At 41.8% G+C, this 576,716-nt stretch overlaps 1 protein-coding gene across 2 annotated transcripts; it reads right to left on the reverse strand.

Moving 5' to 3' along the window:
* Nucleotides 1–460: 460 nt before the first annotated feature.
* On the reverse strand, nt 461–476,840 carry sntg1 (syntrophin, gamma 1). Of its 2 annotated transcripts, XM_059646062.1 has the most exons (21): nt 468,227–468,307; nt 226,382–226,520; nt 149,601–149,655; nt 136,338–136,376; nt 114,118–114,252; nt 106,032–106,088; nt 93,177–93,234; nt 93,036–93,079; nt 92,876–92,917; nt 80,805–80,907; nt 71,247–71,329; nt 66,220–66,350; nt 62,218–62,347; nt 53,255–53,293; nt 45,406–45,522; nt 34,684–34,755; nt 29,301–29,453; nt 19,694–19,786; nt 7,603–7,713; nt 4,474–4,592; nt 461–790 (listed from the first exon to the last, which is right to left on the reverse strand). In XM_059646062.1, the coding sequence occupies exons 3-21, from the start codon at nt 149,625–149,627 to the stop codon at nt 721–723; spliced, it is 1,623 nt and encodes a 540-aa protein (XP_059502045.1). In that variant the 5' UTR covers nt 149,628–149,655; nt 226,382–226,520; nt 468,227–468,307; the 3' UTR covers nt 461–720. The 2 variants fall into 2 exon arrangements, with proteins under 2 accessions (XP_059502045.1, XP_048384422.1); XM_048528465.2 differs by lacking the exons at nt 461–790; nt 226,382–226,520; nt 468,227–468,307 and adding an exon at nt 475,969–476,840 and having other exon boundaries at nt 3,379–4,592.
* Between the last annotated feature and the right edge of the window lie 99,876 nt (nt 476,841–576,716).

Raw genomic sequence — 576,716 nt, forward strand, 5'->3', positions numbered from 1 at the left:
CATTTTAGACTAATACCCTTTCAAAATTATAAAAATACTGGACTACAAACCTAACAGACATGGTAGTTTAATCCCTTTTGGGTATAAAATGTCAAGTACCTTGATCTCATGCACCTCCTGTGGTTCAGAACATTAGCTGACATGCAATGAAAGGATAATAGATAAAGTAAATTCAGCAGGAAAGTGGTGAAAATGTTGCAGAGTTTTCACAAAAGTGATGGCAACTACTTGCAGAGTGAGTGAGTTTTATGGCACCACAAAAATTATATGAAGGCGAAAAGATGTGATGGGAGGTTAGAGGCTCAGTCTAACCCATTCTCAAATGTGAAAACATTGAGATGTGTAGCACACAAAAAAAAATTGAATTGGGAAGATGAGAGATTCCAGCTGCTGTCTGAAAGAAACAATTTGGGTCAAATACAGCTCTGCAGCTCAATGACCAGTAAGCCATTTCCTCAGTGATGTTTCTTTCATGTGTGTCACCAACTTGCAAAACAGTTGTGGAGATACATTTGGAGACAGTTACAATACATTAGTTTTGATCTCAGCTTTGTATGGTTTAGGTTTTGACCTTTAACTACCTCAGAATTGACTGAGCTATGAGGACTGAATATGGCATGGAAGATTTGATGGTCAATGGTGTTAGGTTAAAGGAAGCACAAAGATGATTCAAGATAACAAAGTGTGGAGCTAGATGAACACAGCAGGCCAAGCAGCATCTTAGGAGCACAAAAGCTGATGTTTTGGGCCTTGACCCTTCATCAGAAAAAGACGATGATTCAACCGATTTCTGTAAAAAAACAAGTTAGTTATGAGAAGGATTATACATTGCAGAATAATAAGAGGATCACTTAATCAAATAATTCAAAGTGTTGCAAGTATCTATTTATACATCATATGTTTTGGAATAGAATTTTTGGTTAAATTTTTAACTGCAGATAAATGGGGCCACTGACCAAGAAACTGATTAGCATCCCTGAAGTAAATATCATTCAAATAAACTTGGCAGTTTATTGCATTTAAAAACTAACTGTGTTTATCTTACAAGGTCAGAGTTGATAGAAGAAACAAACGAAATAATGTATGGCTCAAGTCTGGTCTTCCTGCCAGAGCCAAGATATCTCCATAAAACAAGGTAATAGCTGGGCATTTTGAGAAATGGGGTCATTAAACTCAATTAAAATATAAATTATTTATATTGGTTGCAGAATCAATGAATTATATTGAAGGTAAATAATTTTTGTATTTCTACTTGAATCGACCTAAAGCATGTCATGTTGCCATAACTGAACCAGCGTGGAATTATTTTCTGATAAATCAGTTCTGACATGGTCTGTCGCAACTTTGGAGTAGATAGGACTTGAACCTTGTGTCCCTGGCCTAGAGATAGGGTCACGAAGACAGTGTCCGAAGAGCCCAAACAATGTTGTTAATCAACTGGTTCAACTACAGTACAACACATCTCTGACATAAGTGTGACATGAACCAGACCTCCCGGCTCACAGATAGGGACACTACCACTGCAGCATGTTGCCACTCAATTCAGGGTGGACTCTTGTTTAGAAGGTTACTTTGATTAATACTTTGATTAGTGTCTGCTGACTAGAAGTAGGCAGTTCAGTTTGGGGAACATAACTGAGCAGATACAGCATTTTCATGGCAAAGACTTCAAATCAGCAGATTAAAAACGGCTATAGGAGTTGTTAGCCAGTTAAGTTTGCATCTCAAGCTGAGAAAATACTAAAATCATTGCTCATCACTTGGATGGTAGGTAGGGCTCAATCTGTTGGATTTTGTGAGGGAAAATCAACTGGATGATTTGCTCCAACTTGCACTTCGTGGACGAAACCTACAATAATCCTCAAATAGTCTAATGCCTTTCAATTTGTAAAGTTAGATTAGGAGGAACTATATAGATGTTTTAGGAATGGACTGGGAGAAAATAAAACTTGTATGGACATCCAAAGCCAGGATTAGGACCTTAGACAACACAGAAAATACTGGAGAAACTCAGAATATTTCAGCAAGTCTGGTGGCATTGGTGGAGACAGAAGCACATAAAACATTTCAAGTCTGAGATAACAAAGTGTGAAGCTGGATGAACACAGCAGGCCAAGCAGCATCTCAGGAGCACAAAAGCTGCCATTTTGGGCCTAGACCCTTCATCAGAGAGGGGGTTGGGGAGAGTGTTCTGGAATAAATGGGGAGAGAGGGGGAGACGGACCGAAGGTGGATAGAGGAGACGATCCCTGCCTCCCTAACCTGTTCTTCCTCTCACCTATGCCCTCCTCCCACCTCAAGCCGCACCTCCATTTCCCACCTACCAACCTCATCCTGCCTCCTTGACCTGTCCGCCCTCCCCGGACTGACCTATCCCCTCCCCACCTATACTCTCCTCTCCACTTTCCATCTTCGGTCTGCCTCGCCCTCTCTCCCTATTTATTTCAGAACCCTCTCCACATCCCCCTCTCTGATGAAGGGTCTAGACCCGAAACGTCAGCTTTTGTGCTCCTGAGATGCTGCCTGGCCTGCTGTGTTCATTCAGCTTCACACTTTATTATTTTGGATTCTCCAGCATCTGCAGTTCCCATTATCTCAAGTCTGAGATGACTTGTCGTTAGAAAGGGTTTGATGAAGTCATACTGGACTTGAAAGATTGATTCTGCTTCTTTCTCCACAGACGCACTTAGACTTGCTGAGTTTCTCTAGCACTTTGTGTCTTTGTTGCAGATTTCCAGTAACTGTATTATTTTGCTTTTATTACAAGGAATAAAAGACCAGAGTTGCAACTTGAGGTCTTTAAAGAAAACTGGAGAATTTGTTGGTCAAAAGCTAATGGAGGATTCCCATGAATTTAGTGCCCGAGGAATAGCTAGATTTCTAAGGAGAACTCAAGAAATTTGCAGACGGCCATGGCGTAACGTTTGGTTTAGGTGCCTGGATTAGTGAATGAACCTTCAAGATTATACAAAATAAGTGAACTCTTGGAAGGAAGCAAAATGTAGAGCTGAATTCACAGGACAGCTCTTAATAAGCTTTTGTGTTAAGTTTGCTGTGTTTACTTTGTCTTATATATACATAAGTACACACACTAAAGACTCTTTTTAAAAAGACATGGAATATTGTGCCATTGTTCAGTCAGGATTTTCTTTTAAAATATTATGGTCCCTAAGAAAATTTGGAAACCCAAAGCCAAAAGCAGAACAGCAAAAATGTAAAAGACAAATTTGAAAATTCCATTTCACTTTGTGATGTACTGGTCTACTACTTAGTGATGTTCCAGTCTACTTCTTTGATTTTCGAATGTAAAACTCATGTCAGAAGACAGTGCAACATATGTGGGCAATTTGTGAAACCAATCTTTGCACGTTTACAAGATTAACAGAACACAAGCAAAAATGTTTTTAATTTGTCCACTTACATAGTGGAATCATGTTATTTAATGTTAGTACATCTATGATTCTGTGAAGTTTCTCTGCCATCAATTTTTTCAAAAAATGATTGTAGAAACTTTACAATGAACAATTTACATGAGTTGTTTGAAGGACCTTTGAAGATGTATTGGATGTTTAGTTATTAGTATGACTAAGATGATTTTCTTTTAAAAACCAGCTCGTCTGGTTAAAATTTCACCAGAAGCTTTTATCAGAATGTTGTAGTTCAAAATGTACAGATAAATATAGAATTTATGCATACTTTTTTAAGGAATTAAAACTGCAATATACTTAGCTAATGATGGCCATAATAGAGAAATGTTAGCTCAGTCTTCACAGCATGTGTAAACAGCTCACAGATGAATGAATTATCATTGTTATTTTTACCCATCATAATGAATTAATTTGTGTTAGCTTTGCTCATGAATTCATATTTATATTTAGTTCAGAAACTTAACATGGAAAAAGTAAACACTCAGGGCTTATTGTAAAAATAAGGGCATTTCCACTACAAAAATTATTTCACGTAAAAATGACCTGCTGTGCCCATTTGAATCATAATTTCTAATCATCACATTCCTCAAACCTATCTTGGATAAAGCACATTTTCATATCACTTAAATGTCTTGTAAGTTCATAAAAAATTCCATCTTTGGAAAGCAGAAGCACATTGAATTGAGGGGGTGCTTTCACAGAGAAATCTTCAATAAGAAATCTTATGTACGTTAAGTTCATCAGTGGCATTCTTCATTCAGGAAGTATCTCACCATAATATTTGATTGTAGTTCATGACAAAATTTCAGCATTAAAAAGAGAAAAGCTACCATATCTGTAAACTGTTGATGTTTTAGTTCAACTCATTCAAGTGACTGTTTAGAAAAGATGGGACAGAAGAAGAATGAAAGCTGACAACATTTCTCCTGAGCTCGAAGCATGTTATTGAAACCCATCACAGCTATGCTATGTTAAATATTTATCTTTAGCAGAGCAGCAACAATTCTTTCAAACTGGGCAAAAAGAAGTCTTTCAGTTACTGTACTTGGTCTTCCCAACAACAGGCTGACTTCCAACGTAGAGAGGATCCATGCAAGCAACTTTAGCAGCAAAAAAGGAGTGTATACAATGAAGTACTGCAAAAAGGTTGGAAAATTCCAGCTCCTGCATTTAAAGAAAGGAGAAAATATTAATAAAAACACATAATTGTGACTTTTGATTTTCACATATTTCAATTGTGCCTGGTTGGCAGATGTCAAATAGATGGGCAGTTAAAATCACTAGCAGAATTCTGTTGCTCACAATCCCAGACATTATAAACATAACCTTGAAAATGGGTCAGTAATGCTTATGTAGATGAAATTAAAACTTAAATAAAATTTGAACTTGCGTAACATTATCGAAGACTCAGATTTGGCATGACAGTTGTTACAGCTTTCTCACATAATGGGGGGGTGGACGGGGGTGGGGGGGTGCGGGCGGCAGGAAGGGCCGGACCAGGATTGACAAAGTTTGCTTTCTTAACTTTCATTCCAGATTCAGTGGACAGCTGCTCTGCTCCTCATAAAATGAAATAGGGCAGCAAAGTGGTTCAGTGTTTAGCACTGCTGCCTCACATCAATTCCACCCTCAGGTAACTAAAGGAGTATCTGGATGTATACATGAAAAGAAAGGGAATATAGGGATACCAATTCTGTAGTTAGGTCGGTTTTTGTATGGAAGGGCAAAACATTGTTGGCGCAGGCATGCAGGGCTGAAGGGCCTGTTCCTGTGCTGATTTGATCTTTGTTCTTCAATCACCTTAACAATACACGTTGCTCCAGGCCTGGCTTACATCTTCCCATTGATAACTGCACTGTATATGGAAAACTAATAATAGTAACAGCAGCTTTCATTTAAGCAGTGTCTTTAATGTTCAAAACATTCCAAGGTACTTTACAGAGTGGCTCAACAAAAATCAACCCAAAACTATGAGAAGAAAACACTAAAAGACATGAAAAGCTTGAGAGGCGAGTTCTGAAGGAGACAAAGGATTCAAAGACACTTAGGGAGGAAATTCCAGATCATAGAGCTGAGGAAATTAAAAGCATGGTCATCAACAATGGATAAAAATCATTTCAAGATGTGCACAAAAGGGTAGATATGCCTACACTGACAAAACAAATCAGGAATGCAGAACATGAATTTCAATGCCATTGTGTAGGTCACATGCCTGATTGACTAATTTTATCAGTGGTGAATTAAGAAGCCGTTACAGTGATTGTTATCCAATTGAAGCCAAGTGAGAAGGCCAAAGGTGCCTGAGGTTGGATGATGAAGAACAAGGTGTCTATAAATTGACAGACCCTAAGAGAATGGATATGAACATTTTTTCATGCGCGGGGGCCAACATGGCTAGCCTGATGATCAAACTCTCCAGAGCCAGCATCAGAGCTAATGAAGGGAGCTTTTGTTGACGAGGAATTCTTCCTTTGGTTAGAATGGAAGGCCCTATTGGAAACTGGAGGTCTCTTTAACAGGTGTGCTTTTACAATCTGTTCTATGTATTTCCTGTGTAGCAATTAACTGTGTTACAGTGTTAAGTGTCTTCCTCAAGCATAATTAAATGACTTCTTGGACACCACATTATCCTATTATGAATGTAACATTATCAAAAATAAGAAGGTTCTGTTCTCAGAAGGAATGAAAACTAATCTTTAAATGTAGGTGAGCAAGAGGACAATGGTCATGCAATGTTATGAGAATTTGTCCCTTGGTCATTGGTCAAAAGGATTCAGACAATTGTTTGACACAGCATGAGCTGTGCAGCCCTAGAAATAGGGTATCAATAAGTTCTCAAAGTTGGGAGTCCTCATCAGGCAGACCTTTTAGGGTAGCAGATCTCATCCAGCGGTCCTCAGACAGCTGTCTTATCCAGATGCAAGATGGGCCAGAGAGAAGAATGACTCGGGATCAGTTTCCTAACATTTTGGCTACAGAGCAGGATTCTGCCTTTGGAAATTTAAAGAGACAGCTGCAGTGACAACCTGTTTGTCATCTAATGTTAGTGAACCATTCCCAATTGGCACGGTGGTCTACCTTTTTTGTCTAACTAACTAACACCATCCCTAATCTGTTACTTATTAACTAACTTTATAATCAGAAAATTGTTACAATTTTTTTGACTGACTATATTTGGTAACCATGATCACAAACCCCCAAAATCAACAGACTCCACCTTCAGGATACTGCCTCAGTTTGCCTTTCAGTGGTGAGGGCCTAGGGGGACACTAATGATATTGACAAATTTTTATGTCATTGTGAGGTGGCTAATAATTGACCAACCAACTGGAATAATTACTTGACCATCTCTGGGCAGCAGGCAGTTGAGCTACAGCCATTCCTGATTATAAAAATATCTCATGGTGATAGAGAAATGTTCGGTTAACTTTGATTCTCTCTCCTCAGATGCTTCTGAGTCTCTATTTTTAGTTTAGATTTCCAGCTTCTGCACAATTAGCTTTTAGTTAAGACATCATTTCCCTCCAAACCCTTTCTGCCACCATTTAATGCCCCTTCCACCCTTCCTGCCCAACTTCAGGAAGCAGGTAAAATTAAGCCCTTGGATTGAATGTTTATCTCTGAAAGCTTTTAGTGAAATCATGGATGTATAGTTTTGTTTTGTTGATCCAGGTAAACTGTTAAAATGCTCCTTTTCTAAAACACATCAGGGACATTTCTTTTATGCAAAATAGTTTTTTAAATATATTTTCTCCATAGAAACTAAATAGTGCTGCTGCATATAATTTATTCACTTTAGTCACATGTCAGTGGTCTGATTTCCAGAAGCTAAGCTGAATAGATTTTAGATTAAGAGTGCACATGGTGATCCATGTGACCTGCACTCTGAAGGCCTCAACTGCCCATTCTCCAGCTGAACACACAAGCATTGTAATCATTTCACTGCACGATGTCAAAATATCTAAATGAATAACACATGTATTTTTGAGGTTAATATTCTCTTGGGAAAGTTCAATTGTTCACCTCATTTTTTTCAAATCAGTTGTGATGTGGATAGTTAGCCTGATTTATTTTCAATTTTATGAAAATATGCCACAAAAAATACAAATGCAGCATGTTTAAAAAAAATTAGTGCAGATTTGTCTGATCCAACACCTGTTTCACACTACATTACCTTTGCTTCAATTTGTTTAGTGTCAATGTTCTGGAATAAAAACTTTATCTTGCTTTTTCCATCATCTGAAGAGCCTTTCAGCTGTGAAAATTTATATCTCCAGAGAACAATCTATAAAAAAAGTATAAAAAGTCAATGGCAGAGGTTTTTGGATGATACAATGCTGACATTTTATTTCAGAGTATATTTTAAATTTGCATGTGGAACATTTGCTTAGGAGGGCTAGTCTCCAATCAAACATATAATATGCTAAAAATAGCTTTAGTTAACTGGCAGAAGTCAAGAGAAATCACTGAGATTATCTTCCTCTTCATTCACTCATTTATTAATTAACCTTTGAGTAATAAACAAATTGAATTCCTGTGTACTTTCCTGGAAAATATATTGTCTCTATTTGACATTGAAAAATTAACCTGTGATTGTATTCTGTCTCCATGTCCACATAACAAATTGCATTTATTCATTATATTCCATTGATTAAGCTTTTTTATTTTATACAAAGCCACAGAGGGCTGTTTAATCTTTGACAGTCACTAATAATGAAATGTCAACACTGAGTTGCATGAGGAAAACTATTTCTAAGGTAATTTGGAGTGCAAGCTAATCAAGTTCATGGTAAAATAAAACACAGCATTAGAACTATTATTGTGTAGAAGAGGCCACTCAACTCTCCAAAGAATATTCTAAGTTACCACCTACTTTCCATGTCCTTGCACTTTATGTCTATGCAAATAATCATCTAAAGCCTACTTGAAAGACCCATTGACTCTATCTCAACCATACATCCAGGTAATGCATTACAGACCTGAACCATTGATTGAGTGAAGAAGCTTTGACATGTGTCATATTTGCAAATCATTTTAAATCAGTGTCATCTGCCTTTTATGTAGGGAAACAGTTTCCATCTTTCTAAGCTATCCAGACCACCCATGATTTTGAAAGTATCTATCAGATATTCTCTCCATCCACTTCTGTCCAAGAAGAGTTCTAAATTCTCTAACATATTGTTATAACTAAAGTTTAATCCATGAAAGCATTTTTTCTAAATCTTTCCTGCACACTCTCCAATGAGTTCATATCCTTTCTACAGTTTGAAACACAGTGGAGACAATTCTCAAACTGAGATCTAGCAATGTCTTGTATAAGATTAGCAAGAACTTCTTGCTCATCATTGTATGTCCCTATTAATCAAGGCTAGAATACCGTGCACTTATTTAACTGCTCTCTCAATCTCAGGGGCAGCATGGTGGCTCAGTGGTTAGCACTGCTGTCTCACAGCACCAGGGACCCAGGATTGATTTCATTCTTGGGCAACTGTCTGTGTGGAGTTTGCATGTTCTGCCCCTGTGTGTGCGTTTCCTCCCACAAACCCAAAGATGTGCAAGTTCGGTTGATTGACCAAATTGTCCTGGTAAGTGAGTTCGATATGGGAGATGCAGTTATAGGGATAGGTTTGGGTGGGATGCTCTTTGGAGGGGTGGTGTGGACTCGATGGGCCGAATAGTCTTTTCACACTGGGGTTCTAAAATTCTATCCTTTAATGATTTATGTACATATACACTCAAGACCCTCAGCTCCTGACCCCTGTTAGAGTTGCACCCCTATTTTGAATTGTCTTTCCTGTTCTTCACAATGCTTTTACGCATTGAAATTGATCTGCTTCCTATTTGCCCATTCCACCAACTTGGGGAGGTGATGGCCTAGTGGTATTATCACTGGACTGAATCCAGAGACCCAGGTAATGTTCTGGGGACTTGGGTTTGAATCTCACCATGGCAGACTCCAGACCCACAGCCGTGTGTGGTTGACTCTTAACTGCCATCTGGGCAATTAGTGATGGGTAATAAATGCTACCCAGCCAGTGATGCCCTCATCCCGTAAATGATTAAACAACAAAGCCCACTGCTTTCTGGGTGAAGAAATTTCTCCTCTGTTTTCCCATCAACCTTTCATTTCGGTTTATATTCACATTCTGTTCTTATCCTATTGAAGTCAGCAGCAGCCTGGTTAATTAGTCTTATCCTGGATTTCCTAATTAATACCCTCATCCTAAATCTTACAAAACAATGATTATTGTCTCCTCACTAATCTCCCACTGACATTTGATAAATTTGCTTCAAGTCATTTGCAGTCACACTGCGTTTTCTTCTGGGTGTTTTGGATAATTACTGGCATCGGATATTTTCCTGAATACAATGCAGGATCATTTGCTCTTTTCCAGCCTTACTGTTAGCACTATCTAAGTTTACATTAATGTTTCCAGTTTAACCATTCTATGTCTCTGTAATTTCCCTGCAGACCTGTTCCTCTATGTCTTTCCAATACAGCACACCATGCAATGAATTGCAACCTTTTTTGGTTCTCAGCTGCAGCCAGATTGATTCTGATCTCAAACCCTTGGGTATAGTCTCTTACTCAGTCACTGCAATGCTCTCCCTAACCAATACAGCCAACTCTCAATCATCCATTCCATTCAATCTTTTCTGAACACCTTAACCGAGTGTATTTAACACACAGTTCTCCCAACCTTGCGTCAGGACTCCTTTCTATTGCAAATCATATTTATACATATAAATCTGTGCCTGTAACTCCTCAGTCATCCATACTACTATTTACATACGTGTATACTAAATTTAATTTAGGCTTCATTACTTTCTATTTCACTCTGACATTCACTATACCAGTGCTATCCATCTCTTCACGTATTTTGTGCACCTGGGTATTCCACTTTAATATCCTCTCTTGGTTCCCACAATCCTGCTGAGTTAGGTTAAAGTCCTCCTAGCAACACTAGCAAAACATCCTGCAAAGAACTCAGTCCCAATGTTCTCGGAATCTCAAGCCTTCTGTCCTCCATTCTCCATTATCTTTCAGCCATGCATTCATCTGCCTATCTTCCTATTTCTGTACTTTCTGGTGCATTGCACCAGGAATAATCCAAAGATAACTTCAGTTGAGGTCTCGTTTGCTCATTTGCTGCCTACTTCCCTATATCATTATTGCAGGTCCACATTCCCCTTCCTACACAAACACTTCAAGGATTTTTTCTTCAAGTTTCACACAGTATGAATTATTTTTTCAATAATATATGGTACTAACAAAAACAAATACGTGCAAATTTTAGCACAGTACTAAACAAGTATTTTTTGAATGTTCCATAAATAATTACAAATGACTTTAATAGTTTAGAATGGAGAAATTTGACAATATGATTCGTGTGTTATTTTGCATCTTTAATGCAGTAAAATGTTCCAAGATGCATCACAGGGGAAATATCAAATAGTTTAACACTAGGAAATTCTACAGCTGATGATCAAAAGTTTGCTTAAAGTCATAGACTTGAACGAGTGCCCTTAAAGAGCTCAGCAAGAGACACTGGGGAGCAAAAAACATTGCTTAAAACTTGGCAGGTGAAGGCTTGGCCGCCCATGCTAGGGGGATTAAAATTGGAAACTTTTAAAGGGCCTGAACTGCAGGAGCAAAGATGTCCTGGAGATTTGTAGGGCTGGGGGAGACTACAGAGAAAGCAAAGGGTGAGGCCAGAGCATGACTGCAAACAAGGATGAACATTTTAAATTTACGCTGTCAGACCAGTGATCAATGCAGGTCAAGTAAAAAGTAAATTAGTTTTCAACTTATCCAATATGGTTTGCACAACCTTTATTTTAACTCACTCATGGGATATGGCAGCCATGGAAAGGCCAACATTATTGTCAATCCCTTACCATTGCTGAAAATGTGAGGTTTCCTTCTTGAACCACTGCAGCACTTTAATCTAGTAGCAGTGGAGTGGCAATATTAGTTCCAAGACATTATGGGATGTGCAACTTACATTCCCTCTTAGCTGCATGGCTGACAGCCACTCCAAGGTTCCAAGCACAGTGATCAGTGACATAACCAATCATGGCACTGATGTCTGGTTCTGGAAGTAGGTGCTACATATGAACAACGGAGTGTGCACAGATGGAATAAAATGACAGGGAATGCTGTTTGCAATCTTTCAAGGCATCAGTTTAGTTCAATGGTAACACTCTTCCGTCATAATAAAATTGTGTCCGCAAGCACCACTCCTGCACTTGATCATATTCCCTAAGTTGGAACTTTGCAATCCAGAGGGAGTACTGTTGTATGGGAGATGACTTCACAGGCGGTGTTCAACTGAGGCCACACTTGCCTCAAGATTCTGTGTGAAGTATAGAAGCTGCTCTTATTATATTGACCTCAACTGCACTATGCTCCAAAGAAAAGAAATCATCTGTACATATGTTTGTATTTCCGTGCTCGTCGCTTGAAACCTGGCTTATGCAAATGGGTATGTAACAGCAAAGAATGCAGCTTCAATGGCAATTTACTAATTTTGATGCTATTTTCAATATTCCAATAATAATAAGATAATGTGATGGTGAGTTCTTTCTCCTTTCTTTATCAACAGAAGACGCAATAATTGGATATGATTTTATGGCACTCATTACACAGGCTTATTGGTTTGTTTTTGAGGGTTGAAGAGTCAGCTTTTCCTCAAAATAATTAATCTAAATTGGTTAAATTTTGCAGAGGTTGCATCTATCATTAATAATTAACTGACCACCGATAACTAATACAAACCCAAATTACACCCATAGTTACCTGAACCACACACCCGCACACACCACTTTCTGTAAACATTCCACTCCCCATTTTCTCAGTCTCCATCACATCTGTTCTGCTGATGCCCCCGTCTCCAGACAGACCTGAGAAATGTTCACCTTTCACCACAAATGAAAATACCCCACCACAATAAGGCCCTTAGCTGTATCTTACCCATTTTCTGCAATTCTGCCTGTACCCCTCCTCTTCCCTCCCACAGTAATGATAGGGCCCCCTTGTCCTCACTTTCTCCTCCTGCAGCATCCACATCCAAAGGTCAATGCCATCATTTCCACCACGTCCAGCAAAATGTCACTACAGTTTGTATATTTCCTTATCTTGCCTGGTCAGCATTTCACAAGGGCCATTGCCTCTGGGAGACTCTAGTCCACTCTTTCTGCACTCCCAACATCTCCCTGATATCTTCCCGTGTATTCACAGAAGATGTAACACTTGCAAGTTTACCTGCTCCCTCCTCACTATTCAAGGCCCCAGGCCTAGTTGAAGGTGAAGCACTGATCTACCTGCTCGTCACACAACCTAATCTACAGTATTTGCTACTTAATGTGTTCTCCTCTACACTGGGGAGATAAAATGTAGATCACCTTATTTCTGTCTATAAAAAAGATCCTGAGCTTCCAGTTGCCTCCAACTCAACACACCACTATGTTCCTGCACTACCATTTCTGCCTTGGGCCATCCTATAGTGCTCCAATGAGGCTCACTGCAAGTTGAAAGAACAGCATCTCATTTCCACTTCCACTTACCGCTTTTGGGACTCAATATTGAGTTCAATGATTTTAGGGCCTGATCACCTCCTTCCATGTCCTTTAGCCAGCCACATGCCCTAGGCCTTCTCATACCATGGGCTGTTTTCAGCACAGCCAACCCATTTTCACTGGCTAATGATGTCCCATTATCAACTTTTTTCCTTCCCTGGCTAACTATCAACTCTCTCTCTTTTCTCCACCTATCCGTTTAAGCCACTGCTGGGCTGCACTCAAAACTGAACCAATGCAGAAAGTTATGAGGAAGACCTCCCGATTGACTCTTATGACTCCATCATAGCTAAAAACAACCACAGGCTAAGTCTTGCTGTTATTTGTAGGCAACTTGGTCACAACCCTGAATTTTGCTGCATCTGTCAGAAAGAGATCAGAGGTAGAAAGATTGACAGATATACAGATGGAGCTCAAACTACAGTTCCAGTGGCAGAAAGTGATGCAATATCAGTGCTGTTGACCAAAACCCGCAAGATTTCTGAAACTGTTGGAGGTCCCATTGATAGTCACTAGGGCATGAAAAGAAAGATTTGTTGTCAACAAGAAAAAGAAAATTCCAGAAAAGAGATTCTGAAAATTTAGGAGGACAATATTGCCAATATCACATCGCTCATTAATTCCACAATTATTCACTGCGGCAAATACCTAAATAACCATACTTTGTTTGTCAAGCAAATTTGATCATATAAACACCACATAGATACATGCTGGAAGTGTGACACAGCCTTACAATTCATTTCAAGTCAAGACTTAAAATAAAATGAGTAAAAAATTAAAGAGACTGTCGCATTGTCCATTTATGTGCCACCACTGGGGCCTGTGACTGCTGTTGAAAACATTTCATCTCACTGATCAGTAAAAATAATGTGACAGTTTGTCTGAACTATTATCATCTCTGAACCTCTCGTGGCTCTAGGGCCAGTTTTCTACTAGATTAACAATTCAAGGTAGCAGGAAGGTGTTTAGGAAAGGGTGCTGAGGCCCATCTTGTTAAATTAGGACATAAATTTCTCTCACCCCTGCAGAGACATGGTCACTTAGATTGCCAGTGACAATACAGTAGCATAAGGGGAACACTCATCTGTGTAATAGATCTCTGGCCTTTTTCTCAAGCCTTGTAACTGGGCAGTGCCAATTCCCAAACTGCAGGAACAACAAAAACACATCCCATTAAGTTCTGAGTAAAATCATATGGGTCTGAGAATATTAACTTTTTTTCTCTCTCCATAGATGCTGCTAGACCTGCTGAGTTTCAGTATATGTTTTGGAGTTTCAGCATCCATATAATTTTCTTTTTATCCTGTGAAATGTCTCTGTCGCGTAATAATATACGACTTTAATGAATGCAATGACTTGAAATTCAGCGATTAAATAGGTTCACAAACAATATAAGTATTTCCATGCTATATAAAAAGCAGCTGATTGGTTTATATCCATATTTCAAAATGGAATATGTGAATGGATTTGAGTTTTCAATAATTTATTCACTATTTGTTTATCATATAGCTGACATGGCAGTGAACTTCAACTGACTTTACAAATTGTGATGTAAAGAAAATGATTCTCTACATAGAGTTTGTTCATGCAAAAGTACAAATCAGAAGGGGGAGTAGGCCAATTGGTCATTTGACCCAGGATAACAAGGTGTGGAGCTGGATGAACACAGCAGGCCAAGCAGCATCTTAGGAGCAGGAAAGCTGATGTTTCGGGCCTAGACCCTTCATCAGAAATAGGATCTGGGCCTGAAACTTCAGCTCTCCTGCTCCTAAAATGCTGCTTGGCCTGCTGTGATCATCCAGCTCCACACCTTGTTATCTCGGATTCTGCAGCATCTGCTGTTCCTATTATCTTGGTCACTTGACTCATTTTTCTTTTATTTACTCAAAAGATGTGTGCATCACTGGTTCTGTCAGAATTTAAGGTACATCACTAATTGCTCTAAAGAAGCTAGAGAGGGCTGCTATTATGAATTTTTAAAATCCTTGAGGTGTAGGGACACCCACAATGCTGCTAGGAAGGGAATTTCAAGATTTTGACCCAGAAGCATTGAACAGGGATGCAGTTCCTAGTCAGCATGGTGTGGGGTTTGGAGGGAACTTGCAGAATACAGCTTTCCAATATACTTGTATCATTTGCCTTTCCAGACAGTAGAAGCCGTAGGTTTGGAAGGTGCTGTCTAAAGAGCTTTGGTGAATTTATTGAAGATACTTTGGTACAGATGGTACATAATGTTGGCATTGTGCATCTGTGTTGAAGGGAGTGAATTTTAAACATGCAAAATAGGACTAAAACTAGACTATTCAGTCCTTCAACTGAGCCAAATTCTGCATTCCAATTTACTCCTGGTAAACTTTGATTCCCTCGCTTTAAAGAACCTGTCTATTTCTTGCCTTAAATATATTGCAGGATCCCACTTTACCACCTTTTGATGCAATGGATTCTAAAGTTGCACAGTCCTCCGAGAGAAAAAAATTTCTTTTCATCTCTGCCCCAAAAACTGAGTGTGCCAAACGGTGTTGAGATTCTTGGGAGGTTTCTCCCCAAAAACCCTAGCAAGTTTTCATATAGTATCATCCAAAATGCAAGTGTAGTGCCCCTCTTAACTGATGCTAGCCTGATTCAACCACTCTGTGGCCCGAGGTACTCACCACTGCCTGGATACGCTGGGTTCGAATGCGATCCCTGTCAATGGCACCATATTTTCACACACAGACTACTACTGACAGTCTGGGGCTGTCCTGCAGTGTTCATATTATTTGACCCTCGTACAGCAAAATGCGGGACATTTTGGTGCCCCAGATTATGGACAGAAATCTAGAATTCCTTATGCATAGGGTACTGCAGGGGAGGGCTATACTCCTCCCTCGGGATCACTACAGGAAGCCTTGATACCAGACCCCAAGAGCCTGGTCAGATATTGTTGTCTGAGAGCATGTTGGAGTCTCAGTCATTTGGAGGCATGCCCAGCAGCATATGAAGAAGGTCAACCACCTTCTCAGAACCATCAGGGTTTGTGCCACTATCTGACATTCTACATAGAACATAACAGCACAGTACAGGCCCTTCGGCTCTCGATGTTGTGCCAACCTGTCATACTGATCTGAAGCCCATCTAAAGTACACTATTCCATGTACGTCCATATGCTTATCCAATGACGACTTAAATATACCTAAAGTTGGCGAATCTACTACCGTTGCAGGCAAAGCGTTCCATTCCCTTACTACTCTCTGATTCTGTCTTGGGCCATCCTGTAGTGCTCCAATGAGGCTCTGCGCAAGTTGGAAGAATAGCATCTCATTTCCACTTCCACCAACCGCTTTCAGGACTCAATATTGAGTTCAATGATTTTAGGGCCTGATCACCTCCTTCCATGTCCTTTACCCAGCCCTAGGACTTGTCTCTGCTACTTCATTCTGTATCTCTGTTGCTGCAATCACCTCCCACCAGGTCCTACGGTCACTCTTGCATACATAATTTACTGCACTGACTTTCACCCACCACAAAGCCCACTAATCCTGTACGGCTTCAGTACTGCCTACTCATTTGCTCCATTCCACACCTACACCAGTACTAATAGCTATGTCAGCCACTTTCATCTCACATAGTCCATCCCTTTGTCTAATTCCAGGAGAAAATGGCCCACAGTTGGATGGAGAGGATCAAGATGGATGGTGGAATGCCTTTACTCTCTATAAAAGACATAATTCTAGCTCTGGATCAGATGATACTGGGACCACTCCTGTGGAGATGCAGAAACCTCCATGACAATGGCAACCAAATAAGAAGCATTGACCGTTGCTGCGCCCCTCTTCTTTAGTGCCAAATTCCCCTAAGCTTCTAGCCGTGGAAATGTATTATTAACATGTCTGAACTTCTTTGTCTCTCTCTCTCTCTTCTCTCTTTGTCTCCTGCACATTCCTATGGCACCCAAGTGGCTGGTTCCACGAGATTTTCCCTCTTAGATTTCTGAGGAACAAAGAACAGATGACTCAGAAGGAGTGCTGTTAAGACTGTCTCCCATGCCTTTCACTAGCTCAGCTACTGCCACCTTTAATTAGCTTAGAGTTTGGAATGGCTGCTGCTGGTTATATTGCTGGTATGTCCCTTAGCCTCCTACATCCCTCAACTTCAGCCCATCATTCATCATGTCCACGCTAGTCAACATATATCCATCTATTTGAATCCCATTTTCCAGGATTTAGTCCATAGCCTTCTAGGCTACAGCATTGTAAATGCTCAACTGAATCATTCTTAAAGTCTTGAACGCTCGCATCTCGACCATCCTTTTAGAAAGTGACTTCCGGATACCGATGAGTCTCTCAGTAAAAATATGTTTCTTCAAATCCAGTATGCTCCTTAAGTTAAAACTGTGTTCCCTCATTATTGATCCCTCTACTAAGGGGGAGGTCTTTCTCTACGCCACTCAGAACTTTGTACACCTCAATCAGTTACCACTTCAGCCTATTGTGCTCTAAAGAAAACAATTCCTATCGAGTATCTCTTCATAGCTTAATCATTCCAGCTCTGGCAGCATCCTGGTGAATCTTTTCTGCACCCTCTCGAGTACAATCACATCATTCTTGTGGCGTAGTGACTAGAATTGCACAGTATACCAGTCGCAGCTTAAATAACGTTTTATACAACTTCATCATAGCTTTCTTGCTTTTCTATTTAATGCCTTGACTAATGAAGGCAAGTATGCCATACACCTTCTCAGCCACCTTATCTATCTGTCCTGCTGCCTTCAAGGATCATCCAAAATGTATACTGAAGTCTCTCTTTAGCTCCTAAGGTACAAGCATTCAACATGTTCTCCCATGTCTTGTTAGTCCTCCCTAAACACAACATCTCCCATTTTTCAGGATTAAATTCCATTTGCCATCGTATAGCCCATCTGACAAGGCTATCTATATCTATAACAAATCTCTTCACAGTATTCCAGCTATGTTCTGACTACTGCTTTATGTAAAAGCAAAACACTGCAGATATCAGAAATCTGAAACTAACAGAGACAATATTGGAGAAATTCAGCAGGACTTGCAGCATCTGTGGAGAGTCAACATCGCAAGTCCTGAATGACTTCTGGTCAGAACTGAAAAGTGTTGCAACTTTTTAATACTTTTGACAAGAGGCAGAGGAGGAGCAAGGGGCAGATGGTGTAGAGGCCCCTTGCAAAAGACAAAGGAATTGTTGGTGTTGGCCATAGCAACAAGGAGGTGTAAAATGGGTAAAAATTAATGTTTGAAAGTGAAGTGAAGATCAAAGTAAACAAGACACAAACAACGAAGTGTAAGAAAAATAGAGAATAGACATATGATTAGTTTCTGAAGTTATAGGATTCAATGTTGAGACCTCGAGGCTGTAAAGCAGCAAAGCAGACAATGAGGTGTTGTTCCTCAAGCTCATGTCATGCCTCGTTAGAACAATGCAGCAGGCCTAGGTCAGAAATGTAAGTATGACAGCAAAGTGATTTGTTGAAATGGTAAGCAACCGGTAGGTCTTGGTTATTCCTACTGTCAGAACAGACATGTTCTGCAAAGCAGTCACCCAATTTGCATTTGGTGTCACCAGTGTAAAGGAGATCTTTCAGCTGAAACCAGTCCCAATCGGTCTCCCGACTTGTCCCAGTCAAAATCTATTTCTCCCACAACAATGTGTGATCCAAACACTGAACTCTTTCATTTGATTTGTTTTGATTTGTTCATGGCTTAGGTAACAATCCGGTCATTGTTATTATTGAAGTTTTGATTTTTAACGAGACCCTGGTTACTCATACTCTCTCAGCAGATCCTCTTACCTAGCTCTACCTATACTGTTGTTACATTCACAAACCACGACAGCCATGTCAACCTCTTCACAATCAAAGTTCCTCTCCAGTCCAGAACATTTGCTCTGATCCCTGGGATCAGGCAGGCAACACAACAGTTCCTCATTCCTTTCTGCAGAGCACTATGTTCATTCCCCACCGATATGATCAACGTCTACTGGATTTCTGTCAGCTTTACTCACTGGAAACAGTTTTGCATACCCCAGTCAGTTTCCCATCCACACTGCAGACCAGGCTCATCCATATAAGATGTAAAATAATTGCATAACCTGAGGTTCCTGCTTTCTAAATTCCATTACTTGCCTCACTCATAATCATTACTTCCTATTCTTGATCATGCAGCAAATTAGAAGACCTCAATCTAAAGGGTAACCCTTTCCATCCCTGATGAATCACAATGTTTGTAACTCAACAACAGTCCTCCCATTGCAGAGGCAATGCAGCCATTAAACTGTGGCTTACACAGGGGTCCAAGGGTTCCCACAATCTACAGCCACAACACACTGACTGCTGTGCTGCCTTTATGTGTTACCTAATTTATTTTCATTCTTAATAAATTAATATTCATAATACTTCAAACCTTCATCACTCACATCACTAAACAAGAAATATACTTGAAAATACAGACTTATCACAGTTTGTATACAATAGGGAATTTGTTCATATTAAGTTATCTATGTGGCTGCAAATATCTGATACAAAGGATTTTCTGAGAGGATATCTAATTAAAATGCACCTTCATTTATTTTTCAGGGAGCTTTGTGACAAATTCAATAGATATTTTTGTGCTTGAAATGTTGAGGAAAAATTTCTAACTAAATCATTGCTAATGAAAAGGCAAACTTCAACTTCTTACCTTTGATGCAGCATCGAAGCATACAAAACCCATATTGAAGTCTATTGTCAGTCCCATGAGGTGACTTTCCAGCACACAAGCGTAAGTCTTACACTGAAAGAGTAGGAAACAAAGTATTGCATATACTGTACAGCTTCTGGTCACAGAGATTGTACTGAAACACATAACAGAAAAATCTGATGATCAACATAAGAGACACAGTCAGATTGATATATATTTGAGATCATGCCAGATATTATTTGAATTGTCAGTAGATGATATGGAGGCCATTTGTTGTAAATAAATGCATCCTCTCAGGTGAACTTAAGGTTGGGGTGGAAGGTCTGGGTGATGTGGATGCACTGTTCGAGCTCCTCCCTGAAACCCACCTCTTCCTCCGTTACATTGATGACTGTATCGACGTCACCTTATGCTCCCACGAGAAGCTCAAACAGTGCATCCACTTCACCAACACCTTCCACCCCAGCGTTAAGTTCACCTGGACCATCTCTAATACCTCTCTCTCCTTCCTGGACCTCTCTGTCTCCATCTCTGGCAACCACCTAGAAATCGATATCCATTTCAAGCCCACCGACTCACTCAGCTACCTAGAATATACTTCCTCCCACCCATCTTCCTGCAAAAAAGCCATCCCCTATTCCCAATTTCTTCACCTCTGCCGCATCTGCTCCCAGAATGAGGCATTCCACTCCCATGCATCTCAGATGTCCTTGTTTTTCAAGGGCCGCAACTTCCCACCCTCAGTGGTCAAGAATGCCCTTGACCGTGTCTCCCACATTTCCCACATCTCATCCCTCACAACCCGCAATACCAACCAAAACAGAATCCCCCTCGTCCTCACGTACCACCCCGCCAACCTCTGGATCTAACGCATCATCCTCCAACACTTCTGCCATCTGCAATCCGACCCCACCACCAAAGACATTTTTCCCTCCCCACCCTTATCTGCTTTCCGGAGGGACCACTCTCTCCGTGACTCCCATGTCCGTTCCACACTCCCCCGCCCCATCACACCTGGCCCTTTGCCCTGCAGCCGCAGGAAGTGCTACACCTACCCTCACCTACCCCCTCACCCCCATCCCAGGCCCCAAGAAGGCTTTCCACATCAAGCAGACGTTCACCTACACATCTGCTAATGTGGTATACTGTATCCGCTGTTCCCGTTATGGCCTCCTCTACATCGGGGAAACCAAGTGGAGGCTTGAAGGCTGCTTTGCAGAACACCTAGGCTCAGTTCATACAAAACAACTGCACCTCCCATTCCTGGGCCTCCTGCAGTGCCACAATGATGCCACCGGGAGGTTGCAGGAACAGCAACTCATATTCTGCTTGGGAATCCTGCAGCCCTACGGTGTCAATGTGGACTTCACAAGTTTCAAAATCTCCCCTCCCCCTATCGCATCCCAAAACCAGCTCAGCTCATCTTCGCCTCCCTAACCTGTCCTTCCTCCCACCTATCCCCTCCTCCCACCTCAAGCTCCACCCCCATCTCCTATCTTCTAATCTCATCCTGTCCCCTTGATCTGTCCATCCTCCCTGGGCTGACCTATCTCCTCCATATCTCGCCACCCACACTCACCTTTACTGGTTCCAACCCCACCTCTTTTATCTGTCTGTCTCCTCTCCACCTATCTTCTCCTCTATCCATCTTCTATCCTCCTCCCCCTTGCTCCCTCTTTATTTCAGAATCTCATCCCCTCCCACATTTCTGAAGAAGGGTCTAGGCCTGAATATTCAGCCTTTCCGCTCCTCTTGTGCTGCTTGGCCTGTTGTGTTCATTCAGCTCTACACCTTGTTATCTCAGATTCTCCAGCATCTTCAGTTTCTACTATCACTGATGTGGTGAACCTGTTTGGGATCTGGATGTGCAAGTGGCATGTCAAGGTAACCCTGCAGGTGGGTGGTGGCGGCAACATCCTCCAATCCCACTCTACCTTCGTGTTTGAAGAAGCCGAGGCTACCTGACATGTGTGGGGCAGCCTACAGTGTGCCAAACCTGGGGAAATCAGGGCACATAGAAGCGGATTGCAAAGTAACCCTCCGGAAAAAGGAGGGTTACCTTACTAAAGACCACAAAGTGTCCAAGAGCTGGAAACTGTGTGGGTAAGCAGACCACCTCTACAAGGCCTGTCCAAGATCGGGGTTGGGAGTTTGGGGGAGGTGGGGGAGCATGGCCACATATGCTCAGATGACTGGAAGTGACAATTTGAGCTGTGGACCTCCAAAGACTTAAACCGGAAAAAAAAGAGAAAGGATAACTACAAAATGAAAACTCTTCAGTCATACAGGACCAGCAGCAGAGTGGAACGAGACAGTTGTCTGAAGGACACACCAGTGACTCCTCTTCCAATGAAGACAAATGGAAGGACTGTCATAAACAGAAGAAGAGGCAAAGCACCAGTAGGGGGAGGAGATAAGCATCTCCCGAGCTAGAAACACTGGACACCGCAAAGGGTCCAGTGAAACTACTTCTTGATGTTGAGAACCAAGAGGTACCCTGTCGCAGCACAACTCCAGGACAACAAAAGCAGAGAAGGTCTAAAATTGCAGCACAGCACAACAACTCTGCTCAATTTGGAGTATGATTTGAAACTGGGCTTTCCTGAGTTTGTCTCTGTCTCAATGATGATGAAGTGGGGCAATGCCCACTGGGTGAAACAGGATAGCTTCCTCAGCTCTGTGATGGTGTAACTGCTCACCCACCAACAGGAATGCAGGAGCGAAGCCAGCAACAGGACCAGTTTTAAGCCTTTATTGGACAATATGGTCATCTGAGAAAATCTGAACATGGGTTTGAAAACTGCCAGCATAAATGTCTGTAGCATTATAGCCACTGTGCAATGTACTTCCAAGTTGGCTTACCTGACCTTCAAATTGGTCGGGGGAAAATGATTGTCATTCCTCTAGTCTAGGTATTCTGCTACAAGGACACAATTTCACCATCTCTGAGGCTAAGGAGATGGTTAGTGGATGCCTCCTTGTAGCAGATATTATATACAGAAAGGCTCCCCTGATGATAATTAAGTTGTACATCCTATGGTAAAAAAGAGAGTGGCTGGCTATCCTGCAACAGCTCCTACTGCTGCTGCGACATCCAAACGAGTCATTTTGGCCAGAGACCTCAAATGCATCATCGACTTTGCTGGCTGATTCAGAGGGCTGACAGCAAAATAGACGCCTCGTCTGGGTTGCTAAGAAAAACTGTTGAAGTCACCAAGCTGCACAAAGTCTTCAGCACCCTTGTAGGTGGAGCACAGTGTAAATATATCTAGTCACAGCCAGTCAGGTCTATCCCCTCAAGGGTATATTTCCTGCTTGTTCTCAGGTCAGATCCACTGACATCAAGCTGATGTGTTCTCCTGAGTACAGCAAGCCAACTGTTAGAGGGGAAGAGTCAACAGGGCTCACTCTTTGCCTTGGAGGCTTCCAAGATAATCATCTGCTCCATGGTCTGTTCACTGGAGCAAGATCAGACCTGCTTGTGGTTCTTTTTCTGGAATGTGCTCAAGGAGAGCTCTGCGCTAGCAGCCTGTAGGAAGAAAATGGCTCAGTAACGGCACCGCAGTCTGGCATCTTAAGGATGTGCAATCCTTTTATGCTAGACTGTACAACATAAAACCCACAAACACTGTGGCTCTCCCAGTTGTTCCTGTCCTCTATCGTAGAGGTCTTAGTTGGCCACACAGAGGAGAGGCTGGACCAGCCATTATCTTTGTAAAAACAGAAAGAACTGCGAATGCTGTAAATCAGGAACAAGAACAAAGTTGCTGGAAAAGCTCAGCAGATCTGGCAGCATCTGTGAAGAAATAAACAGAAATGACATTTCAGGTCCGAAGACCCTTCCTCAGACCCTGTTCTGAGGAAGGGTCACCAGACCCGAAATGTTAACTTTGTTTTTTCCTTCACAGATGCTGCCAGACCAGCTGAGCTTTTCCAGCAGCTTTGTTTTTGCAGCCGTTATCTTTGGATGAGCTGACTAAAGCTCACCAGTCCTTAGAAAAGAATAAAACTTCCCCTACTATCCAAGTTATATTCTGATCCATGGGATTTGATTGGCCAGGACCTGCTGGAGATGTATAGCAGAGTGTTTCTGGCACGAGGCACGTGTGAACCCATGAGGAAAGGTCTCATTATCCTCATCTATAAGTGGTAGGGGGAGAAGGAGGAAATTAGAAATTGGCAACCAATTTCACTGTTGAATGTGGAATATAAAATCCTGTCTAAAATCAATCGCCAAATAGATCAGGTGTGCTCTGGGATCAGTAATTCAACCCAACCAAGCCTGTGCTGTACCGGACAGAACGATCTCTGAGACAGCCTTGCGCTTCTCAGGGATATGGTTGTCTACCTGTAGGACAAGGAGTTGGATGCCCGTCTCCTCAGTCTGGACCTGGAGAAGGCCTTTGACAAGCTATCACACACCTACGTGTGGGACATGCTCTCAGGAAATGGGCTTTGGAGAGGGAATCTGCAATTGGATCTGACTGTTCTACACCAACAGCAGTGCAGTCTCAATCAATGGGTGTGAATCAGAAAGCTTCCTGATCAGATCTGGAGTCAGATAGGGCTGCCGTCTCTTTGTTGTCTTGTTTATATATTGTATCAAGTCTTTTGCTGAATCTATCAGGAATGATGTGAGGCTGAGACGGTGACTATTCCAGGTAGTGGAGGCCTGCAGATCAAAAACTCTGAGTGGATAATGTTTTCTGCTCGGATCCACTGTCAGTCTGCAGATTCAGGAGCATTTGTGACTGGTTCAAACTGGACTCAGGAACCAATGTAGATTGAGGTTAGAGTGAGGCAGTGTTTTTTGGGAACTGGGCCAACTGTTGTCTTATACCCTTCACCATCAGGTCAGATACCTGAAATTGCTAGGCATATCATTCGGAGAGGCAGGGATATGAATCAAAACTTGGGAAGAGCATATCGCCAAGGTGAGGCAGAAACAGGAAATGGGAGCACTGTTCCCTCTCCAATTATGGGTAAAAATCTGGTCATCGGATGTGAGGTACTGTTGGTGTTGCTGCGTGTGGAGCAGGTCTGGCGTATTCCCTGAGTCTGCATCGCTACAGTCACCTGAGCCATCTTGTAGTTGATCTTTGAGTCAAAGATCGACCGTGTCTGCAGGGACACAATGTATAAAGCTCTGGACAAGGCACAGAAGAACATACCCAATGTTGCCTCATCTTGATGGTCATTGTTGTGTGCAGCTGCATCGAACTATATGTCAACCTCTGTACACAAACCCCAATGTGCCAAGGTTCTACTGTACCCGGTGTTACGCAGAATGGGCCTAGCCTCATTGCTGCGGAATGCTCTGAGTAGTTGAACCATTCCACATCACATATCCTTACTGGAGAAATTTGCCAAAGAAAATATTTTCGACCATAAGTCCATCAGGCAGTGGTCAACAAGTAATATCCTTGAGACCCAGTGCATAAAGGACAGAGTAGTCAGGTGGTCCCCGATTGGTCTGGCAAAGTCATTTGGCAGAATGCCTCATCACCAGAAACTTCCAACAAGCACCAAGACATGGCTTGGCTGGTGGAAGAAACAGTGCTGCCTGTCAGATCCTTCATGTATGCCCAGTCTCTCTGTGCCACCAAACACTGCCCTCAAAGCAACTCCAGGTGGAAGAGACTGCCATGCATCTCCTGTTGGAAGATGCCTTTGCAAAGAAGATGCAGACAGACATGCAGTGGTTTTTGTTTAGAATTGTCCCGAGCAGCTCTGTGAGCAACTCTTGTGGTCTACATTCTGTTTTCTAGGACGTACACCGAGACAAACATCAACTGCACTTGCAGGACCATCAACTCGGTGAAGGATGTTCTTTGGTCTGCCTGAAACTTACTGGTCTTCCAGTGCAAAGAGTTGACCTCGACTGAGTGTTGTAGACCAGCACATTCCAAGGTCCAGACTACATCCTGAGGGATGCCAAAGCATGTTTCGGGCCTTTCTGCCAAAATATGACAGGAATCCGTTTAGTTGTCAGGCACCCTTGTTTCAAAAAAAATGTAATTATATTCTTCTTGAATGAGTTTAAAATGTCCTTTTTATTTGCAACTGAACAGCAGTTCGGTGAGATGTAAAATTCAACCATATCATCTGTGTTTCTTTTTTCTCATTGGAAAGATTATACAGAACAGAATGAGATCCTTTTCGTCTGTGCTAAAAGATACAATTTTTATGAATAAATTATATTTTTGAAAAATAATACTTCCCATAAACATTTGGTGAAATACTACGAAACAGATTTGTGAGCAAAGTTACAGCCCATTGAACAGTAGCAACTGAGCAACATAATGGTTAAGTGACAGGAAACACACTGTTGTTGTTTTATTGGACGAGAGAAAGAAATAGTGGTCATTGTTGGGCACTGCTTTTCTCGATCTGTGTTAATGACCTGGTGCAGGCATGATTTCAAAATCTGCAGAAGACAGAAAACTTATAAATATTATGAACCACAAGGATGATTAAAAACCTCAAGAGGCTATCTGCTAATGGAGTAAGAATGACAGGTAAAATTTAATCCAGAGAAAATAATCAATTCATTTTGGTAGGAAGAATGAGGAGAGACAATATAAAATAAAAATACAATTCCAAATGAGGAGCAGGATCAAAGCACTCTGGGTGCATTTGAACAAATCATTGAAAGCTGTTAAAATGAATAATAACGCATACAAGATCCTGGGCATTCTAAATTTGAGCAGGAGTTCAAATGCAAGGAAATTAAGATAAACCTGTACAAAAAAATTGTTGGGCTCGAGTATTATATCCAGTTCTGGACATGACATTTTACAAAGAATGTGAAAACACACTAGAGAGTTTGCAAAAATGATTCACAATAATAATCCAGGAGGGAACAACTTTAGAAACAAGGATTGACTGGAGAAAGGTAGATATTATCCTTGGTGGAGAGAAGCTTAAATCAAAATGATGAACACTTTTGCACAGAGTATTGAGAGAGAGAAAAAATTATTCTATTGGGAAAAGGATCGAGAACCACAGGACACCGATTTGAAATGACTGGCAGGAAAAGCAATGGCAACATGCAAAAAAGCTTTTTGATTCAGTGAATGTTTAGGGTCTTGATTGCACTGCCTGTCAGTTTTGTCAAACCCTTCGAAAAGAATTGTGTAATTATTATCTGAAGAGAAAAGAAAATACCAAACAATGGGAAAAACATAAGACCATAAGACATAGGAGTGGAAGTAAGGCCATTCGGCCCATCAAGTCAACTCCGTCATTTAAATCATGGCTGATGGGCATTTCAACTCCACTTCCCTGCACTCTCCCCGTAGCCCTTGATTCCTTCTGAGATCAAGAATTTGTCGATCTCTGCCTTGAAGGCATCCAACGTCCTGGCCTCCACTGCAATGAATTCCACAAGCCCACCACTCTCTGGCTGAAGAAATGTCGTCTCATTTCAGTTTTAAATTTACCTCCTCTAATTTTAAGGCTGTGCCCACGGGTCCTAGTCTCCCCACCTAATGGAAACAACTTCCTAGCGTCCAGCCCTTCTAAACCATACATTATCTTGTAAGTTTCTATTAGATCTCCCCTCAACCTTCTAAACTCTAATGAATACAATCCCAGGATCCTTAGCCGTTCATCATACGTTAAACCTACCATTCCAGGGATCATCCGTGTGAATCTCCGCTGGACACACTCCAGGGCTAGTATGTCCTTCCTGAGGTGTGAGGCCCAAAATTGTACACAGTATTCTAAATGGGGCCTAACTAGAGCTTTATAAAGCCTCAGAAGCACATCGCTGCTTTTATATTCCAACCCTCTTGAGGTAAACGACAACATTACATTTGCTTTCTTAATTACGGACTCTAGCTGCAAATTAACCTTTGAGAATCCTGGACCAACACTCCCAGACCCCTTTGTACTTCTGCTTTGCGAATTTTCTCACCATTTAGAAAATAGTCCATGCCTGTATTCTTTTCTCCAAAGTGCAAAACCTCACATTTATTCACATTGAATTTCATCAGCCATTTCCTGGACCACTCTCCTAAACTGTCTAAATCTTTCTGCAGCTTCCCCACCTCTTCAGTACTACCTGCCTGTCCACCTATCTCTGTATCATCACACGACATGAGTGGGACTAGCCGCATTGCTCCAACAAACACTGGGAATGACATAAATGAAGTGAATTTGTTTTCTTCTGTGTTGTAGTCATTTTATGCACTGGGGATGCACAACGGATTCACTACCAGTGAGTCAATTGTAGGCCTCCTCCTGCTGTTCTTAAGAGTAACCTCAAGTGGGTTAGGCCCACGCCAAGTATTCAGCATAGACATATTTACTGCACAAAAGTGGTTAATCAAGGCATTGAATAGATGTCTCTTACAGATGCCCCATGCCCACTGTCCACATGCCCTACCCAGGTCTCGCTTTCAGGAGGGGGAAAGTCATGAGAACATATCACAGGTGTCCTTCCATCTTATCTCCAAAGGTATATGTGGAGAGTGTCTCACCAGATTATGAAAGAAGCAAACTGGCCATAAAATTACACAGAAAATGTGCTGAATAAATGCATTTATTTGAAAGTAAAGGTTTTGCGTTAAGCTTATTTCTGCTCAAACTACTAGCTCGCTGTTGCTATTTATTTTCAACGACTATTTGGTTCAGTTCAGTTGTAATTTCTATTTAACTGTTGAATCACTACCCCACCACCCCCCAACCCCACCACGATCCACTTCTGTATCAATGAGCAACATTTGTTCTTTGCTGCAGTGTTTTGTTGCAACATTTGATCCTCCAGTGCCATTGGCTTCCAAGGAAATAACAATAAGAAACTAACACCCATTTTGCACTGTCACACAAATAAAGATCTATCCCTGTTGGTTTCAAACTTTTCTTCCTTTTATTGTCATTTTGAGCAGTTCATTGCCAAAAAGATTATGAACTGAATGCATTACACTTGCTAAGCATTCACTAACATCAGCAGAGAGTTGAAAAGCAATTTGTCAGTTGGATTTGATGATGTTGCACCTCTTGCAGTGTGCTGGATTTATATGAGATTCCAGTGATAGAAGCTTTTTCTATTTCACTAAAAGCATTTTGATTTATTCAGAAAAGCAAACATTTGAACTTAAAAATCTACTTTAAAAATAAAAAAAACCACACTCGTTGGATTAGAATCCATTTTTTGATTCTAAGGATTTTTAACTGTTCTCTGCAGGTTACCTAATACCACCTTTAAGAATGTGTGCTAACAACACCAGAGTAACAACCGCAAATGATCTGCCAGTGAGTTAATAATTTATAAGTTGTCACCTTTTAATGCTATGACTCATCAGGAGAAACAGGAATAGGTGGGAAAGTTTTCTCCTCTCTCATTTCTATTATGTTGAAGTGTAAATAGATTATGTATAACAAATTAATCGTGATTGAAATGACAAAATTTTGCAAAATAGCTACAATTATCTGTGCAAAGAAGTGATGGTCTTGTTTTCAGGTAATTGGAAACTGTTCAAAGAAATGTCATATTTCCTATGTTGGTAGAATTACCGAAATAACTTGCAAATACCGAGAAATGCAATGCATACAAACTGAAGGGAGCATGAACCTAACTTATATAGCTTAGTTCTGGTAGTACCTGCATTCGTTCCACCTCCAGGAAGGTTGCCATCTGAAAGGCCTTTTCCCAAAGAATAAGTTCATATTCTAATTCCACACTGAAGATAAGGTCCTCTCCATTTTCTGTCTGAACACTAAAACAGTGTTTCCGACGGTCCCACAGATCACTGTCCTGATGAAAACCTGAAGTTATATAATCTTGCATACATCAATTAATATTTTCACCTAACACATTAGTTGAGGATATAAACCACAAGCACAACATTTGATGCAAACACATTGTCAATGTTACAGTTCTAAACTGAATATTGGAGGACGTGAGACTGCCTGTCATATGTTGGCATTATTGCAGTGAAAAATGATGTGTGTCTTTCTCTTTTCCCACTGGTCAAATATTGCTGCAATTGTATTTTTTTTAGTACAGTACTGTATCATGAAAGCCAGCTTTTAAATGAAAACGTTAATATTTCAAACTTACTACTTGAATGGGCTGCTTTTGACTATTTGATTTAATGAAAAAAGATATCAGGTACAAATCTTCTCAAAACTCGATATCAGGTATAAAATCTGTAATTTTGCACTGTCCATCATCGTTGGTAGGTATCATTTCTAGCATATAGAATACATTATCTGTGGATTTTAATAGTTTTTTTAAAAATGTGATTTACGCAGCTTCTGATTTTAGGTAATTATACAATTTCGAAAATGTATTCAATTAAGCTTCATGTTGAATGAGCATTAAATGTAAGTTTAACTTTGATAAAGTTCTGTGAAGCTTTGCCAAACGAAAGTGAGAAAGTAAAGCTAATGGCTAATCATGGCACTGAACAGCTGTGGGGGAGATTTCCGGCGAATCTGTTTGTTTCAGCTGAAGATCAATGTAGTGTAAAATGAACAATAACAATCTGAATCAAATTCAGTATTCAAATATTTTCCCGCGTTGCACTGTCAAGATTTTCCCATATCCGTGGGTTGTCCTCGGAATTATTTTATTTTATTGTCATTACTTGCAGAAAAGAAAGTGAATGAACAAAGAATAAAGAAAATTGCAACACAGGAACAGGCCTTTTGGCCCTCCAAGCCTGCGCCGATCGAGATCCTCTATCTAAACCTGTCATCTATTTTCTAAGTGTCTGTATCCCTTCGCTTCCTGCCCATCCATGTACCTGTCCAGATACATCTTAAAAGGCACAATCATGTCTGCGTCTACCACCTCCACTGGGAACGTGTCCTGGGCACCCACCACCCTCTGCGTAAAGAACTTTCCATGCATATCTCCCATAAACTTTCCTCCTCTCAACTTTGAACTCATGGCCCCCAGTATTTGAGTCCCCCACGCTGGGGAAAAAGCTTCTTGCTATCCACCTTGTCTGTACGCCTCATGATTTTGTAGACCTCAATCAGGATCCACACCCCCATCTCCTTCTTTCTAATGAAAATAATCCTAATCTACTCAATCTTTCTTCATAGCTCGTGCCCTGCATACCAGGCAACATCCTGGTGAACCTCCTCTGCACCCTCTCCAAAGCATCCACATCCTTTTGGTAATGTGGCAACCAGAACTGTATGCAGTACTCTAAATGTGGCCAAACCAAAGTCTTATATAACTGTAACATGACCTGCCAACTCTTGTACTCAATAACCTGTCCGAATGGTTACTACGCAGAACGGAAATTCTTTCTGCCATAAGTTAGAAACTTGTCCATCATTACAATAACTATCCACAGAGTTGTAAAGTCACATTTTCATATGACAGAACAGCCTCAAAACTCCATGTGCTTTACACCTCAAAGCCACCACCACGATACTGGCCATTATAAACGTCGGCTAAATGAGCAACAGCAGGCTTGCAGAGATGAGTCCCAGAAATTCAGGAGTCTCCACATGGAACAATGGCAAGATACAATGTTAATGATTTTCTGTGAATATTTATTTTCTCTTTAATAAACAAAAATGCACAAAATACTTCTTTGAGCTGTAGTTTCCTGATGACCACATGCCTGAAACTTGGCTTTGTCTCTCAAAGACTCTTAGATGTAGTGATGAAAGACACATTTACACAAAAGATTTTCAGTACCTTATAATGCAGTAAATCTGCTGAAGTGTAAAAATTGCTAAATTTGAAAGGGAAATGAAGTGTAAAAGAATTCCACTAATAGAAGATTAATGCAATCGGTCAGTTCACTTACAAACCTGTTTTAAAGCTGCAAAGCTCTGTCTTTCAAAACATTTCTATACTGCACAAAAAACTAAATAAAATACATCAAAATCTGCCTTTCAGTTGCTGCTCTTGTTTCACCTCTGACAAAACAGATTCTAAGCAAGTAAAATTTAAAAATGAAGCTTTTGAATATGAATGTACAAATACTTAACGTCAGCAACATACACTAAGGAATTCATTTCAGAGTACTCAGATCTCCTTCAGCTTATTAAATAAAACGAATAAGGTAATACTTGAAGCAGCAATGAGAGCTGGAGAGAAGATCTTGTCATGTAGAGGATATTGCCTCTGCTTCTGATCCAGAAGCTCTTGGTTTCAGTCCCAACTCCATGACCATAGAAATTATCAACCGGTAAATTTTTCCAATACTCCTATGACAGGCAATAAGAACCAGGCAGTTTCCTTGCCAGCCATTCTTATTGTGAACATAGGACAGAGGAACAAACGAACAAAGAAACAGCAATACACCATTCAGCCCCTTCAGCTTGTTCTGCCATTCACAGAGATCAATGCTAATCTGTGGACTAACTCCATGTACCTCTCTACGGACCTTATCCCTTACTATTTTTGATTAATAAAAAGAAACCATTCTCAGATTTAAAATGAACTGATCTAGCATCAACTGCCACTTGTGTATCAGAGTTCCAAATCTCTACCACCTTTTGTGTACAGAAGTGCTTCCTAATATCTACTTCAAACAGTTTGGCCCTACTTTTTAGACTATGCCCCCTAGTTTTAGAATCTTCAAACTGTGGAAATAAATTGTCTTTGTCTACCCTGTCTTTCCCTGCCAATACCTTGAAGGCTTCAATCTGAACAGTACTGGATCTTATAAATTCCAGGGAAAATAGGCTTAATTTATATGACCACTCCTTAGAACGTAACCCATGTAGTCCAGGTATCATTTTTGCAAACCTACATTGTACTCCCTCCAAGGATAATATAACCATCCTAAGGTGTGGTGCACAGGTCTGCTCACAGTGCTCTAAGTGGGGTCTAACCAGAGTTTTGTATAACTGCAGCATATTTTCTGCATCCTTATACTCCTGACCTCTAGATATAATGGCTGTTATTTTTCACACCTGTTTGTGGCATTTTAAAGATCTTTGCACATGAACCCCCAAGTCTCTTTGGACATCCAGTGTATTCAAATTCAAACCATCTAGGAAATACCTTGATCTACCTTTTTCAGTCCAAATAGACAATTTCACATTTGGTTCCTTTGAAATCCATCTGCCACAGTTATGTCCATTTAACTATTCTATCAATATCCCTTTGTAATTTGATGCTATTACCTGCATTGTCTATATCACTAGTAACATCCTGTCAATTTGAGTATCTAGCCATAATGCCTACTTTGTCATCTGCACTCAACCAATTTTCCAGCCATGTCAGTTATTGCCTTCAATTCTGTGGGCTTCTACCGGAGTTAAAAAAACTTCTCATGTGGTCCTTTATCAAAGGTCTTCTTCAATAAAAAATATCCACAGACCATCGATATCCCTGTCCGTAACTTTCGTCAAAAAATTCAATGGGGTTTGTCAGACGTGAACTACCTGTCATGAATCCATCCTGGATGTCCCTGATTATCTGAAAATTTTTGATGCATTCAGTTACCTGTCGTTGATTATAGACTCCAACAATTTCCCTACCACAGATGTTTGTCTAAGTGGTCAGTGATTTCCTGGTTTTCCTCTTTCGTCCTTCTTAAAAAGAAGAGTAACTGTTCAATTTTCCAATCCAAAGAGATGACTCCTGAACGTAGGGAACTCCAAAAGATTATCATGAAGGCATCTACAATATTTCCTCTAACACCCTCAGATGGAAACTACCATGTCTTGCGGATTGTTACGCTTTAATCGCATTAATTTCATCATTATCATTGTTTTACTAATTTTCATTTTATTTGGTCCTCGAACCATGATTAATTTTCTTCATATTTGTGGCAAGCTAGTTTCCTTTTCTACTGCAAATACTGAGTCAATGTTATTATTCATCTTGTCTGCCACTTCCCAAAAGGTACTAATAATATCGCCACTTTGTGTCTTTACTGGGCCAAAATTGCTCTGACCACTTGCTTTCTCTTTTTGTAATTATAAAATTCCTAATTATCAATTTGATGTCCCCTGAAAGTTTCCTTTCATAATTCCTTTTAGTAGCTCTTAAAATCTGCTTTGTGACCCTTTGCTGGTCTTTGCATCTTTGTCATTCAGCAGGATTTCTGCTCTTTTTTGCAATTTTGTAAGTCCTTTTTTCTAGTTTTATGCTGCCCCTTATATCTTTAGTTGTTAATGGCTGAAGTGGAGCTTTCGCCTTTTAGGTGTCTAAACTGATTCTGTACTGCTTTAAATGTTTCTTTAAACATCCTCCTTTATTCTTCACTTGTTTTACCCATTTTACTACAGACTGTCTTGTCTCATTTCATTACCTAAACTGAAATTCCAGTGACAAATGCTACATTGAACTCCAGAATATTACTATCACTAGTTGATAAATGTTCACACACAATCAGATTACTAATTAAATCCCACTCATTACTAAATTCAATATTACTTGTCTCCTTGTTGCAGCCAGGGCATATTGTTGTGGGAAACTGTCCTGACACACTCCAGAAATTCACTGCCTTTTTGACAGGTGTTTATCGGCATCTCCAAATCTTTGTTAAATTTAAAATTGCCTATTGATACTACTGTTTTTGCCACACATTTGTTGAAATTCTGCATTTATACAATCTAGCACTTCACAGCAGCTATTAGTGGGTTGATACACAACACCTATTACAGTTTTACCTCCTTTACATTTCCTCAGTTTTACCCATACAGTCTCCACTGGAAGCTTTTCCTTCTTTATATCTCCTGTCCATATTGAAGTGATTTTGTTTCTTATCAGTAAGGCTATCCTACCCTCTCCACCATTTTCCCTGCCTGTTCAGTGGTATCCTACAAGCTATAGCCTCTGGTGAACCTACTGTAGGGTAATATATTTTGCAGAAATAGACAGAAGCATGTGGCCTGTCTGCCTCACTTGTTACTAGATGTCAGAAGCTTCAAAGTCTAAAACAGCTCATTGACAATATTTTGAAATTTCAGATTTAAACATGGTTCTCAGTCGTGTTTGCTGGTAAGTAAATTAGCACATCAGTACAGTGCTGTAAATGCCAACACAGTCTACTTACTCATACCTTCAGAATTTTGCACATAATTTCATAGACTGTGTAACTCCTCACAGCTTTTGTCCAATCCAATGTGGTCACCTGAGAAATGAATTAGATATTTAATTACTTGGGTCATTTAGCTTTAATACAGAACATGACTTGAACAAGATTAGCATTTGTGACAATCAATAGAATGTTGAACAAAAAATTAAATGTAATTTATTTTTATTTGTTCAGAAAGACAAAATTTAACAAAATCAAATGATTTACGATCAGTGGTGAGTTTAGAGTTTTGAAATCATAAATAAATTTTCAAATATTTTTCTGATTTTTTTCCACTTCATCTCACCCCTAGTGTTAAATATGGCACCAGCAATAGGAATGCCAGAAGGTCCAAGCAGTGGTCAGGATATCTACTTCTCATTCTGTGCAATTCAATGAGATGGGCTCTGTGGATCCTCAACACACAAATGATGAGGTGCAGAATAAAATTCTGGGTGTAAAGAGATGTATACTTGGCTGATGGTTTGTCATGACGTTCACTGGAAAACACACTATTCTTGAATATAGGAAAATTCAGCCTCGTGTTATGATCTCAGACCAAATCGGCACATTTATCCTATGATGCTAAACTGGTTAGAGATATATAAAACATGAGATTCAAAGGACTAACTAAGAGAATAAACCATGACTTTTAAACAAAAGAACACAAGACTCTGCTTTATAATTTAGTCCAGTGAATCTACAAAATATGAACAATGTATTTCTAATACACAGAATTAACAAGTGGTCAAAATAAGTAATATACTGTCATCGATAACAAAGTGTGAAGCTGGATGAACACAGCAGGCCAAGCAGCATCTCAGGAGCACAAAAGCTGACATTTTGGGCCTAGACCCTTTATCAGAGACCCTCTCTGATGAAGGGTCTAGGCCTGAAATGTCAGCTTTTGTGCTCCTGAGATGCTGCTTGGCCTGCTGTGTTCATCCAGCTTCACACTTTGTTACCTTGGATTCTCCAGCATCTGCAGTTCACATTATCTCTGATCACAATATACTGTCATCCAGTACCCCAACACAGCACATGTAAAAGTATCAAATGCGATTAAGACAGATCCTATAGCTATCTCGGAAACAGCTCTCAGACATTAATGACACAGTTGGTCACCAAATTTCATTAAACTTCACAACAGATCACATTTTTCTACATTTGCCAAATTGGGCTTGAGACTACCTCTCAGAAGCCACTCAATGACAGGCTGTCTCAACAACTGCTCCTATTCTGGTCCATTACTTCCCTGCTCCGGGTCCATGCACCATGAACTCTGAAATCTGCACCCCAGTATTTTTTCAGAGACATAACTCAAACTTTTCACTGACAGCTAACTTATGTTCAAAGCTCTCCTAGGTTCTCCCAGAACTCTTAAGTTTGCTCCACTGTAACAAGCAAATATAGTTTGTGATTTTTCACCCCTCAACTCTCAGCCAATTGACATATCTGTGCGCAAAGATTCTTCTGAGTCCACATACCTTCCAGAACATTCCTGACCCTGAAACCCAGAGCTACTGACCTGCTGCATGAAATCACTGAGTACTGCAATGACACAGAGCTTGCAATGTTCAGTTGCCTTTAGCAGCACAGCCTAATATCAAGTCTGATGCTGTTTCTGTTTCTTCAACTCACTAACCTTCAGTTCCTGTCTGCAATCTTTTGAACTGGTCTTCTATGACCCCAAAGCTGTCTTAAGTGACCTGTTAAAAAAAAACTTGCAATAAGCCCTGGCATTATTGTAAAGCAAAACTAAATGTGAACATCCAGCAACCTTTGGAACTATTGACTTATAATCATTACATTCTCACAGAACACAGACTTGTTTAGGACAAGAGAAAAAGGATATTATGAGAGAATATCATTACAGCTGTATCTTCCTATCATTTTTATCATGTAGCTACATTAGAGGCTGCCTTCCATGTCAAATTATTATCATTGATCAAAAAATGCGAACTAGAAGAATTTTATAAGCAGGTGTCTCCAAGGCTGATTTCAAATTTATGCCTTACCTACAGCAACGCAAGTTTCTTAAATCCAAGAATAAAATCTGCAAGTGTCATTTAGCATCCTTTTCCTTTCTCAGGACATAACTTTCAATGCAATTTTATTATTGTGCCATTATAAAAGTTCTGAGTTTCATGAACATCACCATATTCCATAGAACTTGGGTGTATCAAAAACTATGTCAAAAGTACCCACCCTTAATATAATGAGAAATCATCTACTTTATCCTCATCTCCTACCTTACTCACTTTCAACTAAATGTAAAAACTTTCATTTATCTTCTTCCAATACCAATACAACATTGGCATCTACCTGACAATGTGGAAAATTTCCCAGGAAAGTCCTGGACACACAAAGCAGAATGAATCCAACACAACCAATTACTACCCCATTAGTTTACACTCAAGCATCAGTAAAGTGATGGAAGATGTCATCAACAGTGCTATCAAGTTGCATCTGCTCAGTAATAGCTTTCTCACCGGTGCCCAGTATGTGTTCTGCCAGGGTCTCACAGCTCCTTGACCTCATTTTAGCCTTGCTTCAAACATGGGCAAAAAAGCTAAATTCCAGAGATGAGGTGAGAGTGACTGCCTTTAACATCAAAGTCACACCTGACCAAATGGGCATGAAGAAGTCTTATGAAAACTGTAACCATTGGGAATCAAAGTAAAGTTGTCCGCTTGGAGAGTTGAATCTGGAGTCAAACTTAGCACATGGGAAAATGATTGTAGTTGTTAGAGGTCACTCATCTCAGCTCCAGTCATCTCTGCAGGAGTTCCTCAGGATTGTGTCCAAGGCCAAATAATTGTTAGCTGCTTCATCAATGTAATTCCCATCATTATACCATCCTAAGTGAGGGTGTTTGCTGATGACTCCTCAATATTCAGCACCGCTCGTGGCTCCTCATATACTGAAGCAGTCCATGCCCAAATGCAATGAGGCTTGCAAGTGGCAAGTCGCATTCTCTCCACACAAATGCCAGGCAATGACCAATAATAGACAAGCTAACAATTGCTCCATGTTACTCAATGACTCTACCATCCCTGAATCCTCCACTGTCAATCTCATTGGGGTTACTATTGACAAGAAACTCAACTGGGTTTACCATATCATTAGCGTGACTACAAGAACAGGTCAGAGGCTAGGAGTACTGCAGCAAATAAGTCAACTCCTGACTCTTCTACCATCTACAAAGAAAAAGCCAAGAATGTGAAGGAATACTCCCCACTTGCTTAGATAGGTGTAGCTCCAACAACAGTCAAGAAGCTTGACTCATTCAGGGCAAAGGAACCTGCTTCATCAGTACTAATCAACAAACATCCACTCCTTCCATTAGCTATGCTTAGTAGTAGTGGTGGGACTATTAATAAGATGCACTGTAGAAATTTACCAAAGATCTTTAGACACCACATTCCAAATTTCCATCTGGAAAGACAAAGGCAGAAGATACATGAAAACACTATTGCCTGCAAGTTCCCCTCCAGGTTATTTATCATCCTGACTTCTACATATATCAGCATTACTTTATTGCCACTGGGTCAAAATCCTGAAACTCCGTCCCTCAGAGCATCATGGGTCTATCTAGAGCTCAACCCACTTTCTAAGAGTTGAAATCTGTTGTTTAACCTAAATACACTTACTTTCAAAGCCATCTTCCTTCAATTATCTATTGTGTTGACTCAATGTGTATCTGTACACAAGGTGCAAAAAGAACAATCTTTCAAATTGCTGAAACGTCATCGAAATCTACGTTAGCAATTCCAAAAATGTGTTCCAAAGTGCTCCAGTTCTCAATTTTCCAAATGAAATAAGAAAGAAAGTTTCATCCCAGCATCATCACCATCTCTCTTATATGAATTGCACTAATTAAGATTAAGATATGGACTCACATCAGGCAGCCAATTTTGAACTAACTTTATTTATACCTTTGCAATAGAAAAGGCAATGTAACATGCTAAGATTGTGCAATATTCCACAATCACAAGCTGCAACATGGTAAGTGATCTATGTGCTGAAGTCCAAAGTTTTAAACTTGCACAGAAAATTTATACAACTATCAATTGCTTGATGGCTGACCAAAGAATTTGTGGTAACTTACTCCACAAGTGGATCATGAGGAAATACTCAAAACTGTGACTTTGGCCATCCAGACGATAATACTGAACCTATATGAACTGCGAACCTCAACATTGATATCTCCGGCTCCAAACACGTTTCTTTCAAGTTTCTTTATTTCAAAAACTCCAGCATCTGCGGCGATTTTTTTAAACTTGAAGATATTTTAGTCAAGAGGGCTACATAAATCATGGATGTAAAGCATCTATGTAAAGCTATGTATAGCTGGAAGAGGTACAAATGCGAGAGAAGTACTTCCTTCCCCAGAACTGGCTTCCCCTCCTTTAACTTTAAATTCACCAAAAGAGAAAATCAAATACAAGTATATTAAAAATAGTTTAAACAAGACCACCTTTTGGGGGAAGAAAGACCATGAAAAATTTTATTTCTTTTTTCAATGAAGCAGCTAAGAAACCACAGAATTGAAAACCATGTTTTGGCAAAGTTACCTGACATTCACCTTTGATTACTAACTTTCAACCAAATCTGGATCATTACTAGCTAATCATTCAAGTTATTCTATTGTATTTTGAATTATTCCTGATAGGTAGATTAATAACACATTTCATTTAATATGGTAACTTTTGTTCATATGCTGTAATTTCAGAAAATATTTACAAATAACATATTTGGCAGCATTAAAGGAGCAACATGAAGAATGGGCATGGGAGATTTTATTTCATTTATAACTAAAATAGGATATCGTCAACGAAACATGGAACAACTGCTACTCAGAAAGTAATAAAGTAGTGCCCCTATCTCTAAGCTAGGAAGCCGGAATTCAAGTTCCACCTGTTCCAGAGGTATGTAATAACATATTTGAGAAGGTTAATCAGAAAAAAAAATAGAAAACAACTGATTCCAAAGGAAATTGGAAAGGAGCTTGAGAGAAATAAACCTGGAGGCCTAAGGGGATTAATCTGCAGACTGAGATAATGGGGACTGCAGATGCTGGAGAATCCAAGATAACAAAGTGCGAAGCTGGATGAACACAGCAGGCCAAAAAGCAGCTCAGGAGCACAAAAACTGACATTTCGGGCCCATCAAGGGTCTAGGCCCGAAACGTCAGCTTTTGTGCTCCTGAGATGCTGCTTGGCCTGCTGTGTTCATCCAGCTTCACACTTTGTTAATCTGCAGACTGAGCTTGATGAGTTGAATGGCTTTCTTTTGTGCTGTAAATGATTCTACTTGCAAGGTAATTACTAAGCCATAGAAGAAAGGGCTGTTGAGTTCAAACAGCCTCCACTGCAAGATCCTTTAATTACAGTGGAAGAGTCACCAATTTATTGAGGAAATTTCCCAGAAAGAAAGATAAGTTCTATTTAATTGTCACAATTGAAAGTTCATTTTTAAAAATTTCCTGCTGTTCAATTTTCTAATCAACCTGTTCAGTGAAGATATTAGAGATAATGGGAACTGCAGATGCTGGAGAATTCCAAGATAATAAAATGTGAGGCTGGATGAACACAGCAGGCCAAGCAGCATCTCAGGAGCACAAAAGCTGACGTTTCGGGCCTAGACCCTTCATCAGAGAGGGGGATGGGGAGAGGGAACTGGAATAAATAGGGAGAGAGGGGGAGGCGGACCGAAGATGGAGAGTAAAGAAGATAGGTGGAGAGAGTGTAGGTGGGGAGGTAGGGAGGGGATAGGTCAGTCCAGGGAAGACGGACAGGTCAAGGAGGTGGGATGAGGTTAGTAGGTAGCTGGGGGTGCGGCTTGGGGTGGGAGGGAGGGATGGGTGAGAGGAAGAACCGGTTAGGGAGGCAGAGACAGGGTGGACTGGTTTTGGGATGCAGTGGGTGGGGGGGAAGAGCTGGGCTGGTTGTGTGGTGCAGTGGGGGGAGGGGACGAACTGGGCTGGTTTAGGGATGCAGTAGGAGAAGGGGAGATTTTGAAACTGGTGAAGTCCACATTGATACCATATGGCTGCAGGGTTCCCAGGCGGAATATGAGTTGCTGTTCCTGCAACCTTCGGGTGGCATCATTGTGGCACCGCAGGAGGCCCATGATGCATCCACTGTACCCGGTGCGGCTTCCTCTACATTGGGGAAACCAAGCGGAGGCTTGGGGACCGCTTTGCAGAACACCTCCGCTCAGTCCGCAACAAACAACTGCACCTCCCAGTCGCAAACCATTTCCACTCCCCCTCCCATTCTCTAGATGACATGTCCATCATGGGCCTCCTGCAGTGCCACAATGATGCCACCCGAAGGTTGCAGGAACAGCAACTCATATTCCGCCTGGGAACCCTGCAGCCATATGGTATCAATGTGGACTTAACCAGTTTCAAAATCTCCCCTTCTCCTACTGCATCCCTAAACCAGCCCAGTTCGTCCCCTCCCCCCACCGCACCACACAACCAGCCCAGCTCTTCCCCCCCACCCACTGCATCCCAAAACCAGTCCAACCTGTCTCTGCCTCCCTAACCGGTTCTTTCTCTCACCCATCCCTCCCTCCCACCCCAAGCCGCACCCCCAGCTACCTACTAACCTCATCCCACCTCCTTGACCTGTCCGTCTTCCCTGGACTGACCTATCCCCTCCCTACCTCCCCACCTACACTCTCTCCACCTATCTTCTTTACTCTCCATCTTCGGTCCGCCTCCCCCTCTCTCCCTATTTATTCCAGTTCCCTCTCCCCATCCCCCTCTCTGATGAAGGGTCTAGGCCCGAAACGTCAGCTTTTGTGCTCCTGAGATGCTGCTTGGCCTGCTGTGTTCATCCAGCCTCACATTTTATTATCAGTGAAGATATTACACTCCTCTGGAGCATGTGGGATTTGAACCCAGGCTTCCTGGCTCAGAGATAGGGGTAAAGTCATAGAGTCATACAGCATGGAAACAGACCCTTCGGTCTAACCAGTCCATGCCAACCATAATCCCAAACTGAACTAGAGCCACCTGCCTGCGTGTGGCCCATAACACTCCAAACATTTCCTATTTGTAGGGATGACGTGTACCTGGCTATTTAAGGTGACTTGTAGCTGAAGACACTGAGCAGCCCATGCCTGTTTACAAGATGGCAGACAGATACTAAGCAAAACTAATCAGCCTGCTCACATAGTAAAATACAATGGTACCTTTCAACAGAACTGCTAAGCTGCTTTCAACAGAAGGTCACTAAAAGAATGCAGTACGTTCCCTTCCGAGACAGCTCTGATAAAAGGATGCCTCAGGACAGATAAATGATCAATTCCAGCCTTATTAATGCAAGGGTGATTGTTCCAGTAAATGCATACCATCAAGTGATGGATTAGGTCCTGAAACAGCTGCAAGGATAACAGCTAAAGTTATTTTGTCGTAAATAGTTTCCTCTTTGAAGCTACCAGCAATATGAAATGCTTTCTAGCTAAAAGTGCTCTGATCATAGAAGTCGGTTTCAATACATAACCAGAATATAATGCAAACCTTAAAAAACATTTAAGTTTAGATGTGAATATTAACTAGCCTTAGGAGATACCTTCTCTTATGTCCTGAACAAGATTGATCACAACCCATAAATTACAAAATGCTGACAATGGACGTAGTTATATAATGTTACACTTACAATTAACTTTAAAACAGAAGTTACCCTTATAGCAATTAGTTAAAACTAACTGACTTTTTAGTTTTACATCATGTAATTGGAACAGGGGGGAGATAAAAGGCATAACTGAATGTGATAAAAGACAGCACTAAAATACAATGGGTAATAGAATTTGAGTTGTCCTTACAGATAAATTAGCATGAGAAGGACCTGAAGAAGTGTAGCCATTAAATTTTTGGAATGTGAATAAATAGGATGCATGCAAAGACCCCAAGGCCTAGAGATTACAGTGCCTAGCTAATATCATAAGGTGATGGGAAACGGGGGCTGTCCGCTAAAGTGCCCATCATTGATTAGGTGTCCACAGGATTGGAAGGAAAGACAGTGAATATGTTGCATTTGATTACTGTAAAATAAAAAGTGAAAAAAATGCTGTATTTCTTTATAAAGCAGAGGATGTGTCATTGATCTATCTTCCGAAGCCAGATTCAGGGAAGATCCTCTGACCCTGTCCCTGCATAAACCACTTTCAGCTTGAATAAACATCTTCCACTTGCCTGAATGGTGCCTGCCTCCTGAGTCTTTGCCCAGGTCGGGATAAACACTCCTACACTATTTGTGTACTTATCCAAATATCTTTTAAACATTGTAACCACCAGTTCCTCTGGAAGTTCGTTCTGCACACTAACCACTGTGTTTAAAAATGTCCTTTTTAAATCATTCTCCTCTCAACTTAAAAATATACCCCTTGGTTTTGAACTCCCCACCTGAGGGAAAAGAACTTTGTTATTCACCGTATCTGTGCTCCTCATGCTTTCATAAACCTCCAAACAATCACGCCTCAACCTCCAGTGAAAAAGTCCAAGCCTATCCAGCCTCTCCTTATAGTTCAAACCCTCCATTCCCAGTAATATCCTGGTATATCTTTTCTGAACCTGCCTCAGTTTAATAACATCCTTCCTGTAACAGGGCAACCAGAACTGGACGCAGTACTCCAGGAGAAGCCTCACCGATACCCTGTACAACCTCAACATGACATCCCAATCACTACCTGCAGTTTCTGCATGCTTACTTTCAGTGACTGGTGTACAAGGACACTCAGGTCTCGTTGCAGGTCTTCTTTTCCCAACCTATCGCCATTCAGAAAATCTTCCACCTTCCTGTTTTTGCTACTGTAGTAAATAACCACACATTTATATTGTGCTCCATCTGCCATTCATTTGTCCAAATCATTCAACATGTCCTATTCACACTGAACCACCTTTTCATCATCTTCACACTTCACCCTCCAAACCAGCATTATATAATCTGCAACCTTACAGATATTACACTTCATTCCTACATTCAAATTCTTAATAAATTTTGCAATAGCTGCATTCCAAGCACTGATTCCGACGGCACCCTACAAGTCACTGCCTGCCACTCAGAAAAAGACTCATTTATTCCTACTTCTTCTGAAGAAGGGTCCCGACCTGAAATGTCAAGCTTTCCTGCTCCTCTGATGTTGCTTGGCCTGCTGTGTTCCTAACCACACCACAAGAAGCTCTCGTGCTAAAAAGAAACTACCAGTAATTTTGAAAGAAATACCTCCACTGGATTGCTTTGGTTCATAATCCAGCACTGTAGCATCTTTTATCCAGCTTTAACAGAGTTCATTCTTAACCTTTCTCTAAGGGCCAGTTTTAATGAATGCTTGTTGAGTTTTGAAAGTCAAAATGATCAAGGATTCAGCTCTGCTATAATTTTATTTCTGGCTGTGTGAGCCTCCAAGGTCTGTGCATAGCAACAACTCCCAGAACCGGAAGTCAATGCTGTGATCAGCAAACTGGCACTAATTACCATACATAGAGGTTGGAGTGACTGAGCATGCAGGCAGTAGCAAAACTTACAGGAAATGTTGGTATAGGTTCCCAGCCTGATTATCAGCTGAAGAACCTATCAATGGATGAAATTTGTTTAAGACATTAGCTACTGGAGAAAATTTAAAATCTTTGCTGTTTCTATCAGTGGATTTTTCACCTTTAGCTCTGTAAAGTGGAGATATTAGATTTTTAGAAATTTATTTCATCTCCTTATGATTCCTGAGGTTTTCCCACAGTGGATACTGCACAAGTGACTATGCGTTTGCCACAGAGATAATAAAGGGCTATAGGATGGTGGGGAGCATGAGGGACTAGATTGCCAAAAATCTTTAAAGAACAATGGTGCAAAGTCCCAGAGAACTGAGGCAGGCCTTCTACCCAGACTGCCTCAACATGTGCTCTCCTCTGTGGATGCCCACACTCCACTTCTCGGGTTAATAAGCTCAATTCCATAACAGTCCCCAGAAGGAAAATCTTGCATTTTGAGGTGCTTTACAACAAAGCAGATACAACACGTTGGAAAGTTTCTTGATTGCATCTATGGCCACTTTGCTGAAATCTGCTCTTATGTTGTACAAACAACATATGGATTAGCTATGTAACAATTAATATCTTAATGACAGGGAAGTTCTTTTTAGTAAGATAAAAGGTTGTTATTCACAAAGGGCCAAATGGAAACGAAAGCGTTGCAATAGGCTTTCATGAGCTATGGCTATGCAATAGTTCTGTTCATGAAACAATAGTATTCGAAGGATAAGCTAGCTGAATTCAGTTTTTCAATACTACTATCTACAGTAGCAAGCTCAGCGGCAATAATAATTGGCAACAAGATCATTAGCACTATTTAGTCTAAAGTCAATTTATCCAACAGTAAAATTTGCATTGATTTAAAATTTATGTCGTACATTTTTGATTGATCATTTACTCCTGGAAGAAAGACATGCCTCAATTTACATCTGCATTAGAATTATGTTTTGTATAGACTTGATAAAAGGTAAATAAAATATTCCTCCTTCATGACTGCAAAGGATAAAATGTATAAATGCAGGCCATAACACTGAATTCACATTATTCAGCATGTGTCAGTGTAGTACCTCATCATACTCAATAAAACACATTGGCTACATATTTTCAACTACATATTATGTGAAAAATGTATGTTGAATAAGTCAAAACTGAACAATATTACATACCGGAGGTGCTGTAAATTTGTATAGGCAAGAGCCTCTCACAGCTAAATACTTTGGTGTGTATAGTTTGTCTTGCAATGAGTCTGGCTCCCGGTCTTCTACCCAGCCCATGTAGATTATCTGACAAAAAGAAATCAACATTATTGACTGGTGTTACATTTTAATGTCTTGAGGGTGCAGTTAAAATGATGCATAGGACACTTATTGAAAAACATTTCATATCACATGATTTCTTCAGCTTATGAAGGCCTTTTAGGTGTATAATTATCGTGCACTTCAAACTGAATTAGTTTTCTTTGTCCTTAAGGGTATAGAAATGTTTGTAAAGCCACAATTTGTGCTTAAATCAAAGTTAATTTTCAAAATCAATTCTTTAGACAATTGTCAATATATCTTTCACTCCATTTGTCACTAAGGTATTTTGGAGTTATGAAAAGAAATAACTTAAATCAAACTGTGCTTTGTATCACAGACTAGAGATTTCTGGATCTGTCAGCAATGAGTTGGTGGTATGAGTAGTATGGAAAATGAAATAGTAAAGCACCAGGGTACCAACGTTCTCCCATTGCCATGTTACTCTGCTAGCAGTGGAAAGGGTGGCAGATCTGTCATCTGCTCGTGGACCATTTGAGTTACGAATGAGTTTCCCATGTCCTAAATGTATTTGGCCAATATCAGAAGGGCTTGTCACTGCAGGAAATCATCACATAAACCCTGTGGACTTCCAGAGGATTAAAGTATTCCTTCTTTTTAGATACTCAACGGTCTATGGTGGTGCTGTCCCCAGAAGCAAAACAGTCACTTCCATGACAATACAGCTACCTGTCCTCAGTTAACCCTTCACCAACCCCACGTCTCATCCTCATCCTGTGGGTGCTGCTCAAGCAATGACCACCACCAACAATACTGCTACTGAATCTGCTAATCTGCTGACTCATTGTTTGGACTGGCAGTTCTCTCCTAGACTGGGTAGTGCCACCCGCCAAAACTGAATTACCCTTGCTTTTAGTCCTAGCATGAGGCATCTGCTATCCCTGCAAAATTTTGTCCAAAATATAACTAAATGAGATCAGAAATGCTTTTTTTTCCTAAACGATGTTATGATACCATGCTTGCTTTCCTAAGTTCTTTTATTCATTTATTCTAATATTCTTATGATATAAATACATGCTGATTCCAGTAACACAATCCCTTCAATTTAGAATTCTCATCGACATTTATTAAACGTAATTATGAACTATCCCCATTCTATCTCTTTTACTTACTTTTGTAGCATTGTGGTAATGTCACTGAACTAATAATCAAGAGATCTGGGGAATATGACTTTAAATGCTGCTACTACAACCGCTGGCAGAACCCTCTGGAGCATTTTGTCCTCTAAATGTCTACATGTGGCTTCAATTCCAATATAATGTTATTGGTTCTTAACTTACCTAAACCACTGCTTAACATGCTTCATAACACCATGGCACCTGGATCACTGAAGATCCCTGTGACTCTGTCTCGGATTCAAACCAACATTACAAAAGAAGAAATCTGAGCCACTGAGAGTGATCAATTTTTGTGGGTAGTTCACTTACAGATCAGTTGACTGTGCCAATACTTCACTTCTGAAGTATTTGTGGAAATAAAGTCTAGCTCAATTTTCAGTCAGCAGATGAGACTGACACGTTTAAAAAAAGTGTTGAAACTTGTTTCTTTTGGCAGTTAAATGGTGAAGGCCGTGTTAAATTATTGATGAGATTATTGATCAGTGTTCAAAAATTCAAGACTTTGAGGTCGGTTTTCTTCTGCAAAGCCATGGGTGATGGAACAGAATCGAGGAAATTCAGGTGGTGCTATGATGCCCTCTTGCCCCAAACCTCGAATGACCATCATTGCCCATGTCACCTCTAATTTCCCTCACTTCTCAGAAGACAAGGCACCAGCTGCCATTTACTAGTCCCTAGAATGTAAGAAGGTGAGAATTAATATCTGAATTGGTTTGACTATGTTGCTGTCGGCACTGTCAGCTGAAGAAACAAATATTAGAGGCATGGTCCTGTGCAGGCAGTAGAAAGTAGTTGTCCTTTTGTAGAAGAGTTTAGTAGTGCATGTATTTCCTCATTTTCAAGCCCCAATTGCTTTTTAAACATGTAACTTTCATCAGAATGAGTGTTCTTCCTGGTCCCACAAGCACTCCACCATTAGATCAGCTCCACACAAACTGGACACAACCACCTTGCTGGCATTGGACCATCAGCCTCCTGAATCATATCTGCCCTGCCCATCCTGGGAATTGACTCTTCTTGATAAGAACATGCCTCACACTTGTCCCTCTTTAGGAACATATGGCTCCTCAGATCACTTATCGGGTTCTCACCCTTTCCTCGTGTCTGGAAATGAGAACTCTAAAATTGGTTCTCTGTTCAGATTGGGATCAGATATATCTGAGACTACAGCTTCCCCTGGAATCCTCCTTGTCTGATAGGAAACTCATATTGTTGGATAGGCTAATGTTCGAGTTTGTCAGGGTAAAATTTGCTGCAAATGAGTCCACAACATATAGAGTAACCAGCTGCACTTTCAGATTTTTCCCATACTACGAGGCACACAAATGAGCTCATAGGTCATTGGCAAAGTGTGATTACAACCAACCATCCACTCTTAAATCTGCAGTTTTTACTGGGTGACATTTTTCTAGATTTCAGAATTCCTTCTGTGTCTTCCTTCTCTAACAGCGTTTTGTGTCTACCTGCAGCACACGGACTGCAGTGGTTCAGGAAGGCTGGTCATCACCATTTTTGCAAGGGAAACTAGAGTCGAGCAATAGCTATCGGCCCAAGCAGTGACACTTATCTCTTGGGTGAATAAAAGAAAGTTTCCTAATAGTTGGATAATCTGATTTTCGTCTGATCTTGCAAAATTTAGGCCTCCATTGAAACTATTTCAGCCATAATATCTTGACTGTCATTTCTGGCATTAGGTCAATTAATAATACTGAAACCATCCCACCCCAGGTTTTTTTACAAAAATTATGAATAGGAAGTGTTCTCCCCCATACGTTGTTCCAAACAGAATCATGGCTGTTTTGATTCCTAAATCAATTAACCATTATGGCTCTATATCTTTCAAAGTCCATGGTGAACATAGATCAATCAATCTAAGATTTGATTATTAATTGAGACAGAGCTTAAGGCTTTCTGACGTTCTGAGTTTCACTCTTCTTGCAAAGTTTTTGTGAAGAAATATTTTATCCTAAATGGTCAGGCTGTGATTCTAGACATGTGTTCCCTTGTCCCAGCCTCCTACACAATCTACCATATTAATTTCTTGAAAAATCTTGAAAACAAAAATCAGCCAAATCACTTCATATTTTATACGCTAGGGAATATAAATTCACCCATTTGTTGAATTCTGTGAATCTGCATTGCAGTCCTACCGCAACTACCATATTAATCTGGATTTTACATCTATGTTGTGGGGGCCAGGGGTGGTAATGGAAAATCCAATGGATGGCTTTCCAGGCATTCACCTTTCACCCCCGACGTATTAATCGATGGCCACTTAAGAGACACAACTTAAAGCTATCAGTAAGTTACTCACAGACCTCTACCAGGTGAGAAGGTCAAAATCTTTAGCTGTATTGGGCAAGGGGGGGAAAACTACATTTGAGGCACCCAGGCACCCAACATTGAAAGCAGTGAGCAAGTATGAATACAGTTTATAAGAAAGTTATGCAGTTTTTAATGATGCAGCTTGTACTAAGAAAGTTGAAGTAATTTTCATATGAAGTTAGTGGGAAGTCAGTATGCAATGTGTGCTGAAACTACATAAAGAAAATAGTCCAAGGACTGTGCAAATTTTGTGGTAATATCCAATTTAAATTAATTGAATGAACTAAAATGCATCTGCCATAGGCTTTTTGTCAGTTAGGAGGGTGATTGAATATAAAGGGCCACTATAAATGGAAAGATTTGAAAAGTCAAGTGTATTTAGTTTGACACTTGGACAGCAGCCAAATGCCCATATAGCCCATAGAATTTATGTCCTGGTTTCTGTGCAAACCCCTAAGAAGATATTGCTGGCACATGTACAGTGGCCCTATGTCAGTATCTGAACCTTAAAAATATGAGTATATTCAAGAAAGAGACTGATAGTTTATTTTTAGATATTAAATGCATCGAGAGGAACCAGTCACGAACCATTTCAACTCCCCCTCACATTCCTTAGACGACATGTCCATCCTGGGCCTCCTGCAGTGCCACAACGATATCACCCGAAGGTTGCAGGAACAGCAACTCATATTCTGCTTGGGAACCCTGCAGCCCAATGGTATTAATGTAGATTTCACAAGCTTTAAAATCTCCCCTCTCCTCACTGTACCCCAAACCCAGTCCAGCTTGTCCCCGCCACCCTAACCTGTTCTTCCCCTCATCTCTCCCCTCCTCCCACCTCAAGCCGCACTCCTATTTCCTTCCTACTAACCTCATCCCACCCCCTTGACTTGTCCATCCTCCCTGGACTGACCTATCCCCCCCCCCTACCTCACCACCTACACTAACCTCTACTGGCTCCATCCCCGCCTCTTTATCTTATCTGTCTCCTCACCACCTATCTTCTCCTCTATCCATCTTCAATCCACCTCCCCCTCTCTCCCTGCTTATTTCAGAACCGTCTCCCCATCCCCCTTTTCTGATGAAGGGTCTAGGCCCGAACCGTCAGCTTTTGTGCTCCTAAGATACTGCGTGGCCTGCTGTGTACATCCAGCTCTACACTTTGTTATCTAAGAGGTATGAAGAGTAAGCAGGAATATGGCGCTGAAAGAGATGATCAGCTATGATCATATTGAATATTTGAGTAGACTTGGCAGGCCAAAATGGCCTACTTCTGCTCCTATTTCTATATGGGGGTCAATGCTAGGCATGTGATTTGGTGATAACTCTTACAAGCAACTCTAAACAAAAACACAATTTAAAACTATCTTAAGAATGATCATTGGTTGCTCCTTCTTTTGCAGCATGCCTTCCCTGGGTTTACAAATTGAGATGTGCTCAACTATATTCCAAAGTTAAACAAGGATGCAAATGTTTCTCCTTGAAATGTACATATAACAGGGATAATTAATCTTGTTTTTTTTCAAAAGATAACCAACATTTCCTAATTATAGTTTTGACACACTTTAGGGAAGTATGTTAAACAAGATGCAGTTTTTATACAATATTTCTCTCCTTTCAAACTGCACAGCAAAATACTAAAAGTTGCTTGCATAAACTCTTAATAAAGATTCTGGAAGTTAGACTTGTCATGTGAAGCACACCTACAGGTTTTGATCAATAGCTTTATTTAAAAATCTACTTCGATTTAGAATTGTAATAATGTTTTCCCTAGAAGGATATAAAACACTAATATAAATTTGTCATGCCGTTAGGTCACAGGCCATTTCCACTAGATAAAAATCAATAGGATTTGCACAAATCCAGACAATATATCAATATTATAACCAAATGAAAAAACTACAACAGCACAGACTGATCAATGGGTTACACTGAGCAATTGGGAGTCAAAACACAACAACTTACAAGTTGCCCTCGAAAACAATCATCATCCTGATGTGGAAATAACTTGCTGTACCTTCAGTGTTGCTGGGCTAATGTCCCAGAATTCTCTCCCTAAAATGGCATTGTGTGTGCATCTACACCAAATGGACTGCAGTGGTTCAAGAAAGCAAACTCACCACAACTGCCTTCTCAAGACCAACGTGGGATGGGAACTAAATGCTGGGCTAGACAGCAACTCCCATGTTCAAACAGAATTTATTTCCTATTAACTCTTCCATTGACCACACACATTTTAATCTATCACGAGCTTCAACCTCTTCTATTGTTGCCTGAGTGAAAAGTTCTGCAGAAATCCTCAATGAATCCAACAGTGATTGAAGTAAAATACCAAAGTATTTGATCAATCATTTTTTTTTCTCCTCAAGATTCAACTCTGGCCAGCTAGTATTTTTTCCACAAGTATTCTTTCAAAGTACATTTTCTTGGTTATGACAACACAGTAAAGATTGTAATATACAAACTACTTGATTATATTTTTAAAAGAGGTCTACAATTTGACCTGTTACCTTTGATCACATTTCCACTCAGAACTATGTAATTCTGGTGTGAAGAAGTTCCTCAACAAACAATTAGTTACTGTCACAATTTTTTTTTCCCCATTCCTAGTCGTTGAACAAAAAAGATAGTGAAAAGGGGACATCACTGGGTAAGTTGGCCCTGGGGAGATATACACACACCCTTGTCACAATCTCACCAATGAAATGTTGGACATGAATTACCATTAGGGACTTTCTTGACTTGTCAGAAATTAAGCCCATTAAGTAATCAATTGATAGCTACAATGGCTTCCATTTGCTCCAATCTGAAGGGAATCAGAGGCGGAGTTTGGAGCAAGGGAGGGGTTCTTTAAAAGCCACAATCCTACCTTTGCCTCTGACCTTTTTGAATCCCCTCTTGCTTCAATCTGCACCTCACAGAAGCAAAAGAAAAATATTGACTTTCTCATTGTTGGACCCCCTGAAGAGTAGGCCTTAATTGCCATGGTCTTGAGGATGAAGGTACTGTTTGCCTCAGATTTGATGCCAATGACTGGTGAACTAGTCAGTTCTTAACAAGCTGATTAGCATTTTAAACAGCAAGTACTTTTGGCAGTGGGACAATGAATTAGTTGATGCTTAACATAATAGAACACTTACAGTGTGGAAGCAGGCCATTCAGCCCTTTGAGTTCACACTGACCCTGCAAAATGCAGTCCACTCAGACCCAACCCCCTATACTATCCCTGTAACACTGCAGTTCCCATGACTAATCAACCTGACCTGCATGTTTTTGGACTGCCTGCCCTCACATCAGCAATGATGGAAAGTTATGTCCTCGGCTCCTGTCTGAAAAACTTACAATTTATGAAGGGAACAAAAGACTAACTTCTGATCTCAGTTGTAACTCTGTTTAGTGTATACCCTGTATGTTTTATCTCTATGTCTCAACTATCTTTTTGTATTTTTTAAATAATTAGATCATGACTCTCCATCTTTTTAGTCAGATGAAAATTCAGCTCTGTGAAAGTCATCATGTTGAGCTTGTTTTGAAATTTATTCTTCTAGCTCTTTTCCAAACCTTCATCAATGCTCTTGAGGTATGCTACTCCAAAACTGGCTGATGTTGTGTTCTAAATGATCTGTACAAGGTTTCAATAACTTTGACTGTAGAACAAAAAATCTCAAAATGAACCCATACATACATTCAACAAGCCTTGTTGGAAGCAGCTTCTCAGTCAATAATGTCACATTGCTATCTTCTTTTAATTTTCTACTTTTGCTAGTGATGGAAGTCTCAGTGTAAACACATGCATAAATGTTATAAGGCTATATTTTAGATCACATTTAATTCCCTATTAGATTTCTTCTGTCATTTCTTAGCCTACTGCATACCCTCTTGATAAACTTAACACTTGAATAAATGAATTTGAATATAGGATTCACTGAATCTAACCAGAAAAATTAGTTTATTCCAATTTTTGTTCTATGTGAATTTTAACTTACCAAAGAATATGAAGATATACTTAAAACAGCGGAAAATACTCAGTGCACAACCGATTATTTGGTGGTGCAGTCCAGATGAATGATCCCTTGAATAACTTCATTTATGATATTGATAATCATATCATTAGCAATTAATGCACATTGGGAATCATTATTGACTATTAGCATTTATTTCAAGGACATTTTACTGTAAAGGTAAAAAGCACATTCAAAATATAGTGACCCTGATTGACAAATTTGGCAACGATTTTATTAAATATTTCAACTTACCTGTTGATTTACAGGAAAATTCCTGTTTATCTTTTTAATCTGAGGGAAAATATTGAATTAGAATTATTAATTTGTGAATAAAATAGCAAAGCAGCACAGCAAAAAAATCTTAAGTGAAGGTCATTCACATAATATTTACATCAGTTAGAAGTGGAAAGTGGATGATCCATCTCAGGCTCTTCCGAAGGTCCCCAGCATCACCCCAGCTCTAGCCAATTTGATTAATTCTACATGATATTGAGAAATGACTGAAGTCACTGGCACAAGAAAGACCACTGGCCCTGACAACAACCCAATTGTTTTACTCAGACCTTGTGCTCCAAAATTTAACAACATTCTGAACAATCTATTCTGATGCAGCTACAACACCAGAATTTATCTGAAAATGTGAAAAAAAATGCTCAAGAGCATCCACAAAACTCAGGACAAATCCAACTTAATTATTTGCCACCCCTTGAATCTACTCTTCAAAGTGCCCAAGAAAAACTGAAGTTAATAGGAATTGTAGAGAAACATTGTCTTGGTTGAAATTGCACAATGAAACATGATTAAGGTTCTTGGAGACTAATCATTTCAAATCCATAACACTTCTGCAACAATTCCTCAGGCCTTCTTTCCAGCAAAAGGTCAGAAGTAAGGATGTTTATTAAGAATCGCAGAGAGTTCAGTACCATTTGTGAGGCCTCAGATACAGAAGTGGTCATGTAAAAAGACTGAGATGGCATTTCAGCAAGTAATATTTATCCTATATGAGTGTCAGGCAATGACCATATCCAACAAATGCATCAAACAACCTCTCATTTATATTTAGTGGCACTGCTATTGCTGAATTGCTTGCCACCAACACCCTGGGATTATGACTGACTTGAACCTTAATGGAACCAGCGTATTAATTTTATTTTCTACTCATATAGCTCTAGAGATTGGAAATTCTCTGAGCAATAGCTTACGTCCTGACGCCCAAAGAATTTAAATTTTTTCAATTTACTTATGCAATGTGTGGGTCACCACATGGGCCAGCATTTATTTTTCATTTCAATTTGCCCTGGAGGCAGTGGTGCCAATCTACTGTTGATGTGCTGTAGGTTGACCCACAATGTATGTAGGATTTTCACCAAGCAATAGAGAAGCAATGGTAATACATTTCCAAGCCAGGATGGTCAGCGACTTGGAGAAAAACATGCAGGTGGTGGTGTTCCCGTTTATCTGCTGTTCTTGGCATTCGAGATGAATGTGGTCGTGCATTTGGAAGCTGCTGTCTAAAGGCCTTTGGTGAAGTTTTGTTGCGGTGCAGTGCATCTTGTGGGCAATACGCACAACTGTTATTGAGGATCGGTGGTGGAGGGAGTGTATGTTTGTGGTGTCTGCTGCCAATCAAGCGGTTTGTCTTGTCCTGAGTACTGTCAAGCTTCTTTAATGTTATTTGAGCTGCACACATCAAGACAAGCAGGGAGTATTCTATTACACTCTTGAACTGTGCCTTCTATATGGTGGACTGGCTTTGGGCATGAAGGGTTCTTAATTCTGATTTGCTCTTGTAGCCACAGCATTTATATAACTTGTGTAGTTCTGTTTCTGGTCAGTACTAACCCCCTCACCCCCGCGCGCCCCCCCCCCCCCCTCCCAGATGTTAATAGTGCAGGATTCAGTGATGATAATGCCATTCAATGTCAAGGGGAGATGAGTAGATGGTTTCTTTTTGGAAAATGTCATTGCCTTGCATTTGTGTGAGCTTGCTTGAAAGGCAGCCAATCTATGACCGCACGCATTCAATGTCTTCTTCACTAGTGCACAGTGGCAGCAGTGTGTACCATCTATAAGATGCAGTGAAGCAACTCATCAAAGCACCTTCAAATCCACTATTTCTAGCATCTCATCAGATAAGGACACCACTGGCACGGGAATACCTCCACTTGCAAGTTTTGCTCCGAGTTATACACCTGATGTGGAGCCAATGCTACATTCATAATTTTTTGTTTCGCTGCAGTCCATGCCCACAGCAGCTGCTCCTGCGAGTCGGAGCTATGTGTTGGCACAGTAATTTGCATGTGCATCTTGGAGGGAATGTTTTGCTTGGAATTGTGTTGCCATTCCTTCACTGCTGCTGGTCAAATATCTGGAACTCCCTCCCGAACAACACTGAGGTTTTGCCAATACCAAATAGCAATTCAAGAAGAGAACTGACATCAAGGAAAGGGCAATATATGCTTTGCCAATGTAGCTCACACCATTTAAAACAACTGCAGGTTTTATGTCTTGCGGTTCTTATTACCTGTTCTCATACAAACATACAAACAAATAATCAAACATCAAGCATAACATTGTAAAATCCATACCAATTGAATATGTATCCTGAACCCATTGAATCGGTGTAGGCTTAAGAAAGAAAGATGATGGCTTTGCAAGTAGCCCAAAAGAAGTCTGCACCCCATATCACTCCAACATATTGTTGTTCATGTGCTATTAGTGAATGTGAGGGGTATCATTGGCAGATGACAGTACAACCACACCAGAGAAGTATGAAAAATCTGATACTGCTGAAGTTACATGTATGTCAGCAAAATTCTGTTCTCATGAAGAAATGAACGTGGTATTTCCCAGTGGGAAACAAATGTGAACTATCAATCATTCTGAACAATATAGTGGTGAACTATTTGATGATACTAAAGATGATTCTTATGTAAATATAAGGAGCTGTGCATATAGAAAGAAGCAGGCATTAATGAAAGTGGGATTACTGTATATACAGTGCTGATGGCACTGATGTGCAATACTGACTGATAGTCTGAAAACTACATAATGTGTGAGTGTCAGATGTAGCTGGCAGCGTCTGATCAGCAAATGTCAAACTATCTGCTATATCTCCTTTCATCTAATATCAGTACAATTGTAGAATACCTATTTATGAACTTTAACACTGCTTCCCATTATATATTTTATTGGGATGACCTGTTGACAATTATCAGAGGATCCTGCAGATAAAACTTAGATGCTTCTGAAAGCATCCAGGAAACTATGTAAGAACCCCTTAAATGAACCTCTTTCTTGAACCTCCTATTACTGAAATCTTTTTACAGCCAACTTCTCAGTGATTTGGAAGCATTTAATCTTTACATTTACATTCTCTGTTTTCCTGATGCAGGGAAAGGGGCTAAAAATAGCTTTAAAATAGGTCTATTTTTACATAAAATGTAGCACCGTCTGCAATACAACAAAACTAGATAAAGAACAGTAGGAGCAGCACACATTTCCACATGCCCATTCTAATCAGAAAAAGTTAAACTATATTTCATTTTCTTTTGCAATTTAAGTTTTGGGAACATTTTGAATGATATTAACTCTGTCCTAAGGTGATAAAGTAATTGGAAACATTATGAAAGGTGGTCATTGTAGTCCCACATTTATAAATTAATCACACTCAGATGGGTTTATTTAAACTACCCTCTGTAGAAACATTAAATTGATTTTTTAAAAAAATTGTTGTGTCACTGGAGTTTCAGCAGGGAACATGTACACGATCAACTGCACTTTAAAATGTTGTTTTCAATCTCTCGGGTATGGGTTCACAAATTCGGGAATTGATTTTCTTAACTTTTACTCAATGGAGCCATTAAATATTACTAAGTCAGTAATCAGATATAGCTTAGAGGCATTTAAAATGCAATCAAACAAACTGTTTCCTGAAGGAACACATTTTACTTTACATTAGTGCGTGCTGTCAGTCCCTGAGACATTTCAGACCAACTTTGTTAAATATTTCAATTAAAATCTGACTTGGGCAGTTTAATGTTTGATAAGACATGAACTGAACTGAGATGGTTAAAATTGATATTGGTCAAGGTCTTTAACTGCTAGCTTCATCAAGCAGAATTGAGGTTTCATACAGTGGTATCTGTACGCAGCTTGTGAAGGGTTGAATAGTCACAATGGAATATAATACTGGCTGGAAGAGTGTGGAATGAAGCAGCGATCATGAATCGTGCTAGATCATAGTAACATACAGTCCAGAAGGGGCCCTTCAGCCCAGCGAGTCTACACCAACCAAAACTATTCTAAATCTACACTTGTAGATTTGCAGCACTCAGCCCATAGCCTTGAATATTATGATATTTCAAATTCCCATCCAAGTAAAGGTTGTGAAGTTTCGATTTCAACTACCCTCAAGCAGTAATTCTAGAATCCCATCACCCTCTATGTGAAAAGATTTTCCTCAAATTCGACCTGAACATCTTACCTTTAATTAAGTTATATCCCCCATTCCTGACCCTTCAACTAAGGAGACCAGCTGCTTTCTATCCACCCTGTCCATGCTCCTCATAATCCGAGACACCTCTATCAAATCCCCTTCTCAGCCTTCTCTGCTCAAAAGAAATCAACACAACTTTTCGCTTCATAGCTAAACTGTTCCTCCCCAGGCAACATTCTGGTAAATCTCCAGCTGTGGCCTAATCAAAGGTTTGTACAGCCCCACCAAAACCTCCCTGCTCTACAATCTATGCCGAAACTGATAAAAGCAAGTGTCCTGTATGCCTTAACTATCCAATGAACCTATCCTACAAACTTCAGGAATTTCTGGGCAAGCACCTAAGATCCATCTGAACTTTTTACTGTCCTTCCATTCATTACATATTCCCTTGTACTTAAGAGGAAGAAGGAAGCTTACTTAAGGTTGAGGAAGCAAGGATCAACAGGGGTCTAGAGGTCTACAAGGTAGCCAGGAAAGAACTGAAGAACGGACTCAGGAGAGCCAGAAGGAGGTATGAAAAAACCTGGACAAGTAGGATCAAGGAAAACCCTAAGGTGTTCCATATTTATGTGAGGAACAAGAGGAAGGCCAGAGCGAGGATAGGGCCAATGAGGGATCGTGGAAGGATCATGTGGATGGAGTCAGAGGAGGTAGGGGTGGTCCCTAATGAATACTTTGTTTCAGTATTCACCAGCAAGAGGGACCTTGACGTTTGTGAGGTCAGCATGAAACTGATAGATCTGCTCGAACAGGTTGATGTTAAGAAGGTGGATGTGCTAGAAATTTTTAAAAACATTAGGATAGATAAGTCCTCTGGGCCAGACAGAGCATGCCCGAAGTTACTACGTGATGTGAGGGAAGAGATTATTGCCCCTTTGGAGATGATCTTTGCGTCTTCACTGTCTGCTGGAGTAGAACCAGATGATTGGAGGGTGGCAAATGTCATTCCCTTGTTCAAGAAAGGGAATAGGGATAATCCTGGGAATTACAGATGGGTCAATCTTCCTCCTGTGGTGAGCAAATTATTGGAGAGAATTCTGAGGGGCAGTATTTATAATTATTTGGGAAAAAAACAATTTGATTAGAAATAGTCAGTATGGCTTTGTGAGGGGCAGATCATGTCTCACAAACCTTATTGAAATCTTTGATGATGTGACAAAACACATTGATGAAGACAGAGCAGTGGATCATAGATTATAGAATCCCTACAGTGTGAAAACAGGCCCTTTGGCCCAACAAGTCCACACTGACTCTTGGATCATTTCACCCAGACCCATCCCCCATAACCCACCTAATCTACACACCCTTGAACACTACGGGCAATTTAGCATGGCCAATCCACCAGCCTGCACATCTTTGGATTGTGGGAGGAAACTGGTGCTCCTGGAGGAAACCCACACAGACAGTCGCCCAAGGGTGGAATTGAACCTGGGTCCCTGGTGTTGTGAGGCAGTAGTGCTAACCACTGAGCCACTGTGCTGCCCAATGTGGTGTATATGGATTTTAGAAAGGCATTTGATAAGGTTCCCCTTGCTAAGCTCATGCAGAATGTAAGGAGGCACGGGATTCAAGGAAATTTGGCTGTCTGGATACAAAACTGGCTGTCGAATAAAAGACAGAGGGTCGTAGTAGATTGAAAGTATTTAGCCTGGAGCTCGGTGACCAGCGGTGTTCTGCAGAGATCTGTTCTGGAACCTCTGCTCTTTATGATCTTTAGAAATGACTTCGATGAGGAAGTGGAAGGGTGGGTTAGTAAGTTTGCTGATGACATGAAGGTTGGTGGAGTTGTGGATGGCGTGGACGGCTGTTGTAGGTTGCAACAGGACAGTGACAGGATGCAGAGCTGGGCAAAGAAGTGGCAGATGGTCTTCAATCCAGAAAAGTGTGAAGTGATTCATTTTGGAAGGTCGAATTTGAATGCAGAATACAGGGTTAATGGCAGGATTCTTGGCAGTGGGAACAGAGGGATCTTGGGGTCTATGTCCATAGATCCCTCAAAGTTGCTACCCAAGTTGACAGGGTTGTAAAGAAGGCATATGGTGTGTTGGCTTTCATTGGCAGGGGAATTAAGTTTTAGAGCCGTGAGACTATGCTGCAGCTGTATAAAAACCTGGTTCAGTTCTGGTCCCCTCATGATAGGAAGGATGTGGAAGCTTTAGGGAGGGTGCAGAGGAGATTTACCAGAGTGCTGCCAGGACTGGAGGGCAGATCTTATGAGGAAAGGTTGAGGGATGTACAGTTATTTTTCCATTGGAGCAAAGAAGGATAGGAGGTGACTTTTAGAGGTGTACAAGTTTGTGAGAGGCATAGTTAGAGTGGATAGCCAAAGGCTTTTTCTCAGTGGAAATGACTTTACAAGGGGCCATAATTTTAATGTGATTGGAGGAAGGTATAGGGGAGATGTCAGAGATAGGTTCTTTACTCAGAGTGGTGGGCGTGTGGAATACACTGCCGACAGGGGCAGTGCAGTCAGATACTTTAGAGACTTTTAAGTGACTCTTGGATAGGCGCATGGATGATAGTATAATGTAGGATATGCAGGGTAGTTTGATCTTAGTAGGATAATAGATCGGCACCAGATCGTGGGCCGAAGGGCCTGTACTGTGCTGTACTGTTCTATGTTCTTTGACTTGTTATTTATTCCAAAGTGCATCACTGCACGCTTATCTAAAGTTTACTTCCACCTGCCACTGATCTGCCTATCTGAGCAATGTGTCTCTATCCTCTTGTAACTTAAGTCCTTTTCCTCACTGTCTAACACATGATCAATCTACACATCATCCACAAACTTACTTATCATTCCCTCCTTTTACGCAGATTTTCTTCTATGTTGTTTATATGCACAAATGATTTCGTGCACAGCATTGATCCTGTGGTATGCCACTGGAAAGTGGCCTCCTGTCACACAAGCAGCCTTCTACCACCACATTCTATCTCCTGCAACTAAGCCAATTTTGGATCCAACTTGCCAAGCTACCCTGGATCCCATGCAGTTTTAACTTCTTTATTGGTGTCCCATGTGAGTCCAAGTCAAAGATTTGGCTGAAATCCATATAAAGTACATCAACAGCACTACCTTCATCTATACAACAGTTATCTCCTTGAAAACATCTCCCAAATTTTTTAGGCATGACCACCCTTTGACAAAGCCATGCCAACTATCCCTGATCAAACTCGCCTCTCGAAATTTTCTCCATAGTTTCCCTACCACTAATTTTCTTGTTTACCTCTACCACCCTTGGTGAAAAATAGAACCACATTAACTGTCCTCCAGTCCACTTGCACCTCTTTTGTGACCAAAGAGGAATAAAAAAATTGAGTCCGAGCCCCTGTAATTTCCACATCTCCTATAGGAGCCTGCGATACAATTTATTTTACCTAGGGATTTGTCTACTTTTAAGCCGGCCAAAATCTCCAAGATTGCCTCACTCCTGACATCAAACTGTTCAAGAACCTCAAGTCCCTTTTCCAGAATTCTGTAGAATTATTTAATCACAGAATCCCTAAAGTGCAGACATAGGCAAGTTAGCCCATCCAGTCTGCACAGACCCTGCAAAGAGGATCCCACTCAGACCAGCTCCTACCCCTGCAACACCACATTTACTATGGATAATCCACCTAATTTGCACATCCCAAGATGCCAAGGAACATTTTAGGAATGAGCATTCCATCCAATCTACATACTTTTGGGCTGTGGGAAAAAAAAACAGAACATCTGGCAAAAACCGATGGGGCAAATGTTTCAAACTTCACACAGTCCCCAAAGTTGGAATTGAGCATCCCTGGAGTTTTGAGGTAGCAGAACTAACCATTCAGCCATCAGGCCACCCAAAACTGAAGTCAACCAAACAGGGCTTCTCCAGGATTTGAACCTGGGACCTTTCACATGTCTGTAATGTACATCCTCCAAAGTGAGTATCATATCTCCAGACAAAGTAGCCATTGCTGTGCAATGCAACAAACTGTACTTAACTCCTCCAAAGTTAAGATGGATGCAACATACTCAATTAATATCCTGCCAATGTCCTCTGGCTCCATGCACAGATTGCCCCCTTAGTTGCTAATAGGCCCTGCTCTTTCTACATTGTTTTTATAGATCTCTAATGTCAGGATCAAAAGCTCAAATTATTCTAGCAGCATGCATCAAACTAAATGGAAAAGCCAACCCAGAATGGTGGGAGGGACATTTTACTTGTTTAGCATGTCATTATTATTCATGAACACAGAATGTTTTGTCATTAGTTCCATTTGGAATCTGTGGCAGGAAGATTATTTTCTGCTCATTCTATTTGGCTGTGTAGATAAGAGATGGAGCAAGTTGTGAGATGGTGTTTATTCTTTTGAAAAAAAATTGTAAGGAAACAATTTAAGTTATACTTATAAGATGGCTGAGGGTTTGAGGATATAATTAAACATGCTGTTGTTTGATTTGAACACTATAATTTAGACATTAAATAACTATGTAAATGTTCTTTAGTGGTTTCCTTTCATTTACAGTAATTAGAGCTAAAGCTTTTGTCAAAACCAGTGAATAGCTAATAATCATTCATGCCAGAGGTACTTTCATTCTGCCATTGCTAAATATAGGCAGTTTTCTCCCACTGGTGAATCTTTTATATCACTATTACCAAAAGCAGAAGTTACACATGATAAACTATTGTTTTGAATAATTTTGAAGTCTTAATTTTTTTTCTTACATTCAGGCATCCATACTTACATTGTACTTGGTAAGGTTGGATATATTAATGGCCAGTGCTTGCAACCAATCTATACAGTCTTCAGCAGTGAGACACTGAATGACACCACTGCAGACACCATCGACAGCAATTACTTGAAATGCATTTTGCCTAAAATGTTAGAAAATGTATAATTAGAAACAATGTTGAACAATAACCTGTGAGGCTGGATGAACACAGCAGGCCAAGCAGCATCTCAGGAGCACAAAAGCTGACGTTTCGGGCCTAGACCCTTCATCAGAGAGGGGGATGGGGGGAGGGAACTGGAATAAATAGGGAGAGAGGGGGAGGCGGACCGAAGATGGAGAGTAAAGAAGATAGGTGGAGAGAGTGTAGGTGGGGAGGTAGGGAGGGGATAGGTCAGTCCAGGGAAGACGGACAGGTCAAGGAGGTGGGACCTCATCCCACCTCCTTGACCTGTCCGTCTTCCCTGGACTGTCCTATCCCCTCCCTACCTCCCCACCTACACTCTCTCCACCTATCTTCTTTACTCTCCATCTTCGGTCCGCCTCCCCCTCTCTCCCTATTTATTCCAGTTCCCTCCCCCCATCCCCCTCTCTGATGAAGGGTCTAGGCCCGAAACGTCAGCTTTTGTGCTCCTGAGATGCTGCTTGGCCTGCTGTGTTCATCCAGCCTCACATTTTATTATCTTGGAATCTCCAGCATCTGCAGTTCCCATTATCTTTGAACAATAACCTGTAGTATCAGCAAATATTTAGAGATACTGGCCCAGAACTTTCACTTTTGGATCAAAAACAAAGTTACTGGAAAAGCTCAGCAGGTCTGGCAGCATCTGTGAGGGAAAAAACAAAGTTAACGTTTTGGGCCTGGTACCCCTTCCTCAGAACTGCATCCACAGTTCTTTCGGATCTTATTTCACTTTTGGATGATGTTTACACAGGATGGGACCTCTATCTACCCCTTTATATTGATCTCAAACCCAACCCATTTCATTTCCAATCTTTTATGACAGAACTTTTGAAGATTCAATAAGAGAAATAAGAAGTACATTTTTTAAATTTCTCCCTATGATGATGGATTTTAACAATCACTAGTGCATTTGGAAAACTGACGCACTGAACTAATAGTCCACAAGGTTGGTGCGTGTCTGGAAAACACTGCAGTGGAGGTGGTGGAAATAGAACATTAGCAACATTTAAGGCATAATGTGCCTGACATGTGACGTAGGCAACAGATGGACAGAAACTATATACAATAAAAGCCAAAAGAAAAATGCAGATGCCGTAAATCAGGAACAAAAACAAAGTTCCTGGAAAAGCCCAGCTGGTCTGGCTGCATCTGTGAAGAAAAAAAAAAGAGATTTAACGTTTCGGGTCCGGTGACCCTTCCTCAGAACTGATGGTGGCTGGGAAAATGTCAGTTTATATGCAGAAAATAGGGAGGTGGATGGGGTAGGGAATAAATGATAGGATAGAGCCCAAAGAGAAAGAAAAACAGTTGGACAGACAAAGGAGTTGCTAACGATCAGGCTGGGAGGGCAAGTAGTTGTTAATGGGGACTGTTAGTGACGAACAACAGGGGTGTGTAGACAAACCATATATGGGCAATAAGTAGCAAGTTTAAGTAAGGATTAGGAATCGATGGGTTGAAGGGCTTGCTCCTGTGCTGTGCTGCTCTTTATTCTTTGATAGAAATTAAGAATTCACTGAGAAAATCTACCTCGATTTTAGAAATGACATTGTTAAGAGGTTGTCTCTAATACCATTCGTTATAATAGTGAATGAAAGCAGAATTCTGTAGTTGCTGGAAATCTGAAACAAACACATAAAATGCTGGAAAATTCCACTGCTCACTAGAATCTGTGGAGAGAGAAACAGTTAATGTTTTGAGTGTGGTATAATGGTTTTTCAGAACTGAAAGGAGCAGGAAAACGTTTTTCTTTATATTTTGGATAGAGGCAGAGAAGGGTGAAGGGAACACATTCTGTAAAAGTCAAAGGGGTTGTTAAAAGTAGTGAAAGAGGATTACAGCTGTAAATTAGTGTAAATTAAGGTGTGAAAGGAAGCGAATGGGGCCTTTCTACTGAGAGCAAAATGAACAAAACACACATACTAGAACACACATTCAGAGATAGTAGGAACTACAGATGCTGGAGAATCTGAGATAACAAGGTGCAGAGCTGAATGAATACAGCAGGCCAAGCAGCATCAGAGGAGCAGGAAAGGTGACGTTTCAGGCCTAGACCCTTCTTCAGAAATGAGGAAGGCCGATTTAGGGTGGGGGTGTCAGTGATGTTGGTGCAAGTGAAACACAGAACAGACATGATGTCAAAAGCTCTGAAGTTGTGAAATTCACTACTGCAACCTAGAGGTTGTAAAATGTCCAAGTGGCACAACCACATTCTTCATTCTCAGCAATTACTTGAAATGCATTTTGCTGAAAATATTATAAAACACATGAAGAGAAACATTGTCTAACATTTACCTGTAATGTCAGAAAAGACTGAAAAAGACTGGTCAGAATTTTCACTTTTGAATGAAGTTTACACAGGATGTGATTTCTATTTACGCTCTGCATCTATCTCAGGCCAATCCATTCAATTCCAATCATTCAACTGATAAAACCCAGTGCAGAGTATTGATTTTTTTTAGATTTTTTTTAATGTAAGACTGAAACTAATTATCAATGATGTGAAAGCTAATTTTACCAGAAATGATCAAACACTCTGTTCAGCTTGCAGACACTGGTCTCCAGTCATTCCACCCAAAATCAAATGAAACTGATGCCAAAACTGTAGAAATTGAGACATTGAGGACTGCCACTGACTCCACAACCTGGCAAAGGTTTTTTGTCTTTCCACTGAATTTGCTGTTAATTTGGTTAATTTGGATTTGGTCTCATCTGGTAGGTGGGATTCTGGTTTCAGATTTCCCTTCCACATATTCCTTTTCTTGATGCAGCTAAAACTATCTGAAGAAAGATAGCAGCAAATCTCGGTAGGGCAGCCACAGTTCAAAAATAGTGAAGGATGTGGCCTATTAGAATCTTTCCTAATGGCACAATAAAGATGCCCGAGTACACTTTCAGAGAAGGTGAGAACTGCAGATGCTGGAGTCAGAGATAACACAGTGCGGAGCTGGAGGAGCACAGCGGGTCAGGCAGCATCAGAAGAACAGGAAAGTTGATGTTTCAGGTCGGGACCCTTCTTCAGAAATGGGGGAGGGGGAAGGGAGCTCTGAAATAAACAGAGAGAGGAGTGATGGGGCTTGGGTAGGTAGGTGGGATGGTGATAGGTGAGTGCTGGTTGGCAGTGGTGGGAATTGGTCAGTGAGGTGGGAGGAGCGGCTAGGTGGGAGAGAAGACTTACGGTTTGTGTCAGGTATAGGAAGCAGGGGTGAGGGGGAGGATTGGTCATGGGATAAGGCCTGAGATGGGGAGATTTTGAAGCTGGTAAAGCCCACATTGAGACCATTGGGTTGTAGGCTCCCAAGGTGGAATATGAGGTGCTGCTCCTCCAGTTTCCAGGTAGCGTCATTGTGACACTGGAAGAGGCCCAGGATGGACATGTTGCCCAGGGAGTGGGAGGGGGAGTTGAAGTGGTTTGCGACTGCAAGTGTTGCCGTTTGTCGTGAACAGAGTGCAGGTGCTCTACACAGCGGTCTCCACTTACAGCATTCTTTTTTGCCCCTTCACTGATAATTTTTCATGCTGAAGAGAGACTGTTGTGCTAATCTGTCCAGCAATGACAGGGCCATGCAGGCATAGATGTTGTCCACACTGCATAAATAATAAGAGATAATAGGAGCTGCAGATGCTGGAGAATCCGAGATAACAAGGTGTAGAGCTGGATGAACACAGCAGGACAAGCAGCATCTTAGGAGCAGGAAAACTGACATTTCGGGCCTAGACCCTTCAAGAAAAGAAGACTTATTACATATTTAAATGATAAATATACTTGGGGACTTCAATGATAAATGCCAATTGTTAACTCACTGTAAATAAATAATAATATGAATCATTACCTGACAATATCAGTTCCTGGAATATAATGTGACAAACGAGAATGAAGAAGAGGGATTAGCCGTAGATCACACCAGCGCTTCTCCCACTTTAGACCTGAGGATGTGGGCCATGAAGAACATGAGAGTGAATCCTGAAAAATATTATTCATATTACTCTTCCATTGTAACTCACTCTAAATTTTTTGTAATGCTTCTGCAAACAAATATCAATTCTTATAATCACTCCGACAGTTCTGTTATTTACTACATACTGATACAATGTGTAGGTGCAAATATGGAATTAATATCATTGATATTTGATAATGCTGGAGAAGAGAATCAATAATTTCCTAAAACTTTAACATGTTGGTTTAATTCTTCTTCGGGTTATGTTTGTTGGTTTTAAAGAGTATTATGCTATAACATAACAAGAATCTTTTTCGAATCAAGGCAAAAATTAATAAGTTTCCAGTAGATTTTAGCACAAACATTGAAAGCTAGTTAGTTCTCATATAAGAGGCATGGAAATGTAATTCCTGTTCGTACACAGATAGTGGATTAAATAGGATTTAAATTTTTCCCATTTTTGAACTCGGAACTCCAAACTGTGTGTTTTCTGATAGTTCATGTATATGTGCAAGAATTCTGCCAAAAAAGTTATACAGAATTGATCTGGTATAAATGGCTCCCTGTAGACCTCGGCAGCTGTGGATTGTACAATGTATAGGAAACTGGAACAACTGTGTGAGCAGGGAACATCATCAATAACGTATGAAGATTTGTAGGTTACAACTGATGATGCAAGGACAAAAGTGACTATGTTCTGGGCTTTCTACATAATAAATATCGAGGGAATACGGAGTTAATGCAGGAAAATAGTGTTGAAGTAGAAGAGTAGCACAATCTCATTGAATGAGGTTCAGAGAATCGAAGGATTCAACTTCATCCAGCTTTCGTTCCTACCATTCCTATATTTGAAAGGATAACCCAGTAACGTCACTCTTCTGGTTGGCACAAATTATAATTTTATGTCTTACTTGTGCAATGTTTCAGCAGATACAAAACTATATATATTTCTTTAATTTTCTGCAATGCCAATTTCTACCACTGCATCTCATTGAAGAACAATGACTCCAATTGATAGACAGAGCTGCCCATATTTAACACCATTACACTTTCAGAAACCAAGGCAATTCAATCTCTAAACCTGCAGTGTGTTTAGAACAAGCACATGTAAATTAAAGATTCTGCATGTGTTGATGAGTTTCACATGCAACATGCAGTCAAATCACTTCATAAAATACCTAGTGATAGAACCCTTGAAGATTCCATTTAAAAAATAAAGAAAGTAGGCTTTCTAAATTCATATCCATGATGAGGGATCTTAACATCATTTGTGCTTAGTGGAATTTGAAGTACTGAGCTACTAGTTAACTGATATATACTTGTTAGCAGTCAACAATCTCAGAAAACAATTTATAAATATCATTATTGAGAGATTCCATTCAATACCATTCCTTATAACAATACATAAAAGCAAAATACTGACAAAATCTGAAAAAAAAAGAATGTTAGAAAAAAAGATTCAGCAGTTCTGGCAATATCTGTGGAGAGTTTGAGTTTGACATGACTCTTTGATTCATATAGTCAGAGTAATACAGCATGAAAACAGGCTCTTCGGTCCAAACTGTTCCATGCTGACATTAGTGTCTGCATTTGGTCCATATCCCTCTAAACCCTCCCCATCCATGTACCTATCTTACTGTACCTGCGGAACCACATTTTCTTGCAGCCCATTCCATATACGCTCCACTCTCTGTATGTATAAGTTACCCTCAGGTCCTTCGTAAATCTCTCCCCTCTCACCTTAAACCTATGCCCTCTGGTTTTCAATTACCCATCCCTGGGAAAAAGACTATATGCATGCATGCTACCGATTCCCATCATGATTTTATACACCTCAATAAGGTCATTCTCCTCAGTTCCAAGGAATAACGTCCTAACCCGGGCAACCTCTGCCTATTTACTCAAGCCTACTAGTCCTAGCAACAATCTCGTAAATCCTGTTTGCACACTTTCCGGTTTAACCATGTCTTTCCTATAACAGGGTCACCAAAACTGTACGTAATAATCCCAAGTGTGGCTTCACCAACTCCTTTACTCGATGACTCGACTGATGAAGGGCAGCATGCTAAGTGCGTTCTTCACCACCCTGTCTACCTGAGATGCTACTTTCAACAAACTTTATATTGTACTCCTTGGTCCCTCTGTTCCATAACATTCCTCAGGATCTTGCCATTTACTGTACAAGTCCTATCTTGGTTTGACTTTGAAGGTGCAACACTTTATATTTATCTATACTGAATTGCATTTGCCAATCCTCAGCCCACTTCCTCATCTGATCAAGATCCCTTCGTAATTTTTGATAATCATCCTCGCTATCAACGTTACCTACTAATTTTGTATCGAGCACAAACTTACTAATCATGCCTTGTACATTCACATCCAGATCATTAATGTAAATAACAAATAACAAAGGTCCCAGCACTGACCCCTGTGGCACACCAATAGTCACAGGCCTCTGGTCTTCAACCATCACCCTCTGCTTCCCACCATCGAGCCAATTTTGAATATAATTAGCTGGGCCACCTTTGGATCCCATGCAAATTGACCCTTCATGACTAGCCTGCCATGTAGGACCTTATCAAAGACCATACTAAAGTCCATACAGACAACATTCACTGCCCTACGCCCATCTATCTTTTCATTTAACTCTTTGAAAAAATGAAAAGATTTGTCAAGCATGACTTTCCACACACAAATACATGCTGAATATCCCTAATCAGACCTTGAATATCCAAATGTTGGTTGATCCTGTCCCTCAGTATCCTCTCCAATAACTTGCCTACGACTAACGTAAGGCTCACTGGCCTGTAGTTCCCCGGTTTGTCTTTGCTATGTTTCTTAAACAATGGAACAACATTAGCAACCTTCCAGTCATCCGGAACTTCACCTTCAGAGATGAAATTGGGAGGAAGTTTTTTTTATAGTTTTGACAGAGGCAGGAATAGATGGTGTATGGGCCTAATGCAAAAGCTAAATAGGTTATTAACAATGGCAAAAGATTGAAAGCCAAGTAAAATGGATATAAATTAAGGTGCAAAAGGGAGAGAATTGGTCCCTTCTCTTGACTGCAAAGTAAACAGTCACAAATGAGTCACACTTGTATGGGAGAGGGGTGGAGATGTAAGTAGAATGAAGATCAGACATAATGCAGTCAGGTTCTGAAGTTGTTGCATTCAAAATGGATACCCAGAAGCTGTAAATTGCCTAAATGGAAAATGAGGTGTTCTTCCTGACATTGTGCTTCATTGCACATTGCAGTTGGCCAAGACAGAAATATTAGCATCAGAGAAAAACCATTTATTGAAATGGCCATCAATTGTGAGGTCAGCGCCATTCCTACAGAGAAGGAGCAAGTGTTCTGCAAAGCAGTCACCCAATCTTTGGTCTCGCTAATGTAAAGGAGGATAGTGAATTCAGTCAACTAGATTGAAAGAAGTACTAAGAAAAACACTGCTTCACCTGGAAGGTGTGTTTGGGGCCTTGGATAGTTGAGAGAGTAGAGGTGGATAGGCAAGTGTTACTCCGTCTGCAACTACATGGGAAGGTTCCCTGGAAGTGTGAGGAATTGGTAAGAATGATGGAGGAATGGACCAAAGTGTCACAGAGTGAGGGTTCTTACAGAATGCTGACAGTGAAGGGGAAGGGAAGATAAGTTTGTTGGTGGCATCCTGCTGAATGTGGCAGAAATAGTACAGGATGATCCTTTGAATGTGGAGACGAACAGGGTGGAAAGTAAGAGCAAGGTGAATCCTATTGTTTTGGAAAGAAGGATAATGGGTGAGGGCAGAACAGTGTGAGGTGGGTTGGACACAGCTGAGGGCCCTGTCAACCAGGGAGGAGGGAACCTGTGTTTGAGGATAAAAGAGATTATGTCAGAGGTAGCTAGGCGAAAGGCAACAGCATCAGATTGTAATAAACATATTGTCACTTCTTGCAAGACATTTGTATATACGTATGCAATTTTCCATTTGTAGCACCTTTCTGCATTTCGCAAGAGATTTTGCTGTTTTTCAAACAAGAGTCTTAGACTATAAGACACAGGAACAGAAATTAGGCCATTCGGCCTGTCGAGTTTGCTCTGCCATTCAATCATGGCTGATAAGTTTCTCAAACCCATTCTCCTGCTCTCTCCCCACAACCGTTGATCCCCTTGACAATCAAGACTCTATCTACCTCTGTTGTAAACATATTCAATGACCTGTACCTCTATCTACCTCCATTGTAAACATATTCAATGACCCCAGCCTTCTGTTGCAATGAATTCCACAGATACACCATTCTTGGAGAAATACTGCAAGAATTCAGGATGAGTTTCATTTTTGAGTAAAATGACAAAAAACACCCCAACTTTCATGAGGTCCCCTGACCTAATTGGTAGTTAATTGACAGTTTCTCAGCACAAATTGCATATGATCATTTTACACATTTACATAACTTCTTATACAGTTCTTGATTCGCAGTCAAGAAATTTTGCAGAAATTCCAAGTGCTGCTTTTAGCAGTCTGTTGTGTTGTTGAAATTATGATGTGGAAGTGCCGGTGTTGGACTAGGATAGACAAGGTCAAAAATTAAGCCACACCAGGTTATAGTCCAACAGGTTTATTTGAAAATGCAAGCTTTCAAAGCTCAGCTCCTATTCACTTCAAAAGCCTACATTTTCAAATGAACCTGTTGGACTATAACCTGGTGTTGCGTGATTTTTGACCCCGTTGAAAATACTAGAAGGAAGTTTACCACTGAGCTATTGCAGCTCATTTTTCCTTATTTGCTGCTTCTGTGAAAGAAGACACAGGGTGCATATCTTTTCCTTACAAAACACTATCTTCACTAAAGATAGCAGAGAAGAAGAATGTTCTTGAGTATTGAAGCTGGCACATGAACTAGTCTGGCACATGAAGTTTAAAGATAGAAATGTATCTTACTGTGTTGTTGGGATGGTAGTTAAGATGTAATCCACTGTCACAAAGTGGGGAAGATGTACCACTGCTTTGGTCACTGGGTACACCTGTAAAATAGATTGGTTAAACTCAGAATGTTTACATATACTTTGCCAATAACTTTTTAGAAGATCCAAAACTGCAGAATTCAACCATAAAACACAACAGAAAAGCTAAGAATAAGAAAAGATAATTTTGTACATCCATCCAATAGCTTCTGTGGATCATATGAATACTCTTATCATGACCTCTGTGTCATTTATTTAAACTCTTGATTAAGTAAAGTTTATATGTATGCTCGCTGACATACTCAGCTAAATAAACAAAACATCTGGTTGATTATTGGGATTACATTTCTGTGGCACAATTTTCAAGGATTATTTGACTATCCTTACTGGCATATCAAAATATACTTACATAAAATAATCCTCCACAAATTAAATCTAAATTTCAAGTTTATGCCAATTTTTATCCTATTTTCGTTGAACAGAGGAAAACAGAGTCAAACCCTAAGTCAAACATTTACAAAGAAATGAGGATCACTACCCTTTATTTATCAAGCATAATTTCGTCTACTCACTATTTTGTTGTAAAGGTAGATAGTTGTATAACATATTCCTGAGATAATTGTGGATCATTGTGAATATCTATGCTTCTTTTTATAATAATAGTCAAGTAGCCATCTTTAAATGGTATGTGTTGATGAAATGCAGGTTATCAAAACAAAATTGTGAAGTAGTTCCAGTAGGAAAGCTCAGAGAGTAATTAACTGTAGGGTTGAACAGCTCGTTAGAGCATAACCCCCATGTGTCAGTTGGTAGCATTCTTGTTTCTGAGTCAGATGATCTGGCAAGGCTCTTATGGAGAATCCAGCCCTGCAAAATGCTGAGGTTATGAAATATTTGACTTCAGTGCCTACCTGCACCAGAAAAATCAGGCGCAGAACATTTTGCGTGGAGTGAAAACTGGGCTAATCGTAATTGAAGGAGCCCAAAGTAAAAGTTTCCTCATGATTTCTAAAGGAGCATTCCTGTTTCTCTTGGTCCACAAGGAAGCCTTTTCTTGTCCATGACTTTTGACTCAAAGATGAAGGGGGGATTAAGTGGTAGCGAGTATTGAGCGAGTAGCGTTAAATGAAATACCTGTACTTGTATTGAAAAAAGTGATGTAGATATTAAAATCAGGGAAAATAACTAATAATATGAACAAATTACATTTGAGGGGGAGGAGAAATTTACAGTTTTAGTAAGTTTACAATCAGATAAAACCTCAGGTCCAGATGACATATATCCTAGACTGCAATGACATTAATTTTCAAATTTTCTCTGGACTCATGGAGAGGTGTCAGAAGACTGTAGCATAGCTCGTATGCTGGCATCACTCAAGAATAGTGATAGAAGAAGATAGGGAACTATCAGCCAGTGAGTATCATCTGTGGTAGAGAAATGTCTGGATAAAAATTCTGAGGGACAGAATTTGTCTCCACTTAGTGAGGCTCAATCAAAATTAAGAATGGCTTCATTGTATATTTATATGTGGTATGTCCCTGCATGGGAGGAGCACTTTTAACAAATTTGACTGAACTTTTTTCAAGAGGTGACTAGGTGCAGAGATGAGGATAGTGCTGCTTATAGAAACATAGAAACATTTAAAACATGTGCAGGAGTAGGCCATTTGGCCTTTCAAGCATGCTCCACAATTTTATATGATCACGGCTGCCCATTTAATGCAATACCTGTTCTCCCTATTCCCTTTGATCCCTTTAGCTCTAGGAACTATATCAACTCCTTCTTGAAAACAAGTGGTTTCAACCACTTTCTATGGCATAGAGTTCCACAGTCTCAATACTGTCTGGGTGAAGAAATTTCTTTGTCTTGGTCCTAAATGGCCCACCCCATATCACTAGATAATGATCCCATGAACTTACCTTGTCTAGTACTGTTATAATTTTATAGGTTTCTGTACGGTCCCTCTTTATTCTTCTAAATTTCAGTGAATATAATCCTCATCAATCCAGTCTCTCTTCATCTACCATCCCAGCAATCAGTCTGGTAAACCCTTGTTAAACCCCCTCCTTAGCTAGGACATCCTGTCTCAGATAATGAGACAACTGCACATAATACTCCAGGTACAGTCTCACGAAGGCCCTTTAGACCTGCAGCAAGATATTTCTGTCCCTATACCTGAATCTTTCTGTCAAGTAACCAACATACCATTTGTTCTCTTCACTGCCTGCTGCATCCAGAATCATAGAATCCCTACAATGTGGAAACAGGCCATTTGGCCCAACAGGTCCACATCGCCCCTCCAAAGAACATCCCACCCTGACTCATCCCCTACCCCTGTATTTCCCTATCTCTAACCCACCTAACCTAAATATCCCTGGGCTCTACAGGCAATTTAGCATGGCCAATTCACCTACCCTGCACATCTTTGGACTGTGGGAAGAAACCAGAGCTCCTGGAGGAAACCCAAGCAGATACGGGGAAAACGTGCAAACCCCACACAGACGGTCAGTCACCCTAGGGTGGAATTGAACCTGGGTACCTGGCACTGTGAGACAGCAGTGCTAACCACTGAGCCACCGTACTACCCCAAAGGCTTACAGCCACCCCAATGGGGAATTGAACCCGAGTCTCCTGCGTGACAGGCAGGGATAATAACCACTATACTACTGATGGGCACCTGTGCATTTACTTTCAGGATCTGGTATACAAGGACAACAAAGGTCTTTGAGATAATGATCTGTCCTCCATTCAACAAGGATGTGTTGTCCTGGAGAGAATGTAAAGGATATTCATCAGGTTGTTGCCCAGGCTGGGGCATTTCAGCTATGGAGAGAGACACAATAGGCTGGGTTATTTTTTCTTGGAGCAGAGAAAGCTAAATCGGGGGTGGGGTGGGGGGGATGGTTGGGTGCTGTGGTACTCCTGATGGAGGTACGGATAGGATCAATAGGAATAGACCTTTTACTTAAGTAAGATGGGTCAATTGAAAGTGGGCTGAGGTTTAAGGTGGGCAACAGAAGGTTCAGAGGGAATTTAAGGAGAATTTCTTTCACTCAGACAGCGGTAGATATCAGGAATACACAAGCCGTATGGGTAGCTGAAGATTTGCAACTGTGATGATAAGGACCTCTGGAGGAGGCTAAGATCATGGGCTTGGCACTTCTGGCTGAGAAAAAATGGTTTCAAAGCTGCTTCATTATCCTTTGCACTGATGTGCTAGGCTCACCCCTTCTTGAGAATGAAGATTTTTGTTGCATGTAATTAGCAATATCTTATTTTAAATAAACATAGAACATCAAATGGAGAAAGCAGCCAGTGAACAAGTTACAAACACTGCCCATCAGAGAAGTGTAGCAATAACAAAAATAGAAACAAGGAGGAAACAAGGGAAGGACTGAATAAAAACGTAACTGGTGTGGGACAGGATGCACTCCAGCCCCTATAGTGCCCAATGCTTTCTAAAAGCTCTGAAATTGCTGATGGATCCTGCATGCTCCCTCCCCCCGAACAGATGGGCATGGATGTAGATACAGAAGAGCGCCAAATGCTCAGGAATTATAACACTTAAAAATAAAACTTTTTTTTTCCTCATTTACAGGACCAAACAGCAAATAAACAACAAAACCAAATTTATAGGTTACAACTACTAACCACCAAGGGCAGTGTGACATTGACAAAAATCAAGAATAGGAGGAAACAAAGGCAGGGACTAAACCAAAATAAAGTTTGTAGAGGAAATGATGCGTCCCAGCTTGGTTGATGGAGTTCATTTGAGTAAATAACAACAAGGGAAAGAAGACACTGGTGGAAGTATAGACCTCTAAAGAGTGGCCATTCTGTAAGAAAGGGTATATATCAACAAGTAGCAGGACAGGTAAAAAGAATAGAGCAAGAGTTATGGGTGACTTTAATCTTCTTGATTTTAGATTCAATCAAGTTAAAAAGGGTAGCTGTGACAGTGAGTTTATACAATCCATTAGGGATAGTTTCCAAAAGCAATATGTCATGATGCCAACTAGAGAACAGGCTATGTTGGATCTGGCAACGGGTCATGAGGGAGGTTTAAATATTCCTTAAGTAGCAGTGATCATAACACAACAGAATTTAATATTCAGTTTTAGTGTGAGAAACTTGGGTTGAAAACAATTATGTTTAACTTAAATAAAGGGAATTACAAAGAAATGCGAATAGATTCAGCTAAAGTGAACTTGTCAAATAGATTAGCAGGAATGACAGTAAGAAAGCCGTGACAGATATTTAAGGAAGTAATTCATGACTCACAACAATAATATATCCTAGTAAGGAGGAAAGATTGTAAGAGAGGGATAAACCCACCATGGCTAACCAAGGAAGTTAAGGAGAGTATAACATTGAAAAAGCCCCAAAGACTGGGATAAATTCAGAATCCAGCAAACGTGTACTAAAAAGAGAATAAACAGAGAAAATAAACTATGAGGGCAAACTAGCAGGTAAAGTAAAAACTGACAATAAGAACATTTTTAAGTGTAGAGAAAAAGAAGAGAGAGGTCAAAGTGAACATGGGCCCCTTGGAAAATAGATCTTCAAAGGTAGTAATGAGCAACAAGGGAATAGCAGAGGAGCTAAATGGATATTTTGCATCGTTCTTCACAGTGGAAGATACTTTGAATATCCCATTAACACAAAAGAATACAGGGGAGGAATTAAGTAATATCACCATCAGTAAATATGTATTTGACAAACTAATAGCACTAAATGACAGATAAGTACCCTGGCCCCAATGGCTTGCACCCTAGGATCCTAAAAGAAGCAGTTACAGAGATTGTAGATGTATTGGTTGTAATATTTGAAAAAATCCAAGGATTCTGGAGAAGTTCTGGAAGATTGGAAAACTGCTTATGTGACACACCTATTCACAAAGAAAGGGAGCCTGATTATCCTAACATCTATTGTTGGAAAAATATTGGAATCAATTACTAAGGAAGTAAATAGCAGAACATTTGAAAAATCATAATTTAATTAAGCAGCGTCAGCTGGGCTTCATAAAAGGGAAATCGTATCTGATTAATTTATTAGAATTTTTGAGGAGTCTCAATCAGAGTTGATCAAGGGAACCAGTAGATGGTTTGTATTTGCACTTTCAGAAGGCGTTTGACAAGGTGCTTCATAAAAAGTTAAGTCATAAGTTAACAGCCTACAGTATTAAAGGTAATATATTGGCACGGATAGAGCATTGGTTGATGGTCAGGAAACCCCAAGTGGGGATTAGAAGCTGTTTTTCAGATTGACAACTTGTAACCAGTGGAGTTTCACAGGGATCAATGCCAGGACCACAAAAATATATTTACGATATATATGAATAACTTGGATTCAAGAAGCAAATACACTGTATCAAGATTTGCAGATAAAATAAAAATAGGTGAAAGACAAATTACGAGACGGATACAGTTTATCGGGAGATATTGTTAGGTTAAGTGAGTTGACAAGAAGTTGGCAAAATGGAGTATAATGTAGGAACATGTGAAGTTGTTTTAGAAGGGAGAACAAAAGAACAGTATTATTTAAATAGAGAAAAACTGCAGAAAAGGGATACTTGTGCATAAAACACGGAAAGCTAACACACAAGTCCAGCAAGCACTTGGGAAAGTGAATGATAATTTGGCCTAAATCTTACTGTAACTGTACAAGGTGCTGATAGACCCATATCTGGAGTACTGTCAGCAGTTTTGACGCAGTTGATTAAAATATTATTTCATTAAAAGCTGTTCAAAGAAGGTTGACTAGAATGATCTTCAGCATGAGGGGACTATGAGCAAAGGCTAACCTGGTTAGGGTTCTACTTGCAGGAGTTTAGAAGAATGAGAGGTGAGCCCACTGAAACGTAGAATTCTTAATGGACTTGACAGGGTAAATGCCGAGAGAATGTTTCCCCTCATGGGAGAGCCCAGGACAGGGGCATAGTCTCAAAATAAAGAGGGGGCCAATTGAAGACTGAGATGAGTAGGAATTTTTTCGCTTAGAAGGTTGAGAATAGTTGGAACTCCTTGTCACAGCTAGTTGTGGGGCACTATTTTTGTGTATATTTAATACTGAGATAAATTTGTGATCAGTCAGGAAACCAAGGAAACAGAAATTGTGGGTAAGTAGACATAAGGAACACTGGATCAGCCATGATCCTATTTAATGTAGCTGAAGGGTCTACTCTTGTTCTTATTTCTTATGATCATATAGGCTTATCCCAGACCTTGTAGTAAGAATATGCACATCTATTTGACTACCTCAACAACTAAAAAATTTCAAGTGCTGCCACCAGAAGCAGTGAAACAATATTACAAAATGAAGGGAAAGGAAACATGGGTGGGAACTGAATGAGCTGTCAGAAGAAGTGGTGGAGGTAGGTACAATTACAACACTTAAAAGGCATCTGGATGGCTTAATGAATAGGAAGCGTTCAGAGGGATATTACTCAAATGTTGACAAATGGGACGAGATTAATTTTAGATGTCTGGTCGGCATGGATGAGTTAGACCAAAGAGTCTCATTCCTTGCTATCTACCTCTCTCTATCGAAATCAAAATGGGATTGGTCTGGGTGTAATGACTGTAACAAGATCAGCCAGGTAGACCTCAGAGAATGAGTTCCCTGATTGGACCAGATTAACATCCCCAATCAGAGAGCGCTAGTTGACATTTTAGAACAGGAGTGCCAGACATTCTCTTTACTCTGAGAGCTGGTTCTGAGGGAACTGGATCAGTGTCAAGGTGTCTCCACATGTAAATAAAGATTGAGTAGAAGACAGGATACCAGTCTCAGTGGAGTTATTTCAGTGGGAAACCTAGACCTATCTTAACAGAAGGTGAGGCTAAATCAAAATGGAGTTGGAATGGGAAATAATGCACTCCAGCTCCGGCAGAGAAAAAAATCTAGCCGCTGATAGTTTCTAATCCAACTATTCAGAAATAGTTGACGCACATCTGGAAAAGGTGGGATATGAACCCAGATCCCTTGGCACAGAATTAAGGACACTAAAACTCCACCAGGCTAACTTTCAAAATTGAATAAGCATTACCTATTTTTAATCAACTCTGGATTTGCAGTGTTAACACTGAAACTACAGCTTCAACCATCATCAGTTATTATATAAATCATGTCCCTTTCACCATAAGGCAAAGATTTAGGATTGCAGATGCCTGTATAATGTTTAACGCTGCTTCTAGTTCCTCAGATCCTAAAGCAATCTGTGTCTATATTAAGCAAGATCTGGATGACATGCAAGTTTGAGATAAGGAGCATTTATACCACAGAAGTGTCAAGGAATGACGATCAAAAACTCAGTGTTTGTGCTTCATTTTTAATAGGATTATGATTACTGAATCCTCCATCCATCATCATCCAGGGTGGTGCCATTGACCAAGTACTTAGTTGACCTGACCATTTGAATACTGCATTGCAAAAGCAGGCAATTCTGCTGTAGAGAGACAGTAGGAACTGCTGATGCTGGAGAATCTGAGATAACAATTCTGTTTTAACTTATGTCCTGACTCTCAAAAACCTGATCCATATCAAAAACACAGAAATTAAGAGTGTGAGGAAATATTTTCCACTTGCCTGGATCAGTGCAAAACAAACAGTACTCAGGCAGTTCAACATATTTCAGCTTGCTTGATCAGCACTGCATCCACCACCTAATGTTCACTTTCTCCACCATTGTATAACATGTAATAAATGCAGTGCTGAAACAGACCAGAGGTATCTTCCAAACCCACGACCTCTACCACCTAGGAAGATAAATGCAGTAGACACATAGGAACATTACCATCTACAAATCGCCCTCCAAGCCATATTACACTCCTGTGCTGGAAATATGTTGTTGTTCCTTCACTGTCACTTTGTCAAAACTTTTGAATTCCTTCCTAAGCTGTTAATTTAGCTGCACAATATAGAATGTAGCAATTTAAGAAGATAGTTCATGACTAGCTGCTGAAGAGCAATTAGGGGTGGACTAGAAATTTTGGACTTGCCGATGATGTTTCTATGCCATGAAATGATAGAGGACACATTTGTGCCTCACGAGCTCAGAATTGAGCATGAAGCTTGAAGTTAATATGTCTAATGCTCTCACTTCACTTTAATATTCAATGAGTACAAGGTGGGCTGACAATGAATGGGCAAGTTAGTTCTATTTTATCCCATTCTTCGTATGGAGCACTGAAGCATCTTTCACCTTTTATCCTTTATTGGCTTCTCAGATCTGCACTTCAGAGCAGATATCCCCAATCTTCCTGTGGTCCCTTATCCTTGAATCATAGTAATGCACCCGCTACCCCTCAGTATTCAAAGCCCTTGTTCACACAAGAAAGGTGATCAGCACACAACAGACACTACAGATAATGGGAACTGCAGATGCTGGAGAATCCGAGATAACAAGGTATGGAGCTGGATGAACACAGCAGGCCAAGCAGCATCTTAGGAGCATAAAAGCTGACATTTCGGGCCTAGACCCTTCATCAGATTTCTGATGATGGGTCTAGACCCAAAACGTCAGCTTTTGTGCTCCTAAGATGCTGCTTGGCCTGCTGAGGTCATCTAGCTCCACACTTCATTATCACACAATAGACACTGATATATTATGACTTATTGTTCCTACTTTATGGCAGGACATGTGAGTCAATTTCTTTGCTGCCATATCGCCTATACAAGAATGATTTACTTGCTTAGTAATTCAATTATTCTATTTACTAAAGCACTAAATTAAAGCCAGTACTCTTGAGAGTAATTTTGGGTCAGGTGGGAATAAGAAACTAAAATATTTAAAATACACTCAGAACCTACATATTTCACTATTTTGCTTGTTGCAAAGCACAGGATGACAAGATAGTTAGTTATCACAAAGCAGATGAGTTGTTGAAGCTTTTGAAGGAAACATATGGATCTCTTCTATTTTAGTACTCATTGTGGGCAAGCAGTGACAGGAGTCTAACAAGCGAACCCAATAAGCACATCACCTCAAACTTTACCACTTAAACTTATCTCAAGCCAATTTTGATTTTTCTTCTTACAGGTCATGCTCTCCGATCACAACGGCTAATAGCCCAACCAAGCTCTGTCCGTTCCTTGTGGCTCCTCACTTAGACAACTACTAAACCCATCTGCTCCTGGGCTTAAGTATTCTTCCACATCTTCTGTATTTGAACAGTAAGCAAGTCTGTCAATTCTGCTTACTGTTGGCTGGGAAACAGGGAAATGCTCTGCACAGGGCTGGCATTCAGAGAAAGACGCATTTCAGGCTTTCTTATGTCTCCAAATCACTTTCCCCAGCTCAATTCTGAAACTAAATCCAAATCCATATCAGGGCCCATATCTCCGACTAAGAAGGATTGAGAGCTGTCTGGTTTGAAGTAGCAGAAAATACTATCACTTTTTAATTTTCTCTTGCCAGAAGATGTTTGAAGTAAAATGACACACAAAGATGTGAGCTATAACTGTAGTACTTATCCAGCAAAGAAAGTAGTGTTTACGCAGTATAACTCTTAGTACAAATAGATTTTATGCTTACATGTGCAGTCTTCATACAAAGGGAGTTTCAAGAAGGCAGGTGCTCTCTTTAAAAATGAAACTGTGAGAGTTACTTCTTCCCCAGCATTACGCAGAACTTGAACCTGTCATTCATTACAAAGCATAGGTAAAGGCAAAATAATTCATTTAGTTAACGAGTAGCCGAAACTGACCGGTTTTATTTAAATAAGTTGTAATATTATCAATGTAAACATTCAAAACTAAGATACTCTGAGTAAAAACAATCAAAAATCTGAAGTATAAAAATATGTTTGTCAAGCATTTTATTTTTCGCTAGCGGAAAGTGTGAATGAGCACATCTTAATGATTCCATTGTCTGTAAAGAAGGGACACAGATGGAGCAAACATAACGTGTTTCAAAATACTGTTATGTGTTGAAAAGTTGACCACGGGTTCGTACTAAGAGCAACATTTTTGATCATCAAATGTGATACACACTAAAACACATATTTATAAAGACCTGTGATCGTTATAAAAATGACAAACATTAGAAACTACTGTCAAACTAAAATGAATAATTGCTGCTTCTCTTGAGCTGCATTTGCAAGTTCCTTATGGTAGAGATAGAAGACAAAATTACTGTATGGCATCAGTGTATTTTCACTCAAAATGCTAAACAGAAATGGAGAAAGGTCAAAGACCAAAACTGAAGTAACCACTGAAAAGAAGCATTGGTATCACAATGCATGATTGACAGTTCAAAGCAATGCTGGCATACTTCACACTGCTTGCTCTGTTGAGGGGTTACATGACTGATCTGCAGGCCTAATTTTGTACCAAACCAGTAAAACTTAAAGCTTGTGGCATTACTTAAAGGAAGCCTGCATCTTTTATAAACTGGTGAATTCTGGCTGTAATACCTACTGGGAGTTAATGTAGAAGGAAGTCTGGTCTGTAGAAAAAGAAAGTTAGTACAGTATTGCTGGCAGAAAACTCCCAAATTTTCTGATAATATCATAAGAACAAAAGTAGGCTATTCAGCCCCTCAAGCCTGTTCTGCCATTCAATAGGTTCATGGCTGATTTTATATTCTTTACATCCACTTTCCTGTCCTTTTCCCATTACATTTGAATTCTTTACTTAGCAATAATCTATCTGTCTCAGCCTTAAGCATACACAAGAAATCTGTCCCCACAGCTTTTTGTGGCAAGGAGCTCCAAAGACTCACAACCCCCGAGGGAAGAAATTCCTATTCATCTTAGTCTTAAATGTGCCCGCTTTATTTTGTCACAATTCTATCTGGTTTTAGACTCTCCCACAAGGGGCAAATCCTCTTGGCATTTACTCTGTCAAGTCCATCGAGAATCCTCTATGGCTACAATCTCTCCAAACACTAGTGAGTGGAGTCCCAATCTGTCCAACTTTTGCTTATAAGACAATCCTTCCAGACCAGGGATCATTCTAGTAGACCTTATTTGAACTGTTTTCAATGAAACAATATCTTCCCTTAAATAAGGGGACTTGCTCACAGTACTCCAACTGTGATCTCATTAGCACCTTGTACAGTTGCAGTTAGATTTCACTACTCTTAATCTAAAACCCCTCGAATTAGGGTCAACTTTTTACAAATTTTATTCATCAAACATTCCTTCCACTTCATGTGCACTGTTTAACCTTACCCCGACACATTTAACATCACTGCCAACTGCACAACTATATCTCTTGAATGCACAGTTAACTCCTTAAAAAAAGTCACATCACCCATGTTCACTGCACCATTCTTCAATCTGTTCCATGACAAGATTGGATAAGTGCAATTGACAGCAGCAGCAGCTAGCCAACGGAAAATGGAACTTCTAAAATCTCATGGAGGACGTGATGTTTGCCATAATATGAACAGTTACTGCTGAGGTCATTGCCAGCATTTAGCTGAGACAAGAGAATATGGTTGGAGGTGAGAGGAAGAAAGTTTAAAGGGGATGTGCAAGAAAAGATTTTTTTACAGAAAGGGTGCCTGGATGCACTTCTGGGTAGGTGGTAGAACCAGATACAATATAATTTCTATTCTATAAGGATACAGAAAGTAGGAGCAGCACTTAGACTTGCTCCATCATTCAATAATTTCATGGCTGCTCTGCTTGTGATCTCAAATGCACTTTCCTACCTGGCCCTTTCCACAAAGGAAAGCATCTTCTTGGCATCTAATCAAATGCCTCAATCTTGTATATTTTAATAAGATCACCATTCTTTATTCTAAATTTCAGTGAGTATGAATCCTATTTGCTTATTGTTTCTTCACAAGACACTTTATCCCAAGATCTAATTTAGTGAGCTTCTCTGAACTATCTGAAATGTGAGAATATCATTCCTTAAATAGTGGTTAAGCAGTATTCCAGGTGCAGTCTCAACAAAGTGCTGTACAGATGTAACAACAGTTCTACACTTCTATACTCAATGCTCTGAACTTAAGGACAATGTTTTGTTTGCCGTCCAAATGACTTTGTTGTACTTGCATGCCAACGTTTTGTGCTTCTTGTGCAGGACATGCAGATCCTGCTTTATTGCATTCTCTTCCCCATTTAAAACAAAATCTGCTTTTCTAATCTTTCTCCAAAAGGAGACAACCTCACAATTTGCCACATTCCTGCCATCTGACAAATTTTTGCTCATTTACATAGTCTATCCATATCCCTTTGCATAGGACACAGTTCTGAAATCAGAATCATTGGGGAGGTAATGGCCTCGTGGTATTATTGCTGGACTATTAATCCAGAGACCCAGATGACATTCTAGGAACCAGGGTTCAAATCCCACCATGGCAAATGATGGAATCTGCATTCAATAAAATATATGGAACTATGAATCTAATGATGACTGTGAATCCATTGCTGATTGCCAGGAAAATCCCACCTGATTCACTAATAAGGAAATAACACAGCATGAAGCTAGAGGATCACAGGAAGCCAGGCAGCATCAGAAGAGTAGGAAACCTGATATTTTGGGTCTGGACCCTTCTTCAGAAATGGGCTTTTGGAGGATCTGAATGTTCTGTATGTTGTGGTCAGGCCAAATTGGGATGGCCTGAATGTAGATTGCAGTCCATTTGGGATGATGCGGTTCCGTAGGCAGGTACTGAAAAAGGCAATGTGGCTGTAGTACCTGGTTTGCTTCAGTATGTGATTGAGCAGTTTCAGGACCGAAGAGATTACTAGAGGGTTGCAGTGAGAGAGAGATCCACTGACATCTTTCTGGAGGGAGGAGGATAATTTCTTCAGGGTAGGCATCGCTGGAAGAAGCTTTGCAGTGAAGTTATAACCTGTCCTTTAGGGAAGGAGTCTGCCATCCTTACCCAGTCTGGCCTCCATGTGACTCCAGACCCACAGCAATGTGATTGACTCAGAACTACCCTCTGGGCAATTAGGGATGGATTATAACTGCTGCCTAGCCAGTGACGTCCACATACCAATAATGAATAAAGAAAAAGTCGACTATTACATGGAACAATATTCTGAGATACTTCACTAAGAATATTACAACTTTTCAAAACTGAACAAATCAGAACTCATGAACTCTTAAGCCATAAGTAGGCCTTTCAGCCCATTGAATATGGCCCACCATTCAATGAGATGCTGGCTGATGTGATAATCATCAACTTCATTTTCCTGCCTTGTCTCCATAACCCTTGATTTCCTCATTGATTAAACGTCTGTCAACCTTGAACATGTCAGGCAAAGCAGCCTCGACAGCTCATAGCAATAAACAATGACAAAGGTTAAATACACTCAGAGATAAAATGCTTCTCATCATCTCTGTCTTAAATTAGTGACTTATACTCTAAGATCATGCCTTCAGGTCCTTGGCTTACAAAATGGTAAACAGCATCCCAGTCTCCACCCTGTCAAGTCGCAGGGAATACTAAATGTTTCCATAAGGTCTCTCCCCATTTTTCTAAAGTGAGTACAAGCCCAAACTACCCAAGCCATTTTCACTAGAAAATCCCTCCAAATTTGATTCAATGTAGGGATCCTTCTCCGGACTGCCTCAATTGTCAGTATATCTTTCCTTAGGTAAGGAGTCCAGAACTATTCACAGCATTCCAGGTTCTGGTTTGACTAAAACTTTGAATAGTTTTAGCAAGATCTCCCTATGTTAACACTTTATTGCCATTGAAATAAAATCCACTTGCCTTTCCAATTATGGGCCAAAACTAGATACTTGCTTTTTGTGCTTCACAGATGAGAACCCCAAATTCCATCAGTGCTGCAACCTTCTACAATTTTTCACCATTTAACCAATATTCAACTATTTGTTCTTCCTGCCAAAGGTCAGAAATCACATTACACCAGATTATAGTCCAACAGGTTTATTCAAAAACAGGGAGACTACGAAAGTTTGTGATTTCACATAAACCTGTTAAGACTATAACCTGGTGTCGTGTGATTTCTGGCCTTGTCCACCCCAATCCAACACGAGCATCTCCACATCATTCTTGCCAAAGGGCAAACCCTCACATTTTCCCACATTATATTTATCCGTCAAGTTTTTGCCCACTTTTTAACTTGTCTATATCATTCTACAGACTCTCAGAGTCATCCTCATCTTCCCACATATTTTTGTATTGTCCACAAACCTAGCCAGCGGCCAAACCATCAATGTGAATAAGTTTGGCCCCAGCATAAACCATGTCCTGAGCTGTTTTAAATGTTCAGTGTAAATAAAATAGTCTGCTGCATTAACATAAGAATATGAAATCTTTTGAATGGCATGATATCTGGTGTGGTTTAGGAAACAACATAACCACCATTTTTCCATTCACAGTAGGCTCCATTTTCTAAAGTAATAATCATTTGCTATGGTAGCTGAGCTTCAAAAGATATTGGAGTACATAACTCAGCAGGTATATATGTACACAGTTTGACTGACACTTTTAAAAGGATATTGATATCTGTCTTTGATGTAATTGCCAAATAGATGTATATTTTTAAAAACACAATTACCTTTTGAGGAGGTTAACATTTTTGAATAGGCATATAGTTTCTTTTCTGTGCAGTATGAATGGTGGCGCATTGATGTGGAAGCTCTGTTAGATTGTTAGACGGTTACTTTCTCATATTCATTTCAAAGACTTCACATTGTTATTGCATGGCACCCAAGATCAGTTTATAGGGAACACTGGGTGAATGCATATGGAGGCTGCATGGACCATATGAGATGACATGGTCATATGAGAGGGAAATATGGTCTGTGGAGTTATGGAGGAGGAATAGAGGATTTTGAGATGGTGTTAGAGGTGGGTGAAGATGAGAGATTGTAGATGAAGCAATGATGTGAGGGAATACAAGCTTGATGGGTCAAGAACTGACATGGTCCTTCTAATAATCACCCCACAATATCTGCACTCCTCTAATATTATCTAAAGTTTTGTCGCTCGGGTTGTGGATGCTGTGGTTGGTTCGCTCACCAAGCTGGTTCATTAGTTTGTCAACATTTCATTACTGTTCCGGGTAACATCATCAGCCTCTGATGAAGCGTTGTTGTATTCTCCTGCTTGCTATTTAAACTCTGGGGTCCATTGGAGTTGATTACCTCATTTCCGTTTTTTTTCTTTGAAGTGGTATGTATGTAAGGTCCAATGCTATGTGATTATTGATGGCCTTCTTGATGGAGAAACGGGCCTCGAGGAATTCCCGCGCTTCTCTCTGTTTGGCTTGTCCTGGGATCCTGATATTGTCCCAATTGAACTGGTAGTCCTCCTTGGCTGTATATATGGAATTGAGTGGGTATTGGTCATGTTTTTTTGTTGCTAGTTGTTGTTCATGTATTCTCGTAGCCAGTTTTCTCCATGTCTGTCCAATGTATTGTCTGTCACAGTCCTTGGATGGAATCTTGTACATTATGTTGGTTCTGTCAAGCACCTTGAGTGTTGTTAGGTGTACTCAACCAGGCAATTGGGAAATATTGCATCACATGCTTGGCCTGCGCCTTGTAGATGTCAGTGGAGTGGGGAAATGATTTACTTGCTGCAGGATTCTAAGCCTCTGACCTGCGCTTGTAACCACAGTGCTTGTATGACAAGTCTAGATCAGTTTCTAGATAATGGTAACCTCAGGATGTTGATAGTGGGGGCCTGTGTGATGGTAATACCCTTGTATATCAGTAGGTAATATTCAAATTCTCTCTTGTTACAGAGAGTCATAGCATGACACTTGTGTGCTGTGGCTATTACTTGCCATTTGTCAGATCATACTTGCGTATTGCTGCATTTGGACATAGTAGCTTCATTTTCTAAGGTCTTTCAAATTCTGCTGAATTTTATGCAATCATCAGCAAACATCCATGCTTCTGACTTTATGAAGTAAGGCCATTGATTTTGGACTGTGGACACTACCCTCAGGAACTCATTCAGAGATGTTCAAGAGCTATCATCATTCAAATTTCACCATCTGCAATTAGCTGAGTTACTGGACTAATAGTCTAGGAATAATGCCACTAGACCATTACCTCCCGAATGCAATGCTTCATGCATGCCCTGTCTGAGTTGCCAGGTTTGTTCAAAATCTGTCTGCTTTTGAACAGTGATAATACCACACAACACAATAGAGAGTATTCTTAATTTGATTCTATTCCTTCCTATTCCTCACTCTTGCCAATTATGTGTTTATAATTTTATCCACAGAGTAACATTGATCTGTTTCAGAGTTTCCTGTGTCTGAGACTGATGATGATATAAAATCTAACCACCTACTACTAAAATTCTGCCAAGGTAACACTACAAGTATGTAAGAAGAAATTTTGGTAATACTTTTCTTTTAACAAGTGACTACTGTGAAAAGGCTATGTGAAATTAACAGTTCTGAAGTAACATATGCTGAAACAAACATTGCAGCCCACAGGTAATTGAGGCTAACACCAATTGTGCACTCAAAAAATATTCCGGTGTATCTGTATAATTAACCTTGAAGCATATTTAACTTATTGTGCTTTATAGTGAGGAGACAAGTACATAGCATTTTGCTCTGTTTGCTGTCCAATTACAAATTGTAACATCAAGTGAGATCTAAATGGAAGCTGATTCTCCAATAGAATTTCTGCACTGTATTTGGAGAAACATGAAAAAAGCATGAGATGCATTAACATGTTATGGAGCAGCTGCTATTTGTGATAATAGTAATCCATCTCATTGCAAAATTAATGTCCTAAAACAGGGGAGCACAGGGGAGGTCCTTTGGCCCATCAAGTCTGCATCGACCTATCCACACCAATCCCACTTTCCAGCACTTGACCTATTGCCTTGAATATTATGAAATTTCAAGTGCTCAACCATGTGCTTTTTAAAGGATGTGAGGTATCCCAACTCAACAATCCTCCCAGTTGGTGCATTCCAGATTCCCACCACCCTTCTGGTGGAAAAGTTTTTTTCCTGAAGTCCTCTCTAAATCTCCTGCCTTCATCTTATGCTAATGCTCCCTTGTTATTAACTCTTCAACAAAGACGAACAACTACTTCCTACCCATTCTGTCTATTCCCCTCATAAACTTCAATCAAGTCTCGTCTCATCCTTTTTTGCTGTAAAGAAAACAAGTCTCTTCATAGGTAAACTGCTCTAATTCAGGCAACATCCCAGCGAATCTTCTCTGCACCCCCTCCAGTGCAATCACATCCTTCTTATAGTGAGGTGATCAACACAGTGCTGCGCACAGTGCTACAGCTGTTGCGTAATGAAATTGATTTTCTTTAACAGTCCCAACATGGCCATTCTGCTCTTATAACCTTTGCCATGACTGATGAAGGCAATGTTCCATACGTCGTCTTCACCATTCTATTATCTTGCCCCGTTGTTTTTAGGGATCCCTGGGCAAGCACACCAAGATCCTTCTGTTCATCTGACTTTCCTAGTCCTGCCATTCATTGGGTACTCCAACTTCTTCCAAAGGACATTACCTCACAGTCTCGGGCCTACATGAAAGGCTGCAGATCTGAAGCATGACTGCCCATCTTTGAAGCAGAAAAACAGTACTGTGGGAGTGGGAGGATGTCATGGAGTTGGCAAATTCAAAAAAATGACAAGACTGGTAGGTCCCAGTGAGGGGATGATCTGGCCACGAGTGTCTGTACTTCTCTTTGAATGTGATTAGGTGCTTGAACAACCTGATATTAATACTGTTCATGCTGTGAAACCCATTGCAGCAACTCACCAAATGTTCTTCAACAGGACCCTCCCAATCTTTACTCACTGAGTAAAGAACACGATTAATAGTTGCAATACTACTGCTGGTTAGTAGAAGTGAAACACATAAGTACAGTGTGAGTACCATGTCTTCTATCAACCTCTTAAGGGGTTTGACTGACAAAACCATTGCATAGCACTTTACAGACATCTGCTTCCATTTAAGTCGATGGACATTTTCAGGCAGTTGTATGAGGATGTGTGACTGGAACTTTACAGATGAAGCAATCCACTGAAGATAATGTCTCGTTCAGGTCATCCTCTCCCCATACATGGGTCAGAAAGCAGACAATCCAGCCTCTCCCCACAGCATTGGACTCGACAGTTGCATGGCTTCTGCTTTATGTCGTCTGCAGTTTAAGTTGCAACAAATGGAAAATTACTATCATTGTGAATGTCAACTTGTGACGACAACTCCATTCAGCAATGCTCAGGAATTATTAATGGTAAGTGCATGCAAACTGCCTCTAATGTGAACACACTTGTTTCAGAGCACTTCATTCAGCCTCTTCTTCCTTCTCCATAATGGTCTGCAGATGAGACATGAAATTAAACAATTTTAATTCAAGCAACCAAAATGTTCATTTTCCAGGTAGGACTCAAATGCTTATGAACTTAACAGCTATTTAATGTGTTGGCTGTTTAAAAAGTTAGATTGAATTGAAAAAAAAACATGGGTTTTCTGCTTGACCTTGTGTCCCTACAATTTATAAGTGTGTCAAATTGCAAACTTTGAGAGCTTCTGACCAGCAGGGCCAGCTAGAAATTGTTACACTGTATGTTGAATTGGGATTCTAATAAATTAAATCATCAACTATTTCCTGTTTTCCACTGCCATCTGCACATGCTTGCACTGGTATGAAATTTCTACCCTATTTACAAGATTTGGGAGTTACTAAATCATCTTTGGACACTCTTCTTCTTATTATTTTTATTTATTTGTTCATGGGATGTGGGCATTTTTAGCTAGGCCAGCATTTATTATCCATTGTTAATTGATTTTAAGAATAGGGTGGTCAGCTGCTTTCTTAAAATATCAGAGTTGAAGTTTAGGTACAAACATGGTGTTATTACTGAGGGAGTTTGAAGATTTTGACTTTGTCACAGTAAGCCACACATTTCAACGTCAAAATGACATGTAGCTTGGACAAGACCTTGCAGTTGGTTGTGTTGCCATGTGCTGGGATCACAGGTTTGGAGGGTGCTGCTGAAAAATGCTTGGCGAGTTGCTGTAATGAGATTTATTTATGGTCATATATATCTAGAAAGACACAGTGAAAAATGATTTGTAATTACAATCCAACATCATTTCAAGTTACAAAAGAATAAAATGAAATTACATAAAAGGCTTTCATCTTCTGTACAAGAAGTCTTCATCATACACAGCTCCTCAGCTCCTGCTAATTTTCTGCAAGGTGTTCCAGGCCTTAAGGAATCCCCGTCCTTCAGATCTACTGCAGCCAGGACACCCTGCTCTGGGTACTGCCTCTGCCACAGCCATCCACCACAGCTAAGAGTTTCCATCTTGGCACCACTACTAGCACAGCTGACGACTTGTTGAGCACCACCAAAGACAGTCACCCACCGAGTCCATGCTTCAGGCTTACCACAGCCTAGAATCCTCGCACCAGGCATTACCACCACGAAAGCAGAAGGCCCGCCAACTCCCTGAGTCCACACTCTGGGCCTACTGTAGCCAGAAGCCCTCACTCTGGGCTCTGTCACTGCTAATGATCCACTCAGTCCATGTTCTGGCCTCCCCGTGACGTCAGAACATGAAGAAGAAAAATTAGGAAGGAAAAGATGGGAATGGAGAGAAAGAGAAGGATGTGGCCACTTGGAACAGACGGGCTTAGGAACCTGAAAACTACCTATCATGCTGGTGCTGTCATTTTGAGGTCTAGTGTGCCATCATGTAAATGTTGTACACTGATACCACTGTGCCTCAATGATAAAGTGAATGGGATGCCAATTCAGCAGGCTGCTTTATTCCGTATTGTATTAAGATTCTTGACTGTTGTTGGAGCTGCAATCAACCAGGCACATGGAGAGTTTTTAATCAGACTCCTTACTTATGCTTTGCTTATGAAAATGGACAAACACTGGGAAGAGATCAGGCGAGTTATTCACCACAGAATTCCAAGCCGCTAACTTGCTCTTGTAGGCACAGCATTTATATGACTGGTCCAGTTCAATTGTGACCTCCCAGAATGTTGATAGTGGGAGAATTCAATTATGGCAATGCAGTTGAATGTCAAAGCGTGTTAATTAAATTCTCCTGTGTTGAAGGTCGGTATTTCCTGAAAACATTGCTCATCACTTATCATTCAAGCCTAGACGTTGACCGGGTTGTGGACATATGCTGCTTCAGTATCTGAGGAGTGATAGAATGACACTAAACATTGTGCAATCATCAATAAACATCCCCAATTCTGATTTTATTATGGAGCGAAGATAATTGATGAGGCAGTTGAGGATGGTTGGGCCTTGAACTCTACATCTGAGAAACTCCTGCAGTGATGTCCTTAGACAAAGATGATACTGTGAAGGAGAGAGTTCAAGATTTTGAGTTAATGAGAATGAAGGGACAGCGATATTACTCCAAGCTAGAATGGTAATTGGCTCAGCAGGGAACTTGCAAGTTGTGATCATAGAGTCATAGAGGTGTACAGCATAGAAACAGACCCTTCGGTCCAACTCATCCATGCCAGCCAGATATTCTAAATAAACCTAGTCCCATTTGCCACCATTTGGCCCATTTCCCTCTAAACCCTTCCTATTCATATACCCATGCAGATGTCTTTTAAATGTTCTATTTGTATCAACATACACCAATTCATCTGGCAGCTTATTCCAAACATGCACCACCGTCTGCGTGAAAAGGTTACCTCTAAGGTCCCTTTTAAATCTTTCCCCTCTCATCTTAAACCTATGCCTCCTAGTTTTGGACTTCCCCACCACAGGGAAAAAACCTTGTGTGTTTACCCTATCTATGCTCATCATGATTTTATAAACCTCTATTATGTTATGTCTCAGTTTCTGACGTTCCAGGGAAAACAGCCATTGTCTATTCGGCCTCTCCCAGTAGCTCCCTACAGTGGTGTTCCTACAAATTTGTTGCCCTTGTTCTTTTAAATGGTAGAGGCTGCGGTTTTATAACACACTATTTCAGAAGCTATAGTGAGTTGTTACAATGCATTTTGTAGATGGTACACAGTGTTTCATTGGTGGAGGGCCAATCAAGCAAGTTGCTTTGTCTTGGGATGATGTCAAGCCTGGTAACTGTTTTTGGAGGTGCACTCTTCAGACATGTAGAGAGTCTTTCATGATGTGCTTGACTTGTGCCTTGTAGATGGTGGACGAGTTTTCGTGAGTTAGGAGGTGGGTTAATAGATGCAGAATTACTGGCCTCTGATGTGCTGTTGTATTCACAACATTTATATTATGTGGAATTCTAAAGCCGTAAAGCTCAAAATGTGTGTGTGTCAGTTAAGTTTGGAAAGCATGATATTTTCTGAATTACCTATCATTATATCTGAGGCATATATCCAAGACAACTGTAATTGTCACTTTGAAGTACAACATGGGATGATTTTGAACTTTAGCAGTCCTGGTACATATGGAAAATAGATTTCAGAATGTTCCCTACTTTAATAAATAAAAGCGGATTTCCCTTCATGATCACATGGATATTTTTGCCTCTTGGTATAAAAATGTTCCTGGAAAATGGAAAACCTAAATTTGCCAGGTGCTTATTTCTGAAATGATGACCAATAACACAGCTGTCAAAGTGTATATGCATTTTTGGATGAATTCAATTCTAATGTGTTATTTTTTAACAGTAAAAGAAAAGGATTAAAATTAAAAATTTGTTGTGTACTCACCACTTCTTCATGTTTGCAGTTCCTAACATTTATTCCATTTATCTAATGGTGCAGGGAAAGCAGGAAAGGAAGAAAAGATATTGCTGACAAAGCTAAATTCACTGTAATTATCTGTGGTCAGCAGTATTATGTTAATTCAAAAACCAGACTGCGTACACACCTGAAGGATAGCATCTCCAATAAACAGCAAGCCAGACAGGTCAGCTTTATAAGTAAGATGAGAGAGAGAAAGAAGCCATGTCAAATTATTTCAATTGGAGATCTAAAAATTAATGGAAAATTAATACAACATATGTCATACCTCTCTGTTCTTTTGAGATTTTTGATATAATCACTGGAATATTGTGTTCCGCTCCACCCTGACGAAACAGAATTGGAAGATAACATTGCAGATAGAAGATATCAGTGATACTTTCAATCATGATTGATTGTTTAAGTACATTGATATGGGTGATCAATTTTAATTACTTATGTACAGTTTAAATAAAACCAGTGACATTACACGGTTGTGGAAAGTAAATGAAATGAGTTGTTATGGTTTTTTTTTGTATTTCATTCAATTTATTCTCTAGATGTTGATATTGTCGGCAAGGCCAATATTTAATGGGCATATGTGCAACAAAGTTTTATCCATTTCCCAAGGACTGGGATCGGCTTTTGTTGCATTAACATGATACAATTGTGATGATCCTTGTGATTTGCAGAAAAGCCTGCATTTTCTTTTGGGAATGTCCACTTAATTCCATAGTGAAACAAGGGACTATTCTGAAAGGTGATATTGGGCATCCTAAAAGTAGTAGCTAGTACTGAGTAATGTCTAATTGATATGACGTTACTATTGAAATAAAACTTAAAAAGCAAAGGGTAAATAGAAATCTAACCAGGAGATCGAATTATAGCTGGTCTCAGAACCTGAAGTTCAGAACACAGAATTCATATAAAGAGGGTCACGCAGTCTCTAAAAATAGATCCGTCTTCTATTTGGCAGTAAGATTCTGAAAGGCGTGAACAGCTCAGCAATGCTAACATGTGGACTTTTGTCTCAGAGGGCCACACTATGTGTGACTGTTTAGTTGAAAAGAAATTCTGGAGAACCATGACGTTAAGACTGTCATGGCCTGAGTGGGAATGGGTTCAGATCATTTCAGTGGACGTAAACATACATGTCTGGATTTTGCAATCAGGCGAAAACAACATGACTCACACCTGATCTCAAAAAAATCTGCTCACCAAGATCTATAAAAGGATTTCTAATGTAGCATTGATCTCCCTCTTCCTGATGTTAGCTTGGATCTGTTGCCAAGTTAAAAGGATTATCAGATACTCAGAAACAGTGATGTTATCAAATAGTTAATTAAATGTACTTTTTATAAAACTGATGTACTAAAACTAAAACTAATAAAACTGAAGAAGGGTCCCAACCCGAAATGTCAACTTTTCTGTTTCTCTAATGCTGCCTGGCCTGATGTGCTCCTCCAGCTCCACACCTTATTGTCTTAAAACTTATGTACAGATGGGATTCAGGTAGAAATTGAAATATCAAAACCGGGGAAATCTGACATTTTACAATATTAAATTACATTTTGCAGGACCATAACAGTTTCTCAGCAGTGATAACTCAGTAAAAATTAAAAACATGGCACCATTGTATTCACCAAGGTATACATTTTTCCATGGCATTTCCAGCGACACTATTTGTGTAAAAGGACAAATTTGCATACATTTTTATTGACTGCAATTTGGGGAATCTTCAACAGCACACTCTAGCAGTGTCACTGACAGTAAATTCTAGATTTTCCAAATTTAATAAAGCATATATGGATTATCAAAATTGCTGTCAGCTTCAGAGGAGTAATGATTTGCAAGTTACCATCATTACTATTGCAAAATCCAGGTCAAGGTATAGCAATTCAAAAATCTAAAATCCCAGCTGCAGAAAGTGCATACTTATAAGATACTTAAGTGCATACTTATTTCATACTTGAATCATTCATGTATTTTTAACAACTGCGAGGTTAAATCTGATCTTGGATTAATAAATCATATTTCTGCCAATATATCATATTTCTGCCAAACCCATGAGTCCACTCTAACTGTAAGCAGAGTGAGAATTGACTTAAATGCAGGCAAGTAATTCTCATTTAATAGAGGCAGAGCTATGTAATTATCTTCTAACTATTTATGGTGAAAAACAGCAAAACAAATCAAATCTTAGGAAAACTTGGTGCAATGTAGGTAATGACTTAATAAATCAAACTCAGCTATCCCTTACTTTGGACTGTTCCATCCTACCATGAGATGCTTTCAGAATCTCTTTACTGATACATATCTGTGTCAATAGATCTGCCCAATTTTAGACGCTGGAAGTCACTCATCAACTGTTCAGGCTGAATGAGATCCACAGCTATGAGCACCATGGCTTCATACACCTGGAAGTGAGTGGGTAACAAAGTCATAATGGCAGTTAAAGATTCACTCCTCATTCGTTTACACATATTAACAGCGTTTTGTCTCAATTGCAATATGATAACAGGGACTACCAAGAGAAATAGGCTTCCTAGGCCTTTGAAGTGTAGTCAATAGCATTATGTAACTTCATAATTATATTTATGTAGAATTCTTCAAAATCTTGCTAGATATTGTTTTCTTGATAATTAACAGCCTCTACTAAATATTATTAATCTCAGGCCTTCATTGCCAACAAGGCAGAGCTTGTGTAAAACAAAAGCAGCTAATTACCTAAGCAAGGCCTTTGAGTGAAATGTTTGGAGTTCAATAGGGATTCACTTTAGGAAAGATATAAAGGTTCATTCTATGAATTTCAGCTTTGTTTATTTCTTTTCTGAGTTTGCTTAAAAGGGTTATCTCCAAAGTAGCTGAACAAAACTGCTGTTGAGAAATTTTGCTTTCGAATGACAAAAGAACCTGTTCAGAAAAGTGCACGGGACTCCAGCCACTTTTTGACCTGGACTTCCTGGTTGTAATAATACAGTATTTTAGTATTCACTGTCGTCCCAACTGAAAAATGAATAGCAATTTCTGGCATGCCATATGTACAGTTAAACGTGGAAATCCAAAGTTGTGTGCGGTGATTCTCTGCTCATTCACATTACTTGATTTAGTCTGAAATTTCACTATTTACACCTTTCCAATCACTTAAAAACAAAACCTAGAAATATTGAAATTGTTAAAAGATCTTCTTTTAAAGAAATCACAAACTAAGTTTTAATTTCTGATCAACATTCTCCCTGTTCCTGAAAAGCTAGCAATATAATTGTGGGATGTCAAATTTCTCCAATTATGATTTTAAAAATTCCATTGATGGCAATATCTATTTTATAAGTGATTGCTATTATGACTTAGATATTTCAATGGAAGTTGTACGCCATGACCATGTGGGAATTCTGACTCAGCTCACTTTGAGGGAACCGCCTGAGAAAGTGAATATTCCAATGGGAATTTCTCTCCATTTAGAATCATCCAAACAAAAAAGTGCCTTAAAGTCAGAGAATTGAAGGGTCCTGACTCAGTTATGCTTACTAGTCATGCAAGAGAAATTACTGCATTTAGCACATTCCAACTCCAGAGCTGTTAAGCAACAATATTCAGGGAAATGGACCAAAGGCAGTTATATGGTGTTAGACCACAGATCAACAATGGCCTTATGGCATAGTGGGACAGGCTCACGTGGTGGAATGGCCTATTCCTGTTCCTATGTTCCTAATTATTAAATTATCATCCGAACCAATCAATGATCCTTCTCAACTCAATAACACCAATCACCTCCTAACCTGGACTGAATCCCATCTTTTTGGTCTAACAACACTCTGGACCTGACTGAAACTGATTCTTTATCATGCCCCACCTCCACCTCCCTTCTAACCTATACCCACATACTGATTAGATAGCACCTCACACCCACCCCTCACCCAACCCCACTACTTCCTGACCCCTCTACCTCTCCTAAATGTTCATGTACTTTACACACCAGCCCATAATCTCTACAATATTAACAGCTCATTCATCTGGTACACTATTGTCTTAATTGTCCAGCACCCTGCACACTTCACCCACTTGACAGCCTACTCGCTTGTCCCAACTGTCCCAACTGTCACCACACCCTCTTGCCTCCCTTGTATTCTGCCCAACTCACCCATGTGACACCCATCTTCCAGCCTAGCCTCTGATCCAACTGGCACATTAATACCTTAACAACTTGCCATCTACTCCTATACTTATCAGGCACAGTACACCATTAGCTACCCACCAGCGATGTGATCTCACACTGACCTCACACACTGACCTTTCTTCAGGTGCTATCAAAGTAGGTGTGGGACCTTCAATAAACTTACGTATGGTACTAAGTGCCACAAAAAGAGGTGTGTATTAACCTGCAAATCTGCTGTTATGTTGAGTAGATTTCTCTCTAGTTTCTTCCACTGAAAGCATTTGGATCGGGTCAGACTTGGAATTCTGGCCAGAAAATTTGCTGATTTGGGGGGCAATCATAAAGAAGATTACTGTTATTTGAGTGTATTCTGTTCCAAGTCTTTATTTTGCTCTCTGTAAGATAAAAATTGAACTATAAGAGGTTCTATTTACCTTCTCTAACTGTTGTTGACATAAAGTTTTGTTGTTGGATGCCGGTGATTCCCGAGATTTGGCACTACCATTCAAATTAACGTGTGGAAAGGGGAAATCCACATCACTCAGATTGCCGGATCTTTGTGGACAGTTTTCTTCAAAGTCAAGAGCAAGTCTTTTTAAGAGAAGATAGCCAGATATTTAATTAGCAATGGGTTAAAGGGATATGGATAATATGCAGGAAAGCTGAGTTGAGGCCAAGATGAGATCAGCCATAATCCTATTGATTGTGGAGCAGGCTCAAGGGGCTAAATTACGTTTTCCTGCTCCTAGTCCTTATGTTCTAATGCTCTAAGTGCTGACCCTTTGCTGCTGACTGCAAAGCTTTGGCCATCCTTACAAAAGGGGCAGTGCTGATTATACAATGGATGTATAATCAGAAGAACAAAGTTTGGTTTGTAGATCTATTGTATCAAGGGATAAAAAGTTAGATTCCAAGTTTGTTGTCCAGTTTATGCTATCTTTCTGATTTCACCTGTGGTTTTCGTAACCAGTTCAGCAATTGACCTTTCAACTGGAGAGACGACAATTGGAGAGGTTTGTCATTTCTGCCCATTATCCAACAGGAGGTTGGATATCTGTTCCAGTTTTAGAAATCTGGTTAGCATGGACAAGTTGGGCCAAAGGGCCTGTTTCTGTGCTGTATGGCTTTACGGCTCTACAAGGGGTAGAAGATTTAAAACCGAGATGAGGAGAAATTACTTTTGTCAAGGGTTGGAAATCTCTGGTGCTCACTGTACCACAGTGGAGTTGAGTCACCATATATTCTCTTATAAGGTACATGTACAGGCACAAAAGAGATCTCATTGCATTGTATCTCTAGATATGGTATTCAAATGAGAGACAAGCTAAGGAATGACATGCAGCTGAACTCTAAAATAGTGCTGTTACTGGCAGTATTATCTCACATTTTCATTGTATTTGGGATTGTTTACTGCTTTCTTTTGATTTCTTCTGTGGTCAGTAAGAATTTTTTTTCAAATCTTGTTATTTTTAGATTAATCACTGATTTAATTGTATGCAATTCTCAATTATAGTGTACTCTTCATTACACAGTAAATGCAGCCATCCTTACACGACAATGGATGGTTCATGTTTAAGATTTATATAGAGAAGTATTTTCTGATCTTTTAGATCTGTAAAGAAAGAATGTTCCTCCACTTCCCTATTTTATACCAGCTTTAACTTGTATTAACCACCCATCAACAACTGGAAAAATTTGCAGGGGCTCAGTTTAAATTGGGCTTGGATAATAGTGCAACACAATATGACATTCTTTTCCACTCTGCTTATTGTTTTCCTATACTTTCAAAAATGAGCTATCGGTTTTGCCTATTTTTAGTGGTGGGCTGTACACCAGTCCTGTATTTTTCCATGGAAAGGTAGTTTCAATGCTCTTGTATTGCTGACTTTAGTGCTCTTGCATCATCATTATTTAACGTTCTCTAGGCTTTTTAGTTGTATACTGTCATATCGTGACAGACATTACAGACATACAGACATTAAATGGTGCATAAGATCATTATTTTTAAAGTCATTTTTTGTGACCAAGACAACATACTGTGATTATGTAGTTGGCTAATGACAGATGTTTCTATCTGAACTTTAAATAAGATGAAGTCTGATCAAGTTGAAATCAATTCTCTACATCTGTTTCAAATTATATAAAAAAAGCACAAGTGGCTGTATGGACTGGGGTGGACAAAGTCAGAAGTCAGACAACACCAGGTTATCATCGATAAGAGATAATGGGAACTGCAGATGCTGGAGACTCCAAGATAATAAAATGTGAGGCTGGATGAACACAGCAGGCCAAGCAGCATCTCAGGAGCACAAAAGCTGACGTTTCGGGCCTAGACCCTTCATCTAGGCCCGAAACGTCAGCTTTTGTGCTCCTGAGATGCTGCTTGGCCTGCTGTGTTCATCCAGCCTCACATTTTATTAACCAGGTTATCATCCAACAGGTTTGTTTGAAATCTCAAGTTTTCGAATATTACCAGGGGAAGTGAGAGAGAAGCACACAAGTACAGAAACATGGAAAATAGGAGCAGGAGGAGACCATTTGGTCCTTCGAGCCTGCTCTTCCATTCTTCATGATCATGGCTGATCATCAAACAACAGCCTAATCCTGCTTTCACCTTTGATCCCATTCACCCCAAGTGCTACATTTCCTTGCCTTTTGAGTATATTCAATGTTTTGGCATCAACTATTTCCCATGGTAATGAATTCCATAGGCTCACTACTCTCTGGGTGAAGAAATGTCTCCTCATTTTCATTCTAAATAGTCTACCTCAAATCCTCATACTGTGACCGCTGGATCTGGCCACATTCACCATCAGGAATATCTTCCCTGCATCTATCCTGTCCAGTCCTGTTAGAATTTTGTAAGTTGCTATGAGATTTCCCATCATCCAGAACTCTAGCAAAATCAATCTCAACCTAGTCAATCTCTCCTCATCGTCAGACACGGACCCCTACAATCAGACTGGTAAACCTTTGCTGCAATCCCTCAGGAGCAAAAGCATCCTTCCTCACAAAAGGAGACAAAAATTGCATACAATATTTCAGGTGTGGTCTCACTAAGGCCCTATACAACTGCAAAAACATATCCCTGCTAAAACCTCTCGCAATGTAGGCCAACATACCAATTTCGTTCTTTATCACCTGCTGAACCTGCATGCTTACCTTCAGCAACTGGTGCACAAGAACTCCCAGATCTCTCTGTACACTCCCCTCTCCTAATTTACAGCCATTCAGGTAGTAATCTGCTTTCTTGGTTTTGCTTCCAAACCTCTCCTTCATCCAAATTATACTGCATCTGCCATTGATTTGCCCATTTACTCAACCTGTCGAGATCATGCTGAAGGATCTCTGCATCCTCGTACCAGTTCACCCTCGCACACAACACGCTATCATCTGCAAACTTGGAGATGTCACGTTTTGTCCCCAGTCCCAATCATTAATATATATACCACTGGGGTCCCAGCACTGATCCCTATCGCACCCCACTACTTAAAGCCTGCTAATTTGAAAACAGCCCATTAACTTCTACTCTTTGTTTCCCCTCTGCCAACCAGTTTCCTATCCATCTCAATACACTTCCCATGCACTTTAATCTTGCACATTAATCTCTTATGTGGGACTTTGTCAAACATTTTCTGAAAGTCCAAATTTCAGCTGGCTCCCTCGTGTCAACTCTGCCAGTTACATCTTCATAGAATTCCAACAGAGTTGTCCAGCATGATTTCTCCTTCATAAATCCATGCTGACTCTGTCTGATGCTGCCACTGCTTGCTAAATGTTCCATTATAAAATGCTTGATACCAGATTTGAGAATTTTCCCCACTGCTGTTGTTAGGCTCACTGATCTATAATTGACTGTTTTCTCTTCACCTCCTTTTTTGAATTAGAATGACATTAGCACCCTCCAATCTGAGGGAATGTTCCAGAGTCTGTAGAATCCTGGATGATGACCACCTATGCACCTAATATTTCTAGAGTTACCTTCGTAAGTACTCTGGGAACTTATAGGCAGATCTGCGTAAGGCGTTGGACTGCTCTGCAGACCCTGGGGAAATCCCAATAAGACTGAAACCTATAATGAATTTCATCATTATCATTGACCTTAACAATGTACTGTGGACCTGTGAGGTACAAACATGTTGTGATTAGAAAGGATAGTACTGAGTTTGGGCTAATAAACGGATTGATTATATCAAAACATGCTTAAAGATTAAAAAGTCGAGGAGGATATCTGAAATCAGAATGAATGTTAGACATTAAAGTGTATGATCTTTTCATTGAGCAGAGAAATGAAAAGATCATACAAATTAGGTGAGTTGAGTGTCGACAGGCCGAATAAGAAGTCTCTGCAGGTATCAAGAGTGTTAGATGGTGTAAGCAAAGACTCTTGATCACCTGTGGAGATCTATTATTCGGCCTGTCGACAGTCCACTCACATGATTTGTGTGATTTTTTCATCCCTCTGCCCAATGATCTCTCAGCCTAGAAATTCACTGTCTGTATGCTTCTCTCTCACTTCACTTGACGAAGGGGTAACACTCCGAAAACTTGTGATTTCAAATAAACCTGTTGGCCTATTACCTGGCATTGTCTGACTTCTGAGCATGGAAACAGACCCTTTGATCCAAAGAGTCCACAGTAGACATGCTTCCAAACTAAACTAGTCTCACATGCCTGCATTTGACCCATATCTCTCCAAACGTCGTTTAAATGTGGAAACTGTACCTGCATCTACCACTTTCTCTGGCAGTTCATTCTACACAGGAGCCACTCTGTGCAAAAAAGTTGCCCCTCATGTCCTTTTTAAATGTTTCGCCTCTCACCTTAAAAATATTGCCCCTACCCCTAGGTATTCTCCCACCCTAGGTAAAAGACTCTTGCTTTTCACCATATCTAAGCCTCTCCTGATTTTGTAAACCTCTATAATGTCACCTCTCAACTTTCTACAGTCCAGTGAGAAATGTTCCGGCCTACCCAGCCTATTTTTATAACACAAACGCTCCATTCCTGGCAACATTCTGGTAAATCTTCTCTGAGCCCTCTCCAAATTAATAACATCCTTCCTACAGAAGGGCAACCAGAACTACACACAGTACGCCAGAAGAGACCTCACCAATATCCTGTATGACATCAACATGACATCTCAATTACTATACTCAAATGTCTGAGTAATTAAGGCAACCATGCGAAATGCTTTCTTAACCACCCTGTCTACCCATGACACAAATTTCAAGAATTATGTACCTGAACCTCTAGGTCTGTCTGTTCAACAACCCAACCCAGGGTCTTATCAATAATTGGAGAATTCCTGCCCTTGTTTGTTTTACCATAATGCAGTACCTTGCATTTATTCAAATCAAACTCCATCTGCCATTCCTCAGCCCATTGACCCAATTGATTGAGATTTCTTTGTAATGTTTTTCATTGTCCACTATACCAGCAATTTTGGTATCAACCACAAACTTACTAACCATGCGTCCAATGTTGTCATCCAAATCATTTATATAAATGACAAACAAAAGTAGACACAGTATAGATCCCCATGGAACATCATCAGTCACGGGCCTCCAGTCTGAAAAACAACACTCCGCCACATCCCTCTGTTTTCTACCATCAAGCCAATTTTGTATCCAACTGGCAACTTCACCTAGGATCCCTTGTGAGCAAACTTTACTAATTAATCTACCATGTGGAACCTTGTCAAAGGTTTTACCAAAGTCCATGTAAACAATGTCCATCAGTCTGCCCTCAGCAATCTTTTTGGTTACTTCCTCAAAAAACTAAATCAAAGTTTGTGAGACACGATTTCTCTCACACAAAATCATGCTGGCTATCCCTAATCAAATCTTGCTTCTCCAAATGCATGTAAATCCTATCTTTCAAAATCATCTCCAACAACTCACCCATCACAGATGTCAGGCTCAGAGGTCTGTAGTTCCCAGGCTTCTCTTTACAACCTTTCTTAAATAAAGGCACATTAATCACCTGCCAGTCCTCTGACACCTCAGCTGTGGTTATAGATACAAATATTTCTGCTAGGAGTCCTGCAATTTCTTCCCTGATTCCCACAATGTCCTGGGATACACCTGATCAGGTTCTGGAGATTTACCCGCCTTTATGTTTTCTAGGACCTCCAGCACTTCCTCTTCTGTAATGTGAGCTATTTTCACAATAATCAAAATTCATTTCCCTGCATTGTCTAGCCTCTACTTTTTTCTCTACAGTCAAACTGATGTGAAATATTCATTTACTATATCTCTCATCACCTGAGTTTCAACAGATAGACAATCATGTTAATCTATATGGAGCTCTAGTCTCCCTCTAGTTGTTCTTTTGCTCTTAATGTACTTGTAAAATCACTTTGGATTATTCTTAACCTTATCTACCAAAGCTACCTCATATCCCCTGTTTGCCCTTCATATTTCCCTCTTAAGAATGCCCATACACACTTTATACTCTTCAAGAGATTCATTTGACCCCAGTTGTCTACATCTTACATGATTATTTCTTATTCTTGATTAGAATCTCAATATCTTTATTCATGATGACTGGTAGGGCCCCAGGGAGAACTCAGGACGAGAGGTAGTTTGGTTAGCATGTTGACCGGTCTCTTAAGGTAACGGCATAGGTAGCTAAAGCGGTTAAGGACACATACGGGATACTTTCCTCAATTACGTAAGCCACAAAGTTTAAGAGCAGGGAGGTGATGCTGGAACTGTATGCAAATTTGGTTCAGCCACAGCTAGAGTAATATCTGCTGTTCTAACAGGCATTACTGGGGTCCATGTGGACCTGATGAAAGTGAGAAGAGTTAAAGAACAAATTGTTCAAAATGACAATGAGCTTGGCCAGGGTCAAAGGAAGGGGGTGGATGGGGACAGTTCGTGCCCTTTTTCCAGGAACAATGACAAGCCCGAAGAGCATTCGCTGGGAATGGACATCTAGAAGGATTGCATGTCCATGATGACAATAAGGCAGTTGATGTAAAGCATTTGAATGATCACAAATGTAAGTGGGGAGAATTTGGACAAGGGGAGAACAAATTTAGTTAAGGTATGAAGAAATAAGCTCCGTGGGTCAGGAACAAGCAGAAACAAAGAGTTGCTTGGGCAGTCCAGTCTGTGGATTTTGGAGAGAAAGTAGAAGATGGCAGCATGGATTTGGGGGATTATGGAAGGCTGTTGGGGAGGCAGGGGTTGGTGTTGTAGAAGAGAGATCCACAGATGAGATGCAATTCATGATAGTTGTGAACTCAATAGCCTGATGCTGGAATCAAGGCTAACATGATTGAGATGAATAAAATTAGAAGGGCATGGAGAGGATAGACAGGAACAAACTTTTGTTATGGAGGAGTGATCAATGACCAGGGGGCATAGATATAGAGGCAGGAGATTTATCAAAGGGTGTGAGGATTTTTTATTTTACCCAGAAAGTGGGAGGAATCCAGAATTCACTGCTTGTAGGGATGGTTAAGGCAGAAGCCCTCTTTTGCAATGCCAAAGCTTATAAGGACGTGGGCCAAGTGCTTGAAAATGGAATTAGAAAATGAGGAGGTTGTTTTTGACCTTTGCACACTTGACTGGTTAAATGGCCTTTTCCCTGTGCTGCATACCTCAATGACACTATGCTACACCACCTTTAAGGTCTTAAGACTCTCTGAAGTCATGAACTTGTCTCAATATGCCCATTTTCTTTGGGATTACCAACAATGTTACATACAAAAAAAAGTTTTTAAAGATGAAATGTATTAGTTTTATGGATTTGAAAAATTATGTACCAGTGGTAGATTTTAGCTCATGGCAAGCTGACAAATGGAGCATGGCAGCCTATTTCAGGTAGTAAAGAAACAAGGAGCATACTGGTGTCCAGCGCTTCTTGAAGTGGACCTGATGAGCTGTTGGTACCAAACAACGCTATACAAGTAGCTCATCAATTTCAGTCCCGAGTAATTATGGCTTACACCTACTCAAATCAGTATGGGGGAACGGACAAGTTGAAATTTAAGGGAGGATTCCAAACCAGTCACTGCAGTTCATAATACCCTAGTGGATGCAGGAGGTGCGAGCCAATTTATCCTTGAGTAGAGTGCCCAAAGGAGATTCACATTATTCTGTTTGTCAATTACAAGCATAAAACAGGCACCATAGAATCATACAGCACAGAAGAGGCCATTTGACCCATCAAGTCTGTACCAATAAAAATACACTACTACATAGACTAGGCCCATAGGCTTGAATGTTATGACACTCAAGCGCTCATCCAATTGCTTTCTACAAGTTGTGAAGTTGCCTATCTCAACTAACCTTCCACTCGGTGCATTCCAGACCTCCTCCATCCTTCAAGTGAAATAATATTTCCTCAAATCCCCTCTAAGCTTACAGCACTTCACTTTAGAAATATTGAAATCTCAACTGGAAGAACGAGGCAATTTTTCACCTCCATTGAATGGGTGAAAATCTGGTGGAGCACAGTACTCTCCAGTTACTGAACCCATCGATTCTCTAGTCTGGTTTAATCAATGGATGAAAATCTGTTAGTTTGCAGAACAGATGGGTTATGTACTCTGTTAAGTTACTGGGCATGCCCTGAGACAAACATTTACACCCATGATATTGAAATCCACTCTGAGCATTCGATCAACCTTCTCCTTGGAAGAAACAGTTGAAAGTCTCAGCTGCATCTTCTGGGGAAGGATTGAAAAAATTCATTGATACAGCACACATTGCAGCTGTTGTGGGTTAATTGAGCTTTATAACTAAGACTTTGTGCGCAGCATTTATTGATACATCCCTAACTGTTACTTGATTGAGGAACCAGGAGAGGCAAATAGTGCTTTGGCTGAGAAATTATGCAAAGTAAATACATTCTAACCAGGCAGCTGATTTTGGATTTTCTTGCCATCACAACATATTGCTGATATTGCAGAGGATGGACTAAGTATTGAATAAAAATCATTTTCAAAGAATTAATAACAATCGAAAAAGACACCTTTATACTTAGACCAAATCCACCAATTGTCTGTCTTCTGATTGAAACTGTTCTTTCCTATGGAAGGAACATAATAATTTAGATTTTAGATTAGGTACTATAACATAAACTCAAGCACTCAAATTTTATTCAATTTAGATATAATTTAAAATGTCAAATTCTAGGTGTCACTCGTATCTTCCTTCAGTGGAAGATTCACAAGAATCTGTAGATGCATTTTTAAATCCATGACGATAGTATGGCATCTTATGCTCAAGGAGTGGCAGCTCTTTAGTTTGACTGGTATCTTGCATGGTGCCTGAAAAGCCATCAAGACATCTGCATATGTAGAAGGCATGAAAGGATTAATGTTGGCAATGGCATCCAGCTCCATCCAATCTAATGACATTGTAAGGACCTGAGTGGGGAAGCTTACAATCTTAGAGGACAAATCTTATCCTGGGTCTTCCAAAGGTGACAGTAACAATATCTAACTTAATCATGTAATTTTATCCAATTGCTATCACGCAATAAACTAAATCTTGTTTATGACAAGAACCCCTTCTCATTGAGAATCACTAGTGGATTTTCTTTACCACTTTACCAATAGTTCCACTCATGAAAAGAGGAATGATGACCACAAACTATCCAAGAACAAGCTGGTACTGGTTAACACTGTAGTATATAGAATATCACTTACGATTAGGGGAAATGCCCACTGCGTCTGCTTCTCTACGTGAACCTAAGAGGGCAGTGGCAAATCTTCATCTAGAAACAGGTGCCTGGGAGTAAGCATCCCTCCCAACAGGATCTACTAGCAACTTAAAAATCAACAGCTTCTTCACACAGCAATATCATGTTGCTATGGGAATGCAATTTTAGAGACTAAGGTCCCAGACGAAAGGTAGGTCACTTGTGGAAAGATTTTCTAGGGGTGAGATTCATGGGCTGAGATGGCAGAAGAATTGAAAGCAAAAACAGGGGTGGCTTTCAGCAGATATACACCTGCCATATGTATATTACTCCAAGCACTGAGCACCTTTGATCATGGATCATTGTACCCATAACTTAATTTAGGACATTATGACAGAGACTATTGAGATTAGTAGGACTTTGCCCTCCAGATGCACAACCTGCCAGTGAGGCAGTTGAATGGATATCGGCAGATGGGAAAAAGACAAGACTGGCCAAAGGAAATCTGGTGAAGTACGTTTAATGAGGATCTTTAATATGAGAACACCACCAGGGCTGGAACAAAGGAGATTGTGATGGAGTCTTGTTGCCCCTTATTCTGCACAGGACGGGAGAAACTAAGTTGAAGTAAGTGCAACATGTGAATTGGTCTGATTGGTGTTGAAATACTTGATTCGAAAGCTTAAACTGAAACAGTTTCTTCCAGGCATGGGTGGTCTGGTAGGTTTACTATGGAGTACCAAATGGCAAAGAGAATGAAGAAAGACTACACCAGAGAAAAAAAACAAGGAAAGTTACTCTACTGGATAAGGGGAAAAGAGAGAAAAAGGATTTTAGCAGGAAGTCTTATCTGCTGAGAGTATTTGGAGAGCAATTCTCCTACCTCAATTTCGAAGATGGCCAATGCTTGAAACAAAAGCACAAATGAGGTTGCAATTGAAATCCAACAATGGTTGGAACTACGACTCAAAAATCTCAAAGCAGCTTGGGTAAGACTGTTTTGACAATAGTTGTTGAAGTGACCATGGTTCTTAACTATAATGCAGTTAGTTCTTTCCATGCTCCTCCTGGAAATTGCAGCAATATATTTTTTCATTTCATTTCAGTGCACCTCTGGACAATGCAACTGTGGTTCTTGACACAGACAGATAGTTTAGTCTGATTTCTTCTTGTCAGGTACAAACAGGCTGAGTGATCACACGACTTTGCATTGTGCAAGTTACAATTGATTATATACATATTGCTTTGTGGAATCTGTAATTCAAATCAGGCATGTCAGGAATTTCAACGTTTCACATACAGTTGGTATATGACCACAAGTACAGCATCAAGCAGGTCAAGGGCAAATACGCCTTGCAGTAGTCAAGATTTCTTCACTCTGCAATCTCCCTCTGTATCAACTGTATTTGGCTCATTTGGCCATGGTCATTAGCGATGTCCAAAGATGGCTACCTAGTAGCAAGATTAATCCGTGTATAGCTCATGAGTCTGCTTGATATATGTGTAGATACATGTAACGTGCATACAAAAAGAATCATGTTACTATAAGAAATATTATAAAGTGCTTTACCTGTACTGACAAGCATGCTTTCCACTGCCTTATATGCTCAGGAGGAACGTTCGTTTGCCCATTTAACGAGGTATCAAGATTGCATTGTGTCCTACCTGCTGCACATCCTTTCCCTCATGGGAAAAAAAACTCTTTGTGCCACCTCTCAGGTGAAACACTGAGGAGCAGTGTTGGTGGAGGAGGAAGTTAAGAAGGAAGTGGATGTAGTAGGTATAATATAAGATGTGCTCTTGGGGATGCTTGATCATAGCTTATCTCTTACCCATATTTACCTCATGTTGAATTGGAATGTGAGAATATTAATTGTGTGTATATAGCATTTTGTATTACTGTTCCAACTTTGTATTGAAAAGTTTATTGCCATTTTGTTTAAAACTATGTAATTTTGTGATTTTATTCTTTTACTGAGTTGCTGGATATCTTATTTTGTCTACTTTTAAAAAAAGTTACTGCCCCTTTGTCAGATTGTAATATATATTTGGTTGCTTGGTTTGGGCTCATAAGGTCAAAATGCAAGGCTTCCAACTGTTACAGTTAGGTTATACTGTCATCTCATTAGATTTTGGACTGTATAATCTCACACCTGAACAAAACAGGTCAGGTTTGCTTGTGGGGTAACAAATAGAAAAAAAACAATATTGCAATCCTGAAGCTGACAAGAATCATATTTAGCAATTCCAATCGAATTGATATGCTCAAGCAGATTAACATACTAAAAACAAGCAGGGAAAGCTGGAAGTACTCAGTGGATCATGCAGTATCCATGTTTTTTTGGACTATTGTATAGTTCTAGCATTCTATTTTTATTACAGCTTTCTAACAAGTGCTGTATTTTGCATTTGAAAGTATTTATACCTTTGAAAGGTTACAAAGATATCTTGGAGTAAACAGATAAAAGTTAAAATGAAATTAATCTGATAAGCTTTAGCCCAATTTTTGAACCTTGCAGGTAAACATTTAATTCAATCTATAATCACTCAGCAAGTTGTTAACTTCAACAAGACAGACTGCCTTCTAATGTGGGAAATAGAAAATACCATGATGGGGAAACTGCCAGGCTACAAATAACACTTACCTAAACTATTGAAAACCTGTTCACTACATTTGAAAGTGAATTTGTACCAAACAATGAAAAATAATTAGACCACTAAGCATAGAGATACAAATCAGATTACAGGCAATATGCATAAATAAAAAAAAAGTTGTAGCTGTCAACAATAATTCTTAAGATGTTACTGTTTTATAAGAGAGCTTAACAAACATTATTAAGCAAGTTAAACAGAAAAAGACACTAGGCATGTTTGCATTTTTCAAATAATGTTTTTGTTTTATAATTCTATGACTATATGTGCATCTGAAAGTTGGGCCGAAATTGGCAATGTTTTTGAGCAAAGTGAAAACAACGAAGGTTTGATGGCACCTCCTCTGCTTAATTCATATGAATTCTGATAACAAAGAGAGAACTATCCTTAGAGAAGATAGGGTAGTACTAAATAAATTCAAATTAATGCTTCCAAATGATTTTGTCGGAAGGTTTCTTTGGCTTTATTCTATTGGAATAGAGTTTGCTTAGTTATATAAAAGACACAGGATCTGCAATAATGGAAATCGAGACTATTGCAGACTTAGTAAATTTTGAACTGTTTTTGTGTCACAAGAAATGTATTAGTTCCAATTCAAAGCTCATTCCTATTTGCTAACTCATTTTGGTTGATTTGCCAGATGTTCTAATGTGTTTTTTTTTAATTTGGTTGAGGGGGCAATACCTCTATTATGGTTCAATTAGGGATCCGTTGTCATTGGAGCTTTCATTTTATCATGGGTGCCTAATCAGCAAGTCTATTAATTTTGTTAATTATAAGCACTCTGATCATGGGTCACTTACAAGAACTCTAAAAAGATTGTCGTTTTGACTGGCAATTGTCATTAAATTTCTTCAAGATTCTGATGGAAATATTGAATAGAACATTTTCATCTTAGTCACTGCTGGACCCCAACTTCCCAGCATCTGTAGTTTTTTTGTTACTGACTGACATTTGTTCATTGTCATAACAAACTCTCTAACATTCAGTCTCTAAGTTACACAATTGATAATAGAGTTTGGGTGCACGGCATGTCTGTTTTGTCAAAATTAAGGATTACTAATTAGAAATTTACATCTGAAAATTTAGAACCACCTTAATTTTTAAGGCTACACTAACCACAGGATGGAGAGAAAATCCCTGGAGGACTTGTGGAGTGTGGTTTCTCGTAACCTGGAATCAACGTACAAAAATCCCAAAAAAACCCAAAGGCAGGAAAAGTTGGTGGTATGACATTTTAAGTATTGTTAGGACAACATACCAATGTGAGAAACCAGAAGCTATTAAACTCTTTGGACAATTTCTGGATTAAACATGGTTTTACCAAGGACTGAGGTCAAAAGTTCACAATAGACAGGGAATCACCAGCTGATAAACACTCAAATTACAATGGAAAATTTGCCATGTAAAGCTTTTAGGGAGATAAGAGATGGGATAAAGAGATGATTTGTTGTCCTTAATTGCTGGGAAATCTGGCATTTGGAAAAGTCAATGGGGTCTTACATTAATAGTTGCCTAGCAACATTTTCTAGTCTTCAGTTTCTGTTTCAAAAAGGAAGCGACTAAAGAAGGAAAAGAAATACACCCAAAGCTTTCAGTAGAAGCTGCAAATCTGGGTCTCTCTCACACTGTTGCTCTCTGTCTCTCTTTCTCTATTTAAAGTAGTTGTAAACCTGATAAAATTTCTACATGTCAATATTTTGACTATCTTGTAAACCCTGAGAAGCTAAACTGTGATCGCTGTCCAAACACTTAGAACTAGTCTGTCTTACAACTAAATCAAAGCTTGTTTGGAAGACCTTCCATAGTCTACAGCTGGAGTAGTTCGGTGGTTCACTGAACTGACTGGTTTCTGTGAAAACTTTTCACTTCCCTTCTAGCTGACATCGTCAATGCTGTGTAGCCTTCTCTGAAGCACTGTTGTTCTGTCCCGCTCTGAATTTATATAGTTCAGTCTGTCATGGTGGGCAGTCTTGTTTCTGGCTTTGTATCGTAGTGGTATGCAGATGGAGTCTATTTCAACATGTTCATTAATTGGCCTCCAATTTCAGGTCTCTGGGAATTCTGGTGCTTGTCTTTATCTCACATGTGTTCATGTATCCCAACACCAACTTGCACCAAAATGGCACGACAAATTCTCCCTTGTTTCAACATACTCCAATGTCGAACATCATTTTGACTGGGACAAAGTTACAGTACTAGGACAAGCGAGACAAAGACAAGCACCAGAACTCCTGGAGGCCTGGTTTTCAACAACCGATGCAATTAATAAACATGTTGAAATTGACCCCATCCACATACCAGTACGGTACAAAAACAGAAATAAGAATAAGTATAAATGAAAGAGGAAGTAAGCACTGAAATGATTAATCTAAGAGAAGACATAAAAAGCTAAATGGCCATAGTTATAAAATGGGAATGTAAAAAATTAATAAATGTAAAAGGAGAAGATACGATTAAAAATGAGTTAACATGTCTACAGATGTGTATGTCTGCAAAAAAGCAGTGAAACTGCAGGGAATAGTATGTTTTGAGAAAACAGCTACATAGCCAGTGAAAAATCAAATTGGAAATTAAACATTAGAGTAAAACACATTTAGAAAGGATAGAGGGAAAAATGAGGGTGGTGACATAGTTGTACATTACATAACATAGTTGCACCCATTTTTTTTTGTTTGTTATTATTAATAAGACAGAAATAGAATTCAAGTAGATGACGTTAAAAGATAATAAAGCATCAATCACACAAATGGAGGTAGGCTAAAGACAATCCAGTAATGGTGGAGAAAGAAATATACAAACAATTTAAGGAAATCAACAAAAGACAAGACAATAATTTTGGGGGATTTTCACCATCTAAAATTCCAAAACATAAGTAATCCCAAACTATGCAGGATAGTCTTCCTCAACAATTACACGAAGATAACAAGGAATTGGGGAACAAATTTCTAGATAGATACTTATTTAGAAAAAATGAGAAAGCCCAATATTATTTGGGAAAACCTAAATAGTTGAGTGATATGAAGTGCAAATATACAAAACAAAAAATTAAAACAGTCATGCAAGTTAATTAAGTCATACTGAAAGTAAACAAAGCATAAAAGATTATTTCTAGATGGATGATTTGAAAAGTATAGACTTTATACCAAACTTGTAACAAACCTTGATCAGTCTGTGAAAACTTGTCAGGATATTGGGCATTGACCTTCATGATCCTCTGCCTATGTTTGAGGGATTGGGATACCCTATTGTTCATGAAAATGGCCAAATTCACATGAGATGCATGCAATCAATGACAACCTGCATCATGAGGACCCTTGCAATCCATGAAAACAAATAAGAAGGGTCTAGGCCCGAAACGTCAGCCTTCCTGCTCCTCTGATGCTGCTTGGCCTGCTGTGTTCATCCAGCTCTACACCTTGTTATCTCTTAAGCTCACTCTACTTGCTTATCGCTGGCAAGAAGGCCTCAGATGAAGCTGTTCTTCTTAGCAAAGCAAAAATGAATTATATCCCTTTTGCGGTAGCGCAGTGAAAATGAAATGCAGTGTATCCAACTGTAGTCTAAAAGGAGTCATCAACATGAAGATTATGAACTACAGATGCCTCATATTCAACATACTGGCTGGAATGTTTAATTGAAAAATGGGAACTTTAGAATCAAATCAGCATCACATACAAATTGAAGTCATGATCTGCCCGCTTGGCATACTGCTAGTGATAGTTAGGTATGTGGATCTAGATCTTCGCACCAAAAATAGCATCTATTATACTTTCTAATGCAATTGTGCACCAGACCCCTTTTTGCAAGCTTTGGGTTGACTATGTAATATTGTAAAAAGCAAGCACTAAAGAGCTCAGTTTAGCACTTGGTACACCTCAAAATTTTCTCTAAATGATAATTTCTTTCTTTAGTGTTGTGTCTAGATTCTGTCTTTCAAACCTTGTTAAGTTTCTGCTGTATTTCAAAAGAACCTCCGATGTCCAAAACAGTAAAACTATTAAGACAGTGAGTCAAGCATTGGAGAAGAAGTCCATGAAGACTGGCAGAAGGCAGAATGCTAATTTGTGCTTAACCTTTAATGAACAAAACACTTCTTTCAATAAACAAATGTAAAGCTCACACTGACATTTATCAATGTTCGTTGAATAAGCTGTGCATTTGCTGCCATGTGCTGATGCATGCTTGCTGTCATTTTCACACATGCTGTGTCTTATTCTCCAAGTTTCCACCAGGGTACTATGATATCATTGTATGAATCCCAAAGCATTTCTTATGTTTTCTCTTCTGAAAACTGAGAAAGCTTGCCTTGGACCAAAAGTTTGCCGCATGATGTGATTAAATTCCCTACAGTGTGGAAACAGGCCCTTCGGCCCGACAAAGTCCACACCGCCCCTTGAAGCATCCCACACACCCCTGAACACTATGGGCAATTTAGCATGGCCGATCCACGTAGCCTGCACATCTTTGGACTGTGGGAGGAAACCGGAGCACCCGGGGGAAACCCACGCAGACACGAGGAGAATGTGCAAACTCCACACAGTTGCCTGAGGCAGGAATTCATCCTGGGTCCCTGGCGCTGTGAGGCTGCATTGCTAACCACTGAGCCACCGTGCCGCCCAATATGGGGGTCATGAGATCATAAAAGGCAAACACCTCACAATAAAAATAAAATTCCAATACAAATACAAAAAGTGACCGTCATTTATTTGGAACAACAAATTTAGTTATTAATATTTTGAAACAAAGGAACGTTACTTACACTTGAATAGATGGCTTCACTAGAGACACAGATGACGTCTTGTTCCTGAATTGTTAAAATGTCCTTTGCTAAGTGCAATCGCACTTCAAAAGGCTCTTGACTTCCATCTTGGAGCAAACAAATTCCTGTTTTTGACTTGCAAAAGAAGATTAAACCAACGTAAGCACAATTGACATTGTTTTATTTGTAAGAAATATCAGTTTACTTTCTGAGTTCATGTTTCAAAACATTACAGGCAGAAACTTTCATTTTCACACTAATATTTAATGCATAAAGTGTATCAAATAAAACAGATTACAAAACTTTCAAAAAATGTTGAGTGCTATGAATGAACTATATGCCTCTCTATATAAAATACTAGGTTCAAATTTGAACATATTCAGATGTATCAGAAGAATCAAAACTTTACCCATAGGAGCTGGTTCAGTTAGAAAATGGAGATTCTGATGCAAAGTAAAGGCTGAAAGATGGCTGCCACTTGCAAATTATTCAGTATGAAGTCCTTTGATCACATTGAAACCAGATATTTGTTGAACAACTGATTAGTGAACTCTGAAGCTTGAGATGACGGTTGCTGGTGGGTATTGCCTGGAGGCTGCTTATGAAAACCATGCTTTTACATATCTAGGACTCATGCCTACTAGAATTATACAGAAGAAAGTCAGACAGCTGCTGCTTAAAACCTATACTGTTAATTGGTGTGACTAGAATTCTGTAAGTCAAAGGGATACTGGAAAAAGTCTTTCATGTTTGTGATGTTACCTTACTCATTGTGCCATTTATGACTAATCCCTGGTATGAGCTGTTTGTCCAGTGTGTGCTCAAACCAATCATAGATCATAGAATCATAAACTCCCAGCAGTGTGGAAGCAGGCCATTCGGCCCAACAAGTCATCACTACCTGTCCGACAGCATCCCACCCAGACACATTCCCCTAATTTTCCATGTCTAACCCACCTAACCTAAGCATCCCTGGGCACGATGGGCAATTTAGCATGGCCAATCCACCTACCCTGCACATCTTTGGACTGTGGGAAGAAACCGGAGCACCTGGAGGAAACCCATGCAGACACGGGGAGAATGTGCAAACTCCACACAGATAGTTGCCCGCGGCTGGAATCAAACTTGGGTTCCTGGCGCTGTGAGGTAGCAGTGCTAACCACTGAGCCACTGTGCTGCCCCGTGTTAGTTTTCTAATTACAACTCCTCTTGTTGAAGGGAAGTAAGCAGGGTTTGTTTAAAGTCGGCACCTGACAGGGAAGTTTTGAACTCCGTCAGTCCAACCCACGTGGCAGACGTGTTAATTTAGAGTTTTATTCAAGCACATCCACAGCATTTTACAAATAGACTTTAAGTGAGCTATCATGTAAGGCAGAATTCAGTTTCAGCTAGCTTCAACATTTAAGATCACTCTAGTTGGATAAGTAGTTGGAAGCTCACCAATAATCTATGCTGGTGGGCTAAAATTTCATATTGTTACTCTTTTGTAGTACCTCTGCTCCAATGCTTTATAATCTTGCCCTGGATTGTAGATATGCTGGGTATCATAGTGGTGGTCGAAGATAAAACAATGAGTTTCCTGGATTTTCGGCAAATTGCAGTTTGCATCATGTTTGGCTAAGTGATTCTCACCTTAGCGTGTTTTCTCACTGTGTGTTACCAAGCTTTCTCATGAAATTTGGCATATCCATACGGTCCCTCACCAACTTCTACAGATGTACCATTGAAAGCATACTGTCAGAGTGCATAATGGTCTTTTTGGCAAGTGCTCTGCCCAGGACTATAAGAAACTACAGAAGGTGGTGTGCACAGCTCAGACCATCATGGAAGTCAACCTTCCATCCATGGACTCTATTTACATGGCTCGCTGCCACGGAAAGGCAGCCAAAATCATCAAAGACCCATTGCACCCTGGAAATGATCTCCTACAAACTCTTTGTCAGACAGAAGATACAGAAGCCTGAACACACACACAGGCAGGTTTAGGAACAGCTTCTTTCTTACAGCTATCGGACTGTTGAATGGAATGTACTCTTAAATAATCGAGCATGCAATGTAACCTGTATGCCTCTAAGTCTTGTCAATCTGTATGTGCTTTGCTTGCTGTGATATGCCTGTACCACTCACAAACAAAGCTTTTCACTGTATTTTGGTACATGTGACAGTAAATCAACCAAATCAAGTCAAATCACTTGCACATTAATTGGCGTTTCAGCCCTCATAGCTAGAAGCACGTCTGATTGATCGCCCCGAACCATCTTCCAAGCATATCTCACCACTCACTTTGCTACCAAAACTGACCAACATCCCTAGTGTCAGCATCATATTTAAAAGCCCAATGTGCAATCTGACAAACATTATTTGTCTGGAGCTGCCCCTTACAGTTTCTAATATTTGCCCAAGATGTGGCAAACAGGAGGAAGGTTCTGCTGGATGGGGTAGTGCACAGACAAAATTCATCAACAAGCCCCCTTTCTCCAATCCAAAGTCCAGCAGTGGAGGCCACAACACTGGACCATGCCAGCCTTATCTGAATCTTCACTAGGGTGGAAGCACTCTTAGCCATCTGGACGAATAGCCAGCACTATAAGAAGAAGGACAATGTGCCTTTCAACTCTGCCAGCATAAGTGGCATCAAGTTCCCCCGATACACTCACTCCATCACTGATAGTGCACCAAAGCTTCCTCTCTATCACTCTCACTAATGCCTGCAACATCTTTTCCATTTATCCTTGCCGATCCCTAAAGGCAATAAATACCAAATGACTCTGCATGCTCTGTGTGCTGCCTATTCATGCATTCAGCAAGCCTGCATCATCAGTTATAGGTGTGACACCTCATTTATCTTCTGTAATACTTGCATCTCTCTCATTCCAGGAGCAAAGTAGCACACCATAGGGCAGAAAGAATCATGACTGGTGGTTTGCGAACTGTCATGTAGCTCCTCATCTGTTTTTGAACAGAGCATCCTGTCTGTGATGGCCCCAAGGAGGGTCTGGACTCTTACTAGTGGCTGCTCTTGACTTATTGTACTGGGAATCCCTGAGCAAAGGTTACCCCTCTTTACTTGACTGAGACTTGCTGACAACAACACCAAGCTTGTATCTTTGCTACACGGCACAGCAATACAGCAATAATTTGAGCTAAAGCACAAACAAGCAGGGCAATGCAATCAGGGATACTGCAAGTATCCAGGCAGGCTTACAGTGAGTGAGCACTATCATAGTGAACCAAAGAGCATGGAGATGCAGGCTGGTCTAGTCCATTAGTACAAAGTGTCCTTGCTGCAGCATTACAATGATTGTCACAGGTACATGGTTGAAGCGCAGAAGCGTCCAATAAGTGGATCAGACATGTGCCATGAGGGTTTATACAGTCTAGCAGAAATATCTGTGGATGTGGGTTACATGTGCCTAAGCATGCCTGAAATTTTGGTATCTGGTATCTGGTATCTGAACCAGAGGTCATTTGGAAATCGCAACAAGTGAACCCATAAAGCTGGCTATGGTTTCCAAGTTGAGTTTTCCACACAGTTCGTTTGTATGGTGAGTGCGGTGGGATCACAACCAATGGTGAGCTGGACTGTTAGCAAGAAATTTGATAAGCAAAAATGAGCATTAATTGTAATGCACTACTCTCTATCATGAATCTCTGCTTGAGGAAAGGCCCACAAAATGCAATAAGGTATCTCAATGCCAAGAAGGGCCTTGTTGAACATCTTGCCAGATTCTATTACTCATTTTACCAAAGCCCACGTCATTCAGATTGTGATAAGATTCCACTTAGAGGCGCTTGACTTGAAAAAGGAAATTATCATGAGGAAAAAAAAACTGGCCCAGTTTAAATGTAAGGCAAAAACTGGCAGATACAACCATAGTTGATTTGCCTTTTTTCTACATATCTATGCCCAGTAAGGCAAAAAATGGTTTTATTAGCACTTAGCTTCACAAAACTAAATCAGATTTGAACAAAAACTGAAATGTGTTGCTTCTGCATGGCATAATTTTTTTTAAAATGCCATGACAACTGTATATTTTGATAGTATGAAACAAGTAAAAGCAAAATATTGAAGATGTTGGAAATCTGAAACATAAACAGAAGATGCTACAGATATTCAGCTAGTCTGTTAGTGCGCAGGGACAGAGAAACAGAGCCAAAGTTTTCAGTCTGATATGACCCTTCAAGTTTCAAGTGATACTGGAAAGGATACATTTTGTCAAAGATTTTGTTTCTTTGAAATATTACATGAACAAACACACTGTAAAACTTCACTAAAGTTCAACCACTACTTTTTTTTTGACATTTTATATTGACAGTAATTCCTAGATTTGTGCTCTCCAATTTCGTGTAGATGGCTTAGAGAGTGTTAAAGATGGAAGGTATAATTTGTGCGTTAGCATTTGAATCAGATCTCAGTGATCAGCTGGTTACATATATTGTGACAAAACAAAGAATAAAGACCAAGAAAGGAGGAACATTTTAATGGTTAGCTACCTACTTCTCTTCTGAAAAATGAGTGGCTGTTTACTAAAAACCAGTTGTCAGAAAGGATCCTTTCAGCTGGATTTTTCTCTTGCCATCCAAAGCCTACCTGATCATTTTCAGATGGATCTGTACCCCTGTGAACTGTATGTCCTTAAAGGCACCACTGTAGCTACTACAGACAAAGACGAGCAATATTTTGTGAAACTCTGTTTATGCAACAGCAATTCCACCAACTTCCAACATTTCCTTTTGAATTTGGGTCAGCAGGCCTTGCCTTCCTCCGAACTGGATATTAAAGTCTTTGTGCCCTTCACTACTAAGCTGCAGCAGTGATTTAATACATTTGTTCATTTAAAAATACATTTTTGTTAATCCCATCTACCAGTAACAGCAAACCTCTAGCATTCTAGACTTTTATACATCTAGGAATGCCCATTCTGCATCCGGTCAAGTACTGTCAGTCTGTACCTGCCCTGCATGTTGCCTGATGTCTTTTCTCAGATATGGTAGATAGGGGAGTTGGTGCCTCGCTTTGAGGGAAAAGACGTGGAGATCTTACTGGATGAGGTGGTGCAGAGATGGGACTTCCTGTGCTCCCAGAGTCAGCAATGGAGGCCTTGACACCAAACCATACCAGACTTCTGAGATTACCACCCAGGTTAAAACAGTCTTAGCCATCTGGAGGAATGTCCAGCACTGTCAGAAGAAGCTCAATGATCTTCTCCACTTTACCAGTAAAAATACTAACACATTTTCTCCAATGTCTCACACTCACTCATCTTTGCTATATACCTACCTCCTACCAAGACAAATGCTGTACCACTTTCACTATTGCCTGCAACTTTGTCCCTCACCTGCTGCCACCCACCCCGACCATCTACACCTCTAACTTCACATACTCTCTGTGCTGCCTACTCAATTGCACAGGGCACCTCCTCACCTGCACCAAAAGTAATAGCTAGGCCACCACTTTTGTCTCCTTTAATACACTCGCTCTCTCTCGCTCTCGTGCTCTCAAATAAAAAAGGAAACCAGCCCCCAATAAGGCAGAAAGGCTCAAGCTGGGTGATGGGCTATCAGATATTCATCTCCACAACCCTTATGCCTTTGACCACCAGGAGTAGGCTGACTGACCATAGATCATAGAATCCTCACAGTGTGGAAGCAGGCCATTCAGCCCAACAAGTCCACACAGACCTTCTGAAGACCATCCCAATCGCACCCATCCCCTAACTCTATATTTTCCATAGCTAATACAGCTAACCTTCACATCACTGAACAATTTAACATGGCCAATCCACCTAACCTGCACAACTTTGGACTGTGCAAGGAAACCAGAGCACCTGGAGGAAACCCACACAGACAATAGAAGAATGTGCAAACTCTACACAGATAGTCACCCAAGACTGGAATCGAATGTGGGTCCCTGGTGCTTTGAGACAGCAGTGCTAACTACTGAGCCACCTTGCAGTCCCAAGCTTTGGACTGGTACTGGAGCCTGACATTGACACTGACCTACTGTGCTGGAATCCCCAACGTTATCCCCCCAACTTGACTAAGGCATACTGACAACCTTTCCCTTATGGGAAAACAAAAAAGCAAGGCAGAAGTAAAATGAATCTGGTATGTGTCACTAAAGCAGAAAAGTACAAAAAGGCAAGGCAATACAAGGCAGGGATGCTGTGAGCATGCTGCGATGTTATGACAGTATAACAAATGTCCGGAGATGCCACTGGATCAGTCCATGAGTTGGGTGTGTATCCCTTAGCACACAGTGTCCTTTCAGCAGCATTAAAATGAGAGTTGCCAGTGTAGCACTGAAGTGCAGAAGCAGTTGAGATGGGATCATGTACAGTGAGGATTCTTGGAGGCTGGCAGATATATTGGATATTCAATGTCCATGGATGAGGTAGGTATGTGTGGCTGATGCCATGGTACATGTCCTGTGATACTGGTGCCTGGTGTCCAATGCGGAGGTAAGTAGAACATAAAGAAGACAATGATAAAATTGGACAACATGGATTTCTAAAAGGAAAATGATATATAACAAATTTGTTGGGGCTTTTTGAGGATTTTACATGTTGCATAGATAAAGGAAAATCAATGGATCTAATAAATTTGGATTATTAGAAGACTTGGTAAGTTCTCACACAGGAGACTAGTGAATAAAATTACAGCACTCTGGATTGGTGGAGCTGGTTACTGATGTCAGGAAGCAGAGTGGAAGGGACACTTGTGTCTGCATCACTGGTGCTAAGGTGGCAATGGTGGAGAGTCAAGTTCCGAGGAGTGATGACCCCCAAGTCTTGACCCCCATATTGATGCGATGGCCAAGAGAGCACAACAATGCCTCTATATCCTCAGGAGGCTAAGGAAATTTGCCATTGTCATGAAAACTCTTACCAATTTTAAAAAATGCACCATAGAAAGTATCCTATCTAGATGCATCACAACGTGGTATGGCAACTGCTCTTCGCAAGACTGCAGGAAACTAGAGAATCATGAACACAACCCAGTCCATCGCACAAACCAGCTTCTATCCATTGCTTGTAGTGCTTTGTCGAGAAAGCAACTAACACAATCAAAGACCCGTCCCATCCCCAGGTACACTTTCTTCCACCCTCTTCAGTTTGAACACACATATGACCGGATTCAAGAACAGCTTCTTCCCCATTGTTATCAGACTTTTGAACGGACCTCTTAAATGTTAATGTTGATCTCTCTTTCTGCACCTTCTCTGCAGCCGCAACACTGTATTGTCCACCCTGTTCTCCTACCTGATGCACTTTGTATAGTATGATCTGCCTGTATCGTGTGGAAAACAACATTTTTCACTGTATCTCAGTACATGTGACAACAATAAATCAAATAGAAAGGATTAAGAATTGGTTAACTGACAGAAAATAGTAGGAATAAACAGATCACTCTCACAATGGCAGGGCTGACTCTCAGGGGATACTGCAAAGATCAGTACTAAGTAATAATCTATATAAATCATTTGGATGCAAGGATCAACTGTAATATTTTAATTTTGCTGAAGGTACTAAACTGAGTGGGAACGTAAGATAATAAAATGTGAGGCTGGATGAACACAGCAGGCCAAGCAGCATCTCAGGAGCACAAAAGCTGACATTTCGGGCCTGGACCAGGCCCGAAACGTCAGCTTTTATGCTCCTGAGATGCTGCTTGGCCTGCTGTGTTCATCCAGCCTCACATTTTATTATCTTGGAATTCTCCAGCATCTGCAGTTCCCATTATCCCTGAGTGGGAACGTAAGTTGTGAGCTGGATACAAAGAGGTTTCAAGAGAACCTGAATAGTCGAAGTGAATAAGCCAGACAATAAAGTATGTTATAATATAAATGTGAAGTCATTTACTTTGGTTAAAAGAAATGGAAGGAGGGAGTATTTCTTGAATGGTGGCAGACCAGTAAGTGCAGGTATCAAAATAGACCTGAATGTCCTTGTCCATGAGTCTCTAAAAGCTCACATACAAGTGCAGCAAATAATTAGAAAGGCAAATGGTATGTTGGCCCTAATTTCAAGGGAAATTTGGTACAGAAGTAAAATTGTCCTGCTACATTTGCATCAGCCTTGATGAGACTTGACTTGAAGTATTATGTACAGTTTTTGTCTCCTTTATCTAAGGATAATACACATGTCATAGGAGGGGTGCAGCCAGGATGGAAAGACTGTTTTATAAGGAGAGATTAAGAAAGCATGTCTGCAAGTTCTACACTTCCAATGACATAATCTCTCATTTTTTGAAGCTTTTAAAATTCTTGCAGCGTTTTACAGGTTGGAGACAGGATATTTTCCCTGGTTTATGACTCTAGAGCCAGGGGAACAGCCTCAGGATAAAGGGCAGCTCATTTAAGACTAAGATGAGGAGAAATTTCTTCATGGAGAGGGTGGAAAATCATGAAATTCTCTATCGAGCAAGCTGTGAAGCCTCTACATTTGAGAATGTTCATTACAGAAATTAGTAAGTTTCTGGACTTGAACGATATTATGGGATATGGTGATAATGTTGCTTCCTGCACAAAGGGGGTCCCTGGCCATCAGCTAACTGGTCAATAGGCTAAATGGCCTCTGTCTGTTCCTATAATCCAATGTAACATTAGAAGCTTTTGCTACCATTCAGACTGTATGCCAGTAGATGAGGGGTCAGCAAACCTATATGCAAAACTGAATACCAGTGCAGGTAAAAATGTCCCTCCTCTGTAAAACCAGTAGTAGCAAAGTAGTAGCAAGTGATGGATCAAAAAGCCAATCAAAACACAATGCATATAATTGGTTGTTGATTCCAGCCCTGGGCTTCATAAACTTAATAAAAGGTCACTTTAATCAACCTAGATATTTCATATTGAATGCAATTTCAGTGATTGTAGGCCTAGCAACATAAGACGAGAAGATCTAGGAGTGGAAGTAAGGCCATTCAGCCCATTGAGTCCATTCCGCCATTTAAATCATGGCTGATGAGCATTTCAACTCCACTTCCCTGCACTCTCCCCGTAGTCCTTGATTCCTCGTGAGATCAAGAATTTATCAATCTCTGCCTTGAAGGCATCAAACGTCCCAGCCTCCACTGCACTCCATGGCAATGATTCCACAAGCCCACCACTCTCTGGCTGAAGAAATGTCTCCTCATTTCCGTTTTAAATTTACCCCCTCTAATTCTAAGGCTGTGCCCACAGGTCCTAATCTTCCCGCCTAATGGAAATAACTTCCCAGTGTCCACCTTTTCTAAGCCATACATTATCTTGTAAGTTTCTATTAGATCTCCCCTCAACCTTCTAAACTCTGATGAATACAATCCCAGAATCCTCAGCCGTTCATCATATGTTAAACCTACCATTCCAGGGATCATCCGTGTAAATCTCTGCTGGACACGCTCCAGGGCCAGTATGTCCTTCCTGAGGTGTGGGGCCCAAAATTGGACACAGTATCCTAAATGGGGCCGAACTAGAGCCTTATAAAGCCTCAGAAGCACATTGCTGCTTTTATATTCCAACCCTCTTGAGTGAAACGACAACATTACATTTGCTTTGTTAATCCTGACTCTACCTGCAAGTTAACTTTTAGACAATCCTGGACCAACACTCCCAGATCCCTTTGTACTTCTGCTTTACGAATTTTCTCACCATTTAGAAAATAGTCCATGCCTGTATTCTTTTTTACAAAGTGCAAAACCTCGCATTTGCTCACGTTGAATTTCATCAGCCATTTCCTGGAACACTCTCCTGAACTGTCTAAATCTTTCTGCAGCCTCCCCCCCTCCTCAGTACTACCTGCCTGTCCACCTATCTTCGTATTATTGGCAAACTTCGCCAGAATGCCCCCAGTTCCTTCATCCAGATCATTAATATATAAGGTGAACAGCTGCAGCCCCAACACTGAACCCTGCAGGACACCACTCGTCACCAGTTGCTATTCCAAAAAAGAGCCTTTTATCCCAACTCTCTGCCTTCTGTCAGACAGCCAATCCTCAATCCAAACCAGTAGCTCACCTCGAACACCATGGGCCCTCACCTTGCTCAGCAGCCTCCTGTGAGGCGCTGTATCAAAGGCCTTTTGGAAGTCTAGATAGATAACATCCACTGGGTTTCCCTGGTCTAGCCTACTTGTTACCTCTTCAAAGAATTCTAACAGGTTTGTCAGGCACGACCTCCCCTTACTAAATCCATGCTGACTTGTCCTAATCTGATGCTGCACTTCCAGGAATTTAGAAATCTTGTCCTTAACAATGGATTCTAGAATTTTACCAATAACCGAGGTTAGGCTAATCAGCCCATAATTTTCCATCTTTTGCTTTGATCCTTTCCTAAACAAGGGGGTTACAACAGAAATTTTCCAATCATCTGGGACTTTCCCAGACTCCAGTGACTTTTGAAAGATCACAACCAAAGCCTCCGCTATTTCCTCAGCCACCTCCCTCAGAACTCTAGGATGTAGCCCATCAGGGCCAGGAGATTTATCAATTTTTAGACGTTTTAGCTTTTCTAGAACTTTCTCTTTTGTAATGCCTACCGTACTCAACTCTGCCCCCAGCTCTCCCTAATTGTTGGCATACTATTCATGTCTTCCACTGTGAAGACTGGTGCAAAGTACTTATTAAGTTCCTCAGCTATTTCCTTATCTCCCATCACTACCCTTCCAGCATCAATTTGGAGTGGGCCAATGTCTACTTTTGCCTCTTGTTTGTTTATGTATTAAAAGAAACTTTTACTATCATTTCTAATATTACTAGCTAGCCTACCTTCATATTAGATCCTCTCCTTCCTTATTTCTCTCTTTGTTATCCTCTGTTTGTTTTTGTAGCCTTCCCAAACTTCTGATTTCCCAGTGCTCTTGGCCAATTTATAGGCTGTCTCTTTTGCTTCGATACATTTCCTGACTTCCTTTGTCAGCCATGGCTGTCTAATCCCACCCTGGATAATCTTTCTTTTCTTTGGGATGAAACTCTGTACTGTGCCCTCAATTCTACCCAGAAACTCCTGCCATTGTTGCTCTACTGTCTTCCCCACTAGGCTCTGCTTCCAGTCAATTTTCGTCAATTCCTCTCTCATGCCCCTGTAATTACCTTTATTTAATTGTAACACCATTAATCTGATTTTGCCTTCTCTCTTTCAAACTGCAGACTGAACTCTACCATATTATGATCGCTGCCTCCTAAGCGTTCCTTTACTCTAAGATCTTTTACAAAGTCTGGCTCATTACATAGCACTAAGTCCAGAATAGCCTGCTCCCTTGTGGGCTCCATCACAAGCTGTTCCAAAAAACCATCCTGCAAACATTCCATGAATTCTCTTTCTTTGCATCCACTGGCAACATGAAAGGACATGTCTTCGGTCACCATCTGCAATACCACAATACAATAATGTATTGTATTACAGATCACAGGAACATCATTGGAAACCCCATGCTCATTCTGGATAGAATAATACCTAACTCTGCAATGCACATCATCAACTGACAAGCTGCAGGGTACAATGCGAACCAAAAATATTTATTTAGTTATATACAAACAAAGGCCAAACACACAAAATAGCTTTGCTCCTTCCAATGTCAATATTTTAAGAGGAAGTTGAATATCTTCTTGGTTGTTTTAAAGGTGGTGTTCACTCTTCAACGTCATGCTCAGTCAGTTAGCATGCTTGAAATCAAGCCCCACTATTCTCCAGTGGTCACAAAAATGAAAAATATTATCGAAGCACTCAAAGTCCCCAATTTACTTCTAACAGCCAGGCTAACAGAAAAGACAGGTTAGCCTTCTGTACTTGACAAGAACAATTATTTGTGCAAATAATCACATGTAGGCAATTATGAACTGACGACATATAACTCTATCAAATCTCCAGCACATGCATAGGGACAGATAAAATAATGTTCATGTAATGGGTGGAAGGGGAAAAGAAAACTGCGGAAGTGCTTCAAAGATTCACTGAGACGATACTTCTGCTTGCTGGGATTTTCTGTTCTTCGATCTTCCTCAAGGTTCTTTTCATTTCTTCGCAGGAGGGACAGGTGATTAGTACATTAACAGCACAGTTTCTTAGTTACTGGTTAAAGTCTACAGCTTACAGCAACTGGTGAGGGAAAATAAATTGTCTTTTTTCAGGCTCTCTGTATTTTACTGGAGATAAAGACACACCATCTGCCCTTTCAGCTGCCCAAAGGCTTCTGCCAGGATCATTCTTACACACAAGCTGTTCAGCTACCCAAAGCCAATCAGATGGTGCTGTCTGGTGCCCTTTAGCACCCAAAAATAGTCACAACTCCATAAACCATCAGCAACTTATTGGCAGCTGAATGTCACCCCTTGGTGCCAATGAGTCCACAAACAGCCTCACACCCTCCCTACTGTATCAACAAAGCAGCATAGAGTCATAGAGATATACAGCATGGAAACAAATCCTTCGGTCCAACTCATACACGTTGGCCAGATATCCTAAATTAATCTAGTCCCATTTGCCAGCATTTGGTCCATATCCCTCTAAACCCTTCCTATTCACTCACCCAAACAGATATCTTTTAAATGCTGTAATTGTACCAGTCTCCATGACTTCCTCTGCCAGCTCATTCCATACATGCACCACCCTATGCATGAAAAAGTTGCTCCTTAGATCCCTTTTACACCTTTCCCCTCTGACTTTAAACCTATGGCCTCTAGTTTTGGACACCCTCCCCCCACCCTGGGGAAAAGACCTTGTCTATTTACCCTATCCATGCCCCTCATGATTTTATAAATGTCTATAAGGCCACCCCTCAGCCTCCAACACTCCAGGAAAAACAACCTGAGCCTGTTCAGCCTCTCCCTGTAGCTCACACACACCAACTCTGGCAACATTCTTGTAAATCTTTTCTGAAACCTTTCACATTTGACAACACATTTCCTACAGCTGAGAGACGAGAATTAAATGCGAGTTATTGCAAATTCCAAAAGTGGCCTAACGAATGTGCCGTACAGCCACAACATGACTTCCCAACTCCTATACACAATGCACCACTGACCAATAATGGCAAGCGTACCAAATGCCTTCTTCACCGTCCTGTCTACCTGGGACTCTAGTTTCAAGGAACTATAAGCCTGCACTTCAAGGTCTCTTTGTTCGACAACACTGCTTGGGAGTTCACCATTAAGTGTGTACGTGCTGCCCTGATCTGCCTTTCCAAAATGCAGTGCCTCATATTTATCTAAATTAAACTCCATCTACCAGTCCTCAGCCTAATGGCCCATCAATTCAACGTCCCATTGCACTCTGAGAAAACGTTGTTGTCTACAACACCTCCACGTTTGGTATCATCTACAAACATACTAATCATACCTCCTACTCCCACATCCAAATCATTCATATAAATGACAAAAAGCAGTGTACCCAGACTAACCCTTGCGCCACACTGCTGGTCACAGGCCTCCAGTCTGAAAAGCAACCCTCCTCCTCTTAGCTTCAAGCCAGTTATTTATCCAAATGGCTAATCTCTCTCTATTCATTGTGATCTAACCTTGCTAACTAGTCTACCACGTGGAACCTTACCAAACACCTTAATGAAGTCCACACAGGCCACATACACTGCACTGCCTTCACTAATTTCCTTCGTCACCATTTCAAAAAAATAATTAGTGAGATAATTTCCCACAAAGAGAGCAGTGCAAACGTGATTGAAAATTAGTAACTTGCCTTTCAAAAGTTCAGCAATTCCTTACACAATCCATAAAACAGAGTTTTTTCCAAAACAGTTTCCCAAGATGGTGGCACAGCAAGATGTTGCAGCCAGAGCTCCTCTGCTTCACAACTTTCTTTTCCTTTTTCTTTCTTTTGTCTTCTCTTTTCTGCAGTTCTCTGCGGTCCCCTCAACCTTTAACTTCTGAAACAAACCCCGAGGGAATGGAAACTGGAGGTGAGGCAGAGTCCAGCCAGCTCAGGAGATGAGTTGGATACCATGCCAGTGTGGGAGATGAGTCCTGGAGGCCATTTGCAGGCCAAAGCTAAGAGTAGGAGGCAGTCCGAGCCTAGGACAGTCTGGGAGACGTTCCCCGAAGGCAAATTGTTAGCTGGAGCCCAGATAGAGGGGCAGACCGGTCTGGGAGATCGGTCTTGGAAGCAAGTCACAGGCTGTAGCCGGAACAGGATGCAGTCCAAGCCCAAGCTACCCTGTGAGCCAAATTCTGGATGTGAGTTGCAGGCCGGAGCCTGGCACATGGAGGCTGGAAGGCCATGTGTTCTAAGTCTGGAGGTCATTGCCTTAGTGAAAAAGACTATAATTTCAGTGCTTTCTAAAGTTAATTTTTATTCTTATTCTGGACTTAGAGTAATTCAGGTACTTTTAAAAACTTTATATTCCTATGCTAGACTTAGTTTTTGCTCTTTCAATTCTGTAACAAACACTTAAAGTATCTGTACCTAGGTGCCCTGTACCTAAGATGCCGCCAAAGCGGCGACATTACAAATCTTTCACTGAACTCATTGGAGTGCATGTGACAATAATACTGTTTTAATACAGGCCATTCTACAGACCACAATCAAAAACACAAAAAAAGTTACGATATTTACATCAGTTAATTTGTTTCCAATTATATCTGCATAATGTGAAAATCTAGCATTGTAACAGCTGCAACCTAATATAGAGAAGACATAAGAAAGCTGAAGAAATATCTTGACTGGAATAGAACAAAACAACACTCACCAATAATTTCCAAACCAGAAAGAAACACAGATTGAAAAAAATATGTTCCTATTATCATTATCTCTCCATAACATGGAAAATCAACAGTTCAATCTTTTTTTATCCAGCTGAGGCAGTGAAGTACATGTTCCAGAATGAACATTTTGCTTTTCAGAACTTATCCTAAAAAATCCCAGACTTGTAATTCTCGCTGTGTTTTGTTGAATACATGGATTGGTAAAGTCAACTGATTTAGAATACTCATTGGAGTCACTCCTGAGAGATAGCAGGTGAGTAAAATAGAAATTGAAAATGCTTGTTGATAAAGTATTGGCCCAGATCATCCAAACACAGGATATTTAGAGACCAGTATTTTGCTGAAAGGTACACTTCAAGACCCCTTGGAAGTCCTGCACACTGAGAACGTTGTAATCAGCTGGCCATTTAAACTTCCAATGTGTAATTATTCAACATCCAGAACCATTCAAAATTGTTCTCAATTTCAAATTAGTCAAAGACTTTGAAGTCTTCAGGTAAATTTCTTTTAGTAGTGCTCTAAAACTGACCCACCCCCTCCAATCACTTGCACTGCCTTCCACTAACACCCAGCTGCCTGAACCACCCCTTCACTCTAGACAACAATTCTCCACCACCCCTCTGGTCAACACATAATGCCTCACCCCCACCCACCCACCCTCCCCATCAAATCAAACCACCTGACACCCGACGTGTGATAGGGTTAGAATTAACCTTGTTCTCTCATTCACCTACTTGACACTTTAAAGCTTCACCAACCTGGCATTCTACGCTTTCACACATTCACTCACTGACCTTCCACTCTACTCTCTATATCAGTAGACAAAGGTCAATAAAAACAATCTATCCTGCATCGAAGGCTACTATTCCCAATATAGGGAAGCAGGATCAAAACCTGTTTCGAGTTACAAATGAAAGCAGTAGCTTCAAATATTTTCACAGTAACAAAAATGACCACAAAATATGAGGTCTTTCAGATTATGCAGTTAGAAAGAGATCTTCAAACATGGTGGAAAAAGATCTCAGAGCTCCAAAATTCATGTTGTTTAAAGTTTCAGGCAGAGTCAATGATGGCTACCATCACTAGCAGAAACCTACTTTATGCAACACATCTTAACAAATAAACAAAGGTAACATCAACATGAGCTCTAGGCGCTTGGAGAAGTCCTTTCCTCAGAAATAACCAATTAAAATGCCATTCAACAACTGCAAACAGTTAATAAAAAGCTACCAAGTGTAAAAGAACACCTACAGGAACCAGTTAAAGAATTTCCAGAATGCCTTAATGCTTCACATGGAACAGCAAAATGAACTTGAGCAGATCAAAGCTCAACAAGAATTGACACAGTATAACTATGTCTAACTGACTTGTCACATAACACAAATGAACCTTGCAGATTGCAGAAGAAAGGCTTATAGAAAATGCGTAAAATCCTGTATGCAGACAGCAGAGTGTTCTAAATAAGAGTCATTCTTGAAACACCAAATATTTCTTTCTCCACTAATGCTGCCAGCTCTGCTAAGTTTCTCCAGCATTCTCGGAACCAGCTCCTTTCGTCGTAATGCTGCTGCCAGCTTCTTTGTGTGTAGGGGCAAGTGCCCATCTCATGCACTGCAGCAGGATGCATCTCAGGACTCCTCACGTGCTCTTAGCACTCACTTGTTTTGTTGGCTGCTCATACCATCTTCTGCCATGTTGTTGCTTTATAGCCATGACGGTTACCAGAAAAAAATGCAGCTTTTACCGTGCTTTTGCTGTTGCACAATGGACATTATATTTTCAACTATTTGAAGGCTTTCCAGCACATGACATGCAACATTAACCACTGAGATATTATGTTGCACTGGGCTTTAGGCAATGTGTATCACTGCCTTAAAAAGGGTTCTAGTATGGTCTGGTAATAAGGAAGGATAGAACATAGAACATTACAGCACAGTACAGGCCCTTCGGCCCTCGATGTTGTGCCGACCTGTCATACTGATCACAAGCCCATCTAACCTACACTATTCCACGTAAGTCCATATGCTTATCCAATGACGCCTTAAATGTACCTAAAGTTGGCGAATCTACTACCGTTGCAGGCAAAGCATTCCATTCCCTTACTACTCTGAGTAAAGAAACTACCTCTGATATCTGTCCTATATCTTTCACCCCTCAATTTAAAGCTATGCCCCCTTGTGCTCGCCGTCACCATCTTAGGAAAAAGGCTCTCCCTATCCACCCTATCTAACCCTCTGATTATTTTATATGTTTTAATTAAGTCACCTCTCAACCTTCTTCTCTCTAATGAAAACAGCCTCAAGTCCCTCAGCCTTTCCTCGTAAGACCTTCCCTCCATACCAGGCAACATACTAGTAAATCTCCTCTGCACCCTTTCCAAAGCTTCCACATCCTTCTTATAATGCGGTGACCAGAACTGTACACAATACTCCAAGTGCGGCCGCACCAGAGTTTTGTACAGCTTCACCATAACCTCTTGGTTCCGGAACTCGATCCCTCTATTAATAAAAGCTAAAACACTGTATGCCTTCTTAACAGCCCTGTCAACCTGAGTGGCAACTTTCAAGGATCTGAGTACATGGACACCGAGATCTCTCTGCTCATCTACACCACTAAGAATCTTACCATTAGCCCTGTACTTTGCCTTCCGGTTACTCCTACCAAAGTGCATCACCTCACACTTGTCTGCATAAAACTCCATTTGCCACCTCTCAGCCCAGCTCTGCAGCTTATCTATGTCTCTCTGCAACCTATAGCATCCTTTTTCGTCACTATCCACAACTCCACCGACCTTAGTGTCGTCTGCAAATTTACTAACCCATCCTTCTACGCCCTCATCCAGGTCATTTATAAAAATGACAAACAGCAGTGGACCCAACACCGACCCTTGCGGTACACCACTAGTAACCGCTCTCCAGGATGAACATTTCCCATCAACTACCACCTTCTGTCATCTTTCAGCAAGCCAATTTCCGATCCAAACTGCTATATCTCCCACAATCCCATTCCTCTGCATTTTGTACAATAGCCTATTGTGGGGAACCTTATCGAACGCCTTGCTGAAATCCATATACACCACATCAACCGGTTTACTCTCATCTACCTGTTTGGTCACCTTCTCAAAGAACTCAATAAGGTTTGTGAGGCACGACCTTCCCTTCACAAAACCATGTTGACTATCCCTAATCAATTTATTCTTTTCTAGATGATTATAAATCCTATCCCTTATAACCTTTTCCAACACTTTACCAACAACTGAGGTAAGGCTCACTGGTCGAGAATTACCAGGGTTGTCTCTACCCCCCTTCTTGAACAGGGGAACCACATTTGCTATCCTCCAGTCATCTGGCACTATTCCTATAGACAATGTCGAGTTAAAGATCAATGCCAAAGGCTCGGCAATCTCCTCCCTGGCTTCTCAGAGGATCCGAGGATAAATCCCATCCAGCCCAGGGGACTTATCTATCTTCACCTTCTGAAGGATTTTTAATACCTCTTCCATGTGAACCTCAGCCCCACCTAGTCTAGTAGCCTGTATCTCAGTATTCACCTCGTCAACATTGTCGTTATCTCGAGTGAATACTGTTGAAAAATATTCATTTAGCGCTTCCCCTATCTCATCTGACTCCACACACAACTTACCACTACTATCCTTGATTGGGCCTAATCTTACTTTCGTCATTCTTTTATTCCTTAAATACCTATAGAAAGCCTTAGGGTTTACCCTGATCCTATCCGCCAACAACTTCTCATGTCTCCTCCTGGCTCTTCTGAGCTCTCTCTTTAGGTCTTTCCTGGCTACCTCATAGCCCTCAAGTGCCCTAACTGAGCCTCCACATCTCATCCTAACATAAGCCTTTTTCTTCCTCTTGACCAGAGATTCCACCTCCTTCGTAAACCACGGCTCCCGCACTCTACAGCTTCCTCCCTGCCTGACCAGGTACATACTTATCGAGGACACACAGGAGCTTTTCCTTGAATAAGCTCCACATTTCTAATGTGCCCATCCCCTGTAGTTTCCTTCCCCATCCTATGCTCCCTAAATCTTGCCTAATCTCATCGTAATTGCCTTTCCCCCAGATATAACTCTGCCCAGTGGTATACACCTATCCCTTTCCATCACTAAAGTAAACATAACAGAATTGTGATCGCTATCACCAAAGTGCTCACCTACTTCCAAATCTAACACCTGGCCAGGCTCATTACCCAGCACCAAATCTAATGTGGCTTCGCCCCTTGTTGGCCTATCTACATACTGTGTCAGGAAGCCCTCCTGCACACACTGGACAAAAACCGACCCATCTATAGTACTCAAACTATAGTGTTCCCAGTCAATATTTGGAAAGTTGAAGTCCCCCATGACAACTACCCTGTCTCTCTCTCTCCTATCGCGAATCATCTTTGCTATCCAAGCCTGTGTAGCTCAATACCAGTAGCAACAGTTATAATGTTTCTCAATTAGACAAGTGATGACATAAAATAGCATTGTATTTGTGAATGTGAGATTCTATTTGCAATGAAGTTTCAATCTTGCCAGTTACAGACTGTCAAAATCTTTTGTTTTAGTTCCCCTCCCACTATGTGCATTGGGTGGATCCTGGCTGGCAGTGATTAACCTGGTGTATAACTGAATTTTAAATAGTGTTCCAAAGCTAAAAATGTGAGAGCCTCTCAGCCAAAGGGTGCCGTGGAACTGTGTTGCATACATATTGAAATCAGCAATATAAAACTGGATAAGAAAACTCACTAGGGCTTACAGAGAGAAACTCTCCACTCCCCAAAACTGGTACAGCCAATGTAAGGTTAAAGTCCGCCTAATGTGTTTTAGTTCCATTATCCACCTTTCTTTGAGCCACTTGGGAAGATGTAGAATGGGGGGCTGAAATTGCCCAATATACACTATTGTCCAAAGTCAAAATATACACCACACAATGTTCAAAAGAAGATAATCAACTACCAGCCTCACAATTCCAGCCATTGGAACAAATGACGCCATAAGATTGGAACTCTCAAAGTATAGGAAATTAAAACACAGTTACTCATAGAACACAATTTTCTATTTCTCAAAGGATAAAAGTTCATGGGTGAAGATGAAAGTTGTGAGCTGACATGCCTGTACAATGCTCTATGACCTGCTATTCATGATGAATGTTGCTACATCATCTTTTTTTTAAATATAAAAGGACCAACTGAACCTGCTTGGTCTATTATGGTACAGAAAAAAACACGTTCTGGTCTAATTAGAAGAACTTATTGTAGTTACCAACATATTGCATGCTAGCAACTGATAACAGGTTACAATAAGCTGACACACATGGTTGTAGAAACTTTGAGAAGAAGCAAATGCTAGGGCCCACTCCTGCATGTTCCTAAGCTGGTTCATAAATTCAAATAACAAGCCATAATAGATGATGCAATGGCACTCCTCAGTGTTAGCCTTCTCTGACCCAAATACAACAATGAGTATTCAAATTTAATTTATAATCCTATTACAGACTATTTTGCATCACGGTATTGTGTTGTAGCAATGCTGTAAATACCTACTTTTTGACTAAATACGTAAACACAATATAGTCATGATCATTTAAATGCAAAGTAAATCCAATGGATCGAAAGTAAAATATAATGGATGCTAGAAACCTGAAGTAAAAAACAGAAATTGCTGGAGAAAATCAACAAGGCTGGCGACATCTGTGGAAACAGAAACACAGTTGAATTTTCAGGTCAATATCCTTTCCTGTGGATGTTATTTTCCATTTCTAGAAGCAGGGTGTTAATCTTGCTAACTTTGATTTTGGTAATTCTGGGAGTTTTGTAGTGGGTTAGACCTCAATAAGCTAGGTCTGAGTCCAACTCAGACTCAAAAATAATAGTATTTTTGTTGGGCGTAAGGGTCATATAAAAAATACATTGGGAAGTCTTAATTCAGTTGCTAATGGATAAGGGACCGCAGTATAAAGACACACATAACCTACTGTTGATTTGCAAATTTACTCAGACACAACTAACTATGGATGATGTGAAAAGTGACATATTGGTGCTCTAAGAATATTTTTTAGGAGGTTTGAGCTCAAGTGCAGTTTTGGGACAGACAAGATGGAACTATAATTGAAATTTAACTTTGTTGTCTGTGACCTGCAAGTGCTTCATGGTGACATTAGAGTTTGGCTTGAAAATTATTTCATTATCACAGACCTATATCCCTCAATATTAGGGGTACCAACATGTAAATGTCAAATATTGCATTTGCTGTATGGGCTCATCTCATAACAGTCTATCAACCATAGCAACAGAATCAGGACAACAACACTCATTTGCATCCTTGAAATGGCATAACAGTAACTTAGGTTGTCAATAGCAGCCATAGTGTTCATTCTATTCTAGAGAACATTTGATTGTAGGTCATTAATAATTGTGAATTTGAACACCACGATTCAGTAGTATGGACTCATCCAGATTTTGAAGGGTTGTTTTCTAGACCCATGGCACAAGAATAAAAGCATTTGCTGTCAACAAGCATAATCAACCTCTTCAATATTGAAGTCAGAATCAAATGATACATTACTATTAATTGTACAAAAGCTGTGTACACTTCTATAATATGTATTGAATTATAAAGCACATTTCTGGTGAAAATGCATTCCTTCTTTATCTCTTTTGGTTAAAATGGACATTGCACAAAGCTCATTTAAAATTATAAATCTTATTCTGTGATCTGCATTCATACTCAATGAAATAATGCGTTTGGAGTACAGCCTAGCAAATTAACTACCTGAATATGTCTGACCTCTTGTACACTTTCAAATATTCATTAAAGGTCTCTCACATTGGTTTTCACTTGACATGAAAGGAAAATGAAAAATCCAGCTGACCAGTGCACTGGCACTTCTAAACAGTTAATTCTGCTTTAATTAGTGCTACTTAGTCAACCAGCAATGAACCCAATGTATTAGATATTTTTTGATCAACCTGCTAATACACACCCCTGGAACAGATGGGATTTGAACCCAGGACTCTTGGTTCAGAGGTAGGGACAATATTACTGTGTCATATGCACTCGCTGAGCTCAATGCAACAGACATTAAGTTTGAAGTTGCTGGAAGAGCTCAGCAGGTCTGGCAACATCTGCGAAGAAAAAAAAAATAGAGTTAACGTTTCAGGTCTGGTGACCCTTCCTCAGAACTGGGCCCGAAACGTTAACTCTGATTTTTTCTTGTTCACAGATGTTGCTAGACATGCTGAGCTTTTCCAGCAACTTCTATTTTTGTTCCAGATTTACAGCGTCCACAGTTCTTTTGGTTTTTACTTAGACTTTAAAATTTCACCGACAGTTAGTGGGGTGGAGCTTACGTTTCAATTTCCTCTATTTATTATCCATTGACAACACAGAACTTGTTAATGTCAGAATTGTATGTCAAGAATAAGCACATTGAATAGATATTTGGTCATAGTTGCTCAGTTTTTCCTTAAAAGCTCACTAACAAGGATTTAACAAAAAGCAGACTTCTGGTAAAAAAAAACTAAGACGTTACCAATTTCACTTCTGTCTTGGTGCAGATATCAGGGAGTAGCTGAGAAAAGGAAAGATTGAATTTATTTCCCATATTCACATTGCAATTGACATCATTTTCCATTTAAAAAAATGGAAAATAAGGCCGTGCTTAAAGTGTGTTAAATACTTTATGCTGATGTCTAGTTTTGCACTAACATTAGAACACATAAGCCAAAACAATATTCTGTCTAAAGAGTAGTTAAGATATTTTACAAAGGACAACAGGAGAAGAAAACAACTTCCAACAATGCTATAAAGTGAGATATACCCCAGGCAACTTACTAAAACATTGTCATTTCTAGCTTTTAATTTGCTTTCTTTTAATAGAACATAAATATGATAATATTTTGCATCAATCACAAACAGATATAACACATTTTAATCTTCCATTTCAGTTTGGCTTTCTGCCAGTGCAGATTCAGGTTGTTGACAAATTATGATTTTGAATGACTGTTAGCGATTGCGATGCACTCTGTTAAAACATGGTATTCTTTTACTAATGCAGCCTTAACAATACCAACAGCAAACAACTCAAAAAATCATCAGCAGATTGATGGAAGGTGCTATCAACGATGCTGTTAAGGAGCACTTAAAGAACAATAACCTGCACACTGAGATTAATTTGGGTTCTGAAACATTGCTCCTGACCTTGTTACAGTCTTTGGCCCATTCGTGAACAGAACAGTTGAATTTGAAGGAAGGGGAGTATAACTACCTTTGACATCAAAGCAGCATTTGACGGAGAAACAAAGAGCCCTAGAAAAGTTTAAGTTGATGGAAATCTGGGGAAGTGTTTGTCTAGGGTTACAACAATGCTAGCACAGAGAAAATGGTTCTGATTGTTAAAGGCCTATTATCTCAATGACAACGTACAATCATAGAAGTTTTACAGGGTCAATGCCCTAGGCCCAGACATTTTCAGCTGTTTCATCAATGATCTGCCCTCCATCTTAAGAACAGAAGTGGGATTGTTCACTGATGACTCCTCAGTGGTCAGTATAATTTGCAACTCTTCAAATATGAATGCATTTCAGGTCCATATACAGCAAGAACTTGACAACATTCAAACTTAGTTTGATATAAAGCAAGTAATCTTCATACCATAAAAGTTCCAGGCAATGACCATTTCCAACGATAGAGAATCTAGCATCTCCTCCTGATATTAAGTGACTCAATCATTGTCGAATCACCCAGGAGCAGCATTCTGCTGATCACTATTGATCAAAACAGAACTAGATGGCTACAAGAGCAGGTCAGAGGCTAGGAAATCCGTAATAAGTAACTTATCTCCTGAATCCCCAAAGCCTGGCTACAATTTTCTTCATACAAGTCTGGAATGTGATAGAAAATACACCTTTGTCATGATGGAAACTGCCACATCAACACACAAGAAGCTCAACATCATCCAAGTCTAAAATAGCCACTTTATTGGCACTCTACCTGACACCTTAAACATTCACATTCTCCAACACCAAGACATAGTGACAGCAGTATGTATCACATAAAGGTTGCCCTGCTGTATATTACAAAAACTCCTTTGGTAGTACCTTCCAAACCTGCATGCCAGCCTCCTATATGGACAAAGAACAACAATTACATGGAAACACATCACCTGCAAGTTTCACTGAAGCCACACACCATCATGACTTGCAAACATGTTGTCATTCCTTCACTGTCACTGGTTTAAATTCTAGGTGTAGTTACATCACATAACTGGCTGCAGGTTATGACTGCAGTTCATAAACATACTCACCATCACCTTGTCAAGGACAATCAGTGAGGAGCAACAAATAACTGGTTTAGTAATGATGCTCACATCCCATGAAGGAACAAGGATAAAAGCTTTATTTCATCATAACTGAATTATGCTTATAATTTCTCAAGTCTGAAGAAAAGAAGTGGCTGATGTACCTGAGGTGTTTAAATTAATTAAACTATCTGATTGGTTAGACGGAGAGAGCCTTCCTTGCCTAACAGGAAAATAAGAGGATGCTGGAGATCTCTAAAAATATAGAAAGCCTTGGGAAACTTAGCAGATCTAGCAGCATCTGACAAGGGAGAAACAAAAATAACATTTCAAATCTGATATTACTGTTCTGAAGATTAGGGTTGAAGTAAAACAATTTCGATTCTACTGGAGTGTGCTAGTAGAATTGTACATTCTCATGTGCACCAAATTTGGTTCAAGTGTTAGCATTCTATGCAGGTCATAGTCAAAAAAGGTCATAGTTGCCCAGTGTTGCAGATAATGGAAGACAGTTTCACACTGAATGCTGCAAACCAGACATGTCAACAGGACAGCAAAAGAAATCTTGGTCAGCTTGAGTGCTGGAATTCAATCACAGTTGAAAGGGATCAAAGCTACAGAGTCTCAACCAAATCCTCAAAACTACAGATTATGAAACTGACTATTCAATAGCAATGTCGATACTACTCATTACATCTACCGTGACTGAGAGTTATATGTGTTGCGTCACTAATTCTTCTCAGGTTTAGTAACTAATAAGGTGGAAGGTGCTGTCTAAGGATCTTTGTTTGTCATTGCAGAGATTCACCAATGAAAAAGAAGATCATGGGAAAAAAAAATGTAAAAGAGAAATTTACATGAAACAGATGTGACAAAAAGGATGCAATTTAAGAGAAAAGATTTTGAAGGAATTCAGCAAAGACAGGGATTGAGGAGAATTAGCAACAGGTTAAAATAGCCTGCTGGAGGGCTAAACTATAAAAGAATCTGTGAAATGAAAAGATATAGTTTGTTGGGCAATTGGCACAGATACAATTGGCAAGCTGGACACGAGACATTGAGGAACTGGGTAAAAACTGCAAGTTATAGCATTGAGCTGGAAAGAACAGAATGGTGGGTAGCAAATCAAAAGTTAAACCACAGGACTGTAGAGTAATGATGGATGTGTGAGCAGAAGACAAAGACAGAAATAATTGTTATTCCTATGTTACTTCAAGATTGTCAAGGCAACTTTCGTAAGGGGAGACAGGGACTTAATCACTGGATTAAAATTCCAGAGACCAGAGTATTATACTGGAAACATGTGCTCAAATTTTAACTGGCATTTGGTAGAACTTAAATTATTAAGATTAGAAATTGAAAGCTGTTCAGTAATGGTGACCACAACAATGGTAACCAATTAAGATAAAAATATTTGTTTATTTATTTATTTCACTAATGCTCTTTAGGGAAGGAAACCTTCTATCCTTACCTCATCCAGCATAAAAGTAACTCCCGACCCACTGAAATGTGATTGATTTATGTCTGAAAAACTACTCAGTACAAACAGCAATTTGGGATGATCAACAATGTATCATAGAACAGTGTGGAATTAGGCCCTTTGGCCCAACCAGTCCGAACTGACCCTCAGAGATTCCCACACAGACCCATCCCCCAATCTACATATCCCTAAACACACTACGGGCAACTTAGCATGGCCAATCCACCTAACCTGCACATCTTCGGACTGTGGCAGGAAACCAGAGCACCCAGAGGAAACCCAGGCAGACACGGGGAGAATGTGCAAACTCCACACAGATAGTTACCTGATAGTGGAATCGAACCCGGCTCCCTGGTATCATGAGACAATAGGTTTAAAATAGCCAGCTGGACAGATAGACTGCCCCAAGTGATATCGATATTCCATTAATGAATAAGGGGGAAGTATGAATGATAATGAATGATAGGATTTATAATCATCTAGAAAAGAATAATTTGATTAGGGATAGTCAGCACGGTTTTGTGAAGGGTAGGTCATGCCTCACAAACCTTGAGTACTTTGAGAAGGTGACCAAACAGGTAGATGAGAGTAAACCGGTTGATGTGGTGTATATGGATTTCAGCAAGGCGTTCGATAAGGTTCCCCACAGTAGGCTATTGTACAAAATGCAGAGGAATGGGATTGTGGGAGATATAGCAGTTTGGATCGGAAATTGGCTTGCTGAAAGAAGGTGGTAGTTGCTGGGAAATGTTTATCCTGGAGACTAGTTACTAGTGGTGTACCGCAAGGATCAGTGTTGGGTCCACAGCTGTTTGTCATTTTTATAAATGACCTGGATGAGGGCGTAGAAGGATGGGTTAGTAAATTTGCAGACGACACTAAGGTCGGTGGAGTTGTGGATAGTGACGAAGAAGGATGCTATAGGTTGCAGAGAGACATAGATAAGCTGCAGAGCTGGGCTGAGAGGTGGCAAATGGAGTTTAATGCAGACAAGTGTGAGGTGATGCACTTTGGTAGGAGTAACCAGAATGCAAAGTACTGGGCTAATGGTAAGATTCTTGGTAGTGTAGATGAGCAGAGAGATCTCGGTGTCCATGCACTCAGATCCTTGAAAGTTGCCACCCAGGTTGACAGGGCTGTTAAGAAGGCATACAGTGTTTTAGCTTTTATTAATAGAGGGATTGAGTTCCGGAACCATGAGGTTACGCTGCAGCTATACAAAACTCTGGTGCGGCCGCACTTGGAGTATTGCGTACAGTTCTGGTCACTGCATTATAAGAAGGTTGTGGAAGCTTTGGAAAGGGTGCAGAGGAGATTTACTAGTATGTTGCCTGGTATGGAGGGAAGGTCTTACGAGGAAAGGCTGAGGGACTTGAGGCTGTTTTCATCAGAGAGAAGAAGGTTGAGAGGTGACTTAATTGAGACGTATAAAATAATCAGAGGGTTAGATAGGGTGGATAGGAAGAGCCTTTTTCCTAGGATGGTGACGGCGAGCACGAGGGGGCGTAGCTTTAAATTGAGGGGTGAAATGGAACGCTTTGCCTGCTACGGTAGTATATTCACCAACTTTAAGTACATTTAAGTCGTCATTGGACAAGCATATGGATGTACATGGAATAGTGTAGGTTAGATGGGTTTCAGATTGGTATGACAGGTCGACACAACATCAAAGGCTGAAGAGCCTGTACTGTGCTGTAATGTTCTATGTTTCTATGTTCTATAACATTTTATTAACATTTTTCTGAGTTAGCAAGAGGAAAACCTTCATCAAGTGAATTTTGAATATTTGTTAGCGTATTTTTACATTTCATAAGCATTTAAAAGATGTTTCAGGGTTATTATAGGGTTAATCATTTATTACTGTGTCCAATTTTGGGCCCCACACCTCAGGAAGGGCATACTAGCCCTGGAGTGTGTCCTGCGGAGATTCACATGGATGATCCCTGGAATGGTAGGTTTAGCGTATGATGAACGGCTAAGGATCCTGGGATTGTACTCACTAGAGTTTAGAAGGTTGAGGGGAGATCTAATAGAAACTTACAAGATAATGTATGGTTTTGAAGGGGTGGACCCTAGGAAGTTGTTTCCGTTAGGTGGGGACACTAGGACCTGTGGGCACTGCCTTAAAATTAGAGGGGGTAAATTTAAAACTGAAATGAGACGACATTTCTTCAGCCAGAGGGCTTGTGGAATTCAGTGCCGCAGAGTGCAGTGGAGGCCGGGACGTTGGATGCCTTCAAGGCAGAGATCGACAAATTCTTGATCTCAAAAGGAATCAAGGGCTACGGGGAGAGTGCAGGGAAGTGGTGTTGAAATGCACATCAGCCATGATTTAAATAGCGGAGTGGGCTTGATGGGCCGAATGGCCTTACTTCCACACCTATGACTTATGGTCTTTTGACAGGAACAGGAGGTCTGAATTTGCATGGGCATACGGAGGAAGGATGGGCTATGCATTGAGCTGAGAGATGTGAGGGGTTCAGGGGATGAGGGTTAGCACAGCTAACAAACTCGCTGAAAACTGGGCCAATGTCCAGCCAACAAGATGGACTTCTAAACTGTCCACTTCAGCATTTGCCCCACTCTGGTATCACTTCAGGCCTGCTTTGGGAAGTAACAAACTTGTCTCCAGACGATCCTCACCCTACCTAAGATTAAAATAAGATGGGCAAGCACTGCCAATATAGAAGCAGAGCTACAAATCCAACTGCTCATTCCCACATTAAAGGTGAACTCTGGGTCCAACTCTTCCTGACCTCTAGGCTCTTTGATTCAACTTAGTATATATTCAGTTTGTAACTTGCTTTAAAAAATCTAGTTTTTTATTTAAGGAGTTTAATCAAACTCTTTTTATCTACATGTCTCTGGTTTTAGTTTGATTAAGAATTTAATACCCTTTGCTGTGAATATCTCTCTTTGTTTAATTAATTGTATTCCCATAAATCTGATTAATTGAAAATTGACTGTAACCACATTAATAACTATTGCAACATGCAATGTAAGAAACATGATACATTAAATACATTAAAGCTTAAGTTTTTAATCAACTTGGTTTAATTTTTAGTTTTCAAACTAATTAATTAATCTAATTTAAATTCCAAATAGTTTAAATTAATTGTTTATATCTCAACATAATCTCACACATTTCCTTGTCTGTGCTGCTCTCAATCTCGAACTGGAGAATGGTATATAGTGACTTATGGGTTGTCATAACCCATTGCTTTTCTTGATCTTTCCTAATAAACTAGAGCAATTTCAAAAAATTGTAGGTGACACCAAAATGAAGGATTACGAACAATGAGGAGAATAGTGATAGATACAAGAGGACAAATACAGGCTACTGGAAGGTATAGAATTTATCAAATGTCCTTTAGGGAAGGAGAATTAGTGAATAGTGGAATATTTGACAAATGAAATTTAACATGGAGAAATCTGAAGACGCATTTTGGCAGGAGGAACAAGGCAAAGAAAAGGATACAACTTTAAATGCCGGGCAGAAAAAGACGGACATTGGGGTATATGTACGCAATATGTTAAACATGACGCAGCAGGTTGAGAAAGCTGTTGATAATAAGGATGCTGCGCTTTATAAAATTCCAGAGTGCAAATTAAGGAATTTACAGTTAATATCTATAAAACACTGGTTCCAAAATATTATATTTAATTATGGACAATTCACTTTTGTGAAGGCCTAATGGGGATACAGGAAAGCATTTGGAAAATTGTTCTAGGAATGAAGAACTTCAGTTACACGGATGGATTTAAGAAATTTTCAGTACTCTATAGCCTTTAGAATTCAATATCAAGTTCAACCGTTTCAGAGAATGAGCAGTGTCCTCTATTTTATTCACCCTCCCAGACTGATCATTAGCAACTCCTTTGTCTGTCCAACTGTCTTTCTGTCTCTTTGGGCTCTATCCTATGATTTGCTCCCTACCCCACCCACCTCCCGATTTTCTGCATATAAACTGACATTTTCGCAGCTGCCATCAGTTCTGAGGAAGGGTCACCGGACCCGAAACGTTAACTCTGTCTTTTCCTTCACAGATGCTGCCAGCCCTACTGAGCTTTTCCAGCAACTTTGTTTTTGTTCCTCTACTTTTGCAGCTATCCCAGCCTCCCCATTTCACCTTCCCAAGTCTTGATGGTATGGGTATCCTCTCAGAAGCATTGACCTGTTTTCTAACATCATTCAATGCCAATCATTAGCACTTATTTTGCACCTACATCACTCCTTCACTAGTTATCACTCCTTTTGCCTTTTGCTCATTATTCTCATTATCTCTTCCACTCACTCACTCCTCCCCTATTTGTCAACATCCTGAAAAACATCATTTTCAAGCTCCCTTCAGTTCTAAAGTCATCATTAGACTCAAAACACTAACTCTGATTTTCTCTACTGGATCTGTTGGGTTTTTCCAGCACTTTTATTTTATTTAAATCTTCAGCATCTGCAAAATTTTGCTTGTATTAGAGAAACAGGTATTGTTTCCTTTAGAGTGGTAATATGGTATGTTTGATAAAGATGTTCAAATTGGCTGGACAGTGAAGAAAAGGGTTCCATTGGTGAAAGAGCTGACAACCAGAGTATAGTGCACTTGGCAAAAGAACTGGAAACAACATAAGGAAAATCTTTTACACAGTGAGTGGTTAGATTCTGGAATGCTGTGCCTTAGACTGTGGTAGAGAAAGATTTGATCATAGTTTTTAAAAGGAGAATTGCATAATATCTGAGAAGGAAAGATTTAATGGGCTTGGGGAAGCTAATTAAGTGTGACTTGAGGAGTTGCTCCCAGAAAGAGTCAACATGGGCACATAATAATCCAGGACTTTTATATTTTTAAGGAAAAAGCATGGTATATAGTGTTCTTTAAATTAGCTTCAGCTCCTATGAATGCTTAACTGTTCATCCTTACTCTTTCCAATATGTTGCCCCCAATATGGATTACAATGACTGAATCTTCACTTTCGCTCTCCCTTTAAGTCCTGACAGCCAGCTAGGCAATGTACCAAATGTGGTTCTGATTGCTCTTATAGAGGATGCTAGTGTTCCCCAACTTATTTGTTTAATTCTCTACAAATACTTCATTATACTTCTTTCTTCTTCCTCCTACTTTCTCTGACATTTTGCTATTCTCATCTCCCATGATCCACATTTTGGCTATCCTTCCAATAGTTGTTATCCATATGTGATACAGGGAAAAAGTACATTTTACTTTTTACTGAAATCAATTTCTGCAGATCCTCATTCTCCATCTCCTTATTTCTCATTAGTCTGCACATTATTGGGATATGTACCAACATAAGTATGCGCCTCTAAGGAAAATATGACCAAGGTATGGAGAGAAAACTGTTCAGACACTATTAGCCCTACCCCACTGTCCCCCTACCACCACCCATGCTGTACCTCTCCTATACCCCTCCCCTTTACTAATGTGTTGGAATGCCTCAAATTCACACTCCAGCTCTAAATGAACTCTTGCTGCCTTCAGAACAACAATATGTTTTCAATAAATGGAACAGAAATACAGACATCAATAGTCAGCAATTAAATATGAGGTAAGTAGTTGCAAGTGGAAATAACATATACTATCGTGTGAAAGGAAATTATTACCAACCCCAATGTTCCAAAGAATGGGAGCCCTTTAGCCATCTACATGCATAATTTGTCTAATGGATACTGTGGGAATATAAATATATTGATTAAATTAGTCAGCCATTGATAGAGAACATTAGCCTGAAGTTATTTTGGGACAGGAATATTGATTCACAAACCCTTCAGAGAAAAGGATTCATTTCCTTAGTAAAAACAAATGTGAGAGGTAATTACTGCAAATTACATTGAACATTCTCATGAATCTACCATATTTTTATTCTCAATGAGTAATAAGGGTTATGACATATGATACACCACAAATCTCCTTTCCTTTTACTCATCAATAATTAATTCCTCAAACACACTCATTCCTTTTTTTTCCGATGGTTGATTTTCTGCTTTGGTCTTGATTAAAGAAACGGTCCTAAAGGTTTGGAATCTCTGAATTATCCTCCCGTTGTTTCCATCTCCCCCTCTTGTGTCTTCCTGACTACATTCTACTATTTTTCTGTAACCAGCTTGATTGTATTTTCTTTCATTTCTATCTAAATGGGGGCTATCTTCAAGGTAAACATCAGTGGTGATGAGCCTCATCTGACAATATCACACAGCTAAACGTTGGCAGAAGTATGTCCATCATATTCTAAAATCTACCGAATACGATTGACTCTCATTTATGACGGCTGAGCAAAGTTAAGAGCCATAGTGTTCTACAGAATAGAAGAAGTGCTTTTGGCCAATCAAGTCTTATATCAGTCAAATTCAATGATCTAACTATTCTAATCCCATTTTCCAGCAGTTGACCATTGCTTTGCATGCCTTGACATCAAAAGTGCATATCTAAATCCTACTTAAATGTTGTGAAGGCCTGTCTTCTACCAATTTTATAGACAGACAGTTCCAGATTCCCAGCCTTTGGGTAAAAAAAATGCTTTACATCCCCTTTAAACCTCCTGCCTCTTAGCTTGAATCTATGCCCCCTGGTCATTGATCTTTCCACCAGGGGAAAAGTTTCTTCCCATCTACTGTGCCTATGCCCCACATAATTTTATACATTTCAATCACATACCCCACCCCACCTCAGTCTCTTCTGCTCCAAGGAAAATAACCCCAGTCTATCTAATCTCTCTTCATAACTAAAACTCTCCAGCGCAGGCAACATCCTCTCTATCCTCTCCAGTACAACCATATCCTTCCAGAACTGCACACAGTTCTCTATCTGTGGCCTAACCAATGTTTTATTGAGTTCCAGCACTAATTCCCTGCTCTTAAACTCTATTCCTCAGCTAATAAAGGCAGAATCCGTTTGCTTCCTAATTTAATCTACCTGTTCTGCCACCTCAACAGACTGGTGGGCATACACACCACCAAATTGTTAGGAAGTATATTTTATCTTTCTAATTATCTCTGACACTTTTCCTTACACTTTTAAAAGTTTCTCTTCTAAGTTTTAAACATTTTCTATACAGTTCCAATTTAACTCTATATGCCTATTTACATTTATCACTCATAGGTAACCGAAAGCATAGTCGAAATGTACTTGTTCTAAACTGGGTTAAAGTGAATAACAATGCATAGAGAAAAAAACATTATGGAGATGGAAAACAATACAGAAACCAGACACAAAAACATAGTGCTGGAGAAACATAGCAGGTCAGATTAGTTCTGGCAAAAGGTCACTGGATTCAAAGCACTACCTCTGTTTTCTCTCTACAGCTCTGCCAGACTTGCTGTGTTAGCACTCTTGTTGTGAAAAGAACCCACCGCTTTTCTTTCAATTTCCAGCATCTGCAGTTCTTTGTGTTTATTTTTGTGAGATCAAACAGCAGTGTACCTTACCATGGAATGGGGTGCAGGGAAGGGATGCGATTCAGCACAACGGGGCAGAGAAACAGCGGAGTTGTGCAGATAGTGACGAAAGTAACACACAGCAGGAGGGACCAGAGACTGGAGCACAGAGGAGGGGAAACAAAAGTAAATAAAGTATAGTATATTAAACTTAAACAGCTCGAAAGCCTATTGAAAACATCCTACTTAAGCTACTTTTAATTTTATCACAGATCTAATCTTAGTAGCAGAAATAGTAGAGTTAGCTATGAAGACCAATAGAATAGAATATTTCAATTAAACCTCTAAAGTTTAATCAGAGAAACTAATGACAGAATTTTAAGAGTTCCCTAAAGAAGAATCTAAACAACTGAAACATCATCCACTAACGGGAAATGATGTAACGCATCCATCATAGCATGAGCCAAACTGAGACATGCCAGGGAATTCCTGGAAGTCTGGCATTCCAAATAGAACTCTATCAACAAACACAGAGGGCATAGACATAAGTTGAAAGGGGAAAGGTTTAAAAGGGATCTAAGGGGCAACCTTTTCAAGCAGAGGGTGGGGCATGTATGGAATGAGTTGCCAAAGTGGTGAAGGCTTGTATAATTAGAACATTTAAAAGGCATCTGGATGGGTACGTGAATAGGAAGGGTTTAGAGGTATATGAGCCAAATGCTAGCAAAATGCAACTAGATTAATATAGGATTGCGGTCAGCATGGACAAATTGGGCTGAAGGGTCTGTTTCCATGTTGTTTATCTCTATGATGCTATGACTCTATCTGTTAAGAGTCTTCAAGAAAAAACTCTGCAGCAATACTCCAAGAATACAGCCCTACCACTGCCAAAGCTCATCCTTTCCCTGATTCTCATTCATTACTTATATCACTGGACAAGGGCACTAAATCTATGCTGATGTTTCAATAAAGTACTGACATATTGTGGATAAGATTTTAAACCAAGATCTTATTTGTCTAATTAGGTGATATAAAAGATGCCATTAAGCTCTTCTGAAGAGCATTTGTATGCACAATTCTCAATACAACATGCCTAAAGGGCTACTGCTATTTTTATGTCAAATTACAAATTATTTCCAGACGGTATTCTAAAGGTACAACATAAAAGCTTATTGTACACCATTTGAGCTCATGGTATTGTGGTTAATGTAAAAGCACATATTATTGATTGCTTAGCATATCAAACACAGAAAATCAGAATTAATGGTTCTTTTACAGGTTGGAGAGACGTAACTAGTGGAATGTCACAAAGATCAGTCCTAGGGCCTCAACTATTTACTATCTTTATGAGTGACTTGGAGGAGGAGGCAGAAAGTAATTGGCTGATGATGCAAAAATAATTGGGAAGGCATGATCTGATCAGGTTGAAAGGAACCTGCAAAGGGATAAAGATAGGTTGAGTGAGTGGATGACTACTTGGCAAATAGAGTTTAATATAGGAAACAGTAAGGTAATTTGACAGGAAGAATCAAAAGACAGATTATTACTTAAATAGAGTGATATCCCAAAGTGCAGCACAGAGAGATCTGGATGTTCTTGTATATGAAACAAAAAAAAACTTTAGCATGGAGGTACAGCAATAAATTAAGGAAGCAAATGGGATTTTTGGCCTTTATTGCTAGACAGTTGGAGATAATAGATAGGAAAGTCTTGTTAAACTGTACATGTGTTGTTGAGGCTGTACATGTAGTGCTATGACAAGTTTTGGTCCCTGTATTTAAGAACAAATGTAATGGTATTGTTGAGGATTCAAAAAAGACTCATGAGGCTGATTCCTGGGTTCAGGTGTTGGCTTATCAAAAACAACTAAACAGATTAAGCCTTTATTCTTAGGATTTAGAAGTTTGGAGAATGATCTTAAACTTGGAAAATTCAACGGGGGCTTGACAGGATAGATGTTGAAAAGATGTTTCTGCTTGTGGAGTATTCTCAACCGAGGGGTGAGTTACAGAATAAGTGGATACAAATTTAAAACTGGGATGTGAAGGAGGGTAGATAAGGCTTGGGTTTCTCTACCAAAGAAAATTGCAGATGCTAGATCACAAAGTATTTAAAGAAGAATTTGACAGATTTTTGAAATACTAAGGACTTAATGTCTATGTGGAGCTGGCAAGAAATAGGTGTTGATGCTTGGTGCAGATCAGCCAGGAACTTATTGAACAGAGGATAGGCTTGAAGGGCCAAATGGCCTATTTTCAATAGATTTTTACGTTTTATGTTCTAAACCATTCAAAGTCAACATCTTTGAAGTCCACAAAAACTGTTTAATTTACATTCTTAATTATTTCATTCATCATTTGCATTTCTCTCTGCCTAAATTCATTAAAGAGGAAAATGCATTCTGTTCTAAAGGACACTTTCACTAAATATCTAAAAGCCTGAGCCATTGAACCATTTTGCAGCATTGTGGAATTCCCAATGTATTCATTGGAAGTAGCATTTAAAAATATTTTGCAAGATACATTATCAGATCAATTTCGCCATGCAAATATCTATTCTCAATAAGCATGCAAAGCAGATTTCCTGATGTGCCTTACTTCAACATGCAAGGGAAAGCCTAAACTGCACCTACCTCCTCAGCCCCAGTCCTGAAATCCATGTGCTACAGCACAAAGGAAAATGCTGATCTGTAATACACACAGAGAGAAAGGCATCAGCCTAAGCATAGTACATTTAATTCTGCTCTAATGAACACGGCGACTTGCATTATTGGTATTACAAATTATGCAAAAGTGTTTGCATAATCTATCCCTCAAATAAATTTATATTCTGCTATACAAAATAAAAAATGAACATTGAAATTTATTTCCAATGAACAGATAAAGAGTTGAATATAAATTAGTAATGTTTTATTCCAGAAGAGCACACAGAAAAGTCTTAAGTTTCAGAATTTCCTTTTTCTTCTGCTGATGGCTAATCAGTATTCAATAATCACAATAAATGCACATGATTCAAAATTAGAATATATAACTAACCCAGATTTTGCAGTCAAGTGATAGCATTTATGGGTAAACTAGCAAAAACAACATAATTTACAAAGATATAGTGATGTCTTTCTGCAAGGAAAATACCATATTTTTCTTTATTAGTTTGAACCTGCTTTAAGCGGATTTCTATGTATTCAGCAACAAAAACAAGCAGCCAATCACATTAAGTAATTCTCATAGATCACAAACAGTAGATAAACTTTTAGTCATTCTAATGAGATTGGAATAAAATTTGGGGTATACTCAATTGAAACTGAAGTACAATAAACTTCAAAACATTATGGCCCAGATTTTCTGATGGTTAGATAGTAGTAAATGCAGTGTAGTTAAGAATTACATGCTAGAGCTCTGTGGAATTCCCAGTGTAAAAGACTCCAAAGGAATTGTCTAGGAAATTGATGATTTCCCTGCATCTGGAATCCTATGAAGGTACAGTATCCAGTTAAAGAGGTTCTGCTACATTTAGGTAATTAGTTACTCAGGAAACTAATAAACAATAAGGTTAGGCAGTTAAAAAATAGAACATAGAACATAGAACATAGAACAGTACAGCACAGAACAGGCCCTTCAGCCCACAATGTTGTGCCGACCATTGATCCTCATGGATGCACCCTCAAATTTCTGTGACCATATGCATGTCCAGCAGTCTCTTAAATGACCCCAATGACCTTGCTTCCACAACTGCTGCTGGCAACGCATTCCATGCTCTCACAACTCTCTGCGTAAAGAACCTGCCTCTGACATCCCCTCTATACTTTCCACCAACCAGCTTAAAACTATGACCCCTCGTGCTAGCCATTTCTGCCCTGGGAAATAGTCTCTGGCTATCGACTCTATCTATGCCTCTCATTATCTTGTATACCTCAATTAGGTCCCCTCTCCTCCTCCTTTTCTCCAATGAAAAGAGACCGAGCTCAGTCAACCTCTCTTCATAAGATAAGCCCTCCAGTCCAGGCAGCATCCTGGTAAACCTCCTCTGAACCCTCTCCAAAGCATCCACATCTTTCCTATAATAGGGCGCCCAGAACTGGACGCAGTATTCCAAGTGCGGTCTAACCAAAGTTTTATAGAGCTGCAACAAGATCTCACGACTCTTAAACTCAATCCCCCTGTTAATGAAAGCCAAAACACCATATGCTTTCTTAACAACCCTGTCCACTTGGGTGGCCATTTTAAGGGATCTATGTATCTGCACACCAAGATCCCACTGTTCCTCCACGCTGCCAAGAATCCTATCCTTAATCCTGTACTCAGCTTTCAAATTCGACCTTCCAAAATGCATCACCTCGCATTTATCCAGGTTGAACTCCATCTGCCACCTCTCAGCCCATCTCTGCATCCTGTCAATGTCCCGCTGCAGCCTACAACAGCCCTCTACACTGTCAACGACACCTCCGACCTTTGTGTCGTCTGCAAACTTGCTGACCCATCCTTCAATTCCCTCGTCCAAGTCATTAATAAAAATTACAAACAGTAGAGGCCCAAGGACAGAGCCCTGTGGAACCCCACTCACCACTGACTTCCAGGCAGAATATTTTCCTTCTACTACCACTCGCTGTCTTCTGTTGGCCAGCCAATTCTGTATCCAAGCAGCTAAGTTCCCCTGTATCCCATTCCTCCTGACCTTCTGAATGAGCATCTGAATTCCTTCACACTCAAAGAATTCTATATTCCCTCACAATTGTAGCCATTAAAAAAGGCTGAAACTACATTGATTCACCTGTAAAAGCGAACATTTGAACTGTTCATGAATTGTTCATGGGCTGTGGGCATCATAGTCCATGCCAGCAATTACTGCCTATCCCTAATTGTCCAGAGGGCCATTCAGGAGTCAACCACATTGCTGTGGATCTGGAGTCACATGTAGGCCAGACCAGGTAAGGATGGCAGTTTCCTCTCCTAAAGGATATTAGTGAACCAGATTTATTTTTTCTGACAATTGACAATGGATCCATGGTCATCATTAGACTCTTATACAGGCCAGATCAGGTAAGGATGGCAGCTTCCTATCATAAAGGAAGACAACAATCAACAATAATTACTGGGTTACCATTAGAGTAGCTCTTTTTAATTCCACATTTTTATTGATTTCAATTTAATTACCTGTCCAGGAGCATTACCACTAATGTCATCACTGTAAGCAAGACAACCTATTCACTTCTTCACGTTTAAAAAAAAATGTTGACCATTTGTATTCAAATCTCTGAAGTCTTCAAAAGAACCTATATAAATCTGTCTCTGGGATGACAAGTAACGAAGGTTTAAAACATGCCTCATGTGGACAAGTGTATGTTTGGAGATTATCACTGAGTAATTTTACTATTAAGTGTGAGAGATGTACAATAGCATATTAAAAGCATAGAATGTGAAATCTATTTAACACTGCAAACATTCCTTGAAAATTAGGGTTGCCGTAGAATTCATTTTTTTAGTTTAGTCTTCCTGGGCAAAACATTCTTTCACACTCCCCACACTATAAAAAAGTTAAAGAAGATTCAAGAACATGTCAGTTTGAGTATCAGGATTAGTCCATCACAGCTTGTTGCTTTCTTGCACTATTGTCAGCATCTTAGAAAACACAATATTCCATTAGCTTTGATGATTTAAAATATTACCTATTGATGTAATATATAATTCCACTTTCAAGGTAACGCATAGCCTTTTGAGGCTGGAGGATGTATGAAGGCAGATCGCATGCCCACGCTACCTCATAATGGCTTTTCAGGATGATGTTGCAGACTAACTGCACTCAAAAATTGATAGGTTATTGCTGATGGAAGGGCTAACAGGAGATTCCACTGGAATAGTTCTCAATGGTACTGCACTGCCTCATTAAGTGAGTTCTATGATGGTCCAATGGGGCATGTTATGTGCACATACTTTAAAGTGGGATTACCTGAAGACATCAAGTGTACAATGACATAGATATTGAGACACCTAATGTGAAATGCAAAAGGCAAAGGACTGCAAAATAAGAAGGTCCACATGTCCTTTGCATTAAGCAAGGCTAATGGCTAAATTACCACCAGACTTAAAGTCCAAACTCAACTCAGTCATCCTGGAAGAGAGTTACGATTAAGTTTTCTTTGTGGCCCCTCAGGCTCTGTCATACATTGTACTCACACTGTAAATAGCCCACTTGGTCAAAATCCCCAACCTCAGTAAACCTCAAAAGATTGATATTTTGAGGCCCCATTTATCTGAATCCAGGATATCCTCCTTTGTCAGCTCCAGTTGTGAAGGCTGCAGCGTGCCAAAACAGACACACCCTTTCTGCAGGGTGCCAGAGGTGCCTCATCTTGATGAGGGCTTTGGCCTGTTTTATGGCCCTAGTTGAAGCAACTGCAGTGTTACTTTATCATTTTGCCTCTGTTTGAGAGTTTTGTAAAGCTGTCGTCAGATGTATTTGGAGGGTGTGCCTGTTTTTTCCCAACATCCAACTCTCTCTGGCCTGAAGACTTGGAAGGAGGCAGTCATCTCAGGTCCTACAATATAAGAGTCATGACAGCTCCCCGGATATAGAATCATAGAAACCGCACAGTGTGGAAAGAGGCCATTCGCCCCAGCGAGGCTACAGCAACCCTCCAAGGAGCATGAAACCTGGACCCAGTCCTCCATCCCATCCCTGTAACCCTGCATTTACGATGGTTAATCCACCTAGCCTTCACATCCCTAGACGCTATGGCAAATTCAGCACAGACATTTATCTTTAGATGGTGGCAGGTAAGTGGAGCAGCTGGTGGAAACCCTTGCAGACTTTGGGAGAATGTGCAAACTCCACATAGACAGTCACTTGAGGCTGGAATCAAACCCAGATCCCTGGCATTGTGCATCAGCAATGCTAACCACTGAGCCATGTGCCACCTGACCTGGCACCGAACCCCAACATTTGATATTGATGATTATATATAAATTAGACATTCATGGAGTGGAAAACTTTTATGTTAATGAACTCTTGAGGCTGGCGGTAGGGCGCTCACACAGCAGTATGGATGCATGTGATAGCATTCCGTTCCTGGAGGAAGCTAAAGGCAGTGAAGTATCCCACTGCCTGAGCTTCTCGACTTTTCCTGATTTTGTGACAGAATATGAAGAGCTGTGATCTAGCGAAAATGCTCCCAGTAACTCCTTGGATGCAATTCACCATATAAGACTTGAGACGTGCCACACATGTTCTTAATTGCTCCTTGAAATGAGCCGCTGGCATAGAGATTCTGGTCAGCTATGAGCTTCCCGCCTATTGGGATGTCACCATTAGCCCGCACTGCTTCAGCAAATGGCCCTGTTCAGAAATGATGGCCCAAGACATCCTTAATCAATGCCTGAACGGTCTTTCAGAGAGTTGAAGAAAATGATAGCAAGGCCTGTAGATGCATTATGTCCTACCTCCTGTTGTCTACCTCTTCAGTGGATCATCACCTATTGCATTGCCCTGTTGAGGTGGTGAGGCAGCTACTGGAGGTTGCTCATCTCAATGAGCATGTTGTGGAGTTATCACTGTGCGTTTGTATGTTGTCTTGTGAGTTGAACCATAATGACTCCAGCCATGATGCTCCCATGTGAGATCCATGAGCAGAGAATCAATGGGGAATGTCAGAAAAATAATGAAATTTCATCCAAAGAAGTCCTGAACCCTCATATTTATTACAACGAAGTATTATCTTTTGCCTTTAAGCGGTCCGGCATGGATAAAGCCCAAGGAATGCACTGACATGCCTCCACAAGAAGCATTGAGACATGTGATTTTGTCCAATTGCATGGTGCACAACCAAAGATTCCATGTTTCTTTGAAAGTAGAATTCTGGTCAGTAAAACACTAGGATTGTCCCGCCATGGTTCCTTTCCATGTCGGAGATCATATGCTTGCATGCTTGCAGTTCAATGTACAAACCTGCCAACTGTAATGCACTGTCTTCCAGTGCCTGCTATGGTATGTTAATTGCCTTGTTCTCATTGCCTTTGTTTAGCTGACATGTCAAGGAGGCAATTAGTGTGCACAATCTATGTTATGTCTGACAGGAGGAGTGTGCTGAAAAATAGGTACTTCTCCTCCACAAGCTATACCAAAAGTACAACTGACTTATTTAATCAGCAAAAATGTTAAATTTGTTTACCTTTATTACTATAAGAACAAAAATATTTTTGCCAAGCTTTTTAATGAACTCAAAAATAACAAGTGTAATAATGAAAAAAAACTTAATTGTTTTTACTCATTCACAGAATATAGGAGTCGCTGGCTAGTCCAGTATTCATTGCCTATCCCTAATTACCCAGAGATTAATTGAGAGTCAACCACATTACTATGGGTCTGGTGCCACATGTAGGCCAGACCAAGGACAGCAGTTGCCTTCCCTAAAGGGCATTAGTGAACCAGATGTGTTGCTCCCGACAATTGGCAAGAGTTAATCCTCAGAAAGTGTCAAAATGGTTATCAACTGAGCTACTATGTGAATTAAACTTTATCTCATTAATCTCAAATCTCACACACAATTACACAGAGACAGGAATACAGAACTGTTATGGGTAGGGAAGAAATTAGGCAAGTAATGGGAAAAACCACAATAACACCCCTATAGGTAAAAGGCTAAATTCAGATGACAAAAAAATGGGTTGAATACTCAAAGTATGTTTGAATTACTGTGATTCATGGCTGACTGTCACAGAATAATGGAATGAGAGATAATGGGAACTGCAGATGCTGGAAAATCTGAGATAACAAAGTATGGAGCTGGATGAACACAGCAGGCCAAGCAGCATCTTAGAAGCACAAAAGCTGACCTTTTGGGCCTAGACCCTTCATCAGAAAAAGGGTCTAGGCCCGAAATGTCAGATTTTGTGTTCCTAAGATGCTGCTTGGCCTGCTGTGTTCATCCAGCTCCACACTTTGTTATCACAGAATAATGGAAAATCTTCACAGAAGAGTTCAGATTCTGCTGAGAAATAGCTGGGAGTCCTAACCTTTCAAATTGAATCAGGTATGTTCCAAACTGCTTCACTGAAAGAGGGACAGAAAGTGTTGCTTCCTCAAAGCTCTGGTCTTTTTTCTGTCTGAGACAGACAGAGAGAGAGAGAGACACAGAGAGAGAGAGAGATAGACAGACAGAGACCGAGGGCACTACATGTTTTTGTAAACATCTCTAGCATCTGAGATAAAATGGTGTGAAGCTGGATACACACACCAGACCAGGCAGCATCAGAGGAGCAGGAAAGCTGGCGTTTCTGGTTGGGACCCTTCTTCAGAAATGAGGGAGGGGGAAGGGAGCTCTGAAATAGAGAGACGTGGGGTGGGGCTGGGGAAGATGGGCGAGATAGTGATAGGTGAGTGCAGGTAGGCAGTGGTGGGGATTGGTCAGTGAGGTGGGAGAAGCTGATAGGTGGGAGGGAAGATGGACAGGTTGTGTCATGTCAAGGAGGCGGGGATGAGAGGGAGGGTTGGCTATGGGATGAGGCCGGGGATGGGGAGATTTTGAAACTGGTAAAGTCCACATTGAGACCATTGGGTTGTAGGCTCCCAAGGCAGAATATGAGGTGCTGCTCCTCCAGTTTCCAGCTGGTGTCATTGTGACACTGGAGCCTACAGCCCAATGGCTTAAATGTGGACATTACCAGTTTCAAAATCTCCCCACCCCCCCCCCCCCCCACCCTCATCCCATGACCAACCCTCCCTCTCATCCCTGACTCTTTGACCTGACACAACCTGTCCATCTTCTCTCCTAACTAATCCGCTCCTCCCACCTCAACCACCGATCACCATCCCATCCACCTTCCCCAGCCCGACCCCTCCTCTCTCTATTTTGGAGCTCCCTTCCCCCTCTCACATTTCTGAAAAAGGGTCCTGGCCCGAAATGTCAACTTTCCTACTCCTCTGATGCTGCCTGGCCTGCTGTGTTCCCCCAGCTCCACACTGCGTTATCTCTGACTCCAGCATCGGCAGTTCTTACAATCTCTAATTGAAACATATGCAGTTTGGTGCTGTGCATGCATTTGGCACATTTGAGTCTGAGTTTGATATACCTGAGTTTGATTTATTGTTGTCACATACCAAGATACAGTGTCAAGTGGTTTCAGAGATAGTAGGAACTGCAGATGTTGGAGAATCTGAGATTACAAGGTGAAAAGTCAGCTTTCCTGCTTCTCTGATGCTGCTTGGCCTGCTGTGTTCATCCAGCTCTCCACCTTGTTATACAGTGTAAAGTATTGTTTTGCATGTATACAGGCAGATCGTACCATAAGAAGTGCATCAGGGTAACAAAACAGAATACAAAATACAGAGTTGCAGCTGCAGAGCAGGTGCAGAGAGAGATCAACATTAACATTTAAGAGGTTCTTTCAAACTTCTTGTAACAGCAGGGAAGGAGCTGGTTTTCAATCTGTTCCTACGTGTATTCAAACTTCTAGGTCTTCTGCCCAATTGTAAAGGATAGAAGAGAGTATAAGCAGGGTGGGAGGGGTCTTTGATTATGTTAAAAACCAAAAGAACTGCAGATGCTGTAAATCAGAAACAAAAACAAAGCGGCTGGAAAAGCAGGTCTGGCGGCATCTGTGAAGGGGAAAACAGAGTTAACGTTTCGGATCTGGTGACCCTTCCTCAGAATTCAGAACTTGTTGTCGTCTTTGAATATGTTGGTGGCTTTTCTGAGGCAGCAGAAAGTATAGAGTCAGTGGATGGAAGACTAGTTTGTGTGATGGACTGGGCTGTGTTCACGACTCTTTGTATTTTCTTGCCTTCTTGGGATGCGCAGTTACCAGACACACTAACACGCATCCAGATAGAATGGTGCCACACAGCAACAGATCAGTCCTTTGACTGTTTTCTCCTGGAAGCATGACAAGTTGCTTAGCTTTTGTTCCATGGTAAAGAGTAAAACAAAGATGTGTGAGTATCCAAGTAATTGCAAAGTCAGCAAGCATTAAAGAAAAGAAGCTAAGAGCCCTGAGATAGATCTTGTTCTGATAAATGCAATCAGTGTACATTCCTGTACACAAAGCAGTCTGGCAGCAGCATTATAAGGTTTTGGTGGGCTCCAAAGTGCAGTGTGGAAGTGTTGAATAAGTGGCATACATGATGTGCCATGATAACAAGGTAAGCTCATTGCTTTCCCAATGCAGACCACCATAGACAGAGGGTATAGGAGGTTACTGATCATGCAGCATGCCCTGAAAAGCTGACAGTACTTTTCAAGATAGAAACCGGAAAAGACATGATGCTGCAGTTGCCAGGTAATTGCTCTGACTTTCAAGTTGGAAATTAGTTTCATCCGGTTTCTCATTGCTATCTGGGAGACTAGTATTGTGCATGTAAATGAGGAAAAATTGGCTAATAACAAGCTGTAATTACATGCTAATATAAACATTGCCACTTATTAGCAAGATTCTCACCTAGCCATTGAAACCTTAGCAAAATCAGACTTTTTTCTCAAAGTTGAGGATCTCATTTTTGTCGTTCTCCCAATTATCTCATCACTATTCACATTCAGGACACGTTCCACAAGATTTTTTTTCATTCTCACTGTATTTATTGTACCTTTTGCCATCCATGTTACATCAGGGAGAGGAAAATTCCACCCGATGTCTACCTTACCAAAGTAGCTCACTGCAATGCATTAAATTCATCTTATTAAGGTCTACATTTTTTTTCATTGAGATTCATAAGTGGCTTTCCTCTACCACAGTTAACCAGAAGTGCCCTTAAACCAACAAAAGAAAGAGGAAAGGTCACCAGACCCGAAACGTTAACTCTGTTTTCTCCTTTACAGATGCTGCCAGACTTGCTGAGCTTTTCCAGCAACTTTGTTTTTGCTCGTGAAAAGAAAGAGGATGATGGCTGAAAATTAGTTAGTAGTAACACAAGTTGGTAGTAGTTGTATTTCAGCTACTAGCTGGGATACAATATTTTCCTACAACATTTACCAGACCCTGTGTTTAGCACAAACTAAAATCAATTGAAAAACCAGTGGTTACAGATATTTCATGTTAGCAGTGATGCTGGGGCCAGTACACTTAAGTGTAATAACCTACTTGTAGCAAATGTTGTCAATCCAAACAATGTTCAATAGCAGAAATTTCTGTGATGATTTGTATCTGGTTTATAGCACTAAACAACTGTTTGTTGCTGATGCTTAGTATGTCACAAGTCATCTTCCTTTGACTTTGAAGCATTCAGTGTTCTGAAAAATGATGGCAAACTTGATGTTAATGTTAGCTGCATCTGCTCAAAAAGATGTGTTTATAATTTGTTCTAATTATCATCGCAAATTCTTGTAAGCAAACCTTGCATTTTGGTTTCAAGAACAGAAGGCAACATTACCCATTCAATGATGCGCAGCAATTATGCACATTTGAGCCAATGGATTTTATGACATTTCAATGTAAATTAAAATCTGGTGGCATATGTTCACATCTATCTATCAACTATACAAAACATCAGTAAGTCATTTGACAAAATAGCAGGGTAGTGCACAACAGAATTTAAGGATTGATTAATAGGTTAAATTTTGTACACAGATCCAAGTTAAATATTGATTGATATAGATGGAAAATGGCTGGAATTTCGATCTACACATCAAGATCTCTTGTCTTTTCTTTCAAATACTGTGTGAACAGGCTTGGTTACATTATAAAAGTTTGCCATTAACTTGTTCAACTGTTTACTTCTTCAACAAAAATAAACTTTAAACAATTGGACAGGCTTTGGGGAGTCAGATGAGTTCCTTGCTGCAGTATTCCTAGTCTCTGATCTGCTCTTGTAGCCACTGTGTTAATGTGGTGAGTCCAGTTGAGTTTCTGGTCAATGATTAACCCCAGGACGTTGATAATGGGGGATTCAATGGTGGTAACACCACTGAATGTCAATGGGTGGTGGCTAGATTGTTTCTTATTGGTGATAGTCACAGCCTGGCACTTATGAGGCAAGAATATTACTTTCCACTTTGTCAGCCCAAACCTGGATATTGTCCAGAATTTGTTGCATCTGAATGGCTTTACTATGTAAGGAATTGTGAATAGTGTTGAACATTGTGAAATCATTGGCAAACACCCTCACTTCTGATCTTACAATGGAGGGAAGGTCATTGATGAAACAGCTAAAGATAGTTGGGCCTAGGAAATCCTGCAGAGATGTCCTGGAACTGAAATGACTGACCTCCAAAAATCTCAACCATCCTCCTATGTGTCACGTGTGACTCCAACCATCAGAGAGTTTGGCCCCAGTGCCCATTGATTCCAGTTTTGCTTGGGTCCTTGATGTCACATTCAGTTGAATGCAGCCTAGATGTCAAGAGCTGTCACTCTCACCTCACCTCTGGAATTCAGCTATTTTGCCCATGTTTGAACCAAGACTGTAAAGAGGTCACGAGATCAGTTATAACGGGAACTGCAGATGCTGGAGAATCCAAGATACTAAAGTGTGGAGCTGGATAAACACAGCAGGCCAAGCAGCATCTCAGGAGTACAAAAGCTGACGTTTCGGGCCTAGACCCTTCATCAGAGAGGCCTCTCTGACGAAGGGTCTAGGCCCGAAACGTCAGCTTTTGTGCTGCTGAGATGCTGCTTGGCCTGCTGTGTTCATCCAGCTCCACACTTTGTTATCTCAGGAGATCAGTTGCCCTGGAAGAATCCAAACTGGGCATCACTGAGCAGGTGCTGCTTGATAGCATTGTTGATAACACCTTCCATCACTTCATTGACGATTGAAAGTAGACTGATGGGGCGGTAATTGGCCGGGTTGGATTTGCCTTGCTTCTTATGCATAGCACCTACCTGGGCAATTTTCCACATTGTCAGGTAGATGTTAGTGTTGTAACAGTGTTGGAATAAGATGTATTGGAATCTAAAGAGGTTTCTCTTTAGAGAAATACTATACTGAGCATTGGTCTACATGATTTTCTGTTTTGCTGGAATTAAAGGGAAATGCAGACTGCTGCACCTATTCTTCAACAAATTATTTACTTAGTATCTTTGTGCCAGGACAAAGTCCTTCAGCATTTGCCATAGTACTCCCTATAAGCTTCAACAGTTTAAACTGGTGCAGAATGCATCAAACACTTCAACAATTGCATCGAAAGCTAACAAAAAACAAAACCCTTCAGCATCTAACCTTTAAATCAGTGCTGGTTTTGGGATATTTCTGCTGCTAAATGCTCATTCAGATCGGTTTGCTTAAGCAATAGTGTTGGCTGGCACATTGAGTTCAAAAGTGGTAGCAGTGGTATCAAATCAGCAAATTGTGCTAATAGATGTTACAATCTGCCTTATCTACATACTTCTGACTGATAATACTTGCCTTTGCATCAATGGTATCATCAAAATAACTTGAATTGTGGTTAGCACCAGAAAAAGCATGTCACAAATGACATTTTAGAGATCAAATTCCACTGTGGTGACAAAAAACAGCATTGATTTTGAATTTTAAAAACTACATTTATTTTATATTCCTACAGGTATTATAGACACTGGCAAAGTAAATTTAGCATAAAAGAAAACTTCAAATATTTTATAAGATCTCAGAGTAAGGGGAAAAATAGATTATAAAATTAAACAAAATGATTTGTAAGTTACAAGAATAAGATGGTTGTAAAAATAAATTGTGAAAGAGGAATATAATCAAAACTAGGAACTAGATTGTAAAGGTGAGGCACAAACAAGATCCATTACTCAAGGTAAAATGGATTGTAAAACTTACAACAAATTGCAAGTTATTTGTTTGAAACAAGTGCTCATTGAAAACTTGTTTTCCTATCACCATTTGCTGTATTTTTGGCTTAAAAGATTCAACTAAATTCAAGGACTGCAACTACAACCAAAACAAGCAATAAAAGCTAAACATTTCCAATTATTCCTCCACAGGCACTGGAACTAAATGAAATACACACTAAAATACTTTAGGAAATTAAGTTAAAAAAAGGTCAGCTGTAGTTAAATATTCTTTTCAGCTTACAGGAGCACAACTGCAAGAATGGAAAGCAGCTAATGCTCCACCTGTTCGGCAAATTAGAAAGAGAAACCTCAGCCTCTCAGAATGACATAAGTGGTTGGAAATCCTTTGTGCTTTTTTTTTAAAAAGAAACAACAGTAGCATGCTTAATAAGAATAAAAACAACAATCATAAGTCAATATGGCTGTATGAATAGTACAGAAAAATTGTTGGACCTCCCTGAGGGCATAATGAGCTAGTAGATTATAGTAATTTGATGCATGATAACTTTCAAAAGGTCTTAAATGCATAAAGAATATCCCTTTAGAGGCAATAATCTTCAGAAAAGATCTGGATTTAATACAGAACATTATAATAATGTTTAAAAAGCTACTGCAATATTATGTTATAGAAAAATGTCTACAGAATACTAATTCAAGAGTGATACTGGTATTTTATGCAACATTGGTCAGATCACATTTTAGTCCTTCCCTGATACCCATTTCATGATGACACAAACCAATAAAGGATCAGAGGTCTTGGAACAAACTTTGACTGGGCTGTCATTAACAATACCATTACTGACATGTTTATGCAAAATTCCCCAACATTTCAAAAATAGACTAAATAACCAAAATGATAATAATAAAATACCAAAAAAAATTAATTATTCCTCAGATTGTCGTAGTTCCATTGTGCTAAAGTAGATCCAAAGGTCCGATTTAAACTGACCACTCCCAGACAAAGAAGTCAATAAAAAGCTGAAGTATGTTGCACACTTCTCACAAAACTGCTGGGAATTAGGAACGGGGAGATTACAGAACTGTTATAGTCCAGAAGGAGACTACTCAACCTCTCATATCTGCGCCAGCTTATCATAGAAATAACTTACCTAATATGCTCCCATAGTCTCTCTGTAGAACTGCACATTCTTGCTTTTCATTTAAATATCAAATTTCTTTAATTCTTTGTCTCCATCACACTTTCAATACATTGCAGACCTTAACATCTCACTGTGTGACAGTTTTCTCTGTGTCACCATTACTTTTATTTGCCAATGATCATACACCTGTGAACTCTGCACGATTCTCAATCTTGCTACCAATCAAAACTAATGTTTCCAAATCTGCTCTTTCTTGATCCCATGTGTTTTTGAATTTCTCAATCAAATGTATCACATGTTCCTACTATGTGCATTAATAAACAGATTTGATTTTTTAAAAATTGCCTTTAGTAGTTTGGTCCAAGAAAATTCAGTCACCTTTTAGGAATAATATCTGTAGCTTTTAACTTGAAAGATGTTTTTTAAAGTGGTTTGTAAGATGATGCCATTAAACTGGGTAAACTTGCCTCATCTCTGACTGCCTGAAAAGGAACACTTTGTTTTCCAGTGGTCTAGATTGCTGAGATTGCGTTAGGTGTATGGGTCAAAACCCAGGAAGTTTGCTTTCAAAGGGAGCTAGATGCTAATTAAACATCAATTTTAAGCTTCATAATATCTGTATTTTTGAATTTCTGAGACTGAAACTAGCCAAAGTGAAAAAAATTTCATTTGCTTTCTTTTTAAATGCCTCCTCAAGATAGTTGCTAAGATAATATCATAAGGGAATCAAAGGAACTACATATATGCATCTGTACGACAATTGCTTCAAACACAATGGGCATAATGTCTCATCTGCAAAGGTGACCTAACCAAACAATCCATTTGTGCATACACAAGTGTAACAAAACCTTTCATTTTTGATAGCAATTTTCAGAAAGTAAAACTCTGAGGCACTTAACAACAGATTAAAATCTAGTTTTGTGTTGTCATCACATTTGGAAACAATACATGTGATTCCCTCATCCAAATCATTAATATATATTTTGAACAGCTGCACTCCAAGCATAGATCCCAGAAGTACCTCACTCCTTCTGGGAATGACACAATTACTTCCACTTTTTGTTTCCTGTCTGGAAACCAATTTTCAATCTATGCCTGCAAATTATCACCAATTCCATGTAGTTTGATTTTGCAGACTAATCACTTCTTTGGGACTCATTCTGAAAATCTAAAGACGCCATATCCACTGGTTCTTCCTTATAAATTTATAACATGTGAGACGAATCCAGGAAAAGGAGAAACACAGATGTCCAACAGGATCAGGGAAGGGTGTAGCAAAGACATTGAGGGGGAATGTTAAGAATGAATTTAAAAATTAGAAAGAGAATTTTAAATCCAAAATGACACTTTGTATATTACGCTGAGGTTGCAAATATGCTGAGACTGTGGCATTGGAATCCATGATGAAGTTACATGATTACATGATGTTGCAACAAACACACAGAACATAGTCAGATGGTCTATACCAACCCTCCACACCCACCTCATCCAACCTCAATAACAGATAATTCCATTTCTTGTCCTCATGCTGATGATTTTGAGAAGGATGTAGGTGGTCTGATCAGTAAGTTTTTAGATGACACAAAGACTGGGAGAGCTGCTGATAGTGAGGAGGACTGCCAGAGAATACAACAGGATGTAGAAAGGCTGGTGACTTTGGCGAGAAATGGCAGAAGTTTATTCCAGACAAATGCAAAGTAATCCACTTTCGAAAAGGTAATGTCGGAGGGAAGTATATAGCAAATGGCAGAACCTTAATAGCATCAACATACAAAGGGATCTAAACATACAGGACCACAGTTCCCTGGAAGTAACAACGCAAGTGAGTAAGGTCATTAGGAAGGCATATTGCATGCTTGCCTTCATCGCTCGGGGCACAAAGTATAAAAATTGGCAAGTCAGGCTGCAAACTTAGTTAGAACACATCTGGTACAGTTCTGATTGCCACACGACCACAAGGATATGGAAGGTATGGAAAGAGTACAGAAATGATTTACCGGAAAGATAACTAATACCATCGATATTGGGCATGAGGAGAGATTGGACAAACTTGGTTTGTTTTCATTTGAACATTGAATAGCCCTGATTCCCTTACTGAAAAAAATTGAATTTGAATGTGTTCAATCTATCTGGACTATTGTTTTTATTCTCTAGAAGTCTGATTTGTTTTTTCATTGCCTTCTCCATCACTGTTCTAACTCTTAAACACATTTATAACTTGTTTGATCTCTTCCTTTAATGCTATGTCTGCCACAGTACGCAGTAAATATTGAGGCAAAGTGATTATTCAAGATTTCATTTAGTTGAAATCTTTATCTGTGAGCTTAAGTTATGCATCCTCTTTGGCCCTATCATGTTATTGGTGTGTCTTTAAAGGCATTGTTTTGGTGTTTAATAGTTTGATTTATCTGCCTCTAACTCTGTTAGTCTGTTTATTGATATATGCTCAGTTTGATTAACTGCTTCAACCTATAGGTAGAGTAAAATATTTACAGAATTGAAAAAATATACAGAAGTTGCCAGACTTGATTTTTGCATGCTTTTCCATATGATGTTTAAAATATAGAATGATATAGTGCAGAAAGAAACTATTCAGACCATTGGCTGATGCCATCACTTAGAAAGAGCTATACAATTAGTGCAACTGCTCTTATCTCGCCCTAGAGTTGTGTAAATCTGTCTCCTCCAAGTATTTATCCAATAATCTTTAATAAGTTATTTTGGATCTACTTTCATGAGATAATCATTCATGATCCCATCAAATATGTAGTTAATTTTTACTCATGTGGCTTCTGATCCTTTGGCAAATTACTTTAAGCATATGTGGTATGGTTATTGACCTCTCTGTCACTGGAAGCGAAACAGTTTTTCCTATCTACTTTATCAAAACCAATTGGAGTATTGAACATCCCTATCAAATCTCCTCTGCTTGGAAGTAAACAATGTTAGTTTCTCTCAACTCCACATAACTGAAGTTATGGTATCACCAAAAAAATCTCCTCTGTAGCCTTTATAAAGCCTCGATATCCTTCCAAAAGTTTGATGCCTAGAATTGGTCACAAAGCTGATGCTGGGGTAAAAAACAAAATTTAAAACTCAGTAATAATTGTTTAATTTTGGACTTCAGGTCTCTATTTATAACGTTCAATATCCTTTATGTTTCTTTGATAACTTTCTTGCCTTGTCCTGCCACCAACAATGATTTCTGCATATAGACTTATAGGTCTTCCTGGCCAGTAGCGCCATAAAAATTAGATCATTTACTTTATATTGTATCATATGCAAAACCTCTGCAAACAAAAAATGGGGGTTAAAAACCATTAAAAACCAAGTCAGCATGTGCTAGTCAGAGGAGGCGCATGAAAGGAAGAAGCTGTGCTGCTGAACTACCATGGTTCTGAGTCTAGTATGCTGTGAAGGTTACAGACAAAGAACTACCCACTAGTCACTTACATGCTGCACATAAAAAGGTACTCTCACTCAGGGTTTCAGATGCCAACTATAAAAAAGATTTTCATTTACAGCAAAGTCAAGAATCCCAAAATCAACTGTTCAATTATCACCCATCCACTCTTCAGTAACCAACCAGAGAGACTGATCCTTATATACTTTAAATCTATACTTTTAGGACTGATCTTTATTCTAAACTGTGTACATGTAAGTTATATTATTGTCAGGAACACTAACATGCCATCTCCTGGCTGAAAGTTTCAGCGCTCCGGCATGTTTGTCTGCCTTTCATTTTATTACTGTTTGGAAGATTTCCAAGAGTTCTCAACTCACTTCAAAGATTGCAAGATTCACTCCCAGAACTCTGCTACATATGGAGACATGGCATGAAGACTTTCTCCTCCTCTTCTGAAAGCTTCTCCTTAATTAGTTTCCAAGGCCCACACACTTGATGCCCATGCAAGCAAGAAGTTGGATTGAAGTGTGTCTACTTCAATGCCAGGAGCGTCCGGAATAAGGTGGGTGAACTTGCAGCATGGGTTAGACCAGAGAAGATGGTAAAAGGGGTGGAGGTGTGGCATTGTTGGTCAAGGGCAGTGTTACAGTTGCAGAAAGGATGTTTGGGCACTCGTCAACTGAGGTAGTATGGGTTGAGGTTAGAAACAGGAAAGGAGAGGTCACCCTGTTGGGAGTTTTCTATAGGCCTCCAAATAGTTCCAGAGATGTAGAGGAAAGGATAGCAAAGATGATTCTCGATAGGAGTGAGAGAGACAGGGTAGTTGTCATGGGGGACTTCAACTTTCCAAATACTGACTGGGAACACTATAGTTTGAGTACTATAGATGGGTCAGTTTTTGTCCAGAGTGTGCACGAGGGTTTCCTGACACAGTATGTAGATAGGCCAACATGGGGCGAAGCCACATTAGATTTGGTGCTGGGTAATGAGCCTGGCCAGGTGTTAGGTTTGGAAGTAGGTGAACACTTTGGTGATAGCAATCACAATTCTGTTATGTTTACTTTAGTGATGGAAAGGGATAGGTGTATACCACTGGGCAAGAGTTATAGCTGGGGGAAAGGCAATTACGATGGGATTAGGCAAGATTTAGGGAGCATAGGATGGGGTAGGAAACTACAGGGGATGGGCACATTGGAAATGTGGAGCTTATTCAAGGAAAAGCTCCTGTGTGTCCTAGATAAATATGTACCTGTCAGGCAGGGAGGAAGCTGTAGAGTGCGGGATCCGTGGTTTACGAAGGAGGTGGAATCTCTGGTCAAGAGGAAGAAAAAGGCTTATGTTAGGATGAGATGTGGAGGCTCAGTTAGGGCACTTGAGGGCTACGAGGTAGCCAGGAAAGACCTAAAGAGAGAGCTCAGAAGAGCCAGGAGGAGACATGAGAAGTTGTTGGCGGATAGGATCAGGGTAAACCCTAAGGCTTTCTATAGGTATTTAAGGAATAAAAGAATGACGAAAGTAAGATTAGGCCCAATCAAGGATAGTAGTGGTAAGTTGTGTGTGGAGTCAGATGAGATAGGGGAAGCGCTAAATGAATATTTTTCAACAGTATTCACTCTAGAAAACCACAATGTTGTCGAGGAGAATACTGAGATACAGGCTACTAGACTAGGTTGGATTGAGGTTCACATGGAAGAGGCATTAGAAATCCTTCAGAAGGTGAAGATAGATAAGTCCCCTGGGCTGGATGGGATTTATCTTCGGATCCTCTGGGAAGCCAGGGAGGAGATTGCCAAGCCTTTGGCATTGATCTTTAACTCGTCATTGTCTACAGGAATAGTGCCAGATGACTGGAGGATAGCAAATGTGGTTCCCCTGTTCAAGAAGGGGAGTAGAGACAACCCTGGTAATTATAGACCAGTGAGCCTTACCTCAGTTGTTGGTAAAGTGTTGGAAAAGGTTATAAGGGATAGGATTTATAATCATCTAGAAAAGAATAAATTGATTAGGGATAGTCAACATGGTTTTGTGAAGGGAAGGTCGTGCCTCACAAACCTTATTGAGTTCTTTGAGAAGGTGACCAAACAGGTAGATGAGAGTAAACCGGTTGATGTGGTGTATATGGATTTCAGCAAGGCGTTCGATAAGGTTCCCCACAATAGGCTATTGTACAAAATGCAGAGGAATGGAATTGTGGGAGATATAGCCGTTTGGATCGGAAATTGGCTTCCTGAAAGAAAACAGAGGGTGGTAGTTGATGGGAAATGTTCATCCTGGAGACCAGTTACTAGTGTTGTACCGCAAGGGTCGGTGTTGGGTCCACTGCTGTTTGTCATTTTTATAAATGACCTGGATGAGGGTATAGAAGGATGGGTTAGTAAATTTGCAGACGACACTAAGGTCGCTGGAGTTGTGGATAGTGACGAAGGATGCTGTAGGTTGCAGAGAGACATAGATAAGCTGCAGAGCTGGGCTGAGAGGCGGCAAATGGAGTTTAATGCAGACAAGTGTGAGGTGATGCACTTTGGTAGGAGTAACCGGAAGGCAAAGTACAGGGCTAATGGTAAGATTCTTAGCAGTGTAGATGAGCAGAGAGATCTTGGTGTCCATGTACTCAGATCCTTGAAAGTTGCCACCCAGGTTGACAGGGCTGTTAAGAAGGCATACAGTGTTTTAGCTTTTATTAATAGAGGGATCGAGTTCCGGAACCAAGAGGTTATGGTGAAGCTGTACAAAACTCTGGTGCGGCCGCACTTGGAGTAATGTGTACAGTTCTGGTCACCGCATTATAAGAAGGATGTGGAAGCTTTGGAAAGGGTGCAGAGGAGATTTACTAGTATGTTGCCTGGTATGGAGGGAAGGTCTTATGAGGAAAGGCTGAGGGACTTGAGGCTGTTTTCATTAGAGAGAAGAAGGTTGAGAGGTGACTTAATTGAAACATATAAAATAATCAGAGGGTTAGATAGGTTGGATAGGGAGAGCCTTTTTCCTAGGATGGTCACGGCGAGCACGAGGGGACATAGCTTTAAATTGAGGGGTGAAAGATATAGGACAGATGTCAGAGGTAGTTTCTTTACTCAGAGAGTAGTAAGGGAATGGAACTCTTTGCCTGCAACGGTAGTAGTTTCACCAACTTTAGGTACATTTAAGGCGTCATTGGACAAGCATATGGACGTACATGGAATAGTGTAGGTTAGATGGGCTTGAGATCGGTATGACAGATCGGCACAACATTGAGGGCCGAAGGGCCTGTACTGTGCTGTAATGTTCTGTATATAACCTCTCTCAAACCGAATAAGATTGGTGGACTCTTTGGTGAATCTCTGTTCGAAACAGAAGATCTAGTCCTTTATCCCAGTAATACTGGCACTTGTGACAATATGCCCTGAACATTGTTTTTAGCATCTCATGGTACTGCTCTAGAACCTCTGTGACTGTGAGTGATACATATCAAACTTCTAAAGGGTCATGAACAGGTTATCCATAACTTTATGGAATATTTTGATATGAAATATGAGTCCTTATCCAACTGGATTTCAGTGGATAGACCATGTACGCGTGAATAATTGGGTCAAAGCCTTTACCACAATTTTAGAAGATATGATTCTCCTGGCAATAACCTCCAGCAAAGAGGCCATCACATCCATGATGAGAGTGATGTACAATTGCTGATGCAAACTTGGGTTTTGCATACACTGACTGCCCAACCATTGGGAAATGGTGCAATGTTTCCCCATGGCATCTCATAAGATCATTGTCTATTATTTCTTACAGGTCTGTTTTCACTTCCTTGTCTATTACAATATAATACCTAAGTTTCCTATCATTCTCCTGTCTATATCATTTCCAGTTGGTTTGGGTCGATCAGGGAAAAGTTGCTTCTTGGACAATAGCTTGTGGATTATCCAGTGTGGCTAACTGCCTGGATCTGATCACTTTCTGCATTCTCAATAGGAAAGGTATCGATTTTTTGAAGTCCTTAAGAATAAATAGTTCCTGGAGGTTTTTGAAAGTAGTTCCTGTCTTAAGTAGTTCCATACTTTGTGGCTAGAAGCAAGCTGCTTTTAAAATTCCATATACGTCTGATCAGAAAAACTATCATTACCCTTAAATGCTTGGCTTAGTGGCCCGTATAGAGTAGTGAGGAGGCTTGGGAAGTGAATTACCACTTGAAACTCCAGATTGGGATGAAAAGCAAAGGTTGTATCATGTCAACTACTGGAAAAGTGTCAAGGATGATTGTCCCTGTGTGTGTAGGTCTGACGCAGATTTACAGGGCGAGGGTAGCAGCAAGGATAATTAGAGGGAGACAGGGATGATGCCAACATTGAATCTTTATATTATCTGGCTAACCAAAACAGAAAAACTAGCAAGCATAGCCTGCCTTTTTCATTTACCAAGAGTCTAAACAAAAAGTAGACTCGACAAGTCTGTTTAATGCATTTAGGGTCTTATGAAGAGGCAAACCAGCCTGCACCATCCTAGATCTACCTGATATGGACACTGGAGGGATCCCTCCTATAAGACAATATCCTTAACAGCTAACGGCAGAAAAAAAATTGACATTTTTTTCAGCGATTATCTACGTACTGTAGCACCAATTCATGAAGTTTAATAGCAGCAGATGGAGCTCCTCAGTTGTGCTTGTGGCCAAGATGACCAGCTTCACAAGGCTCTTTACTGACGACCCGAAAGTTAATTCAGTGAGCAGAACAGCTACCTACCAAATACACCAAGTGGAAAGGTACATAGATAGGGTGGGTGAAGAGGCCTGCATTTCCAAGATAGAATTCTTTGAGTGGTACTGGCTGACCTCCTTGACTGCCCATGCAAAAGAAGTCTGCACCATCGTAATTCTAAGTGGGTTAAACCATTATCAAGTCATGCTATTTTAATTCCAAAATGTCCATGTATCTTTCAAAAGCTTATGAACCAGATAGTCACAGGCTTAGTTAATTGCGTAGCATATCTAGAGAACCGCCTACTAGATGTGATATCTGCAAAATGTACTTCAAGCAACTGGAAACCATTTTCTGGAAAATACAGTCAGCCTCGCAATCAGCAAATTCATTGAGGCCCCAGTGATCTTTTCTGGACACTTAGTGGATAAGGATGCATTCCATACAACTCTGTAAACCACAAGCAGAACCACAATTCTCCATTCCCACAACAAAATGGGACGTCAAGAGCTTCTTGGGCAGATGTGGGTTCTACCGAAAGTTTGTCCCAAACTTCAGCATAGTAGTCGTGCTACTAATAGTTTTATTGCAGTAAAAAGCAAAGGTAATATGGATTGAGAAATATCAAACTGCTTTTCAAAAACTGAAGGGCATTTTAACAATTGAGCCATGCTTGCAGCTCTCTACTTTAAATAAGCATTTTAAAGTGGCTTAGATAACAAGGTGTAGAATTGAATGAACACAGCAGGCCAAAAAGCATCAGAGGAGCAGGAAAGCTGACGTTTCGGGTATGGACCCTTCTTCTTCAATTTCTGAAGAAGGGTCCAGACCCAAAACGTCAGCTTTCCTGCTCCTCTGATGCTGTTTGGCCTGCTGCGTTCGTCCAGCTCTACACCTTGTTACCTCAGATTCTCCAGCATCTGCAGTTCCCACTAACTCTTAAAGTAGCTTAGTACTGGTTTGAGAAAGCGTGCTCCTTGAAGTAGGTATGCTCCTTGAAGTAGCTGTGTTAGTGGATTAAGATTCACACGTGCAAGCCTGGGTTTAAGTGTTGGTGTGATATGAGGGGCACATCTGAAGAACCACCTCTTAATTACCCCTTCATTACAGGCAAAAGGATTCATTTACTTCGGGTGTGAGAAGCCAACTAACCTGTAAGTTTCGACAGGAAACAGGACAACAAGAAGACTCTCATTCAGAATGCCACCAACTTCAAAAGAAAACAGGACAAGAATCTCAACTAACTGCAAAGTTAAGAATCCCAATCGCTCTCTCTCTTTCTCTGTGTGTGTGTGTGTGTGTGTGTGTGTGTGTGTGTGTGTGTGTGTGTGTGTGTGTTTTTCTTAGCATTTGTCTTAACTGATATACTCACTCTTTCAACAATACAAGACAGCCTGGTTCATTTGGCTCCATTTAAAGCATAGATTAATTTGATATGGGATAAAGATAGTCACAAGCGAGGGACACTTTATAGAGTAACCTAAATGTGAGTGATTAAGAAGTCAGTTCATCCCTCCTCACTCTGGAGCATAATGATTTGGGATTCCCAACTGGAACCATAACAACATGGGGAACTTCACTGGCATCTAGTCATAGTAACTGTCTTTCCTCCAAGTGTGTGGAAATAGCAACTGGGAACTATTACTGAACATGAATACTGAGTGTATGTTAAAGCTATTCATACTACTAAGAAATACAACAGAAACTGTAATATGCTCATCATTATACACAAGGTACAGTGCAAGGAAAATCGCAAGACAGTGGCAAAAATGCAAGCAACTTAATGGAGGTTGTAAGTGACCACTGTCGCGAATTAGAAAATGTTGATTTGGTCAAATGATGGACATTGAAAATTGATTGAAAATAACTAACATAATATCATAAAAACATTTGAAGAACATTAAACAGACATAATTTTCTGCAAGAAAAATTGGAAAACTAGAAAGGATATTATCAGAGAAGCGGACAAGAATAATTTTAAGAATAGAAGGTATTAAGAGAATAGTGAATACAGCACAAAGTTTAAAAGAAACTTGATAAACAAAATCAACAAGCAAAAATCAGCAGTTATTTTTACCCAAATAAATGTAGGTGTTGTGCCTCAGGAACAGAGGATACCTTATTTAATCTTAAGATTCAGGTAAAGAGTAGGCCATCAATCAGGCAATTATAGATCAGTTAGTGGCAAAATAATTGGTCATCCCTATTCTACCTAACATTACCAATATTCATCCAAGCAGCAATGATATTACTATGGTAGTCATTATATTTGTAGGTCATGTTCACAAATTTACTAGATTTAATTGAAAGGTATTAAGTGTATGCAATGTGCTAAAATTTTTACAAAGCATTTGTTCAATTCCAAATCTAGAAAAATTTAAAGCATTTCTAAAGGTATATGGCAAACAACATAAATGGTATCAGTTGAATTAAGGAATGGCACGGCAACAGAGATCATTCGACAAAAATAAATTAATGAGGTTCTTCCTGGGCCATATGACAACATTGAATAAATTTTGAATTTGTACAAAGGGCAAGCCAGCACACTTTATATGTAGGGAATGCAATGGCATTTTGGCATTGTTGCTGGATGAGCAATCTACTGACCCCAGTACCGATTTGGGCACACAACTTTGAAACCAACCACGGATTTGAATTCAACATCAATACAATTTGGAATTAGAAATCTAGTGAGGAGGGAAAACACACGAACGCTTCATCGGAGGCTGCACTGAGGATGTTACCAAGCATGGTAATGAAACGTCTGCAAAACAACAAACCAGCTCGCCGAGACAACCAACCTCAACACCCACAACCCGAGCTACAGATCTACTCCAAAGCCTTAGGTATTTCTTAGTAAATCATAAGATCTGCTAATGACATAATGTTGTGCAACCAGAATGTAGGCAACATTAGATAGTATCGAAAGAGATTATGGATAACTTGTGTGCGTAGACTAAAAATTGCCTGAAGTAATTAATAACAAAAACATACAAAATGGTAGAAATCGGAAATAAAACCGGAAAGTGCCAGAAGTCAATTTCCATTTGAATTTGAAAAGACTATTAATATCTCATGATAATTCTGAGGATGCCTCTCCTGGTGAAATATTAACCTTTATCTTTTACATGCTGGCCCTGCAACATTTTCAGTTTATTTCAGAGACAATTTCATGTAAATACATTCAAGAAATTGTATATTAGCATTACAGGTTGACATGTGTAAACAATGAGAAGCTGAAATAATGCACAATATATATTTCTAATTATTACAGATAATATGAAACTACTTAAATGCCTGAAAACTAAAAATGTCAGACTTCAGCAATAACCACAGTTTATACTGACAAGGAAAAGCTGCTGAGTTTATGAATACAGTACTGAATATATCTTGTTGGTACAGAAATAGCAACTTGTTGTTGAAATTGGGTCATTGTGTGATAAGTCATCGGCAACAATACTGAAAACGAATCAGAGCCTTACTGCAGTCTCATTATATTGAAAATATGACAAGAACTGGGTGAATTTCTCATTTAGTTGACTAAGGGATAGTTTAATTATTAAGCACATTTCCAATGAAAAGATATCAATTTAAAATCACTAACTAATCCAAAGTAGTCCAATAATTCCAACGATAATTCATAAGAACACAAGCCAATCAAACTCGGATAAATATTGGTTTACACTAACTCCCATAACAACCTGAGGGCAGGCATTGATTACATGTGCTGAAATAGGTAGCATTACTGCCTGATTGGTATTGGCAATTTCAGAATCATAAAAAGTAAAAGCAAAGATGGCAGTTTTTTCACAAAGGTGCTGAATGGAAAATGGAATAATTTTTTTAGGCACAGAAGGAGGCCAGTTAGTCTGTGCTAGCTTTTACAGCAGTCATGTTCAGTCTCAATCCCCTGCTTTTGCCCAAAACCTGTGAGCTCTTCTCCCCACCGCCACAAATCCTGCTCCATTCCCTTTGAAAAATTATTTACAGAATAAGTTTCAACCATTTCCCCACATGGAACATTTCATCTCCTGACAAATTTCTGAATGAAAACAAAATCTCCGCATCTTTCCACTGGATCATTTGCCAATGGTTTTAAATTTATAAATTTTGGATGTTGACTTATTACAGGTATTAGTTCCAGGAAAACCTCTCATCATCTTGGCAATGTCTACTATGATGCCTTGTGGCCTTCCCTGCTCCGAGAAGAGCTGTACTAACTTTCCCGCCTTCTTCTGTGTCAGCCTCCTTTCTTCCCTTTCTGAATGTCTTTGCATTTTTCCTACAATATGGTGACAAAAACTGTCCACAAACTCTAGCTGAGGCCTAACCAGTGCTATATAAAGTTGAGCATGCAGTCTTTGCTTTTATTTCAATAATTCAATTTGTAAGCTTAAATAATTCACATGCCTTTTTAATGATACGTAATCCACTTGTCCTGCTGCCATTATGTACTACGATACATGAATATACCAATGTTTGTCATTCACACTTTTCAAAATTGCATCATTTAGAATATGCTGCCTTTAGTTCCCAAGTGCTTTTGCTTTACACTTCATTGTTTTGAACTCTTATGCTTCTATCTATTTTAACATCCTATGCTATTCTGAAGTCTAGATTTATCCTCATCAATATCTAAGTTGTTGGCGAGTTTTATATCTTCAGTAAAATTTATGACTCTGCTCCCTAGACAGATGTTTAAGTCACTTATAAAAACTGCAGAAATTATAGATGTAAAACAGAAGCTGGAGAGAAACCACTGCATGGTACCTCCCCGGCTGAAAAACATCAATTCATCACTGTCTCTTGCTTCCTGTCATTGAGTTCAGCTTATATTCAAGATATTAGTTGTGGTTCATTTGATATCCTTATCTCAGATACAGATGTTTGTGTGTTCCTCTCCAGAATGTTAGAAGAGAACAGTTCTTGATCCATTTGCAGTCAATGAAACCTTGAAATGTATTTGTGAACTGTTGATTGCAGATGGTGTCATACAGGTCACTTGTAATTATTTCTGCTTCATAGAGATTGCTGGGATTAATCTGTAATGAACAATGTCATGATGAGAGTTGCTTGTGGCCAGGATTTGTAATCTTATATAATTTAGCAATGGAGAATTTTATGACTGTAGGTGTCTTTAATCTGTGAATGCCTGAAAGGCATTGCACACAACTGGAGACTGCTGCCACAGACAAAATGAAAACAAACCTACTGTCCACTGTGTCTGGCAGCCATTTTTCACTTTGATTGCATATTTGAAAATTCAGTGGAAATGGAAACTATCTCTTTCTTGCCTTGCTCCAGAGAATGATCAATGGGCTCTGCCTATTATACCAGATGTCACCCACAAACCATTCATGCTATTTTCTGCATTGCTGTTAATCCCATTAGTTTTACCCTCCCTTTTATGACCCAATGCTTTTATTCAACTGTTTATTTCTTCAATTAATCACTGAGCTCTATGCCAACCACATACTAATGTGCAATATATAATATCCCCCTTGAAACCAGGATGGGGGTGGCTGTTGACAACACCTCCCATGCTCTGTTGTTTCCCCAGCTTTATAAATTGAGTTAACCCTTCTTCACAATTATTGTCACTCTGCATTTCAGCAAGCTAACTCCAATTCCCACAAATGATTTCCCCTATTACCCCAGTTCAGCACTAACCTTCGATAATCTCCCTTGACTTTAAGTGTTTAGAACACCAGGAGGATCCCAATCTCCTGTTTAGCACATTTACTGATCATTGAAAGCAAACACGACCGGCTTTCTGACTGTGCTGAAAGGCAAGGCAAGACTCAATTACTGTAACCCTGTATGTTGTGAATGAAGTGTCAATGTGGGTAAAGGAGAGGCAAGGCAAGAAAGAGATGCTGTCAGCGTCCAAGTAAGCCCAAAGTGAGTGAGTGATAAGAAGACAAGCTAAGAGCCCGGAGATACATTTTGTTCTGATGCATACAGTGGGCATCTGTCCCTGCAGGCCAAGCAAGCAAACAGAAACATACAATATGTCAATGAACACCAAAATGGAGTATTGAAGAGCTGAACTGCATTATAAGTGAATCTGAAATGTGCAATGATGATGTGATGAGGATGGTGCTTTGATGATGACAACCTCTATGGACAAAGGATGCAAGTGGTCGCTATCCAAGGAGTCGCGCTAAGGAAATGCTAACTTCGAAAAGATGCTGGCAAACTAGGCAGCCACTCATACTTAAAAGTTGGAGATTCTTGCCACCTATTTGCTCTCCACTGCCTGGGAAAATAACAACCTGGATATAAATGAGGTGAGATTAGGAATAATGAGAATTTAATGCACACAAATAGACTGCTCACAACTCAATAGTGTGATTTTCATCTAGCTTTTGTTAAAATCCTTAGGCAATTCTTGGCATCTAGACTTTTTTATTCATTTTCACTGTTTTTTCCCCAACTGTTTCACCATTGTCCACATCATTCAGAGGTTGGGAGTGTTTTTGGGGGTGGAGGGACAAGGTAAAAAGGTTATACATACTGGAACAGAACCAGTATCATTGTGGGGAGCTTTATTAGTGATTTTGGGAAGGGTTTAACTAAGTTGGTAGGGGTTTAGATTCCAGGAAAAAAAATGTCAGCAGGTGAAGATGAATGACCAAAATAAGAAAAGACAGTGAATGAGTCAGGAATGCATTAACATTTTAGGCCTGTTGAGATACAAGAAAGTTTGGCCAAGGTTAGATGATGTTTCTTTTAATGCTAGGAGCTGATGAACAAGGCAGATGGGTTGAAGGTGCACATTAAAACATGGGGGCAAGATTTCATGACAAATTGCTGGGAGTGTTCTGTAGGTCCCTATTCAAGAGAAACAAAGCAGCAGATAGGCAGGCAAATTTCAGGGAACTGTATAAGTAACACGATAAAGATAGCAGGGTATTTCAACTTTCCCAACATTAACTAGATATTCAAAATTGTGAAAGATTTATGTAGGGGTGACTTGTACCTGGTTATGTAAGGTGGTTCGCAGCCCATGCTTGCTAACAAGATGGCAGACAGAAGCTAAGCAAAACTACATGGTTTGCTCACACAGTAAAGTACAATGTTACCTTTGAACAGAACTGCTAGAAGGTCAATAAAAGAACGTTGCATGTTCCCATCCGAGACAGCTCTGACAAAAGGATGCCTTAGGACTGATGAAAGGCCAATTCCAGCTTCATTAATGTAAGAATTATTGTCCCACTGAATGAATAATGTCAGGTGCCAGATTAGGTCCTTAAGCAGCTTCAAGGATAACAGCTAGTTATTTTGCAGTAAACAGTTGCCTCTTTGAAGCTACAAGCAATATTAAATAGTTTCCAGCTAAAAAATACTCTAATCATAGAAGTTGGTTTCAATGCATAACCAGAATATAAACAAACCTTAAAAAAAGTTAAGCTTAGATTGAAAGATTAGCGAAGTTTAGGAAACATCTCTTTTGCCCTGAACTGGGCAGATTGATCACAACCAATAAATTACAAAACACTGACAGTAGGAGGAGTTGTATATAGTTACACTTCTAATTAACTTTATAATAGAAGTTAACCTTGTAGCAATTAGTTAAAACTAACTGACCTTTTATTTTACATTATGTGAGGGGCAGTGGAAAAATAAAAGGAGTAACTGAATGTGATAAATAAAACAACAAAATACAATGGGTAATAGAATTCAAGCTGTCCTTAGAGATAAACAAGTCCGAGAAAGATCCTAAGAAATATAGCCATTAAACTTTTGGAATGCAAATTAATAAGATGCATAGGAAGATCCCAAGATTACAATGTCTAGCTAATATCATAAGATCATGGGAAACTGGGCTGTCCATTGAGGTGTCCGTCACTGATTAGGTGTCCCATACAGGATTGGATGTTTGAATTAAGGGGAAGGGTGATGACTACATTGTATTTGATTACTGTAACACAAAATATACAAAAATGCTGTATTTCTTTGCAAAAGCAGGGAGTGTGTTATTGATCCACCTTCCAAAGCCTGAGTCGTGGAACATTCTTCAGCCCTCTCCCTGCATAAACTGGCTTCTACTTGAATAAATATCCTCTACTGGCCTGAATCCTGCCTGCCTCCTCAGTCTTTGTCCCGGGTCAGGAAAAATGCTCCTACAGTTTAGAGGGAGCGGAATTTTTAAAATGCATCCAGGATAGCTTTTAGGGAAGTACACAGAAGGCTCAACGTGAGAGGGGACCATACTGGACTTAATTTTAGGCAATAACGCTGGAAAATTATTAAAGTATCAGTGAGGAAGCATTTTGCTGATCGTGCTTGTAACTCTATTAAATTCAAGATTGTTATTGAAAAGGTCAAGCATGGGCCCAAAATTCATATTTTCAACTGCAGGGAGTCCGATTTTGATAAGATTAGATATGATTTGGCCAGAGTGGACGGAGAGCAGATACTTTTCAGGCAAACCATCTCAGAACTGTGGGATGCATTCAAAAAGGAAACATGGAGAGTACAGAGCCAATATGTTCCACTAAAGTAAAAGACCTTCAATCCTGAAAACTCTGGATATTGAGGGATATAAGCAATCTAATTAAGAAAAGGGGATTATTGCACAGTATGAGAGCTCAAAGCAGCAAAAGAGGACTCGAGAATATACAAGAGGTAACTTTTAAGAGAGATTAGGAGTGCTAAAAGGGGATATGAGAGGATACTGGCAGATAAAATAATGTAAAATCCTAATTTTTTTTATAGTTGCATTAAGGGTAAAAGGATAATGAGGGAAGAATATGGCCCATTAAGGACAACAGTGGCAGTTTGACTATGGAGCATGAGGATGTAGGTAAAGCTCCAAATTAATGAAATCACCTGAATGAAAAATGAATTATCTGATCATTATCACTTGCTGTTTCTTGGAGCTCACTGTACACAAATTAGCTGCCATGTTTCCTATATTATGCAACAAAGGTTACTTCACTGGTTGTAAAACACTTTGATGCGTCCACAAGAGGCACTATAGAAATGCAAATCTGTTTTTCTTTATCATTTTCTGCCTACTCCATGAGGTCCCACCTTTTCTGCATCCTCCTATGGGACACTTTGTGGAATAATTACAAAACATCCATGATATACAGCACTTATTGCTGATCATCATTAAAGAATTCAATCAAGTCAGTCGTGAACAAATCTGTGCAGTCTCTGCTATGGAATTTGCAAAAAACTATGGCTATCCACATACTGTAAATGCCACAAGCAGAATCATTTTTATGCATAAGGGTTTTTTTCCCCCAAATAGTTTGAAGGTATATATAGCAAGTAGACCATAAGACAGAGGAGTGGAAGTAAGGCCATTTGCCCCATCAAGTCCACTCCGCCATTTAAATCACGGCTAATGGGCATTTCAACACCACTTCCCTGCACTCTCCCCGTAGCCCTTGATTCCTTCTGAGATCAAGAATTTGTCAATCTCTGCCTTGAAGGCATCCAATGTACCGGCCTCCACTGCACTCCGTGGCAATGAATTCAACAAGCCCACCACACTCTGGCTGAAGAAATGTCATCTCATTTCAGTTTTAAATTTACCCCCTCTAATTTTAAGGCTGTGCCCACGGGTCCTAGTCTCCCCGCCTAACGGAAACAATTCCCTAGCGTCCACCCCTTTTAAGCCATCTAAGTAGAAAGGATAAAAAGAAATAATACAGACAATCAGCTTGACTTTGTCATTCATGTAAGAAAATGAAACTCAGTTAAGTGATAATATAACAGAGTCTGATTGTACGTTCCTGATTAACAAATTTACTATGCATGAAACAGTAAAGAGAACAACAGGATTAAAGTCATGCATAATTCCCTCATTGTAGTAATCTTTGACTAGCCATCTGCTGCCAAAGATGGTACAACTTTCTTGTTGAATCAATTGCTTGCAAGAAGTTGTAAAAGACCAGCTTCCACAAAACACATGAGGGAAGGTAACAGATGCAATGCACACCTCCACTTTCAAATCGTAATTTATTTAATTGGAAAGCAGTCATCCAGAAAATTCATTTGCAAATTCAACATTATTATGTGCAAGATACAGCATCTCCGTAATAACAACCATTAAGAAACAATAAACTGACTACAAATTAGACTTCAATCAGAAGCAGGACATTTGATTGCCTTTGAAGTGGGCTTACACGCTCTATGCAGGATTAACCTGCACTCATTGCTTCCGATACAGGAAGCATGGAAAATTTGTGCCAGATAACATAACTGGAGTTGGCAGCCATGCTAACTGTTGAACTGCTGGACATGAAAGGAGGTCATGAAAGGCTAACTCCAGATGAAGCAAGCCCGCACACATTAAAACTAGTGAGAAACGGGGACCTTTCGGCAGAAGCAGGTGCTAGAATTCATTCTGTAAACTAATTCTGAACTTTGATACACTCATTAAGACCCGATTTGGGGGAGACCTGATCCTATTTCTCTGATCCTGCTCTGGAGATTTTATTGGAGAAGAGATACAGCAACTCTGTAGGATGTCATGGCACAATCCAGGAAAAATTCTAGAAGGATGTGGGAATGGATGATCAGAGTAATTCGTTTCTAAACACAAGCTGCTCTGGCTGCACTGGTGCATGAGCAGTGTGGGATGGACTGTACCTTTTTTCCTGGCAGGAAAGGGTTCTGTTTTGGACATATCTGCTGTGTGGTATTGGGATGAAAACCTAACAAAGGACCCATATGAGTTAAGAAATTTTCAGCAGCAGAGAAAGGAGCTCCACACCCTGAAGGTACATATTTGTTAGACTCTGGGCAGTTTGAGCTCACACAAATCCTGAGAACCAGTAGATATAACTAAAAGTTAGAATTAGGGCTCAGGAGAGGCCATAAAAACCATTGGTGGTTCAGTGCAATTGATATTGGGGTGAAGAAAACTACAAGCAGTACTTGCTTAGTGCAGCAGAGAAAGATTCCAGATCAGAGAAACCTTGGGTGAGCATCAGCTTGGTTAATCTAGCTGTCTGTTAAACATCTGAAATTGTGTTGAAGTGCAGCCTCAAGAATCATGTAGAATGCAGTCTCAAGACAAAAACTGGACATGCCTGACAAATGTAACAGAGTTATTTGATGAGGTAACAATCAGAATAGATAAGTGAAGGACACACCCTGTCTGTAGTAACAGTGCTACAGCGGAGCTGGTCAAAACCTTCAAGTTTGTGGGAGTAAATATCACCATCAATCTATCCTGGTCCATCCACGTCAACAAGTCAGGAAAGAACACCAATTCCCTTTAATTCCTCAGAAGGCTGAGGTAATTTGGCATATCCACAGTGACTCCTCCCAAATTTTTATGTATGCATCTTAGAAAGCATCCTGTCCAGATGCATTATGTTTGGTACAGTTACAGCTCTGCCCAAGACCGCAAGAAATTACAGAGAGTTGTGAACACAGCCCAATCCATCACAAAAACCAGTCTTCCTTCCACTGACTTCACCATTTTGGAAGATCCAATGCAAGAGCGAACTATGTGGTAAATGGAAAAGTCCCAGGGAAAATTGATGTACAGAGAGTTCTGGGTGTTCAGGTCCATTGTACCCTGAAGGTGGCATCGCAGGTGGATAGAGTGGTGAAGAAGGCATACGGCATGCTTTCATTCATCGGACGGGTATTAAGTAAAACAGTTGGCAGGTCATGTTACAGGCGCGTGGTTTGGCGGGCACTAGCTATGAAGAGAGGTTGAGGAGGTTAGGATTATTTACATTAGAAAGGTGGATGTTGAGGGGGCACCCTCAGGTTGAAGGTCCTCAGAAAAGATTTCTGAAGAAGGGTCTAGGCCCGAAATATCAGCTTTCCTGCTCCTCTGATGCTGCTTGGCCTGCGGTGTTCATTCAGCTCTACAGCTTGTTATCTGATATTCTCCAGCATCTGCAGTTCCTACTATCTCTGAAAGAATCATCAAAATGTTCATGAGAGATAAAAATATTCTTCAAGATGGTGGAGGATGCAGGGTAGGTGGTGTTTGGGCATCCAGCCCATCCAATTTCTCTTACATGACCAACCACATCTTTTTCCAATATGTTATTTCTCTTCTATTAGTCTGTGAATCAAAGTCGTTTGTTCTTCTTCCTGCTGCTGCGGTTGTGGAGAAAGGTTGTACCAAGCTATTGAGCGACAGATATGGTCCATTCCTCCTGGCCATGGCAGTCACAACTTGAGCAACTGTTCCAGCATTGACGAATTGGTGTCCATTTTCTCCTGCTGATGTTTTGGCAGCACATGCAGTGGCTTAAATAATCCTTCAGGCCTCGGGAGTTAATTTGGATGGTTACTCGGTTATCAGAAGTTGAAACATACCCTTATTTTCGATAGTTGGAACATTCTCCTGGCTATGGGGGCAGTTGGAATATCAGCGGGTAGAGGCAACATTCTAGTCCCTAGTCAGTGGCAGCATGGGCCATTTCATCGTGCTTCCTCCTTGGTGTTGTGTCCTCAGGGAATAATTTAACAGCTGCAGAGTTTGGCAGCATCCTGCAGCCACTTAGGAAATCAAGAAGTCATGTATGGAACAAAAAATCTGATTTGTCTTAACTTTGTAATTAAAATTATGCCAGCTTATGTATTTTACTGTATTTTCTGTATTACTATAAATCACTATTAAATACAATGAGAATAAATTAGCCAGAAAAACAAACATACCAAATTTTAAATATTTAAAAAGGAATAGAGTCGCTAAAGTAAATGTTGGTCCCTTAAAAACAGAGACAAGAGAAACTGTCTAGGGAAATGAAAAAAAAAGCAGAAGTATTGAATAAATCTTTTGAGTCTATCTTTATAGTGGAAGGCACATGTTGCATTCCAGAAACAAAGGGTAATAAAGGGCTAAAAAGGGTGAGGAAATTAGGTAATCAATACGGGCAAAGTATTGGAAAAATACAAGTGACTAAAACTGGACAAGTCCCAAGGACCAATGGCCTACACGTTCTAAAATATGTGCAGACATAGAGAATAAATTGGCTGTGATTTCCCAGATTTTCTTAAATTCAAGAATTAACCCAGATTAGAAGTTGGTAAATATAAAATGTTAATAAAAGGAGGGAAAGATAAAAAAGGAGCTACAGGCCAGTTGGCCGAACATCAGTCAATATGAAAATTATGGAATTTATTACTAAGGAAGCCTTCATAATTCATGTAGAGTAATATTTGGACAAAATAAGTTTTAGAAATGGGAAATCCTGTTTGGTAATTAGAGATTTTACAAGGATGTAATGAGAAAGAGAGATAAAGGGATATCAGAAGATGTAGTATACCAAAGGGCATTTGATAAGGTGGCATATAAAGTTTAATAGACAAGATGAAGGCTCATGGCATTAAGGGTAATACTTCATATTTGTAGCCAAAGTGTTGGCAAAAATGGGACATTTTCAAGCTGACAGACTGAATGGAATATCACAAGAATTAGTGATGGGTCTTCAACTATTTACTATCTATATTCATGAATTAGACAAACAGACAGAGAATAACGCATCTGAGTTTGCCGCTGATACAAATTTAAGTAGTAAGGTACAATCTAGGGAAGACACAGAGGGCTAAGTGAGTGAGAAATGAGATGGCACATAGATTATGATGGGTAAATGTGAAGTTATTAGAAAAGTTATTTAGAAAAGCACATTGGTTTAGAAGTGTGAAGCTTCTAAGTGTTGATATTCAGACAGACTTTGGTACTCTTGTACAAAAAAACACAGTAAATTAGCACAGAGGTGCAGCAGCAACTCAGAAACTAAATTGCATATTGGCCTCTCCTGTAAGGGCATTGCAACAGAGGAATAAAAAAGACTTGCTACAATTCTGTACAATTTTGGTGAGACCACATCTGAATTACTGTGTACAATTTTATCTTTCATATCCATTTTTAAGAAAAGATATAATTGACTTCCAAGCGATATAGTAAAGGTTCAGTAAATTGGTCCCTAGGAGTAAGATAGCTCAATGATGAGAGTAAATTGCCAATCTATGATCACTGGAGTTCATAAAAATGAGACAGGAAATATATAAAATTCTGAAAGGAACAAATGCAAAATGCTGTGGCAGTTGGAAATCTGAAATGAAATTAAAGTGCTGGAGAAACCCAGGCCTGGAAGCATCTATGGACAGAGAAACAGAGTTAACATTTTGACTCCAATATGACAGTTCAAATTTAATATGACTGAAGAACCATATTGAACGTAAAACATTAACTTGCTTTTCTCGCTCCACAAATGCAGCCAGTGCCACTAAATTCTGACCAGGCCTAACAGGTGGATGCTGAAAGGCTGTACCCTTGGTTGGAGAATCTGAAACAGACATTTAACATCAGGTGAAGGGGGCAATCATTTGGAACTGAAACAAGGAAACATGACCTCTTTCAAAGATCCTTGCCTGCACGACAGTGGATGCATCATTCCTTCATGGTCAGCTTTTGCTGGACCATGATTAGTAGCTCCTTCCAGTCTTTAGCACATGCCCTGGCTTCTCCAATTATTCCCAAGCTCCTTCAGGCAATCTGACTCGTCAGTAAACTGTTAGGAAGGATTACTTGGCTCGATTTCCAAAGAACACTGCCTTGCTCTTGGCTTAATTTATTGCAGCTCCTGCAGCTTTTTTGAGCAGGTTACTATTTGAAACAAAGCCAAGAACCAACAGTGAGTCTTAACAGAAAATGATGATGTTGTTTTTGTACAGGGAAACTTTGAACAGAGTGCCTCCATCACCTACAATCGTCGTTGCTTTTACACTCACATCATTCTTGATGGGCGTGGCAAAGAGGTCTAAACAATGCAAAGACAGGGCAGGGACAGGGGACAGACTGCATCCCTGCCCGACACCAGATTTGATTGAAAAGCTTTTTATTTACTACCCGTTAATTGAAACTGTGCCACTGAAGTTTTTGAAGAGCAATTGGATCGGATTCCAAAATCCTATACTGGACAGCATATCCATCATGTAGGTCTCCTAATGCAAGTGAGGTAGGTTTTTTTTTCCTCTGACAACCACAAAAGAAATTGTATCACTAAGTAGCACAACAACGACAGAGATCTTCCTGCTGGGTAGAACACAGGGTGGTCAGCGTAAAATATTAGTTCCAAAATTGACCCAGCCTAACAGGCAATGGTCTTGGACAGAATTCTGAAGTACACATTTGGCAGTGGGATGATTTATCAATTTATAAATTCCTTCCTGTTCTCCTTGCACTTGTAAATAAGAGTGTTGACACCTTCCCTCATGCATTTGGACATGCTGCCAGCCAGGAACATACTCTTGTACATCTTCTATCCACTCAAGAAGGGGACACAATTGGCTGATGAACTAGTGCTTCCAACTGTATTCTTTTCAAAAGATTCAAGGTTCTTTGTCAGCTTCTCTGGAATTACTGTTTAGTCTAGACAACATTATGTGGGAATGTCTAAGGCCTAAGCCATAGAGGACAGGAATAACTGGGAACCATGCAGTCTCTGTGTTTTACATCAAGCAGTCAGGAGTAAAAGAAAGCATTGATCTTCAAAATATCCAAATGCAATAACTTGGCTAAACCATTTTCCTCCTGATCACAGAGTTTTCCTTGTGTACCTTAGAGTCACAGAGATACACAACACAGAAAAATGGCTCATCAGATCCATGCTGGTCAAAAACAACCATCAAACCTCTGTAATCCCATTCTCCAGCACTTGATCCATAGCCTTGGCATCATAACTGCACATCCAAATATTTCTGCCTCTACCACCATTACAAGCAGAGAATTTCAGATTCCCACCACCCTCGAAATAAAAAAAGTTTTCCCTCATGTCTCCTCTAAATTTTCTGTCCCTTAACTTAGAGATATGTCCACAGTCAATTTTCGTCTATCAAGGGGAAATGTTTCTTCCTGTTCCCCTTATCTATGCCCCTTGTAATGTTTTATATCTCCATTATGGTGCGTCTCAATCTCCTCTGCTTTGAAGAAAACAATCTCAGTCTGCCCAATCTCTCTTCAAACCTGAAACTCTCCAGCCCAGACAACATCTCCTAAATCTTTGTGTCTTCTCCTATCCACAACTCTCCTTTAACGTGGATTTCAGAACTGCACACAATACTCTAGCCATGGCCTAACATTTTATATTGTTCCAGCATAATCTCCCCGCTTTTAAATTCGATGCCTCGCTAATGAAGTCAAGTATACACCAGCTGCCTTCTGAATGGCTTTATCCACCTTTACTGATACTTGAAGGGGCCTGTGGACATGTATACCAAGGTCACTCTCATCCTCGGCACCTCCTGAAGTCCAACAGTTCATCATGCATCTCTTGCATTATCTGTCCTGCTCAAGTACATCACCTAACACTGATCCGAGTGAACTCTATTTGCTGCTGATCATTCCATCTGACCAGCCCATCTACATCTCCCTGCAATCTAATGCTATCCTTTTCACTACTTACCGTCCCACACTTTACCATCTATGAGCTTACTGATCAACCGTCTTACATTCAAGTCTGAATCATTAATATAAACCACAAACAGCAACCTGTCGAACCTCATGGACAGGTTTCCAGTTGGAAAAAAAACCCTCAACAATCTGGAAGAAGAAACACATGCTCCTCTCATCCATCTCCATGGAGTAGTCTTTGGATTGCAAGATGATTTATAAGTCTCCAAGGCAGTGACATAGGTTAATGGTGTTCATCTCTTGGAGATTCTCCTTGACAGCGATGCGCACAGTAGATTCTGCATGGTGCACTCTGAGCCAAGTTGTTTCAGTGCAGCTATACAATAAACATTAACCAGATAATATGAAAGGCTATGCAGGTGTCCTTTACAGAACAAGTAGGACAAATACAACACAGTTATCAGTCTACTCTTGATCATTAGTGAAGTAATGAAATTGGTTATCGGCAATGCAGTCAAAAAGGACTTGTAAAAGAATAAGGGGCTTACTGATGCTCAGTGTGTGTTCCACAAGGGCCACCTGGCGATCTCAATATCACCCTGGTTCAAACATGGAATGCCAGCTAAATTCCAGATATGATTCAAGTGACTGCCCTTGACATAAAGGCAGCATTTGACAGATCAGCTTATCAAAGTGACTTAGCAAAAATGGAGTTAATCAGGGGAAGACACTCAGTTGATGGAGTGATGGTAGGCAAAGGGAAGATGGTTGCGGTTGTTGGAGTGCAATCACTTCAGGCCCTGCAGGAGGTCCTCAGGTTAGTGTCCCAGCTCTAATCATCTTCAGATGCTTCATCAATGGCCTTCTCTGCATCCAAAGGTCACCACCAGATAACCCATAATGAAAATGATAAACAGGAGTATTTTCCTGATCTCTCAAGAAAACATCCTGCTGATCATGGTACTATCTTCATTAGTGTAATGAGCTGACCCCATTCCTATTTCCATAAAAACATCCTGAGCCATGTATGCAGTATTCTGGCAAAACTCCATCCCAGGAGCACGCAATTGGATTTCCGAATGTTAACCCAAGGCTTCTTTCATCTCCACATGAGTGTGTCCTGTTTTCCATGAACTGTCTTCAGTGGTCTCCATATTTGCTTCGACTAACAAGCTACTATGGAGGAAACTATCTGTCAACTGCTAAGCTGAAAAATGAATAAAAACCTTACAATGCTGTAGATTTGGATAGAATGTTGAATTCCCAAGATTTTCTGGATTTACAAGCAGTAAATTTCATGAACTACTTGCTCACCTTTTAAAACTAATTTTCTATGTATCTCACAAATTCTGAATACAGGAAGACATAATAGCTATAAAAAAATTAAGATATTTCATGTATCTTATTACTAAGAACAAATAATTTGTGATATTCTGTTTTAGTGAAATATATAGAACTTAATAAAGTCAAGTTGCCACAGACCCAGAGGACTATTAGGCTGCTCTCGTTAGGTAGAGAAAACTAGCGGTTGTGGTTTAACCTGAGGGTTAACACAACTCAGCAAAGTGATAGGTTGAGAAGGGGAATCCCTCATGGTAACTTTACCCAATGTGGGAATTAAAACCAAACTGCTGGGATCATCTGGCACTGCAGACCAGCTGTCTAGCCAAATGATCCCCTTCATGGAACTAACTATTGAATGGTAAATTCAGTATCACCTGTTTTGTGCTTCTGCCCAAAATAAATTATTATTAAAAGATTTTATGAGCATCAAATCAGTTGTTATGGCCTATCTAAATTGATTGCAGATTAATATAATAGAATGAACAAATAAATTCTTAAACATCTTATTTTAGTGATATAAACCTATTGCTAAGACTCCTGCTTTCACATTTTTAAAAAAATGGACAGAAGTGTAGTAAAAGATAATCAGCAATTTGTTTTTCTTATGTTAATAATACAACCTAGAGACAGTTAAGAGAAACGCTGGAATATGTGACTGATTTTCATGACACTGAATCTTTGTATTTAAATTAGCAAGTCATAGAGTGACTATTGTGAATGTATTTATCAGTAACCATTCGTGTGGAAAACATGGTTGGTGATATTTATCACTCATAAAATTCCACTATTGCGAAGTAAAGATTAGTTCCTTTATTAAAAATAGAGTTCACAGGCTTTTCAAATAAACACAATAATACATTTTCATTAATTAGTGGATTAACTAGCATTAGATGTGCCTTTTGGTACTAAGAAATATTCTTTTTAAATCTAATTTTCTCATACAGTTTGAATAAAGAGAGCCATAACTGCAATTAAATTTCGTGCATCTTATTACAAGGGACCAATAATTAATTAGCGAAAATGACTGTAAAATTATTTGTGTAATAAACATATGCTTAAGGATGACCTGTGTTTTTGGAACAAAATGGAGGAAATTCATTATGCTTCAGCAATATTTCTTTACAACGCCATCAACTTCTCTTCTATCCCTCATTTTCTAGCCAAAATGTCTCAAGTATGAGCAATTATAAAATGTGTAAAGCATTACAAGATGTTCAAACTTTTCTGACCATTTGAGATTATTCTGCAGGAAACTAAGAGATGCAGGGAGATGTGAGGTAGAACCTTTTCACACAACAAGTGATAATAACCTGGAATGAGGATGGTGCAAGCATGGAAACTGGATGAACACACAGAAAAATGAACTTGCAGGACTGCAGAGGGAGGCCAAGGGAATGGCACTGACTGGATTGCTCTATAATGAGCTGGCAAGGACTTAATGGGCTAAATCACCTCCTTCTGCAATGCAAAACACAAACTACTTCAAAACCTGAGCCTTAGTAGGCCACTTGATGACAGGACACAGGGTGATCAACCCATCTGACCAGGCCCTCTATACCTGCTGTAATCTAATGCTATCTTCCTCACTATTTACAACCCTATCACTTTACCATCTGTGGGCTTACTGATCAACCCTCCTACATTCAAGTCTGAATCATTTATATAAACCACAAACAATCTGCCACACAATAGCAATCAAATTGTGTGATAGTTCTCTGATTTGTACACTTAATCTTGAAAGCAGTGTGCATTTAGCATCCATGGAAAAAGAAGTAGACCATTTTATTTCTTGAATATGTCATTCAGTCAATCAGACTGAAGTTGCTCCTCAACTTAATTTATTCCACTTTAATCCATGTCCCTTGATGTCTTTCCATAGCAAAAATACAGCAATGGTACTCATGAAAATTTCAACTTCCCCAACATTATTATGGGGAAGAGTTCCAGATTCCCATCACCCTTTGTGTTAAAATGTATTTCCTGAATTCATCACTAATGGCCTAGTTCTGGTATCAATATTTCTACTTGTCTTGGATTATACTACCGGAAGAAGTAGAACCATAGAAACTGTGAAGACGAGTAGGCCATTCAATCCTTCATGCCTGCTCCGCTATTCAACATGATAGCTGCTGAACCTCTACCCAATGCTGTATTCAGAATTTTTACTATGCACCGATAGTATGAAACTACTTAATCATTGTTAAAACCATAATCATTCTAGAATTTTCTAAACTTGATGAAATAGAAAACAATTTTGTTCAACTTGTCCTCTTGTGTTGAATTTTTAAACCATAGAGTCATAGAATTTTACAGTACAGAAGGAAGCCTTTCAACCAATCCAGTCCATAGCAACCACTGAAACAGCTATCCAGCTGGTCCCTGGTATTATTTTGGTGAAAACTTGACCCGCCAATAAAGCCAATATATCTTTCTTAATTTCCTCGTATCCAAAAAATAGTTCTGCAGACTTAGCCTGTCCTGTGGAGCCTAAACTTTACTTCTTCATTATTGTGATGCCTTAAGATAAAGGCTAACGTAAGATTTATTAGCTTTCATTGTATGTGCTTTATACACCTGCAGTCTAGATTTTGACTATTTAGTGGATAGGCACATTTTCTTCAAAAATGAAAGGTTCCTGTTAGATCCCTGCAAATGAAGAATTCTAACTTACTCCAAATATTTGCATTTTTCTTGGGAAAAAAAAATCGTCCTTTGCTTCTGAGATTGTTTTGTGCATAAGGTTACCTCAAAGGGCTCTTCTTCTCAACTTCTCCCTCGCTTGAGGTGCAGTAATCCTTGGGCTAAACCTCAACCAGTTGTTTCCACCTAATGGGACAGCAGTCCTGTGATAGGTGACTTTGTTTATAGGAAGCGCTTAATCTGAGATGATCTCGAGAAGTGATTTCATCAAAGGAGTGGTAAAACAGAAGACTAAATCTATACTCACCCAACTTGCTCCACTTCAGTTCTGTAAAATCATAATAAGTTACAAGTGTAAGCATGAGCCATTAAGTTGCTGCAATGTTTACCTGATATGAACTTCCTAAATCTATGCTACTTTGCTGCTTGCTCACTTTTCATTTAAGACATTATGCTGGATCACTTTACATCATCTTTATATCATTCTGTGCTGGAATGCCGAAAACTTACCGCCTTATCCAAACTGGAGCTTAAAGTCTTCTGAAGTTGATCATTATCACTTTGTTTTGCTATTTTACACCTCCAGATACAATTTACTTGCCACAACATAGGTATTTAAGGAATAAAAGAATGACGAAAGTAAGATTAGGCCCAATCAAGGTTAGTAGTGGTAAGGTGTGTGTGGAGTTAGATGAGATGGGGAAGCGCTAAATGAATATTTTTCAACAGTATTCACTCTAGAAAACAACAATGTTGTCGAGGAGAATACTGAGATACAGGCTACTAGACTAGGTTGGATTGAGGTTCACACGGAAGAGGCATTAGAAATCCTTCAGAAGGTGAAGATAGATAAGTCCCCTGGGCCGGATGGGATTTATCCTCAGATCCTCTGGGAAGCCAGGGAGGAGACTGCCGAGCCTTTGGCATTGATCTTTAACTCGTCATTGTCTACAGGAATAGTGCCAGATGACTGGAGGATAGCAAATGTGGTTCCCCTGTTCGAGAAGGGGAGTAGAGTCAACCCTGGCAATTATAGACCAGTGAACATAACCTCAGTTGTTGGTAAAGTGTTGGAAAAGGTTATAAGGGATAGGATTTATAATCATCTAGAAAAGAATAAATTGATTAGGGATAGTCAACACGGTTTTGTGAAGGGAAGGTCGTGCCTCACAAACCTCATTGAGTTCTTTGAGAAGGTGACCAAACAGGTAGATGAGAGTAAACCAGTTGATGTGGTGTATATGGATTTCAGCAAGGCGTTCGGTAAGGTTCCCCACAATAGGCTATTGTACAAAATGTGGAGGAATGGAATTGTGGGAGATACAGCAGTTTGGATCCGAAATTGGCTTGCTGAAAGAAGACAGAGGGTGGTAGTTGATGGGAAATGTTCATCCTGGAGAGCAGTTACTAGTGGTGTACCGCAAGGGTTGGTGTTGGGTCCACTGCTGTTTGTCATTTTTATAAATGACCTGGATGAGGGCGTAGAAGGATGGGTTAGTAAATTTGCAGACGACATTAAGGTCGGTGGAGTTGTGGATAGTGAAGAAGGATGCTGTAGGTTGCAGAGAGACATAGATAAGCTGCAGAGCTGGGCTGAGAGGTGGCAAATGGAGTTTAATGCAGACAAGTGTGAGGTGATGCACTTTGGTAGGAGTAACCGGAAGGCAAAGTACAGGGCTAATGGTAAGATTCTTAGCAGTGTCGATGAGCAGTGTACAAAACTCTGGTGCAGCCGCACTTGGAGTATTGTGTACAGTTCTGGTCACCGCTTTATAAGAAAGATGTGGAAGCTTTGGAAAGGGTGCAGAGGAGATTTACTAGGATGTTGCCTGGTATGGAGCGAAGGTCTTACGAGGAAAGACTGAGGGACTTGAGGCTGTTTTCGTTAGAGAGAAGAAGGTTGAGAGGTGACTTAATTGAAACATATAAAATAATCCGAGGGTTAGATAGGGTGGATAGGGAGAGCCTTTTTCCTAGGATGGTGACGGTGAGCATGAGGTGGCATAGCTTTAAATTGAGGGGTAAAAGATATAGGACAGATATCAGAGGTCGTTTCTTTACTCAGAGAGTAGTAAGGGAATGGAATGCTTTGCCTGCAACGGTAGTAGATTCGCCAACTTTAGGTACATTTAAGTAGTCAGTGGACAAGCAAATGGACGTACATGGAATAGTGTAGGTTAGATGGGCTTGAGATCGGTATGACAGGTCAGCACAACATCGAGGGCCGAAGAGCCTGAACTGTGCTGTAATGTTCTATGAAATAAAACATTATTTTAGTGACTAGCATTCCTGAAAACTAGGTTCTCTCTCCCCATCAACCATAATTAAAACAATACCATTATATTCTCATTTCAATTTAAAGTCTGTATTCCTGTTATCCATGTTCCATATCTCACAAATTCTCGATGCTTAAGTGCAATGGTCCTAATTTTGTTATTAGTTATTACTCATAACATGATAAATATATTTTCTCTGGTTAATACCTCTGATGAATATAGTACATGTAATGGATCTGAAGTGATCAATATTCATAGTGTATAGTTTTTCTCCTCATAAGGCAATCTGCTCATTCCAGGTATTAGTCCAGTTCAGAACTGGAGTTCTGAAGAAGGGTCACTGGATTTGAAACATTAACTCTATTTCTTTTGCCATAGATGATGCCAGATTTGCTGAGTTCTCCAACAATTTCTATTTTCGTTTCAGATTTCCGGCATCTGCAGTTCTTTGTTTCATTATCACATTCTATTAGCTTTCCTGAATACTTGCTGTACCTGCATACTAACCTTCTGTGATTCATGCATTGGGACACCCAGATATCTCTGCATCTCAGAGCCCTGCAACCTCTCACCGTTCAAGTAATATGCTGTTTTTTTCATTCCTTTTGCCAAAATGGACAAATTCATACTTTCACACACAGTACTGTGCTTGCCAAATATGTTAGTCCTCATAAAATAAACATAGTCGTGTTCTGTTCAGTCAACAATCTTGAAGTTTATTTAAAATCCGAATTATTTGCCAGTCTATAGTTTCACATTTTTACACATGCAGTCGAGTTCTGTGCTTACTGATGCTACTGAACATCTCGCAGACATAACATTGGTTGTACTGCCTCCACGACATAGAGAGAGTGATGGAAGGTGAGGTGGGTATTTTTGTTCTGCAATATCACACACTGTGACATTACACAACAACCTTAACGATCTCAGAGATAGAAAAACCTGGTGGTGCTGGAGTCAGAGATAACAGAGTGTAGAGCTGGAGGAACACAGCAGGCCAGACAGCATCAAACGAGTAAAAAAGCTGACGTTTTGGATCCTGCTCCTCTGCTGATGCCTGGTCTGCCTTGTTCTTCCAACTCCACACTGTGTTATACTTCAAAGATCTAGTGCCTAAGTGATCTGGAATCTGTGCCTGATGATTTTGGGTGAACAAGTAACATTTGTGCATTATAAAGCCAGCTTCAATAAAAGGAATCCTGATCACCCCCCCCTCTTGATATTCAAAGGCATTATTATTCCCACTAACAACATCCTGGGGTTTACCATTGACCACAACCTAAACTGGATTGATCTCATAAATACTGTGGCTACAAAATCCCGTTAGGGGCTAGGAATCTTGCAATGTGCCTGTCCACCTTTAGCATGGCATAAATCAAGAGTATGATGGAACATTCCCACTTGCCTGGACACAATTCCAGCAATATAAGAACATAAGAACTAGGAGCAGGAGTAGACCATCTGGCCCCTCGAGCCTGCCCCGCCATTTAATAAGATCATGGCTGATCTTTTTGAGACTCAGCTCCACTTACCCGCCCATGCTGGTAAGCATGGAGGCATGCTGGCCTTCATAACAAGAAGAATTGAGTACAGGAGCAAAGAGGTCCTTCTGCAGCTGTACAGGGCCCTGGTGAGACCGCACCTGGAGTATTGTGTGCAGTTTTGGTTTCCAAATTTGAGGAAGGACATTCTTGCTATTGAGGGAATACAGCGTAGGTTCATGAGGTCAATTCCCGGAATGGCAGGACTATCATATGTTGAAAGATTGGAGCGACTGGGCTTGTATACACTTGAGTTTAGAAGGATGAGGGGGAATCTGACTGAGACATATAAGATTATTAAGGGATTGGTCACTCTGGAGGCAGGAAGCATGTTTCCGCTGATGGGTGGGTCCCGAACCGGAGGACACAGCTTAAAAATAAGGGGTAGGCCATTTAGAGCAGAGTTGAGGGAAAACTTCTTCACCCAGTGAGTGGTGGATACATGGATTGATCTGCCCCAGAAAGCAGTGGAGGCCAACTCTCTGGATACTTTCAAGAAAGAGATGGATAGAGCTCTTAAAGATAGTGGAATCAAGGGTTATGGGGATAAGGCAGGAACAGGATACTGATTGTGGATGATCAGCCATGATGATAATGAATGGTGGTGCTGGCTCGAAGGGCCGAATGGCCTACTCCTGCACCTACTGTCTATTGCCCACTCACCATAACCCTTAATTCCTTTACTGTTCAAAAATTTATCTAGCCTTGCCTTAAACACATTCAGCAAGTTAGCTTCCACCACTTCACTGGGCAGGGAATTCCACAGATTCACAATCCCTTGTGTGAAGAAGCTCCTCCTGACCTTAGTCCTACATCTGCTTCCCTTTATTTTGAGGCAATGCCCTCTAACGCTAGTTTGACCTGCTAGCAGAAACAACTTCCCTGCCTCTACCTTATCTATTTCCTTCATAATCTTATATGTTTCTATAAGATTTCCCCTCATTCTTCTGAATTCTTATGAGTATAATCTCAGTCTACTCAGTCTCTCCTTATAATCCAATCCTCTCAACTCTGGAATCAACTGGGTGAATCTCCTCTGCACCCCCTCCAGCGCTAGTATATCTCTTCTCAAGTAAAGAGACCAAAACTGCACACAGTACTCCAGGTGTGGCCTCACCAGGACCCTACACAGCTGCAGCATAGCTTCCCTGTTTTTAAACTCCATCCCTCTCGCAATGGCAGACAAAATTCCATTTGCCTTTTTAATTACCTGCTGTACCTCCAATCCTACTTTTAGCGATTCATGCACAAGGACACCCAAATCTCTCTGCACAGCAGCGTGCTTCAATTTTTCATGATTTAAAACATAGTCATTTTGCTGTTATTCCTATCAAAATAGACGAGCTCAGACTTATCAACACTGTACTCCATCTGCCAGGCCTTTGCCCACGCACTGAGACTATCCTATATCCCTCTGCAGACTTTCAGTGTCTTCTGCACTTTGCTCTACCAGTCATCTTAGTGTCATCTGCAAATTTTGACATACCATACTTAGTCCCCATCTCCAAATCATCTATGGAAATTGTAAACAATTGCGATCCCAACACTGATCACTAAGGCACACTGCCAGCCACTGACCGCCAACCAGAAAAACACCCATTTACCCCTACTTTCAAGAAGCTTAACATCATCGAAGACAGTGCAGCCACTTGTCTGGTATCACATCCATAAGAAAGTACTCACCAATACCAATGCTCCCAGTAACAGTGTGCACCATTAACATGGCAGACTATAGAAAAATCACCAAGGCTCTTTGGAGGAGACCAAACCCATTAATACTGCTACAGAGAACGACTAGGACATTAGATACATGAGAACACCGTCACCTGATTCACTCACCATCCTGACTTGGAAATATATTGCTGTTACTTCAGTACCACTGGGTCAAAATTCTGGAATTCCTTACCCAGTGGCATTGTAGGTTGATCTATACCAAATGGATTGCAGTGGTTCAAGAAAGCATGTTATTGTCACCTTCTCATGGACAACAAGGGTGGGCAATAAATGCTGACCCAGCCAGTGACACCCACATCCCATGAACAAATTTTAAGAAATAAACAAACAGTTTGTCCTTTCCCCTTTAAAGACCCTGGAAACTATTCCTGACCAACGGTATTTGCACTTGAGCTATCATGCAATAAATCTTTGTGTTTGCCATGATAGTGCATCTTCTGTTGGTACTCCACAATGGTACATCCTCTACAACTAATCACTAGATTGGCCCACGACATAGCAAAGGCAAAGGAGGAATGATGGCAAAAGTACTAAATCAAAAATCCTTGCCGTGTACCATATGAAAATACCACAAAATGCCATGAAGTAATATTGCTATGAAGTAAAAACATTGTGAAATAAAGGAAATTCATATTCGAGATTTCACTGACTACAAGAAATCTTTAAATATTTAGTTAAACAAATAGTTCACGCAAAAAAAAAACTGGAAACACCCAGCAGTCGAGGCAGTTCCTGTGCACACAGGCAAAGGCCATTTACTAACTTATTTGTACATACCTTATGATAGTTGTATACTTTTTATCTTGCTTTGGCAATGGTTTAATGATGACTTTCAAGCAATCTAATACATAATTCTCTGGTGGTTGAAAGTAGGACCTGCGGCTAATGCACATGAAAAAGCAAAAGGTGAGTGCATATCTGCAAAGTCTTGCAATCAATTTTGTCCATTTGCATTACAGCTTAATGGAAAAAAAGTGAACACACGTTCTGATGGCATTGAATGATCCTTCAAATTGCATAATTACCTCAATACTTCATTCATACATCAAAATTTTCAGGCTCTGCTTCAAATTTTGTGACTTAATTTATTTGAATACTTCCACAGCCTGTATTGCACATCCTGCCCATGCCAAGCAATTAGGTTCTGCTCCAGTAGCACAACCAAGAAGATGGCAATGACACTTTTTGCTTCAAGATTCATTAACATTAACATTATTCAACACCATGCATGAATACGATTGATTTCTTTTCCAAACAAAAGTGTTATATAATTTACATTTCAGGAAATTATTTTAGCGAAGTGCTGGATCCACTTTTAATCATTCATTCATAAACATTCACAAATAATACTCCTGTTCATTTTATTTTACTTGAACATTCAATGTTATTTTCTGGTCGGATATAGGGGCTGTTAAATTCATGGCCTCTTTATGAACAGTGCTGCATTCAATAGCAGCCCTGATTTTCAGGAGCAACCTTATGCTATAAATAACACAAAGCATCCAGTGGTAGCAGCAGCCTCACTGGCAAGACAAGCAGATGCTGCTCCTGTTAAATTTTCTGGCCGCTGTTGGTTAGAGAGCTGTATGGGTATCACTAGTGGGATTCTGCAAGCAACTATGGCAAACTTTACAGGGATTTTTGTTTGCATCTTAACATTTATTTCCACTAATTGCTGCCAAACATAATTGTTAAAGCTGACTTAAAATAGTTTTAAAGAATGTTAAATGTTTAATTTCATTTCTTCCAACTTTCCCTTCTCTCTTTCACTGCTTCTCATAGCTCCTAAAGTCCGCCTTCTTTGATTCACCTGCCACAGCTGCTTCAGTTTCTACCAACATTATTCTGTACTTTGCTGCATACTATGTGTGGGAAATGCCACTTCATGGAAAATTATCATGGATTCAGGAGATTTTTAATACTTCATAACAACATCGGATAGGATTAGGGAGCGGAAAGAGGCAGAACAATATTTTTGAATGCAACATAACTCATCATATGATAGGACTTATTGTGTATTCTGTAAGAACAATTGCAACTTTGCAATCTGGAGGGCATAGCACATGCCATGTGTTCCTTGCCTAGCTGTTGGTCCAGAAATGGTAGCTGTCTTTTGTAGCATTGACCATGTACCTTGTTTTGCAGCGGTTACTGTGGAATTTTCCTTGCATCATAAGTGCAGCATTTCACGATTAGTCATAAAGGATACTACAGGATCACCAATAGTTTATTATTAGTTTATATCACAAACATCCACCTTCAAATTAGTATAATATCCCAATGTACTTCACAGGAGCATTTTTAAAAGCTTTTTCATGAGATGTGTGTGTATGTCAATTAGCCCAACCATAATGTCTCCAGAGAAGGTGATGGTGAGCTACTGTCTTGAATCACGCCAGCCTGTCTGATATAGATACACCCTCAGCGCTGTCAAACAGGGAGTTACAGGGTCTTAAACCAGGGGCACTGAAAGAAAAATGATACAGTTCCAAGTCAGAATGATGTGGAGCTTTCTGATGATGATCCCATGCTTTTATTGCCATTATCCTTCTGGATGGTAGAAGCTATGGATTTGGAATAACAGTGTGGAGCTGGATGAACACAGCAGGCCAAGCAGCATCTCAGGAGCACAAAAGCTGACGTTTCGGGCCTAGACCCTTCATCAGAGATGGAGATGGGGAGAGGGTTCTGGAATAAATAGGGAGAGAGGGGGAGGCGGACCAAAGATGGAGAGAAATGAAGATAGGTGGAGAGGAGAGTATAGGTCGGGAGGTAGGGAGGGGATAGGTCAGTCCAGGGAAGACGGACAGGTCAAGGAGGTGGGATGAGGTTAGTAGGTAGGAAATGGAGGTGCGGCTTGAGGCCGGAGGAAGGGATGGGTGAGAGGAAGAACAGGTTAGGGAGGCAGAGACAGGCTGGGCTGGTTGTGGGATGCGGTGGGGGAAGGGGAGATTTTGAAGCTGGTGAAGTCCACATTGATACCATTGGGCTGCAGGGTTCCCCCAAGAACCCTGCAGCCCAATGGTATCAATGTGGACTTCACCAGCTTCAAAATCTCCCCTTCCCCCACCGCATCCCACAGCCAGCCCAGCTCGTCCCCTCCCCCAACTGCATCCCAAAACCAGTCCAGCCTGTCTCTGCCTCCCTAACCTGTTCTTCCTCTCACCCGTCCCTTCCTCCCATCTCAAGCCGCACCTCCATTTCCTACCTATTAACCTCATCCCACCTCCTTGACCTGTCCGTCTTCCATGGACTGGCCTATCCCCTCCCTACCTCCCCACCTATACTCTCCTCTCCACCTATCTTCTTTTCTCTCCATCTTCGGTCCGCCTCCCCCTCTCTCCCTATTTATTCCAGAACCCTCTCCCCATCCCCATCTCTGATGAAGCGTCTAGGCCCGAAACGACAGCTTTTGTGCTCCTGAGATGCTGCTTGGCCTGCTGTGTTCATCCAGCTCCACACTTTGTTATGTTGGATTCTCCAGCATCTGCAGTTCCCATTATCTCTATGGATTTGGAAAATGCTTTTGGAGAAGATGGCATGTTGCTGCATTGCATCTTTTATATGATTCACGCTGCTGCAATCACACATTGAAGGTTTTTAATATTTTAAGGTGATGGAATGGGATGTAGCTGTTTTGTCCTGTTGAGCACTTCAAGTGTTCAGACAAGTGGAGAGTTACTCATCACATTCCTGATCAGGTAGCTGATAAACAGGCTTTTAGGGTGTCACATCATTGTTGAGAGCTCCCAATTCTAGGCTGCCTCTCAAAAAGTTGTATTATTGCCTAACTTGGGTCTTTTCTTGAAGTTTTAAATTGCTTGATCGAAGACTTGACAGGTGTCATCTGTTCTGCTCCCCACATCACTGCTAGCGAGGGTATAAAGGCAGACTGTCAAACTGTGCTGCCTGGCCATTTTCTTCGCTGACTCCCCTTTGAATCAGAGAAAGTAAGTCCAGCTATAAGGATGTGAACAGACTGATTTATTTTCTGACTGTTGCTGCCCAAAGCACAGAGTTAGGAGCCAGAAATAGCGTTTGGATCATGGACCAAGAATGTTGGCTTCAGCAAACATGAAAAACCAAACATATATGCAGAAGCAGCAAGTCAGTTTCCTTCTGGGAGAAGGCCAATTAGTTTGTAAAATAATTGATTGTCTGGGAATTGAAGCTGTCCAGCTTCTAAAAAACAAGGGACCGGCTCTTTGATTTATTTTTATTGGGAACATTGAAAGAAGCAATAAACAAAACACTGTCAAAATATTGCAGATAATGAAAATTCATAAAATAGAAGAAAGTCGAGAAAATCTCAGCAGGCCAGCTGGCTGACAGCAAGAAAAGTTTTAATTGTTAACCTCTTTCCATGGAAATCGACCGACCTGGTCAGTAGAATAGATTTATCATAATAGTGCCAGGGACAAATGACTTTTGTTTGTGTTGATGGAATAGATTGTTATCCTTAGAAGGCACATTTATTAAAAGAAGTTCTTGTTTATGAGGAGATTTGATAGAGAGAATTGTTTCTGGTGGTAGAAGGGTCAATAACCAGATGGATAAAATTTTAGATAATTGTCAATTGTCATTTAGTGGGAGCTGAAGAGATTTATTTTTACAAAACTAAGTTGTTATCATCTGGATTGTGCCACATAAAGCCGGTTCAGTAGTAACTTCCAGGGTGTAATTTGGATCTATATTTGATCTTATAAAGGAAGAAGTAGGGAATTAGGATTAATTGGATACTTGTTTCAAACATCACCACAAGAGGTGATGGACTAAACTACCTCCTTCTGTGTCGTAAAATGCCATGATTCTTTGATTTCCTGTCAACTTGGATAATGCATTCAAGTCTTGGAATGGATCTTCAATCTATAACTCACAAATCAAGGGGTGAAAGAGCCACTACTAACTAAATTAAGGTTTATATCTCAAAAGGCACAATTACTACAACTTTGTTGTTGAATTGGCTTTGAACAGCGTTTTCGCTTATATTCAGTTATGCTGGATCTTCTCTTCAAAAACACAAACTAATTGGGCATTTGTGAAAATTGAAATGGAAATGTCCTAGAATTTCTGCTGAAACAACTTCCTTCTCCAATTTCCCCACACAATTATTTCCCAAATTCATATCAAATAACCTTGCAGAAACATCTTGCCACTATGGACATTTCAGGACTGAATGTCAGCTATGCATATTTTTCTAGTAAATTTCACAAGTTTACTCTATGAAGCAGCAAGCAATGAAACCTTTATTTGTTATAAAGCATACATAAAATAAACCAACTGAAGTAACAAACAATTATTATAGAACATAGAGCTGTACAGCACAGTACTAACCCTTTGCCCATGACGCTCTAACAAACTTTTACCCTATCCTAAAGGTCTATCTAACCTCCACCTCTACCTTATACTATCATCCATATGCCTATCTAATAGCCGCTTAAATGCCCCCAATGAGGTTGACTCCACTACCCTCTCCAGCAATGCATTCCTCACCCCTACCACTCTTTGAGTAAAGAACCTACCTCCACTCACTTTAAAACTATGCCCCCATGTAATAGCTACCTACATCCTAGGAAAAAGTGTCTCTGGCTGTCCACTCTACCTAAACCTCTGATCATTTTGTACACCTCTATCAAGTCACCTCTCATTCTTCGTTGTTCTAAAGAGAAAAACCCTAGCTCTCTCAACCTTTCCTCCTAAGACCTTCCCTCCATTCCAGGCAACATCCTGGTAAATCTCCTCTGCACCTTTTACAATGCCCCCACCTCTTCCCTGTAATGAGGCAACCAGAACTGGACACAATACTCCAGATGTGGCCGAGCCAGGCTTTTGTATAACTGGAGCATAACTTAACGGCTCTTGAACTCAATCCCTCTATTAATGAAAGCTAACACCATTTGCCTTCTTAACAACTCTATCCACCTGGGTGGCAGCATTCAGGGAACTGTGAACATGAACCCTAAGATCCCTCTGCTCCTCCGCACTGCCAAGAATCTTTCTGTTAATCCTGTATTGTGCTTTCAAGTTTGTCCTTCCAAAATGAATCACCTCACATTTTTCAGGGTTAAACTCCATCTGCCACTTCTCAGCACAGCTCTGCATTCTATCCATGTCCCTCTGTAACCTAGAACAGCCCGCCACACTGTCTACAATGCGACCCACCTTCGTATCGTCTGCAAACTTGCTAATCCAATGTTCCACTCCTTCATCCAAATCTTTTACAAAAATCACATTTACAAAACAGAAGAGGACTCAAGACAGATCCTTGTGGTACACCACTCGTAACTGAGCACATTGACAGTGGTCACCATTAAGCTTTCTTTTTTCCTCAGATTTTTACTGAATTCTGATTGCACTATCTTCCCTGATGGGATTCAAACCCATGGCCTCCACAACATTACCCCAGGACTCTGGATTATTCACTTAGTGACATTACCTTTATGCTACCACCTCCTTAAATTATACTTTTGAATACTGTTTTCTACTGTTATATACAAAACATTTCTCTATCTCCATCATTGTGATAGTCTGTACTACTATAATGCTTTGTCATTCATTTACTTCAGATTAGAAATTTATATGGGCACTAATCCAACAATTACCTGAGGAATGTATTTGCCACAGAATCCCATAACCGACACTAATGTTCACAGGATCAGTGGAAAAGTCGCAGACTGACTGGACTTAGTAAGACAATTGGTGACAATCAATGACAATCAATGCTATGCTAGATCATGACACTAGAAGCAGGGTTTAGGAGTTCTCAAATTAAGGACTCCCTCTGGCACCCCTCTCCACCTCCTTTCTCTTATACGGTCAGCCATTTTAGAAACAATAGCTGACTTTGAAAGCATTTTGGTGATTCACCCCAAGTGACAAATAGTGTCTGCCAAGACAGTTAGGCACATTTGGAATTAATTCACATTACAACCAGCAAGGCATAAATTTGGACTTTAAAAGGAGCAAAAATGTGGAGAGCTATAAATCTCCAATTTTGTACAAATTTGCAAAGTCAGTGAATAGAATTTTTCTTTTTTTGAGGCTAAATATGAAACAGGGGATTAAAGCAGGAGAGATTTCTGCTTGGGGAGAGGTGAGTTTTCCAATGAGAGACAGTAGGAACTGCTGATGTTGGAGTCTGAGATAACAAGGTGTGGAAGAAGAAAGAAGGGTCCAGATCCGAAACATCAGCTGTCCTGATGATGCCTGGCCTGCTGTGTTCATCCAGCTCCACACTTTGTTATCTCTGCTGAGTTTTCCACTCATGATTACATTCTCAGCTGTACACGTATTCATGCACGGATAAGACAACAAATTTTATATGCCAGGAAACTTTAAAGCCTACCGATCCTGCTGAGGTACAACATCTGCACAGCATAGTTAAAAGGACATGGAAAGCACTTCGCAAATCATTCAATCTCTGCTCATTGATCACATCTACCTCTGGAGATGCCACAGACTAAGTAAAAAGCAACATCATGCTTCAGTAGTGATAACTTTCTAGAATTTCTTTACTGCAGAGGGTGTAGTCTGTGTCATTTTATTCAGTTAGCAAATCAAGGGTCATGGGGAATAGGCAGGAAAGTGGAGTTGACAATTATCAGATCAGCCATGATCTCACTGAATGATTGAGAAGGCTCAATAGGTTCGATGGCCTACTTCTGCTCCTATGTATTTTGGTCTTAAAGTCTAGTTTCTCCTGAAGGTCGTGCAGGAAATGGATGACACAGGAGGCCATCCAGGCTGAAAGACAACCTGGTTGGAGGTGGCTAGAGGTCAGCACTTGTAAATGGCTCATAAGAACCTTGTTTCAGTGCTGCTAAACGATGAATGATGTCCTGTATTCTTCGAAGGAATGCATCGGTCTCAATTCAGTGCTTCATGCTTCTTTGAGCCCAAGTGAACATTGTGAAGTTGCCACTGCAGAAGTCAGTCACACAGGAGGTTGACAGCCAGAAATCTCCATCAGATGCTCTATGTGCAATTAGTGTCTCTCACTTCATTGCAGTTAGCTGTAATGAAACCACGGTGGCACAGTCTCACACATCTGCCAGACTTCACATTTATAACATTGAAGGAACTGCAACTGTCAGCAGCTCACGCACCATCAGCTCAATAATCTTTCAATACAACTTGGAGAAAACACACATCTGTTAGTTTTGTGCTAAAGGCTTGCTTGAGACAGGACACAATCGACAAAAGGTGACATATCAAGTTGAACCCCTTTTTGGTCCCTCATGTGCCCCAGTCAGGTGTGGTGGAACTAGTACATTCAGGATTCACCCTAACACTGTAAGCATTAAAAGCCATTTAGAAAGCACCGACAACACAGTGCTTCAATGGTTAGCACTACTGCCGGGTTTGATTCCACCCATAGGTGACTGTCTGTGTGAAGTTTTCACATTCTTCCCGTGTCTGTGTGGATTTCCTCCCATAGTCCCAAAATGTGCAGGTTAGATGGATTAGCCAGGCTAGGTTGCCAACAGTATCCAGGGATGTGCAGGCCAGATGGATTAACTGTTGGAAATTCAGGATTACAGGGATGGCGGGGATGCTCTTCAGAGGAGGGTTGTGGACTCAATGGGTCGAATGGCCTGCTTCCACATTTCAGTCACTCTACGACTCTAAAGATTTCATATGACTGAGACTACTCACAAGCTGATTTGACCCATTCAGGCCTCACGCCCGACCACTAAGTACTTGTGCAAATAAATGTCTTGGTCATGAATCATACAATCCTCCAGTGCAAAATGAGGCCATTTGACCCAACAAGTCCACCCAGACCCAGCCTACACTGCTATTCCCTACATTTACCATAGCTAATCCACCTAAGCTGCACATCCTTGGACTATGCCAGGAAACCAAATCACAGAAACCCATGGAGACAGAGGGAAAATGTGCAAATTCAACGCAGACAGTCGCCTAAGGCTGGAATTGAAACCAGGTCACTGGTGTTGTGAGGCTGCAGTACTAACCACCTAGCCACCGTGCCATCTACACAGTAGAAAGAGCCAAGTAACTGAAGTCGGTTGTACTCATGGAGCTTTGAGGAAGATGTCTGTCCCGCTAGGTATACAACTTGAAGATAGACCCAAATTTGTAAACATGCACTCCCCAGCTCTTCAGAACAAAATTAAACCTGCAAGTGCAATTCCAGCAGATTGGGGTCTCAGTGAGTATTCATGACAGGCTAAGGAATGCAAAACATTCCTCTGACCATGAAGGCTGGGAAAGCTGAGCAGCCTGCATGATTCAGAAAACTTAGTAAGGAAACTTTAACCCAGTGTAAGGAGACTGAATTTTTGCCTGCCATCCTTCTAAATGTGAGAAAATGCTACCCACCACATCCCTGTGGAAACTAGTTTACAACCACTGAGAAAGTCTCTTTTCAACATATTTGTTTTGACACTTAAAAGCACTTTGAGGTGGACCAGTAGATAGAAACGCGTTCGTCAGGCCATCAAGCTTGCAACAAGTGATCCCGTAAAGAAAACTACCAGCCGTGAGTTAGCTGAGTATTATACATACGGTGGTGAGAAGTCAATCAATAATAAAGTACAAACTGAATCAAATGGATATCCACCACTCTTTTAGTGATTTGCGATTTAATCCAACAATAGCCTTAGAGAGGCAATTGTGATAACGAGGATTTACAAATCATTCTCAGAACAATACTGAACTCTGGAATTGTCCATATTCAGTACTTAGTACTGACTGTTGATGAAGCACTGGCTGAAAATAAGCTGTTATTAAAATAGTGCACTGCCATCCCAAAGAACTACCCCTTCATGTTTCTCTGCTCACGTTCCCATGAAAAGTGAAAAAGAACTTGTCCTTGGGAAGACAATACATGGATGTCATAAGATTTTATTTTTAATTATCATTCTATAGTGTCCCATCTTCATTTCAACTATTACTTTCAGTCTGTGCAAAAGTCACAACTGCAGCTCCTAATGAATAATATTAGTCCAAAATTTGTAATAAAAATGACTGGGAATGCCTAATGATTACTGACAAAAAAAAATCAGCAACTTCCTTATACATAACCTGACCAATAGCATATATTTTGTAAATATAACAAAACACTTATTTTGTTCACTGCCCTTTACCTGTGAAGGCCCAAATTCAAATCCTGCCCAAGAGGGAATGAGATGAAAATTTGTGTTTCCTGATGGTTACAAATTAATTGAATTTTGAGTCCCATTAATCTCCATGTCTTGCAGTCCAAGTGTAAAATAGACTGAGATCCATCATTCACACTGTTGCTTCTCCTATATGAGGCAAAACTAAAAACCTCACAACTGACATAAGTAGTTAGGGTTTGATTTGACTTATTAAATCTTTATTGAGATATCAATGCTTTACAGTTTTCATTAGTGCAATATTTAAATTTAATAGGCTCCACAACATATTGGATTATTAAAATTAAAATGAATTAAAATCTTGAAAGCTTTGCTGCATAATAGAAAAACTCAGTGTACAATATAAGAATATAGAAGAAGACCCACTAGGCAATGCAGAAGTCACATATGCTGAAACACGATAGATTGAAGACATGGCAATTCATAACCACCTCTGAGTAAATCTAGCACCCACCGGTGTTTCTAACTCCACCGTCTCATGGGCGTTGCCATTAGTGGGGGTGGGGGGAGGGCGGAGGAGAGAGGGGCAGAATAAAAAGCACCTCTTCATATCAGCTTCATTGCTGCGGTGATCATACTGTATGCTGCTACTTCAGATCTTTCAGAATTTGATAAGAGACATTGAGCCCATTGTCGCACTGATCAGAGATGACATAAATCTAGAGTCCAGTGAAATAATAGCAGCAGGAGACTACCTGAAATTGCTATCCTACACGTGTCAGGTTTCTCGACTATTATCTCAGAGCATGATACCAGTGGATAATAGCAAACCCAAATTCCTGTGAACATGCTTCAGAGATGCAGCAATAAGCCATCATAAGTGGAATGGATCATTTCCATAACATGACCCTCATAGAGAGCATTGGCAACTAATGACTACTCATGCACCTCAAAATTAGATAACAGGTACATGAGACCATTCGGGGAAACACTATATTTGGAAGATTTGGTTTGAATGTGCTCACTGTATGCTTTGTTATGAATTGGAATACGCATTGACAAATTTACTAGAATTCTTTGAATTGACAAGGAGGACAGATAAAAGGGAAGCAATTGTGCGATATATTTTGGATTTACAGAAAGCATTTGATAAAGTTCCACACATTAGGCTACTTAAAAGCGGCTATGGTGGAGATAATATATTAGCATCGATAGAGGATTACCCAAAGCAAAGAGATAGGGTGAGAGGGACATTTTGAGGACAGCAATCTGTGTCACAGGGGTGAACATTAAGGCTGCAGTTGCTTACTATATATTAATGAACTGGATGAGGAAAATGAATGCACAATCGCCAGGTTTGCTACTGATACAAAAATAAGTGGGAAGGCAAGACGTGAGCATGACATAATGAGAGTTATAAATCAGTTAAGCAAGTAGACAATACTTGGCAGATGAAACATAATGTTAAGTGCTGTAGTGTGGCAGAAAGAAGCGAAGAAGTGAAGATTATTTGAATGAAGAAAGACTGTAGCAAGTTATCGAACAGAACAATTTAGGAGTCCTCGTCCATAAATCAGGAAAATAGTTTTGGGCCACTTACCTAAGGAAAGATATGCTTGCATTGGAGGCAGTCCAGGAAGGTTCATGAGGCTAATACCAGATCTGAAGGGACTGTCTTATGAAGACAGGTTGAATTTAGAAGAATGAGAGGTGACCTTACTCAAACATACAAGATTCTTAGCGGACTTGACAGGGTACATGGGAAAGGATTGTTTCCCCTTGAGGGGAGGCTAGGGCCAGAAAGCGTAATCTCAGAATAAAGTTTCACCCTTCTAAAATAGAGATGACAAGGAAATATTTTTCTCAGCGGTTGGGGAATCTGTAAAGTTCTTTATAGAATAGGGCTGTTGGGTCTGGGTAACTATGAGTATTCAAAGCAAGATAAAAAGATTTTTAATCAGTATGGGAAACGACGGCTATGGGCAATAGGCAGGTAAGTGGAATTATGGATTATCAGATCAGACACAATCTCATCGATGGCAAAGCAGACATGATGGGTTAATGGCCCACTTCTGCTTCTACATAATATTAGCTTATGGACATTGTGCTTTGCCATGAATGTTAGAGTCATCCAGAAAAGGGAGCATTTGTTTCAGGTTAATTTATTAAATCTGAAGACAATTTTTAATCCAATCATCAAGAAGTGGACCACTGTGTTATCTGAAAGTGCAAGATATGCTGTAAGGCTTTTATAGATTGGGGTGGCACGGTGGCTCAGTGGTTAGCACTGCTGCTTCACAGCACCAGGGGCCTGGGTTTGATTCACCCTCAGGCGACTGTCTGTGTGGAGTGTGCACATTGTCCCCACGTCTGCATGGTCCCACAGTCCAAAGATGTGCAGGTTTGGTGGATTGACCAGGCTAAATTGCCCATAGTGTTCAGGGATGTGTCGATTAGATGAGTTATTGGTGGATGAGTCTGGTTGGGATGCTTTATGGGTCATTTAGAGCCGAAGGGCCTGTTTCAATACTGTAGGGATTCTATGATTCCATGATGTAGCATCTCAAATGGTACAGCCTCCCAGAATGAGTGTGGAGACTCCACGGTATTATAATCTGGTGGCTATGTCCAGGGAACCTCAATGGATTTTTGGCAATTTAAAACACTTCATACAACTACAAAAGTTCAATAATAATTTGAAAATCTGCTGAACTTTTTTAGCTAAAAGCACCCAAGTCCATTTTGCTGTTTTGTACACCGACCTGGAGAATCACAGATTATTTTCACATTCCTTACTCTTTCACCTAGGAACTCTTTCTATTCTTTCAAACTACTTTGCTGGTCATCAAATAATGAAAAGACACTTTGGATTGAGAAAGATGAATTGGGTACAATCCTCCCCAGACTGCTACTTCCTGGAGCTATATCAGTTTCAAATTTTGAAATTATAGCTCACATTTGTTAACAGTTTTAACTTAGACAACATGCCTTTTAAAATCTTTCTTCAAAAATTGACAATTTCAAATGTTCCTATAATACACTACCTTTGCTAGAGCTATGTCAAATCATTTAACCTACTAAAAACAGTTCGCCTAAATCCTTCCAAAATCTTCACAAACTCCCTTCCAATTTATCTTTATGCTATCACAAATTAAGCAACAGTAGTTTTGGTCACTTCAAAGTAATTTACATAAATTGGAAACATTGAGACTTATTTTAGTAACAAGAGCAGCAACTGAAGGAAAATGAACATTTAGATCCATCGACTGACCAACACAATCCAACTGTTTCTGTGTGCGTGGTTTTTAAGGACACAATAACTGAAGAGAATCTCCTCATCCTTTTGCACCTTAAAATGTGAAAAGGAGTGAGGATATCTAAAACAAATTCAAAACATACCCGCTTGAGAAAAACATTCCATTCAATATATCGGTTTCCATTACAATCGACTGTGCACCCAGCCATGCTTGGCATAAATGTGGGCTTTGTTGCATTTTGCATAAATTATCCTGATTTTCCCTGTTTTGTCAAAAACCATTGTATAAGCCACCAGCAAGATTCATAAGTAAACTTACGGGCTTTTTGCATGTAATGGAAGTTAAGATTGTAAACTCGATCTCAGCGAAAACCCTTCGGCACTGCTTGTTTAATACGTTTCTCAACATACTCAATGCCCCCTATACTGAACTAATCTTCCATGCTAATGTGAGATAGTTAAGTCGCAGGAAGGTCTTTTAGATCTGATGCCTGAAATTGTCACTTTTTTTAAAATCAAGGAATGAAGTGTGCAGTGAGCTGTCAGACGGTGCATAGCTGCTTGACTTTGGATATAATGTCAAATTTGAATGAGCTGAGCAGTGAACTGCAGGGACAAGGCACAATCTTGGCACATATGATGAGTGGGATGAATGCTTTCAAAGTGAAGCCAGATCCATGGCCCTCCTAATTGAAAAAATAAACGTTGTATAATTTTCCAAGGTTGGAGAAAATTACTGAAAAAAGATCAAAAATAAAGATAAAGGGTTCCACACAGAAAATTTCAAAGCGAACCTGAGAGAGTTAGCAGAGGAATTCTACAAGTAATTTCAGAAATTACTTTTGAATAAGTTTGAATAAATAAATAAGTTTGTACAAATTGTCAAGTTTGTCTCAAATCCATTTCTTCAAGTAGACGTCAGTGGCATGGCTACCAAATTCCATTAGGTGTTAGATTTTCAAAGCAGTGGAGTTGATATGGAGATACATTTTTATGCAACATGATATTGAGCTGAAAATTAGATAAAGGGACAGTAATTTGTTGGAACTCAAACAGAGAAAATTTCTAACATTGTACGCTTTTAAAGTAAATGGTTACCCCTCCCCGAGGCAGCTTTCTCCCAAAAGAAATAAAAATCAAGTTCAAGTTACACACTCCCCTCAGACACTTGCAGATAATATGCAATAACACTGAAATTTGATGAGTAAAAGATAAAATGAATAAAAATATGTACTTTATTTTAGATTTATATCATAATAAAACAAACCATTCATTCTACACTGTCTTTGGGGCAGATCTTGGGCTGCCCTTAAATTCAAAAAGTGATCTTTTGCTTAAAATAGTTGGAGACTACTGCCCTAGAAGATCCTTATCTATGAGAACTCTTATTGCTCATGCCTCATCACACATTACTGGATCTAAAATGGCCTATTCCAGGGTACATATTTCTCTAACAAACAATTCCTGATGCACTGCACAAATTTGTCTTCTGTTACCCTTGCCAAACTGATTTGTCCAGTCTAAAGGTCTTTTCCTATGTTCAAAACTAGAGGGCATAGGTGAGAAAGGAAAGATTTAAGAGGACCAACGTTTTCACATAGACAGCACTGACTGAGCTCACAGAGGTGGTGGAGGAGGCAGGTACAATTACAATATTTAAAAGTAATCTGGATGGATACATGAACAAGAAGGGTTTAGAGACATACGCACCAAATGTTGGAAAATAGGATTAGATGAATTTAGATCATTTGGTCTGCCCAGACAAGTTGAACCAAAGGGTTTGTTTCTGTGTTGTACAATTCCATAATTCTATTACATGCACATTAAAATCATCTGACAATTGTACTGCCCTTCTTAGCCACCCTTCATATTTATTTATTTCTACTTTGCCCTGCAATGAAGCACATCTTCAGAGGCCTATAGATGACTCCCACACACAAGTTCTTTCCTTTGCTGTTCATATTTCTAACCAAACTCATTCCAAATCACAATTTATTGCACCTTTATAACTCCTCTTCATCACACTGGCACTTTCCTTTAGTAACAAAGCTATCCCGTTCCTTTTTCATTTTGGTGTATTCTTCTGGAACATTGAATATTGAGCTCCTAGCCTTGGTTATTCTGAAACCACGTCTCTGTAATAGCTATCAAATCATATTATTTCTATTTGTGGTAACAAGCTCATCTTTTATCAAATGCTGTGTGCATTCAGACAAACAGCCTCAAGGTTTGGTTTTTAACCACTATTAGTTACTCCAGTCTTAGTTCTGCAGCTCTATTCTGGTTATAGTTTCTGAGTCATGTTTATCATTGACCTCTTCACTCCCCTGCACTTCTGCTCTCTCCTTTCTTTTTGACTTTTTAAGCATCTCTGCAATTGAACCCTCCCCAATAATTCAATTAAAGCCCTATCTAAAACCCAACATTGATTCATCAAGGCAGTGGTCCCAGTATAGTTCCAATGATGACCATTCCAACAGAACTGCATGCTGGCTCAGTGGTTGGAAATGATATCTCACAGCTGCAGGGACCTGGGCTTGATTCCAGTCTTGGGTGACTGTCTGAGTGGAGTTTGTATGTTTTCCTTGTGTCTGCGTTGGTTTTCTCCCACAATCCGAAGATGTGGAGGTCAGGTGGAGTGATCATGCTAAATTGCCAAATAGTGTCCAGCCCAGGTGGGTTAGCCGTGGGAAATGCAACATTACAGAGATGGGTGTGGCTGGGATGCTCACTGAAGGGTTTTTGTGGACTTGATGGGCCAAATAACCTGCTAACACACTGTAGGGAATCTAATCCTAGCCCAGAACAGCTCTTTTGTTTCCCAGTGCCCAATGAATCAGAACCTATTTCTCATATATTAATCTTTCAGCCACTTAATTACCTAAACCAATTTGCACTTAGCTCAGCTAGCAAGGCAGAAATTATTATTGGGGTGGTACAGTGGCTCACTGCTGCCTCTCAGTGCCAGGGACAGAGATTCAATTCCAGCCTTGGACAACTGTCTGTGCAGAGTTTGTACATTCTCCTCGTGTCAGCATGGGTTTCCGCTGGCTGCTCCAGGGTTACTTCCACAATCTAAAGATGTGCAGGTTAGGTGGACTGGCCTTGTTAAATTGTTCTGTAGTGTTGAGGGATGCGCAGATTAGGTGGGCTAGCCATGTGGGGTCATGGGAATAGGGTGGGTTCTGGGTGGGAAACTCTTTGAAGGGTTGGTGCAGACTTGATGGGCCAAATAGCCTCGTTCCACACTGTAGAGATTCTATCACCTTTGTGGTTCTGCTTTTTAATTTAGCCCCGAACTGCCTGTAATCCCTCAGCAAGATCTTGGTTGTGGTCTGTCCTATGTTACAATACCTACACAGATAACAATTAGATCTCTTTCTCCTCCCATTCCAAATTCCTCTCCAGCCCAAAAGAGTTTTCCTCAACCTTAGTACAACGTAGCCAACGCAGTCTTCAGGACTTTCTGCTGCAAAGAACAGTAAATATTACCCGCATCAGGCTATTGCCTATCACTAATAGCTTTCCCTTTTCTTGGCCCCCAGTCAATTTCCTTTTAGGATAACATGACATAGAACATAGAACAGTACAGGCCTTTCGGCTCACAATGTTGTGCCAAACTTTTACCCTAATCTTAAGGTCTATCTAACCTCCACTCCTATCTTATACTATCATCCAGACGCCTATCTAAGAGCCGCTTAAATGCCCTAAAGAGGTCAACTCCACTACTCTATCCAATGCATTCCACGCCCGACCACTCTGAGTAAAGAACCTACCTCTGAAGTCTCCCCAATATTTACCTCCAGTCACTTTAAAGCTATGCCCCCTCGTAACAGCTACCTCCACCCAAGGAAAAAGTCTTTGGCTGTCTACTCTATCTTTACCTCTGATCATTTTGTACACCTCTATCATGTCATCTCTCATCCTTTGTCGTTCTAAAGTGAAAAGCCCTAGCTCTCTCAACCTTTTCTCGTAAGACCTTCCCTCCATTCCAGGCAACATCCTGGTAAATCTCCTCTGCACATTTTCCAATGCTTCTACATCTTTTCTGTAAAGAGGCAACCAGAACGGGACATAATACTCTAGATGTGGCCAAACCAGGCTTTTGTATAGCTGGAGCATAACTCCACGACTCCTGAACTCGATCCCTCCATTAATGAAAGCTAACACAGCAAATGCCTTCTTAACAACTCTATCCACCTGGCAGCATTCAGGGAACTGTGGACATTAATCCAAAAGATCTCTCTGCTTCTCCACACTGTCAAGAATCTTTCTGTTGATGCTGTATTCTGCTTTCAAGTCTGTCCTTCCAAAATGAATCACCTCACACTTTTCAGGGTTAAACTCCATCTGCCACTTCTCAGCTCAGCTCTGCATCCTATCAATGTCCCTTTGTAACCGAGAACAGCCCTCCACACTGCCTACAACACAACTCACCTTCATATCATCCGCGAACTAACTCATCCACCCTTCCACTTCTTCATCCAAATCTTTTACAAAAATCAGAAATAGAAGACAACCCAGAACAGATCCTTGTGGTAGACCACTCGTAATTGAGCACCATGTTGCATATTTCCTGTCCACTAGCACCCTTTGTTTTCTAAGGTTCAGCCAATTCTGAATCCAGTCTGCCACATTTCCTCCGGCTCCATGCCTCCTTACCTCCTGCATCGACCTACCATGGGGAACCTTTTCAAACACCTTACTTAAATCCATGTACATCACCTCCACTGCTCTACTTTCATCCATGTGTTTGGTCATCTTTGCAAAGAATTCAATAAGGTTGAGAGGCATGATCTACCCCACACAAATCAAACTGTGCCTTTCCAAGTGATCATAAATCCTATCTCTCTGAGCCCTTTCCAATAATTTGCTCAACACTGACGTAAGACTAACTGGCCTGTAATTTCTGGGGTTATCCCTATTTCTTTTTTTGAACAAGGGAATGATGTTTGCCTCTCCCCAATCTTCCGGCACTATGCCCGTGGACAGTGAGTACGAAAAGATCATCGCCAAAGGCCTTGCAATCTCTTCCCTCACTGCCCATAGAATCTTTGGTTAAATCCCAACAGGCCTGGGGGATTTATCTATCTTCAAGTTCCTCAAAATTCCTAGTACATCTTCCTTACTAACATCAACCTCCTCATCTTGCCAGCCTGTTTCACACTGTCCTTGTCTACACCTAGAACCCTCTCAGTTGTGAATACCGAAGAAAAGTATTCATTAAGGACCTCTCCTATTTCTTTAATCTCCGTGCACAAATTCCCTGGACAATCCTTGATCGGTCCTACTCTTTCTCTGGTCATTCTCTTATTCTCATGTAAATGTAAAAAGCCTTGGAGTTTTCCTTGATTCTATCTGCCAAGGTTTTCTCCTGCCCCCTTCTCGCTCTCCTAAGCCCTTTCTTCAGCTCCTTCCTGGATAACTTGTATCCCTTTAGAGCCTTTTCTGTTCCTTGTTTCCTAAACGTTACATATGCGTCCTTCTTCCTTGTAACCAATTGTTCAACCTCTCTTGAGAACCAAGGCCCCTCACTCAACCGCATCTTCCTTGACTTCTAGGGCCTTCTAGGTTTGTGTGCTTCTCTGATGCCCAGTGGTAGGAGTCTTGTGGTCAGTTCAGATGTGTTCTTGACATAAGGTAGCGTGATGAGTGTGTTGGGGCATGCAGTATCTTCCCGGTGTCTTTTGATCCAATTTTTCAGGTATCCATGGTCATTGAATATTTGGAAGAGGTACCCTTCTTGAGCACATACATTATACATTCTTTCAACAATCTCCACATTTCAATAGTGCTCTTCCTTGACAGTATCTGTTCCCATTTTATGTTACCCAGTTCTTGCCGAACAGAATTGTAATTACCCTTCCCCCAATTATAAACCTGTCTGTACCTGTCCTTTTCCATGTCTATTGAAAAGGTAGCAGAGTTATGATCGCTACTGCCAAAATGCTTTCCTACCAACAGGTCTAACACTTGCGCCAGTTCATTGCCAAGCACCAAATCTAAACTGGCCTCTCCTCGTGTTGGTCTACCTACATACTGTGTCAGGAATCCTTCCTGAACATGTTGGAAAAAATCTGCTCTGTCTAAACTATTACAAACAAAATATTTCCAATCAATATTTGGAAAGTTGAAGTCACTCATGACTACAACCCTGTGACTTTTGCACCTTTCCAGTATTTGCCTCCCAATCCACTCCTCCACTTTTCTGCAACTATTAGGGGATCTGTGAAAAAACCCCAAAGTGACTGCTCCTTTTTTGTTCCAGACCTCAACCCAAACTGACTCTGTACACATATCATTCTCGAACTGCCTCTCAGTAGCTGCTACACTAGCCCTGATTAGCAATGCCACCCATTTACAGATTCTCCAACCAGTATCTAGACATAAAGCCCCATCAGAAACTACGAAACAAAAACTCATCAAGGATAATGGGTGAAAACAAGAGTATTGGATCAGCTGCTACAAGTACAAAGCAACTGATGCACAGTTCTGAAAGTGAGTTTTGAGAAGATTTGTAGCTCAGGTTGAGGTTCTGGATGTGAGTTTGCTCGCTGAGCTGGAAGGTTAGTTTTCAGACGTTTCGTCACTTTTTTTTATTTGAAAAAATATACTTTATTCACAGAATGTACAAAAGATAAATCATTTATACACCTACCCAGTCATGCAAGCCACTCCGGGTTACCCAGGGGGTACGTACACCAACTAAAGGAAAAAACAAAACAGAGAGGAAAAAAAAACAAAGCAAAGAAACCAACCCGGCAGTCGTCACCCTGCACAGTCCCAGTTGGCCCCTGACCAGTTGGGGAAGGCACCAGCTGGGCCCAGTTACCAGATAGGGTTCTTTTTCGTATTCCGGACGAGGGGGTTCATACGGTGGTCTTTCCCCACCGCGCCTTGGCGGCGGCTGCCCCAAGCTTTAGCGCGTCCCTCAGCACGTAGTCCTGGACCTTGGATTGCGCCAGTCTGCAACACTCGGTCGGGGTCAATTCTTTCAGCTGGCAGACCAGCAAGTTGCGGGCAGACCAAAGAGCGTCTTTCACCGCATTGATGGTCCTCCAGGCGCAGTTGATGTTGGTCTCGGTGTGCGTCCCCGAAAACAGCCCGTAGAGCACGGAGTCCCGCGTCACGGAGCTGCTCAGGACGAACCTCGACAAATACCACTGCTTCCCCCTCCAGACCTCCTGCGCGTAGGCACACTCCAGAAGGAGGTGATCAACAGTCTCGTCCCCCCCGCAGCCACCTCAAGGGCAGCGTGCGGTGGCGCAGAGATTCCAGGCATGCATAAAGGATCTCACTGGCAGAGCCCCTCTCACCGCCAGCCAAGGAATGTCCTTGTGTTTGTTTGAAAGTTCTGGCGATGAGGCATTCTGCCAAACGACTTTGGCAGTCTGCGTGGGGAACCACACGACGGGATCCACCCTCTCCTATTCCCGAAGTGTCCCGAGGATACTACGTGCTGACCACTGCCTGACGGCCTTGTGGTAAAAGGTGTTTCCCTTCAAAAATTTCTCCACGAAGGACAGGTGGTACGGAACGGTCCAACTACTCGGAGCGTTCCACGGCAACGAGGCCAGGCCCATCCTTCGCAACACTGGGGACAGGTAGAACCTCAGTAAGTAGTGACACTTGGTGTTTGCGTACTGAGGATCTACGCACAGCTTGATGCAGCCGCACACAAAGGTAGCCGTCAGGGCGAGGGGGGCGTTCGGTACGCCCTTTCCCCCATTTCCCAGGTCTTTGTACATGGTGTCCCTGCGGACCCGGTCCATCCTCGACCCCCAAATGAAGTGGAAGATGGCCCGGGTGACTGCAGCGACGCAGTTCCAGGGAATAGGCCAGGCCTGCGCCACATGCAACAGTACCGAAAGCCCCTCGCACCTGACAACCAGGTTCTTACCCGCGATGGAGAGGGACCGGAGCGTCCACCTGCCCAGCTTCTGCTTCAATTTGGTGATACGCTCCTCCCAAGTCTCAGTGCACGCCCCAGCTCCACCAAACCAAACACCCAGCACCTTCAGGTAGTCTGTCCTGACGGTGAAGGGGATGAAGGAGCGGTCGTCCCAGTTCCCAAAGAACATGACCTCGTTCTTATCCCTATTGACTTTGGCACCCGAGGCCAGTTCAAACTGGCCGCAGATGTCCAATAGTCTACTCACCGACCGACGATCGGTGCAGAAGACGGCGACATCGTCCATGTACAGGGAGGTCTTGACCTGAAGGCCTCCGCTGCCTGGGATAGTCACGCCCTTCAGGCTCACGTCCTTCCTGATGAAGGCGGCGAAGGGCTCCACACAGCACACGAACAAGGCAGGAGAGAGCGGACAGCCCTGCCTGACTCCAGTCCTGACAGGAAAACTGTCTGATTCCCACCCGTTGATCGAGACTGCGCTAACGATGTTGGTGTAGAGCAGCTGAATCCAATTGCGGATGTCCTCCCCGATCCCCAATTTGGAGATGACGTCCCTCATGTAAGCATGAGAGACCCTGTCGAAGGCCTTCTCCTGGTCCAGGCTGACAAGGCAGGTGTCCACGCGCCTGTCCTGTACGTAGGCGATCGTATCCCTGATGAGCGCGAGGCTCTCAGCGATCTTCCTGCCCGGCACAGCACAGTTTTGGTCAGGGTGAATCACTGACTCCAGGACAGACCTGACCCGGTTGGCTATGACCTTGGCCAGGATTTTGTAGTCCACGTTCAATCGTGAAATGGGACGCCAATTCTTAATTTCTTCCCTCTCCCCCTTCCTCTTGTAAATGATGGTGATGATGCCCTTCCTCATGGACTTGCACATTTCCCCTGCCCAAAGCGCACTATCGTACACCTCCAGCAGGTCCTGGCCAACCAGGCCCCACAGAGCGGAATACAGCTCGACCGGTAAGCCGTCGCTTCCGGGAGTCCTATTCCTCTCCAAGGACTTGAGGGCTCTGGTCAGCTCGTCCAGGGATATCGGCCGGTCCAGCCACTCCCTCGTGCCGTCGTCTAAGACCTCCGTGATAGACGACAGGAACGACTCGGAGGCCGTGCTGTCCGTGGGCTTCGTGTCATACAGTCCGGCATAGAAGGATCTGCTGATCCTCAAAATGTCGGGCCGAGACGACCTCACTGAGCTGTCGTCCTCCTTCAGCCGGCTAAGCACAGAGCTCTCTTTGTGCACCTTATCAAAGAAGAAATGTGAGCACGTCTCGTCCTGCTCCACGGAGCGGACCCTGGACCGGAAGATTATCCGGGAGGCCTCCGCGGCAAAGAGCGAGGCTTGCTGGCCCCTCACCTCGCGGAGGTCCTCCGAGACATCGACCCCCATCAACTGCAGAAGGAGCAGGTTCTGCACCCTTTTCTGGAGTCGCGACAGCTTTCTCCACCTCTCTCTTGCTTTCTGAACACCCTTGAGGACAAAGAACTTCTTGATGTTCTCCTTCACCGTCTCCCACCAGTCGCCTGGAGACTCAAAGAGGGGTTTCACGGTTCTCCAACCAGCGTACTCCCTCTTAAGCTCCTCGATGTTCTCTGGGGTCAACAGAGTCGTGTTGAGCTTCCATGTCCCCTTGCCAGCCGGCTGGTTGTCCTATAAGTGACAGTCGGCCAGCAGGAGGCAGTGGTCAGAGAAGAACACCGGCTCGACGCCGGTGGACCTGACCGAGAACGTCCGTGACACAAACAGGAAGTCTATCCTTGAGCGGATAGACCCGTCTGGCCGCGACCAGGTGTACCTCTGCTGTGCTCCGTCTGCAGGGGTGCTGAAGACGTCGAGCAGCTTGGCGTCCTTCACCGTGCCCATCAGGAATCTGGACGTGACGTCCAGTTGACTCCCCCCACCCACTGTCCCCACGCCGGATCTTCCATCTGCATCAATGATGCAGTTGAAGTCTCCGCCCAGGGTGACCGGCCTGGACGTAGCCAGCAGGGGTGGAAGCCGCTGCAGGACGGCCAACCGCTCACTCCGTACCGCTGGGGCGTACACGTTGATTAGCCTCAGGGGAGCGTTTCTATAGGTGATGTCAGCCACTAGGAGGCGCCCCCCCCACCACCTCCTGAACTTGAGAGATGGTGAAGTTGCGCCCCCGCAGCAGAATAGCCAGGCCCGAGCAGCGACAGTCGTTACCCCCCGACCAGATCGAAGGCCCACAGGTCCAGGCGCCGGACCATTTCCCGTACCCGCCAAGGTGCGGTATCCCACACTCCTGCAGAAACAGGAGGTCCGCCTTGATGGTGGTCAGTTAGGCCAACGTGGACACACATCTTGCGGTTGACTTAATGCTGCGCACATTAATGCTCGCAACTCGTACCCCCATTGTGGGCAGTGACCGCAGTACCCTCCCCAAGTCCAAGGTCCAGCCCCTCCATCTGTCCCTTCATGCCCATTGCACGGGCTAACTGCTGGACGCTCTCCGGGCTCAGGAAACCGTCCGTGCTGCCTTCCGGGTGGCATCCCCCCGTCAGGGGTGCAGAGGCAGGAGGTTCCGGCTCCGGGTCAGGCTGGGGACGCGCTGTTTCCTCCTTCCCACCTGGAAGTTCCGGGGGGCCCTCCAATGCCCCAGCGGCACTTGACTGGGTGTCGGAGGGAGACTCAGGACGCCTCCCGTCACCTGGAAGCGGGGTGCTGCTTTCCTTCCCCCTCGAGATCTTTAACTTCTGCTTCGGGTAGGCCCTCTCCGAATCCCCCTCGTCAGAGGAGCTCTTATAGCCCCCCTGTAGCTGCCTATTCCCGCCTGATGGTTGTGGTTCTTGGGCCCGTCGACGCACCTTCCTCCTCGCTTTCCAGACTGTTGTCCACTCCCCTGGGTCGCCTGTCGCCGCCTCCATCGACTCCGGGTTGTCGGGGGGGAATTGGAGCCTGCAGGAGTGCTTTGCTGGCCTTGGGCCCATCCTGCGGGGCTGGGCCCTCCTGCACGGCCTGGCCCTCCTGCACATTAGTGGGGTCCTTGATGGGCCCTGGTGCCTTCCTCTCCTCCGGGGGGGCTGGCCCCGCATTGCCCCTGCCGGAGACCTGGGCATAGGTGGTCCCCCGCCGGGGGCATGCCCGATAGAGGTGGCCCGCTTCCCCGCAAAGGTTGCAGCTTTTCTCTCGTGGGCAATCCTTTGCAAGGTGTCCCTCCTCCCTGCAGTTCCTGCAGATGGTGGCTTTGCGTTGGTGATGTCATTTCTACAAGCATGGCATTCCAACCGGAATTCCATCAACAAACACATTGACTTGGAGCCAATCTACCATCCTCTGAGAAAAAGAACAGCAAATGACACCACCGACACAGGAAATGACATCACCAACCCAAGGAAAACAACCAGATAAATAGAAAGCCGGACATAACACCAGCGCTGCGTCGGAGGCTCACTGATGATGTTACCTAGAATGGTGACGAAACGTCTGAAAACTAACCTTCCAGCTCAGCGAGCAAACTCACATCCAGTTCTGAAAGTGCATCGTGAATTGGAGGATTGTGATTCTCATGCAGAGCTTGAATAGCTCACAAGGTGGACCATATGAAGCCAGATATTGCTGTCAGAGGATTTGCTATTGCTAGAACAGTAAAATAATGATCCATCAATCTTTAACCATGGAAAAGAATAAAGGTTTTTGAGTAGATTTTTTGCTTCGGTTATGGATGTTGTGGCTGGTTGGCTTGCCAAGCTGGATCATTGTTCCGCAGATGTTTCATTACCCTGTTGGTCACACCATCAACGCAGCCTCCAATGAAACAATGTTGTGTTTTCCCACCTGTTATTTAAACTTTGTTGTCCATTGAGCTGGGTTACCTCACTTCCAGTTTTCCTTCACAGTGGAGTTTATATAGGGGGTATATGTTTGTTGATGGGCTTATTAGTGGAGAACCAGGCCTCTAGGAATTCCCTTGCTTGTCCCAATCAAACTGGTGGTTTTCCTTATCCATGTGGACAGAGATGGGTGAGTATTGGTCGTGTCTTCTTGTTGCTCATTATGTTCATGTACTCTTGTAGCTAATTTTCTTCCTGTCTGTCCAATGTAATGTTTATCATGGTCTTTGCAGGGGATATTGTATAATATGTTAGTCCTGTCCATAATGGGTAACAGGTCTTTGGTTCAGGTTAGCAGTTGGTGTAGGATTGATGTGGGTTTGTGTGCTTCTCTGATGCCCAGTGGTAGGAGTCTTGTGGTCAGTTCAGATGTGTTCTTGACGTAAGGTAGTGTGATGAGTGTGTTGGGGCATGCAGTATCTTCCCGGTGTCTTTTGACCCAATTTTTCAGGTATCCATGGTCATTGAATATTTGGAAGAGGTAGCCTTCTTCTTTTTAGCGTAGTTCTGTGTTGGTGCAGTGTGTTGTTGCCCATTTAAATGGAGTTCCACGCAACTTCATTTCAGAGTGTTAGAGTGGTTGCAGTTGAAATTCAGTATTTGGTCAGTGTGTGTGGCTTTCCTGTGTACAGCCAACCAACCACAACAGGAAAAGAGTACAATATGATCAAAACTTAGTGAAGCACAATTAGGATTTGAAGGCAATGACTTATGTAGTGCTATGTATTTATAACCTGGGAAAAGGTTTGCAGTGGTTGTGGTTTTCAGTTTTTTTTTGCAGTTTTTTTTTATTCATTCATGGGATGAGGGTGTTGCTGGCTAGGCAGCACTTCTGGTCCATCCCTAATTGCCCAGAGGGTAGTTATGAGTCAACCATATTGCTGTGGGTTTGAAGTCATATGTAGGCCAGACCAGGTAAGGACAGCAGCTTCCTTCTCCAAAGGGCATTAGTGAATGGAATTAAACCACAGATGCTTCACACCACCAAGACAAGTTCTTATCACAGGATGATTCAATGTCACCTCATATAGTACTCCAGGTTTGGCCTCACCGAAATGTTATATCATTGTTGCAAAACATTTCTTTTCCTGCACGCCATATGTCTTGTAATGAAGACTAAGAATAGCATTGGTCTATTTATTTGCAGTCATGCAAAAATCAGACTTTACTTTGATGACAAACAGTCCTGCTAAAAGGGCACTAGGCCACTCCTACAGTGGATTATCAGAATACTTGCATTGCTGAAGCAAATGATTTAAGTGGATCCTCACAACTATGAGTGCGTACTTACTGAGGACCTGAGTGGCAGTGTTGGAGCCAGATTTATTGCCAATTAATCACTGGCTGCATTGAAAAGGTAATATGGGCTTGCTCTTTACATCATCCCAGTCCTTTTCGAAATAGTATTCCTAAATAGGTACTAGGTTGAAGATCAAATATCTCAATTCAAGAACAGAAAGGAATAACAATGTATATGTCTTTATCAGGTTGCTGAGTGACTGGCAGTGAACTTGGAGCTAAATGTACATGACTTTTTACTCTTCTAATACTTGATAGAAAAGACAAAGTCACTGCCTTCCTACTACACCATGAGGCTGCTCTCTCATTAGAGAGAGAGGTAACTATTGTTAGTTTAACCTGAGGCTCACCATGCCACTCAGACAAGTGGAGGGGTTGAGAAGGATTGACCTTCATGGTAACCTCAGGAGGAGTGCGAAATGAACTGAAGCTATTGAAGTCACTCTGCATCGCAAGATAGCCATCCTGCCAACTGAGCGTTCCTCCTGCAGTTGGTCCTCAGCATTGAATGAAACTAAGAACATGACTGTTCAAAGCAGCCGGGTTCTTCAGCCGTACTGGCCAGCAAGTTCAGGGGGTGGGGGTGGTAGTGGTGGATGTACAGTGAGGAGGAAAATCGTTGCTGTCTCGGGAACTGACTGATTGAGAAGCCCATCTTGTCACTACTTAAGTATCTGTTTTACAGTTGATCCAGTTAGCTTTCCAATTGGTGGGAATTGTGTCAGGGATGTGCGTGGTGTTCACACTCTTCAAGGCAACCACCCTCACATTCTTTTCAGTTAAAGGGTAAATCTCTGTTGTCTTTCACAACCTTGAAACATCCCAAGATCTTTTAAAACCAATTAGTACTGATTGTCTCTTGTAATAAAGGAGCATATTACAATCCATTTGAATGCAGCAGGGTGATAATGACCAGAAAATAAAACAAAAAACATTCACAGAATGGAACACGACCAGGTCATGGACGTTGAGCTTAACGATGTTTTCGAAGTGCTAAGCAAACAGATTCCTTTTTACCCACAGATGATGCCAAATTTCTATCCAACATTACAAAGGATTGTTTTAGTTCACATCTAGCAGGCCTAATAAATATTGGGCACTCAACAACAATTCAACAGGTAATAAGGGCGGCATGGTGGCTCAGTGGTTAGCACTGTTGCCTCACAGCACCAGGGACCCAGGTTCAATTCCAGCCTCAGGTGACTGTCTGTGTGGAGTTTGCTTATTCTCCCTATGTCTGTGTGGCTTTTATCTGGGTGCACTGGTTATCTTCCACAGTCCAAAGATGTGCAGGATAGGGGGACTGGTCATGCAAAATTGCCCATAGTGTTCAGGGAGGTGTAGATTAGGTGGATTATAGGGGATGGGTCTGGGTGGAATATTCTGACGTTCGGTGTGGACTTGTTGGGCTGAAGGGCCTGTTTCCACACTGTAGGAATTCTAATTCTAAGATCAAAGGCAATGTTCTACTGTGTAAATGCCCTCACAACAGGAGAAGCAGAGAAGGTTAAGTGTTAGTGGGGTGAGATTTGCGGTGACGTTTTAATTGAGCGATGGATTTAGCAATCCATTTTAAGTTTCACAACTAATTAGAATGGTTGGGTGTCATGGCAACCCACACCAGTTAAAGGCTGCCTATTTAAAGAGACAAAAGCTATGTTCCCAGCTTCAAAACAACAGGCAAGCATCACATGGACAGAGAAAGCACTACCTTCAATGCTTCACTGGTGAAGAGCAGCATTCCCACAGCCACCTGCAAATCACTAGCCCAAGACCATCCAAGTGGAAGACGAGCACACAGGAAGGTGTCCAGTACTTTGAGACTTACTAATGTTTTAAAAAATGGAAGCTGGACAAAAATAGTGTGCGCCTATGCTAAGCCGCACCCACTACTTCCCATGACCACCACCTGCCCCAAGTGTAATAGAGCCGGTGGTGGCCATATCGGTCTGTACAGCCACCTATGGACTCAACCTGAGAGCGGAAGAATGTCATCCTTGTCTGCGAGGGACAACTGATGATTTAATGAGCGCCCACCAGGCATTAGAATGTGTCCATAACAGGACGTGAGAACTTATAGCAAAAATGACAAGAAGACGCAATGAAGAAGGGATGGCCCACTATGTTCTGGGGCATCACCATATGACATGCATTTCAAATGTTTTTGAATGCTCTGATTTAAATCCTCTTGGAGAGCAACAGCAGAACTGTGGAGTCTCACACAGTTTCAGTGCCACAACACACTCCATGGTGACCTCATCCAGGATCAAAAATCAAGCAGCATCCTACTTTCAACAATCAAACAACACTCCGATATCCCTCCATTCTCCTGCACAGCACTGCTCAGACCAACACAAGTTGCAGATTCACTTATTCTCTCTCTAGGTAGGTTAACCTATTTTCACTGAAGTCAAGCAGAACACAACTGGTTTTAGCTGGGGACAATACAGTGAGGAGCTGGAGGAACACAGCAGGCCAGGCAGCATCAGAGGAGCAGGAAAGTTGATGTTTCGGGTTGGAAAGGTCCCAACCCCTGCTGTGTTTCTCCAGCTCCATACTGTATAGCCTCTGACTTCAGCATCCACAGTTCTATCTCTGGTTTCAGCTGTACACCATTACATCCTTTCAGAACAGCCTGCCAGATCAGCACCTCAAACATAATGGGAGAGCTGACTCTCTTCAGTTTGTCTCAACTACAGATATTTTAAGTCTATTCATCATTATATTCTGAAAAATAGCTTGATTTTACATAATCTATAGTGAATGTACTAGTACTGCGTAGGTAGTAAAAGTAGTGGTAAAATACTTTCATATGTGACATCTGTTCTGTGAGGCTTCAGATTCCAGAACTTCCAGTGCTGACAAAACTGCCTTATCATCATACTTTTATTCTTGAATGATTTTTTAAGAACAGAATTGACAAAATTTGTATTAACTTACAAATTCCATTCAACATTTTTATGTGAAAATTTCACTTCATATGTGCTACCTCTACTTCCTTTTCACATAATTAAATTTGATGAAATGCTTTGCCTTTTATTCCATGTTTGACACCAGTTGATGTATCAGACTATTGCTTGACACACGTTTCTATAAATCTCCAGATAATTTTCATTAACCTTTCTGACACAGTTATGAAGATTTTATGGGCATTTTACTTAACTCTTACCTTAGGTAGTACTTTGTCCTTCTTAATCTTTTCTTACCTGTTTGCTTTTGAAATGTTTGGTTTTTGAAAGCTAGTCTTGACATAGACTTGACAATGCTGTCTTTAGTTCTGTTCCTGACTTCAAAGAAGCCAAAAAAGGTTTCCAATAAAACAGCTGTGAGGTGTTTTGTGATTATCTGAAAAGGTAATGAGTTGTTTATTGTCATGGCTCAGGATATATGTTGAATGCATTAAGTGTCATTGTTCTCACGCCTTTAGTTTCCATATATGCGTGAAAACTCATTCCTTGCAGAAAACCAATATTAAATGAAATTCTTTTCTCAAATGCTAAAATATGACTAGGGATTAACATGCTTATGACTAACATTGAGTGTATTGCAAACTGTGAAATACGTCAGATTATTATCACTATTGTTGAAATAATAAATGAAAAAGGAATCATTGGAGACCTTAATTCCTACAGTGCTGATGTCCAGTGGTTCTGACTAACTTATAGAATCTATTATTACCAGATTCTGCAAAAGGAAGATTAGCTGAATCCCTAGAGTGTGGAAATGAGCCATTTGGCCCAACAATTCTACCCCCACTCTCTAAAGAACATCCCACCCAGAACCATCCCCCTACCCTTTCCCTGTAACCCTGCATTTCCCATGGTTAATCCACCTAATTTACACATCCCTGGACACTATGGGTAATTCAACATGTCCAGTCCACCTAACCTACCTATCTAAGCTGCATGGGAATGTAACAATGGTTTCTGGTTTAGGATGGACTTAGAATGTCCCACGACTTTGCAAATAACAGCGTCAAAATTAGTTACAATATCAGTTTTTGATAATCTTTCAAACCCTACTTTTCATTATTCCTTATCAAAGTTTAATACATACTTTCACAGTCAATTACAGAACTTATCTGAAATGCTACCAATTTTTTAATGCTGGGCATTATAATTTGTGATGTGAAGATGCCGGTGTCGGCCTGGGGTGGACAAAGTCAAAAATCATAAAGCTCCAGATTATAGTCCAACAGACGTTATAAGCAGAAATGTAACAACCTAAAACTGGCCATCTTTTGTTAAATCTTTAATTGATTAGGAAGAAGACTACTGATTAAAATGTAAAATTCAGATTCCTTCCAAGTCATTGTCCTGAGTTAATTAAAGGTTATATCAATGTATACAAGAGGTGATATTTCAGGTCAGAGAATACATTATAGGTTTGAGATCTTCCTTAGAATTTGTCTGTTTTAAACTAGGATCAGGGTTTTCCTGGAGCAAAACAGAATGTATCTGCAACTACACAAACATCTTGGCTGAAATAATTCATGTGTATATCAGTGTCTGTGTGTGTGTGTGCGTCCGTATCCCCATGTGTGTGTGCATGTGTGCTTGAGAGAGTGAAGGATTGTGTGTGTGACAGGCAGTATGGGTGCGTGTGTCAGAAAGAGTGTGTGTGAGAGAGAGCGAGCGAGAGATGGTCTGTGTAAGTGTGCAAGAATACATGTGTGTTTGTGAGAGACAGCACGTTTGTACGTGTGTGAGTACATGTGTGGGAGTATATAGCGTGATGGGGTAACCTGTAGTGAGACATGAACCCAAGAACACGATTGAGGCCATCCTCATGGATATGGAACTTAGCTATTAGCATCTGCTCAGCAATTTTGCGTTGTTGTGTATCCTGAAGTCCACCTTGGAGAACACTTACCTGAAGCTCAGAGGCTGAATGTTCTTGGCTGTTGAAGTGTTCCCCAAATGGGAGGGAATTAAAAGCCATTCAATGAGATCATGGCTAATCTGATAATCCTCAATTCCACTTCGCTGTCATAATACTTGATTCCTTTACTGATTAAAATTCTAACTATTTAAGCCTTGATTATACTCAATGTCCTAATCTCTTCAGCCCTCCGTGGTAAAACAAAACTATCCACTGAAGAAGGGAACACTGCCTCATCTGTCTTTACAGGGTGGCCCCTTATTCTGAGAATGCGTCCTCTGGGCCAACACTCTCTGACTTTCAGTAGCCACCCTGTCAAGCCCACTAACTATCTTATATGTTTCAATATGGGTGTCTTTCTTTTTTAAACTCTAAAGAATGCAGACAAAACTTAAACTCCCCTCAGAAGAAAATTCTCCATACCTGGCCTCAAAACACAAACTTTCTCTGGATTACCTCCAATTCCAGTACAGTTTTCCTTCGATACTGAGACCAAAACTGTTCACTGTATTCCAAGTATGTCTGATTACTGCCTTTTGTAGTTTTAACAAGACTTTATTCCTTTTGAAACAAAAGCCAACATTCAATTTGCCTTCCCTATTATCAGCTGAACTTGTATGCTAACTTTTTGGGATTAATGCATGAGGGCCCTCAAATCCCCCAGTTCTGCAACTTTCTACAGTCTTCCTCCATTGAACAATATTTAGCCCCTCTATGTTACTTGTCAAAGTGCACACTTTCCCATCTTATATTCTATCTGCCTGGTTTTTGCTCATTCAATTAATACTACCTGTATCTCTCTTTTGCCATCCTCACCACTTAATTTCCCATCTTTTTGTGTCCTCCACAAAATTAGCTGTAGGATATTTGCTTTCCTCATTCATGTCAGTAACGTATATTGTAAATAATCATAGACCTCGCTGTGATCCCTCTGGTACTCCACTATTTACAGGTTGTCATGTAGAAAATGCTTCCTTTGTCTGTGTTAAGTCAATGCCTCTATTAGGTGGCTAATCCCTTTTTGTTTCTATCCATTTGTGGGATGTGTGCATCACTGGCTGGCCAGCATTTCTTGCCCGTCCCTAGTTGGCCTTGAGGTGATGGTGAGCTGCCTTCTTGAACTGCTGCAGTCCTCCTGCTGTAGGTTGACCCACAATGCTATTAGGGTGGGAATTCCAGGATTTTTACCCAGCGACAGTGAAGGAATAGAGTTTTTTTTCCAATCCAGAGGGGAACTCAGCGGTGGTAGCGTTCCCAAATGTCTGATGCTCTTGTCATTCTAGCTGGAGTGGTGTGGTTTTGGAAGGTAACAAAGTGTAGAGCTGGATGAACACAGCAGGCCAAGTGGCATCTTAGGAGCACAAAAGCTGATATTTCAGGCCTAGACCCTTCATCAGAAATGGGGGAGGGGGAGAGGGTTCTGAAATAAATACGGAGAGAGGGGGAGATGGGTAGAAGATGGATAGAGGAGAAGATAGGTGGAGAGGAGACAGACAAGTTAAAGAGGTGGGGATGGAGCCAGTAGAGGTGAGTGTAGGTGGGGAGACAGGGAGGGGATAGGTCAAACCAGGGAGGACGGACAGGTCAAGGGGGTGGGATGAGGTTATTAGGAAGGAAATGGGGACGTGGCTTGAGGTGGGAGGAGGGGATAGGTGAGAGAGGAAGAACAGGTTAGGGAGGCGGGGACAAGCTGGGCTGGTTTTGGGATGTAGTGGGGGGAGGGGAGATTTTGAAGTTTGTGAAATCCACATTGATACCTTTGGGCTGCAGGGTTCCCAAGCAGAATATGAGTTGTTGTTCCTGCAACCTTAGGGTGGCATCATTGTGGCACTGCAGGAGACCCAGGATGGACATGTCATCTAAGGAATGGGAGGGGGAGTCGAAATGGTTCACGACTGGGAGATGCAGTTGTTTATCGTGAACCGAGCATAGGTGTTCTGCAAAGCGGTACCCGAAGGTGCTGTCTGAGGATCTTTGGTGAATTTCTGCAGCACATCTTGTAGATAGTACACACGGCTGTGAATGAACGTCAGCAGTGGAGCGAGTGAATGCTTGTGGATATAGTGCCAATCAAGTGGGCTGCTTTGTCAAGCTCTTTGAATGTTGTTGGGGCTGTACTCATCTAGGCAATTTGAGCTAATATTATAACCCAACACATATCTTATTAAATAGCTTATGTGTAGCACCTTTATGAGCGGCTTTTGGGAATTCTAATATGTTATATATAATGGTACTCTTTTACTTGCTTGTTATCTCATCAGAGACTTCTAATATATGTATCAGTCATGGCTCACTCTGCTTGACTAAATTACCTATCTGTAAAATTCTATTGCAATCCTTCAGCTGTTAATCTAACTGGCCCATAGTTACCTGTATTTGTCTCCATAACTTTTTGAATAAAGGTGTTACGTTACCACTTTTCCAAACCCTGGAACTTTTCCAGAATCTAAGGATTCCTGGAAGATTACTACCAATGCCACCCACCACCTCTGTAGCTACGTCCTTTAGGATCCTGGGATGTGGCCAATCGTGTCCAGGGGGTTTATTGGCTTTGAGTCTCATTATTATCCCAGTATTTTTTTCGTCATATGTATTTTCTCCCCCCATCCCACCCTCAATTTTGATCCTTGACTATTTAGTTATTTGGAATACTATTAATGTCTCCCACTGTGAAGGCTGATGCAAAGGACTTATACAACTCATCCACAATTTCCAATTGCTCATTATTATTTCCCCAACCTCATTCTCGAAGGGCAAATACTCACTTTGACCTCTATCTTCCTTTTATACCTTTAGTGAAGGTCTTGTCCATTTTAATATTACTTCCTGCTTTATCCTCAAAGTTAATTGTTTTTCATTATTTTTGAACATCTTTTGTTGGTTTTAAAATGTGCCCAATCCTTTTATTTACCACAAATCTTTGCTACATCATATGTCTTTTTCTTTCAATGTGATATTATTTTTAACTTCCTTTGTTTACCACAGTCTATCTACTTCCGAGATTCCTTTGTCCTCATACAGATAGATCTGTGACATAAGCCATGAACAATTATTTTCTAAGTCTGCCACTGTTCCTCAACTGTCTCTACTGTTAAAATCCTTTATAAGTGTAATCCAGCTACCTATACCTTATTCCTCCATTAAGTACCTTTACTTCAGTTAGCACAGTGACTTCAAACCCAATTTCTTATCTCTCAAACTGAATGCTGCATTCTAGCATGTAATGGTCACTGTTTCCAGTGAGACTGTTTACTCCAACATAATTTTTCAAACCTCCCTCATCGCACATTACTAGATCCAAAATTTAATGCCTGATTGGATCAATATATTGATCGAAGAAACTGTCCCAATTACATGAACTATTTCTCATGAATACCTTGGACTATTTGATTCTCCCAGTCTACATCAAAATTGAGGCTCAGGAATAATATGTAGGCTTTTTAGATACGTCCTGACTAGTTCCTGCCTTAGAGTCTGCCCTACAGCGTGGCTACTGTGTGGAATCCTCTAGGCCACTGTTAGCAGTGTTTTCCCATCGCTGTTTTTCCAATTTTCACAAGTATGGAGTAGGACTCCTGAGCTGGGTCTTATCCACTCCAACCGCTTTTCTTTAATTTTCCTTTCATTTACTTCTTGTCCTGGCCTCAATGGCATCAGTGGCCGAGAGGAAATCAAGTGAAATCGAATGGGCCCAGCGTGGACCTCATGGCGGCAGTGGGGAGTAAGCCCTTACTTACCATTCCGATATGAGCATGGGACCTCGCAGCGGAATTGGTGACTTCTGCATTGGCAGAGGTGACATCGACGATGTTGGCCCAGCACTGAATGATTGGCAATTTCACTACTGGATGAGTCTAATGCTGGAGGCAGCAAAGCGATGGTGGAAGAACATCACAGTGACATTGAGAAGGTAGGCCCAGCAGCAAGAGATGTGACTCATTTTGGCGGGTGGTCAGCTGCAGCTGGCAGCAAGGTCGTGGTGGAGGAGAAATCGGCCCAATGGTGAAAGAAAGTGCCTGAAAAGTGGTCGTTTCGAAGTTAGTTGAGTCTGGTGTAGTCGGCAGCGAGGCAGTTGAGGAGGGTTGGCAGCACAGATGCCATTAATGATGAGCAGGCTCATGACTTACGACGAACTTTAAATTATATCTGTCTCTTTTTCCTTACTCTTAAAACTATTCAAAATGGTGCCAGATCATGGTGGCAGTAGAAAAGCCTTTCACTGTATTTTACCGTTCTTTTTTTCCGCTGTAAAATACATGTGATGACAAAAAGCTACTCAACCGGTTTTCTTTCCTGCTTGACGTTCCAAGAAGTCACAAAACCCTAAACATTTAATTTTCAGTGTTGATCTTCTTGTAACCGTCTCAATTATGGACATAATAAACACAGTAACCTGCAGTTATTCCATTTATTTTATTCCAAATACTATGTGCATTTCAATAGAGAGCCATTAATTTCACCTTTTTACAAGCTTTCCCCGTCTTCAACCCAGTCACTGTTTCTTCCTGTTTTCTCTTGCTGTCGCAAGCAGGATATCACTACGTAAATAACTATCCTGCAATGATCTCATGATTTATTTTTGTAAGCCTACATATACCCTTCCTAGAACCCTCACCCATTCTATTTAGGGTAAAGCTCCCTCTGTGGCCCTAGTTATTTGACTCACTAAGACACTGATCCCAGTATGATTGAAGTGAAGCCCGCCTCACCAGAAGAGCTCCGTTCTATTCCAGTACTGGTGCCAGATGATTAAGGTAGATTAGTAAATTCACAGCCTTCATTGTAATTTTAAGAGCCTGGTTTTGATTAAACCTATTTAGCTGCCAATTCAAGGAAGGAATTAATATACACAATAAAGCAGTCATGATGGTTTTGAGGCCATCATTTTTACTGTGCATTCTTGAACAGTGAATGTTGATGAAATACACACTGAAGACAGTGGATGATGTTACTGAATCAATGGGAGTATGATTACTGCAATTGACTTAAAGGGCCTCCAATTCCAAAATTCATACAGTGCTCTCAGAGAAAACAGCACAATAACTTATGCTGCGTACTTTGCACGTAGCGTCACCATGATATGTAGTTACTGTGCAGTTGACTTTTGATCAGACCCAGCAAGGTTCCAACATTGTTTCATGGTGACTAAATTCCAGGTTCCACCCATGACTCAAATATACACCCATTCTTCATGTTTCCTTTTAGGGTTCTGTTTCTGTGGCCCCCAGTGCCTTTCAGCCTTCCCTATTTCCATTGTGATTCTTTAAATGACTATTAATATGCCATTTTACTGCACAGAGCCATGGCTTTGGAAATTCCTGTGCCCCTGTTGGCCCTACATCCAGTACATTAGAACTCACAATCATTGTGACAAGTTTGAATCTTCTCTCCTAGAGGTCCCAGTTCCCTCCCACTTACTATATTTACATTACCATCCACACCTGTTTTCTATCATTGTCAACATTCCCTCAGTGGCAGAAGCGTATCTCTAGACTTCAGTGGCCCACTTTCCCCAGTACTCCATAGACTATCCTGCTAAGCATTCCTAACAAGACCACCAGCACTGACCACTGACTATGCGCAGATGAATGTCTCCACAGCGCCTCAACTGACCAAAAATCTTTACATTTTTGGACTGCTTGCACTTGACCTGCAAGTGTGATCACGGCCCAATTCCTAAACTATAATACACAGATTCCCAGACTCTCGTGGGATCAATGATGGACTGACCATGATCAAACGACCTGGACTGAAACATGTTTCTGTGTGGCACCGTGTTATGTCAACATCAGAAACACGATTAGTGTCTTGATTGTGGCAGAGCATACAACTGTCTGTCGTCCCTCCTATTTCCGCCATAATGTGGTTTCTTGTTTGACTTTCACACATTGCCATTTGTTGGAAGCAAATGTAGTGTGTTTGCAGTGTCAATTGTTAGCACATGCTGCAGATCTGATGTTGACTAAACAGCTACCTCATAGCATCAACATGATAAGCTTCTGCCTCCCTCTGTGTTAAAAAAAAATGTAAACCAGAAACATGCAACCTGTAACTGAGCATTAAAAGATCCCGTGCACTAAGAGTGCAACATGCGTTACACAGAAACTAGCAGCTATAAGCCAGCGCTGATGTTAGGAGTAAACAGAGACTGTCAGCTTCAAAGTTAGTGCAAATACTATGAGCGCTAATAAAACAAGCCAATACCCTAAGATGGATGTGTCTAGGTCAGCCCATAAGGGCCTTGGAGATATCCAAGCCTTCTGGAAGCATGCAAGTCATAGGCATCCCAAAAGTAAAGCATTGAGTAAAGGGTCGAAGTCATGTCTAAGTTGGACTTAGAGCAAACACGATGATGTGGTAAGGCTCATCATTCGCTGACGTTGACTTACATGAAAGAAGAATCAGGCCACAGCACCATTACTGCAGAAGAAGCTGTGAGTAATGCCTAGACAGGTATTTAGTGAACAACAACTGTCAAGTACCTGCTGATTTATGAGTTGGAAATTTGCACCATGTAGTCTCTCATTGATAAGTAGATTTAGAAGTGGCATGGAAATAAGATAAGTTGAGGTTTTAATTGCATGCAAATTCATGAAAATAAGGCAGTCTCCACTCAATGACAAGATTCCAGAATCAATACTTTAGACTATTTAGGACTGAGCTGAGGATCTTTTTTTAAAATGCAGAAGGTGGTGAATCATTTGAATTCTCTTTCCAAGAGGGTTGTAGAAACTCAGACTTTGAGTTTGTTTAAAGTTGAAGTCAATAGATCTTTAGGTTAGCAATGGCATAAAAATATCACAATAAATGGTAGAGATAGTAGGAATGCAGATACTGGAGAATCTGAGATAACAAGGTCTAGGCCCGAAACGTCAGCTCTTCTGATGCTTCTTGGCCTGCTGTGTTCATCTAGCTCTACACCTTGTTATCTCATAATAAATGGTAGAATAGACTTGACATGTGAATGATCGACTCCTGTTCTGATGTTCCCAATCTGATTTTTCATTTTCATCCCATTTTCTCACCATCAGCCGTGCCACACCATGGAGAAAAAATTCTGCCCAATTTCTGTTGGTTAGACAAGCTCAGCTAGATCATGTACGGTTGAATTTATAGCATTTCACAAATGCATTCCAATTAAAGCATTTGGAATAAAAAATGTGGAAGACAGAAATGAGCATAAAGAAACAAAAATGAATGTTGAACACCTGAGGAGGCTCAGGATAATGAAAATAACTTATCAATGATTTGACAGTTGTCCATCAAATCTTATCAAACTCCTGCATCTGCTGTTTACTTTCTGAAATAATTCTACAGAGGATGATATCCTGTCATCAAGTCATCCTTAATTACATGTGCAGAGTTCTTGACACTGATCCAGCTCCCAAAGAGCCAGGTCTCAGAGTGATTGGATGTCAAAGACACCTGTTCTTACCTGTCAGCCAGGGCTCCATGACTGGGCTAGATTAAGAGCCCCAATCAGAAATTCATTCTGTAAGGTTGACCTGACTCATCTCATTACAATCACTACACTTTCTTGAGACAATTAGATATAAAAATGCTAGCTAAAAGTTGGAAAGTCATGTTGCGGCTGTACAGGACATTGGTTAGGCCACTTTTGGAATACTGTGTGCAATTCTGGTCACCCTGCTATAAGAAGGATGTTGTGAAACTTGAAAAGGTTCGAAAAAGTTTTACAGGGATGTTGCCAGGGTTGGAGGCTTTCAGGTATAGTGAGAGGCTGAATAGTCTGGGGCTATTTTCGCTGAAGTGTCAAAGGCTGAGGGGTGACCTTATAGAGGTTTATAAAATCATGAGGGGCTTGGATAGGGTAAACAGACGAAGTCTTTTACCGAGGGTAAGGAAATCCAAAACTAGAGGGCATAGGTTTAAGGTGAGAGGGTAAAGATTTAAAAAGGACCTAATGCAGAGGGTGGTGTGTGTATGGAATGAGCTGCCAGAGGAAGTGGTGGAGGCTGCTATAATTACAACATTTAAAAGGCATCTGGATGGGTATATGAATAGTAAGGGTTTAAGAGGGGTATAGGCCAAATGCTGGCCTATGCGGCAGGATTTATCCGGGATATCTGGTCGTCATGGACGAATTGGACCAAAGGGTCTGTTTCTGTGCTGCAGATCTGTATGACTCTACTCAGACAGCATGTTTATGGCTGTGAAGGATACATCTTTTGTTGCAAAAATTTTATCATTGTGCACAGTCTATAGGGTTTACATTTTTTAAAGAATCAATTATCACCCAAAATAATTTAGAGAATTACTTGAATTACTATGGGGTTTCAATAGAAAAAAAGATGTACCAGCTGTTGGTCCACTAAAAATCAACAGTGATTTGAGTAAAACAATCATTTAGTTATCGTCATCCTCCATTCATTGTTGTTATGATCCAAGAAACAGAAACAGCTGCTTGCTACCATGTATATTTCTGACATTGGTCGAGTGGGAATTGTTTGAGAAAAAGAGGTTATTATAAGTCTCCACATGACTGTCGAGAGATGTCTTAATGAACTGTTTCTGATATTTTCGGGATGGAAATGTTGTACTGGTATAATAATTAGACTATTAATCCAGAGACCTAGGTCAAGTTCTAGAGGCGCAAGTGCAAATTCTGTCAATGGCAGTTTGTGGAATTTGAATTCAATAAAAATCTGGAACGACGAGTCTAATTGTCATAGAAAAAAAATGGTTCTGCAAGAACATTTAGGGAAGGAAAATGTTCTTATCTGGTATGGCCTACATGTAACCTTGACCCATAGTAATGGGGCTGACTGGGCGATAAATGCTGGCCAGCAACACCCATATACTATGAATTAATTAATATAATTAATGTTCTAAAATGTTGCCAACCATGATTTTCACATGTTTCCAAAATTGTGGGATCAAGGCACAAAAACAAGCTGATTGTCCAGCAGGGATAAGTGAATAACTCAGTTGTGGTAAATATTGTCATTCTAAGAAACACTGTTGTTCTAATCTAAGTAAAGAAAATAAATTCCAAAACAATACAAAATGCAATAGACCGTAGAAGGTATGTATCTTAGGAGACAATAAATACTGATCAGTAAATCTCAATGTTGAGAGACTCTCTATTGCACTTAACAAAGACAGTGGTGCAGGAGTTAATATATTGTGTGGTATGCTGAAATAGCTAAAGTAGATGAAGTTTAAAACTTCTTCAATTAAACTACAACACACAGTTGGAATGAGGTGACAGTCTAAACCCAGATCACAGCAAGATTAAAGTATAAAACCACAGAGATAGCTGAACTACTTTTGTCTTTCAGATTCAAGAGGAGTCAAGTTTCAGAATATCAACTTGCTGTGCTGCAACTTTCGAAGAACTATGTGCCTGAACCCCAAGGTCTCTCTGTTCAAAAACACTACCCAGGGCCAGACCATTAATTATAATAGTCCTGTCCTTGTTTGTTTTACCAAAATGAAATACCTTACACTTATCCACATTAAACATGATCTGCCACTCCTCGGCTCATTGGCCCAACTGATCAAGGTCCCTTTCTAATCTTAGAAAACGTTCTTCACCATCTAGTATGCCACCAATTTTGGTGTCATATTTGAAGACCACCTTCGGGGATGTTTAGCCAAAGATACAAGGCTGAATGTCCTTGATTGCTGAAGCGTTTCCCCACTGGGAAGGAATATTTCCGAGTGGCAATTGTTGCATGGTGTTCATTTGTCCATTGTCATAGCATCTGGATGGTTTCGCCATGCATCGGGGCATCCTTGCCTGCAGCATAGGAGTTAGACAATGTTGGCCATGTCACATGAGTATCTGCCATGCACATGGTGGGTGTTATTCTCATGTATGAAGGTAGTATCCATTTCAATGATCTGACATGTCTTGCAGAGATTGCCCTTACAAGATTGTAGGGTATCGTGGTCGATGTTGTCCTGAAAGTTGGAAAATATTCTGTGAATAATGGTTTGTTTAAGGTTTAGTGGTTGTTTGAAGGCGAGAAGTGGCGGCGTAGGAAAGTCTTGGCAAGGTGCTCATTGTCATCAATGTATTGAAGGCTACGAAGAACATGGCGTAGTTTCTCCACTCCCAGGAAGTACCCTATCAGTCATATCCTGTGTTCATTCTCTGAGGACACATACAATCTGTCTTTCTGTCTCTCTCACTCACTCACTCCCATTCTCATACACACACACACACACACACACACAGACACACACACACACATACACACACACACAAAGTCTACAGGGTAAATTTGCCTCTGCAGATACATTCTATGTTGTTCAAAAAGCACACAATTTGTAGACAGTCAGTCAGTCAGTCAGTCAATGTGGCGTTTTAAGAATTCCTACTTTAGAATTCTGACTCCAAGTCGAAACACAAACAGATTCCAAACAGGGCCTCACACCTAACTTGCATTATCTGACCAGTCACTTCTTCTTTGACAAAACTTTTACTCATCTCTGAGCAGAAATTCAGGGCATCTCATTAACGAATCAAAATCTACATCTCCTTTCTAACTGATTAAAGATTTAGCAGCATCTTAGGTCTGTTTAATTCACATCATTGTCTGACCTTTTGATGTTTTACTTATAAGTTCAGTCTCTTTTTGCTACTTTTCTCATGAGCACCTGAAGAAAGACAGAATCCAAAAGCTTGTGTTTTCAAATAAACCTGTTGGACTATAACTTGAAATCATGAGAGTTTGAGGAAATCACGAAAGTAGATGCTCCAGAACTTGTCATGCCCTAGCCAAGCTCTTGCCGTACAGTTTCAACACTGGCATCTTCTCGACATCGTAGAAAATAGCCCAGGCATGTCCTGTGCTGAAAATGTAGGACAAATCCAACCCTGCCAATGACCACCACATTGTCTATTCTCAATCATCAATAAAGTGATGACGCTATCATCAACCGCTCTGGCAAGCAGCACCTGCTCAGTGACACCCAGTTTCTGTTCTGCATTTAGCTCCTGACCTCATTACAGTCTTGGTTCAAGCATGAATAAAAGAGCTGAATTGCAGAGGTGTGATGAGAGTGACAGCCCTTGATGTCAAGGCTGCGTTCAACGAAGTCTGGCATCAAGGAATCCTAACAAAGCTGGAATCAGTGGCATCAGTGGCAAATTTTCCACTGGTTGGAGTCATACCTAACACATTGGATAATGTTTGTTGTTGTTGAAGTCAGACATCTCATCTTCAGGACATCTCTGCAAGAGTTCCTCAGGGTAGTGTTCTAGGCACAAACATCTTCAGCTGCTTCATTAATGACATGCCCTCCTTCATAAGATCAGAGCAGAGATATTTGCCGATGATTGCACAATGTTCAGCACCTTTCACGACTCCTCAGATACTGAAACAGTCTATGTTCAAATGCAAAATGATCTGGGCAATATCCAAGTGTGGGACGACAAGTGGCAAGTAAGATTTATGTCACACAAATGCCAAGCTATGACTAACTCCAACAAGAGACAATTTAACCCCTGACATTCAGTCGTGTTGCCATTACCAAATCCCTCACTACGAACACCCTGGGAATGACCACTGATCAGAAACTCTACTGGGCTCACCATATAAATACAGTCGCCACAAGAGCAGGTCAGACGGTAGGAATACTGTAGTGAGTAACTCACCTTCTCACTCCCCAAAGCTTGTTCACTATCTACAAGTCAGGAGTGTGTTGGAACACTCCCAAGTGACCTGGATGAGTTCAGCTCAAACAACACTCAAGAAGCTTGACACCATCTAAGAAAAGGCAGCTACTTGATTGGCATGACATCAACAGCATCCATTGTCTTACACTGCAAAAATTCATCAAAGGTCTTTCGATCATAGCACCTTCCATCTAGAAGGAAGCAACACTACTTGTAAGTTCACCTCCAAGTCACTCACCATCTTGACTTGGAAATATACCACTATTCCTTCACTGTCACTGACTCAAAATGCTGAAATTGTTCCCTGAACGCATTGGTAGTCAAGCTACAACACATGGACTGCAGCAGTTCAGGAAGGCAGCTCACCAACACCTTAAGGGCAACTTGGGACGGGCAATAAATGCTGGCCAGCCAGCAACACCCACAGGTGAATAAAAAAAATCTGCTGGAAGTAAACACGCCAGAGAGTGAGAGAAGATAAAAGACACGGATCAAGATGACAACCAATAGCGAAGCCAACAGCAAGTGACACCATGGCCGCAGCAAGTGCTGGGAGACAAATTGATTTACGAGTAGGGCTGGTGATCATTCTTAGTCTTTGAAGTAAAAGTAATTTAAGCGGGCATGGTGGCTCAGTGGTTAGCACTGCAGCCTCACAGCGCCAGGGACCCGGGTTCGATTCCAGCCTCGGGCGACTGTCTGTGTGGAGTTTGCACATTCTCCCTGTGTCTGCATGGGTTTCCTCCGGGTGCTCCGGTTTCCTCCGACAGTCCAAAAGATGTGCAGGCTAGGTGGATCAGCTATGCTAAATTGCCCATAGTATTCAGGGGTGTGTGGGTTATAGGGGGATGGGTCTGGGTGGGATGCTTCAAGGGGCGGTGTGGACTTGTTGGGCCGAAGGGCCTGTTTCCACACTGTAGGGAATCTAAAAGAGTGAGAGAAGATAAAAGACACGGATCAAGATGACAACCAATAGCGAAGCCAACAGCAAGTGACACCATGGCCGCAGCAAGTGCTGGGAGACAAATTGATTTACGAGTAGGGCTGGTGATCATTCTTAGTCTTTGAAGTAAAAGTAATGTCTTCAGTTTGTCTTTACGTCTCAGGAGTTTTTCTTTTCTCTTTTCTTAAAAACATTTGTATAAATATTGATAAATACTTTTGCTTTTAAGTTTATGAAAATAAGATAGCAGTTCAGTGCAGTGCAAAGGAGAAGGAATCTTGAGTGACTGATATACAAGTTAAACAAAATTCACAGTCGTGACAGGGCGTGTTGCTGCCAGACACCAATGTGACCCAGAACAAGCACAACTCAAGTGTTTTCAGTTTGCACAACTTCAGATCTGAGTTAAGGGGCTGGATTCTGAGCTGTAGACATTGCAGCAGATCAGGAAAGGGAGAAGTTACCTGGGCACTTTGTTTTAGCGGCTGGTCACACTCCTTAGACTAGTAATCAAAAAATGTTTGGTGATAAAGCACAGGAGGGTACACCTACTGATGAGGCAAGAATGAGGACCCAGGTACTGCTTGAGTAGTCTCAGCCTCTGCAATTGTCCAGAAGTTATGACATTCTCGAGTGGGGACTGCAAGGAGGGTGAGCAAACTGACAATGGCACCTAAAAGTATAGGGAATCATTCAAGTGAAAACGGAATTAGAAATGTATAATCCATGAATACCTCAACTGAACTTGCCTTCACAACATGATAAGGCATTGCATTCCAAACCCTAACTACGTGCTGAGTTAGAAAGGGGCATTCTAGGAAGAGAATATTCAAACCGCAGTTAACCAGGGAAGTTAAGGATAGCATCAGATGGAATAAAAAAAAGTGTGGCAAAGATTAGTGGTAAGCCATAAGTTTGGGAAAGCTTTAAAAAAAAACCAACAAAAGATGACCAAAAAGAGGTGAGAAAGTAAACTTTGAGGGTAAACTCAAAATTAATATGAAGACAGACAACAAAAACACCTTAGCCAAAGTGAGCATAGGTCCCTTAGCGAATGAGCATGGGGAAATACTAATGGGAACCAGAAAACAGCAGAGGAATTAATCAGTGCTTTACATCAGTTTTCACAGCAGAAAGCACTAACAGCATTTCAAAATTATTAAATAATCAAAAGGGCAAAAGGAGGAAAGGAAATAAATATAAAACTTACCACTAGAGAAAAAGTGCTGGGAAACTAATGGGTCTAAAGGCCAATAAATCCCTGGTCAAGACTGGCTGCATCCTAAGGTATTCAAGGAAGTAGCTTCAGAGGTAGTGGTTGTGCTGGTTCTAATCTTCCAGGGTTCCTTCGATTCTGGAAAATTTCCAATGGATTTGGAAAACTGTCAACATAATACTTTTATTTAAAAAGGAAAGGAGACTAAAAACAGGGAACAATTGGTCAATTAGATTAACTCATTTTATTGGAAAAATATTAATCTATCTATAAAAGACGTAATAGCAGAGGACTTAGAAATACAGTCAACATGACTTCATTTTAGGGGAAACCATGCCTCACAAATTTACTAAAATTACTTTAAGAGATAACAAACAGCTAAAAGGGAAGCAGTAGAAAATCTACTGGATTTGCAGAAGGCATTAAGCTACTCCCAAGAAGATAAGAACCTGTGGTATTGAAAGTACTTAGTTAGCATGGATGTGGGATCTGTTAATTAATTGAAGACAGACGGTTGAGAAAAGGGGTACATTTTCAGGATGGCAACTTGTAACTTGTGGTGTGCCACAGGGATCAGTACTGGTGTCTGACTTCTTCCAGCATGTATTGATGACCTGGATGAGAAAAGTGAAGTACTGTACCCAGCTTTATGGTTGATGTGAAAATAGATGGAAAGGCAAGTAGTGACAGTGACCCAAAAAGCTTGCAGAGGGAAACAGACAGGTTGAGTAAATGGGCAAAAACCTGGCAGACAGAATAAAATGTGGTAAAATGTGAGATTGTGCTCTTTTCTCATGAAGAATAGAGGAGCTGAGTACAATTTAAATTTCGAAAGACTGCAGCGAGCTACTGAACAGTAGCATTTGGGAGTTCTACTCCATGAATTAAAAGAAGTCAGATTCCAAGTTCAGCAGGTAATAGGGAAGACAAATTGAATGTTGGCTTTTATCTCAAAAGGAATGGAGTATAAAAATAGAGGGGTTTGGCTAAATCTATATAAGGCAGTGGTCAGACACAGCTAGAATACTGTAAACATTTTGAGTCCTTTATTCAGGGAAAGACACACTGGGAGCTGTTCAAGAGAAGGTTTCTTAGACTGATGCCAAGTATGTAGGGACTGACTTATGAGGGAAGATTGGCATGTTAGGGCCTGTACTCACTAGAATTGAAAGAATGAGAGTCAATCTTATTGAAATAAAGAAGCTTCTTAGGGGACTTGAAAAAATAGATGCAGAAGCACTGTCTGCCCTTGTGGGACAGACCAGTACCAGAGGGCATAATCTCAGAGTAAGGAGTTGAAACTTTAAGACAGAGAAGAGGAGGAACTTCTCTCAGAGGAAGGTAATCTGTGGAATATTTTACTGTAGAAGGCAGTTGAGGCTGGGTCATTAAACATATTCAAGGTTGAGATACAATTTTTTTTTAATTTATATGGGAATAAAGGGTTATGGAGAACAGGAGTTGAGGATTATCAGATCAGACATGATCTTATTGCAGGTTGACTCAATATAAGGAACGGCCTACTTTTGCTTCCACATCTTACAGTCTCAAGTATCAACAAACCATTAAGAGCTGTTGAAATGCGGCCAGCAGTGGTCTATGAATGTTGATCACTAAATTATTTTGAAAGAAAAAAAAGAGTTGCTTACTTCTTTGCAGCTGTTTGCAATTGCAAACCAGCTCTCAGCACAAGTGAAATGGAAACATTCACAACAACATGGGCGTGAGAAGCTTTCAGGTCATGTCATGAAAATGAGATTTAAGATCATAAACCACAAGTTACTTTTCTGAATATGAACGAGATTTCAAGACTGTCACCTTGTATTCAGCATTTTAGTCTGTTTTTATTAATATGTGACTGAGTGTACGTCTAAAGGAATGTCAAACACTGGCTCGTATTTTGTACAGAATGTCATTTGACTATGCTGAGAAACAAGATTTGGATTTGATAGAAGATTTAAACTCTTTCCATCCTTGGGAACAAGAAATGTACTCGAGAAGAAATTAGCGCAAATCAGAGAAGCTCAACACCTGATTATGTAATGGAGGCAGGTTCAACTGAGGTATTCATGAGGAAAACGGATGATCATTATGCCCCTTACCACAACTACATTTCTATTTCCTCTCTCACTTGAATGACTCCCTATTCTAAGGTGCCATGTTTGTGCATCCTCCTTGTAGTTCCTACTCTTGTCCGAATAGCTTGCGAGAACATCGTAACTGTTGGACAGTGTTTACAGATTAGAAGATTTTAGCAAGAAGAATGACTGGCATACATCCCTAATAAGTGGTATTGAAATAATACATTTATTAACAAAAATATCTCACTATTATAAATGATTTGTTAACCTTTAATGAGAGATTGGTAATATCTAAAACTCTTAGAAGGTAATATTATTTAAAGATTGTATTTGGTTATTTAGGAATTTCATAAAGAAAAACCTCAGTGGGTGAGATGGTGACCTAGTGGCGATGCCGCTGGATTATTAATCCAGACACTCAAGCAAATATCATGGGGCTTTGAGCTCAAATCAAATCACTGATGTAGTCTTGTTCGGCAAAAGTAGGAAATGTACGTTTATGAATCTGACTCTACATCTGAAGCGTGTAGCTGGAGGAATAGATTCCTATCTCCAGCACAACAGAAGAAAGAAAGTAAGTGCAGGTGAATTGACTAAGAGGTAGTGTAAACCTAAAAGACTGGTTATGGGAACCTGAAAGGGAATGAGATCAGGAGGAAAAACAATATCAAAAGAGGTAGTGAAAGGCCTTACAGGCACAAAGTCACATTGAGGCAGAACAGAGGAAAGTAATTGGTATTTCAGAGGTAGAGGACGATGTGTAATGTACTTGGGGAAGGGAATCAAATGAGAATTTATGCTATTTTTTCTAAATCGGCTCACAAAAGAATCCATCACAGAGATTGCTCAACACAAATGGCATGGACCCCAGATCTGTTTGCCCTTACTCCAACACAGCACAAAAACATTCAACTGATGAAACCGAAACAGAAGCTGGAAAATACTATTTACAAAGACTCACTCAATGGCTTAGCACAGAAGGGAAACAGTCAACTGCAGAAAAATGGAAAATAAGCTCTTACACCTCCAGAAATCAACAGCTCAATCATGTCTTAAGATTCATTTAATTCTGAGGAGAAGGCTGTCCATGCATCACTAATAGTGGTATTGTGCTGGTAGGGAGGAGGCTGTTATGCAGGAGCACTCACTGTCCAGTTAAGGACGTAGGGGTGAAACTCCTTTCACATGGCAGATTCCAAGGTTCGAGCCCTGTACCATAGTGGCAAGAGAATTCCACCAAGACTCAGTATGAGCTAATTGTCGCATGCATAGATAACAGTGTACAGATGAATATTACAAACATCTGGCATATGGCAGAATAAAGAAGGGGAAACCCAATGATAAGTCATGGAGGAAGAATAGAAGTGATTTTAGGGTAAGCTTTCAGCCAACATATGAACATAACAAAGGTCCAAATGGGACCTTGACTGTGTCAAGATTAGAGTGGAAAAAAAAACATTCATTCCTGACATTTCTTCATGGATTAGCGTTTTCATGTTTCAGCAACTAAGCTCATCAGGTTGGCAAGGACCGAGCCAACAGAATCAGCGACAAGTTGCTCAGAGGATTGTAGCTGTGGAAGAACAAACGGTGCCTAAAGAAATAAACCAGGGTCTTCATTGCCATCCAGCTGCATGCTGTAAGAGGGTGTACTAATACATGCAGTAGCAGAAATGTCTTCACTTGACTAGGAATGCTACCATCTAAATCTGCTGCCTCCTCCAGGCAGATCTGCCGATGTGCAGTTTGAGAGGCAGCAACATGCCCGTGGCAATGAAATTGACAGCAACATTGAACATTCTCATCATCATGTGGCTCCTTTCAAAATCAACTGGGAATATATGGGTAATAAAATGTGAGGCTGGATGAACACAGCAGGCCAAGCAGCATCTCAGGAGCACAAAAGCTGACGTTTCGGGCCTAGACCCTTCATCAGAGAGGGGGATGGGGAGAGGGAACTGGAATAAATAGGGAGAGAGGGGGAGGCGGACCGAAGATGGAGAGTAAAGAAGATAGGTGGAGAGAGTGTAGGTGGGGAGGTAGGGAGGGGATAGGTCAGTCCAGGGAAGACGGACAGGTCAAGGAGGTGGGATGAGGTTAGTAGGTAGCTGGGGGTGCGGCTTGGGGTGGGAGGAAGGGATGGGTGAGAGGAAGAACCGGTTAGGGAGGCAGAGACAGGTTGGACTGGTTTTGGGATGCAGTGGGTGGGGGGGGGAAGAGCTGGGCTTCCTGAGCAATATAAGCTATGACAAGAAATTCAGGAAAATCAGATAAAATGTCTCAGATCTTTCCAGACATCCAGATCAAGTATGCCCATTTTCCAACCAAGTCTCAGGCAGTAAAATTAATTCTCACTAATGAATGACAAGAGACATATCTGCAAGGTTTATTGATTATTATTATCCTCGTTATCACCTAACCTCATTAATATGTAGCCTCCAATTCTCCCACCTGCTAGATAGAAACTAAATACCCAAGACGTCTGACATGAAAATCAAAACAGCCACCTTGTGATTCCAGACTTCCATCTTGGACGTCAGGACACACTCCCTGGGTAGGAACCTCATAAACCTCATGTAAACAGATACTGGCATTCAACATGTACTAGCCTCACGGCATCATGGCAAATTTCCAATCCGGTTCTGCACTTCAATCAATGCTGCTTTTTGAAGAACACCAGCACCACTCATTGCAATACTACTGCCAGGCCATTTTAGGTATATGGACACCAAGGTCATGTTATGGACCAGGGTGTAGCTCAGTGATCCTCACTCGCTCCACACTCACTCATTTACTACCTACTTTGATGATCACAGTCTTGCTTTGCTTTTTAGCGCTTTGTCCCCCTAGGTGAATCTTAGAGGCTCACTGTACTTTTGACTTGCCTCTGAGTGCACATACAAAGCAACTTGTCATTGATTGTCAACAGTCAAGACATGTTGCTGCACAGTATCATGCAGTCAGTGATACACATACACCTTGTGCTAGCTGGCTAATACATTGCACGTGTTTCAAGTGCAATTTCAAATGTCTACAATTCAAAGTTGAAGGGGTGGGGTAGTCCTCAGTTAAGTCCAGGCAGACACCCTTCAGGGAATGGTTCCCAGTACAATAAGTCAAGTGTGGCTAATGATATCAGTATAGAGTTGAGCATGGTCAGTTAGTCGCTTAAAGCAGTAAGGGCCAGGGTGCTCCATACCTCTACAGTATGGCCATGGTCAACCCTGTAGGTGCAGCGCCACCAGGCATGGTACTATGCAGATATCAGTCAGGGTGTGAGATTCAGCCACAAGGGCACATGCCATGGTCAATCCTACGAGTCCAGCTACTAGAAGTGAAGCAGCTTATCAGAGGATTTCTGTCACAGGGAAGCTGGGGACCCCAAGTATGGGGACTGGAGGCTGATGCCTGGATGCAGAGAGAATTCCAATTGCGAAGGAGGATGACTCACCATAGAAATGTGGAAAGACTGTATCATTTGATTGTCTTTATTCTTGATTATGACTAAAATAGAAAAAAACTGTTAAAACCAAAGGATTGTGGATGGAATTGCAGCTCTTCTGAAAAAAATGTTACAGAAACTCATTGTATGTGGTTTTTCCATTGGTGTTTTGTTCAAGCAGTGGGGAAAGCTTTATGTAAACGGCATTGCACTGTGGGTGTGTGTGCAAAGTCAGATTTAGGTGGCAACAAATAGCTGTCCTATTTGAGATAAGACAGAAAAATGCCTTTTGGTTTGCGAGCTGCCTTCTGCAACAGTAATGCCTTCCCAACCAAAATCGAAGTTATATAACCTCCTAAATGAGAATCAAGAAATAGGACTAAACTTTACACCTTGAGTTGAAACAGTTTGTCAAATGACATTCACAGAATCTTGACTACCTTGGCCTGAATTGATTTTCCTCATGGAATCTGCCATTCTTCACCTGAATTATTGTGCAACTGGGATCCTCAATGACCTTCTCAAGCAATTGTACAGTAGGAGAGGTGGAAGCACTCAGCAATGCTGATAATTCTCATGATTATGCTGATGACACCATACTGAAAGCCCAGATTAAAATCGCTTCAGGCACTTTATGCCAGGAATTGTCCCTCTCACTGTGGTAGTCATCCATTCATAATGGATATGGTCCAAAAAAAGAGAGCTCACAATGGCTTTGCAGACAAGGAACTGGAGGTGCTAGTGAATGGGTGGTAGATAGTATATCATCCTTTATTCTGATGACCACATTAAGATGTCACATCACCAGAAGTAGCCAGCCTGGACTGAGGTAACGGCCAGGGTCGTGGAAGTGAAGGGTTAAAATGGACGCCCAGCACTGCAGAAATAAGATCAGTTCTGATTAAGAATCACAAACTCGCATTAACTCTGCTTTCTTCCCACAGATGCTGCCAGCCCTGAAGTTTGCCATCAATTTGTTTTCATATCAGATCTCCAGCATCTGCAGTTTTTTTTAAAAAATACAAAATCAATGATCTTCAATGTCGTGAAAGGGTGGGACCCATAATCTTGCTTTGTTCTCTCAAACTCACAGGGTCAGTCACCAATTCTGGCAGTGCAAATACCTCTCACTGTTTATGGAACGTAACTCTCAGTATTGCACATAACCACCATTCCACCCCGCTGAGACTAAAGCGGCCCAGCTGCCCTATCTCTAACACTCTGACGTTTGTATCTGATATGCAGTACTTAACGTTGTCCTAGCCCCTGGACACTAAAATAACCAAGCACCTCACTGACTGGCTATACCCTTGGACTGGAATCGGATGAGCCACTGAGAGTACAACCATGCCCACTGACTGACCACAGTCCCAACTGACCACACTGAGAACCCATCTTGTTTGACTTTCAGACTTTGCACGTGCTTCAAGGAACTGGAAAGGGGCTTCATGGATAGGCTTCTGGCAGAAGTTGCAGGTCTGACATTGACAGAGCCTAGGACTATGCAGCAACATGTTCATCTCCTTGTGTGTTCAGTGCTCCCTGCTGTGTTAAGTTGACACCATCTCCCTCTATGCTTTAAAAGCAATATAAGCGATAGAGGCTGTCAGTCTCCAAGTGTGCATAAGTGAATAGGAAAGCAAGGAAAGAGCCATAAAGTACATTCTGTGCAGCTAGGTAAGTGATGGTTATCCTTGCAAGCAAAACAATCTGGTAGAAGTCTTAGGCATCCCTGAATTCCAAAGGCAAGTGTTGAAAGGCTGAAGTGGTTTGGGAGTTGGTGCATAAGCAGGTATGATGAAGTGGTAGGTCTGGGGATTTGCAAATACCAACTTGTGCGGACAAAGAGTTGAGGAAGATGGTAGCGAAGGAACATGCAGGGGCCGCATAGTAGTTGAATGATGGCTGGGCTATGCAAATGACAGTCCAGCTTTCAGGTATGCACATTAACTTCCATGACTGGAATTTGATCACCAAGTTTCTTAGAGAAGTAAAGAAAACTTAGAAGTAGCATAGAAATAAGGAGAGCCAGATGAATCATCAGAGGCAAGTAAATGTCAAAAAGCAGTGGAACCTGCATCGATCCTTGCGGCACATCACTGGTCACAAGCCTCCAGTCTAAAAAGCAACCCTCTACTACTACCCTTTGACTTCTACCTTTGAGCCACTTCTGTATTCAAATGGCTAGTTCTCCCTATATTCTATGTGATCTAAACTTCCTAACCAGTCTACCAGGAGGAACCTTGTTGAATGCCTTATTGAAGTCCATTTGGCTAACACTCACCACACAGGTTTCATCAATCCTCTTTGTTACTTCTTCAAAACACTCAATCAAGTTAGTGAGATATGATGCCCACACACTAAGCTATGTTCACTATACTTAATCAGTCCTTGCCTTTACAAATACACGTAAATCCTGTCCCTCAGGATCCCTTCCAACAACTTACCCAACGCTGGTATCAGACTCACCAGTCTATAGTTCCCTGGCTTTTCCTTTCCACTTTTCTTAAATAATGGTTCAACATTAGTCAGTCAATCTCCAGACTTCCAGCACCTCAGCTATGGCTATCAATGAAACAGATCAGCAAGGGGCCTAACAAGCTTCCCACAGAGTTCTAGGGTACACTTCTCCACAGTAAATACTCATTGAAAATACTTGTTCAGTATCTCCCCCATCTCCAGCAGTTCCAAACATAGGCAGCCTTGCTGATCTTTAAGGGGCCCTATTTCCCTTTAGTTACTCTTTTGTCCTTAACGTAGCTGAAGAATCCCTTTGGAGTCTCCTTAACCCTTCTGTCAAAAGCATCCCATGCCCCCTTTCTGCCCTCCTGATTTCCCTCTTAAGTATACTCCTATGCCTTAATACTCTAGGGATTCAGTCAATCCTCACTGTCTATACCTGACATATGTCTCCCTTTTCTTGACCAAAACTTCAATTTCTCTACTCATCCAGTATTTCCCACATCTACCAGCCTTGCCCTTCACCCTAACAGGAACGTACTGTTGCTGGACGCCCATTACCTCATTTTTGAAGGCTTCCCATTCACCAGCTGTCCCTTTTCGTGCAAATTTTCGTCCCCAAACAACTTTTTAAAAGTTCTTGCCTAATACCGTCAAAATTGACCTTCTTCTACTTTAGAACTTTGACTTTTAGATCCAAGCTATCCTTTTCCATCACTATCTTAAAACAAATAGGATTATGGTCACTTGCCCCAAAGTGCTTCCCCACTGACCTTAATCCCTTGCTCTGTCTTATTTCCAGGGTAGGTCAAACTTTGCTCCTTCCCTGATAGATACATCTACATATCGAATCAGAAAATGTTCTTGTACACACTTAAATCCCTCTCCATCCAAGCCCTTAACACTATGCCAGTCCCAGTCAATGTTTGGAAGGTTAAAACCCCCTACCTATTAACAGCCAATCATTCTTACAGCTAACCAAGATCACTTTACAAATTTGTTTCTCAGTTTCCAGACAACTATTGAGGGGGTCTACAATACAGCACAATTACAATAAGGTGATTTTCTCATTTTTTTATTTCTCAGTTCTACCCAAATTACTTTCCTGGACACACTCCCAGGAATATCCTCTCTAAGTACAGCCAAAATGTTATCCTGAATCAAAAATGCCACTTCCCCTGCTTTCTTGCCCCTTTGTCTATCTTCCCTTTAGTATCTACATCCTAGAACAGTAAGCTGCCAGTTTTGTCCATCTCTGAACCACGTCTCTGTAATCACTATGATATCCCACTCCCATGTTCCCAACATGCCCTAAGTTCATCTGCCTTATCTGTCAGCCCTCTTACATTGAAATTAATGCATTTTCCTTTATGGGACCGACCTCATTCCCTGCTTTGTTTCTGCCTACCTTGACTGTTTGACTTGCTTCTTTTCTCAGCTGCACCAGTCGCAGACTGATTTCTTTTCTCACTATCTCCCTGGGTTCCCCATCCACCTACCCCTCCCCCCACGCCCGTTATTGGTTTAAATCCTCCTGAGCAGCTCTAGCACATTTCCCCACCAGTGCATTAGTCACCTTCCGATTAAGGTTCAATCTGTCCTCAGTTCTGCTCCAGAAAAGATTCCAATGATCCAAAAATGTGAATCCTTCTCCCGTACACCAGCTCCTCAGCCATGCATTCATCTGCTCTATCCTTCTATTCCTATTCTCATTAGCCTGTGGCGCCAGGAGTAATACAGATATTATTACCCTCGAGGGCCTGCTTCTTAACCTCCTGCCTAACTTTCTTTATTCCCTCTTCAGAATCTCGTCCTTTTCTCTTCCTATGTCATTAGTTCAAATGTGCACAACGACCTCCTACTGGTCACTCTCCCCTTTCAGAATATTCTGCACCCTCTCCAATCACTTGGAACCTGATGTACCCCTCAATACATTGGAGCTAGTGTCTGTACCAGAAACCTGACTGTTCATGCTACATTCCCCTGAGAGTTCATCACCCCTACATTTTCGAAAACTTTGTTGAGCCGGGGATAGCTACAGGAGATTCCTACGTTACCTGGTTATATCTCCTACCTTTCCTGGAGGTAACCCATCTACTTGACTGTATCTGTTATTTTTCTACCTTTCTGCTCCTGTAAATTCCCGATTGCGTCTAACTGCCACTCTAATTGATACATGCAATCCAACAGAATTTGCAACCAAACACACTTCTTGCAGATAGAATCATCAGTAACACAGAAACACTCCCTAATCTCCCATATCTGACAGAATCAGCACATCACTCTACTAAAGGCCATCTTCACACCTTAACCATTCCACAGACCCGGAAAGTACACAGTCTTACTGCTCTGAAAACACTTCTCCAGGCTAACTTAGTATCTATATTTTACATTTTTAAAGTTTAATCAAGAGATAGATCTCAATAAAATACATAAACCAAAAGAACCCATTCTACTCACTACTGTAGATTTCCAATAAAAAAGGAATAAGCCAACTCTTTAAAAATACTACTTTGCTGTTCTCCTGATGTGTGCTCCCCCACATAAGTTTCTCCAAGGTTATCTATGAATTTCACTGATTGTTTATTTTTCCTAGAATGAACTCCGAAGACCAGAGATACCTGAAACTAAATTGCAGATGTAGGTTTATTGCTTACTCAAACAGCTATGCAGATTTACTGCTCACTTTAACTTTCTATGTGGTCCCTGCTTTCTTGCTCTTTGTCTTTCTTTAAAGTGCTGTTGTTTTGATCTCTTTTTCCCCCAAAGTTCCAAAACAATGCAACAACTTATGTAACATTAATTATTGCTCCTAGAATGAGGAAACCAGCTCCAACACTGAAAATACCTCGAAGAAGGAGCAGCTCTTACAGCCACAAAATTTTTCCCGTCCATCTTGGATTACCCAGAAGAAAATCTGTAACAAGTCCTGATGCTCTCTAAACAGCGACAGACTAGGCCTGAAAGTAACTTTTCCAAACATTTTACTGAAGACAGCAGTATCAGCATTTTAAAATTCACAGTTTCTAAGTCCATTCATGGCATATGGCTGGTCAGCATTTATTGTCCGTCTTCAGTTGGCCTCAAGGCACCACAAAACAGTGATAGTGAGCTGCCTTCTTGAACTGCTGCAATCCACATGTTGTATGTTGATCCACAATGCCTCAGGAAGGGAATTCCATGATTTTGACCCAGTGACAGTGAAGGAACAGTGATATTTTTCCAAATCAGATAAACAGTGATCTGAAGGGACCTTGCTGGTGGTGGTGTTCCCATGTACCAGCTGCCCTTATCCTTCTTACAGAAGCACCGTGGCTCAGTGGTTAGCACTGCTGCCTCACAGCACCAGGGAGCTGTGTTTGATTCCAGCCTCAGGCGACTGTCAGTGTGGAGTTTGGTCATTCTCCTCTTGTCTGTGTGGGTTCCCTCCTGGTGCTCTGGTTTCCTCCCAATCCAAAGACATGCAGGCTAGGTTGATTAGATGTGGAAAATGTAAAGTAGAGATAACAAGATATCAATCAAGTAGAGATAACAAAATGTGGAGCTGGGTGAACGCAGCAGGCCAAGCAGCATCTTAGGTGCACAAAAGCTGACGTTTTGGGCCTAAGCCATTCATCAGAGAAGGGGATGGCGAGAGGGTTCTGAAATAAATAGGAGCGAGGGGGAGGCGGACCAAAAATGGATAGAAGAGAATATAGGTGGAGAGGACAGTATAGGTGGGAAGGTAGGGAGGGGATAGTTCAGTCCAGGGAGGACAAACAAGTCAAGGAGGCGGGCTGAGGTTAATAGGTGGGAAATGGAGGTGCAGCTTGAGGTGGGAGGAGGGGATAGGTGAGAGGAAGAACAGGTTATGGAGGCGGGGACGAGCTGGACTGGTTTTGGGATGCAGTGGGGGAAGGGGAGATTTTGAAGCTTGAGAAGTCCACATTGATACCATTGGGCTGCAGGGTTCCCAAGGGGAACATGAGTCGCTGTTCCTGCAACCTTCAGGTGGCATCATTGTGGCACTGCAGGATGCCCAGGATGGAAATGTCGTCTGAGGAATGGGAGGGGGAGTTAAAATGGTTTTCGACTGGGAGGTGCAGTTGTTTATTGCAAACCGAGCGGAGGTGTTCTGCAAAGCAGTCCCCAAGCCTCCGCTCGGTTTCCCCAATGTAGAGGAAGCCACAACGGGTACAGTGGACACAGTATAACCACATTGGAAGTGTAGCACTTCCTGCAGTTGCAGGGGAAGGTGCCGGGTGTGGTGGTGTTGGAGGGGAGCGTGGAGCAGACAAGGGAGTCCCAGAGAGAGTGGTCTCTCCGGAAGGCAGGCAAGGGTGGGGACGGAAAAATGTCTTAGGTGGTGGGGTCGGATTGTAGATGGCGGAAGTGTCGGAGGATGACGCGTTGTATCCGGAGGTTGGTGGGTCGGTATGTGAGGACGAGGGGGATTCTCCTTGGGCAGTTTTTGTGGGAAATGCGGGAGACACGGTCGAGGGCATTCTTGACCACTGATGGACCAGGTTGGGGAGAGCAGTTGCGGTCCTTGAAGAACCCGAACATCTGGGATGTGCGGGAGTGGAATGCCTCATCCTGGGAGCAGATGCGGCGGAGGTGATAGAATTGGGAATAGGGGATGGGATTTTTCCCGTAGGATGGGTGGGAGGACGTGTAGTCAAGGTAAATGTGGGAGTCGGTGGGCTTGAAATGGACATCAATTTCTAGCTGGTTGCCTGAGATGGAGACAGAGAGGTCCAGGAAGCTAAGGGATGTGTTGGAGATGGCCCAGGTGAACTTCAGGTTGGGGTGGAAGGTGTTGGTGAAGTGGATGAAATGTTCGAGCTCCTCTTGGGAGCAAGAGGTGGCGCCGATACAGTCATTAATGCAATGGAGAAAAAGGTGGGGTTTGGGGCCAGTGTATGTGCGGAAGAGGGACTGTTCCAGGTACCCTACAAAGAGGTAGGCATAGCTTGGGCCCATGCGGGTACCCATGGCCACTCCCTTTGACTGTAGGAAGTGGGAGGAATTGAAAGAGAAGTTGTTGAGGGCGAGGGCGAGTTCAGCTAGGCGGATGAGGGTGTCGGTGGAGGGGGGCTGGTCGGGTCTGCGGGACAGGAAGAAGCAGAGGGCCTTGAGGCCATCTGCATGAGGAATGCAGGTGTATAGGGACTGGATGTCCATGGTGAAAATGAGGTGTTGGGGACCAGGGAATTGGAAGTTCTGGGAGGAGTTGGAGGCGTGGGTGGTGTCACGGACATAGGTGGGGAGTTCCTGGGCCAAGGGGGAGAAAATGGAGTCCAGATAGGTGGAGATGAGGTTGGTGGGGCAGGAGCAGGCAGAGGCAATGGGTCGACCAGGGCATGCGGGTTTCCTATTATCTCTCATCAATCAAGCAGGCTGCTTTGTCCTGGATGGTATCAAGTTTCTTGAGTATTGTTGGAGCTACATCCGTCCAGGTAAGTTAGGAAAAAATTGTACTGCACTCCTGACTTGTGACTAGCATTCCTAGCCTCTGACCAGCTCTTGTAGCCACTGTCTTTGTGTGGTGAGTCCTGTTGAGTTTCTGGTCAACGGTCACCCCAAGGATGTCAATAGTAGAGGATTCAGTTATAGTAATACGATCGAATGTAAAGTAGCAATGGTTAATTTGTCTCCTTTTGGAGATAGTCATTGTGGACGAGTGTTACTTGCCACTTTACAGCCTAAGCCTGGATATTGTCCAGGTCATTTTGCTTTTGAACATGGACTGCTTCAGTACCTGAGGAGTCACGAGTGTGCAATGTTTAGCATCATTCAGTCGTTAGCATTCCTACTTCTGACCTTATGATAGAGGAAAGGTCATTGATGAAGCAGTTAAAGATATTTGAGTCTAGGACACTATCCTGAAGGACTCTTGCAGAGATCTGGAGCTGAAGTGATCAACTTCTAACAATCTCCAATAATCATCCTGTGTGCCAGGTATGCCACTGACAAGTGGAGAATTTGTCTCCTGATACTCATTGGTTCCAGTTTTGCTAGGATTCCTTGATGCCACACTTGATGTCAAATATAGCCTTGGTATTAAGGGCTGTCACTCTCACCTCATCTCTGGAGTTTAGCTTTTTGTCCATATTTGACCCGAGACTTTAATGAGATCAGGAGGTGAGTGGCCCTGGCAGAACCCAAACTGGGCATCACTGTGCAAATGCTGCTTGACAGCAGTTTTGATGGCACCCTCCACCGCTTGCCAGATGATTGAGACTAGACTGATGGGGCAGTAATTAGCTGTGTTGAATTTCTCCTGCCATTTGTGTACAGGGCATACCTGTGCAATTTTCCACATTGTCAGATAGATGCCAGAATTGTAACTGTACTGGAAGAACTTGGCTCGAGTAACTGCCAGCTGTGGAGCACAAGTCTTCAGTACTATTGCCGAATTTTGTCAGGGGTCTTTGTAGTATCCAGTACCTCCAACTGTTTCATGATCTCATGTGGATTGAATCGAATTGGCTGGTCATTGATATTGATGATGCTGAGGACCGCTGGAGGAGGTCAAGATGGATCATCCACTTGGCACATCTAGGAGAAGATTGCTGCAAATTTTTCAGCTTTTTCTTTTGCACTTGTGTGCATTGGGCTCTTCCATCATTGAAGATGGGGATATTGTGGAGCCTCCTCCTCCAATAAGTTGACAAATTAGTATGATGTGCTCTAAACTGAATGGGTGGCAAAGCTGCATATGACAAATGTGAGTCTGTCAGTAACACAGGAAGGATGACAAACACACTCTCCAGTGGATGATTTTGCTAAGTATGACAGTGATAGTGATAAAAGACTTTACCTCATTTAGAAATAAACAAAAATCTCTTTCGTTCATTGTGCGTTAACGTTCTTCACTTTTGAAGGGTGTAGGCCCGAAACGTCAGCTTTTGTGCTCCTGAGATGCTGCTTGGCCTGCTGTGTTCATCCAGCTTCACATTTTATTATCTTGGATTCTCCAGCATCTGCAGTTCCCATTATCACTTTTGTACATGTTTGCTTAGCATTTCACAATCAGCCAGAAGAAATTAATCAATTTTACTGCTTTTATAAATAATGAATTAAAATGAAAACAACATAGTCCAGGTGCAAAGAATTGTGTCAGGGATGATGCTAGATGGAATGCTCAATTTGGACTCAATTTACCCTCATAAAATTTGTAGAACAGATTTTTCTCGAGTTTATTCTCGAGCCTCAGGCAATCGTGGTTTCATTTCAAACCTGGCAATAACTTTCAGAAGATAAAATGCACTCTCCAGCTTCGTTTCCATATAACACAAGAATTTTCCCTAGCCTAAATGTATTCAAGTATTTTAGGTTTGGCAGTTCAGTTGATATTTTTCATGACAGTCCTACTTTCTGATACAACATATCAGCTGGAGAATTGTTGTTCTTATATCTGATAATAAAGCGCTCAAATTTGGATATATCCACTGTTTGGTGATTCCTTTGGTTCCAATTCTAACTGTTGTTGCTCTCACCACATCATTAAAGTAAACAAAACAAATATTAGTGTAGTGTAAAGAGTTTACAATATTGTGGTCCAAAATAATTTTCAAAAATTATACGATATTTATATAATATTCTGGCTGAAACATTGCAAACAGTATTAAAACATTCTTTCTTAATTTTTTATAAATAACTTCTGCAAGCATAATTCAATAACTGTGTTTTTTGAAATATATTACCAGATATATGGTATGAGACTTTGTTTGGAGAAGTCACAGTGTAAAAAAACAAACATCTTGCCATTCCTTTTATCTGTAATATGATGGAATAAATGCTGTTTTAACCAGTTGGGGTGTAAAATTTACTTTTACAAAACACAATGAAGAAATTTAGCCCATGCCAATGATCATGCCCACAGTGAGTTTCCTTTCATTCTACTTACTTCTTTTTACCCCATCAACATACTCTTCTATTCCTCTCTCTCTAATCTGTCTTATTTGTCTCAACCACTTTAGAATCTAACAAGTTCACACTTCACACACAGAAATGGATGGTTCAGATTGGTTGGGATGACACAGTGCTAATTTGCAACTTAATTTCACCTACTTGTAGCAACATCCAATGTCTTTTATGATGGAAACTGTGGTTTCAGAATTAGTATATTTTGAGGCAATCTTGACTTGAAATGGGAAACTAAGAAAGGAACTGATTCTCCCAGTTGCTAAGAAAACTAAGTCTGAAACTGAGATTAGAAACCAAAACCTCTGCAGATCAATCAAAAACTGGTTAAAACTACATCAATGATCACAGCACCACCAAAGCTCAAGGAATGAGTCTAGTGTGCAGCACAGATGGTCTGAAGAACAGATTAGTTCCAGAAATTTAGAATACGCAAATATCCAGTTAGCGAGTTTTGAGAAGATTTGTAGCTCAGGTTGTGGTTCTGGATGTGAGTTTGCTCGCTGAGCTGGAAGGTTCGTTTTCAGACGTTTGGTCACTTTTTTTTAATTTGAAAAAATATACATTATTCGTAAGATGTACAAAAAATAAAATATATTTACGCACCTACCCAGTCATGCAAGCCGCGCTGGGTTACCCAGGGGGTACATACACCAACTAAAGGAAAAAAGAACAAAGAAAATACCCCGGCAGTCGTCACCCCGCAAAGTCCCCGTTGGCCCCCTGACCAGTTGGGGAAGGCGCCAGCCGGACCCAGTTACCAGATAGAGCCCTTTTTTCTATTCTGGACGGGGGTTTTTCATACCGTGGTCCTTCCCCACTATGCCTTGGCGGCGGACCTTGGAGTGCGCCAGTCTGCAACACTCGGTCGGGGTCAGTTCTTTCAGCTGGCAGACCAGCAAGTTGCAGGCAGACCAAAGGGCGTCTTTCACCGCATTGATGGTCCTCCAGGCGCAGTTGATGTTGGTCTCGGTGTGCGTCCCCGAAAACAGCCCGTAGAGCACGGAGTCCCACGTCACGGAGCTGCTCGGGACGAACCTCGACAAATACCACTGCTTCCCCCTCCAGACCTCCTGCGCATAGGCACTCTCCAGAAGGAGGTGATCGACAGACTCGTCCCCCCCGCAGCCACCTCGAGGGCAGCATGCGGTGGCACAGAGATTCCAAGCATGCATAAAGGATCTCACTGGCAGAGCCCCTCTCACCGCCAGCCAATGTCCTTGTGCTTGTTTGAAAGTTCTGACGATGAGGCATTCTGTGAAACAACTTTGGCAGTCTGCGTGGGGAACCACACGACGGGATCCACCCTCTCCTTTTCCCGAAGGGTCTCATGGATACTACGTGCTGACCACTGCCTGACAGCCTTGTGGTCAAAGGTGTTTCCCTTCAAAAATTTCTCCACGAAGGACAGGTGGTACGGAACGGTCGAACTACTCGGAGCGTTCCGCGGCAACGAGGCCAGGCCCATCCTTCGCAACACCGGGGACAGGTAGAACCTCAGTAAGTAGTGACACTTGGTGTTTGCGTACTGAGGATCTACGCACAGCTTGATGCAGCCGCACACAAAGGTAGCCATCAGGGCGAGGGTGGCATTTGGTACGCCCTTTCCTAGGTCTTTGTACACGGTGTCCCTGCAAACCCGGTCCATCCTCGACACCCCAAATGAAGTGGAAGATGGCCTGGGTGACCGCAGCGGCGCAGGTCCAGGGAATAGGCCAGGCCTGAGCCACAGACAAGAGGACAGAAAGCCCCTCGCACCTGACAACCAGGTTCTTACCGGCGAAGGAGGGGGACCGGATTGTCCACCTGCCCAGCTTCTGCTTCAATTTGGTGATACCTCCTCCCAAGTCTTAGTGCACGCCCCAGCACAACCAAACCAAACCAAACACCCAGCACCTTCAGGTAGTCTGTCCTGACAGTGAAGGGGATGAAGGGGATGAAGGAGCGGTCGTCCCAGTTCCCAAAGAACATGACCTCGCTCTTACCCCTATTGACTTTGGCACCCGAGGCCAGTTCAAACTGGCCGCAGATGTCCAATAGTCTACTCACCGACCGACGATCGGTGCAGAAGACGGCGACATCGTCCATGTACAGGGAGGTCTTGACCTGAAGGCCTCCGCTGCCTGGGGTAGTCACGCCCTTCAGGCTCACGTCCTTCCTGATGGATGCGGTGAAGGGCTCCACACAGCACACAAACAAGGCAGGAGAAAGCGGCAGCCCTGCCTGACTCCAGATCTGACAGGAAAACTGTCCGATTCCCACTCATTGATCGAGACTGCGTTAACGATGTTGGCGTAGAGCAGCCGGATCCAATTGCGGATGTCCTCCCCGAACCCCAATTTGGAGAGGACGTCCCTCATGTAAGCATGAGAGACCCTGTCGAAGGCCTTCTCCTGGCCTAGGCTGACGAGGCAGGTGTCCACCCGCCTGTCCTGTACGTAGGCGATCGTATCCCTGATGAGTGCGAGGCTCTCAGCGATCTTCCTGCCCGGCACAGCACAGATTTGGTCAGGGTGAATCACCGACTCCAGGACAGACCTGACCCGGTTGGCCATGACCATGGCCAGGATTTTGTAGTCCACGTTCAATCGTGAAATGGGACGCCAATTCTTAATTTCTTCCCTCTCCCCCTTCCTCTTGTAAATAAGGGTGATGATGCCCTTCCTCATGGACTTGCACATTTCCCCTACCCAAAGCGCACTATCGTACACCTCCAGCAGCTCCTGGCCAACCAGGTCCCACAGAGCGGAATACAGCTCGACCGGTAAGCCGCCGCTCCCGGGAGTCCTATTCCTCTCCAAGGACTTGAGGGCTCTGGTCAGCTCGCCCAGGGATATCGGCCGGTCCAGCCACTCCCTCGTGCCGTCAAAGACCTCAGTTTTAGATGACAGAAACGGCTCGGAGGTCATGCTGTCAGTGGGCTTCGTGTCGTACAGTCCGGCACAGAAGGATCTGCTGATCCTCAAAATGTCGGGCCGAGACGAAGTCACCGAGCTGTCGTCCTCCTTCAGCCGGCTAAGCACAGAGCTCTCTTTGTGCACCTTCTCAAAGAAGAAATGCGAGCACGTCTCGTCCTGTTCCACGGAGCGGACCCTGGACCGGAAGATTATCCTGGAGGCCTCCACGGAAAAGAGCGAGGCTTGCTGGCCCCTCACCTCGCAGAGGTCCTCCGTGACATCGACCCCCATAAACTGCAGAAGGAGCAGGTTCTACACCCTTTTCTGGAGTCGCAACAGCTTTCCCCACCTCTCTCTCGCCTTCCAAACACCCTTGGGGACAAAGAACCTCTTGATGTTCTCCTTTACCGTCTCCCACCAGTCGCCCGGAGACTCAGAGGGGTTTCACGGTTCTCCAACTGGGGTACTCCCTCTTAAGCTCTTCGACGTTCTCTGGGGTCAACAGTCGTGTTGAGCTGTCACGTCCCCTTGCCAGCCGGCTGGTCGTCCTGTAAGTGACAGTCGGCCAGCAGGAGGCAGTGGTCAGAGAAGAACACCGGCTTGACGCCGGTGGACCTGACCGAGAACGCCCGTGACACAAACAGGAAGTCTATCCTTGAGCGAATAGACCCGTCTGGCCATGACCAGGTGTACCTCCGCTGTGCTCCATCTGCAGGGGTGCTGAAGACGTCGAGCAGCTTGGCGTCCTTCACCGTGCCCATCAGGAATCTGGACGTGACGTCCAGTTGACTCCCCCCACCCGCTGTCCCCGCGCCAGATCTTCCATCTGCATCAATGATGCAGTTGAAGTCTCCGCACAGGATGACCGGCCTGGACGTAGCTGGCAGGGGTGGAAGCCGCTGCAGGACGGCCAACCGCTCACTCCGTACCGCTGGGGCGTACACGTTGATTAGCCTCAGGGGAGCGTTCCTGTAGGTGATGTCAGCCACTAGGAGGCGCCCCCCCACCACCTCCTGAACTTGAGAGATGGTGAAGTCACACCCCCGCAGCAGAACAGCCAGGGCCGAGGAGCGACAGTTGTTACCACCCGACCAGATCGAAGGCCCACAGGTCCAGGCGCCGGACCATTTCCCGTACCTGCCGAGGTGCGGTATCCTGCACTCCTGCAGAAACAGGAGGTCTGCCTTGACGGTGGTCAGGTAGCCAACGTGGATACACATCTTGCGGTGGACTTGACACTGCGCACATTAATGCTCACAACTCGTACCCCCATTGTGGGCAGTGACCGCAGTACCCTCCCCAAGTCCAAGGTCCAGCCCCTCCATCTGTCCCTTCATGCCCATTGCCCAGGCTAACTGCTGGACGCTCTCCGGGCTCAGGAAACCGTCCGTGCTGCCTTCTGGGTGGCATCCCCCCATTGGGGGTACGGAGGCAGGAGAGTCCGGCTCTGGGTCAGGCTGGGGACGTGCTGTTTCCTCCTTCCCACCTGGAAGTTCCGGGGGGCCCTCCAGTGCCCCAGCGGCAGTTGACTGGGTGTCGGAGGGAGCCTCAGGACGCCTCCCGTCACCTGAAAGCGTGGTGCTGCTTTCCTTCTCCCTTGAGATCTTTAGCTTCTGCTTCGGGGGGGCCCTCTCCGAATCCCCCTCGTCAGAGAGCTCTTATAGCACCCCCTGTAGCTGCCTCTTCCTGCCTGATGGTTGCGGTTCCTGGGCCCGCCGACGCACCTTCCTCCTCGCTTTCCAGACCGTCGTCCACTCCCCTGGGTCGCCTGTCGCCTTATCCATCGACTCCGGGTTGTCGGGGGTTGGGGGGGGGGAGAACGGAGCGTGGAGGGGCCTTTGCTGGCCTCGGGTCCTTCCTGCGGGGCTGGGCCCTCCTGCACATTAGTGGGGTCCTTGCTGGGCCCTGGTGCCTTCCTCTCCTCCGGGGGGGGGGGGGGGGGGGCTGGCCCCACATTGCCCCTGCCGGCGACCTGGGCGTGGGTGGTACCCCGCTGCGGGCATGCCCTATAGAGGTGGCCCACTTTCCCGCCAAGGTTGCAGTTTTTTTCTTTTGGGCATTCCTTTGCAAGGTGTCCCTCCTCCCTGCAGTTCCTGAAGATGGTGGCTTTGCAGTCGGCCGCCACGTGACCTGACCTACCACAGGCATGGCAGACTTTAGGTTGCCCTGCATAGGTCAGGTAGCCCTTGCTCCCGCCGATCGCGAAGCTGGACAGTGGGTGTACGACGTTCCCGTCCGCACCCATCCTCAGCGTCACCTTGACCTGCCTCTTACTGGTCCAGATGCCAAAAGGTGTCTATGATGTCAGTTCGGTCCCCTTCCACCTTCACGTACCTTCCAAGGAAGGTCAGGACACTAACTGCTGGCACATGCGGGTTGTACATGCGTACAGTCACCATACGACGACTCTGTGCTGGCATCATGAACAGCGGGACAGCGGTCAATACAGAGAGGAGGCCCTCACCTCCTTTCTCCTTGAAAACCTCCAGGAAGCGCTCGCAAAGTTGGGCACTCCTGAAGGTCACATCGTAAAAACCTCCTCCAGGGAAATCCTGCAGGCAGTAAATGTCCGCAGCAGCGAACCCGCAACAGTCCAACAGGACCCTCTTCACAAAGAAGATGCAGTCCACAGGTGCACCTTCATCCACCTTCTTTTCAGAAACACGCATGGTGTTCCGGACCATCTGACTCGGGGCACGAGCACTTGCCGCAGCCATCGTTGCGGGTTGGCTGCTCCCCTGAACCAGCGTTAGGCCAAAGCCAGCATTAAGATCCACCAGTTGCAAGGGTGCACAGCCAACCCGACGTCTTCCTTTCACCTCCAACTCAGCACTCTCCTCCTCTCGGTCCACAAGAGAGTGGGTCTTTATTTTGTTCCTGATGTAAGCTGGTTCACTGAGCTTGAAGGTTTGTTCCCAGACATTTCGTCACCATTCTAGCTAACATCAATAGTGAGCCTCCGACGAAGCGCTGGTGTTTTGTCCCGCTTTCTATTTATCTGTTTAGGGTTCCTTGGGTTGGTGGTGTCATTTCCTGCTCTTTTTCTCAGAGGATGGTAGATTGGAGTTTCAGTTGGAATGCCACGCTTCTAGGAATTCTCATGCGTGTCTCTGTTTGGCTTGTCCTAGGATGGATGTGTTGTCCCAATCGAAGTGGTGTCCTTCCTCATCTGTATGTAAGGATACTAGTGATAGTGGGTCATGTTGTTTTGTGGCTAGTTGATGTTCATGTATCCTGATGGCTAGCTTTCTGCCTGTTTGTCACTGTTCTTGCAAGGTATTTTGTAGATGACGTTCATTTTGCTTGTTGTCTGTATAAGATCTTTTAAGTTCATTAGCTGCTGTTTTAGTGTGCTGGTGGGTTTGTGGGCTACCCTGATGCCAAGGGGTCCAAGTAGTCTGGCAGTCATTTCGGAAATGTCTTTGATGTAGGGCAAAGTCGTTATGGTTTCTGGGCCCGTTTTGTCTGTTTGTTTGGGTTTGTTTCTCAAAACAAAAGGTGTCTATGATGTCAGTTCGGTCCCCTTCCACCTTCACGTACCTTCCAAGGAAGGTCAGGACACTAACTGCTGGCACATGCGGGTTGTACATGCGTACAGTCACCATACGACGACTCTGTGCTGGCATCATGAGCGTGTTTCTGAAAAGAAGGTGGATGAAGGTGCACCTGTGGACTGCATCTTCTTTGTGAAGAGGGTCCTGTTGGACTGTTGCGGGTTCGCTGCTGCGGACATTTACTGCCTGCAGGATTTCCCTGGAGGAGGTTTTTACGATGTGACCTTCAGGAGTGCCCAAAAACGGGCCCAGAAACCATAACCACTCTGCTCTACATCAAAGACATTTCCGAAATGACTGCCAGACTACTCGGACCCCTTGGCATCAGGGTAGCCCACAAACCCACCAACACACTAAAACAGCAGCTAATGAACTTAAAAGACCTTATACAGACAACAAGCAAAACAAACGTCATCTACAAAATACCTTGCAAGAACTGTGACAAACACTACATTGGACAAACAGGCAGAAAGCTAGCCACCAGGATACATGAACATCAACTAGCCACAAAATGACATGACCCACTATCGCTAGTATCCTTACATACAGATGAGGAAGGACACCACTTTGATTGGGACAACACATCCATCCTAGGACGAGCCAAACAGAGACACGCATGAGAATTCCTAGGAGCATGGCATTCCAACCGGAACTCCATCAACAAACACATTGATTTGGAGCCAATCTACCATCCTCTGAGAAAGAGAGCAGGAAATGACATCACCAATGCAGGAAATGACATCACCAACCCAAGGGAACCTAAACAGATAAATAGAAAGCGGGACATAACACCAGCGCTTCATCGGAGACTCACTGATGATGTTACCTAGAATGGTGACAAAACATCTGGGGACAAACCTTACAGCTCAGTGAACCAGCTTACATCTCGAACACAATAAAGACCCACTCTCTTGTGGACTGAGAGGACGAGAGTGCTGTCTTGGAGGTGAAAGGAGGACGTCGGGTTGGCTGTGCACCCTTGCGACTAGTGGATCTTGATGCTGGCTTCGGCCTAACGCTGGTTCAGGGGAGCAGCCAACCTGCAACGATGGCTGCGGCAAGTGCTCGTGCCCCAGGTCAGGGGGTCCGGAACACCATCCGTGTTTCTGTAAAGAAGGTGGATGAAGGTGCACCTGTGGACCGCACCTTCTTCGTGAAGAGGGTCCTGTTGGACTGTTGTGGGTTTGCTGCTGCGGACATTTACTGCCTGCAGGATTTTCCTGGAGGAGGTTTTTACGATGTGACCTTCCGGAGTGCCAAGCTTTGCGAGCGCTTCCTGGAGGTTTTCAAGGAGAAAGGAGGTGAGGGCCCCCTCTCTGTATTGACCGCTGTCCCACTGTTTGTGATGCCAGCACAGAGGAGCCGTATGGTGACTGTACACATGTACAACCCGCATGTGCCAGCAGTTGATGTCCTGACCTTCCTCGGAAGGTATGTGAAGGTGGAAGGGGACCTAACTTACATGGTGGACCCCTTTGGCATCTGGACGAGAAAGAGGCAGGTCAAGGTGACGCTGAGGATGGGCGCAGACGGGAATGTCGCACACCCACCGTCCAGCTTCGCGATCGGCGGGAGCAGGGGCTACCTGACCTATGCAGGGAAACCTAAAGTCTGCCATGCCTGTGGTAGGTCAGGTCACATGGCGGCCGACTGCAAAGTCACCATCTGCAGGAACTGCAGGGAGGAGAGACACCTGGCAAAGGATTGCCCACGAGAGAGAAGCTGCAACCTTTGCGGGGAAGCGGGCCACTTCTATAGGGCATGCCCGCGGCGGGGTACCACCTACGCCCAGGTCGCCGGCAGGGGAAATGCGGGGCCAGCCCCCCCGGAGGAGAGGAAGGCACCAGGGCCCAGCAAGGACCCCACTAATGTGCAGGAGGGCCAGGCCGTGCAGGAGGGCCCAGCCCTGCAGGATGGGCCCGAGGCCAGCAAAGCACCCCTGCAGGCTCCGATCCCCCCCGACAACCCGGAGCCAATGGAGGCGGCGGCAGGCGACCCAGGGGAGTGGACTACAGTCCGGAAAGCGAGGAGGAAGGTGCGTCGACGGGCCCAGGAAACGCAACAATCAGGAGGGAAGAGACAGCTACAGGGGGGCTATAAGGGCTCCTCTGACGAGGAGGATTCGGAGAGGGCCCACCCGAAGCAGAAGTTAAAGATCTCGAGGGGGAAGGAAAGCAGCACCCCGCTTCCAGGTGACGGGAGGCGTCCGGAGGCTCACTCCGACACCCAGTCAAGTGCCGCTGGAGCACTGGAGGGCCCCCCCGAACTTCCAGGCGGGAAAGGAGGAAACAGCACGTCCCCAGCCTGATCCGGAGCCGGACCCTCCTGCCTCCGCACCCCTGACGGGGGGATGCCACCCGGAAGGCAGCACAGACGGTTTCCTGAGCCCAGAGAGCGTCCAGCAGTTAGCCCGGGCAATGGGCATGAAGGGACAGATGGAGGGGCTGGACCTTGGACTTGGGGAGGGTACTGCGGTCACTGCCCACAATGGGGGTACGAATTACGAGCATTAATGTGCGCAGCGTCAAGTCAACCGCGAGATGTGTGTCCACATTGGCCTAACTGACCACCATCAAGGCGGACCTCCTGTTTCTGCAGGAGTGCGGGATACCGCACCTCAGCAGGTACGGGAAATGGTCCGGCGCCTGGACCTGTGGGCCTTCGATCTGGTCGGGGGGTAACGACTGTCGCTCCTCGGGCCTGGCTATTCTGCTGCGGGGGCACAACTTCACCATCTCTCAAGTTCAGGAGGTGGTGGGGGGGCGCCTCCTAGTGGCTGACATCACCTACAGGAATGCTCCCCTGAGGCTGATCAACGTGTACGCCCCAGCGGTACGGAGTGAGCGGTTGGCCGTCCTGCAGCGGCTTCCACCCCTGCTGGCTACGTCCAGGCCGGTCATCCTAGGCGGAGACATCAACTGCATCATTGATGCAGATGGAAGATCCGGCGTGGGGACAGCGGGTGGGGGGATTCAACTGGACGTCACGTCCAGATTCCTGATGGGCACGGTGAAGGACGCCAAGCTGCTCGACGTCTTCAGCACCCCTGCAGACGGAGCGCAGCAGAGGTACACCTGGTCGCGGCCAGACGGGTCTATCCGCTCAAGGATAGACTTCCTGTTTGTGTCACGGACGTTCTCGGTCAGATCCACTGGTGTCGAGCCGGTGTTCTTCTCTGACCACTGCCTGCTGCTGGCCGACTGTCACTTACAGGACGACCAGCCAGCCGGCAAGGGGACGTGGAAGCTCAACACGACTCTGTTGACCCCAGAGAACGTCGAGGAGCTTAAGAGGGAGTACACCGGTTGGAGGACCGTGAAACCCCTCTTTGAGTCTCCGGGCGACTGGTGGGAGACGGTGAAGGAGAACATCAAGAGGTTCTTTGTCCTCAAGGGTGTTCAGAAGGCAAGAGAGAGGCGGGGAAAGCTGTCGCGACTCCAGAAAAGGGTGCAGAACCTGCTCCTTCTGCAGTTGATGGGGGTCGATGTCACGGAGGACCTCCGCGAGGTGAGGGGCCAGCAAGCCTCGCTCTTCGCCGCGGAGGCCTCCAGGATAATCTTCCGGTCCAGGGTCCGCTCTGTGGAGCAGGACGAGACGTGCTCGCGTTTCTTCTTTCAGAAGGTGCACAAAGAGAGCTCTGTGCTTAGCCGGCTGAAGGAGGACGACGGCTCGGTGACGTCGTCTCGGCCCGACGTTTTGAGGATCAGCAGATCCTTCTATGCCAGACTGTACGACACGAAGCCCACGGACAGCATGACCTCCGAGTCGTTCCTGTCGTCTATCACGGAGGTCTTAGATGACGGCACGAGGGAGTGGCTGGACCAGCCGATATCCCTGGACGAGCTGGCCAGAGCCCTCAAGTCTTTGCAGAGGAATAGGACTCCCGGAAGTGATGGCTTACCGGTCGAGCTGTATTCTGCTCTGTGGGGCCTGGTCGGCCAGGACCTGCTGGAGGTGTACGATAGTGCGCTTCGGGCAGGGGAAATGTGCAAGTCCATGAGGAAGGGCATCATCACCCTCATTTACAAGAGGAAGGCGGAGAGGGAAGAAATTAAGAATTGGCGTCCCATTTCACTTTTGAACGTGGACTACAAAATCCTGGCCAAGGTCATTGCCAACCGGGTCAGGTCTGTCCTGGAGTCGGTGATTCACCCTGACCAAACCTGTGCTGTGCCGGGCAGGAAGATAGCTGAGAGCCTCGCGCTCATCAGGGATACAATCGCCTACGTACAGGACAGGCAGGTGGACACCTGCCTCGTCAGCCTGGACCAGGAAAAGGCCTTCGACAGGGTCTGTCATGCTTACATGAGGGACGTCCTCTCCAAATTGGGGTTCGGGGAGGGCATCCGCAATTGGATCCGGCTGCTCTACGCCAACATCGTTAGCGCAGTCTCGATCAACGGGTGGGAATCAGACAGTTTTCCTGTTAGATCTGGAGTCAGGCAGGGCTGCCCAGTCTCTCCTGCCTTGTTCGTGTGCTGTGTGCAGCCCTTCGCCGCCTCCATCAGGAAGGACGTGAGCCTGAAGGGCGTGACTATCCCAGGCAGCGGAGGCCTTCAGGTCAAGACCTCCCTGTACATGGATGATGTCGCCGTCTTCTGCACCGATCGTCGGTCGGTGAGTAGGCTGTTGGACATCTGCGGCCAGTTTGAACTGGCCTCGGGTGCCAAAGTCAATAGGGGTAAGAGCGAGGTCATGTTCTTCGGGAACTGGGACGACCGCTCCTTCATCCCCTTCACCGTCAGGACAGACTACCTGAAGGTGCTGGGTGTTTGGTTTGGTGGAGCTGGGGCATGCACTAAGACTTGGGAGGAGCGTATCTCCAAATTTAAGCAGAAGCTGGGCAGGTGGACGCTCCGGTCCCTCTCCATCGCGGGTAAGAACCTGGTTGTCAGGTGCGAGGGGCTTTCGGTACTGTTGTATGTGGCGCAGGCCTGGCCTATTACCTGGACCTGCGCCGCTGCGGTCACCCGGGCCATCTTCCACTTCATTTGGGGGTCGAGGATGGACCGGGTCCGCAGAGATACCATGTACAAAGACCTGGGAAATGGGGGAAAGGGCGTACCGAACGCCACCCTCACCCTGACGGCTACCTTTGTGTGTGGCTGCATCAAGCTGTGCGTAGATCCTCAGTACGCAAACACCAAGTGTCACTGCTTACTGAGGTTCTACCTGTCCCCGGTGTTGCGAAGGATGGGCCTGGCCTCGTTGCCGCGGAACGCTCCGAGTAGTTGGACCGTTCCGTACCACCTGTCCTTCGTGGAGAAATTTTTGAAAGGAAACACCTTTGACCACAAGGCCGTCAGGCAGTGGTCAGCACGTAGTATCCTCAGGACCCTTCGGGAAAAGGAGAGGGTGGATCCCGTCGCGTGGTTCCCCACGCAGACTGCCAAAGTCGTTTGGCAGAATGCCTCATCGCCAGAACTTTCAAACAAGCACAAGGACATTGCTTGGCTGGCGGTGAGAGGGGCTCTGCCAGTGAGATCCTTTATGCATGCCCGGAATCTCTGCACCACCGCACGCTGCCCTCGAGGTGGCTGCGGGGGGGACGAGACTGTCGATCACCTCCTTCTGGAGTGTGCCTATGCGCAGGAGGTCTGGAGGGGGATGCAGTGGTATTTGTCGAGGTTCGTCCCGAGCAGCTCTGTGACGCGGGACTCCGTGCTCTACGGGCTGTTTCCGGGGACGCACACCGAGACCAACATCAACTGCGCCTGGAGGACCATCAATGCGGTGAAAGACGCTCTTTGGTCTGCCCGCAACTTGCTGGTCTGCCAGCTGAAAGAACTGACCCCGACCGAGTGTTGCAGACTGGCGCACTCCAAGGTCCAGGGCTACGTGCTGAGGGACGCGCTAAAGCTTGGGGCAGCCGCCGCCAAGGCGCGGTGGGGAAAGACCACCGTATGAGCCCCCTCGTCCAGAAAAGGGAAAAGAATCCTATCTGGTAACTGGGCCCAGCTGGCGCCTTCCCCCAACTGGTCAGGGGGCCAACTGGGACTGTGCGGGGTGACGACTGCCGGGGCGGTTTCTTTGCTTTTTTTTTCTCTGTTTTGTTTTTTTTTCCCTTTAGTTGGTGTACGTACCCCCGGGTAACCTGGAGTGGCTTGCATGACTGGGTAGGTGTATAAATGTTTTATTTTTTGTACATTCTATGAATAAAGTATATTTTTTCAAATAAAAAAAAAGGTGACGAAACGTCTGAAAACTAACCTTCCAGCTCAGCGAGCAAATTCACATCCAAAATATCCAGTTGCTACTATCTGAAAATGTCATTGGTGTTCAGCCACCATCTAAATCAGTTTAAACAGATTTGATGACATTCTTCAGACTTTGACATACTTGTTGAAGATCATGCCTGTGGAACTCAGATTAGTTGTGTGCTGCTTTTGGTTCGGGATTTAGCTAAATCCTGGAAAGGAATTTTTTGAGAGGATGATGCTGTTTAGAAGGACTTTATCACTGAGAGGGCAGATACGTTGAGTGAACTGTCATTAAATCTGCCATTTAATGTGTAATTTATGGAGTATAATTAATCACAATTTGCCTGTTAGTTCATGATTAACATGTTGAACTAGGTTTTAAAATAATTGGCTCAAGACGGTATTTAATTTTTGCTTTGTTTGATTCTTGTCTTTTTTTGTTTTAACTCATGGAATCTTCTGGTTTTATCCTTTCAACAAATAACTGGGATTTCAGGTGTCTTTTTTATAAAGTGTGATTGGTCTTAACAAACACATAAGAGTGTGGGCGTAAGCCATTCAAGCTACATGCTTCTTCATATTCTAACATTTTGTGCTTCATGCACAAGAACACCAAAATCTCTCTGCTGCACTTTAAGAGTCTCTCTATTTAAATAATCGTCTGTCTTTTGTTTATTCTTACCAAGGTCAATTTCCTTCATTGAAGTCCATCTACCAAGTTTTTAGCCACTCACCCAATCTATGTTCCTTATGTTCTTGTCAAAACATGCCCTCCCATCTATTTCTATATAGCCAGCAAATTTGGACATGCTACGCTCTGTGCTAACTCATTCGTATAGATAATAAATAATTGAGGCCTTTGGGCCAATTATTTTATCACTCCATTAGTAACATCTTCCCAACATGAAAAAGACCCATTCATCCCAACTGTCTGCCTTTTTTCATTAATCAGTCTTCAGTCCATGTTAATATATTAGCCCCAATACTGTGAGCTCCTGTTTTGTTGAATAACCTTTTACGTGGCACCTTACCAAATGCCTTCTGGAAATCTAAATACTACATCTATAGATTCCTTTTTATTATAACTGGTCGTTAAATCCTCAAAGAACTCTGCTGACTGCATTGGGATTTTATAATTGTCCAGTTATTTCCTCCATAATAAAAAGACTCAGGCATTTTCCCAGTAACGCAAAAATAAGAGGTTAGGCTAACTGGCCTACAGTTTCCTGCTTATTGTATCCATCTCTTCTTCATGGGAGCATCACATTGGCAGTTTTTTAATCTGCTGGAAGTCCCATGGAATCTAATGCGTTCTGAGATACTTCTAATGACTCCACTATCTCTGCAGTTACTACTCTGGTATACAGGCCATCATGTCCTAGCAACTTGTCTGTCTTTAATATTATTATGTTTTAAATTCTTTGTCCTTCATAATAGAGATTGCTACGAGAGCTTTCTTTCCATTAACACTTGTTTATCTGATATCTTTGGGATGTTTATAGTATCTTCCACCATGAAGACTGATGCAAAACACAAATTTATATTAATGCTCCCTGTTATCAATTTCCCAGTCATTCTATTTGAGACAGTCAGACTTTTAATTGGTAAAGGAATGAAAAGTTATGGAGGAAAGGCAAGTGGAGTTGAGGATTATCAAATCAGCCTTGATCTCATTGAATGGTGGGGCAGACTCGAAGCGCTGAATCGCCTATTTCTCCTCCTACGCATTATGGTCTTTCCTTTCATTCTTCCAAGCATCCCACAAGCTACTATTTCTTGTATATAAACAGAAGCTCTTGCTGTTTATTTTTACTTTTCTTGCCAATTTACTTCCATAATTCATTTTCTTCCTTTTCATTACGTTTTAATTAATACAATGCTGCTTCCTAAAATTCACAATTCTCTGGCCTACCACTAGTTTTTGCCACTTGGCTTTACTTTTTGATTAGATATTATCCTTGTGTACCTTTGCTAACCACAGTGGTTCATCCTCCTCATTGTGTCCTTCTTTTTGACTTGAATAAATCTTTGCTAAACTTATGAAATATTTCCCTAAATGTCTATTACTGCTCATCAACAGACCTCCCAGCCAACTACAAATAATTCTTTTGTCATACTTCCGTAATTGCTCTTATTTAAGTTCAGGACTCTGGTTTGAGACATGAGCTACTCATGCTCATATGAAATTTGAAATTCTATAATGTTGCAATCGTTACCGCCTAGAGAACCTAGAACTAGGAGAACTCTTATTCACACTGCCTCATTAAACATTAGATCTAAAGTAAGTCAGTTTCTGGGTAGGAAGAGCAACATACTGCACTTCGAAAATTAATCTTCCATGTTATCCTTACCCATCTGATTTGGTTGGTCAATATGCAGATTCAAATCATCCATTACAACTGTAGTGCCCTTCTTATATGCCTACATTATTTCTCAATATATACTTTGTCCTACAATCAGGCAATTCTTCACAGGTCTATTAGACAATTCTCACCATTGACTTCTTTCCCCTGTTAGTTCTTATTTCTACACAAACTAATTCTACATCATGATCTATTGCACCTATATCACTACTCACCTCCAAACGGATAACCTCCTTTGTTAAAAAAATTATCCTATCTTTTTGCTTATTTTGCTGGAATGTCGAATACCCTTGAATATTGAGTCTTCAGACCACTGTAATATTTATCAAGTCATAATTTGTTTCTTTTTATGCCATCAACTCTTCTATCTTGTTACAAATGCTACATGAATTTAGATGAAGTGCCTATACATTTGACTTTTTATTATTACTACTTATTCTGGTTCTAATTCACAATGGTTGGCCACAAGGCAGCCGGTGTGCCTGGACAAAACTCTGGCGGTCAACGGCATCACAGTTTCATCAATGTTCGGAGCAGTACCAGAGCAGAACTCTGCAGCAAGGGAGCTAACTCAGCAATGGAACATGGCAGCAGCTGGGGCAGTGTAAACGCCACGGCAGCAGTACCAAAGGATAGCAGCAGCAGCTGCGATCAGCAAAGAGGCAACAGTGATGACTGCTTGTGAAGGATATTGGCAGCAGCAAAGCAACAGTCACGGCCAAAGCCTTGTGAGTGGCACTGAAGCCTGGTGTGCCCAAATGAGGTCAGCAGCAGTGGAGGTGAAAGTGGCTGGTGAGCTTGGGCGAGTCTTAGCACAGTGTTGCCAGCGCAGTGGAGAGCAGGCCCTCTTGCGGAAAGGCCAGATTGGAGCATCTGCAGTCCCGTGGCTTAAGAAAATACTGTAATGTTTGACTTTTTAAAACTTTTTTTTACTTTTCTACTTTTTATACTAAAAAATCTATAGTGCTGAATGTTAACTTTTTTTATTTCTGTAACTAAGATTTTGTACCTTGTGTGGCAACATTGTACACTTTTCACTGTACTCTTGTACTCGTATTTGAGTACACATGGCAATAAAATCTAAATCTAATTTTTGCTACTCTTCGAATTATGTTTTCTACACTTCCAGTCACAATTTAATTATTGTTTATTTCTCCACTATCCCAAACAAATGCTCTCTCATCTTTCTGATTTTTAGAAGTTTTCCTTTAATTTAACCATCCTCCACACTAATTAGTTTAACACCTATCTACTACTACAGAACTACACTTTGCCAGTATGTTTTCCTGGGCCAATTTGCATATGGCTCAAATTATTATCCAAAAATTACCATATTTGTTGATCTGTCTTTTAATTTATCTGCAACCTACACATAATCCCTCAGCACAGCCTATTATTGATACCTATGTGGACCACAGCAATTGAATCTTTCTCCACCCACTATAGACCAGTGTTTTGGTTAGTACCTTGCTGTAGCTTATACCGTCATCCACACCAGGAGCAAGAACTTTATATTAATTGGATAACGGCACTGACTCAGGTTCCTCAAAAGTTAAATTCAGGATCCCAATGCCTGCCTTGTTTGCATTTATACCCTTCTGTTGCTGATCACAAGCCAAATTTGGTTAAATTAACTTAAGAGATGCTCGGATAACTCTCTTCCTCCCTGATGCATCATAGCAATTCAGATTCCAGCTCATCAAATCAGAGCAACAGCTCCTTCAGCAGACAATGCTTGCTCCAGATGTGGTTAACATGGATCACACGGGTGCTTCCATAGACAACAGCTGCAACACATCACTTGACCAACCTATTCTATTTCGTAATTTGGATGCTCAATATTTTAGGTATGAATTTACTAATAGTCATCTTCAGTAGTACTAACATCTACGGATTTAAACCACTTGGCCATTCAAAAGCAACTCAGCAGAAATGCCCACCAGTAGCCTGCCTGTTTTCTTGTGGTGTCACACTTCAGCTGACAGATAGAAACAGGTTAATGGGGCTTACTGCTCTTGCGTGTATTTCCTGATATCCTTGCTGCCTTTCTCACATGGGTCTGCTCTCCCATTCAATATAGAAATAGTTACTTGCCTCATATTCCCCCCAGTCTGCTACACAGTGATGTTGTTCTACTGATTAACAGTGAATAAAATAAAACAGTACAATAAGAAAACAATTTAATAAAACAGTTCTACCCAAGACATTCAAAGATAATAAAATGTGAGGCTGGATGAACACAGCAGGCCAAGCAGCATCTCAGGAGCACAAAAGCTGACGTTTTGGGCCTAGACCCTTCATCAGAGAGGGGGATGGGGAGAGGGAACTGGAATAAATAGGGAGAGAGGGGGAGGCGGACCGAAGATGGAGAGTAAAGAAGATAGATGGAGAGAGTATAGGTGGGGAGGTAGGGAGGGGATAGGTCAGTCCAGGGAAGACGGACAGGTCAAGGAGGTGGGATGAGGTTAGTAGGTGGATGGGGGTGAGGCTTGGGGTGGGAGGAAGGGATGGGTGAGAGGAAGAACCGGTTAGGGAGGCAGAGACAGGTTGGACTGGTTTTGGGATGCAGTGGGTGGGGGGGAAGAGCTGGGCTGGTTGTGTGGTGCAGTGGGGGGAGGGTCGAACTGGGCTGGTTTAGGGATGCAGTAGGGGAAGGGGAGATTTTGAAACTGGTGAAGTCCATATTGATACCATATGGCTGCAGGGTTCCCAGGCGGAATATGAGTTGCTGTTCCTGCAACCTTCGGGTGGCATCATTGTGGCAGTGCAGGAGGCCCATGATGGACATGTCATCTAGAGAATGGGAGGGGGAGTGGAAATGGTTTGCGACTGGGAGGTACAGTTGTTTGTTGCGAACTGAGCGGAGGTGTTCTGCAAAGCGGTCCCCAAGCCTCCGCTTGGTTTCCCCAATGTAAGGAAGCCGCACCGGGTACAGTGGATGCAGTATACCACATTGGCAGATGTGCAGGTGAACCTCTGCTTAATGTGGAATTTCATCTTGGGGCCTGGGATAGGGGTGAGGGAGGAGGTGTGGGGGCAAGTGTAGCATTTCCTGCGGTTGCAGGGGAAGGTGCAGGGTGTGGTGGGGTTGGAGGGCAGTGTGGAGCGAACAAGGGAGTCACGGAGAGAGTGGTCTCTCCGGAAAGCAGACAGGGGTGGGGATGGAAAAATGTCTTGGGTGGTGGGGTCGGATTGTAAATGGCGGAAGTGTCGGAGGATGATGCGTTGTATCCGGAGGTTGGTAGGGTGGTGTGTGAGAACGAGGGGGATCCTCTTAGGGCGGTTGTGGCGGGGGTGGGGTGTGAGGGATGTGTTGCGGGAAATACGGGAGACACGGTCAAGGGCGTTCTCGATCAATGTGGGGGGGAAAGTTGCGGTCCTTAAAGAACTTGGACATCTGGGATGTGCGGGAGTGGAATGTCTTATCGTGGGAGCAGATGCGGTGGAGGCGGAGGAATTGGGAATAGGGGATGGAATTTTTGCAGGAGGGTGGGTGGGAGGAGGTGTATTCTAGGTAGCTGTGGGAGTCAGTGGGCTTGAAATGGACATCAGTTACAAGCTGGTTGCCTGAGATGGAGACTGAGAGGTCCAGGAAGGTGAGGGAGGTGCTGGAGATGGCCCAGGTGAACTGAAGGTTGGGGTGGAAGGTGTTGGTGAAGTGGATGTACTGTTCAAGCTCCTCTGGGGAGCAAGAGGCGGCGCCGATACAGTCATCAATGTACCGGAGGAAGAGGTGGGGTTTGGGGCCTGTGTAGGTGCGGAAGAGGGACTGTTCCACATAACCTACAAAGAGGCAGGCATAGCTGGGGCCCATGCGGGTGCCCATGGCCACCCCCTTAGTCTGTAGGAAGTGGGAGGAGTCAAAAGAGAAGTTGTTGAGTGTGAGGACGAGTTCAGCTAGGCGGATGAGTGTGTCGGTGGAGGGGGACTGGTCGGGCCTGCGGGACAGGAAGAAGTGGTGGGCCCTGAGGCCATCTCCATGCGGAATGCAGGTGTACAGGGACTGGACGTCCATGGTGAACATGAGGCATTGGGGGCCAGGGAATTGGAAGTCCTGGAGGAGGTGGAGGGCGTGGGTGGTGCCACGGACGCAGGCGGGGAGTTCCTGGACCAAAGGGGAGAAAATGGAGTCCAGATGGGTGGAGATAAGTTCGGAGGGGCAGGAGCAGGCTGAGACGATGGGTCAACCAGGGCAGGCAGGTTTGTCGATTTTGGGAGTCGACCAGGGCAGGCAGGTTTGTGGATTTTGGGAGTCGACCAGGGCAGGCAGGTTTGTGGATCTTGGGATTCGACCAGGGCAGGCAGGTTACAGCTACCTAGCTACCACAGCTACCTAGAATACACCTCCTCCCACCCACCCTCCTGCAAAAATTCCATCCCCTATTCCCAATTCCTCCGCCGCATCTGCTCCCACGATAAGACATTCCACTCCCGCACATCCCAGATGTCCAAGTTCTTTAAGGGCCGCAACTTTCCCCCCCACAGTGATCGAGAACGCCCTTGACCGTGTCTCCCGTATTTCCCGCAACACATCCCTCACACCCCGCCCCCGCCACAACCGCCCTAAGAGGATCCCCCTCGTTCTCACACACCACCCTACCAACCTCCGGATACAACGCATCATCCTCCGACACTTCCGCCATTTACAATCCGACCCCACCACCCAAGACATTTTTCCATCCCCACCCCTGTCTGCTTTCCGGAGAGACCACTCTCTCCGTGACTCCCTTGTTCGCTCCACACTGCCCTCCAACCCCACCACACCCGGCACCTTCCCCTGCAACCGCAGGAAATGCTACACTTGTCCCCACACCTCCTCCCTCACCCCTATCCCAGGCCCCAAGATGACATTCCACATCAAGCAGAGGTTCACCTGTACATCTGCCAATGTGGTATACTGCATCCACTGTACCCGGTGCGGCTTCCTTACATTGGGGAAACCAAGCGGAGGCTTGGGGACCGCTTTGCAGAACACCTCCACTCAGTTCGCAACAAACAACTGCACCTCCCAGTCGCAAACCATTTCCACTCCCCCTCCCATTCTCTAGATGACATGTCCATCATGGGCCTCCTGCACTGCCACAATGATGCCACCCGAAGGTTGCAGGAACAGCAACTCATATTCCGCCTGGGAACCCTGCAGCCATATGGTATCAATGTGGACTTCACCAGTTTCAAAATCTCCCCTTCCCCTACTGCATCCCTAAACCAGCCCAGTTCGTCCCCTCCCCCCACTGCACCACACAACCAGCCCAGCTCTTCCCCCCCACCCACTGCATCCCAAAACCAGTCCAACCTGTCTCTGCCTCCCTAACCAGTTCTTCCTCTCACCCATCCCTTCCTCCCACCCCAAGCCGCACCCCCAGCTACCTACTAACCTCATCCCACCTCCTTGACCTGTCCGTCTTCCCTGGACTGACCTATCCCCTCCCTACCTCCCCACCTATACTCTCTCCACCTATCTTCTTTACTCTCCATCTTCGGTCCGCCTCCCCCGCTCTCCCTATTTATTCCAGTTCCCTCTCCCCATCCCCCTCTCTGATGAAGGGTCTAGGCCCGAAACGTCAGCTTTTGTGCTCCTGAGATGCTGCTTGGCCTGCTGTGTTCATCCAACCTCACATTTTATTATCTTGGAATTCTCCAGCATCTGCAGTTCCCATTATCTCTCTCTACCCAAGACATTGACTGCTTTCTCTCCACAGATGCTGCCAGACTTGTTGAGTTTCTCCATCAATTTTTGTTTTTGTTTCTGATTCTCACTGATGCTTACTTGATATACAAGCCTCCCTGTCCATGTGCTGCAGTAAATTCTTGCTGTCTATTATTTAAAATGATTCGTACATGCAGCCATGGCCCCGTTGCCATTCACTGGTGCAAACATCAGCAGGTCACTGAATTTGCTGATGGCTAGTCCTGTTTAAAGACATAAAGGAAATGTACAAGCCCGTTGTCAGAGTTGTTGGAACTTTTTCAAAAGTAAACTTAGGCTGATACTCTGACTGCGCAAGAATTACTACTGAAAGCCACACACTCAAGTCACAGCTCAGGTACATGACAGCCACATCTTTTCACCATATTGCAGGAGAGTCATATACATACTTTCCTCTATTTTACAGAAACAAAAGGGACAAATAAAAGGAGCAACAATTATCTCACAGAGGATAGCATGGCTCAATGCTTTAGCCCCTACTTAGGAGACTACACTCACCATCATGAGAAAGGAGATCACCAAGTCCAGTAACTGACAAGTCTGGAGAGAGTAATGATGAAAGCATTTGAAAACCAAATTCTTCTCTCAACTCAGTTCCATTTCATTCAACATTGTTTTTGACTGTCGTGCTCCATCAGCTATAATCACGCAGTGCTTACTTTTTCTTCCTCTACTTCCAATGCAACACTTGCCCCTTTATTTGGAAACTTCTCAGTCAGAAGGGAAAAGCAATAAAAAAGATTATCTTGATCTTACATTCACAACTACCAGCTTGAAGTTTTTGACATTTGTATTTAAGAGGTTAGGATTGAAAGGAATCTGCCGATCACAAAAACCATGCATATATGCACTGAAAGAGCAAGCTAGCTCAGAACTTTGTTTAGCAAAGAGACGGCTAAATGATCAGAAACTCATGGGATGAAGACTCTCTCACCTGCTAGAATGCCCTGATTGATTCTGGAGTAGAAAGAATTGAATGTGGCATTCTTAGCCAGTAGGCCAATTACAGACTTTAATACAGTCATACAGGCATTAAATGCAGTCATCCTGCTGCCACGTATTATATTAGTGGGGAGCATGCAATGTAGACAATGTCAAAATAAACTGTCATGTATGCCTGCTTCCTTCAGTGAGTGTGCAGGTTGACTTTCTGCCTCAGCTACCTTTCCTCCAGGGCACCAACAAATATCTTCAGTCTGGGTCCGCTGTATTCTGATAACGCCACCACTCTCGGAGGCGCTGACATAGAAGTCTAATCACTGACCCAGAGAAAAAGACAGCACAATGTACAGGAATATTATTATGCCCATAAGATAGATACACTCATAGCTAATCTTATTAAATTCTCAAAGAATAATTCTTTATGAGTTTGTGTTTACATTTTTCATATATTTAAAACATTTTGTGCATTTTTGCAAAATATTGAGAAAGAAAATTGGTGTGAACAGCATATAAAAAATAAATACCTTGAACAATTCTGTTGGTGCACCCTCTGTCTGCTGGCTGTTTAGTGGCAGCTTTGTTTTCTATTTGTTAGTTTCTCATCTGTATTTTCTTTTGCCTGTTTAGTCATATTTCACGTGAAAATGTACCATTTGCTGTGTTCTTGCCAGTGAACCCTTTGAGACTCTGCAAATGTTAGGGATACACTAGAGATGTGACACTTTTGAAATGCGTGATGCATGAGATACTTCTGCTAGACACACTATACTTCACTGAAGATTTTGGCCTAATTTGAAGAAAAATGCCAACTGGAATATACTTTAAAACAAACCAAAACACCAGATTCTGAAATGAAAATGGAAGATGTTAGGAATGAAAATGCAATAATTGGAAATGAAACATCAATTCTCGCAAGTCTTTGCTTTTGTATCTAAGGAAAGTCAAGCAAATGAAAAGTGTAAGGCAGACAGAATGATATCTGAATTAATTTTTCTTTAAATCTAAGGTAGATCACTGTGGCAGATCGGTTCACATAATGTTGTACATTCTTGTGAACACTATAATTTCCCTAGTACGAGCCCTAGTGGCCCCAAGTAAAACAGATGTTCCTTTTCAAGCTAAACTAATGTAATTACATTACAGAAAGGTAAAAGCATGATGGCACTATAGTATTGTTAGAGACCATCTGCAGGTAACCTTTCAGCATTAGATGTGTAACTCGCCAAAGTTCCATCAACTGTACTCAAAACCATAGTAAAAGCTACATTTTTTTTAATACTGTAATTCTTTCTCTCTTTTCTTGAGAATGTTCACTTTGTTTTCAAAGGTGACCACCATCAACAATCTTAAACAGTAAGCTGAGACAGAGGATGGAATCTTCTGCTCCCAGAGGGGGTGAGCTTAAAGGTAAGATGGATATTGAGTTTTGGGTATTGGGTGGTGAGCTTACAGGGAAGATGGGTATTGAGTAAAGCAGATGGCATCATACCTGAACACATCTGCTTTCCGCCCCTTCTCCCAGAAGGAAGTTCTTGATGTGATGGTCCATAGGTGACGTGCCATCAATTCAGACCCCAAAGTTAAGGGCCTCCCTCCACTGCTACTGGAATGTATCCGGTTGCCTGTGAGTCTATTGCTATGTGATGTTCACAATTGTTGCTACCCTGCAGGCAGCTGTCAGTTTTGAGGAAAGGGGTGTCCTCAATCAGAGACAAGCTGATCCTGATTAAGAAACAGGAAGTCAGGTAGCCGCGTGGCCACGATCTCTTTGTGGTGCTTCTCCCTACAATCTCCAACAACACCCTCCACCCAATCCATCACTTTCTCTGCAATTCTAGGAGTCTGAGAGCCTCTTCTGTCAACAGGAACAGCCTCTTCAGTAGCACAAGAGCTACCAGCTTCTGACTGGTTAACAGCACTCTCAGGAAAGGATTTGTGCTCCCATGCCCCAGCACGCATTCCACCCTACTGCTTCTTGATTGAAGGGGATTGCTTGCTAGTGGCCTTGCCATTGCCCAATTAGCATGTGGTTTGTCAGGTCTTCTTCAGCTCTGACAGAGTGGGACTCTTGTTAGTTTCCAGCCAGCCAACAGATCTCTGGCACCTCAACAAAATGCTACCCTTCAAAGTGATCCTGACTATGTCTGTCACTCATTTCACTCTGTTACATAATCAACACCTTTTTTATATGTCCCATAAAGGAAATAAAGGACATTAGGAGATAAATAAAATTAGCTGCAGGTTCATCGCAGTACAAAAATAACGAAGACAACTATTACATCTCATGCATCCTGGATGCCTTAATTAACACAAGACCATTTGAATAAAGTACTGGAAGTTTGCTATTATTCATAGTTCTAGAAGGTTGCAAAATTATGTATTGGATGCATAACTGGAATTCAATCTTTGTTCCATTGATTGTTCACACAAATGCACTTCATGGCAGGGATGACTGGATGGTACAAACATAAGATTACCACAAATATTGGAATTCTGAAATAAATACAAAAAGTTGGGAGAATTTATCAGACCTGGATATATCTGTGAATAGACAAACAGTAGAGAGATTGGCCATATTTTGGAAGATACCAAATGGTCTACAGGCAGAGCCAAGAACTTCCATTCTCTCATGCGGAGATCTCTTTCCCACACTGCACTGCTTCAGTGACACTCAAAGTACATTCTGTGCAGCACCTCATCTTTTGATTAATGACTTCACAATCTTTCAACTCAACATTGAATTCAATAATTTCAGACTCTAGTCAACATCTACCCATTGTTTCCTTTTCTTTGCATTTTTCAGATTTTCTCTTAATTTTGCTTTCTGACAGTTCTAGGCATATCTTTTGTTTACTTTCTTTCTTTTCTTGCCTCATCACAATTTTCTTTTTGGCCTGAAAGGCTAAATCTTTGGTCATTCAATCTCTCTTATCTTTCATTCAGTCACAGACCATTTTTGTCCATGTTCCAAACATCCCTTGCACCGTGCCTATCACATCTCCAACTGATGCCAATTTTGAAAAAAAGTTTATAGACCTGAAATGTTAACGCTGTTTCTTTCTCCATAAATAAGCATTTCTGATTTCAATTACTAGGCAGTAATTAGTGACTCTAGTGGACTTTCCTCAATGGGATATACAGTCCAAGTACAGATGAGATCAGAGGTCAGCATAAGCTATGATTTGTAATTGAACTGTCCCCAATTTGTACTGCTCAAATAAAACATCCCTGAGTGAATTTGCCAGACTGTAATTAAGTCATTAATCCAAACTATTTGAGCAAAAATGTCTTGCTACTAACACTTTAATAATGGGTTTTGTCATTCCCAATGGCACACATTAGGCCACGTGGCCCATAGCTTCTTACAATTCGGTAGAAAGACATCCTCCAATTCTCATTTGACAGTGCAATTCAAACCCACTATCTCTGTGAAGTAATAGTGCCATGGCCAATAGATATATGGGATCACCATCAACCTATCCTCCACCCAATGTCATTGGCACTGCACTGTCATTGGGTCAAAATCCTCAAACTTTTCCTGACAGCATTGTGGTGCGTACACCATGTATACAGGAGTTCTAGAAGGTAGCTTAACTAACACCTTTCCAGAGCAACTAGGGATAGGCAATAAAAGTGAGGACTCGATCTCATTCTTCTGAACTCCAGCAAATATAATCCTAACTAATTCCACCTCTTCTCATATATCAGGCCTGCTTTCTCAAGAATAAGGCTGGTAAACCTTCACAAAGGCCAAGGTACATACTTGTATTTCAGCAATACCTTAGGAAGTGTTTGTTACAACTGAAATGATTCAGTTGTTTAAGTGACCTGATACGATAAATGAAATACCTTATCCAATGAAATAATTTTGAAAAGCATACTGTTATTTCAGGTTGTTAAAATAAAATTGAGTACCCAATGTATCACCTAACCGTAATGTCAAGGGGCACTGCTCTTATCCAGAAGTACCACTGTTTCCTACTCTAGCACATTAACATGTCATGAGATATTCATTGCAGGCTTATGCTGCCTGGGGTTCACATTTATAAAATATAGACATGTGAGAAGCCTCTTGAGACTGGATTCTTTTTGATGCTGGATTTCAACCTATGCTCGATAATATCCAGGTGAGTGTGTAATGCAACAATGAAGCACATACTTGCATGTCTTTTGGCTCTCCTGGGATCCTTGTTTGACTCTCCATTTGGCAGATTTGGAGTTTATAGGTACTTTCTTAATTGACCTAAATCTTACTACACCTCTGGAGCAGCTGGGGCTTGAATTGGCTCATAGGTAAGGCACCTTTAACTGCACAAAAAGAGTCCAGAAGCTATATACTGTTGGTTTTAACAAACAAGTGACTTTCATTATAAAATGCATGGCGACAAATCAAACCAGAGATTGTCCTCACTGTAAAACTGCAAAAAGAATTTATTTCACTTCATGCAATGCAATTCTTGGCTTTCTGTAAACTTAGAAGAAAGGCTTCTATTCATTTGTTTTTTAAAATCTGCTTAAATAATATTGAAATAATTATGCCTGAATTCTCAGACTAATTCTAATACACCAATTAATAAAGGCTAACAGATTGGGCTCATTGTAAAGTTAGTTTGATAAATAGTTTAATTCCCAGTGGTAACACTGAATAAATAGTGTTCAATACAGTTCCAGTAATGTTCAGTCTATGGTACTATTTTTAAAAGACTGAATTGTCAATCATTACCTAATATATATTCAGTGACTATATGAGAACTGTTAATACTTCAGGGTGGCCATCACCACACAGTGGTAGATGTCACCTATGACAGTTGCTGTCACAAAGCCAACTGACCAAAGCTGACTAAAATGACCAAATGAGTCTCATAGAAAGTATTACAGGTATAAATTATCACTGGCTACCAGTCAGATTTCTATGTCTCATTACTTGAAATTTTCCAACAATATTATCCAAACCTGCTCAATCATTTGATTACATTGGTAAGTGCAGTAGGACATTTGCTGGGGTGCTGCTTGTTAATTCAATTCCCTTTTTCTTCCTGTCACTTCCCTGTCTCCAAAGAAGTTGCAAAATTGTAGATCATTGATCCCTTTGTAATCTTAAAAAAACCTTCTTCATCATCCAATATGCTACCAATTTTGGCATTGTTCACAAACGCACTAACCATGCCTCCTACACTCCAATCCAAATCATTTATAAAAATCACAAACAAAAAAGAGGACCCAGAATCGATGCTGCTGACAGGCCTCCAGTCTGAAGAGCAACTCTCCGCTATCACTCTCTGTCTCCTGCATCCAGGTCAATTATGTATCCAATCGGCAAGATAACTCTGTATCCCACATGACCTAACTTTACGAATTAGTCTACCACACAGAACCTTGTTGAAGGTTTCACTGAAGTCTAAATAAACAATGTTTACTGCTCTGCCTGCATCAATCTTTTTGGCAAATAAACTCAATCAGGGGCAGCACATTGACTCTGTGCTTAGCACTGCTGCCTCACAGCGCCAGGGACACAGATTCAATTCCAACCTTGGGCGACTGTCTGTGTGGGGTTTGCACATTCTCCCCGTATCTGCTTGGGTTTCCTCCAGTTGTCCAGTTTTCTTCCAGTCCAAAAATGTGTAGGTTAGGTGGATTGGCCATGCTAAATTGCCCATAGTTTCCAAGGATGCATAGGTTGGGTGGATTAGCCATGGGGATTACACGGATAGGGTAGGGGGTGAGTCTGAGTGGGAGGCCCTTCAGAGAGTCAGTGTGAGTAGGGTTAAAATTGTCTCAGAGACAGTAGGGACTGCAGATGCTGGAGAGTCTGCGATAACACAGTGTAGAGCTGGATGAACACAGCAGGCCAAGCAGCATCACAGGAGCAGGAAGTCTGACGTTCCGGGCCAATACCCAGGGTCTAGGCCTGAAACAACAGCCTTCCTGCTCCTCTTATGCTGCTTAGTCTGCTGTGTTCATGCAGCTCTACACTGTGTTATATCAGAGAGTCAGTGTGGACTTTTTGGTAGAATGGCCTGTTTCTATGTTGTGGGGATTCTGAGAAAATTTTATGAGATTCAGTTTTCCCTCGCACAAAACCGTGCTGACTATCCCTAATCAATTTTTGCCTCCCTAAACATCCACAATTCCTTTTCTATTCACCTCCAATAACTTACCCACCCCCAAACTCAGACTCACTGTTCTATAGCTTGTTGATTTCTCCTAGCAATCTTCCTTAAACAAAGATACAACATCAGTCACCGTCCTGTCATCAGGCACCTCACTTGTAGTTATGACACAAATATTTTTGCAAGGGGTCTCATAATTTCCTCGCTTACTTCCAACCATGTTCTGTGATACACGGCACAAGAAACAAGGGTAGGGTTTTAGACAACTAACAGTAGAGCCTTGGGTAGTGTTGTAGAATAGAGGGACCTAGGGGTTCAAGTACATCATTCTTTGAGGTTTGTGTCACATGTTAACAGGGCGCGAAAAAAGTGTTTGGTACATTTGCCTTCACTGCTCAGTCTTTTAGAGTATAGAAGTTGGGAAGTCATGTTGTACAGGACATTGGTGAGGCCTCTTCTGGAATACTGTGTCAGTTCTGGTCGGCCAGTTATTGGAAGGATATTATCAGGCTGGAGAGGGTTCAGAAGACACTTAACAGGATGCTGCCAGGTGTGGAAGAATTGAGTTACAAAGAAAGGCTGGAAAGGGTGGGCTTTTCTCACTGGAGTTTCACTTGGGATTTAGAGGAGACTTTACAGAAGTTTATAAAATTATGTGAGTTTAGATCGAGTTAATGGTAGTTGTCTTTACCCTCGGATGAGGGATTTCAAGATTGGGGACAACGTTTTAAGGAGAGCTGAGTGAGATTTTAGAAAAGAGACATGAGTGGCAATTTTCTTTCTTCAGAGAGAACGTTGTTCTCATGTGGAGCGAACTTCCTCAGGAAGTGGTAGATGTGGGTACAACCACAACATTTAAAAGACAGTTGAATAAGTACACGAAGAGGAAACCGGCCAGGAGCAGGCAGGTGATCCAGTTTAGTTTGGGATTATGCTCAGCAGGGACTATCTGGACTGAAGGATCTCTTTCCGTGTTGTATAACTCTGTGACTCTATTGTATTCAACAGATCTGGTAATTTTAGGTGTAGAATCAAAAGGATCATGAAAATTTTCACACTGTCACAAACACATACACATGGTCACCTGAAAATAGAGGTCATAAAATTATTTTTTAGGGAAGGGTATTAAATAACTTGGAATCATGCTGTTAAATAGAGCTGAGAACCAGATCAGCCACAATCTAACAGATCCTGAGGTTTCTTTTTACATTTATTCATTCATGGTCAGATCAAGTGGGTGGTGATAAGCCTTCTTAAACCACTGCTATTTATTGTGGTAGGTACTACCCAAATGCTGTTATGAAGTGAGTTCCAGGATTTTGATCCAACTGCAATGAAGGACAACAGCGTAGTTCCAAAGTCAGAATGCTGTGCAGCTTGGAGGGGAACTCACAAGTGGTGGTATGCAATCACACCGTAGACTTAAGCCTTATATATTGTACATATATGAATAGATAAGTGGTGAACAGGCCTTGGGGAGTTGGCCAGTGGTGCCATGTTATTTGTCACATAATTCTCAGCTTCTGCCTATTCTTCTAACCAAAGTATTTATATATGGCTGGTGCAGTCTAGTTACTGATCCATGGTGGCTCTAGGATATTGATATGTCTGCCTCACACAAGCCTAAAATTGCATTATACAAATGTAAATTGTAAAAACATCTATCTTCAGTGAACTAGCTTTTAAATTCACCCTACTGTTAAATTTTGCAGGATCTTTACATTCATCATAAAGTGATCCCTCCAAGTATCGAATTCAATGATCCAAGGCAACAAAGCCCTTATCATCAAATAATCCTCCCACCACTCTGAAATTAAAGTTTATATCATAACACACACTGCAGATAATTTCAGTTGACTACAGTATCTACGCAAAACAAGTAAGTTTGGTTTGACTATTGTTTGACTCAAAATAGATATTTGCTAACCAACGGTGTAATGGTAACAAATTTGCAAAATATGTATTATTTTAATAGCACAGCCGACAAATGGCAGAGATTTGTAGAGGCAGACATTTACCAAAGAACGTACAAGGTAGGATTTTCGATAGGACCACTTTTTGAAATAAGTTATTTGCGGCGAACACTACATCTTTTGTCAAAAGAAATTGAGACAAATTAGTTGGCAAAAAGCAGACTAACAAAATGGTTTCCCTTGTGTGCGTGACCGGGATGTAGATCAGACTATAAAAGCACTTTTTTGTGGAAAGATTTCAGGCAAACATATCAACTCATGCCTAATATCCTAACCTCACCATCAGTAAGATAAGAATCATTTGCCCAAGGTAATTTATGCAGTTTAATTAAACACAGGTTTAAATTGAAAACCCATATTTTCTGACAATCTTGAGTTTTGACACAGTCTGAGTAATCAGACATAATTTGACAGATCAAATGTATACAGCTTCAATTACCAAATTAGAACTTACAAGCCTGGATCATTACATAAAGTGCAATATTTACTACGAACTTCAGGAAAAAAAAACAATCAGCAACTATTTATCAGACAGAAGCTTCTTCTTCTGTAAGTCAGGGAGGCATTTATTTTCTTTAGGATATAAATTCAAACCTTTTTCTGTCGGGTGTCAGCTTCAAACAAAAAAAAAATTAGTATCAAGAGAGTACAGTGAAGAAATCATATACTGAGCATCAATTTCCCCAACACGCAACTAATAAGCAAATTTCTGCCAGAGAAATTCATAATCTGAGGAAACAAAGGCACCCACCAGGACTAATGTGGTATCACGAATCCAAAACTGAAAACAATCAGTGTGACAACCATAAATATTATGTGATGAATTAAGATGAATAAATGTTAAAACAAATACCTTTTCCTCAACAATGAACTGCAGACCTATTTCAGACTATATTTAAGTCTAATCTGTCAAGCAAAAGATAACTATGTTCATGGCAGTTCACTTCACTTCTATGACAAGTTGGCTGCGTAGTTTACTTGAAAGTCATAATTTGTTGCCCATATTTTGCTTTATCAGTCATTAAATGTTTTGAATCAGACCAACCCCCTTTCAGATATATCAAGGAGATAGTCTACACCCTAACCTTTTTTTAAAGCATAAGATGCTGTGTTCCATATGTGATTCAATTGGTTATACTACTCGGCTTCAAGTAAAACACACTTGTTTCTTAGTCTACAGTTAAAGTACGAACAATAGAAGGATGAATTGGCCTAACTTTATTGGAAAACTTAACAGAACAATGTATTAGTGATAATGGGAACTGCAGATGCTGGAGAATCCAAGATAATAAAATGTGAGGCTGGATGAACACAGCAGGCCCAGCAGCATCTCAGGAGCACAAAAGCTGACGTTTCGGGCCTAGACCCTTCATCAGAGAGCTTTATTATTTAACTTCTAAAGAGCAACTGTTTGAACATAGTAACATCCCATAAACATGGCAAAGGCAAATTCAATAAAATAGACTGTCTCACATGCATTGTTTCCACAATCCAGGAGGAAAGAACATAAAGAGAAGATTTTGGCAGAGAATCAGAATTCAAGCAATTTGCTGCAGAATGGAAAGATATATGGCAGTTTCAAAACCCCAACTACTGAAAGCTAAACAAAAACTCTGGTTCAGTGGGAGTCTGACTCCACCCATTCATTCTGCTTCCATTGTTCCAACTTTAAAAAAAACAAGGCCTCACAAGCCACTTACTTCATTGGCTTGGAACAGACTACTTCTCACCTCTGTCTCAACTTCTTCTCACAAAAAGGACAAAATACATCTCTTGGAGCCACAAAATTGTGATGCTAACTACAATTAATCCCCATTGGATTAATGTTGTTAATTAAGGAATATTAATCAAGGTGATGTATCCAGTACAATTTCAATCATCTCTCATCAAATGACAAACTGTAGTACATAGATCCATAGGTACCACAGAGTCTCTTGTTATTAGTCCTAATAGTTTCAATTATTTGGAATGAAAACTACATTTCAGCATTATCTTCATTTGTCAAACAGTCATTATAAGTTTTTAACATGTTTGAGGGAAGTGGGTATCGCTGAATAGTCTGGCGTTCATTGCCCATTGAGACTTTGATGATAACTTGTCTTCTTGAACTGCTGCATTACACAAGGGTGACACATATATTCATAGTACTGAGAGAGACAGTGGCCCAGATTTTGACTTGGTCATCATCATTGTCAATAGTCCCTCGCAAAACAGGATAACTCTCTTCCACTCTCAGGATAAGCCCACCAGTGGACTGTACAGACTGATATGTCTACCAGATGTCTGTGGGAATGTTGTACTTCACCAGTGAGGTCTTGAGGATATCAATGGAGTGCTTCCTATGTCTGTCTGGAGCTTGCCTGCTGTTTCAAAGCTGGGAGTAGAACACCTGCTTGAGGACTTCTTGTGTCAGTCATGCTTACGAAGTACACAGCCCATCAAGGGTAGTGAGGTTAAAGGAATAGCAATATTACATGTAGGTGCTGTGATCCTATGCATGTACTGCCCTTGAACTTTAGGTGAAAGCCACTGCATGTTTGGAAGGGGCTGTCGAAAATGACAATGAATTAGTAAATATTGGATAAAACAAAGTTAAAGCACAGCTGATGTTAACAATTAATATACTATTCTAGGAACAAACACACTACTAAAATCATCCAATTCATTATTTTCTCCATGATTCAGGAGAGCTTTGTTTATTCATTAATTGGATAGGGCATCACTAACAAGATTATTATTGATAGTCCATTTTTAATTGCCCTTAGGTTGTGCTAAGTTATTTTCTTGAACTAATGCAGTACGTGTGGTATCGGCAGACCCAAAAAGCTTTTAAAGGATGGATGTCCAGAATATTAACCCAGCAACAATAAAGAAACAACAATACATTTCCAAGTCAGAATGCAGGGCAATTTGGAAGAGAACCTGTAGGTCATCAAGTTCCCATGGGGAATGTACTGCTTTGCCCCTAATGACGACAGTAACTGTGAGTATCTTAGATGTTTCACAAAGCTAATAGAAGGTTTTGGATAATTCAGTGTTGCACAACTTTACTGGACATGGTTATTTACTATTTTTGATCAAATTCTACAGTAACCTCACCAGTTGGTGCCCGAATAATACTGTATAAAATATCTAACACAAGGCAGACATAAGGTTTCTGTAAAATTTGTATTGATTGCATACTTGAGAGACGTGATTGGAATTAACTTGTCTCAACTCAAATTTCGGCATTAATTTGCTGAAATCTTTAAAACAAAACTGACAACAAACAAGGAGTAGGAAGAACATGAGCATTATGCGTCAACTTCCTTATAGGAGTCACTAAAATAAGCATAATTTGACGTCAGTAAATATAACGAGACCAAAATTTAGTTAGTGGAATAAAGACGAGAAACTTGAAGCCTACAAATTATGTGAACAGTAACGTCCTGTCACAAGTACCATGATGTACCCAACAGTGACCTCTATGTCTGATGCCACTAGAGAGATCAATTAGAGGTCACCTGACTTTCATCACAGCAGCCATATTTCTGCTAGTGGAAGGAGCCCTTATGGTACAATAATAGTGTCACTACCTCTGGGCCAAGAGACCTGGTTGTCTGATGATAACTTAGATTGATACCTATTTTCCGCAATGTCATAACATGCACCAATTGCAAACTGGCTTAACCATTGCTAACAGCCTGCATCATTAGGCAATTTAGCATGGCCAATCCACTCAACCTGCACACCTTTGGACTGTGGATGGAGCATCCAACAGAATCCATGCAGACACGGGGAAAACATGCAAACTTTACACAGTTCCAAGGCTGGAACCGAACCTGGGTCCACAGTGCTGAGGCAGCAGTGTTAACCACAAAACTGCCATGTCACCCTAATTTAGGGGAAGACTGTCAGTCCACTTCCAGAAAGAACTAAGATGTGGCCTAAAAGCTTGTTCTTATAATTGTGTTCTATAATTAATGAGCATCTTCAGCCTTGTGTGAATATGTTTCAGTAACTAACCACTAGGATAAGCAGCTGCAAAAAAAAAGTACGGTCTGTCAAGCCAGGTTTCATTCTGGGATTTGACTTTTCTCAGTTAATGTTAACATTAGATTATTGCAAGAGAGATTAATGCTGCCTGTTAACTTTTTGTAATGAAAGCGCACACACACACGAGTACCTTAAGGTTAAACAAAGCAATGGAAGTACTTCAGCAGCACGAGCTGATCTAAACACACTGCATTAGCTCAGGTGAGCATATCATCTCCGCATCTGATGGTTAAATATGGCATACAGAAACTGTTACCACCATCAACCCTTTGACTACCCATTAGTGTGTGGATATCCAATTGTGTCTTTCCCATAAGTAAAATTAAAACTGTCATAGTCCTTCTCTCTCATTTCAGGGAGATCACTAGTTTAACCCAAGAATCACCATATCTCTGGTAAGGGAAACAGTTGAGAAAGCGGGACCTTCACAATAACCTCAGCTGATGTGGAAGTTTAACCCACACTGTACCATAAACCAGCTTTCCAGCCAACTGAGCTAACCAACCTACAGAGTTTCCCATTAATCTTACAGCAATAGTCACTGCAGAAGAGCAGGGCTTGTTCACTCATGAGCACAACATGCCATCTTGGCATGACAAGAACATGTCATTCTTGCAGCTTCCTTACCAGCAGAACTGAAACTAGAAGAATCAGGCTCCTGCATGGGTACAGACAAAGCTAATTTGCATAGTGCTGAATATTGACAGAACCCCAACTTATGTCTGTACTTCCATCATTGTCATGCCAGAATGTTGTAGAGCTACTGATGGTGCAGAGAGATGCACCCCTCTTCCACGATCCAGACTGTCAGATTCTATTTGAAGAGGTGAAGCAGAGAAAGGGGATCATACAGCCCAGAGGAATGAACATTAGTGTGCCAAGAATGTGACCTGAGAATGCATATACCATAAGTACAACAGGAGAATGTTAACACTCCTTGATCTAATGCCACAAATTATTATGTTCCAGCAAGGTAAGTAGTTTAGCGAAAACTTATGCGAGCCAAATGCTGCCCAGTGGGGGTGGTGTTAGCATATCTCTCCCCAGCAGCATGTATGATTGTGTGTCTAATCCACTCAGGTTCATCCAAATAGTTACAGGTTATAACAATTGCTACTGGGTCAATTTTTTAGGTTTTTTTTGGCAAAGGCCAAGAAGGATTATGCTTTTGAGGATTTTTCACTATTAGACCTAGAGTGAGGAAGAGAGGGAAGGCATATGCACATGTCGGGTGCATTTCAGTAGCATGGAAAATGATAGAGAATGTTAAAAGAGATGGAGGGCTCAGTACTGGTCATTAAACTTTCTCGATCAAGTGGTGGGACAGATTCCTGACTCTTTCCAACTCTTCTAACTTCAGGTGGAGCAGATAAGAGGGCAACTATGAGAAGGGTGACGGTCAAAATTGGACTGAAGGTGTTGTACTTAAATGCATGTCATACACATAACATAGTAAATGGGCTTGTAACGCAGATTGAAATTGGCAGGAACAATGTTGTGGGTATCACAGAGACCTGCATGCGAAGGGATCAGGCCTACAGACCAAATATCCAATGATAGAATTTCTATTGAAAAGACAGGCAAATGGACAGAGAGGACAGAGTTCCCATGTTAGTAAGAAATAAAATTAGATCAATATCAAGAAGCAAGAGTCAAGAGTCAGAAGGTGTAGAATCTGTGTGGTTCACTTGAAGAACTGCAAGAGAGATAGGAGTTATTTACAGGCCTCCTAGAAGTAGTCAAGATGTGGGGAAAAAAACAAAAAAAAATTCAGGAAATAGAAAAGGCCTTAGGAATGATACTATTATAATAGTTATAGGGGGCTTCAATACACAGGTGGCCTGGGTGCGGATTGGTGGAGGATCTCAAGAAGAGAAATTTGTGGAACGTCTACAAGAGATTTTTTGCAGCAACTTCTGATAGAGTCGACCAGGGGACAGGCAATTCTGAATTTGGTGATGTGTAACAAAGCAGACTTAATTTGGGAGGTTAAAGTGGAAGAACCTCTTGAGGACAGTCATCATAATATGATTGAATTCACTTTGCAGTTTGAGAGGGAGAAGCTGGAATCAGATGTTATGGTGTTACAACTGAGTAAAGGGAACTACAAAGACATGAAGGAGAAGCTGGCCAGACTTGATTGGAAGGGGAATCTAGCAGGGAAGATGGTGGAGCAGCAATGACAGGAGTTTCTGGGGTCATTTGGATGGCACAGCAGAAAATCATCCCAAGAAAGAAGAAGCATGCTAAGAGGAGGATGAGGCAACAATGGTTGACAACGGAAGTCAGGAACAGCAGAATAACAAAAGAAAAAGCATGCAATGTTGTGAAGATCAGTAGGAAGCCAAAGAATTGGGAAGCTTTTAAAAACCAGCATGGATGGCTAATAAAGCAATAAAGGAAGGAGAAGATAGAATATGAGAGTAAGCTAGCTAGTAATACAAAAGATGATTGCATGAGTTTGTTAATTTCTACAATGTAAGAGAGAGGCAAGAGCAGACATTGAGCCTCTGAAAAATGAGGCTGAAGAAGTAGTAATGAGGAAGAAAGATTTGGCAGAGTAGCTGAATAGCTACTTTCAATCATTTTTTCACAACGGAAGGCACCAGCAGCATACTAGGACTTTAATACAGTCAGGGGTACAGATGATGAGTATGGGGGGGCCACCTCTAAGGAGAAGGTACTGGGAAGCTGACAGGTCTGAAAGTGGATTAATCACCTGGACTACACCCCGACGTTCTGAAGGAGAAAGACGAGGAGATTGTAGAGGCATTGGTAGTAATCTTTCAGGAAATGTTCGAGTCAGGAAGGAGGACTGGAAAAGGGCTAATGTACCATCCGTGCTAATGAAAGGAGAGAGGCAGAAGACAGGAAATATTAGGGCAGTTAGGTTGACCTTGGCAAAATTTTAGATTTCATTATTCTGGATGAGATTGGGGAGTACTTGGAAGTGCATGGTAAAATAGGAATGAGTCAGCACGGTTTGTCAAGGGGAGGCCATGCCTGACAAATTAGTTAGAATTCTTTGAAGAGTTAACACGGAAATTAGAAAAAGCTGAGCTCTGGATGTTATTTATTTTTATCTCCAGAAGGCCTTTGACAAGGCGCCACAGAGGAGAGCCCATGATTTTACGGGTAAGGTACTGGCACGGATCAAGGATTGGCAGAGTGGCAGAAAGCAGAGAGAAGGGATGCAGGGGTCTTTTTTCAGGATGGCAGCTGGTGTTAGACTAGGAGTTCCACAGGGCAACATTCTGAGACCACAACTATTCGCATCCGACATTAACGATCTGGATGAAGGAAGTAAGGGCACTGTTGCTAAGTTTGCAGATAACACAAAGATAGACGAAGAGGCAAGTTATGTTGAGAAGCAGGTAGGTTTCAGAAGGATCCGGGCAATCTAGGAGATTGATAAAAATGGAATATAATACAGGAAAGTATGCAGTTCTGCAATTTAGTGGTAAGAACAGAAGCACAGACTATTTTCTAAACAGGCAAAGGCTTTAGAAACTGAAGCACCAAGGGACTTGCGAGTTCCAATTCAGGATTTTCTTACAGCTAACATGCAGGTTCAGTGACAGCATAGAAGGCAAATGCAATGTTAACATTAATTTCAGGTTGGTTAGAATGCTGGGTCCATTTAAGGCTCTGGTCAGACTGCAATTTTGGCTCTGTATCTAAGAAAGAATGTGCAAACAGTGCAAGGGGATCAGAGGAGGTTTATAGGAATGATCTTGGAACTCTTCTTCAGAGAGTCGATGCCGACATGGTGCGTTGAATGGCCTCTTACCGCACTATATGCTTTGCAGGATTCTATGAAGGACTTGTCATAAGGAGCAGTTGAGGACTGTGGTTCTGTACTTGATAGACGTTAGAAGGAACTGGTTGAAACTTACAGAATACCAAGAGGCCTGGTTAGGACAGACAAGAAGATGATATTTCCACTGAGAGGAGGACTAGGACCCAAGGGCACAGCTTCAGAGTAAAGGGACAACCCTTTAGAACCGAGATGAGGAAAGATTTCTTCTTCAAGGTGGTTAATCTGTAGAACTCATTGCCACAGAGGGCTGTGGAGGCCAAGCCATTGAGTGCATTTAAGACAGAGATAGATGAGTGCTTGTTTGGGAAAAGGATGAAGGGTTACAGGGAAAAGGCAGAAAATCGGGATTGAGAAATTTATCAGCTACGATTGAATGCTAGAACAGACTCAATGGGCTGAATGGCCTAATTCTGCTCCTTTATCTCTGCCAACATTCACAGCTGGCAGTAGCAGTACTGCAGAGCTTAGATCTGCTCTGTTGGCTCTGGGAGTGGTTAGTTCTGGATGTGAGTTTGCTTGCTGAGCTAGAAGGTTAGTTTTCAGATGTTTCATCACCATTCTAGGTAACATCATCAGTGAGCCTCCAACGAAGCGCTGGTGTTATGTCCCGCTTTCTATTTATCTGTTTAGGTTTTCTTGGGTTGGTGATGTCATTTCCTGTGTTGGTGATGTCATTTTCTGTTCTTTTTCTCAGAGGATGGTAGATTTGGCTCCAAATCAATGTGTTTGTTGACGGAGTTCCTGTTGGAATGCCATGCTTCTAGGAATTCTCGTGCGTGTCTCTGTTTGGCTTGTCCTAGGATGGACAACACATCCATCCGAGGACAAGCCAAACAGAGACACGCACAAGAATTCCTAGAAGCATGGAATTCCAACCGGAACTCCATCAACAAACACACTGATTTGGTACCCATCTACCACCCTCTGAGAAAAAGAACAGGAAATGACATCACCACAGGAAATGACATCACCAACCCAAGGAGAGCTAAACACATAAATAGAAAGCGGGACATAACACCAGCGCTTCACCGGAGGTTCACTGATTAGGTTACCTAGAATGGTGATGAAACGTCTGAAAACTAACCTTCCAGCTCAGCGAGCAAACTTACATCCAGAACCTCAACCTGAGCTACAAATTTCTCAAAACTCGCCAGATTTCTAGTATTTTTAAATCAAAAGATAAATGTCTATTTACCCCAAGACCTGAAAACGTACACACGTGAAAAGATGATTTTAAAACATGTAATATTCATGAAGATTACTTACAGTCACAAGTTCAGCATTACTCTGCTTCTCATGGAAGGCTGTCAAAACCGTTGCCGGTCTGGACATTCTGTTTCAGTGGTGCACTCACAGTGGAATAGCAGTTTCCTGGCTTTTGATTCACAGTTGTATTTGTAGTTGTTACCTAGAATGGTGACGAAACGTCTGAAAACTAACCTTCCAGCTCAGTAAGCAAACTTACATCCAGAACCTCAACCTGAGCTAGAAATCTTCTCAAAACTCACTAGTGGTTAGTTCTGCTTATTACTTGCTGCTTATGCAGTTTGGCATGCAAGCAGTCTTGTTTGCTTGCTTCACCGGGTTGACACCTCATTTTTAGATACGTCTAGCGCTGCTCCTAGCATGCCTTCCCGTACTCTCCATTGAACAAGAGTTGATGCCCTGGATTGACAGCGATGATTGAATGGGGGATATGCTGGGCCATGAGGTTACAGATTGTGCCAGAGTACAATTCTGCTGCTGTTGATTGTCCACAGCGTCTCATGGATGTTCACACTCGGATTGCGAGATTTACTTGAAGTCTGTCCCATTTAGCATCATGATAGTGCAGAATACGATGGAGGGTATCCTTAATGTGAAGCCAGGACTTCAAATTCACAACGACTGCGCAGTAGTCATTCTTATCAACACTGTCATGGACAGACACATCTGCGGGTAGCAGATTGGTTAAGATGAGATCAAGTTTGTTGCTCCTTCAGCACCTGCCGCAGACTCAGTCAAGTGGCTATATCTTTTTGAATCAACCAGTTCGAACAGCAGTGTTGCTGCGGAGCCGATCTTGGTGGTGGACATTAAAATCCACCCTCCATTTTACACACTTGCCACCTTCAGTACTTCCAAGTGTTTTTCAACACAAAAGAGTATTGATTTGTCAGATGAAGGAGAACTGCACATGGTAATCAGCAGGCAGTCTCCTTGACCATATTTAACCTTAGGCATGAGATGTCATAGGGTCTGGAGTCATACTGGAGCACTCCCAGGGTAACTGCCTCCTGATGGTAAGAAAAAAGAGAGAGTTTTTTATTTAACCTGTTTTTCTAATCAACCTATTCACAGGTGTTCATACACACTTTTGGAGTAGGTGGGACTTAAACTTGGGTTTCCTGCGCCAGGAGCAGGGACACTGTCACTGCACCACAAGGTCCTAATATCCTAATTGTGCTGCCAGTTCAATGGCAGGTAGTCTGTCTGCTTTCATTTCTTTTTTGAGACTTCGTCGTGATTGATACAAGTAATGGCTTGCCAGGCCATTTCAGAAGGCAGCTGAGAGTTAACCGCATTGCTGTGGAGCTGGAGCCATATACAGGCCAAACCAGGTGAAGAAAACAGATTCCTTTCCCTGAAGCGCATCAGTGAATCAGGTGGGTTTTTCCAACAATCAATCACTTCATAGTCACCAGCAGATTCTTAATTACACATTTTTTAAAAGTGAATTCAAATTCCACCAGCTGCCGTGAGGGTATTCAAACCAGGATCCACTGTCTCACAATAACAGCACTAGGCCACCTTCTGCCCATGTCATTTCAAGATTGATATGTCTTATAAAGAGATCTCTTGCACGAAGTAAGCATCAAATTTGAATGTGTAACAAACCAATTTTGAAAATGAATTGCGTTTGTTTCAGTCTTTTATATTCAATAAAGACTATATTTTTATTTTATAAACGTGAAGTCTTGTGATCCAATTCTAATGTTAATACAGAGTATTTGTACATTTCTTTATATTAACAGTTGCCCATGGATCTTAGTAAGGTTCAGTAACTAGCTTTAACAAAAACTGCATTTGTATGAATTATACGGCAAATCTACTATTGATCAATTAATTGATTTGTCACGTGCACCGAAATATAGTGAAAAGCTTTGTTTACAAATGGTACAGGCAGATCTCAGCAAGCAAAAGGACTTGCAGGGAAACAGGTTACATTATTTGATGCTATAGTTCATTCAACAGTCTGATAACAGCCAGAAAGAAGCTGTTCCTGAACCTGCTCAGGAATGTTCAGGCTTCTGTTCTGACTGCCTAACGGAGAAATTGTAGGAGATTTGGGGCTGCACGGTGGCTCAGTGATTTGTACTGTTGCCTCATAGCACCAGGGATTCAGTTTTGATTCCACTATCAGGTGACTGTCTGTGTGGATTCCCTCAGGTGCTCCGGTTTCCTCCACAGTCCAAAAATGCGTGGGCTAGGTGGATTGGCCATGCTAAATTCCCCAAGTGTTCAGGGATGTGTAGCTTAGGTGGGTCATAGATGTCTAGTGATGTTTCATCACCGACTTTCTTCAGTTGGTCTTAATTCCTCATGAGCTGATTTTTTTGAGAGGATATAAGATCTGTATTCACGTTATTTCCTTGTGACATAAATGTGAGGCAGGTGAAATGCAGCTGAACTAGTTTAGTGGTTAGTACTGCTGCCTTCACATTGCTGGGTTCAATTCCAGCCTTGGGTGACTGTGTGGAGTTTGCAGGTTCCCACTGCATGTGCTGGGTTTCAGATGGGTGCTCCAGGTTCCTCCCACAGGTTAGGTAGATTGGCTATGCTAAATTGCACCACAGTGTCCAAGGGTGGGCAGGTTAAGTGGATTAACAATGGTAAGTGGGGCATTATGGGGAAAATGTAGGGGGCTACATCTGGGAGGGATGTTTTTGGAGCGTTGGTGCAGAAGGGATGACCAAATAGCCTCTCTCTGCACTTTAGTGATTCTGCAAATGCTCTTCAAATTAAGAAGATACTTATGGTATTGCCATTGAATACTCAATTTTTTTTATATAAGTGCTTGAAAATATTCTGCAAGGTTAGAAAATGTACTAAGTGAAAAATATTGATTTGCTTTATTGTTCTTCCACCTATGGGTACAAATGAAATCAGTTCAAAAGAAACATAGTTAGTAATCTGAGACAGTGCCTTGGAGTCAAGATAGAATCTCACCTGTTTATGTCCAAACTTTCCCATTGCTTTGCTTGTATGAATGGAGAACTAGGGGAGAGAAAATTACTTCTCCAATGTGCAAACAAGTAAAAGGCATCCAAAACGAATTTTAATGCTATCTTTGCCATTCAGGAGGAGAAATAAAAGAAGGTGCACAACTCAAGAAAATATACAACAGCACAAACAGCATATTGTGAATAGCTTAACTGAAGGGAATTTGAAGTTGGAAGTAGAATAAACAAACCAATTCTTTATAAGATGTAGTCTTACATGATAATAAAGAGTCCTCTGTAAACTGCATTATATATTTCATAATAGGTTTAAAAGGTTACAGAACAAATTCATCTTGGCCTTCCCCTTTGCCTAAGGTAATATGTTGAAATGTTTACATTTCATTAGATTTTATTCAGATCCAAGAAACAATGATTACTTTTTGAGTTGACTAAGCAGCTCCTGCACATATTCATTATTATTGACAGTAGAATAACCAGAAGTAGAAAAAAAATCAGCTTTTCTTTCCGCACTGATATTCACCCTTGGGTTAGTTTTAAAAACAAACAGATAAGATCAGCAGCAATCCAGAGAAAGTCCTTGATTAATGTTGTGTATCTGCCACTACTAAATTCACATTTTTACTGAAATGAAGGAAAGCAGGAATTATAGGTTTTTTTAAAAATCACTCATGGATAAGCATGCCACTTGCATTATGCCCATCCCTGATTACACCAAAGAACGTGGTGATTAATCACCTTTTGAAACACTAGAGTCCTATGGTGCAAGTGCGTACATAATATTGGTAGGGAGGGAGTTCCAGGATTGAGACTTAGCAGTGATGAAGTTTGAAATCGGGACGGTGTGTGGTTTAGAGGAGAATTTTTAGATTATGTTCTGCAGCTGCAGCTTTACTTTCAGATATCATGGTTTTGGAGGTAGTGTCTAAGATGCTTTGACTGTCTGCAATGCATCTTATAGATAGTAACCACTGCAGACACAGTGCAACAGTGTGGAGGCAGTTAATGTTTACAGTTGTGCCAATCAAATGGAATGCTTTATCTTGGATGATTTCAAGTTTCTTAAGCATTATTGAAGCTACACTCACCCAGGGAGGGCAAGTAAGGGTTACATCAATCATGACTTGTGCCTTGTAGGTGATGGGCATGTTTTGGGGTGTCAGGTGGTGAGAAAAAAAAACTCAAAATCTGACCTGCTCTTGTAAGTTGGTCCAGTTAAATTTCTGGTCAAAAACAACTGTCCAAGGCATTGACGGTGGGAGGAACAAAAACAAAGTTGCTGGAAAAGCTCAGTGATAATGGGAACTGCAGATGCTGGAGAATCCAGGATAACACAGTGTGCAGCTGGATGAACACAGCAGGCCAAGCAGCATTTGAGATACTGCTTGGCCTGCTGTGTTCATCCAGCTTCACACTGTGTTATGCTGGAGAAGCTCAGCAGGTCTGGCAGCATCTGTGGAGGAAAAAAAGAGTTAACATTTTGGATCCAGTGACCCTTCCTAGAACTGGTGCTGAGGAACAGGCACTGGGCCTGAAACATTAACTCTACTTTCCTTCACAAATGCAGAAGACCTGCTGAGATTTTCCAGCAACTTTTTTTTTGTTCCTGACTTACAGCATCCACAGTTCTTTTGGTTTTTATTGTTGGTGGGTGATTCAGCAATGGCAATCTAATTAAATTTCAAGGGGCTGCAGTTAAATTGTCTCTAATAGGAGACAGTCATTGTCTTGTACTTGTGGGGTCTAAGTGCAACTTGCCATTTATCAGCCAAATCCCAAATATTGTTTAGATCTTACTGCATTGTTTCATTATCCCAACAGTTGCAAATGGAACTCAACATGGTACAATCAATGAAGCAGCAGCTGAAGATGGTTAGGCCAAAGACACTGAGAAATTCTTGTTAAAATATTCTGGTGTTAAGAGTAACTTCCAACAGTAACCAAAGGTAGGTGTGATTCCATTTAGTGGCTACCCAGATTTCCACTGACGTCAAATTTTACTAGGACTCCTCAACATCACATGTAGCAAATTGCTCCTTTGATTACAAAGGCTATCCTTTTCAACTTTAGCTCCTTAGTCCATGTTTGATGGGAAAAGACAGACCAGGAATGATGACTGCAGAGTCTGGGACATTGGCAGGAAAGGAATAATGCCACAAGCATGACTCTGTCTGGCAGTTAATTTACGAATCTATGCAATAGCCCTCTTAAATTCAGCAAAGTTCCATATATTTACTTTGGAGTTGGATGTACCTTTGCCAGTACTTGGTACCAGCTGCATATCGGGTAATCTGTCTTGCTTACTTTTGATTTTCATAGGAGTTGGACGCAACCTTGTTACTTGCCTGGGTATTTAAGTTAACAATTAAAAGGGTCCAGAGTCACATATTGGCTAGAATGGGTAAGGACAGCAGATTAATGAGTCGCACAAATTTTTATGACAATCTGGTTGTTTTGTCGTCTCCTGTACTCTAATGACTTTGTTTCCCAATCTATTCAATAATAAGCAGAAGTTCCTTAGATGCAGGATTCAAACTCATTTATCCAGGCCTCTGGATTATTAATTCAACAATATATCTACACTGCTACTCACATGCTAAAATCATTCTAACTTTCTTCTACAAATAGATACAAAAACAAATGTCAATGTTATTCATAATTAAAGTACAGTTAACGAAGCTTTGAATATATTTGCTGCTAGCTTTATTCTTCAGTGTACAATTGACATCAACATTAACTGACAGTAAGTCTTGACTGAAGACTACTGCAACACATTAAAAACATACGACTAATCCTAGTGGCTGAATACATAACTTATACATAAAAGAATACATACACTAAAGCTTTGAGACTGCACATAAAAATATTATCTTAAATCATAACACAGAGGGGGAAACCATAAGAATGCACACTAAAATATCCAGCGATATGAAAAATCCAGTCAAACGGAAAGAAAGTGAAATAAAAATAAGCAAAGCTGTAAGAAATTATTTCTAAAATGCAAGGTATCACAAAAATTAAGATGTTGAATTAAAGATAAGTAATACGTTGAAAGATGGAAAGATTAAGGAACAATGGATGAATATGGATATTGTGGTTCTAGTCAAGGTTAAAAAAAAATCATAAATATTTAGACAGCTGGGATCAAATTAATTTCTTTAAGATTAAAAGAGAAGCGTAGCAGCACTTTAAACAATGAAATCAGGAAGGCAAAAACAGGATATGATTAGCCTTGGCAGATAAGGTTAAGGCTAATCCAAAAGGATTCTACAAGTACATTGACAGCAAAAGCGCAACTAGAGGGAGCACAGGGCCCCGTAATGGTCAACAACAACATCACTGTGTTGAACCTCGGGGGAATGGGAAAGATATTAATGAATATTTCATGTCAGTCTTTGACTGTGAAGAAAGAAATGGAGGCTAGAGAAGTCAAGGAAATAAATACTGCTTTTTGAAAACAGATGGCATTACAGAAGAGGAAATGCTGGAAATCTTAGAAAACATAAAAGGTGGCTAAGTCTCCAGGGCCTGGTGCATCTAGCAAAAAAAATTGTATCATTTATAGATAAGGGTGAGGTGCCAGAGGAACGGAAGGTATCTAATGTGCCTTAAATTAAGAAGGAATATAAAGAGAAGCCTTGGAACGATAGATCCATAAGTCCGACATCTGGGGTGGGTAAGTTGTTGAAGGTGATTCTGAGAGGTAAGGAATGATTAGGGATAGACAGCCTGGTTTTGTGCAAGGAAAACTGTCTTACAAACCTGACTGAGTTTTTTTTGGGAAGTAACCAAAAAGATTGAGGATGGCAGAGTAGATGTTGTTTACTTGGACTTTAGTAAAATTTTTGACAAGATTCTGCATGGTAAACTAACTAGTAAAGTTAGATCAAATGGGATTCAGGGTGAGCATGCTAACTGGATACATAATTGGCTTTAAGATAGGAGATTCCAGCCTTGGAGACGGATAATGGGAACTGCAGATGCTGGAGAATCCGAAATAACAAAGTGCGGAGCTGGATGAACATAGCAGGCCAAGCAGCATTTTAGGAGCACAAAAGCTGACGTTCCAGGCCTAGACCCTAGGCTCGAAACGTCAGCTTTTGTGCTCCTAACATGCTGCTTCGCCTGCTGCGTTCATCCAGATACCAGCCTTCGGCACCTTTCTGTGCAGATTTCACACATTCTCACTGTGCCTGCATGGGTATCCTCGAGATGCTCTGGTTTCCTCCCACAACCCAAAGATGTGCATGTTAGGTGGACTGGCCAATCTAAATTAGCCACAGTCTCCAGGGATTGGCAGGCCAGGTGGAGTAGCCATGGGAAATGCAGAGTTACTAGGGATTGAGAGTGTGCGTGTGTGCATGCAAGCGCAAACAATTCTCTTCAGATAATCGGTGTGGACTCTATGGGCTGAATGACCTGCTTCCACAGTGTAGGGATTCTTTGATTTTTATAATATTTTACCAAGGACATCATCTGAGAAATTAATGACTAATGAAGAAAGGTACTGAATGTTTTAGCCCTGACAGGTTTAAAATGATAAGAAAACTGTAAAAATGTATTTGATATCTAATGATAACAAATGGCAGCTAGTCTTACATTCAATTCAATTCCCTATTTAATGGAAAACAAATTGAGAGTGGACACAAAATGAGCTTCTAGTTGATCACTGACTTCTACTGCTCTACTCTCAAAGAGTTCACTCCAAATGAGCAGAGGGCATTGATTGATCCTGATTTCAGGGTAAATCATGACTGTAGGACAAGGGTCAAAATTCTAAACTAGTGAAAGGCAAGGTCAGGATTAAGTAATATATAGGTCAAAACAAAAGCTTCTCCATTTGTATTATCATCATTTAGCTTCTGACTATTTTATGGTATTATCACATGGTCTGTCTTGTTTATACATCGTTCCCACAAAATAAGTTTGCAATTTTAATTTAATAAGTTCAGTTTTTCAATTAACGAGCCTTAAAATAAGTTTAGTCTCTAACTTTTACTTCTTCACATTATTTATTACAAAGTTTAAACAGCAAGACACTACTATTTCTCCAAAAAATCATCTTGTTCAGTATATTAACTCCCTCTCAGTCACTCTTCCCATTTAATTGGCATTAAATTGGTTAGATATGATCAGTCATGCTGTAGGAAATTGTGCTGGAAGCACTAGTGCATTTAAAATGATAAATTAATAGCTTAGTTTATTTTTAAAAATAATAAAAATCTTACTGGAATTTGCTTTTCAATTTCCAGATTCACCCTTAGCTTTTCCTCAGTGATACATCTATACCCGCCCCAAAAGACACAATGGTTCAGGTGGAGTCTCTAATGAAGTTTGCTCTATAGGGTATGAGAAAGATGTATTGGGTTGAATCGCTGATACTCAACATATTTTCAATTTAAGAACATAGGACCATGGGTCAATTAGCTGCTAAAATCTATTCCATCATTCAATTAGATCATTGCTGTTTGTTTTCTCAACTTAGTGTGTCTGTCTTTGTTGTATATCCCTAGATATCAACATTTAATTTAAAAAATCCTTTCATCTTGGCCTTCTAAAATGCTTATTCATCCAGAAACTATTATGAAAATGCAAGTTCCACAAGTCTTATAGGTTTCCACTGCTGATCACCTTCTTGTTTTACCTTTTATCCACATTAAACTTCCTCCCCTCCCAATATTATTTCCCATTGTGCCTACTGTAGGGGGCAAATCCCTTTCCCCAATTAAATTTACAATAACTCTTGCAAAATCCTAGATTTCTGTAATAACTAATCTGATCAACTACATCCACACCCACATTATCACTTCAGATACCTCTGATTCCATTAAAACCATTACCATCTTTCTCATTTTGGCTCCCCAACACAGCCATCATCTCTCCTTCATCAAGTAGGCATGCAAACTTGAAAAGATGTGGCAGACATTTAGTTTATTCGCTCATTTTTATATCTAGCTAGACCACCCAAAAGGTTAACAGGTCCGGTCCCTTCTGTAACAACTGCCAACTAATCCACAACAATCATGGAAGTGAGACAATAAGACCACAAGTCATAGGAGGAGAAACAGGCTACTCAGTCCAACGTGTCCGCTCTGCCATTTAATCGTGGCTGATAAGTTTCTCCAACCCCATTCTTCCGCTTTCTCCCTGTAACTCTTGATCCCTTTGACAATCAAGGGCCTGTCCATCTGTGTCTTAAATATGTTCAATGGTCTGGCCTTCATAGCTTCCTGTGGCAATGAATTCCATAGATTCACTATTCTCTGGCTGAAGAAGTTTCTATTATCTCTGTTCAAAAAGGGTCTTAACTTTATTCTAGGGCTATGCCCTTGGGTCCTAACTTCTCTTACCAATGGAAACATCTTCCAAACATCCACTCTGTCCAGGCCATTCTGTAAGTTTCAATTAGATATCCCCTCATCCTTCTAAACAAGTAGATACCCGGAGACCTCAAAAGTTCCTGATGTGTTAAGCCTTTCGTTCCTGGGATCATTCTCATGAATCTAATTCTAATTCCAAAAGAAAAATTCCCCTCTGCTTTTTTTTTTCTATTGTAATTATTTTCTTATCCCTTCTCTCCCGTTTCCCTACCTTCATGACCATCAAGTATGAGAAACTCATGAATTTCTTTGTCATTAAGATCAATCCCATTTCATCAGTTGCTTCATCTACTTTCTTCCCTTTCCCTATTTTAATTGACCAAGCTTCCTCAAAGGCTGCACAACCCCTGCCCTCCCATCTCCCACCTCCCACCATGGCCATGTACTATCATCTTTATCTGGTTTCTGTGTTTGGGTGACACAATGTCATTTCACTTTAACATCCCGATGAAATATCTTGAAACAATCTACTAAACACAATAGGTATGCATGAATACAAATTTTGTTTTTTGACACTCACAGCTAAATTACCAAGCTCTCAATTTCACATCAGACCCTCTTGTTCTAGATTCATCAGCAGGGTGTATAGTTTCTTTGCAAATCCTCTATCAAGTCTCTTCATCATTTTGAATGGCTCAATTAGAATATCCTTAATACAGCCTGTCTGATGTTTCCTGTCCAAAATTGAAAATGAGTCTTCTAGTTGAGGTTCCCCTGAAGTTTTATGAAACTGAACGATATTTCGTTACTTCTAACATTCAATTCTTTTAGATAAAGGCCAATATTCTCTAGCCTGTTAATTACTTTTGATTTTTCTGTTATCATATCACTGGTCTTGTCAACCAGTGACTTAGGTATTTCACCAAAGCCACTCAATAATACTATTATTTAATGAGTTATTACCTATTCACTCATCACAATTTCCTCACTTGTTCTTACATTTCACTTTTTAGATGCTACGTAGATTAATCAACCATTTTTCTTCAACCATCTTTCACATTTGTGGATTAAACATTAACAAAAGAAAATTAGGAACATTGGAACTGAAGCCTATAATAATGCAATTGTGAATTACTTCAGCATCATGCTTCAATATTACATTATATTATCATTCCACACAGTTTTTTGTGTGTTCATATATTTGGGCCCTACCACAATACAGCTTATTTTATTGTGATTTGTCTGGAGGTCATCTTAATGTCCACTTTCAACCTTTGCTATAGTATGGCCAAAGAAGGAGCCATTTTAACAATGCATGGTTGAGTTATCCAACTTCACCAGCCCCTTAGAACCAAGGGTGCAGAAAGAGGCCATTTGGTCCATCTAGACTGGACCAATCCTCCAAATAGTAACACACCCAGAACCAGCCTTCCACCCTATCTACATTTACATAACTAACCCATCTAGCCTGTATCCCTGGATACTACAGGACAATTTGCCATAGTCAATCCAACTAACCTGCACCTCTCTGGGCTTCAACATCTCAATTCTGAAGTGAGTAATGAAGCTTCCTGATTGGACCTTGACCTTGACATTTTTAAAGGCAAAAACTCCTTTAACAGCATTATAAAGGAACAATTAACAAAGTACTTAAGAAACTGGGGCCTAATTTAAACATACCTACGTGATCATGAAAATAGATGAGTGGATGAATAAAAGCACCAAAGTCACTTATCAATCCTGCAGCTGTTTGGAGCTGACCATTCTGATTTCAATTTTCCTTTCCAATTAAGTGGCAACATCACTCTGAATTGTTGATACATATAAAATAAACAGTATTTCAGTGCCTCATTTTCTGTTTTACCTTTAGTGTTAATTTAATTATGTTTGTTAACTAACCTCCATATTAATAGCTTGAAACAAGAAATAGAACATGAAGTAGACAAAAGTTTAACTGGTAGCTCCGTCAGCTCCACACTTACTTTTCAATTGCCTCCCCTAGCTCCCGCCTCCAGGTCACCTGATCCAATCTCTTAAAGTAGCAGCACACACCCAACTACATGCATTGCACTCCTTTCCCATTTACTTCAATATTCCCCTTAACAACATATAGATGTACATCCAACAATTTTATGTATTATACAAGCATTATAGCTAATATATATACACATCAGGAATATTTATAATAGAAAATATGGAAAAGAAAATGCTCCTTCCATTGATGGGATTGGTCTCTCAGCAATAGCAATTTCTAGCGGACCATCTCATCTGAAGAAACTCTTCTAGCGTAATCTCAGAGATAATGGGAACTGCAGATGCTGGAGAATCCAAGATAACAAAATGTGAGGCTGGATGAACACAGCAGGCCAACTGCACCTCCCAGTCGCAAACCATTTCCACTCCCCCTCCCATTCTTTAGATGACATGTCCATCATGGGCCTCCTGCAGTGCCACAATGATGCCACCCGAAGGTAGCAGGAACAGCAACTCATATTCCGCCTGGGAACCCTGCAGCCTAATGGTATCAATGTGGACTTCACCAGTTTCAAAATCTCCCCTTCCCCCACCGCATCCCTAAACCAGCCCAGTTCGTCCCCTCCCCCGACTGCACCACACAACCAGCCCAGCTCTTCCCCTCCACCCACTGCATCCCAAAACCAGTCCAACCTGTCTCTGCCTCCCTAACCGGTTCTTCCTCTCACCCATCCCTCCCTCCCACCCCTAGCCGCACCCCCATCTACCTACTAACCTCATCCCACCTCCTTGACCTGTCCATCTTCCCTGGACTGACCTATCCCCTCCCTACTTCCCCACCTATACTCTCTCCACCTATCTTCTTTTCTCTCCATCTTCGGTCCGCCTCCCCCTCTCTCCCTATTTATTCCAGAACCCTCACCCCATCCCCCTCTCTGATGAAGGGTCTAGGCCCAAAACGTCAGCTTTTGTGCTCCTGAGATGCTGCTGGGCCTGCTGTGTTCATCCAACCTTACATTTTATTATCTTGGATTCTCCAGCATCTGCAGTTCCCATTATCACAGTATTGCAAGGCATCTTAGAGGAACACTCAAAATTAGAGATGCTCTGCTAACCTCTTTAAGGCAGCCACTAACTGGATGATGGACCCTCCTTCATGCTATACCTGTTTGTAAAAACAGAAACATTCCACGATCAGTGCTTTTACTGCAAAATAACTTTCCAACACTTTACATAGTTCTTGGTATGTCTTCTGTGCGGGTTTCTCTGGTTCCACCAGACTCCTTAGAATCGCAAAGGTCTTGCCCCCAACAGTACACAGGAAAATTAGTACCATTACATCTTCAACCACTTTGTTCAGTTTAAGTACACATTAAGTGATTGGTGTACAGAATCCGCCTTTCAGTCTCAAATAATCCAAATGTTCCAAATTGGCTCACCATTTTGTTTTCCAACCAGCAGAAATTTTTCCACCACTTCACTCTAGTAGCCGTTTGCAGCTTGAGTCCCCTTTTTTTAGATGGTAGACTCTGCTGCTACTCTGCACAGTTGTGGAAATAGTGAATCCTGAAGATGGCAGATGGCATACCAATCAAGCATGCTGGTTCAACTGGTTAATGTTATGCTCCTTCAGCATTGTTCCAGCTGTACTCTTTCAGGCAGGTGGAGATTATGTCACTTATTCCTGAACACTGGCTTATAGTTGGTGGTCTGGTGGTCTTTGGGAGGTCAGGAGGGGAATTACTCAGATAACTACAGCCTCAGCTCTATTCTTGTAGCTTCAGTATTTAAATAGCTGGACCAGTCGAGTTTTTGGTTAATTGACATGGACTTCAGCAATGGTCATGGCTATTGAATGCAATGGGATAAAAGTCCTAGTCTCTCCATATAACTCAAATCCTCCAGTCCCAGCAACATCCTTGTTGATCTTTTCCAAATGCTCTCCAGTTTAAAGATATCCTTCCTATATGGGGAGAGTGTGGAGGGGTGGTTGGGACACCTGAAATATACACAGTACTTCAAAAGTGGCCTCACCAATGTCCTGTACATCTGCAACAAGATGTCACAACTCCTATACTCAATGGTCTGGGCAGCAGAGCCAAGCATGCTAAATGCCTTCTTCACCACCCTGTCTACCAAAGAACTTTGCTTGTTTGTCTTACCAAAATGTGATACCTCGCATTTATCCAACTAAACTCCATCTGCCACTCCTCAGCCCATTGACCCAAGTGATCAAGGTCTCTTTGTCATCTTAGATAACCTTCAGTGTCCACTACACCATAAATTTTGATGTCACCTGTAAACTTACTAACCATGTCTTCTCATTCAAATTGTTTATATAAATGAGAAACAGCTGTGGACCCAGCACCAATCCCTGCCAAATGCCACTGATCACAGGCCTCCAGTCCAAAAAAACACACTCTACCGCCACCCTACGTCTCCTCCCATCAAGCCAATGTTGTGTCCAATTGGCAGTCCCTGAATCCCATGTGATCTGACTTTACTTATTAGTCTACCTGCAGAGCCTTGTCAAAGGCTTTATCAAAGTCCATGTAGACAATGTCTACTGCTCTGCCCTCATCTATCTTTTTGGTCCTGTTCTCAAAAGCTCAATCAAGTTTGAAAGGCATGATTTCCTACATTATTAATACAGGTGCCAGAGTATGATGACTTAAACACTTTTCACTGTATTTTTTGTAAAAATGCAACTTACAATAAAGTACTATTCTATTGTGAGAGATGAGTTACTTGATTTGAATGTTCCTAAGCCTGAATGCTGTCCAGGTCTTGCTGCATTTGGGTACAGACTGTTTTAGTTAAAGGGATAGTTAGCAATACTAATGAGTAATTACTGAAGAATTTGAACATTCAGCAGAGAACTCAAAAGGTAAGTAAATAAGTTTCTCTTCAGGACCACTAGGTGATGAATTATGCCTTTCAGCCTCATAAGTGTCTCAATCTCCCTGCTTCCTATCCATGAGAACATGCTAAATTTCCACTTCTACTCCAATAGTTAACTGACCATCAGAATGGGCCTTTGGACTATCTATGAACTATCTAACAACTGGACTATTATATCTTTATGCTGGTTTCATCTGGGCATTTGGCTGTTGGAATATTCCTTATCTCCCTCAGCAAATTAGCAAAATTTCATGATGGAAATTCAGATGTTTCTCCACCACGATATCCAACTTTCTACTGAAGTGTTATAACCCATGTCATGGTTAGAGAAATGGAATTGTTATGGTGCTGTTTCATGTCACCTATATGGAAGTAATAGTGGCTACATATTCTACTTATAGTGTCAGCAGATACCCTCTATATTTGAGTGTCAAAGCTCGGTTTGCATTCACTACAGAGATTTCTCTGGTTGTTAACTTCATTTATTGTGTTTTTTTTACTTGGTGTGTTACAAAATTCTGAGCTCACTGAATTAATATCTTTGGATATTGGCCTAAAGAATTGCCTGAAGAGAGAGATTTTAAAATACAGCTTTTGCTTACTCATTTTGCTATGGCAACCAAAAGTAAAGGCCATCTTTATGTTAAATTCATGTACCAGCGTAAGAATGTTGGTTTTTTTCAGATCTTTCTGACTGTATTGTCAGTGTCTCTGCATTCAGGAGTCACCAGTGGCTTTAAAAATTGGACTCAGAATCTTTCCTGAGATAGTTTAGATTGTCCTGAATTATAATATTGTATTCATTCAGACAGGTAAAACTCCATTTGCTACAATCAGTGAATATGAGCCAGGTTAAGGGACTTCAAAACATTCAGATTAATTTACCTTCATATTTCTTCCCTCTAAGGGCAGCACAGTGGTTCGGTAGTCAGCACTGCCACCTCACAGCACCAGGGACCTGGGTTTGATTCCATCCTCAAGCAACTGTCTTTGTGGAGTTTGCACGTTCCCCCATGTTTGTGTGGATTTCCGCAGGATACTCCGATTTCTTCCCACAATTGAAAGATGTGCAAGTTACCTGGAATGGCCATGCTAAATTGCCCATCGTGTTCACGGCTACACAGGTTAGCTGCGTTAGCCATGGGAAATGCAGGGTTAAAGGGAAACAGCCTGTTACCACACTATTAAAAAATTTTGATCACAAACATTTTGGAGAAAACCTCAGTGGTGCAGAGATACTAGTCAAAGCTGCTCTGCAAATGATAGGAGTGCTTTGTGTCGCCCACGTAGTTTGGGCTTATTAACTCACTTGTAATTTGTAAGCTCATGTTTTAGATAATTTACATTAGCATGCACCTCTTTCCTCTTGCCCAAATGATGTACTCTGGTAACCAGATTTAAATTACATGACCTGGAAATTCCCTGGCAGTGTTCAGATTTGGGTATAAACAAACTCAAACCTGCAACATAGGAGATACATGCTCATTATGAGCTGAAAGTGGGCTTCCCAACAGTGATAAAAATAAAACTCTCAACATTCAGCCTTTAAGGCTGAAAAAAGCAATAGGCCTTTTGCACATACAACTAACAGCATGATCACCACTACAACACTGGTCTACCCTGCAGTAGCTAACACTGGCTGTACTCGGAAGAATCAAGTACAAAAGGAGGGCATTCAACAGTTTATACCTGTGCCAGCTCTTTTTAGAAATAGAGTAATCAAATAGCCTCACTATCCTTTTCATTCCTATGCCTTTGACTTTATCTTGTCAGGTATTTAAGCAATATCTTTGAGACTTATTATTGAGGATGAAGTACATTCCACCATTCCTTTAAGATTCCAGATCACAGCAACTCTATAAAACACAATATTCTATGGTTCTTTTGTCAATTAACTTGCATTTGTGTCCTCTGTTTCCCCTGACAGGAGGTTTGAGAATCAATTTCGTCCTATTTATGTATCAAATCTTGTTATTATTCTGAATACATGGAACATGGACCTTGAATGCAAGCAGCACCTTGGAGTTGTTAAATAGATGGAGAAGATTCAGGAGGATAATGCATTTTATACTTTTTTAAAAAAATTATGGCATGTGGGCATTGATCAGCATTTATTACCTATCCCATGTTATCTAGAAACCAGTTATGAGTCAGGAGTCACATGTAGGCCAGACCCGGAAGATTTTCTTCCCGCAAGGACAGTTATACCAAATGGGTTTTTTCTCTCCCCAATAACAATTGACAATGAGATAACAAGGTGCAGAGCTGGATGAACACAGCTGGCCAAGCAGCATCAGAGGAGCAGGAAGGCTGACATTTCAGGCCTAGACCTTTCTTCAGAAAAGAAAATTGACAATGTTTGGATGATTACCATTAGACTAGTTTTTAAGTCCAAGTCCAGATATTTATTGAATTCAAATTTCTTCTCCTGGTGTTTTGCATTACAAGTCCAGTAGCATAGCTGCTATGCTGCCACTGCCCCCTTCAGTGTCACATAACAGGATTATCAAGAAAGTCAAAACCCAAATTTCATTGATAAGTGATAATGGGAACTGCAGATGCTGGAGAAACCAAGATAATAAAATGTGAGGCTGGATGAACACAGCAGGCCCAGCAGCATCTCAGGAGCACAAAAGCTTTTGTGCTCCTGAGATGCTGCTGGGCCTGCTGTGTTCATCCAGCCTCACATTTTATTACCCAATTTTCATTTGTTAGTTTGAAATGAAATACTGGACAGATTCCAGTCCAAATTCTTCATCAAGAATGATGCCTTTCATGTATTCCCAACACATTGAAATAAACATGTGAGAAGAAAAGCAAATCTTGACCTATTTAAATTAAACTGGCAAGCAGGGAGATTGCAGTGTGGACTCCATTCCCAGTCCTGTTGATGCAGGCAACAAGTAAACTTGTTGATGTGCAAGCAGCAACATGATTGGAGGATCTAGCCCAGTGTGAAACATGCTGACTAAATAAACACTGGAAGGGACAGGCATATGCACAGCTAGCATCATCTACAGTTACATGTCTTTCAAAGTGGTAATGTACTCAGGTACTGCAGGAAATGGAACAGAATCAGGAAGACTTCGCTGCCAGAAAGAGAATTGATTCTGCAAATGAAGGACGGGGCTCCCAGGTTCTCAAAAGCAATGGTAGAAACCTTAAGGATGGAGGTCAATCGAAGGAAAGGGGCCAAGTTGCCAGGCATGTCACCACAGGAGCCGAATTGAACTATTTAATTCACCCATTATCCCCTATTGCTGAAGGGAAAAAAAGAGCAGTATAGCTTGAGAATAACACAAACTTGTCCAAATCACCTTGCGTACCTGAAAATGGAGCTCCAGCATATTCAGGATGTTCATTTCAAGTACAATTTGGTCTTTATTTAAAAAAAATGTTTTTGAAACTTCCTGGCCAGAATGACATCTTGGCCCCACTGGGAGCCGGGGAGGTGGGTTGGAGGAGTGCCATCCTGTAAGAGATAGTCAATGAAACAAGTTATTTGTCTGCTGTCTGGGATGAGGAATCCCACTTCGTGAACACTGTGGCCTGCAGGGTGACCCACCACTGGTAATGCCATCACGCCAGCAATGTTACTCTGCAAATGCCCACCCCACCCTTATCACCAAAGCCTGCCTGTGTCATTTCAGTCTTCCCCAAATAATGCATACCCGATGTTAGCCATTTAAAAGTCCAATCCTCAGCTGAAGTGTTAGTAGTTCTACAGTTGAGGCTATTATGTTTTTGGCCCTTTAGTTTGTAAGAACGATCTTTGGGATTCACAAAGTTATCTTTTTTCCTCTCTCCACAGATGTTGCTCAATCTCTTCAGCACTTTCAGTTTACATTGTGGTCTTCTACTTGGACTGGCAACCCTTGGCTGGTAGGGTATTTGTAGGTGGATTGCCCATCTTAATAGGATGGCAGGCCTGACACCAGCTATTTATCTCTCCATTGCCGGCTGTAAGGATTGTGCAGCAGTTGGAGCAGGGTCACCTCCAGTACACACTGTCTGTATGTTTATAGAGCGGTAGTAGTTATAGTATACAGTGCCTATCTGTTAACAAGGGACACAGGACTGTCCACTTGTAGGCAATGGCACCACGCACTTTTAGAAATTTTGCTACATGCTTCTTCCCCTCTGTTTCTCTAGTGAGAGGAAGTAGTGTCATAACGTTTGTAAAGCTGTTACTGCTGCTTCTCTGTCCAAAAGGTTGCCAGATTTGCTGAGCTTTGCTAGTTATTAGTTTTTATTTCCGATGAGGCCTCTTGCTTCTGTACAAAGCCTCTATCACCTCCTTGAAATAGCAATGCATAGCAAACTAGAAATGTCGCTTGGTCCTGGGTTAATAGATACATTGGTACAAAAAGAGAGAACCAGTTATCTCCACAGCTACTGGCAGTGCTTCCACACCCGACTGTGCAGTTGTAGGTTCATGTCTAAGAGTTGTCCCAGATCAGTCACCATCTCCTTGGTGAGCATAAGTACTCTAGACACTGCTCCTGGCTAAGGCAGAATTAGGACATGTGCTGTTTAAAATCCTTACTTTGGTATGGCTAACTGAGAGCTCGACTTCTCCCACAGTGCGCAGCTTCCCTTTTCTCCTACATGCAGTCCATCCTCTTAGCATGATACAATCTGAAATGAACTACAAATGTAGTCCTCCCCACTGAAGGCACACTTTCTCCTGCTTTTTCTTCCAAATTCCTCTAACCTCATTGTCAAAGGTCAACAACACTCTCTTGTGAATTCACCCCCCCGCCAAAAAAATTGTCAATTCCTCAAATACATTCAACGCACTACTTCCACTCACTCAGAAGCAGTGAGAGAAAATCAAAAGCACCTAATCCTAAAGTTCCATCGCAAGTGATGTCTTTAAACAGCACTACCTGAAGTGGGTCCCTCAGCAGTTGAACGCATGCTCGGAGAGATTAAGAGAGGCTGGGGCAGATTCTCCAATGTTAAAAATGTAAGTACATTTGTAAAATCAGCTTGAAAGCAGTTTGAATTACATCTGTGTATATTATGTGCATTGGACAAATGATTAGCTTACAGTCCCTATTCAGCCAGATAACTTTGAAAAGGATATCTGAATTTGCTGCCAGCCGAAAAGATCACACAACAAGATTTTAAGTTAATACTGTCACTGCAATTAACAAACTAAAAACAGTGTTGTCCAAATACTATTCTGGAAGCAAATTGTCCCCTAAATTACAGAAGACATCTCTCATTAAATTTTTTAAATAACTGAATATCTCCCTTTAAAATTATACGTTACTCGAAGCCTCAAATGGATGATTCACTCTTCAGGAACCAGTTCATTGATCTTGATGGATCGCTTCCATTTTACTTTCCAACCTCAAATTGACTTCCACAGTGTATTCTTCCATCTAGGCAACACTAGCTGTAACTTCTACTCCCATTGAAATCCTCACTAATTATCCCTCTTCAATCAGAATGCAAGTTCCCACCCACACTCATTGCGTGGTTTCATATAGGGACCATTTACTACTAGAACTGTTCTTCTCTTTTTTAGATTATTGCTGCCTGACCTGTCTATAAACTTCAGGAAGCTAAGAAAATCTACAACTCAATCCGAGGCACTTTTTCCATCCTTAAATTAAAGTGAATCACATAGATATTGTATCCATTTAAAATTAGTGATTAACCATTTTCTAAACTCCCATTTCTATTTTGGAATGAAATGGACAATTTTAAAGTATAACAGTGTATACAACATGGCATTCCTAACACCCAAACAGAACTGGAAACTAAGTAATGGACTTTTGTTCCTGGGTAACGTGCAGATTTGGGAGATTGCCCAGTTCCGGAAATGCAACTTTCAATAATGGCTTTTTGGGCATCAGATTGTTTGTGGGGTGTGGAGGTGAGCTTGTGGAAGCCTATTTCAGGCACTGCCTTCAAAGGTTAGACATAAGGAACCAAACATGAAACATTCCACAAGTCATCACCCTCAAACACTCCCCGTGGTCCCATATTAAATCGTGCCATGTCATGCAACTCCAACTAACCACCCCCTTGATTTCCATTTGGCCTCTCATGCCCTCCATGCCAATTTAGGTTCCTGTACCTGAATTCTATGGCCCCTCATTGCCTGCTGAACCATCTTTACCTGCCTTCCCAAACCCATGGTCCTTGTCTAGACATTTACAGAAACGCAAACAGAACAATTGTCCCAGACTCCCTGTCTGCAAACTTTAAATCTGACAAAGAGGTGTGTCAAAGAATCATTTTATAACAAATAGGTATGGATTGTGACATTCCTTCCTCACGGTGAGACAGTTATATCTGCCATCAACCTATTACATGTACAATGGAAAATCGCGAATACTGTTGTCACATCACAGAAACTGCATTGAAATAGCAAATATTTTACTTATTCTACAAACAGCCTGGAGAAAGTTAGCTCAGGATCAAAGATTAGCGAGAACCCATCTCATCTAGCGCAAGGAGGATGTTACCTGTAAAATCCATCATAGTCTGATGAGCTTTACCTGCAAGAATGTGTAATGAAGAAATACAACAGCACAAATACAACTGTGAATCAAAAGCCAGGAAACTGCTATTCCATTGTGAGTGCACCACTGAAACAGAATGTCCAGACCGGCAACGGTTTTGACAGCCTTCCATGAGAAGCAGAGTAATGCTGAACTTGTGACTGTAAGTAATCTTCATGAATATTACATGTTTTAAAATCATCTTTTCACGTGTGTGTACGTTTTCAGGTCTTGGGGTAAATAGACATTTATCTTTTGATTTAAAAATACTAGAAATCTAGCAAGTTTTGAGAAGATTTGTAGCTTAGGTTGAGGTTCTGGATGTAAGTTTGCTCGCTGAGCTAGAAGGTTCATTTTCAGACGTTTCATCACCATTCTAGGTAACATCATCAGTGAACCTCCGGTGAAGCGCTGGTGTTATGTCCCGCTTTCTATTTATGTGTTTAGGTTTCCTTGGGTTGGTGATGTCATTTCCTGTGTTGATGTCATTTCCTGTGTTGGTGATGTCATTTCCTGTTCTTTTTCTCAGAGGGTGGTAGATGGGCACCAAATCAATGTGTTTGTTGATGGAGTTCCGGTTGGAATGCCATGCTTCTAGGAATTCTTGTGCGTGTCTCTGTTTGACTTGTCCTAGGATACTAGGATGGATGTGTTGTCCCAATCAAAGTGGTGTCCTTCCTCATCTGTATGTAAGAATAGTGGTGATAGTGGGTGATGTCTTTTTGTGGCTAGTTAATGTTCATGTATTCTGGTGGCTAGCTTTCTGCCTGTTTGTCCAATGTAGTGTTTGTCACAGTTCTTGCAAGGTATTTTGTAAATGATGTTCATTTTGCTTGTTGTCTGTATAGGTTCTTTTAAGTTCATTAGCTGCCGTTTTAGTGTGTTGGTGGGTTTGTGGGCTAACATGATGCCACGAGGTCTGAGTAGTCTGGCAGTCATTTCCGAGATGTCTTTGACTTAGGGGATAGTGGTTATGGTTTCTGGGCACTTTTTGTCTGTTTGTTTGGGTTTGTTGCTGAGAACTTGGCGGACTGTGTTCATAGGGTACCCATTCTTTTTGAATATGCTGTATAGGTGATTTTCTTCTGCTCTTCATAGTTCCTCTGTACTGCAGTGTGTGGTGGCTCGTTGAAATAATGTTCTAATGCAGCTTCGTTCGTGCGTGTTGGGATGGTTGCTTCTCTAGTTCAGTATTTGGTCCGTATGTGTTGTTTTCCTGTAGACTTCCTGGTTTGAAGTTCCCCATTGACTGTTCGCTGTACTGTGACATCTAGGAATGGCAGTTTGTTGTTGTTTTCCTCCTCTTTTGTGAATTTTATGCCAGTAAGGTTATGAAGGTTTCCTCTAATTTGTTTTGTTTAGTGATGACAAAGGTGTCATCCACGTAGCGGACCCAAAGTTTGGGTTGGATGGTTGGCAGAGATGTTTGTTCGAGTTTCTGCATTACTGCCTCTGCTAAGAACCCTGATATCGGAGATCCCATGGGTGTTCCGTTGGTTTGTCTGTAGGTTTTTTTATTGAAAGTGAAGTGGGTGGTAAGGCATAGGTCCACTAGCTTGATGATGTTGTCCTTGCTGATGAGGTTGGTGGTGCCTGGTGTATGTGTCTTTCGTTCTTCTACATCACACATTTCTAAATACATAAATAGAAAGCGGGACATAACACCAATGCTTCACCGGAGCCTCGCTGATGATGTTACCTAGAATGGTGACAAAACGTCTGAAAACAAACCTTCCAGCTCAGTGAGCAAACTTACATCCAGATACTAGAAATCTGTTTTCTGTATGTTTTTGAAAGTTGCGGCACCTAACAGGTTAAAATATGTCTCCAAAATATATCCTGTTGTGCTCAGTCTAGAGGCAAGAATAAAGAAGAAATTATCCCACATTTCTCTCTGTCTGTACCAAACAGGATGAGAGGAATTGAGTATAAAAGTAGAGACATAACACTTTAGTTATACAGGATATTGGGAAGACCACATCTTGAATAATATGCGCTGTTTGGTTTCCTTAATTAGGGGAGTATGTCAGTGAAGTTTAAATAGTTCAGAGGACATTTACTCGATTGATATTTGGAATTAATGAGTTATTTTATGAGGATAATTTGAATAGACTGGGCTTGGTTCCACTTAGTTCAGAAGAATGAGGGGTGACTGGATTGAAATATATAAGATCCGGAATGGTCTTGTCAAAGTGAAGATGAAAAGGATGCTTCCTCGTGGTTTAGTCCAGAACCAGGGGACACTTTTTAACAATCAGGAATCATCGTTTTAGTGCAGATACAAGGTGAAAATTCATCTCATAAGGTTGTGCAACTTTGGAACTCTCTGTTTCACAAGTCTGGGCAGCAGGGTCAATGAATAACTGTAAGGCAGAACTAAATGGATTCTTGTCAGTCAATAGAATCAAAGATTATTACAGACATATTTAAAATGCAAAGAGAACAACCATGATCTTAATGATTGGTAGAGCAGGTTTGACAGGCTGAATGGTGTGGTTCTGTTTCTGTTTTCATGTTCACAAAGAAAGTAATGTTAGTGGACCAGGAACAGTTCCAAGCAAACTCTTGAAGCATATCTTGCAGCTGGTTCTGACAGTTGAGCAAACTGCACACTGTGGGGAGAAACTTCCTTTCATTAGGCAAATGTACTGAATATATAGAAATATAAACTCAGATGTGTTTGTTTGAACTTTTGCACCTTACCAAAAATATGAATGGAAAGCAGGATCCAGACTGTGCAGAAAAAGTGCTATGATCACAGTCCTCTTAGAATGGGTCTTCTGTAGAGGTTGGGTATTGATGAGCAAGTGTGGGCTACAGCAGTTTACCTTGAGCTGAATCATGCTTGCCATCTTACAGTTTATTTTTCATTTTCTTCTGCTCAGTTAAGACTAAGTTTTCAGATTGCTTGTTAAATGTCATCCATATCCATTCTTTCTGTCTAATTTTCTGGTGCTTCCTCTGATTTAAAGTATCAATCCATTTCCTCGCGTTCCAATATTCAGTAATCTTTTGGTTATTTGTCAAATTATCACAGACTATACACGCAATTAGTTGAAGCATTGATGAAAAGGAACAGTAATTTATTAAAGTCATTGTTTCCACCTTTAAGTCAACAGTTTATTATTCGGTCCTTTAAATGTTAGTTGCTGTAGTTGAACTTGGTGAGAGAGTTTCAGATTTACCAAATTAAATCATATGACAGTTATAGTAAAATTCAAAAAGTTCTCCTGTTATCCTTTGGATCTCATGTTTATCTCATCAAAACCTCATTATCCATTTTTACTATTATGATAGTGAATATTACATAATCTCATTACTCCTAACCACCACAGTCAATTTGAGTGTAGAAACTGTGGTTAAGCCATACTGTGAATCATTTTCATGGAAAGTTTATCCCTTGGAGCATTAAGCATTGCTGCTCTTTAGTAACAATGGCAATAAGTGCCAGTGACATCTCTGAATTCATTTCAGGATTTCTTTCAGTTCTGTTTGGACCACTAGCATAACTATTATTTATTACATTACAAGAATATTACGTTAAATCCACAATGAGGCTAAGAGTGTCCAATGGACAAAGAAATGTTTTGAGTATTGGCCTACCAGAATTTTAGAAATGAGACACAGCATACAAACTCTTTGAAGTTGTTGCAAGATTTGCTACTGGTTTCATAGAATTCCTATAAATGTGGAAGTTGGCCATTTGGCCCATCAAGTCCACACCAACCCTCTGAGCATCCCATCTAGACCCACCCCTGTAACCCTGTATTTCCCACAGCTAATCCACCTAGTCAGCACACTCCTGGGCACAATGGGCAATTTAGCATGGCCTATCCACCTAACTTGCACATCTATGGACTGTGGGAGGAAACCAGAGCACCCAAAGAAACCCATGCAGACACGGGGAGAATGTGCAAACTCCATACAATCAATCACTTTGTAGGTGGAATCAAACCTGGGTCCTTGGTGCTGTGAGGCACCAGTTCTAACCACTGAGCCATGGTACTACCCTAAGTGTTTCCTAAGTCTTTACGGCATTTTAACATCAGAACAAACGAACAAGTGTAGGCCACACAGCCTTTCAGCCCATTGTGCTGTTCAAGAAGATTATCGCTGGTCTGATTTTTAATTCAACTCTACATTCCTGCATACCTGATAATCTTTCATCCTTTTGGTACCAAGAATCTAGCTGCCTCTCCCTCAAAAATATTTAAAGATTTAGCATCCACAGTTTTTTGAAGGAAATTTCAAAGAGTCACGGCCCTCAGAACATTTTTTCCTCATCTCTATCTGACAGAGGCAACATTCTTACTTTGAATGTATGTCCCCCAAGTTCTAGATTCTCTACCAAGAGGAAATGGACTGAAGGCTCTTTTTTGCATTGTACTGCTGTACGACTCAGTGGCCTAATCAAGTCCCCTCAGGATACCTTGTGTTTCAATTAAGTCATCTCTGACTCTTCTAAATTCCAAAGGATGTAGGCCCAGTATGTCTAGATTTTTCTCTTGAGGCAATCCACCCATTCCAGATATTAGTCTTAGTAGAACATAGAACATAGAACATAGAACAGTACAGCACAGAACAGGCCCTTCAGCCCACAATGTTGTGCCGACCATTGATCCTCATGGATGCACCCTCAAATTTCTGTGACCATATGCATGTCCAGCAGTCTCTTAAATGACCCCAATGACCTTGCTTCCACAACTGCTGCTGGCAACGCATTCCATGCTCTCACAACTCTCTGCGTAAAGAACCTGCCTCTGACATCCCCTCTATACTTTCCACCAACCAGCTTAAAACTATGACCCCTCGTGCTAGCCATTTCTGCCCTGGGAAATAGTCTCTGGCTATCGACTCTATCTATGCCTCTCATTATCTTGTATACCTCAATTAGGTCCCCTCTCCTCCTCCTTTTCTCCAATGAAAAGAGACCGAGCTCAGTCAACCTCTCTTCATAAGATAAGCCCTCCAGTCCAGGCAGCATCCTGGTAAACCTCCTCTGAACCCTCTCCAAAGCATCCACATCTTTCCTATAATAGGGCGCCCAGAACTGGACGCAGTATTCCAAGTGCGGTCTAACCAAAGTTTTATAGAGCTGCAACAAGATCTCACGACTCTTAAACTCAATCCCCCTGTTAATGAAAGCCAAAACACCATATGCTTTCTTAACAACCCTGTCCACTTGGGTGGCCATTTTAAGGGATCTATGTATCTGCACACCAAGATCCCTCTGTTCCTCCACGCTGCCAAGAATCCTATCCTTAATCCTGTACTCAGCTTTCAAATTCGACCTTCCAAAATGCATCACCTCGCATTTATCCAGGTTGAACTCCATCTGCCACCTCTCAGCCCATCTCTGCATCCTGTCAATGTCCTGCTGCAGCCTACAACAGCCCTCTACACTGTCAACGACACCTCCGACCTTTGTGTCGTCTGCAAACTTGCTGACCCATCCTTCAATTCCCTCGTCCAAGTCATTAATAAAAATTACAAACAGTAGAGGCCCAAGGACAGAGCCCTGTGGAACCCCACTCACCACTGACTTCCAGGCAGAATATTTTCCTTCTACTACCACACGCTGTCTTCTGTTGGCCAGCCAATTCTGTATCCAAGCAGCTAAGTTCCCCTGTATCCCATTCCTCCTGACCTTCTGAATGAGCCTTCCATGGGGAACCTTATCAAATGCCTTACTGAAGTCCATATACACCACATCCACAGCTCGACCCTCATCAACCTTACTAGTCACATCCTCAAAAAACTCGATAAGGTTTGTAAGGCATGACCTACCCCTCACAAAGCCGTGTTGACTGTATTTGATCAAGCCATGCTCTTCCAGATGGGAAGTCTTGTGCACTTTCTCTAAGTTGCTTCCAAATCATTAACATCCTTTTGTATGTACGGTGACCAGTGTACACAATACCACAAATATAGTCTCACTAATGCCAACTGAAGCATAACCTCCATTGTGATAAAACATAACATTCTATTGGCTTTCATAATGACTTGCTGTACCTGCAAACTAACCTTCTGCAAATTGTGCACCATATACCTGGATATCTCTATCTTATTATTTATCTCTCACTATTTAGATAATATGCATTGTTTGTTACTTTCTTTCAAGAATTGATGGACAATTTCACACTTCCCCATATTATACTCCATTTACCAGATCTTTGCCCACTGTTGTTTTAACTATAAAATTTTTCCTCACCTTGAACTACACAAATTAATTTGTTTCTCTATAAGAAAGGAATTGCATATAAAACTTACCATTCCTGCTTAAAAGGACAGTACAAGGAAAATGTTGCCAACAGCGATAATCAGCATAAGAAGGTCTCTTCTAGTGCAAGTTGGGACTCTACTCGCTGGAGTTTAAGAGAATGAGGGGATCACATTGAAACATATAAGTTTATTGAACTGTGAATGCTGAGACAACCTTTCCCCTCATGGGAGACTCTAGGGCCAGAGGGTACAGTCTCAGAATAAAGAGATGCCAATTTAAGACTAAGACAAGAAGGTATTTCTTCTCTTAGAGGTTGTGAGTCTTTGGAACTCCTTGCCCCAAAGAGTTGTGAGAGGAGAATCCTCCCGTATATTTAAGGCTGAGATAATATATTCTTGACCAGTAGGGGAATCAAGAGTTCTCAAGAAAGGGCAGGAAAGTGGACTTGAGGAATCTTGAATCAATCATAGTAGTACTGAATGGCGGAGCAAGCCCAAGAGGCCAAACGGCCTACGCCTATTCTTATTTCTTAAGATCTTACTGACCATGTTCACTATATCTGGGCCAGAAGATCAAGTCCCACTATCTCTCGAGGTGTTGAATTGATTGGCTGATTGACTGAAGGTAATCTCTAGCCCTGTGGCTATTGTAGCACAACTACAGTGTCTCTACCTCATGGCTAGAAGCTCCCGGTTCACGTCACGCCTGCCCCAGGTGTGTGAATGTGTGTGAGTGTGTGTGTGTGATTCTCCGAATGGGTTGATGTATACATAACAGAGCTTAATAGATAGAATGGTCCCGATGTAATAGCAGGAAGAATATCAGCATGCATGTTGTAAAATCAATCAGCTGACAAAGTATTCCGCCAAAAACAAGATATGTAAGTTGGAACAGCTGTAATATCAGTCGATGTGACTCAGATGGGCATGGAAATCAGCTGAACACAGTTGAAACAGTGAACCACGCCACTTGTTAAATACCTGGCCAATTCAAGTTATACTTTCTATTCAACCTGTTCAAAGATATTATTACACACCTCTAAAGCCGGTTGGAATTGAACTCAGGCCTCCTGGCTCAGAGATAAGGACACTATCACTGCACCACAAGAGTCCCTCCAATTCAGAATAATTATTTAAAGTCAAGTTAGAGGTAACTTTTTTTTAAAGAGTCAGAGCCATAGAGTCAAACAGTATGGAAACAGACCCTTCAGTCCAACCAGTCCACACCAACCATTTTCCCAAACTGAACTAGAGCCACCTGCCTGTGTTTGGTCCATATCACCCCAAAAACTTATTTTTTGTAGGGGTGACATGTAGTTGTCTATGTAAAGTGACTTGTACCTGAACACACGAAGCAGCCCACGCCTGCTTACAAAATGGCAGACAGATACTAAGCAAAACAAAGCATTCTGCTCACACAGTGAAATACAATGTTATCTTTGAACAGAACTGCTAGAAGGTCAGTAAAGGAATGCTGTATGTTCCGTTCCGAGACAGCTCCCATAAACGGATGCCTTAGGACAGGTAAATGCCCAATTCCAGCCTTATTAATGAAAGGATGATTTTCCCAGTAAATGAATACCATCAGGTGATAGATTAGGTCCTTAAGCAGCTGCAAGGATAACAGCTAAAGTTATTTCACAGTAAATAGTTTCGTCTTTGAAGCTACCAGCAATATTAAATAGTTTCCAGCTAAAAATGCTCAAATCATAAAAGTTGGTTTCAGTACATTAACCAGAATATAACACAAGCCTTAAAAAAAAATTTAAGATTAGATGTGAAGATTAACTATCCTTAGGAGATATCTTCTCTTATGCCCTGAAAGAGATAGATCGATCATGACCCATAAATTACAAAATGCTGACAGTAGAAATAGGTGTATAATGTTACACTTATAATTAAGTTTATAACAGTAATTAGTTAAAACTAACTGACTTCTTATTTTTACATTTATGTAATTGAGACAGTGGGAAAATAAAAGGCGTAACTGAGTGCGATAAAAGACAGAAACAAAATACAATGGGTAATAGATTTCAGTCTGTGCTTATGGATAAACAAGCCTGAAAAAGACCCAAAGGAGTACAGCGATTAAATTTTTGGAAATCGAATGAACAAGATGCATAGAAAGATCCCATAACCTAGAAATTACAATGTCTAGCTCATACCATAACATCATGGGAAACTGGGGTTGTCCATAGAAGTTATAAATACAGCAAATAAAAGGGTTTATTATGCAAGTTTTGAAAATTGGGCTCTTCTGGTAGAGTGGTAATGTCCGTATCTCTAGCTAGGAGGCTTGGGCTCAAGTTCCAACTGCTGCACAGGTGCACTATAACACGCCTGGTCAGCTTGATTGAACATACCTGCCAGAGTTGAAAACATGGCTCTCATCGCCCAGTAACAGTGTCCCTATCTCTGAATCAGGAGGAATAGGCTCACGTCCTACCTGCTCCAGCAGTATGTAATAACATCTCTGAACAGGTTGGTTAAAAATAAATCGTAAGTGTAAAAAGTGTAAATAAAACAAAGTGAATATTATTTTTTTCATTTGATCATGGAATTCACTGGCTAGACCAGCATTTATTGCCTACTGTAATTTCTCTGGAGAATTAAGTGGTGGACTGCCTTTTTGAACTGTTACAATCCTCGGAGACCAGAACACATTCCAAGTGAATTTCGAATGTTTGCCTGGTATTTTTTTGAAAATGCCAATAAATAGAGATGTTTTTGATAAGCTTCTAAACTGTCAATACACTTAATCACCATGGTAAGATTGCTATATTCTCTTTAGACACAGATGTCAGAAAGGATTAAGTACATTTGCCACAAGCTCAACAGGCAAGTGGCTGCTTTTGAAAAGCAGTGAACTATCTGCATTCTCTGTGGACAAGTGTATGTCTTTTCTTATAGTGGTATTGAATTATTTTTTTCAGTTTTCAGAAGTGAAATTACACTACGACCTGTCTCCTTTTTTGGACTATCAATGCATATTTCAAATAGAATTACTTCTGCGAGACCATTATCTGTGAAAACATCAAAAGCAGTCTTGCAGGCCTTTAATAGAAGTGTAATACAGAAGTCTTGCTTAATGTCGTGCTTATGCTTCTGAACATCACAACTTTAAATGCATCACTGATGCCTATGGGGACCGATGCATAACTCCAGTTAGGTTCCATTACCACTTCCTTGTTCAGAAAAAAAAATTTATGGATTGACATACTGTACGGTATGTGCACAGTGCTTTTCTTTCCTAGCTGAAATAGCTTGCAAAATGAAATAAATCATGAAATATAAAAGAAATGCTGCACTTCAAAACGTTATTAAGTTGAAATGGTGAGCTTCCCCAAATGCTGACATTCGTGAACAAAATGGCCTTAAAATGTAGAAGAAAAACAAAATACAAGTACTGTTAATATTAAAATTAAACTCATTAAAATTTTAATTGATCACATGCTGTGTAGTGGCAGGAAGTGCAGAGGGAAGTACCCACATGAAATAATAGATAACAAGGCGTAAAGCTGGATGAACACAGCAGGTCAAGCAGAATCAGAGGAGCAGGAAAGCTGACATTTCAGGTCTAGACCCTTCTTCAGAAATCCCATTTCTGAAGAAGAATCCAGACCCAAAACATCAGCTTCCCTGCTCCTCTGATGCTGCTTGATCTGCTGTGTTCATCCAGCTCGATACCTTGTTATCTCAGATTCTCCAGCATCGGCAGTTCTACTATCTCCGCATTAAATAATGTTTGCCACTAGGTAGAACCTGCATTTCTGTGCAAGTTCAGAACTGCGGCCAGGACAGCAGTGTTTCTGGGGTAAATACCACCATAAATGATTTCATTACTTTGGGAGTGCACCAGAGATTACACATGGTTCATGTTCTTGGGGACTATACTTCCTTCAGCTGTTCATCTTGTGTTGACTTTAGAACTGGAGGCCAATCATCAGGATGTAGCATTGCATTCAGCTTGTTAGTTCTCAAAAGGCTAAGGAATCTCTTCATCCACTTTACCCATATCATGTCAACAATGCTGTAGCTGGTCACGTCCTGAGCCACTTCCACTTTCTGCCTAGCTGACTGCATGATGCCACACTCTGCAAACAGGATTCTGCACTGGGCTAACAATACCTCTAAAAACACCTCCAGGAGTCATTGATAAATCATGGGACTATCCATTTGTGTGTGACTGACAAGGTGCTGGTCCACTATGCTTCACTCTCTATCATTCCGTTGAATCCAGCCTACATACAAACGGATGCCAAGTTCCCTTTAAATTAGGACTGTCACATTCAATTACTATCTCCTCACTATACTCGCCAGTCCTAATCAGATGGTGGATGCACCATCAGGGTACGAACTGACTGCCATCTGTAAAAATTGCATCAGTAATAAGGCACTGACGGGAAGTGGGAATGGAACCTGGCAATGGTTTTAGCCTTTGGCATCTTGACTCCATAATGAAAATCCAGCCTGTGAGTTGTTTCTCTTTCCAAGGATGCTACCTCACTACCTTTGCATACCTTTGACTGTTCTTTGCAATGGTTAGTTCAAGTTTCAGTGCAAAAAAACATACTTTTAAAAATTTTTACAGCTATTCAGAATTTGAAAATATTCTGAGTTATGTATGAGTCATGACATTTCAATTGTGAAATAGCTAAGCAAATTCCTGCATAGCTGATTTATTTTTTAAAAGAATTGTAGAGATGAGTTATTTAAATGGATTCTACTGCACTGTTGAACTCTTAATTGATTTCCAACTAGCAGTGGTATTGCAAGTACAGTTTTTGCATTAAGCTTCAAACAGCATAAAATAAGCATTGTCAACTGTTTTACCATTTTACTTCGATAGTATTTTAAGGTCATTACCTACAAGATCAGGAGAATTTCACCTCATTAACCTACCTTTTTACCCATCGTATATTCTTGTGCAGAATATCCATGCTGTCTTTATTCAAAATATCTGAGCTAGAGTAAGATTATACTTTCTGAATTTAAGGATAGTTATTTCAATTGTTTCAGTGAAAAAGCAACAGAAATGTTTTACTTTTATGCTTGAAATAGCCAGCAGCAGCCAAGATATGTGCAATCCTTACAAACAAGATGCTTAAAATTAAGCTTATTCAGCTCAGAAACGAGCTGCATTTTGGAATATTTAAATCAACTTTTAATGTCATCTCACCATGCATTTTGTGTGGCCACCATTTTGCTGAAGCCGTGTAAAGGAATGTGGAATAATATAGTCGAAGTTAAAATTACCATATTCGTCTTTATCTGTGCAACTCTTCTGTTGTGGATAATGATGAGAATTAAACTGTAGGCTTGCTCCTTCATATCTTTACTCAGGAGACACAAGGCTATTTGTAGTGCCAGCTGCGATCAGATAACTGAAAAAAAATTACCGAGTCTTACACCTGGCTAGTCTCTATGGGCAATAAACTACTTCTCATTGCTGTGGAAAATGGGGATGCAAAGCCATAATCTTGCAGGGGTAGTTCCACATCCTAAAAATACCTGAAACTTTGCTACATTTTCTTTGAAAGAAAGCAATTGCCTAAAACAAATGTTCGGACCCTTGCATACAGCAATACAAGGCCTAATGTCAATTTAAGGACCCCTTCGAAAAATTCGGCAGTGATTAGCAAAGCAGGCGGTGGGCTGATTTTACACAAATATAACGGCTTTCACTAGGCTTTAACTAACTGCCAACAATAAGCATGTACATATTTAAACGATTATTCATGACATGTAACCAAGCAAAGTAGGAACCCTTCTATTGTTACCAACTGCTTTCTTGAGAACTTGCCAGTCTTCTTTCAATGAATTGTCGGACAGCCGCTGCCAGTGAACTAGCTGACTCAAATTATTGGGCATTAATAATTTACTCCTCAGAGAATGGAGTTGCAAAGTATGGAGTACACCAACTAATCAAACTGATTGGAATTTTATACTATATTTGTATTTTGTCCAATATTCATAAAGTTGAAAAAGAAACAGTGCTTTTCGATTGTAGCTTGCATGAGTTAAGGACTTCCCAAAACAATTGTTAATTTGTTCATGGAATGTGAGCATCACTAGTGAGTCCACCATTTATTACACATCTCAAATTGTCCTTGAGAAGGCAACAAAAAGCCAAGTCTTGAACCACAGCCGCTCCACTGTTGTAGATAGCCCCATATTTTCCGTGGCAAAACTGAAATCAGTGGGAATCGGGGGATAAACTCTCTGATGATTGGTGTCAGACCTGGCAGGTAGGAAGATGGTCGTGGTTGTTGGAGGTCAATCATCTCAGCTCCAGGGCATCTCTGCAGGAGTTCCTCAGGGTCGTGTTCTTTGCCCAACCATCACCAGATGCATCATCAATGACCTACCCTGCATCATAAGGTCAGAAGTGGGGATGTTCACTGATGCTTACATAATGTTCAGCTCCACTTGTGATTCCTCAGACACTGACCAGTCCATTTTCAAATGCCTCAAGATCTGGACAATATCCAGGCTTGCACTGGCAAGTGGGAAGTAACATTTGTGCCACACAAATGCCAGGCTATGACTTCACCAATAAAAGATAATCTAACTACTGCCCCTTGGTATTCAATAGTGTTGCCATCATTGAATCGCCAACTATCAACATCCTGGGGATTATCAATGACCAGAAACTCAACTGAACCCACCACATAAACACAGTGACTATGAGAGCAAATCAGAGACTAGGAATACTGCATTGAGTAACTCACTTCCTGATTCCCCAAGTCTGTCCAAGGCACAAGTTAGGAGGTTGATGGAATACTCCCCACTTGCCCGGATAAGTGCAGCTCCAACAACACTCAAGAAGCTTGACATCATCCGGGACAAAGCAACACTACTGATTGAGCAGGTTTTGTCCAAAGGACATAGCTGCTATGCTGGGTCTACAGCAGACGATGAAGGAATCAACAAGAGAGAAAAACATACTTAACTCTTTTTTAACAATCTGTCAGCTGAAAATGCATCCATCCATGACAGTATTGGTAACATCAACCAGTTCACAGGCCTTGTGGACACGAAGCCCCACCTCCATATTGAGAATAACCTCCATCATGTTGTGTGGCACTATAACCATGCTAAATGGAATGGATCTGGCAACTCAAGACTGGGCATCCATGAGGCGCTGTAGGCCATCAACAGCAAAGAACTATACTCCAGTACAATCTACAACTTCATGGTCCGGCATTTCCATCTATCAACCATTACTATCAAAACAGGGGCACCATCCCTGAATCAAAGGACAGCGCAGAAAGTCATGCCAGGAGCAGCACCAGGCACGTCTGAAAATGAGGTGTCAACATGATGAAGTTGCCAAACAGAACTACTTGCATGGCAAACAGCAGAAGAAGCAAGCGATAGACAGCACTAAGTGATCCTGCAATCAATCAATCAGATGTAAACTCTGTAGTGCTGCCAGTTCCAGTCATGACTGTCAGTGGATAATTAAACAGCTAACTAGAGGAGGAGGCTCCACAAATGTCTCCATCCTCATTGATGGAAGAGCCCAGCACATCAGTGCAAAAGTTAAAGATGAAGCTTTCACAGCGATCTTCAGCCAGAAATGCCAAATGGATGATTCATATCGCCCTCTTCTACTGTTCCCCTGCACGACAGAATCCATTCTTCAGCCAACTCAATTTACTCCGTGTGATATCAAGAAATGGTTGGAGACAATGGATACAGCAAAGGCTATGGTCCCTGGCAACATTCCAGCAATAATACTGAAGATTTGTGCTCATAAACAAGCTGTTCCAGTACAGTTACAACACTAGCATCTACCCAACAATGTGGAAACTTGCCCAGGTGTGTCCTGCAGGACATAAAAGCAGGGCAAATCTAACCCAGCCATCTACTGCCTCAAATACTCTCAGGGATCAGTAAAGTGATGAAAGGTGTCATCAACAGCACTATCAACAGCACCTGTTCAGCGATAACCTTCTCCATGATGCCTAGTTTGGGTTCCACCAGGGCAACTCACTTCCTAACCTCACCACAGCCTTGGTTGAAACATACAGTCATAGAGTCAAACAGCACGGAAACACACCCTTCAGTCCAATAAGTCCATGCCAAACATAATCCCAATGTAAACTATCCCCACCTGCCTGCTCCTGGCCCATATCCGTCCAAACTTTCCTTTTCATGCACTTATCCAAATAACTTTTAAAACGCTGTAACTGTATGTTCATTATCAACTACTTCAGGAAGTTCATTGAACACATAAACCAACCTCTGTGTAAATTACTTGCTTCAATATCTTATTTAAATCTGTCTCCTCTCATCTCAAAAATGTGCCTCCTAGCTTTCCCTATCCTATACCCCTCATAATTTTATAAACTTCTATAAGGTCACCTTTCAACCTCCTATGCTCCAGTGAAAATAATTCAGCCTATCCAGAATCTCCTTATAATTCAAGCCTTCCATTTCCAGCAATATCACGGTAAATCTCTTCTGAATGCTCTCCAGCATGATAATATCCTTCCAATAACTGGGCGACCAGAACTGGACACAGTATTCCAGAAAAAAGGAGCTTAATGTTCCATAGTCCTTGATATCAAGGCCCATTTTGACCAGGTTTGGCATCAAGGAGCCCTCACAAAACTGGAATCAATGTGTGTCACATGGCAAACTGTCTGGTGGTCAATAGTGGGGATGGTTGCTGATGATTGCAAAATGTTCAGTATCTTTTCTGACTCCTCAGATACTGAAGCAGTCAATGTCGACATTCAACAAGATCTGGACAATATCCAGGCTTGGGCTGACAAGTCGCAAGTAATATTCACACCACATAAATGCCAGTAAGAGACAATTTAACTTCTGCCTCTTGACATTCAATGGTGTTACCATCCCCCACTATCATCATCCATGGGGTTACCATTGATCAGGAACTCAACTGGGCCTATCATATAAATGCAGTGGCTACAAGAGCAGGTTAGAGGCTAGGGATACAGTGGTGAGTGACTCACTTCCTGACTTCCCAAAATATGTCCATCATTTACAAGGCTCAAGACAGGGGTGTGATGGAATACTTCCCACTTGGCTGGAAAGACTAACGCTGCAGATGCACGGGAATGGCACCAGTTTCAAATTCCCCTCTAAGCCACTCACCATCCTTACTTGGATTTTTATCATTGTTCCCTCACTACTCCTGTTCAGCATCTTGGATTTCCCTCTCTAATGGCATTGTAGGTCTACCCACAACACATGGACTGCAGCAATTCAAGAAGGCAGCTCACTCCCACCTGCTCAAGGGCATCTAAGGACACGCAATAAATGTTGGCCAGTCAGTGAGACCCACATGCCATAAAAACATTTTTAAAAATTACTCACTACAGAATTCCTAGCTTCTTACTAGCTCTTAGAGTGACAGTGATAAATGACTGGTCCAGTTCAGTTTCTGGTTGTTAACTGTGGAATTTTGAGAAGACAATTACATTGAATATTAAGAGGAGATGGTTAGTTTCACTCTTTTTGGAGATGATCACACTGGGCACTTGTGTGTGCAAATGTTACTTGCTTCTTGATTGCTGTCTGGGTTTTCTTGCATATCGGTATAAACTGGTTCAGTACCTGAAAGGCTGTTAATGGAACTGAAGACAGCAATCATTCGCAAACATTCATACTTCTGACATTATGATGGACAGAAGGACATTGATGAAACAGTTGAATATAGTTGGATTTAGGTCAAGATTCTGTAATTACACAGTATTGAAATGTAGTCACACTTATAAAGTAATTAACATGGCAACCAATTCATGTAGAACAATGTTCCATAGACTGCAATGAGCTAATGGCCAAATAATCTGCACATCAGCAACTATTAGTAAAACTATAGCTTGCAAACTTGTTTCTGTCCATTGCCCATTCCCCAAAGGAAATGACACAAAGACTAGGATTGCAAATTGTTGACCAGAACAGGTGAGTTTGGTTGACAAGAAAGATTGAGATGGGACTGTCTTTCTTTGGCATATGTTTTATGTCTTTGGCTGGGAACACTACTGCTGTTAATACTGCTAGTTAGCTCATCCAGAGCTTCTCGGGACAGCAGATGTCATTTGTCTGTGTGATAGTGGTGCCATCAATTTCAGGGCTGTCATTAGCAGCAGTCATTTAAAATAAATGTAACACTCCTCTTGAATATTTTTCCTTGTCTTCATTGAGTTTATGTTAGGATAGAATGCGCGACTCTTTGCCCATCTCATCCATACCTGAGTGAGTGATCCGTTTATGCCAAAGGAATAACAATGTGAGGTACCTGTCAATCTCCAATGCTGTAAAAAGGAAATCACTTTCTTTGCATTCAGCTCAAAGCTGACATGTTACACTGTTTATTCTCTCACAGATGCCACTATCCTGATGATTGTTTCCAGTGCTTTTCTTTATTGTAATAAGATTGCTTCTTAGGGACACTGATAATAAAACAAGTAACATCATCCTCACTATAAGAAATTACACGACATCACCTTTCCTTTTTTGACCCTTTCTTTGTCATAATTCTAACTAAATCATTGCAAAACTCAGCACTTTCATATTAAAGCTGATGGAGGTCTGTAGGCAATACTATTCCAAAACATAGCTTATTTTGTGGAGAGCCATGTCCTGCATCTAGGTAATAAAGTTCAATTTAAGCTATGACACTTTACTAACTAAATTACTTCTTTTTGACTTCAAATCTAATATTTGTGAACCATTAATTATGTTAGAATAGAGATATCATTTCCAACAAATTTAAAATTTGTAATGAGACAGGTTTATTAAGTGATCTCAGAATAAAAGATCCTCTAAGGAACAATGACCATAACATGGTAGAATTTAGCATTCATTTTGAGAGACAATAACTTGGGTGGGTATCAACTGTGCTAATTTAATAGGGGTGAGGGCAGAGTTGGCCTGGCAGTGGCTTTGCAGTTTTGCAAAGTAGTTTTGCAGCAAAGATGTTTGAAGAACAATGGCAGCTGTTTAAGAAAAATATTGAGATCACCTGGCTTCAACTTTTATGCTTTTCACAAGTAGTGCAATGGAATGTTTGCTAGATAGAGATGCAATACAAACTAACAGTCTTTATTGCTTGTTAAACACCTTGTTGATGGTATTGCTAATCTTGTTAGTAATCAGATACCCAAGCTAAACAAGTTGAACACTGGAACATGTAACAAGGTAACCAAAGCGAGCACCTTCTGATTCAGATAACAAGGTGTGGAGCTGGATGAACACAGCAGACCAGGCAGCATCAGAGGAGCAAGAAAGCTGACATTTTGGGTCTGGACCCTTCTTCATAAATTCAGATTTCTGAAGAAGGCTCCAGGCCTGAAAAGTCACCTTTCCTGCTCCTCTGATGCTGCCAGGCCTGCTGTGTTCATCCAGCTCTATAACTTGTTATCTCAGACTCCAGCATGAGCAGTTCCTACAATCCTTCAGTAAGTTTTAATACCACCTTCTGATTCAGCTTGCTGCTTGATCTGAGTGACTTCCATTATGGAAACTAGGAAGCAACATTTTTTGTGCCTGTTCCATGGGTATCAGCTACACACATCCCACATCTACTGTCACTGGCATCTGTCTCATGCCAGCCTCTAAGAACCCTACGCAGGCTCTGGGACTCTAGGAGTCCATGGCAAATGTGAGGAGTCATGCAGGACAACTCCAGATTTATCCAGGTATGCACACGCTTTTAAAGTTGGCAAAGGTGCAAGAGATGGAGGTGTATTCTGCGATACCTGCTCGTTGTTCCACTTATTACGTGAGGCAACATGGTTTGGAAATCTTATGTGAGAAGTGTTATGGGAATTGGTAATTAATCAGATAATTAACAAAGTGAGTTTGACAAGATACAGCAAAATAACTCACTAGTCCTCCCAGTAACAAAGCCCTACAAAAATCTCAATACAACTTGGATGTTGCCAGAAAAAAAAACAGCACTTTCAGAATGGCAAATTTAACTAATGGTGTGCCACAGCCATCAGTGCTGGGATACAATTATTTACAATATATTAATGAATTTGGATGACAGAAGTGAATGTGCTGAAGCAGGATGCAAAATTAGGTGGGAATGCAAGTAGTGGGCATGATAGAAAAGTCTACAGAGATATTAAGATCAGTTTATGAGTGGGTGGAAACTCAGCAGATGACACTTAATGTGGGAAAATGTGAAGTTATAGAGTTTGGCAGGAAGGATAGAGGAGCTGGATATTACTCAAATGGAGAAAGAGGATAGAAAGCTGTAGCACAGAGAAATTTGGGGCTTGTCATGCATGAATCACAAAAAGACAGTGTCCAATATCAACAGCTAACAGAAAAGGCAAATGAAATGTTCACTTTTATTTAAAGGGTGTGTAGTATCAAAATAGAGAAATCTTCCTAAAACTATCTAAAGTACTAGTCAGCCAACATCTAGGATGCTACGAATAGGTTTCTCCTTATCTGAAGAAAGATATACTGGCATTGAAGACAGTCCAGAAATGGTTCACTAGGTTGATTCCAGCTATAGAGTGATTTCCTTATGAGGAGGGGTCGAGTAATTTGGGTTTGTACTGACTGGAATTTAGAAGGATGAGAAATGTGGCCAAGTGAACAACAGCCTAAACAACTAGACCCAACATAAAATTGGCTAAACGGTTTCTGCAAGCATGGCATGATAGAATGTATAGGCCAAACTTACCACAGGCCAAAAGCAAACAGGGACTAGCCTAGATCTGTCTTGTACATTGTCCTGTAGTGCTGTAAACTCATTAAAAAGTACTGAGTGAGAACAACAAGGAGAGACATTGTGCTTGTGTACTTCCTAGTTTCAGCCAGATGCATGGCACCATAGACTAATCATATCTTGGAAAGGGGATGGGAACACCTGGGGTGATCTAACCTCATTGTATGCTGTGACTCCTCCCCTGTGGCTTCAGCAGCTGAAGTCAGAAAATATTTCAGCAGTGCTCAGTAAAGCGGAAATAAGAAGGGACATCTAGCTGCTATTCTTTAAGGAAGACTTGACTGTGAGAGATCCACTTATGTACCAAGAAGACTCTAAGTGCACCCTTGATGCAGCTTAGTGAATTGAATCCAACCCCACAATCAAATTCACAAGAGTGGCTTGTATATGTATTTTTCAGGCAGTCATTAAGTTTGAACGACAGTCTTATATTTGTTTCATACATTGAGAACACTTGCATAAATGCATTTATAAGTAATAAAATGAGTTATAGTGTCTGTACGGAATATTTCACTGGCAACAGTAAACACCTCACTGAAACATATAAGATTCTGAGGGTACTTTATAGGTAAATGCAAATAGGTGAGAGAGTTCTGGACCAGTGAGCGTAATCTAAGGGTACGGAGTCATCCATTTCAGTCAGAGAGGATGGCACAGTGGCTGAGTAGTTAACACTGTTGCCTCATAGTGCCAGGAACCTGGGTTCAATTCCACTCTTGGGTGACTGTCTGCGTGGAGTTTGCACTTTCTCCCCAATTCTGTGTGGGTTTCCTCCAGTTGCTCTGGTTTTCTCCCACAGTCCAAAGATGTGCAGGCTAGGTCAATTGACTGTGCGAAATTGCCCGTAGTGTTCAGAGATGTGTAGGTTAGTTGGGTTATGGGGGATAGGTCTGGGTGGGATGCTCTGAGAGTCAGTGTGGAATTTTAGGGCCGAAGGGCTGGTTTCCACATTGTACGGATTCTATGATATAAATGAAGAGGAATTTCTCCTCTGACAGTAGTGAATCTGTAAAATTATTTATACAGAGGGTTGTCAAGATTTTGTTATTAGGAATATTAAAGGCTGAGGTATTTGTAATCAGTAAGGGAATCAAGCATCATGGATAAAGACAGGAAAGTAGAGGATAATCAGATCAGTCATGATCTCAATGAATGGCAGAGCAACATCAAAGGACTGAATGGTCTACTTCTGCTCCTACATCTTATGAGAAACAATTTGTTTATTATGGACAAGCTGTATAAATAAATGTCATTCCCTTTTCAGATTTCTGGAACTGTTTCTGCAATCTGTGCACATTCAATGTGCAAAGCATAATTTTTTATTCATCTTGCAGTAGCATATTGAATCTCATAATTTCTGTATGTGCTATGACTTTCACCTAAGATATCTCATTTCCTGTAATGATTAGAAATAGTCAATGCTGTCCAGATTACATGTTGGCTTAGTGGAAGACATTAATCTTACAGACATACTTCCCGAATGGATGCTAAATTTCTTAAAAGGTATATTTCTGGCTTGTAATAAAATGGACGCTATCATCAACATTAACCTTCACACCAAGCCTCCAAATGAATAATAAAAGTTAGTGGACTAAATTTAGCCATATGATAGCAACAAGAATTTATTGACAATGTGCCAATATACACAAAAGGAACAGAAAAGCTAATGTCTTCATTTACAGAGAATGGGTTGCAGAAAGCTGTTGCATTTAATAGTTACTTGTCTCAGTTACGGTTTGAAATGATTTTCTCCAACCATGTGGAACAATTACTGTGTGGGTTAGGAGTTATTGAGTTGATAACTTGAGGAAGTGTAAGAGATTAGCTTCTGTGGTTTGTGAATACTAGCAGGGACTAAATTGTTTCAGCTTCTTGTCTAATTCTTAATTTTGCACAATAAATATTAATTTAAATAATATTTCTAAAAAGGTAATTGTTTTGTTAATACCTAACATCGGTAATGTTATTTTACAACTTAAAGAAGGAAAGAGTGGCAAAGATTTTAGGGAAAGAGTTGTAGAACATATGGCTGAGGCATTTGAAGGCACATTCACCAATGATGGAGGACTAATTTTGGGTTTGCCCAAGAGACCAAAATTAAAGGAGCACAGATATGTCAGAGGGTTATGTGTCGAGGTCTCATTATGGGGAGGAGCAAAGCCGTGGAAGGATTTGAAAACAAGGATAAGAACTTCAAGGTGAAGCCTTTGCTTAAACAGAAGCCAATAGGAATCGGGGAGGACAAGGCGATTGATGAAATTGATACTAGTTAAAACACATAAAACAAAGATTTAGGAAAGGTAAAACTTAGGATGTGAAGCAGGCATGTATTGAAATAGTCAAAAGGATAAAGGGATAAAGAGATGATCAAAGTTCGATTTTAAACCAAAAAAGCTCTTATTAAACAACTGATTTGACATTTAAAGTGCTGTTAATGTTCATTAAAGAAACTACTTAGCATATTACTGGATAGGGTCGTCAGTTAATAGCTTCAGCTAACAGCAATCCATAGTTTGCAAGTAAATTTGGTATTGATGTTGATTTCGAGCACGACAGACTAATTAACAGATATTCGCTATTTCATGGACTTTGCTCCTGAAGCTGTGAAGAGGGCTTTTGAACTATGTGGGAACACTTTTTGGAACAATTTATCAAGCTTTTGATCAACATTTACTTCAGAATTTCCCTCTGAGAACGGTACCAAAAAGGAGAAGTGCAATATATTGTATCTTGGACACAAAAAGCTAAAGGGTCATGGTCATGGGCACCTTGAACTGAATGCAGAATGGTCCAGCAGAGCAGTACCAGCCCCTGCAGGAGATCAGTACAGAAGGTCCAGGTAGATTCCTTCTCCCTTGGTCTTTGAGCAACAGTACAGCATGCTACTGTGTAGCAGCCAGAAGCCAGAATACTCTACATTCCCAGGAGAAGTGGGTGAATGGAATCATGTCACAGTTCCCCCCAGCCAAATCAGTCAACACAACCACCACCAACACAATGAAAACCAAAAGAAATGTGGATGCATAAAATTCTCATCCATTTAAAATTCCCTGCTATCTTGCCAGATTGCATTGGTATGACTAGTATAAGTGAATAGAAACTCTGTCCTTGATGTATCCTTGAATCTAAAAAAGACCTAATGATTCAAGCTGATTGATACTTGTGCATTTTCTACATTTTGTTATGACAAATCATTTAATGCAGATTGACTTATATTGAAGAGGCCAAAGCTTTCTGCTTCATACAAATAGAGAAAAATCAGTTATCTTGAAATAATTAACTTTTGATTGGAATGACAATTCTAAGCTTTTTCAGCAGATCAACATTTAAAAAAAGTAAGAATGAGATGGTCCTGCAAATGAGACCAAACATTTTTTTGCAATCTTGCTTCGAACACATAATATTTTATTCTGTATTGTGAATACCAGGGGCAAATTTGTACTTTGTCACGAATATCACATGAGTAGTTACGAAGTCCCCATTATGAGGAGCAACACACTTTGTGTGGGTGGTACAAAAACAGAAGTTGTTGGAAAAACTCAGCTGGTCTGGCAGCATCTGTGAAGAGAAAATCAGAGTTAATGTTAGGGTCCGGTGACCCTTCCTCAGAACTTGGCTCTGAGGAAGAGTCACCAAACCAGAAACGTTAACTCTGATTTTCTCTTCACAGATGCTGCCAGACCTGCTGAGCCTTTCCAGCAACTTCAGTTTTTGTTCCTGATTTATTAATTGTTGGCAGTTTCCCTATGGGTTCAGGTAGGAACATTCTTATTACACTGTCTGTAATAAGATGTCGCGTGGGAAACTGGTCAAGAAAGGAAGAGCTATTGGGATCCAGGCAATTTGACAAATTGCGTACAAAATTGCATTACTCAGAGATCAGTGTGAGGACCTCTGCTGTTCGTGGTGTACATAAATGATTTGGAGGAAAACGTGGCTGGTTTAATTAGTAAGTTTGTGGATGATACAAAGATTGTTAGAGTTGTAGATAGTGAGGAGGATTGGCAAAAGACGCTGCAGGATATAGATCAGTTGGAGGCATGGGCAGGAGAAGGGCAGATGGAGTGGCCAAGTACAGGTAAAAATTATGCAATGAATGGCAGACCTTTCGGAGTGTTGATATGCAGAGGGATCTGGGTGTGCAGGTCCAAAGATCACTGAAGGTGGCAGCACAGCCGAGAAAAAGGCCTCCGGCATGCTTGCCTTCATTGGACAGGGTATTGAGTTAACAATAGCCAGGTTATATTGCAGCTTTACAGAACTTCTTTTGGGCCACAGTTAGAATATTGTGTACAGCTCTGGTCACCACACTACCAGAAGGATGTGGATGCTTTGGATAGGGTACAGTAAGGGTTTACCAGGATGTTGCCCAGTATGGGGGATTTTAGCTATGAAGAAAGGTTGGATAGGCTAGGTTAATTTCACTGGAACACAGGAAGTTGAGGGGCAACTTGTTAGAAGTTTATAAAATTGTTATTGGCATTAATAGAATGTAAAGTATGAGGCTTTTTCGAAGGGTTAAAAGATCAATTACTAGGGACACAGATTCAAATTGTGGGAAGGGAAGTTTAAAACCAATGTATGACACAGGTTTTTCACAAAAAGGGTGGTGAGTGCCTGGAATGTGCTGCCAGATGAGGTGGTCACAACCGCAGTATTCAAGAACACCTTGGACGAATACATGAAAAGAAAGGGAATATAGGGATATGGATCCTATAAGTGAAGGCAGTTTTAGTATGGAAGGGCAAAATGTATTGGCAGAGGTTTGGAGGGCTGAAAGGCCTGTTCCTGTGCTGCACTGTTCTTTATTCTTACTATCAAGAGGCAGAGGATGCTGGCTGATGTTATGATTGGAAATTATTAACTGCCTCAATTGAACCTAACTCCACCACACATCCTGGCATTACATTCCAGACCCAGACTGATATCATATTTACCTTTACATATCACATTAAATCTGTGCCATCTCACTTTTGATTGATTTGAGAGGGAACAGTTTCTCCCTGTCTACTCTCTCTTGACCTTTCATAATTTTGAGAACTTCTGTTAAGTCAACTCATAGTGCTCACATCTTCAAGGTAAATAAGGCGAACTTTACCAGCTTATCTTGATAATTGATAGTTCTCACTCTTACAACAAGGCAAGGCAGCATTTTCACAGTGGGGTGTCAAAGGGTCCTAGCAAAACTGAAGAAAATGGGAATTTAGAGAATACTATTCTACTGGTTGGAATCATATTCCAAGGGACGATAGTTGCCCTTGTGGGAAGTCAATTATCTCAGTCTCTGGATATCACTGAAAGGGTTCCTCAGGTTACTGTTCATAGCCCAACTATCTTCAGCTGCTTCATACTCACCTCCTCTCCATCATATGTTCAGAAATGGTGATATTTGCTGATTTTGAATAATGTTCATCACCATTCACAACATCATAAGGTGAAACATTCCTTGCCTATATGCAGCAACACCTGGGTATTAATCAGGGCATGACAAGTAATATTCCCAGCACACAACTTGCCAGGCAAAGTTTATCTCCAAAGAGAGAGAATCTAACCAATTCCCCTTGATATTCAATGGGATTTCTTTCAGGGAATCCCCCACTATCAATTTATGAGTTACCATTGATCATAAAATGAAATAGACCAGATGAGTAAGTCAATATCTGACTTCCCAAAGCCTGTCCTTCAGCTACAAAGCACAAACTCCAACAACACTCAACAGACTCAATACCAACCAGAACAAAGCAACATGTTTGATTGGCACCCCATCTATGAATTTCATCATTCAGCACCTCTACCAGTGATGCAACAGTGGTAGCAATTCACCAAAGTGTTTGGCAGTGTTTTTAAGCCTGAGACATCTGCCATCTAAAACAGCAAAAAAAGTTACATGAAATCATCACAAATTATAATTTCTCCTCTAAGCCACACAATCCTGACTTGGAACTATTATCTGAAGAAGGGTCTAGGCCAGAAATGTCAGCTTTCCTGCTCCTCTGATGCTGCTTGGCCTGCTGTGTTCATCCAGCTCTACACCTTGTTATCTTGGAACTATCAGTGATAATGGGAACTGCAGATGCTGGAGAATCCAAGATAATAAAATATGAGGCTGGATGAACACAGCAGACCCAGCAGCATCTCAGGAGCACAAAAGCTGACGTTTCGGGCCTAGACCCAGACAGATAAACAAGTTCTTCAAGGACCGCGACTTTCCCCCCACAGTGGTCGAGAATGCCCTTGACCGCGTCTCCCGCATTTCCCGCAACACATCCCTCACATCCCGCCCCCGCCACAACCACCCAAAGAGGATACCCCTCGTTTTCACACACCACCCCACCAACCTCCGGATACACCGCATCATCCTCCGACACTTCCGCCATCTACAATCCGACCCCACCACCCAAGACATTTTTCCATCCCCACCCTTGTCTGCTTTCTGGAGAGACCACTCTCTCCGTGACTCCCTTGTTCGCTCCACACTGCCCTCCAACCCCACCACCCCCGGCACCTTCCCCTGCAACTGCAGGAAATGCTACACTTGCCCCCACAACTCCTCCCTCACCCCTATCCCAGGCCCCAAGATGACATTCCATATTAAGCAGAGGTTCACCTGCACATCTGCCATTGTGGTATACTGTATCCATTGTACCCGGTGTGGCTTCCTCTACATTGGGGAAACCAAGCGGAGGCTTGGGGACTGCTTTGCAGAACACCTCCGCTCGATTCGCAATAAACAGCTGCACCTCCCAGTCGCAAACCATTTCCACCCCCCTCACATTCTTTAGATGACATGTCCATCATGGGCCTCCTGCAGTGCCACAATGATGCCACCCGAAAGTTGCAGGAACAGCAACTCGTATTCCGCTTGGGAACTCTGAAGCCCAATGGTATCAATGTGGACTTCACCAGCTTCAAAATCTCCCCTTCCCCCACTGCATCCCAAAACCAGCCCAGTTCGTCCCCTCCCCCACTGCACGACACAACCAGCATAGCTCTTTCCCTCCACCCACTGCATCCCAAAACCAGTCCAACCTGTCTCTGCCTCCCTAACCTGTTCTTCCTCTCAACCATCCCTTCCTCCCACCCTAAGCCGCACCTGAATCTCCTACCTACTAACCTCATCCCACCTCCTTGACCTGTCCGTCTTCCCTGGACTGACCTATCCCCTCCCTACCTCCCCACCTATACTCTCCTCTCCACCTATCTTCTTTTCTCTCCATCTTCGGTCCGCCTCCCCCTCTTCTCCCTATTTATTCCAGAACCCTCACCCCATCCCCCTCTCTGATGAAGGGTCTAGGCCCGAAACGTCAGCTTTTGTGCTCCTGAGATGTTGCTGGGCCTGCTGTGTTCATCCAGCCTCACATTTTATTATCTTGGAACTATGTTGTCCTTCCTTCACTGTTGCTGGGTCAAAATCTGAATTTACTTATTAAGACCAGGAAGCAACTTGGCACCTGCTTGATTTTTCAGGACATAATCTATGCAGTCACTCAATGTATCACTTTTGACTCAAAAACATAGAATGTAAAGTGCCCATGTTCAAGGAGTGACATAATGACTAAAGCCGTAATTTGAACTTATTTTATGCCATACTTGATAATAATCATCATAGAAGATCATTATGTAGAGGACCTTTTAAATAACAATGTATTTTGTTTTTATTAGGAAAATGATGTAAATGAATGTTGTAAAGATGGTATTTCATGTTGCTACTTGTTAATGTCGGATTTATGATAAAACATGCATGTAAAGCATGCATTGTTTAATAAAGTTAAGCACATGGTGAAAATGGTGCATATTTAATAAAGCTAGTGATTGAAGAATTTATATATTTAAAAGGAAAGCCCATTGTACAATTGCCAGAAACAAACCTGTGGCAAACATGAGTGGTAAACCAGAGGATTGGGAAAGTTTGAAACACCAACAAAGTATGATAAAAAATGAAATATAGAAAGGAAATAAACTTTGAAGGTAAACTAGCAAGTGATATATGTATAAACTAAGGGTAATAAGAGCTTCTTTAAGATATAAGGAGGAGGGAAGCCAAAGTGAACATGGGCATTTTGGAAATGAGGCTGGGGAAATAGTAATGGTAAAGTAGGTTGACTTGCTCGCCAAGCTGGCTTGTTTTCATTCAGACGTTTCGTCATCATGTAGGTGATATCAGTGAGTCCTCCAACAAAGCAATGTTGTTTTCCTAGAATTCCTAGAGGCATGGTTCTCCACCTGTAATGCAACCAACAAACATATAGAATTGGACCCCATGTACAAACGCATACAGATCGAAACCTGAAATGTCACTTCTCACCATAACAGACCAGACAGTATAAATTCCAAACAGAGTAGAACAATGAAGCTTCATCGGAAGCCTCACTGATGATGTTACCTAACATGGTAATGAAATGTCTGAATGAAAATAAACCAGCTCAGCGAACAAGTCAACAACCACAGCCACAACCCCAGCTACAAATCTTTACTAAGACTTTAAATGGGAAACCAGGAAATAATAGCAGAGGTGAATAAATACTTTGCGGTATTCTGCATGATAGAAGACACGAACATCATTTGGAAAATACTAAATAATCAAGTGACAAAAGTGAGGGGTGAAAACAAACATAATAACTATCACTAAAGAAAAACTACTTGGGAAACTACAGTGCTAATGGCTGACAAGTATCCTGTACCTGATGGCTTGTATCTGTTATGCAGTACTGGGATAACACACAGAAAATCAAGCTCTGCTATTCCTGGAGTTATCATAAAAGTTAATATTTTTGAAGAGTATTTCCCAATCTTCCTGTCATTTACACCCAGGTTGACACAAAGCATGGATCAGGTTCTCACACTGAACAAGAATGACTATTTATTATAAATAAACAGACTTCAGCTAGACATAAACAATTCTGAACTGCTGGCATATAAAACACTAAACTGGTTATAAACTCTCCTTTATGCACGTAAACAGACAGACATGGCCCGGGAAAAAAATGTTTGTTATGGACAATAGAAAGGGCTGGAAGATCAGTTCAGTGCTCCCTGTACACAGGGTTTGCTGAGATGATTCTTGTGCTGAACAGAATGTTGTTTCTCTGACTGCTTTTATTTGATGGCAGGAGGCACAAGATAACTTGTTCACACTTATAAAAAGTCTCTGTCTTATTGATTAAAAGTCATAGCTTATAGCAACTGCCGAGAGAAGAATAAACTTATTTTTGAGGCTTAAAGTGTTTTTTTACCGTGGGGAACAGGGATAGCTCCTGAATTTTTGGAGATCTGATGGCTTCTCCTGATTTTTATTTTCACAGGCTTTAAGCTGATCAGCTATATGGGAGTAAATCACATAGTTGTTGGCAGGCAGAGGCCTTTATCATTACTAGATGGTTGCTCATCCAGTAAGTTAATTATTGTAGCTGAATCTCTGGTTGTGCATAGTCTTTGCTGTTAGCTGTCAGGTACAAGGTATCCACTACTGCATGACTGAGCAACCTAGAATCAGAGTATCCCTAGAGTGCGGGAGGAAGCCATTCAGCCCATTGAATCTGCACCGACCCTCCAAATAGCATTCCACCCAGACCCAACCCTCTACTCGCTTAACCCATATTTACCACAGCTAACCTATTTAGGCTACTCACCCCCAGACAATATGGGGCAATTTAGATGGCCAATCCACCTAAACCGTGCATCTTTGGACTATGGGAGGAAATGGGAGCACCCAGCGGAAACTCATGCAGAAATGAGAACATGCAAACTCCACACAGACAGTCACTCGATGCTGGAATTGAATCCGGGTCTCTGGTATTGTGGGGCAGTAACCACTGAGCCACAGTGTGCCCAGAAATAAGGTTCCAGTGAGATTTAAACCTGGATTGCTGCTTTCAGAATCCAGAGTACTCATCATTATACCATGGAACCCAAAGGTGTTTAAAATGTATAATGAATGAGGAGCAAACAATCATGTTATATTTATAACTGGATATTTGATGACAGAAGTGAAGGTATGCCAAGTTTTGTGGATGACAAAAATAGCTGGGATGGTAAGTCATGGGTGTGACGGAATCTGCAGAGGGATTTAAAGAGATTAAAGGCAGTGGGCAAAATCTTGGCAGATGGAATTAAACGTGGAAAAATATGAGGTCATGCACTTTGGCAGGAAGAATAGGAGAACTGAATATTATTTCAATCAACAAAGCTGCAGCACTTGGTGTTTGGGAGTCCTCATATATAAATCATGTAAAGCTATCATCCAAGTTGAGCAGGCAATTGGGAAGGCAAATGGAGTACTGACCTTTATTTCATAAGGAATGGAGTTTGCAAATAGACAGGTCTCGTTGACACTGGTCAAGCCTCAGCCAGAATACAGCGAACAGTTTTGATCCTTTTACTTAATGAAAGATATTCTGGCTTTGGAGACAGTCCAGAGAAGGTTCACTAAGTTAATTCCAGATTTAAGGCATTTTCTTATGAGTAGAGGTGAGTAGGTTGTGCCTGTACTCATTGGAATTTATTAGAATGAGAGGTGACATATTGAAACATATAAGACTCATTAGAGGCTTGACATGATAGATGCAAAGAGATTGTTTCCTCTTCTGAGAGACTCTCGGACTACTGGGCATAATCTCCAAGTAAGGGATCACAGAAAGCTGCCATGCCTGAGCCATTCAAAATATTCAAGGCTGAGACAGATAGATATTTAATCAGTAAACGATCTAAAGGTTATGGGGAAAATGCAAGAAAGGGGAGTTGAAAATCATCAGGTTAGTCATAATCTCAGATAACAATGGCAAACTTGATGGGCCGAATGGCCAACTACTGCTCTTACATCATATGGTCTTGTGGCAATTACTCTAAAAGAAACTCCAAGCTTTGTAATTTGATGTAATTTACATGAGTCCTGTGGTCAAAATGTGCTCATTCAGATTGACACCACTTGAGTGTGCAATTTTTTTTAATTATTGGAAAATTTCTCAACATTAGTGAATTTGTTTGTATAAGTAAATAATGACATAATTGATTTGTGTTCTAAGAAAATAACCAAAAGATTTGTAAAATAAAAACTAAGATATTTTGTGAAAGAATTAACGTGAAGATGCCAATCGTAGGAAAATAGTGAATTAAATTGATATCTCGGAAACTGACAGTACAGGAATCAACCAATTTAAAAGCTCAATTTCTGATATGCTATATTGGTTCCAAAATCTATCCTTCGATATTTAGTGTGATCTTTAGCCAGTTTTACATCTATGTTCTGGGCACTAGTCAGCCAAGTTTATTTTTAGGCTGATGTGGTGTAGTCCAAATCTGAAAATCAGCAGCCATCCGCTTGCAATAGCTACGAAATAATATTAAATAAATCTAATTTAAATAAATCTAAAGTAGAGGTAAGGCACAGAGAAGATAAACACTAGGGGCTGGATCTTACCAAAAACTGGCAGAGTTCATTTTCCATTAGTTTTGTGAAGGGTTTCTGTTCTTGGGTTCTTGTAAACTTCCTCATGTTACTGTCCCACCTTGCCTCATTACCTGGATTGCAATTCCAATTCCTGTGATGCCTCTCTCATACTTTGCTTGCCTGATTCTCCCACTCACTGTTGATGGAAATACTCACCACTGTTGGTACATCAGGGAATCAGAGAGGACAAAAGAGGCCTTTCAGCCCTTTGAGTCTGTACTGCCAAAAATACACAAATACCTTCGTTAGTCCCACTTTCCTGCATAATGGCCATAACCTTGAATGTTATGACATTTCAAGTGCTCATCCAAGCACATATTAAAGGTTGTGAGGTTTTCTGCCTCAACTACCCACCCAGGCAGTGCATTCCCTCAAACCCCACTTGAGCTTCCTGCCTTTCACTTTTACATTTATATCCCTCTCTTCTGGACCCTTTGACTAAGGGGACCGGCTGCTTTATATTCACTGTGCGAAATGGGACAGACTTCGCACAGATCTAGCAACTCAAGACTGGGCATCCATGAGGCACTGTGGGCCATTAACAGCAGCAGAATTGTACTCCAGCACAATCTGTAACCTCATGGCCCGGTATATCCCCCACTCAACCATTACTATCAAGCCAGGGGATCAACCCTGGTTCAATACAGAGTGCAGGGGGGCATGCCAGGAGCAGCACCAGGCATATCTGAAGCTGAGGTATCAACCTGATGAAGCCACCCATCAGGACTACTTGCACATCAAATAGCGAAAGCAGCAAGTGATAGAAAGAATTAAGCGATTCCATAACCAATGGACCAGATGTAATCTCTGCAGTCCTGCCACATCTAGTCGTGAATGGTGGTGAACAATTAAACAACTCATTGAAGGAGGAGACTCCACAAATATCCCCATCCTCAATGATGAAACAGCCCAGCTCATCAGTGCAAAAGATAAGGCTGAAGCATTCGCAGCAACCTTCAGCCAAAAATGCCGAGTGGAGATTCATCTCAGCCTCCTCTAGTGATCCCCAGCATTACAGATACCAGTCTTCAGCCAATTTTATTCAGCCAATTCACTTCACTCCACGTTGTATCAAGAAACAGGTGGAGACTCTAGATACTGCAAAGGCTATGGGCTCTGACAAAATTCCGGATATAGTACTGATGACTTGTGCTCCAGGATTTGCCGCTCCCCTAGCATCTTGATCATCAGTAAAATGATGGAAGGTGTCATCAACAGTGCTATTAAGCGGCACCTGCTCGGCAATAACCTGCTCAGTGATGCCCAGTTTGGGTTTCACCAGGGCCACATAGCTTCTGACATTATTACAGCTTTGGTTCAAACATGCACAAAAAAAGCTGAATTCCAGACGTGAGATCAGAGTGGCAGCACTTGACATCAAGGCTGCATTCAACGGAGTATGATATCAAGCAGCCCTGGCAAAACTGGAATCAATGGGTATCGGGTGCAAGCACTTCGGCAGTTGGAGTCATACCTGACACATAGGAAGATGGTTGTGGTTGGTGAAGATCAATCATCTCAGCTCCAGGACACCTCCGCAGGAGTTCCTCAGGGTAGTGTTCTTGGCCCAACCTCTTCAGTTGCTTCATCAATGGCTTTCCGTCCATCATAAGGTCATAAATGGGGATGTTCATCGATGACTGCACAATGTCCAGCACCATTCGCAAATACTCAGATACTGAAGCAGTCCATGTTCTCATGCAACAAGATCTGGGCAATATCCAAGCTTTGGCTGACAAGTGACAAGTGACGTTCACACCACACAAAAATGCCAGGCTGTGACCATTATCAATAAGAGACAATCTAACCACCATCCCTTGACATTCAATGGTGTTCCCATCACTGAATTCCCCAATATCAACATCCTGGGGGTTATCATTGACCAGAAACTCAACTGGACTCACTGCATTAACAGAGTAGCTGCAAGAGCAGGTCAAAGACTAGGAATACCGGAGCGAGTAACACACCTTCTGACTCCCTCAAAAACTGGCCACCATCTACAAGGCACAGTCAGGAGTATGATGGAATAATCCCCACCTGCCTGGATGAGTGCAGCCCCATCAACATTCAAGAAGCTCGACACCTTCCAGGGCAAAGCAGCTCGCTTGATTGGCACTACATCCATAAGCATCCACTCTCCCACAACCAATACTCGGTATCAACAGTGAGTACTGTCTACAAGTTGCACTGCAGAAATTCACCAAAGATCCTCAGACAGCACATTCCAAACCCATGACCACTTCCATCTAGAAGGAAAAGGGCAGCAGACATATGGGAACACCACTACTTCCAAGTTCCCCTCCACACCATTCACCATCCTGACTCGGAAATATATCACCATTAGTTCACTGTCACTGGGCCAAAATCGTGGAATTCCATCCCTAATGGCATTGTGGGTCAACCTACAGCAGGTGGAATGCAGCAATTCAAGAAGGCAGCTCACCACCACCTTCTCAAGGGCAACTAGGGATGGGCAACAAATGTTGGATGGCCAGCAACACCCGCATACCATAAATGAATAAAAAAAACCCTTGCCCATACTCGTTATAAACACATACACCTTTATCAGGTTCCCCTATCAACTTCTCTGCCCCAAAGAAAACCTCCTGAGATTCCTGGTGCCAGTACCATCCTTAAAATACTGTGGTGCGCGTCATCAAATGATGGCCATCCAAAACTGCCCTTCATAGTTTGTGACATTTGCTCTGGACATGGAAGATGAGGGAAATTAGTACACTGCTTTGCAGATGGGACCAGGAGACCCCCCTTGATAGGGTGTTGCAGACGAGGCTGTCCTCTTCCCCCAGATCCCACAAGGGAATACAGCCAATTTGGTCAGTCACTTAGGTCAAGGTAATCTCAACTAACTGGCCAATCCACCTAACCTGCACATCTTTGTACTGTGGGAGGAAACTAGAGAACCCGGAGGAAACCCACACAGACACGGGGAGAATGTGTAAACTCCACACAGATAGTCGCCTGAGGGTGGAAGGGATTAGAGGGATAATGAGGCCCGAGCCTCCCTGGCGCTGTGAGGCAGCAGTGCTAACCACTGACCCACTGTGCCGCACCGATGTTGTTGACGCAGTGAGGCTGCTACATATTAAATGCCAACGTTTGCAGACATGGGTGCATTTGGCTGCTGCCAATGAGATATTATTGAGGTGTCCATGATGGTGGTTTGGAGATGCAAGCATTGAGCTGGAGTATCTAAGTGCCTGCTCAGATTTTCATGCTGGGGAATCTCAATATTTTGTTTGTATTCACAGATGGGAAAATGCATATTCATGAGATGAGAAAGGTTTTAATGAGGGTGGTAATGAGCAATATAGATTTTTGCTGCTGTCTAGTGAGAATGTTGCTTCGACATCCATCACTTGATTGGAAAGTGTAACTTTTCGCTCTCAACATCTAGAATAGCCTCACTCAACATCTTGCCCAATTTTGCCAATGTGATATACATAGCTCAGGATGGGGGCAGTGTGGTTACTGCCAGAATAATGGGCATTCACAAAGTGATAGCTTGTATATGTGCAAACACAACTTCACATTAATAGATAGAAACCTTCACAGTTCCAGTACATCTCCTTGTTGACACATGGGATCTGCAAAGCCACAGATGAGAAATCAATAGTTTCCTGCATACACTGTTGCACAGCTTGTTACTCTGTCAAAACCACACACTTATTCATATTGCTTCCCTCTGCATAGAGAAACAGGAATGGTCTTTCTTGTCCTCAGCTAAAATGTAGTGGGATACGTTATTAATGTCACCTGAAAGGATCCATCATCTTAAGATTTAGAGCAACAGTGATCTTTCTGACCTCTCGTTGCATTGGCTATGCCCTGCTCTACAGGTCAAAGTCATGATGAAGTAAGTGGCAGAGTGCAGTGACCAGCTACCTCGTGATTCTCAGGCACTTCAGACATTGCTTCTGGCTGAAGTAGAAGTAGGAGGAGTCTGGGACAACAGGATCTAAACCAACACAGCTAGAACATATCTCTAGAGTGGGCCAGCTACATTCTAAGAAATGTCAAAAGTTCATCTCACAGGGAGTCAAGTAGGTAAGTGGTATGCTGCTTTCAAAGCACATATAATTTATTATAGTTTAAAGGACTGATTAGTAGTGGAAAGTTTACTAATAGTAGTAAAGCGTTTTGGGTATAGTTTATTCTGTTAATTATTTTATTTAATTAATTAATTTATAAATGACACATAATTAAGATGGCAGTCAAGAACCATGCTGTCACTACAGAAAATGGCAGCTGCTGGATGCCAGTGTGATCTACATTTGCATTTCCAGTTCAAAAAACTTTGGCTCAAATTCATTGAGCTTGACGCTGAGCCACACTCTTAACAAAGGGTCCTCCAATTAGTTAATGTTTCAGGAACACTAGGGTGTGACTGCAAATCAGTTAAGGGAATTGAGAAGATCAAAATGGAGCAGCTTCAGCCTTTGTAATTAGAACCATTGAACAAAGAACAATACAGCACAGGAACATGCCCTCAGCCTTCCAAGCCTGCATCGACACATTTTGCTCTTCCATACTAAAATTGTCCTCATTTATAAGATCATTATCCCTCTACTCCCTTCCTATTCATATATTTATCCAAGAGTTTCTTGAATGCTGCTATTGTGTCTGCTTCCACCATCTCCTCCGACAGCACATTCCAGGTACTTACCACCCTTTCTGTGAAAAACCTGTGTCACACATCTCTATTAAACTCCCCTTCCCCCAGTGGCCCACCCTCACACCTTGAACCCATGTCCCCTAGTAATTGACTTCTTCACTCTGGGAAAATGCCTCATAATTACCACTCTATCCACGCCATTCACAATCTTGGAGATTTCTATCAGGTTGCCCCTCAACCTCCTGCATTCCAGTGAAAACAAACCAACTTTATCCAATCTTTCTTCATAGCTAAAATCCCCCATACCATACAACATCCTGGAAAACCTTTAATGTACTCTCTCTAAAGCATTCATATCCTTTTGGTATTGTGGTGACCAGAACTGTACGCAATATTCCAAGTGTGACCTAACTAAAGTTCTATAAAGCTGCAGCATAACTTGCCTACCCTTATACTCAATCGCCCTTCCAATGAAGGCAGGCATGCCATAGGCCTTTTTTATCATCTTATCTACTGGTGCTGCCACCTTCAGTGATCTGCGAAACTGCACATCCAGATTCCTCTGCATATCAATATTCCTAAGGATTCTGCCATTCCCTGTATAATTTCCACCTGCACTATCCAATAAATTCCATGTTCTTATAGCCAGAAGAGATGGAAGTGGGGCTGCAGTGTGGATGAGAAAAATGGCTTTGGCACTGTGATATCGGACATCAATCAATTATGTTCAGTAAATAGGAATGTAATGGTAGTTCGTGACACTATAGTTGGGGGTTAAACACTCTGCAGCTGACAGCAGATATCCAAAAGGCTGTGTTATCAAACTAGTGAATGTTGGAGTTCATGACATCTGTCCTGGGCTAGAGAGGAGCTTGCAGTGGAAAGGAGAGGCCTCAGTTGTCATGATCCATTTAAGTATGAGTAACGAAAGCATTAGAAAAGGTTCTTCTGGGGGAATGTGAACTACAACATGGTAATAAAAAATGCTGACTCACAAAGCCAATAATCTCTGGATTCTTCTCGGATTCCCAAGGAAGTCTAGGCAGCGTAAACAAACTGAGAGAATTAAATGTGTGGTTCAAAGTTTGGAGTGGAAGGAATTTGTATCTATGTGAGGAACTTAAACAAGGGAATTGTGTTCATCTGCAATGTGCGGGGTAGTATAACTATTGTATTAGAGAGAGTTTAACTAAATTATGTGGGACAAGGGATAAAGACAAATCTAATAAAGAGAGTAGGCAAAGGTAGCAATAGCAATAAGGTAATGAAATCAGAACATAGCAGGCAGGAACAAAGTACACAACCAAAATAATGCATCAAGCAGTTAAGGCAAAAGATGTAAAAATAGTAAAAATACAGAATTAAAGACACTGCACCTGAATGTATAGCATCAAAAAGGTAAATTTACAGCAGAAATGGAAATAAGTATGTACACCATTAAAATCATTACAAAGTCATGACTGCAAGATGACAAAGGCTGAGACCTGAATACTCATGGTCAGATGGCACTTTGGAAGAGCTAATAAAGTAGGAAAAGGTGAAGGGGTAGTCTGCTAATTAAGGATGAAATTATTACAATATTGAGAAACAACCTTTTTTCCTAAAGATCAAGATGTAGTATCGGTATGCATAGAGATAAAAGGTAGTAAAGATAGGAAATCACTTGTAGAAACAATTTATAGGCTCTAACAATAACAATACTACAGGATAGGTGTACAGGGAGAGATAATGAGGAGTTATAATACAGATCTGATGATAATAATGGGTAATTGTAACTGAAATATAGATTGTATTAATCAGATTGGCAAAGGTAGCCCATTGCATATTCCAGCATCAATTCATCAACAAACTTTTCTTTATCTGGCAATGTTCAATGAAACAGGATTAATTAATGACCTCACAACAAAGGTTTTTGTAGGTAATCGTGATCATGACATGAATGAGTTTGTATTCAGTTTGAAGGACAGAATGGAGTGTCTAAGACCAGCGTTTCAAATTGAAATAAGGGACGTTGTGATGGTATAACGACAGAGCTGGCTAAAGTAAACAGGGTAACCAGGTTACAGATTGATCAATAGAGTTATGGTGGTAAATAAACTGTTATGATATTTCAAGAAGGGTGGAAGAAATAAACCAGGAAACTACAGGCCAGACGGTCTAACTTCCATTGTGGGGAAACTGTTGGAAGCAATTCTGGGGGACAGAATTAATCTGCACTTTGAAAGGCAGGGATTAACCAAGAACAGTCAGCATGGTTTTGTTAAGGGGGGGTCATGTCTCACCAACTTAGTTGAAGTTTTCAAGGAAATGAATTCAGGTATATAGATAAGGGTAATGCAATTGTATATTTGGACTTCAGCAATGTTTTTGATAAGGTCCCACAGGGGAGTCTGATGGTGAAGTTAAGAGCCCTTAGGATCCAAGAAAATTTGACAAAGTGAATCCAGAATTGGCTGAGTGGCAGAAAGCAGAGGATGATCATTGAGGAATGATTATATGACTGGGAGACTGTGCCCAGTGGGGTTCCATAGGGTTCAATATTGGGGCCCTTGCTGTTTGTAGTATATATAAATAATTTAAATTCAATCCAGATAAGTGTGAGGCAATATACTTGAGCAGGACAAACAAGGCAAGGGAACACATGATGAATGCTAGGACCCTGGGAAGCACTAAGGATCAGAGGGATTTTGGTATCACATGTCTACTTAAGATAGTGTGTCAAGTAGGTGAACTGGTTATGAAGATATGTGGGACGCTTTCCTTTATTAGCGAAAGTCAGAAATCACACAATACCAGGTTATAGTTCAACAGGTTTATATGAAATAACAAGCTTTCGGAGCCTCAGTCATTCAGGCGATTTTTCACCCACAAGTGAGGCACAGTCTGTCATGGGCAGGCAGGAAAATTGGTTTGCAGTAATAAACAAATCATTCATGATCTTAGCAAATGACAGAGCAGATTTGAGGGGCTGAGTGACCCACTTCTGCCTCAAATTGATATGTTTGTATGTAAATAATTATATTTTCGAACAGGAAAAATAACTAGAAAAGATTCAATAATTTAAACTGTTAGGCAGCTACAATTTGTACATGTGGAAGGTGCATCAGAGATAAAATCAAGGATAATAATGATAAAGGCTGTAGTGAGGAAAAAGAAAATGTTCACAAATGGAAAGCTGAATATAGAATCAAGACATAAATCTGAGAATTTAAATTAGACAATTATTTTGCAGGGGTGCTAGACTTAGACTTTATAGAAAGGTAAGATTAACGTCTTAAACAGCTTTGAAATTTGTGTTTGGAGAAAAATGGAAAGGATCAGCTGAGCAGAAGAAGGCACAAATGACAAAGTGCTAAGGAGAATGAATGAAAAGAAATTGCTTAACATAATTAGGAGAAGGCAGAGAAACGAGCAGGTGACATTTCAGAAGAAACAGACTGGTAGGCTGAGTTATGGAGCAAAGATTTCAGTGGAAAAAAAGGTGCAATGGTGAATGAAGAGAATGTCAATGCAAGATAGCTTCAAAATGGAACACAGTTTTTGGAAAATGAAAAGACTGGCACAGGACAGAGTGTCGCAGAAAGATTATGAATCAACAACCAATCTTCAGGCAATACACATAGGGTGATGATGAAGATGAAGTGATATATTTATGTAATACTTTGCATGAGATTGAATTCAGGGACATTGAAGCTGCATTTAACGCAACTGTGAATAGGTTTCTGCTTTTCTGTGACACAAAAGATCTAAGTATAGTGAGGCCTCAATCTAATCTAATCAGACTTCTATGAGTGAAGATATCTCACACCATTTAAACTGGCACTGCATGGAATCGATATCATTGTGAAATTAAATCTGGTATCAAAATGTCCATTAAAGAGGGATTTAAAAATAACTTGAATCTGGGCATAGGCACATGCCCTCTCAAAAGTATTCAAAGATTACCAATGTTTTTGGAGCACGGTGCCCATATGAAAACTTTAGAATCTGCAGGATAAGTTAGGTGGTGCTAATCATCAATTGCACTGTGCAATAATAGGCATTGGACTGGTAGCACAGTACGACAATAACATTGGCCCGGACCACATAAATAACAAGTGGCACAGACTGATAACGCTGCATTGGAGCCGCACTGATGATGTTACCAAGTATGGTGACGAAACGTATGCAAACATCCCAGCTCAGCAAACAAATCAACAACTTCATCCATAACCCAAGCTACAAGTCTTCGCAAAAACTTTATTTCGTATCATATTCCTCATGTGTGTAGTTTTGGTCTCCTTACCGAAGGAAGGGTGTACTGGCACTGGAGGGGGTGCAGAGGAGGTTCAGTAGGTTGATTCCAGAGTTGAAGAGGTTGGGTTATGAGGAGAGATTGAGTAGATTGGGATTATATTCATTGGAATTCAGAAGATTGAGGGGGAATCTTATAGAAACATATAAAATTATGAAGGGAATAGGTAAGATAGAAGTAGAGAGGATGTTCCCACTGGCAGGTGAACCTCGGACAAGAGGGCATAGCCTCAAGATTAGAGGGAGCAGATTTAGGACTGAATTGAGAAGGAACTTCTTCGCCCAAAAGGTTGTTAATCTATGAAATTCCTTGCACAGTGAAGTAGTTGACGCAATTTCAGCAAAAGTTTTTAAAGCTGAGGTACAATTTTTTTTGCACAATAAAGGAATTAAGGGGTACGATGAGACTGCAGGTAAGTGGATCTGAGTCCACGAAAAGATCAGCCATGATCTTTCTGAATGGCAGAGCAGGCTCGAAGGGCCGAGCAGCGTATTCCTGCTCCTAGTTCTTATATTTTTATCAGTTATGATATAATTCGTTTTAATTACAACAGTTTCTTCCAATACAAACACCTCAATGACACACAGAGTTGCAGTGAAAATTTGCAACCTCACAAAGCATTTTCTTCTTTTAACATTTGGAATCGAGGTTATTGACAAGCTAATAGTATAAGACAAGGAGTGGAAGCGAGGGTTAGATAAATCAGGAAGTACCAGAATGACGAAGTGGTGGATATGGGCACGGTTACAATGTTTAAGAGACAGTTAGTAAGTATATGAATAGGAAAGGTTTGGAGAGATATGGGCTAGGAGCAGGCAGATAGGACTAGTTTAGTTCGGGATAATGTTCGTCATGGACTTGTTGGATTGAAGGGTCTGTTTCAAAGCTGTATGACTCAGTGGCTTTCACTGTGTTGTAGAAACCAGTAAATATTAGAAGGAAGTTAAACTGTGAAGAATTCAGCAGTTTCAAGGATATTGTTTTATTTGTTTTTGAGATGAGGTCAATGGCAAGACAGTGTTCCTTTACTTATCTTTAGCCACCCTGAAGGTATTAAGAGAAAACATATTATTGGAACTGCAGAAATGTGTAATATAGACCAGACAAGCTGAGGGACACTAATTAACTATTAACTAGAATATCCAATGGTCTCATAGTCATTCTATAAGTAAACTCATAGCTTGCTCACAAAATACCAGATTATCTTTAACTTGAATTCCACAACCTACTGTGGTGTGAGTTGGTTTTCTGGGTTGTTAGTTCAGAATGATAAATGGGCTATCAAGCTTTCAAGCCAATTTACAGCATTATATTTTAATGTCTGTATCAAAGTTGCAATCATATCAATTATGACCCTTTTGAATGAATAAAATGTTCTTATGTTATTAATAGCATTGGGGAGACATAGGGAGTCAGTAGCATGGCGGTGAAATCATTGGACTAGTAATTTAGAGACCCAGGAAAAATGAGCTGGGAACACAAGTTCAAATCCCACTTATGTAGATTGTGAATCTTAATTAAATAAAATCTAGAATTAAAATTGCTGAACTGGAGACTGTGCAGTGATTATTGTTAAAAAAAAATCTGGTTTACCATGAACATTAGGAAAGAAAGTTTGCTATCCTCAAGTGGTCTGACCTAAACGTGACTACAGAGCCACAGAAACGTGGTTGACTCTTATTTGCTCTCTGAAATGGCTGAGAGAGCAAATGAGTTCAGGCATTAGGAATGAGCATCAAAATGGTAGCTTAGCCAGCAATACCCACACCTCATGCAAGAATTTTTTAAATTACTAAATCCACGTATTTTTGATATTTTCTTGTACTGAAAATGTTTAACTGGATTTGTCCAGGAAAATCTTCTGATAACTGCCACACACTGCTCACACACAGACTGGTTAATAAATGCTGACATCTGTGGCATGAGAATTTTAAGTCAATATTTATGCGTTCTAAATGTAATATAAGGCAATGGCTTGGCATTGGAGAAGAGGATGAGGCTGACTCTAAACACAAAACATTTGATCAAAAAGAGAAAGTTATTGTGAATATAATTATTTTGTACATATATAAAAAGACGTTCAATTATATTCATACTAACAAAGCACTGAAAAATAATCTTCAGCATCTAAACATTCTGGCAAGAAATCTCGGGACGGAAGACGGATGCACATTAATAACTTTACTCTATTGCAGTTACAATGGAGAATTGCTGTACTATTTTGGGTCCGTATGATCGTTAACTAAGCATTTAACAAAATCGATGCAAACATGGTTGCTAGGATACTGGGAAATAGAAAATCAGACAAAGTATCAGCAATAGGTGCTGTAAGTACATACAGTGTTTAATCACTGAACATTTTATAAAGAGAAGCAGGAAGTCAAAATAACATTGGTAATGATCATTGCAAGGAAGTCAGAAAATAGCAGAGCATTGAACAAAGTATGTGTCAATCCATTTATAAGAAATATTGAATGCACACACATATTCTACAGAGTGAACAACAAATGTCCTTAAAAAGGCAAACAAATATTGTACAACTAAAGCAATTTGTAAAATAAAAGTAATATCTGTGGGTGCGAGAGATCAGAGAGTCATGAAAAAGCTGTGCTGACAAGACTGTTTGATTGGGGAATTGTGCTGTCAGAAAATTACTGGCATCACTCCAGATATTTGAGTAAGAGAAATCAGGTAATTACAGGATTTTCAGAAAACTACAACTAAAGTCAATAAGGATAGAATTGTCAGGTACTTGAACAAATATGAACTGAACAGAAAGAGGAAAAATTATATTTGACTAAGTTCATAGCACTTTTTAAGATAGTCTCGATTGGGAAAAGATGTGAGGATATTAGACACATGCAGAAATGTTTTACCAGAATGGTTCCAGGGATGAAGAGCTTGAATGAAGAAATTAGGCCTGTTTTCTTTTGGAGAAGATTTAGAAGAGGTTTGATAAGGATATTGAAAAGTACGGCTAGTTAAATAGGGAAACTTCAGTTGATGAAAGGATTGAGAACCATATTATCTGAAATGAAATAATTGTCAGGATATAGGGGAATGACACAAGCTGAATTGCCTTTTCACAGGGTTATCACAGACAAAATGTTTCACCTCCTGGTCTATAACCATTCTATAATTTTATAACAGACAGAGGACAAAATTTTATGCATTTAGCTTCTGCTGAATTAACAGGACCACATATCAGTTCAGAACCCATGTGACTAATTAGTGGGTTTCTTCAAAGCTGTTTCACTTAGCCATTGTATTATCATCCTGCTTCTGGGTTGCCTGACTAATCAGGCAGGTCGGGTGTGAGATAATATGCCTAAAAAGGCAATGAAGGATTTCTATTTAAAAAGCCCCCAACAGGGTTCACAATTGTAGCACCAGATACAAAATTAAACTATTAGTGGTAAATCCAAAACTGGCAAATTTCAGGAAGAGGATGACTGCTTCCAAACCTTGTTCCAATTCTCTGACATCTTGTTAGAAGTCATGTTGAAAGCACTGAGGCCTGAAGAATAGTTTCTTTCCTGAGACTGGAGAAGGAAGCCAACAGCATGATTAAGCGCAGATTGTGGTCAACAGAAGTATTGTTCTCAGAACCTAGACCCAGTGTCACAGAAGTTTTCATTTGCTCATTAGTCTGTTAATTGGAACTTTTGCTGCAACTCTTAGCTGACTGCTATCACTTTCTCACCTTCATAGCCTTCTCCGACACAAAATTCATTGACAGAGAAGCATTGTATGCACTCCCTTCTCTCCAGCCTCATCTTTAACACTCTATCTCAACAGAAATCAACAATATACATCTCCAACTTATTGTCTTCTATTTCTCACAGTCACCCTTCTCAGATGTTCTCCTCATCCATCCAGAGAAAATACTCCATTGCTCACACTCCTAATTCCATGCCTTCTTTCATTGCAGGAGATGTAAGGGCAGAACTCCAGGCTGAGAGAGAGAACCAGACAGTTTATTACCAGTTCACAGAGGATAAAAGTGAATTTTATCTTATGGATGAAGGTCACACTTATATGCAGCAAAGTATTGGCTTGCTCTCTGCCAACAAGGAGGTGCAGTTGGGCCACAAAAGGCAGGATAGATAAAAGGCTCCTTCTTCTCAAGCCATCTCTTCTCAAGATATTCCAAAGTCCTCATCCCAGTTTTGAATTGCTAGATCTGTTTATAACTATATAAACTATGTTTCATTGGACCAATTGTAAATGAAGAAAGCTTTTTATTTGTCTTGCTTTCTTCAGTGCACTGCTCTGATTTTCTAAATGAGAAATACTTCATCAAAATGTCATTCCAATAATGGAATACATGTCGATCATGTGCTTGTGTCGGCGTGGTTTATCACAGTGGGAATACTCCATGCTCAGGCAGGAACCTGAGTATCATGGTTACATCTGGCTTCAGATTTGCTCAGTATCTGACCTGAGCCTAAATGAGCCTGGTATAGGCCTCTCTGATGGCCAGGTGGGCATTTACACTTGTCCTGGTCACATTGTGTTTCAGTCCTCTTCCTTGAGCTTCTCCTCCTTCCCATCAGTGACAAACAGCTTCATTCCCTTTTGTGACATGATCTTGTGCAAGGCATAGCAGATTACCACCATTCTAGGACCCCAAGCTAATGCAGGCAAAAGAGGGTCATCAAATTTACCAAGTCACTTGAACCACAAATTCAGTAAGTCAATGATTTGCTATCAGACTAGACACCATGCACTGTGACACTTGGCTCGTAGATCTATTGGCATTAAAGGCCTGCAATGTCATTTGTTGTGCTTTCAGCTGCTTCATGCCCATGATATACCCCATGCTGGGAAGGATATTGGTATGGCATGGGCGTGTCATAGTGTTAACATATGTGCTGCAATAATGGCAGACGTTCTGGCTGAGCTGATGCTCTTTTAACAAATATGGTTTGCAGACACCCACAGAATGCCAGTGTAAATATTTCACAGGTGAACAGAATTCTGCAAAATGAAAAACTTCCACCAATGTTACTTAAAGGGCCAGGCAATTACTCACAGGCCAGATGCTGTTCAGTGACAACTATATGAGTAAATTGTTAGAAATGCTATGGATTGTGTGTTTGCAGGGTTTTGGGAGAGCTGCTGAATATACTCAGGGAAGCAACAGTATTTAGTGACCTGCATCTCAACAGATTGGCGGCTGCGGTTGCATTGCCTCTGGGACTTGCATGACAGAGAAACTGAGTGAAGGTTGCAGCTGTGAAAAAAGGAGAATGAGAGGAAGCCTCTCCAAAGAAGGCTCTGCAGACACTGCTTTTTTAAAAGCATTTCTTCCACTTCAGCAAGAGTAATGCCTGAAGGGATTCTGGTTTACGAAAAAGATGATGATGATGATCTATGCTACATTCCAAACTCAATGTGCAGTCTGGCACCAGGGTAAGGACACATTGCCAGGAACTTGGAACAATCCAGAAAAGAGCCAGTGACATTTCCAATAATACCCAGGACAGCAACTTTTGATGCAACCGCAAAGTGAGGGGTATCTATGGACATCTGAGTACATCAGATCCTACGCAGAAGAAAGAGCAGAAGGCAAGACCATATGGACTTCTTCAGGATAGCATGATTTCAAATGGTTTAGCAGAATGTGCTGACTGAATGCCTAGAATTATATGGGCAATTTTGCTGTGAAGATTGAGATAATTGCAACTGTCTGACTTTTTGTCTCCCTTCCCAGGTGCACCAGACTAAATTTGCTTCCAGATTTTCTGTTTTCTGTTCAATCATGAACTTGTAGTTCTCTAATTTCTCTCCTATCTACTCCACACCACTACCACCACTCAATATCAATGTACTTGTCAAGTTCATCTTTTCTACAAAACCCACTTCTCGCTCCCTCAAATTTATTCCCGATCAACTACTGCCCACCCAAATTTCCTTTCTGCTCCAAACTACAAAGTGTGGTTGCTGAAAATCTAAAATGAAAACAAAAATACTGGAAACATTCAGCAGATTTAGCCTGATGTGTGAAGGGAGAAACAATGTTAATTGGGTGGAATCTTCTGTTGTCTTTGATGGAAAGTTTGGAGGTGGTAAGTTTATGTCATTGGGCAGATGGTGAGAGACGGGGAGTCATTCAGACCAGTGGAAGTCTTTTCTGAGTATGCCAATGTATTGTGTTGAGACTTTTACTCTTCTTAACATCCATATAAGTCTTTCCAAAAAGTTTTTCTTTTAAGAAGTGTAGTACTAATTGACACAAATTTACAGGTGAGAGTGTGTTTTATACACTAGAGAAGAATCAACATCAGATTAATTTGCAATTGGATGTTCTTCTGGAATTATGAAAGTGAATGGGACCATTGGAGAAGTACGTTGAATGTTGAAACCATCAAATTCCTTTGCTTCTTCTACATTTGACTATTCCAAGGTAGTCCTGATTAGGGTCCCAAAATATCTCTCTCATTCTATCGTCCACTAAATTGAGGTCATCCAATATTCTGCATCCACGTTCCAACATGCTGCAAATTCAATTTATCCAATGTGCACACTGACCAATATTCCCAGTCAAATGGACACCCTGATTTTGAAATGTTTATCTGCTTCAAGTCGCTTGGTTTCTAATCTTGGTCTTTGCTTTCCCTATCTTTGAAATTGTTAATAGCCCTACAATCAGCCAAGATATCCATCTTCAAATAACTGTCCTCTTAACCATCTCTAATGTCAATTGAATCAGCTTTGGTATCTTGACCCTAAACTTTGGATTTTCTTCCCTGAACTTCGTCACATTTCTACCCTTCTTTCTTCTTTTAAAACATTTCATACAGCACACATCTTTGACTATCCACTTTAATTCTCCTTATGTGTTATTTTTGTTATATATTGCCCTTATGACCCAGAAGCTGGCCATTCGGCCCATTGAATCAACACTGAAGCTCCAAAGAACATCCCACCCCGACCCATCTCCTTGCTATCCCTGTAACCCTGCATGTCCCATGGTTAATGCAACTAACCCTCACATCTCTGGATGATATAGGCAATTTAGCATGGCCAAAGCACCGAACCTGCAAATAATTGTACTGTGGGAAGAAACCAGAGCACCCAGAGGAAATCCACACAGAAATGGGAAGAATGTGCAAGCTCCACACAGTCGCCCTAGGATGGAATTGAACCTGGGTCCCTGCCACTGTGTGGCAGTAGTACGAATCACTGAGCCACTATGCCACCCTGAAGCTATTACCTTTTCTTAATATAAGGCAGCATCTATAAATAACAGTATTTTTGTGGTTGAGACGAATTCAAGAATGAATATTGCAACCGGGAAAGGAAACTGGGGCATATCTTGTTTCCCAGAATGATTCCGGTATCATGAATATATTTACAGGTGAGAGAAGGGCCTGCTTAAGTTACTTGTGATAGCCTCCATCTGGCTGAAGAACAATTACAAAAATCTGAGTCTTTAAATAACCATTGGTCCAAGACATTCAAGTTGATCTTTGTAATAAGTGGCAATCAAATATGTGAAGGTTTTCTGTACATACTGTTAGCAATTGTCTCATCAGCAAGCTGAATGAGCATCTAAGGGATTACATATGCTGTGGATTCTTAACTGCCTTCTGAAATGGCCTTGTAAGCCACTCAGCATATACGACAAACTGATTTACCGCTGCCTGGTCAAAGGCAATTAAACATGAACAATAAATGTTGGCTTTAACAATGATGCCCCCATCCAATAATTAACAAACCAAAACCCACTTCAATTTTTTTTGGTTAATTACTCTGAAGTCATTTAAATTACATGCCTTATCATCTTCTTATCATTAACAATTGTTATAATATTATAAATTGCACTCTCCCTCATATCATTTGAGTCATGTGACTACAAGAACAAGAATTTCTAAATATCCTGTAATAACCCATTACTGAAATAAGATATGTAGCTTCTTCTCTACTTGGCACTGGAGCCAATCCCTCAAGTGAACTCAAAGGTTACTGAAAGGAAATACATTCTAATTTGTAATTAAGCTGTGTGGGAGCATTTTTGCATTATTGAGGTACCATATCATATGGGTGAATAGATGATAGCTGGAGATATCAGTCCCATAATATATTTACGTTGGTCAAGTGTCAGTTTGGCAAGTTTCATGAGGGCTTCTCTCGATGAGCCCCTATAATTTTCTTTTGCTTTCTTCCCAAACTCACCTCACTACATCTGCATTATGACCCTATAGTGCCCTGCCCATCATATTTTTCCACTTGCCATTGATGGAAGTATTAGGTGATGTCAGGACCTCCTGGAATTTCAGGCACTGGCATCATCTTTAAAGTCACCTATGCAACTAGTTAATCATTATCAGTATGCAACTGCCCTGCATTATATGTTTTATTTGCTCCAAACATGTTGGACAGAGGGTAAGTGGCATCCAAGATTATTGATGGGGTCCTCATAGACTGAAGAGAGGGGAATCCAAAAAAACTGCAAATGCTTTACATCAGAAAGAAAAAAAACAGAAATCGCTGGCAAAGCTCAGCAGGTCTGGCAGCCTCTGTGGAGAGAAATTGAAGAGTCACTCAACCTGAAACGTTAACTCTAATTTCTGTCCACAAATAATGACAGACCTGCTGAGCTTTTCCAGCAATTTCTGTTTTTGTTCCTGAAGAGAGTGGGGGTGTGCACATGGTTGTTGGCCATGAAGTGTGCCCTGCGATGTTGGTGCCTGGTGTCTGAGTTATTGAGGGCCTGGAGGAACACGCAACAAAGCGGAGCTGCCAAGTTACTCCCCTAATTTTCATGTTGGATATTGTCACGTCTTTTTTTAGTGTGGCTGGTGGGTGATTAAGAAATGCATATCAATAAGACAAGGTCACATAATATGGAGAGTTTATTCATGCAAATGGGCCTCACACTACTCACTAGAGAGAGCTAGTAAGAACTGCTGATGCTGCAGTCTGAATTAACACTGTGTGGAGCTGGTGGCACACAGCAGGCCAGGCAGCATCAGGCAGCTGAGCTTTCCTGCTCCTTTGATGCTTCCTGGCCTGCTGAGTTCCTCAAGTTCCACACTCTGCTATCATTAGAGACAGCATTGTCTTGCAATTCAACAATCGATCAGAAAGGGGGACTTTTGGTCTTGACATTGAGAAGCTCCTTGTTAGCCATCTCACATGTTTTTCCTAACATTCTCACCAGCTCCCACAATAAGTTTAGGACTGGAGAGATTCTAGCCATTACACAGTACATACAGCATTCAAAATAAATATGACTATGATGAGCACTTTGAATTGCAAATGGAACGAACAGAAAACTATTAACTTTTTTTTGAAAAGTACCCTATGTGAGTCATGAAAATTTCATTCACCTGATTGACTCTACATGATTATTCTAACTGAACAGTAAAGAAAACGTAAAATACTTCTTTGAAACTTCCTGATCAATATCTAGCTTCACATTCTGATTATAGCTGATCACTACTGTATTTACCAGCAGTTAATGATCACTTGATGAAAATTCTGATAAACCAAAAGAGCGTTAAGATAAACAGAATTCCCACATCAAATTATCTGGGAACTGGTGAATACATTTATGTTCTAGTCAGCATTATGGCTTGATGCATATGACGTTATTTCAATTTTATTTTCTGACCCAAATTTTGCAGGGGATTTGGCTGTATAACCAACTCTGAAATGTCGTCACCCCCTTCATAAAATAATCATCTGCCCATGTCAGGCAAATGCCTAATTCTAAACAAGGCTAGTAGGTGTTTGCATTTGTCTAACTAAAAGATTGTCAGTGGTTAATGAACCTGCAGAAAAGAGGCTTTTTTTTCAGAACTCAATACATTTGATATGTAAATTACACAGATTCGAACACAATAAAGTGAGAGAATTTTTGAAAAGATAATGCCTGTGCATACAAATTCAACTTAATTCCAGTGTGGCTACAATTGTAAATTTTTGTACAGTACATCATTTGAAGAAGTGAGTCAACCAGTGTGTGAAATATTTCTAGAAACTGGTGCGCATGTTATATGTCTAATACCGATAAATAATTGAAAACATCACTTCAGAGCGGCAGCTGCACCTTATCCCTACAGCTGCAGTACCGTGAACTCTCAGACCTAGAATTTCCATTTATTTGCTTTGGTGTTATCTGTGTAATCCAGCTGAAATTGGCCAAACAAACCAAAAGATTGTGGTATTTTAATTGCTAATTACATCAGGCATAAATCACGTCCTTGGAACCCTTAATGCTGCTTTAGAAACACTGAATGTTATTCTCACCCACAAAACTGGGCATACACCCAGATTGTAATAAAAAGATTCCCAGCATTACAACAGCAATTACACTTCAAAACTGATGCGTTAACTGTAAAGGGCATTGAAACTTCCTGAGGTTTTGAAAGATGCTATATCAATATAAATCTTTCAGTGAACATAGTAATGGCCATTCACAAAATTACTTGCCGCAACAGCAACCTGCATTTAGCCACCGTCAATAAAATGAAATTTCACAAGGTACTTCACAGCAGTTTCAAAAAATAAATTATCACTTTGAACTACATAAGATACTGAGCAACATGACCAAAAGATTCATCAAAAGGTAGATTCTAGCCCATTTTAAAGGAAGAGAGTGAAGTAAAAAGATGGAAAGGTGTACCGAGAGAATTCCAGATATTGGGGCTCAGGCATCCAAAGGGCCAGTTACTAATGGTGAAGCGATTATGATCAGAAATGCTTCATTGACCAAAAATAGGTTAACACAAATACCTTGGGCAGTTGTGAATCTGACAGAAATGATTTGATTGGAGTTGGGGAGTGGCTACACAGAGACTTGAAAGCATAGTAATTTAGGAATAGGAGTAGGCCATTCAGCTCCTCTATCCTTCTCGAGTATTCAATAAGATCACAGCTGATCTGTGACCTAACTCTATATGGCTGCCTTGAACCCCTATCCCTTGATAATTTGCTTAATAAAAATTTGTCTCTCAGACTTAAATTTAACAATTGAATTAGCCTCAATCTCTGTTTGAGGAAGAGAGTTCCAAACCACCCCTACTGTTCCCATGTAAAAGTGGTTTCTAACATCTCTCCAGTGGCCTGACCCTAATTCTTAGATTATGCCCCCTGGTTCGAGAATCTTCAATCTGTGGAAGTTGTGCACTTTTAACTACTCTGTCTTTCATTCTTAATAGCTTTAAGATTAGATCAGCCTTAACCTTATAAATTCTGCAGGATAGAGGCTGTATTTTTCTAATCTCCTCCTAATTATGTAAGGTAAAATTTGTCTTGTTAGCACACAAAACAATACTCTTCACTGTTTGTCGGTACATGTTACAATAATAAATCAATCAAATAAAATCAAAAACCCCTGAAGTCGAGGTATCATTCTTGTAAGCCTGCACTGAACTCTCTTCAGGGCCAAAACATCCTTCCTAAGATGTGATGTTCAGGTGTCCTCACAGTATTCCACATGAGATGTAACTAGGGTTTTGCATAACTGCACCATAAAATCTGCTTGCTTATAATCCAGTCCTTTAGATATGAAGGCCAGTACTCCATTAGCCATTTTGACTATTTTCTGCACCTGTTTGTAGCAGTTTAAAGAGCTATGCACCTGGAGCACCAAATCTCTTTGGATATCTGCTGTATTTAACTTTGTGCCTTCTAAAAAAAAGACAGATCTAGCCTTTATTGGTCAGAAATGGATAAACTCACACTTGCTTACAATAAAATCCATCTGCCACAGCTTTGTTCATTCACCTCATCTATCAATATACTGTTGTAATTTTAGGCTGCCTTCAACACTGCATACAATGCTGCCCAATTTTATGTTGTCAGCAAATTTGGATACTTGACTTTTTATGCCATTATCCTAGTTGTTAATCAATGCAATGCATAATAGAGGCCCCAACACAAATCCCCGCAGTACACTACTGGTCACACATCCTGGCAGTTTGAATACTTAACCATTATTGCAACTCTGTGTCCTGCCATTCAACTAATTTCCTATCCATGTCAGTAAGGTGCCCTTAATTCCATGGGCTTTCACATTAGCTAACAATCTTGTGTGGGACTTTACGAAATGCTTTACGGATAGGCATAGGAACAACATCCATTGACTTACCTCTGTACAACAGCTTATTCACCTCTTTCAAAAACTCTGTGAGGTTTGTCAGGCATGACCTACCCTACCTGAATCCATGCTGACTCTCCCTGATTAACTGGAATTTTTTGAGGCGATCAGTTACCCTATCCTTGAATGTAGACTCTAAAAGTTTCTCCACCATTGATGTTAGGCTAACTGGTCTATAATTCCCTGGTTTTCCTCTTTCACCCACCTTAAACAGCAGAGCAACATGATCAAATTTCCAATCCCGAGGTACAACTCCTAAATCCAGGAAACTTTGAATGATTATGATTACAGCATCAGCGACATGCTCTCCTACCTCCTTTAACATCCGGAGATGGAAACCATTAGGTCCTGGGGATTTGTCACTCTTCAGTTCTGGTAATTTCTTCATTTTGGACAATTTCCTTAAGCTAATTTTATGTAGACCCTGTCACTGATCCTCTATTAATTTCTTTGGGATTTTTGATAAGGATGATAATTTTAGAATTTAGAATTTGATTTACTGTGAGCAATATAGGTTAGCAAGGCGGGGAAATCAGTAATGAGGAAATTAATAGAATTTAAGAGTAACAAATCCTCAGGACCCTACATTTTCCACCCAAGGGAATTAAAGCAAGTAGGGGAGCACATTATATATACCCTAACTATAATCTTTCAAGGTTCTCTAGATGTTCCCTAGTTGTCCCTCTGGATTGGAAAATTGCACATCACTCTGTGCTTTATAAGAAGGGCAAAAGAAGAAAATCAGGGAATCACAGACTAGTTAGCCTAATATCTACAGTGGGGAAATTGTTGCAGTCTATAATCAAGGATGGGGAACTGAACTTGCAATTTTTTTAGTTAACGAGGGAGAGCCAGGACAGATTCATGACAAACAGGTAATGCCTGACAAGCCTTACTGAAATTTTGAACAGATGACTGAGATAGTGAACAAGGGAATGTCTACAGATTTCCAGAAGGCACTTGACAAAGTCTCACATAAGCAACTGTTAACTAAAGTAGAAGTCTTTGGAACTGAGAGCAAATTACTGATGCAGCTGTCAGTGACACTAGACAGAAAGTAATGGCAATTTTTAAGTACCCTAATAGCAACAGTGGTGTCTTTGAGGATCTGTGTTATTCATACTGTTTACTAATGACTTGGATAAAGGTATAGAAATTTCCCGATGACAATAAGTTAGGTGGCATTGTAGACAGTGTAGGTGATAATGTAAAATTACAAAGGGATATCGAAAGACTAAGTGAATGGAAAAACTTTGGCAGATGGAGTTCAATGTAAGCAAGTGTGAGGTTACCCATTTTTTGACCAAAAAAGGATAGATCAATGTACTTTCTACATGGTACGAAGTTAAATACATTGGATGTCCAAAGAGACTTGGTGGGTAGGGGATTCAAGTGCATAAATCTTTAAAATGCAACAAACAGGTGCAAAAAATAATCAAGAAGGCTATTAGATTGTTAACCCGTACATCTAGAGGACTAGAGAAAAACAATGCAGAAGTTATGCTGCAGCTACACAAAATCATGGTTAGATCACACTGGAGTACTGAAAGCAGACCTGCATCACATCTTTGAAAGGAAATATTGATCTTGGAGGAAGTACATTGTAGGTTTATGAGAATGACACTTGGAAATCAGGAGCTCTGAGGAGAGATTATCCAAATTAGGCCTTTTTTTTCCTGGAATTTAGAAGTTAAGGGGGAATCCTATTGTATTTTTTAAGATATTAGCAGGAAAAGATAGGGTAAATAACACTAAACGATTTCGTTTTGCTGAAGTCTCTGGAACTAGGGGGCATAGTCTAAAAATTAGGGCCAGATTATTCAGCAGAGATGTTAGGAAATACTTCTACACACATAGGGTAGTAGATACTTGTAACTCTTTTCCACATATGGCAGTGGATACTGGATTTGTTGCCAATTTTAAATCTGAGATTGATAAAGTTTTGTTAAGCAAAGCTATTAAGGGATATGGGCTTAAGGGAGGTATATGGAGTTAGGCCACAGATCAACAATGATCTCATTGAATGGTGGCACAGTCTCAAAGCACTGAATGGCCTACTCATGTTCTGTGTTCCTATAAGTTACCCATAGCGGAGGAATCTAGAGGTGCTGGTGACGTAAACTGTATGTTGTCAAATTGCATATGGAAACTAATATTGCACTTTCAAATAATGTCAGCAAGGGGTATCATGTAGATGAGAAATAGGAGAGGGCCAAAGATAGAACCTTGGGGAATACCAAAGATAACTGTATGGGAGCAGGAGAATAAATCATTGCCAGTGATGTTCTGGTTGTGATCAGAAAGATAAAAATGGAATCAAGTTGAAATTGTCTAACCCAGCTGGACTACAGTGGGGAATTTTTGTAGGATGGTCTGACACCCATGTCAACAGATGAAGACTGGTCATGAAGGATGGGCAGTGGTAGTTAACCCATGTCATAGTCACACAGAATGTCATTTGTGATTTTGATAAGTCAGTAGCTAGTAAGGAATCAAGCACAGACTTCCAAGAAACAAGAGTGTGGATTTGGGAGGGGAAAACATGTTCAAGGATTTTGGAGACAAAACAGTGTTGGAAATGGGATGCAGGAAAATCTAATTTTAATTTAAATTGTGATTCAAATTTGAGTTTCTGTTTCAGTGTATGGGCACTGGAAGGAAGATTATAAAATTTACTATGGCCAAAAATTGTTACTTCTACAAGAAAACAATCCAGTGCACATTGTTTGAACCAAATAATGACATAGTACAGGTCTTTTTTAAGTCATTTTACAGGTTATTTGTTGATAGCAGCACTTATTCAAGATGCTCATTTTTTATGACTAAACCATTTTTCTGCTATGTTAATAAAACTATAGCAGGTTATCATCATCAAATACACGAACTAAAATCTTGAACACAAAAGAGCAAGAGTTATGTTGTAAAACCTGACAGAATTGTGCTGGGCACCAAAGGGATTTTATTAGATTGTGTGAATTATATAGACATAAACCTGAAAGGTAACTTCACTTCTGGAAATATGACACAATTTGCACCCAGTTTCCTGATTGCATAAAAGCAGCAATTCTCCCCTTTCATTTTCGCGGGTCTTTTTGACGGGCAGTCTCTTCCTCCTGCTATGAGTTGAATATAAGTGAGAAGTCAAATGGCAAATCAGTTTCTACTAACACCTTGAAGAATGTAATCTCAAATCTCTTCTGGAAGAATTCAGAATCACCTGTCTAAACCCTTCTATCAAATATAAAATGGCTTATTGCACGAAGTATTGAAAAACGGCAACATCACAATACAAAGGGGAAGAAGGAACATAGAAAAATCAATTAAACATGATTTCAGTAATCCTGCCTTGTGATTTATGTTTAAAAAGTAGCTTTGCGTACAACTGAATTTGTCTTGTGAGTTGCAGCTACTTCTTTGAAGCTAAACACATTACTATTGCATCTATTCTTCCTGTGAGGTGCCAGGATGAATTTTATTCAGAGGTTCTGCATTAACATCATGTTTAGAATAAAGTGAATATATTTTGTTTTATATTAATTCATGGGATATTGGCCTCACTGGCTGGGACAGCACATATTGACCAACCCCAGTAAACCATGAGAAAGTGGTGGTGAGCTACCTTTCTGAATTGCTGCAGTCTCTGTGCTGTAGTCATAACTACAAGGCTGTTAGGGAGGGAGTTCCAGTATCTTGACCCATGATGCTGAAGGAATGGTGATATATTTCCAAGTTAGGACAATGAGTGGCTTGGAAGGGAATTTGGAAAAGTGATGGTGTTCCCATGTATCTTCTGCATTGTCCTTCTAGATGGAAGAGGTATTAGTTTTAGAATGCGCTGAGAAACCCTGGTGAATTTCAACAGTGCATCTTATACATGGCATTGAGCATTAATGGTGGGGGGAGTGGATGCTTGTGGATGTGGTGCCAGGCAAGTGGGATGCTAGAGTCCTCAATGGTGTCAAGATTCTTGTTGCTGGAGCTGCACATTATCAATGCAAATAGGAAGTATTCCATCACACTCTTGGCTTGTGCCTTGTAGATGGCGGATAAGTTTTAGATAGTCAGGAGATGAGCTACTTGCTGGAATATTCCTAGCTTCTGACCTGCTCTTGTAGCCATTGTTGTTTATATGTCTACTTCAGTTCAGTTCTGGTCAATAGTCAGGAGCTTGATAACAGGGATTTCAGCAATGGTAACACCAATGAATAGGAGCAATGGTCAGATTCTCTCTTGTTGGAGTTGGTCATTGCCTGGCATTTGTATGGTGTAAATGTTATTTGCCACATTTTAGCCTGTTGTAGCCACCTATGACTAAAATTGACAAAATGGCCTTCTTTTAGCTGACATAAAATAGACAAAAGGAATTGGTAGCTCCATACAACAGATATTCACAGCCAGATTTGTGGTTTCCATACAGTTACTGGATGAGATAATTAAAGGTCCCACTGCAGTCATAAAAGGGTCCCGGTGAGAGAAAAAGATGGGGAACTTAACCAGTTTTCTGCAGTCAGACAGCTATAAACACATAAGCATTTTGATAAAGAATACCCCTGAAAGGATAAAATGATGTTTAGATTTAGAAAAAATCCTGCTCTGCCAACCAGGGCAGAAACAGCAAATGGTGGAAATAGATAACCTCGAAAACAGCAGGTGGGGGGTGGAGGTGGTGCTATAGAAAGGTCATTATCCACAGTCATTGTGACTGTGGAGAGATTAACGACTGCAACTTAAGTGTAGATCCTTGCATCCAAAGATGGAAATATAGTAGAGGCAAATTAAAAGATAATGGTGGCCATGAGGGAATGTCCTATTATACCTTCAGAATCCAAATAAGTTTTTGTTAATGACTTGGGAAAGCTGTGCAAGTGAATGAATTTCATCCCATCAATGGAATTCCAATACATGCTGTCTTATGGTGTAAGAAGCTTTAGTTTAGAATGGAGACAATCAGGCTAATCAAGAATAAACCTTCTGGTTTTAACACAATAGGCAGCATGCAAATAGCAGGGGTTGTAAACTGTAGCTGCAATTTACAGACGCTGTGTTTGATCACCCAGGGTCATGTGAGAGAGAAGTTGTTCCTAATTTGTTAGCCTGGTTAAAGAATTATAACATTATGTGCAACTATATAACTATTTTAGAACTAAATTACAAATTTTATAACAATTGGTCAAAATTAGCTTCCTTTTGTATTGTTTTTAATAAGGTTAGTAGGAAATATCAATTACTTCATAGAATTTGGATGCATTCAGAAGGGTCTTCTGAGGAAGGATCCCAACCCGAAACATCAGCTTTCCTGCTCCTCTGATGCTGCCTGGCCTGCTGTGTTCATCCAGCTCCACTCCTTGTTATCTGAATAAAAGTCAATTTGTTTTATTAAACAGGAGACGCAAGATTTCTCTTTGATATCTCTCCTCCAACGTAGCCCAAGCCTGGATATTATCCTGGTCTTGCTGCATTTGGACATGGACTGTTCACAGTTGAGGACTCACAAATACTGCTGAACATTATGTAATCAACAGCAAAATCTTTACTTCTGACCTTATGATGTACGTAAGGTTATTGATGAAGCAGTTAAAGATAACTGAGTCCAGAACACTATACTGAGGAACTCCTGTAGAGATGTCCTGGAACTGAAATGACTAGACTCTAATACCACAACCATCTTCCTACATGCCAGGTATCATTCCAACCAATAGATGGTTTGCTCCTTGATACCCATGATTCCAGTTTTTCCAGAGCTCCCTGATGCCAAAATCAGTCAAACGCAACCTTGATATCAAGGGCTGTCACTCTCACCTCATCTCTGGAATTCAGCTTTTTTGTCCATTTTCAACTAAGGTTGTAATGAAGTCAAGAGCTGAGTGGCATTGACAGAACCCAAACTAGGTGTCACTGAGCACATTATTGTGGAATGGATGCGGCCTGTTTGCATATTGCTGTCACCTCCCATCATTTTCCTGATGGTCGAGAGTAGATTTATAGGCCGCTAATTGGCTGGTTAGATTTGTGTATAAGACACAGATGGATAACTCTCCACATTGTTGGGCAGGTGTTAATGTTTTAACTATACTGGGGACAAGCACCATTGCTGAAATGTTGTCAGGATCCACAGCCTTTGCAGTATCCGCTGTTTCCATCCATTTCTTGAAATCACATGGTGGGAACCCAATTCGATGAAGACTGGCATCTGTGATGCTAGGGGCCTCTGAAGGGGGCCAGGATGGATCATCCACGCAGCACTTCTGACTGAAGGTTGTTACAAACCCTTCAGCCTTATCACTTTCACTGGTGAGCAAGGCTTCCCTATTGTTAAGGATGGGAACATCTGTGGGGCCTCCTCATACATGAGTTGTTGAATTGTCCACCAAAAATCACTATACTATAGGGCAAAACTGAAGGGCTTTGATCTGATCTGTTGGTCGTGGAACTCTGTCTAGCTCTATCTATCAATTGCTGCTTATGCTGTAAAAGTAGTTTTGTTTTGTAGCCAGAGATAATGGGAACTGCAGACGCTGGAGAATCCAAGATAACGAAGTGTGGAGCTGCATGAACACAGCAGGCCAGTAGCATCTCAGGAGCACAAAAGCTGACATTTCGGGCCTAGACCCTTCATCAGAGAGGTTTTGTAGCTTCCCTCTCTCTGAGGTATGCCCGAAGTTGCTCCTTATTGAACTAGTGTTGATCCCAAGGTCAACGGTAATGATTGACTGGGGGAAATGTTGGGCTACAAAGTTGCGGATTATATTGAAGTATGATTCTGCTGCTGCTGATGACCAACAGCACCTCATGGATGAAAAACCTTGAGTACTTGACTCTGGTCGAAATCTGTACAATTTAGCACGTGATTGTACCACACAACATGATGGAGGGTATTTTCCGTGTGAAGGCAAAACTTTGTCTCCACAAGGACTATTTGGTGGTCACTCTTACTGATACTGTCATGGACAGGTGCACGTGCAGGCAGGAGATTGTTAAGGATGAGGTCAAGTATGTTTTTCCATTTTGTTGGTTCCCTTACCACCTGGTAGAGACATAACGCCCTTAAGAAGTTGATCAACGCAATCAGAATGGCTGCTGTCCAGCCACTCTTGCTGGCCGATATTGAAATCCCCCACCAGAGTACATTCTGCAACCTGCCCACTCCCAGGCCATCAGCACTTGTTTATCAGCTGAGGCAGCTACAGTTAACTGAAATGTGTTTTCACCTTTGGGATAGGAACATTGTGGCCTGACCAGCATTTACTGGCAGTCCCCAGCTGCCCTTAAGAAGATGTGGTGAACTGTCTTCTTGAACCACTGCAGTCCACCTACTGTGCGTTGTCCAAAATGCACTTAGGAAGGGCAATCCAGGATGTTGACTCAGTGCTAGAGAAGGAATGGTGATACATTTCCAAGTCAGGATGGTCAGTGGCATGAATGTAAAGTTGCAATTCGTGGTATTCCCCTGTATCCGCTGCCCACATCCTTCTAAATATAAGTGGTAACAAAATGTGAGGCTGGATGAACACAGCAGGCCCAGCAGCATCTCAGGAGCACAAAAGCTAACGTTTCAGTCCAAGACTCTTCATCAGAGAGGGGGATGGGGTGAGGTTTCTGGAATAAATAGGGAGAGAGAGGGAGGCGGACCGAAGATGGAGAGAAAAGAAGATAGGTGGAGAGGAGAGTATAGGTGGGGAGGTAGGGAGGGGATAGGTCAATCCAGGAAAGATGGACAGGTCAAGGAGGTGGGATGAGGTTAGCAGGCAGGAGATGGAGGCGCGGCTTGGGGTGGGAGGAAGGGATGGGTGAGAGGAAGAACAGGTGAGGGAAGCAGAGACAGGCTGGTCGCAGTGGGATTCAGTGGGTGGAGGGGAAGAGCTGGGCTGGTTGTGTGATGCAGTGGGGGGAGGGGACGAACTGGGCTGGTTTTGGGATGCAGTGGGGGAAGGGGAGATTTTGAAGCTGGTGAAGTCCACATTGATACCATTGGGATTCAGGGTTCCCAAGCGGAATATGAGTTGCTGTTTCTGCAACCTTCGGGTGGCATCATTGTGGCACTGCAGGAGGCCCATGATGGACGTGTCATCTAAAGAATGTGAGGGGGAGTAGAAATGGTTCGCGACTGGGAGGTGCAGTTGTTTATTGCGAACCGAGCGGAGGTGTTCTGCAAAGCAGTCCCCAAGCCTCCGCTTGGTTTCCCCAATGTAGAGGAAGTCACACCGGGTACAATGGATACAGTATACCACATTGGCAGATGTGCAGGTGAACCTCTGCTTAATATGGAAAGTCATCTTGGGGCCTGGGATAGGGGTGAGGGAGGAGGTGTGGGGGCAAGCGTAGCATTTCCTGCAGTTGCAGGGGAAGATGCCGGGTGTGGTGGGGTTGGAGGGCAGTGTGGAGCGAACAAGGGAGTCACGGAGAGAGTGGTCTCTCTGGAAAGCAGACAGGGGTGGGGATGGAAAAATGTCTTGGGTGGTGGGGTCAGATTGTAGATGGCGGAAGTGTCGGAGGATGATGCGTTGTATCCGGAGGTTGGTGGCGTGGTGTGTGAAAATGAGGGCAATCCTCTTTGGGCGGTTGTGGCGGGGGCGGGGTGTGAGGGATGTGTTGTGGGAAATGCGGGAGACGCGGTCAAGGGCGTTTTCGACCACTGTGGGGGGAAAGTTGCAATCCTTGAAGAACTTGGACATCTGGGATGTGCGGGAGTGGAATGCCTCATCATGGGAGCAGATGCGGCGGAGGCGGAGGAGTTGGGAATAGGGGATGGAATTTTTGCAGGCGGGTGGGTGGGAGGAGGTGTATTCTAGGTAGCTGTGGGAGTCGGTGGGCTTGAAATGGACATCAGTTACAAGCTGATTGCCTGAGATGGAGACTGAGAGGTCCAGGAAGGTGAGGGATGTGCTGGAGATGGCCCAGGTGAACTGAAGGTTGGGCTGGAAGGTGTTGGTGAAGTGGATGAACTATTCGAGCTCCTCTGGGGAGCAAGAGGCGGCGCCAATACAGTCATCGATGTAACGGAGGAAGAGATGGGGTTTGGGGCCTGTGTAGGTGTGCAAGAGGGACTGTTCCACGTAACCTACAAAGAGGCAGGCATAGCCCTCCGCTTCTTCCTGTCCCGCAGGCCCGACCAGTCCCCCTCCAGCGACACCCTCATCCGCCTAGCCGAACTCGTCCTCACCCTCAACAACTTCTCTTTCGATTCTTCCCACTTCCTACAGACAAAGGGGGTGGCCATGGGCACCCGCATGGGCCCCAGCTATGCCTGCCTCTTTGTAGGTTACATGGAACAGTCCCTCTTGCGCACCTACTCCCCCTCACATTCTTTAGATGACACGTCCATCATGGGCCTCCTGCAGTGCCACAATGATGCCACCCGAAGGTTGCAGGAGCAGCAACTCATATTCCGCTTGGGAACCCTGAATCCCAATGGTATCAATGTGGACTTCACCAGCTTCAAAATCTCCCCTTCCCCCACCGCATCCCAAAACCAGCCCAGCTCTTCCCCTCCAACCCACTGCATCCCAAAACCAGACCAGCCTGTCTCTGCTTCCCTAACCTGTTCTTCCTCTCACCCATCCCTTCCTCCCACCCCAAGCCGCACCTCCATCTCCTGCCTGCTAACCTCATCCCACCTCCTTGACCTGTCCGTCTTCCCTGGATTGACCTATCCCCTCCCTACCTCCCCACCTATAATCTCCTCTCCACCTATCTTCTTTTCTCTCCATCTTCGGTCCGCCTCCCTCTCTCTCCCTATTTATTCCAGAACCCTCACCCCATCCCCCTCTCTGATGAAGGGTCTTGGACCAAAACGTCAGCTTTTGTGCTCCTGAGATGCTGCTCGGCCTGCTGTGTTCATCCAGCCTCACATATTATTATCTTGGATTCTCCAGCATCTGCAGTTCCCATTATCACTCACACATAAATATAAGTGGTTGTGGGTTTGGAAGATGCTGTCTAAGAATCATTTAGTGAATTTCTACAGAGAATCCTGCAGATAGCATGTACTGTTACAACTAAGTGTCATTGGTAGAGGGAGTAGATGCTTGTAGATGTGGTGCCAACTGAGGGGGCTTCTTCACAGTTATTGAGGCTACATCCATAACTCGGGAGTATGCTACCGTACACCTGACTTGTACCTTGCAGATGGTGGACAGGCTTTGGGAGTCAGGAGGTAAGTTAGTCACCACAGTATTCTGAAGATTCTGAGCTGCTGGTATAGCTACTTTGTTTATGTGGCAAATCCAGTTGAGTTTCTGGTCGATGATGGTTTCAGTGATGCTAACACCATTGAATGTCAAGGTGATCAGACTGTCTCTCATTAGAGACAGCCATTGTCTGGCATTTCCACGGTAATAACGTTACTTATCACTTGTTAGCCCAAGCCTATATATTGTCCACATTGTGATGCATGGACTGTTTCAGTATCTCAGGAGTCACGAGCAGTGCTGTACTTTGTGCTATTATCAGTGAACATCCTGACCTCTGATCTTATGATGAAGGGAAGGTCATTGATGAATCAGCTGAAGATGCTTGGGCATCACTGATTGAGCTGTTGCATTGTAAAGGACATAGCTACTGGACTGGGTCTACAGCAGGTGATGACAGAACCAATGAGAGAGAAAAATATACTTAACTTCATCTTTACTAATCTGCCAGGTGCAAGTGCATCTTTCCATGACAATATCAGTAAGAGTGACCACCGCATTGACTACCCTGAAGAACTCCTGCAGAGTTGTCCTGGAGTAGAAATGACTAACCTCCAACCATCTTCCTATGTGCCAGGTATGACTCCTACCAGCTGAGAGTTTGCCCCCAATACCCATTCATTCTAGTTTTGCTTGGGCTCCGTGATGCTACAGTCAATCAAATGTTGCCTTGATGTCAAAAGCTATCACTCTCACCTCATCTCTGGAATTCAACTCTTCTGCCCTTGTTTGAACCAAGGCTGTAATGAAGTCAAGAGCAGAGTGGTCCTGGTGGAACCAAAATTGGATGCCACTGAGCAGGTTATTGCTGAGCACGCGTTGCTTGATAGCACTGTTGATGACAATATCCATCACTTTACTAATGATTGAGAGTAGACTGAGGGGATGATAATTAGCAGGGTTGGGTTTGTCCTGCATTTTGAGTACAGGACATACCTGGACAATTTCTACAATGTCATGTAGATGCTGGTGTTGTGACTGTACTGGAAAAGCTTGGGTACAGCAAGTTCTGGAGTGTAAGTCTTCAAGCCCTATTGCCAGAGTGTTGTCAGCGTCCATAGTCTTTGCGGTGTCTAGTGCCACCAACCATTTCTTGATATCACATGGATATCACATTGGCTAAAGACTGATATGTGTAATGCTGGGGACCACTGGTGAAGGTTGAGATGGATTATCTACTTGATACATCTAGCTGAAGATTTTTGCAAATGCTTCAGCCTTATTTCAATATGTGTTGTGCAACGGATGTGTTGTGCTTTTCCATAGTTGAAGAAGGGGATATTTATGGAACCTCCTCCTCCTCCAGTGAACTATTTAACTATCTACCGTCATTAACAACTATATGTATGCTGCAGAGCTTAGATCTGATCCATTGTTGTGGGATCACTTAGTTCTACCTATCACTTGCTGCTCAGGTATGCTCGAGTACGATTCTGCTGCTGTTGATGGCCCATAGATAGCTCATGGATGCTCAGTCTTGACTGACTAGATCTGATTGAAGTCTGTCCAATTTAACACAGTGATAGTGCCACACAACAAAATTGAGGTTATTCTCAATATGAAAGTGGGGCTTGGTCTCCATAAGGTCAATGCGGTGGTCACTCTTACTGATATTGTCATGGAAAGATGCACTTGCAGCTGGCAGATTGGTAAAGCTGAAGTTAAGTATATTTTTCTCTCTCATTGGTTCTGTCATCACCTGCTGTAGACCCAGTCCAGCAGCTATGTCCTTTTCAATGCAACCAGCTCAATCAGTGGTGCTTCTGCTGAGCCACACTTGGTGAAATCAGAGTACATTTTATGCTCTTGCCACCATCAGTGCTTCCTCCAAGTGTTGTTCAACATGGAGGAGTACTGATTCATTAGCCAGGGGAAGGGGAATGATAAATGGTAATCAGCAGCAGGTTTCTTTGCTCACGTTTAACCAGAAGCCATGAGACTTCATGGGATCCAGAGTAAATGTTAAGGACTCCCAGGTCAACTTCCTCCAGAACGTATGCCACTTATGCCATCATCTCTACTGTCCGCCCTAGATATTAGTAAGGAGGACTTTGCAGCATTGACAGGGCTGTTTCTGCTGTTGTTTTTTTTTCCCAGTGCCTGAGTCAATGCCATGTAGGCAATGCCAGATGTTCTGAGGGGGTCACTGGACCCAACACATTAACTCGGTTTTCTCCTCCACAGATGCTGCGAGACCTGCTCAGCTTTTCCAGCAACTTTGTTTTTGTTCCAGTTAATCCACTTGTATTAATTTCTCTTTTGAGACCTTGCAGTGATTAATACAGCTGAGTGGCTTGTTAGGCTATTTCAGAAGACAGTTGACAGTCAACCATATTGCTGTGAGTCTGGAGACATATGTAGGTCAGACCAGGTGGGGACGGCAGATTTCCTTCCGTTAAGGACTTTTGTGAGCCAGGAGTGTTTTTCCAACATTTGGCAATGGTTTCATGGTCATCAGTAATTTTTAATATCAGATATGTTTCAGTGAATTCAAATTCCAGCATCTGCAGTGGTGGGATTCAATCCTGGATCTCCAGAACATTAGCTCAGTTTGTGGATTAATAATTTGATGATAATGTCACTAGGCTATTGCCTCCCCTTATGTAAAAGTAAATTTATCTCCTTGATCTATTAACAGACATTGTTTGCATAAAACAAGAGGAAATGAGAATGTAGGCTGGAAAAGCCCTTTTTTTCTAGTGTACTTAAAATAGAATAACCTAAGACCTTGATAATAAAATGTGAGGCTGGATGAACACAGCAGGCCAAGCAGCATCTCAGGAGCACAAAAGCTGATGTTTCGGGGCTAGACCCTTCATCAGAGAGGGAGATGGGGTGAGGGTTCTGGAATAAAAAGGGAGAGGCGAACCGAAGATGGAGAGAAAAGAAGATAGGTGGAGAGAGTATAGGTGGGGAGGTAGGGAGGGGATAGGTCAGTCCAGGGAAGACGGACAGGTCAAGGAGGTGGGATGAGGTTAGTAGGTAGATGGTGGTGCGGCTTGGGGTGGGAGGAAGGGATGGGTGAGAGGAAGAACCGGTTAGGGAGGCAGAGACAGGTTGGACTGGTTTTGGGATGCAGTGGGTGGAGGGGAAGAGCTGGGCTGGTTGTGTGGTGCAGTGGGGGGAGGGGACGAACTGGGCTGGTTTAGGGATGTAGTTGGGGAAGGGGAGATTTTGAAACTGGTGAAGTCCACATTGATACCATTAGGCTGCAGGGTTCCCAGGCGGAATAAGAGTTGCTGTTTCTGCAACCTTCGGGTGGCATCATTGTGGCACTGCAGGAGGCCCATGATGGACATGTCATCTAAAGAATGGGAGGGGGAGTGGAAATGGTTTGTGACTGGGAGGCGCAGTTGTTTGTTGCGAACTGAGCGGAGGTGTTCTGCAAAGCGGTCTCCAAGCATCCGCTTGGTTTCCCCAATGTAGAGGAAGCCACACCGGGTACAGTGGATGCAGTATACCACATTGGCAGATGTGCAGGTGAACCTCTGCTTAATGTGGAATGTCATCTTGGGGCCTGGGATAGGGGTGAGGGAGGAGGTGTGGGGGCAAGTGTAGCATTTCCTGCGGTTGCAGGGGAAGGTGCCGGGTGTGGTGGGGTTGGAGGGCAGTGTGGAGCGAACAAGGGAGTCACGGAGAGAGTGGTCTCTCCGGAAAGCAGACAGGGGTGGGGATGGAAAAATGTCTTGGGTGGTGGGGTCGGATTGTAGATGGCAGAAGTGTCGGAGGATCCGCCATTTACAATCCGACCCCACCACCCAAGACATTTTTCCATCCCCACCCCTGTCTGCTTTCCGGAGAGACCACTCTCTCCGTGACTCCCTTGTTCGCTCCACACTGCCCTCCAACCCCACCACACCCGGCACCTTCCCCTGCAACCGCAGGAAATGCTACACTTGCCCCCACACCTCCTCCTTCACCCCTATCCCAGGCCCCAAGATGACATTCCACATTAAGCAGAGGTTCACCTGCACATCTGCCAATGTGGTATACTGCATCCACTGTACGCGGTGTGGCTTCCTCTACATTGGGGAAACCAAGCGGAGGCTTGGAGACCGCTTTGCAGAACACCTCTGCTCAGTTCGCAACAAACAACTGCACCTCCCAGTTGCAAACCATTTCCACTCCCCCTCCCATTCTTTAGATGACATGTCCATCATGGGCCTCCTGCAGTGCCACAATGATGCCACCCGAAGGTTGCAGGAACAGCAACTCATATTCCGCCTGGGAACCCTGCAGCCTAATGGTATCAATGTGGACTTCACCAGTTTCAAAATCTCCCCTTCCCCTACTGCATCCCTAAACCAGCCCAGTTTGTCCCGTCCCCCCACTGCACCACACAACCAGCCCAGCTCTTCCCCTCCACCCACTGCATCCCAAAACCAGTCCAACCTGTCTCTGCCTCCCTAACCTGTTCTTCCTCTCACCCATCCCTTCCTTCCACCCCAAGCCACACCACCATCTACCTACTAACCTCATCCCACCTCCTTGACCTGTCCGTCTTCCCTGGACTGACCTATCCCCTCCCTACCTCCCCACCTATACTCTCTCCACCTATCTTCTTTTCTCTCCATCTTCGGTCCGCCTCCCCCTCTCTCCCTATTTATTCCAGAACCCTCACCCCATCCCCCTCTCTGATGAAGGGTCTAGGCCCGAAACGTCAGCTTTTGTGCTCCTGAGATGCTGCTTGGCCTGCTGTGTTCATCCAGCCTCACATTTTATTATCTTGGATTCTCCAGCATCTGCAGTTCCCATTATCTCTGATACTATCATAACCTAAGACCTTTACATGTTTATAAATGATGATGTAAATTGTCTGCCCGTCATTCATTGTTCTTAATACATAAAGATTATAGTTCTATTGCATTGCAGACAGATAAAATACAGGATTTGAGTAAGTGCATGCATTAAACCTTCAGAGGCTTTTGATTAATATATTTAATTGTCTGTTGATCCCAGGTTCAAATTTGGCTGCCCAATTAAACATCTTCAAGGTGTTCATGAAATATTTGTTCATATAATATTTTTCACAGTTGTTGTCACTCAAATGTCTGCTGCTGTCAAATCTGTCAGATTAAGTCATGCTCTGTTCAAACAGACTGCTGACACCTGCCTTCTCTATCATTTCTTTTCCTTTTTTTCCTACACTTCTCAACTTATTTTGTCACTGTATGTTTCATCTGTCAGATACAAAATTGAATGTCCAGTGCTTACTGTCGAACTCACACTATTTATATACTTTGGATGATTATTTTCTGCAAATCACAATAGGCCATTTTGAGTACCCAGCATAAAGATTTAGCTCTTCCTGAATCAGCCAGAGCACAATGAGATCCAACTTACTCTACTTTGACCTAAAAAATACCTTAACCCAAGCCTCAGAAGACTACACCATCATATCAATGTTGTATTTTATATTTCCTTCATTTATCATCCTTGTGACCAAGGAAGATTACCTTGTGACTGCCTGAACCAATTAGTGATAATGTAATCATTGATTTTCAGTGCAGTAAGCCTCTAATTATTAGGTCTTGCATTGAGACCACTCAAATAATTTATATCGAACCTACAAGTTGTCAAGAGTGCAGAGTGACATTCACCCCAACTGGTTGAGCTTAGAACCAGATTTCAAAGGCTAGGTCAAGGACCCAGGTTTTTAGCCCACAGCTGTCTATTCTGCTTGCCCTGATATAATTATCTCACACGCTGTATTCCTATTTCAGTAGAAGGCTGCACTTATGTTTGAATCCCTTACGGATTTCCACAGGGATATTTCTAGTAATTCTGCAACACTCCAATAGTTCTGGATATTGTTACTGAAGTTGGAAATGCAGCAAATTTTATATGAAATTGTTCAACTTTGAAGTTCAATGGAGTAATCCAAAGAAATTTGTATGGATATAACATATGGGAAACAATGCTACAGCTGGCATTCATGTAGCAGCTTTAAAATATAAACACGTCCAAAGGTGATTCACAGGAGCATCACTGAACAAAATTCAACTGAGTCCTAATAGATGATATCAGCATAGGGGAGTCAGAAGTCGATTTTAAGGGACATATTAAGGAAGGGTGAACCAGAATAGCAAATGTTTAAGACCTAAGCAGTTGAAACATTGATCCCGTTGTTGAAATGTTTAAAATTTGGAAAGTGCAAGGAATCAGAATTGAAGTACAGACATTTCAGAGGATACTAGGGCTAAACAAGGATAAGTTTATGCAAAGATTTGAAGTTAAAGATAATAATTCTTCAACTGAGGCAGGGCTGACCTGGAGTCAATGTAACACAGGCTGTGAGTGAATAGGGCGTGATGCAAAATAGCAAGGGTGGCTCTTTTGGATAGGCTTAAGTTTACAGCAAGTACAATATGAGAGATCAGCCAAGTGTACAGGAATTATCACTGCAGAGATTGTGCGAATTAGGGTTTCAGCAGCATGTGCACTGAGGCAGTGGCAAAATGATAATTTAACATAATTTAATGATACAAACTGTCAACTTCTGAACAAGGAAACATTTGCAATTAAAAATGCAAATTTTACAATTCACCATGGAAAATCCCTGATTCTGCGAAATACTGTGATAAAATCTTGATTCATGTGTAAAATCGACAACTAACAGACTTTTGTGATGTTTTGAAATTTGCTGAGCAGTATTCTATGAATGTAGAATGACATAAAATGGAGACTGAAGGTTCTTATTTGCATGGAAACATAGAAAATAGGAATAGGAAAAGGCCATTCAGCCCTTTGGGGCTACTCTGCCATTTAATAGGCACCAGCATGGTGGTTCAGTGGTAAGCAGTGCTGCCTCACAGCACCAAGGACCTGGGTTCAATTCCACCCTCAGGTGACTGTGTGGAGTTTGCACATTCTCCCCATGTCTGTGTGGATTTCCTCCAGTTTCCACCCCTGGTCCAAAGATGTGCAGGCTAGGTGGATTAGCCATGCTAAATTGCCCACAGTGTTCTGGGATATGTAGATTAGGTGGGTTATCGGGGGATCGGTCTGGGTCTGGGTCTGGGCAGGATGCTCTGAGGGGCAGTATGGACTTGTTGGGCCAAAGAGCCTATTTCCACTGATTCTATATGAAAATATTCACAGGAGTATCATTAAACAAAATTCAACTGAGTCCTAAAGGGTGGTATTAGCATAGGGGAGTCAAAGAGTTAATGTTCCCACTTTCACCCTATACCCTTTGATTCTTTTAGCTCCATGAATTATCTCCTTCTTGAAAACTTTCAACGTGTTGGCCTCAACCACTTTCAGTAGCAAAGGATTTCACAGGCTCATTATGCTCTGGGTGAAGAATCTTCTACTCATCTCAGTCCTAAATGACCTATCCTGTATCCTTAACAGGAACCTCTGATTTTAGATTTCCCGCTCGTCAAGAATATCCTTCTTGTGTTTATCCTGTCTACTCCATTAGAATTTGATACATTTGTATGAAATCCCTCCTCACGTAACTCCAAATAATATAGTCCTAATCAATCCAGTCTCCCTCTAGACATCACAGGAATCAGTTTGGTAAACCTTTGTTGCACTCTCTCCATGGCCAGAACATCCTTCCTCTGGTAAGGAGCCAAAAATTGCACCCAATCTTCCAGGGTTAATTCACCAAGGTCCTGTATAATTACAGCAAGCAATCTCTGATCCGGTATTCACATCCTCTTGCTACGAATGCCAATATATCATTTACTTTTACAGTCAAAGTCATAGAGTCATACAGCATGGAAACAGACCCTTCGGTCTAACCAGTCCATGCCAACCATAATCCCAAACTGAACTAGAGCCACATGCCTGCGTGTGGCCCATATCACTCCAAACATTTCCTATTTGTAGGGATGACGTGTACCTGGCTATTTAAGGTGACTTGTAGCTGAAGACACTGAGCAGCCCATGCCTGTTTACAAGATGGCAGACAGATACTAAGCAAAACTAATCAGCCTGCTCACATAGTAAAATACAATGGTACCTTTCAACAGAACTGCTAAGCTGCTTTCAACAGAAGGTCACTAAAAGAATGCAGTACGTTCCCTTCCGAGACAGCTCTGATAAAAGGATGCCTCAGGACAGATAAATGATCAATTCCAGCCTTATTAATGCAAGGGTGATTGTTCCAGTAAATGCATACCATCAAGTGATGGATTAAGTCCTGAGACAGCTGCAAGGATAACAGCTAAAGTTATTTTGTAGTAAATCGTTTCCTCTTTGAAGCTACCAGCAATATGAAATGCTTTCTAGCTAAAAATGCTCTGATCATAGAAGTCGGTTTCAATACATACCCAGAATATAATGCAAACCTTAAAAAACATTTAAGTTTAGATGTGAAGATTAACTAGCCTTAGGAGATACCTTCTCTTATGTCCTGAACAAGATTGATCACAACCCATACATTACAAAATGCTGACAATGGACGTAGTTATATAATGTTACACTTACAATTAACTTTAAAACAGAAGTTACCCTTATAGCAATTAGTGAAAACTAACTGACTTTTTAGTTTTACATTATGTAATTGGAACAGGGGGAAGATAAAAGGCATAACTGAATGTGATAAAAGACAGCATTAAAATACAACGGGTAATAGAATTTGAGTTGTCCTTACAGATAAATTAGCATGAGAAGGACCTGAAGAAGTGTAGCCATTAAATTTTTGGAATGTGAATAAATAGGATGCACGCAAAGACCCCAAGGCTTAGAGATTACAGTGCCTAGCTAATATCATAAGGTCATGGGAAACGGGGGCTGTCCACTAAAGTGCCCATCATTGATTAGGTGTCCACAGGATTGGAAGGAAAGACAGTGAATATGTTGCATTTGATTACTGTAAAATAAAAAGTGAAAAAAATGCTGTATTTCTTTATAAAGCAGAGGATGTGTCATTGATCTATCTTCTGAAGCCAGATTCAGGGAAGATCCTCTGACCCTGTCCCTGCATAAACCACTTTCAGCTTGAATAAACATCTTCCACTTGCCTGAATGGTGCCTGCCTCCTGAGTCTTTGCCCAGGTCGGGATAAACACTCCTACACTATTTGTGTACTTATCCAAATATCTTTTAAACATTGTAACCACCAGTTCCTCTGGAAGTTCGTTCTGCACACTAACCACTGTGTTTAAAAATGTCCTTTTTAAATCATTCTCCTCTCAACTTAAAAACATACCCCTTGGTTTTGAACTCCCCACCTGAGGGAAAAGAACTTTGTTATTCACCGTATCTGTGCTCCTCATGCTTTCATAAACCTCCAAACAATCACGCCTCAACCTCCAGTGAAAAAGTCCAAGCCTATCCAGCCTCTCCTTATAGTTCAAACCCTCCATTCCCAGTAATATCCTGGTATATCTTTTCTGAACCTGCCTCAATTTAATAACATCCTTCCTGTAACAGGGCAACCAGAACTGGACGCAGTACTCCAGGAGAAGCCTCACCGATACCCTGTACAACCTCAACATGACATCCCAATCACTACCTGCAGTTTCTGCATGCTTACTTTCAGTGACTGGTGTACAAGGACTCCCAGGTCTCGTTGCAGGTCTACTTTTCCCAACCTATTGCCATTCAGAAAATCTTCCGCCTTCCTGTTTTTGCTACTGTAGTAAATAACCACACATTTATATTGTGCTCCATTCATTTGTCCAAATCATTCAACTTGTCCTATTCACACTGAACCACCTTTTCATCATCTTCACACTTCACCCTCCAAACCAGCATTATATAATCTGCAACCTTACAGATATTACACTTCATTCCTACATTCAAATTTTTAATAAATTTTGCAATAGCTGCAGTCCAAGCACTGATTCCGACGGCACCCTACAAGTCACTGCCTGCCACTCAGAAAAAGACTCATTTATTCCTACTTCTTCTGAAGAAGGGTCCCAACCCGAAATGTCAAGCTTTCCTGCTCCTCTGATGTTGCTTGGCCTGCTGTGTTCATCCAGCTCTACACCTTGTTATCTCATTTATTCCTATTGGTTGTTTCCTGCCTGCTACCCAGTTCTCTGTCCGTGTCAGTACATCACCCTCCAATAAAAGTACTCACACAAGTTCAATGGAAGTTGGATGTTAGTTCAGAGAACCTAAATGAGGAAATTATTCTGTATGAGGGTTTGATATTCCATATCTTGATGATCACAAGGGACATCAATACAAACCCCTTACGTATTAATGCAGAAAAGCAAACAATGCTGAGCACTACCAACAAGTATCCTCTTTACAGTCCAAGTGTCAGACAAGTCAGCTTTAGCTTAGCAAATGAGGATAGAGACAATTACTGGTTGTCTAGGAATTTCCACATGTTAAATAAATTAATACCTGTAACTTTTTGATGTCATATTACTTTAAAAAAAGTGTCTTGCATTAATATAGCAATTCTTTCGCATGTCCCAAAGCACGTCATTGCAAATAAAGTACTTTTGAAGTTTAGTCACCATGGTAATATAGGGAAAACGGCCTACAATCTGCGCACAGCAATCTTCCATGAAGATTGTGACAATAACCTCTTACTGTTGTTATTGTATTGTTGACTGATAAGTAAAATTTGGCCAGCATATTAGAGGTAAATCACCTGCTCTCGTTCTAAATAATGCCAGAGAATCATTTGTATTCACCTAAGATGGCAGAGAAAGTCCTGACTTATCACTGCGTGAAAATGAGTGCACCTCTGACAGTGCAATATTCCCTGTGCATTGTACTGGAATAGCAGGTAAGATTTTGTGCTCACATCTCTGGAATAGAACTTGAATTCAGATCCTTCTGACTCAGAAGCAAGAGTTACCAGCTGAGTCACAGAATTGGATGACTAGCTGAATAGAAAAGAATCAAAAACCATAGCAAAAGGCTAGGAGAGTAAACTTAGCTGATGTGTTTGTACAGTGAGCAAGCACAGAAGTCATGGACCAAATACCTTCCTAAGTACTGCAACTATTATATGATTCTTTAAAGGTCGCAGTTCAGCAGAGCAAGATAACTGAAAAAGTACAATACACAGCAGTGCTGTTCAGTAGAGGTTGAAATACACTACACAATGTAGCACCAAATTGTATTTTGCAGTTAGCCCAGCTATAGAAAAATGAGTGGTTAATACATTTTTGTACCTACATGTTTGTTGCTTAGAAAGAACAGCTAAAGGACCTTAAGGGGGAAGTCATTTGTCTTGTCAAGAATACAGGGCACATAACAGTAGCTATTTAGTTTGTAAATTAATCATCAGGTCAAACAATAAAACAAAAGCTAAAGGGCCTTCTAGAATAAATGAGGTCATTCAATACAACTGGACTATCAGCAAAGTGAATAGAGAAATAGCTAATAACACACACATCAGTAAATAATTGCTGACTGATGTACTTCATGCTAATGTTTAGTGTTATGTTGCACAACATTAATCAATAATCAATGAAAGTTGACTAAAACTTCATTTGTAAGTCAATTGCAATAGGAACATCAGTCTACAAGCATTTCCATTAAAAAAGAGCTGTATATTGTACAAACAAAGTGTGTTATGAGAAATGATATAAGAAATAGCAAGAGCAAGAAAGGTCATGTAGCTGAATAACATCTAGAGTGCAGTGTGATCAGAAAGTGTTTCTAAATGGTGCAGCCCTGTAGATCATGGACTTACGGAACCTCAGATAAAATACAGGTCACAGAAGAAACTGTGCAGCCAGTTATGCCTACTACTCATTGTTTGAAAGACTTATCCACTTAATGCTACTTCTCTGCTCTGTCCACATGGCCCAACATTTTTTGCATTTAATGTATTTATTGTGTCCTTCATAAAGCAATCATTGAATCTGGTTCCAACACTCTTTCAGGAACAGCACTCTATATCACAACAACTCACTTATTTCAGTGCTTATTCTTTTGCCTACTATTTAAACCTCAGCTTAGTGACCTGCGTACACTTGAAATATTTCCTCTTTATGTACTCAATAAAATCTTTCACTTTAGATATATTGTAAGGAGAATAACTTAATTTTCGTAGTCCCTCAATATGCTTATAGTCTCTCATCCGTGATCCCATTTGAGGAAATCTCCTGTGCAATTCTGCAAGGTCTTTATAATCTCCATAAAGAATGGTGCTCAGAAATACGTAAACAATGTCTTGTAAAAGTTCAGCATAATTTCCTTCTTTGTATATTCTACTGTCTTCTCAATTTGTCCAAAAATCTTCAGGAACATGCATGTTATAACCTACTAAATTGACAACTTGTAAGTTGGTATCACTTTTTCGGTTTGGAGATTTCCTCTTGGTAACAACAACTCAAGACTTCCGAATTACTGCTTGAATTCTGCACATTTTCTTGGCATTCAAAACAGAAACCTACACTATAAGACTTATACTCCTGCGCCTACATGTCTGATATAAGGATTAAGGCTAGGGACAGATTTAGATTTAGCTAAGAATAAGAAGGGAGGGAGTGATCAGTTCTCTCCTTCCAGTCTCAAAGTAGTTGATCAACTTCATTCTGAGCTTGCTCGCTATCAGGTTGGGCAGGTTATTACACCCTGCTCAGTGCTTGTTACCGAAGATTGGGATCAGATTGGCTGAATCTGCCTTCTTCAGGCATAAGAACTGGCCAGAGATAGTAGGAACTGCCGATGCTGGAGAATCTGAGATAACGCGTTGTGAAGCTGGATGAACACAGCAGGTCAAGCAGCATCAGGGGAGCAGGAAAGCCTGACGTTTCGGGTCGGGGCCCTTCTTCAGAAATGGGGGAGGGTAAGGGGTTCTAAAATAAATAGGGTGGCAGACAGAAGATGGATAAAGGAGAAGATGGGGTGAGAGGAGACAGACAGGTCAAAGAGGCAGGGTTAGAGCCAGTAAAGGTGAATGTAGGTGGGGAGTTAGGGAAGGGGTAGATTAGTGCAGGGAGGACAGGCAGGTTGGGGGTGGGGGGGGTGGCACGGGATGAGGTTAGTGGGTAGGGATGGGGGTGGGGCTTAAGGTGGGAGGAATGGTTACGGAGGCAGGGACTAGCTGAGCTGGTTTTGGCATGTGGTCGGGGAGGGGAAGTTTTGAAGCTTGTGAAAACCACATTGACACCCGAGGGCTGCAGGGTTCCCAAGCGAAATATGAGATGCTGTTCCTGCATCTTTCAGACAGCGTCATTGTGGCAATGCAGGAGGCCCAGGATGGACATGCTGAGGAGTTGGGGAGTGAATTGAAATAGTTTGCCATTGGGAGGTGTAGTTGTTTGTTGCAAACAGAGCATAGGTGTTCCGTCAAGCAGTCCCCAAGCCTCCGCTTGGTTTCCCCCATGTAGAGGAGGCCACAACGGGAACAGCAGATACAGTATATCACATTAACAGATGTGCAGGTGAACATCTGTTTGATGTGAAAAGTCTTCCGAGGGCCTGGGATCAGAGTGAGGGGGAACGTATAGGGCCAGGTGTAGCACTTGCTTCAGTTGCAGAGAAAAGTTCCAGGGGTGGTGGGGCTGGAGGGGACTGTGGAGTGGACAAGGGAGTCACGGAGGGAGTGGTCTCTCCAGAAAGCACACAGGGTGGGGAGGGAAAAATGTCTTTGGTAGTGGGGTCAGATTGCAGATGGCAGAAATGTTGGAGGACGATGCATTGGATTTGGAGGTTGGTGGAGTGGTACGTGAGGATGAGGGGAATTCTGTTTTGGTTATTATTGCAGATGGGGGTGTGAGGGATCTGTTGCAGGAAATGCGGGAGACGTGGTCAAGGGCATTTTTGATCACTGTGGAGGGGAAGTGGCGGTTTTTCTAAAAAGAGGACTTCTGGGATGTTCGGGGTTGGAATGCCTCATCTCAGGAGCAGAAACGTTGGAGGCGAAGGAATTGGGAATGGGGGTGGCCTTTTTACAGGAAGGTGGGTAAGAGGAGGAGTTGTGTAGGTAGTTGTGGGAGTCGGTAGGCTTAAAATGGACATCGATTTCCAGGTGAGTGCCAGAAATGAAGACAGAGAGGTCCAGGAAGGAGAGAGAGGTGTCAGAGATGGTCCAGGTAAACTTAAGGTTGGGGTGGAAGGTGTTAGTGAAGTGGGTGAACTGTTCAAGCTCCTCTTGGGAGCATGAGGCGGTGCCAAAACAGTCATCAATGTAACGGAGGAAGGGATGGGGGATAGGGCCAGTGTAGCTTTGGAAGAGGGATTGTTCCATGTACCCTACAAAGAGGCAGGCATTGCTTGGGCCCACATGGGTACCCATGGCCAACCCCTTTGTCTGTAGGAAGTGGGAGGAATTAAAGGAGAAGTTGTTGAGGGTGAAGACGAGTTCGGATAAGTGGATGAGGTTGTCAGTGGAGGGGGGGCTGGTCGGGTCTACGGGACAGGAAGAAGTGGAGGGCTTTTAGGCCATCAGCATGGGGAATGCAGGTGTATAGGGACTGGGTGTCCAGAGTGGAAATGAGGTGTTGGGGACCGGGCAATTGGAAGTTCTGAAGGAGGTGGAGAGTGTGGGTGGTGTCATGGACCAAGGGGGAGAAAATGGAATCCAGATAGGTGGAAATGAGTTCGGTGGGGCAGGAGCAGGCTGAGACGATGGGTCGACCAGCGCAGGCAGGTTTGTGTATTTTGGGAAGGAGATAGAAGCGGGCAGTGGGGGGGGTGGTGAACGATGAGATTAGACGCTGTGGGTGGGAGGTCACCTGAAGTGATAAGGTTGCGAATGGTTTGGGAGATAAAGGTTTGGTGCTTGGGGGTGGGGTCATGATCCAGGGGGCGGTAGGAGATGTGTCAGAGAGTTGGCATCTGGCATCATTAATGTAGAGGTCAGTGCGCCATAGTACAACTGCACCCCCCTTGTCCGTGGGTTTAATGATGATGTCGGGATTGGAGCGGAGGGAGTAGAGGGCTGCACGTTCTGCAGGGGAGAGGTTGGAGTGGGTGAGAGGGGTAGAGAGGTTGAGGAGATCGATGTCTCGATGACAATTAGAGATGAAGAGGTCGAGGGAGGGTAGGAGGCCTTGAGGTGGTGTCCAGGAGGAGGGGGTGCATTGGAGGCGGGAGAAGGGATCAGTTGAGGGAGGGTTAATCTCACGATTAAAGAAATAAGCGCGGAGGTGGAGGAAAAACTGCTCAATATTCAAACGAGAGTTATATTCATCAATGTGTGGGTGGAGGGAGACAATAGTGAGACCCTTACTGAGGACTGACCTTTGGTCCTCAGTAAGGAGGAGGTCAGGGGAATTGGTGAAGACTTGGCAGGGGTGTGTATTATTGTTTTGTCTCGAGATGCTGGCTGTGAAAGAGGTGGGTGGAGAGACGGCGCTGGTGGGCGCAGCAAAGTCGCAAGTGGGTGCAGCAAAGTCGGCAGTGGGCACAGCGAAGTCAGCGATGGGCGGAGCGGCGTTGCGGGTCGGTGGGGCGACGTCACTGTGATGTCGGCTGGCAAATCGAGCATGTTGGTGGAAGTGGCGTCCTTGATGTTTGTGTTGGCGGCAGCGGTGTCCTCGATGCCTGTGTCAGCCTCGCAAAAGGGAGGGGCAGCGGCATCAGCAGTGGGAATGATGGCGTCGGTTGTACCGGAAGTGATATCCCGGGTGACAGCAGATGTGACGTCATCAGTGAAAACCCTTGATGCTCTGAAAGTGGCCAGTTGGCTAATCGTGGCGGGCAAATGGTGGGGAAGGTTCTGGGTTTGGTGGCAAGTACGAGTGAGTTTAAAGTACTTATGGTTTTTTTTGAATCTAATAAAGCTGAGTAAAATTGAAAACACAAGAGGTCCTTTGCAGGTCTGGGAGAGGGAGGCTCTGAGTTGGGGTAGGCTTGATTGCAGTACTTGGAGATGCTGGTGCATTGCAGTGGGTGTGTATTTCAGAAGTCGCAGCAAGAAACGCTTCTTTAGGAGATCAACAATCTGATTGTAGCGGTTGTGGCCAAATTTGGAAGGTTTAAATGTAGACTTTAGTCCGTTGGGAATTATTTGGTTCCGTAGGCAGGTACTGAGAAAGGAAATGTGGCTGTAGTACCTGGTTTGCTTTAGGACGTGGTCGAGCAGTTTCAAGGCCAAAGAAAGCACAAGAGGGTTGCAGTGGGAGAGGGATGAACTGAGGTTTTTTTCCCCCGAGGGAGGAGGGTAGCTTCTTTAAGGTAGGCATCCTTAGAAGAGGTTTCACAGCAGAGTTAAAACTGTTACAGAGATAGTAGGAACTGCCGCTCCTGGAGAATCTATGATAACATGATTTGAAGCTGGATGAACACCGCAGGCCAACCAGCATCTGAGATATAGGAAGGCTTGATGTTTTGGGTCGGGACCCTGCTTCAGAAGTCGGGGAGGCTGATAGAAGATGGATAAAGGAGAAGATAGGGTGAGTGGAGACAGACAGATCAAAGAGGCAGGCTTAGAACCAGAGAAGGTGAATGTAGGTGAGGAGTTTGGGAGGGAATAGGTCAGTCCAGGGAGGACGGACAAGTCAGAGGGGCGGGATGAGGTTAGTGGGTAGGGGATGGGGATGGGGCTTGATGTGGGAGGATGGGCTTGATGTGGGAGGATTGGCCAGTGGCCAGATATCTCTTGGCAAGCTCAAGGTTTTTGATCATCTTACATAACCAGTTCTCTTTTTTCTCCAATAATCCAGGAATACTCTGATGCACAACTGAATACCTTTTCTCATATCAGCAAATCACTCATGGTACTTTTTCTTTCATCTATTAACCACCACCAATTAATTACCAGCATTTCCAGTTTAATAATTTATGAGCAAAGGCCGTTAAGGGCGATGCAAACCATTAAAGTTGACTGAGACGCAGGGAGAAATGGAGGGGCAGTTCTCTATCCTCTAGCCTACATATCTTCAACAAGGCAATTCTTATCTCAGTCAACTTCTTTGTTTCCAAGCAACCAGCCCATAGGCAAGAAAACAGAAGTTGCTGGAATATCTCAGCAGGTCTGGCAGTATCTGTGAAGAAAAATTAGAGTTAATTTTTCAGGTCTGGCGACCCTTCCTCAGAACTCATGGTGACCAGGAAAATGTCAGTTTATATCAATGAGATGGGAGGGAGGAGGGGTAAGGACTAAACAATAGGTAAGAATAGAGCTCAAAGACAAAGAAGAACAGTTGGACAACAAAGGAGTTTATAACAATCTGGCTAAGAGCTGTTAATGGAGACTGTTACTGGCAAACAATAGGTAGTGCGTAATGGTAGGCTATGTCATAACAAGGCCTGGTGTGTGGGGTAGAGAGGGAGAGTTTAGGCCCAAACATTATTGAACTCAATATTGAGTCTAGAGGGCTGTAGGGTCCCCAAGCGGAAAATTAGGTGTTGTTCTTCTAGCTCGCGTTGAGCTGGAATACTGCAGCACGCCAGAAACAGAAATATTGGCCAGGGAACAGGGTGGTGTGTTAAAATGATAAGCAACTGGAAGCACAGGGTCTCTTGCGCAGGCAGAATGTAGATGTTCTGCAAAGTGGTCACCAAGTTTACATCTGTTTCCCTGATGTAGAAAAGACCACATTATAAGCAGCGAATCCACTAGACTTGATTGTGGTAAAGTGCTACTTCATCTGAAACGTATGTTTGGGTCCTTGCATACTTGGCAGGGAGGAGGTAAATGGACAGGCATACATCTTCAGCAGTGGGAAGGAGTGGTTGGTGGGAGTGAAGGAAGAGCAGTCCTTTACCTGACAACGGAGCAGCACTCAGAGGCTTGAGATTTCAAATCAATCTGTTAGGCTATAACCTGGCGTCGTGTGACTTCTGACCTTGTCCACTCTAGTCCAATACCTCCACACAATGAAAGCATATCTCACCTTAAATAAGATGAGCAAAACTATACACCGTACTCTACAGGCATGTGTCATCACTTCTTTATACAACAGTAGTTGGTCTTCCATATTTTTGTAACCAATCCCACTTGCAATAAAGGCCAAAATTCTATTTGCGGCTTTAATTATTTGCTGTACGTATAGGCTGACCTTTTGTGATTTATGTACTCACTGGGCACACCTTCATGTTCTGAGGCCAATAACCTACAACTCCCAAACTCTGAGTTCCAAATTCAGGACTCAAAGGTCCAACTTACCTGAGGCAGCATTAGTGATTATGAAGAAAAGACTCTGGTGAAACAATCCTGGGCTTACTTTATACTGGCTACTAAATCACAAGCAGCAGACATTGAACCCAAAGAACACTTTGACATTTTATGTCATGATGTGAGTGGGTCCCAAGGTGTGGTGCAGGCAGGTTCAGGCAAGTGTAATCCAGTGAATATCCATGTGCAAAAAAAACAAACGATCAATAAGAGGTACACGGAAAGGTAGGAGTTAGCTTCAAACTTTATTGTACTTTGATTCATGTTGTATAGACTCCTTATCTTTGAGTCAACTACTAGCAACCAGATCAAAAGGGCCAAAGGCTTTGAGGCTGATGGAAGAAGGGCAGATAACATTGGTCTGAATCTCACTGAAAATTAGCTAAGTGTCATTTTTGGAGACTTTCAAATAAAGGTTTCTCTCCACAAGGTGTAGTGAATTTTACAAACATAGGAACAGGAGTAGGCCATTTAGCTTCGAGCCTGTTCCACAATTCAATGAGAGCATGGCTGATCCTAAATCCATATACTTGCCTATTGTCCATGTTCTGTACTACCTTGCTTGACAAAAAGTAAATCGGCTTCAGATTTAAACTTAACAACTGATCCAGCATCTGCCATTTGTAGAAGATAGTTACAAACATCTACCACCCTTGTATGTAGAAGTGCTTCTAAAAACATCTTGTTTGAACTGTTCAGCCTTAATTCTGAGACTATGGTGCCTCATTCTAGAAGAATCCTCAACCAGTGGAATTAGTTTATCTACTGGAACAGGGCATCAATTAAATCTGACTGGCAATGTAGTATTCAACACTGCTGTAATCAATGTCTCATCCTCTGGCTTGAAAGACTGCTCCTGCTCTCCCAGTTTGTTAACCTGTACCACATTCCTTCATTGTCTCATCTAGCTGTCCACAGCACACTGTGCAGGGATTATGTGGCACACTCTGTGCAGAGAATACTGCAAGGACACCGCAAGTCGATTCAAGCAGCCCAGGCAATAGGCTTTTGCAGAGGAACCTCACTTTCAGCAGGTCTGATCTGCTACAGACCTGCTCAAAAAGTGCACTGCATTATATCCACCTCAGCCTCAGTCAGATAGTTCTGTAAAGGAGTCATGGTCTGTCTGGTCTGCTGTGGTCACTCGGTCCTCAATTAACCATTTTTGACACACAGCAGAAGCATGAGAGACGTCAAGAATATAGGCAAAATGGCAGCTCCCAGGATGTATACTTCCAAGATATGGCACCAATGATCACAGGTGAATTGCACATCGATGGAATGGAAGCCTTTTCTACTGATAAGCTTAGCATATTGTGACATGATCCTTTCAGTGCAACTTATCTGCAGTCTATTGCATCATGTCCCTGGGAGAAAGCCAGTTACTCTGCAAAAACCTACTGCCTGGGCTGCAGCACTGTACTGATCACAGGGGAATGATCTGGTGCAAATTGCATTGTTAACAACCTTGGTACATTTGTCGAGGAGTGAAATCTTTCACGCCTCCCCAGTGGCTCCTTGGAAGAATGCATTTGCATAACAGTTCATAGCAGTAGTCACCTTGACAGGATAGCTATCCTCTTCATAATGCAGCTGAGATTGGTCACAATGTCTGGGACATCCCCAGCAGCACCAAGAATGCAGTTCGCTCATCCACAGGAAATGACATTGAGGACGAAAGACTTTGGGTCTCTTTGAGCCTGTGCAACCTGAGGAGACCGCCCCCTGAGATCTCTTCAAGTCAAAGCCATTCAGGAAGTTGCTGCTAGCCTTGGGTTTGCTGCACCTCATAGCATCACAGTAACAATGACAATAACCCCTGCTAGGGCTGGATCCATCAGTGCATAAATGCTGTATGAGTACTTACCAGCCCTACATCACCCAAAAAAGGTAGCGCTGCACATAAGGCACGTTGGAAAATATTTAAAGACTGAAAGAATTGTAGAAGCTAGAAGTCAGAAACAAAACAGAAATTGCTGGAAAAGGTCTGGCAGCATCTGTGGAGAGAAGTCAGAGTTAACGTTCTGGGTCCAGTGACCATACCTCACAACTGACGATAGCTTGGAAAATGTAGATTTTTATACAGAAGATAGTGTGGAGGGAGGGAGTGAGGATTAAGCAATAGGTGGAGATACAGCCCAAAGAGAATGAACAGTTGGTCAGACAAAGGAGTGGATAATGATTAGGCTAAAAGAATCAATAGCCACTGAAGGAGAATGTTAATGACTAATAACAGGTAGTATATAATGGCAGATCGTGAGGTAACCTGGTGTGTAGAGGTTAGAGCGCGGACATGCGATAAGCTCAAGCCTTAAAGTCGTTTAACTTGATTTTGAGTCCAGAAGGCTGTAGAGTTTCCAAATGGAAAATGAGGTACTATTTTACCAGAAGACTAGAGGGCATAGGTCACCACCATTTTCCTCAACATACTGACCAATAGCACTGGACCTGCATGGCTGACTGTGGCCCACAACCTGGACTGTAGAGGCACACACCCTCTCACAGTGCCTGCCCTAAGAAGACAACTGACCATGCCAAAACCCTGGACTGTGGTCACACATTTCTCTTGACCTACTATACCAGAATCCCCTGACGAATTTTGCTGAGGACTCGGAACACACCAATCCCTTTAGACTTTCAGACATGGCATTTTGGTTGATGCATGTGCAGTGTGTTTGCTGCACAAGCTGTTGGTGCCGCTATAAATGTGAAATTGATGTAACATGTCATACAGCAACATATCCACCCACTTGACTGATGACTGCTGACAGGCATGAAAAGACTCCTGGCTTTCTGTCATTGATGAGCAGCATGCCAAGACAAAAATACTGTGCTGTATCTAAGTTACAACTGAAAGGGAAAAACATCAAAAGGCAAAGAAGGGATGATTTGAGCATTGCAGGAGACACTAAGCATGGGCACATTAAGAGAATGAGTGAGGAGGCCTGAGATGTAATGTGGTCCAATCCATGAGACCTTACAACAACTCCAGCAAAAGGTGCCAGTTTGCTCCAAAGTACAACATTGAAGTGCAACTCTAAATTTTAAATGGAAATTCGCTGTGATGATGAGGTGAGGTTGGCAGGTGTCCAATGCCACCTTCCATAGTTGAGAGATGCACCTGGTCGCTGTCTATGGAGAGTGTCCTGACATGTTAGTGCCTGGCATCAAGATAGAGATCCAGAAAAACAAGCATTGAGCTGGAGTTGCCAGGTAACTGCTTTTGACAATTCATTTTGGGAACGCGATGAGGTAAGATTAACCAATAACGAGATGTCAATACACAATAATACATATAAAATAGGCATCTCACCACTCCCTAATGAGAATTGCTTCTCGCCTATCAAAACCTGTTTAGAAAATAGGCCATTTGCTTTCAACATCAACAAGTTCTACACTAATCATCTCATGTGAATTTCCCAACTTTTGTCATATTCAGGGCTAGGATGCTTCCCGCTTTGTGGCTGAGGCAAAGAAGGGTGAAAAACTGTGTGTAGGGCTGATGAGAGTAGAGAGGGGCTTCTGTCTTTGGGGAATATGGAGTGAAGAGTTGAACTCACTGACAGTCTTGTATCATTCTGGAAAGTTAGGACTTAAACTGATTCTGCGTAAGATGCAAAGTTACAAACTGAACTCTTTCCAGTAAACATCTTTAAATGGACAAAACTCAATCGGCATGAGGCTATGGCACCACTCTTTATTTGCACCTTGACGAGCTCCATATTTTTGACCACATCTTCCAATCCTGCATTCATCACAAATGTACAGCTTCCATCAAACAGATTGCTTAGACCGCTGGATAGTCAAGGCAAAGACAAACTGGCATCTTTTTTGAAAGGGCACTACCTGCAATTTTCTAATGAGTGTTCAGTAACACACTTAAGGACATTTAAAAAGCTTTTTGGATTGTTACTGAGTGAATGCATGGGTATCTGTTTAAAGTGGATATGTTGAGTGAAGTAGCTGGACAAGTTGTGAGAAGGCATCTAGGTAAGATGGCAGCTGGCAGATTGGCGATATTGGATCAGGTAGGATTGAGGGAATTAGGTCATGTCCAGAGGTTATGGGCACATTTGGGTGGTGGGGGCAAGTCAATCCAGGGTTATCAGGAAGTGGAGGAAAGTAATGGGTATAGTGTGTATTAGAGGGTTTAAATGTGGAGTTGGGTGTGGGGACACTTATTTACCTACCCAGAAACAGAATAATTTTTTTCTGTCAAATATCTGTTTGGTGTCATTTCACATAAGTAAAATCAGAACTGTCTGAAGTTTTCAGCTTTCGTTGGTGACATTTGCGGAGGGCTCTGGGAAGCAGGAGTATTGTCCACCAGACATTCAAACCTTCTGGGCAATTCTGGTGTCAGTTTATCAGGACTTTCAGTATCCTAATGCACATCATAAGTCTGTTCACTGATGATCCAGGGACCAGAAAGTCTGGATCTAATTTTTTGTATTATTTGAGCAAAACGTTAAACAAAGTTCCTTATGGTGGACTGGTTAGCAAGGTTAGATTACATGGAATCCAGGAGGAGTTAGCCAAATGGATACAAAATTGGCTTGAAGGTACGAGACCAAGAGTGGTGGTGAAGGGTTAGTTTTCTGATGTGGAGACCTGTGGTTGTTGCAAGGAATGATGTTGGATCAACAGCTTTTCATCATTTGTATGTTGATTTTGAAATGAGTAGAGAAGGTATGGTTATTAAGTTTTCAGATGACACTAAAATTGGTGGTGTAGTGGACAGGTGAAGAAGGCTACCTCAGAATATAACAGGATTTTGATCAGGTGGGCCAATGGCCTGAGGAGTTTAATTTAGATAAGTATAACATGTTACATATTGGTAAAGAACAGGACTTATAGGAGTTAATGATAGCACGCTGGGGAGTGTTGCACAACTTCAGGACCTAGAGGTGCAGGTGCATAGTTCCTTGAAAGTGGAGCTGTAGGTAGACAAGGGGGTGAAGGCGGCATTTGGCATGCTTGCCTGCATTGGCTAGTGCATTGAGTGTAAGAGTTGGGATATCATGTTGTGGATGTGCGTTTGCTCGCTGAGCTGGAAGGTTAGCTTGCAGACGTTTCGTCACTATTTGAGGTAACATCATCAGTGAGCCTCCGATGAAGTGCTGGTGTTATGTCCCGCTTTCTATTTATCTGTTTAGGTTTCCTTGGGTTGCTGATGTCATTTCCTGTTCTTTTCCCTCTGATTTGGAGCCCATCTACCATCCTCCGAGGGAAAAGAACAGGAAATGACATCAGCAACCCAAGGAATCCTAAACAGATAAATAGAAAGCGGGACATAACACCAGCGCTTCATCGGAGACTCACTGATGATGTTACCTAGAACGGTGACAAAACATCTGGGAACAAACCTTCCAGCTCAGTGAACCAGCTTACATCTGGAACAAAATAAAGACCCAATCATCTGCGGACTGAGAAGAGGAGAGCGCTGTGTTGGAGGTGGAAGGAAGACGTCGGGTTGACGGTGCACCCTTCCAACCGGTGGATCTTAATGCTGGCTTTGGACTAACGCTGGTTCAGGGGAGCAGCCAACCTGCAATGATGGATGCGGCAAGTGCTCGTGCCCCAGGTCAGGGGGTCCGGAACACCATCCGCGTTTCCATGAAGAAGGTGGATGAAGATGCACCTGTGGACCACACCACCTTCGTGAAGAGGGTCCTGTTGGACTGTTGTGGGTTCGCTGCTGCGGACATTTACTGCCTGCAGGATTTCCCCGGAGGTGGTTTTTACGATGTAACCTTCAGGAGTGCCAAGCTTTGCGAGCGCTTCCTGGAGGTTTAAGGAGAAAGGAGGTGTGAGGGCACCCTCTCTGTATTGACCACTGTCCCGCTGTTCGTGATGCCGGCGTAGAGGAGCCGTATGGTGACTGTACACATGTACAACCCGCATGTGCCAGCAGTTCATGTCCTGACCTTCCTTGGAAGGTACGTGAAGGTGGAAGCGGACTTTACCGACATCATGGACCCCTTTGGCATCTGGACCAGTAAGAGGCAGGTCAAGGTGATGCTGAGGATGGGCGCGGACAGGAACATTGTACACCCACCGTCCAGCTTCGCGATCGGCGGGAGCAAGGGCTACCTGACCTATGCAGGGCAGCCTAAAGTCTGCCATGCCTGTGGTAGGTCAGGTCATGTGGCGGCCGACTGGAAAGCCACCATCTGCAGGGAGGAGGGACACCTTGCAAAGGATTGCCCACAAGAGAAAAGCTGAAACCTTTGTGGGGAAGTGGGCGACCTCTATAGGGGATGCCCGCGGCGGGTGACCACCTACGCCCAGGTCGCCGGCAGGGGCAATGCAGGGCCAGCACCCCTCCGGAGAGGAAGGCACCAGGGCCCTGCAAGGACCTCACTAATGTGCAGGAGGGCCAGGTCGTGCAGGAGGACCCAGACCCGCAGGATGGGCCCAGAGGCCAGCAAAGCACCCCTCCAGGCTCCGCTCCCCCCACTCCGACAACCCAGAGTCGATGGAGGTGGCAACAGGCGACCCAGGGGAGTGGATGACGGTCCGGAAAGCGAGGAGGAAGGCGTGTCGGCAGGCCCAGGAACCGCAACCATCAGGCGGGAAGAGGCAGCTACAGGGGGTCGAAAAGAGCTCTCTGACGAGGGAGATTCAGAGAGGGCCTGCCCAAAGCAGAAGCTAAAGATCTCAAGGGAGAAGGAAAGCAGCACCACGATTCCAGGTGAAGGGAGGCGTCCTGAGGCTCCCTCCGACACCCAGACACGTGCCGCTGGGGCACTGGAGGGCCCCCCGGAACTTCCAGGCGGGAAGGAGGAAACAGCACGTCCCCAGCCTGACCCAGAGACGGACCCTCCTGCCTCCGCACCCCTGACGGGGGGATGCCACCCGGAAGGCAGCACGGACGGTTTCCTGAGCGCGGAGAGCGTCCAGCAGTTAGCCCGGGCAATGGGCATGAAGGGACAGATGGAGGGGCTGGGCCTTGGACTTGGGGAGGGTGCTGCAGTCACTGCCCACAATGGGGGTACGAGTTGCGAGCATTAATGTGCGCAGTGTCAAGTCCACCGCAAGATGTGTGCCCACGTTGGCCTACCTGACCACCGTCAAGGCAGACCTCCTGTTTCTGCAGGAGTGTGGGATACCGCACCTCAGCAGGTACGGGAAATGGTCCGGCGCCTGGACCTGTGGGCCTTCGATCTGGTCGGAGGGTAACGACTGTTGCTCCTCGCGACTGGCTATTCTGCTGCTGGGGCGCAACTTCACCATCTCTCAAGTTCAGGAGGTGGTGGGGGGTCGCCTCCTAGTGGCTTACGTCACCTACAGGAACGCTCCCCCGAGGCTGATCAACGTGTACGCCCCAGTGGTACGGAGTGAGCGGTTGGCTGTCCTGCAGCGGCTTCCACCCCTGCCGGCTACGTCCAGGCCGGTCATCCTAGGTGGAGACTTCAACTGCATCATCGATGCAGATGGAAGATCCGGCGTGGGGACAGCGGGTGGGGGGAGTCAACTGGACGTCACATCCAGATTCCTGATGGGTCTGGTGAAGGACGCCAAGCTGCTCGACGTCTTCAGCACCCCTGCAGACGGAGCGCAGCGGAGGTACACCTGGTCGCGGACAGAGGGGTCTATTCACTCAAGGATAGACTTCCCGTTTGTGTCATGGGCGTTCTCGGTTAGGTCCTCCGGCGTCGAGCCGGGGTTCTTCTCTGAACACTGCCTCCTGCTGGCCGATTGTCACTTACAGGACGACCAGCCGGCCGGCAAGGGGACGTGGAAGCTCAACATGACTCTGTTGACCCCAGAGTACGTCGAGGAGCTTAAGAGGGAGTATGCTGGTTGGAGAACCGTGAAACCCCTCAGTCTCCGGGCGACTGGTGGGAGACGGTGAAGGAGAACATCAAGAGGTTCTTTATCCTCAAGGGTGTTCGGAAGGAGAGAGAGAGAGAGAGGCGGGGAAAGCTGTCGCGACTCCAGAAAAGGGTGCAGGACCTGCTCCTTCTGCCGTTGATGGGGGTTGATGTCACGAAGGACCTCCGCGAGGTGAGGGGCCAGCAAGCCTCGCTCTTCGCCGCGGAGGCCTCCAGGATAATCTTCCAGTCCAGGGTCCGATCCGTGGAGCAGGACGAGGCGTGCTCGCGTTTCTTCTTTCAGAAGGTGCACAAAGAGAGCTCTGTGCTTAGCCGGCTGAAGGAGGACGACAGCTCGGTGACGTCATCTCGTCCCGACATTTTGAGGATCAGCAGATCCTTCTATGCCGGACTGTACGACACGAAGCCCACGGACAGCACGGCCTCCGAGTCGTTCCTGTCGTCTATCACGGAGGTCTTAGACGACAGCACGAGGGAGTGGCTGGACCAACCGATATCCCTGGATGAGCTAACCAGAGCCCTCAAGTCCTTGGAGAGGAATAGGACTCCCAGAAGCGACGGCTTACCGGTCGAGCTGTATTCCGCTGTGTGGCACCTGGTTGGCCAGGACCTGCTGGAGGTGTAAGATAGTGCGCTTCGGGCAGGGGAAATGTGCAAGTCCATGAGGAAGGGCATCATCACCCTCATTTACAAGAGGAAGGGGGAGAGGGAAGAAATTATGAATTGGCGTCCCATTTCACGATTGAACGTGGACTACAAAATCCTGGCCACGGTCATAGCCAACTGGGTCAGGTCTGTCCTGGAGTCGGTGATTCACCCTGAGCAAACTTGTGCTGTGCCGGGCAGGAAGATCGCTGAGAGCCTCGCACTCATCAGGGATACGATCGCCTACATGCAGGACAGGCGGGTGGACACCTGCCTCGTCAGCCTGGACCAGGAAAAGGCCTTCGACGGGGTCTCCTTGCTTACATGAGAGACGTCCTCTCCAAATTGGGGTTCGGGGAGGGCATCCGAAATTGGATCCGGCTGCTCTACACCAACATCGTTAGTGCAGTCTCGATCAACGGGTGGGAATCAGACAGTTTTCCCATCAGCTCTGGAGTCAGGCAGGTCTGCCCGCTCTCTCCTGCCTTGTTCGTGTGCTGGATGGAGCCCTTCGCCACATCCATCAGGAAGGACGTGAGCCTGAAGGGCGTGACTATCCCAGGCAGCAGAGGCCTTCAGATCAAGACCTCTGTCTACATGGACGCCGTCGCCATCTACTGCGCCGATCGTCGGTCGGTGACTAGTCTGTTGGACATGTGCAGCCAGTTTGAACTGGCCTCGGGTGCCAAAGTCAATAGGGATAAGAACGAGGTCATGTTCTTCGGGAACTGGGACGACCGCTCCTTCATCCCCTTCACCGTCAGGACAGACTACCTGAAGGTGCTGGGTGTTTGGTTTGGTGGAGCTGGGGCGTGCACTAAGACTTGGGAGGAGCGTATCACCAAACTGAAGCAGAAGCTCGGCAGGTGGACGCTCCGGTCCCTCTCCATTGCGGGTAAGAACCTGGTTGTCAGGTGCGAGGGGCTTTCGGTACTGTTGTCTGTGGCGCAGGCCTGGCCTATTCCCTGGACCTGCGCTGCTGCGGTCACCCGGGCCATCTTCCACTTCATTTGGGAGTCGAGGATGGACCGGGTCCGCAGGGACACCATGTACAAAGACCTGGGAAATGGGGGAAAGGGCGTACCGAATGCCACCCTCGCCCTGATGGCTACCTTTGTGTGCGGCTGCATCAAGCTGTGCGTAGATCCTCAGTACGCAAACACCAAGTGTCACTACTTACTGAGGTTCTACCTGTCCCTGGTGTAGCGAAGGATGGGCCTGGCCTCGTTGCCGCGGAACGCTCCGAGTAATTGGCCCGTCCCGTACCACCTGTCCTTCGTGGAGAAATTTTTGAAGGGAAACACCTTTGACCACAAGGTCGTCAGGCAGTGGTCAGCACGTAGTATCCTCGAGACCCTTCGGGAAAAGGAGAGGGTGGATTCCATCGTGTGGTTCCCCACGCAGACTGCCAAAGTCGTTTGGCAGAACGCCTCATTGCCAGAACTTTCAAACAAGCACAAGGACATTGCTTGGCTGGCGGTGAGAGGGGCTCTGCCAGTGAGATCCTTTATGCATGCCCGGAATCTCTGCACCACCGCACGCTGCCCTCGAGGCGGCTGCAGGGGGGGATGAGACTGTCGATCACCTCCTTCTGGAGTGTGCCTTTGCGCAGGAGGTCTGGAGGAGGATGCAGTGGTATTTGTCGAGGGTCGTCCCGAGCAGCTCCATGATGCGGGACTCCGTGCTCTACGGGCTGTTTCGCGGGACGCACACCGAGACCAACATCAACTGCACCTGGAGGACCATTAATGCAGTGAAAGACGCTCTTTGGTCTGCCCGCAACTTGCTGGTCTGCCAGCTGAAAGAACTGACCCCGACCGAATGTTGCAGACTGGCGCACTCCAAGATCCAGGACTACGTGCTGAGGGACGCGCTAAAGCTTGGGGCAGCCGCCGCCAAGGCGTGGTGGGGAAAGGCCACGGTATGAAACCCCTCGTCTAGAACAGAAAAAAGGGCCCTATCTGGTAACTGGGCCCAGCTGGCACCTTCCCCAACTGGTCAGGGGGCCAACGGGGACTGTGCAGGGTGACGACTGCTGGGGTATTTTCTTTGCTTTGTTTTTTTCCTTCAGTTGGTGCAAGTACCCCCGGGTAACCCGGAGCGGCTTGCATGACTGGATAGGTGTATAAATGTTTTATTTTTTGTACATCTTCTGAATAAAGTATATTTGTTTCAAATAAAAAAAATGACGAAACGTCTGAAAACTAACCTTCCAGCTCAGCGAGCAAACTCGCATCCAGAACCTCAACCTGAGCTACAAATCTTCTCAAAACTCGCTAATATCATGTTGTGGCTGAACGTGGCATTGATTACTTTTGGAATACTGTGTTCAATTCTAGACTCCTTGTTAAAGTTGTTGTTAAATCTGAAAGGGTTCAAAAAAGATTTACAAGGATGGTGCCAGGTTTAGAGGGTTTGAGCTGCAAGGAGAGCCTGAATAGGCTGGAGCTTTTATCCTTGGAGCATGGAGACAAATGGGTGGTGATCTTACAGGGGTTTATAAATCATGAGTGGCATGGTTAGTGTGAATAACCAAGGTCTTTTTCCCCCCCAGGGTAGGGGAGTCCAAAACTAGAGGGCATAGGCTTAAGGTGGTGGGAAAGATTTAAAAGGGGCCTAATGGGCAACTTTTTCCACACACAGGGTGATGTCTGTATGGATCGAGCTGCCAGAGGTGGTGATGGAGCCAGGTACAACTACAACATTCAAAAGGCATCTGGATGGGAATTGCAAGTGTTTAGAAGGATATGGGCCAAATCCTGGCAAGTGGGACTGGATTAGTTTAAGATATCTGGTTGGCGTGGATGAGTTGGACCGAAGGGTCTGTTTCCATGCTGTACAACTCTTCCGACTCTAATTCATGGCATGAAGTTTCCACTGGCAGGATTAGCGGTTTTGTCGATCCTTAACTGCCCTTAAGTGGCTTTCCATTTGTGAGAACAGTTAAGGTCCACCACATTTCTGTGGGTCTGGAGTCACTTGTAGGCTAGAACAGACAAGGATGGCAGATTTCCTTTCCTAAAAGATCTGAATGAATCAGATGGATTTTTTTTAAAAACAACAATTGATAATAATGTTTGTTCAGGAAGAACATTTGCCATCCTGAACGTTCAGCTCATATCTGTACACTAAAGTACCATTCTGGATGTCAGTAACCCAAAAGATCAGTCATGAGACATTCATTGTGCAAAAGTCCATAGTGATTGGAATATAGCTGAAAAATAAACAATGGCTACATACTTTTTAAAAAGTTTCACTTATTAGGATTATGTCAGAAAGTATGTTGTGTAGTGATTATCACACTACAATCAGAAAAACATACCCAAACGCCCATCAGATGATAAGATGTGGGGTGAGCTGCTGGGCAGTCAGATTTAAAGCTTCTGGATCCAAAATTCTTGAAGCCTACTCCTCAGGGGATGCAGTAGTGAGCCGAGATTTTTTTTTCATGTCCTTGTTATGGAGATGGAGGGGGCAAGTCACAGGAAGCAGTCAGAGTATTCAGAGGTAAGGATAATAGGGTGATTTTCAGAGGCCTTTCTCTTGCCCCTCGTCTTTCTGTCTGAATGCTCCTAGATTGGGGAAATTGGATCTGCCCCAATTACCCATCAGGTTGGTCACCCTGTTTTCTCATCCTCTGGAGGCTACTGATTGAGGAGTTGGTGAGTTACACCTTTAATTAGACATTAAATCTTTTAGGTTGTTGACTTGCACATCAAAATGGCTCGTTTTCCTTCAGACCTTTCATCACTGTGCTAGCTAACATCATCAGTGAGGCCTCCAATGAAGTGATGTTGTTCTACTCCACTTGGAGTTTATTCTGTCCTGTCTGTTATGGTGAATCATATCATTTCTGGTTTTGTTCTGTATGGGTTTGTATATGGTGTCCAATTCTATATGTCTGTTGATTGCATTATGGGTTGAGAATCATGCCTCTGGGAATTTCCATGCATATCTGTTTGGCTTAGGTTACTATAGTTATGTTGTCCCAGTTAAACTGATAGCCTTCATTGTCTGAACGTATTGATATTAAGGAACATTCATCATGTTGGTTTGCTGCGAGCTGATGTTTGTATTCTGATGGCTAATTTCCTGCCTGCCTATCCAATGTAATGCTTGTAGCAGTCATTCAGTGGGCAGGTGATTTTCCTTACCAATATGTAATACCTCATTTATCTAAATTAAACTCCATCTGCCATTCCTCAGCCCATTGACCCATATGATCAAGGTCCTGCTCTACACTGAGGTAAACTTCTTCACCTGTCCACTGACTGAACAATACATGAACAACATCGGATGCCTCACTGATGTTAGCTCGTGTGGTTATGAAACATCTGAACGAAAACAAGATAGCTCTGTCAGCAAGTCAACAAACTCACCCACTACCTGAGCTACAAATCTTTGCTAAAACTTTTAATTAAATCTTTGTTGGTGGTGGGTCAAGGTCACCCAGAATTTAATTGGTGAGAATGGCATGAAGGAATTGATTTTGTCTCCAGGGCCATCTCACTGAATTACCTCTCCCTTTTGCCAACTCCTAAAACTCCTATGTGTTATCTGCTGATTCCACAGAAAACAAGCTGCTAGTTGGGCCCTGTTGTGGTGCAGTAGTAGTGTCCCTATCCCTGGACCAGAGGGCCTAGGTTCAAGTCCTGTCTGCTCTGGATGTTTGCAATAACATCTTCAAAACACACTGATGAGAAAGATCAGTTAATTAAAAAGCAGCATCCCAAGAGGAGGTGCTGCCTCTTTACTGACACCAATAACGGAGGCAGTCATTAACATCATTGAGATATCCATAGCAAAGCTGAAAACCATTCGGCTCAATCCAGAATCCTCATGATTTTGAACAGTTTTATCAAATCTTCTCTTAAGAATTTTCTCCTCCACGGAAAACAGTCCCAAATTCCCTAATCTATCCCCATAACTGAAGAAACTATACCTAGGTAACTTTGTACCTAAGATGGTGCTTTAAGTGGTGGCTCTGTAAACTTTTCACTGCATTCATTTGAGTACATGACAATTACGCTAATTCAGTTCAAGTTCCTTATTCCTAGAACTATTCTCAAACTTCTTTGGTAATGTCTCAAGTGCATTCACATTCTTTGTGAACTGAGAACTGTGCACAGTACTCCAGCTTAGGTCTAAACAGTGTCCTCTACAAGTTCAACACAACATTCCTGTTCTTTTACTCTGTGCCCATATTACTGAGGTCAAGGACACCGTGTGTTTTTCTTAACAGCTGTCCCTAGTTCTCCTGCTATCTTTAAAAACTGATGCACATTTCCATACATGTCCATCTGCTGTAGGATATCATTTAGAACAGGTTGGATATCATTTAGGGGCGGCACAGTGGCTCAGTGGTTAGCACTGCAGCCTCACAGCACCAGGGACCCGGGTTCGATTCCCGCCTCGGGCGACGTCTGTGTGGAGTTTGCATGTTCTCCCCATGTCTGCCTGGGTTTCCTCCCAGTGCTCCGGTTTCCTCTCAGTCCAAAGACGTGCAGGCTAGGTCGATTGACCATGCTAAATTGCCCGTAGTGTTCAGGGGTGTGTGGGTTAAAGGGGGATGGGTCTGGGTGGGATGCTTCAAGGGGCAGTGTAGACATGTTGGGCCAAAGGGCCTGTTTCCTCACTGTAGAGAATCCAATCTAATCTAATTTTGTTTAATACTTTCCCTCCATGTACTTTGAGCCAAACTACATCACATTACACTTTCCCATGTTGAACATACCTGTCAACTATCTGTCCACACAATTTTTTTTTTAACATTCTACACTGTCTTCCTCATAGCTTACAATGCTGTCAAGTTTTGTCTCATCTGCAAATGTTGAAATTAGTCCCCACACCATCAAGACAGATCAATTAAACAGTGGTAAAGTTGCCAAATGCCCAGAAGGTCATTACAAAGAGATGACTGGTACGGAGGTTAATCTGAGGGTCATCATGCCTCAGGTGAGGGGCAAGGTTGAAAAAGACTTTCATGGTGACCTCAGCTAGCATGGAAATAGAAAATTTTGCTGCTGGTGTCACTCTGCACTGGAACCCAACCTTTCAACTGAGTTAACTGAATCCCATCATTTACATACAGAAGCAAGGTTACCAATACAGACCCCTGGGATACGTCAGTACAAATCTTCCTCCAGGCCAAATAACACCCATGAACTATTACTCACTATTTCTATCAGCCAATTTTATATCCAGGTTGCTTCTGTCCCTTTTATACCATGACATATAACTTGCTTCGTTAAGTTTCCGAGATAATGTGAACTGCAGACGCTGGAGAATTCCAGGATAATAAAAGTGAGGCTGGATGAACACAGCAGGCCAAGCAGCATCTCAGGAGCACAAAAGCTGACGTTTCGGGCCTAGACTCTTCATCAGAGGCCGAAACGTCAGCTTTTGTGCTCCTGAGATGCTGCTTGGCCTGCTGTGTTCATCCAGCCTCACATTTTATTATCGTTAAGTTTCCTGTTCGGTATTGCACTGAAGGTCTTTTGGAAGTCAATACAAACTGGCTGAAAATAGCACTCACAGTAGGGTTTCCACCTCTGATTGGAGCCATTCTTAGAAGAACAGGCTACATGACAACTGACCATGTGATGCCTGATCATATGACTTCAATAAATGTTACAGCATTTGCCTTCAAGATTCTTTCATTTTTGATTTTTGAGTGTGGTTTTTAGGTAACATCGATCATGTGATATGATTCAAGAGTCTGGAGGCTGCCTGTGAATGACAATCGCAGCTCATGATATTGTGTCTTTAACAGAGTAAAATGGCCCAATGTGTTTCACAAAGACAAACATATAAAATTTGATGCTAGGCCTCAAATAGGACATGTGACCAAAAGTTTGGTCAAAGGCTGGGTTTTAATGAACTTCTGAATGAAGGAAAAAGAATTTAAGAGTTAAGGGCTATGGAGAGGTTAGGGTCTAGACTGATAAACACATAGTCAAAGATTTTAAAGAGATTACAATTGGGGATATGCAAGAAGTCCTAATTGAGAATTAGGAGATAGGGAGGAGTTAGGCAATGGAGAAATTTGTAAGCAAGGATGAGAATTTTAAAATTGAGACACGCTAGGCCAGGAGCCAATGTAAATCAGTGAGCAGGGCCGCTGTATTTTTCACACGAGCTGTCCACTTGCCCGGGAGCTAATCGTGGAGTTGTTGTTTTGTGATGACTCCTGACCCACACACTTGGCTCTCATTTAAAAAACAATTATCTGCCTATGATAACAAAGTGTGGGGCTGGATGAACACAGCAGGCCAAGCAGCATCTTAGGAGCACAAAAGCTGATATTTCAGGCCTAGACCCTTCATCAGAAAAGCAGGGGGGGGGGGGGGGGGGGGAGAGAAAGAGGTTTCTGAAATAAATAGGGAGGGGGGGGTGCGGATAGAGGAGAAGACAGGTGGAGAGGAGACAGTCAAGTTAGAGACGGGGATGGAGCCAGTAGAGGTGAGTGTAGGTGGGCGGTAGGGAAATGTCAACTTACGTGTTCCTAAGATGCTGCTTGGCCTGCTGTGTTCATCCAACTCCACACTTTTGTTATCTCGGATTCTCCAGCATCTGCAGTTCCCATTATCTCTGATACAATTATCTGCCTGTCTCTGGACAAAGTGCACCAAAAACAAACCCACTGTGCTCAGGAGTCTTCAGCATTTTCCCCTAGCAAAAAACTGAAATTTTAAATTTATATAGCTGACATGGTGAGTGAGAAATACATTTCATCTGCTTTTATAAACTGTTGATCAAATCCTTCACTTTTCATCTTTGGAGAAATAGCATTAGCATTTGTAATATGCCACGTCAAGCAAATTATTCCTTGATAATTGGGAAGTGACTTCACATCAGATCATTATGAAAAGCTTTGTAGAACGCTTTCCAATCAACTAATTTAAATTAAACACTATTTCTAGGCATCATGGTTTGTGTAGGTGCCAGCACATACATAGTACAAGTAATATAGGTCTTTTTATCAACAATGTTTAAATATTGCAATGACATTAATGGCATAGTCAACTGCCCCAACCCTTATAAAACTCTGGAATATTTTCCAGCTATTGCTTATGGCTGTCAAGACTCCTATTTCTTTAAAAGAAATCAAGGTTATGTTTTGCATTTAATATTTATAATTTCAAACTGTTTAGTGAGGAATATTGCAAAGTTGTAAAATGTAAACACAGGTGCCTACCATCCTGCAGTATGCAGACAGGAGCTATATATATAAGATACATGTAAACAGGAGTGTAGAAGGTTGCGAGGTGACTGATTTCTAAAATCATGCAAGGCTTAGATAACATGAATAGCAAAGATCGTTTCCCTAGTGTAGGGGAGTTCAAACCTAGAGGGCATAGATTTAAGGTGAGGGGGCAAGATTTAAAAGAAATCTGAGCAGCAACGTTTTCACACAGAGTGGTGCATACATGGAATGAACTGCCAAAGTAGCAAAGGCTTCTACAATCACAACATTTAAAAGACATGTTGATAGGTACACAAACAGGAAAGGTTGAGGAATATGCGCCAAGCACAGGCAAATGGGAGTAGTTTAGTTTGGGAAACCTGTCAGCATGAATGAGTTGGAGCAAAGGCTCTGTTTCTGTGCTGTATGACTCTATGACTGTGGCTCCAGTATACTTAGATTCTTTGTGATTTAAATAACAACACATTAAGCTTAACTTACATGTGTTCATGAAGTAACTATACATACACAAACCAATTAAATAAATCCGCAATATTTCACATCAGATTTTAATTAAAATTCAAAATTATTTACTTGATAAATCCATTATAATATCCATTATAGCACACTTTTCAAAATCTGAAATCAGTCTATTGAACACAGGGTCAGATGCTTTCTTTTCATTTGGAGGTCGAATGCATCATACTGAATAAGAGACCAGGGCTAAGTGACATCAAGAATACTCAAGGGGGAATAATACCCCCCTCCCCCATAAGTTTGAAGTTACAGAAGTAATTGGGAGTGATGAGTAAATATGTCCCTCTGAGACAGGCAAGAAGGGGTAAGATAAAGGAACCTTGGATGACGAGAGCGGTGGAGCTTCTAGTGAAAAGGAAGAAGGTAGCTTACATAAGGTGGAGGAAGCTAGGGTCAAGTTCAGCTAGAGAGGATTACATGCAGGCAAGGAAGGAGCTCAAAAATGGTCTGAGGAGAGCCAGGAGGGGGCACGAGAAAGGCTTGGCAGAAGGAATCCGGGAAAACACAAAGGCATTTTACACTTACGTGAGGAATAAGAGAATGGTCAAAGAAAGAGTAGGGCCGATCAGGGATAGCATAGGGAACTTGTGTGTGGAGCCTGAGGAGGTAGGGGAAGCCCTAAATGAGTTTTTTGCTTCTGTCTTTACGAAAGAAACGAACTGTGTAGTGAATGAAACCTTTGAAGAGCAGGTGTGCATGCTGGAATGGATAGAGATAGAGGAAGCTGATGTACTGAAAATTTTGTCAAACATTAAGATTGACAAGTCGCCAGGCCCGGATCAGATTTGTCCTCGGCTGCTTTGGGAAGCGAGAAATGCAATTGCTTCGCCACTTGCGAAGATCTTTGCATCCTCGCTCTCCACTGGAGTCGTACCTGAGGACTGGAGAGAGGCAAATGTAATTCCTCTCTTCAAGAAAGGAAATAGGGAAATCCCCGGCAATTATAGACCGGTAAGTCTCACGTCTGTCGTCTGCAAGGTGTTAGAAAGGATTCTGAGGGATAAGATTTATGACCATCTGGAAGAGCATGGCTTGATCAAATACAGTCAACACGGCTTTGTGAGGGGTAGGTCATGCCTTACAAACCTTATCGAGTTTTTTGAGGATGTGACTAGTAAGGTTGATGAGGGTCGAGCTGTGGATGTGGTGTATATGGACTTCAGTAAGGCATTTGATAAGGTTCCCCATGGAAGGCTCATTCAGAAGGTCAGGAGGAATGGGATACAGGGGAACTTAGCTGCTTGGATACAGAATTGGCTGGCCAACAGAAGACAGCGAGTGGTAGTAGAAGGAAAATATTCTGCCTGGAAGTCAGTGGTGAGTGGGGTTCCACAGGGCTCTGTCCTTGGGCCTCTACTGTTTGTAATTTTTATTAATGACTTGGACGAGGGAATTGAAGGATGGGTCAGCAAGTTTGCAGACGACACAAAGGTCGGAGGTGTCGTTGACAGTGTAGAGGGCTGTTGTAGGCTGCAGCGGGACATTGACAGGATGCAGAGATGGGCTGAGAGGTGGCAGATGGAGTTCAACCTGGATAAATGCGAGGCGATGCATTTTGGAAGGTCGAATTTGAAAGCCGAGTACAGGATTAAGGATAGGATTCTTGGCAGCGTGGAGGAACAGAGGGATCTTGGTGTGCAGATACATAGATCCCTTAAAATGGCCACCCAAGTGGACAGGGTTGTTAAGAAAGCATATGGTGTTTTGGCTTTCATTAACAGGGGGATTGAGTTTAAGAGTCGTGAGATCTTGTTGCAGCTCTATAAAACTTTGGTTAGACCGCACTTGGAATACTGCGTCCAGTTCTGGGCGCCCTATTATAGGAAAGATGTGGATGCTTTGGAGAGGGTTCAGAGGAGGTTTACCAGGATGCTGCCTGGACTGGAGGGCTTATCTTATGAAGAGAGGTTGACTGAGCTCGGTCTCTTTTCATTGGAGAAAAGGAGGAGGAGAGGGGACCTAATTGAGGTATACAAGATAATGAGAGGCATAGATAGAGTCGATAGCCAGAGACTATTTCCCAGGGCAGAAATGGCTAGCACGAGGGGTCATAGTTTTAAGCTGGTTGGTGGAAAGTATAGAGGGGATGTCAGAGGCAGGTTCTTTACGCAGAGAGTTGTGAGAGCATGGAATGCGTTGCCAGCAGCAGTTGTGGAAGCAAGGTCATTGGGGTCATTTAAGAGACTGCTGGACATGCATATGGTCACAGAAATTTGAGGGTGCATCCATGAGGATCAATGGTCGGCACAACATTGTGGGCTGAAGGGCCTGTTCTGTGCTGTACTGTTCTATGTTCTATGTTCTATGTTCTATGTTCTAATTCTGAAAAGTAAAAAAGTTCTGATGAAAAGTCACCAGACTCAAATTGTTAACTGTTTTGTCCCCACAGCTGCTGATAGACCTGCTGAGATTCACCAGCAATCTGTTTTTGTTTCAAACCTCCCGTTTCTGCAGTGGTTTGTTTTATTTTACACCAATAATGTTGTTTGCAGCTCTTTCCCACGGGGATCCCTACTATACACTGTCTGCAAAATAAACCTTACTTCAATATTTGCCACAGTCATGAGCCTACTATCACCAGAGCCATCATCTTGAGAATCATAGAACAAAATCTCTAGTGTGGAAGCAGGCCATTCAGCCCACTGAGTCCACACCGACCCTCTGAAGAGGATACCACCCAGCCTCTCACCACTACCCTATCCCTGTAAACCTGCAATCCCCATGGCTAACCCACCTAGCCTGCACATCTCTGGGCAGTGGGGCAATTTATCATGGTCAAACCAGTTAACCTGCACATCTTTGGACTGCAGAAGGAAACCAGAGCACCATGCAGACAGAGGGAGAATGTGCAAACTCCACACAGACTGTCATCCATAACCAGAATCAAACCTGGGTCCCTGGCTCTGTGAGGCAGCAGTGCTAACCACTGAGGCACCATGCCACCCCTTTAAGTATCAACTTGGTGAGTGAAAATAAAAGAAAAAACTTCTCGCATTTGCCTTCTTTGAGAAAATTGTCTTAAAACAGTGAATCAAAATAATTGTTTGTAAAGTTACCAGTTAAACAGAATATTTCTGGCATCCACATTGCATTCAGAATTATTGTCAGCAGCATATTAAATCGTTGCACATCTGAGCCTGCTCCTGTCTTCGAATGATATCCACACTTGCAAACATTCCAGCTATGAACAGAAATCAGCAGCTTATCAATTTTAATATAAAAAAGCCAACCATTGAAATAAGTTGGTGTGAACATCTCCAGTCTGGATATCTGGGGCTGCATTCTTACAGAGTTGAGAACAGTGTTTGGGACCCGTTTGCACAAGTCCCACCCTCATTTCTGATAGACTCAATTTCTGCAGGTAGGGGCAAAAGTGGGGTTTGATTCACACAAAAGGAAAGCCCAAATTTGGTGATACCAATTAAATTTAGTGCTGAATTCAAAGCAACCCCATTTTGGCTACTCTAATGGCTTTAAACCATAGTGTGAAAGTCAGAGATTTATGGAGTAGACAAATAGTCTTCACAGTCACAGAGGGTGGTGGGTGCCTGGAACGTGTTGCCAGTGGAGGTGGCAGACACAGACATGATAGCATAACATACAACATAACAGCACAGTACAGGCCCTTCGGCCCTCGATGTTGTGCCGACCTGTGATACTGATCTCAAGCCCATCTAACCTACACTACTCCATGTACATCCATATGCTTATCCAATGACGACTTAAATGTACCGAAAGTTGGCAAATCTACTACCGTTGCAGGCAAAGTGTTCCATTCCCTTACTACTCTGAGTAAAGAAACTACCTCTGACATCTGTCCAATATCTTTCACCCCTCAATTTAAAGCTATGCCCCCTCATGCTCGCCATCACCATCCTAGGAAAAAGGCTCTCCCTATCCACCCTATCTAACCCTCTGATTATTTTATATGTTTCAATTAAGTCACGTCTCAACCCTCTTCTCTCTAATGAAAACAGCCTCAAGTCCCTCAGCCTTTCCTCGTAAGACCTTCCCTCCATACCAGGCAACATCCTAGTACCTCCTCTGCACCCTTTCCAAAGCTTCCACATCCTTCTTATAATGCGGTGACCAGAACTGTACGCAATATTACAAGTGGGGACACACCAGAGTTTTGTACAGCTTCACCATAACCTCTTGGTTCCGGAACTCGATCCCTCTATTAATAAAAGCTAAAACACTGTACACCTTAACAGCCCTGTCAACCTGGGTGGTAACTTTCAAGGATCTGAGTACATGGACACAGAGATCTCTGCTCATCTACACTGTTAAGAGTCTTACCATTAGCCCTGTACTTTGCCTTCTGGTTACTCCTACCAAAGTGCATCACCTCACACTTGTCTGCATTAAATTCCATTTGCCACCTCTCAGCCCAGCTCTGCAGCTTATCTATGTCTCTCTGCAACCTATAGCATCCTTCGTCACTATCCACAACTCCAGCGACCTTAGTGTCGTCTGCAAATTTACTAACCCATCCTTCTACGCCCGCATCCAGGTCATTTATAAAAGGTGACAAACAGCAGTGGACCCAACACCAACCCTTGCGGTACACCACTACTAACTGCTCTCCAAGATGAGCATTTCCCATCAACTACCACCCTCGGTCTTCTTTCACCAAGCCAATTTTGGATCCAAACTGCTGTATCTCCCACAATTCCATTCCTCCGCATTTTGTACAATAGCCTATTGTGGAGAACCTTATCGAACGCCTTGCTGAAATCCATATACACCACATCAACCGGTTTACTCTCATCTACCTGTTTGGTCACCTTCTCAAAGAACTCAATAAGGTTTGTGAGGCACGACGTTCCCTTCATAAAACTGTGCTGACTATCCCTAATCAATTTACTCTTTTCTAGATGATTATAAATCCTATCCCTTATAACCTTTTCCAACACTTTACCAACAACTGAGCTAAGGCTCTTTTACCAACAACTGAGCTAAGGCTCTTTTACCAACAACTGAGCTAAGGCTCTTTTACCAACAACTGAGCTAAGGCTCTTTTACCAACAACTGAGCTAAGGCTCTTTTACCAACAACTGAGCTAAGGCTCTTTTACCAACAACTGAGCTAAGGCTCTTTTACCAACAACTGAGCTAAGGCTCTTTTACCAACAACTGAGCTAAGGCTCTTTTACCAACAACTGAGCTAAGGCTCTTTTACCAACAACTGAGCTAAGGCTCTTTTACCAACAACTGAGCTAAGGCTCTTTTACCAACAACTGAGCTAAGGCTCTTTTACCAACAACTGAGCTAAGGCTCTTTTACCAACAACTGAGCTAAGGCTCTTTTACCAACAACTGAGCTAAGGCTCTTTTACCAACAACTGAGCTAAGGCTCTTTTACCAACAACTGAGCTAAGGCTCTTTTACCAACAACTGAGCTAAGGCTCTTTTACCAACAACTGAGCTAAGGCTCTTTTACCAACAACTGAGCTAAGGCTCTTTTACCAACAACTGAGCTAAGGCTCTTTTACCAACAACTGAGCTAAGGCTCTTTTACCAACAACTGAGCTAAGGCTCTTTTACCAACAACTGAGCTAAGGCTCTTTTACCAACAACTGAGCTAAGGCTCTTTTACCAACAACTGAGCTAAGGCTCTTTTACCAACAACTGAGCTAAGGCTCTTTTACCAACAACTGAGCTAAGGCTCTTTTACCAACAACTGAGCTAAGGCTCTTTTACCAACAACTGAGCTAAGGCTCTTTTACCAACAACTGAGCTAAGGCTCTTTTACCAACAACTGAGCTAAGGCTCTTTTACCAACAACTGAGCTAAGGCTCTTTTACCAACAACTGAGCTAAGGCTCTTTTACCAACAACTGAGCTAAGGCTCTTTTACCAACAACTGAGCTAAGGCTCTTTTACCAACAACTGAGCTAAGGCTCTTTTACCAACAACTGAGCTAAGGCTCTTTTACCAACAACTGAGCTAAGGCTCTTTTACCAACAACTGAGCTAAGGCTCTTTTACCAACAACTGAGCTAAGGCTCTTTTACCAACAACTGAGCTAAGGCTCTTTTACCAACAACTGAGCTAAGGCTCTTTTACCAACAACTGAGCTAAGGCTCTTTTACCAACAACTGAGCTAAGGCTCTTTTACCAACAACTGAGCTAAGGCTCTTTTACCAACAACTGAGCTAAGGCTCTTTTACCAACAACTGAGCTAAGGCTCTTTTACCAACAACTGAGCTAAGGCTCTTTTACCAACAACTGAGCTAAGGCTCTTTTACCAACAACTGAGCTAAGGCTCTTTTACCAACAACTGAGCTAAGGCTCTTTTACCAACAACTGAGCTAAGGCTCTTTTACCAACAACTGAGCTAAGGCTCTTTTACCAACAACTGAGCTAAGGCTCTTTTACCAACAACTGAGCTAAGGCTCTTTTACCAACAACTGAGCTAAGGCTCTTTTACCAACAACTGAGCTAAGGCTCTTTTACCAACAACTGAGCTAAGGCTCTTTTACCAACAACTGAGCTAAGGCTCTTTTACCAACAACTGAGCTAAGGCTCTTTTACCAACAACTGAGCTAAGGCTCTTTTACCAACAACTGAGCTAAGGCTCTTTTACCAACAACTGAGCTAAGGCTCTTTTACCAACAACTGAGCTAAGGCTCTTTTACCAACAACTGAGCTAAGGCTCTTTTACCAACAACTGAGCTAAGGCTCTTTTACCAACAACTGAGCTAAGGCTCTTTTACCAACAACTGAGCTAAGGCTCTTTTACCAACAACTGAGCTAAGGCTCTTTTACCAACAACTGAGCTAAGGCTCTTTTACCAACAACTGAGCTAAGGCTCTTTTACCAACAACTGAGCTAAGGCTCTTTTACCAACAACTGAGCTAAGGCTCTTTTACCAACAACTGAGCTAAGGCTCTTTTACCAACAACTGAGCTAAGGCTCTTTTACCAACAACTGAGCTAAGGCTCTTTTACCAACAACTGAGCTAAGGCTCTTTTACCAACAACTGAGCTAAGGCTCTTTTACCAACAACTGAGCTAAGGCTCTTTTACCAACAACTGAGCTAAGGCTCTTTTACCAACAACTGAGCTAAGGCTCTTTTACCAACAACTGAGCTAAGGCTCTTTTACCAACAACTGAGCTAAGGCTCTTTTACCAACAACTTTTAAGATGTATCTGAATAGGTACATGGATGAGCAGGGAGCAAAGGGATACAGACCGTTAGAAAATAGGTGACAGGTTTAGACAGAGGATCTCGATCAGCGCAGGCTTGGTGGGCTGAAGGGTATGTTCTTGTGCTGTAATTTTCTTTGTTCTTTGTATGGTCAGTCGGGTCTGTTTGTCTATCATGATCTAAAGGTTTTTAAATCCTCCTACTCTTTAAACTGTTAGAAAACTGGCTTTAGCTGTCAATGATTGTTAGAACAAACCTTCTGCGAGACTATTTTGATGGAGTGGCTAGCTGATCTGGCATCTATTCAACTGGTTTCAATAGAGATCTTTAGAGATCCTACATCCTATTCAGTATGAATACTTGGCCGAATTTCACAAGTTACAAATATAGCTGTTTGCATTTTAGGATACATGGTTATAGCCTAAAGCGGCTATGAAAGGATTAATGATATCAGCTTTTTTTTGTTATTGTAAAAGTCAAGCACGTGAAGATTTAAAAGAGGTGAGCTGAGCTGGTGCTGCCTTTTAGGTCATGGCTCCAAACTTTCAGTTCATGGCCATGTTTGAGATTCCAGCCCTAGTTTTAGAAAGCCTTCCTTAGCATCAGCATTTCCTGCAAACATTTGAGAACACCATTAGGAGCATGTGATGGGCACCAATAACCTATGGACTGAACTTTAGGTGACACAGAAGCATTCTAACTAAGACTCTCCCTAACCAGCTAGTTGTCAAATTTATTCCCTCCAGAGGAAAACTGTACAGAAGCAGCTTTAGGTTAACTCTGATCAGCTAAACACTGCACTCTGGTAATGTCAAGCCCAGAAGTAAGAAACATGAAGATCACATGTTTCACTTAACCACAAGTGAATTCAGAAGACTCACACCTGATGGCAACAAGTTAACTTATTTGTCTCTGTGGGAGTTGATGTATAATAATAAACTTACATAGAATCTCTTCAGTGTGGAAGCAGGCCAGTTGGCCATCAAGTCCACATCAATCCTCTGAAGAGCATTCTACCAGACCCAAATTCCTCATGGCTAATCCATCTAAACTGCACATCTTTCGACTGTGGAAGAAAACCAGAGCGCCCAGAGGAAACCCATACTGGCACAGAGAGAATGTGCAAACTTCTCATGCACAGTTGCTCAAGGGTGGAATCAAACTGAGGTACCTGGTGCTATGATTTAGCAGTGCTGACCATTGAGACATGGCACTGGCAAGCACACTGGCTAAGAAGTTATCCTGGGCAACCAATGCTATACACAGATAAATAAGGCTGCTCAAGCATTGTGTGGATCAGAAACTTAAGTGAAATCATAACTAAACTCTTCCTGCTAGCAACTGATGTTCAGCAGACAAGTCTTTAGGTTGATTCTTAAATTTCCAGTGCAGTTGCATGTCTTCCATCGACATCACAGTAATTCCTTTTTGTATGGTGACTTTATCCACCATCAAGCAGTTTTAACTTCCCAATGACATTCTCCAACATGAACCTGGTGGAATCATTAAACTCCTTTTCAACTCTTATTGATGACTGGGTATTATTAAAGAAATAACTGAATCCAAAAGTTGAGGGTAAAGTCTCTCGGGATGCATTAATTCCTTATTATTTAACGATTTTATCATGCAAAAAAGGCTGAAAGCCTTTGTACACTAAATCTTACTGTTAAAAGTTATTGTCAGTAAATAATTGGCCATAAATATATGGATTGGGCAAAGAAAATGCATAAGTCTTACGCTCATACTCTAAAAGACATTTTCATTTGCTACAAGAAAAAATAGTTCTAAAGTGTGCTTGACATATAGAGGAGCCTTGTTAGAAGCCTTACAGTGCAGAAAGAGGCCATTTGGCCCATCAAGTCCACACTGACTCTCTGGAGAGCATCCCACTCAGACCGATCCGTAACCCTGCATTTCTCATAGCTAATCCACCTAACCTGCACATATTTAGACTGTAGGATGAAATGGAGCACCCAGCAAAAAACCCACGCAGACACAGGGAGAATGTGCAAATTGCATGCAGAAATTGTCCAAGGTTGGAACTGAATCCATATTCCTGTTGCTGTGAGGTAACAGTGCTAACCAATGTGTCACCATGTAATATAGACAAAGTCAGCCAAAAAGCCTTCTTCTGTGCTATAACAAAAGGTAGAATTGAATAGGGATTTGAGTGACATGTGCTGTGGCAAGATGTGTGGCAGTATCAGGTGTGAAGTCAGGTGAGGCCCACCATGACGTTGGGAGCACTTCACTCTATCTTTTATAATTTTGCAAGTGCCATGGTGAGATTCTCATTTGGCAGCAACAAGTTGCCAATTGAAAGTAATTAAAGCTTATTTAAAACCTTGTTGGTGATCCAACTCACCTTATTAAAATTCAGCTTTCTATCTTAATCAAACTCACCAAACAAGCTACATAGAGACATTTCATTATAGAAATGAAGGCAGACATTTGGTGACTTCAGGTTGTCACTTGCTACAAAGGATCTTTATGATGGAACACAAACAAGTTCCTTGGGCACCGGCCACATGTACATCACATCAACAGACACTGGCATCCGATGTGCCAGCCTCTGAGAAACCTCACGGCTCATCTCTGACCTATTCACACTTGTGCATAAATAATGCTCTTCGGGCTGCATGGCAACAAATATTGTAATGCTTCAGCAAGGACATTCAGCATTCAGGGTTACACTCCCAGACCATTAAGTGGATAAGACTGCATCTCCAGCCTATTCACTTACTCTGATAGCATGCACTTACTCTGAACCTACCTGCATGACCACAGTGTGCCTGGGTTGCTATTTAATGCAGAAACAAAAGACAGAAAACAAACACAGAAAATATTAGAGAAACTCAGCACCTCTGGCAGCATTTGAGGAGTGTCAAATATGACTCTTATGCTCTTCACTATGGGTCCCCAGAAGGAGAAATCTTATCTCTGTTCCACTCTGTTGAGTAGGATCTCCAGATCCCTGCCTACAAAACAATGCCCCCATTTCCCCCCTATCCTCAATGTCCAAGTCAAATGTCTTCGAATTGACATGCATAGCAGGTACACAACAGCCTTTTAAAAATGGCATTGGAACAAGGGCTGCTAGTAATTCTGGGATATTTGAGTGACAAGTCATTCTGCAAATGATATGTGATAAGATAGGACTGGAATCAGGAAGGATGCCAGAGGGATGGGACAGTAGCTATGAAGCCAAGTTTGGCAAGGTATAACCAGAAAACCCACTAGGCCTCATAGCAGAAATCCCTCCACAAACCTAACACAATTTATACTAAGCGAGAAAAGTAAAATTCAGCACAATCATTCTTCAATTTCTGTAATTTACCAACTTTTGTAATCTAAGCAGTTGGTTTATAAACTAACAATCTGGTTTAAATTTCAAACCCATGTGCACATTTTTCTGTCATCTACATAGTTCTATTATTAAATTTATCCAAATCAATAACAAAATTAATGTGAGTTCAGTTGACTGGCTTTGATTCTAAGTATGAACTCACATTTCTATACGACTTTCTTCATCAGGACATTGGCTTTAACAAGCAATTTTCTTTTCACTAATTTTGTACATTTTGCATGAGGAGAAATTTAAGAGAAAAAGGGCCAATGCATGGTTAAGCAACATAATCAACTTGCTCTCCTTTTCATTTACGTGCAATTTTTGCTACAGTAGCATAGACAGGAAAATGTTGTCCTCCATATCCATTGGTTGTACAGATCTTTGAAAGACTCAATGTTTACTGATTTTAATAAAGAAAAGCTCAAATAAGAAAAACAAAAAATGAATACAAAATCAGAAATTGCTAGAAAAGCTCAACAAGTCTGGCAGCATCTGTGGAGAGAAATTAGATGTAACATTTCAGGTCCAATGGCCCTTCTTCAGAACAAAAGAAATTAAACACTGACTTTAACAATATATGTAATTTGTGAAAATCAAATGAGAAATTTCAAGATGCTGGCTGCTATGAAGGGACTGGAGAAAGGTATCTAATAACTGCATGAAAAGATTCAAACTAAGTCTTTATTCACATGTTTAGTTTTGAATGGTATTTGATTCAAGGAACTGCTCAAGTGACTAAAGAATGAAGCACCAAAAAGGAACAGTAAAAGAAAAGGTCTAATTTCAATTTGGAGTGAGGTTGATGGACTGATCAAGACAAATAAGTACTCAATGAATGGCAGGGCACTTGGAAGCTCAAGGAACAGAGGGATCTTGGGATGTTTGTCCATAGATCTCTGAAGGTGGCAGGACAAGTAGATAAGGTAGTGAAGAAGGCATATGGGACACTTGGCTGTATTGGACATAGATATATATTGGCATAGATTATAAGAGCAGGAGGTTATCTTGGAGTTGTACAAAATTTTGGTGCGGCCTCAGCTGGAGCGCTATGTGCAGTTCTGTTCATTGCACCATAGGAGGGATGTGATTACAGTAGAGACAGTGCAGAGGAGATTCACTGGAATATTATCTGGGATGGATGAGGAGTTTAGCTATGAAGAAAGACTGGGCAAGCTTAGATTATTTTCTTGAGAGCAGCAAAGGCTAAGACAGCGTCTAAGACAGTGTACAAGGTTGACGGCATAGACATTGTCGATAAGAAGCAGCTGCTACCCTTAAGTTGAACATTCAATAATACACAGAGACATCATTTTAAGTTGAAAGGCTGGAGGTTTAGAGGGGATTTGAGGAAAAATGTTTTTTTTAAAAGCCTAGAAGATAGAGGTAAGCTAGAATGCACTGTCTGGGAGGGCAGTAGAGGCTGAAAACGTGCAATCTTTGAAGTGTACTTGGATGAGCACTTGAAATATTCAACATTCAAAGCTATGAGCCAGGTGCTGGACTTTAAAGTAGGTTTTGTTGGTGCAGATAAAATTATACAGAAGAAGCCCTTCAGTCCATTTTATGATTCTAAGCAGAAGGTGAACGATCCATTTTCACAGGACATGAGGCTCTGAGTTTAGTATTTGAAGTTGCTGGGGAATTATGTCATTGTTACTGGGTTGGGTTTTTTTTTTAAACTATTCATTGATGGAATATTGGCATCACTGTCTATGGCACAGCTCATCCCTAATTGTCTAGAAGACAATAAAGAGTTAAGTGCATTACTGTATGTTTGGACTCACATGCAAGCCAGGCCAGGTAAGGATTCCAGATTTCCTTCCCTAAAAGAACGTAAGAGAATCATATTAGTTTTTACGACAATCAGTGTTGCATAGTCCGCAGTAGACTTCCTTGTTATTCCAGATTGTAATTGAAAATATATGAAGATGGAAAGAACAACCACAATTGTTTTGCTGTGATGGCATTTGAGCTCACATCCTCAGAATATTAGCTGGAATTCTGGATTACTAGACCAGTGACATTATCACTGCATCACCACATCCCCATATTGGGAGGAGGGGCGTGCAGGTGGTGGTTAATTAGGTGACTCCTAGAAACCCATAAAGCCTATGAAAAGATAAGTAGAGGTTTTAGAGAGGAATTGGCAGTGTTTTCTCATTGAAAGCGTGGAGGAGTTGCAGGACAAGGGATTCAAATATCCTGGCATGACCAGGTGGCAAACTTCTGTTCACTCAGGCCCAAAGAATACTTACTTCTAAAAATCATTTTCCTGTGCCTGATTCCTTATTGCCTTCAGTTTCTACTGATAGGACAGAAAAAGTGTATTGCAAGTAAGTCCACAATTAAAATAATCTTCATGTCCCAATAAGTCAGGATTCAACAGCTCCGTTTCAATGAGGCTCCCTGCTCCATTGAGGTGGGTGATTTTCTCATGTCCGAAGTCTGTAAGTAATAATGTTTGGGAGTGTGCAACTGCCCTAACTTGCCATTTTATACCCACATGAAGAGTTCTGCACAACATGCTGCAGCCAGAGGTGAACACAAGCCCAAATCTCATGTGAGCTTTGCAATTTTCTAGTAATTGCAAGCATTTTCAATTCTACACTATTTTTAAACTTAGGAGTTATTGTTCAACTTTTAGTGCTTTAGTGGAAACAAATATTAAAATTAAAACACACTTCGCTCACTTGGAGCTGCTGCAGTACATCAAGATGGTGGTGGTGTAGGAGGGTTGACCCACGACTCATCCACTTCCATCAACGTTCTCTTTTTGCTTCTTTTCACTTTTGATTTTTTGTTTTCTCTAAGCCTCCAGCAACTGTACCAGCTGTGCCAGGACAAGCTGGACTCAGCTCCACCCTAGCCTAAGGTCGCTACGCGAGGGGGGAAATAGACCCCGGGCTGGCTCCCCCAGCCCAGAATCACATGCTGGGCTGGGGTTCCAGGTCTGCAGCTTGGTCTGGGCACATGGAGGGGAAGGTGATCTCCCTGTGTGGTGATGGAAATTAAAATTATAGGGGCAGACAAAGGGTTAAATCTCACAATGATCAGCAGGATGATGTACTGATTTATGGAGTGTTACAATAATCAATAGAATGCAGTACGTTAATAGAATGAAGTGCTTGAGCATATGTCAAGGAAGTGTAGAACAATGGTAGTACATGTAGGTTAGCTATTAATGGCAGCTTACTTGCTTGTGGCAGATGTAATAATAAATAAGAAATTTGGATACAGGCACAAAATGGCTTCTCGATGCAAGTTAGAAACAAAATGGCTTCTGGGCTGCAAACTGTTTACTAATTCTGCTAAAGCTACATAATTCACCAACCCTCAGGCCACTGCAAAGAAAGATAGTAGACAATGAGCTTTTCAAAATACAGCAGTAACCTGATAAGATAGAGAAGCACTAACCGCTCTGACTGACCTTCAAGTGCACGTGCAATGGCTCTCTGTTGAGATAGAAATGATCTAAGAGCAGTGACATAAGTTGTTTACCAATTAATACCATTGGGCATACTGATAATTTGAAGAAAATAGGTTAGCAAAAAGGTATAAAAATAACGAGCCCCAAGGATCATGGGCAATCGGGAAACCATTTTCTGATTGTCACAGCTTTTGTTTGCAAATTAAAGTTTAATTTTCCTGAATAATTCTCTGCGTCTCCTGGTAGTTTCTCCACGACAGTGGCAGTCTCCATTGTGTCAGTCTCCCAGTAGGACAGTCTTGTACCAGCATGGAGGTCTTGTTCCGGCACAGCATCTTGACTCTATTTGAGGTCTTCTTCAGCGTCCAGGTATTCCAGCGGCCTGGCTGGTGGTCCCGTCTGGGAGTCTTGGCCCAGCATGGGTGGTCTTCTTTGGCAGAGCTTCCAGCCTAGTATTCAGCAGATCAGACTGCATCTTCAGGGTATTCCTTCATTCATAGATCAACTTTTCCCAGAACTGTTAACTGAATTGTGATGAGCTTTGCCTTAATTTTGTTTTATTTTATTATTATGTATAACTTCTGTCATCGATGTAGGTGCTGTAGTGGGGCTACGTATAAAACTGTTCACTATTTGTTTCATGTAAAAGCACACATGTCAATACATTTCTATTTCTTTTTCAGAATTCAATCTTCATCAGTTCCACCTGTTATGATATATTCTAATCAAATCACCATACTCAACCTGCAGTCAGATTCCCACCATCAGTTTTCACCTGAGAAAATATTAGAGTGAGATGTTCTGTAACATGCACAACTGCAAACCAATAAACCATGTGTAATTCTACAAGACCTCTGGCCCTATATGTGCTCCATGTTGACATTTCCACTGATTTTGGCAGTCATACCAGCTCTTCTGCTTCATGTCTCATCATTCAATCACTTAGAATCATTGCTTTGTATTAACAGATCAAGCCTTATCTACAAATAAACAGTCACAGGGTAAATTGAACACAAAGTGCCTGGCAATGCTGAAGTAGCAATTTTGTTTCTGTCAAGCAATGTGAAGTTGCCAGTTCCATTATTAGAGGTCAGCATTATTGGTGTTGTCAGGCAACAGAACTGACTAAGAATAAAGTTGATGTTTCCCCAATTATCCATATTAGAGGACCTTTTGTGTTAGATTGGGGCTCATTAAGGTTCACAGAGAATGTCAATCATTTCTGCCAAAAGGAATTGAATAAAAAACAAAAATTAATGTTATTTTCAATTTTGTAAGGTTAAAATGTGATATTTTTTAACAGGTGCCACATTTAATCAGAAAGCATGCGTATTGATACAGTGGGTCTAAATGTTTTGGGAAATATTCCTTTCTGGCATAATAAAAAATTTAGCAATAAAACAAGTCGTGAGTGTTTTCAAATTTCAAATAATCCCTTGAATAGATTATATGTGCTGTGTAGCTATGTCAGTATGAATTTAAAATCAGCTTAAGATGACCTTCTGGAACTGTGAACAGTTCCATGTTAATGTAGATCGCTGCATATCCATGTGAAGAACAATAATGGCAAAATGTTAGGCATTTTTAGCCCAGGTATACTATGGGAATTATTTAAAAGAACCAATGGATGCAAATAAATTAAGCAAAAGTAACTGCCTTATTAAAAGCAAAATACTGTGGATGTTGAAAATATCATACAAACACAAAGAATGCTGCAAAAATTCAGCAAGTTTGGTAGCATCTGTAGAGAGAAACGCAATCAATATTTTGCAACCGGTGTCTCTATTTCAGGAAAACCAGGCTTGAAATGTTAGCTCTGTTGTTCTCACTCCACAGATGTTGCTGAGTTCACCACTTTCTGTGTTTGTTATAACAAACTGCTAAATCTGGCAATTTCTGGACTAGTGATTTTTTTTTCTGTCCAACAATTAATTCAGGTGACTCAGTAGTTAGCACGACTGCCTTACAGCACGAGAGACCCAGGTTCCATTCCACCCTGTGTGGCATTTACACATTGACCCTGCATCTGTGGGGGTGCCTTCCTGGTGCTCTGGTTTCCTTCCACAGCCCAAAGATGTGCAGTTTAGATGGGTTTGGTCATAGTAAATTGCAGATAGCATAAAAACTAGGTGGATTAGCTGTGGGTAATGCAGGGTTACAGGGATTGGAGATAAAGTGTGGAGCTGGATGAACACAGCAGGCCAAGCAGCATCTCAGGAGCACAAAAGCTGACGTTTCGGGCCTAGACCCTTCATCAGAGAGGGGGATGGGGAGAGGGTTCTGGAATGAATAGGGAGAGAGGGACCGAAGATGGAGAAAAAACAAGATAGGTAGAGAGGAGAGTATAGATGAGGAGGCAGGGAGGGGATAGGTCAGTCCAGGGAAGATAGACAGGTCAAGGAGGCAGGATGAGGTGGTAGGTAGGAAATGGAGATGCGGCTTGAGGTGGGAGGAAGGGATGGGTGTGAGGGGAAGAACAGTTTAGGGATGCAGAGACAGGCTGGGCTGGTTTTGGGATGCAGTGGTGGGGGGGGGGGGGGGGGGCGGGGAGGGGAGATTTTGAAGCTTGTGAAGTCCACATTGATACCATTGGGATTCAGGGTTCCCAAGCGGAATATGAGTTGCTGTTCCTGCAACCTTCGGGTGGCATCATTGTGGCACTGCAGGAGGCCCACGATGGACATGTCGTCTGAGGAATGGGAGGGGGGAGTTGAAATGGTTCACGACTGGGAGGTGCAGTTGTTTGTTGCGAACCGAGCGGAGGTGTTCTGCAAAGTGGTCCCCAAGCCTCCGCTTGGTTTCCTCAATGTAGAGGGAGCCACACCGCGTACAGTGGATGCAGTATACCACATTGGCAGATGTGCAGGTGAACATCTGCTTAATATGGAAAGTCATCTTGGGGCCTGGGATAGGGGTGAGGGAGGAGGTGTGGCAGCAAGTGTAGCACTTCCTGCGGTTTCAGGGGAAGGTGCTGGGCGTGGTGGGGTTGGAGGGGAGTGTGGAGCGGACAAGGGAGTCATGGAGAGAGTGGTCTCTCCGGAAGGCAGACAAGGGTGGGGATGGAAAAATAGCTTGGGTGGTGGGGTCGGATTTTATATGGTGGAAGTGTCGGAGGATGATACATTGTATCCGGAGGTTGGCGGGGTGGTATGTGAGAACGAGGGGGATCCCCTGGGGGTGGTTGTGGCGGGGACGGGGTGTGAGGGGTGTGTTGTGGGAAACAGACACTTACAGGGATTGGATCTGGCTGGGATGCTCTTCAGAGGTTCTGTGTGGACTTGGTGGGCTGATCCACACTGTAGGGATTCTATGATTCTATGAACGATACATAAAGTGGGTAAAGAAAATTTCACAGTTGGGAAACATCTTAAAAAGAGTCAGCCATGATACCATAATATTTCAATTAGTTGTGGAGAAAAGCAAGGAACAATACAGAAAATAGTTAATTGGAACAGAGGCAATTCTAGTGAATTATGGGAGGATTTGGCATGCATAAATCTTAGGCAAAGATTGGCAGGCAGTAAATGCATGGAACAAGGAGTAACCTTTAAAAGGTAAAAGGATTGAAGTCTTAGTACATTCCTACACTGGAGAAAGACTGAAGATGGTGTCTGAGCTTCCTGGCTGGTGACAGAGTTAAAGAAAGGGATTGAAGCATAAAATAGGGACATACAGCAGATACCCGGTTGATAATACAATTAAGTTGCAGCTTGAGAATAAATTTAGACAGGTTTGATAAAGGAAATAAAAAGAGCAAAAAGACAGTATGAGGATAGATTGGACCTAACATGAAAGGGGGTCCAAGGTATTTTATTGGCAAGTGATGTGCGGCAGGAGAGGTACATTCATTCGTTCTCCAAGGTTAGAACTTGCAGTTTTTGACAAATATATGACTTGGATTTCAGGTTACAGGACAACTTCAAAGGAGCAGAATAAGGTGAAACGAGAAAACACAGTGTACAGTGAGAAAAAGTGTGTGACAGGCTTCAAGAGGTCTAAATAATTTGGAAGAATTAGTAGACATACAGCAGGTTAAATTCAATACATCAGAGTGTGATAAGGGTTACATTTTGTTAACGGGATAAAGAGGAACAATGCAAGCTAAACAGTACAATTTTAAAGACGATGCAAGAACCAAGAGATTGGGGGGAGTGTTGTCTGTGCACAAGTCCTTGATGACGACATTACAGATTAACAAACCAGTTGAAAAAGCATACATCCTTTCCTAATAGTGTACAAAAACTGCAAAGTCACACTAAATGTATATAAACCAGTAGTTTTTGCTCCATCTGTGTTAGTGTCCTATTCTGGGTGCCACATTTCAAGTGAAACAAAGGCTCTGTAAAGGGTGCAGAAAAATCTTATTAGAATAGTTACAAGGATAAGGGATTATAATTAAACAATAGATTGGAGAAACTGGTTTTGTCCTCCTTAGAATAAAAGGAGGCTAAAAGATTATTTGATTGAGAAGTATAAAATTGTGAAAGCTTCGATAAAGAAACTATATCCAATTGCTGAAATGTCAATACAAAGAGACACTGATTTAAAGTGATTAGCAGAACAACCAAATGGAACACGAGGAATAGCTTTTTAGTGCAATGAATGGCTAGAATTTGAAATGCATTGTCTGACAGATTGGTGGATCTAATTCTTTAATAAGCCCATTTGAAAGTGCACCATTTGAAAGAAACACTCCTGACTCATGAGAACAAAAACAAATGTAACCAAGCTAGAATTTGAAAGGCAACTTTGAAGTAAAACATTATTCCTGGTTTTATTAATGAACTCCAGCTCTGAGCCTGGCTGTAACCCACCAATTATGGAAGGTCTGAAGCCATCCATTAGACATGGTATGCTCCCTCTTAAGGAACACATAGGTGTCGACTTTCCAACAGAAAGCAGGCTGGCAGTCAAGCCAAATTACCTACTCCACCATTCACCGTGTGGACAAGTTAATGGCTAGGCCAGGTGGTGATGCAGATTCAATTTCAGCTTTTGAAAAGCAATTCGCTAAAAATCTGGGAAGAAAGATAAATGAGTGGAGAATGGATGACTGCTGTTCTTTGAAACAGCTATGCAAAAATGTTGAGCTGAATGGGTCTCCTCTTTGCTTTATTTAATTAAATCATGATTCTAATTGCAGACAACACAAAATAAATAAGTATTTCTATGCATGAAAAACCAAGTCATGTCATTATCATATTTTACCAAAATTTATTAATAACCAATACTGAAAAATTAAGCTACTCAATATTTATCTGGCAGGCAATGTATTCACTCCAAACTTTAGACGGATATTTCTTTGTCACAGTATTTTGGCTTTTGATTATTTTTAATTGCATATGAATGAAGTTTTGACTGAACTACTTTGAGTCATGAACTGCAGAAAGGCTGTCCCCTTAGGATTTCATGATTGTAACTGGTTTTTCAAATTCTTCATTGAGCAAAAATATTCTAATAAATAGTAGACACCTGATGTTAGAACAATTCCACTCTAGTGTTATGAGTTATTAACAGGAACACAATTGACTCTTCTTGTTTTGATGTGATCATCCTTACAGCTATCCCTCAATCCTATGGAGAAATACTGCTTTGAGGTTCATTTTAATCATTGACAGTTAGCCTGGTAATTTGATAGTCACTGAAATCAATTCAAACATAATTCATACATACATTACTGGGTTAAATTTTAGCATGCTTATCATAGATTTTCAGATTCCGTTGGAGTAGATTTTTCAGGAGCACATGCTGGAGGGTTTTTTTGAGACACATCTTTCCAACCACTTGCCTTCAAGCATACAGATTATGTGATAGAGATAATGGGAACTGCAGATGCTAGAGAATCCAAGACAACAAAGTGTGAAGCTGGATGAACACAGCAGGCCAAGCAGCATCTCAGGAGCACAAAAGCTGACGTTTCGGGCCTAGACCCTTTATCATCTGATGAAGGGTCTAGGCCCGAAACGTCAGCTTTTGTGCTCCCGAGATGCTGCTTGGCCTGCTGTGTTCATCCAGCTTCACACTTTGTTGTCTCAGATTATGTGATAACTTTGGTTCCCCTATCATGAATCTAGCACAGCCGACCTATGAAAGCTGTGAGATCCATATTTGTCTCTGGTCTTTTATTCAGAGGGGAAGTCCTGTTTATAAAAATTGACTCTTCTAAATTCAGTCGCTATATGTTAAGCTAAGGAACTGCTACTGAAACAAATATTGATGTGTTCACTCCTTTACTATAATTTAACATCTTTAGAGGATATTGTGTCCCTTGATGAACGAGGTAGTTTGCTGTTAGGAACCTCGGGTCATGGTGATAGTGATCAATTAAGGTGTGGGGGTGAATAATCAGATTTTGTCAGTGTTTGTGGTGTCATTCAATTGTGTTGTTGCTTTCTTAAATGGAGTAGGGTGTAGGCACCCATAAATCAGCTTGTGTGTTAAGTACGCAAGATAACATATCATTGAATATCCCAGAGATGATTAACAGAGCAGGCAAACAGATTACAGCCACCACTCATTTACTTGGTGTCGGTAAACCAAATTATACACAGAAGGTTCTCAGTCTGGATACAAGGAGAAGATTGGCAGGTGGGCCATTTAACTGTAAAACTAAGTGCCAAATCAAAATCAAATAGGATGTCTTGACCTGAATGTCGAATGCCAACATTGTGGCAATGTGAGAAAATTTGAAGAAGAAAGGAAGAATTGAAATTGTTATTTAAATCTAATATTCTCGTGTGTATTTTTAGGTTGATACTTAATAATCTACTCTAGGCCTCCAAACAGTCACTGCCATAGTTCACACACATGAAATATAGAAATTTTGAAAGCAATGTGGAAAGCAAGTTGTAATGCATCAACATCTCTGGGGCCTCAGTAAGAATCACTGGCTTCCTTTTAGGAGAACAGGCAGTATTAAATCTTCAATTATTTCAAAAATGCTGACAATTCTACATTTTCGTAATTTACATAATTTGCAATACAATTGGAAATCAACAGAATTTTACACTGGAGATAAGAACATTTTTTATATACGAAAAGAATTCTGATATGGGTGAAGGCCATTCTTCTCTGAAGCACACAGTGACAAGTAATGCCTATTGGTAATTTGACTTAAGTGCTCGAGATTTCATTTATCAGTCAGTTATAGACAAGCATTAATACATACAAAAGCTCCTAATTAAATCCTGAAAGTATCCAAACTCTGCTAGGTATACTTGAGTCATAATAACTTTGTCTGGGAATGAAATTATCGCTGCAGTACTTATTTTATCATCTAAACAATTCAACAGCTCCACCTATTCAGGACCTGATGTCATATAATGAAAACAGGCATTTCAAATCTGATGTTACAATTTGATAGAACATTGTTACATTAGTCTTGAATGTTCTGGTCTTTACACTGAAGAATTATATTAAATATCCCTTGAAGGGATTAAAGCTGAACAGCTAACCATAAAAAGGGTATCAGCTTATTGTTTCAGCAAAGAATAGTGTGTGAACTGTTTCCATCTAAGCTGTGTAATGCAAATTAATTCAAATGAATATAAACAAAATATCGAGGTAATGTTGCTATCACAATTGAAACTGAAACTTCCATGGGAATTGAGAACCCTGGCATTGGGACTGTATTTGCATTTTGACTTCAGAATTTTCAGACGCATACCCAACGGCCTCAGTTTATCACTGCATTCATTATCCAATTACCAACAGTGTACGAATGCTGAAGGTTGGAGTGCAAGGCATCTACTGTAATGGAGTCTGACAGCCTCCTCTGTGAGAAGCGTGACACAGCTGTTTGGGTACAGGTATTGGAGGTAGGCACTGCAGCAAACATCAGTATTGGTACAGTGGGGTGAAAAATAACTTGACTGTTGGAGACATCACACCTATTATTTCATTGTTTGAAAGCACTGCTACAAAGCTGGCAAACAACCATTTTCTGTTGGTGAGATCTTCAACAGTCTCAAAATTAGCAATCTCCTAGTTTACCCAACTTCCCCCCCCCCCTCACTCTCTGGGCTCTGCCTCCAGCTATCCACTCACTCTTAACCCCCATCCCAGCCACCTGTATAAATATTACCTACTATTAGTACTGAAGAAAGGTCACCATTTCAAAATGTTAACTTTGTTTGCGTCCACAAATGCTGCCAGACCTGTTGGGTTTCTCCAATCCATTTCTGTTCTTGTTAACAATATAATGACCTCCTGCTATGATGTTTCCTCCATACATCTTTTGTTATGTTGGTACTTGTAAAGGACAAATTACCACTTGAAACATTTCAAAGGTATCTGAGAGGAGAGCTCATTTATCTTTCTGCTGCCTTATTTGACTGCCACTAGGACACCACACCTGAGAGGACACAGGAAGAAAACTGTTGTCGGGGTGGGGGAGTGATTCGAACCACATTTTCGCATGTGCAAGTTGCAACCAGGGTCAATTGAGCTATCAATAAGTTCAATTGATTCTTATTTATTTATTTTCTGGATGGGTTGTTGATTTTGCCACTTGCCACTCCTCCATATTATAGGGATGAGCTTGGAGATGGATTACAAGGTGGTGGGCTAGTCAGACAGCTGGCAAGAGCATGAAACACTCACTTTGTCCAAGATTTGCTTCAAAATCCAAATACATTTTCCAAGGGTAACCAGCAAGCATAAAAGAAACCATAACCCAGCCAGAAGAAAGGAACCCTCTTTCAGACAGACAGTCATCACAGGCAGTGAAAAGAGGGCCTAATGTGACTTCATCTGAGATGAGAACTTCTCTATAAAAGCTCAGCCACAATTTCATACAAACTGCTCGGAAACTTCCCACTTTCGTTGACATTGGGAAACCAAATGAATCCTTCATACCTGCGTGCTTTTTATCTTGAAGGACTGGTTAGGAACAAATGCCTAGTTTCTTATAACCTTGCTAGCATCTAATCATGGGTTTAATCTCTAGAACTCATTTTTACTTCCATTCATGTTTGTGGATCATGGAGAAACCTTATACAAACATTGAACAGAATCCCCAATTCTAGTCTGTAAGCAGGCCATTCGACCCACTGAGTCCACACCACCCTGCTGAAGAGCATTCCACCCTGTCCATGTAACCCCACATTTCCCATGATTAACCCACCTAGCCTACACATCCCTGGGCAACTTAGCATGGAGAATACATCTAACCTGCATACCTTTGGACTGTGGAGGAAACTGGCATACCCAGAGGAAACCCACACAGACACAGGGAGAACTTGCAAGCTCCACACAGACAACTGCCCAAGGGTGGAACCTGGGTGCCTGGTGCTGCGAAGCACTATGCTACTCTGAAATAGCATTTATCGTACAACACATTAAAAATGAGGTGCATAAAGACTCTGCTATTCTATAACTGTGGGGGTTTAAAACAAGCACAAATAAATATATTTAGTAAGATAATAATAGCACAAGGGGTCCAACTGCTCATTTGGCCAATTTTTATCCTAAATGTTTAGGCCCCAATATTTAGGAGGCTGTTCACATGGAGAACAGCAGCAGGGGGCATACTGGGCAAGAAATGGGGAGTCCTAAAATTTAATAGTATGATTTCACTATAATTTTAATCTTCTGTTTCCTGCCACACAGCTAGTCAAATTGGTTGGCTACTAGATGGGAATATCAGCGGAAGGACACTGTATATGGTTAGCTATCATTGAGAAAATCCCTGTTTCCACACTAAGAAATCTTAAAAAAAAATCTAAAAACAGAATCAGTCAGGTGGGAGGAACAGTTGGCAACCATGGATCAGTTTTGGCTGGAAAGGGGAAGGCAGCAAGAGACTACAATTTAGTCAGGAGACTAAAGGTTTGTTTTTAAGCAGCCACTGAGCACTGCTGTAAATGGCACTTATTTTCTAGAGATAGCAATTCCCACCTCTTTCTCACTGCAACTTTCCTGAGTTCAAGGAAATTTGTCCAGCAATAATCAAGTTTAAAATCAGGCTTCCAACTTTACTACAATGGCCTGATTTTAAAGTGTGGTAATAAACTGTCCTGCATTTTCAAGATGGATACACACACAACTCAGAGACTGCCGTTAAAATAGCAAAGGGCAGAATTCTCTAGGCCCACCTGGGGCATTTAGAAAGGTGGAAGTGGGAAAGCTATTTGGGTGGAAGGTCTAAACTCAGATTCTCGATAGTTTTGGTGTGAAATTCTGAGAAAATTCAGGTGGGTTGGCTGTACCCATCATTGTTAGCTCTCCATAAACATGGATTAACACTTCAGCTCACAGAAATTATATTTGTGGTTGCAGTCCTCTTAGGTGAAAGTGAGAACAGTGTGAGTTCACAAACTTGACAATGCATATTACACATTCTAGTGGGTAGACATCTTCTTGAAAGCTCTGCTGAGTATGCACTAGTTCTGCATTCTTGTTCCTCCATATTCGAGGTGTTGGTTGGCTTAAAAGGGTTATGGTATAAGCTGTGCATACTTTTTTGGTCACCTGGCTCATTCAAAGTTTCATTCATTACCAGTCTTAATTGGTATGGACATCTACCGTTTAGCAATGTAGTAGTTTAAGCAATGCAGCCTGCCCAAATAAGGGCCAATACTGATTGTCACCAGCCAATTTGATTGGGGGAGGCATAAAGAATTTAACAGAAAAAGTGGCTCAACACAAAAGGGGCTAAACAGGGCTGTTGCAAGTAATGGTGTGAAGCTTGGAAAGTGTGTCAGGGAATTGAAATTCAAGGTTGTGGTTGTTGGGGCCAGAAGGATTCTAGTCATAGCGATTGGGGTAAGTGAGACAAGAAATTCTGGGTCTTGGATATTGAGAGTGGGGAACAGAATGTGTAATGAGATGGTGAAGGTGAGGTAAAGGAGCAGGTAAATTGAATGAAGTGCAGTGTCAGGGGAAAGTTGGGCACTGACAGCAGGATGGAGTAGATCAACAGGGAGTCAAGAAGCTCAAGAGAAATCATGATCGGCAACACATTGACAGGGAGAAGCTGAAGCATTACAGATTGGTGTAAGCAAAAAGGGGAAGGCAATCTGCAGTCCTGAAGGGTAGTGTAGGAAAAGAGGGGGAGGACTGACACTTGAAGAATCAAACAAAAAATGAACACAAACCACAAATTGCTTCAGGACTGCAAGACAACAGTACCTTGAGGAGAATGTGCAACAGAAACAGAACAGGCCTAGGATCTGCTTGTACGTACTCCTGCAGAGCTCAAACGCTAAAAAGTGAGTGAAGCAAAACAGAAACCAAATCTGAATGAAGAACTCACTTCAGCGTAAATGTTAACTCATAACAGACATCCCAACCTGGTTTCATAATGCTTTGAATGCTGATCTGAATAACCACATGTGCTTAACAACAATTGTGTTGATGGTGGTGGTGGGCATGGGTTTGGTCTGTGTAAAGCCATAGAGGAGCTTTCACTGACTGGGCTAATCTGAATTTTATAGACAGGGGGATACATGCTGTTCATTGCAATACCATAGGGCTGTGTTACAGGAGATAATGAAGGCCACAGAGTCAGAATGAGCTGCAAACTTCACACTATTATGTTCAAGACTACAAATTCCTTGCACATGGCTGAATAAGGAAGTGGACAAACCATCTTTATCATATAGAGTCAGCCTCAGCAAGTTGAGCTAGCAGCAAGGCAGGCTTTCATTCAAGATATAAGCAGTTTGAGAAGAGCCCAAAGGTTAAGGTTGACTAGGACTGGTTTGCAAAAGACACCAGTAACTCAATTCAAAGAAAAAATGGCCGGCAAGCTAAATCAAGCAAAGCTAACGCCAATAGCTTTGAATCAACTCGAGCTTGAACATTGGCCTGAAATTCGTGCGTTTGGAAATGGATAATTATCAGTGAGCATACACATCTTTGACCCTAAGATGGAAGGAAGATCGGTGATTAAACAACAATTCGGGTCCAGGACATTACCCTGAGGAAATATTTCAGTGACATCCTGAAAATGAAATGATTAGCTTTTAACAAACATAAGCATCTTCCTTTGTGCTGGGTATGACTCCAACCAAATGGTAAGTCTTCCTCTAATTCCCAGTGACTTCAATTTTGCTAGGGCTCATGGATGCCATACTTGGTCAAATGCTGTCTTGATATCAAGAGCAATCACTCTTGCCTAATTTCATCAGCTCAACTCTTCTGTCCATTTTCATCGCAGTGCAGTATGTGGTAAAAGGCAAAGCACTGACATGGACTTCCAACTTGGAGAAAAGCATGTGCCTTTACAGTCAACCAACACTTACCATGTTAAACACTAATCTAGTGATCACAATTCTGGTTTTAATTATTGTAAGTAAAATTAGACAAAGGATCTCAATCTAAGAGGGTCAAATTCTCAGGTAATACAACATTAGAAAGAGCAGTTGACCCTAAGGAGGCCGGGATTAAACGGCAGATGTTTGTAACTAATTTTGCAGTCATAATCACATCACCACAATATTATGATCACTTTTGGACAGGGTTTTGAGGCAAACGCATCCTCAACACCGCACCTACCTCATATCTAGTTATTTCCAATAGAAAACGATGGCAGGACTGAGTGGAATGGCTCTTCACATGATTTTACTTTGCTGTCTATCTAACCACCAAAGGTATACTAAGCACCATACATGATCAGAGGGAAAACTGGCCCTCTGAAGAAAGGTCTAGGCCTGCAACATCAGCTTTCCTGATCCTCTGATGCTGCTTGGCCTGCTGCGTTCATCCAGCTCTACACCTTGTTATCTCCACTCATGTTAAATGGTTTTATAAAGGTGAGTCAAAAACACTATGGGCATCTTTTAGCTCTCAATTCCAAAATGTCTGTTTTTCTTAGAAGATGACTGTTCCAGAGAAACGGCAGCTGTAGGTGAAAACATCTGTGTAAAACTGCTGGGATGTAACACCTAACAGTGCCACAGAAAAGACTGGGTTGCGACTTCTTATGACTGTAAGATAACGAAGATCTGATGCCCCCCACCCCGTTCAACAGCAAACAAACCCCTATAAATTATGACTCAAACTGCAGCACATTTTGCATTTTCCTTTGCAAGTTTATGTCAGAAGAGAGGTTGAAAAGCCAGGTTCAATTCTAGAAGAATGAACTAGAGGAACTGAATGCTTTTATGCGCACTCGCACTCGCACACCAGTAGTGTATTGGGACAAAAGAACTTCCATTAGCCTGCAAAACCAAGAATCTCAAGGTGCATTTGTCTAACTACTAATGTTAATGCTTCTGGTGCAACCCACTAAGGGCCACATCATCAACTTGTTTGCTCTTCACAAACAATTCAGCGACTGGTCTGTAGAATTTTTTAATTTTAATTTTACCTTTTGACACACCTCTTATTTTGAATCTGTGTTTATGTAGATTGGGTTATTAATTCATTTTGTATTTAGCAATAAAACTCGCCCTTTGTTAATTCAAGCAAGCCTGGCTAAACTAGTTCCTTTCTACATGATAAATTCATTCTATCTGGAAGAAAGACATCCAGAAGCGAATGGATCCTTTTCAAATTAACCATGTTACATCCACATGGAAAGTGGTGTTAAATAAAGACAGCCAGTTAATCTCTTTTCAGCCAGCAACTTAGCAGTTTGGGGCATCTCATCTGAAACTGTCATGAATTGGGGAACCTCATTTTGGGTCTAGTTGTAACAGTGGGTAAAGTTTAAACAACTGCATATAATGACTAAAATGATTATGAAATGTTTAAGTTTGAAGATTTTTTGTAGAAACTCAGCAGATCTGGCAGCAACTATGGCAGAATTAACATTTTGAATCCAGTGACCCTTCTTCACAGCACGCAGGGTCACTAGGCTAGAAACATTAATTCTGCCTTCTCTTCAGAGCTCGCCACACATGCCGAGTTTCTCCTGCAATTTCTATTTTGTCTTTCAGACCTACAACATCCACAGTTTTTTGTTTTATTTTAAGTTTGAAGACATTCCTCCTTGTTCAGGTGCCATGATCTTAGAGAGAATTGGTGACCTTGGATTTCCAATGGATTGTGACAAGGTAATGATTAAAAAATTGCTTTGTTATTTCCTTCACGAAACTTCCTAGTTAAAATCGATTTATATAGAATTTAGAATGAGAGAAATTGAATAGTTGGGGCCATAGACTCAGGATTATCATAAGTATAAAAGGAGAAATTAGAAGACTTTCTTCACAAACAAGCTATTAAAATGTTAAATACTTTATTGTAAATGGCGGTCAGACAGAGGATGTAACATTAAGTAGGAACCAAAAGAACTGCGGATGCTGTAAATCAGAAACAAAAACAAAGTTGCTGGAAAAGCTCAGCAGGTCTGCCAGCATCTGTGAAGGAAAAAACAGAGCTAATGTTTTGGGTCTGGTGACGACTCCTCAGGATTCAAGGTCACTGCGTTCTGAGGAAGGGTCACCAGACCCGAAACGTTAACTCTGTTTTTTTCCTTCACAGATGCTGTCAGGCCTGCTGAGCTTCTCTGGCAACTTTGCTTTTGTTCCTAACATTAAATAGTAATTGGTTAAAAGGAAAAACATCAACACTATAAACTATTACAAATAAATAAAGGTAAAGACTAGGGAAACTGAGGCTGGATTTGCCTGACTTCTGTGGCTAGTATAACTATATTTAATAGCTGAACAAAAATTGGGTACATCATTTATCACCAATGAGTTTCCAAATTATTTAGTTTGATCGTTTACTGATTTCTTTAACTACCATTTTCATATTATTGGAGCACAAGGGGCAAATTTCTGCCAAGCTTTTACAAAATTCTATTTAAGCTAGTATTCCAAGATTATTGTTATATATTTAACAAGGATAGGTAGTTCCTTGAAAAAAGTAACACAGGCATTGATGACAGTAGTGTGCTTGGTACATGTAGACTTTCAAAAGGCATTTGTCAAAGGAACACATAATTGGTTTGTAAGCAGTATTAAAACCCATAAAAAAGTGTAGGAATTCTGAATATGTGGATACAAAATTGGTTGACAAAGATAGCAGAAAACAATGGAGGACGGTTATTCTCAGACTGAAAATACATACAGTGTTTTACACTTGGGATTGGTATTGGGACCACTGTTCCTCTTGAACAAGGCAATCTGTCGCAAATGGCCTCATTAGAAAGAGGGTGCAGGGACAGAGAAACTTAGGAAGTCTTTCCAACACTTTAACCATCATCCCAGAACAACAATAGGGTTCCCCTGGTCCTCAATTTCAACCTACTTGTCTCTGTATCCAAAGAATGATCCTACACCAAATCCACTACCTCCAGCAAGATAACTCCAACAAACATAACTTTCCACCTCTCAACTGTCAGCATTCTACAGAGATTGTCCCCTTCACAGGCACTTATCACTCTGAACACTTCCTCATCCCATCCCACTGAGCCACCCTTGCCCCACATCCTGATCACCACACCCCACCCCACACACTTTCCCCAAAAATCCCAAAACTGGGCATCTTACCATGCAATTGCAAAAATTGTAACACTTACCCTTCCAACTCCTCCTCTTCACTGCTCAAGGCCCCAAATATAGTTTCCAGATGAAGCAGAATTTCATTTGTACTACTCACAGACTGGATGACTGCTTTGTAGAACATCTTCTGCGCTGTCCATAAGAATGATGGCATCCACCCAATTGTTTGCCATTTCAACAAACCATCTTTATCCACCTTAACATTCCAATTCTATCTGCTTCAGTGTTCCATTGAAGCTCAATGAAAGCTGGAGGAACAGTACTTCATAATCTGATTAGGCCCTTAACAGCCTCGAGGAATCCACACAGTGAGGGCAACAACTCCAGATCTTAACCTCTGTACTCCTTTTTGATTACGTGCAGCTTGTGACCGTGTCTTGTTTCCGGTTTCTTGACTTTGCTCTTAGCAGAGAGGACCAATCTTTCTCCTGTTCATACCCATCATTATACCTCTGTCTCTCCTTTACCACTGTTAATACACATGGTCTTTTTCACTGGGCACTCTCACTATCTATTCCACTCGCTCCTCCTCCGCTGTCAACAGCCATAAAAATCATAACCTTCCAACCCTTTCAGTTCTTACGAAGTCATATTGGATTAAAAAAAGTCTCTCTCTCTCTCTCTCTCTCTCTCTCTCTCTCTCTCCCTCCCTTATATATATATATTTTGCAGATAGCAAGCCAAAAAGCAAATGAGTCATTGGTTCTACTACAAAAGAACAAGGAAGTTATCCTAAACCTTCATAAAATACTAAAGAAGGCGAAGAGAGGATGCAATTGGTATTTACTAAAATGGCAGCAATGATGAGATACTCAATGTCTTTGAGAAAGCAGAGAATACAGATTAACTCTTTTGAGTATGGAGCACTTCTCAGAACATTTGCTAATTACCAAAAATTATTTCTCTGTTGAACATAAAAACGTATGAGGAGATTTGATCAGTGTGTTTACAATCATGAGGGGCTTTTACAGTTTAAATAAGGAGAAGCTGTTTCCATTTACAGAGAATCAGTAACCCAAGGAGAGAGATTTAAAATGTTTAAATAAGGAACAAATGTTGACACAAGGCAAAAACGTATTTACACAGCAGGTTATGCACTGCCTGAAAGGTTGGTAGAGGTAGGTCCAAACGTAACCTGCAAAAGGGAATTGGGTAATCACTTGAACAGGTGAAATACTCCAGGGCTACAATCTTAGAAGTGAAACTAATTGGATGTTTCTACAAAAATCTAACCTGGAGCATGAACAGAGTGGCTTCTTTCTGTATTGCATCATTCAATGATTCTAGGTTATAGCTGTTTCAAAGTTTCAAATTAAAAGAAGTCATTTATTGTCCATGGTAATGTGACTTTTATTATAACACTACAAGTGGCAAATGGAGAATATAAGTTGCACAGATGGCATGCAGCCTTACTTGATGACAGACCAGAATATCATGGTCTTTTTGATCTTTAGTTATTTACTCTCGTAGCAAGAAAATTCAGGGAGAACGTAAATCAGGAAAACCCAGTTGTTTGATCTGTCTTTCTACAGAACAAAGCCCTTTACTAAGCATAAAACACTCACAAAATTTAATTAGTTACCATAAGATATATCTCCTAAATTTTAATCAGAAACTATTTAATATTTTTCAGCCTATTATAGAAAGGGGCAGACTCAAGCTTCATGCCTTCTTCTCTCTTGTCAAATATTTATAAGAAATGTGAACATTTCTCCTATTGTAATAGCAATTGAAAACCTTAATCACTGGGACAAAATATTGAAAAAAATATGATTTTGCATTATACATAAAACAGGGTCTCAGATAAACTTTGCACAAAATTCAGGGGAATGCACTGATAATTTTCCATATTTTTAATACTTCACAAACAAACCTTACGTTTTGAGAAGATTTGTAGCTCAGGTTGAGGTTCTGGATGTGAGTTTGTTCGCTGAGCTGGAAGGTTCATTTTCAGACATTTCATCACCATTCTAGGTAACATCATCAACAAGCCACCGACAAAGCACTGGTGTTAGGTCCCGCTTTCTATTTATATGTTTAGGTTTCCTTGGGTTGGTGATGTCATTTCCTGCATTGGTGATGTCATTTCCTGTTGCGGGTTCACTGCTGAGGACATTTACTGCCTGCAGGATTTCCCTGGAGGAGGTTTTTACAATGTGACCTTCAGGAGTGCCAAGCTTTGCGAGCGCTTCCTGGAGGTTTTCAAGGAGAAAGGAGGTGAGGGCCCCCTCTCTGTACTGACTGCTGTCCCGCTGTTCGTGATGCCAGTGCAGAGGAGCTGTATGGTGACTGTACCTATGTACAACCCGCATGTGCCAGCAGTTGATGTCCTGACCTTCCTTGGAAAGTACGTGAAGGTGGAAGGGGACTTAACCGACATCATAGACCCCTTTGGCATCTGGACCAGTAAGAGGCAGGTCAAGGTGACGCTGAGGATGGGCGTGGACGGAAACATCGTACACCCACCATTCAGCTTCGCGATCGGCGGGAGCAAGGGCTACCTGACCTATGCAGGGCAACCTAAAGTCTGCCATGCCTGTGGTAGGTCAGGTCACGTGGCGGCCGACTGCAAAGCCACCATCTGCAGGAACTGCAGGGAGGAGGGACACCTTGCAAAGGATTGCCCACAAGAGGAAAGCTGCAACCTTTGCGGAGAAGCGGGCCACCTCTATAGGGCATGCCCACAGTGGGGGACCACCTACGCCCAGGTCGACGGCAGGGGCAAGGCGGGGCCAGCCCCCCCAGAGGAAAGGAAGGCACCAGGGCCCATCAAGGACCCCACTAATGTGCAGGAGGGCCAGGTCGTGCAGGAGGGCCCAGCCCCGCAGGATGGGCCCGAGGCCAGCAAAGCGCCCCTGCAGGCTCTGGTTCCCCCCTACCCCGACAACCCGGAGTCGATGGAGGCGGCGACGGGTGACCCAGGGGAGTGGACGACGGTCCGGAAAGCGAGGAGGAAGGTGCATCGACTGGCCCAGGAACCGCAACCATCAGGCGGGAAGAGGCAGCTACAGGGGTGCAGTAAGAGCTCCTCTGACGAGGGGGATTCGGAGAGGGCCCGCCCGAAGCAGAAATTAAAGATCTCGAGGGAGAAGGAAAGCAGCACCACGATTCCAGGTGACAGGAGGCGTCCTGAGGCTCCCTCCAACACCCAGTCAAGTGCCGCTGGGGCACTGGAGGGCCCCCCGGAACTTTCAGGCGGGAAGGAGGAAACAGCGTGTCCCCAGCCTGACCCAGAGCCGAACCCTCCTGCCTCCGCACCCCTGACGGGGGGATGCCACCCGGAAGGCAGCACGGACGGTTTCCTGAGCCCGGAGAGCGTCCAGCAGTTAGCCCGGGCAATGGGCATAAAGGGACAGATGGAGGGGCTGGACCTTGGACTTGCGGAGGGTACTGCGGTCACTGCCCACAATGGGGGTACGAGTTGCGAGCATTAATGTGCGCAGTGTCAAGTCCACCACAAGATGTCTCTCCACGTTGGCCTACCTGACCACCATCAAGGCGGACCTCCTGTTTCTGCAGGAGTGCGGGATACCGCACCTTGGCAGGTACTGGAAATGGTCTGGCGCCTGGACCTGTGGGCCTTCGATCTGGTCGGGGGGTAACGAATGTTGCTCCTCGCGACTGGCTATTCTGCTGCGGGGGCGCAACTTCACCATCTCTCAAGTTCAGGAGGTGGTGGGGGGCGCCTCCTAGTGGCTGACGTCACCTACAGGAACGCTCCCCCGAGGCTGATCAACGTGTACGCCCCAGCGGTACGGAATGAGCGGTTGGCCGTCCTGCAGCGGCTTCCACCCCTGCTGGCTACGTTCAGGCCGGTCATCCTAGGCGGAGACCTCAACTGCATCATCAATGCAGATGGAAGATCCGGCGTGGAGACAGCGGGTGGGGGGAGTCAACTGGACGTCAAGTCCAGATTCCTGTTGGGCACGGTGAAGGATGCCAAGCTGCTCGACGTCTTCAGCACCCCTGCAGACAGAGCGCAGCGGAGGTACATTGGTCGCGGCCAGACGGGTCTATTCGCTCAAGGATAGACTTCCCGTTTGTGTCACGGGCGTTCTCGGTCAGGTCCACCGGCGTCGAGCCGGTGTTCTTCTCTGACCACTGCCTCCTGCTGGCCGACTGTCACTTACAGGACGACCAGCCGGCCGGCAAGGGGACTTGGAAGCTCAGCACGACTCTGTTGACCCCAGAGAACGTCGAGGAGCTTAAGAGGAAGTACGCTGGTTGGAGAACCGTGAAACCCCTCTTTGAGTCTCCGGGCGACTGGTGGGAGACGGTGAAGGAGAACATCAAGAGGTTCTGTATCCTCAAGGGTGTTCGGAAGGCGAGAGAGAGGCAGGGAAAGCTGTCGCGACTCCAGAAAAGGGTGCAGAACCTGCTCCTTCTGCAGTTGATGGGGGTCGATGTCACGGAGGACCTCCGTGAGGTGAGGGGCCAACAAGCCTTGCTCTTCGCCGCGGAGGCCTCCAGGATAATCTTCCGGTCCAGGGTCCGATCCATGGAGCAGGACGAGACGTGCTTGCATTTCTTCTTTCAGAAGGTGCACAAAGAGAGCTCTGTGCTTAGCCGGCTAAAGGAGGACGACGGCTCGGTGACGTCGTCTCGGCCCGTCATTTTGAGGATCAGCAGATCCTTCTATGCCGGACTGTATGACACGAAGCCCACGGACAGCACGGCCTCCGAGTCGTTCCTGTCGTCTATCACGGAGGTCTTAGATGACGGCACGAGGGAGTGGCTGGATCAGCTGATATCCCTGGACGGGCTGACCTGAGCCCTCAAGTCCCCGGAGAGGAATAGGACTCCCGGGAGCGACGGCTTACCAGTTGAGCTGTATTCCGCTGTGTGGGATCTGGTCGGCCAGGACCTGCTGGAGGTGTACGATAGTGCGCTTCGGGCAGGGGAAATGTGCAAGTCCATGAGGAAGGGCATCGTCACCCTTATTCACAAGAGGAAGGGGGAGAGGGAAGAAATTAAGAATTGGCGTCCCATTTCACGATTGAACGTGGACTACAAAATCCTGGCCAAGGTCATAGCCAACCGGGTCAGGTCTGTCCTGGAGTCAGTGATTCACCCTGACCAAACCTGTGCTGTGCCGGGCAGGAAGATCGCTGAGAGCCTCGCGCTCATCAGGGGTACGATCGCCTACGTACAGGACAGGCGGGTGGACACCTGCCTCGTCAGCCTGGACCAGGAGAAGGCCTTCGACAGGGTCTCTCATGCTTTCATGAGGGATGTCCTCTCCAAACTTGGGGTTCGGGGAGGGCATCCGCAATTGGATCCGGCTGCTCTACGCCAACATCGTTAGCGCGGTCTCGATCAACGGGTGGGAATCGGACAGTTTTCCTGTCAGATCTGGAGTCAGGCAGGGCTGCCCGCTCTCTCCTGCCTTGTTCGTGTGCTGTGTGGAGCACATTGCCGCATCCATCAGGAAGGACGTGAGCCTGAAGGGCGTGACTATCCCAGGCAGCAGAGGCCTTCAGGTCAAGACCTCCCTGTACATGGACGATGTCGTCGTCTTCTGCACCGATCGTTGGTCGGTGAGTAGACTATTGGACATCTGCAGCTAGTTTGAACTGGCCTCGGGTGCCAAAGTCAATAGGGGTAAGAGCGAGGTCACGTTCTTTGGGAACTGGGACGACCGCTCCTTCATCCCCTTCACCGTCAGGACAGACTACCTGAAGGTGCTGGGTGTTTGGTTTGGTGGAGCTGGGGCGTGCACTAAGACTTGGGAGGAGGTATCACCAAATTGAAGCGGATGCTGGGCAGGTGGACGCTCCGGTCCCTCTCCATCGCGGTTAAGAACCTGGTTGTCAGGTGCGAGGGGCTTTCGGTACTGTTGCATGTGGCGCAGGCCTGGCCTATTCCCTGGACCTGTGCCACTGCAGTCACCCGGGTCATCTTCCACTTCATTTGGGGGTCGAGGATGGACCGGGTCCGCAGGGACACCATGTACAAAGACCTGGAAAATGGGGGGAAGGGCGTACCGAACGCCACCCTCACCCTGACGGCTATCTTTGTGTGCGGCTGCATCAAGCTGTGCGTAGATCCTCAGTACGCAAACACCAAGTGTCACTACTTACTGAGGTTCTACCTCTCCCCAGTGTTGCGAAGGATGGGCCTGCCCTCGTTGCCGCGGAACGCTCCGAGTAGTTGAACCGTTCCGTACCACCTGTCCTTCGTGGAGAAATTTTTGAACGGAAACACCTTTGACCACAAGGTCGTCAGGTAGTGGTCAGCACGTAGTATCCTCGAGACCCTTCGGGAAAAGGAGAGGGTGGATCCCGTCGTGTGGTTCCCCACGCAGACTGCCAAAGTCGTTTGGCAGAATCCCTCATCGTCAGAACTTTCAAACAAGCACAAGGACATTGCTTGGCTGGCGGTGAGAGGGGATCTGCCAGTGAGATCCTTTATGCATGCCCGGAATGTCTGCGCCACCGCATGCTGCCCTCGAGGTGGCTGCGGGGGGGACAAGACTGTCGATCACCTCCTTCTGGAGTGTGCCTATGCGCAGGAGGTCTGGAGGGGGAAGCAGTGGTATTTGTCGAGGTTCGTCCCGAGCAGCTCCGTGACGCGGGACTCCGTGCTCTACGGGCTGTTTCCCGGGATGCACACCGAGACCAACATCAACTCTGCCTGGAGGACCATCAGTGCCGTGAAAGACGCTCTTTGGTCTGCCCGCAACTTGCTGGTCTGCCAGCTGAAAGAACTGACCCCGACCGAATGTTGCAGACTGTTGCACTCCAAGGTCCAGGACTACGTGCTGAGGGACGCGCTAAAGCTTGGGGCAGCCGCCGCCAAGGTGCGGTGGGGAAAGACCACGGTATGAAACCCCTCATCCAGAATAGAAAAAAGGGCCCTATCTGGTACCTGGGCCCAGCTAGCGCCTTTCCCAACTGGTCAGGGGTCCAACTGGGACTGTGCGGGGTGACAACCGCCGGGGTATTTTCTTTGCTTTGTTCTTTTTTCTTCTTTGTTTGTTTCTTTTCCTTTAGTTGGTGTACGTACCCCCTGGGTAACCCAGAGCGGCTTGCATGACTGGGTAGGTGTATAAATATGTTTTATTTTCTGTACATCTTATGAATGAAGTATATTTGTTCAAATAAAAGAAAGTGACAAAACGTCTGAAAAACGAACCTTCCAGCTCAGCGAGCAAACTCACATCCAAAACCTTACGTTTTTGATTGGATTATTGATATATTCTCATTTGGAGTATGGCATCCTTTTTATTTTAGTTTTTTTTTACATTTAGCAAAGTTAATAAACGATACACTAGAAAAAAAACAAAGATTCATGGCTTGAAATATACCATAATGATACTAATACAGAATCTGGACAAAAAGCAATGCAATGCATATAATGGTCAGATTAGGAAATAATTACTGGTTGAACACAATTTACTTTTAAAATTATTACTGGGACAGCATCCTAGAAAAAATACTCATGTATTTCAAAGTCAGGCGGTGAATGTTTTGAAGGGAAACTTGCAGGTAGTGTGATTCCCATCTTCCTTATCCTTTGAGATAGTGGTGGTCATGGTTTTGATAGCTGCTCTGTAAGGATTCTTAGTGGAATTTCTGCAGTGCATCTTGTGGATAGTCTGCACTGCTGCCACTATGAGCCAAGGGCTCCAGTGGCAACCAATTCCACAGGTTCACAAACCTCTGACTGAAGAAATTCCTCATAATTCAGTTCTATAGAATCATCCCTTTACTCTGAAATTGTGTCCTTGGGTCCTAGTCTCTCCTTGTAGTGGAAGCATCTTCTCCACATCCACCGTATACAGGCCTCTTGGTGTTCTCTAAATTTCAATGAGATTCCCCCCCTCATCTTTCTAAACTTCGTCAAGTATCGATCGAGTGTCCTCAATCACCCCTCATATGACCAAGCTCTTCATTTCCAGGATCATTCTTCTGAACATCCTCCTCTGGACCACCTCCAAGGTCAACACATCTGAACTTAGATATGGGCCAAAAGTCCCTCACAATATTCCAAGTGTGGTCTGACCAGAGGCAAATCCAGGCAAATGGAGAGTATTCCATCACAATCCTGATTTGTGCCTTACTGATGGTAGATGAGCTTTGAGGAATCAGGAGATGAATTATTTGCTGCAGGACATTCTTTGATCTGCTCTTGTAGCCATAGTATTTATACGGGTAGTACGGTTTACTTTCTGGTCAATCATAATCTCAGGATGTTGATTAATGGGATTCAGTGATGGTAAGCCAATTTAACCATCCTTACAAGCCAGCATCTTACATCAAATGTACATGTTAAGACCTGGAGTGGACAAACCAGCCACACAAACCTACTCCACCATTCAATATGATCACTCCACATTGCTGCCTACTCAATAATCTTTCAGTCTTTTTCCTTACCAGGAACCTGTCCGCCTCTGCCTTAAAAATATTCAAAGACTCTACTTCCACTGCCTTTTGAGGAAAAGTGTTCCAAAGACATAAAATCATATCAGAGACAATAATTTGTCTCATCTCTGCTGTAAATAGATGATCCCCAAAGTTCCCTTTAATTTTTTTTTGCTGTATGCCCCTCCAAAGTCTGTATGCAGCAGTTGCTACCAGAAGCAGAGGCCAACACTTTCACAATGATTTGCACACTTGAAAACTCACAGTTACTGTGGTGACCCCCTACCTCTAAATCCTCCCACAACAAGGAAGATCTCCACCTTATCCACTTTGTCAAGTCCTTGACCTTGTATATTTCGATCAAAGTAATTTTTACCCTTCCACTTTGTCTAATCTTTTCTCATAAGACAATCTTCCCATTCCAGGTATTAGTCTAGCAAACCTATTCTGTGTTGTCTTTTTATCCTTTAAGTAAGTTTGCTAATACTGTGTGCAATCATCCAGATGCAGTTTCACCAGTATAAATGATGTGTAACCTCCTTGCTTTTGTATTTAATTAATCTCACAATAACTAATAACACTCTATAAACTTTTCATTATTTTCTGTACCTGCATTCCAACCTTTTGCAATTCTTACACAAGGCACCCATTCATGTACCAAATGAAACCAAAGAGATAAGAATCTTGAATCTTTGGTGATGAGTATGATTTGATAATAGAAGAATGAAACTTAGTTATTAAGAGTTTCAAATAAATTTTAGTTAGTGGCAAGTGGGGCGTTTAAGTGCTCAAATGTGAAAACGGCTAAGAGATACTGAATGCTGGTCATATTTGGAATAAGATTTCTTGGTCATGAATGTGTTGCAAGTTTAAAAGCAAAGAGCCTTAAAGAGGAAAGGATGGTCAATGCGGAAAAATGGGTGATGGAAAGGATGGTCAAAGTGGAAAAATGGGTGACGGAAAGGTAATAACAGTGGTTTGAAAATGAAAAGGAATGGTACCAGGAGAAATTAATTTATTGGTAATGTTGGCTATCCTCGTGGGAGTTAGTGAATATAGTTAAGTAGACACATATCAAATTCAGAGAAAATTAAGGGAGCCAGAGTTGGATCTTATGGATGAGATGAGCTTTGAAAGTACATTTAGAAATGGAAAAGGAAATATAAAGTACGTGGGTTAGAACATTTGGAAAACTAAGGGAAGGTTGGGAAGAGAGAGAAGAGAGAAAGTAGTTGGTTGGTGGTAGCAGGGTTGGGGTTTGGGGAATGGGAAGCAGGGGAGGTCTCTATCCTGGAGTCAAAGTAATTCACAATCTGCTTACCTTCAGTGTTTGAATGGAAAGTGGTCTAATATGTGGACCTTCAAATGCACTAAGGACATGGGAGTGCTTCAGGATACAGGAGTCATGACAGCTACCACAGAAATGGGACATACATCTTCAGGAAATGATAACAGTGATCATCAATCACCTAAACATTAATATATTGCAGCCACCTCCTGTTGATGTATTCTGCAGCATTGTGATTGGGTCCTCTCAGCACCACACATGTGTACAGTAAATGACAGTCTGCACCTTGGGGAAATAACTATTTACCCCAGATCCCACCACCCAGGTTGCAGCACTTTGCATTGAGGTAACAGAAAGTGATGGATATGATCACCAGGTATCTCCAAAAGCCTCCATATCCCCTTTTAATTCACACTACACTGACAGACCCTGTCCAATGATTCCCCCATGTGAGATCCATAACATTGAACATCACCTCCAGCTGTCTACCTAGCCTCAAACCCCAACATCACACATTAATGTTGTCCATTCTGCTCCTCTGTGCTTCCCCTGTGCAGACTACAGTGGTCGTCTCTGTCACTAAATCCCATTCCCATTCTCCAAGCCTGCACTCACCTCAGATCTCTGACTGAACAGCTCCTGGATATGGCTGAGTAGACCCCTGAGAGCAATGTTTGCAGCTCCCTAAATGATAATACACAAACCTCCTGACGGCTGGTGATGGTCTGACTGCTGGTTACTCCCCAGTCTGTACGTGCACAGATTCCCTGAATGTGAGAACATGAAGTGGCTGACCATGGCCAAGGCCTTGTGTGTGGACTGTGCCTGTCATTGATGGTACTGGGACTCCTTGAACAACTGCACTCCCACCAATTCCTGGCATGGCTATTTAGCTGAATGAATGTGCAGTGTGCTTGCCACACAGACAGCTGGTGCATGTTGTAGGAGTTACATTAATATCTTGGTATGCTATTCATCAAGTTGTCCTCTTCCCACCCAGTCAGGTCCCGACTGACAGTCTTGACAGTCATCTTGTCGCTGTCTAAAGAGCACCTCTTTGTGGCAGTATTAATAGCCTTTACCTGTGGCTGAAGTGTCAATGTGCAAACAGGTCTGGCATGGCATGACAAATATGGCAAAGCAATCCATGGTATGGGTGGTGTGAGCATGCAGGTAGAGGGTCAGTCAGTCAGCATTACAAGAAGAAGGCAGCATTCCTGGGATGCAGCTTTATCCAATCCTTGAGTTGGATTCCTGCCAGTACATGCATTGTATGCTTGTCTCGTTCTTTCAATTTTAGTTGCTGTGCACCCTACAATGCAAGTCAGTCCTTCCTAAGCATGCTGCAAATGAATCTGAGAGTTCGGTAAATTACAGATGCTGATGTCAGCAGAAAAGTATGCAGTTTGTGCTCATGAATTGAGTCTTGTTTGTCGCATACAAAATGGAAGTCCTTTAGAGAATACAATGTGCTGAATCCACCAGGTACCCTCTCTGACTTTCCTGTCAAGCTTTCTCAATGTCTTGCTTGCTTGGTGCATTTGGTAACACAGAAAGTTGCATATGTGGGAGGTGACTGCCTAGTGGTATTATCATTGGACTGTTTATACAGGGAGCCAGGTAACATTATGGTCACCTGGATTTGAATCCCACCATGATAGATGGTGGAATTTAAATTCAATAAAAATCTGAAATTAAGAATCTAATAATGCCCACAAATCCTTTGTCGACTGTCAGAAAAACTCATCTAGCTCGTTAATGTCCTTTAGGGAATGAAACTGCCATCCTACCTGGGCTATATGTGACTCCAGGCTCACAGCAACATGCTTGACTCTTAGCTACACTCTGGGCAATTAGGACTGGCAAGAAATGCTGATCTAAACAGTGATAACCTCCTCCCATGAATGAATGAAAAGAATTAGGCACGTTGGCTGTCAATTGGGGTTTAACAAGCAATCCCCTTAACTGAAAACTTGTTGCGGCCTTGTGGGAAACTCATTCCACTACTTGTCAGACTTATAACAAATAGAGCAAGATGTTCTGATTTTGAGACAGGCCTGAATGGACTTCTCATCTGATTCTCTCACAAATCTTGTCACAGTCCATGTCACTCACAGGCCTGTAAGATTCCAACTACGTTTTCTGACTATTTGACAATTTCTGGTCATTACAGTTTGCATTTTGATCTGTTTCAAAATATACAGTCTTAAAATCAAGGAAATGTAACCCAATAGCTGTACGATAAAATAAGGTGGACAATGTATTTTGGTGTAATTATCACAGAACAATTATAACCTGACGCCTTTTCCTTTGTTCCCAACAATCTTACAATCAGTACCTAATTTAGTGGATTGAATAGATTCAACTTTTATAAGATTGTTCTTTGACTAACTGTGTAACTTTCCAAAGATCATTTTGTTCAGTAAACATGTTCCAGTTTAACATGCAAAGACACATTTGCAGCAGTTTTAATCAAAAATGCTAATCCATTTCACTCTATTATTTAATAATATAAATGCACATTTTACATTCAATGAGTGAGATTGTTAACTGAAAAAGAATGCAAAGTTTTTGTACAATATTCTGACTGTTTTTAGCCCTACATAGTATCTGTGAAAATTCCAAGGATATTATATGAACTATCAAATATACTTATTGTACAATCTAGTGATGTTTTGCCAGTTTTAAGACCAAGCAATATATGTCAATTGTACCAATGCATCGTTTTTGAATACAAAGCTACTTTCATTAAATGAATCCATTTTTATTTCATTGTGTGCAAAGGATGGAATAAAATAAGCCTTTGCACATCTAATATAGAAATCAAATTGATGTTAATTTCTTATGAAAAATGTTATTATAAATAGAAATGAGAACTTTGGGCAGAATCTCAGCAGAGTCAGAGCAATGTAGGCTTGTGCTGTGAATTGTGACAGCTGCATGAAAGGTCCAGCAGCGTCTATTTCAATGTGAGAAGCATCTTTTATGCTTTTGACAAGCAGTGAGGCGAGTTTCTCGCGAGGCAGCAGGGAATTACCAATTAAAAGGGATGATAGCTTGTTAAACACCTTGTTGATGGATCATTTTATATTCATTAACATTCAATATTCCATCTTACTCAACTAGCCAGGCAAGCTAGAGATCGAGAAAACCCAAAGTGGAAATCAAAGCAGGTACTGGGTGAATTCAGCTCGCTGCTTGTCCAAGTATATTTCTTATGATCAATGTGCAGGTCAGACCATGATCTATGGGAACAAGCTACCCACAAAGCTCGTTCACAGACACTAGCACCCAGCATGTGCCATGATACCCCACCAGTACACCTGCGGCTGCGAATGAAGCACAGATTCACATTGCTGGATGTAACTGAAGTTAAAAGGCTACAGCTGTGGTACTTTGTGCACACAGACATGTACTCAGCTGAAAGACTGAGCCAAGATACTTGCTAGTTCTCTTACCACTCACTCACTTAGTGCCTACCTGTACACTCACAGTATCCATGCCTTGCCTTGCCATGTCATGTCTGTTAGCCTTTGGCTCTGGCTGAAGGGCCAACACTCTATCAGGGCTGCCTTAGTGAGGTACACTTCAGTGCAGACACAGACAGCCACTCAACCTTCTTGTCAAGAAGGATTTGTTGGGTGGTGGGGGAATATCTTGGATGAATGGCACACCAAGACATCAATGTAACAACTAAGGCTTATGCCAGCTGTCTGCAAGGCAAAAACACTGCATGTTCAATCAACCGAATGGTCATGTTAGGAACAGGTGGGGGCTACTCCTCAGCACAATCAAGGGCAGAGGGCAAGTGCTGGTCAGTGATGGACACAATCCACATACAATCAAGGGACTCGGTCATATTCAGTTGTCCACTTGGAATGCTCACATTCAGGGATCTGTGGCAGTACAGTCCGGGAACTGAGCAGCACTCAGTCATGGAAAACCATCACCATCAGTCAGGGAAAACACTTACCATCAGCTTGGGAGCCACAAATACAGTGGTCGGCAGTCTGGTCAACTATGTCTAGTTGCTGCATTTCAAACCTAAACAGAGATCTGCAGCGAATACAATTCAGGGGTCTATCTATCCACTGAGCTCACAGAAAGGTGCAAGCCGTCCTGTACTGGCAATTAGGGGATCACTGCCAGAAGGGAATAGAAGTCAAGACTGGGAGAAGCAGATGCATTCGCAGAGGTGGGGACAATGATGGTAATGGGGGAAACTCAAAGTGACTGGGATATGCAGAACAACTTGGAAAGCATCGTATGATTTGGGAAGGAGGTTAATGGCAGTGACCACTATCGTGACTTGAACAGAAGGAGCACACAGGAGCAGAGTGTGCATCAGTGAGGTGTAATGTTGAAGATTAATGGCAGAGAGGCCTGTTGAAAACAAGGTTTAATGTGGTGAATCTCCACATGGGGGAATATGGATGGAAACTGGCTATCAGGGTACTGCAAAAGAAAAGAAGTCATGGAGGTTCTGGGCAGGTATCCAATGTTTAGGCAGGGTCCAGTGCAGATAGTGTCCACTACAAGCTGTGTTCCCTGCCATCATTTCATGTTTTCAAGATTCAAAGCGCCACTTGAAAATGACTGGGTCTACATTCAGAGTGAGCGTTACTTTGATGGACAAAAGTGCAGGGCTCATGTTCATAGAACTTCATAGAATCCCTATAGTGTGGAAACAGGTCCTTCGGCACAACAAGTCCACACTGACCCTCGGAGCTTCCCACCGAGACCCATCCCCCTAAAACCCACCAAAGCCACACATACCTGAACAGTATGGGAAATTTAGCATGGCCAATCCACCTAGCTGGCACATTTCTGGACTGTGGGAGGAAACCGGAGTACCCGGAGGAAACCCACACAGACACGGGGAGAATGTGCAAACTCCATACAAACAGTCAAACAAAGGTGGAATCAAACCTGGGTCCCCGGCACCGTGAGGCAGCAGTGCTAACCACTGAGCCACCATGCCGCACCAGATGCATGAAGCATTTTGACAGTGTTTTTCTGCAAGGCCTCGCAAGTCTTTTTTCACTGTAACTTTTTTTTTACTGTTCCTTCTCACAGAACATAATGAATCTGTGAAATTCTTTACTGTACAGGGCTGTTCAGGCTGGATTATTAGTATAATCATGGCTGAGATAGATAGATTTTTAATCAGCAAGGAAATCAAAGGTTGTTGGAAAGGCAGCAAAATAGAGTTGAGGAATATCAGGTCAGCTATGATCTTATTGAATGGTGGAGCAGATGTGATGGGCTGAATGGCCTACTTCTACTCCTGTGTCTTATGGCTTTATAGTGACTTGTACAAACACATCAATCACTGTCCAGATGCATTTGTGGGGGCATGACTGAGGGATCTTACGCAGGTCACCTGTCTTTCCCTAGAATGACCCAGTTACAAGGTTAAGAGGAAAATGACCTTCATAACCCACAGGACAGGATGGCCTTCCACTCTTGCAGCCTTCAAGTCTCGCTTCAACATCTGGTAAAACTCTGTCACAGTATACTGGGGTGTGCAAAGCCTGTGTCTGCACTGCACTTTGCTGATCTCCAGAAAATGGAGTCTGAGCTGCAGACATCTGAGCCTCCTGTGCACTCCCACCATTCTGAGGGGTGCAGCTCTGTGATGTCTCTGTAACCAGTCTCCATGGCTCCTGGTCTTGCCGTCAACCACAGGGCAGGCTGCATCCGCCCTCACTTTCTCAGGTAGGCAGGCACAGTGAAGAACCTACTACCAGCAGCAGGGTGCAGATCTCTTGGTGGAAACAACTGACATTGTGAAGACAAGGAGCTAAAGTAGTTCTTAGATCTCAGAACAGTCATCCATTGGTAAATGCTGCAGATAAGACTGATCACACATGTCACTCTACAGTGAGAAATGCTGCACCCTGATAATGAGGGGCATATCTCCATTTCCATCTCCATCCACTCCCAGGCTCAGCAAATTGTTGAATGTGCTGCACTGGTTGAGTGCCACACAGTGTCACTGAGAAGGGAGTGCTAACAGCACTCCAACATCCTTCCTATCCCATATCCACATCAATTGCTCATCACAGATAACGAAACAATGTTGTGTGACCCACACAGGATACCTGGAAGTTGCTGAAATTTTTGGATTGCCTTCAGCCAGCATTGGCCTTTTGGAATGTCATTGCTGCTAACTTCAGCATCATTGAAATGCCTGAGTTCAATTTTCAAGCTTCAATGTTACAAATTGCCTTTGACCAGCATCTGAGCATCAGTGTACAGAAGAGGGGGGAGGAAATGATTGCAAATTATTCCTGACGTTCCTTAATTCTCAAATTAAAAATTTTCACTTGACAACTGCTACCTTTGAAGGAGCATCACTTTCAGCGCAATTTCTTCCTCAGTTGTACCAATGAAATGAGTTCAGAACTTCATTAATTTTACCACATTAAATAGCACTGGAGCCTTGTGGGTGACAACAGTTTGACACAACCTCAAATGCACTTTGCTCCATCATGATGAGTAAAACATTTACTCTATTCTTATCACTTATTTCTTTCAGTCAAATATGTAAACTTGTTTGTATTTACACAGCCCCTCATAGAGGCTGAATTCTCTCTTTGTCCCTAAATATGCATTTGTCCAGTTTTTATCAATTAAGCACTATGCAAACTCACAATGTGCCTGAATAACATGCACACATCTTGAATATAACTCAAATTTCACACATTTCCTCAAAATCAATTTTAAGACTGCCAAAAATGCATTACAACAGTCTTCAGTCCTTGTTTGTAGAAATAGAATTAGTGAGAAAATTCCATCCAGCCACGTTGTGCACAGCACGAATTAGAATAATATATACTGAACTGTAGGCAGCCACAGTTAAACTAGCTTTATTTACATATCCTGAATAGAAAGCACAACAGAAAAGAAATGGTATCAAAATGCTGAGATTTTGCAATGTACTACAGTTCATCCAACAGTCCCATAAATTTATTCTATTGCTGCAGTAGGAGTAATAGACATCCTTGTGAACTGAGTCTAATACAGCCTCCCATTCATTCATGTTACTGTTGCATTGATTAGCATTAAAATTGAGCAATCGAAGTACTGCAATTCCTGATTCAATTGGAATTCCAATGGTAAGAATCTTCCTGTTTACATTTTCATTTTGATGTTGCTATTTACAAATTATTCAACAGGAAAAAATACAACATTGTGTGACAATATTCAAAAAATACTACAGCATTACGACATAAGGGATTGCTTTTATCATTGAGGCTAACAGTGGCATTGGTAGTAATGCCCGTACATACACACCTTAAGTAGTATGATTAGCATTTACTGTCATGATCAGTGAGCACTGATGAAAAATGACTGTTTAATTACAACTATATCAGTGCACAATATAAAACATGGCTAACTACATACAACATTTTCTGTTTGCCTCATGCATACTCCGGAACTATACCCTCATTTTCAAGTATTTGAAAAGAAAGATGATCTAAGGGATGCTGAACCTTTTCTGAATGCATGGGGCAACTGTATGATAATTCTAAAAGCAGACAGTGAACGGGATTCATTCAACAGGGACTCTCAAAGCAGAAAGATGTGGTGAGCTTTAAACAATGACAACTTTTTGCAACAATGTTTGAAAGCAAGTTAAATATTCAAATTTATGGAATAAAAGGGGTAGGAGACTGAAGAACAAAAGGAATATTAAGTTTAATATTAAAAACATCAATTGTTCTTTGAAATATATTACACCATTGCATTTTATTCTATTATTCTACTTTTCTCAATAGGTGGAGGGGAGCTCAGAAATAGAGACAGGAGGCGTGGGGCTAGGAAGGTAGGTGGGATGGTGTTAGTGAGTGCAGGTAGGGAGTGATGGTGATTAGTTAGTGAGGTGGGAGAGACAGATAGGTGGGAGAGAAGATGGACAGGTTGTGTCAGGTAAACGAGGCGGAGATGAGAGGGAGCGTTGGTCATGGGATGAGGCCGGGGGGTGGGAAGATTTTGAAACTGGTAATATCTACGTTTGTGCCATCAAGCTGTAGGCTCCTCGGATGGTATATGATGTGCTGTTCCTCCAGTTTGTGGGTGACGTCACTGGGACACTGGAGGAGGTCCAGGATGGACATGTCACCCATGGATTGGGAGGGGGAATTAAAATCCCTCCCTATATCTGAGGAAGGGTCCTGACCCAAAATGTCAGCTTTCCTGTTCCTGTGATGCTGCCTGGCCTGCTGTGTTCCTCCAGCTCCACACTTTGCTATCTCTGACTGCAGCATCTGCAGTTCTTGCTGTCTCAGAACTTGATATGAGGTTGTTAACCATCAGGTACAGTACTGACTATTTTTAAACGCTTCTACTCTAATACGTAAACAGACAAACATGCTTCCAGAAAACAATGTGTTGGACAAATACAATTTAATGCAGTTTTAATTGTTTAAACTCTTTTCCTTTGTCCCAATCCAAACTTCCACCCCAGAAGATTTTATTTTTTATTTCCAGTTATCTATTAAACCAGTGTATTTAGTAGGAATCAGTACACTGGGGAAACTTTATTCTGTTTGACCGGTTAAAACGAAATTATAAACTGATTCTTTATTGATTTGACTGTATCCATGACTCAAATAGTTATGATGGTGCTGCAACCCTCATTTCCAAGCCACATGTTGACCTTACAGCATAGTCTTATGTCAGCTTTCTATTTGAGCTCCTTGGCCTTTTGTACCTCTTTCTCCTCTATGTTAATATTCACATTTTCTATTACCATTCTGTGAAATGCATTGATTTCCCAAATGAGACTGTTATCTTTCTATGTTCTTCATCAACATCACAATCTTACTGTTTTCAATCATTATCTAAATCCTCTTTCATCTTCTTCTGTGACTTCATTACTTTAATATCCTGTGCAACCATACCTCTACAGATTGATTCAGTGTTAGTGCTCTTTATTCTGAATAAGGCACAATAGATTCAAGACCTAGTTCAGATCTTAAACACTTAGTTCAGGCTAGCTCAGTACAGCAGAAACAAGTATGTTGCTGTCTTTTGGGTAATATGCCAAACTTAGGGTTCAATTGCTGAAAACAGATACCTTGAAGAAATGATGGTTATCCAATTAGTCAATAGTCATTATGATGCATGCACAGTGAATACCGGTCAAGTGTAAAGTTCTTTCTATGAGAGTCCATGGGTTAGCACAAGGATATGAAAAATTATATATACATACACACAAAAGTTATACATACACAGTTCTTTCTCACTACATGTTAATTTTACAACCAGCCCCATGACTAGTCAAGCAATAACCTGACATAGCCATACTCACAGAATCATACCTTACAAACAATGTCCCAGACACCACCATCACCATCCCTAGATATGCGACGTCCCAAAGGCAGGGCACACCCGGCAGAGGTAGTGGCATAATGATATAAGGTTGGGAGTTGCCCTGAGAGTCCTAAACAATGACTCTGGACCCCATTATGTCTCACGGTTTCAGGTTAAACATGGGCAAGTAAACCTGCTGCTGATTTCCATGTACCTTCCTCTCTCTGCTGATGAATCATTACTCCATGTTGAACAACATTTGGAGGAAACAGTGAGGATGACAAGCGCTCAAAATGTACTTTTGGTGAGGGATTTCAAAGTCCACCAATAAGAGTGGCTCAGCAGTAGCACAACAGATCGAGAAGCTCATGTCCTAAACAACATAGCTGCTAAATTGGGTCTGCTGCAGGTAGCAAGGGAACCAACAAGAGGGATAAAACATATTTGGTCTCATCCTTACCAACTTGCCAGCTGCAAATATATCTGTCCACAACAATATTGGTAAGAGTGACCACCACATTATCCTTGTGGAGACAAAATTCTGCCTTCACATTGAGAATACCCTCCATTGTGTTGTGTGGCACAATCACCATGCTGAAAGGAACAGATTTCAAACAGATCTAGCAAATTAAGTCTGGGCATCCATGAGACACTGTGGGCCATCAACAACAGCAGAAATTGCATTCCAGCATACTGTGCAAACTCATTGCTTGGTATTAACCCCACTTAGCCATTACCATCAAGCCAGAGGATCAACCCTGATTCAATGGAGAGTGCAGAGGGACATGCAAGGAGCAGTACCAGGCTCAACCTGGTGAAGCCACCAAACAGGATTACTTTCATGCCAAACAGCAAAAGCAGTAAGTGATGGACAGAGCTAAGTGAACCCACAACCAATGGATCAGATCTAAGCTCTGCAGTCCTAACACATCCAGTCATGAATGGTGGTAGAACTATTAAACAACCCACTGAAGAGGAAGCTCCATGAACATCCCCATCCTCAATGCTTGAAAAACCCAACACATCAGTGCAAAAGATAAGGCTGAAGCATTTGCAGCAATTTGCAACCAGAAGTGCCAAGTGGACGATCCACCTTTGGCCTGATCCAGCGGTCCGCAGTATCTCAAATACAGCGTTCAATTTAATCAGCCAATTTGATTTGCTCTATATTGAAATCAAGAAATAGTTAGGGGGACTGGACACTGCAAAGGCTATGGGCCTTGACAACATTCCAGCCATAGTACCACTCCAGAACTTGCATTTACCCTAGCCAAGCTCTTTCATTATAGTTACAACACTGGCATCTACCCAACAATGTGAAAAATGCCCGGGTATGTACTGTACACATAAAGCTGGACAAATCCAACCCAGCCAATTACCACTCCATTACTACTCTTGATCATCAGTAAAGAGATGGAAGATGTCATCAACAGTGCTATCAAGCAGCACCTGCTCAGCAATAACCTGCTCACTGGTGTCCAGTTTGTTTTCTGCCGTGGCCACTTAGCTCCTGACCTCGTTAAGCTTTGGTCCAAACATGGACAAAATGGATGAATTCCAAATGTGAGGAGACAGTGACAGTGCTTGACATCAACTCAGCTAAGTGTGGCACCAAGGACTTCTATCAAAACTGAAATCAACGCATATCAGGAGACAAAGTCTGCAGGTTGTAGTCCCAGATGGAAAATAGGAAATGATTGTGGTTGTGGGATGTCAGTCATCTCAGCGCCAGGACGTCATTGCAGGAGCTCTTCAGGGTAGTGTGCCCAACCATCTTCAGCAGCTTCATCAATTATCTTTCCTCCATCATAAGGTCAGATTGCACAATGATTGCACAGTGTTCAGCACCATTCACAACCTCTCACACACTGAAGCAGTCCATAGACAAATACAACAAGATCTGAACAATTGAGCTGACAAAGGTAAATCACTTTTATGCCACACAAATGCCAGGCAATGACCATTGTCCCTTGACATTCACAGGTGTTACATCACTGAATCCACCACTATCAACATTCCTGGAGTTACCATAAACCAGAAATTCAATGGCTTTGCCACATAAGCTCAGTGGTAACAACAGCAGGTCAAATGCCAGGAAAACTGTGACAAATAACTCACCTTCTGACTCCCCTGTCCAGATACAAGGCAACAGACAAGCATGCAAGAGGATACTCTGCACTTGCCTGGGCAGGTGCAGCTCCAACAATATTCAAGTGGCTTGATACCATCCAGGGTGAGGCAGCCCACTTGATTGGCATCACATCAACAAACATTCACTCCCTCCACCACCAACGCTCAGGAGCAGTGGTGTGATCTATCTACAAGATGCAGTTAAGAAATTCACCAAAGATCCTGAGACTCCATTTTCCAAACTCACAACCATTCCAATCTAACAGGACATTGTCAGTAGATACACGGGTACACCACCTGCAAGTTCCCCTCCAAGCCACTCTAAAATCTAACTTGGAAATATATTGCTGTTCCTTCACTGTCACTGGGTGAAAATCCTTGAATTCCCTTCCTAAAGGCATTGTGGGTCAACCTACAGCACATGGACTACAGCAGTTCAAGAAGACTGCTTGCCACTACCTTCTCAAGGGCAACTATGGACAGGCAAACCGTGCTGGTCAGCCAGCAACAACCACATCCTATGAATAAATAAAAGAAAACTTATTTGCAATTCCCACTTCTCTAATCTTTTATCAACAAAAACAATAGCTCTTCTGTTGACCTAATCAGCAATTCCTTTAGCTCTAACTTGCATTCTCCAGCATAAACAAATCATTCAGAACCTCTCATCCTCACTATTTCCATTGCTCCCAATTCAAATCTTACAACAACAGATATAAGTGAACCTGATTCTTGATTGTCTTAGTCACTCCCAGCTCTCGCTGTACTATTTCAATAATAGCTAACATCCACCTTCACAATCAAACTCCATGACTGCCAAGTTAAGAAGACCTAAACTCTTCATTTCAAGTCACTATCTATCACACATTGTCTCTGTATCTGAGATAATGGGAACTGCAGATGCTGGAGAATCCAAGATAATAAAATGTGAGGCTGGATGAACACAGCAGGCTAAGCAACATCTCAGGAGCACAAAAGCTGACGTTTCGGGCCTAGACCCTTCATCAGAGAGGGGGATGGGGTGAGGGTTCTGGAATAAATAGGGAGAAAGGGGGAGGCGGACCAAAGATGGAGAGAAAAGAAGATAGGTGGAGAGAGTATAGGTGGGGAGGTAGGGAGGGGATAGGTCAGTCCAGGGAAGACGGACAGGTCAAGGAGGTGGGATGAGGTTAGTAGGTAGATGGGGGTGCGGTTGGGGTGGGAGGAAGGGATAGGTGAGAGGAAGAACAGGTTAGGGAGGCAGAGACAGGTTGGACTGGTTTTGGGATGCAGTGGATGGAGGGGAAGAGCTGGACTGGTTGTGTGGCGCAGTGGGGGGAGGGGACGAACTGGGCTGGTTTAGGCATACAGTTGAGGAAGGGGAGATTTTGAAACTGGTGACGTTCACATTGATACCATTAGGCTGCAGGGTTCCCCGGCCCACAGTGATCGAGAACGCCCTTGACCGCGTCTCCCGCATTTCCTGCAACACATCCCTCACACCCCGCCCCCACCACAACTGCCCAAAGAGGATCCCCCTCGTTCTCACACACCACCCCACCAACCTCCAGATACAACGCATCATCCTCCGACACTTCCGCCATCTACAAACCGACCCCACCACCCAAGACATTTTTCCATCCCCACCCCTGTCTGCTTTCCAGAGAGACCACTCTCTCCGTGACTCCCTTGTTCGCTCCACACTGCCCTCCAACCCCACCACACACGGCACCTTCCCCTGCAACCGCAGGAAATGCTACACTTGCCCCCACACCTCCCCCCTCACCCCCATCCCAGGCCCCAAGATGACATTCCACATTAAGCAGAGGTTCACCTGCACATCTGCCAATGTGGTATACTGCATCCACTGTACCCGGTGTGGCTTCCTCTACATTGGGGAAACCAAGCGGAGGCTTGGAGACCGCTTTGCAGAACACCTCCGCTCAGTTTGCAACAAACTACTGCATCTCCCAGTCGCAAACCATTTCCACTCCTCCTACCATTCTTTAGATGACATGTCCATCATGGGCCTCCTGCAGTGCCACAATGATGCCACCCGTAGGTTGCAGGAACAGCAACTCATATTCCGCCTGGGAACCCTGAAGCCTAATGGTATCAATGTGGACTTCACCAGTTTCAAAATCTCCCCTTCCCCAACTGCATCCCTAAACCAGCCCAGTTCGCCCCCTCCCCCCACTGAACCACACAACCAGCCCAGCTCTTCCCCCTCCACCCACTGCATCCCAAAACCAGTCCAACCTGTCTCTGCCTCACTAACCTGTTCTTCCTTTCACCCATCCCTTCCTCCCACCCCAAGCCGCACCCCCATCTACCTACTAACCTCATCCCACCTCCTTGACCTGTCCGTCTTCCCTGGACTGACCTATCCCCTCCCTACCTCCCCACCTATACTCTCTCCACCTATCTTCTTTTCTCTCCATCTTTGGTCCGCCTCCCCCTCTCTCCCTATTTATTCCAGAACCCTCACCCCGTCCCCCTCTCTGAAGGGTCTAGGCCCGAAACGTCAGCTTTTGTGCTCCTGAGATGCTGCTCGGCCTGCTGTGTTCATCCAGCCTCACATTTTATTATCTTGTCTCTGTATCTATTCCTTTTATCCATTACTTCCATGCCAAAAACAGACACATAATGAACATTAATAGTTCTAACAATGTGACTATTTGGAAAGCTGTCTTCGTTTTCATCCACCAACTTCCCAGTCGTACACTTACTCCTCTTCCAATTCTTCGTCATGCTGTAGTTTGTAGTTTCTCTTCCAGCTGTTCTTCAACACTCACAGACTCAACTAATCAGATATCCACTTCCGCAACTCTTGACTTTCTCCTCATCCAAGTTCTTGATTATGTTTCTTTGCCATAATGTTCAACAACATTGTCAACTATTTGCTTTGTCTTTTTTTTTCAAAGCCATTGTCATCACTGTCCTCTCCAAAATCTAATCCATTTTCAGTTAGAATTTATCCACCAATATTTTCTTTCCCCTGTAATTCTTTGAACATGCCATTGTCACCCAGGTCTATGGAATGTTGTCTCATTTGTGTGCCTCAGTGTCTTCATCTTTCAATATGCTGACAAAGCCTGTTCAGATTCAAATCAGTAGTCACATGTGATCATGACTTAGTATCACTCTGACCTATCTTGATGTGAGACATGGTGTACTATGCTGTTCTCCTCAAATGTTATTTCTCCTAATATTACTTTACAGAATCACTAACTTTACACAGCAACGTCAATATATCACAGTGAAGACTACTCAATTCATGCCCACACATTAATCATGAACAAGGGGCTGCCTTTCTCTCCTTGTGTATATGCTGGGTCTCAACAACATTATCAATGAACAGCAGTTAGCTTAAATAAGTCCATTGACAATACCCAAGGCAACTTCTTATTACCACCTTCAACTCCACATTGACAAACTGGTTTCTTGCTATAGTTCATGGATGAACAGTAAATTCTTCAGCTAGTGTAAGATTAAAATGAATCCCATTTTATTTGGGTCGCAGCAAAAATACTGATTATTACCTCTAAAACTGCCTTCTTACTCTTAATTCAATGATATAAAATATTCCATTCAATCCTTAGCTGAGCTGTAAGATTCATCTCCAAAATTGCTCAGTTCAGGATCCACAATATCACCTACTTGAGATCACCGCTGCATTAAAGTCCGTGCTTATTTACAAACCCAACTTTTTCTTGTCTTCACACCATCCACTTGAACCTACAGGAGTCAAAGCGCAAGCAGTGAAAAAAAATCCTGAATTCTGCTCTACACTAAGTCTCATTTGTCTATTATTTACATCCTGACAAAGAAGAAGGTGCTGGGGAAGCTGAAAGGTCTCTAAGTGGGTGAGTTAATTGGACCAGATGGGACGACACCACAGAGTTTCGGAAGAGATAGCTGAGGAGATTGTGGAGGCAATGGTGGTGATCTCTCAGGAATCAATGGAGTCAGAGAAGGTCACGAGGACTAAAATAGTTAATATAAGACTCCTATTTCAGAAGGGAGGAAGACAGATGACAGAAATTTAAAGGCCAGTTAGCCTGATCTCAGTTGTTAGTAAGATTAAGGATGAGACTGTAGAGTACTTGGAAATGCATGGTAAAATACAGTTGAGTAGGCAGAGCTTCATCAAGGGGAGGACATGCCCAACAAATCTATCAGAATTCTTTGAGAAGCAAGTTTTTTTTAAAGGACAGCCAGTGCACATGATTGATTTGGGTTTCCAGAAGGCCTATGGTAAGATGCTGTACAAGAGGCTGCTAAATAAGATCAGGGTGCATAGTGTTAGTGGCAAGGCATTGGCATGGATAGAGGACTGGCTGATTGGCAAAAGGCAGAAAATGGGGATGAAGGGGTCTTTTCTCAGGATGACAGCCAGTGACTAGTGGAGTTCTGCAAGGATCCGTGTTGAGTACACAACTATTCATGTTATGTATTAACAATTTGGATGAAGGAACTGAGAACGCTGTTGCTAATTTTATAGACAAGACTAAGACGGGTGGAGGCACAATAGAGATAATGGGAACTGCAGATGCTGGAGAATTCCAAGATAATAAAATGTGAGGCTGGATGAACACAGCAGGCCAAGCAGCATCTCAGGAGCACAAAAGCTGCCGTTTCGGGCCTAGACCCTTCATCAGAGAGGGGGATGGGGAGAGGGAACTGGAATAAATAGGGAGAGAGGGAGAGGCGGACCGAAGATGGAGAGTAAAGAAGATAGGTGGAGAGAGTATAGGTGGGGAGGTAGGGAGGGGATAGGTCAGTCCAGGGAAGACGGACAGGTCAAGGAGGTGGGATGAGGTTAGTAGGTAGATGGGGGTGCGGCTTGTGGTGGGAGGGAGGGATGGGTGAGAGGAAGGACCGGTTAGGGAGGCAGAGACAGGTTGGACTGGTTTTGGGATGCAGTGGGTGGGGGGGAAGAGCTGGGCTGGTTGTGTGGTTCAGTGGGGGGAGGGGGCGAACTGGGCTGGTTTAGGGATGCAGTTGGGGAAGGGGATATTTTGAAACTGGTGAAGTCCACATTGATACCATTAGGCTGCAGGGTTCCCAGGCGGAATATGAGTTGCTGTTCCTGCAACCTTCGGGTGGCATCATTGTGGCAGTGCAGGAGGCCCATGATGGACATGTCATCTAAAGAATGGGAGGGAGAGTGGAAATGGTTTGCGACTGGGAGATGCAGTTGTTTGTTGCGAACTGAGCGGAGGTGTTCTGCAAAGCGGTCTCCAAGCCTCCGCTTGGTTTCCCCAATGTACAGGAAGCCACACCGGGTACAGTGGATGCAGTATACCACATTGGCAGATGTGCAGGTGAACCTCTGCTTAATGTGGAATGTCATCTTGGGGCCTGGGATGGGGGTGAGGGAGGAGGTGTGGGGGCAAGTGTAGCATTTCCTGCGGTTGCAGGGGAAGGTGCCGTGTGTGGTGGGGTTGGAGGGCAGTGTGGAGTGAACAAGGGAGTCACGGAGAGAGTGGTCTCTCCGGAAAGCAGACAGGGGTGGGGATGGAAAAACTGACCTATCCCCTCCCTACCTCCCCACCTATACTCTCTCCACCTATCTTCTTTACTCTCCATCTTCGGTCCGCCTCCCCCTCTCTCCCTATTTATTCCAGTTCCCTCTCCCATCCCCCAACGGGTGGAGGGACAGGTAGTTTTGAGGAAGGGGGGAGGCTGCTGAAGGACTTGGACATGCCAGAAGAGTTGGCATAGAAGTGGCAGATGGAATACAATATGGGAAAGTGTGTAGGAAGAATGAGGCATAGGATATGTTCTAAATAGGGAAAGTCTTAGGAAATATGAAGCACAAAGGGACTTGGTAGTCCTAGTTTAGGATTTTCTTAAAGTTTACATACGGGTTTAGTTAACAGTCAGGAAGACAAATGCAATGTTAGCATTCAGTGCAGGAGGACCAGAATATTAGAATAGGGATGAACTGCTGAGCCTGTATAAGGCTTTAGTCAGGCTGTTTTTGGAATATTGTGAGAAATTTTGAATCCTGTATCTATGGAAGCACATGCTGACACTGGAGGGGTCCAGAGGAAGTATACAAGTATTATCTTGTTGATGAGGGTCTTGTCATATTGAGGACCCTCAATGGCATTGAAAAAGCTGAGGAGGTATCTTTTATTGAAGCTTACAGAATACTAAGAGGTCTGGGCAGAGTGGATGTCAGAAAGATGCTTCCACAAGTAGGAAAGGACCCAAAACCACAGCCTTGGAGTGAAGGGATAATACTTCAGCTAGATGTTGCTGAATCTGTGGAATTCATTGCTGCAAAAGGCTATGGAGGCCAATTAATTGAATACATTTAAGACAGAGATAGATAGGTTCTTGATTAGTAGGGGGATCAAGGGTTACAGGGAGAAGGCAGGAGAATGGGGTTGAGAAACATATCAGCCTTGAATCGAATGGTGGGGAAAACTTGAGGGGGCCAAATGGCTTAATTTTGCACCAATATCTTATGGTCGAATTATCTTATGGTTTTCTGCCTTAACTTCTCATTAGAATCCATATCCTCAGTTTTAAATTCCTGTACAGCCTCATTCCACCTTCTCTCTTAAACCTCTCTAGCTTTAATTGTCTGCGATGCTGTGATTCTGATCTACATACACCACCATCCAACTCCTTGCTATCAGTGTGAAATCCTTCAATTAACTCAGTTCTACTCTTTGCATCCCATGTCCAAGCACTCAAGATTTTTTGTGTGTTGAAAGCTCTCTTGTGTGTTTTGTTCTACAATTACTTTGCACCACTTTGAAGTTTTAATGGTTTAAACATAACATGTTGTGAAGCACACAGTGAAATGTTGCATCACTGTTTGTTTAAATTTCTCAAAATTTGACTCGGAATGAAAATGCAGGTAATGAAAAGGTTAGGGAGGGCAGTCAAGTGTACAGTGCTCCCCATGAAACTATCATTATCCTGTGTCTTGTTAGTCACGTTTTAAATGAACTGCACTAAGCTGAAGTATAAGATTGGTTTGTCATTGAATTAGTGCTTTGTAATTTATTTCCTGCAGATAATTGCAAATGAAATGCATTTAATGACGGTTAATTTGTGACTAAACCGCAGTTTATCACAGTAGGCAAAAAAAGTCACAAGTCACCCTCTGTTTTATGTACATTAATGTTTAAAGCAAATATTTTTATGATTACAATTACAATTTTAATCAAATCTTATAAGAGTGCATATGTTTTAATTATATTTTTATCAAATAACATGCTCATAACATTACAATTGCATTTTTCTCTGACAAAAATGTCTCCATTACGGGTAAGGATTATTGTGATTTACACTAAGTTATTTTACAGATTTAAAATCATGCATAATTTCAACTATTTCATTTCCCATTAAGAATACTTCTGTCGATTTGTACTTCTAAAACAGTATTGAATGTGTTGTCAAGATTTATTGAGAGTTCAAATGGAGACTAAAATGTTTGGGTTCGAGACTGCTGTCGACTTTTCTATGATAATAAATCCTTGAAAACCTAAACAATGATCAGAACATAAGCCTCCCATTCGAAATTTTACTTTTAGTTTACAGTTTTCGACTATTACAACACTTAACTCCTTTCAATTTATTATTATATAATTTTATTATTTAGCCATTGTAGGTAAATGTTCCATGCTGGTATTGCAGTTTTGTGAAACAATTACTTACAAATCTGAAATCATCACATAAAGCTAAATAGTCCTCTGATCAGGATACAACAAAGTATACTGGCTTCTATTCTGATCCTGATGCACAAATGAAGCATCTGAAGAGAAGCATCTAAACAAGAGGTTTGTTCCTGGTGTCAGTAAATGAGGGCTTATTTAGTTTTTTTTTAGAAAAGGGAAGTATTTCCTTCATCAACATTAGTGCAAATCTGGAGGCTATCACCTACCAGGTAGAATACAAAAGATTAACCCTGAGAACTACTTTAAAGTGAATGAAGCATCCAGTATATGTGACATAAGTTAAAAGAAATCTATTAATCAATACCAAGGCAACTATCATCATGCAAAACATGAGTACCACTTATTAGGCTGGTGGGGAAAAAATGTGGCATTTTGGACACATTAAATCCGTGGGATTTCAGTTGGGACTTATTTCAAAAAGCTTCCATCACCTGACATTCCACCTTCAATGTCTCTGACCAGTCAAAAACTTTTAATGTGCCAATTCCAGTATTTTTAACTCAGAATGTTTAAGTGTACAAAAATACTGATATGATTTTAATGAGTAACTGAATGTGAAACCTGAAAAATTTCAGTATAACCTTCCCTAATCCAAAGTTGCAGGCAATTTATTGTTTCACTTCCCTGCAGAATTAAGCTGTGAGCAAACTAGTTGCAGCTTTTTTCTATATTAACAAGCTGGGACACAAAGTTAAGTTCCAGTACTTGCTTCCAGCACATATTACTTCACATTTTTCTACACTGAATTGTATCTTTAATGCCATTGATATTGTACATTAGAAGCAGAATACATGCATTAGTCAGAGCAGAAAGTTGCAAACTGACATGAGGAAGTCTGGGGTATTCCACTTTGAATACCCGACAACCAAACTGGAATTTTTCCTCAATAATTTGAGACTAAAAGTCATGGAGAAGCAAAGTGTCCTCATACAAAAATCACTAAATGTCATGATAAATCAAATGATCTATTAAAAAAAATCAAATATGGGCCTTTAGATCAAGTTGATTGAAATTTTTTTAAATTCCTTGATTTGTATAAGACCATAAGACCATAAGGACATAGGAGTGGAAGTGAGGCCATTTGGCCCATCAAGTCCACTCCACCATTTAAATCATGGCTGATGGGCATTTCAGCTCCACTTCCCTGCACTCTCCCCGTAGCCGTTGATTCCTTCTGAGATCAAGAATTTGTCGATCTCTGCCTTGAAGGCATCCAACGTCCCGGCCTCCACTGCACTCCATGGCAATGAATTCCACAAGCCCACCACTCTCTGGCTGAAGAAATGTCTCCTCATTTCTGTTTTAAATTTACCCCCTCTAATTCTAAGGCTGTGCCCACGGGTCCTAGTCTCCCCACCTAACAGAAACAACTTCTAAACCATACGTTATCTTGTAAGTTTCTATTAGATCTCCCCTCAACCTTCTAAACTCTAATGAGTACAATCCCAGGATCCTTAGCTGTTCATCACACGTTAAACCTACCATTCCAGGGATCATCCATGTGAATCTCCGCTGGACACGCTCCAGGGCTAGTATGTCCCTCCTGAGGTGTGGGGCCCAAAATTGGACACAGTATTCTAAATGGGGCCTAACTAGAACTTTATAAAGCCTCAGAAGCACATCGCTGCTTTTATATTCCAACCGTCTTGAGATAAACAACATTACATTCGCTTTCTTTATTACGGACTCTACTTGCAAGTTAACCTTTAGAGAACCCTGAACCAACACTCCCAGATCCCTTCGTACTTCTGCTTTGTGAATTTTATCACCATTTAGAAATTAGTCCATGCCTGTATTCTTTTTTCCAAAGTGCAAAACCTCACATTTACTCACATTGAATTTCATCAGCCATTTCCTGGACCACTCTCCTAAACTGTCTAAATCTTTCTGCAGCTTCGCCACCTCTTCAGCACTACCTGCCTGGCCACCTATCTTTGTATCATCAGCAAAGACCATCGGTATAAGACCTTATTAGGACTCCAGCTGAAGTATCGATTTGAACCTTATGAAATTTCGCCATGGAGCTGGTATGGCACAAATTTACCTGAACAATGTCGAAGCTTAAATAGTTAAATCAATGGAAGGCATATTTACTTAAGTTTAGAAGGTTGAAGCATAATGTAACAGAAGATTGTAAATACAGAAAAACTGATTTGTCTGCTGGAGAAAACATGGTCAAAAAGACATTATATAAACTTAGAGCAGTACTGTCTCAAAGTTAAAATAGAAACAGATTTCCAATGCAAAGAATAGTCGAAATTTACCAAGTAATACAATGAGGTTAAGTAAGGGACAGAGATCAAAGATATTTAAATGTAAAGGTGAGGCACAGGGCTACCATAATCTAATGGATGCTGACCTGGTTTCATATCTTGTTTCTATGGATGGAAATCAAAAATAGCTGATTGCATGTAAAGCATTTCAGCTAGTCCTAGAGTTCTGTGGAAGTGCTATGTAAATACAACTTGCGCCTGTAGCGTCTGAATTTACCAGAAACTGCTGTAAATTGGAGTAAGGTAACGTGTTTGAAAGCCCATTGACGAGCGTGGCTCTTTGTCGCCCCCTAATCGATGTCAGCTGAGAATCTAGTGAACACGGCAAGGAAACTGAAAATAATCATGTTTCAGAGAACGACGCAGCTTCATAAAAGGGACTATTTTTAATCCAGCGAATTATCCGATAGCTTTGTGCTGCTTTCAACTAACACTGGAAAGCTTCATGTTGATTAACGTAGACGTGGGTATTTCATTCTGTGCTGGGATCACGTCCTTCTTCCTAACGTGCATCGCAGAGAACACCAACTCTTAGTTAAGACAGACAGAGACGGACTAACTCATAAACAAGGGCTAATATTCCACCTTCCCTTTCTTCGTCGATTGTTTCCGCACAACGTGACAATGGGAGATAGTTTGATCACAATCAAAAACAAACAAGACCGGATCTTTGACACTCTCCGTTTTGCACTTTGTTCCTCGTGACTCACCTATTCACGCCAAGCTCCCGCGTGTGTGATTCAACGTAAACCTGGGGATGCCTGTTCATTCGTGAAAGAAGGATTTAGACTTCAGTCATTGCTCTGAACCTTTTATGAACGGTATTTCCCATAATAACTTTGAGCGCAAAACAAAATCGAAATAATCTACAAATCAACATTGTGGTGGTCGGCGGCCGCGCAAATGCCGCCATGCAGCCCACATGTAATGCTATATATAGATAATCCAGCTGCTTTCTGCAACATCTCTTTATGTTCCCGAAGCAATCATGAATCGTTTCACTAACAATAAACCCCACACATAACAGCCAACATCGCCAATGTAGGTGCTCACAAGAACGGTCCGGTCCCCTGACTATGGGAAGATTATTTTCATCTGCTAACTAGTTCCCATCCTGATTGTAGGTGCATTCCATGTTTTTTTTCTAAAGAAAACACAGCCGCTTTTCTCAGTTTCACATCTCCGGACGACGTAGCTTTACACGAGATTTTGTTTCTCCAGTTCGCACCGAAAAGTTTGACATTCACAAGTCTACAAATCGTGGCTGTAAGATCGAGCTCTGTTGTTGGCCGTGTCTGTTGCCCGCTCTCAGCTACCAGTGTGAGGTCTGAGGGGGCACTGGGTCCCTTCCCATGAAGATGACGGGTGCCTACTATACACCATTTACCAGGAGACCAGACCTTTCAGAGGCTGGTAAACTACACCTTACCTGCTGGCTGGGTAACAGGTGTTGCTCTGAGGCCAGTCACTACTGCAGGCTGCCAGCTTCCCACTTCTACACTTTGCCCCGAATAACGCAGCCGAGCTCCATCACCCCAATGCGCTCCGTCAGTGGCAACTTGCTGCTCAGTAACTCGGGCTGAACGCCACTTTCGGCGCTGTTTAAATCATACTAGCAGAAGGCCGTGGCGCTGCAAACGTAGCCGGGACGATGCTCCCCCGCACGGGCAGCTCGGTTACATTTCCACAACGCACCGTCTCGAAGGTGATCGAGAAACAGACCTCTTCCTGCTGCAGTCAGACTGGTTAGATTTCGCCAGGCAACGGCGGATGGAACAGTCCACAACTTCTCTTCCTCCAAGGCTGGGGCGCGTGCGGTTCGAGCTGCCGATGTCTCTTTCTGAATGTGGTACTTGTGGGTGTGTGTGTGTGTTTATCTCCACTGCTTCCCGTTGTGTGCCTGCACGAAGCAGTGAATCAGCAAGACTTGCGTGGATGAGGTCTCCGCAGAGAATAGTCTGTGATGTGACACCGCCACTCAGCGCTGGGGACTCAACACACGGTTTACACAGCGCTGGATTGACGCTCAATTCTGTCGCAGCACATTCCACTGCTGCTGGGTGAAAATAATTGTCCGGCCGCCTAACCCCGCTTCTCGCAAAGTTTTGGCAGGGATTTTTTGCTTAAAAATCAAACCAAAAAGAAAACCTGCAATGCTGATCAAGGAATTAATGCAATTTACTCATTAATTGAGAGTCCGTGCATCTAAACCAAAATGTTATAAATTCATAAATAATTGGAAAGCATTCCATTCTGCAAGCCTACAGGATACCTGGCACTGATCCGCGTTATACTGTGAAAAGCAATTGTACTGTTCGTCTGAGGCAGTGGTAGATCAGATCATGGTATTAATATATGAAATCTTTGCCTCGCTGAAAACGCACTGTTCTCAAAGTGGTACTTTCCACCAATAGCTTTCCAACACGCCGTGATAGGATGGAAAGTTGCAGTTTCTCCATCCAGCCAGCCTTCAACAGCGCCCCGCTCCTCTTGTGGTAGGCAGGAGAAATGTCGGCAGAGGGTGTGTGAGGGGAGAGACTTGGTGTCTGTGTGACTGCGTTGAAAGTAAAAGCATTGGAAAAAGAACGTTCATTTTAAGATTTTTGCAAACAATGTCTGGCCCAGTATTTTTTCTTTAAAAATCTTTATCAACAGGTGCTTGAACATTATTGATTTTATTTTATTTGGACACAAGCAAAAACAGCACCTGGTTTTTGCCATATGTGTGGAAATGAGTTCAAAAAGTCACCTTTAACACCTCAATTTGTCTTCACTAAAAATGTAAGAATGTTATACTGACATTTTGCATCATTATTAGGTATTGCATTATATGACTAGTTACATAAAGAACCTAGAACATTACAGCACAGTACAGGCCCTTCGGCCCTCGATGTTGTGCCGACCTGTCATACCAATCTGAAGCCCATCTAACCTACACTATTCCATGTACATCCATATGCCTGTCCAATGACAACTTAAATGTACTTAAAGTTGGCGAATCTACTACCGTAGTGGTAAGGGAATGGAAAGCTTTGCCTGCAACAGTAGTAGATTCGCCAACTTTAAGTACATTTAAGTTGTCATTGGACAGGCATATGGACGTACATGGAATAGTGTAGGTTAGATGGGCTTCAGATTGGTATGACAGGTCGGCACAACATCGAGGGCTGAAGGGCCTGTACTATGCTGTAATGTTCTATGTTCTATGTACTCTCTGAGTAAAGAAACTACCTCTGACATCTGCCCTATATCTTTCACCCCTCAATTTAAAGCTATGCCCCGTCGTGCTCGCCATCACCATCCTTGGAAAAAGGCTCTCCCCATCCACCCTATCTAACCCTGTGATTATTTTGCTGGGGAATGTGAAACTATTTCAGGATGTGTCCACTCAACAACAGAGGAATTCAATATTTGAATTTGATAAGAAAGGAACCCACTATAATTAATTGTCAATTATTCCTCAAACATGATTCGGAAAGTAGTCAAAGTCCACTATAATATCTACATACAATTTGCTCATCAAAGCATGAGTAGTTAAAATTTTAAAGTTTGCTTTAATCCATGTAGTTTACTCAATGATTTTGCAGAGATGACAAAATTACAGCATTGTTGTAGAGATCAGTTGTCTGCTATGATTAATCCAATCTATTTAAAACTGTTTTTTTTCTGTTTTGAAATAAATTTCTGGAAGATTAGATCAAGAGAAATTGAATTGTAAAATTCTGATAAATCTTATGGTACTGACTAACAACTTCATACTGAAGTAAGCACTAAATCTTTTGAGTAACTGAGTGTTATCTAAACCAGATAAAATGGGTTGTTTGGTAAAGTTTCCCAAGTGAAAGAACATGATCATGAAATAATACAACATAAAGGTAATGCTTACTTCGTTCGAGTAATGGCAACTTAAAAATCTGCATGTATCTTAGATACAAAGTGTAGGAGGGCAACAAAAGCTTATTTGTCAAGCAGTCTTGTGATGGCCAACTTTTCAAGATGATTCAAAATGTATCATTAGCTATACATGTGAAATAACTGGATGTGAAAAGTTAAATATTTCATTTCTTAGTTCAAAAGTAAAGACCTGGGAAGATTTCTTGCAGCCCACCTTGTTCATTACACCCACATCCTATGAAAGCAGAAAAGAAATGGGTTTTCTCAAAACCCTGCTAGAATTGTTGAGTTTTAATAAAGAAAAACATTATCACTTCACCTTCTTTCTGTCTGCTGCTTTGTTCTATCATATAATGACATTTCTTTTACCATAACTTTGTGGGGATCATGCCAGAAGGAGATGCCCAGTGTCTCTGGTGAGAGATATTTCATTCTTAAGTTCAAATCAAATGTACAGCAAACTGGATACACTGCTATCTAGAAACCTATAAGTGCATTCAACTGCTAGAAATAATTTTGAATGTATACCCTATGAATGAATTGATCAGACTTATTCAGAAAACATACTTGAAATTATTTTCCCAAAACAGAACTCCTTATAGAAATAGGTAACTGAATGTCATCATGTTTGTCAATCCAAAGGATACACTTTAAAAAGTGTGAGATAATAGGAACTGCAGATGCTGGAGAATCTGAGATAACAAAGTGTAGAGCTGGATGAAAACGTCCAGCTCTACACTTTGTTACTTTAACAAGTGAGGCCAGTTTTCACTGTTCTAATTCAGACATAACGAAAGAAATCTTAGTTCAATGTTTCTTCAGGTAGTGTTTGGAAGTGTTACTGATGAGAGTACAGGCTGAAGGCAGAAAGGTTTTGGAGAATTGCAGTAAATAATTGATTAGCTATCAAATAATTGATTAATTATCACATCATGTGAGAATCATTTGTTACACTTGAACTTACTTGGTCTTTTGTGCCAGAAACAATGGCACAAGTCCAGCCCATGTACAGATAGTCCACACTTAAAATTGTGGTCTCCTGAAAAAAGCTACTTTATGTGAGACAACCACAAATGAATCATGATTTTCCATGGGAGCCAATGTTAAAATGGGAACTGGATTTCTTGAAATGATCAGCAAACCAAAATATTGTACCATACATGCGCAGCACTATGCTCTCCCAGCTGAAATAACTTGAAAACTGAAATAAACCACTTAACATAAAATAAATAGTACGTAAAGTTGCCTTTATTTGAAGAAGTATCAGGATATTGTTGTACAGTTTTCTTTTGTTTCTTTCAAGATATTTCTCTGTAGTAGTTAACACCATTATTTACCGTCCAGTTCACTTCAACACTGCGTTTTCAGCTTGGACTATTTTCAGTAAAGATTTCCATTTCCCCTTTTTCATTAACTGGACATCGCCAAACATTTGCTCCATTCTCAAAAACAAGGTATTGTGCTTCAAGGATAATGGGAACTGCAGATGCTGGAGATTCCAAGATAATAAAATGTGAGGCTGGATGAACACAGCAGGCCAAGCAGCATCTCAGGAGCACAAAAGCTGACGTTTCGGGCCTAGACCCTTCATCAGAGAGGGGGATGGGGGGAGGGAGCTGGAATAAATAGGGAGAGAGGGGGAGGCGGACCGAAGATGGAGAGTAAAGAAGATAGGTGGAGAGGGTGTAGGTGGGGAGGTATTCCTCCCAATTCCTCCGCCTCCGCCGCATCTGCTCCCACGATAAGACATTCCACTCCCGCACATCCCAGATGTCCAAGTTCTTTAAGGACCGCAACTTTCCCCCCACGGTGATTGACCGCGTCTCCCGCATTTCCCGCGACACATCCCTCACACCCCGCCCCCGCCACAACCGCCCCAAGAGGATCCCCCTCGTTCTCACACACCACCCTACCAACCTCCGGATACAACGCATTATCCTCCGACACTTCCGCCATTTACAATCCGACCCCACCACCCAAGACATTTTTCCATCCCCTCCCCTGTCTGCTTTCCGGAGAGACCACTCTCTCCGTGACTCCCTTGTTCGCTCCACACTGCCCTCCAACCCCACCACACCCGGCACCTTCCCCTGCAACCGCAGGAAATGCTACACTTGTCCCCACACCTCCTCCCTCACCCCCATCCCAGGCCCCAAGATGACATTCCACATTAAGCAGAGGTTCACCTGCACATCTGCCAATGTGGTATACTGCATCCACTGTACCCGGTGCGGCTTCCTCTACATTGGGGAAACCAAGCGGAGGCTTGGGGACCGCTTTGCAGAACACCTCCGCTCAGTTCGCAACAAACAACTGCACCTCCCAGTCGCAAACCATTTCCACTCCCCCTCCCATTCTCTTGATGACATGTCCATCATGGGCCTCCTGCACTGCCACAATGATGCCACCCGAAGGTTGCAGGAACAGCAACTCATATTCCGCCAGGGAACCCTGCAGCCATATGGTATCAATGTGGACTTCACCAGTTTCAAAATCTCCCCTTCCCCCACTGCATCCCTAAACCAGCCCAGTTCATCCCCTCCCCCCACTGCACCACACAACCAGCCCAGCTCTTCCCCCCCACCCACTGCATCCCAAAACCAGTCCAACCTGTCTCTGCCTCCCTAACCGGTTCTTCCTCTCACCCATCCCTTCCTCCCACCCCAAGCCGCACCCCCAGCTACCTACTAACCTCATCCCACCTCCTTGACCTGTCCGTCTTCCCTGGACTGACCTCCCCACCTACACCCTCTCCACCTATCTTCTTTACTCTCCATCTTCGGTCCGCCTCCCCCTCTCTCCCTATTTATTCCAGTTCCCTCCCCCCATCCCCCTCTCTGATGAAGGGTCTAGGCCCGAAACGTCAGCTTTTGTGCTCCTGAGATGCTGCTTGGCCTGCTGTGTTCATCCAGCCTCACATTTTATTATATTGTGCTTCAATGTGATCTTCCCCTTTATCTCACTGACTCTCCACATACATGACATCTTCATTGAACAGTTCCTCTCCATGGGCTACATGCAATTTCACTATGTCATGTTAATTCACTTTGCTTAATTCACCATCTTGAACATTCAAAGATGCTACTGTCACTGAATCACAATGATCATCATCCTGGGGTTTGTCATTGGCCAGAAGCTCAACTGAACTCATCATATAATTACAGCGGCTACAAGAGCAAGTCAGAGGCTAGGAATACTGCAGCAAGTAACTCATGCCTGTACTCCCCAAAAGCATGCCCACCATCTAGAAGGCACACGTCAGGAGTGTGATGGAATAATCACCATTTGCCTGGATGAATGCAGCTCCGATTACAATGAAGAAGCTTGACATCATCAAGAACAAAGTAGCCAGCTTAATCAGTACTACATCCACAATCACCTATTCTCCCACTACTGACAATCAATAACAGCAGTTTGCATTACCCACATTTGCATTCCCTGGCCCCCAACACCTCATCTTCACCATGGACGTCCAGTCCCTATACACCTGCATTCCGCATGCAGATGGCCTCAAGGCCCTCCGCTTCTTCCTGTCCCGCTGGCCCGACCAGTCCCTCTCCACCGACACCCTCATCCGCCTAGCCGAACTCGTCCTCACCCTCAATAACTTCTCTTTTGACTCCTCCCACTTCCTACAGACTGGACTCCATCTTCTCCCCTTTGGTCCAGGAACTCCCTACCTACATCCGTGACACCACCCACGCCCTCCACCTCCTCCAGGACTTCCAATTCCCTGGCCCCCAACACCTCATCTTCACCATGGGCGTCCAGTCCCTATACACCTGCATTCCGCATGCAGATGGCCTCAAGGCCCTCCGCTTCTTCCTGTCCCGCAGGCCCGACCAGTCCCCCTCCACCGACACCCTCATCCGCCAAGCCGAACTCGTCCTCACCCTCAATAACTTCTCTTTTGACTCCTCCCACTTCCTACAGACTAAGGGGGTGGCCATGAGCACCCGCATGGGCCCCAGCTATGCCTGCCTCTTTGTAGGTTATGTGGAACAGTCCCTCTTCCGCACCTACACAGGCCCCAAACTCCACCTCTTCCTCCGGTACATTGATGACTGTATCAGCGCCGCCTCTTGCTCCCCAGAGGAGTTCAAACAGTTCATCCACTTCACCAACACCTTCCACCCCAACCTTCGGTTCACCTGGGATATCTCCAGCACATCCCTCACCTTCCTGGACCTCTCAGTCTCCATCTCAGGCAACCAGCTTGTAACTGATGTCCATTTCAAGCCAACCGACTCCCACAGCTACCTAGAATACACCTCCTCCCACCCACCCTCCTGCAAAAATTCCATCCCCTATTCCCAATTCCTCCGCCTCTGCCGCATCTGCTCCCACGATAAGACATTCCACTCCCGCACATCCCAGATGTCCAAGTTCTTCCAGGACCGCAACTTTCCCCCCACAGTGATCGAGAACGTCCTCAACCGCGTCTCCCGTATTTCCCACAACATGTCCCTCACACCCCGCCCCCACCACAACCGCCCAAAGAGGATCCCCCTCGTTCTCACACACCACCCCACCAACCTCCGGATACAACGCATCATCCTCCGACACTTCCGCCATCTACAATCCGACCCCACCACCCAAGACATTTTTCCATCCCCACCCCTGTCTACTTTCCGGAGAGACCACTCTCTCCGTGACTCCCTTGTTCGCTCCACGCTGCCCTCCAACCCCACCACACCCGGCACCTTCCCCTGCAACCGCAGGAAATGCTACACTTGCCCACACACCTCCCCCCTCACCCCCATCCCAGGCCCCAAGATGACATTCCACATTAAGCAGAGGTTCACCTGCACATCTGCCAATGTGGTATACTGCATCCACTGTACCCGGTGCGGCTTCCTCTACATTGGGGAAACCAAGCGGAGGCTTGGAGACCGCTTTGCAGAACACCTCCGCTCAGTTCGCAACAAACTACTGCACCTCCCAGTCGCAAACCATTTCCACTCTCCCTCCCATTCTTTAGATGACATGTCCATCATGGGCCTCCTGCAGTGCCACAATGATGCCACCCGAAGGTTGAAGGAACAGCAACTCATATTCCGCCTGGGAACCCTGCAGCCTAATGGTATCAATGTGGACTTCACCAGTTTCAAAATCTCCCCTTCCCCAACTGCATCCCTAAACCAGCCCAGTTCGTCCCCTCCCCCCACTGCACCACACAACCAGCCCGGCTCTTCCCCTCCACCCACTGCATCCCAAAACCAGTCCAACCTGTCTCTGCCTCCCTAACCTGTTCTTCCTCTCACCCATCCCTTCCTCCCATAACAAGCCGCACCCCCATCTACCTACTAACCTCATCCCACCTCCTTGACCTGTCCGTCTTCCCTGGACTGACCTATCCCCTCCCTACCTCCCCACCTATACTCTCTCCACCTATCTTCTTTTCTCTCCATCTTCGGTCCGCCTCCCCCTCTCTCCCTATTTATTCCAGAACCCTCACCCCATCACCCTCTCTGATGAAGGGTCTAGGCCCGAAACGTCAGCTTTTGTGCTCCTGAGATGCTGCTTGGCCTGCTGTGTTCATCCAGCCTCACATTTTGTTGCATTACCTACAAGATGTACTGCAGATATTTACTGCAAAGATCCTTTAACAGCACCTTCCAAGCCCATGACCACTACATCTAGAAGGACAATGGCAATAGGTATCTGGGAACACTACCATCTTGCAAGTCCCTGTCCAAGAATCTCACCATCCTGACTTGGAAATATTCCACTGTTCCTTCTCTTTTGCTGGATCAAAATCCGAGAAGTTCCTCAAAAGGTCATTGTGGATCTACCTATAGCATATGGACTGCACTGGTTCAAGAAGTCCGGCCACCTCCATGGTCTCAAGGGCAACTTGGGATTTGCAATAAATGCTGACCAGCCAATGATGCCTATGTCCCATGAGTAAATTTTTTACAAAAACTAAGCCAACGTCCTTGAATAGATATTAACTTCATACTGAACCTCAGCGCAGCATCATGAGATTCTACTTGACTAGTAATATGCACAGCCAATAATTTGTCTCATACACCATTCAGACACAATGATGAGATTTCATTCCATGAATCAGTGATTTGTTATTGCACTTCAGGATGTTGTAGCCATGATGGCCCATTCTCACCAATTTTTACTTTGATGAGTTGAGAGAAGAAATGCCATTAGTCATATGTCTTAAACAGTGCAATTTCTCACACATCTATGGCTTGCATCAATGAAGACATGTTGAGTAGATATTTTCAGATATTTCATCAAGGCCTGTAGAATGACTTTCATAATTATCCAAAAAGAAAGCTATCTTGGATATGCTAACAGAGGGTGGCAGCGAGAAGCAACTGAGGAAGATTCTGGGAGAAGTCAGCTCTGTCATCATGACTGAGGAGTGGATTGTGGAGGACCCAGTGTCATACAATGATGAAGCCCCAAACAGTGCATTACTGCAGTGATTTCTTCCTTCCCTCCTCTTCTATGCAAAAAGAGAGGGAGAGGAGTAGTTAGAAAATTGTTTGTGGCTTAGAAACAGCAGGAGCTCAGCATTGCACATCATTTTGACCAGTGAAGATGACAGGGTACCTTGGAAAGCTTGTGATGTGTGTGGCATGTAATATGTACGAGACTTTGGGTCCTGTGACATCCAGGAGAGTCACATTTGCATGAAGGGCCAAAGGGTGGTAGTCCTTGAACAACATGTGACTGCTTTGGAGCAGTGAGTCTCCTCACTGTGCACCATATAGGTAGGAGAAAGTTTTATGTAACTGTCATACCACAGAGTAGTCACTCCACATCAAGATAGGCAGGCAAGGAGAAGTGTGGGGATGGCTGGTGAATGGGTGATCAATCACTGAAAGGAAAGGAGACAGCAGGTACAGAAAGCCAGGACTAGTTACACCTGCCTCTCAGGTATGAAATTTTACATGCCTATTTAGTGAATAACACGACTGAGTTGGGGCATGAGTGATTCGAGGGAAAGTCAATCGTACCATGGTGCCCTAGGCTACTCTGGGAAAAAAGAGAGACACTAGTCAGCAGATTATTAACGTAGTAGTAGGGGAGGATTCAATTATTTGAAGGATGGACAGTCTCGTCTGCAGCTGAGATCATGAGTATCATATTAGCTGTTGCCTCCCAGGTGCAAGAGTTTGGGACACAACAAAATAGCTGGATAAAGTACTGGAAAGGGGGTGTGAACCACCAATGGTTATCCGAAGCAAGCATAGACTGGATAACTAACCATATTGACAAAAAAAAGGAAGAAAAGGGAGACATATGATGAAAATCAGAATAATAGTAATAATAGAAATCAGGAAGAATATCTCAAGTACAGGAGGTGGGCTAAGGCTGGAATAAGAAGGCTAAGGGGAAGCATTCAGAAATGAGAGCAGGCTGCACTAAAACAAGTTGTAATATATTCTTCAAACCTCTTAGTAGTAAAAGATTAGTGAAAAATAGAGTGAGAACAAGCTGCTCACTGAAGCAAACATATGGCAGAGATGCTGAATTAATATTTTGCTTCTGTCTTTGCCAAATTAAAAGATGGTGACAATGGCCAAGTTGAAAATATGGGTGTTAAGCAACTGAGCAGTATCATGATAGAGAAGGTGCTAAAAAACTTGCAGCACTCCAGTTAGAGAAGTGGCCAGGTCCAGATGGGTTACATCCTAGATTGCTGAGAGAGGTAAGGGAATAGATTGCTGAGCCATTGGCGGAAATTTCCTAGCCTCTCTGAACACACAATTAGTCCCAAAGACTGGATAATAGCAAACCTGACACCATTGTTTAAGAAAGCGGCAAAGGGTTAACCACAGGAAACTGCATACCTGTCAGCTTGACATCAAGATTAGGAAACTGATGGAGGCCATAATACAGGATAACGTAAATATATGCGGAGAGAAAAACAAATTAACACTAAATAGTTTAACATGGCTTTGTCAAAGATCTGAAAATTTTAATTGCGTTCTTTGATGAAGTGACTCAGGCAATGGAGAAGGATAGTGTTGTGGATGTTGCATGTTTGAACTTCTGGAAAGCATTTGATATTGTGTTGCATGGAAGATTGGTTGTCAAATTAGAAATATTTGGGATTGATGGGTCCTTCGTAGCACGGATTAGAAGTTGGCTAAAAAAAATAGAAAACAGTGCAGGTATAGGTGGGCATTTCTCAGATTGGAGATGAGTTGGAATGGTGTTCTGCACGAATTGGTGTTGGGACCTTTGCCTCTTCTGATTTATATAAATGATTTGGTGGTGGGTAATGCGAGCAAATTCTCTAAATTTACAGATTATCTAAGATATGGATAATAGTGAATTGTGATGATGATGCTGAGTGACTTCTGAAGGACATTGACAAGTTGGTCAAATGAGCAGACGCCTGGCAGATGAATTTTAATGCAGGAAAAAGTGAGGTCATACACTTTGATGGAAGAAACAGAAACTGATAATACAGGCTCAATGGTACATTGAGGGGAGTACGGGAGAAGAGAGACCTCAGGATTCACGTGTATGATTCTCTAAAGGTGACCAGGCAAGCTGAAACAGTTGTTAAAAAGACCTTGGGTTTTCTTTATATAGAGGCATAAATTATAAAGTAATGGAAATAATGCTGTATGTCAACAAATCATTGGTTAGACTATAATTGGAGTATTGTGTTCAGTCCTGGATACCCTATTTGAGGAAGGATTTTAAAGTCCTGGAGAGAGTTCAAAAGAGATTTAGGAAAATGTTACCAGGAATTAAGGATTTTAGATATAAGGAAAGATATAAGGAAACATATGGAATGCTCTGCCCCAGGAGGCAGTGGAGGCCAACTCTCTGGATACTTTCAAGAAAGAGATGGATAGAGCTCTTAAAGATAGTGGAATCAAAGGTTATGGGGATAAGGCAGGAACAGGATACTGATTGTGGGTGATCAGCCATGATCATAATGAATGGCGGTGCTGGCTCAAAGGACCACATGGCCTACTCCTGCCACCTATTGTCTATTAGAGAAATTTGGCTTATTCTTTTTGGAGTAGAGAAGATTAAGAAATGACCTCATTGATATGTTCAAAATTATATACAATTTTGACAAGGCAAACAAGGATATTCTGTTTCTAGTAGGTGGTATGTCAGTAATGAGGGGTCACAATTTCGAGTTTTTAACATTGGCAGTTCTGATGAAGGATCACTCAACCTGAAACATTACCTCTGGTTTCTCTCCACAGATGCTGCCAGACCTGCTGAGCTTTTCTAGCAATTTCTGTTTTCTGTTCTGATTTAGAAGTTCAGCTTTTCTTTCATTTTTTATAATTTAATGTTTGTCAGCAACAGAGAATAGGAGCAACTTCTTTAATTGGAGAGTTGCAAGGATTTGGAATGCACTGCCAGGAGAGCAGTGGAGGTGGATTCTATAGGAGGCTTCAAAAGAGAACTAGGTATATATTTGAAATTGAAGTATTTAGAGGGTTCCATTTAGAGGGCTGGAAAATGGGACTAGCTGGAGAGCTATTTTAGGACCTGGGACAGACATGATGGGTCAAATAGCCATTTTCTATCTGTTAAATTCTGTGATTCTATGATTCAAACATTCTAACAATATATCCTACATGCAGGAATGGCAATTAATGAGAATGATTCTTGAAAGGGTGCGCTTGACATCCAGTATTTTTCTTTCTGATTGCAGGGGATGCAATACCTTTTATTCTGCCAAGTAATTATCAAAGAGCCAGACAATCCTGTCCAAAGGCAGACTAGATATGTACCCCATGGTCACAGGACCTGACATAAGGCCAAATTCCAGATTTACTCAGTAAAGGGAAACAGCATGCACATTGGCACTTTTTGCACTCTCTAATGGGAAGGTTATGCTTTTTTCCAGCAGTAGTATTTAACTGGCTCTGGTCTTCTTCTATATCTCTTCCTTGCCTCACTATGGGCACATGATGTATGATATGATTCAAAATTGTGGTGATTCTCAGGAATTTGTTAATCTTGTCGTAATTCAGAATGCCTTTACATGGGTACACACAGCTGCAGTAAAAGCTAATGCCTGGCGTGCTAAGCTTTTTGACAACTCCCATGCTGTGTGTGATGCATATTTGACGTGATAAATCTTATTGGGTTGCCTATAACCTCCAGCAATTGACCCAGACATGTCACATCATTTGTAAAAATCTGTCACTCCTTTCTTACCCTTTTACTTTTCTCCCTTTAAAAAGAAGTCATTTCTTTTAAAGTTTTCACGGTGCTGATCAGATACAAACATCAGGTGAATCTGATGTGAGATGATGCAATGATGCACAATGCAGGAGTTGAATCAGACATAAAAATATTGAGAAACAGGCCTGAGAAAGAAAGCAACATTCTTCTGATGTAATAACATTAAATTATATGAAGATGATTGGTTCTTCTATTCATTGCTGAGCCGTTGAAGCAATATTACTCTAGTGTCCTGCTTTTACCAACCTCATTGTCTTGCTGGCACTTGGAGCTGCACAATTTTGTTGTCTGACCATTCCCTTTCTTTCATTTAAAGAAGCAGCCCGCAATTGCTTCAAGAAGATCCTGCAGAGCAGGTCCCATTGCAGGAAGCGTTATTCTGACATATATTCAATTGGCATTGTGCCACACTTGCCCTTGGCAAATTGATGTCAAATCTAAGGAAATTTACAATTAAGGTTGTTAGAATTTCAACTGTCCAATTGAGTGCTGACTGAGTGCAGCCCGAAACTGGTCAGCAAAATTGGTTTGATTAATAAGATATAAAACCACAGAGCTCGTCAATGACTTGGAAGAACATTATGTGCACAAGGATCCAGTCATCATCTTTAAGAAACAATGAAAATGTCATTGCTATAATATTAGTGTGTTCTATAAGCCACATCTAATGGAAAAATATAGGGGAGCAATTTTTCAGGGAAATTACACAGAGAAAAGCCAAAAAAGTCAGCAAATATGGAGATATTAATAATCATAATATACACTAATATAGAGGAGGCTGCTTAGTTTCTGAAGAATGTTCAGGAGAATTTTCTTGATCGTTGTGTTTCCAGTGCAAATAGAAAAGCGCACTGCTTGACCTGAGTCTGGAGATTAAGCTGGTTCAATGGGATTATGTGTCAGTCAAGCAGCATATAGAAAACAAGGATCAGTTCAGAGCTAAATGCTTCATTGGAGGAGGGTCACTTTCAGTGAGAGGAGTAGGGATTCATCCTGTTAAATTATCAGGCAATATTCTAAAAGAAAACTAACCATCTGCCTTTAAAATCAGATAATTTAGGCACAGATGCGGCAAATTACCATGAGGAGGAGAGGTAGGACAAATTAAGCCTAAGCTCCCAGGATGACAAAAGAGTTAGAGAGGGAGATGAATAAGAATCAGTATGACAGATAAAAGGTTGATAATTTAAAAAAGAACCAGACTGAATAAAGAAAGTCCTGAAAGAAGTGAAATGAAAGAAAAACATGAAAAACACTGTCAACAAAGTTAAAATGGAATAGAAATGCTATCAACATATGTATATAAAGAATAGCAAGGTGACAGGATGATGATTGAAACTGATTAATGACCATAAAAAGGGTCAACAAATGGAGATCCACAAATGAAGGCGGGGTTGTCTGAGGTACATGGTGAGTACATTGCAGCTGCCATCACCAAGGAACAAGATGCTGTCAAAAAGAGAGCCAAAGAGAGAGCAGCTGAGATTGGACAGGAAAAAAATTGTTTTTGAAAAAAAAAGGTGAGCTTTTAAAAGGTTTGTCTGTACAAAAAGTTGATAATTCACCAAAACTGAATGACTGGTCAGATGGACTGATCGCTGGTCAGATGGGCTGATCAGTGGCAAATGTATGCTAATTCAGCCTGGATAAATATGAAGTGATGCACTTGTGCAGGACAAACAAGACAAGGTAATACATAATGAACAGTAGGCCCTGAGAAAACACCGAGGATTAGAGAGTGTGAATGTCCACTGATCTCTGAAGGCCCCAGAATAGGTGGATTAAAATAGTTAAGAAAGCATATGGAATACTTGTCTTTATCAGTCAAGGCATAAAATTTAACAGCAGGGAAATTATGCTGGAACTGTATAAAACATTGGTTAACCACAGCTAGAGTATTATGTGCAATTCTGGAATTTACATTATAGGAGGGATGTAATATCACTAGAGAGGATACAGAGGAAATTTACCAGGACAATGCCTGGCTTGGAGAGTTTCAATTATGAAGAGAATTGGACACATGGGGTTGTTCACCTCAGAGTAGAGGAAATTGATAAGAGAAATTATTCAGATGTATAAAATTATGAGGGGCATAGATAAAGGTAGACCTGAAGAAGCTCCTTTTGATTCAGGGATCAATGACCAGATATATGTTTTGAAAATAATGAGCAGAAGGTTTAGAGGATTTGTGAGGAAAAGCTTCTTTTATCCAAGGGTGATGTGAATTTGGAACTCACTACCTGTGAAGATGATAAAGGCAGGAACTCTCGTTACATTTAAGAAGTATTTAAATGTGTGCGTGTGATGATAATGCATCCAAGACTATGAGTCACGTGATGGAAAATATGATTAGATTCATTAGGGAACTGTTTTTGACCAATCTGGTCATGCTGGGCTGAAAGGCATTTTTCTGTGCTGAGAATTTCAGTGACTCCATGACTTTATATGCATCTTTGAACACTGAGGGAAGTGAGGATGAACAGAGAAACAGTGGCTGAGGACTGGAAAACTATATTTATTCAAAAAAAGTTGTATGTTTAAACCCAGCATTATGGGTCAGTCAGTTTAAGCTTAGTCATGGGAATAATTTTACAAATAAAAATCGAGTAGAGTATTACAGACTTTGACAAGTGTGACTAAAAAAGCAAAGTCGACACTAACTTGTGAATGACAATTTAAATTTATCCTTTTCTTTCCAAGTTTCTTTGATGTAACTGGGATGTTTCTTTTATCCAAGTTCAATTTTGGCACTCACCACAGTGGACAAAACAAAGGCTGTGAGGTCCAACAATTTCATGACTATTTTGCTGAAGAATTACGGTCCAGAATAGTTGCCTCCTAATGATGTTGTACCAGTGCAGTTATAACACTGGAATTTACCCAACAATGTTAAACCTCACTCAGCACTGTCCCAGTCACAAAGAGCAGAACAAACACAATCCAACCAATTGCTGTCCTATCAATCTATCTCAGTCAACTGCAAAATGATGAAGAATATTTTCAATAGTGCCATCAAGTGTCATTTATTCACCAAAATCCTGGTAACAAGTTTGGATCTGCTGAGGCCGTTGGTGCAAGCACAAAGAAGAAGCTGAATTTCAGGTATGAGATGAGGTAAACTATCATTGACATCATGGCAACATTGGACTGAGTGCAAAAAAGACCTAACACAACTGAAGCCAATAAAAAATCCAGGGAAAACTCTCCAAAAATTGCAATTATACATTGTATAAAGAAAATTGGTTGTGGTTGTTGAAGACCACTCGTATGAGGCTGAGGGCATTGCATTGGTGAACTGCTATAGCAGTATCCAAGGCTAAATCATCTTAGGCTATCTTACCAATGTCTTTTCCTCCAGCAAAATATCAGAAGTGAGGATTTTGCTAACTGCACAATGTTTGGCACCATTTGCAGTCCTTAAGACCACGGTGAATCAGTCTGTGCTCATGTAGAGCAAGATCTGGACTCTAATGAGGTTTGGGCTGATAAATAGCAAGTAATAGTTACATTACACAAGTGCCACACAATCACCATCACCAACAAGGGAGAATCTAACAACTACCACGCATCCCCCTCTCCCACCCCACTTCCCTGTGAATGTACTCTTACTGAATTGCCCATTGTTTATGTCCAAAATACTATTTAGCTTGAGGACTATGCAAGGGGTTCAAAGAGTTGGAATTCTGCAACAAGTAACTTACTTCCTGACTTCCCAAATCCTGTTCACCATCTTATAGGACACGAGTTAGGAGTGTGGTGGACAATTGTCACCTTGCCTGGATGAGTTCAGTTCCAACAACGCTGAAGAAACTCAACACATGCAAAGCAATCACTTGATAGCACCCCATCCACCAATGTAAACATTCACTCTATCCATCACAGTCACGTATTGATAGATGTAAATAACATGTACAAGATACAGTGCAACAATTCTCCAGGGATACTGAGCAGTTCCTTTTAATCCATAAGACCTTACGATGTAGGAGCAAAATTAAGCCATTTGGTCCATCAAGACTGCTCTGCCATTTCATCATGGCTCATATGTTTCTCAATCTCATTCTCCTACCTTCTTCACATAATCTTTTGTCTCCTTACGAATCAAGGAATTATCTATCCTGTCTTAAAAATACTAAGTGGCTTAGCCTTTACAATCCTCTGCAGCAATGAAGGGTCTAGGCCCAAAACGTCAGTTTTCCTACTCCTCTGATGCTGCTTGGCCTGCTATGTCATCCAGCTCTGCACATTGTTATCCCAAGGTGTCACAAGTTGTTTACTTGCTTAGAGACAGCTTGAGACTTCTGCCTTATAACCTCTCTTCAAAATAAAACACGTCAAAATAATTTCTTGAAAGCCACATCATCACCACATTACCAATATGGTGCTTTGTGTGCTTTGGGGCTTTAAACGCCATTTCAAATAAGTCATTTCAAATAAGTCTTAAGTATATTTGAACAATCATTGCCTATTTAACTCTTTCCAGTAAAATTCTTTCACATGAGATTGGATAAATGTAATTCATAATTCATATGTTCATATGTAAATAACAAAATCACTTCAAAATGATTCAAAAGTGGTAGGAATTGGAAAATTCACCCTAAAATGGCACAACATGTTTTCTGTGCCTTGATTGCTCACAAAGGAATGAATACATTGCCCAGCATTTACAGTTCTCACCTTGCTGAGCAAGAAATGTTGACACCAGACAAGATTGTAAACTGAGTGTAATCTGTTCAGAATCATTAAATGTACATTAAGTATAGAAGAATTAGAACGTGACAGATAAATTGATGGAAACTAGCATTTGTATCACTCTGCATTGAATTCCTTCAAATTCTGAAAAGCTGGAGTATAATTTACAACAAATGGAATGTAAAAAGAAACATGCAGATTGGCTTTGCAATCGCATTATTTAAATGTTAGCACTAGAACATTTCACAAACTTGGAAGCAATTGTAACTTTTACCTTGAAAATGCAAATTAGTGTCCGCTTTCCAAGATTTCATGAAAAGGGAAATGGCTGGTAATTTACCATTTCCCATTTACTGTTTGGTATCAAATATTTGAATATTCCCTTCCATATGCAATGTCCTCCTTCTTAGCCTGAGAAGGAAATACTTATCATTCAAAGCCCATCTGACACTTGAGCGTAAAATCTTAAGTCGAAACCTGCCGAAGGAAGTTCATAATAAAAAGTATTACAGGAAATTTCAACTCTGTGGCCCAACTTACTGTCTTCTTTGTAGTTATAGCCATCTGGCTGTCACCGCATTATATTACAGTTAGAAAGACAGTGAGATCGTCTGAATGCATAAAAAAAAGTTCTTGTTTATCCTGCAACGCAAAGATAACTGTTTCACCATCTGGTGTGATGGGGTGCTGTTGTGTACACAGGTGACTAACAAAGCCAATCTGCAGCCAGAAGGATTTGCTGTAAATAGGATGAGGTACTGTAGCCAATCACGTTTTCAATGAGTGCTAGCCCAGGATTTCATCTGCTTGTGTTCTTTCGCAGAATCACAGAATTATTACAGCGCAGAACAAAGCGATTTGGCCCATTATGTTAGCCAAATGGGCATCACGGCTTATTTACATTCTCCTACATTTTCCCAATAACCCTGCACAATATGTAATAATTTATGCCTTCTTGAATGTTTTCACCACACTTCTAAGCTGTGTGTTCCAGACATGAACTACCTGCTGTGTGAAAAAACACACAGCTTCTGTCTCTGATACATGCTTGTATCTGAAGGAGAGCACATTTTCTCATTTGTTGCACAAAGTTTAGAGATCCTTAGGTGAGCTTCTTCCAGCATTTCAAACTGAGATCAGAAATCCTAAATGAGGCCTTCAGTGTGTCTTTATAGTATATCCATTGACTGACCTGAGAATGCAACGCAGATGGAAGTTTTCCATGGAATTTCACTTTATGAGGGTCAGGTAGTCTGCTTCATGACCACCCAAACTCAGAACGGTTGATTGGAACGGCAGTTTGTGTGAGTGACCAGTGTTTTGCCCTGAAACCTGATCATCAGAACGCTCTGAAGCTACATAAGACTGAGATTTTAACACACAAAATTGAAAGTCCCATCCCCCCAAGTGCTTGAACAATGATAGTGCTTTATAAGCAAAGCCATATGACCAGAAGAAATGGGAATAGAAGTAGGCCATTTGGTCCCTCATGCTAGCTCCATCATTCTAAAGGATATTGGCTGATTTGACATTCCTCACATCTACTTTCCTACCATTTCTCTGTAACCCTCGATTCCTCTAGTGATTAGGAATCAATCTATCTCAGCCTTAAATATATACAATGACATTGACCCCACAGCTCTCTGAGGCAGACTTTCAAAGACTCACAATATAGGAAGAGGAATAGGCTATTCAGCCCCTCGAACCAGTTCTGCCATTCAGTAAGACCATGGCTGATCAGTTATAAATCCATATGCCTGCCTTTGGCCCATATCCCTTAATATGTTTAACAAAAATTATCTATCTTAGATCCAAACTTACACAAAATTAATAGGTTTAACATTCCTCCTCATCTCCATCTTAAATTGGCACTCCTTTATTCTGAGACTATGCCCTCTGACCCTAGACTTTCCCATGAGGGGAAACATCTTCTCAGCATTTACCCTGTCAAACCCTTAAGAATTGTATAGGTTTCAGTGAGATCACTTCTCATACTTCTAAACTGCAATGAATAGTGTCCCAACTCATTCAAGTTTTGCTCAGAAAGGAATCCCTCCACACTTGAGATCAGCCTAGCGAACCTTCTCTGAAATGCCTGCAATGAATTGTTGGCCTTTCTGTTATTTAATTCTGCAGTCTTGACTCTAATAACTCTCGCTCTCTGTTCGGAGCTTGACTATGCAGAAGTTCAACTCATTAGTAGCAAAGTCCTTCAATTATTGAAGTTTTAGACCCTGTAGTATACACACAGAATTTCAACTGAATTCTGTTTGAATGAAACTTTTCTTGCACCATTTTATTCTAAGCTGAACTAAATTGCTTGAAAACAAAATCTCTTACTGAATATAGTCCTCTCTATGTTTAACTTATTCTTGACCTTTACTATTATCTCCAAGACAACTCAACGACATAATCAGTTACTGGCAGCAACTTACCTAAGCTTCTCCAAAACCACATTGACCATCACAACAGTGAGAAATTGTTTTTGCTAGCAAAATGATCAAGAACCAGAGGATACCGAATTAAAGTAGTTGCTTCTTTTGCCAATGACAACATTTTTACACAGGGTGTGGTCAGATTCTGGAATACACTGAGAGTATCATGGAAGCAGTTTCAAACGAAGCTTTCAAAAGCTACTTGGATATTTAACTGGGGAGGAAGGAAATTGCAGAGCTGTGACGAAAAGATGGGGAAGTCTGACCAGGTGAATTGCACTTGCAGAGAGCTGGCAATGAGTACAAAAGCCTAAAGGCCTTCCTCTATGCTGTAATGGTTCTATGACTTTATCATATTCCTTGGCTGTCTCAATTCTATTTTTGTCATAATTGAAATATGACAATGTTTTATAAGCTTAAAGGTGAAATGCCTAAGTTTTAGCCATTACTAGCTTGTTATTTCTTCCAACAGCCTCTAAGCATGGCAACTGCTCTGTCTGAGAGCAAAACTTTAGCAAATTATAGGTTGCTGAATTATTCTCTTAGAAGTATTTCTAATTGTTCTTCCAACATGTTGAAAATGCTACAACAACAGCAAAGTAAAATACTGCAAATATCTATTGCAGAAAGTGTGAACATTCAGGAGAGATGCTAAGGTCTGTGCTTCTTTGTGACCAATATTAAACATTCCACGGTATAATTCAAGCTTGAATAATGAGGCTTTCGTGAATGCACAGGTCCAAGTAATAAGCCACTTCATATTCCTCTCTGGATTTTATGATGTTTCTTAGGTTGACGCAAATGCATCTTACAGATGTCCTATTGAGGCAAAAGCTTCAACTCAAAAGCAAATATTATGATATACTACTGGAGCAATGATCCTGTGTCCAACAAGTGGCTGGTCTGAAAGGTCAACAGAACTTGCTTTTGATAACCTTTTATTATGACCTTCTGAGCTTCTTTCACATGTCACAAATGTTAGAGTGTCTATCTACATTGTTATAAGGGTGAGGTGATGATAATTGAACAGGTTAAATGTGGGTTTCCTCGAAACGCCTAGCCATGGCTTGGCCTGTTTTTCTGTTCCTAAGAATTTAGAAAATGCCCAGGGAGTGCCAACTCAAAATAATCAACATTATAGTGGAAATTTCTTCAGTGTTCCTTACATCCTCCTGGTGTAACAATCTTAATTTACTTCTACAATTCACATGGTAAAGATTTTCCTCCACTTCCAAAGTGAATTGAATTGCATTAGCTTTATTGTCACATGTACTCAAATGAGTACAGTGAAAAGTTTACAAGCCGCCACTTACAACGTCAAGATAATAAAATGTGAGGCTGGATGAACACAGCAGGCCAAGCAGCATCTCAGGAGCACAAAAGCTGACGTTTCGGGCCTAGAGCCTTCATCAGAGAGGGGGATGGGGAGAGGGAACTGGAATAAATAGGGAGAGAGGGGGAGGCGGACCGAAGATGGAGAGTAAAGAAGATAGGTGGAGAGAGTGTAGGTGGGGAGGTAGGGAGGGGATAGGTCAGTCCAGGGAAGACGGACAGGTCAAGGAGGTGGGATGAGGTTAAGCACAAAAGCTGACGTTTCGGTGACAACGTCACCTTAGTTACAAGGTACCTAGCTACAGATTCTGTTTTCATATGACCAAAGTTTTGACACGAAACAAGAGATTTCATTGCCTGTTTTAAATATACCAGTACTATTCATGGATAGCCAATAATCATGGCTTAGAATCATGAAAGGAATAAAATTTAGGAACAACAATTCTTTCCACATCTACCTGTAGCAGGCTCATTGGGAAAAGAGGTGGTGCGATGAGACCTGGATATCCATATAAAATTGAACTGTTTTGCTGACTAATCTTCATAAATCTCTTCTGGTCTGATGACACTTTTGCAATGCTTCCTGCCAGGTACTGCCAACACACAGCGATGCCTTTTTTGGTTCTGTGTTGCTGTGTTAATCATATTCTGAAATTCTGTTTGGGGCTAGTCTGTATATCTGAGTTCTTATTCCTTCCAGTAGGGAATCCAGCAACTAATCACAAAACCTGAAATTTTCTTCTGAGGCAATGCTCCAGACCTCCATACCTGTAAATAGCTATAGGAGCAGTGTGAACATTCAGGAGAGATCCTTAGATTGTATATGTTTCAGTGCGATCACATCTCATACTTCTAAATTGTGATGAGTAGTGTCCCAACCCATTCAAACTTTGCTCAGAAAGGAATCCCTCCACACTGGACATCATCCTAGCAAACCACAGAAAAAAAAGATAGTTAACAGCTGCCATAGGTTCCCTGACATCATTTGCTTAAGCAGTTCATTATTGTTATTTGTAGCTGACAGTTTGTAGAATTGATTTGGTTGCATCATTGTATGGCTGTTATGTGTGTGTTAAAGAATATATTTTCAAGCAACTCAAAAAACAGTAAAGTGAGGATTAATCAACATACTTGATAACTTTCTAAAGCATTAAACAATGATCAACTGACCAATTAATAATATTGACACAGTAATTGCTAGGCTATATTTTTAAAATGCAATCCACCAAAAAGCCACTTTTCTAAATGCCTGAAGAGAGTTGGATTAGACAAGTCTTTTTTCTGACTGACAGTGTCTTGCGGCATACTAAAGGGATCAATGCTTAGGCTCCAGCTATTCACAATATGTATTCATTACTTAGATGAGAGGACAAAATGTGATATCTCCATGTTTGCAGATGAGACAAAGCTGAATGGGGTGATAAGTTGTGAGGAAAATACAGAGATGCTTCAGTGTGATTTGGACAAGTTGTGTCAGTAGCATAATGCATGGCAGCTGAAGTATAATGTGGAGAGACTTGAGGTTCTCCACTTTGGTAGCAAAAACTGGGAAGCAAATTATTATCTGAATGGTGATAGATTGGGAAAAGTGGAGGTGCAAGCAGACCTGGGCATTTTCATATACCTGTAACTAAAAGTAAGCATTTAGACACAGCAGATATTGAGGAAGCTAAATTGTACATTCGCCTTCATAGTGGGAAGATTTGATATGAGACCACTCCTGGATATTGTGTGTAGTCTTGCTCTCCTTATCCAAGGAAGGATGTTCTGGCTATGAAGAGAGTGCAACAAGGGTTTACCAAACTGATGCCTGTGATGGCAGCACTGACACATGAAGAGAAACAAGATTGATGAGGACTATATTCCCTGAGCTTAGAAGAATGAGGAGGGATCTGATAGAAACCTACAATATTCTAACAGGACGAGACAGGAAGGATGTTCCTGATGACCAGTGAGTCCAGAGCAAGGGATTGCAGTTTAAGGATGTTGGATAAGCTATTTAGGACTTAGATGAGGAGTAATTTCTTCACCCAGAGAGTCTTTGGAATTCTCTGCTACAGAAAGTCGTTGAAGCCAAAACATTGAATGCTTAGAAGAAGGAGTTAGATACATTTCTTTGGGCAACAGGGTCAAAGATCAGTGGAGAAAGTGGGAACAGAGTACTGCGTTGGATAACCAATCATGTTTATACTGAATGGCAGATCAGGCTTGTTGAGCTGAATGGCTTATGCCCAGTCTTATTTTCTAATTTTCTATGTGTCTGTGGATGAAACATTAACTTAAAATAGCTGGAATAATAAATAAAGCAGCAAAAATTTCTGTGTTCGTGGCTGTCTTAAAACTCTCAGCATCCAGGCTTGAAAGCATTTCCTGAGAAAGCTTTATAAAAGATGACCAAAATCTGGGTGTGCTAATGGATGTAGGAAATTAATGTTGTAATACATTGAAAGAATTTGTTAAAGTTAAAGGTAAGGATCAGTTTCTAAAACAGGAATTTGAGATAAATTACATTCTTTGATCACTGCTGTTCAGACATTAAAAAGGGTGGCTTCAGACAGACTCAAAGAATAAGGATTTAGAGAATAAAATGAAAGGTACGAGAAAGTGGGGAAGCGAATTTTTCTATAGGCTAATAGAAAACTACCCAATATAAGGCTGAAAAGCAAAGTAGCTAATATTAGAGAGAACTGAATTCATACAATCATTGAACGAACCATGGAATCAAAGAAATTTATAACACCAGGGGATCCTTTCTGCCCATCATGTCCACTTCTAATCCCATTTTCCAGCTTTTGTAGGTTACAGCACTTCATATGAAAATCCTGCAATTTTCAAATATTCAGCTAAAGGTCGTGCCATAACGCAACAACCACAACAATATGTATTTATGTAGCACTTCTATCTATTGTAAAACATCCTAAAGCTGCCTCACAGATTAGCTATCAAGAAACATTTGATGTTCGAAAGATCAATAATTGGTTTATTTAAAATTACTATGGCAGCAGGTACCAAATTGTGATAATGATATACGTAAAATAATAAAGCATCATTCATTTCAAAGTTCCAGACAGTCAGTAAAATAACATTAAAGTACAAAATAATAAAAGTATTGCAGAATTATAGTCATTTTGGTGCACAAAATATTGTAAAATGGAGATCTTCTTAATTTACGGAAGAAGGATTAAACATAAACTGCACTCTGCATTTTTTATTAAAAGCCGTAGATCATGTGTTGTCGCTTTAAGTCTGTTAAATTCTCTATCATTTACAAACAATTTATACTTTATATATTTTTAACTGCTCCACATGAGAAGATATTAGAAGAGGTGCACAAATTATTGGTCAGCCAAGAAGGGTAGAATTTTATTGTTTTCTGTTGCAGTATTTTATCGACTGAGACTTATGGCACCTGGCCTGCCACAGCTTAGAGTAATTTTTCTCACAAAATCTTCCTCCATATTAATTGTGCAGTTTGATGTATGATTTCCTTGGGGATTTATGCTGCTAGAAAGGTGGAATTGTGCATCATTACCAAGTTTCTGGCTTTCGTGCCCCATACTACTTCAGATGTTGTAAGCCAGGAATTAACCCTATCACTATGATGATTGACCATTGTTATTTAACAGGCGGTCCAGAGGAAAGGAAAATTCATTCACCACTTGGTGCGCAGGGACTTGAAGATGCAGGTATGTGGGATCATGAAGAGGAAGGCAGTTCTTTTTCCAACTGATGGCCAAAGGAGGCCCTGCCATCAGAACCGAAGAGCCTGAAGTCAAATTGTAGTCCAGATCTCTGGGATATCGTGGTGGTACAGTGCTTAGCACTGCTGCCTCACAGCACCAGAGATCCTAGTTCCAGTCCAGCCTTGGGTTATTGTCTGTGTGTAGTTTATATGTTGTCCCCATGTTGGCATGGGGTTTCTGCCAGGTGCTCCAGTTTCTTCCCATAGTCCAGAGATGTGCAGGTTAGGTAGATTGGCCATACTAAATTGTCTCATAATATCTAGGATGTGCAAGTCAGGTGGCGTAGCCATGATTAGTGTGGGGTATGGTGTCTGGGTGCTATGTCCTTCTGAGAGTTAGCATAAATGTCTTCTTTCTGCACAATTGAGATTCTTATAACTGATTAGATTAAATTAGATTACCTACAGTGTGGAAACAGGCCCTTTGGCCCAACAAGTCCACACTGCCCCTTGAAGCATCCCACCCAGACCCATTCCCCTGTAACCCACACACCCCTGAACACTACGGGCAATTTATCATGGTCGATCCACCTAGCCTGCACATCTTTGGACTGTGGGAGGAAACCAGAGCACCCAGAGGAAACCCAGGCAGACACGAGGAGAATGTGCAAACTCCACACAGACAGTTACCCAAGGCTGGAATCAAACCTGGGTTCATGGCGCTGTGAGGCTGCAGTGCTAACCACTGAGCCACCGTGCCGCCCTAACTGCTATGTTCTTAGTCAGGTGAGAAGTTCTGCAGGACAGAAATTTTTTGAGGAAGGGCCACTGGACCCAAAATGTTAACTCTGATTTCTCTCCATAGATGCTGAACTTTTCCAGCAATTTCTGTTTTTGTTTCTGATTCACAAAATCCACAGTTATTTCATTTTTCAAATAGGATTCAGGATGAGCTTGCCAAATTGGATACATAATTAGCATAACAGCAAGAAACAGACAGTGCTGGTGGAGGGTTACTTTTCAGACTGGAGGCCTGTCTCCAGCAGTGCTCCACAAGGATCAGTTCTGGGTCCTTTTTTGTTTGTCATTTATAATAATGATTTGGATGAGAATATAAAAGGCATGGTAAGTAAGTTTACAGATGACATCAAAGTTGGTGGCATAGTAGACAGTGAAGCAGGTTTTCTAAGATTACAAAGGGATCTTGATCAAATGGGTCAATGGGCTGAAAAATGGTGGCATTTTGGTGCAACAGACAGGGGCCAGACTTATACAGTTAATGGTAGGGTCTTAGGTAGCATTGTAGAACACAGAGGCCTTGGGGTTCGGATACAAAATTCTTTGAAGTTTGTGTTTCAGATGGACAGGGTGGTTAAAAAGATGTTTAGCATGCATGCCTTAACTGCATTGTTCTTTGTATATAGGAGATGGGAAGTCATGTTGAAGTTGTACAGGACATCAGTGAGGCCTCTTCTGGAACATTGTGTCCAGTTCGAGCCATCCAGTTGGAGGAAAGATATTATTAAACTGAAGGGGGTTCAATAGAATCTTTGAGTTGTAAAGAAAGGCTGGCTAAGCTGGGACATTTCTCACTGGGGCTTAAGAGATAGAGAGGTGACCTTATAGCAGTTTATAAAATAGTGAGGGGTATGGGTAGAGTTAATGGTAGTTGTTTTTCCTAGGTTGTGGAATTTCAAGACTAGGAGGCATATTTTTAGGGTGAAAGGAGAAAGATTTTAAAAAAGACATGGGGGGCAAATTCTTTACTCTGAGGATGGTTCACGTGTTGGCTGAAGTTCCTGAAGAAGCTGTGGATGTGAGCACAGTTACAATGTTTAAAAGACAGTTAGATAAGTACACAACTTGAAAAGGTTTGGAGGGATGTGGGCTAGAAACAGGCAGTTGGGACCAGTTTAGTTGGGGATTACATTTGGCATGGGCTGGTTGAACCAAAAAGTCTGTTTCAGTGCAATGTCACCCTATGACTCAATGGGCAACACCTTCAGATATCCCAAGGATGAAAGAAACAGTAATGGCCTAGCTTTGTTCATCTCTCGTAAGTCAACTGCTTGATTGTAATAGCCTCAGGTGACAGTAGTGTTTGAGCCTTAACATGAAGATTTTCACCCAATGCATTGCACTTTAATGTGGACAACACTGAGGCTAACCACAATATGTAAAGAATGTGCTTGGGCCTGGTTTATACATATCATTCCACACTTATACTCACTCTGTGAATGAAAGGGTGGATTCAATGATGCATCCACACATCGCTGGAGGAAAAGGTCAATCTATGTAAGACTCTTGGAGGATGGGTTAACAGAGGTAATGGGATTAAAATGGAGAACAGTGTTTATGGTCTGAAGTTATTGAACTCAATATAGGGTCCTGAAGGCTGTAGGATGCCTAAGCAGAAAGTGACGTGTTGTTCCTCCAGGATAATGAAATGTGAGGCTGGGTGAACACAGCAGGCCCAGCAGCATCTCAGGAGCACAAAAGCTGACGTTTCGGGCCTAGACCCTTCATCATAGGACGCCCTCTGATGAAGGGTCTAGGCCTGAAACGTCAGCTTTTGTGCTCCTGAGATGCTGCTGGGCCTGCTGTGTTCATCCAGTCTCATATTTCATTATCTTGGATTCTCCAGCATCTGCAGTTCCCATTATCACTGTTGTTCCTCCAGTTTGTGGTGGCCTTGACAACTTCCGTTGGCCTTTGCTGAAACACTGCAGCAGGCCTAGGACACAAATGTAAACATAAGAGCCCTTCCACCTGTTCCACACCCCACCTGTCCCCAACATATCCATACCCCCATCCTGTAGCTTTTTGATTGCATGGGTTTGCTTTTAGCAGAACTGACCTGTTTTCCTCTATAAACCTCTGACATTATCACTTATTATGAGATGTGCCTTTAAGAAAAATTTGTTCTGTCATGTTTCTTGAGAAAGTGTTATAACTTGGAGCCCAGCTGGCTTTGTTTTTTTTTAAAGAGTTAGAACACTATAAGCAGCATGAAAGGGTAGGGTCAAGCTCCCACAAAACCAGGGTTTAAATTTAATTTCCAATAGCTGCTGGAGTCTTGAAGTTGGATGTGGAAGCTCTTACTCCTCTTTCTGTTTTTTCTGAAAGCTGGGGTTCTTTTCCTGCTGCGGAATCACATGTGAGTAAATTTATTTTACTGAATTTGCCTTTGCCATGGATGTGTTTATGGGATTTTTACTACACTGAAACGGTTGCTGCTGAGTAGATAAATGATCTGATATTTTGTTAAATTTTCCAATAAAATTAAGTTGCTCCAATTAATATTTCTTTTATTTGAATTTTAATATAGCGTAGATATAAAGTGTGTTTTGCTTCAAGCCTGGCAGTTTGGCCAACTGAACACAACACCTTACACTTGCCTTTAAAAATAAGTAAAATTTGGGGTCTAGGCTATCTTGTTAATACATTTTATGGATTTTGACCTGGTCCATAACACACTTATTCTTCATTCATATCACTGCACAACTGCCACTTGCACCCTCTTTACCTTGTTCTCTGGGCGTCCTCACCAACTGTTCCACTTAATCCTCCTCCCGCTAAATCAACATAAAAACATTCATTTTCCAGCTCCCTTCAGTTCTGAGTAAGAGTCATATTGAAATTTAACATTAACACATATTGTCTCTCCAAGGATACGGTGAGATCTGCTGAGATTCTTCAGCACTTTCTGCTTTTAATATCTCCAGCATCTGCAGTACATGCTTTTACTCAGATATGATATCCAAAAGCATACATTCACCTAATCTTAGCACATGGTGTTGTAAGTCTCATCAACTTCTGCTGTTACCTTAGTGATCAAGAGGACATGGGATGAACAGATACTTGAAAATGTGATCATGAAGATATCAAGCATACAATCAGATGGAAAATGAGACATTTATTCAGTAACACAAAAAGTTAAGGACTGCAGAAATAAGAAATCCCACATGTGTGTATGAAGTAAGGGCTGCTTGCCATATAACAGGCAAACTATTGGGCAATTAAACAAAATCCAACATTACTTCATTCATCCAGGAAGTGTGTGTTAATTAATTTATCTCCAGTTTTTTGAGCTTAATAATGCATTGCTCTGTCAAGTTACTGTCAAGGCCTTCCTGAAAAGCACCCTGATCTTCATCATCAGAAGATAGTTTTTGTTCCCTCATTTCATATGCATATCTCGTCTTAGTTGATTCCAATTATGAAGGACACCAAATTACACAATGATGCAGCTCATCCTTTTTGGGTTATACTACAATGCTCCATCAGGGAAGTCCAGGCATCGACATCTTATTTTCATAAGGCCTATGGTCTGTTTCACTGTGACCCTGGAAGCATAAGCAGGTCCTTCATTCTGCATCAGTCTGAAAATTTTGTAAAGGTATCGTAAGTTATATCTGGAAGGCGTAAATTTTGACTTCCTGTAACCATGACAGTGTTGGCCGAGGATCTTGGAAGGAGACAGGAACATGTGAGTTCTGACATATGTTAACATCATGGCAGCTGCCAGGATATCTGATGTACACTGGCATTCATGATCACATGCAATATGAACGTTAATGGCGTAAGCTTTTTCCATTGACAAATTCTGCAAGATAGTAAAAGGATGTTCTTAGGTAACATGGGTATAGTCAATACAGTGTCCTGCAACTGGGAAAACCAATGATAATGAAGATTCTCACTGCCTAAGTTAATTGATTCTTGTTGTCACAAGGGAAGGACATGAACCTCTATGTACTGGAGAAAATATTGTAAGTAACAACAGATACATTTGTGGTATGAAAACTGGGTAATACCACAAAGTTCCCCAGTCATTCCTTGATACTAGCCACTGGCATAATAATTCAAGGTTTGTTGGGGAATTGAGACCATCTGAATGGAATGTCCACCAGTCCTTCTGAGTGCAAGCCCTGAACTGGCAGATGAAACAGCTTTGTGACGATGGCCCAGGATATTCTTAATTGGCATCTGAACTGCAGAGTTAAAGAAAATAACTAGGGCTGTAGATATAGGTTTCATCATTGTCCTCGATGTCCTTAGTGGATCTTTGCCTCTAGAAGCTGTGCAGTCATCACTGGATGCTGCTGCTCTTACTGAGCTTGCTGAAGAAGTTGTTTTCCATCTTCTTCTACATTGCCTTTGGAGCTGCACCAAGGGTACATTCACTCTATCTGCAGTGTTTTTCATATTTGAGCCATGAGTACATAATCTGTGGGGAATGTTAGAAGGATAACACAATTTTATTGAAGGAACTTCTGAGCCTTCATTTCCAAAACAATGAGGCACCATGTTATTCCTTCACAAAATATGCCATGGACAATTCTTTCTTTCCGCTCTGTAAGGGCTCTATGATTCTATGGTCCTATGTTTTCCTATTCACCATGACATGACCCACTATCACTAGTATCCTTACATACAGATGAGGAAGGACACCACTTTGATTGGGACAACACATCCATCCTAGGACAAGCCAATCAGAGACACGCACGAGAATTCCTAGAAGCATGGCATTCCAACCGGAACTCCATCAACAAACACATTGATTCGGAGCCAATCTACCATCCTCTGAGAAAAAGAACAGGAAATGACATCACTGACTCAGGAAATGACATCACCAACCCAAGGAAACCTAAACAGATAAATAGAAAGCGGGACATAACACCAGCGCTTCATCGGAGGCTCACTGATGATGTTACCTAGAACGGTGACGAATCGTCTGAAAACTAACCTTCCAGCTCAGCGAGCAAACTCACATCCAGAACCTCAATCTGAGCTACAAACCTTCTCAAAACTCGCTATTCACCATGATCTTCCAGCTGAGCATCTACAAGCTCTCAATTCAAATGAGGTAAGTTGGGACTTTACTGTTTTGCAAATGAATGGAAGTAAGTTATTGCTGTTTGCCGAGATTCTGAAGTTACTTTTTAAGGCTTGAAGGCGAAAATCAAGAAATTTTTCCGTGATGTTAAGAATATGAATACTTTATTCCTTGTTGTGGATAGCCATGGCTGAATGGGAGAAAATGGCCATTTTTAAACACAAAATGGTGGAAGATAGTTGTAGCTGACGCAACATTTCGTATATCTCAAATAAAGGTTCTGTTGAATTTAATCATAAAACACAATTCATTTGATTTTAATCAGAGATAATGGGAACTGAAGATGCTGGAGAATCCAAGATAACAAAGTGTGAAGCTGGATGAACACAGCAGGCCAAGCAGCATCTTAGGAGCACAAAAACTGACGTTTCGGGCCTAGACCCTTTACTTATGCCCTGTCACTGCCCATTAGTGTGAGAGACTGTTTAACTGTTGAGTGGTTAGGTCTTTATCAGAGCTGTTGAGGAGATTAGAAACCTTGAAGTGGAAATCAATACAGGAGGGATGGGAAGCATCCAGAAAAGGTGAGAAGGGTTGAGTTGGGGCTATGGGCTACAGAATGGGCCCTCACAGGGCAGGAGAGAGGACTCAAACACACCAAAGAATGACAGAGGGAAGTTCAGAAATCTCTCTGATCATGTCCTAGTGAGGTGGAGGATAACTTAAAGAGATAGATCAGACTGCCAGGCAAGAGCTATCCAATTACAATGGAGATAGCAAGCTAGTTTTGGGGCTTTTGCTTTGCCTGGCCCACAAGGAGAGCTAGAAAGATCCTTATTTACTAGATCTAGCAGCCTTCACTTTCATTCAACTAATGGATTATCATAGGCCACAGAAACATAGTCTATCGAAGAAAAATATAATTGGGAGAAAAATGAAATCTCATTAAGTGTTAAGTATCGAGCTGATGAACACAGCAGGTCAAGCAGTATCATAGGAGCAGGAAAGCTGATGTTTCGGCTGAGACACTTTTTCAGAAATGGGGCTTCTGAAATAAATAGGGAGAGAGGGGGAGGCAGATAGAAGATGGATAGAGGAGAATATAGAGGGAGAGGAGATAGAACAGTCAAAGAGGGGGGGGGGGGATGGAGCCAGTAAAGGTGAGTGTAGGTGGGGAGGTAGGGAGTAGATAGGTCAGTCCAGGGAAGATGGACAGGTCAAAGGGGCAGGACAAGGTTAGTAGGTAGGAGATGGTGGTGGGGCTTGAGGTGGGAGGAGGGGTTAGGTGGGAGGAAAACAGGTTAGGGATGCCGGGATGAGCTGGGCTGGTTTTGGGATGTGGTAGGGGGAGGGGAGATTTTGAAGCTGCTGAAGTTGAGGTGGGGAGAGGGGATAGGTGGGAGAAAGGACAGCTTAGGGAGGTAGGGATGAGCAGGGGTGGATTGGGATGCGGTAGGGGGAAGGGGGATTTTGAAACTTGTGAGGTCCACATTGATACCATTGGGCTGCAGGGTTACCAAGCGGAATATGTGTTGCTGTCCCTGCAATCTTCGGGTAGCATCAATGGGGCACTGCAGGAGGCCCAGGATGGACATGTCACCTGCGGAATGGGAGGGGGAGTTGAAGTGGTTCGCGACTGGGTGGTGCAGTTGTTTAGTGCGAACCGAGCCCACCACCAAAGACATTTTTCCCTCCCCACCCTTATCTGCCTTTCAGAGGGACCACTCTCTCTGTGATTCCATTGTCCGCGCCACACTCCCTCCCAGCCCCACCATACCCGGCACTTTTCCCTGCAACCCCTGTAGCAGAAAGTGCTACATCTGCCCCAACACCTCCCCCCGACCCCCATCCGAGGCCCCAAGATGACTTTCCACATCAAGGAGATGTTCACCTGCACATCCGCTAATGTGGTATACTGTATCCGCTGCTCCTCTTGTGGCCTCCTCTACATCGGGGAAATCAAGCAGAGGCTTGGGGACTGCTTTGCAGAACATCTACACTAGGTTTGCACTAAACAACTGCACCTCCCAGTCGCAAACCACTTCAACTCCCCTCCCATTCCGCAGATGACATGTCCATCCTGGGCCTCCTGCAGTGCAAAGACGATACTACCTACTAACCTCATCCCGCCCCCTTGACCTGTCCGTCCTCCCTGGACTGACCTATCTCCTCCCTATTTCCCCACCTACACTCACTTTTACTGGCTCCATCCCCGCTTCTTTGATCAGTCTATCTCCTCTCCACCTATCTTCTCCTCTATCCATCTTCTGTCAGCCTGACCCTCCCCCAATTCTGAAGAAGTGTCCAGGCCCAAAACATTAGCTTTCCTGTTCCTATGATGCTGCTTGGCCAGCTGTGCTCATCCACCTTGTTACCTCAGATTCTCCAGCATCTGCAGTTCCTACTATCTGTCATTAAGTATTTATTATTTGCCTGTGTCCTGCCCCATTTCACACAATTAAAATTGCAAGCGGGGATCTTGAGGTGAATGGGGTTTAAATTTGAGTTTTGCATTTTTAAAATGTCCCACCAAACTCAAATTTCCCAAATTCGAAAATTCAAATGATCCCAATGTAATGTGTGCTTCTTGCAGGGAATGCAGTGTCCTGCTATTCTGTAGGCATTACAAATGGCTTTATAAGTTCTCTGTGATAGGTATGGTAAGATTACAGTAAGTTGAATCACAGGGGGCTCACTAACAACTTTGCATAAAGTGGACCTTTAAGACAGCTGAGGAAACCCCCATATGACCCGAATAGCCTACAAACACACTGAAACAAATGAAAACACAGCGACGCAGCTTGATTTTTCAGTTTTCTCATGCTTTTATAATAGCTTGACCTTGTACAGTAAAAGACATGAAAAGTACTGGAAATTAGCTCTAGAAAAGCTCAGTAATATTTTTCTCAATAGTATGCTGTCTACAGATGAGTGTGATACAGTCTACCACTGACCAATATAATCAAACATGTTTCCTGTGTTTTTGTGCTTCAGCCCATCTCCATAGGCTTTGCATCTTCAGCTGGTGAGGCAAACATGCTGGTGAGGCTTAGGTATTCATGGGTCTCTTCAGGGTTATCAGCATGATAATCTTCCTTTTCTTCCATTGATACATTCTGTTCACTTTCCTAATAAATGTCTCAGAAGTACTGGAAGTCATCCAGGAGGAATTGTAAGCCTCACACTGCACAGGTGGCATCTTGACATCTGCAAAACAATGCCGCTTCTTGGATTTTTCTGTGAAAAGAAACAGCAGTTTTTCAGTACTGTCCAAATGAGCTATCATAATGCAGGCATCACTGCAGATCTGCTCAGGATTTTATGCTCTGGTATGGCCTAACTGCACAACAATTGTCTGGAAAGGTCAAATAACAAGCATGCATGAGATTGTCTGAAGTTAGCAGTCTGGAAAACCAACTTATCATAGGCATCCTTTAACTGGATTCTTTATTCTACCATTGGGGATGGCTGCCAATTTCACCACTACTGAAGGTATGGGCTATCTGAATTTGGCTCATTGTAATCTCACTTTATATGTTTATTAACATTTACTGGAGTACTAGATTCAGAAGCATAAAAGACAAACGTGCAAAATAATTCACCAATATACTTTTTGTTCTCTGCAACAAGTCCAGTAGAGAGCTAATGACAAAGGCATGGTTAAATCCAGCAAATTGCAAATCGCTAAATTTATAAACTGCTGCATATTTCCATTGTGTTGTGTCTGCCACTTTTAGGTCTGCACTTTCAAGCCCTCAGACTCCATTCACTGCACTACAATTTCAATATGGCTGTGTGTAGTTGACAGTTAGTCAGAAACAAAATCAGAGCAGCAATAACAGTAAGTGTCTGATAATTTAAGCAGCTCCTAAATCATTTGTTTTCCCCAGAAAACAGTATAAATGGGAGCATTAAAAGCTGATGCTCACTCTAAAAAGTAGTCTGTAAGTAAATTGGGATACAGAAAAAAATGTCAATTCTAAATAGCTGTGCAGATTGTTTGCCTGCTTTATAGGGTCACTGGGTAGCAACAGAAAACTTGTGGTTGAGCTGCTATTAGGCTATCTGATTAAATTCCAGGTATTAAAGATGTTGTGAATTCCTGAGACATGGCCTTTGTTCATTTCCTCCTTCATAGGGACACAGCAACATAGTGGTGATATGACCGGATGAGTAGTCCGCAACTCCATCTGGCTCTATGACTCTTTGACTCTAAATCATGTGGATTGCAGCTCAGATGATTGGTGAAATTTGAGTTCAATAACAATTTGGAATTAAAAGCCAGCCTAACTGTGACTTCGAAATACTGTCAATTGGTTTTCGAACTCACCTGGTTCACAAATGCCCTTTAGGAAAATATGTCTGTGATCCTCACCTGGTCTAGCCTACATGTGACCCAGGTCCACAGTAATGTAGTTGACTCTTAATTGCGCTCTGAATAATACACCTAAAACAACAATAGTAAAAATAGATAACACGGTGTGTAGCTGGGTGAACACAGCAGGCAAAGCAGCATCAGAGGAGCAGGAAAGCTTGATGTTTCAGATCCTTCTTCAGAAACATTTTTCGTAGCTGTACTGGAAAAGCTTGACAATGGCAGTGGCTAATCTTGGAGCCTACGCTTACCTCGAGTGTCGGTGCCTTCCATTTCTGGTTGAGCAGCAGCGCGAGTGGGAGCTTGGAGCAGGAGCCTGTCGGGAAGCCGGTGAGTCACTGTTTTGGAATTTATAAAAAGCTTACCTCGTGAATAGGCAGAGGTACGCTGAGCAGGAGCAGACATGGGACTGGTGAGTAAGCGAGGTAATATATTTGTGTGATTGCGTTATCCGAAACACTACTCGGGTAGTGTCTCTCACCCATCCTCTTCCTCTAAACAAAAAAAAAGGTTCTGTGTGCCTGATTGGTAAGGTAACAAGTTTATTTTTTAACAGTCTTGGGAATTTAGAATAATGGGAACGGAGGTCAGGGCAGTTGAATGTTCCTCCTGCAGTATGTTGGAGGTAAAAGTCATCACTAGTGTCCCTGCTGACTACGTCTGCAGGAAGTGCACCCAACTCCAGCTCCTTGAAAACCGTGTTAGGGAACTGCAGCTGGAGCCGGATGAACTTCAGATCATTTGGGAGGCAGAGGGGGTTCTTGAGAGGAGTTACAGGGAGGTAGTCACTCTTCAGGTACAAGAAAAAGGCAGATGGGTTACGGTCAGGGGACAGAAAGGGAACCAGCAGGCAGTGCAGGGATCCCCTGTGGCCATTCCCCTCAACAATAAGTATACCGTTTTGGAAACCGTTGCTGGGGGAGGACTTACCAGGGGAAAGCAGTGGGGCACAGGTCTCTGGCACAGAGTCTGTCCCTGCTGCTCAGAAGGGAAGGGGGAAGAGGACCAGAGCAGTAGTCATTGGGGACTGCATATTTAGGGGGACAGATAGGTTCTGTGGGGACGAGAGAGACTCACGGTTGGTGTGTTGCCTCCCAGGAGCCAGGGTGCATGATGTCTCTGTGCTTTTGGGATCCTTAACGGGGAGGGGGAGCAGCCCCAAGTCATGGTTCACATTGGCACCAACGACATAGGTAGGAAGAGAGATGTGGATTGAAGGCAGAAATTCAGGGAGCTAGGATGGAAGCTGAGAGCTAGGACGAACAGAGTTGTTGTCTCTGGTTTGTTGCCTGTGCCACGTGCTAGTGAGGCGAGGAATAGGGAGAGAGAGGAGTTGAACACGTGGCTACAGGGATGGTGCAGGAGGGAGGGTTTTGGATTCTTGGATAATTGGGGTAGGTGGGACCTCTACACGCAAGGTGTTCCTTACCTGAACCAGAGGGGTGCCGATACCCTGGGGGGGACATTTGCTAAGGCTATTCGTGTGGGTTTAAACTAATTCAGCAGGGGGATGGGAACCAAAATTATAGTTCGAGTATAGAAAAGGTTGAGAGTAGGGAGGTCCGAAATAAAGTTTCAGGGATGCAAGATGGCACCGGCAATCAAGAAGTTGGTTTGAAGTGTGTCTACTTCAATGCCAGGAGCGTCTGGAATAAGGTGGGTGAACTTACAGCATGGGTTAGTACCTGGGACTTCGATGTTGTGGCCATTTCGGAGACATGGCTAGAGCAGGGACAGGAATGGTTGTTGTAGGTTCCGGGATTTCGATATTTCAGTAAGAACAGAGAAGATGGTAAAAGGGTGGGGGGGTGGGGGGGTGGGGGGGTGTGGGGGAGGGGGGAGGTGTGGCAATGTTGGGCAAGGACAGTATTACAGTTGCAGAAAGGATGTTTGGGGACTCATCAACTGAGGTAGTATGGGCTGAGGTTAGAAACAGGAAAGGAGACGTTACCCTGTTGGGAGTTTTCTATAGACCTCCGAATAGTTCCAGAGATGTAGAGGAAAGGATAGCAAAGATGATTCTCGATAGGAGTGAGAGAGACAGGGTAGTTGTCATGGGGGACTTCAACTTTCCAAATATTGACTGGGAACACTATAGTTCGAGTATTATAGATGGGTCAGTTTTTGTCCAGTGTGCGCAGGAGGGCTTCCTGACACAGTATGTAGATAGGCCAACAAAGGGCGAAGTCACATTAGATTTGATACTGGGTAATGAGCCCGGCCAGGTGTTAGATTTGGAAGTAGGTGAGCACTTTGGTGATAGCAATCACAATTCTGTTATGTTTACTTTAGTGATGGAAAGGAATAGGTGTATACCACTGGGCAAGAGTTATAGCTGGGGGAAAGGCAATTACGATGAGATTAGGCAAGATTTAGGGAGCATAGGATGGGGAAGGAAACTGCAGGGGATGGGCTCATTAGAAATGTGGAGCTTATTCAAGGAAAAGCTCCTGTGTGTCCTAGATAAGTATGTACCTGTCAGGCATGGAGGAAGCTGTAGAGCGCGGGAGCCGTGGTTTACGAAGGAGGTGGAATCTCTGGTCAAGAGGAGGAAGGAGGCTTTTGTTAGGATGAGATGTGAAAGCTCAGTTAGGGCGCTTGAGGGCTACGAGGTAGCCAGGAAAGACCTAAAGAGAGAGCTCAGAAGAGCCAGGAGGGGACATGAGAAGTTGTTGGCAGATAGGATCAGGGGAAACGCTAAGGCTTTCTATAGGTATTTAAGGAATAAAAGAATGACGAAAGTAAGATTAGGGCCAATCAAGGATAGTAGTGGTAAGTTGTGTGTTGAGTCAGAGGAGATAGGGGAGCACTAAATGAATATTTTTCAACAGTATTCACTCTAGAAAACAGCAACGTTGTCGAGGAGAATACGGAGATACAGGCTACTAGACTAGGTGGGATTGAGTTTCACAAGGAAGAGGTATTAGAAATCCTATAGAGGGTGAAGATCGATAAGTCCCCTGGGCCGGATGGGATTTATCCTAGGATCCTCTGGGAAGCCAGGGAGGAGATTGCTGAGCCTTTGGCATTGACCTTTAACTCATCATTGTGTCAGACCACTGGAGAATAGCAAATGTGGTTCCCCTGTTCAAGAAGGGGAGTAGAGACAACAATTATAGACCAGTGAGCCTTACCTCAGTTGTTGGTAAAGTGTTGGAAAAGGTTATAAGGGATAGGATTTATAATCATCTAGAAAAGAGTAAATTGATTAGGGATAGTCAGCACGGTTTTGTGAAGGGAAGGTCGTGCCTCACAAACCTTATTGATTTCTTTGAGAAGGTGACCAAACAGGTAGATGAGAGTAAACCGGTTGATGTGGTGTATATGGATTTCAGCAAGGCGTTCGATAAGGTGCCCCACAATAGGCTATTGTACAAAATGCGGAGGAATGGGATTGTGGGAGATATAGCAGTTTGGATCGGAAATTGGCTTGCTGAAAGAAGACAGAGGATGGTAGTTGATGGGAAATGTTCATCCTGGAGACCAGTTACTAGTGGTGTACCACAAGGGCCGGTGTTGGGTCCACTGTTGTTTGTCATTTTTATAAATGACCTGGATGAGGGCGTAGAAGGATGGGTTAGTAAATTTGCAGACGACACTAAGGCCGGTGGAGTTGTGGATAGTGACGAAGGATGCTGTAGGTTGCAGAGAGATAAAGATAAGCTGCAGAGCTGGGCTGAGAGGTGGCAAATGGAGTTTAATGCGGACAAGTGTGAGGTGATGCACTTTGGTAGAAGTAACCGGAAGGCAAAGTACTGGGCTAATGGTAAGAATCTTGGTAGTGCAGATGAGCAGAGAGATCTCGGTGTCCATGTACACAGATCCTTGAAAGTTGCCACCCAGGTTGACAGGGCTGTTAAGAAGGCATAGAGTGTTTTAGCTTTTATTAATAGAGGGATTGAGTTCCGGAACCAAGAGGTTATGGTGAAGCTGTACAAAACTCTGGTGTGTCCCCACTTGTAATATTGCGTACAGTTCTGGTCACCGCATTATAAGAAGGATGTGGAAGCTTTGGAAAGGGTGCAGAGGAGATTTACTAGGATGTTGCCTGGTATGGAGGGAAGGTCTTACGAGGAAAGGCTGAGGGACTTGAGGCTGTTTTCATTAGAGAGAAGAAGGTTGAGAGGTGACTTAATTGAAACATATAAATTAATCAGAGGGTTAGATAGGGTGGATGGGGAGAGCCTTTTTCCGAGGATGGTGACGGCGAGCAAAAGGGGGCATAGCTTTAAATTGAGGGTGAAAGATATAGGACAGATGTCAGAGGTAGTTTCTTTACTCCAGAGAGTTGGGAAGGGAATGGAATGCTTTGCCTGCAACGGTAGTAGATTTGCCAACTTTAGGTACATTTAAGTCGTCATTGGATAAGCATATGGGTGTACATGGAATAGTGTAGGTTAGATGGGCTTGAGATCGGTATGACAGGTCGGCACAACATCGAGGGCTGAAGGGCCTGTACTGTGCTGTAATGTTCGATGCTCTACGTTCTAAGTCATCAGTATCGTTGCCAAAATCTTGTCAACACCCATAGCCTTTAGAATCATAGAATTCCTACAGTGTGGAAACAGGCCTTTTGGCCCAACAAGTCCACAGAGCCTCAGAGCATCCCACCAAGACCCGTCCCTCATCACTGAACACTATGGGCAATTTAGCATGGCCAATCCACCTAGCCTGCACATGTTCGGACTGTGGGAGGAAACCAGAGCACTCAGAGAAAACCCATGCAGACACAGGGAAAGTGTGCAAACTCCACACAGACAGTCACCCAGGGATGGAATCAAGCCCAGGTCCCTGGCACTGTGAGGCAGCAGTGCTAACCACTGAGCCACCATGCTGCCCTTTACTTCAACCATTTCTTTGTGTCACATGGAGAGAATCAGATTGGCTGTAAATTGGCTTCTGTGATGCTGGCGACTGCCAGAAGAGGCGGAAATAGGCCATCCACTTGGCACCTGTTGATGTAGATTGTTGCAGCATTATCATTTGTGCTTATGTACGAGAATTCGATATCACTGAAGATTGGGATGTTGATGGACCCTCCTCTTCCAGTGAGTTGTTGAATTGTCCAACAACATATGTGATGAATTTGGCAGGATGACAGTGCTTAGATCTGATCCTGTGGTTGTGGAATCTCTTGGACTCATTTCTTGTTGCTTATGCTGTTTGGCATGTGAATAGTACTCTATTGGAGCTTCAACAGGTTAACCCGCATTGTTATTTATGCCTGGGCTGCTCCTGGCATAACATACAGCACTCTTAATTGATTGGTTATTATATTTTTAACAGAAACCTCAGTGAACAATATATTTCTGACGATAAAGTAGCATAAGTCCACTGTGAAAAAAGTATCTTAAATACTAAAAATGTCCAAATTGCATACTGCAACCTAGAGGACAGGTCTGAACATGCATCATGTTGAGAGTCTACAATTAACAGAAGCTCACAACTTCACTTGACAATATAAATAATTTTACAAGAAATTCATTTAACTATTTGGTTGCCAGATTCTATCGCAGCAAGTTTGTTCATTGGGAATACATTAACAATTAACACGTATTTAACATACAACCTATTAACAAAGCAGTGTTTTTGTATCAGTTATTTTCTTTATTTCTTTCTCAATCTGTTAAATCTGTGCCTCTTTTAAACCTGTTTCCCATTAAAATAATCAGTACAAATAAACTATAATCATATTCAGTGTCACTTTTTAAGTGTCAATCAATTTGTTGTCTTATAATTCATAGGTTAAACAAAATGATAAGTTTGAATAAATTATTTAAAACAGAACACTTACAGTGGTCTTCAACACACAGATGACAAAAAAAGACTTGCCCTTCATAGACAATGGGACAATTTTCATTCATAGGTCAACAATGACATATAGTGAGTGTGCTGAGTTTAAATTTCAGACAATTCTGACATTTAATTTGAACCAATTAACTAAACTGAAACAGAAAGGTAGTGCTATATCTGTAATGCTTTGTCACAACCGGATTTTTACAAAAACCTATAATGCTGTAATGTTGTTGACTCTTAACTGTCAGCAAACTGCTCCAACAAGTCACTTGTCTGTGTTCAAGAAGGCAGTCAAGGATATCAAGGAATCTAAGGCCAGTAATATCAGCAAAGAAAGAAGTATTGAAGAAAAATAAGGAATTAAAATCCAACAAATCCATAGCACCTGATTGTCCACATCCTATATTCTGAAAGTGATAGCTGCATTGAAACTACTCGCAATGACTTTCCTAAATTCCCTTGATTCAAGATTGGTCCTAGCATATTGTTGGCCAACAGATATAACATCGCTGTTCAAGAAAGGTAGGAGAAAGAAAAATTGGATGTACAAGCTACTGAAAATGACATCAGTCACCAGTATTGAATCTATTATTTTAATTATGGACTTTTAATTATGAAAAGTATTTTTTTTTGATAACGTGACTTATAAAATAGACAAAGAGAAATCAGTAAATATAATATACCTCAATTTCAAATAGGCTCACTTGATAAGTTGAGATAACAAGGTGTAGAACTGGATGAACACACCAGAGGCCAAGCCGCATCAGGGGAGCAGGAAAGCTGACGTTTCAGGCCTAGGCCCTGCTTCAGAAAATGGCCTAGGCCTGAAACGTTGGCTTTTCTGTTCCTCTGGTGCTGCTTGGCCTGCTGAGTTCATCCAGCTCTATACCTTGTTATCTCAGATTCTCTAGCATCTGCAGTTCCTACTATCACTTGATGATAAGTTGTTGCACAAATGTGAATTTGTGAAAATGTGAGTTGGAGTAATGAGTTCGTATGGATAGAAAAATGGTTAACAGACAGGAGGGCAAGGTCAATGATAAATAGGGTATTTTGAAGTTGTCAGTTTATGCGTAACAGAGTTCCCCAGGAACAAGGCGGGGTTGGAGCTATATGTAATCTATATTAATCACTTAAGCAAAGAAACTGAGAGTAATTTGCTGATGATATGATGAAAGATAGATCGGTAGATAAGCTATGATGAGACTGTAAAGAGAATGCAAAAACATATTAACAATTTAAGTGAATGGGCAACAATGTGATAGATGGAGTATAATACAATCGAGCGCAAGATTATCCATTTTATTAGCAGGAGTAAAAACTGTTCTTGTAATAAAGATGATAAAATTACAAATGTTGTTCTCAATTACATGGTGTATTTATGCGGATTGCCGATAGATTATGGTAAGGAATGAGGAAAGCAAATGGCATGTTCACTTTTAATGCAAGTGTGTTAGAGTGCAAAAATAAGGAAAACCTGTTGCAATAATGTAAGAGATAACACCTGCAAAAATATTTAGAGTTTCAGTATCCATAATTAAGAAGGAATATACTTGTTTGGTAGGCGAGATTTGTCTTAAATTTGATGTTGAGTAAATTGGTATTAAAGAGGAAGACTGTGATACAGTAAAATTCAAAACTTTAATAACTGATCAGGTATTTAAAGAATCAGCAATAATCATTCCTGGAATAAACTATTTCCTGAGATGAAAGGAACAAGGAGGAACAAGGAATTAAAAGCAACAGGCTAATGAACCATTGCTGGGAAGAAGGAGTCACAATAACATAAACAAGCAGTTTCCAGGGAAAGTAACGGTGACACTGCTTGATAACTGGGCAATTAAAATTGCCTGCAGAAGAATTCAACAAGTTAAATACAGGACAGGCTGGGTTTCGTAACAAGCAACTAATATTGAATGTAACAAGGAACAGAGAGGCTACTCTTGATAAGAAGGCAAGCTACAGATTTGATGACTCCAGAGAGTAATCATGTTGTGGATGAACTGATCTAAAGGATCATCAAAAGTATCACATCAGGAACTTCACAAGTCAGAAAATCCTTTGTACAGTTCAACTTCAGGATTCCTCAGTAGCAGAACTCCAGGGAACAACACAGCACAAGGATAAATCCTAGATATCCAGAGCCAGATGGTGTTAATTGGAATCTTGGCTAAATTCCACCATTATTTGGAGAACAGCTGAATTGCAAGGTTTCTCTTGCTTACTTGAAGGGTTTTATTTTGAATGGTACGTGCAACAAAGTTTAAGTAAATATTTCAGTATTTGACACTGAGATTCCTGAATAAGTAGCTGAATTAAAGGCAGCTTGCGGTAATTTACACAACATGGCGCTAAACATCTCTTGAGTTTAAAAGAACAAAAGTTGATCAGATTAAAAATTAAAACATTGACAAGATAGATGCTGAGGTTGCTTGGGAGCTCTAGAACAGGGGGCTCTAGAACAGATTAGGAGATGTACAATTTGGACTGAGAAGTTCATTATTTGTTTGTGAATCATTGGTATTCTCTACCCAGGGGACTGTATATGTTTAAGTCTGAGTAAGATAGCTTTTTATCTCTCAGAGTCTTCAGAAATACTGGAAAATGGCAGGGAAGTGGAATTGAGGCCAATGAACAGTGATGAAATGAATTTAGAGCAAACTCTGGGAAACGTATGGCCTGCTTCTACTCTTATTTATTATGTTGTTATGCCAGTAACAATGAACAATAAAATCCAAATGGCAAATTATCACTGTAACAATTTATTCTCAATCAAGCAGCAGAATCGAAGGAGTAATCTGCTCACTGACACTCAGTTTAGGTTCTGTCAGGGCCAATCAGCTCTTGACATCATTACAGCCTTTGTCAAAATATGGACAAGAAGAAAGTAGAGATGAACTCCACAGTGAGGTGAATGTCTCTCCATTTGTGACTATTAATAGAAGAAAATTCAGCTGCATATCTGATGGCAGTAGGTCAAGTTTCATAACATTGTGATAACTGTGTCTCATTTGAAACACTCATGATTATGTCTATTATCATATTAAAATTGTCTCACTAGATATGCAGATTTCCTCATTAGATTTTCTCATGGATGAGTGTTGCTCTCAAGGTGCACCAGTTCGGAAATCAACACTGAAAGTTTCTGATTTTTCGTTTATAAGTGGTGGAAAATATGACACTGAGCCTTGCAACTGCTGGATAAGTACTCCCTCTGAGCATTCTTTCCCACCAGTGTTAATTATAGTTAATTATCTAGAGCCAAAAAGTGCCCAGAGCAACTCTTGATATGTCCAAAATGATCTAAGTTGAATGTTGTCCCACTATTATTTGATATTTGAATGGTATTGTTTAATTGAGTTGCTTTACATGAAAATATCATAGGTAGGATTTTTGAGCTAGAACCAGGTATTACAAAACAACTCAAGGCAACTTCGAAACAATTTGTTCCACATTTGGTAGAAACTTGATATTCACTCCTACACATGACCTGGCAGCATGACAGTTACTTTGTTCACAAACATAATACATCAGTAAAACTGATTATAATTTTTCACTTTTTCTGATATCACTCATTCTTATATAAAAACACTTATGAAATATCTAATGTTTGTTTTGACTTATATAAGAACAATTTGACCCAAAACCATATATTTTTGTAAACTCTCATATGAGAGTGGCAGATATATATTTACTTCTATCCGTGAACCACCTACACATTAATCAGTACTGCTTCAACATGTTGTGTTTGAGATGGTTCAATTTTCTCCCAAAGGCACTAATTGGAATACTAAGAATATGAATAAGGTAATAATGCAGAACCCTTATCTTTTGTATCCTGGATCTTTATCATTCTGGGATGAAACAACTTAAATTGCACTGCACACATTCGCGTAATATTTGCATGAATTTTTAGGGAGCTTGTTCCCCATTTTTTAAAAATGTGAATATCCATTTGTTAATTCTTGATTGTAGTCCATGGTAAATTGTTTTAAATATATGTTTCTAATTTAGAAAGGGATCTAATTTGTAATTAGCTTTTGTTTTACCCCAAAGGTATTATTTCTCACTTTCATTCAAAGTACACCTGGAATGGATAGCATCATTCACTCTAGTTTTGATTTATTTATTGTTATGCGTATCTTGTTACAAAATACAGTGAAAAGTGTTGTGTATAACCATTACTCTCTAGTGCCATTTTATTGACAGAAAAATGAATCAAAATGTAGACTATAAAGGCAGAAAAATAAAGAAATAAAGAAAGTGTCCAACTTTACAGTCCTTCTTGTTAAGTGCCCCTTCATGGGCCATAGGCCTGGTGGGCAGACATGAGTCCTGTTCATGGTGTTGCTGCCACTGGAAAAGAAGTGGCCACTCTTTGGTGGCATCTTGCTTCCACCAATACTCTCGCCACTATGGGTCCTTGCTGGATCTCATCAATGCAGATGTTACTGATGCTGCCAGGTACTGAAGGAGCCTAATCTCAACTCTGCCACTGACATGAGGCTGCTTCGGGTTCACTTCGCTGATGCTGCTGCATCCAATCCTGTGAGACTTCATTCTGGACCCAAATAGTCTCTGCTGTCGCCTCCAGGAAGCTGCGCTGGAAGCAGATGCTGTCAGCCACCTAAACTCGCATTCATAGCAGCAACCATGAGTCAGCACTAGGACTGCCTTGAAGATGCAGAAGCCACCAACACCTTTGCCATGAGTCCGCACTTCTGGGACTACTTGAGTGGACACTGCTAGGCTCACTCACTGTCAATGCTGTAACTGTGACTGAGTTCTTTGCCAAGTGGGAAGTAAAATAAAATAGCAGAGAAAAAAAAGAGAAAAGAGAAAAGAAAAGCGGATGGAGCAGATGAGCCCCGGGCTCAAACTCTACTCGACTGCCATCTTACCGACAAGTTTATGACTTGTTGGTTAATTCTGTGATCCCTTTTAGTGACCTTGCTCTCTGTGCTATGCGACAATCCAGCACTATTATTAAGAAGTTTCAATAAAAAGACTGAGAAATTCAAATTAGCTCAGCTTCTAACCGTCTGATACAGAGTGCATGACCTCTTCTTATAGGGACACATCCTGTAAGTAAAGTTAGGAACATAGAATGCAATGAATTTTGCCTGTAAAAGTTTGCATGAATAGCCATCTGATAACCATTATCTTGCCGTCGATAGCACTATTTCCGTGGCTTATACCTTAAATTACACAGTTCCACAGCATAAACATTGCTTCTAATGTCCCTGAATTTCCAAAACAGTCTTCTCAATTATTTGTCTTCAAAACAGAAAATGTTAAAAGCAAGTAAAGTCACCATAGTCCCAGACTATGGTCTCTGTGCGCCATGATTAGGTAGGGATGGCTGATGGTGGTTTAACCTAAGGGTCACCAAGCCACAGGCGAAGGGAAAGGTTGATAAGAAGAAACCTTCATGTTAACTTCAGCTGCTACAGGAATTGAACCCTCACTGCTGGCCTCACTCTACATTGCAAAACTGGCTGTAGGAAGTTGCGACTATCTGCTCTTAGTTTGGAGTTCAGTTGGGATATAACGTCATAGCCATTTTCAGAAACGGTCACATGAGGGCTGAAAATGTGAAAGAGTTATTATCTATGAAAGGCTTCTGGAAGACTTTCTCTTGAAAGGTATTGCTATTGAGAAGACCCTAGTGACACAACATGTGTCCAGAGACACGCTTCTGCATGCAGAACAACACCAAACAGAAAGTCACTTGAAATACTTCATGTCTTATTGTTTAATTGTCTGAGAATTAACAAATATCTAACCAACTATTTTTTCCAAAGTTGACCTCTACAGGTTTTTTTATCGCGTGAGTGCATGCTTGACTATTTAGAAGGGTAAATATTTGTGCTTTCATGTTTAAAACTATGGATAAATTAGACTTGCATAACTGTTGAAAAAGTGATGTGTCATAATAAATTAAATATATTGCTGTTTATAAAATACATGATCCTTTTATTCTAAATCTTATATTGATAAAATATATAATTAGATGTATTTGTAACTGGGTACTTAAGTATATAATGTGAACACGGAGTAGAGAGATCAAAGAGAGACAATGCACTCCCACAACATCAGTCATAACGCTAAATTGGGAGTCTGTATCGGATAACTCAAAGCCAAAAGTGTGTAATTGGAAGTTGGGTTAATTGAAAAGGATAGGAAAATAATTCCAAATTACTTGTGCATTAGATGTAAGTTATTAAACCAAATTCGCTTTGTCATTTTCTATGATTTACTGGAGAAGGAACATTTATCCCTGAGCAATTTTCAAAACATATCTATAGGGGTGACATTTAACTGGCTATGTAAGGTGACTTGTACCTGAACATACTAAGTGGCTCAGGCCTTCTTACAAGACATAATCTAAGCAAAACTAAGCAGCCTGTTCACATAGTGAAATACGCTGATACCTTTGAGCAGAACTGTTAAAAGTTCAGTAAAAGAACGCTGGATGTTCCCATCCAAGACAGTTCTGATAAAAAGGATGCCTTAGGACAGGTAAATGACAAATTCAGCTTTTTTAATGAAAGGATGATTGTCCCAGTAAATGAATAACATCAGGTGATTGCTTAGGTCCTTAAGCAGTTGCAAGGATAACAGCTAAAGTTATGTTATAGTAAATAGTTGCCTCTTTGAAGCTACCAGCAATATTAAATAGTTTCTAGCTAAAAATGCTCTAATCATAGAAGTTGGTTGCATTACATAACCATAATATAATGCAAACTTTAAAAACCACTTAAGCTTAGATGTGAAAATTAACCAGCCTTAGGAGACGTCTTCTCTTATACCCTGAACAAGATAGATTGTTTGCAACCCATACATTACAAAATGCTGACAGTAGAAGTAGTTGTATAATGTTACACTTATAACCAACGTTAAAACAGAAGTTAACCTAATAGCAATTAGTTAAAACTAACCGACTTTTTATTTTACATTATGTAATTGGGACAGTGGGAAAATAAAAGGAGTAAAAGAAAGTGATAAAAGACAGCGCCAAAACACAATGGGTAATAGAATTTGAGTTGACCTTACAGATGAACAAGCCTGAGAAAGACCTGAAGGAGTACAGTCATTAAACTTTTGGAAGGCATATGAATAGGATGCATAGAAAGATCTCAAGGCCTTGTGATTGCAATGTATAGCTAATACCGTAAGATCATGGGAAACGGGGGCTGTCCATGGAATTGCCCCTCACTGAGTAGGTATTCGACAGGATTGGGTGTTTGAATTAAGGGGAAGGACAATGAATAGGTTGCATTTGACTACTGAAACACAAATGTGTTCTTTATAAAGCAGAGGGCGTATCATTGATCTATTTTTGGAAGCCAGATTTGGGGAAGATCCTTTGGCCCTGTCCTTGCATGAAGTGGTTTCTGCTTGAATAAACAAACATCTTCCACTAGCCTGAATCTTACCTGCCTCCTGAGTCTTTGTCGAAGATTGGGAAAATCGCACCTATTAATTGGCGATGCGAGCAGGGTGCCCTGCCTGAAGCTGGTACTCTTTGGGCCATAATCTAAGTGAGTATGTTTATTTACCTTCCTTCTAGGTGGCATGGCACTTGGTGAGGGGGCCCTGTAAGCCAGGGCATAAAATGAACTTTTAGACTGGGGTGAATATGACACACACGATCAGTCATATTGGAGGTGGGCACCTGGCATGAGAGCATGTGACATAATATGAGAAATAAAGCTAGAAGGCAAAGCAAGGAAGAAGGATTTGTGAGTCTCGGCGCTACCACATGCAAAACTAATAAGGAGGCTATGAGATTTGGTGCTATCACACACAAAATAATGGGGAAAAATATAAAATTAGAAAAAAAGAGAAATAAATGAAAAAAAGCAAACTAAGAGAGAAAGAAAACAAAAAAACCCCCGGAAATTTCTGGCATAAGAGAAGTGCATGGTAAGAAAAGAACAAGTGTCTGGGAAATGACAGAACTGTAAACCAGAAGCAGCCAGGCTTGGAAGTGTCTGGCAAAGTGGCAGAGAAGGATTGTGGAAAAACAGGCTGTGGTCCAGATTGGTCCTTTCTGCACAATGTGTCTAGAAAAAAACATGCTGAAATAGTTACAGTATTCATTAGTAAGAAAGAGAGAGAGCAAGATGGCTCACTGTGCTAGTGCACTGAATCTTGTAGAGGTGTTAAGTCTTTGTGGTCTTGTTTGAATGCACCTTTTTTTATTGATTGCTAAATGTTGTTTTCTGCAATTTATGTGATTTTGTTTCCTAGAACTTGAGATCTGGTGATGTTTTGAAGTTAGTTTGCATTTTGGGACGTGTGGTGATTTAAATGTGTGGTGTGCCTGTGTAAGTACGGGACATGGATGGTTAATGCGATGTCTGTTTAAGAAACTCAGTAGTTGTGCAAAGCAGAAGTCTATAACAAAATGTTGATTTAAAAGGTTAGCTTGTAAAGTTCGATTTAAAAAGTTAACTGCCCTAAAAGCACTCATTGTAGACCCGAAGTTAGGGAGAGGACAAAGGGTTAACATCTACACTGACAGTAGGTATACCTTCGTGTAGTCCATGACTACATGATGGCATGGGCTAGGCAAGGTTATGTTACTACAAGTGTAGAGTAATCTAGCATGAAAACCTAGTCAAGGACCTAATGGCCACAGCTACTGAACCAAAAGAGGCAGCAGTTAATAAAATTAAAGCCTACAGAAAATTTCAAACACCAGAGCAGAGAGGGAATAGTTGTGCAGATGGTACTGCAAAAGCAATGTTAGAACAGGAAGTGATATGATCGTAGCTGCAAGAGAGCACGAAGTCAAAGATGATGAATGGAACATTTTAAATTTACAAGCAGCAGCTAGTTCAGGGGAAAAAGCAGAATGGATTAAAGACAGTGCAGCGTTAGGAACAGACAAAGTGGTAGTTTCCACATTCTGCCAGCAGGTGTTATGCAATGTTTACCATGGATTAGCACACATAGGGAAAATTAAAATCATGCAGTTGATAGCTAATTGTTGGTGGTGGAAATGAATAGGAAGAAATATAGCTAAATTTTGCCAGAGATGCACTGTATGTGCACAGGCGGAACCAGGACAGGGAATTAAAATTAAAATGAACCATCAGCACCATCCATGGGGTCCATGGGAACACATTCAAATGGATATCAGAGGCCCACTCCCATAAAGTCAGAAATAGAAATTCTGTCTGGTAATGGTCAACCAGTTTACCAGACGGGACAAAGCTTTCCCCACAAAAGACTGTACTGCAACCTCAGTGGGAAAGCTACCAGCAGCAGAAATAATATCTATTTGGAGGGGGAGAGGGGTGTCCATACAAATAGATTCAGGCCAAGGGACCCACTACACTGCAAGTGCCTGAAGGAAGTATGTAAACTACTGGGAATAACACAAAGGCATCATATCTCTCCCATCCGCAGAGGATGGTAGATAGGATGAATAGAACATTGAAAAATGCTCTGACCAAGGCAATGATAAAAAATTGTAGTGTAGAGCTGGATGAACACAGCAGGCCAAGCAGCATCTTAGGAGCAGCCTTCTGTGTTCATCCAGTTCTACACTTTCTTATCTTGGATTCTCTAGTATCTGCAGTTCCTATTATCTCTGACAAAGGCAATGATAGGAGAAGGGGTAATAAACCCTTTCTTTACCAGCCATTCTGATGGCCCAAAGGGCAATGCCCTCTAGGACCACTAGACTAATGCCCTTTGAACACATGACAGGACAAGCAATGACACTCCCCAGGACCTAATCACAGGAGGAGCAGAACTGACTAACAGCAAGGGACAAGTCTGGGATTACATGAAATCCCTCTGTAAGCATTTACACGTACTTCATGAACAGGCACAAGACCAGCAGCTTATCAAGGACTGGGAGTCTGAGGGACACCTAGGGCAAATAGAAATGCTAGGCCCTGGATCAAAGGTCTTGGTAAAAATAATCCAAACTCCTTGTTCCCCTGTGGGATGAACCTCATGAGGTAATATTAACATGTGACAGTAGCACACTTATTAACATAAATGGAATTGGCAAATGGACACATCCTACACAGCTAAGAGTGTATATTGATTGATGGGGTGACTGTCCAGCCTGCTCATCTGATATGCTCTCTTTCTTTTCCTCTTTTAGAGGACCCTCTTTCTGTGAGCTCCAACAAACAGCAGGAAGAAGATCCTGAACTCAAGAACAACAATCGTAAAGGATTAAAGTTACATGTGAATGTATGTTACGTGGCTGTGCGGTAAAGACTGTAATTACAAACATTGCTGAAATTAATGTGAGCGTGAAAATATTAATCCTCTGTGGGATCCTCTTACTTTTGATCCCATTGGAGGCTGATAGGTGAATGGAAAAGAGGAATTTGAATGTTAATATGTTTTTATATTTATCGCATGTGTATGCTAGAGAGCATAATGCTTCCGGATGCTGGGTCTGCACCAATATCCCCATACACTCTAAGAAAGGGATACCAATGCAACCCATCCCCTTCAATGCTTCAGAATGAGCTGAATGGGTATTAAGATAAAATAGCTCAGAGCAGGGTGATAGAGGCGGGCATTATACCCCTAGTAGAAAGTGCTTCATAAATACTGACAGAGACAGGGCACAATGGAAATCAGCAGGGTATAACTGACCACCTTTACAAGATGGTCCCAAACCAACTGCACAATGACATGACCACCTCCCCTTCATCGCATTGACTAACACTAAGGGATAGGGAGATTTGAAGAATTGATCTAGCTAACAAGAGTTGAAAACAAAGGAAAAGGGATACCCCTGGGATTTAGTAACTGCACCCAGAATTCTAACATCTCCTCATACCTTCTCCCAGGAGCCATCAGTGCACTCTTCCTGAACTTCAGGAACCACACAAGTAACAAAACATTCCAACAATGCTGGTACCTCGAGATTATGAACTGATTCATCCCGTACAGTGGCACCTACTTTGTGTGCAGACACAGAGCCAACGCCTGGCTACCCCTAACTTGGACAGGGTCATGCTACTTGAGGTATGTGGTATCATTCATACAACATACATTTTCACTCCTGAAGGCGGTGCCAAAACGATATAAACACGTTAACCAAGGGGCAGATAGATTCTTTGCCATTTTCGTATGTTAGTGTGGTACAGCCCAGTTAACCAGATGGTCTATCAATAGGGCCGCAGTGTTAGAAAAATTGACCACCGACACATCATGAGCTCTGGGCAAGATAAATGCAGAACTGGTTGCCGTATGAACAATGGTACTACAGAACCGAATTGCCTTTGACATGATGTTAGACAAGAAAGGAGGAACATGTGCACTCATTGGAAAAGAGTGCTGTATGTACATCCGCAATAGCTCAGAAGCAATTTTGGATCTGGCCAACAATATCCAAAAAAAATTAATAAACTCAAACAATCTCCACTGTCATCCCAGATAACAAAGTGTGAAGCTGCATGAATACAGCAGGCCAAGCAGCATCTCAGGAGCACAAAAGCTGACGTTTCGGGCCTAGACCCTTCATCAGAGGTTGTCATCCCTATGGAGTTGGGCGACAGGATGGCTGGGACCCTGGGAGACATCCACTGTCCAGGGACTTGTAATATTTGTTATTGTATTGTTCTTTGTGTTATGCTTCTTTTTGTTTCGTAAAATGTGTTGTATCTACAATAATGAAGAAGGTGCCTGCAAAAGGATAATGGACCAAGGTGGTGGCCCTACTACACACCATCAAGCCAACAGATTACTAATGGCACAGCGAAGACTACATCAGTGAACAACAGGAAGAGGATCACAGATGCAACATCGCTTGGTGAATAATACTTCTTGCAATTTGATTTGGACTTTTGAACTCTGATTTGGACTGCTTGAATTAGTAATGGCTCTGCGGCCATAATTTGGCCTAGGCCCAAAGTAGGGATCTGTAAGGGTGACATGTACCTAGCTATTGAAGGTGGCTTGTACCTGAACACACAAAGAGGCCCATGCCTACTTACAAGATGGCAGACAGGAGATAAGCAAAACTACACAGCTTGCTTACACAGTGAAATACAATGGTACCTTTAAATAGGATGCTATATGCTATAGGATAAAAGGATGCCTTGGGTCAGGTAAATGACCAATTCCAGCCTTATTAATGAAAGGATGCTTGCCCCAGTAAATGAATACCATCAGTTGCTAGATTAGGTCCTTAAACAACTGCAAGGATAACAGCCAAAGTTGTTTCGTAGTAAATTGTTGCCTCTTTGAAGTTACAATCAATATTAGGTAGTTTCTGGCTAAAAAAAAATGCTCTAATTGTAGAAGTTGGTTTCAATACATAACCAGAATATAATACAGATCTTAAAAAACATTTAAACTTAGATGTGAAGATGAACTAGCCTTAGGAGACACCTTCTCTTATGCCCTGAACAAGACAGATTGATCACAACTCATAAATTACAAAATGTTGACAGTAGAAGCAGTTATGTAATGTTACACTTACAATTATCTTTAAACAGAAGTTAACCCTATTGCAATTAGTTAAAAGTAACTGACTTTAATTTTTACGTTATCTAATTGAAGCAGGGAGAAAATAAAAGGAGTAACTGAATGTGATAAAAGACAGCACCAAAATACAATGCATAATAGAATTTGAGCTGTCTTCACAGATAAACAAGCCTGGGAAAGCCCTGAAGTAGTATAGCCATTATACTTTGGGAATGCAAACGAATAGGATGCATGGAAAGATCTCAAGGCCTAGAGATTACAATGTCTAGCTAATACCATAAAATCGTGGGAAACTGGGGCTGTCCATTGAAGTGTTCATCACTGATTAGGTGTTCACAAGTTTGGGTGTCAGGACTGGGGGAAGGACAATGAATACGTTGTGTTTGATTACTGTAAAACAAAATGTGTAAAAATGCCGTATTGTTTTGTAAAGCAGAGGGTGTGTCATTGAGAGATAATGGGAACTGCAGATGCTGGAGATTCCAAGATAATAAAATGTGAGGCTGGATGAACACAGCAGGCCAAGCAGCATCTCAGGAGCACAAAAGCTGACGTTTCGGGCCTAGACCCTTCATCAGAGAGCCATTGATCTACCTTCCAAAGCCAGATTCAGAGAAGATCCTTTGGCCCTATCCCTGCATAAACCGGTTTCTGCTTGAATAAACATCTTCCAATTGCCTGAATCTTACCTGCCTCCTGAGCCGGGCAAAACGCTCCTACAATAACCCATATTGGGCTAATAGAACTGGCAACAAAATTTGATTTGGAATTAAAAGTAGGGACTGAGAATGTAGACATATTTGATTATATAATACATATGTATGTGTATATAAACATATAAAGCATAGCATTTGAACAAGTGCACTCATTTGAAAGCAAATGACAATAAAGCTAATTCATTCGTTCGTTGAATTTGGAATAAGTTCATGGCAATCCAGGTGGTTGAATTACAGATGAAGCAGTTTATGATAGAAAATGGGATGAAATCAGAGAGTTGGAAATGACAAAATTTGAATTTGAGATGAAAGACATAACGTTTCAGAGAGACAGAAAAAATAAATCATTTCATGCAAGAGGTAATGAAAGAGAAAGAAATGTGCCAAGTGAAAAATTATAGAATGGGGGATTGAGATAGACAATATTGGTTTATAAAATTTGTAACTAAAAAGAAAATTTCATCTGACTCGGAGGGAAATTCGAATGAGGAAACATCCGAGAGCAACTCAAGACCCAGTTAGAAAACTGGACATGGCTCATGAAGCACAGGCTGACTAGCAGATCACATGATGTTTTGCACCAAGTTTTCTGAGAAGTCTTCCACAGATTATTATGTGGCGAAGAGGCTTTCCTTATGTATGAAGGATAATAGGAACTGCAGATGCTGGGGAATCTGAGATAACAAGGTGTGGAGCTGGATGAACACAGCAGGCCAAGCAGCATCAGAGGAGCAGGAAAGCTGATGTTTTGGACCTAGACTCTTCTTCAGAAATGAGGGAGAGGAAGAGGGTTCTGAAATAAATAGGGACGGGGGAGGTGGACAGAAGATGGATAGAGGAGAAGATAGGTGAGGAGGAGACAGACAGGTCAAAGAAGCGGTGAGTGTGGGACAGCAAGGGGAGGGAGTGTTGAGGGGGGTGGGGACGAGGGGAGAGTGGAGAGCGGACAGTGGAGAGATGAGAGGGTAGAGGGGAGGGTCGAGGGGAGAGGGACAAGGGATGGGGAGAGGGAGAGGGGGCGAGGGGAGTGTGCGAGGGGTGAGGGGAGAGGGAGGGGGTGAGCGGAGGGTGCGAAGGGTGAGGGGAGGGGAGAGAGGAGAGAGGGGCGAGGGGTGGGGGTTGGGGGGAGAGGGACGAAGGGCGAGGGCAGAGGGGAGAGGGGCGAGGGAAGAGAGGAGAGGGGAAAGTGAAGATGGGAGAGGGTAGAGGGGAGGGTCGGGGGAGAGGGACGGGGTGGGGTAGAGGGGAGGGGCCGGGGCGGGGGTGAGGGGAGAGGGTAAGGGGAGAGGGTGGGGGGAGGGGGCGAGGGGAGAGTGGGTGGTGGGGAGAGGGGAGGCGGGGGAGAGGAAGGGCGTGAGGGGTGAGGGGAGAGGAGCCAGAGGTGAGGGGAGAGGCGAGAAGGGCGAGGGACAGGGGCGAGGGGAGAGGATGAGGGAGGAGAGGCGAGGGGAGTGTCTTCAAGGCAGAGATCGATTAATTCTTGATCTCACAAGGAATCAAGGGCGATGGGGGGAGTGCAGGGAAGTGGAGTTGAAATGCCCATCAGCCATGATTAAATGGTGGATTGGACTCGATGTGTGGAACTGCCTTACTTCCACTTCTATGTCTTCTGGTCTTATAGTCTTCCGGATGGAGCCAGTAAAGGTGAGTGTAGGTGGGGAGGTAGGGAAGGGAGAGGTCAGTCCTTGTGAAACTTTGAAGCTTGTGAAGTCCACATTGATACCATTGGGCTGCAGGTGTCCCAAGCAGAATATGAGGTGCTGCTCCTGCAACCTTCAGGTGGCATTGTTGTGGCACTGCAGGAGGCCCAGGACGGACTCTCTCACCTGGATCATCTCTGATACCCCTCTCTCCTTCCTGGGCCTCCCTGCTTCCATCTTTGGCAACCGCCTAGAATCCGACATTCATTTCAAGGCCACCGACTCCCACAGCTGCTGAGAATACACCTCCTCCCACCCACCTTCCTGCAAAAATGCCTTCCTCTATTCCCAATTCCTTCGCCTCCGTCGCATCTGCTCCCAGGATAAGGGATTCCACTTCTATACATCTCAGATGCCGTCATTTATCAAGGGCGGCAACATCACCACCTCAGTGGTCGAAAACTTCCCCGACCGTGTCTCCCGCATTTCCCGCAAATCAACCCTCATATCCCCTTCCCGCAATAACAACCAAAAAACAGAATCCCCCTCGTCCTCACGTACCACCCCACCAATCTCTAGATCTAATGCATCATCCTCCGACACTTCTGCCATCTGCAATACGACCCCATCACCAAAGACAATTTTACCTCCCCACCCTTGTCTGCTTTCCAGAGGGATCACTCTCTCCAGGACTCCCTTATCCGCTCCACACTCCCCTCCAGCCCCACCACACCTGGCACTTTTCCCTGCAACCACAGAAAGTGGTACACCTGCCCCTACACCTCCCCCCTCACCCCCATTCCAAGCCCCAAGAAGACTTTCTACATCAAGCAGATGTTCACCTGCACATCTAACAACTAAACAACTAAACAACTGCACCTCCCAGTCGTGAACCATTTCAACTCCCCCCCAGTTCCTCAGATGACATGTCCATCCTGGACCTCCTGCAATGCCACAGTAATGCCACCTGAAGCTTGCAGGAGCAGCACCTCAAATTACGCTTGAGAACCCTGTAGCCCAATGGTATCAATGTAGACTTTACAAGCTTCAACATTTCCCCTCCCCCTACCGTATCCTCAAACCAGCCCAGCTTGTCCCCACCTCCCTAACCTGTCCTTCCTCCCATCTATCCCCACCTCAAACCCCAGCCCCATCTCCTACCTACTAACTTCATCCGTCCCTCTTGATCTGTCCATCCTCCCTGGACTGCCCTATCCCTTCCCTAACTCCCCACCTACACTCACCTTTACTGGCTCCAACCCCACCTCTTTGATTGGTCTATCTCTTCTCCACCTATCTTCTCCTCTACCCATCTTCTATCTGCCTCCCCTTGTTTCCCGTCCTCTCCTCCATTTCTGAAGAAGGGTCTAGGCTTGAAGCATCAGCTTTCCTGCTCTTCTGATGCTGCTTGGGATGCTGTGTTCATCCAGCTCTGTACCTTGTTATCTCAGATCCTATCCTGTGACAGCTTTTACACCTTGGGCTACATATTTCAGGAAGTATGAGGCCTACAGAGATCCTGAACTTTCAACCTCAATTAAAACACATTGAAGGATACTCTAGCCATCAGAAAGCCAATTTACCTCAGAAGGGAATATCAAGTATATTTGCCAGCCCCGATTTCACCTAAGCTGTGGCCCTTTTGCAACAATAATCTTCTGCATGAACAGCTTCTGCACAGGCATCCTGTGCAAGCAGCTTCAGAACCACAAACTATAGGCCAAGCTAAGAACCAAGAATAGGGAAGCCAAATCAAGTCCCTCACTGGAACTAACACTATCTGGAGACGTTGCCAACCAGGACATCCGAATAAGAGCTTCCAGACAAGGGCCTATTCCGAACCAAGAAAATCAGACACACTTCAGAACCGTGTTTTGAGTAGTAAACGTAAACTCCCGAGACCCCAAAGTTCTGACCTACCAATAAGGAGTGGAAGGTGGGTGGTGACAGTGTATTGGGACCTGAGGGTAGGAATTCTGATTAAAGATCCTGTAAGAATCTGTAAAGAAACTGTTGTTTTCTGTGTGTGTCAGTAGAATAAGGTTCCAATAATGTGAAAAACTGAAAGAAATGCTGAGGTGCCGGATGGCTGGAGGTTGGCTAATGTAGTGCTATTATTTAAGAAAAGTGGTAACAAAAAGCCAGGAAACTATAGACTGGTGAGCCTGGTATCAGTGGTGGGCAAATTGTTGGAAGGGATACAGACGGACAGGACTTACATGTATTTGGTATGGCAACGACAGATTAAGGGCAGTCAACATGGCTTTTTGCATGAGAAATTGTGTCTCACAAACTTGATTGAGTTTCTTGAAGAAGTAATGAAGAGCATTGATGAAGGCAGAATGGTGGACATAACCTATGTGGACTTCAGTAATGCATTTGACAGGTAGACGGGTCAGCAAGGTTAGATCACATGGAATACAGGAAGGGCTAAGCTATTTGGATACAGAACTGGCTCGAATCTGGGAGACAATGGGTGGTGATGGAATGGTGGCAGGTTGGTTTTCAGACTGAAGGCCTGTGACCAACAATCACCACAAGAATCAGTGCTGGATCCACTGCTTTTTGTCATTTATATAAATACTTCAGATGTGAACATAGGAGATATAGTTAGTAAGTTTGCGGATGACATCAAAATTGGAAGTGTAGTGGATAGAGGAGAAGGTTATCTCAACAGGACCTTGACCAGATAGGCGGATGGGCCCAGGAGTGGCAGGCTTGTGAAGAAGGTGTTTGGTATGCTTGCCTTTATTGGTCAGTGCATTGACAATAAGAGTAGTGAGGACTTGTTGTGGCTGTACAAGTTAAGCCAGTTTTGGAATACTGCGTTCAATTCTGATCTCCCTGCTATAGGAAGTATGTTGTGAAACTTGAAAAGGTTCAGAAAAGACGTACAAGGATGATTCCAGGGTTGGAGGGTTTGAGCTATAGGGAGAGACTGAACAGGATAGGGCTATTTTCCCTGGAACGTTGGAGACTGAGGGACAGCCTTACTGAAGTTTGTACAATCATGAGGGGCAAAGATTGGGTGAATAGCCAGGGTCTTTTCCCAAAGGTGGGGGAGTCCAAAACTAGAGGCTATTAGGTTAAAGTGAGAGGGGAAAGATTTAAAAGGGACCTAGGAGGCAACTTTTTCACACAGAGGGTATTGCGTGCATGGAATGAGCTGCTAGAGGAAGTAGTGATGGCTGGTACAATTACAACATTTAAAAGGCATCTGGATGGGTCAATGAATAGGAGAGTTTAGAGGTATTCAGGCCAAATGCTGGCAAATGGGATTAGATTAATTTAAGATAGCTGGTCGGCATTGATGAGTTGAACAAAAATGTCTATTTTCATGCTGTATCTCTCTATGACTCTTTGACTAAGCAGTTGGTAGTTGGAAACTCCTCTACCTGCGAGTGACCCTCTCAGCCACTCATCATCCTGACATGGTAATAAATCACTGTTCTTTCACTCTCACTGATTTAAAATTCTGGAATTCACTCCCTAACAGTATTGAGAGTCCAACTACAGCAACTAGATTGCAGCTGTTCAGGAAGGCAGCACACCATTCCCATCTCAAAGGTAGCCAAGGACGGGCAACAAAATTGTTGGCCAGCCAGCAAAGTCCATGCCCTATGAGTGAATAAAAGAAAATGAAGATGTATGGTCTAGAGATATGTGTTCAATTCCCTCTGTGGTTGCTGGTGAAATCTCACATGTGTTTTAAAAAATGCAAAAATTACCATCTCGGTAATGGTGACCATTGTTACAACCAAACCTTTGAACCCTCTTCAAATTATTAAACTTTTGGGTAGAATGCACCAAATCGTTAAGCAGCTTGTGAAGAGCGATGAGCTATTTCTCCTTCCCTATTTTCCCATTCGCTCGGCTGATCTTAACAATGCACTGAAATTTTTTTAATGGCTCGGTGTCATTTTTGTTGAATTTTATAGAAAGGTTTTCTTCACAAGTCCTGTGAGTTTCCTTGCCATACTGCCTCAGATTTGTTTCATTATATATCTATTTTACCCCATGACAATGTATTCCTCTAGTACTAGCCTAATTCTACCACTTGCTGTATCCAGAAGAAATTGCTACTGTCAGGATATCAGGAAGACATTGGCATCCTGATGCTAGCACAATCTTTAATATACTGCTAAGCTCTCAGACAAACATAGTCAGTTTAAAAACAAAAAACAGAAATTACTGGAAAAGCTCAGTAGGTCTGGCAGCATCTGTGGAGAGAAATCAAGTTAACATCTCGGGTTGATTGATCTTCCTCAGAACAGCCAGTTTAGAGCTGCCCTGCACAGTTCTTGACATTTATTTCAGACATAGCAAATATAGGGAACTTAACATGTCACTTTGTGGACCTGGCGGTTCTGGGAGCATCGGGTGATGCAGACGAAGGATGTCCTTTTTCCCTGAACTGACTGAGGAGGCCATAACACCAGCCTCTGCCAGCCTGGCCCGAGTTGCCATCCATGTCGGCAGGGTATCAGCTGTCTGCAGAAAGGCCAGCAGTATAGGAAAAAGGTCAATAATATTCTCTATTCCACAAAGTTGAATGACACACTCTTCTTCCATCTCTGTCATTATCACTCTGTCTCTGCTTACCTTCCACAATTGCGTGAATGTATGTGAAATGAGATCCATTGTTATTTCATTGCAACAGTTAGAAAACAATTACATATATAAAACAGCAAACAAATTTTCACTTGCTCACTCACTCAAACAGATACACACAAACACACACAGACACACACATGGACATAAACACATACAGTCCCTCTCTCATACATAAGTATACATTCATTCTATTAGCCTCATTCTATGCTATCAGTTCCAGCTCATTCTCTTTAATTTAAGCACAGTGCTGCTGCACTCGCACTAAATTTTCAGCAACATAGGTAATTTTTTAAAAAATATGGTAGAAGGAACATAAACAGAATCACAAAGGATTCTGGATCTTAAATGTCTCCGCAAAATATAATGGGTTATGGTTAGTATGGACTGTGATCTCTGTACGCGTTTGGATATATTTCTCAAAATGTTTGAGAGCTGATAATAAACCAAGCATTTCCTCCTGTACTGTAGATAATAATCTCTGATATTTGCTTAGTCTTTTGGAGAAGCACCCGATTTGTCTTTCTATTCAGTTTCACATGTCTGAAAGAAGATAACCACTAACCCAATGTCAATTGCATCAATGGCTACTTTAAATGCATGGTTATTTTCTAGAGCTGCTAGAACAGACTCACTTATTATAATACCCTTCAGTTTTCAAAACTCTGTCTGGCAGTTCTCAGACTCTGCTACCTTTTTTTTTCCGTAGTACATCTGTCATCAGCATGTCTAAAATGCTGAGGTTTGCAACAAAATGTTGGTAGAATCCAAACATTTATAAGAATCTCATGATTTCACATTTTGTCCTCTCAATACAGAACTGTGTTACTGCTTGTACCTGTGCAGCCCCTGACAGTCAACACTCTTTCCCCAGTACATGCCTAGAAATGCCTAGACCTTAGAGAACTTGCTGTTTGCGATTTTTGACCACTGTATCAACTACTGTAGTTTCCCGAAAATGGTTTTCAGTCTCTTTCAATGCATTTGCCCAGTGTGGCTGTACGCTAGCAGCATGTCTAACTGCCCACAATAAGAGCCACTATCTGGCTTACTGGCTTTTGAAAAGAGGCTAGGGCATTTCATACCCCAAATGGCATGACCATTTATGGTATAATCTATCTAGGGTTATGAAGGCAGAGATTTATTTTATGTGAGCAGTCAAGGGGACCCACCAGTCCCCCTTGGGTAAATTTATCTTTGCAATCTAATCTATTTGACCTACACTATCTGTGCAATCTTCCAGCCAAGGTTTTGGATAAGAGTCAGATCTAGTCACTACATTAATGTTTCAAGAGTTAACGCACAATCTTGTGGAGGCTTCTGGCTTGGGCATGAGCAAATCTGGAGAGCTCAAGCTACTGATTCTAGAGTCTATTAGCTCATGATCCAATTTGTCGTTCATCTCTTCCCAAACATAGGGCAGTTTTTCTGGGCCCAGCTGGTAGAAATTTTGCCTTACGAGAGGGGCTTCTCCCACATCCTGATCATGTCGGGCCAGGGTGGTGCAACCTGGCTTGGAAAGCAACATTCACATTCTTCCAATTTTGGATGATTTCTGAAACAATCAAAGGCTTTACCAAAGTGGTAGTTTTAACTTTCACTGGAATAGAAACAATCTACTTCTGCTGAGACTTCAAAAAAAACAATGGTATTATCTAAAGTATTTGTCATAACATAGGATTGTTCCTTAATCTGAAGTAGATAACTGGTGGTAGCTTAACCTGATTGTTACTATGCCATAGGTGAGGGGAGTGGATGAGAAGGCAAGTCCTTCTCGGTAACTTCCGTGAGTGCAGGAATTGGGCCTGTGCTACTTATATTGTTCTACCTTACAAGCCAGCCATCCAGTCAAGTGAACTATCCAATCCCTGGTATAAAGTAAACTAATATACTCAACTGGGTGAGAAGGCCAAGCTTAGAGATGAGAGACGTACAGCAATATTAATTAAGATGTTGAAAGAGAAGAAAATGCTTCATCAAAAATAAACGGACCTTGAATTTCCTCAGACTCTCCAACACTCCATGGATAAGCTTATCAGAAGAATATTGGAAGCATATTTGATAGCAGAGAAAAGATATTTTTCTCGTGCACTCTCGTAAAACTAAATCGATGCAACATGAACAAGTTTGAAGATATTCAGAGCTACGTTATGAAAACATCATTAAAGGAAAGAGAAAAATAAAGAGCTTTTGAAATCTAGTGAAACTAAAAGGAACTAATCAACCAAAATTTAAAAATTAAAGTGTGACAGAAAAAGAAATAGAAATTAAAACACATAATATGAATGCCACAAAAAAGAAAAAAAAGTCAAGATCACAAAAATTGAAATGTTGGTGCAAAGAATTTATGTCAAATACTCATTCCGAATTTTATTCTAAAGTAGCAATCAAGATCTGATTTTTTTTAAAAATTGAAAGAACTGCAGATGCTGTAAATCAGAGACATAAACAGAAGTTGCTGGAAAAGTTCAGCAGGTCTGACAACATCGGTGAATGGAAATCAGAGTAACGTTTCTGGTCCAATGTGGTACTGGCTCGAAGACTGAATGGCCTACTCCAGGACCTATTGTCTATGACCCTACCTGTGTTCTAAGGCAGGGTCACTGGACCTGAAATGTTAACTCTGACATTTCTTCACAGATGCTGCCAAACCTGCTAAGCTTTTCCAACAACTTTTTGTTTCAGGGTATAATTTAATTCAGATTATTGTGATTTGCATTCTAAAAAGCATTATCTTGGGCCAATTATCAGTGTTAATACAGCAAGAAGTTCACAAACATCAAGTTGAATCTGTTACTGCCTTATTAACGGTTATTTTGATATATTAAAATTGATTGCTTAAAATTTGTAATTTGAGACAAGATTAATGGATTGATTTGAGAAACTGACTCATTAGCTAGACGAAAGGAATGTAGTAGAAGTAACATTTATTGATTTTCAGAAGGCATTCAATCAAATGTAAGACCGACACTTATTAGATAAACTCAAGGCTACGCTATATCAATAAATGGACAAGAGAAGGAGTGAAATTTTGTGCTTCCCATCTGGCAGAGAGGTAGCCCACTAACGGTTCTGAATTAGGTCAGATCACCATATACCTGCCAGATATTTTCTAGTCAACCTGTTCAGATAAGTCATTCTGCTCCTCTGGAACATGTAATGCTTGAGCCCAGGCCCAATTGCCCAGAGGTAGTGACATTACCACTGCAGCACAAGAGCCCTACCACGTTCCTGTCATTAGCATAGCCATCATCATTGTGTCATCAGAAGCAAGTGCACATGCTAATCAAATTCACATGACTTCAAGGAACTTAGTGCCATTTTAGAACTGAACAAGGCAAAGGAGTACATGTTGAATCATAGGACCACAAGAAGTGCAAAGGATGGGAGAGAGATTAGTCTGCTTGTCCACAGATACTTGAAGGTAGCAGGACAGATAGGTAAGGGGTTAAGAAGACAAATGGGTTACTTGATTTTCTTAGTCAATGCATAGAATTCAAGACCAGGAAGACAATGATGGAGTGCTGTGTGTAGTTCTTATCGATACAGTGTGGAACTGGAGGAACACAGCAGGCCAGGCAGCATCAGAGGAGTAGGAGATTCGATGTTTCTTGGCTAGACCCTTCACTCAGTCCTGATTAAGGGTCTAGGCCCAAGACGTTGACTCTTCTACTCCTCTGATGCTACCTGGCCTGCTGCGTTCCTCCAGGTCCACACTGGATCAACTCTGACTCCAGCATCTGCAGTTCTTGATACCTCCTGTGTGCAGTTCTGTTTACAATACTATAGTAAGGGTGGGATTACATTAGAGGGGATATAGAAGAGATTCACCAGGATGTCACTTGGACTGGAGATTTTCAGCTAAAAGATTCAATATATGCTGGCCTTATTTTCATTAGATTAGAGAAGACTGGTGTGTACAGCATTATGAGTGGAACAGATATTGAGAAACTTATCCCTTTCTTCGAGGGGTCAATGACCATGGGCACAGTTTTAAGACAAGGAGCAGAAGGTGTACAAAGGATTTGAGGAAAAGGTTTTTCACCAAGGCTGTGTGGGTACTTCACTGCCTAAGAGTGGTAGAGGTGGAACAATAAGACATTTAAGAACTATTTAGATGGGCACTTTAAATGCCCTTGAGCACAAAGCTACAGAGCCAAGTGCGGTAAAATTGGATTAGAGTAGATAGATGTTTGAGAACCAGCATGGACATGATGGGCTGAAATGCTTCTTTCCATGCTGTAAATTAATCAATGGCTGTGACTCTCTGCATGGACCATGCACTGGGAACGCTTCAACCATTATCTCTTGGCAGTCCTGTCAAAGTGAAATTTCAAGGTAAATACTTCAATATTTTATACTGCCTTGAGAAGTAACACAATATCAAATGTTTAAACAAAGTTAACATTTGGAAATGCTGCACATCTGAATAAAATAAATTGGTTTCAATTTCAGATAAAAACTTCCATCAAAAAAGTTCAGTTGAAAGTTATACGTTTTTGTTCAAATGTGAGTAAATCAGCTTTTCAGTAAAAAAAAAATCACTTTTAAAACAGAAAAATATGTTGTGCAATGAGGAAAAGTTTTGGACGTACATTTCTTCAGAAATATCAATTTTCATTTGTCTGTCTATCAAATGGCACAATTTAAGATTAGGTCAATCAGTGACTGGTGTTTGCATCTAGTTATGTTTGAAAGTGTTAATATCTGGAATGATTTGCCTGAATGAGAGATGGGAGGGTGATGAGAATAGAACTAGTATCGACACAAGTAGATTATATTTTATCTTATTCAGTCAATTATTGGAAAAATTAATATATTATAATAGCTCTCAATTGCTTTCATTCAAATTCACAATGAGAAAAATGTGTATCCGATTCTTTCAAATAAAGCAATTATTTGCCTTGACATTGTACAACCAAATTCACATTTATCATATTAGGGGCTTCTTCAAAGAATCCAGTTTAATCTTGACAGAAATTTCAATAGTGACCCTTGTAAACATTGATTGAAAGTTTCTGATTTTTCCTAAATATTTAGAAGTTAATATTTCTGAAAAAGATGTTTCTCAAAATCTTTTCATCCTGCACTCATTCAGATAGATTAAAGAATGCTAAATTTCAAACAACCACAAATTGTAACGCAATTGTGCCACAAATTGTGAAAAGGGCATATATTGTTTCGTAAGTTGTTTGTGATTGGCCAAAGCATTGTCATTAAGAAAGTAAAGGGGACCTCTGGGCACCCTGGGAATTCAAAATGAGGCACAAGGCTTGAACATATTCTCTCTATTTCAAAGAATGAGTCCCTGTATAACGTATATTGTTTCAATAAGTGTAAATATGCCATGCTACAGGCTTGACTGATGGTCTTAAATCAAATGTTGATATAGCTGTTAGCATGCTCAGGGGTCTGTACATTATGGAGCTCTTCATTCTCGGCCATAGCTGATTAAGAATCCATGCATATGAAATCCAGCTGCACCACTGCATTTATAAACAGGGTGCTGTCTTATTCATTTCAGAGTGAAATTTCCACTTTTAACTGGGAGCAAATCCTGTCTTAGAGAGCTTCTCAGATTGTTCAGCACTTCAGTGGTCTCAGCTGTGCCAGATTTGAATGGCGGCCACTGAAGAAGACATGATGGAGCCCAGTCTTAAAGAGATCTTGATGGGCCTGTCAAGCAAACTCACTGACGGAGGGGGACGGGTGAGGCAGGGTGAGCAGGTGACATGAGTAGAGAATGGTTTAAATTCACTTAGGGAGCATTAACGCAACGGAAGGTGCCTACAACAGAGATAACCTTATATATCTAACAGCAACTCATGCAATGAGAGCTGTCAGGTTACTCATTTTGCTCCTTCTACTGTGTGTGAAAAGTAACAGCCAAGGCAGAATTAAGCTTTTAATTGGTCATTAATAGGCTGTAGAGCTGGCTGGCTGCTTGATGCTTCCCTGTCCATGATCAAATGGGAGAAGGGTTGTAGGTGGGAAGGACACCCACTTTTATTTACATTACAAATACACTAACTAGGAGAGCCATAAAATATAGTCTTGAGTCATTCAGCAAATGCTACACAATCATGAAATCACAGCTTCTTTTCTTCTTTTCTGAAGAAGTGTCTAGACCTGATACATCCGTTCCTCTGATACTGCTTGGCCTACTGAGTTCATTTAGCTCTACACCTTGTTAGCTCACATTCTCCAGCACCAGCAGTTCCTGCTATCTCTAAAAGGAGATATATATGGTGAGTAATTATAATTTGTAATGTAAGGATACTAGAAGCAGATTCAATAAATGGTTTTTAAAAGAGAATTGAATGAGTAATAGAAGGGACAATGTTTACAACACGATTAAGTTGGTAGGATTTTCCAACAGACAGTGCAGGCAAGATGGTCCAAATAACCTCATTATGTGTCATAGCATTCTATGATCCTACATGATTATTCCTGTTTGCATTCAATTTTCCAATTAAAGCTGGGCTGTAGTTTGCTGTTTGGGTTTTCCATTAGCTTTCCATTAGTTTTCCATTTTCAATTAATTCTATTGATTACTTTTGATTGCTCAGTTTGGCCTTTTTTGACTGTCATTAGAAAATCAGGCTATAATTCAACTGAGAAAATGAACCTTGGAAATGACAATGCATCATGGCTCTATTTTCCTTAGCTATCATTGCCTTCCCTGCAAAGTCGAGTAAAATAATGGGAATCCAGCAAAATAGTCTCCCTCCACCTGCATCCCGATCTGTTACCCGCACTTGACCTGTTCATTTAGACGTGTCAGTATAACATCAGTTACATTAACTTCTTTGCTTTCCTCATCCATTCTAACCTATCTTGCTTTGAACTGATAGCAGTCTATGCTCTCAAATTCAACCCTGACTTTGTAATTAAACATGTCAACAAGGGTGGTGGAGTTGTTGGCTTGCATACTGAAATCTTCTTGGTGGAGGCTGCATATCAGCTCTAGGACACCTCCTTTACCTCCCCTGGGCCTTGTCATTGAACATCAAGCAATTGTGTCCACGACTGTAACTAACCTCATATCATCTGGGGATCTCCACAACCTTCCAGTTCATAGTACCCCATCCAGATAGCCTGCATCTACCTCTTTCCCAAAATCTGCAAACAGGACTACCCAGGCAGAACCATTGTTTCTGCCTTTTCTTGCCCCGCCGAACTTATGTCTTCCTATCTTGACTCAATTTTTCACCCCTTGTCCAGTCTCTTTCCACTTAGATTTATGATTATTCTAATGATTTACACTGGTTTCAAAATGTCTAGTTTGCTGGCAGCTGTTGCCTCCTCTTCAGCATGGGCATGAAATCTCTCAATATATCCATTCACACAACAAGATGGTCTTTGGGCTCCCCATTCCTTGCTTAAAAGAAAACCTGAACTATCCCCATCTACATTCATCCTCTTCCACCTGGCTGCACTCATCCTTATTTTGAACATCCTCTCCTTTAACTCCTCTCACTTTATTCACATCAAAGGTGTGGCCATGGTTATCCCCATGGACCCTATTCATGCCTGACTCTTTGTAGGGTATGTGGAGCATTCCTTGTTCCAATCCTACTTGGTCCTTCCATAAATTGTTTCTCTGGTACATTGATAACATCATCTGTGATGCTTCCCTGTCTCACCTGAAATTGTAAAAATACAATGTTTTGTTTCCAGTTTCTATCCTTCCCTCATCTTGTCCATCTCTGACTCCTCCCTTCCCTTCCTTGATATCTCTGTTTCCATTTCTGGGATGGGCTGACTGCTCATATCCATTATAAACTCACTGAGTTCTACAGTTAACATGAATATATATCTTTACACCCCGCTTCCTGTTAGGACTCCATCCCATTCTCCCAAGTCTATCTTTGTCATGTCAGTTCTATGATGCCACCTTCCACAAGTAGACTGCAGATATGTCCATTTTCTTCCTCAAACGAGGATTTTCCACCACAGCGATTGACAAGGCTGTTAGCCAAACCATTTTCCCACTTCTGCCCACACCCCTTCCCTTCTCTCCTACATTAATGTTAGGGCTTACCTTCCTCATTTTCCACCTGCCATCTTTGTCATTTTAAGTACCATAACCTGTTTTTCCCGCCATCGCCTGTGGGATGCCACCACCATGCACATATTCCCCTCCATTCCCTTATCAGAATTCCACAGGCACCATTCGCCCCAAGGCATTCTGGTTAACTTCTTTTCCATTCTCAACACTTCTCCATTCCCCAGTGGCACCTTCCCATGCAATAACATAAGCTGTAAACACTTTCATGTTTACCTCCTCCCTCCTCAATAACCATGGCCCCAAACACATCTTCCAGTGATTTACCTGCACTTCATTTAATCTAGTCTGAGACAGTAAGAACCACAGATGCTGGAATCAGAGATAACAAACTGGAACTGGAGGAACACAGCAGGCCAGGCAGCATCAGAGGAATGGAAAAGCTGACGTTTCATGTCGGGTGTAGTCTCCTTCCTGTTGAGGAGATGATATGCAGACTGCATGGCTATTTTGTTAAACACTTCTGCTCTATCCGTAGAAATGATCTTGAATTCTAGATGCTTGCCACATCAGCACACAACCGTGTTCCCATGCCAACATTTCTGTCTCAAGCATTCTGCAATGCTACAGCAAAGCTCAATGCAAGCTGGAGGAACAAAATCTCACTTTCTGCCTAAGTCCCTTTATGGGATTCAAGATTCAACATTAAACTTTATGATGTCAGAGTTTCAACATTCTCTTTCATGTTTGTTACTCATCCATATCCTTAGGTCCTGTGTGTATGGGTGCTCCCAGTCTAGCTAATCCATTTGCAACTATTCACAGTTCCTGTTATCACCTATTTACTTCTTCACTAGCTTACAGTAAAAGTTCCTTTGTTTGTTTCTCCTTTCACACTCTCTCTCTCTCTCTTTCTGGGTACCAATCCCACTATTCACTGAATTCCTATCCCAACTCCAGCCCCATCCCATCAACAGCTAAATGCCACTATTTCCCAACTGCATTACAAAGTGTCACTGCACTTGAAACTTTAACTATTATCTCCCAATGGATGTTGTCAGACCTGTTGAGTTGCTGTAGCACATTGTTTTTGATTCAGATTTCCATTATCCACAGTTCTTTATTTTCCTGCAGCAAAATTAGGGAATGTAAGCAATTTTCTATGCGACCTTGACAGTTGCAGAAATTGTCCAAAGTTCTGCCTTCTCCTTTAGCTGGCAGTGGTTGGAGAGGGTGAGAATGGGTGCCTTCGTTGCATAAGTTAGGCATTCAGAGGAAAATTAACTATGTAAAACAAATTCAGTTGCTGACAAAAGGCAAGAATGTTATATAAATTATTGAGTCATATTTTAACTTAGAAAATGAAAGTTATATAATTTAACAGATTTGCAAGTTATGTAACTTAAATAGATATGGACTTAGATAACAAAGTGTGAAGCTGGATGAACACAGCAGGCCAAGCACCATCTCAGGGGCACAAAAGCTGACATTTCAGGCCTAGACCCTTCATCAGAGATGCTGAGAGGCTCTCTGATGAAGGGTCTAGGCCCGAAACGTCAGCTTTTGTGCTCCTGAGATGCTGCTTGGCCTGCTGTGCTCATCCAGCTTCACACTTTGTTATCTTGGATTCTCCAGCATCTGTAGTTCCCATTATCTTAGATATGGACTTAGTTGTCCGTTACACTATGAAAAATACTATGCTTATTTAAATAAGTTAACTGTCCTTTACTAAGCAGTAGAAGATTTTTCTAAAAAAAAGATGCTCAGCAATCAAATGTCAAAGGTTCATGATTTTATTAATTGTAATTTGTGCAGCATGATTCATTGACGGAAATGACAGAAAATTGGTCAATTAAAAGGCAACAATAATAATGATTTTGACAAATTTTTCAGTAAGTAACCAGCCATTTAGATAGGACCACTGCTGACAAGTTCTTTACTCCAGACATAATGTGAGCAAAGCCTTTCAGAAAAGGCTTACAGTTATAAGGTTTGAATTGTAAGGAGAGGCTGGATAGACTGGAATTATTTTTTCACCCTTGAGTGTATGAAGTTGAGGGGTGACCTTATAGAAGTTTATAAAATCATGAGGGGCATTGATAAGGTGAATAGCAATGGTTACTTCCCTACACTGGGGTGTTCAAACCTAGGGAGTATATTTTTACGGTGAGAGAAGAAGGATCTGGAAGGGACATGAGGGGAAACTTTTTCACACAGAGGGACATAGATATACCGAATGACTGCTAGAGGAAGTGGTAGATGCAGATACAGTTACAAAATTTACAAGACATCTGGACAGCTACATGAATAGGAAAGGTTTGCAGGAATATGGACCAAATGCAGGCAAATGGGACTAGTTAAGTTCAGGTACCCTGGTCAGCATGGATGTGCTGGTCTGAAGAATCTGTTTCTGTGCTGTATGACTCTATGACTTTTTCACCTCGTCAGAAGATAGTTCGTACTGGGGTGGTAATTTCTTTGTTAAGGATTGTTTGGTATGGATAGGAGCCCCAGCCGGGGATGTTTGCCTCTGCCAATTTTTCTAGAGGCAGTTAAGGCGTGTGATTCTCTGGTTTCTCTGGTCTCCGTTTCCTTGGGCTCGCTTCTCTGCCAGTTGGCCTTGTAGTTTTTTGTTCATATTTTTCACTGCCATTCCAAAGAGTCAATTTACAGAGGTCACAGCATTGATAACTGTCTCCCAATTGTTGCTCTTAATGTTCACCATCTTCACTATGCTTGTGGCAGAAGTGAGGATGCCCAAGAGGTCATGAACCAATGCCCAATTCAACCTATACAAAGTCTTTTGGTATGCAGCCAAAATCCATCAGATAAGCATGGCCAACCTAGCAAAGACATTGTTGGGTTAGCTTTAAGAGTTTCAGTTAACACCTTGAATTTGTGACGTCCTGCCAAAGATGTTGAAGATATACCTGAAAGAGTACAGATGTAAGCCAGAGATAATAGGAACTGCAGGTGCTAGAGAATCCGAGATAACAAGGTGTAGAGCTGGATGAACACAGCAGGACAAGCAGCATCTTAGGAGCAGGAAAGCTGACATTTTGGGCCATTCAGCCTTCCTTCTGGATTATTATATGTTGCCCACATATCACCCAGAGCTACTGATATAGCTCTAACATTCAATCTGAAAAACACCTGCTGCAACAGTGCAGAGGTAAAAGAAGTTGATTTGAACATCAACATCATGAAGACATATGTCACGATCTGTATTGTTTCCATATTGTTATCTATAAGCATTGACAAGGTGACGTCGGAGGGAGTTGTAACTTAAGACAATAGGGTCCACCATCACCAGCAATCTTGTTTGCTGAAATCAACACCTATATCACAATTTATTTAGCTATTGTTACCAAGCTAAGTGAGAGTGTGTGCAAGAACTACAACTTGACTAGTAGGCTCATAGTTTGTTCTCAGTCAAGTTGTAGTTCTTGCACACACTCTCACTTAGCTTGGTAACAATAGCTAAATAAATTGTGATATAGGTGTTGATTTCAGCAAACAAGATTGCTGGTGATGGTGGACCCTATTGTCTTAAGTTACAACTCCCTCCGATGTCACCTTGTCAATGCTTATAGATAACAATATGGAAACAATACAGATCGTGACATATGTCTTCATGATGTTGATGTTCAAATCAACTTCTTTTACCTCTGCGCTGTTGCAGCAGGTGTTCTTCAGATTGAATGTTAGAGCTATATCAGTAACGTCGATGATGACATGGCACACCTTTGTTTTGGATCTCAAGCAAACAAGCTTGAGCAGTTTTCTGTCAGTCCTGTTTCTTCATCACTGACTGGCATTTATTGTTTGACCCAAATTACCCTGAAATTGAATGGCTTCCATGTCATGTTAGAGGACGTTAAGAATTAACCACATTTTCTGGGTCTGTAATTACATGTAGCCAAAACCAGGCAAGGACAGCAGATTTTCTTATGTAAAGGACATTTGTGAGTGAGATGGGTTTTTATGACAATCAGCGATCATAAGACCAGCTTTTAATTCCAGAATTTTAATGCATTTAAATCATACCATCTGCTACATAGGGATTAAAATAACCCATGTCCACGGAACATGATATCCAGTAATAGTATCATTATTACATTTTGGTACGTAAGTAAATACTGTGTAGATGACCTGAAGGCACATGGCAGCTACAAAAAGAAGATTAGGCCAAAGAGTGCTAGTGCCAGAAGACACCCTAGTGTGGAAACAGACCATTCAGCCCTCCAAAGAATAGCCCACCCAGACCCAAGCCCTATAGCCCTGCATTTCCCCTGGCTAATCCATCTTGCCTGTACAACCCTAGACAGAATGGGCAACTTAGCATGGTCAACCCACCTAACCTGCACATCTTTGGAATGTTGGAAGAAACCGGAGCACCCAGAGGAAGCCCACACAGCCACAGGGATAATGTGAAAACTCCACACAGGCAGTTCTCTGAGGGCGGAATCAAACCCAGATCCCTGGCTCTGTGAGACAGCAATACTAACTACTGGACCACCGTTTGACCCCACTGTGGAGCTCAAAGAGTTTGATGCTACCCTATCTTAGCTGACTTTGCACATACTGTTGCCATAGAAAGTGGCACCACATTGAGCAGCTTAAATTGGCAGCCAAATTTCTCCAGCAGCTTAAATTGACATTCTCTGCTCAGAAGGTCCAATACCTTAGTGAGATTAATGTCAGCTCTAATACCAGCTTGCAGATACTTTATTGCAAATTATAAAGGTATATTGTTAGAATGTACATAACTGTTAAGATGACTGGCAGCATTTCATGTGACTTTTTGGTATATCAAGTCCAGACACTCTGGAAACTCAAGCAAATACTTAATTAAAATATGAACAATTGAAACACTTGTAAAATTCACAAAACATTTTGTTAAAGATGAATACCTTAAACAAATAGAACTATGATATACCACCTGATTTATCTTCCTGTCTCACAATAGACAAAAGAAGCATTGATATACAATCGGTGTTAGATAAAAGTAAACTGAATCTCATTGTCCTCTCATAGTATTGTGATGGTTACTCATCTCAAGTACAAGGATTTTGGCTGTTTCAAGCACTCATTGTGGCAAGCTTGAAGTATTTACACTTTAACAACACAGACGAAGGGACAGAAAGTATGGTTGCTGATATGGAAAGGTTAGACAGACTAGACTTGCATTTACTGAAGTTTAGAAAAAATCAAGGTTACTTGATTGAAAATATAAGATCCTGATTGTTTTTGACATGGTAGATATAGAGAAGATGTTGCTCTTCTGGGAGTATCTGGAACTAGGGGCCACCGTTTAAAACAAAAGTAACGGGTTATGATGAGTTTTTGTTTTAACTAAGGGTCATGAGTCTTTGCAACTCTCTTCCTGAAAAGATGGTATCAACCCCCATTTGTTCTGTTTATCTATCTTTGCATGAACTGACAGTTTACCAATGTTGCTTTCAGGCACCTCAAAGTCATTGATAAAAAAAATACAAAGTTGATATACAGTACATACCCTGTGGTATTCACTTATCCCATTCTGCCGGTTGGATTTTGATCAATTTATGCAAAATGTGATTTTACTTACATAAAACCATGATGACTATTCTCAGTTACTTTGTATTTTTTGACATATGTTTCACATAACTTTCTTAATGATTGATTCTAATCCATTCTCCATGACAGATGTCAACCTAGCCTAAAATGATTGTTTTCCGCCTTCTTTCCTTCTTGAATAGAGGGAACGTTTTTGGTTATCTTCAATCTGAGGAAACCTTTGCAGATTTTAGCAAGTTTTGGAAAATTAACAAGAATGCATCATTACTTCATTAACCACGTCTATTCAAACCGTAGACTGAAATCCATCTGGACCAATGGATTTGTTAGCTTATAGCTCAAACAATTCACTCAGTCCCACTTCCCTGATGATAGTAATTTCACCACTCCTCTCTTCCTTCCACCACTTGAATTACAGCTTTTTTATATCTTCATAAAATCATAATTCAGAAGAAGAGAAAAGCAGAATGTCTGTTCCTATCATCTGCCATTTCCTTATTATTTACTCGCCTTTAATCCTTCAACCAATCTCTTTAAATCTCTGTCTGCTAGTCATTGAACCCTACTGAGAGAAATAGATCCTTCCTATCCACTCTATACCAGCCTCTGTCAACCTCATACTTGCATTAATCAATGTCCTTTTCTCTCCTCTGTTTCAAGAAAGGCAATTCCAACCTATCCAATCTTTCTTCATAACTTAAATTTTCCAGTCCTGGCAGTATCGTCATAAATCTTCTTTGTATCTTCTTTAATGCAATTACATCTGTTCTGTTTCGTGACCAGAACTGCACAGAATGTGACCATTAGTGTTTTATATCACTACTGCATGACCTCCCCATTCTTAATTTGATGCCCCAGTAAATAAAATATTCCATTTGCCATCCTAACCATCATATCAAGCTGTTCTGCTGCATTCAGGGATTTCTAGGCATGCACTCTAAGGATCACAACTTTCTTTATACCTTTCATTACTCTCCCATTATGTATTCCATTACTTTTTTGAGCTTGCCAAATATGGCACCTTACATTTATCTGGGTTGAATTCCATTTGCTACCTTTCTGTCCGAATGAATAGTCCCTTGATACTAGTCTGCAGTCTACAGCTTTCTTCCTCAAACCAACAATGTGTGTCATCTCAAAACTTCTTGATTACGGCCTCACATTTAATCTTAAATTATTTATAAATGTCCAAAAATGCGATGCAATGGAGTGGTGGTACATTACTAAAGCAGTAATTCACAATCCAAGGTTAAGTTTCTGGGATTATGGTTTTGAATCCCACTAAAACAGATGGTATAATTTTGATTCAATAATAAGTTAGTCCAGTGGTGACCATTTAACTACTGTTAATTGTTGTAAAGCCTATATGGCTCACGAATGTCCTTTAAAGGAGAAAGTCTGGCATACATTTAACTCCATACCCACAGCAATGAGGTTGATTCTTAATTACCCTCTGGCCAATTACAAATGGACAATAAATGTTGGTGTGGGTGGCGATATCCATATCCCATCAACAAATAAAAAATAAATTGTGGACCTATTACTGAGCCCTGTGGTACCCACTGGAACCAATCCTCTTGTCACATACACCTGCTATCAACTATTACCCTTTGTTTTCTGTGGCTGAGCCAATTTTCTATTTGGTTTTATATATTCCTCTGGATTCCATGGTCTTTTATATTTTTAATCAGACCTTGTCAAAATCCTTGCTAAAATCCATGTCGACAGAATTATCCTCAAATTCTGCTTCTTGCCTCATCAGACAATCCATGCTTATACTGAATTCTGAATCTTTTTGTTCAATGCTTCCCGGTCCCCTAATGCTTCAAGTAAATATTTTCAGTCCACTTTTGCTAAATCACACTTCAGCTTTACAGAATCAGTTTTGCCTAATTTGGAAATTTAATTCCTGTTCTATCTTTGTTCTTTTTGGAAAATATGTTAAAACCAACTGAATTGTGATCACTGGCACCAAAATGCTCTCCCACTATTGCTCTTTCCACTTGTTCAGCTTCCTTCCCTAAAATTCAGTTCAAAGTAGCACCTTCTATTGTTGAACAAACTGGTCCAAAAAACATTAACTGGATTGCAATTCAAGAATTCTTTTCCCTTTTTTTTACATACTGAAACTATTCCAGTTGATATTGGAACAGTTAAAATTGCTATTACTGCTGTTGAGACAATTTTTAAAATCATTTTTGGTTTGTAAACTATTAGATGGGAGTTGAATGTAACGTTTGGATTGTGAGTAGCAGCTTGTTTTCTTTTTAGAAAGAAAACAAACTAAATTATATTTGTTTATGAGGTCAGGTCTGAAAGGTAATTACAGACTGATTTTTGTTAAAAATACTTCATAGAATGTCCAACTCCAGAGAGGCATTATGCTCACATAGATGGCAATTGGCCTCAAATGGAGACAGCCAGTCTAACAAAGAAAAACCTGAGCTTTAACTGATTTTTGAATTGTGCTTAAGTCAAACAGACTTTGGCTAGCATAGCTACACAATGGAGATTAGATTGCTCCCTGGTTGGCCTCTCATTGTCAACTTATTGAAAGTTCAGAGAATAGAATATCAGGGAGAAAAGTTAAATTAACATTCTTTGGACTCTACCGGAAGCTATTTGTATGTAGTGCCTTCAGAAGGCAAGCAAGATATTATCCCATGTGTCTGTGATATGATTGGATTATAGAATCTGCTTAAGTGAACTGGCCAGATCATTATATTTACTTTCCTTCCCTTTCAATTTGTCCCTTAACCATGCTCAGTGGTATCTATGACCTTGATATATGAGCCGTGCTGTGTTAGACAGGCTTTCACCTTCACAAAGTTTACATGATTTTAATGAAAACTATTAAAAAGAAGACTTTTATCACCAATCCCAGTTGTCTTCCTAAATCATTGTTGTGCCAAGCTTTCTTAAAACAATAGTGGCCATTGTTGTAAAACTGTTCTGACAATGGGGTTAGCTAGGAATACCAAATCTTGGATCCAATACTACAAGGATAGCACTTTATGTTTCAGTGGAAAATGAATAACTTGAAGGCAAATTTGGAAGTAACAGGGTTCCAATGATGTTGTTGATCTCATCCATCACATTGCATGGGTGCAGGTGATGGGATATACTTTTAAGGTATGCTTGGCAAGGTACTGCAGTACATCCCAAGTAAGTGTGTAATACTGATAAAGATAGTTGAGGTCATGGCCAATTGTGATCTTCAAAATATTGATTGCAGGGGCTTGATAATTGTGATGCTAATAAATTTCAGAAGGAGGTAAATTGACTTTTTCATGTTGGAGTTGATCAAGTCAAGTCTAGATGTTTTTCAAGACTGTAGCATTGACCCTTCCATTACCTGGGATGTTATGGAATTATTCAGCACACTGTCTAATGTCTGATCTTATGACAGGGAAGTTAATACTAAAGTGCTGAAGATGGTTGGGCCAAGTAACGGCCCAAGGAACACCTGCATGGATATTCTGGGATTGTGGTAATGACCCATTGGTAGGTGTAACCATTTTTCTGTGCCTGAAGGGTCTTCTACTTCAATTTTATTGCCCAATTGTATGAGAATTCAGTCAAGTTCTGCCTTGATGTTACAAGCATCTAATCTTGCATATTGTTGGTGTATATATTGAAGAGCAGCATCAGTAAAATATTAATTATTTAACAGATCCTGCCTCAATATTTTTTTCAGAATCACTAGTATGTCAGTATGATTTGACTGTATCTCATCTTTATGCTAAACATGCTCATTCCTAATGACATTAGTTAAGTCTCAAGTGCAATTAAGTAAAACATGATGAATATTAAACTTAATTAATGCATTATTTTTAACCAATCTCACAATTTTAAAAACATTACCTGTGCTTTGCCTTACAGGAGTCTCAATGCAATTCTAGTCAAAATATTTTACAGTATTAGAATGAAAGGTTAATTTTAGATTCTGCTGTCACAGATATGATAAATGTATTTGTAATTATCTGTGTCTCCAAAGATCAATATAGTTTTTCAACTTTCCTTGTGCTTGTTTTTATTTCCTGTGAAATGGTGAAATTATTAATTAGGTGCAATTCTAAATCATCATTGTAAGACTCACATAATCAAACTAATGATAACAAACCAACTAAGAAATGAAGGTAATGAATAATTACTTACTTGCAAGAGAACTGTATGCCAGTTAATTTTAAAAATATGAGCTGGAGTAAGCCACAAAGTCTTTTGGGATTGTTTCCCCATTTAAAATGATCATGATTGAATTTTCATTCCACCTTATTTTCCCATCCTATGCTTAAAGCCTTTGATTCCTTCAGTATCCAAAAATGTTTCGAACATTGTTTTGATTCTGATCATCAATTGAGCATCCACAGCTTTCTAGAATAAAAAATTAAAAAGATTTGGAATTCTCTGACTCAAGGCGATTTCTCAACATTTCATTTCTAAATGCCCAGATACTTACAATGAAACTATGGCCTCTCGCTTTGTATGCTCCAGCCAACTGCACAGTCTGTTAGCAATTTCCTCCCTCAAGCCCTCTATAAATTTTATACATTTCAGTTTCGTGAAAATGACCTTTCATTCTTCTTAATTCCACATGATGTGAGTCCATCCTATTCAATGTCTCTTGGAAGAATAAACTTCACGTCTCAGTTGGAAGGCTGTAACTAGTGGAATGTCACAAGTTCCAGTGCTGGGGCCTCAGATATTTATCACGTAAATTAGTGATCGGCACAAATAGCTCAGAATGATGTACCTACATTTTCCAACAACACAAGGCTTGGTGAGTTTGTAACTTGTGAGGAGGACGCCAAGAAATATAAGGACGTTAAATGTGAATAGGCAATAACGTGGCAAATAGAGTATAATGTGGAAACATGAGTTTATTTACTTTATCATGTTGAACAGACAATAATGTTTTTTGAAAATGCTTGAAATTTCTAAATGTTGATGTATCACATGGTATGTGGATGCACTCTTACAAGGAATATAAGTTAGTCTGCAGGTACAATTGGAAATGAGGAAGACATTTAGCTGTAACTGCGTAATATTATTTACATTAAAGTACAGCACAGCTTGCATGCTGCCTGAATCAGAATGAAGAGTTATATGTTCTTCACACCCATTTCTAGGCATTATACAATATTTTCCCTGAAAAGTAGATCTAAAGCTTGTTTAAAGAGGTGGCATTTAAGGAGGTAGAATGTTAGCAGTAGAACTGAGCATCATCATTGAACTGATGAAGTTAACATGAGCCCATACAAGATGGGCAGAATGGAGGAAGCTTTGAGGATGGCAAAGATGCATGCAGTATTCTGGGTGGGAGCCTATAGATACTAGACTGGGTCTGTGGCAGGTGATGATGGACCCAAAAAGAAAGACAATGTATTTAACCTCAGCTTTACTAATCTGAATGCCACAAACACATCAGTCCATGACAGCAATGATAAAGAAACACTTGTACAGTCCTGGTGGAGACAAAGTCCTGTCTTTACATTGACAATACTGTCTATTGTATTGTGTTGCATTACCACCATGCTAAGTAGGATAGATTTGGAACGGATGGGCAAGGTTGGGCAAGAACATGTCAGGCATACCTTAAGATTAGGAACAAATTACTGAAGGTAGTTGCTAACTCCAGTTAGGTGCTAACATCAAGTCACTGCCACCATTACATTTAGTCTAATGTCAATGATAAACTTGAAAACTGTGGGTATGTTGCATCCACTCGATTGATTTGTTACCTAACAGAAATGTGTACTTGTAATTCACTTGGCACAAAAAGGAATTCCAAATCACTCTGGCTCCATAAAGCATTTGCAGTAAATAGATGTTAACAAATTGGTTGGATTCGTATCAGAGCATGATCCAGTTTTAGTAGCCATGAAATTTAGTTTTTTGATTTGAAGTGGAAGTGAATAATGTGCAACCTACAGTGATACCTGAACTGAAAACCAGAAATAGGGCTATTTTTTGTTTAAAAGATGTTTTAATGCCAGATCATAAATTAGCTCAAATCACTTCTGTAACGTTTTACACAGGGTGCGCATCTTAAAGTAGGAAAGTTTCTGCTGAATGTAGCTCATGTCTTTTTTTAAACTAGCTAATGTTTAAATAGTTAATATTAGAATGGAGGAAATGGGACAAAGAATGTGACCTTAGACTTTATATTTGAGTAATTTGAATGATGATCAAATAACATCTCTCAGTTTGTGCTAAACTATGAAAGGATAGTTTTCCAAACTACATCTTAATTTGCTCTTGGCAGAGACTAATCTATCTAGTGACAAATGGGTTGGAATTATTCAGTTTATCACTTAAGCAACAAGAAATAAAACACTTGATTATATTTAAATAAGCCTCATTTATACCAATCCAGCAGATATGATACCAAGTGATAACTACAAGCAATCCATTTAGATTGATCCTTCTTGAATCTGAAATATACAACATAGTGACAGAGAATTTGGAAACAATATTTTATTATGTATGTCTTCAAAATCTTGATTAAAAGGGCAAAATATAGGGCTGTGTGAGTATATCCCATGAATTTCAACATGAATGAAAATATGCAATACAGAGGACAACTGATAGCCTTCAATAGATCTCCGACAAGAAATTCAAGCTATCTTTCGTTGTATATATATACTGTGTATAATTTTATTCAGGCTCTTGAGTGTGTTCTGCACTTTGATTTAAATGTAAATACCATAAAGATAGAACTCTGAGTAATCAATACAGAACTCCAAGGGGAAGAACTGCTTATTGTTGACCAGCAGCCTACAAAGATAAATCATAAAGCTAGGTTGCTCAGCAATTGTGTCCAACCAAATTGGATTATCCAATGTAACTTTGGTCTTTTACCACAAGATGATTCTTGATATAACTAGGCTGTACATTTTCCAAAACACAGAAATACTGAACTACATATTAAAATCCTCAAGCAGTTGAAGCCATCCAATAGAATTTAAGACTAAGATGCAACCAATCTACTTTGGCTCACATAATGTTGTGTCTTTTTCACAAATCTTTCGGCCTTGCAGAGTATAATTCAAAATTTCTTTCATCCAGAGTATACCATTCTTAAGATGGGCTCTCTGACAACCCCTTGCACAAACTGTGCTTCAGATCCTTCTCTTTTGAAGGTTTTTGTGTGCTTTGCCTTGTAAACTACTTTAACATGCATTTGGGTTTTCTGTGAATAAATGATTTACTATTATAACTATTGCATCATTTAAACTCTCCACACTACAAACACAGAGCCACCAGCTTGAACATTTTTATGCCTGGTGATATACTTAAAGACATAATGCAGCTCACTGTTGTAACACATGCCAATTTAACAGGATGTCCTGATCCTAGAAGTTTGTTTAAATAGTGCTGACAAAACATTGAACATTACAATCACTGAGGTGACACCTTCCATTTGCAAAAAAATGATAAATGGTGACTTCAATGGCAGATTTTAAAAAGAACTGATGTAAAAGAATCTACTTCAGAAATAAGAAATTAAAATTCAGGGTAATTATCTTTAGCTTGACAACGATGCACAGACGTTTTTATAAAAAGCCTACTCAAGAAGCTAAAGCTTCAATTCTTCCTCTGTGCAGCTCACAGTTCTAAGAATTACTGTCAACTATGATGTTCATTTTTTCTCACGAATATATTCATGTTGTGATGTGTACGAGCTGGAATATATTGCAGAAAATTTAACATTTACAAACTTTTCAAAAATTAGAAGAACGGTGGTCACATAATATAGTAAAAGTTTAGAACATTTCAAGTATAAAGTAAGATGCATCAATTACAGAAGAACTAAAATATAAACAGCAATTTTATAGTGTTAAGTTTCTCAGTTTCAAAATCAAGTTTGTACCTGGTTAAGAAGCTGGATGGTATTGATGAATTGAAATATTTTTTGGCATGTTTTTGTGGACCATATGGACAGGCTTGAATAAGTACTATTTCAGTCACATCACTCTGGATACTGTACTGTTGACAGATTGGTGGACAGGCTTCACTTTGTGAGCTAAGAAAATATGTACAACTTTAACTTCTGTCTATCGTAGGTAGCTTGTGTAAAGAGACATGACTCCATGAGGATTTTGGAGTAGGGGTGTTGGGAAGGGGAGAGGCATAAAATAAGGAAAGCTTTCAACCTTTACAAATTGCAATTCCTGTTTAAAATGACCCCAATTTCTTGCATTTCAACTGAATGTAAATAACCTGTGAACCTTTCTAAAGTGAGATCAGAATGTTGTCAGCCCTTACAAATACTTGATAGGGAAAGGGAAAATTCACAAGGAAAATCTGAAAAGAAGGAAAATAATTATTGTAAAGACACCAGATAGTTCTGCAGATGAGTAATTAAGAACAGTTATACATCAAATTTCATTTGATCGCTGCTGAGTGGATAATGGATGGTGAATGAAAGGATGTGCATGTTACTGGAATTCCTTTAAAGTAAGAAGGATCACTAAATCAGGCAAAGTTCAGCAACTTGATTCATCGACTATGTTGGGTTACTTGAGAACGTGTTTGAGAAACGGCAGAGAAAAAAAGATGCCAGCTAATAAGGAATAGATAAATAAAAGCAACAAAATTTTAACAGCTCTGCTTATCAGCATCTCCATGAAACTAGGTGTGTTGACCGTCATAAATACTACAAAACCACCAAATGATATGTGACCTGACATTAGAATATAAGCCACAGCACATCCATCCATCTTTATTAGCAATTTCAACAGCTAATATCGTATGGGTTGACAGAGAAAAATTTCTGGAAAATAACTATTAGACTGATCCTCCATGCATGATGTTAAACTTTACTATGATATAAAACTGTCTGGCACATTCCATTCTGTGGAACAAGGACTGCTCATCTGATCTTTACTTCTGACACATGGCAGGAATGGCTGACCATTGATTGTGTTCCTGGCAAGCATAGCTCATTTTTTCTATTACTAACAATCACTTGCTCCAGGCTTGATCTATCATCCATTAACTCAAGGGCAAAGCCTTCCTGGAATCTGTAGAAGTGCAAATGGAATACCTGCAGCTAAGGAACTTAAAAACTGCCAACAACCCCATCTAACCTATCCATAATAGAGTTGTATTCCTCAATTTATCAAGCAAAAGCCACTGAATGTGTTTCCTGGGGCTTGAGAAAAACTGGTTACACATGCTGTAGATCTGAATGTCCTTTGCTTCCAATGAGAGAGTTACCTCTAAACCCTCCCCACACACACAATGAGGCTGTAAAGAGAATAGGCTAGAGGTTGAATTCCTTTGGTAGGCTCTTTTATCCTCTGCCCTCAACATTGCAATGAGAGGAAAAACTAATCTATCAAATTCTAAAAGGTAAAAGGCTCACAATTGCAAACATTAAAGCATATAAAAACATGGAAGCTGTAAGGAAAGTTGAAATAGCAGGTTTGTTTGACAGTCAGCTTGATGTTATTCTTCACTTACATTTTGTCACCTTATCATTCGTTCCCATACAGGATTGTGCTCAGCGCACAGATATTGAATGCAGTGTCTTGAAATCTAAACTGTTCAATGAAATACCAGGGAATCAGCAGCCTAACATGTGTTCCTTTTTTAAAAATCATTGTAGCCTAGAAGAATATGCTGTCAGTTCTGAAAGTTAAAGCAAGGCAACTATAAATAGTATACTTTTTTCCCTCACTGGAATAAACTGACATCTGTTATGGCAGTGGATGCAGCCAATGAATTTGAAACCACTGTATTAACCATTAGAGTGTGCACAGGGCAACAGTGTGGTTTCAACTAACCTGTATGCATCATTGTTGAACAAATTCCCAACTTGAATAAAGCTTGCAGAGCCCCTGCCTCTAACTGTGAGGCCAACAGAAACTCATCTAGAGTCATGGAATTCCTACAGGGTAGATAGAGGCCACCCAGTCAATCAAGTCTGCACCCACCCACTGAAGAGCATCCCATACCACCACTACCACCCACCTCCCACCATCCCCCACCCCTATAACCCTGCATTCACCATGGCTAACCTATGTAGCCTGCACAACCCTCAGCACTCTGGGGCAATTTAACATGGCTGATCCACCTAATCTACACATCTTTGGACTGTGGGAGGAAACTGTAGCATTCAGAAGCAACACACACAGGCACAGGGAGATTTGCTAACTCTATACAGTCGCCCAAGGCTGGAAGCAAACCTGGGCCCCTGGCACTGTGAGACACCAGTGCAAACTATTGAGTCACAATACTACTCTAATGTTGTATTTAATAAAATATCTTTAATAGAATAAATCATTTCAAGGGAATGGTTTCACAAATTAGAAAGGCCATATTAGCTAGTTCAAATGTACAAATGCACAAAGTGACCAGTTAGTTTAGTTGGCTTGAAGGCTGGTTTGCAATGCAATGTAATGCCGACATATGGGATCAATTCCTGCATCAGCTGAGATTACCAGGAAAGATTTTCCTTCTCAACCTCTTCCCTTTGCCTGACGTGTGATGACCTTCAGGTTAAATGGCCACCAGCTGTCTCTCTCTCTCTCTCTCTCTCTCTCTCTCTCACACTCTCTCTCTCTTTCTCTCTCTCTAACGAGAGAGCAGTCCTATGGTCCTGTAAGAGTCTATTAATTTGGGAACGGCTCAGTGGCTAGTACTGTTGCCTCACAGTGCCAGGGGCCTGGGCTCAATTCCAGCCTTGGGCAACTGTCTGTGTGGAGTTTACACATTCTCCCCATGTCTATGTGGGTTTCTGCTGGGTGCTCTGGCTTTCTCCCACAGTCTAAATGTGTGCAAGTTAGGTGGATTGGCCATGCTAAATTACCCATTGTGTTCAGGGGTGTGCAGGTTAGATGTGTTAGCCGCAGAAAATGTGGGGTTGCAGGAATGGGGGGATTGGGTCTGAATGGGATGTTCTTCAATGGACTGATGTGGACTTGTTGGATCTATGGGCCTGTTTCCACTCTGCAGGGATTCTATAGAAATTACTGAATGGGCATCAAAAATTGGGTAGAATATCAAAGCTGCATGCATAAATGAGCCCTGTACTGAACTTGTATAAGTTGATCAACAGAAATGCTATGGTTAAAATTTATCATACTGAGAACTTTAACAATATTTTGCTATGAATATTTAGCCTGATTCAAAAAAAGCCAACATTGTTTCTTGGTGGTTGACGATTGCTTTAACAAGATACTAAAATTGAGCAGAATTATGGACTTAATTTTGACTCTCACCCCCTTGTCTGCATTCATATTCCAACCACTTAAAGCACCTTAAAGCAAATAATAAAATAGATTTTAACTGTGACTGTTCAGTCAGTGTAAATCAGAGGCTTTGCTTATAAACGGTTGACTTTCTATATCAAATCACTCGGTTCAGGCTGTTGAAGACCTTTGGATGTATGATAAAGCTGATCTCCAAACAACTAGGTATTCTACACTGGTGTTGGGACTCTGGTGTAACTCAAGTCTTGGATCATGGGCTCAAATGATATACTAATTCCATTAAAAGGTGGCCACGATAAATTACTTGGAATTTACTATAGAGATGACTACGCTATATCACTAGGTTGTAGGGTCTATGCGTGATGCCACGAAGCAGTTCCATCTGATTCCTATGTTAAAACATAAGTCACATTCACTATAATTATAATCTATTCGGATCACTGACAAGAGTACTCAAAATCGTCTTGAAAAACAGCAGATCCATAAGAATGTTAGTCATTAGATAAGCTGTTATTTCATATTACGATGTCAATGATACATCATGCGTATAATTAGAACTACTGAATTCAATTGTTAACACATTTAAAATGGTGGTTTTATGATGAGGTACCTTGAGACACACAGCCATGCTTTATAAATTAAATGCTAACCACTTTTTGATAAAAATGTTAAATGAATAATCTTGATTAAGACTAACTTCCATAATCTGAAAATTTAATATCTGGTTATTACATCTGTTAAAATTTAGGGGTCAGTTTTGTGACTCTCTCACTTTGTTTACAATTAAAGATGGAGAAATGCCAGAACCAATATTCGGCACAAAATAAGCATTTACTTAAAGCTGTGATTTTGTGTTGTTCAACTTCGAACCAGGCAACCACAGTTTCCTCTGAAAGTAGGCTAAGCCTTATTGTTATCACAAATCATGTAATTACATGATAAATTAACATAAATTAAACCTGCAGTGTGTGCCTGCTTATCACTAACTTGTCATTCACATTACGCATACCAGTAGATATATAGATTGTGGGAATACTTTGAGGAAGGAAGTATAATTTTTACAGCACTTTCCCAACTTCAAGACAATTCAAAAGTTTTTTAATGGTACTCTTAATGTAATTAAATGTATAATTGCCATTGAGAGAATAATTATAATCAAGGCTATTCAGGCCAGGCTACTCAGGATTAGCACAGAGGGTTAATTGGCTGGAGGAGATTTTGAAGCTAGGAAAGGGTAAGGCCTTAGAAAAATCTAAAAGTAAGGATGAGAATTTTGAAATGGTGACATTGCTTGAGTCATGCCAATGTAACTGACCAAATAAAGGAGTGATAGTTGAAGGGTCAGTGTGAAAGTAAATGCGTAAACAGTATAGTTTTGGATTATCTGATTTTTTTTGTATTTTTGAACCTGAGTTGCTATTGTAGTATAGGAAATTTGGCAGGCAATTCACATAAATAGGTTGTAAAGAGATACCGATCATTACTGATCTTAATATTGGGCAGAATACTTGAAATATGTGCCTGCTGGTCTGTTTATAAGGTTCTGGGAGAAGTCACTCTGACCTAGCAGGCAAGAACTGGTTTATACCTGACATTTCATTCAAAAGGCAGCATTACAGCAACACAGCCTTCCCTCCGTTATGCCCTAAAAAATAAGCCTGATTATGTGCTCATGATTGTGATACATGACCTGAAGTCATAGTCATGTGAAATAGTTGCAAGAATGCTACTGCTGAGCCAAGGTTAACACTGTGCAGGAAATAATGAGAAGTAGCAGAATAGCAACATCTCATGTGATAAAGCACAGCTGGAAAGATACTCGGGTTTAAATATTGTGCAGGCTACCCTAAGCTCGATAGAACCAGAATTCTGGCATTGGGTATTAGTTTAGGCAGTGCTAAGGTTATGTTGAAATTCTGTAAAGGGGAAGGCTGGGCTGAGTAGAAGGAGAAAAATCTGGTAAACACCAACGCAGTACGAGAAATAGCTGGTGTGAAAAGGAGGTGGTTGAAATACAAAACGGTGTAAAAAACTGGTGAAAAGGTTGAATGTGCTAGTCAGCAAATTGAAATATCTGATTGATGGTCTCAATGTAGACCAGTTTCAAAATCTCCCAACCCTCGTCTCATCCCTACATCCTTGACCTGACACAACCTCTCCATCATGTCTCCCACCTATCTGTTCCACCCACCTCACTGACCAATCTCCACCACTGCCTATCTAGACTTACCTATCACCATCCCACCTACCGTCCCCAGACCCACCCCTCCTCTCTCTATTTATTTTGGATCTCCTTTCCCCCTCCTCCATTTCTGAAGAAGGGTCTGGAACCGAAACATCAACTTTCCTGCTCCTCTGATGCTGCGTGGCCTGCTGTGTTTCTCCAGCTCAATACTGTGTGATCTCTGACTCCAGCATCAGCAGTTCTTACTATCTCTCAATCTAAATTTTGTTGAGTTTTACCTCTAGACAAAAGTATCACATCTAAGCTCAGCTTTTGAGAGAAACTAAGATAGACAAGCATGAACTAGGAGCAAAATTTGGCCACTCGAGTCTATTCAATAAAATCATATCTGATCTGATTGTTCTGCATTCCCACAAATGCCAGATAACCTTTCACCACTCTGAACATTTTTTGAAGCAGAGACAGATTGCTTGGTCATAAACAGAGTATGCCTCCAAAAGATGCTTTGCTGAGGTCCTTCAGTTAAAATCTTTTTTGAAGGCATTAAAAAATGCAAAGATAATTTAGTAATGAGTTGGTTTTCTCCATAGAATGTGTGTATCACATATCCACTATTTGTTGCCCATCCTAGTTGCCCTTGAATTGAGTGGCTTGCTAGGTCATTTTGGAGGGTAGTTTAAAGTCAATAACATTGTAGTGGAACAAAAACAGAAGTTGCTGGAAGCTTAGTAGGTCTGGCAGCATGTGTGAAGAAAAAAATCAGAGTTAACATTTCTGGTCCAGTGACCCTTCCTCAGTTCTTTCGGTTTTTATTTGACATTGTAGTGGGCCTGGAGTGGCATCTTGGCCAGGAGAGGTAAGGTTGATAGTTTTCTTTCCTGAAAAGACATGAATGAACCAATGGTGGGATTAAACCCAGGCCCCCTGTACATTTCCTGAGTCTCTGGATTACTAGTCCAGAAACAATACCAGTATATTATTGCCTCCCCCAACTCTAACCATCTGCTGTGCCTGTCCTGTAAATGTTTGTTTTGGACTGTGCAGAAGGTGTTTTATTCTACATCTAATCCCATGCTGTACCTGCCCTTGAGAATATTTAATATAATGCTAGAGTCTTCTATTTTATAGATATTTGGTAAAATAAAGCTTGATTATTGCTGAGAAAGATACATTCTGTTAAAACCTTTCATTTTGCAGATGAAAATAATTTGTGGGGAAACCAACAGACATACTGTATGACAAGAGTATGTTGATTACTTGGCAAGTGAACTCTGATTGGTACATGCCTTTGTGAATGCAGCACTTAATGTTGATTGACAGTTAACTGTTGGGCTTTGATTAGATTTCAAAACAGGCAAGGCGACACTAATTTGTGACGGCATTATCAGTGATTGGCAGTAACCTATTTTGTTAAATTGAAACAGGTATAGTGCTGCACATGTTCTTTCTGTCTGCAAAGAACAGGACACTATGTATTAACATATATCCTCTATTACATCCAATTGCATCACTTTTCAAGTCCCATTTACAAACCCAGTGAAATTCTTCATACATGGTCAATGTTGCTACATTACAGAATCCAATTTAGTATTAAACAGATGATTGTAAGTTAGCCTAGTTGGATATGGTTGGAACTTTACTTAAAACAGCAAAGAGATATACTGTTTTAGATGTCCACCAGGCTTTGGAGAATATGCTCGATGGACCTAGTATCACACTGGTACAGAAATTAATATAACACATTTGCATAACAGACAGAATGACTTTTGGTTTGACAGTAAAGTAGCATCCTGTTAATGATGCATACCACTTGTGTGTTATTGCACATAAGCAATGTAAAACATTTAGCTTCACTTTCTAAAAAAAAAATCATTGATGGGTTCTGGGCATTGTTAGTAGTTCTAGCATTTATTGGCCAACACTGCAGGCCAATGAGAAGGTGGTGCTGAACTGCCTCATTGAACCACTATTGTTCATTTAGTTTTGATAGATCCACAATGGCATTAGTGAGGATTTTGTTCCAGGATTTTGACCCAGCAACACTGAAGAACATCAACATGTTTCTAATTCAGGATGCTAAATAGCTTTCAGCAGAACCTACAGGAGGTGGTTTTCCAATACATCTGCTTCATTTCTGCTCCTAGATGGCAGTGATGATCTGTTTGCTGGGTAATGTTGAAGGAGTCTTGATATTTCTGCCTTGTTGCTGATATATACTATTGTGACTAAGTGTTGATGGTAGAGGGAGGAAATATTTGTGGATGTAGTGTTAATCAAGTAGGTTGTTTGACATAGATGGTGTGAAGGTTCTTGTGTGTTGTTGGAGCTGCACATATCCAGGCAACTGGATTCCATCACACTTCTGATTTGTAATTTGTCAATGGTAGACAAGATGACAAGTCAAGAGCTGAGTTAGTCCCTGAAAGATTCCTAGTCTCTGAACTGCTCTTGCAACAATACTATGAAAATGGCTGTTGCAACCTCTTGCTAAAATGTTTGAGATTCCTAATTGTTCATAGTAATCAGGACCAAGAGTGACTGCATTAGGGCTTTTCATAAGTTTATGACAGATACAGCAAAAAAAAGGCCTCATGAGGTAGCTATTTGGCTTTGATACATTCACTTTAGCATCAAGTTTGCACAGGGGACAAATGGCCAGAGTTCTATTTACAAGGTTAAAAAGTTACCAATAACGCAAATCTTATACTGCATGGAACTCTAGAAATTCAAATGTGCATAGTGATCAATGAAGGTGGATTTGTGGTAGACAGTAGCAGGGAATCTCCTGGTCAATTTCTTACCTGTGACATGGAAAAAATGGAGCTCAGTTGACTGTTCCATTTCAAACATGAATTGGAGCACAAAGTCAAAATATGGCAAATACAGCAGGTATATAATTTACGTATCTACATAATCATGTGTATAAATGAGGGCAATGCATATAATGGAGTCTGTTAGGCATCAGTAATGCTTTTGATAACATCTCACTTTGGAGACTGATAGCGAAAATAAGAGACCATGGGATCCAAGGAAATTTGGCAAATTAGATCTGGAATTGAATGAGTGGCAGGAAGTAGAGGTTGAGGGATGCTTTTGTGACTGGAAGCTTGCATCAAGTGGAGCTCCAGAAGGATCACTGTTGGGGCCCTTGCTGTTTATGATATCTGTAAGCTATTTAGGCTTGAATGTGTGAGGGGTTTACAGTATGTTCATTGATAATCCAAAAATTAGTGTGATGGTAAATAGTGAGAAGGATATATTACAGGAGAATGTAAGCTGGCTGGACAGATGCCTGATCAGTGGCAAATGGAATTGAATTCAGATAAACCCAAGATGATGCACTTGGCCAAGATGAACAAAAAGGCATAAATGAGGATCAGACGGACCTTGATATGCATGCATACTGATCTCTTAAGGTATCAGGACAGGTAGATAAAGTGGTGAAGAAGGAACATGCGATTCTTGCCTTTATTAGCCAATGCATAAAGTGTAAAAGCAGACAGGTTACATTGCAACTGTATAAATTGTTTGTTGGGCCACAGCTAGAGTAATGTGTGCAGTTCTGGAATTCATATTATAGAAGGGATGTGATTGCACTGGAGAGGCTGCAGAGGTAATTTACCAGGATGTCGCCTGACCTGGAGAAATTTAATTATGAGGAGATATGGACTAGACAGATACTGTTTTCCTTGGAGCAGAGGAGACTGAGGGGTCGTAACTGAGATGTATAAAATTATGTTAGGCATAAACAGAGTACAAAGAAAGAAAATTTTCCCCTTGATCAATGAACAAGGCCATAGATTTAAGTTAAATGTCAGAAAGTTTAGAAGGGATACAAGGAAAGGCTTATTCATCCAGAGGGTCTTGGGAATCTAGAATTCACTGCTTGTGAGGGTGGTATAGGCAGAAGCCCTCATAGCATTTAAAAAATACTGAGATATGCCCTTGTATTTCCATGGCATAGAAGTATGAAAAACAGGGTTATTATATTTTGATGATAGCAAGAACTGCAGATACTGGAGTCAGAGATAACCCAACGTAGAGCTGAAAGAACACAGCAGGCCAGGCAGCATCAAAGGAGCAGGAATGTTGAAGTTTCATGTAATTTTCGGCTGATTTCTGAAGAATGGTCCCAATCTAAAACATCAACTCTTCTGCTCCTCTGATGCTATCTGGCCTGTTATGTTCCTCCAGGTCCACACTGTATTGTCTCTTATGATAGTTCGCTACTTGTTTTTGACCAGTGCAGAATTTGTGGGTTGAAGAGCCTTTTTCTGTGTTGTAGATCTCGATTAATCTATGACTCTAAATTTGAAAGGTGTGCAAGGTGGGATGTCATTCTGTTGAAGACACTTTCCTTGTGGAATCCTTGTGAGAGCTGAACCTTCTAGGAATTCAATGCAAACAATATCTATTTGGCCTATATGTTCTCAACTGGAGATCCGTTCTTAACACGAGTCCACAATGTGAGCTGCTGAGTTCATAAATTGCAATGAATACCAACCGATATAATGGCAGTGGGTGGGGATCAGCATGATATAATGTTGCAAGGCGAATGGCTATGGCTTCCTTGAGTGGTACTATGGTGAAGAGGCGGGCAATGTCAAATAACAGTGCTGACAGTGTGTAAGTCCAGCATCGACTTTACACATGTAAAGAACTCCCGCAGCATTTAAACCGAAAATTTGCTGGCCTTCCTTGGCAGAATGTACGGAAGAGCATGTTAAATCATCAAGATTCAAATGCCTTAAAAGAATGGTTCATGGAAGCAAAGGCTATTCTCTTCAACAACAAATGCTGCCTCCATTGTTCAATCTGCTATCTGAAACCAAGCATAGATATAATGCAGCCCAGTCTTTCACCATAAGAATGTAAGAACATAAGAATCGGGAGCAGGAGCAGGACATCTGTACCTTCGAGCCCATTCTGTCATTCAATAAGATCATGGCTGATCTTTTCAAGGCCTCTGTTCCACTGACCCACCCTCTCACAGCCTTTAATTCCTTTACTATTCAAAACGTATCTATCTTAGCTTTAATAACATTCAATGAGGAAGCCTCAACTACATCACTGGGCGGGGAATTCCATCGATTTTGGGAGAAGTTCCTCCTCAATTCTGTCCTAAATCTGCACCCCTAATTTTGAGGCTATGCCCTCTTGTTCTAGTTTCGCCTATAGAACATAGAACATGACAATGCAGTACAGACCCTTCGGCCCTCAATGTTGCGCTGACCTGTGAAACCAAACTGGAGCCCATCTAGCCGACACTATTCCATTATTATCCATATGTTTATCCAATGACCATTTAAATGCCCTTACACTTGGCGAGTCTACTACTGTTGCAGGCAGGGCATTCCATGCCATTGTTACTCTCTGAGTAAAGAATCTACTTCTGACATCTGTCCTATATGCATCACCCCTCAATTTAAAGCTTGTCCTCTCGTGCTAGCCATCTCCATCTGAGGAAAAAGACTCTCTCTGTCCACCCTATCTATTCCTCTGATCATCTTGTATATCTCTATTAGGTCACCTCCTAACCTTCTTCTCTCTAATGAAACAGCCTCAAGTCCCTCAGCGTTTCCTTCATACCATTTCTCCTGCTTCTATTTTACCTATTCCCTTCATAATTTTATATGTTTCTATAAGACCCCTCTGAGTCTTCAAAATTCCAATGAATATAATCGCAGTCTATTCAGCCTCTCCTCATAAACCTACCCTCTCATCTCTGGAATCAACCCAGTGAATCTCTTCTGCTTGCCCCTCCAGTGGGAGTAGTCTCTCAAGTAAGGAGACCAAAACTGCATGCAGTACTCCAGGTGTGGCCCCACCAGCACTTTATGCAGATGTAACATACCCTCCCTGCTTTTAAACATAAGCCGTCTAGCAATGAAAGACAAAATTCCATTTGCCTTCCTAATTATCTCTTGTACCTGCAAACCAACCTTCTGTGATTCATGCACAAGGACGCCCAGGTCCCTTTGCACAGAAGTATGCTGCAACGTTTTTACTGTTCAAATAATCATCTTTTTTACTGTTATTCCTATCAAAATAGATGACTTCACATTTATCAACATTGAATTCCATCTGCCAGACTTTTGCCCTCTCACTTAAGCTATATATATCTCTCTGCAACTTTCAGAGCCTTCTGCACACTTTGGTCTACCACTCATCTTAGTGGCATCTGCAAACTTTAATATACTACATGTGGTCCCCAACTCCAAACTGTCTTAGTAAATTGTAAACAATTGCGGTCTAATACCGATCCCTGAGGCACACCACTGGTCACTGTTTGCTAGCCAGAAACACACTCATTTATCCCCACTCTTTGCTTTCTGTTAGTTAACCAATCCTCAATTCATGCAAATACATTGCTCATAACGCCGTGCATCTTTATCTTACGCAGCAGCCTTTTAAGTGCCACCTTGTCAAATGCCTTTTGGAAATCCAGATAAACCACAACTGCTGGGTCCCTCTTGTCCACCACACCTTAACGTCTTCATAGAATTCCAAAAAATTAGTCAAACATGACCTCCCTTTCATGAACTCATGCTGCATTCACCCAATGGGACAATTTCTATCCAGATGTCTTGCTATTTCTTCGTTGATGATATATTGAAGTATTTTCCCCCTACAGCAGTTAAGCTAACTGGCCTACAACTCCCCATTTTTCATCTATCTCCTTTTTTGAGCAATAGCATCACATTGGCTATTTTCTAATCTGCTGGAACTGCCCCAGAGTCCAGCTGATTTTGGAAAGCATCACAACAGCATTTGTTGTTATTCCTGCCATCTCTTTTAACATCCTGGGATGCATTCTATCAGGGCCAGAAGACCTGTCCAGATTTAGCTCCAAAAGCCTGCCCAACACTCCTTTCATGATACTGATAGTGTCTAGGTCCTCATCTACCTTGGTATCTTTGCCATCAATTACTGGCAAGTTATTCATGTTCTCCTCTGTGAAGACAGACACAAAATAACTGTTTAACTGCACCACACAACCAGCCCAGCTCTTCCCCTCCACCCACTGCATCCCAAAACCAGTCCAACCTGTCTCTGCCTCCCTAACCTGTTCTTCCTCTCACCCATCCCTTCCTCCCACCCCAAGCCGCACCTCCATCTCCTACCTACTAACCTCATCCCGCCTCCTTGACCTGTCCATCTTCCCTGGACTGACCTATCCCCTCCCTACCTCCCCACCTATACTCTCCTCTCCACCTATCTTCTTTTCTCTCCATCTTTGGTCCGCCTCCCCCTCTCTCCCTATTTATTCCAGAACCCTCACCCCATCCCCCTCTCTGATGAATGGTCTAGGCCCAAAACGTCAGCTTTTGTGCTCCTGAGATGCTGCTGGGCCTGCTGTGTTCATCCAGCCTCACATTTTATTATCTATGTTTAATGCCTAAGCTATTTTTTCAGTTCTCATTATTAAATACCCCTTCTTATCTTCTAAAGGACCAATGTTTACCTAAGCCACTCTTTTTCATTTATATGTTTACTGAAACATTTGCTATCTGTCTTTATATTCTGAGCTAGTTTAGGTTCTTAATCAATCTTGCTTTTCTTGAAAGCTTTTTTTGTGGCTTTCTGTTGATCTTTAAAGTTTTCCCAAACATCTAGTTTCCCACTGGTCTTTGCCACTTTGTATGCCTTATCTTTCAATTTAATAGCCTCTCTTATTTCCTTAGACATCCATGGCTTATTACCTTTTTTCTCACAGTTCTTCCTCTTCACTGGTATATACTTTTGCTGAGCACTTTGAAGAAATGCTTTGAAAGTTCCAAACTGTTCCTCAACTATCTCCATTGAGCCTTTGCTTCCAGTCTACTTTAACCAACTCCTCCCTCATCCTATTTTAGTCTGCTTTGCTCAAGAACAGGACTCTGGTATTGGATTTTATCTTCTCACTTTCCATCTGTATTCTAAATTCAACCACACTGCAATGGCCCCTCCAAAGAGGATCCTTAACTATGAGATCATTAATTATCCCTGTCTCATTACATAGGACCAGATCTATGACCTAAGGTTGTTTCCTCCCTCGTTGGTTTCATTATATACTGTTCAAGAAAGCTATTATGAATATGTTCAATGAACTCCTCCTCAAGAGTGCCAACTTGGTTTGACCAATTGGCATGTAGATTAAAATCCCCCATGTTAATTATTGTACCATTTTTACAGGCATTAGTTATTTCTTTGTTTATTCCCCCATTCCAAAGTGATGTTATTATTTGATGACCTAAAGACTCCACCTATCAGTGACTTTTTCTCCTCAGAATTTCTAATTCCCACCCAAACGGAATCAAACTTATTCTCCATAGAACCTACATCATCTCTCATTACTGATAATGGGAACTGCAGATGCTGGAGATTCCAAGATAATAAAACGTGAGGCTGGATGAACACAGCAGGCCAAGCAGCATCTCAGGAGCACAAAAGCTGACGTTTCGGGCCTAGACCCTTCATCAGAGAGGGGGATGGGGGGAGGGAACTGGAATAAATAGGGAGAGAGGGGGAGGCGGACCGAAGATGGAGAGTAAAGAAGATAGGTGGAGAGAGTGTAGGTGGGGAGGTAGGGAGGGGATAGGTCAGTCCAGGGAAGACGGACAGGTCAAGGAGGTGGGATGAGGTTAGTAGGTAGCGGGGGGTGCGGCTTGGGGTGGGAGGAAGGGATGGGTGAGAGGAAGAACCGGTTAGGGAGGCAGAGACAGGTTGGACTGGTTTTGGGATGCAGTGGGTGGGGGGGAAGAGCTGGGCTGGTTGTGTGGTGCAGTGGGGGGAGGGGACGAACTGGGCTGGTTGAGGGATGCAGTAGGGGAAGGGGAGATTTTGAAACTGGTGAAGTCCACATTGATACCATATGGCTGCAGGGTTCCCAGGCGGAATATGAGTTGCTGTTCCTGCAACCTTCGGGTGGCATCATTGTGGCAGTGCAGGAGGCCCATGATGGACATGTCATCAAGAGAATGGGAGGGGGAGTGGAAATGGTTTGCGACTGGGAGGTGCAGTTGTTTTTTGCGAACTGAGCGGAGGTGTTCTGCAAAGCGGTCCCCAAGCCTCCGCTTGGTTTCCCCAATGTAGAGGAAGCCGCACCGGGTACAGTGGATGCAGTATACCACATTGGCAGATGTGCAGGTGAACCTCTGCTTGATGTGGAATGTCATCTTGGGGCCTGGGATGGGGGTGAGGGAGGAGGTGTGGGGACAAGTGTAGCATTTCCTGCGGTTGCAGGGGAAGGTGCCGGGTGTGGTGGGGTTGGAGGGCAGTGTGGAGCGAACAAGGGAGTCACGGAGAGAGTGGTCTCTCCGGAAAGCAGACAGGGGAGGGGATGGAAAAATGTCTTGGGTGGTGGGGTCGGATTGTAAATGGCGGAAGTGTCGGAGGATAATGCGTTGTATCCGGAGGTTGGTAGGGTGGTGTGTGAGAACGAGGGGGATCCTCTTGGGGCGGTTGTGGCGGGGGCGGGGTGTGAGGGATGTGTCGCGGGAAATGCGGGAGACGCGGTCAAGGGCGTTCTTGATCACCGTGGGGGGAAAGTTGCGGTCCTTAAAGAACTTGGACATCTGGGATGTGCGGGAGTGGAATGTCTTGTCGTGGGAGCAGATGCGGCGGAGGCGGAGGAATTGGGAATAGGGGATGGAATTTTTGCAGGAGGGTGGGTGGGAGGAGGTGTATTCTAGGTAGCTGTGGGAGTCGGTGGGCTTGAAATGGACATCAGTTACAAGCTGGTTGCCTGAGATGGAGACTGAGAGGTCCAGGAAGGTGAGGGATCTGCTGGAGATGGCCCAGGTGAACTGAAGGTTGGGGTGGAAGGTGTTGGTGAAGTGGATGAACTGTTCGAGCTCCTCTGGGGAGCAAGAGGCGGCGCCGATACAGTCATCAATGTACCGGAGGAAGAGGTGGGGTTTGGGGCCTGTGTAGGTGCGGAAGAGGGACTGTTCCACGGAACCTACAAAGAGGCAGGCATAGCTGGGGCCCATGCGGGTGCCCATGGCCACCCCTTTAGTCTGTAGGAAGTGGGAGGAGTCAAAAGAGAAGTTGTTGAGTGTGAGGAGCTGAACTCGTCCTCACACTCAACAACTTCTCTTTTGACTCCTCCCACTTCCTACAGACTAAAGGGGTGGCCATGGGCACCCGCATGGGCCCCAGCTATGCCTGCCTCTTTGTAGGTTACGTGGAACAGTCCATCTTCCGCACCTACACAGGCCCCAAACCCCACCTCTTCCTCCGGTACATTGATGACTGTATCGGCGCCGCCTCTTGCTCCCCAGAGGAGCTCGAACAGTTCATCCACTTCACCAACACCTTCCACCCCAACCTTCAGTTCACCTGGGCCATCTCCAGCAGATCCCTCACCTTCCTGGACCTCTCAGTCTCCATCTCAGGCAAACAGCTTGTAACTGATGTCCATTTCAAGCCCACCGACTCCCACAGCTACCTAGAATACACCTCCTCCCACCCACCCTCCTGCAAAAATTCCATCCCCTATTCCCAATTCCTCCGCCTCCGCCGCATCTGCTCCCACGACAAGACATTCCACTCCCGCACATCCCAGATGTCCAAGTTCTTTAAGGACCGCAACTTTCCCCCCACGGTGATCAAGAACGCCCTTGACCGCGTCTCCCGCATTTCCCGCGACACATCCCTCACACCCCGCCCCCGCCACAACCGCCCCAAGAGGATCCCCCTCGTTCTCACACACCACCCTACCAACCTCCGGATACAACGCATTATCCTCCGACACTTCCGCCATTTACAATCCGACCCCACCACCCAAGACATTTTTCCATCCCCTCCCTTGTCTGCTTTCCGGAGAGACCACTCTCTCCGTGACTCCCTTGTTCGCTCCACACTGCCCTCCAACCCCACCACACCCGGCACCTTCCCCTGCAACCGCAGGAAATGCTACACTTGTCCCCACACCTCCTCCCTCACCCCCATCCCAGGCCCCAAGATGACATTCCACATCAAGCAGAGGTTCACCTGCACATCTGCCAATGTGGTATACTGCATCCACTGTACCCGGTGCGGCTTCCTCTCCATTGGGGAAACCAAGCGGAGGCTTGGGGACCGCTTTGCAGAACACCTCCGCTCAGTTCGCAAAAAACAACTGCACCTCCCAGTCGCAAACCATTTCCACTCCCCCTCCCATTCTCTTGATGACATGTCCATCATGGGCCTCCTGCACTGCCACAATGATGCCACCCGAAGGTTGCAGGAACAGCAACTCATATTCCGCCTGGGAACCCTGCAGCCATATGGTATCAATGTGGACTTCACCAGTTTCAAAATCTCCCCTTCCCCTACTGCATCCCTCAACCAGCCCAGTTCGTCCCCTCCCCCCACTGCACCACACAACCAGCCCAGCTCTTCCCCCCCACCCACTGCATCCCAAAACCAGTCCAACCTGTCTCTGCCTCCCTAACCGGTTCTTCCTCTCACCCATCCCTTCCTCCCACCCCAAGCCGCACCCCCCGCTACCTACTAACCTCATCCCACCTCCTTGACCTGTCCGTCTTCCCTGGACTGACCTATCCCTCCCTACCTCCCCACCTACACTCTCTCCACCTATCTTCTTTACTCTCCATCTTCGGTCCGCCTCCCCCTCTCTCCCTATTTATTCCAGTTCCCTCCCCCCATCCCCCTCTCTGATGAAGGGTCTAGGCCCGAAACGTCAGCTTTTGTGCTCCTGAGATGCTGCTTGGCCTGCTGTGTTCATCCAGCCTCACATTTTATCATCTCTCATTACTGCCCGGATGTCATCTTTAAATATCAGAGCAACACCACCTCCTTACCTTCCTGTCTGTCCTTCCAAATAGTCTGATAGCCTGGCATATTTAATTCCCATCTGTGACCATCTTGCAACCATGTCTCCTTAATAGTTACTAAATCATACTCATTCGTGATGATTTGTTCACTTAACTCATCTACCTTGTTTTGAATGCGACAAGCATTCAGGTAAAGTGCCTTTTTATATCTTCTTTTTGCATTCTAACATTTCCATTGATAATAGCTCCTCTGAGTTTTCCTTCCACTTAACTCCTTTCATAGTATTTGATTTAGTTAAATCCTCCTGAGCACATTTACCAGCTCTTTATTTTCTATTTACTATTGTACTTTCTGTTGTTTTCCCATTCCCTTTCCCTCATTTCATGAGCTTAAAGTCCTAATGACCACCCTATTTATACTTTTTGCTAGAACACTGGGTCCAGATTGGTTCAGGTGGAGACCGTCTGAATGGTACAGATCCCCACTGTTCCAAAACAAATGCCAATGCTCCACGAAATGGAATCCCTCCTTCCCACACCATTCCTTTAACCGTGTGTTTAGTTCCTTAATTTTCTTATCCCAAAACCAATTTGCATGTGGCTTGGATAGTAATCCAGAGGTTATAACCCTTGAAAGACATGTTCCTTAATTTCATTCCTAGTGCTTGATAATCCCCAAACAGGCCATCCTTCCTAGCTTTACCAATGTTGTTTGTCCCAGTGTGGACCACAACAACTGGCTCCTTGCTGTTCTGCTCCTATGTCCTTTCAAGCTGGTCAGAGACGTCCCTCCCCTGGCACCCAGTAGGCAACACACCATGTGGGGCTTTTGATCCTGCTTGCAAAGGATGATATGAATCCCTCCTCTACAACTACCATTTGTCTTTTTGTTCCCTTCTCTTGAATAGCCTCCTGTACCATGGTGCAATGGTCGGTTGGATCATCTTCCTTATAGCCCTTTTCCATAGGAAGCAGACAAAGGGAGTAGCCATGTGTACCCGCATAGGCCCAAGCTATGTCTGCCTCTTTGTAGATTACGTGGAACAATCCGTCTTCTGTATCTACACTGGCGCTAAACCCCAACACTTCCTCCGTTACATTGATGACTGTATTGGCTCTGCCTCGTGTTCCCACAAGGAGCTCAAACAATTCATCCACTTCACCAACATCTTTCACCCCAACCTTAAGTTCACCTATACCATCTCTAACACCTCTCTCTCCTTCCTGGACCTCTCTGTATCCATCTCGGGCAACCACCTAGAAACCGGTATCCATTTCAAGCCCACCGACACTCACAGCTACCTGGAATACACCTCTTCCCACCCACCATCCTGCAAAAATGCCATCCCCTATTCCCAACTCCTTTGCCTCCACCACATCTGCTCCCAGGATCAGGTATTCCACTCCTGTACATCTCAGATGTCTTTGTTTTTCAAGACCGCAACTCCCCACCTCAGTGATCGAGAACGCGCTTGACTGTGTTTCCCGCATTTCCCGCAACTCATTCCTCACACCTCCTCCATGCAAGAATAACCAAAACAGAATCCCCTCATCCTCAAGTGCCACCCTACCAATCTCCAGATCCAACGCATCATCCTCCGACATTTCCGCCATCTGCAATCTGACCCCACCACCAAAGACATTTTTCCGTCTCCACCCTTATCTGCCTTCCAGAAGGACAACTATCTCCATGACTCCCTTGTCTGTTCCACACTCCCCTCCAGCCCCACCACACCCAACACTTTTGCCTGCCACTACACCTGGCCTCTT

Source organism: Stegostoma tigrinum, chromosome 5, assembly GCF_030684315.1.
Source record: "Stegostoma tigrinum isolate sSteTig4 chromosome 5, sSteTig4.hap1, whole genome shotgun sequence".
NCBI classification, from domain to species: Eukaryota; Metazoa; Chordata; class Chondrichthyes; order Orectolobiformes; family Stegostomatidae; genus Stegostoma; species Stegostoma tigrinum.

Coding starts and splice junctions, on each gene's coding strand:
- sntg1 (XM_059646062.1), bottom strand. CDS start 149,627: ATGGATTTCAGGACTGGGGCTGAGGAG. Junction 80,908..92,875: donor ACTGCAAACATGAAGAAGTG/GTGAGTACACAA, acceptor AATGAATGACAG/GTTCAAGTTCTGCGTAATGC. Junction 45,523..53,254: donor ATTTTCCTGTAAATCAACAG/GTAAGTTGAAAT, acceptor TCTTTTTGTCAG/ATAATCTACATGGGCTGGGT.